This window comes from Phyllostomus hastatus, unplaced genomic scaffold, assembly GCF_019186645.2.
Source record: "Phyllostomus hastatus isolate PE091 unplaced genomic scaffold, TTU_PhHast_1.1 phas_scaffold_555, whole genome shotgun sequence".
Taxonomy (NCBI): Eukaryota; Metazoa; Chordata; class Mammalia; order Chiroptera; family Phyllostomidae; genus Phyllostomus; species Phyllostomus hastatus.
The window spans coordinates 4153722-4720824 of record NW_025334036.1 but is presented as its reverse complement, the minus strand read 5'-3'; the positions used below and the strand labels follow the sequence as shown (position 1 = coordinate 4720824).

The following is a 567103-nucleotide window of genomic DNA, read 5'->3' as shown; positions in this document are numbered from 1 at the left end:
TGCATCTGATGGGCTACGGGGTAGGGTCGTGTGGGGAGGCTGCCCCTCACGTCATCCTCCATGAGCGTCTCCTAAAGAGCGCCCTAGGCCCTGCACCCCTGGAGAGACCGCTCACTGCACAGAAATAATGCTACCAGAAGAAGAACCATAAAGACAAGGGACCAACTGGATCCTAGCAGGGAAGCAAGGCCATTCGCTCTCCGGCTTTCCCACGGCTCCCAGTCTGCAGGGAAAAGTGAGAAATCTGGTCTCCATTTCCCCTACACACGCTCGCTCTCCTGCTCTTTCTCCAACGCAGTGATTTATGGAGTTGCTGTGATTCTTAGAGTCCTTTCAGAATGAAGAGCCCTGGGGTGTAAACCTGCTTGTTAGCAAGAGATGAGCAGAATGAGCCCTTTCCTTCAGCTGGCCGGTGCTTCCTGCCCATGTTCATTTGTGGCACCTCTTAAATAAAACCGGAGGCACTGTCTCTGTCCGCCAGCCTGAGTGTGGGCAGGACCTCGGGACCCGGGGTGGGGGGTGGGAGTAGGGGGATCTCCATGAAGCTGCTCGCTGGGCACAGGAGATGAAGGGGAACTGGAAAGCACCCTGAACAGGGCCCCATGTGTCTCCGAGGGGACAGCAGTTGCTGGGAAGCCAGCAGCCAGCACACGGCTGCAGGTAGGCCAGGATGACAGGGCATCACTTTATCTTGTTTACAGAAAATAAAATGTGTAGCTTTTATTTATTTCTAAGTAAATTCCATTGAACGGCTGACGCTAGCTCAGACATGAGAAGGAGGAATCTCAGATCTGCCTTCGTTGTCCTATGGGCTCTGCTAGCCTTCCCGGACAGTAAACACAGGCGGGTGTTCTCAGGGCCACCGGAAGGGTGTGAAGGGCCTGGGCCCAGCCTGGCTCCCCCTACAGGGCTGAAACCAGGCTCCACCACCACACGTTCCTGCCAGGCTGTTCACGGTTACAGATACATGGAAATCAGGCATGCTTTCCCCCGAACTCCTCCAGCTGAAGAGGACAAGCACTTCTGCAAAAGCACACAACGCCCAGTTCTGCAAGCTGCCGTGGCAGGCTCAGAGAATGCCAGAAAGCCAGAAAAAGGCGCAAGGGGCCACGCCGGGGAGGGCACAGTTTACTGGAGAGGAACGGGGTGTTTGGAGACCAGCCCAAGGGGAGGGCCTGCGGTCAGGTTTGGTGGTTTGACTTTGCTTTCTCTGAGAACAGCTTCCCAAGCACGTTGCAGCAGCTGGACTGACCCCTCGGGGCATTACCTCGTTCTGCCCATCGACCACGTGGTCATCTTGGCAGACGTACAGTGTCCCACATGCACACACTGCCTCTAAGTTCTTGGGGAAGATTTGAGATGAAGAATTCAGCCAGGGGTCAGGACAGAGCCCAAGGGTGAGAGTTATGAGAAGAGTCAGGCTCAGCTGAAGTGAATTCTTTGCCCACAGGCTCACCCGGGGCCATACGGGTCACACAAAAGTAGGGCAGCACTGTCTTGGCGTCAGCATCTAATAAAAGCTGCCCTTGCCCCACCAAGCCTCCCTCTGACTGCGAACCCTGCTGGGTGAAACGAGTCAGTGGGAAGAAAGTGGGTTGATCCTCGCAAACCTGTTTTCCCACACTGCTCCTGAGACTGGAAACAAGGACATGTCCTAGAGGGGACCGTGCAGAGGGTGGAACATGACCCCACAAATGAAATTACTATTCTGAGACAGTCTGGGCTGGTGATCGGAGTGTGAGGCCAGGTACTCAAAACAGGTGGGCAGGGCTGTGTCTGGCAGCCTGTGACTGCTGCTGACAGTGTACCTGTGCTGGGGAAGCCCCTGTTCACGGGGGGAGCTTTGGGCGAGGGAGAGACCCGAGACTTCCCATGAAGGTCACACGTGGCCCTGAAGCCAAGGTATTTTTTAATAACCATGTTAGAGGTTAATGATTTCAACTGTTGAAAATGTAACAACTGTGCCAATTTGTAAGTGTTAGCATATAGTGGGCTCTTCCCAGGAATGGCTACATAGTTGGCAGGGCCCAGTGCAAAAGGGTAACATGAGGCCCCTCGTTGAAAAATCATCAAGCAGAACATTAAACCAAACACAGCGCCCTTCTGAGCATGGCCAGCCCTGGCTGTTCCTACATGCCAGCTACCATGCAGCGCTCTTTACTTGCATTAGCTAAATAAAAATATGCAAAACAGCCCTAGAAGGTAGAAGCTATTACTACTTGCAATGATTAGGTAAAGAAACCACGAGGCAGAGGTTAAGGAAGGAACCCACACAGCCCCCCTCCAGAAGTGGGGGTGGGAGGACAACTGAACCCAAGACAGCACCGATGAGCACAGAATGAGCCAAGCTTTGAGAGGATGAGCTCCCTGTCCTTGCAAGTACGCACAGTGAAGCTGGAATCTAGAGGAGATGATGCATTTTCTGGGAGAAATGCCACCCCTACTGGATGAGCTCCAGCGGTGGTTCTCAGCTACAATGTGTGTAAGAACCGTGCGATCAGTGTGAAAAATGGAGACTCCTGGTCCCTGAGGCCAGGGAACCTGAATTCCTACCATCTGCAGATTCTGAGATCCGCAGCCAACAGGTCAGGCTTAGAGAAATAATCGCCTCAGTGGGAGGTAACTTTCAATTTCCCTTCCACCTCACATCTCTTTGTTTTGTTCTAATTCTGTGAAATGATGGCATGTCGAGATCTGCACGGCTTTTCGGCTCTCTGCCGCACTTCTGCTCCTTCTCCCTCCCTCCTTTGTCCGCACCCTACCATCCATCCGCACCGCCGGGCAGGGGGCTGCCCCCCTCCCCAGACTTACCATCCTGTATCTTCATGCCGCCTGTCCTGGGCTTTCTTTCTTGCCAAGCCTGGTGCCTCCCCACTGTCAATCCTCTTTCCCAAGTGTCTGGGGATTTAGCAATTATCTCGTAAACCCAGACCAGCTACTTCCCTTGTCGACTTCTGCGTCTTAACCCATAAAATAAGGGATGAAATCATCTCTCGAGCCCTTTCAGCCCTAACAGGTCTTTAAAGTGGGTCTCTGTGAGTCACATCCCTCCAGTCACCTGCCCCGGGCCCGCAGCGCTGACACTCAGAGGGGTCTCGTCTCCAGAGCTGGAAGAGCACGAAGCCCGGCACATCGCTACAGCGAGACTCCAGTGTGGGGTTCCGTGTAGAGGGTCGGCTGTCCGAGGGACATCCTTGTCCAGACCCCTGATGACAAGATCATAGTCCCTTCCAGGGAACGGCTCCCGAATAGGAGGTGTGTGTAGCAAGCCTCTGGTGCATTCTCTGTTTCTGTCACCTGCAAGTTGCTACTATACGTATGAAGTCACCCATCAGATGGCGACGATTCTAGAGGCCAGTCAAGGAAGGCTTTCTGCAGTAACACCCAAGCAGGGTGCAGATTCTGTGTCCTTGGTCGGCTGGTGAGACTGCTGGGAGCGTCTTCACCCCTACTAGTTCATGTCCTCTTCGCTAATTTTTTTTTCACATCTTCACCTTTGGGTGACAAGAACAAATTACTTAGGTAAGTAGTGTTCGAATGTTACTGTTCTGAAGAATCTCCCAGGGCGATGGTTCCCCAGGAACAGGCTCTGGATGGGCAGCATCCGGGAACTTCCACAGAGACGCACATCTCTGGCCTCGCCCCAGATCCCGGAATAAGAATTCGCCAGGGACCAGCAACCTGTGTGTTCACAGACCCGCCGCCATTCTCATGCAAGAGGAAGAGCTGGAGAAGCACCGGTCCAGGGAAACTGGCTACGAATGCAGACTGTCAGGCCCCAGATGGAGCCGGTAAGTCAGCTGGAGTATTTTTGAGGGAGGCAGGACCCGAGTACCTGCATCTCCCCTCCTCCCTCTGTGCAGACATAGTGCTTCACCGTCATCCAGCACTCCACCTACTACAAAGAGTTCTTTTCAGGCTTTACGTTCAAACTCTCTCTTCAGAGAACCGAGGACAGTTTCAGGCGGCTCTTCTGTGACAGTCCCCCGGTTCACTTTTCACTTGAGACTGCTCTTGTGGGCACTAGTTATCCACGTGTGCTCTGTGAATGCCGGGAGGGGAGAGACATCATTTTCATCCGCTTCGCGTAGGCCTAGCCATAGCCCGGTGCTTTCCTGTAACAGACGGTCAACAACTACTTCAACGGTGTCCTGATACACACCTGGACTTTGCGAGCTAATTTTGGGGAACACGGAGACTGGGGGAGCCCTACATTCTTAGCTTTCCTGCAACTAGTCTGGCTGGTGTGACCTTCAGAACAGCAGCCACCAAGGCAATGCCTGGAAATAGAAAGTGACGAGAGAAGAGAATCCAGTTCGCTGATCATTAAGCTCAGAAACACACGAGCATCAATTATTCAGTTCCTACAAGTCCTCGTTAATAGAGGCTCCTCCAGTGCGGACAGCACAATAATTCAAATGAGGACTGTCCTCAGGTTTATCTCTGCATGTGCGGTGACAGGGAAATAGTGTGGGGGAGGGAGCATCGTGCCGGACGTCAGTGACACAACCAGAAAGTGGAGTGGCAACGCAGCCAAGTCTGCACAACCTCAGCGGCACCGTGCACGACGGCCCTTACCTTCAGTGCTGTGCTCGTATTAATGCCTCGCCCATCTCCAAAACCAAAGGGTCTGATTACGAGGTCAAGACCTAGCAACCGATGATTTATATTCACTTGCCTTTGCTTCACACAGCTGCAACTAAAAATAGACTCTCCCTGTATTTTTATTGCCTTTTCTTTTAACTGATTTGTACACTTTTTAAGGAGAACGCCGTAAGCGAAGTTTTACTGTGTGTTTAGGACCTGCATTCTCGAAGTTGAAAATCATCTCACTCCTTCATTTTGTGGGTTGTCCATTTAAGCCGAAGTTGTCCTATAAAGATTTTATATGAAGAATAATTTACAGTTCGCTCCCAACTCTGGCTGGGCAGGAGACTACAACTGTGTTTGGTGGAATTTATACAGTTGGTCGCTCGTGTCCTGATAGGCTGGTACACGCACTTAATAGAGACGTTGGATGACGTCTGCCCAAATGTAATTCAAGACACGCACCCCCGTCCAGGTAGTCACCCCCAAGAAGCCCTTGCACCCGAGGCACGGAAGACACCAGATGCAGTGGTCACTAGAGAACGACCTCGAACAGTGAAGGAATGGTCCTGACAGGAAGGCCCCAAACAGGGAAAGGCCAAGTGCAGAGGGGATACTCTACAGCTGTTAAATGGCTGGCCTTGACCTACAATAGGCAAAAAAAAAAAAATCTTGAAAATACAATGTTTAGTGCAGAAAGCAAGTTAAAGAATAACTGTTAGTCCTGAAGACTGATAGGTAAAGAATATCACCAGTATGAATTAGAAACAATTTAAAAAACAATAGGTTGCACTGTTATGGATACAGAAAATAAACATTACAAAACAAGATGGAGGCCCATCAGCTTGGATGATGGTGGCTGCAGGAGATGGGGCGGGGGGAATGAATGTGGGGTGGAGAAGAGGCTTCTATAGCATGTGTAACGCTTTATTTAAAAGCCACTTGCTTTGAAGCAAGTAAGTGAAAGCTACTCCAGTTATGTGGTGAAGTCCTCCCACACCCTGAACGTGGTGTGAGCTTCCTAACAGGAAATGGACTCGAGGAGGCCCGGCTCCCTGAATGAAGCCCACTTTTCTAAGCTGCTTCTCGAAGCCTGGGGTCTTCGGCTGACGACACTCTGCAGGACTTCAGAGAGCTGGTGAAGCAACGCGTTTGCGTAGGAAGTCTAGGGAAGCCGCTGGGAGTGAAGGCTGGGAGAGAGGTGAGAGTGGGAGCGAAGTGGGGTGGAAAGGGCGTTTTACAGAAGGCCTTGCCTTAAGAAAACATCTTATGAGATGCCAGGGAACAGTGAATGAAAGGAAACAGCACGTGAGTGTGTGCATGTCTGCGCACGTATGCGCACACACACAGCAAACGGCGCGCAGGGACCGAGGAGGAGGACGCCCAAAGGAGTGGAAGAAACTGTGGCCCCTGCCTTTTGACCGGGCCGACTGAAACATCCAACCCAGGTGGCATCGGGCTCCTGGGGCCCCAGGCTGGTACCCAGCTGTGTGGCAAAAAGCCAGAAGACACAAAACTCGTGCTCACTGTCTCCGGCCCCCTGACCCACTCCGGCCCACTGACAGGACCCCTGGTGGCCAAGCCCCCAATCTCATCTTCAGTTTGGGAACCTATCCTGGCCTAAACGCTGAATCTTTGGACTACCTAGGAATTGGAGGATTAATTCAACAGGCAGAGTGTGAAGCCCCACCCTAGTCCTCCTCAGGCCGAATCTCGGGGAAGGCGCTGGGGACGCAGCCTGCCTGGCGTGCTGCCCAAGGACGCCGCTGCTGATGGACCTGAGAAACCACCAGCGTCTGTGCACCCCGCCCCAGGCTTTGCTCTCAGGGTGCAGCATCCCAGAAAGGACCATGGAGTCTCACTGAAAACAAGGGAGGCAGGCTTGAGTTGCAGCCTCAGCATTAATTAATAATGTGTGACATTTCTTTAGTTGCTTTCATCACAGAGGAGGGTGGCCCTGGGCCTACAGGAGTCCTCGTGGGCAACCCTTAGAGTCCACTTCTCCAAACAATACAAGATTGGGGGAGGCTGTGAGGACGCAGCATGAACTACGTGACCAGTGTGCTACTGGGAAGCAGAAGTGAAATTCTCACATGCCCGGAGGCTGCTCTGCAGCCAGGAGGCGCTGCAGGGCTCCTGCAGGACCAGGAGGAACTCCCTTGCCTCCTCTCAACCTCCCACCACCGTCTGAAGGTTCTCCCTGCACACCAGTCCCTCCGTCCTGAGCCCTGGGACTCGAGAGGCTACAAAGTGATAAATCAATTATGAAATGGAAACCTCAATTACAGCCTGTCTGCTTAATTGTTTGACAAGTTAATTAATCTCCCAAGCAACGGGGCTCCATTCTCCCTGTAAATTGTGGGGAAATAATGATCGCAAGTCCCCAAGGTCCTGGGGGCACAGTATCAAGGAGGACCCTAAAACCCGAGAAATAATAAGCGTTTGGTGGGGTCAGAGCCTCACACAGGAATGAAGAGGCTTGCTCCAGCTCCTGCCCAGAGGCAGTTTTGTTACTAATTATTTTGCTGCTAACTAATTAAAACCTTGTCTGTTTATTTGTCTGTCTGTAGTCCTCTTCCAAGAGACACATCTCCTGTGTCTAAGAAGATCCTGTGGTCCCAGCAGCCAGTGCTTCCAAGCGCCGGGAAACCCTGCTGGCGGTGGCGCTGTGGAGGCTGCCACAGTCACGGGACTGGAGAGATTCCACAGGAGGAAGGCGGCGAATGCTGCCGGCCTGCCTGCCTGCCTGCCTGCAGACGCGGCTGCTGTGGTCTCAGCCTCGCGGTCGTGCCACAGGGCCTTTAGAAACGCCCCGCGACAGTGCAGAGTTGAGGAGCCGCAGTGTTGCCAGCACAGTCCAGGGACCTCCCTGCCCCAGGCTGAGCTGGGTGCCTGACCAAAGCTCAGACGGCCAGCCGGACCCCAACTAGACCTTCATGAACCACAATTACTGGGGAAGGGACTCAGCAACTTTAAATAAGCCCCCAGAAAGACGGAGACCCCGGCGGACTGGACTGGGTGGGAATTAGTCGCTGGTGGTTGGACCGCACAATTCAGAAGCGCCCTCCCTAGCTCTGGCCAAGCCTCACCATCCTGTCGCCCTTGCCTGTCACGGTGCTCATTTCGTGCACGCTGCTGCTGGGCCTGAGCACCACTGGTTCTTGCTGCTGTGAAGACTCTTCTCCATGTGACCAAGTGCAGCCCCTTCCTTCCTCCAGGTCTTCCCTCGAGAGTCCTCCCCCACCTCCCTGTCTAAAATGGCACTCTTAGTAAATGCAATGATAGGATTTAACAAGTTTCTTCGTACCATGCCTTACTCCCCAAAATCGTGCTGTACCTTTGTTTACTACCTATCTTCCCACAAGATGCAAGCTCCTGAACGGCAGGAGTTCTCCTGACTTCAGTCCACAGCTGTGTGGGCAGCGTGAGAGCAAGGCCCGAACTGGAGTCAGCACGTGAGAAGCCGCCATGGCGTGGATGAGTGCCGTGGCATGAACCTGCCATCAGCAGTAAATGCCGGTATTATGACACTGACAAAATCACCGTTTCAAACTCCCCTGTGGATCCTAATCGTTTACAGGTAACAGTCTGCGGAAAACAGGACATGAAAACCTACGAAGAACAAAACTGAGAAGGTAGCGTATCAAAACCTGTGGGGTTCACCTAACATGATGCTTACAGGAAAATGTGCAGTGCTAAATACTTAGAATGAAAAAGCAGACTGGCCTCAAATCTATAAGCTAAGCTCTCACATTATAAACTTGGAGGAAGAAGAGACAATTACACCCAAGCAAGTAGAAAGAAGAAAATCATAAAGATAAAAGCAGAAACAAATGAAATTGACAACATAAAAACAATAAGGAATATAAATGGAACCAAAAGCTGGTTTCTTTGACAGATCAATAAAACTGAGAAAACTCTAGCAAGATTTATGGAGAAAAAAGACAGAAATGACGAGTGAATCTGCAACGAAAGAGCGGCTGTCGCTCCGGACGCTGCAGACACCAAAGGATGACCGGTCAGGAACCCACCATCCACGATCTGCTCCGTGCACATAAACCTCAGGACTCAGATAAAATGGACCGATTCCTCACAAGGACAAAGTTCCAAAACTCACTGCAGAGGAAAGAGATAACCTGAATATTTATATAACTACTATTAAGTTACTTGAATTTGTAGTAAAAAAGCCTCCCAAATGAACCCTCCAGGCCCAGAGAGAGAGACTGGAAACTTCCCCGTGTAAAGGCCGTGTGCCACGGCCACAGAGCCTGCTCCAGGGACCGGGAGCGGGGAGGACACTGCACAGCTCCGCTGACAAGATAACACGGTGCCAAAAAAAGAGCATGCATGTCAATATCCCTTATGGAAAAAAGAAGACACAAACATTGTCACCAAAACATAAGCACATCAATAGATCAATATAAAAATACAAATAACCTATCTCAACCTAATAATGTTTATCCCAGGAACGCAAGACTAGATCAATATTCTGAAACCTATGAGTACAATTCACTATTTACCAAGTGAACAGTATAAAGGACAGGAACCACAAGGTCATACCAATTGATGTAGAAAAGGCAAAAAAAAACACACAACAAGACGTGTTAATCAAATACAAGACTCACCCACGACAAAACCCCAAAGCTGACTAGGAACGGAAGGCAGCGTCTGCACCCCAGTAACACCCTTCACGAAAGACCTGGAACTATCACCACCCCCCCTGCTGAAGCACTGAACAGCCCCTCCGAGGCTGAGGAGACGCACATCTCCAACCCTGCCAGTCTCACTCAACCCAGTGCTGGCATTCATAACCCGTGCAACAAGAAAAATGAGGTAAAAAGCCTATAGGTGAGAAATTACTAAAGAAAACTGTCCCTATCTGAATTCAACATGATTGTCTATATAGAAGATTCAAAAAACTCTACAGGAAAAAGAAAAACTGCTGAGAACTAGTAAGTGAACCCAGCAAGGTGACGAAACACAAGTTCATGACACACAGATTCAGCCACGACTCAGTTACGAGGATCTGGAGTCAGATTATCCCCCTAGCACTTACGAGGCAGAGACTGCGCGTGATCAAATGTCATCTCTCCGAGCCTCAGTCTCCTAATCGGAGAAAACAGGGATACAAATAACTCACTTAGGGGAAATACACATGGAACACTTGATAGAACTACCACTCAAATGTCTGTGTGTCTCGTGCTCTAAGACGCGGCCCTTCCGGCAAGTCGTGCTGGTTTACCCCAGAGTTTCTGCACGGAGATGCTTTACTGCACCACTCTGTCATCCCGGGGGGGGGGGTCCTGCTTTAACTTCTGCATCCTCTCTGCCCACTCACTCCCTACTGTTGCCCCGGCACACACCCATGGGCGCACGCGCACACACACACACACACACACATCTTGTTCCTGACTTTCAAGAGACACACCTGCTCTTTCTACTCTCTGCTTCAGGCAGCACACACACTGTGCTCCGGGCTGTACCCCGCTTGCTCACCTGCTCTCTGCTGCGTCTGTTCCTCCCACATCTGCGCTCACATCCGAGGCTGCCCCCTTCCCAAAACTGCTTTCCTACACACCCCCATCAGAGAAGGCCCTGGCTCCCACCTGAACGGGCCTTCTGAAAGAGCCTCCGGGAAAGCTGTTGTCTTCAGTCAGTGGGGATAATGGGATTGTTCTGTCTGTGTAATAATAACATGTTCAATTTAAAGGGAAAAAAATTGGAAGCCAGTTAAAAGCTGCCATTCGGCACCAATATATTATTTAAGGAATGAGTAATCACTGATGATATTATTCTGGAGGCAGTTACCATGCAGTGATGTGAATAAAATGCACTAGATGGAAAGTTGTATTTCAAGTAAATGTATGCAGTGGAAGAAATGTATTCCCACCCATTAATATGTATTAATTCAGATCCAAATGCCAAGTGGGGTGCACCTGCATGGGTTTGAATGGCAGGCAGTGATTTGGAAGTGGGAGGAAACTAGCTTGGATTTGGTCACACAGACTGAGAAGTAGGGGTGGGGGGGTTCGTGACTCAAAAATGAACAGGTGGAAGGCCCAACCCACCCGCAGAGCAGGCGTGGGGCTTCCCCCCCACAGCCACGTAAGAGCTCATCTGTGACTAACCCCTGCGTTAACCGTTGGCGTTTCAGGGGGCTCTCTTCCCTCCCCCACAGTACGCGTCTCCGTGTTCTTTTTCAAACGAAAGGACAAGAGAAACGTGTACACAGTTTGCTAAGCTGCCTTAGCACCTTATTTATTCTTTTCAGTGCGGGACAGGAGCGACAGTCCCACTTGTTACTGTAAAGGTTGTCCAAATCTGAAATCTGTGGGTGTTTCCTCACTTAGACTGGGGTCCAGACCTAAACAGCAAAGGTGGCTTCCCCATTCTCAAGTGGGACATCCTCAAGGGCCCCCTTTCCTCATTTTAGGGTGACCCAGAGGACTCCGAAGACCTAAGGACTCGGAAGATAAGAGCACCCCGGCATGCATTTTCCTACCTATTTGGGGCAGAACTACTACAATTTCCCAGGCTCCACTCCACTGGCCACTGCCTGAAATCCGTGCTCTGCCCAACTGCTTTAGAGATGGTTTGCTGTTTTGTTCTAAAATACCACAGCGCTACACTGTTGAAATCCTACACTTAAATCCGCACTCCTCACTGGGACCCACAAAGCCCCTTACCATCTCTTCCCAGCCCAGCACAGCACCCTCATCTCCAGTCATGACCTGCCTCTTTTTCCCTTGTACACCAAAATTCAGAGCTTTTTTTTTAAGATTTTATTTATTTGTTTTTAGAGAGGGAAGGGAGGGAAGGGGGGGGAGAGACAGACAGACAGACATACAGACATCAATGATGTGCGGTTGCTGGGGGTCATGGCCTGCAACCCAGGCATGTACCCTGACTGGGAATTGAACCTGCAACACTTTGGTTCACAGCCCACGCTCAACCCACTGAAATTCAGAGCTTTTCTTGAGACCTCAGGCCTTCGGGTTTCCCATCCCCTTGTCCAGAATGTGCTCTCCCTGCGTCTTCACACACCTGACCTCTCAGAACACCCTCCAGGTGGCCCTCTGGGCACCTGCCCATCTCGCACCGTCGCTCTACTTCACTTGGCCCTCACTGTTTTTTAAAATACCCTACATGCTTAGTAGCCACCTTGACCCTTATGTCCCCAGTTGCTAAAACAGAGCTTGGTGCTCAATAAATATTGACCGAATGAATGACTGAAAAGGGCCCCTCCCCCATCTATGCATCCTTGTCTTTTTCAGCAGTCACTGCTTTTTCAACAGCAGCTAGGAATCAATTTTCCTAGTTTATGGTACAAAGCCCTGCCAATGTAACAGAATTTTTGAAGATTCCTATGGTTGTTAAAAGTATCCATTGCACTGTGTAGTGTGGATAAGGGTGACAAAAATTGTCATCTGCTGCTGGTGTATAACTCAGTAGAAGTGAAAACACTTTGGAGTTTTTGGAGTTTTGGGTAGTATTTTTCAGAAGCTTAAAAAACATGCAGACATTTGACCAGTATATCCACTGCTAAGATTTTTATCCTGGGAAGGGGATATGAAATTTGAATATGTTTTTATTTTTTAGAAAAACTAAAACTAAATAAAGAAGAAAATCCTGCGAATAATTTAAATATACAACCACTAAGATCTCACTTAATAAGCCATCTAGAAAGCTGACTACCCTGGAGTCATTAAAATCATGTTGTAAAGATTATTTAATGCCATGAATAGGTAATCTTTCAGGTTGTAAAAAGATGTTTACAGTGTGATGATATTTTCACTGGAAAAAAAAAAACCACCTCCACGGTATGTGACTATATGAAATCATGCATGCTGAAAAGGTTGAACACGCGTATGATAACACATAAGCAGTGGGTGGTGGCATTAGGAGTGGCAGAGTTTTCAAAAGCTCCTACAATGAATTACATGTTTCAGTTTATAAGAGTAACAATTTACTGGGGTTTTTTAAGTGTGCATAAAGATATGACATGAAAGAAGAGCACAGGTGTCCACTAGCTCGTCCTCACTGATCTTCAAATGAGGTATCTGCGACGTCAGGACAGCGTAACGAGGGTGAACACCACAGCGAAGCTTCCCCGTGCCGTCGGCACCCACCCGCACAGGAACCTCTACAGACACTGCCCTGCAGGGGATCCCCTCTGCCACTGCATTCAGTCTCCCTGCACTGCCGGACGCACCCCAGTTTGTTCAGCCACCCTTACAACAAGGGGCATTGGCACTGCTCCCGGGGTTCTTCCACTACCGTGGACAATGACGTGGGGTGTGGAGAAATTTCTGGAAGTGTAGCTACTGAGTCATGTGTACCTTTTCAGTTTGGATACATGTATGCTTTCCCCAAACACAGGTGTTTTCTACCCAGGCCGGGGGACGGTAGCCAATGGAGTCTCTGTTGAATATGATTGTCTACATGGTGACCACATTAAAGGCCACAAGGAGAGAGTCTGTTGGTTTTGTTAACCCGACTTCCTCGGTACAAAGGGGATTTACTTCATCTCTCCGTCCTCGGGTGCCCCTGAGTCCCCATTCATTTTACAGTTTGAGGAAACAGTGTTACTGGTTTTATCACACTTTCAACACAGCCACTTGCAGAATACAATACATGCAGATCCTACGGCGATCCTGTACAATTACTTCAGAGCAGAGAGGGTGGGGAAATCTTTTTTGTGCTGAAGCCCCAGTGAGAGGGCTAAACCAATGAGATGCTTGTATCGAGACAGATCAACCCAACACAACGAATGGAACAGAACAGCAACAAAAGTAACAGGTAACGCTTCTCACAGACTATTTGCCAAGTACCAATCTAAGCTCTTCGTGTGAAATAATTCATTTCATTCTCACAAACAGCACTCAATGTCGACAGCATCATCACTGTGTCACTTTCAGAGAGAGAAAGCCAAGTCTAAGAAAGAGGCAAGGTGCCCGCTGTCCTGAAGTTAGTAAGTGGTGGTGGCACCAGGCTGCAAGCCGAGACAGTGCGACTGGAGGTCCCCACGCCTCGACCGAATCTGCCTGGGAACTGGGAGACTGGGAAAGCCCAAGGCCTGAGGGAAGTCGTCACATCAGATCTGTACTTCGGAACAGTTTTATCTCCGACATCCTCATGTGGCCTTTGTCACTCAGGTGTACGCAGTTGCTCTACGCGCCAGTTTTCTCATTGGAAACCTGAGGCATAGACAGTTAAAGGACCCTCGTAGGTTTATGCCTCCTTCCCAAGGCAGAACTGTGGCTGAGGAGTGACTGCCAAGCCAGGGACTACATTTCCCAGACTGCCTTGCATCTAGGTGGCTGCACAGGACTGGCCTTGCCTCTAGGGCCCAGCTTTCTGCACTTGCCCACCCAGCTGAGCCCAGGTCAACTAGGCTCCTGTTCAGTTCCTCTCACGCCCATGGGTAGAGGAGAAGGGAGGGAAGAAGCAAAGCCAGCGCCTGCCTAGAGCCCTTCCATAAACTTATCTGGAAAATACAGCCTGTCCCGGCAGACACATGGCTTTGCAAAGGAGTTCCTGTGTCCAGATTTTGAGGCTGTCCGGGTCCCTTTAGGTGATGCCCTCCTGCAGCACAAACACCACACAATCCGTTGCAGTGGCCCTGAGGGGAAGAGGCGAAACACCCTTGCTTTGCAGAGGAAGCTGAGGTTACTGGGAAGGTGACTTCAGCCAGGGCTGGGAATGAAAAATACAAAATGACAACAAAGCAAGTGACATGAAGCCACAGTTTTAGCTTGGCATCCACGACCACCCCAGGCTCCAGGTTCTTGGTGACGCTGGAGCTTGGCGTAACAGCCTGTGAGTACACTTTTGAGTAACGGGCTTCCTGGCAGAGATGCAGGAAGGCCGAGACTCTCCCCTGGACTTCTGACTCTGCTTCCTGATTTAGAACGGGGAGGGGAGGTAGCCTTCCCCACCTGCTCAGAGCGCAGCAGAACTACCTGCTGCTCTCCCCAGAGGACAGTGAGCCTGCCCTCCAGCAGGGCTTGGGTTCACACCATCAGTCCCTCTCCCTCTCCCAGGCTGGCTCCACGCCGTCCTGCAGTTCCTAAGTGCGTCTGTTTTAAAAGTGCCACTTCAACACCCCATTCCTCAGAGCTCTCCTTAGACGCATTTCACACCCTCCCCACCTGCAGACGCCCGGAACTACTGAACATCTTTGCTTCAGAACTCTCTGCAGACTCATGAGTATCACAGAGAGGCCTCACGGCGGCCGTCTGCTCCAGCCCCCAACGCGGTGGCACTCGGCGCGCCTTCGCGAGGAGAAGGCCAGTAATTGGTTTTGCTGGGGGAACAACCTCAGAGATAAATGTCCCGTGCACAATCATTTACTTCCCCCGGGGCACGTGAGCACTTCTGTCTCGGGCGCCGGTCCCACTCATTGCTCACTCCCGCCCCGGGAGAGCTGGCGCTGTGAAAGAGGGGCTGTCACAGCTGTCAGCGGGCAGCTTGGGGGGAAGGCGTGTCTGCTGTTTGCGGAGGAGAAGCCTCCCTTTCCTGGCTCCTGCAGACAGGCACGGGGCTCCCGGACGCTCTGCTCCTCCTCCACGCCAGCCTCCTTCCGGTCACCGTGCCAGAGCAGGAGAGGAGCGCTTCCAGGAGAAGGGCTCTGTGACAGTATTAGTGCGCGCCCAGCAGACGGTGTGTGTGGTGGCAAAGAGCCGGGTGAAAACTGCGCCCTCCACCACCAGAGGAGGAGGTCAGACTTCTAAGGACGCCATTCTCCGGCTCTGACTCCCTGACCCCTCTGGGTCTCCTTTACCTGTCATCGTGCCCTCCCCTCCCCATGCCCCCTGCACCGCTCCATCCAGCCACTGTGGTTCCCGAATGCACCTGCATTTCTGCACCCGGGTGCGTGTTACTTCCTGTGCAGGGAGGCCCTTCCGACCTTGGATGTACTGCTAACCCTACTCATCTTTTCGGGTTCCTGTAAGTATCACCTATATGCATGTGTGTACAAGTAGGAACACAGGCATGTCTATATGTGCACACATGTATAGGTGCACCCACATGCAAGTGTGGGTCTGTGTATACTTTGTGTGTGTGTTCAGACATGTTTACACGTGGGTGGGGTGGATGCTAGGTACATGTGTCTGTGTGCATGTGTGTTAGGCTTTCCTAACACATCAATCCTATTGACCTATTAATGCTCTTTTCATGAAGACTTTATTTTGGTGGTGTGTGTGGAAGTCGTCTATCTTATTGGGAAGATGACTTCCTCTAGGGCTGCTGCCCTGTTTACCTGCAGCATGTGATGCAGTCTTCTCATCTTCCATCTTTCCACAGAGGAGGTGAGGAAGCCAGTCGTGATTCCTGTCACTGTCTCAGAAACCTCACTCACTCCCAGCTCCGCAGCCAGTGTCGGCCTCGCCCAGGTGCCAGGCAGCCCCCCAACACAGACTTGACGGACGCTGCGTCTCCGCCCTGTGTGTGTCCATCCAGGACCTATGTGGCTGGCCGGGTGGGTCCAGGCAGCCCAGAGATGGCGCTCACCAGCTAAGAAGCAGGTGGTGGCCTGACACCCTGTCCTAGGCTTGGAGAATTTAAGGTTCATCTAATTCCAATATAAGCCCAGTGATTTATTCTGGAAATGAACAGTTTAGCCAAAATATGCTGCCTTGCAGCAGTCCACAGGGCCCATGGGTGCTGTTTGCATAAGACAGGCTAAGCTGTCCCTCTCCCTGGGTGCCCTACGCCCCTGCTGACAGGTGAAAGGGGTCCGGGACTCCAGAGAGACAGCGAGGAGCGTGGCCTCAAGTGACTGTGACCCAGAACCTGGGAAGGACACAGAGGCTGCTTCTGATGGCACCTCCACTGGAGGAGGTGGGAGGAAGGACAGAGGAAACGAGGCTGGAGACAGGGGCGTGAGGAGGGTGAGGGAGGCCGAGGCAACCATCCACAGGAATTCCAAGCTGTTCAGGAGGCAGAGCACGTGCAGACACACTCAGAGCGGGCGGGCTGGGGGAGAAGGGACGAGCCCCGGGCACTGAGTCCAGGCCTGACTCGGCTCTTTCTGGCAGCCCCACCGAGTCAGGTCCTCCCTGACCTGGCAGGGACAGCGGTAACAGCCCTTCACTAACCCACCTGTCCTGTTCACCCAGACAAGGCACACCTACCTGAGAGAGAAGCCCTGGCATGTGCTGGAAGCATAGGCACTGATGCGCCGATGCTCCTTCATTTGAGTGTTACCATGGTCCCTGCAGACCTGAATCTCCAAAAGGAGCTGCTGCCCAGAGAAACCCCCACCCCGCTGTCACCCTGGCTCAGTTAAACCTTGCTATTTCCACCTGTGGCCTCCACGTCCCCAAGGGTACAGTCACCAGGAGGTCAGGATTTCAGCCGTGCTGATGATGGCTGCACCTGCAGCTCCTGAGTACACTGTCGAAGCTTCCTGCGCACCCTTCATCGCCCAGGAGAGGACAGCTCGGAGGCGTGCGGTGAGGAAAAGCGGAGGCACCAAGTGCAGAGCCGAGCCCAGGAGCTGGAAGACAGTAAGTGCTCAGCAAACGGCTGCCTTCGTTCTGGCTGCTCTAGTGAAGCGCCGTGAGAGGGACTTAGAAATGACAGAAACTTACTCTTCGCCATCCAGCGGGGCGGGGGGGGCCAACCTCTGGGCGTCTGTCTCTGGGCCACACTGGAAGAAGAGTCGTCTTGGGCCACCCATTAAACACATGGTGACACACAATCACAAAACAATCTCATCATGTTTTAGGTAGATTTATGATTTTATGATTTTGTGTTGGGCCTCATTCACAGCCACCCTGGGCTGCATGCAGCGTGTGGGCCGCGGTGGACACCCTGGTGCAGGCTGGGAGCCCGTGACCAGGGGTCAGCCGACTTGTCTTTGTGTCCTCACGAGGCAGAGAGAGGAAGCAAGCTCTCTCGTGACTCTCCCGTGTGCACTGATTCCACTCAGGAAGGCTCCACCTTCACAACCTTTTCTTATCCCAATCACCTCCCCAGAGCCTCACCTCCCCAGAGCCTCACCTCCTGATACCATCACATGGGGGACAAGCTTTCAGCATGTGAATTTGGGGGGCCAAGCATTTAGCCCATAACGAATGCCTGCACTGGTAATAATTATAAATCATCACACCACTGCCATGGAATAGGTCTCTTTGTCACCAGAAAGAGCCTTCCTTATCAACCAGGGTGCCACCCCTGGGGCAGAAGCTCTCGATGAGCAGATGCGCCAACCCACGGCCCATTGCTGTGATGCCCCTGTACCCTCACCCCCACAGAATGTCTCAGAGGGTCCCCAGTCCCCGCTGGCTGTTCCCACCTCTCCTGCTTGGTAAGACCATGAGCCACTGTGCCCATGTTTATCCAGGACACGCCGTAAGCTGCAGGGACTGGTGGCAGAATTTTAATTTCCTGTCACCATCCTTATGGAAATGCAAGCCCGCCCAGCCCTGCATAAAGCAGACAGTGCAGGAGACATGAGGGGGCGGACGCAGCCGAGGCCTTTCCTGTCTCCGCACCAGCTGCCCAGCCATCCTCCCTCACTGAGCCTGCAATGAGCCCAGCTCTGAACCGGGCACTGCGGGGCAAACAGAAACGCTTCAAACAGGCATCTGCCCTTGAACGGTTTTCACGGCACATAAAATATTTAGGAAACGAACTCAGACAGTGTAGCATCACGTGCTGTTTCCCGGAGTTCTGAGAACTGTGCAGAGAATAGTAAGAAGCAGTGGCCTAGATGGGAGTGTGGAGGGAGGCGTGGAAAGAGGAGAAGGTGGCCCCGGGGGAGCAGCGTGCACCTCTGTCCAGAGCCGGGCTCAGTGCGCAGGCAGTGGGTGGGGGGAAGGAGGACAGAAAAGCACTCGGCTTTATGACTGACAGCCCACAGTCCCAAAGACTGTAGAGTCAAATAATTAGGTTTATTAATGCTTGCTACTTCTAAGGTCATTTGCTTTTATTAAATCTGGCTGTTGTCTCATCCCTAGCTCCAACCGAGTCTTGCCTGTCTGGCACCAGTCCCTGTTTCCCTGCCACACGAGCTGTGGGGCGAACCCTGTCACTGCGACCTGAGAGGCACCGGGCTGCAGCAGCAGGGCTCACTTCCCGCAGGCCCCCTTGCTCTGCGCGCAACAGCACGCAGCACGCTTCCGCTTCCGGCATCCCGCCCACCCAACTGACGGCATCTTAGGCTGTGGTGTCTCATCCCGGTGTAGTCATATATCGTCTGTGCATGGAGAAGGAAGAAAGTAGCCCGGGGAGGCCCAGAGGAGCAGCGGCAGGCAAGGTAAAATGAGGGAAAAGCATCTCCTCTCTCCGTCTTGTTCCCCTGGGTGCTCCCACGGGGCACTCTGTCACTCTGCCCCTCTCTTTCCATCTCTGGTCCTCTCCTCCTCCGCCTCCTCCCTCTCAGTGAGAAAGCCCCCTCACGATGCCCCCGTCCACTGTGACAGCACAACCGGGAGATGCCCGCCAGCCGCCACCCAGGCCCCCATGCAACCACAGGAAGCAGCAGCAGCTCCCCCGTCCGCATGTGGAGAATGGCTGCCTTGCCCTGCGGAGTTCACCGCAGGTCTAAGGGGACTTGGGACAGGCAAGGGAGCAGTGCCCTGGCCTGGAGCCACCTGGGGAATGTGATTCAGGTTCCCTGGTCACCTACAGGACACTGCAAACCCACCTGCCTCCTCCTCGTGCACCCACCGGGGACACACAAGGCCCAACACCACCTGGACTCTACACAGGAAAGCACATCGGGGAACCTGTCGCACATCCAGTCTTCTCCAGTTCAGCTCACGGAGTCTCGGGCTTTGCTCCCTTAGAAAAACACTGGCTTGGACCCTCCCGGGACAGAGCGAGATGTGCGGGGTCCAGACACGAGGGAGGCACAGTGCCTGCCCCCAGCCAGGCCCCGTCTCGCAGGACGTTGAGGCCGTACGCCAGTGGGACTGGAGCCCCAGGCCGGCGGGGCTGCGGGACTCTGCTCACACTGGCTGCTGTCGTGTGCCAGGCTGAGCTGCCATTTCAGGTCATCGCGACCATTTATGAGACACGGGGATGGGCACCAGGTCGGGCCAACATGAAGTCGTTCCACTCCCTCCCCTCCTCACCCCACAACTGAGAAACCGCCACGAGACAACACGCGCAGGAAGACGGCAGGAACACGGGACGGGGCAGATTCCCTGGGAACCTCTGGATGCGAGGAACAACATGGCGGTGAACTCCTGGGTTTCTCTAAAGCCTTTCCTCCACTCGAGACGGGGTGCCACAGCAGCCTCCTGCCTGGACCCAGCACCCACAGACACACACACTCCAAGGACAGCCCACTTCCACGGTCAAAGGACCAGAAAATGGCAGGACTAACAACAGAAAACTACTTCATCTGTCATTTCCCTGACCCTCGTCGAACTCCATGAGAAAAACTAGAGTCCCTCCACGGCACCCAGAGGAGCTAAGCTCCTGGCCCACCCCCGGGAGGCACCCAGACCCCCGGCCAGGGTGGGGTCAGCAGAGACTAGCCTGAAACTGGGCCCCCATCCCTGACATGCGCAGGACTGAGAGGCTGTAACAACTCAGGGCTCCTGCCACCAGTGCTGGGGCCTGGCTGCACCGCAGGTCCTGCTCACAGCCCTGCTGGACCTCCACCCCACTGGACGCATGGCTGCCGCCGCCACTGCAGCTCCCAGGTTTGACACCGACACCACCTCTCCACCTGCGGATGCTGCTGGTGGCCTGGACTACGCTCTGGACACTCGCTCTGCTCACTCCCATCACATACGCTTCCCTCTCTGGGTGTGTGCCTTGTGTGTGCCCTATTGGCTAACTGGGAGGTCTCCCCGAATGCACCTGGTGTTGCGGAAAGACACAAAGGTGCGTGAACGACCCCTCTCTGGGATGCTCCCTTGCCCACGACACCTTGCAGGGAGGAGTTGGCAGCAATGAGGCGGGAACACTGAGGCAGAGGAGGAACTCTGCCCGACTCTGGCAGGTGCCGCCGCCTGACTGTTCCCTTCACCGCGAGTGAACGTTCACACACGCGCTCGTCCTTCTCGCTGTGCGGTCCCCGTGTACCTGGCTTCTGCTGGACACGGGCCACAGCTCCCCCGCCTCCTCCCCTGCCTCACCTTCGGGTAGATGTCACAAGGTGTTACAAGACCTTACCGGAAAACGAGGCACGCGTGCTTTAGGAGGTGAGGAAGCTACCTGCTCTCTTCCCCAACTGCTGACCCCAAGCTGACCCCTTTCTCAGGGAGACCGAAAGAAAGCCTGTGTCCCCAGCCCCTTCCTCCCACTTGTCCTCCTGCCTCTTCTGCGCTGAAGCTGTGGGGCCATTTCTGCAGGGCGCGGAGGACAGAACTCTAAGTACAAAGCCTCCATTCTGGAGGTCTTCTCGTCTGTCACCTCCTGTCTGGGATCACTCTCGCTCGAACAGAAGTCTGCACGTTGCTCAGAGTGCTCTGTCCCTTAATGAAACCCTCAGTCTATGATGTCTTGTCACCGAAAGTGAATTCTGACAAGGGCTGAAAAACTTCCTGGAGAGATGACAGTGTAAGTGACTGACTTCTTAAGAGAATTGTGTGTGGTCCGGCACCGCTCGGTCGATTGGCAGGCAGGGAGGGGAAGAGGCACCTGTCACTCAAGCTCTCTCACCTGCTGCTGTGAGCATCCTGGAAAAAAAAAATGGAAGGATGAGCATCCAGTGTCAGCCAGGCACGGCCAAGCACCAACACTCTGTTTCCACTAGGGGCTGTGTGAGGGCTCACAATCAGAAGCATGGCATGCAGGCCTGGCCCGGCGGCTCGGCTGGAGCATCGCCCTGCACACCTGCGGGTCTGATGCCCCGTCAGGACACACACCGAGGCTGCGGGTTTGATTCCTTGTCGGGCTGCGTATGGGAGGCAAGTGATCAATGTTTCTCTCTCACACTGATGTTTCTCTCTCTCTCCCTCTCTCTCTCTCTCTTTCCCTTCCTCTCTCTCTCTCTCCCCCTCCCTTCCTCTTTCTAAAATCAATAAACATATCTTTGGGTGAGAATTAAAAAACAAAACACAAAGTACAGCATTCACAAAACATGTATTTTTGTGCACAGTTTCATGTATTATATTTTCTTTTAATCTTTTTTCCTGTCTCTAAAACTGTAAGAACACGACCATCTTCTCCCCGTGGTTCACATGGTGACTGCATGAGACATGAAACACTACGGGTAACGGTGGCCCGGACAGCACCCCGAGTGAGCACCACTGTGGTGGGCACCGACAGTTTCAAGGGAGGACAACCATTTTGCTTGCATACAGGACTCGAGACACACTGAGAGTTTCCCGGTCCTCTGCCGGGGAGGTGACTGTTGTTATCCCCATTTGCAGAGGATCCAGAAGATTCTACGACTTCTCCAGGGCTCAGGCTGTAACAGCGAAGCTGGAAAGGACAACCAGCCCTTGACCCACACGGGTTTAAACTGAAGGAGTCCACTTGTACATGGAGTTTTTTTCCTAATAAATACATACAGGACTGTCAAATTTTCTCTTCCTTATCACTTTCATAGTAACATCTGCTTTTCTCTAGCTTATTTGAAGACTACAGCAGACAAAATATGAGTTAGCTGGCAGTTCGAGTTACTGGTAAGACATCCAGTCAGGAGTAGGCTCTTAGCAGTTAAGTTCCGGGGAGTTACAAGTTATACACAGATGTTTGACAGCCCCTAGCCCCACGCTGTTCAAGGGACAGGTGTGGGGAGGTCGTGAGGAGCCAGGCTTTTGGTTTCAGACCACAGCGATTGGAATCTGAGCTTTCCTCGTCCTCAGCTTTGCAGCATTACCCAGCCCGTCCAGCTTTCTGCCTGCATCCCAGTCTCTCCCTAGGTGGTTGTGTGGTTCAAATGAAATAATTGATGGAAAGTACTTGCCACTATGCCTGGTCTACGTGGTACAGACTTAACAAACTTAGCTAATACTGAGCTAATTTTCTGAGTCCACCACCCTTTTCATTCCATAACTCAAAAGACTTTATACTTCAAAGTAAAAACTAAGTGTTTTACTGTTAAAATCACTGGGAACTGGACTGAAAGTCTGCTCTAACGGGTGGCGAGGACAGGCACCTGAGGAGTGGGCGTTCAGGAGACAGACAGGGATGCCCGGGGGAAGGGCTTATATTCTCCTTTTAACCAAGGAGGAGCCACCTCAGTGCCCTGCAAATGTCCTCGTGTCCCCCACAGTCCAAAGGCATGGCTGGTTCCTTCTTAACACACGTCATCAGATAGGCACACAGCAATGGGAGGAAATTCAAAAGAGCTGCTGAAAGCTTAATTTGCTAGAAGCAGGGTGTCATGTCTGCCATGTTTTATTGATAATCAATCGGCTTATTGTGTCAGGGGAAAAAAAGCCAAGAAGACAGCCGGATAGGGGAAACAGAGGGATTATTATTCTGGGCTGACTAATGGGAGGAGCTGCTGGATGGTGGAGAAAATCCAAGGGAAAAAAGTATCGATGACATCTTAATTAGTTTTAATGGGAAGATAATATATTCTCCAACTGTACCACTGAACAGTTTGCACCTCGGAGCCGAGATCTGGATTCGAGTTCTGATCAGAGTGTTTCGTACATGACCTTCCAACACTGACTGAAATTCTCTAAATTTCATTTTTCTTATTTCTAAGGGAGTCACGAATGAACGTGCCGTATTCCCCATGAGCGCCAGGGCTTGGACGAAATAATGACTTGTGCGACAAACCCAGCCCCGTGCCTGGCACCGACTGAGCACACACCCAGGAAATGCTCGGTTATTTCCCACAGGTTTGAAGTGTCACAGCGCTGAAGGAATGGCAGGGAGCCTCCCTAGTCAGAGATTCCACGTGAGCACGTGGCTGGCGTCAGGTGGGGCACTTCTGAAAAGCAGAACGATGACACCACAATCAGGGACAGTTCCTGCGAGAGGGAACGGTGCTTGAGTAAGACGTGTGACTCCCCAGGGAGCCCTGTGACGAGCTCGGAGAGCTAAGGCCGAGGCCAAAAACATGCGCAGAAGGGATGGATGGGAGCAAGGAGAAGCACATGGCAGGTGTACAAGAACCCCCGGGGACGCTGCGTGGGGCTGAACCACAGCCATTGGACACTATGAAAAATGCCACCACCAGCCAACGGAGATGTGCCTGCTGGGGGCAGCTGGGCAAGGAGGCCGCGGGGCATCCGGCCTGCATGGAGACAGGAGAGCACGCCCTGCTGGCTCCGGCCGGGGCGTTGAGAAGGTATTGCGGCTACCGTGTTGCAAAGAGGAGGGCAAGAGCAGAAACCAAGAGGTCCGTTAGGATTATACTACAATGCTTCAGAACAGAAATGAGGTCGATCAGACCAGTCAGTTAGCAGTAGAGAAGTGAGAAGTAAACACTTCCGGGCGTGTTTTAGCATTTTACTATGAAAAATCTCAAATGAATCCAAAACTGGTGAGAACACACAAAAGCAGAGTGAGGGCTGGACGTGACACAGACAAAAATCTCAAAGGCCCAGTGTCTACCGGACATGCTGAAAGCGTGTGCAGATGTGACAGCAGACTGTGAGGGACAAAGCAGAGTGTGCAGGAACTCTGCCTGGAGACGCAGGTATAATTTTTATCCCAATGTCCCCAAAGCAGCTAGGCACAGATCCAGGAAAACTGCCACCCCTTAAAGTTGGGAGAGTCATGGGCTACGGGCTACGTGGACGCATCAAGGCTGAAAGGGAGCTGGTCTGGCCTAAAAGAGCTTATGAAAAAGCAGGTCTGCTACCAATGAAATGTCGTCGTGCCCAACAGCTAATGCATTTTTAGTTACAGGGGTGTCGTTCGAAAAGGTCCTCAAAGCCTGGAACTCTGGGCCTGCTTACAGGGATAACCAGAACAAAAGTGAACTTTCGCAGGCAGGTTCAAACAAAAACAATAACAAACAAACAAAACCCAACCAGCATGGCTGAAACAAGAATGGAGGTTTCAATGGGAAAAGAAATAGTGCAGGGAAGAAATGCTAGCTGCCTTCAGGTATACTGGGAGCTCTTGTAAGACAGAACAGATTTTTTCTGAAGGCAAAAATTGGACTGCTGGGTAGAAGTAACAGAAAAGATTAGTCACCACAAAGCAATGTGAGCCCCCTGTTGGTGGGGCTGTGTAAGTACAACCTCATCTACTTGCTACCCACGAAGCAGGGATGCAGCAGCAAATAACACAAGGTCCCTTTCAAATCCTTTTTGTGTGTCTATTCCTTCCTAAGGCAGGTATGAAGTGTTCTTATCAGATATTACAGTCTTTGAAGTTAAGCTAAGTGTAACATCGCAGAAAGGACCACCCCGTCTCACATTCTCCGTGGTCCCCACAGTGCCTACAACAACGGAAGACACACAAAAATGTTCAGTCCCTCTCCACGGCTCACAGAGCCTTGGGCCTTCCTTTGTATTCCTCCTCCACCACTGATTCCAACCCACTTCCCGCAGAGCGGCAAAGACGGAAATTGCTACACACACAGGCCTGGGTCCCATCAAACCGAAAGAGTGAAGAAACGGGCTTTCAATTTTACACACTGGTGTGGAATAAGAAATAGACACAGCGAGTGAAAAAGTGGCTTATGGCTGGCTTCAGACCTTCATGCACAAGATCACACATAGCCAGTCTTGGCACCGGTCCTCTTCTTATCTCATCTCTCTGCCCCTTAAAGCCATTACATTTTCATGTTAAGAAGCTATTACAATAAGATGAAAAGGAATCTGGCTGGAGGGCTGGGAAGCGGGTGGGTGAGGGCAGATTTACGGCACAGCTCCTGGCTCAGACACCGAGTCTAATCCTGACTCTGTCTCTTGCTCTGATGCGTGTTTCAAGGAGTGACTTCAATGCTGAGACTCGATTTCCTCCGCTGAAAATCAGACACGACACCGCATACCTCGACGCGCTGTCACGAGGATTAACACAAAGCCTGGCACGTCACAGGCATGCATTAAAATGCGCGCTCCCTTGCGTTTCTCTCTGAAACTCCTCCAACTAAGAGTCACTCCATGAAGCATCCAAGGCCTTTGCTCTGCCGGCATCTTCTCTTCCAGCGTCACTTGGGAAGTCGCTCCCTTAGCCAAGCATGGAAATTGCGTGTTAATTCACTTGCCAGCGCTGCTCGATGGGCAGTGATTGCCCGGAGCACTATGCCAAGTGTTCCTCAGCTACTCTAGGCTCCTTGGAAGCAAACGAGGGAACTGGGACCTTAGAATGAGCACCGTGATGGGCAGTGGGGACAAGGATGCCATACATTTGTCAGCCCATCATTCAGCATTAATGACCAAGGCAAGAACTGATGGGAAATGCTGGATCAGAAGTCTGAGTGTGCATTATATTTAACTCATTTAAATTACTCAGGTTTCAGTTTTCACACATTGAAAGTGATCGAGATGAGTAAGAATGATGATGATGCTAACACTTGTCCTCTGTCTCTTTGAGAAATTGAGAATGGCAGATGTCAAAGCGTTTGGGATGTGGGTTTGGGACGTGGGATGCCGTGAACCAATGCCAGCCCCAGGAGTCCCCCCAGGTGCACCCTGCAAGCCAGACAGGTGAAGAGGTTCCACAACGGGAGGGTCTGGGTAGCCAGGAGCACCCCAGGGGAAACAGAGAGGGTCTGAAAAGACAGAGAAAGGGGCCAAATAGCCTTTTCTCCTTAATTTTCTTGGAGGCAACTTATAGTGAACATCCCTGCAAGCTGTGATTATGAGGGATCACTGCCAAGTACAACCAAGGACGCAGCAAAAGGAAACTGAATTAATGGTCTGCTTTTCTATTCTTCTCTCCTCTCACCAAGAGCGTGTGAGGCCCCAAGTTTCTGCAAGAGTTTATCATTGCCAGGGACTTTAATTTTTTTGTTGTTGTTTTTCTAAGAGACTCTGACAGACCTGGGTGGCAAGCCCTTCCTTTTAAGGGAAGAGTAAAAGCTGTTTCTGATAAATGGGGATAAGGGGTCAATTATTCAAACTATTTCATATTGATGAAGTTCCAACAACATGTGAAGCACCCACCCAGAGGGCTGGAAAAGTGGATACTATTTGCTATGGACGAGGCCCAGAAACATTTTTATTTGAAGGTGAAAACTGGGGGGGGGGGGGCTTGATAAGAGAGATAGCATTTGGTATTTTTAAAAAACACACACATATTAGGTTAAATGGCCCCTCACAAGCATTCTGCAGAAAGATCTGCCCACGTGAGCATGAGTGATCTGGGCAACGCCCCAAGCGGCGTGTGTGTGGACATGTGCATGTTTCTGTGTGCACATGTGTGTGGTGGGGGCTGGGGGAAGCAGGGAGGTTGTGAGTGAGAAGTGGGAGACTCAGGTAAAACCTAGGGAGGCTGACTCACGTCCTCCGAGGTCACCAGGCACAGCCAGGCCGAGCAAAAGGGGAAGACAGACAGCCTCCCCGACAGCTGATGTGAGCACTGTCTTTGTAACATCACCCTCAGCAACTGCTTTGCAACGTGATTTAATGCCTTTCGTTACAGTCACAATAAACGCCAGCTCTGTGCTGTTTCAACCGTGAGGATGCTTGGCTTTCCCCAGGTGCCGGCTGTGGTGCCACAGTTTCCTAGCCTCACGGAGGCTCCTCACGGAGTCCTTGGAGGACTCCTTAGAGGACTGACGCTTCCCTCTCACACCCAGGCCCCTCCCTATTTCCACCCCTCGCCAAGTCTCACTTCTTTTCCACTGCAATGTCTCTGGCCAACAGGCCATCTCTCTGTGGTGGGAGGATTAACCCTGCCCTAAGAAAGGTTTAGTCCTTAATTACCTCCTGGGGGGTAATTATGTATGTAAACTTAAAGCCCTGGAAATGTCCTGCCTGATAAGATGGTCTTTGTTCATCTGGGGAACTTGGCATGGCCTGGCAACGTGAGCTATGGTGGGGCTGGGGTCACGGGCTGCCATATGTCACTGGTGGGCAAAGCAGGTGCTGTCTGGCCAACTTCTCTGGGAGCCCACAGCTAGAAGCTCTGTTCTCCTCTGGACCCCTCCCTGCCTCCTTTCCTGTTGCTGATTTTCATCTGTGTCCTTCACGGTGATAAACCATGGCCGTGAATATAACAGCTTTGCTGACTTCTGTGATCCATTCCTGTAAATCAGAGAACTAGGAAGTGGCCTTGGGGTCCTCCCAGACCACAGGCTCTTTTTCTTTTCCTTTGACCACTGGCTGTATTCAAATGGTACCATCATGAGGCCCATAGATGAGGCCAGCTACACAATCGGCAGATCCCAATGCAAAATGAAAAGGGGGGTTACTTTATTAAAAAATAATTAAGCATTTCCAGGCAGCAGCTGCCACACAGCATTAAACCAAATGTGGAGCCTGACTACAAGGTCAGTGAACCTGAGCAGGACGCACAACCAGGAAGGTGGTCCTGCCCACCAGCTCCTACACCTTCCAGCTGCCTGGCTCCTGCGCTCTTCCTTGTTCTCCAGCAAACATCACAGACATCCATGCCAGCGAGTCCCGTGAGCTCTCATGCACACTGCCAGTTATGACGCACCAGGGACTGTGCACTGCCTCGTTTAACCCTTGCAAGACTCCTGAGTGGTGAGCCTTAACATGCCCACTTTACAGGTGAGGAGTAAGACTCTCAGGCAAGTGACCTGTCTGAAGCCATAGCTGATGGGGCAGCACTTGGACTGGGGCCCACGCCTCACTATCACTGTGCTCGATGGCCTCGCACAAGGCTCTCGCTCACTTGTTACCACACTTACAAGTAGTCTTTATACTGAAGTCCCAGACACCGGCTTTGACGGTGGGGAAGAGGCCTGTCATAAGCACCCTGAGTCTCTCTTTCAAGACTAAGAGCAGGTAGGAAGATCCTTCTCTCCAACCCACCACCCCACCACCCCAGAGGAAGCCACGCGCTAATTAATAGTTACATGGTGTCCACAGAGCCAGACTTCCCTGTCCTCTGATTTAAAAAAATAAAATAAAATCCCCTGGCATCATTCTAGAAGGTTATGGCAGGTACCCTCATGGAGCCCCTGCAGGCCAGGCTGCCTGCCTCACACCACTGGGGGACCCCTGAGTGGGGCAGCACCCACTGAAGTGGACTCCCCCCACACAGCAGGACTCACACACACACACACGACGGTGGGGAGACAGACCGATGCAGGGACAAACTATGTTACTACCACGAGGGAGTCCTAGCACCGTCCCAGCCGGTGAGGAGACAGTGTTCCACGGCCTTCATGTCATTCCTAGGAACGTCCCGTCCCTCTGGTCCACACCCTCGCCGAGTGCCTCTGGGCACGCACCTCACCACGCCGAGGACCGTGCGGGCCCCTGACGTGCTCGGGTTCACAGAGCTTGGCTCCTGAGGGCAAACCACGTCGCACTCAACGTTCCTCTCATCTCCGCCTGAAGAAGCCACATCTGGTCCCAGTCTTAGAAGAAAAACAGGAGGCTGAGTCTGACTTACTGAGAAGCCACATTGTTAGTTTCCCAAGCAGGGCTCCCAAAAAGATGATCACCTTCGCTTCTGTCTCACACGCTGACTTGAAACCCAAACGCACTTCCATTCCCTTGGGTCTCACCCACGCCCCTTCCTGTCCCTTGTACGACCGCTGACGGAGTCGTTTCCAGGCGTCCCGGAGGCCACATGCCCCACACTCTCGGAAAGAGGGCTCACAGGAGACCGTCTACACGCCACCCTTTACTCCGAGAGCTGGTCTGACAGCAGCGCACGGGACAGCAATAACACCTTGCTCCACGAGCACGTTGTCTCCCTCATTATATGGGCACACAAGTGCTACATCTTCAGGCATTCCACCCAAAAACCAAACTGGGAGGAGACCCGCATGCCCAGTTCAAAAACGGAGAGAAAAGCCCGACTGTTGTGAACTAGACAAAGTTACTTACTCTTCTTGCATCCCCATAACCTGTGCAGGGAGCTTTCTGCTGTTAGAATATTTTTTTTTGATTGATTTAGTAAGCAGCTTTCAACATGCACACCTATGCAAACTGCAACAATAAAATACCATTTTCAACTATCAAACTAAAAGAGATTTTTAACTGAAGATTCGTACTACAGTTTTAACTCTAATACAGGACTTTGAGTATACAGAGTATGTATTTCTTAGGACATAAAAAGAAAAATTCCAAAAGGTTAAAACACTATTACCTCTAGGAGATAAGATACGTAAGTAATGTTTTTCTTATCCTTTGCACAATTCAGTAGTTTCCAAACGCAGTTCAACAAGATGTGTGTTATCTGGGGGAAGCGGCATTTAAAAGGAAGGTGAGTGCAGCCCTTCTTCCCCGGAGAGGCCCCTGCAGGCGGAATCGCAGACCCCAGCAAGGCCCTGACTACTCTGAGAGTTGTGTGCACTCCGTGCGCAGGTCTTAATGCCTGCGTGACCTTCACCGAGTGGGCATAACTAGGTGTGAGTGGGCACGTGTTTTTCCTTTTCTTTTCTCTTTGTCTTCCCCAGCAGGTGTGTTTGACCAGCAGCCCATTCCTGCCCACTTGGTGCTATAAATATTTATAAGCACACTCCAAGGAAGCTATTGTATCATACATCGGCTGCAGCGTGGCCTGGGGAGGTAAGAGGCCGCTGTGGGGGACGTGGGCCCTGCCCACCCCGAGGGGCAGCAGCCTGAGAGCGTGCAGGTCTAGGCAGAGGTGCACGAAAGGTGTCAAGTCAGTCTCTGAAGGGGGTGGGGAATCGCTGCTGTGGAGCCGTGACATCAGCACTAAGTTGCATTTGAGATGAGGGTTTCGTGGTGCCTCAGGTGATAAAAGCCACCTTGCAGCTCAATTAGACCTTATAATAGACAAGGTGGACTTTGTTCCAATGAGCTCTAAGGAGGTGTGTGTGTGTGTGTGACGGAGAGACTGAGGCCAACATTAACGTGACAAGGGACAATCAAGGCTGCAGACCGCTGAGCGTGCACCAGGCCATTGAAGCATCATCCCCTCCCCTGGTTTGGAGGGACACACGCATGCTGGGATGTCCCACATGAGGTCCTGCACACTGGGACTTGGTAAGCCTGAAGGCTGAGCACGTTACATCGGAGCGGCAGAAGTGGCCAGGAGGTGACAGACAGCCTCAACTCCAGCAACCGCCCCAAACACTGTGCACACCGGCATGGCCAGCGGCAGTTAAGAAATGAGCTTCTGCCTCCCCAAGGTTTCCAAGCAGTGGAGGCCGGCCTTTGGTACCAGGCCGTGGGCAGGGGCTCTAACCCCAGGTTTGGAAGGTCTGACCAGCTCCGTGCCCGACTTGTGCCGTCTGCGGTTCTCACGACACATCACCTCAGCACAGACTCCCTCCCTTCGTTTGTCAAATGCACACACTGCATTAAATCTGTCAGACCATACAACGTGTCCTGAACCATGTTGGGCACATAGTAAGTGCTCAATCAATATTGGCTTTTTTTTTTGCATCATAATTATCTTTTTTCAACCTGGAACAAGAAAGTCTTTGAGCTTCCCGCCACCCCCAAGCCACCCATGCAGAGCGAAGCCTCGAACCAAGCCTTACGGGCATGGGGCCCTGCTTTGGACATGATCCCAGGGAGGAGGGACAGAGGAAGGGAAAAGCACGCATGGATGCGCTGCCCCGTCGGCCGTCGCCGCAGGGCTGCTGAAGCACACTGAAGCGTCCACAGGACCGGCTGGAGTCCAGCTCAGCACGGTTTGCCTGGGGATGTACAAGGAAGCGTTTATCCACCGGCTCCGGGCAGGCTGCCGTCTCCTCGCACCTGCGCGAGGCCGGCTGAAGTCTCCTCGGAACTGCTCACCTAGCGTTTGTCGCGAGGCGGGTTCAAGAGGACGCGCTGTGGCTCACAACAGATGCCCCATACGAAAGGCTGAAATCGTGACCCTTTCTGGTTCAAACCCATCCTGGCCTGTCTAGAGGGCCAATGGGCCAGGCCCACTTAGGAATCTACGCTGCAGAGCTAAGAACCTGGAGAGCAGTGACTGATGACTGCACACTTCAGAGCTGGCAGCCGGCCCGGTGAACAAGACCCTGACGCGTCAGACATCACCCTCCACAGCCCAGCAGTGCAGAGGGAGAGGAGCTGGGTGTGGTGAGAGGTGAGGTGAAGGGGTGGCAGGGAGGCCATGGGGTGGGGGGAACGGGGACAGTCTCTTGCATTAGATGCTGGAATGCATTTGCTTTGCCCCCACGTGCACCCCCCACTGTCTGCATGTCAGAGTGAAAGGCAGGGAACTCCCATCATGCAAAGTGGGAGTTTTAAGAAGCTGCTGAGCACAGGAATAGAAATGGCCCACTGTCTCAGGTGGACAATAAAGGAGCACTTTGCTGTGGACCCTCTTGGGATCAGGGGCCCAGTGGAGCCCTTCAGGGCACTCACCCCAGAAACCTGGAGTCTACAGTGGGGTGTGGCCTCGGCGCCCTCGGGGTATGCCAGGGGGAGTCACCGTGACGGTCCTTCTGTTCCCTGTCACCATTCCACTCTTTTGTATCCACAGCTGCTCTCCTGAGCAGCAATGGTTCCAGTGACACCTGTTTCAGCGACCCCTCCGTGGATTACACTACACGGTGCAAGTGGAGAAGGCAGCTAGAGACCCAAAGAGACTTCTCTTCCTCCTCCTCCTGGTACTGATGGTTATGAGCAGTACTATACTGCTATTATCTTAAGGCACCGGTATGACATTTCAACCATTTTTAGTGGAAACCTGCCTACTGTAAATAATACATATTATGATGTTTTAAAACAAAAGATATTTTTTGAAAAATGACTATTTCATTGGGGTTTCAGAATCTTCGTTATTAATTGCATTATTGGCTGCTCGTGTCACATAACGTGTGTGTGTGAACCAAGTCCACCTGTGTGAAACACGGGACAGCCTCAGGTGTGGCCTCAGGGCGCAGTGCGTTCGTTCTGTCCCCCAGCCACACCGACGACGCACCTGTTTGCAGGTGTTGCCTTCACACGGTCTAGGTGACACACTGCCATGTCCTCTCTGCAGAATCTTTTCATTTTCTCTTTTTGTCTGCACACCGGGGCAGCTGGTAGGCAATAGAAAAATATCCCCAAATTCTTAAAACTGCTGACACCTCGAACCCCCAGGAGGCTCCAGGCCCCAGCCAAGGGCGTGGCTAGGCGTGCCGGGGCCCCTGCTGAGGGAAGCTCCCTCGGGTGCAGGGTGAGACAGCAGCTGCATCTGAGGTTCTTCCGTGTCTGTGACGCAGAGAGACCTGGTCCTTGCAAACCAGGACTTCGTTACAACTAGTTGTTTGTGTTTGGGCATGCCAATACTACACTTTAAACCATGAAAACTGGTCTAGAGCTTAAGACAGAAGTCAACTTTCTCTATCTCTATTGTTTAATATATTCGATCCTGGTGGAGCTAATTGTTGAAATATACAACCACTATGCAATACATGCAGCACAGAAACCAACCAATTTGAACCCGTGAACAACCAGTGTTATTCCAGGAGGAGGGACAGTTGGGTATCATTTCTGGATTGTCACTTCTTGAGGAAAGGTTTCACTGCCTTGCTCAAATGGGTGTTGTGTAAGTGCCTGAACTCACACACGTGACAAGCAGCCGATGGCTGGCGTGGCTGCCGCTTGTGAGAGAGAGGCGTGTGGAGAGAAACAGCCAAGCACTGTCACATTTTTCTGAGCAAGGCTCAGAAGGGGTGCAGTGAAGGAAATGCCAAAGGCATGGTGGGCATTTGTTTAGAAAAGCAGAGAGGACAAGGTCATGGTCAGCCAAGGGAGAAAAACAATTTGTAAGGAATTTGGCAGTCAACAATGTCAAACTCCGCAGAGGAAACAATGTCCTGTTGCTTTTGGCCTTCTGGTCAGTTTCCTGCTTTCTTTCCTTCCCAGTGAGGGTGAAGGGGGGGGGGACACGGACAGAAAGGGAGAGCGCGAGCACGTGCACGAGAGTCAGCACGCACAAGTGAGACAGAATGTGTGCACCAGAGAGACAGGCAGAGACACGGACCATGGAAAATTACAGTCCGTCCCTTAGTGTTCGGACCCCAGGTCCACAGGTCACTCCATGAACTAGAGATGGGAGTTCATGTGTCCTCTCGTCAAGGTGTGACTGAAACCGAGCACGTGTGAGGCTGCTCAGAGAGACGACACCGAGCGGGAGAAAGCAGGCCGGGGATCGAATCTGGGGGATGTGAAGCTCCAAGGACCAGGCAGAGGAGGGTGAACCTGCACAGACAGAACCGCAGCTGAAACGTGGAAGGCAGGCAGCCTACCGTGTTGCCTGCATCATGGCTCCCCTTTAGCTCACGGCACCCTCACTGACCGCCTGCCAACTCCCGGGATGCTCTGCTCTCCCTCCTCTCAGGGTCTTCGTGCACGTGCCTCCCTCCCCTCCCCCCCCTTCCCGCGGTTCACCGTCTCACATGCCCCAGGCCCCGCTCCCACACCAGCAGCATTGTACGGCCCTTCTCAGCCCCCGTCCCAACCCCATTCCACACAGGCACAGTCCACGTCCTTTTCTCTGTCCTGGCTGCGTGCACCCACTGCCGTTCATCTTCCGCCATCTGACGACCACCAATTCCCCTGAACCGCAGGGCCAGTGTAGGGGACAACAGTGTTTCCTAGTGCACTTGGTTCACGATGGAATTTTTTTTTTTTTTTTACTAAAAAGACTTAATGTAGGTCTCTAACAGGGTGCAGGAAGTATGGGGCAGAGAGAAGTCAACCCCCCAGCTGGCATTAAAAAGGCCTGAGATGTTCAGCCACATCAAATCCAAGCATCTCGGGGCTGCTTGGCGCATCTACAGGATCTGTTACTAAACGTACACGCCCCACGCCTCTCCCCGCCCCTGCCCCTCCCCCCTACAGTCTGCGTCAATGACACCTTCCCTTTTCATCCTCATTGAAGGCCTACCGACACGTTCTGCTCCAGCACGCTTGGTCTAAACAAGATAGTGAGGGACGGACACTGCAGACAGCGTGGGAGACGCACCGCGTGAGTGTTCTCTAATCTCTTCACTCCCTAAAGAATTCACTGCAGAGAACAACACTGAACAAGAAGCGTGGATTAAACGAGGCCAACTGAGCCGACCCAGGGCCCGAGAATCAATGAACCGACAGCATCCCGTGGAGCCCCACTGGGCCTTGGGGGGAGAACTGCAGCCTCGCATGAACTCGTGGCGGATGGCCCTCTCCCAGCGCCCAGCGGCCACACCACCCACAGGCTAGGAGCCCAAGCATGGCATTCAACTTTTCTTTCTATGTTTTAGCCACTAATTTCCTTCTTTCTCATTTTCCATTATTTTCCCACACGATCCACGTCTGCTTTCTTGGCAAGCACACCGACAGACTCGCCACGGGCCTTGCAACTTCCTTTGTGCTGTGATGTCTTCTGCTCCCGCCCAGAGGCACCCTTCCCTGCTGACCTACAAACACCCCTCCCTCCCATGGGCCCTGAACCAGGCACCCCCATCAGAACGCCATCTTTGTAACATACATGTGGGCCCGTGTACATATGTTAGTACCTCCCTATCAGCTCACATAGTGATGTGCTCCACCAACTTGTGGTGGAGCAGACGTCGCACCAACGTCGAACCCAGACAGTGGCAGGACCCAGCTACGTCACTAAGTGGCTCTTGAAGAAAAGGGGTTTATTTAACCTGTTGAAGCCCCTGATTCCTCATCTGCTATTTTTACACCACTGGGTGGAAGGGAACGTGAAACCACCTCACGCCTGTCGAACACGCAGCACGGTTTCTGTGCACAGTGAGTGGCAGCGCCAGGCCTCCTGCCCTACAGAGAACCGGCTGTGCAGGCCCGAAGGTGCTCCCCTCCCTCCCTGTTCTGTCGTCTCCAGAAGCCACGGTTTCCATGCCTCTTTCCTCCCCTCGCCAGAGAACTCCTCATCAACAGACCAGTGAGGGCTGAAAGCATGAGCAGCCACACGAAGCGCAGAAAATCCCATTCCTATTTCAAGTTTCTGCCTGAACTACTCCCTGAGCAGTGAAATCGTGGAGTTTTAAGCAAAAACGAAAGCCAGCTCCAAACACAAGCCTATGACCCTGCTAAGTTACTTTTGCTGCGTTAGCCCCAGTGCCCAAAATGACACCGTAATACCCCGAGGGGAACACGGCACTTTGCAAAGGTCGTGGGGAAACACAGGCGGTGTGTCTTGGCTAAGTTACAACACGTACGAGCCCTGCTGCAAACCGAGACCCCTGCCGGCACCGGCCCTCGGTTATCACCTCCCCTGACTTCACCCAGTCCTCCGAGAGCTTTAGAGGTGACATCCCCTGCAGGCACCCCAGTTTCCTCTTCTATGGAAATGTCTTGGGAGGAGAGAAGCAAGGGTGGCCGGGAATGTGGGGGAGCAGGATGGGACTGGACTCCCTCTACAGGTCCCCCCCTGCCCTGGAAACTGAGTTCACACGATTGGACTCACAAGCACCACACAGTGTAAGAAGCAGTACAAGCGCCGTCTCTGGTGTTCCTTTCCTCTCTAAGCATAAATCCACACACCAACGGAAAGCCGTGGAAATGCCGTCCTGTGCCCTGGACATGGCTGCAGAAGCTGGTTTAACCAAGCTTGGCCTGAGCTGCCCCCACTCATTTTAAACAGGCAGACAGGGAGGGTGCACTACAAGGAAGTTGAGGCGGTGGAGTTGTGGTCCGACGGAGCGGGAGAGGGGCTAACTGTAGCTCAACGTGCTATGGGTCTTAGAGGAAGCATTTACGCTCTGGCTCCAAGCTGTCCCCACCTCCGCAGTGGAGAAGAGGGTTCTCTGTGCCAGGCTTCCCTCGGGCCCCTGAAACCTGCAGATGAAAGGCCCTCCTTGAGGGGGACACACACAGGGAGCTGCTACCTCCAACTGCACTCCCGCCTGCCCCCACCCAACTTCCTGCAGCCTCCTACCTGGGGGGCAGGACCAACTCTGACCCCCTTACTGAACCCACCAGCTATCAGTCAATGCGCCAAACCTTGAGACGTGCAGGGCCGAGCCTGCTCTGGGCACACTTGGACTTCCCTCACGCTTCTTTTTACTCCTAGAATTCCTCTTCTCCCTGAACAGAGCAAGTGGGCGAGTCCCTTTGCACATATTTGCACATACCGGCATTGCTCCACTCAAACCCAAATGCTGTGGCAGCAGACACCTGGTGTGTCTCCTTGCTGCTCTTCTTTCCAAGGCTCAGCACTGTTCTGCCACAGAAGAGTGGCAACGTTGGGAAGGTTCAAAACAGCCTCTGGAGCCAGAACTCCTTGGGTTCAAGTCCTGGCTCCTCTGTCTACTCGCTGTGTGACCCTGGACAACTCACCCTCTCTGTGCCCGAGTTTCCCCATCTGTAAATGGGGGTACATGCACGCCAGGGTTGTCCAGGGAAACAGAACCAATAGGCTGTGTCCGTGTACAGAGGAAGAGATTTACTTTAAGGAGTTGGTTCTCATGATGATGGCCCCTGGCAGGTTCAGACTTTGCAGGGTGGGCCAGGGGCTGGAGACAGAGGAGGAGCCAATGATGCAACTCGAGTCCAAAGCCCTCTGCTGGCAGGAGTAACTCCCTCTCTGAGAGAGCGCAGTCTTTTCAACCACTCTGGCCAGCCTTCAGCCGACTGCAGTTGACTCACTCACATTATGAATGACTGCTTTGCTCAAAGTCCACCAATTAACATCTAAATCTCAGCCCAAAACACACCCACAGAAACACCCAGGGCGCTGCTCTCCACAGAGCCGAAAACCTAGCGCCATCTAAAGGGCCTAGACTCTCCACTCAGGAAGCCCTGCACTGGATCTCTCATTTGCCAATGATCGGCTATGTGATTTTATGAGGTCGTTATCCTGTCTGATCCTCAATTTTCCTGTCTGCAAAGTGTGTGGGATAATAATGCTGACTCCAATAACTATTGCTGCGTAACAAACCACCTCAAGCCTGGTGGCATGAAACAAGCATCTGCCAATACACACAGAGCTGGAAGGTCAGTAACTTGGAAAAGAGGCACCTTGCCTCTGCCCATGGTGTCTCGGGACTCACCTGGGAAGACAGGAAGTCTGGATTGGGAGGACTTGACACTGAGGGTCCTGAAGCGAAAACCAAAACATAGACTCTCCAGACAGCATGGCTTCCTTACAGTATTGCGATTCCAGGTCACTCGATTTCTTGCAGGGTGGCCCAGAGCTCCGAAGGTGAGTGTCCTTGTTAAGGAGACAGAAGTTGCATCACCTTAGAAGCCAGGTTATGTCACCTCTGCTGACGAGAAGCGAGTTACAAGTCAGCCCACATTCTAGGGAAGGGGCATTAGCCTCTACCTCTGGATAAAGGGAATGTTCTAGAACACAGGCAAGGAAAGGCTGTTCCCATTCTCATTGGAAAGTAAGATCTTCCACATTCCCTTACGGAACTGTCACGAAGCGGAACAAGACATTGCATGTGGCAAATGACGCATGCACGTTAACCTACTCTCGGTTCCTCGAGTTCTGCTGAAGTGCCACGTGCTCACTGGTGAGAGTGGAGAACAGATGTGCCACCATCGCTTGCAAGTTAGTCGTACTAGTAAATCGGTATTAAACCTGCCAAATGCCAGGTCCTCTTGTAACGCAATGCTGGATCTCATTCTCCAGTTATCTCGGGCCTTAAAGGTGAGGATCGATGTCTCCATGTACAGTTGGGTGCACTACAGCTCAGCAGGAGGGACTGAGGTCACACAGCCCTCAGCCCGGCCCGCAGCCTGGCTCCTCTGCTGAGCCAGGCTCAGAAGCCACAGGCCCCTGAAGGGACAGCAGTCTCAGCCATGTGTCCTCGTAAATGTTTAACAACGACGTGGCCCAAAAAATGTATTTATGAGGTACAGGAGTGTTTGTATCTACATCTCATGCATTTATTATGAAATTTATGGATATGAAGGATATGCCGCACGTAATTTATAAATGATAAATGATACACTACTTTTTATCAAAATTTCCACACAGCCAACAGGTTTTTACTGAGTGCTTATCTTGATTTTGGCTGAACTCATATCTATAGCCAACCTGTGGTTTCAATTGTCTCCCTTATCAATTGCTGATAAATGTTTTTGTTTTTATCAATGAGTAAGATGGAAAGGAAACACACATACACATAGGTGGGAACTTACTTCACTGACTCATCAATGCCACACTGACTTCTTTCCTGAATGGGATAATTTCCACATAATGGAAGAAAACTTCCTTAAACTGTGTGTGCTCTGTTCACAAAGTGATGGCTGCAGATGAGACACAACGTGAAGTTTCATCTGCACTCAAGTTTTTTATTTCTCATTACTTTCTATGTAGACCGTCCACAGAACAATAAATCACGCCCTGATGTGTACTGTTCGCTAATTAATAAGTTGTTAATACTCCTACCACGGCCGATGTCAAGCTACCAACCCGGCATCACTGAAAGTCAAGTTGGGAAGAGATGAGCAGTAGCAGAACTTACCTATTTCTGAATTTCTACCTCATAGACAACAGACACAAACGAAAGCCAACAGTTAATAGCCAAATGTAGTAAAATGATCAGGAAAGTCTTGATATTCGTTATCTTTATTTATAACCTCTCTGCAAAGTTTCTAGAAATTTAGCAGTCCACTATCCCCGGCTGTTATCAGACAGATGCAGCACAAACTCCTCTCTTCTGTCTCCCTTTGACCTGCACACATGCCTGCTACGCCTGCCAATGAGTCCCTGCCTTCTTGGCTCTGTTTACACTTACTCCCAGCATGCTCTGGGGCCAGTGCCAACACTGTATGTTGTCAAATGGCGTAAAAAAAAGTGCCACGTCTGTTTCTCACGGTCACAAGAAATGTTCCTTCTTTTGCCCTGAGAGGACCTCCCACGTCTCTGTTCCTATTGCCTATCAGCCGGGGTGCAGGCTACGCTGAGGCCTGCGTGGTTCCTTCCAGTGTCGCTGAGGAGAGGAGTCACCCCGAGTGGTTCACTGCCCTGCTGCACACGCGCCCGCTGGCCTGCGCCTTCCGCTGGCCTGCGCCTTCCTTTGAGGTGCTCCAGATACAAGTTGTTCCGTCTCGGTGTCCATGCTGTAACTCATTAAAACCGCCTCACTCCGGCATCCTGCTCATTACAACGGGCAGGGAGAGCTTCGCTTCTGGGAAGCACAGCTATAATGAGGGCAGAGTGTTCAGCACAAAACGGCTTCTAAGAGCTCATTAGCAAAATTGACTAGTTAGGCAGAACTCTTGTTCTCTCACTTTAACTGGAGATCTGAAAGCCGTTCTTTCTCAGAGGGGACAATGACAATCCACACTGGGTCCCTGGCCAGAGCTTCCTGGGCTGGCTGGGAGGTCTGCCTTCATCCCCGGGGCTGGGGAGACCCTCAACGTGGTTGACCCTTTGCCCTGAGAAACAGATCATGGTTTTCTGTGTGTGTGTGTGTGTGTGTGTGTGTGTACACTCTTGTGTACTTGCTTGTACAAGAATAAGAGATGAAAAGAAAGGGGGACAGAAGGTGGCAGCAAGAGCGGTGACTGCCCTTTGTCCTTTACCCTTTGCCCTCACCTCAGCCCTACTGATTCCCATCCAAGTTACCACTTGGATGGGAATCTTGAAATGTCCAGTCTTATTCTTGGAAGTTCTCCCAAACCTTCCCCTCCAGGCGTTTCCTCAGCTCTGGATTAAAGATGGTCTAACATGGGCCTCTCCCCTCCATGAAAGTCATTACCATTAGTATGGTAATTAGGACCATGGTTTGCCTGAGTCACTGGCAAATGAACAACATACTAGTGCAAAGGCACACAGGCTGAAACAAATGTGCGTGTGCTCAGCTGATCAGTGTCACTGGGTTGCGACCATTGGTAATGTGTCTTCACTGGTAGTCTTCAAACTTCATAAACATATTTGTAAGCCAAGAAATTATTTCTTCCAATAGTATCTTACATGGAGGCCAATCTCCAAAACTGATCCAGTCAGAGATTCTCTGAGAGGAGGCGGAGGGCCTGGGCCTTGGCTCCCGCCGTTCAGCTGGCCGCCAGGGACCTCTGCTGAGCCCTGCAGGGCAGACGAAACCACTGCCGGGGACCAAAGGCCCAAATAACGAGGCTCCCCTTGGACTCGGCAATCCTCATCCTGAGGCCACAACACAGAATGAGCAAGCAGGAAATGCAGAAGTCTGTCCAAGAATGTTCATCTCATCTCTGTCATTTTGAAAATCCTGTAGCGTAACTGCAGAAGCAACTGATTAAACAAATTATAGTCCGTGTATATATAAGCAGAACAATAGCTTCCGTGTCGAAGGGTGTGGGTTTATGTGGATGACCTGGGAAATTTCCTTTCGCACTGCCGGGTGCGGGAAAGAGTAGCACACAGCAGCACGCCGTCACTCGTGTAAAGTTTTTCACCGACTTATACATGTGTGGGAGGGTATACTTCAAAATGCTGTCATTTCCTGAGATTTAAGATAATGTTTATTTAATTCTGAAATTTCTGTACTTTTTAACGACTTCTAGAAGCATGTGTTACTTTTCCAAAAAAAAAAAAAATCCCAAAAATAAAAACCACCCAACATTTAAACAGAAGAAAGAAACTGTGCCCCCTTTGGAGTGGCATTCATCTCCCTTCGCCTGAGTGAGGTTCCTAGGCTTTTTCAAAACAAGGGTAGTTGGTGATTTTTCCTCCTGGAACCCCAGGCACTGCTGTTGGCAGCAGCCCTGGTGTCCACCTCAGGGGACTGGGAGAGCAGCACGTGCTGGAGGCCCCGCAGTACATGTGCCCGTCCGTGTGCTGGGCTGGGGCCTGGGGAGAGGGGTGTCAGCCTCCTGCCAGGGCTGCTGATCTGACTTTGCCTGTGCATCTCCTCTTGTACTTGGGGAAACTAGGGTAATAATAATAATAATAATAATAATAATAATAATAATAATATAATAATCCTAGTCCACTGCCCCCCTGGCATCCTGGAACACCCCCTCCGCCCCCAGGAACCCAGGCTGTGTCCAGCCTCTGCTTTGTGCCGGTAAAGCCGTCAGCTCCCGCTAGCAGACAGCTGATCAGCAGACCACTCCCCTTCCTGACAGTGGCGCCTCCCCTTGGAGCCCTGGAGATGCCAGGGCTGCACAGCACGCCGCTATAAAACTATAAAGAGGCCTGTTGTGTTTCATCAGTCGCGTCAGGCAGGGTTGGAGGGTCCCAGAGAAGTGGAGCTCGGCCCCCTCGGGCCCGTAACTCAGGATCTCATCAACCACATCCCCCCGGCCTTCTGCCTGCACTGCCCTGCACTGTGCTTGGACACCGCCTGGGGAACCTAGGCTAGAGGGCGGACACCGCGCTTTCCCCCGCAGCCCCTCCCACAGGTGCCTGCCCGTCACCATCCCTCCGCACAGCTCCTCCTCGGGTAAACGGGTGCCCAAGAGGGATCAAGTGCGGACCAGTGGGCTGCCAGGACGTGGCTCAGCCCTGGGCCTTCGCTCAGAACCTGCACGCTCACCCTCCCAGCCCTCACCTTCTCCCCACGGGAGCCCCACCTGCAGGGGAAGGAGCAGGGAGGGGACTCCACCACATATGCAGGGCAGAGCTGTGGCTCCGCTCCACACCAGACTGGCTGTCTCCTTTTCAAGCTCGCAGCCTCATGCCGCTTAATAGACAGGCAAGTGAGGCTTGGCGAGGTGAGTGAGTTGTCCCAAATCATCCCATTAGTAAGGGATTAAACGGACTTGAATTTGGCCTGTCAGACTGCAGCAAAAGGATGATATTCGACCGTCTCTGTCTGGAGAACGTGGGACTCAGCCCCCCGTCACAGCCCGACTGCTCAGTGAAAGTCTGTCTGAACAGCATCCAATCAACTCTGCCTGCCGGAACGTCTCCGGTTATCAATCAATTTGGCGAGCTCCCTTGACACAGCTCATCTAGACCAGCCCTGGACTATCACTCAAATCATTTATAATTATGTGTCCTTCCAAGAACGTAAGCAACATCTCTCCTGAAACTCCAAGGCCCCTCGTGGCTCCAGCTCTGGCTGGTTCATCTTCATCTCCCACAACAGCCCCTAACTGATCCCTGAGGTATGACTGTCGGTTTTGTTTAATTTTCTGGATATAAATGGAAAAATATCCAGAATGGATTAATCATTAGAGGCTCTAACTTTTCCTATTATACAGTATATTCATCTTACTATAACATCAGCCTAGAAGACGACACCTTTGGAAGAGTGTTTACAAAGTGCCAGGATATAAAACCACCCAGCCTATGTCCAGTAGAATAGATGAAAATGATAGGCTGCAGGTGAAGTGACTTTAGAAATGCCGTAACATTGTATCAACCCATTGTTTGTACTTCTTAGTAATGCTTCATTACGTGTTTTAGCATTTGGTATGATTCGGTATATAGTGTTAAGTGTTTTAGAGTAACAGTATACATAACTAGTATCAATATTTAGTATTTTATCATTTTTGTAATTACTTACTAGTTTATTTACTGTTGTTATAACCGATAGCCATAATATCTGAACAAGTGCTGTTTCTCTTTCTGGATTCTGTCCTATCCCCCCGTTGCTCACTAGAAACCAAACCAGTCTCCATCTACTACTAGAGTCCTCGGTGACAAGAGTCTGACAGCAGCGAAGCCGGAGACGGACACGGGCTTCCCATCCCAGAGGAAGTCCAGTCTGGAACAGAGTCAGGGCTGGAAACCGGGACTAATGACACGGAAGGAGGAGGATGCATTTTCGAGTTAGCCATTAAGAGGAACATTGTTTTTCCAAAGCCTGACTTTATGGAGCTGAAGGCAAGTTTTAACCAGATACTACAATAATGAGAGCAAATATAAAAGCTGTATTAAAGCATGAAGCCCTCGCTGGTGTCCATTATTCTTCATAACTGAGGCCCTTACACATCTCGCTAAGATGACCCAACACACAGGGTCCCCAACTTCCAATGGTTCGACTTAAATCCTTCCAACTTCATGGTGGTGCAAGAGAGACACGTAATACATTCCATGAGGCAGGACTGCAGTCATTCCTCCCAGTTACTCAGGGTGTGCCCTTGGGAGCAGCCGTAAAATAATGAGACTCAGTTTCCCTATGTGAATGACACCAATAATAATAATACCTAAGTCACAGAGTTATTGCACGGATTAAGTGGTACGGTATTTGTGAAAATACTTAACCACACTTTAGGTGCTTGGTATGCTGATTCTGCCCCGTATCTTCTATCACCTGTCAGAAACCAAACCAGTTTTCACCTATCCCACAGCACATGTGTTCCCTTGCACCCTGCAAAATAAATGCTCTTGTAGACAGCATTGCAATAAACGACCGACCCAGTCATGTGAATGAATTCGAATGACCTAGCCCTGGTGCAACCTTGAACACCTGAACTGCTTTCCAGGTGCTGGACACTGACTGCTGCAATGAGGGCCGTCTGTGAAACCGGAATGACGTGGAGCCCAGCGCACGGCTGTGTAAATGGAACGCACGCTATCGGTCCAGCTCTTAAGGGAGCATCTCTGCGTAAACCATCCCTCCAGCTGTGTGCCACGCCAGCCTGCTCACGTCATCCTCAGCCAGGGCTCGTGGTCATAACTGGGCCGGAACACCTGACTTAACCCACCCAAAGTCTCCATCCACCCACGCCACACTTTGTGACACGAGTAATCACTCAGAAGTATGTGTGCAGTCTCTCGACTGCTGGCCTGCAGCCAGGAAGCTCAAGTGCTGGAGGATGGCAACACCACTAGAGGCAACACCCTACTCTAAGCCACCTTGTCTCTCTGTGGTACATGCGTCTACACCACCTCCGTTACCCCGCCCAGCTCCTCTGCAGCACCCCACAGGGGCCCTGCTTGCCGCCTCACCTGTGAATTCCCTGTCTTTACTTCCAAACAGTGCTCCAGAGCAGAAGCACTGGGCTACCTGTCATTAGACAGCAGGATTCTCCCCTTGATGCTGCCCCTTCCGAGCAGCGCCCCGAGAATGACTGCACGCTGAGTCTCCGTTCCCTCAGACACAGAGTTCCTAAAGCCTGGCTCGCAGGGGCTTCCCCCATGAGGGACTGGTGAGGCTCCAGCCCACGAGAGCCACCCCTCCCCTCGGCTCCCACGGTAAGTGATGCCTGACCCAGGGCAGGCTACAGACACACTGCCCTCGCCCTGCCCGCAACACCCTTTACCACTGCGAGCCAGGCTCCCTCGCAGAAAAGGACCCTGGGGCACTCTACTGGGCTGGGCAGTGTCCCCCAAGTTCTCATTCTGCCACCTCCCCATCACTGCCCTGCATGTCACCCGACTCCAAAGGCCCAACACCCGCCTGCCCCAAAGCAACTCAGTTCAGAGTCACTGGTTCAACAGCCTGTCTCGTCCAGCAATCTCTCTGAAGAGTCCAGCCCCGCCCCACCTTCCTCGTGTCAGATGGGCAGACGGTGACCACGTTGCCGGTCTTCCAGGACTGCGAAGCATCCACCATCCCGATTCTGTCTTGCCCCATTCCACCCACCCGCGTGCCCTGCTCTGCAACACAGTGACGGGTCACATGAAGAAACAGGGTTAGAGGACTGAACGACCAGTGTCGCCCCGTCGCCCCCCGCAGGACGAGCAGCTGCGGCGGGGTGCCCTGCCCTTGGAGTCCATCTAGCCACCCCGCAGCGATCACCTGCTGGGTGTCAGAAGTTCCGTGCGGGGGAAGGATCACGCCTTGCTCCCTGCTGTTTCCCCATCGTACAGGGTCATTAACCTGGGAATCGTCACCTAAGATTCCAGGACTGGGAGCGGGCATACTGCCCGGGGCCTGAAACCAGTTCCTGCTGGCCTTTCCCTGGCCCTCTACCTGTGTCTAGCTGTGTGGGTTTAATTTTTAAAAATACATTTACTGATTTTAGAGAGAGAAGAAGGGGGAAGGGAGGGGAGGGGAGGGAGAAAGGGAGGAGAGAGAGAGAGAGAGAGAGAGAGGGAGGGAGGGATCGGTTGCCTCCCATCCGCACTCCAACCAGGGATTGAAGCTGCAACCTAGGTATGTGCTCTGACTGGGAATTGAACCCCCAACCTTTCAATGTTCAGCATCATGTTCTGACCAACTGAGCCGCACCAGCAAGGGCTAGCAGTGTGGTTTTTACCTAGTCACATAACCCCTCTGAGTCTCGGCTGCCTCTTTCCTTAAACAGGGATCTCACTAGCTGCCTTGCCCCAAGACTACGTACACTGACCCGACGAACTAACATCTGCTGGAACGAGTACAGCATGCACCAGGCTAAGGGGGCAGTTTGGCCCCAACTCTCGGCCCTCTGGTTGCCTCACGGCCTCCCACGCTGTGTTCCCACGGAAGACGAAGAGACTCCCCAGCCGGGACAGAGGGAGGGGAAGACAACAGGAAATAAGAGACAAAGGGACTACTTTCAGTCTGCGCTCCTTACCCTCTCTCGTATGTTTCAGGACTCATGCTTCACCCTACTGTGCCCCTGCAAACAGTTCCCTCGTCCTCACACGTGACGACTTCTGTAGGATTTTTTCCTCGCTCGTTTCTCAAGTGGATAGATTTGATTAGAGCCGGGAGAATCTCATCGAGAAGAGCTCACATGCCTCTCTCTGCTCCCCCTCCCCACCTCCCACGCACCCTGCTGTCTCTAAATATTTTGTAAATAGATTGATCCACATGATATAGTTCTAATGACTTCTGCTGTTGAGTAAATCTAAAACCAATAAAAATGGAGATCACAAGAATGGGAGGCTATTGGAGGAGGGCTGATTATTTGCTAACAGTTTCTGCTAACTCTTCACACCTAGTTATTCCTTTCAGTCACCACCCAAAATGCCCGTGCTGGGGGTACAAATGGGCCCGTGTGGTTTACTGTCACGTTCACACCTCCCCCCGACTCAGTGAAGACCTCCCCTTCCTGCACCGGCTACCCCAGATGACGGGAACACTTAGCACCCACTTCACAAAGCCGAAGGAGAGGGGAGACAGGCACCACTCCCCCATGCTGTGCGTTGTAACTCGGGAATATCAAGTATACTTTCTAGGCGATGGTGAGGGAGACAAAGGGCAGCCCTCGAGGAGGGCTGGTTTACAGGGACACAGCGGTCCCACCTGTGGTCCCGGACAGCCTTGTGCAGGTGCCTTGTCCGCTTCCCACCACATGCATGGCTCCCAAACGCGCTGCATGGCCTCAACTGCACACACTTGTCACGCTGCCGCTGGAAAGCACTTGGACTGTTTGAGGGGCCAGGTCAAAGGCCAGGCAGCTGACGCCCCAGGAGCTGCAGATCACACTGATGGACGGGAGCCGGGCAACTCCCCCCTGCCTCCTGCATGCCTGGTGGGGCAGGTCTGAGACATGCTCCCAGGGGACTATTGGGACTCCCTGTCGGGACTGAGCCCCCAGGGACACCGAGGCATCCTGCTCACCAGCACCCTCCCCTTCGCTCCCGCACTCCTCCGAGCCGTGCTGTCTGGGATGCTGCACTAGGCGAGCCCGGCACACTCACAGCTCCTGCAGGAGCCCAGTGCGAGACGCTCATCCTGCTGGGTCCCTCTCACTCTCCCTCTTCCACACTCCCCACGCACGCTCGACCACTCACGCCCACACCATGGAGCCCCCCTGGAGAGACGACCCCTCAGAGGGAGCTGCTCAGAGGCTGACCACGGAGAGTAGCGATGTCACAAAGTCCACTTGTAGGCAAAATGATGTGGTTGATATTTGCTTCAAATTATTACAGGAGAGAAAAGGATTGACAAAAAGCCTAGTAACTGCTGCTAGGCACATGAGGTTTCATTGCACTAATCTCTCTGCATTCAATAAGTTTGACATTTTTCCAAACAAAATGTTTCAAAGAAAGAATGCAATGCATTTAGCAAAGGGCTTGCACTCCAGTCTTCCCCGAGGCAGGAACTTGCGCAAGTCCCTTCCCCCCTCCGCTCCCACTTGCCCTCAGATAAAGGGAAGGGTAATCTGATCTTCCTGAGCCCGCTCGAAAAGGACGGAAAGGACGTGGTTTCAAAGACGCAGTCCCAGCTCCCCTCCCCACCCGGAGCTCGAATGATACGCAAGGACCCTTCAGCCCTTGGAAGGAAGCCATCCACGCAGCTTTGCGTCAATGCACCGGCGTGGAATGTGCCGCCCACGCCAGCGAATGACCCCTGCGTGTTTGCGTTCACTCTCAGGCATGAACGCTTATTCTCATTCTCTGCGTGTGCTCTAGGGAGCCTTGTGCTCAGTGGCACAGCAACATCAATAGACTCCACTGTTTTATTAAGTTTATCAAGTACCCAGCTATCTTGTCAGCAGCACAGAGTTACAGTTATAATCTTTTGAAAATTCATTTGCTGCTCCCACTTGAGGACTCACGGCGGGGGCGGGGGGCCAGCGTGCACAAGCTTGCTCTCGTGCCCACGCCACATTCCAGGGCAGCCGCGGCAACAGCCCTGCTGATCAGCAGCGCACCTCCTGTGGGGCCTGCACCACGCCAGTCACTCTCCGCCCTGCCCTTCCGAGTCGGCCCTGTGGGCGTCACTGCTTCCTGGGCAACATCCATCTCCTGAGCCCAGCGTGTAGGCACCTCCATCTGTGATCTGCCCCCACATGTCTTTCTGTTGTCTTGTCACAACTCACCCTCTGACCACTTCACACTCATACACACAAACACACACAAGTACATGCACATGCTGATCCAACCATACTCAATGGCTTGTAACCTCTCACCCAATTGCCTTATTTCACATCTATCTGCTTTTACATACTTCCTCCTTCTGCTTTGAGTGTCTTCCCCTCCCCACGTGTATTTTATCCTTGTAACCAACTCCTACTCATCCTTCAAAACCCTGACTGGGGGCCAGCTTCTTGGTAAGAATTCCCCTAACTTCTCTTCCTGCCATAGTGATCCTAAGCCCAAGAACAGAGAGGTCCTCCACTGGGAGTGACTCCCTGTCCCCCTGCCACCCCTCTAGGGACATCTGGCAATCTCTGGAGACATTTTCTTTGTCACAACCTGTGGGCACGCAGGACCCACCGCAGACACGAGGAAACCTGGGTCTCCAGGCAGCCAGATGCACTGAAGACCTGACTGACTGACGGGACGAGGCAGCGGGTGTTCCCTCTCCAGACAGGACAGAGGCGGCAGCTCCAGGGGCTGACTATGAGGGTCACGGCCTCAGAAGTTACCATCAGGAAGGGCTAAGGGGATCACAGGTCTGACAGGGCTCCCTTTCTCAATGAGACGTCAGTTCTGTCTCCGACCTGTCTTGCCACGCTCAAACACCTCCGGCCGTGCTCTCCCAGAAGAGCACGTGAGGGGCATGCTGTCACCCCCGGCTGCTCTAGCGCCCTGGCTTGTGCAGAGAGAAAAGGCTCAAAGGCATAAAGCCAGGCTCTGGGGGCACATAAACCCCGATTCAAAACATGGTCCTGCCAGCTGTTTCTGGGAAAGTGACCGACTTCTCAGAAGCGAAGGTAAAATCACCACCTTCCATAGTTGCTTGAAGGTTAGTACGAGTGTAAAATAAGTATCTGGCATGCTATCAACGCGTGGTAACAGTGTCGATTATGACCAGAGTTATTCACATCTGCTGTGATTGAGTTGTCTGGAAGCCTCGGGCCTTAAATTATCTGTTTTGGGTACAGTCTGAGGAGTGAGCCTTCACATTGGCCCACCTCTGACCTCCACCCCACTGTTCCCTTAGCCCGGCTGTCAATTCAGAACATTCGTCCCTAACACACACACAAGCACACACATGCATTGCTACTCAGCGAACTGTTGTTTAAGCTTTTAATTCTCTGGTTTCAAAGTAACTGTGCTTTCTGCTCTTACCCGTTTTACGTGCTCTTCCGGGCCATCTCGCCTGGTGGCTGGCTGGCTGGCTGGCTGTCATTCGCCTGAACACCTGCAGCAGCTACAGCTCATTGGGCCAGGACGCTCCTTAAATTTCTTGAGTGTCCAGGCCATTGGCTGACACTGCTCCTTCTGCTTTATCATATGGATGGTGTGATCGCTATGCCTCCTTCTCCACCACGAATCGGCCAGTGCCATCTCTGCCTGATCTACGCCTACCAGCCAATGACAGCACAGTGCAAACGCCCACCCTTCAACATCACAGAGCTTCCTAACCCTGGTCGGTTCTGTGGATGGGAGAAACTGAGTTCTGGCGGACCTGGAACCTCCAACAGATGTTCACACACTGCAGCACTGCCCTGGAACCTGCGGACTGTCAAAATGTGATGAGTACAGGGTTTGATGAGTTCTGAAGCCGACTAGTACCAAGGTATGACAGTATAACTATCCTGAGCTCTGCTTAGTTTTAGGTGGCTTTTATAAGCACTAACCAATCCCAGACACAAATGTTTTTATAAAATGAGATCCCCATGCTGTAGACTTGAGTGAATCATTTCAAGCACACTTCAATGCTGTGCTGAGTCCTTAGACAAACATTTATAGTGTTAGGAAGTGTCATTACCAAGCTCTGCCACAGAATGCATTGGGGTGGCACTAATGACATCAGTCCCATTTCCTGGCCTGGGTCTCTTTCCCCAGTCCGTTATGGCTTGCTCTACCCCCCACCCAGTACTGCAATTACTTAATTTTATTGCTGTCTGAAGTTACCTCCCAGCACTTCTGTAGCCCCCACTCCGGTTGTGCCTGAACCCCTAAGGAAGGGGCTGTTTTGGGCTAGTCAAAGCAACGAGCTCCGTTCCATTCCACGCAGTTTGCAACACGCGGAGGAAGCAGGCAACGTGCCGGGCATGAACGGTCTGGTCAGGAGAAGACAAACTAGACAGACCGGAACGGAATGCAGAAGCCCGCTGGAGACGGCAACGCAGCGCCGGGATTGGACAGCAGGGCGCCATGGCTCAAGGGACAAAGGTGGTGTCGGGGAGCCCCAGAGCCACAGTCGCCAGGAGGTCGGAGCTGGAACCACAGCGGGGCCACCGGGGCAGAGGCTGGAGGGCGAATGCCTTGGCCCCATCCTTCCTCCCAGACCCCACTTCTCCCAGGGCCTCCTATTGGCTGAAGTCAGACAAATGTCCTGGGAAATGCAGCCAGCATTTTATTGTCCGTTTTTAAAAAACCTCCTCTATCATATTCCACCAGGTTCTTTCTCTTGAAAACAAGAATTTTGTAGCATTAACACTTTTATTGGAATAATTTCCCCTTGCATGATGGCGAGCCATGGGGACAGAATGTTTGTTTAGGCTCAGCGGGGCTCGGGGGCGGGGACGGGAGGCTGTTCTCAGAGCCCCTGAGGACCAGCCAGGGAGTTGATACCCCAGGCTGGTGGCTGTAAACCCGAAGGATGAGGGGCAGGGCTCCGAGGGCCGCAGGGAGCAGCTCCGCCCCCACCGGCTCTGCCCTGAGCTCTGTCTGACCCGCACTGTCTGACTGCGCCCTGCGGGTCCCAGGAGAAGAACACAGGAGCCCATTCCCACGTGCTCCCTCATTTTCTCCTCTCCTCCCGATGCTACTGCCAACAGCCACCGATCCCTGAGGACCTCCTGTGCAGCCTCCGCTGTGGGGAACGCACTGCTATCATCTCTACGTTACTAGTGGGTAAACAAACCCCAAAGGATTCCTTTCCTGGCCCTGGAAGCAGGCTGGGCTTGAACTCATTCCCGCCTGATGCCGAAGCTAAACCAATACTCTCTACTGCTTCTCTTTCACTGTAGTTATTGGAGGCCAGTGGCTGGACGTGTCTCAGTTTCCGTAACATGGGACGACCCCGCTGACCCTGCTGGCTTTCACCAAGTGCCTGTGTCTCCCCAAGTAGATAACGTACGTGAACATGTTTTGAATTTGAAAACTTTTAAGACCCCCTTGCTTTGTAGTGTATTATTTCCACCTCTGCTTCCAGCAGGCGCTGTCTGGTGCGTCAGCCTCTCCGCAGGCGGCTGGGCGACTATTTTCGGCCTGCCGAGCTGTTCTCGTTTCTCGCCGGAATGCGTGCTCCATCTGGGTAATGGCAGCAGATGTGACAATGGGAGCAGAACTCCCACCCGCCACGCTCCAACCCAAACATCCCGAGAGACGCTTCCAGAACTCATCTCCTCAAGTCTGCTCCCGGACAGGGGCGCCTGGGAACGCCGAGCTCTGTCTGCTGTCTGCGTCACTGTCTCTGACCGCCTTGATCGTCTCTGAGAAGCGCTCCTGGCCGTCACTTCCCCTTTCCACAGCTCCGCGCTCGGTACGCTGTCCACATTGTATCAGCGAAGGTCCGCGTGGGGAAAGGGGGGTTTGACGGAGGTTAAGGAATAATTGCAAGGAAATGTTTTGACACAATGTTAATGCCTGTCAGTGTATTATCCCCAATTTAAAGTTAATCACCAAAATTATATTGCAATTTCAAAAATGGAGGGGAGTAAGATTTGTTGAGGTGTGAATAATGAAGAAACCCAGAGCCAAGAGCCGAAATGGAAGTCAACTCCTTGTACAACCCTTTTGTCGTTTCCTGGCAAAGGGCAAAGAAATGCGTGGTGATATGGGGCATGTGGATCTTGGCAAAAGAGTTGGAGCCACAATCCAGAGGAAAACAAGAGGTCTTTGTCTCCACGTCAGCCCAACCAAGTATTGAGATACAAAGTTGAAATTTAAGTCCATGTCCAAAAAGCTCCCAAAATCTGGATGTTTGTCATTATGTGGGCAACATATTTAGACACTTGATAAATTGCTCAATTTTCTTCTAGACTATTGGTACTTTGCCCGAGACCGGACTCTGTGCTTCCAATGGCCCGTCAAACTTTCCAGCCACCGCCTCGAACATCAAACCGAGCCTGTCAGGTTTCCCTCAAAACCAATTTTCTGACTTGGGTCGGTGGCAGCAGCCTTTGCTCAGGCGCCCACAAGGGGCCTGCAGCGTCACCTCTGACCCTGGACGTTCCGTGCCATCTATTTACACCTAGGCCTGCAGCTCTCTGGACAGCAGCGGCCTCCCCCGCGCCTGCACGCTCTCTGCCAGACAGGCTCACACTGTCGGTGCTTTTCACAGGCTATCCTGAGCCTTCGGAACAGCTGTCTGGGGTGGAGAGCATTATCCCATTTACCAGAGGGGTCGACTAAGACCTGGAGGGGGAGCCGGCCTACGAGCTGCCTGTTCAGTGGGTGCTGCAGCAGACCTGTCGCTTCCCCCGACTGCCCAGAGCACCTTGGCGCCAGGCCCTCAGCGCTGACAGAAGGCCCGCCGAGGGCCTGGGAGGGAGCCCAGCACACAGCAGGCCCTTGGGGGGCACCTATTATCGCTGCTACTTCATTTTTCTTTTATGCCACTCTCCTTGGTGCCCACTTTGGTCCCCACTGCCACTGTCCTTCTCCTGCCACTCATAACTTACTGCCAGGACAGTGTCTGACCCTGGCTCTCCAACAGCCTCAGAGCTGACCCTCCTTTCTGAGCACAGCTGCTGAGTGAGTCTTCTCAAACACGCTTCCGTGGTTTTTGAGAAAACCGTGCCCCATTCTAAGTCACCATCCTTTGATGGCTACTCTGTTTCCTTTGGAAAAACTTCAGCACTGCCACCGCCCTGTTGGCACTCTCGACTCCAACAAGGCAGGTGTGTTTCCCGGGCTCGGGCTGGCCACTCTGAATGCCCCTTGGCCTCCACTTTAGGCTTCTGCTTCACAGAGGCCCGATTCAAATGACCCCTCCTCCAGAAACCTTTCCAGGACCACCTCAGCCCATCTCAGTTAGCTTTGCCCTCCCTGCTCTCTCGTGGCGCTTCTTATCTGCCTCGAACACGTGGCGTTCATCAGCCCCCACCGTGGACTGAGCAGCTCTTGCCCTGAACTAACGGCCGTCTCACCCAGGGAGAGAAGCACACACTTCCCGAGAGGATGGCCTGGCGTTTAAATCCCAAATGTGCCGCTAATTACCAGTTTCATTTATCAGATTACTGATGGGTTTGTGCCAGTCTTTTAAAAAGGAGCTTTAGTAATAACTTCCAATTACTAAACACTGCTTGTGTGGCTAAGTGCCTTGAATGCGTTATCTGCAAGGGAGGGGACTTTTGAAGAGAAAGAAACCGATTCAGGGAAGATAAGAAATCTGGCCAATCACTCAAGACAGAGAGGCTGGTAAACAGGACCTGGGATTTCTCTGGAATCGAGAGAGGCTTGAATTCATCTCAGAGAGCCTTTCGTTGACACCTTGAAACAGCTCATCCATTAGCATTTCGAGGTATCAGCGATCTGAGGCTGTGGGGACCCCGCCCCATCCAGCCGCTGCCTTCTCCGCAGGCCCATTTCTCAACCTGCCTCTTCTGACCATTTCCCAGTAGGGAAGCGGAGAAAGGGAGGGAGTGGTTACCAACAGGCCGCTGGGGGGAACCAGGATCTTCAGAGTTGGAGGGGCCCAACGAAAATACGGTCCCACCTCTCCGAGCTACAGAGGCAGAACCTGAGGCTCAGACAGAAGCCAGGCTGCCTCCTGGCCACCACGCTGGAAACCAGGCATCTTATGCTGTAAGAGAGATGTCCTTTCATCCATTCCAAATCTGTTGCCATTTAATTTCATGAGGCAGAATAGGAACACCCACTTGGCCTTCAGGGAGCCCCTCATTACTTCATTTACCTCCGCCTGGTCTCTCACCGCACCCCGTGTCTCTGTAATATAAAGCTCTAATCATCCATATTCTCAGACCCAGCTCCTCGCCTCTGCCGCCACCTCTTTCCTGAGGCCTCTAATCAGCTCGACTGCCCTTCTCTGGCCTTTCACCCTTTCATTTATAGCCTCGTTGAGGTAAGACAGCTGGCCTCGGCTGCTGTATTCAAAAGGGGAAGGAAGCACTGATTTATAGAACGGCATAATAATATTTCTGCATCTCATCTCCAGCCCCTTCGCAGAGTCGTGTGTCTTATGGCAGCTCTGACAGCCACCGGGCAGAGAGCAGATGTCTTCATTGAGCCGCCCGTAATGACACGGGCTGTACATCTTTCTTTTTACATCTTCTTCTCCTTTTAACACAGACATTGCAGCTAATTCAGAGGCTATCGGTGTGTGCACAGCGTTTAAATCGCAGCTTTCCGGGGAGCCTTGCCTGGCCCTGGTGTGCAAGGCAGATAATTGCCTGTCAGAGAAATTCCTCACAGCAGCTCTGGCCCCTGCAGCACTTGAACCCCCGTTTCAGGGCACACGCTGCACGTGGGCGGCCGCTCTGCCGCCAGAGAAGCACCTGGGAGTCCAGGGCAGGGAGTCAGCTTTGCAGGATGGGTCCACGTTGATTTGCTGCGCGGTGGAGATTAGAGCATGGGAAAGCTTGCTCTCTCCTCTCAGGGATGTAATTGATGCCACCAAGATCAGGTCAAGTTGGTGGCAACACGTGGCCCTCTCTGGATATTTGCAACTGAATCCCAAGGCTAACAGCTGTATTCTCAGATGGTTTAGCAAAGGGCTCGTGTGTGTTGCTGGGATGGTGCCTTGTTTGGGCTCCACAGGCCCCTCACAGAGTGAGTGTCAGTCAAGTTCTCCAAACAGCCCAGTAATGGTGAACGTGTGTGTGAGAATTTATTTCAAGAAATTGGCTTACACATTGTGGGAACTGGCTATCCTGAAATTACAGGGCTAGCCAGAAGGCCACAACTTCAGGCAGGAGCGAATGCAGTTTTGAGGAAAAGTTTCTCATTCCTCAGTTTTGCTCTTAATGTCTTTTGACTGGTTGGATGAGGTACCACCATGTAATATCCTTGATATATCTCAAGTCAAGTAATTTCAGTGTTCATCTCCTCAAGATACCTCCACGGTAACGGATGGATGAGGGGTAGATTAAATAGCTGGGTTCCACAGCCTAGCCACACTGAGACGCAAAATTCACAGTCCTCAAAGGCAATGAGCTGTAGCGTGGGCTTCCTTCTAAGATCCCCCCAGCCCCAGCATACTCCCTGCAGCCCAGCGAAGGTCACCCCAACTGGCTGGGTGCTGGATCTGGGTACGTTCCCGGGACCGCCCCAAACTTACCCTTTATCCGCAGCACCCTGGATCACGGATTCCCGAATAGTTCAGTGACACACTTGGGCTCTCCTGTCTAGATTTTAGGGACCCGTTTTCCTACCTGACTCTCAGTACCACATGGAGCCCTACTTGGGGTGCATCTCGCTTTACTTCCCCCTTTCCATCAACCCCAACCGTGTAGAGCGGCTGATTGGTCAGAACTCCTCCATGAGAGGAGAGGGATCAGACCAAGAAGGGTCACGCATGAATCTGCAAGGCAGGACAGGAACAGGGCAGGGCTCTGGCTGTTCCGATGGATGCAGGCTGCATGGAAGGAAATGGAAGAAAGGTTTCACGTTTTGGGATAAAACAGGCCAGAGTCAGAACCTTGACACTCCCACTTGTTAGCTGTGACCTTGGACACATTTTTGAACTTTTCCAAGTCTTACAGTTTCCTAGAGTGTCTGACAGGGACACTGACCTTGCACAGGAGTGCGGAGAGAAGACAATATACACTCAGTGAATCCGTGGGCCCCTCTTCTGGAGCACAATCCAACTGCATTTTCCAGCTCCCTTTCAATTAATAGGTCAAATGGTGAGCTCTCACCTTTTAAGAGTGAGTGTACCAGGCAAGCATTACTGTGTGAAAATCTCCCCCCAAAACATAACATAAAGCAATAATACTTTACTCTGCTCATGAATGTGCAATGTGGGCAGAGCTAAGGGACAGCTTGTCTCTTCCCCGAGTGGCATCTGCTGGGACAGCTTGACTGAGGCTCGAGGATCCATGTCCAAGACTGCTCACTCACAAGGCTGAGAAGCTGGGGCCCCGGTTTCTCTCCACATAAGCTTCTCTACGGGGTGACGAGCCTCCTTGCACTGTGGTGACCAGATTCTAAGGGTCAGGGAAAAGTAGCAGTCAGTCTCTCACAGTCTGAGCTCAGAAAGCCGCACCGTGCTGCTTCCGCTGCTTTCCGTTGGCCAGGCAAGTCACACAGCCTGCCTGGATAGGACAGGACAGACCCAAGTCACGCTTCTCAATGTAAACACTGCCAAAGGATTTCTGAGCCTGCTGAATCCACCACAGCGTTCTGGACAAAACGGAGAAACGGGACCAGATAAACTCTGACCCGAAAGGACAGAAAGCTGGACACACAAACTAACGTCGTCTGGTGCAGCGAACACCGACAGCGAAGGCTGTCGTTCCTGACAGACGGGGGACAGAAGGCCATCCCTGAGTGAGCCCCGCTTACTCACTGCCTGGGGGACGTTTTCAGGCCGAAGCACAGGGAAGGGAGACCAAGCAGAGGCCAGCCTTCCCTCTTAACTGAGGAGACAGAGCCGGGCACCTGCAAAAGCAGGCGTGGCCGGAGAATGCAGGGAGGAATACAGGGGAAGGGGGAGCTCCGGATGACTGCGGAAAGCCCGCATCGAGTCCGCAGGGGAATGCCCGATGAGGACCCGCGTGCATGCGGCGGGGGAACCCCTGAAGGTGAGCGGGAACTGAGCCTGGAGAGCACTGGGGACCAGGAACACAGCCCGTTCCCAGGCGTCAAAGCGGGAAACCTCGCAGTTTAAAGGACATCCGAGTACTAAGACATATCTTGCCTCAATCATGAGGAAAAGTTGCCATACACTGAAGACTGCTCTGGTCCCACCCAAAAAAATACTTGACAACATCGAAGTGTTTCCAAATAATTTAACCAGATCCTAGATTGAAACCCAAAATATTTATGAGACTACAAAGTTACCCAGCACCCTGCAAGGTAACGGCACCAACGATGTGTAGCATACAATCAAAAATTACCAGGCACGCAAAGAAGCAGGAATAAAGTTCAATCGAAACTGACCCAGAAATGACACCAATCATAAAACTACTAGACAAGGAACATTGAAATAGCTATAAGGACTAAATTTGACATGCTCAAAAAGTTGCAGGAAAGACAGAACATATTAAGAAGACACAAGGGAGTATTTTGAAACACCGAAATCAAACTTCTAAAGATGAAAAGTACACAGGATGGGGATGATGGTATAGTAGATGGACTCTCAGAATAAAATATTAGTACATTAAAGGCACAGAAATGGAAACGGTTCAAAAATAAAAGGAGAGAAAAAATAAACAGTGAAATGTGAGCCCACCTTAAGCAGCCAAATTCGATAAAAATGGTAAACCCACGTAGCCAAGAAGATCAATGAACACCAAGCAGAAGAAACAAAGAAAACTGCTTTAAGGCACACCCTAAGAAAACCGCTGGAAACCAGTCATAACCGCCAGTGACCCGTAGCTCGCAGACACAGCACTCCAGCCTCTGACTCCAGCACCCTGTGGCCTCTTCTCTGGGTCACCGCTGCGTCTTCAGGCCTTTCTTTCCTCGACAGGACACTAGTCACTGGGTGTAGGACCCACCTTCCTCTGGTACGACCTCATCTTAACTTCCATCTTTATTACATCCACACAGACCCTGTGTCCAAACAAGGTCACATGCATGGGTGGGTGGGGCCGGATTTTAATACGCCTTGTCCAGTTTTCTCCTTTCCAGTCTCCCAGGGGATGGGAGGGTCCGGAGGAGCCCCCCATGGCTGGGGGGAGGCCAGATGGAAGGAGCCAGGACCCCTACATCACTATGTGGATGGCCGCCCTGGGAACGTGGGGCTGACCTGTGGCAGGAGCGGGAACGTGGAGCGCTAGAGGTGTACGCCACTGACCGGGACGTTGGTGAGGGAACAAGGGGACGAGGAGTCTAGCCCAGGTCTCCAGCTGGGCCCCACGGCAACCTCGGGGAGGACTGGGGACAGGGAGGTTCACACCGCGACGGCAGAAGACCCTGCTCCCGGGGAGTCTAACTGATCCAGCGGAACACGCAGAGGGTGCTCTCAGGCGGCGGCAAGGTGCGACATTGTCGCCGTCATACCAAAACGCCCTCTCCGTGCCAAGAAGTAGAACTGAGTTAGTTTAAGTATCATCAGGCAGAGCAGAAAGATGACTCAAGCTAGATGTCTGACCCAGGGAACGGGAAATTTCTGTCACAACAAACCCCAATGCATAAAGCCTCGGTTTCTGCCTGAGCCAGAGAGGAAATCTGATCTTCTGCCGTTTCCAAGCGAAATCACTTTACGAAATTATTTTCTGTTTCCCATACATCTTCTGAAATGACTACAGACCAAATAACCAATTGATTTGGAGCCATTTTTTACTCTCATCCAAAACAGAGAGAGATTTTTCATTCCTAGCCAAAAGGAAAAATGGTAAATCACATGTGAATTGCAGATATAAGAATTTAAAGACTGTTTCCCTGTTTTGTTTGTGAATAATTTTTCATTTTATGAGGGAGCCAAATATCTCAGTAGGTAAAATCAATAGCAGCCACTGGAGCGGATGGAAAATTCTTCAGGCTTAATATGGTTTCATGCATGGCCGTTGGAGCTGAATGTCTTAGGGGATCAAACAATGAATTCCCACCTTAAGAGATGTATGAATTAGAGTACTTTCTTTTTAAAATTAATCTGTTATATAACGGTTCATGCACTTCAAAAATATTTATTAAGCACTTATTATAGGCTAAATACTACATCAAATGTTTATAATACACAATAAAATAAAATTGGGGACCTACTCCAGAGGGAAGAAAGTATAGTGAAATAAAGTAACTAACATTTAAGAAGAGATCACTACACTTTAACCACTTTGCAAACGTTAATTCATTTACTCCTGACAAGCCTATGTGGTGATATTGATGGGCCTATTTTACAGGTTAGAAAGCTGAGGCACAGACAGCAGAGGGTGTTGGTTTTGGCTACACAGCTTAGAGCCCGGGCAACCTGACTCCAGTGCACTCCTCACACACGAAACAAATATGCAAGTGCTCATTTTGTTAATGTGATCAGAGACAGACTAAAAATCTCGATGACAAGATTCTATGTCTCATTTTATTGTTGTTTTCCCCAGTCCCTAACAGAAGTCCTCTCATGTGGAAATCATCTGTAAAATTACTGAATTAAGCACTAAAATTGAGCAATGGAGAAAGTAATCTGGGAGGCCCAAACAGGCAACACCGATGTTTGAGGAGATCATGAAAGGCTTCACGGAGGAGGTGATTTTTGAGCCAGGTGCTTCTGGAAAGATGTTGAGGTGTCTGAGTCCCTTCAGGACTGCACCTGGGCCCGTGGACAGCTCCCATTCCCACACCTTTTTACCTGGGGCCGAGCTTAGGCACAAGCAGGACCTGAAAGGACCCAGTACCTCCCTATATCACCAGCAGCAAAAAGCTTGCCCCACCACCACACTTGGGGCCACCTGCTCAGCTGCTTTTCAATCCCAGTGACCATGGTATCAGTGACCAGTGACGTTTGAGTCTTTGCTGCTCCTTCCCTTCTCCCTGTGTATCTGTGGGAAATCTGTGTCCCAAGTCACCAGGAGGAGCCATTCAGCCTCCTCTGGGCAGGGAGGTGTTTCCTCACAGGTGACTTCTCCTCCTCTCTGACTGATACCTGGTCCTAAAACTCAGTCCCTTATCCCTCCCTCTGCCACAGCCTTTCCAGGCACTGGCTTCCAGTCTCTGTTCCTGCAGCCAAATGCTGCTGATTCTCACCGGCTCGTCTGCTTTTTACTTGGAGCTCAGGGGAGATGCTACAAATGGAAAGGGAAACGAGAAGGCACCATATGGTAACTGGAGAACTCGCTGAAGAGGCTTTACGACATCCAGTTTAGACACAGATCGCTATGAGTGGAGGGGGCCCCGCACAGTGGGGCTCAGCCTGGGTCATGAGCAGTGCATACCACACACAAGAGGAAAGATTTCAGAGGGCAGGGACACCACAAACAAAAACGGGAAAAAAAGAGCTAGAGAGATCACCAGCACGAGCCAGAGCCAGGGCCAGGGCGCTCAGGATGCTTTCAAGGAAACACAAGAAGCCTCCGTGTTTGGAAGCAGGGCCCGACCTTCAGGGCCCTGCCCCACGCCACGTTCTCCGTGAAGCCTTTCCTGGACCTCTCCAGCGCATGCGCACTCTTAGTGTGGGCCCTCTTCTGCTCACCCGGTGGTGCTTCCATGCATTTTCACCCGTGAGCATTTTTCTCAGCCTTCTTACCTCCACACAAGCTTCTTCAGGTGGTGTCCCATTTGGGACTTTGTGGACACTTGACCAACTTGAGACCCATGTACAGTGTATGCCTATCACGTAGCACAAAACTGGGGTGGCCATGTAATTTATCTTCTAAACTAGGGCACCTTGGGGCTCATGGGGAATTAACCAGTAATTACTCCAGGACAACAGGCATTAACCAACCCTGTCCTAGGCTAACAGGGTGCATGATCACCCCACCCATACTAAATTCACCTCCATGCAATTAAAAGCTGATGATGAGTGAAGACATGCCAAGGGGTCTTATGCTGAAGTTGGTCAGTGGTGCTGCCTTGCAGTGGCACTTGCATCTTCTCGATGTTTCCACCCACGGCAGCTACTCCCCACCGAGTGTACCGCCTTTTCTGCTCCCTGGAGGAAGATATCCTCTTTCGATGGCATGTTTATGTTATAAACAAAAAATGACAGCATTTTTTCCTAACCACCGACACTAAGACTTAGACAATGCGTGAAGAAAAGAGCACAACCTGCCAGCCCCTAAGAGCTCACAGTCTAGCAAGAGTTTATTTATTCATCCATCCATCCATCCATCCAACAAATACTTCCTAGGAGCCTCTCCTGCATCAGGCAGGTAGTGGGGAGTGCCTGCCCCATGCCTCACCATGATGGGGCCCCAGGCTGGACCCCAGGCCACACAGGGGGAACAGCTACTCACTAAGGTATTTCCGAGCCACCATGTTGGCCCAAGGCAGGGAAGGAGCAACTGTGCTAGGCTGAGTTTGTGGGACTTGATGGAGGAGAAAAAAAGAAACGGAGAGAGAACCACCAGGCAGAGGAGGAGGGGAACATCAGAAGCAGTAACGGGGAGGCAGGAAACAGGAAGGCCAAGATGGAAGTGGGAGGTGTGAGGGGATGGGACCAGTGAGGCCAAGTGACCAAGCTCAGGATGTCAGAGGCGACTTATTAGCCAACCAGGGGACATGAAGGTTAGCACCAGGGCCAAGACCTCTTCATACGCATTTTAGACAGACTGCTGTCTTGAGGGACCTGTAGCAATTCCTCTGAGAGTTTACTTGCAGGAAGTTGGTGTGGACAGCTACCCACAGCATACGCTGCCTGCCCTTCCTTGCTGATTTTGGGTCCCTGGGGGGCAGCACAAGGGTAGCAAAGTCTCCTTGTACCTGGGGGAACGCCATTATTTTTTAAGGAGCTGCTCCTAGGTGCAGGGGGTGTTCCTACAAATAAATGCCCTTCTGTCCACCAGAGCCCTAGGGCATGAAATCTAAAGGTTCTCCGCCGAAGCCTTCCAGCAGGGTGCTGGCACAAAGCCTCCCCAGACGCTGAGATGGCCCAGAACTCTGGGCTGAACTGTTGTGTAGATGTGAGCTCCCGAGACCAGGGACTCCACAGCTTCAGGAAAACAGCATCATACAAAGACGGGGCTTTATGTTTGTGCCCCTTCTCCAGTCACCCGGAGCGATGGCGTCCCCATCGGCCAGACTGGACATCAAGGAGATTTACTGTGAACGCCAAATGACCTGCTAGCTGCCGCTGCTCCTGTCCCCTCATCCCTACCTCCTGCCAGTGACCCCAGACAGATCTCATCTCATCTCTCGGGAGGCAGCTTGTACCGTGCAGCTTGCTTATTTAACACAAACCAACTTTGGATCTTAGACCTAAAACTCTTGGAAGAAAAATGGCTTTTGCTTAATTCATAAGGACTCTGTGATGAATAAGAATTAGTGCATTTCCTCTGAGCTGTACAATGACCCTGAAGCCTCATGTTATAACAAGATAAATCTGGACAAGTTTCTCAGAGAATGAGAATTCAGTTTCCTAATATTTTCACAAAGAATTAAAACCAAAAGGGACTTCAGTTAATCTGCTGCAAATTATCTAGCCATCTCTCCTTAGCTCTCTTTCTGCCTATCAGTAGAGGCCAGCAATCTTGGCCCACAAATGCACACTGGCAAAAATTTCAATGTGCTTTATTTTTTCTTTAGCTTAATGAATCTGTTTCAAGATCACCCCATTTTGTATCTTGGCAAAGATTAAACCCTGACAATTTATGGTAAATTGAGTCCAATGAGTTCATTCAAAGTTTTCTGTTCAGAGTAACATTTCCTTCTCTCCCTGGATTTGGGTCTAAGTTTAGCGTCTTCAGGGCAAACAGGACCAGCTACGCCGTCTGCAGGGCCCAGTGCAAAATGAACGGGTAGGGTCCCTTGTTCGAACATTAGGAATTCCAGGGAAGCCACGGTAGAGCATTACACCAAGCACAAGAGTCTTTTAAGCAGCAGCGTTGTGTGTCTGCGTGGATCTCATGCCCAAAAGGCAGGCATTGCATACTACTTTGACACTGGGCTGGGGAAAGGCGTTTACCAGGAAGGCCTCAGTCCCTGGCCCTCCGGGATACAAATCACTAGTCCAAGTGGGCACTAAGAAAACATCCTCCTCATTCCAGTTCCCAGGCCACTGTCGGGCTGCATGGTGACTCACCCCTTGGTCCTTGGCTATTGCTGTGTTGGCACAGCTCTGTGCGGATGATGGCACCCCTGCCATACTGTTTAATCAGCCATTGACATTGCCCCTCGCAGCATTTCTCCTGCTCTCCAAGCACAGGTGAGGCAGAGGGACAGGTCTCATCTATTCCAAGATGCCCAGCACGCTCTGTGGGTTTCTGTCTGCTCACCCCGCCCCCCAACCCTTGGCCACGCTGGGCTCGGGGCGGGAGGGAAGCAGGACCCTTTCACAGAGATCACACCAGTTTTAACTGCATTGTCTGGCTCTCGCCCCTCTCACCTTACTTTTTAAATTTTTTAAAGTATTTTTTAAGAATAGAGACAGGTCAGGGTGGCAGAGACATCCCACAGTCTTAGCAGAGGCTGTCTCAGCTTTAAAAGTCTGTAATTTACTTAGTTCATTGTCAAAGTTCTCCTGTGTTCCCCGTTCCCTGGGTAGTGATTCACTAATTCATGCATTGATTTATTCTTTTACTCATTCATTCCACAATACATGTATTAAATGCTACCAGGTGCTAAGCGCTGGCTTTTAGTGCTGGCACATTGTGGGAGAGCAGAAAGACAACGTGCTCATGAGACTCACTTTCCACACCAGCTGCCCGCCGACTGCGGCCTGTTTGTCCCAGTGCAGTCTGAGTGGGGCGCGGCCGCCCCTCCCAAGGTCCAGACTGCGGCTCCACGCCGGCAGAGCTGAGTGGCTGCAACAGAGACTGTATGGCCTGCACAGTCTACGGTACTCACCTGGCCCTTTCAAGACAAGTCTGCCACACACTGTTCTACCAGACGAGTGAGGCAGGCGGTAAGCAGATTAAAAAAAAAAAAAAAATCACACTAAATATGTAAGATCAGGAAGTCAGGAACCCTATAAGAATAAAGCAAGGTTGGAGGACTGAGACTTACGAGCTAGCTGGCACTGGGGGAACTGTCTTAAATAAGATGAACAGAGAGCGGTTCCGTGAGGAGGCAGCATCAAGGTCAAGGGCAGAAGATGGGAGGAGGAGGACGTAGGATTACGCGAGGGAGCAGAGAGTGTAAATGTCTTGAGGAACAGAGTTGGCTTATTTTATGCGTAAAGTCTAGTTTGCAAGCCTAGTTGGAATGGAGGGGGCCTATGGTGCAAGATGAAATAGGCGTAAGGTAATACATCCAAATTTTACCACATTTTATGCGTTTTCTTTTTCTGGCCTGGATAATGGCAGATTCCAGGGAGTAGGAAGAGGAAGGAAAACAGTTCTTGAACAATCACTGCTTCCTTCCCACAGCTTCCTTCTACAGACCATGTCTTCTGCTGATCCTTAAACGAACTACGGAGGGGGGACAAGTCCAGGGAGGAGCACTTAAGTGAACGATCCTACCAGCAAGGCCAGGACAAAGTGCCTCACAAGTGGAAGGGGTCTTGCCCCGGCTCCTCTCCCAGGCACCAACATGACTTAGAATACGCGACCCTTTTTAGGGAGCCGTGGCGAGAAGAAGGTGGGTTGGGGGGAGTCACACAGACGTTCTTCAGGCTGACAAGCAGTTTACCGTCTCTGAGTCACAGTTTTCTAATGTGGAAGGGGTAGCTGGTAACGTCAGCCTGAGGATGGCTGTGAAGAACGAACGGCCCGGTGCCGGGGGCGGTGACTGGCAGGGTCCCCGGGCCCTCGTGGCCGTGACCTTCCCCCACACCCCTTCCCCATTCTCACTGCCAGTGGCGCAGCACAGCTTGTGTTGATTCACGAGCTGACCCTGGCTCCTGCCACCCCTTTGTCAGCCTGTCGAGTGTCCCCAGTGGCCACGCTGCCTGCCCTCAGTGTCAGGAGAGTGTTGACATGAGGGATGAGCAAGGCCCGGTCTCAATGATACCCAGGGGCAGCCGATGGATCAGCCTTTGAGTACAAACATTTCACTTCTCCCTCCGGAGGGCTCTCTGCCTCAGCCTGCCCAGCCTGCTTGTACCCAAGGCTGAAGTTGCTGACCAATTTGGGTACACTGGAAAAAAACAGTCTTTTAACGGAAACAAGTAACTTATTTTCCATTATGCAGCCCTTGGTGGATCCTGGACCAACAGCAGCAGCAACAGCAAGGAGCTTGTTGGAAACGCAGACTCTCGGGTCACAGCCCAGACCCACCGAGTCTGACTTCACGTTAACAAGATCCTCACGCGATCGATGTGCACGTTCAAGCCTGAAGACCACTGGGAGAGACCGGGCTCCTCAATCTGGCTTTTACGCAGGCGTCTCAACCCCATCCCCAGGAGTGCTCCACCTGACCTGGAGTGTCCTGAGAGCTTCACCGATGGCCCTCACGTGCAGCCAGGGCTGAGAACGGCTGCTTTACAAACTGTCCGTCTAGGTCGACGCTCACTTAAGCCTCAGCTGTGTTAAGAGTCAGGCCACAAATCACACAGTGAATGCCCACACGGCCTCCAAATGCCCGGTCCACATTCATTATTCTGCCCCCACTGCCGTGCCCTGGGCGGATGAATGAGGATGTACGTTCACTCTCATAATGACCTGCAAAGTGGCCATGGCAGACAGTTTCAGAATTCCTAGTGCCAATCCAAGGAATCTACCCAAATCAAACTCTAAAACAGTAATAATAATGATTTGATTTTTTCAAAAACCTGTCCAACAAAATTTGTATTCACATTTCCACTGAGGGTGGAGATACTGTACTTGATTCCAAGCGAAATGGCCGTGTGACTTGCCAGGCAAGGCCTAAATAATTACATCTTTATGCTGTAATAATACGGAACCACCAAATTACAGAAATCAGAGGTAGCAAACAGGAACACTGCTAATGAAACCCTGTGTGCATCTGAGGTCTTCTCTCCAAGCACAGCAGAGGGTCTGCCTCAGAGGGTCTGCCCAGGGCCACTCTCCGGGGAGAAAGAGGCCGGGCCAGCCCGAATCCCCAGGGAGTAGAAGGGGCTGAGCTACAAGGCTGACCTGGCTCCTGCAGACCACGCGGTGCTGCCGATCAGAGCAAGTCAGGAATGAAAACTCCCCTGGGGTGTCAAACTCATTTTCATTGGGGGGCCCATCAGCCTCCCGGCTGCCTTCAGAGGGCTGATTGTGACTGCAACTCCTCAACAGTTAAGAAGGAGTAGTTACATTTGTACAGCCCTAAAATTATTCCAGCCCTTTGAAGGCAACAGGGAGGCTGATGGGGCCCCCAGTGAAAATGAGTTTGACACCCCTGCTCTAGGCAATTATTCCTTCCACCTTGCCCCTGGGCTCCTCTGGTCCCACAACACTCCTCCTGGTTTGACTTTTAACCCTTCCTTCTAACCCACAATGGCCTCTGGGGAAAAAAGTACTTGAGCTCTGAAAACCACTTCGCAGTGTCCATTTAATTACTCTTTTATTGGATAAGCAGTCCACTGAAAAAGCTCACACCTTTTGATGAGGCTTTTCATCACCCTGGAGAGCTCAGAGACCCAAACACGCCCTGCAGAAAGAAGCTGGGGTGGCGCCAGCCTCTCTCCTACCCAGAACTTTGGCCACGCAACCCCACGCAGTGGTTTCTGTGCACCCCATTCAGTGGAAGAGCCGGAGAACTGTTCCTGAAACAGAAGATGGAAACATCTTTCCGTAGATTTAACGCTACAGGCTTTGTGTTAACGGCTTCTGAGCACATCCCTTCTAGCATTGCCCTGGCAGCATCTCTGTCCTTGCTGGTGGACCACAGGGAACCTGGGACTTACAGAGGTCCTCAAACTGTCCAACATCGCAGAGCCAGGTGGGAACTCTAACCAGGGCCTCCACCCTAGGACTGCACAGGCACCACGTGTTCCTGGCCCTGAGCAGGAGGACTTAAAAACCGTCTGTCTTTAAATGGCGCCGATCCACCCCCGGGCAGCTGGGCTGGCAGCCAACGGAAGCCTTTCACAGCCCCGCCCTGCACTGCCCCATCGCTGCAGGCACTCTAGATGCACAGCGCCCCGTCCTGCCCTGAGGTCACTGCCCACTCCTTCCCATCTGGTGACTTTTCATCGCCTCCCACTCCCTGGGCTTCTTTCGTTTCCATCCTGGCGCACTCTCAGATGTGACGCACACCCGCCCCTGGCCTTTCCCCTGCCCCACTGCTCTGGGGAAGCATCAGTGCCCCGACCCTCTGTCAGCGTCGCCAGCCACTCCCTGCCCCGAGATGGGGGTTTGGACCTAAAAAAGCAAAAAGAAGAAAAAAAGTAGTAATAATAAGGATAGCCAAGCCCTCACCTGGAATAGGAATTCAATTCTTCCTTGCCATTTAAACACCTTTGGAAGGGTGAGTCACAAACTCAAGGAGCCGGTAACTTAAACATGAGAAGTCACAGGGAGATGGGAGCTCACCTCCCAGCGGGGCCACCCTCACTCATCGCCAGCCAACTGTTGCCATGGGAAACGGGAATGTTCCCATAATGGAACATCATGCAATTTTTTTATTAGAGGTAAAAAATTCAGAGTTTTTAATGTGAATTCTCACAATCTTTCACTGTTAGCAGCTGATGTGGAAAATCCGAAACACTATATGCACCTGATCAGTCGTATCTGCACAACCTGCTCCGCTCCTCAGCTCTCCATCTGCAACCTGCCCCCAGGGCTCACAATGACACTGCCCCCGAGGCCCTGGTTTTCAGGAGGACGCCTCTTGGTGAGCCCCCCCCGCCAGGTACGTCTCCACCTCAAGCCAGCTGCACTCTGACTTGACACGGGGCCAGCAAATGTGGCCGTGGGCCACATCAGGCTGTGACCAAATGCAGCCTGTGTCCTACTTTTATAAGTAAAGTTTTATTGGAACACAGCCATACTCATTCACTTCCTTATTATTGGTGGCCACTCCCCCTCAACAACAGTTGAGTAGTTGCCATGGAGACTAAGGTTTGCAACGCCTAAAATATTTGCTAGGTGCACCTCTACAGAACGGGTTTGCTGACCCCTGCTCTGACATGGAGAAAGTTCCTAACAGGCCCCAGGGCCGCATGCTGCCATTCCCAGGGGAGGCCCCCTGGAGCTGTGTGATGTGGTGATAAAAACAAAGCCTGCTGCTTCTCTCCCCTCTTCTGGAGTTCTTCAGGAAATGAGGAGGAAGGGGCCTACCACAGCACTCCTCGCAGCAGAAACAACAGGGGTTCCGAAATCAGGAGACACCGTTAGTGGTTCCAGGATGTGAGCAAGCCATTTACCTCTCTAGCTCCCAGAGGACAGTCTTTAGGGATGGGAAGGAGTTCCGCGACCTTCAGGGCTGTCTTGAGGGTTAAGTTGGACTTGTACACAGAAGTGCTCAGCACAATTCCTGGGACCTAGCAGCAGCTCAATTACTAACATCAGTCATCCTTTACACACACTTGGAGCACTGCAAGATGCAGGACTGGACCAAGAATCCCGATGCTGCTCACGACAACGAACCGTGGGAAGGTGCCGCGCAGGCACCCGGCGCTGCTGATGGGGCTTCCAGCAGGCATCCTGGAGGGCCGGGCCACTCGCCCGCCCACGCCTGCGCTCCACCCAGCGCATCCTGGCAAACACGCCAGAGGCAGGAGTCTATTTTAAACACTTCGGATATTCACATTCTCTTTCATTCTCTCTCATGTTCCCATTCATTCTCTCATCCATTCCCTCTCTCGTGAAAACTGGCCAAATTTGTAATTTCAAAAATGAGCCTTTCGCCATCCATCTTCCGCACTGTCACAGCCCAGGTACATGCTGGACACTTCCTGAAACTTAATTAAACCAAAATGACGGAAAAGATAAGGCTGCCATCTGGGCCAGCGCTGCTGAGTGGGAGCCCTGAAAGCTGGAGAGATAATCACAGATAAGATGATAAATCCGAGGAGCAGATGAACGAAGGTCACAATAAGGTCAGCCCCGCTGCCCAGAACTTCATTCTCAGCCTCACGCGAGAGGGGGCCCACCCCTCGAGTGGCTGAGTCCCTGCCCTCCCACACCAAGACAGGCTGGCCTGAGTGTTTTCATTGCCATGCCCTGCGGGTTCAAGGCAGGTGGCATTTCAATAGGCCAAGAGGAAGAGGGTCTATACTAAGGATGGAAGCAGCAACAACGAAGACATGGGTGTCCATGGGTGCTGGCTGTTTGCCCGCCAGCCTCTTCTCCCTGCTCAGATGAGCATCTGCGGAGCTCGGAAACGTCAGCCGACTGCTTCAGAGGAACAGAGCAGGAGGGACCTGCTTGCTCTTGTATGCGGCACATAGGTCGAGGGGCCCACTCTGGGCCAGGGTGTCATAAACACTGGGGCTTCAGAGAGAGGAAACAACTCCCTGGAACTTGCCCCCCAGCTCCTGTGGGCAACTGTGTCACTGGGGAGCCTGAGGCAGAGGGTGTCCAGAGGGGATGAGGGGACGCTGACAGAGCTGGACAGAGCCAGAGACAGTTCTCTAGTCCTGGGGCCATGGCCTCCGGCAGCTGCTTCATCAAGAGCTGCTCGGAGGGGGGCCTTTCCTGTTGCTGCCGGAACAGCCTGGAACGGCCTGCCCACCTCCTCGGGTCTTGCGCGTTTAAGGGGGCATCACGGCCAGAAACGGCCTCCTTCGCTGACCATGTTCAGAGCCTGGATACCTCACCCAGGTCAGCGGTTCCTGGACCAGCGGCATCAGCATCGCCTGGGAATTTGGGATGACGCAAATGCTGGGGCTCCCTCCAGACCTGCCGAATCACAGGCTCTGGGGTGGGGACCAGCAACCTGGGCTTTAACACCCCTCCCCGCCCCCAGGGAATTCTGGTACATGCTCGAGTTCAGGAAAGACAGTTCCAGAGAGATGGTGGGCTCCAGGGGGCCCTGAGAGTCCAGAGATGTGGGTCAAGGGCGCTAACCACCTCCAGTTCTGTCTGTGGTGACGCCTACATCTTTCAGCTCTCGTGCGGAACCCCAGACACCACGTCCTCAGCAGTGAACTGGGGCCTTTGATCAGGCATAACGTCTGGATTTTCTCAGATGTGCTGGACAGCTTTTGTGTTTGTGCACATGTGCGTACAAGGCACCCATTCAGGCGGGGTGAGGGCGAATGGAGGCTGGCAGAGACGACAGGAAAGGATCCCTCTCCCCACAGACAACACTCCACCCAGTTCACAGACAAGTCACAGGCTGCAGTGCCTGAGGACCACGGCGATGAGCCATCCATGAGTCAGAACTGCCAAACGTGTGACATCTAGCCATCTGTGAGTCTGTGTATTTGTCTGGAGCCCTCGTTATCCTCCTGTGCATGGCACAGGGTGGGGACTAGCCTGCTGAGGGCAAATCTGAGACTGAGTTACAGCCATACAGCAGTCAGCCTCACCCCCTCGCCCACCCCCAGCCCGGTACAGCTGTCTAGCCAGGCCAGCTCGCCATGGCTCCCACCCAAACAGCACTGATCTAACCACACAGCCCAGGAAAGTGCCATGTGGGATGGGCTGTGGGGGGCTCCTCCCCCGTCTGGGCAGTACAGTGAGAGCCGCTTGTTGAGGCTTCACCGAGAAAGCACAGGCCAAATCCTGACCATTAGGTTCTGTTATGCAGAACAGGGCCACTGACTTTCCTTGGAGGGAGCTCGGAGGTGGGGAGGGGTATAAAAGAGACTGTGATGAAACAGCGTCCTGCCTGCCTTTTGGCAGCTTACAGGGAGGGCAGCAGGCTGAGTGAGCTGCCTGCCATGACAAGAGGTCACTAACAGGGCGAGTGCTGGGTGCCGTGTGTCCGGGAGCCCGCAGGAGCCTGCTGGCCACCCGGGTGGCAGTGCTGATGCCCTGGCAGAGACAGGATGCACTTGGGAGGGAGGGATCTCGATGACTGTGGTAACAATGACGACAGCACCTGACACGGTGCACTACATCGTGTCTGCTACAGACTTCCTGAGCATTATTAGCTCGTGTGATCTCCCCAGGAGCCCCGGAGAGAGGTGACTTTTAGATTTGTTTTACAGACGGCAAACGAAGGCTTGCCGAGTTGGGATAACCCGCCCGACGTCCGTGCTGGCGCTGTGCCTCGAGCTCGCACGGCCCGTGACACAGACACTCTGCAGTGCTCGGCGACTGAGTGGGTGGGGCATGAACACGCTCCCCCCGACAGTGAGTACCTACTCCAAGCCCGGCACCGATCTGGACAAATCATCTCCCTTCTGTGTTCTTCTGCCCACGGCACTTCCCATTTTCTCTGTCGGGAAGGGCTATTCTGTGGAACAGAGGGCAGAAAATGGCTGTCCCTGCATATCTTGTGCCTTCCCGTAACAGCTTCACCCTTAAAAGTAACATCAAAGGAGGCCCCAGGAGATGATCCCAGGTCAAAGAAACAAACACATCAAAAATCGAGGTCTTGGCCAAGTGGTCTTGAGGAAAGAGATAAGCAGAGACAGACACCAGGCCCGGGGATGAGGCTCCAGGGAGGTCAAAGGAGTTGGAAGGCAGAAATGTCACCCAGGGAGAGGCAGGGACCCCAGGTGAGGATTTAGTCTGGGAACCCCAGCTCAAAGCCCCCATGACTGGCTGGCTATCAGGATGAGGGACCACTGGCTCCGTCTACTCTCAAGCTCGAGGAGCACAGCTCCATCCTCAGGCCCTGGCTGGACAAGCTGTGGGGTTCTCTCCACCTGATCTCCTGGTCCAGAGACGCCCTCCCCCGCCACATAGCTCATGCTTGAAGTCCAAGCACTCACTTCCCCAGAAATTAGGGATGCTTTGTTCTTGTCATCCTTATGTGCAGCCAGGAAACAAAGATCATTCAGCAAGTGCCCCACCCTGGAAACAAGGGGTGGTTTCGTAACATGATGTGGGGCCTGTCCAGCCGTGTTCCTCTGAGCCGCGTGACGCCCTCTCCAGGGCTCACCTCGGGCACTCATCGCACCGCAAGGCTCAGTTTACAAGAGGCACCGCCAAGGTGGCGTCCACGCCAACACCAAGCCTCCGGATGGAACCCAGGAGGAAAACAGCCATGCAAGGAGCCAGGAGTTCTTGTCACAAACGTCAAACTACCAGATGTTTGGAACTTTCTAGTTGGACTGGCTAGAAGACTGCTGATGTCATGCAGATGTGGGCATGAGGTCTACCCTGTCTGAGTTACCAAGTGGGGACACGTGTGTTCGTACATACACTCAGAGCCTCCGGACACACACACACACGCTCCGAGTGAAGGCAAGTGTTCCAGAAGATGCCTGGTTTATCCGAGACATACCAAGTCGTAACCCGTGGCAGAGCAAATACCTCTGAAGAGAGAATGACAGCGGTGTTGAGTGTCACCAGAACGCAAGCGTCGCCCCAGGTCTGGAAAAGCTCGTCTCATCTCCCCCATATTTGGCACCCTGCTTTGCAACGTGGAGAAGGCTCCCTTCCAGCAGCGCTGGCTCAGTGCTGGTGCTGTGTGGAAACGTTAAAAGAAATGGAACTGAAAGCAAGTGCAATTTCAGAAGCTGGGGCCTAAAGCACAATATGGCATTCGTGGCGAGGCTGGGCTTCAGCTCCCCAATTAGCTGTGCCTGCAGAGAATTAACCTAATACAGAGACAGAGGCCAAGGGTCTGCAAACGGCTTCTGAGAGAAATGTGCGGGGGGTGAGGGCGGCAAGTTTGAAACACATGCTCTTCTTTGTCCTAAACTGGGAGTAAAAGTAGGCGTTTAAAAGGCAGAACCAAGCTTTCTCTACCTTCCAAACGAAGTGAGTGTGTGACTTGGCTCTTGCAGAAGGAAGAAAGAACAAAGAAGAAAGGGCAAGACTAAAAAGCTGAGAGAAAACTCATTTTCTACATTTGTCTTTAACAAGAGAAAATAGAAAAAAAGAAATAGGAGCAATTAGGAAGTAATGAAATCCTTACCCAAATTGCTATTGTCAAAAGCCAGATCAGAGAAAGCGCAGGGAATGTGAACACACACAAATCAGCAGATTCTGATGAACATGCCGGACACTGGCTCCGACCCATGTACAGTGATCGGAGTCACAGAGGATCGAAGGCCCACGGAGAGGGGGGAAGCTGGTCGGAGGCGGGGCGGTGGTGGAGAATCGGAGTGGGAAGGACCCACCGAAATGCCGAAGGGGCCTTTGCTGAGACCACCTGCCTCACGGCCATATGCCAGTTTTATGCCACCATTTGGGGCAAAGAGAATTCAGCCTGTAGTGGATAGGAAAATGAGATACAAATATACATTGGCATGGGAATTTTAACAATGGCATATATATTCACATATATATCTTGTGTGTGTGTGTGTGTGTGTGTATGTGTGTGTGTATTTGCCAACTACATACCTTTTGGGGCTTTTAACAAATAGGCCACTGAGGCTCTGGTCTGGAACTTTACAGGTGACCGCTGCAAGTTTACATGAGCGATATGACCTCCAAAGACCTGGGGACTCAGGAGAGAAATTTCCGCCAGTGGAACGGAAACGACAGGAGCTAGTCTTGAGGGCACAGTCTCTCAGAACATACTGCTAGAACAGTGAGCTCGGATCAGGCCCCCATTCCCCAAGGGTGGGAGGTTTTATCACCGTCACGATTCAAGCAAGACATGTGGAAGGTCTGGCCAATGTCCAGAGACAGTGAAGCCCCTAACAGCGGTTCCCAGGTTTCATGGGAATCCATAAAGGACTGCAAGGCCAGTCTGGGAATGCCGGGTCAGGCCCCCGGGGGACTGGCTGCCAGCTCGTGGAAGCCTGTGTGGGGCACAGGGTGTGGCTGCAGTGGGACAGATGGGTCCAGTGCTCGCACTGACCTGAGCCGCCCACCCAGCCTGCAGAGTTTCATCAGGGACACTCACCCAACACAGAGGCTGTGGGAGCTGTGGGCAAACTCCATCTCTGATGAAACCCTAGCTCCCCCTCTGAGGTTCACTTCTCTGAGCCTCTCACCTGTAAAAGGGGGTCACTGACATCCATCCTGCAGGAGAGCTGGCAGCACTGGAGATAATACAGGGAAGGCACCTAAGTGGTATCCCCCAAACATGGCGTTTTCAGGATTATGCGAAGCAGTTATGAGATCTTTACCCAAACTGCTACTGTCAAGAACTAGAGAAGGAAAAACCTCAGTGGAGTTGTAAACCTACCTGCAATGGACTTCATGCAGTTTATTCCATCACAAGGAATCCACCACCCCGTGGCCAGCAGGGGGTGGCTCCCACACATCTGGACCCCTCCAGTGCTCCTGGGGAGGACCTTCCCAAGCCAACAGAGTCCCACTGCTCTCCAGGAGCGGGGCACCTGGCGAGACAACTGCAGGGAGACTGGAGGTTGGACAGCTCTTAGGCAGACCTGCCAGGGAGAGACATCGAGTATTCACACTTCACTCCCTTATTCCTGATGCACGGAAATTTGCAGCAGCAAAGATCTAACTGTACCCTTCTTATTCTTCTAACTCTTATAGAACCGTAAAATCAAAACACACTCACAAATCGGAGATAGTAATATTTAAATTAACACCACCAATTTAATGGGACAGATGGGTCTCTCCTGCCGACCCTGGATTTCAGCCCACAGTGCGCCCACGGCCCAGACGGCTGCGGGACCGCCTGTTTCGAACCAAGCACGCTAATACTGACGTGGCCTCTGGGATGACTGTTTTCCCAGAACCTCTCTCCTCTTTGGAAAATGCCGCACAGCCATCCCCGGTCAGGATGCAGTGACATCAACTGGCTAGAAAACATCTCTGATGCTTTAATCCACCTCTGCCCTTCCTGCGTTCGCCCAAACAACGGGAGTAACGCTAGCTGGCTCTGCTGGGACTCTGAACCAGCTGTAAAAGTAGCCACGGAGACAGGGGCGGTATTTCCTCCAAAGGTGGTCGCGCCAAGACACTAGCAAGTGTCTACATCATATAATGTGGCCCAGGTATAAAGTCACCCATTTTAAATACCATGATGGAGAGCGCACCGAGCGCCCAAGAATCATCCACCTGAGATTCCCAACCATCTACTGAGAAACAGCACAGGGGATACGGTAAGGAAGGGCCAGGCCAGAGCAAAGGGAGCACCGTATATTCACAGCAAACCACCTGCTGGGTGTGTACTTTTGTGTTTCTCATCTCAGCTTTCTGGTTCCAAGAAGGACCCTGAACGGTTATGACAATAAAGCAAGGGTGACAAGGGACAGAATGGAGTGGAATAGGGCAGGGTCTATCAGAGCAGAAGAGATTAATTAGATGTTCTGGGCCTAGAAGGTATGAAGGCCAGATGGTCACTTAATTTATGTCAAAGCAAAGCACAACCACAGCTCCGTGGAAAGAATACCTCGACTCTCGGCAGTGGGCAGAACTGGGGCCAGTGAGGGGGGCGAAGCAGCACACGATGTTTTAAATGACCACGGGCACGGACGACTGATGAGTGCCATCATCCATGAGTTCCTTTACTCATCCACCATGCACAGCACACGTACACACTGAACACTAGCCAGACATCTGACCACACACAGGTCAGACCTGGCTGCTCTGCCCACAGCCTCACAGCCGATGTCCTGACCATCGAGGCGGGAACGGAAACTATTTGCTCCCCGTCGCATCTGGAGCCTGCTGCTCAGACCCACCCTCGCACCGACTCCTTCTGGCAGACACGGGAAGTCAGACGGCGGCTTTCCTCCTCCTCCCCCAGCAGGAATCTGAGGCGGGCACAGAACCCCTATCGACTTTCCGTCAGAGACGTCTGCCACGGGCTATTGCTTCATTAATAGTGCTGTGCTCTCATTAACCTCGGAAAAGTAAAAGCATATTTTAACAAAACATGGCCGTGACTTTACGTGAAGATGCTCACCGGACCCGGGAGAACGAGACTTGCTGCAGCAGTCTCTCCCACCACAAGTGCGGGGGGGACTAAGGGAGTTCTTCTGGGCCCTGACGCCAGCCACAGACCAGGAGGCGGGTGGCGCAAGAGGGGGGTGGTCAAGGGAAAAGGAGCAGGCAAGCCCGGCCTGGGCCGACCTGGCTGTGCTCTGCTTCTCAAGGTCGAGGACAACAGTCCGAACCACAGGGGAAGTGGTGCTGACCTTCGAGGAACTGGTTAGGGTGGGCACGGGCAGACATCAGGGGTCTCTGGACGCCAGTCATGGGGTGCCAGGTGTATCCCGAGGTCTCATCCGACCGCCGGAAGGTGGAGTCTGGTCTCCCAAGGGAGAGCGCTTTTTGATATGGCCAGCACCGGGCACGGTCTGGCAGGGGCACGTGAAGAGGGTCTAAGGGTGACTGGATGGAATCTAGGACTAACGGGCCCCTGGGGGCACAGGGGTGCCAGGCCCCACCTCCTCCCAGGGAGGTGGGCTCCCGAGAGCACACTCAGCTTTTATCGCTCATTTCTGTGACTGGCACACACAGTGGAGGGTAGCGTTCCAAGAGGGTCCCCAAAGAGCCGTACCCTGAGGCCATCCCCTCCCCTGGAGGGCAGACATGCAGGTGGGACCTGCGGTGACCTCTAGACAAGAGGATACAGTCAAGGCAACAGGACAGTCCCTCCCACGACCAATTCTAGAAGACCCCCTTCTGAGTGGAATGCAGGGAGAAAGCCTCCTGTTGATCTTAGGCAGCAGCTGCCAGGCTCTGGGTGGGACTCTGGAGGGGACCACGTGGTCTCCAGGAGCTGGGAGTGGTCCCGGGCCAGCAGCCCGCAGGAAACGGGGGCTCAGCTCTCAACCCAGCCCCGAGTGGGGAACGTAGCCCCACCAGCACGACTGCCGCCTGGTGAGATCCCGAGCAGCTACGCAGTGCCCGGAATTTGGACCCATGAAACTGCCATTTTAAGGGCTAAATTGGCCATTTATAACGTGGCAATAGGTAACTAGTACACGCTCTAGAAATGCACCACAGCTCTCACTCACCAACTGTATGTTAAAGTAACCTAAATTTTTTGTGCCTCAGAGTCCTCATCTGCAACATGGGGAAGATGATAGAACTTGTACCTGCCTCCTAGAGTTCTTAGAAGAATAAAGTAAGTAATGAAACCTAATTCTCTTTTTAACTAAATACAGGGCCACTATTATGGCCGTCCTCCTATTCCAAGATCAGGGCTCGACACCAGGGCAGTTTAGCCCAAGAGACAAAGGCCATACTGAGGATATGATACATACAGATAGGTCTGCCTCGCCTGATCAGATACCAGGTCTGGTCTCCTCTTCCAAACACCGCCATTCTGTCTGGCCCCTGCCTCGACTTCAGATGCTTCGTTCCTGCCTGCTCAGAGGCCCCGGCACACTGCCGCCCCTTGGGCTGCAAGGCTCCAGCTTGCCAACCAGAGGGTGAGCCCCTGGTGTAATTTAAAACCTTCCAGTAGTCATGTTTTATGTAAGCCCATATATCCAAAATATTACCTTTCAGCATGTAATCAGATTTTTCAAAGAATCTACACTATCTCTTTTTATACTAAGTCTTTGAAATTGGGTGTGCATCTCACACTTGCAACACACCTGAACTCAGACCAGCAGCCTTGCGGTTGGCGGCCAGCGCGGGTCGCCAACAAGCCAGAGGACTGGAGGGAGTGCCCCGCCGCAGTACTAGTGTCTGCACCAGTACTGTCTCAAGTTCTGCACTGTGAAGGGGAAGTGGGCACGAGACTGCTGCGAGCCATCTGAGGGAGAGACGTCCCCAGACGGCTCTCACTCTGATCCAGTTCCTCACTGAAGACAGAAACTGGCTCAGCCAGAAGAGCCCACAGTTAAAGCGCGGCCCTTCGTTCTCTGCTTGTTTGATGAGACGAGGCTCACTGTCTTCTGCACTGGAGAGCGTGGGGGCAGCCTGCTCATCAGCCCTGCCTGTCCACCAGCAGCACAGTGCGCCCTCCGGCCCCGCTCCCCGACCCCGCTTCCAGTGGGCTGTACACCAATGCAGCAGACGGGCATGCTGTGTGCTCTCAGCGGCCTCCTCTGCCCCCTCCTCCTTGGGCTGGCCAACCACGGGGATCCTAAGCTGGACACCGTGCATGGGAACACACTGGTCCTGCCAGGAACCCAGATGCCGGAAGGGACACCTTGTGGAATGCCATTTGAGTGAATATTAATTAGCACAGCAGCTAGTTCTGGACAATTGATTCTAAACTCCAGATGTTCCCATTTCAACTAAGAGTCATGTGCACACACAAAAAAAAACTAATTGGTGAGCACGTTGCTCATGTTTAATGTCATGTAGTGAAGTAATACAGGACTGCTGAGCTGGTGGGGTTTTGCCTTGTTCCCCTGGACTTGCAAGAGCATTTTAACACTTGCTCATCCCCTCCCTCCTCTGCCTTTAGGGTGTTTTTCTCTCTGTGCCCTTCGGATGCAACCCGGCTCTGCCGTTTGCCCAGCATAACAGAGGGACAAGGGGGGAATACGGTGAAACGAAAGGATATTACGTCTGTGTGCCTCAAGGTGAGGAGGACAAGGTTCGGACCTTCGTTTGGACCATTTACAGGATTTTTCTGAAGTTTTCTGTAAGGAGCAGAGAGCAAAGCTCAGGCCTACCCTTACAATTTCCATGGGTAAAATTTATTATCATATCTAACATCTGACATTCTCTAAGGGCTTAGCAATCACTGTTATTGATTCAATCGTGACAGCCAGCCCCAATTATTCACAGATGAGGAAAAAAGAGAAGGCGGAGAAATGGTGTGCACAGGCCATCCCCAATCAGGCAACCTGGACAAAAGCCTCATGATGCAGGTTATGTAACTTTCTTCTGTTTCCAGTTGTAGTGCTATAAACACTGGCATGACCACAACCCTGACCCAAAGAACGAAGGAAGAAAAATCCAGAAATATGGGTGGGTAACAAGCTGAAATTTTGAGAGTTTTTACACGCATTAGCTTGGGGTCCAGCCATGCCTAATGAGCTAAGCCAAAAGTCCCAACAGGCTCAGGAGGAGTGGCCCACTGAGAAAACTCTGGAAGGCCAGGACTAGTTGTAGGCGTAGCTGAAGAACAAAGACATCAGCATGGCTGACAGCTGAGCCGCTCATCAGACTATGCAGACACTCACGGAGGTGGCAGTGCAGAGGGAAGGACAGGGAAGGAGAAAGCAGTTTGTCCTGAGCCTGCTCGGGCACCAAAGGACCACAGGCCTCGCACCAAGAAATCCAGAACAGGGGAGCTAACAGTGCAGGAGACAGAGAGACCCAAAACCCTTGCATGAGACCCAGCTCTATCCCCAAGAAAGAACCAATGGCCACAGCAATGACATTCAGTGTCACAACTGGTTCAGCCAAGTTGGGTCAGACACAAGGACTAGGTCAATCCACGCTCCAGCAGCAGGGTCGGGCTGCAGGGCATGTCTGTGAGGCTGGGGATGACGGGTGAGCCATGCTGACTCTGGGAGGAAACCAGACCCTTCCTCTCTGAGGATGAGAAGCCCAGCCTGCAGCCGGGACACAGGGGCAAGGATGCTGCCTCAGGGAAGGGAAGCGGGGGATGGTGCTACCAAGCAAGGAGGAGCGACCCTTTCTGTGCCCTTGGCAGACCCTCTGTAATAAGATTACTGTGTAATCCTCGCTGCCTGTCCTAGGAGCGGCCTCATCAGAGGGCCAGGGAGGCATTTTATGTCTGGATCTACCTCCCAGCTGCTCTTTTAAATTTCATGGTCAGGGACGGGGATTTGTGGCTGACTGAAAAAACTGAAAACGCAAGGCCAGCCCCCACCAGCCCTGGGGGCCTCCAGGCACCAACGCTAATGCACAAGACCCACTCAGCACAGAGACGTCCCCCTTGTCCGGGTCCCCCACCTGGGTCACAGGCTCTGAAGCCCCTGGGAGGCCAGAGGACACAGAGGTCACTGCTGCAGCCGCCTGCCAGTCTCCTGTCAGCCTGTGTGGAATCAGCTCCAGTCATTCCCAGCATCATGTGACAGACCCCTGGGGGCTGAGTGTCTGGCACATGAGGCCAGGGTTCAGCCATAATCTTGGCTCTGTGCAGGGACCATATCACGTCACTCTCTGTGGGCCTGTGGCCCTTGTCAGCAAATGGGGTGAGAGGCAGCATGACTGCTCTGGGGCTGCCGGGCAGCCTACCCCACAGCCCCTCACCTCTCCTGACCACAGTTTACGTGGGACCCCAAGGACAGTATGCCGGGCTCCCCTAGCAGGGATGATGGAAAAGGACGGGGGAGAGATGCCCCAGCGAGGGGAGCGAAACCTGAAACAGAAGGCAAGAGTGGTCACTGGTCTTGTGGCCGTGGTTCTGGCCATGTGGAGGGAGGCCTGGGTGAAATGCAGGAGGCCACCGTAGACAGCAGCCACCCGACCTGAACCCATGACCCCCGGGGGGTGAAGGCCAGAGAGGCGGGACCTATCACCCCGTGGGGCCATGCAGATAGCCTCCACGCCAAGGTGTGTGCCTTACGCCGGGCTGCTCCACCTCCACCACCGGCTGTGCTTCCGCAACGAGAGCCACGACCCAGCAACCCCCAGGCTCACCTCCCGCTCCAGCACGTGCTCTTTCGGTTACCTGAGCGGCGTCAGCTTTCCCGTCTAGGCAATGGGCCAAACTACGTTAGAAGCGACAAACTCCAATGCCAAATGGGCCACGCAGATGCCAAACAAGCCACGCGGCTGGGAGAGACACAGTGGAGAGTCGGGGACGGAATCGTGGACACAGTGCCAGGGGCAGCCGCGACCCTCTCCACCCAACTGCTGCCACGTGAGATGAGAGCCAGCGTCACCAGATTTTTGGTTTTGCAAAAGAAACTGGACATCCAGGAGAAACAGCCCAGACTTAAAGTCTGGCCTGTCAAGTTGCTGAAAAAGGTCTGTGTGGACCAAACAAAACATGCCTGTCATCTCCACAGATGGTCTCTGGGGCACTTTTTTGCTCTATCCATCTATACTTTTCTATTCTGCTCCAAGGGACTCTCAGAAAATGAGAGAACTCTAAAGCCTTATGAAGTAAGAGCAGGGATGGGTCTCAGAGCACGCAGGGCCAGGGAGCTCTGAGCCGTCCTGGAACCAGGGGCTGCGGGAGAGACCGCACTGGAAACCTCAGATCTCAGAACGCCAGGACCCTGTTTCCCCAGGCCCCACCCCTCGCCCCTCTGCTGGCTATTCCGAGGACTCACCATCCAAGGTCACGCTAACAGTGACACATCAGGTATTTGCTAAAGAGGTCACTCTATAGGCATCACTCTCCACAAGCAACCCGTCGAAGAGTGCGCTGTTGTTTTGGCAGTTTTGCAGTCGAGAAAACCCCGGCTGGTTGAGAGAGGCTAGGCAGCTCAGCCTGAGTTCACGGCCAGACGTGGCAGAACCAGGTTTCGGCCCTGGGTCAGACGCCACAGTCCCCACTGAGCTTGCCTCAGGCCGAGAGAGGCCCAGAGGCTGGGGCCCCCGTGCATATCCTCCGTCGCCATTCTCCGTATCTGGAGCCTGAGCAGGGGACAGTGGAGGACAGGCCACAGAGGGGGACACGCTCCGAGGAGTGGGGAGGGAAGCGGACACACAGACACCCTCCTTACCCTGCACGCTGTGGCAGGGTCGGTGGGCAGCCTTCTCTGGCGGCCGCACAGCCCACAATAGGTGAATTCAGCTCAGGGCTGGGTTTACAGCCAAGGACCTGGTTAGGGAGAGGCCACCCCTTTCTATGAAATTATTAGATGCACACATTTCCAAGGATCTGAGAAATCCGTATCTTGCTCATCTGTCTCCCTCTGCTCACCACATTTCCACACCAAGAGCCTGCATTTACTACGGGTCTACAATCTGCCCTTCCCTGTGCTAAGTTACATACATCTTTCCCCCCAGTGATGCTAGAGATAAAGTCATCCATCCTTGTCTCCACTGCACTGATAAGGGAACTGACCCCAGAGAGCAGAAGTGACTTTGAAAACGGCCCAACTATTAAATGGCGGAGCAGGGATTCAAACTCAGGCCGCTGCCACAGAACGTGATCTTACCTGCCTCCCCAAAGCAGAACCCCAGTATTCACTAAGTGCTACTACACGCAAGCACAGTGCTGCGCCTTTACTGTCAGCGTGTCCCTCAGGCCGCAACCTAAGAGACAGATGCAACGTCAGCCCCGGGTCACGAAGTGAAGTCAGGGCCGTACAGGTCTGGGGACTCACCCAGAGACACCGTCTGGAAAGTGGCCGAGTCCGGAATGGAGAGCAGAGAGTTTGACTTCAAACATCCCCCCCTTTCTCTGGTCCTGTCTTCACCCCTAAATGCAAAGTGACACCCCAGGGCCAGGTGAGCCAGAGGAGGAGGAACGAGGGGAGGGAAAAGGGGAAAAAGGAGGAAGGAGACAGGGAGAGAGGGAGGGGGCCGGGGAGAGAGGGGTACAGAAAAGAAATGTTACAGCTACTAACATAAGCTAAGGTGATGGACAGGGCACTGAGCTACCTTTCCACATGCTTATTCTGCCCACGACCCAGATGAAGGCCCTGTAATGCTGAAGACAGCCCACCGCACAGGGCGGGGAGAAATTTCATACAGAGGATGCTGCGGGGGCAGAGGCACGCAGGTCCGCGTGTGCCAGCCTGGAACCTTTCCTGGATCCCTCTCGCAGTTTTCAGTAAGACTCAAAACCATAAATTATGTAAAGCCAGAAAGCTAAAAGGGCAGACTCTTTCTAGAGTTCATTTCAAGTCTGAAGTTCAGAACGCTTTTAATGACATAATTGCAAAAGTCGAGAGACTCTATTAGGGTGCACGCTTCTCTCTGAACGAGGCCTGAATTCTCAGACAGTGGCGCAGTGTTCTCCCTCTGTCTCTGGGGCCGCGGCCGGGGGTGGGGGGCGGGACAGGAGAAACCTCGGCCTGAGGGAGGACGAGGGGTTCCGTGCAGCGCCTGCAGGCCCCTCTCGCCTTCCCAGAGGCCGTTTTATTTTTCCTCTCCCTCTGGAGTCGATGGGTCCTAAAGGCAGCAGATGTGATATTAAAATCAGGATGATTTTCTAGTATGTTAGCACCTTTAAAAACTATGTATTTATGTTTACAGCTCCCTAACATCTACACGTGGTCTGAAAAGAAATGCAAGGGATCCTAAACGGCATACATGGGACTGTAACCAGAACCGCCTAGTTCCTGCCGGACTCTTATGCTCCTTCAGAAGAAATCCTCTACTTACGGGAGCTTCCCCACTGGGCACTGCTGTGAAATGATTAAGGACCCAGTGAGCGCCAAAGCTCTCGGGCCTGGTGTGGGTCCCCGCTCCAGCGTCACCTTGGCTGGCCTCCTCTGCTTTCACCGTCGTCACCACAGCCCACTCGGGTCAGTCTTAGCGCCGTCCCCACTTCGGACTGATACAGCAATCACAACGCACAGGTATAGAGTACTAAATGGCACAGCCACCCCGGATATGTCAGATACTCCTGCAGAAGTACATCCTTTCCACACACAAATGGTCACCTGCTGGACACGGGCACTGCCCTCCGCACTGTGTCACCTGACAGCGCGATTCGTGGAGCTCCCTCATGACGGCGGGGTAATTCCCACGTACGAACCTGCCATCCTGACTGCACTGGCTTCCCTCGGAGGGACCCGGAGGCAGCTTCCACTCCCTTGCGGTTGTGGAGCTACAGCCGTGGCGATCCTGGTCACAGGTGCCTCTGAGGCCACAGGTGCGAGCGTGTACGGAAGGACTCTCTCAGCCTCAGCTGAACCAGGCGTCTCCCTAGACCGCACAACAGCACGCACCTGCGCACGCCCCCAGCAGTCCCACCTGACCGCACGTGTGGTCAGAAAACAGACTCTTAGGGTAGCCGGGACGAGCAAAAGGTGTGATGAGGACAGAGCATTCTCTGGATCAAGGATAAATTTTAGAAATGGAAATTATTTTACATGTTCTATAATCACTGAAAGGATTCACTTAATATAACCGATGAGCAACATATAAAGACAGAAAGTCCCTAGGAATTTAATAATGCTTTTAAACGAGTATGTATATTTTATTCACCACCATTACGTTTCCAGTGACAAGGAATTAGATTATAAACAGCAGAAAGATGAGCTATGTCATTTATTCTATTGATCATGATTGGCACACACAGAGACCAAGGACTCCGAGGAATAATCCCACCGTCCTGCAGGCCAAAAGGCAGGCCCGCTGCTCCTCTGCGGCGTGCTCCAAGTCAGCCACAGTGCTCATGGAGGGCGCCTAGGCAGCTCCGCTCCACCCACGTCTGTTTTACCTCCCCAGTGCTTGAGCGGCGGGAGAACCCAGGCTTGTCCCATTCCTCACAACTCGCCCCGCCCCGCCCCTGTTCCCCACGCGGCCCCCAGGGACCTTTCAGAAATGCAGATTAGACCATGTCGCCCCCTTCATGGGCCTTCGTGACTTTTAGGGTAAAATCATCTCAGCCGTGGCCTCCAAGGTCCAGAATGACCTGGCCCCTCGCCGCTGCTCCCGACTTTATTCCTCGGACACCGATCTCCCCTCTCTCCTTGCTCTGAACACATGGACTTCGGTTCCTCTGGCCACAGCCTTGTCCTCTGAACCTGCTTTCTCTCTGCCTGGGATGCCATTCCACCTACTCGTCACACACCGGGCTTATTGTCCTTGCCCTTCCAGCCTCAGCTCAGATGCCACCTCCTCCGAGAGGCCTGCCCGGTTATGCTCAGTCACACGGCCCCATCCATCTCCTGCAGATGCTCTCCCCAATGCAAACATCAAATGCGTTTGTTCTCTGCAGGTTGACGTGCCTCCTCCCACACCAGAAGCTCCACGAGAACAAGGGCAGTCCTCGTGTGCCGTAGCGTGCACTCAGCAGGGCTGTGTAACGTGTCAGGGATCATTTCCTTGGGCTGAAGGCTTCACTCCTACTTCCGCAGCTCACCCCAGGAACAGTGAGTAGTTTGACGTGTTTTGGCTTCTATTTGAAGTGTTTTGGGGAGAAGCTGGGGAAAGAGTGATGGGGCCCCCCAGTGAAAATGGGTTGGACCCCCCCCTGACCTAGAGGGAACCTGAATGCGTGGTGGACTCGCCCCCGGCTTCCTCCTGCTGGAGAAAGTCTCAGGGTTCGCCCCTGCGTTAGAAAACCCACCGCCAACCCAGAGTGGGGACGTGCGAGAGACTCTGCCTGAACTACCATTTTTCAGTGTTGTTCTGTCTTCCCGCACTGTTCTAAGCCGACACGTGCCGCTCCTCCTTCAGAGAAATGGGAGGGAAGACGGGACACACTCGTCACCTTGCACTCTGAGCCCTTCGGCCGCGATGTCACCCGGTGCCACGGATGCAGCAGTCCCCCTGGACGGATGGAGTGGGGGGTACTTTCCAGGAGTCCCCGTGACGCCCGAAACCACAGACAGTACCAACCCTACTGTCACTACGCACAACCCTACACACACTACGTATTTTCCGATCCTTGCATTTTCCAAGAAGTGTAACTTATAAATTAAGCGCAGTAAGATTAATAATAATAATAAAACAGAACCACCATACCAGACTGTGATAGAAGTTGCAGGAACATGCTCTCCCTCTCTCAGTGAGTCTTACTATCCGGCACTTACCCGCCTCACGATGCTCTGAGATGACGAAGTGCCTCCGGACGGGGTGACGGGACGTGGACGACGTGAGCGCCGTGACGTAGCGCCGTGACGTGGCGCCAGGCTCCCACTGACCTTCTGGCGATGCTAATAAACACTTCATGGCTTCTCTTTGGCATACCCGACTGCCAATATCGCAACTCATGCCCTTTAGCGCCATTTTTAAGTAAAAGAAGGGTTCCGTGAAGACCAGCGCCGCAGCGCCGCCGCGGCTGACCCGACAAGCAAGATGGCGGCGACGTGACTCACGGGCAAGGAGCGTGAAGACGCCAGCACGCCACGCACACGGGGTTGGGGGCGGGGGTTGGAGGCAGTCCCGCGAGACTTCGCTGTCACACTCACAACGCCTGCCAACGTAAAACTTATGAATTGTGTATTACTGGAATTTTCCACGTAATACTGTCTGCCTGTGGTTGACCACCAGTAACCCACAGCACAGAAAATAAAGATGCAAATAAGGCGGGGCAGGGGGAGTGGTGGCATCTGTATAGAAAACTGCCTGTGGCCAGGGACAGTCACCTTTTTTATAAGTTAGAGACCTGATCTAAAAAAAATAGCTGCCTCTCCCTGAGGGTCTGTGACAGTTTCAGCTCTAAGGCAGATCCTTTGTGTTAATTCACTCAAGCGGGCACAACTACAAAGCAGGCCAGTTTCATCTTGACTCTCAACCTTCACAGGTCAAGATAGTAAAATCTAAAGGGGGCAGGCACCCTCCTCTGTATCACCAGGCAGAAAACCATCTACCCAGTGTCCAGATTTTTTTCCACCATATTTCTTGTGGGTTTCAGAGCAACACGTTTAATAGGCGTATGAGTCACGTGATAACCTTATTAAATTTAAATCCAGGTCACCTGGGGTGCAGCCTGCAACGTTCTAGGTAAGAACAAGATTGCTGGCTCACACGCCACACTTTGACTAGTGAGGTGCTAATCCAGACACAAGCGTCTTTGCCTGCAAGGGAAAGCCTACTGTAAGGCTAACATACTATAGAATTGTTTCCTTACACAGGGAAACCAGGGTTTATAGATTTAGATGCCTTTCCCATATCAATTGACCCCTACACCAAAGGCAAATGCCAGACCCTCTGAGCCAGAGAACCATGCTGTGCCATTAACTAATTCCTTTGAGCATCCCCCCTTATAAACTGCATGGGGATCTCTCCAAGCCTTTTCCAAAAGGCTGAGACTATGGAGACTGTGTTTAATGAAGGAAGCAGCTTGAGCCATCCGCACAGACGCTAGAAGGCGGGGGCCAGGTCTGCAGGTTTGCAGAGCTATGACCGGGGTCTATGCACTCACCAGTGACGACAGCTTGTTTCATGATCATTGCAGACACAGAGATAACTTAATGAGGATCCCTGTACCATTTTAGCACTTTTCAAAAAAACTACAAAAAAATAATAAAACTAAAATTGTAAGGGCCTTCGGGGCACTGAGGAGATTGTATTATGCCTTTCCGGGGAGCTGTGAACATCAAAAAACTCAGAGGGACAGACGGTGGAAGAGCCAGGCCACCATATCAAGGTCATCCGCCAAACCCCGGTATCCAAAGGTTCCCAAACACCAGTTCTGTGTCTGGGAGACTAGAGCCTGAAGTGGGTGGCAACTCCACACTGTAAAGAGGAAGCAAAGGATACATACCTATTTCATGTGTCCAGGAAACATTCAAGCAAGATGGGTAGCCAATCACAATCACAGAACCCAAGAGTCCCAGCCCCAGCCCCCACCCCTCAGTCTTGAGATCACTTCCCACAGCTAAAGGTAGGAAGATTGTTACCACCTAAAAAAGGAAATGGAGACGTGTTTGGAAATGTCATGCTGTGGGTACAGGAGCATTATCCCAATAATCAATGGCCCACACTGAGCAGCTGATTTGTACATCTGATTGTCTTTGCGTTATGTAGAAGCTATTTAACGGCAGCTAGCCGGGCAGCATGAACCTAACACATGCCAGGTAGGCTGAGGAAACTAGCAAACATCTCTAATTGTTTAGAGAGGCATATCGATTGCTGTTTCCTCTCTCAGGGTATTCTACGGCACATTATCCTTTGGATGCTCGACGCACATACACAGGTACGCACGCGTGCAGAGAATAAACTACGCCCAGTGCCACGGGTGGACCCTGCAGAAGGTGTCTCCCCTAAATGGGGGATAGTGTGTACAGAACAGAGAAGGCAGATGACCAGGCCTTAATTTCAAGCATCTCTGCTAGGCCCCAAATCCCTACCTGGAGACTGAGGAGAATGCCCCATCCAGATGGACAAAGCCTCACCGTTATTCTGCGTCTTCTACAAAGCAGGGTGGCATTCTCAGATGCTGTCTCCCCCGTGTTCCGATTGTCTGACGCTCTCCCCAGAACTCGGGATGAAGTGGCCCGAACTTCGGCATGGTGGAGAGTGTTTCTCGCTTTGTTTCACTTTTGCAGAACAGCCGTCAGGGGCTGAAGAGACGCTGCCCTTCGTTGTGAGTCTGTGCCTGGGAGACAGGCAGGGCGCAGCCAGCTGTGTCATCAAGACTCTCTGGTCTGTCCGCCCATCCTCGAGTGGGGCTGGTGTTTTCATAGTGTGGCTTTATTACGCTGGTCTCCTTGGATGTTGAAGAAATTTAAAAGTAACAACATTAATATCCTGGTAGAAGATAGCATTTTGAACTTATGTCTGTCTCTTGGGGGTGGGGGGGGGGGGGGAGGAACCTGGATGTGCTATGCACACTTCTCCATAGAGGGGGTTCGCCTGCCAGACAGCTGCCTGGATGACAACAGCCCTGGAAGCCTGAGCTTTAGTCGAAGGGAGCCCCCGGCACAGGCCCCAACGCCCAGCACCCCTATGCCATTACGCTTGGCAGAGGAAGACCCCGTGCTCAAAGGAGGGAAACGTGGGGAGAATCATGGCGAGCACGGAGCTTCTGCGCAATGACATTTTGATGAGTAAATCGATCTGATAGGCACTGACTTTATTCTCTGGATGTTTCCAAGGTAGAGCTCAGGACAGGAGAGAGTGGCAGCCATCTGCCAAGCCAGCAAGTCCTCTGGGGACAGGCACTGACACTTTGATGCACTCGCAGGGCTCCTCGGAGTCAGGCCCACCCATGGCTGGACAAGAACGTAAGCCCAGTTTGCCAGGTGCTGCCCACCTTCTCCCCTCTGCGTCCCGGCCCCCCAGGCTTCTCTAACCCCAGCCCAGCATCTGAGCCCCTCGTACATGCTGGGGAAGGGCAGGATGAAGAGGCACATGGTCCATGCCCTCTAAGTGCTCACAGTTTAGGAGAGCACGGGCAAGAAGGCAAAGGCTACAAGAGTCAGACTGAGTATTGGTTAGCAGAGGACAGACGGACCAGCCTTGCCTTGGGGGCTGGTGAAGAAGGTCAGAAGCAGGGGCACCTGGGGAGGGTTTAAAAGATGGCATAGGAGTCTGGCAAGGTCATGCAAGAGTAAAACAGTCACTGCCATCAGATCACTGATCCCAGGATGAGCCGGTGCATCGGGGGCCCTCCCTCAGCCTGGCCGTGTGGCTCCTTGAAGGCACCGCCCTCCCAGCCTTTGCCAGTTGACCCCACTTGGGAGACTTTTCAGCCCCAAAGGGAGGAGGGATGGGGCCTGACAATGCAGGCCTGGGCTCTTTGGGGCAGGAAGGACCTGTGGAACGTGTCCCCTCCAGCACAGCGGCCTGCCCCGTGCCCCATGCACACGGCATTTTTGTGGGTAGTTTAGGTAAAGGAAGAGAATGGGGGGCACCAAGGAGGGGACAGAGGACCCACACTGCTCAGCAGCAACAAAGAGCTGCTTCTCCAACGGGCCCCTGCACACCCAGGAAGGGAACATTCCCCTCGCCCTCCCAGGGGGACTGTTTGTTATGGTAACAACCTCCCCAGCCCCCAGGAGATGTCAGCTGCTCCAAGAGATCTTGCACAAACTGAAAGGTCTTGAAATATCAGCCCAGCGTCCAGGGATCCGAAACCCTGGACGGAGTCCCTCTCCGCCCCCACCCACCTTCCGGCCCCCATCTATTCCATCCTGTCCTCCCAGCCCTGCTTATTTTTAGTGGCGATAAACCCAGATCCTAATCTTGGGACGTGATCTTTTTGAGTAAATTTAATTAACTACATTTTTAACTGCACTCTGCTCGGCCTTGGCAGGAGAGAGCCATTTGTCTTGCAGATGACTGGGCCGATGGAAGGGGAGAAGGGAAAGCGGAGGACCCCAGGGCCAGCAGCCCACCCTCAATCCCGCCCCCCCCTCCCGCCACTCCTGGGCGTGGCCGGCTAGACTGGGGACCTGGAGGGTGAGGATGGAAGGAGGAAGGAGGGTGAATCTAAGACATGGTTGAAGTGTAGTTCCAGGACAGGTGTGTGAGTGAGTGTGAGTGTGTGCGTGTGCCCACGTGTGCGTGCACGTGCCTGCATGTCTCTGGCAGCGGCTCACCTTGCGGCACCACCGCTGGCAGCTTTCACGGCCTCCCACCAGAGTGATAAATGGGAGAGTAGCAAAGCAGTCTGTTTTTCCTGCCCGTGTTTTCTTCTTCTGTTTTATTAAACGCTGATTATTAATATTAGAAGTGGAACACTGCCACAAGCAGCCGTTCACACTTAATAAGGCTGTCACGGCTGCCCGGGGAGTTAATAGAAGCCGGGAAGCCATGCGAGAACCACTTAATAGCCCCCCTCACTAAGTGGGTCAGAGGCAGGAGGTGCTGCCCGCGCTGGGCGGGGCTGCTCCCTTCTAGTCCCGGCTCGCTGGCCGGGGCTCCCGGCACCCCGCGGGGACCGGGGTCAGGCCTGGGTGCGCACAGCTGCCGGATCGCAGGCCAACTGTGTGCGAGGAGCTCGGGGTGCAGCCTCCCAGGCTGCAGCTGTGAAAACACGCGCTGAGCCTCGGCGGGTGGCGGGTCTACCCCCGAAACGAACGGGCCCCAGGCCCGGCCTCCCCGCCTCCCTGCGGATGGCAGTTTCGGGGCAAATGGCAGTGTCTCCCCGCCTCACCCTGGGCTATGACCTGCCGTACAGTGCGACTCGTGGCAAATGTAAGGTTGCTGGGGACGGGAGTCTGAAGTTCGGGACCTGCCTCACACCTGGAGGGAGAGACACTGCTGGGTTCACTGCTTCCCCGCAGAAGGGCTGGGCTTGGGGCGGGGTGCGCTCCCAGGCGCATGATCTCACCCAGACGCTGACTTCACGTAAACACCCGTGCCGTCTTTTTTTCCGCATCAAATCTTGTCTCCTTTTCCTCCAGGATTGCCTTATGTTGGTTTTCTTTCTTTTTGTTTTACGAAAGGCAGAGGCCAGAACTACAGGTTGTGTTAAGGGGGAGCCTGTTGACACACACACACACACACACACACACGCACTTCCCACTTGTGTAAAGAAAAACCACCGGAAACCTTTTCCAACAGAAAGTGCTCAAATTTTAACCATGTTCCTTCATTGACTTGGTATCTCCCAACTTCCATTGTTATAGTATCCCCCTCACTGAGAATTCTTATAACACTCAATTCCAGTCTACGTGACTTTAATTCTGCGTATTTTCCACACATTAGGGAGAACTGCAGTTTGAGTATATGTGTCGCAGGTCCTTCTGAGATTATTTAATACAAATGCATTGGAATATACACAGTAAAATGCCATCTAATAACCTGGAAAGCGGCCATCGCGTTGGGATAAAGGAGAGTTGACTGAACAGTACACAGAACAGCGTCAGGAAACTCAGACTGAGCGGCCGGGGGCGTTATAGCACCCCGCCCGGCAGACGGGGCGCGGGAGACGCCGACTGCATAGCAAGTTGTTAAGTATTTTGAACCTCACTTCTAAAAGCAGCTCTCCATCTCATTTTTCTTACCGATGACAGCCGGGGGCTGAGGGTTATTATAATATTTTCTATGTGGCTATGAACTAATGTATGTAAGACACTCTGTACATGGTAGGCACATGAAACGTGACCATGAATATATTAAAAACACATACTCTACAAGAATTCAGGCTACAAGCAACCTGGCGGGATGGTCTTCAGGGAAGGTTCTAGGACTTTTTTCCCTTCCACCCCAATCACACAGGCTGCAGAGTCTTGTCCACCCTGCTCACTCGCTGTGACTTCCCAGCTGGCCCGCCCCACCCCCACAACACGGCCCAACCCACCAGTTATTAAAAATAAATAAATAACCAAGGTTTTGTACCACTGAACTTGAATATGGAGAGAAAAAGAGTAAAAGAAGATAACCATCATCACAGTATTTCTGCATGACGGTACAAGCCATTTTCACTTTCCTATGTTTGCAGTCCACCCTGACCTCCATGGGGCGAGTCTGCCAGTATCTACAAGAATAAATAAAGCACTTAAAAAAATAGAAGAGCAATATTTTGATAATTTGCACATAGGCCCGAGCATGTAAAATGTCTCTTACTCTAGCTTCAGAAAAATGGTTTCAGGAAGATCACAAGCACCCTCATTAAATCTGCAAAGGACGGAAGCCTTGAAAAGTTTCTAGGCAACCGAGGAGAGAGCACAGACACGCTGTCTTCTGCGTCTCGTTCACGCTGAAGACTGTCACCGACGGTCCCTCGGAGCCCTTGACCTCCCTGCTTCGTTTTCAAGGAATGTAAACTATGTCTGTCCTCTTAATGGTCCGCTCATGATCACGGGCCCGAAGCATTATTTTCTTGAAAGGGCCTTAAAGTTTTTGAACAGGAATCACCCCACCACCGATGCTCCTTGTACAAGATTTTGTTGTCAGTGTGGCACTCACGGCCATAGAGGCTGTGCTGTCACAAGTCTATTTCTTTGCATTTGTCTTTGTTGATGCTCAAATTTTGGTGGGAATATTTGAGTCAAACAGAATAAAACTAGATCCACGTCACTTATCATGAATCATAAATTTAAGATTCCATTGCAACTTAAAAAACTATAAAATCCTAGAAAGAAAGCATAGGGGTTTACTTCTGTCATTTGAAAGCAGCCTTTTTGTCGGAAGCTAAAGCCAAAGGACAGACAGGTGTCAGCAGACCAGCCCCAACAGCATGGGCAGCGATGATCGCCACAGACAAAACTGGACAGCAAACGGCTGACCGGGAACAATGTTTTTTTTTGCAACAAGTATGACTATTGATTTGGAAGAGCAAGCTGGCCAGTCTTGCCAGCTTGCCAGTCTGGCCAGTCTGGCCTTAGGAGATGCAGAATACATTCTGGCGCTATAATTACCAGCTATGTGATCTGGGACAAGTGTGTTAACCTCCCCTGCCCCACAACTGCCTTCTGGGTGGAAGGGAATCGTAGTAACCCTTAGGGGTGTGGGGTTTGTGAAGATAAACCAAGGTTACACGTACAAAGTACTTGGCTGACATGTAACAAGCATCCCAGAAGTGTTAGCAACTGTCATTGTTACTGATAAACGACTTGTGACATCACAGAGTGACATCATCACAGCCTCTGAAGTCGAACACTGCTTGTTCTTCTCCAAGTCCCAGGAGTGCCTCGAAGAACACGTGTCTTCCTTGTACAGCTTTTCTCCCCCTTCTCTGCCAGCTTCGCTGCTTAGGCTTTAGCTCAGATCGTGGGACAACCCATTCTCGCTTTTCAAACGTGCAGCCCACAACCGGCCCTCGGCGGTGGCACCCAGATAACTCTATTTGATAAAACTGCGTACGAATGGCTAAGACACTGAGTCCACATTAGTCCCTCCTTGCCTCTTTTTCTCTCCTCACTTAACGTGGATAATCTGGGTAACCACTCACCCCAGGACAACGAATGGAAGCACCTGTCCTCTGGTTCACACCGCACAGCACCCTTCAGGGTGGGACCATAAGGCTGACACAACCCACTCTGCTCACCAAGGCTCTGGCGAGGAATTAAGAGCCTAACCGTCAACCTGCTCAGGCCCAACCAGCATCTTTCCACTCAAAGCCTGACCTCGCACCCCAGGAGGGCTCTGGGGACCCCCAGCCCCGTCCCATGACAAGCCCTGGTCCCTGTGGCTGCTGCAACATGCTCCTCGCCCCCACTGACCCTGACCTGTCCCTTGAGTGGGACCGTGCTCCCCCAAGGACGTGACTCTGCCCTCAGCCTCCAGCGCCATCTGCATCTGGCCACCGGGTGTCCCTGCTCTGTCAGCACAGCAGTCCCCTGAGCCAGCAACCTGTCCCACCCGCCCTACTTCCTGGAGGAAACACAGACCGAGGCCAGAGTCCAGCCAGGGCCTCTGGCGGGGCTCCAACACACACGTCAGACTGCGTCCAGTACCCAGCCCGACTCTTGCTTGGTGCTGGGCAGAGATGGTAATCATCTGATTTAATTTACATATATTTCAACCCACTCTATGACGCCTTACTTAGACAGACCTATGCCAACTATCATCTTTATATACGCATATGTGTATATGTATGTGTACATATATGTATGTATATATGGGCATACACACATACCCTTGAATCAGCGCTAGAACTTCCAATTTCATTTTTCCCCAAATTTGCAGATATAATGTAGATTTCCAGTGTATGTATCAGAAGGAGCTGATTAGAAATGTCTCTTCTTAGCCCTGGCTGGCGTAGCTCAGTGGATTGAGCACGGGCTGCGAACCAAAGTGCCGCAGTTTCGATTCCCTGCCAGGGCACATGCCTGGGTTGCAGACCACGGCCCCCAGCAACTGCACATTGATCTATCTCTCTCTCCCCCCCCTTTCCTCTCTAAAAATAAATAAAATCTTTAAAAAAAAAGAAATGTCTCTTCTTAAAGAAATCCCCAGCAGAACACTTCCCTCCCTCTTTCGCACGTGGCCTCACTTTGGTTACTAGAACAAAGCTGAACCCCTTTCTGAAAGTCAAACTTAATTTTTTTAAAAAGCCAAAGACTTTGTTTCCCCAGCACTCTAATGAGTTGTCCTCCTTGCTGGGGACAGACAGGGCATTCATTTTTCTTCTCTGGCTTTCCTAATATACAAGTCTTGTCTCTCACGCGTTTAAGAAAACAACAACTTTCCCTGGCTAGAACCAACATTTCGGAAGCCGGCGTCTGACAAACAAGGGGGTGCTATACACGACAGGAATCTGCTAGGAAGGCCGGAGAAGAGTAGCAGAAGGTCATAGAAAACACTGATCCCTCGGCATAACTCAGCCCACGGAAGAAACACCGTGTGCGTAGAACAGGCAACGGAGACCCTTTCTAATGGTGAAAGGCCCAGTTCTGGTTATTTCTGCCTTTTCTGTGCCAGACATGGCGCAGATGCTAGGAGGCATAATAGAAAGGTACGTAAGGCACCATTTGTACTCAGTAGTTAGGATGGGAGATAAGGTAAAACTTATAAAAAGTACATTGCCATTGCACTAGTTACTGCTTTATTGAACAGTGGGGACCAGAACCCCACTGAGTAGGGCAGTGAAGGTGACTAGCAGTCTGTGGCCTGGCTGCGGTCGGGAGAGACAGCCCGAGCAGCCAGCCAGCAGCGCCCTGTGGCCTGCTCGCAGACCACACGCCGAGAGCAGTGGGAGTAGGGCCGAGAAAGAGAGGGCACACGAGGCCGGAAAGCACAATGCTCCCTACAGAGCCCGGGTTCCACCCATTCACCCTGTATGCGGCCGCGCTATAGCGCCAACAAGTTCCTCACTGGGTCTGGCTTTTTCGTGTATTTGTGTCTATTACTTCTGCCTGAAACGGGCTCATGTTGTTCATCCTGACAGTATTTTATGCTTCTTTCAAGACTTAATTCTAGCCTTTTCTTCTGGAAAAGGGGTTGACGGAAGACCCTTTCCTAGCCCCCATCCTCCACTATACTGTGGCAATATAAAGGAGGTTCAGCTCCATAGTTCAAGGGCAATTAATGAAACTATTACAGGGTAAAATATAGCCAGGTTTGAAATCTAATTACAGCCCAGCAAACAGTGGAGAATCAATTTAAAAGCTCTTAGACTTTATTAGAGTTCTGTAAGTGGCCATATGCAATGTAAAAATGTGAAAAAATCAGATTTCCTATATGCCAGCAATAATCATTTAAAAGATATAATGGAAAATTACATTTACAGCAGTAAGCAAAAAACATCAACTAGCTACCAAAAAAAGGAAAAAGCCTAAAAAGATACACAAGGACTTCATAGAAAAAGAAACTATAAAATTGTAAATAAAAAAATTTGAGTAAAAACATGTTTTTAGATGGGGAGACAGAATTTCTCATATGCAAACATTTCATAAAAGTAAGGAATAAGATTAATAAAATCTAAATAAAAATTTCATTTAGCTACTTTGAATATTCGCCCAAATGATTTTAAGTTCTTCTAGATAAAATGGGAAAGAAATACCTATATTTGAGGGAGAAAGTAATGAGGCATTCATGAGCCCTAACAAATATAAAATACCTTATACAGCTGAGGGAAGTTAATAACCACGTCACTGCCCACACAACCAGGAGAGAGCCCGTGAGACAGAATCCATGGCCCAGAAATGTGGGAAGCTACTGGCTGGTAAAAGCAGCACTACCAGCCACTGTGGAAAGTTTTATTAGTCAATAAAAGATGTAGGAAAATCGTCAAGCTATTTGAAAAACAAATAAAAATTTTAGTATATACACACATCAAAATAAATTCCAGATATACTAAAGGATTAAATGGAAAGATAATTAGAAGAAAACACAGATAATATATTAAAGCTCCAAGAAAAGTATCTTCTAAATAAAGATAGCAAGAGGAAAAGAGAAAATACTAATAAATGTAACCATACAAAAATGTAACTCTCTACACACCAAAAATAATAGACAAAACAAAAACAAGTAAAAAATTGGAGCAATATTTATAAAAAATTGAATAGGAAAAAGGCCAATGAGATAATTTGTAAGAAATGATTACAGATAAAAATGAAAAGGTAAAAGAAGATAAGCAAATGAAACAAAAATAAAACTTGCAAGAGAAGACATAAAGACTAAGAAGGTAGTTTAAATGTCTAAACCTCACTAGCAATAAAATAATGTTTTAAATGCCATCTTAGCCTCTCGAACGGGCGCACATTTGCTGAGTGATCAGGTTTTATCTTGACGGCATCAAGACAGATGTGCTGACAGACAGCTGCTGGGAGTATGAGAGGATCTAAGCTTTGTGGAAAGCAATTTAAAACACACACAAGAACATTCAAAATATACCAAAACTGTAGTTTTAAGGTAGTGAAGAAAAGGCATTTTGCTGTTTAGCCTTTCAAAAATAACCACAAAACTATGATAAGAAAATGAACAGAACCCAAATCTCCATTTTCCATGAAATTAAGACACATTTTCAAATGTGAGTGCAATACATGGAATCAGAATGTGGGTGGGGAAAAAAAAAAGATGAACAGAGTGTAAGGAGTTCCATGGAAAGCTAAGGCTCAGATTTCCTGTGGTTTTCCGCTCCACCACCTTTGATGTGGAAAGTCAATCTTCCTGTTTGCCTCACAGTCACAAAATAACTACTCAGCACCAGCCATCACACCTGTGTCCTAAGCTGCACAGCGAGAAAGCTCAAATTTACTACATGCCAGCTGTGTCAGTTCCCTCTAAAGAGCTTCTCCCTTTAAATCATTTGCACGTGTAAGTCATCAACCACTCAACCAGGAAAAAACAGTTCTTTAACTAGAACCTCCTCACTGCACAGGAGTACCTATTGCTAAGCAAATAGAGGAGAATAAATTCAGGCCGGAAAACTTACAGTTTTTGCCTCAGCAGTCTTTAGGTAACACAAAAATGGAGAATCAAAAGTTGGCAACGCATGCACTTTATTTAGAAAATTATGAAAGCAACCACCAGCAGAAACAATGCCAAAATTGAAAAGGTTTCATCTCTGGTAAGAACAACAACAGAAAAAAAAAAGGGAGCCACAGAGCTGACATTTTCTTTTTGTTACAGCCCTTTGAGCACCGTTTGGCCTTTCATGCTATGGACATGCTCTCGTTTATTGAAATAAAGTATAGTTTTAAAATTCAGCCTCAAAGAGATCTTGGCAAATGCAAAGTTGCTCAACCTCATTAGTAACCAAATCGAAAGGCAAATTAAAAGAACAACGAGGTCACGTTCACTCGTGAGCTTATAAAACAGTCAAGTAATAACAGCAGCAGCAGTGCGAGCTCAGGTGCACCGAGGCAGTCTCCAAACGCTGTTCACGGGAGCGTAAATCAGTCTGATGTTCTCAGAGATAAGTGTGGCAGTTTCTATTAAAATTTAAAACATGCATATCCTTCAACCCAGAAATTTCACTTCTAGGTCCCTACGCTAGAAAAATACTTGTCACAGATGCAGAACGGCACGCACAAGAACTTCCCTTTGCATAATTGTGATAGAACAAGATTAAAAGCACCATACATGCCCATCCATGAAACAATGCCTTGATAAGCTGTGGCGTATACACCATGGAACTGAGGAACTGGTTTTTAGAGCAGGCAAGCCTTCTGTTTTGTCATGGGGAGAAGCAAGTTGTGCATTAGGAACAGTTAAAAAAAAAACAACACAACAAATTTCATACCTATACATCTGTTCGGTGTGGCAGGGCAGTCTTTAAATCGAACATAGTGGTTTTCTCCATTGAGGGGAATCTGGAGAAGAAAGGGAAGGCATGGTAAAATAAGGTGCACCAGAGCCTCCATCGACTGATACAACTTCAGTTTTAAAATGCAGTTGGGGGCATGTTACCGACTGAAGAACAGTGTCACAGACCTCCGAGCCCCAGCTGGAGGGTCCTCCCCACCTGGAACGAGTAAGCTCCTCTGATGGAGGCCGTGCGTGGAATTCCCTGAGACAGCCTGAGGTGGTCACGAAAACAACCTGTTTTTCACTTTATCTATTTTTGAAATGTTTGTTTTAATTGGATGATTAGCCAGTTAGGTTAAGGACGCGATCGCAGGCATAAATTATCCTCGGAAAATACTACTTGGGGAAAAAAAAAACACAATAACAAGTGTAAACAAAGCCAAACATAAAAGACGATTCAAATCCAACTCTGCAATTATCCTCAGAACAAGACGTGTTCGGTCAAAAGCAAGGGCAGCTAACCATTTCCTTAGCTGGATTCCCCCTCGCTTTTCCAGCCCCGGTCCTCCTTGACTCTGGAAACGGCAGCTGTGACATCTGCACCGGTTGCCCTGTACGTGTGTACCCTGGCGTTGTAAGTCACAGCCTGCATTGCGTGCATTCGAGGGCATGGCTGCTTTGCTCTGTTATAATTTGCTAAGTTCAGGGGATGCCTAACCCCCGACGCGGGAGACGCCCCAAGTCCTCGCAAGCCAGAGAGGGCTGCCCTTGTGGGTGTGGAAACCTGCCCCCATGGCCGGGGCGGGGGCGGTGGATAAAATGAGAAGTCTTTTCCCTTCCACCCAGCACAAGGCTCCCAGTCAAGCAGGGAGAGAACGGCATTGCCCAGGCCAAGTGCAAGAGCAGGGTAAATTTCAGGAGGTCAGAATGCAACTACATGGAATTTCCCTCCTGCGAGCCCCCGGGGGGAATGAAACACCCACTCGAACTGGGTCATGTCATGTCGAGTAGCTGAAATATCCTGGACAGGATCCAGGAGACAGTTCGGGACCCCGTGAGTTCTCCCCTTCACCGCCCGCACGGGAATTTCGTCAGCTGAGCTTGATGTGTGTGGGATTCAACAGCAAGGGACCTGCGCATTTGCACACCAGCATGGAGCACGGCAGAGCCTGTGCAAGAGAAGAAAGTCACAGCTCTTTTTAAAAGAAACACTCACCTATCGCAAACTGTCCCCAAGACATCACAAGGGGAAAAAAATAATAATGACCTCCCTATTTTTATTGGCCTTGGCAACAAATCCAAGCACTCAAAATTAATTTTGCAAACAACTGCACCTTCTCACCGTTCTCTCTGTGAGCAGAGAAATACGAACTCGAACAGAGAGCAAAGAAAACTCCCAGGGGCGCGACAAGAGGCTTTGAGGTTGACTTCCTCATACACAATGACAAGACCAGGCTGGGTTGGGACCCTCGTTGGGGTCTTCTCAAATCAACATACATGCAAAGCTTTTTAAAACTTGTGTGGTCATTGGTTTTGCATTTAATCGCTGCAGCGACGCTGTGAAGTATGTGTAACGAGGGGAAACTCAGGCAGAAAACAGAAACAAGATAATTGTACAAAGCTCAGGCCTTAAGGACTCCGCCAGAGTCCCACTTACCGGGGTCTGGTGAGCGAGGGGACCCCGCACGACTGCAGAAGCTGCCGCGGACAAGCTGGTAGAAGCTGGAGATCCTGAAAACGGTCTTTCCTTCGAAAAGCACCCCTCGGACTGGCGGGCTGGCGTCCCTACAAAACAAAAAGGCTCCGCCCTTTGCTGTGGCCCCGCCCCTTGCTGTGGCCCCGCCCCCTCTCGCTGCTGGGAATTCTTTCCCGCTTCTGCCCGCTCCCTTCAAAGCCCATTCGGGTGACTCCCAGTCCATCCGGTTTTCCTCCCGCCTCCAGTTGGGATTCAGCTCTTCCTCAGCCCTCCCATGGCTTCTTGTAGAGGCGGCCACCCTCTGCCCAGGGTTAGGGTGGGCTGTGACCGTGTCTGCACCCCTCCCCCCTAAGGTTAAAGGAAGAGTGAGGCCTTCCAGATTCTTCCAGTGCTCCTGTCTCAGGGAAGTAAGCTCAATAATTTGCACGTGTTGGGAGGTTAAACGTTGGCATTCAATGAATTGAACTGCATTCAGGTGGAAGAAGGAAACTTAGGCGATAGCCCAGTGTTACATGTTTCATCATGGTTAAGCTACGGACGCCCTCTGAAATAGAGTATTCACGTTGCTTATCACTTAATCCTCACAACTGTCTTGCAGCATAAAGAGTCAGACCGCACCACTTTGCTGTATAGATGAACACACAGAGCTCGACGAGCGTGAGCCACAGGCGACTCAGCAAGGGAGTGACAGAGGCCAGATTCGAATCTGGGCAGTAATTAGACCCTCTGCTGAGCCCTGCACCGGTGATTTGAATAATCAGGAACATTGCAAACCTTGGCGATGGAGAAAAAGAGGCTAACATCAAACATCTCTGGAGGAGAGCTGAGGAAGCAGGGAGAAGGGCACGGCCCAGGCCCAGGGGCCCCACTGCACCTTGAAATAATAGAGGATGTGTGTTGCGAGGGGCTCCAGGACTTCCGGGAGCTCCCTCCTATCCACGCATCCACGATCTACCCCAAGCACCGCCCCCTGGAGAACGCCGGCTTGGTGAAGTCTGCGTCTCCACCTTGCGTCTCCGTCTCCGGAGTGCCTCTCGCACAGCGCCCTCACAGGCCGCCCGCAGGGTCGGCCTCCGGGAGGGCCAGCGGCAATTTCTGGAGTTTCTCAGTCAGGCCAGCGGTCCCCAACCCTTTTGGCACCAGGGACCAGTTTCGAGGAAGGCAATTTTTCCATGGACCCAGGGATGGGGTGGGGGGTGATGTCGGGGCGATTCAAGCGCAGTGCATTCAAACTCACCTCCTGCTGGGCGGCCCGGTTCCTAACAGGCCTGGACGGGTGCCAGTCCTCGGCCCCGGAGGTTGGGGACCCCTGTTGTCAGGCCATTGCTTCTTTGTGTCACCACAAGGGTGACGACCTTTGCGGAGCGTGTTGTCTGTACTAGCCACGCCCAGCAGCACGGGAAGATGCTTTCACATGGGGGCGGGGCTGTCCGGTTTTGACCGGGAAAGCCAGGCCGCAGGGCGAGGGGCTGAGTGAGATTATCAATTGAGGGCCTTCCAGGCCTAGGAGCCGTAACCTCATCCTACCCTCCGATTGCCACCCCCTAATAAAGGGCAGACAATAAAGACACCCTGAAGGGAAGCTAGGCATCCCCAGGGCCTCCTTGGCCTTTGCGGCGGGTAGAAAGGGGTCCCGGGAGAGGGGCTGAGGGTGTCAGGTATGTGCGCGGGGCCGCTGCCTGTCGCCCGCTCTAGCCGTGGCCGGCTCCGGACTAGACCACACAGCAAGGCCGGGCCACCAGGCCTAGACTTCCAAGGCGTTAACATCCTACCTTAAAAACATCTACTTTGGCCTTGGAGCAGCCTGGCTCTGCCCCAGACGTGGCCCCGGGAAGCCCCTGCTGCCCAGGCAGCCGCGTGCTGGAGAAGGGCTATTTCCCCCTCACTTCCGCGTCGCCCGGCTGCGGGGGATTCTGTGTCCAGGGTGTTCTCACGGCCGGGGCGGGGAGGGGGGGTTGCAAGTGAGACGGCGAGCACAGCAGGAGTGGCCCGGGCCTTGGGGAACGAGACGGCCAGCTCGCCTGCCCTGGCGCCTGTGGAGCTCACACTCTGCACACACAGTAGCGCTCTGAGAACCGCAGCCCTTGCCTGCGGGGACTTAAGGCGCCTTCCACTCCTTCATCCAAAGGGTTACACACTGGGGATTGTTGTCCCGGGCCTGCAAGGGGCCTCGTTAGGACCCTGGGATGTGTGTGACCAGGAGGCAAAGGCCAGATGAAACCCGTGATTCATCACCAAGGACAAGTGAAGGACAGGCGTCTGCCCCTGAGGAGGGCCGGCTTCTCTCACGGGGGTGCAACCCTTGAAAACGCTCTCCGAGTTTCTCCCCACTCAGAGACGGACGAGTTACACATTTCTCGAAAGGGGGCCTGAACGTGCGCGCCGGGGCTGGACGAGGGGGAGTGAGGGAGATATTTCTACCGCTGCCCGAACCCCAGACGGGGTGTTGTAACCGGGTTCCCAGCAGCAGGCTCGGAAGGGGACACGCTTAGAGAGATGGGGCACCTTGACCGGGGAGCGGCTGGGAAGGGCCGGGCTCCCACAGTGCCTGGGTGTGATTCCTCGTCTAAGCCCGCATGACGACGTGGGGTGGCGGCAGCGGAGCCCCTACACCCGCGGTCCCCACCGGGGCCATGTCGCCCCAGTGGGCGCGTGCCGCCATGTGGACACGTTTCTGGTGGACAGACCCGGGACCCCGGCAAACAATTCTCTGATCCAAAATATGGGGAGTGACGAGGCGGGGAAGACTGATTTCACCCCTCCACAGCTCTGGTGCATTGTCCTGAGGGGAATCAACAGCTGGTGCCCCGCCTCTCCCCTACCACCCATCCATGCTTTTGAAAGAAATGAAGGGAAAGAAGTCTTGAAACCACATTACAGGAAACGTATTATACGAAGTAAGGAAGATATAAAGGAAAGAAAATGGAAGGAAGGTGGGGTTTAAAGGAACTGTGCTCTAGAATCCTAGTGTCGCCCTGGCTGGCGTAGCTCAGTGGATTGAGCGTGGGCTGGGAACCAAAGTGTCAGGTTCGATTCCCAGTCAGGGCACATGCCTGGGTTGCAGGCCACGGCCCCCAGCAACCGCACATTGATATCTCTCTCTCTCTCTCTCTCTCTCTCCCCCTTTCCTCTCTAAAAATAAATAAATAAAATCTAAAGAAAAAAAGAATCCTAGTGTCTTTGGGCTACAAGGATACCCCAGGGCCCATGTCCTGCCCTACCGTGAGCACTCACCTGAAGTGGCCGCAGCTGGGAAGTTCAGTGACACTCGACGTGGAGTGACGGGACAGCGCCGTGACACGGAGCTGGAGGCGGTCCACCGTCTCCTGGCGCCCCGCCTCAGATGGCCCGTGTGTGCAGCCTCTTCTGCAGGCACCCGGCTCAGTCCCCGTCCAGCTCTGGGGCCTCCTCGGACAGGGCGCCCGAGCTGCTTCGCCCTCAGCCAACCCGGAGCCCGGCTCTCCAGGTGGTGCTGGATCCTGCGACCTGGGCGCACACGTGCCCTGGACCGCACCCACCCACCCGCCTTGCACTCGGCGCACTTCCCTACTAAAGAAGGAATCCAGAGGAAGCCAGGGCACTGTGTTTTATGCTTTATTTGAGAAGAGACCCTACATAAACTATGTCAGGAGGATACAGGTCTACACACAACTTCATCAGTCAGTAAATGGAGCCGTTAACATAACATTGAAGATGTGACGCCGTGACGCAGACAGACATGTGACCAAGGAGTATTTACAACTCTCACGTGGGCTATATTTATACTGAGATGGATATATACATATATACATGTACATGTGCATATACATACATATGTCCATACATACACACACATATATACATATATATGTATAAAATGTTCTTAAACGAAAACCGAGAAAAGAGTTTGCCTTCTTGTCGTAATTGACCACTGGAAAGGGAAGAATGGTTGGTTTCCATGAGTGTCGCGGTGTGAAGTCTCCGCCCCCACAATGAACTCGGACGCCGAGAGGACCAATGAGGACGCACGTTTGCCGTGGGGTGGAGCGCGGGGCAGGGCGGGGCGGGGCCGAGAGTGGAGGGCATGCACAATGGGAGAAATGACCTTTGGTGACACCATTAAATCATCCTTTTGTATTAAACATAAGTTATTCGTACAATTTAAAAAAATAGTTTTCTGTTTTCTTTTGAGGTTGGGGAGGAAGGAAGGGTGTGGTAGGGAGCGAGGAAGGGAACGCCCTCTGCCTTTCCCACCCGTCCCTCGACACCAGCCGACGACACGCCCCCTGCCCTGGGGCCCTCTGACCGAGCTAGGACCCCTTTTCTTTTTGCATAAAGAACAGCTTTATGTAAGAGTTTCACTTGGACGGTGAGCCTCTTCTCCAAAGGTAAACAGTCCTCATTTTAACGAAATCGATTCTCCAAGCCTTGCCAGGATGCAAATAAACTTAGCATTGCCAATGGGTTTATTTGTCACACCCACAAAAAAATGGAAAAGTCAGTACCTCCAAGAAGGGGCACTATTAGTAAGTCCCAGGTTGACTAAAAACCACAGTTACCCATTTTAAGTTAACGACTTTGGGGTCTCAATGACAGGAAGCGAGCGCGATCGGCCCCTTCCGGGAGCCTGGGGGAAGAACAGACAAGCGTCGTGGAGGAACACTTCTAAGTCAGGAAACAGAACGGGAACAAGCGAGATGACAATAACTGCGGTGGAGCAGCCTCCACTCGCCTCGGCCAAGGTCTCCGCTGAGGCCCACTCGGCAACACTGTATCTACCTAACGTTCAATTTGCCCCAGGCCACGCCACCTGGCTTCGGGTTTCCCCCCTAAACTCTGCAACAGAAGCTTGGCGTCAGCACGAGCGTGTGCACGCTTCCCAGGCCCGCGTGCTGCACTCGCCGTTGCTCCACGGTTGCCGCCGGCCACGGTCGGATGGCCGATGTATGCACACGGAAGCGGGGAAACACACACAAACACGCGGGGTTGGACGAGATATAATTGGTCTACATACATTTAGTACAGAAAGCTTGGGGGTGGGGGTGGAAATCAGTTACGACAGCACCTAAACTTCATTTGCAAAATTCTCCTCCGAGAACACAGCGCCGTGTCCCAGAGCGCTGAAGCAGGCACCCGCTGATTTACCAGATACTCGGTTTGCTGCACAACAGCAGCCTGGAGATAGAGGGACATGTGATGTCCAGTAGGAAACCAGTCAGTGTACATCATTTACATGGCAATAAATCCTTCATTTCCCTTGAAATACGATATGTGAAGTAGCACTTAGTTTAATACAAGTTTTGTTCTGCTGTAGACCTAGCCGTAAAAAGCCATTCATGCAAAAAATTACCTCCAGTTTTAGCTGGATGTTTAAAGGACACTTCTCCTGAAAGCAAGTCCCTTTCGCACAGGGAAGGGGGGAAAAAATCCCACTCGGGACAGCCAGCCTTGGCTGAGAGTGGAAAATACGAGACTTTGGTGTTTGCAGGGCATTTGCCTTCAGAGCTCAGACGGGTCGCTGAGCTCGCCTCGGAGGAGGCGGCAGGCTAGAAATGCCTGTGAAAACATTAGGAATTGTCCAGAAAAAGCACTGAGAACCTCTACAGGGTGCACTTCTCCAGCCTGCTCCCTCCCGAGGCCTCCGCTCCGCTTCCAGGGACGCAGTGGCCACACCCCAGGCCGCCTCTTCCCGGCCGGCCCGGCGGATCTCTTCTTGCCCGCCGGTCCCTTCCCAGCTCCTTCTCGAACAATGGATGGGTGTGTTCGAGTGAACTCCCACAGCGGCTGTCCTCCTTGTGCCTACTCGTTCCAACCTAGGATTGTCCCTTCGTGGCCTCTGTTCTCAAGGACACAAACAGAGAACTTCTTACCCTGCCCTCACAAATAACCTAGGGAGGTCTGTGCAATTTTTTTTTTTTTTTACTTTTTATTCTTGTGGTGACCGTGAGCACTGGAGCGGGCTGCCCTCCAGGGGACGAGGCAGGGAGGGAAGGACGGCTTCTCCTCAGGCTCACTCCAAGGTTAACAGTTGCAGTCCCCTTGAACTTGGCATCTGGCTGCTGTCGCCACCTTGAGAAGAGCCCCTGTGGTCGTCTTGCACCACTGAACAGCGTGACTTGGGATAAACAGCTCTGAAGGGAGCACAGAACGTGGAGGGCAGGGCGCAGGAACTGCCCGGAGCCCTGGCTGGTCCAGAGGCCGTGGGAATGGGATTCACCTACCGTCTGTGACAAGAGGGCAGCGTTTAAGGTGAAGCTTGCAGCGGTGGCCTTGCCTTCCAGCACAGGGCCACCGGACCTGAGAGAAGACAAGGCTGCCTCCGAGATGACACCTGTGCCGCATGACGACTGGACAGTCACCAGCGAAGGGACAACGTGTGCTTCTGCGACGCTCATTTCCCCAGTGCACCCGTGAGGAGCCGCGCGCACGCGCACGGCGACTAGGGTTGTTAAGGCAGAGTCAGCTGCTGGACAGCACGCGGGGCTGACGGCTGGCTGCGGCGTCCACAGCAGGGCCCCGGCCCGAGTCTCCCAGGAGCCCAACAGCAGCATCGCGGGGGCCCCCTCTGTGCCCACGGCCCGCAGCCTCTGCTCGCGGCTGAGACAGAGCCTCCACACGCACGCCGAGCGAGGCGGAGACTCACAACAATGTGCATAAATTTTAAAAAGAACGTGATTGCCAATAAGCAGTCCCCCATCCGGGAGCTTACAAGCCGCCGGTGCCTTGTGCAGATTGCTGTGGGGAGGCCCGTGCCAAACTGTGCTCTCCGAAGACGCCCCGGTGTCTGTCTTTCCGCTCCTCTGAGCCAGCGGACCAGCGTATCCGCCCGCAAGCCCTAGCCTTTCCGTGCACAGGTCAGGAGGGGGACGGAAACAGCTGAGCGCCGGGCTTTGAAATAAACACAAGGTGCAAGCGCGGGAACTTAAGAACAAAGTCTCGGAGGTGGAGGCCCCAGGGAACAGGTGGGAAGTAAAGGAAAAGCAGCCAGTCCCGGAGCCAATCAGGTGGCACGCCTCGCTCCCGCCCGCAGTGTTCGCTGTCCCTGGTGCTGAAAACAGAGACCCAGGAATCGCTCAGACACGGGAGAGGCCAGAAACTGCTAGCTCAGCAGAGAGGCTGACTTCAGGTGACTGGCCTCCGATCACGTTCGAGAAGCCTCTTTTTTTGTGCCATTTTAAGTGGAAGCAGCCCTAGAGTGACCCTGACTTTCCTGGGGGACACAGTTCATGCATCTCCCCAACACTGATGGGGAGGATCTCCCAACCACCTCCGCGCTCAGGCCCTATTGGCGTCGTCCCTCGTGTGAGTCATGGACCGCAAGCCCTTAGGAGAAAATCCACTAACTGGATGGACTCGGCATCAGGGGCTGCGGACACCCGCTGCTGATGATACCTTCTCCCCAACACCCACTGCAGACCCAGGGTGCTTTGGCTTGCTATGACTAAACATCTCTGCAGGGAGCATTTAGGTCAAACCTTACCGCATACTGATACAGGAGGCTGGAACTCGTCTCCACCCCTAAACTTACTGCCGCATTCTGAGAAACGGAGTCTTCACTGTGCTCAAGAGAACGTACCAACTCACAAACGGTTACTTCCTTCACGCCCCCTACGTGCTCTCACTCAGCCAATACACGCAAGAAATCTCAGAAAATCCACCGTGCTTCTCCCCCTAACTGTATCCGAAACATTGCGAGAGAGAGGAGGACTGTGTTCTTGCAACTTCGGAGAGAGAATTTTCTTGCCCAGACTTGCTTTTTTTTTTCATTTTGTTTTGACAATGACCTTGAGCTCACCCGCCACAGCCCACACGCAACCGAGAAGGGTCCCTGATTCTGTGGGTAACAGAAGACGGACACGGGTCATCGGGGGTGGCCTCCAACAGGCCTGGAGGAGACTTTGCTTTTAGGCAAGAACTATAATCGATCCTTTCCAGCCTTGAGAAAAAAAATATCCCAGCCTGCAATAAAAACTAAACTCTCAGAGAGAGGAAAGGGGGTGGGAAGCATTAAAATAAGTGATTTTTGTTGTTGTTGTTTTGTTGTTGCTCCTGTTAACATAATGGATCAGATTTTCCATATCCACTGAGCTGCTTCTCAAATGATGAGTCTGAAACCCTCCCATAAAGTCACACAGCGAAAGGGCTGGTTCAGCGCCGGAGAGGAGGTCGGCCGCTCAGAACCGTCAGAAGGAACCACGGGATCTCACCCCGAAGCACCTGCCTTCCCCAGTCTCACGCCATAATTTAAAATCCTAGTCAGAGCCCAATTTGGACTCTCATTTCAAAGGAAGCGAGCTGCAGGCGGAAACTCACCTGGACATGGGTGTAAAACAGAGGTGTTCCTTTTCTACACAAGACAAACGGAAACTGGGCCCAAGGTGAAAAGAGAAAGGGAAGCTGAGATAGTCTGAACTTGAGCGACGTATCTGTGAACTTCTCAGGATTTCATGCACTCAGCCTCATCCTGACTTCTCTCTGGAACTGGCACAGCCCCCTTTTAAAAAATCACGCACTGCACTTCATCAGTTGCATCGCACCTGACCGCTGCTTGGAGCTCTAAAGGGCGGAAGGAAATTACATTCCAGAAGTCTCACTTGCCAAGGAGTCACCGTGGCAAAGCACTGAAACCAGTGGCTGGTGTTGCAAACACCCAGCACTTTCAGGGGCTGTCCGTGACGTCACGGCTGTGGCTTTGGTGCTCCGGCCTCCGCGCTGACGGTCAGGGGCCCCATCTCGGTCAGGTGCGTTCTCGGTGGGGAAATCCGCAGAGGCTCCGAGCAGCAGTGGCGGACGGCACGGACTTCGGTGCAGCGGGAGATGCTACCAGACGTTCAGGATTCCGGACCCGAAAACAAAACCTCCCAGCACTCCCTTGTCAGGGCCAGCCTCCCTCTGCGTGCACTTCTTCTGTAAAGGTGTTCTCCATCCCTCGATGCTCAGAGGCCGCTCCAAGAGGAAGGAGCCAAGGGCGAACTCGAGATGCTGGACTCCAGGGAGACTTCGGCGAGGTGAGACACCAAGCAAGGCACCCCCCTGTGGCCGCGCCCAGCCAGCGCTGACCAAGGCCGTCTGCCAGGCTCACTGCCCAGGGAGTGGGCACCCCCTCTGCGGGGGTCCCGTGGAGACCCCAGAGCATGTGGGTGCTCGTGATAACCCTCCATGGTAGACAGCGGGTTTGTGAACGGTTCTCCTTTGTAGAGGAAGAAACAAGAAATGGGGCTTGCAAGGTCACTCAGCGGGGACCCAGGGCTCAGAAACCCACTGTCTGCTGCTCCCACGGCCTCCTTTCCACCCCCGCCGCCACTGCGTCGGAGACAGCACTCAGAACGGACCCCCTCTCACCTAAGACCATGACGGTGAAAAACAGTAGAAATCACACTGGAAATGTTAGAAGGGACAAAGTAAAACAAAAAATTGAACTATCCCCAGAACTACGAGAGACGAAGTATTGGTAAACGCTGGAGGTGGGGTCGGACACGATGAATAGTTCCCATGGTCAAGGCGGAGAGCTGACCACAGTTCATTGTTGTGTTCCCAGAGCCGCGCACAGGATGGAGGTACAGCACCTCCGGATAGGTGACTGTCTGTGGCATAGAGGGTCTGGTCTCCCAGCTCCTCCTGGGATGGCTTCCCCTTCTTCTCCCCTGAAAACGGAGCATGTCCCCAGGCACAGTTCTGTCCCTGAGGTGCAGACCGGCCTGTGCCACCACAATGGAGGTCCCGTCTGGCTGGAAAAGACTCTCACCCTCCCCGGATTTGGATGCTGCTGCAAACCTGTGTGGATATTACAGCCTCTCCACTGGACGCACACTCTGCCGCCATGTGGCGCTCCTGTGCTGGACGGATAGAGACCACACTGGCTGGGGTTGGGGGGGGGGGGAAGCAAAGCAAAGCATGGTCTGCTGTGGGTGAGCATTATTTAACAGCGCGGGGTGGGGGCGGGGGCGGGGGAGCCAGAGCTGTTCGTGGCAGGCTCGCCTTTTCTAACTCAGTGTGCAGGAAGGAATGACTTCAAAAAGACAGACTGCAGCATTCCCACGGGCTCACGGTCCCGGGGTCTCTCCTGCCAAAGCATCTGATGAGGAACCACCCCCTCGGTCCAAGGAGCCAAAGAGACTGGAGGAGGGCTGTGAGGACACACAGTTTTTAGGCACGGCTGGCCGGTCGGCCGGCGCTCAGGCTCCGGCAGAGGGCACGGCCCCTGGGCTTTCCCTGCCTCTGCAGAGGGAGCAGAGAGCCTGGAAGGGGTGGGGTCGGGGACGGCGGGTGAAGATGAACGGGAGAGCTCAGAGTCTGGAGAGCCTCCCGAGGAGGACAGCGGCCGAGAGAGGAGCTGGCGGCAAGATGATGAGCACGGGGCTGAGTCTTCAGGGCAGGGAGGTTCGGGGATTTGTTCCCGGCGAGGCCACGAGACAAGGTCAAGGCAAAGATCTGAGCAGCGGATGAGAGACAGGTCGGCTTGCCCTGTCACCAGAAGCAGGGAAGGGGCACAGCACAGTGAAGACAGTCCCACCTGGGCCCGGACACTTGGCAGGTGACGTGTTATCCGTCACCCCCCACGTGGACACACAGTCCAGCGCTCACGTCCAGCCCCGTGCACCTGTGTCCAGGACACCTACTCTCCCAGGCAACATCTCGGCCTCTCTCTCCAAGGTCCAGTGCAGCTGGGACGTCTGAGTTCCGTATCTAAGTGTTTCAGCCCGAGGTGGGCCCAGTCATCTGCTGGAAGTAGCTCATGTTTATATTTCTACTTATGCATTATTCAAGCCCCAAACCAGTGCCCCCCACCCCCTAGGAAAACTGAAGTTACATTTCACTTAATTCCATGTAGTGCTACCTCCCTCCCCTCCAGAAAACTAATTGAACAAGGTCTGTATCAAGATGAGGTTTGGTTTTGTGTTTCTCTAAGGAGACCAGTCTAGCCTTTAAATATGGAGGTTCTGAAAACTCAGGATTTAGTCTTCCTTGCAAAAGCCCTAACTTTATACATGAACCATACTGCCCAAGGTCAAAGGCTGTGTGATGATAATTTTTCTAAAAACAAGCGAACGGTGGTGAGCTACAGAGAACTGGAAGATGCCACAGGCCCGTTGCGTGTGCACGCGCACGCACGCACACACACACACACACACACACACGTGGAGGTCAGCAAGAAGAACACCAGCGCAGCTTGCTGGCTTGCCGGAGTGTGGGGGGGTGCGTGTGCACACACACTTGTACACACGTGCCACAGTTCACACTGTGTCACCAAGCGTCCAGAACGTAACACAACGCTGACAACTGCTTTCACACGAAGACCAGCTGGGCTCCTGCACACCTGTGACACGACTGGGCCCAGGTCGCTACTGCCCAGGTCACCAAGCCCAACGTCCTTGGCTGGGAGCTTTCATTGCTCCTGAAGAAATACCTAAGAATTCACAAAGAGATTCTTGCTACTCGTATTAAGGGGCAAAGTAGGGAAAACCGTTTCGCAGAGGATCAGAATCAGAAAAGCCGCAGGGAGATGTGTGCTCCAGACTTCGGGGCGAAGCATCTAAAATCGCGAGGCCAGCTTCCTAAAGCGCCTCCAATGGCGCAGGCGGCCCCCCAGAGCCTGCAGGTGGCTGCGTCAGAGCCACAGGGCTTCGCTTAGACGTGGACACAATGAACAGCCCAGGTTGTGGACGAGTTGTGACTGCAGCTGTGAGGTCTCCCCCGGCTGTGGTGTCTCTGTGCGGCACCACACAGTGATGAGTCAGACGGGTTTCTGGTGGTTCTGGGGTGCAGCACCACGTGAGGGCAGAGCTGATGTGCTGGGGCTTGGGGCACAGCGGCATCCTGTCCCAACGGGGAGGAAAGGAGCGGGGCTGCCTCTCTTGCAAGGAGCCTCAGAAACACCTGCGAAGACGCAGGCGGCCGTCAGAACGCAGTGCCCCGCCCGGGGCTGCAGCCACAACCTGTCGCACTTGACCCTGGAAGTGCTGCAGGCCCGGAAGGGAGCCTGGGGCGCACTGGCGCACTGTCTCACGGTGCGCAGCATCCAGCCGCACTGCGCCACTGTCTGCCGTCAGCACAGTGGCTTCCGGCCTTGCTGTGCAGTCCCCGCGGGGGAAAACCGATACCAGGACAAGCATGTCGCAGCCACTGGGCAGAAAGCCCTGCTCAGCACCGTGGTCAGAGAAGAGGCCAGCATCCCCCCCCCCCCCCCCCGCTGGAGTCACAGGCCCTCCAGGGCTCTTCTGCTCCTGGAGGCTCGGAGTTCATGGGCAGCGAGCACAGTGGGGGAGGGGAGGGGCCTGCGGACGGGGTGCCCCCAGGGGTTCCCGGTGGGATCTGCGCAGACGCACCGCATGCATCTCGATGAGCTCCGCGGCGGAGCTCCCCGCGCTGCACAGAGGTTGCTCTCGGTGTCGGCGCTGCCTGATAGCACTGGAATTACCCCAGGGCAGGGTTCCTTCAGAAGTCTTAATATAACAGTCAATTCCCTCTGTCCGCAGGAAATGAAAGTTTTCTGCTTTGTGTGCCGAATCATTCCACGCCAATTTCCTCGCTGTTTGAAGTCCACGCTGTTTGCGGTCCTGGGGTTCACCTCGTATTAAGACTTTTTCCGAGTCGGAGGAGCCGGGGGTCAGTCCCACGGAAGCGGGAGGATAAGGAGCCAAAAGCAAAAAAAAAAAAGAGTAAAAAGAAGAAAAATGAAGGGAAGTCTTCACCGAGATCCATTTCTCTGCTGCAGGGAGCAGAGGCCACATCATCTGCACCGGGATCACTTCTCCACGCCGGGGGCGGCTCAGGGGCGACTGTCGGGGGGCAGTCACACGGAGGTGGGGCGGGGCCCTTCACCGGGAAAAACAGAACACGACGTGTAAGGACGCTACTCGTTCCAGTGCGTCCCACCGTTAACATGTTTGTCTTGCTTTTTCTTTTATGACCCCCACGCACTCCTCCTGAATGAAAGGGTAACTAACTACCGGAAGGGCTTGCACGCTCACATTTCTCGCTGGGCTCCAGGAAGGCTCCATGCAAGAGACTCGGCGAACACATACCCAACCTCTCAGCCCACCGCTCGGCCTTCACCGAGGGCGTCCCCCTCTGCCGCCGTCTCCAGGGGGGAGAAGCCCACTTCTCTCCTGGGGCATCACACGGAAGAGCAAGACCTGAGCACCCAGCACTTCTCAAGACGCCCCGCAGGCCTGTCTTCATTTACCAGACCCTGACACATCTTCCAGGAGAGGCGTCCAGCGCTGCTGGCCACGGCACTGCTCACGGAGCAGCGCCCCCCTTGGCGCGGAGGAAAAATCAGTTCGGCTCACCGTGCTGCCTCTGCAGGAGGGCGCGCAGCCCGGCACACCGGTGAAAGACGCCGTTCCCCACTGCAGGTTTCAAGCCAGGCCCTGATTTAAGAATGGAACTCAGTGAAAGAGGGAAGGGAGTCTTAATGCTCTTACTTTGATCAAGAACTCTAAGTACTCTGCGAGGGGCTCCCCGTCTCCACGGGTCTGCTTGAGGAACAGAGCGGTGTCTCCCCGGGCAGAGACAGCTCTCGCTGTGGAACATGGATCTTGGGGAGGCATCGAGGGAACGGCGACACACCAGGGAAACGCGCGGGGAAGAACGCGCCAGGGAAGCAGACTCCCTTGGAGCCGGATGCGGGTCCTCGGGCGGGGGCCGCGGCTCTTGCGCACAGCGGAAGTCCTACTTCCCAGCGCAGTGACACCACACAGAGGTTCACGGCGCCCTCCGCCGTTCCAGCGCCTCTCAGAAAGAGCGCGCGACCATCCACATCTCCCAGTCTGTCTGTCCCACCCCGCGATGGCCTGGCTCCACCTGCAGTGCCTGCAAAGGACACTCCCGCCCTGGATAGGACAGGGCGCGGCGGAAACGGCTCCTGTCCAACCTACCAGAACACCAGGAAGTGCCTTTTCGGGTGCTCGGCGAGTGATCACGGGTCTCATTTAACTCGGGGAGCACCGGATGGCGGGGTTCCCACCAGCACGTCCCCCAACGTCTCGCTGGCCAGTGCATCCCCGAGGCATGGGAGGCTCGGGCAGATCAAGCTGGGGGGCCTCGGCCCGCTGGCTCCACGCAGATGCTCCCTGAAGCCATGCCCATGGCACACGCCGACACGCGGGCGGTGTGTGAGGCCTGCGTTCTCCTCTGGGGGCCACACCGGTGACAGTAAGCAGTCCCCAAACCTTCCCTGACGCTTAGGCTGATACCATGAAATAATGGTACAAAAAAGAAACGCTGGATTCCTTTCCCTAAAACCTGTTATGGGTTGGCCAAAATAAATTTGGTATTAAAGAAATCGTTGGTGCTCCGGGGACCGAAAAAAAACACAGCACCGAGGCCTGGGAGAAAGGTGCCAGCTGCTCTAGGGCGAACGCCACAGGTGTTCCGGAAGGCTGGCTCCGAACCAGGGCTGACAAGGGACGTGCCCGGGGCGTGTGAAAGCAGCCAGCCCTCCAGAGTGCCGGCACACGGGCTCCCTCCGCAAACCCCCACCAGAGGTGCCTCCGTCCCAGGCTCTGAGCACAGCCCAGGGAAGACCCCGACCCTCGGGGCTGTCCACTGCCAGGACGATGCCTCCTGTTAAGACGCCGCGGCTCCTGTCTGGTCTGGGAAACAGAAGCCCACGGGTCATCCCCGAATGAGAACCAGGGTGAAGAGCGTGCGGCCCCCCCACTCGGCCCTCTGTCCGACGGCTCCTCACGGCAGCAGTTGAAGGTGATGATCCCGTGCCTTCTGGCCGAGTTCAGTGGGCTGGCGGCCTGCATGAGAGGTGGGCAGGCCGGCCTCCACCGCTCGGGAGAGTGTCTGCCTGCACTGGGTATGCTGGCGTGGCGTGGAACAGGGGGAGAGGGTGGCCTGGTGGCCGTGAGCCGCGGGGTCTGCTGGGAGCGTGCCTTACAGGGCGTGAGAACGGGGTCCCTGGCTCACCTGCCTGGCGCCCCCCCACCCCGCCGACCCCCCTCAGACCTAACGGTCCCTGAGCCTCCCTCGCTTGACTCCTACAATCCGCTCTCGCCACGGGTGTTTCCTCCTCCCCCCTGCCCTCGCCTAGCTTCCACTGCTTTATTTCTAGCAAGCTTTTCTTCTCTTATTTCTCACAAGTTAAAAAAAAAAAAGTGGCACCAGACATAGATTTTTTTTTTTAACTGAAAAGGACTCTAAGAATAATTAGCACGACCTCTTACACGTCTCCCCTGAAAAATATGACCGTCTGAGAGCGCGGCTGATAGGGCCAAGGTCACCTGGGCCGCCAGGAGGGGGCCAGGAGCCCAGCGTCTGCCCACCGCTCACATCCCGCCTGGCTCGCCGTGGGTCCTGTGCTCTCCGGCGCGGCTGACTCCCTCCTGCCTCTGGGTCGGGTCTCCCGAGGCCCCCGAGGGTGTCGGTCAGCCCCCCGTGGGTGTTGGTTTCTGCAGTGTTTAGCACCAGAAAGACCTGCAGCAGCGCGGTCTGAGAGGAGGCGTGGCCAAGGGAGAGTGGCAGCGTTCCGCCTGGCCCCAGGGGACTGAGGGGAAGCCCCGTCCCCCGTCCGGGGCTGATTTGTGCGTGATCTCTGCTGAGTGGAAGGGGCGTCCAGTCCTCGGCCCACTAACTACAGGGGACTTGGTGACCCCCTAAATCCGAGGTCAGGGATGTGATTAGAGGACAGCATGGGGTTCGAGTCCAAAGCAAAGAACTGGGGCGGCCCTTGGCCACGGCGCCCTGGCCAAGGCACCCTGCTCCCAGGCGGGCATCCAACAGCGGGTCACTCAGGCTCGGTCCAGGAGGGGACCCAGGAGGGACGCCACGGCAGGGACACCAGCCTGGGTGACCTGGAGCACCCAGCAACGGGCAGCGCGGCGCCCCCAACGAGCCGCACTCGGAGTCGCTCTGGCCGGGCCTTTAGGGTGTGGCCGCGGGGATGGAGGGGACTGGCATGGAGGCCCCGGCCCCAGGGACGGCATTTCGAGACTCGTTTAACCACATTACGCGCTTTAGAAATAAATAAATAAATAAGTGGGCCATCGCCGGTGCTTTGTGGGTGCGGAGAAAGGCTGGGCAGGGGCAAGGGCCCGGATACAACCCCCGGACCTAAAGTAGCGTCAGACACGCGGGCCTCGGAACTCCGGCGACGAAAGTGCAAAGGAAGAGAGGCGTGGCCTCGGGGGACTTCCCAGGCCGGCGAACCCTGGGAGGCGGCCGCCCGCCGCCGCGCCAGGCTGCATGCGGAGGGCTGTCCTTAAGTTACAGGAGGTGCTGAGCAAAATGACACAGCGACAAGACACGCTTAGAATCCGGGAGTATCAGAGGTGTGAGGGGGCGAGAGAGAGAGGGAAGCCGAGTCAGGGTGCAGTGGGTCTCATGGCCCCCTCTCCTCGCAGGAGGAACACTGTAGGCCACGCACCCCCCCCCATGCAGGGCCCCAGGGTGCCCCTCCCGCCTCTCAGCTCTGCTCTCTGCCTCCTTCACCAGCTGCGAGCACCCCCTCCCGTGTTTTCCCGTGCAGAGGTCCAGCCGTTTGCAGCCCCAGCGGACTCTGCATGGGGAGTCGCACCAAGGCAGTCAGAATGAGGGCCCCCTCTCCGCTCCCACTGCTTGCTGCCCTTTTCCTCCTGCCCGGACGAAAGGCGGCCGTTCTCGACGGACATGACAAAGGCACAACTCCACGGCAGACCTGGAGGCCTGGGGGACCAAGATCAGGGTGTCTGGGGACCTCGGTCTCCCTCAGGGCACCCCTCCTTCCCAAGGGAGCCGCCTCCTTCCCTCAGGCCACCAGGACCCCGGCCCTGCGTCACACCCTAACACTCTTCTCAGGCCCCGATGCCCAGCAACCTCCACGCCCTTCCCGCCTGCCCCCTCTTCCCAGTCCATCAGTGACTGCGAGGTTCTGCAAACACCGCCCAGGAGACGGAAGCCACACAGGGTCCTCGGGGGACTCCCTGCAGGCACCCCTTCCCCCGGGTCACCCAGCTCACAGCCTGACCGCACCGCTCAGCCCGCACTAACAGCGGCCCAGGGCCCTCGGCAGGGAGAGGGATCACTGCCACAGGGCAGCGAGGGTCTCCTCTGCGGGAGCTGACCCAGAGCGCTCTCCTCGGGGCTGGGAACGCGGCACCATGCCAGCTCCAGCCCCCCCCAGCCCTCTCCAAGCCCCCCACCCCACCCCTCCACCGTCCAGCTGAGCAGCCTCACTGATCCCAGAAGCCCACCCGCACCCCACAGTCCCAGCGCAGCTCTTTTCCGTTTGCATAAAAACATTCGTTGGTCTACAAAAAGAAGCAAAACCACAAACAAAGAGTTCAGTCCCGAGCCCGACACAGGGAGGCCCGTGCTGCAGGTGACCGGGACATCCAGGACGGCGACAGTCCCTTCAGCTGGCCGGGGAGAGCGCAGGTCAGAGCGCGGCTGCCACGAGGCTCCCGTGGGCCAACACCAGTCCCTCCGGTCCCTCTGTGCTTGGCCTGGAGCAGCGGGTGGGGCTGGCGGCCTGGGAGGGGCGCGTCCTGGCCTCCCCGGCAGGAGGCTCTGCGGGGCCAGGCCACGGGCTTCGCCGGTGTTTTGCCGTGTATGTGGCGCATGGCGGGAGGCCCAGAGACACTGCACTCAGTCCTTGACAGCCGCAGCCGGGAGGGCAGAGGGAGCCGGCGCCAGACCAGACGCCCCACTCTCCCCCCAGTCAGGGCTCGAGCTCATTAAGATGCCGGGCCCACAGCAGCGGCCAGGAGTTGGACATCTCCCAGAGAAGCCTCTGCCCCTCCCCCACCCCGCCCGCCCCCGAGAGCGATTCCTCAGCCTCCGCTCTTCCCCAGCATCTCCGAGGCAGATGCATCAATCCCTCCGTGGGCTGGAGACGTGAGCAGAATGCCAAGGGGCGGCTGCAGGTGCCAGAGGCTTCCTCTGCTCCCTGAAGCCAGCCTCCCGAGACCCGCCCCTCCCGCAGTGGCTCGCTGGGACTCCGGGGAGGCCAGCAAGGGGGGCGAGGACCTCGGGGAAGCAGAATGAGGAGCAGAGGACCCAGGAGGACTAAGAGTCCTGCTGTGGAGACCCTCTGTGTCCACAGATGCGGGCAACAGGGTGGACGATCCCTGCCCCCCAGCTGCCCAAAGGCCTGAGCGTGGGCGGTGACGAAAAGACAGGGGCGGCGCCTGCAGATGGGTCGACGCTGCAGCTTGTTCCGTCGTCCTTGCCGTCCAGAAGCCCAGGTCCTGATGTTCCGAGAGCAGATCACGCATCCCCTTCGATGCCGGCAAGGGCCTGGGGCGCGGCCGATACCCAAGACGGACGCAGTCCCCCGTCTGCAGGACTCGGTTTCATTGTCGCTCCTTTCCAGCGTTTACCTGTAGGCGCCCCCGTTGACTCCCGAAAGCGTCAGGTCAGGACTGCCCTTCCTGGAGCGGGCAAATTTCAAAACGGTCTTGAAGTGCGCGGGGTTTCTCCCGAAGAGGGAAGGCGTGGAGACAAGGGCCAGTGGGGACACAAGGCGCCGGGTCCAGTGTTACTTCCTGCCAGAGCACGGCTGGTGCACGCACCCGCGCAGGGCCCGAGGGCACCGCGCCTGCGCCGGCGGTTCCAGGCGCGGGGTGGCTCCGCCCACCCCGCCGCGAGACTGTCCCTGTGCATCGCGAGACTGTCCCTGTGCACCACCACGGCCTTCGGCTCCGAAACGCTGGAGCTGACGTGGCCTGGGCTGCAGCTTCAGTCCAAGGGCAGGGTCCCTCGCGCTCACAACATTTAAGAACCTCTGAGTTGTCGTTACAGTCTTGTGGTTTCTGCAGCAGCAGCTTCTGTCTGCATTAGACAGGGTATCTCTCTGTAGATATAGATAGATAGTTAGATATATAAATATATATATATGCCGACTTGCCTTACAGCGGTTTTTTTCTTTTTTTTTTTTCAGTGTTGTATGTGTAGCAGGCACTTGAGTTTATATGAAGATGTTCGCTTCAGTCAAGGGTGGAGGGGAGGAGCAGGGAGGTGGAAAGGGGGCGTGTGAGGCCGGGAGAGAGGCGGCCGCGGAGGACGAGGTCGTGACCGCCGGCCACCGCTAGCCGAGGATGTCCAGGTAGATGGGGGTGGCTTTCCCTAGCGCGTGGAGGATTTTGTAGATCTCCTTGATGTTCAACCGCTGCTGCGGTTCCCTCTGCCAGCACCCAAGCATGACGTCGTACACCTCCTTGGGGCAGACGCGGGGCCGCTCCAGAACGCGGCCTTGGGTGATGCACTCGATGACCTGAAAAGCGAGGAGAGCGAGGGCGTTACATCAGAGCTCAGCCCGGGCCCCAGCGGGTGGCCGCCACGTCCCCGGCCACATTCCATGCATAGCCGCGTGCCCTAGGCACAGGCCGAGGGCAGGGCTGAAGGCAGCGCGGAGTTTCTCGTGTGTCCTGCATGTGCGGGCCATGAGGACGGCGGCCGGCACTGGTCGGAGGTGCCCCCTGCTGGATGCCCTGGGCATGCACCCCCCATCCCCCCGCCCGGGCCTCCCAATGCACGCTTCCTCTGCCTTCACTCCTCCCCTTCTAGTCCTGAAGCCCGGCTGGGTGACTGGGCTGTGCTCACTGTCCACGTGGAGTGGGACTGGCCTTGGGCTGTCCCTCCCCATCTTATGAGCCTGCGTGACTTTGAAACCCCCTTGATAAAGCTCTCTGCACCAAGGTCCCTGCACGGCCCTCTCCCCTTCCGCCGCACTTCCTGGCCAGCTCCCCTCAGTCACAGCCTCTGAGCACATCGCCACGCGTGTCCCCACGCCACGGCACAGGCCCCGTCCTCGGCCTGGCCCCCTGCCCTGCTCTCCGCACTGCACCGTGTATGCCATTTCTTCTCCGGCCCTTCACTCCCTGGCGCCCCGCCGGGCGGTCAGAGCCAGTACAGTTAGCCCCACAGGACCTCAGCATCCTCCCTGGAAGAGGGGGGTCCAATGTCTACTTGACCTCCTGGGAGCGTTGTAGGGACCAAATGAGAACAGGAAAAGGGACTACATGACCCCACACCCTGCAGGGGACTCCGTGAGGAGGAGTGGGGGGAAGCAAGGCACGGAATGGCTAGACCCGCCCCAGCCGGGCACCCAGGACCCAGCGCGTAATGTGCGGTCCAGTTCCAATTCCTCCGTGGACTTCTCTGCTGACGCAGAATGTGTGGATTTTCAAGGCTTCGCCTTCCAGGTCTCAGGCAGTTTTAACTTCTCTGACTCCTCACTCCACCCCTGGACAACCCGGGGCCAACCCCTCACCCTGAGCTGCAGTCCCCTCACTGGAGGACAGGTGGCGATGACAAAATGCACAGAAGCGTCTCCGGTTGAGTACCTGAAAACTGTCACTTCCTCTCTTCGCCTCCCCTTGTCTACGCTTATTTGGGGGAGAAAAGAGCCTTTTCTCTCCCGCTATCTCCCCACGCTGCCCCCAACAGCGTCCGGTCTAGTGTGTGACCGCGTGTCACTCTGACTCTTGGCTGGCTTGTCAAACCATCAGTGTCACCTTCCTGGTCACCTTCACCCCGGGGTCTGCAATGGCTCTCTGGGCTCCCCTCTCTGCCAACCTGATGGGGGTCTGACAGCTCACGTCCCCTACTCTTATTAGAGCCCCGTGTCTACCCACCATTCCCTTCCCAGGAAAAGGGACCCAGGTTAAAGTGCAGCAGCCGCTGGCGGCACCAAGACTCGATACCCTCAGCAGCGCCCCTGCCCACGTGGGGTTGCCCAGGCCGCCCGACCCCGTAGAGAACCCAGGGACCGGTGGCCGCCGGAACTGGGCTGCTGCAGTGGGTGGGCAGGGGGAGGGGACGGGGGCAGAACGCCTGCCTTCAAGGCTGACGCCTCCCCAGGTGGAGTGAGAAGTGAATGCAGACACCCTGCCGGCCCCGGGGAGCCTGCCTGGGCATCCCGGCTGCCGGTGACGCCCCCGCCCAGGCCCACCTTCACAGACCGCCAGACGCCCCGAACGGCGCTCAGGGGACGTGAACGGGCAGGTGTGCTCGAGAGTGCTCCCCACCAAGCCCAGCCCCGGGGAGACAGCAGCAATCTTTAAAGGCACCACAGCAAATGGGTTCTGACACACACTCTCTCATTGTTTTCAAAGGTCGTTAAACTGTTTTGTCTCATTTTGGGAAATCTGATCAGGGCCCATCCAGCCTGTGAACGATGAGAGAGCGCCGAGTCGAAGACATGCCTCCTTTGCAGCCTCTGACATTCACTTAATCGAGCGGTCGGGGCACAGGGGAGCAAAGAGGAACACGGCTTCCAAGAAGAAAGATGAATCTCTTGATTACCCAGATATGATTCCAATATTAAAAGGCCCTCACGCTCATGTTTTTCCAGAAAGCAGAAGAGCATGAAAATAATCGCCGTCTTATACAGGTCTGCTGAGTCCGGAACCCGAGCCACGCACTGTCTGCGCACCGCACGGGTACCTGGGGCCACCCGGCCCCAGCCCAGACGTGGCCGAGCCTCCTCCACGTCCGTCCCGGGAGCTCTCCCCTCTGGGACACTGGCCAGTGCATCCGGGGACCCCCAGCACCTCCCTTTCCTTCCTTCGTCTTGAATCTCAATAGGCGTTGAGAAAGCACTGAGTCAATATAGCTCGTATGCTTAGAGAAGTGCCTGGCACTAATATTAATTATTAAAATTTAATTAGTGTTTTTATTATTAGCGTAAATTAAAGTTATACACAGAGTGTTAATCATCAGTATGTTTGCTGTTATAATCCACTTCATTCCCAGGAGTCCCCACGCCTCTCTACCAAGGACGTGACCTTTGCCTTCCCGAGTGCGGGGCCCCGCCCTGCCCCAGGCCCGGCTGCCCGAGGCCTCCGGGGACGCAGGTCACTGGGGCGCACTAGACAGGAGGTGTTCCCACCAGACGGGACAACTGAAAAACTCACGGTGGCTCATTGTGGTCACCACTTGTGATTTTTAAGTGTGGCAGAGCAAACAGAACATTGCCCTGCCTCTCAACTCACACGTGTGACTTCACCCTCTCCTGAAGATCATCCCTAGCCTCCTACAGCTATCATCTTTTCCTGCCAAGAAGCTCTCCCCCGTTCCTTCTCATGCCCATGTCCACTTTGCCGGCTCCGACCTCCCGCTCTGTCACTGTGTCTAAACCCTGGCCCGAGACACCCCTTGTCAGCAGCCTCCCCCCGACGCGAGGCCCCATCCGCCCCGCCCCGCCCGGTACCTCTGTGTTGGAGAGCTGGAACCAGGGCTGCTTCCCGTAGGTGAAGATCTCCCAGAGGATCACCCCGAAGCTCCACACGTCGCTCTCCGTGGTGAACTTCCGGTACATGATGCTTTCGGGGGGCATCCAGCGGATGGGGAGCATGGTGTGTCCGCCAACCTAACGGGGGTCGAGACAGAGGCACACGGAGAGTGACCAGAGGGCCAGGATCAGTCCCGTCTCTCTGCTCCTCATACGCAGACACACTCTCGATGCGCTTTACTCTAAGACAGACACCACTTCATGCAGCTTGTGCCGGAGGCCAGTGGAGAGACCGAGCAAGACAGGAGGCCGCCGGCAGTGCGGGCGGCTAGAGCAGCAGTTAGGGGAGACACCCAAGAACAGGCAAGTTCCTCGGCACTGAGTGTGAAGGAAGACCACAAGACAGTCTCGGGAGGGGAGAAGGTGGCAGGACCTGGCACGACAGGAAATCTAACCCTGAGAAGACAACATCCAGAGCGGGCTCAGCAGAGCCCCGGCACGAGGCCATCAAGCAGAGGGGCGTGTGCAGGCCTCGGGACGGACAGACCCCTAGGCCAGGTGGTTAAGGCACAGTGTGGTCCGCGGGCACCTCATCTGTAGACCTGCGACTTTGGCTTCCAGATGACCACCCTGATCTTCTCACCGCGACTCAGTGTTTCCAGGGGAGGGGACAGGGAGGCTCCGAAAGTATGAAGATCACACACCATTAAGAGATCCGGTGGGCCACAAGAGAATGCACAGCAGCAGCTCTTAGTAAGAGACTCGGAGGCCAGTAAGGAGAAACCCTTAAAAGAGCCACAGGTGGGTCTACAGACCCGAGAACCAAGGGCCAGAGGACGTGACCCAGGGGGCCTCTCCCTGAGGAAGACGCCAGGGGGACCCTCACCGGCCGGCAGGCTGGCGGTGTTAGCCGAAGGGAAGTAACATTCCAGCCTGTGTTGGAACTATGGGGCTAGCTGCACCGTTAGTAAACAGAGCCGTGGACACTGGAGCTTCGGGCCCTAGCGGGGCGCTCGGTTGGTCAGAGTGACGTCCCCACACGCCAAGGCAGGGGGGTCAGTCTCTGGTCGGCACGTAGGGGAGGCAGGCAGTGAATGCATCGGTGGGCGGAGTGAGTAACCGACGGCCGTTCCTCTCTCCCTCTCTCCCTCTCTCTCTCCCTTGCTCCTTCTCTCTGGCAATCAATTAAAAATAATGGACTTTTGGCTAACACGTGGAATTTACTGTTGGAAAACTGAGGAGTGCTGATATCAAGAGCTCTCCACAAATTTCTGATACACTATTAATCGGAAGATGCGTTGCTATGGCAGGCCAGTCGGGGAATAATAGAAAGCACTTAACAAAGCATGGTTTCCTGGGCTATCGGCAAGCTACTTCTAAAAAGAGACATCACGTTCGCCTTATCCACCTGAAGTTTGTGGGCAGATCAATGATACGGGTTTGCACATGCCGTTTCTGGCCTGGGATTTTACAATCAAGATAGCTCCGTATCGAGGTAAAGACAAATGATGATGTGTCTTTCAGACAAGCAAAGATTCCGAGACTCGACCACTCACAGCCTTTCAGAAACTGAAGGAAAAAAAAATCGAGGATGAACTATGGAAAACCAGAAAACAATTTAGAATATGCAATGACTTTGGATATAACAAACAGCGCCAAAGCAAGTAAGCCACAAAATGCATTTAAATCTAAATAAAGGTTGCTAATTTGGTAGTAAAATGTGATACAATTACCAATAAAGGCTTCTACAAAATAGACATAAAGTAAATAATACTACTAATAATGGTAATAGTATTACCACTGCCACTATTAGCCATACTTCTTTGAAATGAAACCTCTAGATGATTTCAACCGTAAGTGCACAGAAAATTAGGTGGAGAGATCATGAAAAGCCTGATCAAGACTGTGTCTTCAGACAGAAGGGAGAGGCAGCTCACCGACAGCCTTCAGCCGTTGATTGTAACAGCTTAAATTTAAGGGGGCTTGCTAACATTTCTAAGTAGTTTCTAAAAGAATAGAACTAGAATATATGGCTTCTAAATCAGTTTCAGGAAGATAGAACTAAAAACCTCTGATACCAGAATGACCACAGAAAGCAGTGGGATAATGGTGAATAGAAAGCATAAAATGAAAAAGTTTAAATAACATCATTATAAGCAGTAAGTACAAATACTATCTCTTAAATAAGAAAAAATGTGTTAAAAATATAGTGCATGTTCTTTAGGAAAGATACCTATAACTATCACAAGATATTAAAGATGAAAGAATACAAAAATACAATAAAGGGAAAGTACATGCATGTTGAATATAGAATATTCAGTATACATTGTAACATCTATTAAATAGATAATATATTGAAATTGATTATATATCCATGAAAAAATTTCAGGGTGCCAAGAACCATGTGGCAGTGATTTATATCATATTTGAAGATGGCAAAATTCACCATTTTCGTCATTGTAAACTTTTATGCTCCAATTAAAATAGCAATTAAAAAGTATAAAGAGTAAAACAAGTTATTAATAAAAGGAAACTGACGCAGCTACAATTATAGTTAAAAAAATTAAAAATTTTTCCTCTCACACATTAGCAGATCAAGAGTACAACATAAGTGAAGATACATTTTTAAAATGCAAATAATGAGCGTTAACTGTGAGACGTGCCGTGTGATTTTCAGCCTCCCTAAAAGCTGCATATTATTCTCAATAATCTAAAAAAAACTGATAAACACCAACCACTATGTTATACCTCAAAGGAAATCTGAAATTCGAAGCAAAAAAAAGTAAACCACATACAGTAAAAGTGAGAAGCATCTACTGTGCCAAGGAAACTGGAAATGAAGAACAAAAGGATAGATTTTTTAAAAGGTTCTCTCTGGTCAATTAAAAAAAACTATTTGGTAAAAGATAATTAAAAGCAAAATTCAAAACTTCCATAATAATATGAATTGTAGCTAAAGTAACTTTTGGGAAAAAATTTACAGCACTTAAGCACTTATTTATAAAATAGTTAAAATAGAATTAAATTAGATAAGAATTCGATTTTTTAAAGGTAGTAAAGACCTACCAGGAAAATTTATAGAAAGCAAGGGAAAAGAAGTAATACAAATATAATGAGGAGTTGGTGTGAAAGCAAGCAAAGAAAACACATCACGAGAGGCCAGGGAAGCGGACTATCTCTACGTAACCAACTGCTCATCCTTCCAAAAGCAATAGAAGCCTCTGGCCGGGTCAGTCAGGGATGCAGAGGACACAGTGGAAAACGGTAAGAGTTCTGCAACAATAAAATGTGAGATATACCCCTGGCTGGCGTAGCTCAGTGGATGGAGCACGGGCTGCGAACCAAAGTGTTGTAGGTTTGATTCCCAGCCAGGGCACATGCCTGGGTTGCAGGCCATGACCCCCAGCAACCACACACTGATGTTTCTCTCTCTCTCTCCCCCTCCTTCCCTCTCTAAAAATAAATAAATAAAAATTTTAAAAAAAGAAAATGTGAGATATAGATGCCATGACTGAGTTACTAGAAAATATTAATTTTAAAAAAGTTAAGAAAACCAAAAACTTAACTACAAAAACACTTTCAATTGCAGTAAAAAAAAAAACACTATACATTAAAAAAGTACAATGGTTTAATGGGTAAGTTCTACTAAAGTTGTCTACCCTATTTATACTTTTCCAAAACCAAAACAAAACAAAACAAAAAGTAAATCAAAGGTCCCCAAGCCGCACTCTGTGGCTGGGACGCCCCTGTTGACAAAGTCAGGGAAGCTTAGTGAACGGTCTTTACTATGTGAATACAGACACAGGCATGCTGTTTACATACGTGTAAAACTATCTCAGGTATGAATACAGCGTCAACATCTAAATAAAAGGTTACCAAATCAGCAATAGATTATAATAATTCTATATTATAACTCAGTAAGTTTTATGCTAGAAATGAAAAAATGCCTGTCTTAAAAAAAATCTGTCTAATTCACTAAATTAAAAGATAAAAGGAAAACCATCCTTTTAAAAGATGCCAACATTTTCCAACACCCTTTCCTGATTCAAAGCTCTAATTCATTACTAACAGAAGGTACCTTCCTTTACTTAACACATTAACCATCGTATTTACTGATAAAACATTAGAAGCCCAGAGGTATCTCCTATCCCTGATTCTACGCATCTCTGTTTGGGTGGGGTCCTAGCCAATGTAATAAAGCAAGAATTAAAACAAAGTAAAATATTAAAAAGGCAGAATCAAAATTGCCATTGTCTGCTTATGATATGACTATTCAAGACAATTAACTAAGAAGCAGTTGGAATAATTACGTGGTGTAACAAGCTACCCAGATGTGAAACAAACACACGAAATCAAACTCCTTGCACACGCCAGCAGCTGGGACTTCAAAATTCAGTGGGACTTCAAAATATAAGATTGTTTGTACCAAGGCAACGGAACATTTAAAATTCCTGGGCATGAACCTCAGCAAAAAAATACAGAAGGCCTAGCTAAAGAAAAGTGTTGAAAAACATAAAAGATCTAAACAATTAGAAAGATGTCTTTTCTTTGGAAGAAAAGACTCAGGATCCTGAATCTCACAAATCTCTCATTTCTCGTTAAAATTAGCCTAAAACTTCAGCACAATCCAAATAAAGGCCCCGATGGAATGATGTATGGAAGGTGACACAGTGATTCTGAAAGTCAGCTAGAGGAGTGAAATACTGAATAAAAGCTCAGGTATATTTGAAATAGCACGACAAGGGATATTTATCAGAGAGTAATACATATCATCAAACTTCGGTAATGAGCACACTGTGTTATTGGCATAGGAATAGACAAGTTTCATTGGTCAATGGAGCAGAATAGAGTCTAGCAGCAGACTCGTACACAAATATCAGAATTAAATAGATGAAATGGTGGGTTAGTCAGCAAAGCATTGGGACAATGGACTATTTATTTAAAAAGTACACTTAGATACCTACCTCACACCATATACAAAAATCATTTCCAGATGGATTAAAGAGCTAAACATAAAAAACAAAACAATAATAATATTAGAAGAAAACTTAGAAAAGTATTTGTACAACCTTAGGAGAGGAAGACCTTCCTAAATCAGACACATGTGCACAAAGCCATAAAGAATAAGGACGTAGAGATACGACTTGTAAAAGTGAATACTTCTGCATGGCAAAATGCAAAATAAACACAGTTAAAACACAAATGACAGGAAAAAAATACTTGCAATATACATAACAGAGAATGAAATGCCACGTATTATAAAGCGGTCCTTTATGTTAGTTTAAGAAAGCAACCCAACAGAAAAATGAGTGAAGAGTAAGAGCAGATGATCCATTAAAAAGCTACACACGGCCACAGACACATGAAGAGATGCTCATCGAAACGACAGAGAGACACACTTTTTAATGCCGTGTGAGTAACATGCAAAGGACGGATGGTCTCTGGTGCTTGCGGAGGTCTGAGCGGTCGTCCCCGGATGCCGCCGCCGGAACTCCGGCAGCCTCTCTGAGGCACTGTGGCGGGAGCTGCCCACGCTAGCGATGTGAGTGGCCTTTTCACCCAGTGATGTCATCTCGGGGAGTCTTGGAAAAAGGCTAGGTCATGTGAGCAAAAATACTCTGCTGGAGATGTTGATGTCATTGTTTTCAAGGGCAACGATTTGTCGACCACCAAGTGTGGATGAGGCAGTTCAAAGGAGTGTCGTAGAGTGAGTGATGCGTGGTGACAGGAACTATGTTCAATGAAAACTCAAGACATTCGAAATGTACACTAGCATTCTCCTTCACTAAGAATAGGTGTGCACTAGCAAATGTCTCACAGGGCAACAATGTATCACTCTGTAAGCACACAAGAAAAAATCCAGAGAGACAGCCGTCAGGTTAAAGCACTGGTTTCCTCCGGGGAGCGGAGTGCCAGCGAGCCCCGACCCCAGAGAAAACTCCACTTTCTACTATGCACAAGTCTGCACAGTTGGAAATTTCACCTCGATCATGTATCACAGTTGAAAATTTAAAAACACCACAAGGAAAATGAACATACGAATAAAGAGAAACAAGTGGACCTAACTGATTTAAGTTCTATGTCGTCATAAGGTGGTGTGTTTAGAAGAAAGTTCTGCTCATGATTGAACCCAGTAGAACCTTTCATCGGACCTGGGTTCCTGATTCAGAAAACAGAAGTCGGGGATTCAGGAGCGCTGACCACGGACTCCTGCCAGCCGGCTCTGGGCTTTGCCTCGTGTGAGGGTTCTATACGGGGCCCAGAGCCAGTGCTCCGCGGGGAACCTCCCGGCTTGCAGAGACAGGGACACCCACGTGTGCTGGCGTGACGTCGACGAGCGTCTGTGTTTGGGCAGAAAAGCCCCGGAAGGGTATCGGCTGGCTGCCAATTCTCCCCACCAAGGAGCACGTACGGAGAGTCTCTCTGGGCGGCAGCGCCAGGTGGGGGATGCACAGACAGCATTCCTCCAGGAGCAGGAAAAAAATATGTCAAGAGGCCAGCCAGACAACCGAAAGCAATGAACTGGAAGTCGGAGCTCCGGGCTCTGACGTGACTTCTGACAAGCACCTGGCGTGCTCACATTCCGGTTCCCCGGTCTCCCGCCCAGGCGTCAGGCAGAGCCCTGCCTGAAGCAAGGGGACACCCCTGAGCACCACTAAACGCACAGCCAGACACCAAGGGCCACGAGGGCACCCAGGCGTGGCCTCCGTGCTTCTGTGCAGCACCGCAGACCCAGCCTCCCAGGTCCCCCAGGTTTCTGGTGAAGGTCCCCCTAGACTCCACTGGCCTCCCTTCAGGGCTACCGGCGTCCTCCTCCCACAGTGGAGAGGGCTGGCCCGGGAAAGGCAGTGGTCAGATCCTCCCGTGGTGAAAAGCATTGACCTGGGCAGACAAGCTATAGGCTGCTACAACAATCTTAATAAGTAAAACACTAATTCACGCACATGAGCACCAGCTGCTGGGTGTTTTACACACACACACACACACACACAACCCACCTAATCCCCTCTCCCATCGTCCCCTTTCTCAGAGGAAGAACGGCCACCGGCCCGGGCGCTGCCTGAGGGATGCCGACCAATGATCCGGGCTCTCGGTGAGACCCTCTGAGAATCCGAAGGCTCAGCCATGAAATGGGACGCATAAGAATAAGGCAGAGATCCCAAGAAATGATTCCAGATACAAAACGAGTCCTCAGAGATCTCCGGATCATACCACCTTGGGAGGCACCCTCCCTCCCACACCTCTGCTACTGTGGGCCCAGGTGCTGTCGGCTGGACCGTCCTTTAGCCAGCTCCCTTCCGTCCAGTGACACTGGCAGCCACTGAGGGTCATGGCCCAGATGACCCGGTGTTTCCTTAGCGGCTGCAAAAGGATGGCATTCTGACTCCAGTGTCCCCCCTGCCGATGGTAGCTGGACACCTCCAGTGAATTAGAACTTTCCTGCAGTAACTGCGTGGTTATCCCGGTAACAGCCGATGTAGGAAATGCCTGGTTCTCCCCCTTTATTTGCCAGTTCTCAGACTAAGGAACTCATTCCCTTGCATCCCCCAAAGGTGACCAAAGAGAGGTTTGTTTTCGTTTGCTTTGGTTTGGAGATGCATCCTCAGCTCCTGTGTGTGTGTGTGTGTGTGTGTGTGTGTGTGGTTTTCTTTGATTTTATATCTGCATTTTTCTTACGCTAAAAACCTTCATTCCTAACATTAGTAGTATTACTTGCTAGTAATACTAGCAAGTATTATTAGTAGCTAATATTATTACTTGCTAGTAATATTAGTAGTATTATTTGCTTTAGTTTAGTATATGTTGTATGTTTATGCACGTATGCATTTCAAAATAGCAGCTCGAGCAGTGTCACTAGCAACGTGGTTCCCGGAGGCTGTCTGCAGTCTCCGCCGTTCCTCCCGTCCTTAGGATGCACTGGGGCTCACCACGCGGTGGGGATACCTGCGCAGCGCCGGCCACTCGCAACAGTGCTTTCTCTGCGGTGAGGTCGCCAACGTAATGCGCAGTTAGGTTTAGTAGTTTCATGTTGCTTTTTATTTTTAAGGATTGCTTTTTCTTTCTTATGCCATTTAATGGTGTTTTATTGTGATGGAAACACTGTTGCGTGCTTCCAAGTCTAACCCACACAACAAGGCACAGGAAGACTGAGTCTAACACCACCTCTGCTCACCCCCCTGCTCCGCTCCTTCCCTCCGGGTAACTTGTTTTCTGTTTGTCTTCGGTCTGTTCTTCTGCTGTTACTAACATAAGCAAACACAGGTTGTATTCACTTTCCTCCTTTTCCTAGGCAAAGGGTAACATCCCATACCTGTCTCCTATGGAGTTTTTCTAAAACTGTACTGAGAACCTACAACCGCCTGTAGGCTCTCAATTGTACACGTATGTGCATGCACACACACACACACACACGCACACGAGTGCACACACACCCTCCCCTGCCACACACCCCTACCTGCCCCTCCCAGAAGGAGCACAGGTCTCTCACTCACTCAAAATCTCAGGAGAGAAAACCCACAGAGTACAAGTGAACGCCACGAAATACTGGTACAGTTGTCAAAAATGAGTGTCTCTAGCGACCGGGAAATAAATCCTGTTGCAAGTCAGGAAGTTCCCAGGTCCTTCCAAACAGCTGAAGGAGCACAGATGTAAAAAAGACTCTTGGTAAGAGACCAATGCGTGACCTTAGACAAAGACCTAGATGATCGTTTCAAGAACTGACTCAGGCTGCAGTGACAAAAACCCTTCCTTTCCCACCTTATTTGTTTACTGTGAGTAACAGTCCTCATTTCCTATGTTCATAAGAATGAGAAAGAGAACGAGAATTAATCCTGAACCTTTCTTACTTTGGCAATAAATAATGTTCATTATGAATACATAAAGTATTCAAGTACATAACAGATGCATTTCCAAAAATATTATACTCTCAATCTTTCGTATTCATTGCCTATTTCTGTGTATTACAAATAATTGTAATGATAACTCAATCCAAAAGCTCTTAACATCTAGAAACTTATGGTCATTGGACATTAAAAATTAAATTGAAATCTTCATACATATTTTTATCACACTAAATTATGACAGAGTGGCCAATAAAATGCCTTCATGCATAAAAATATAATACAGAAGGATAAAATTCAATAGGGTAACTGGAATAAAAATATAAATTCAAGAAGGAAAAGAACCCCTGTCAAACTGTTTAAGAACTTGTTTGTGTGTTTAATAGAAGATGATGAATCAAATTTTCTGGTATTTAAAGTTCATTAGATACATTGAAGAAATAATGCATTTTTAATGTCAATATTTACAATGTGGTGAAAATGGCATCGTTGGGACCTGCTTAAAATGACGTTGAAAATTTCAGATGGCAATTTAGAACATGCAGGGGGTGGACATGTTTTTTAAAAAATTCCTTTAGGGGTATAAAAGTGTGAGGAGCACCGGACTAGAGACTGGGTAACTCCTGGGGCAGAGTCTGGAGTCTGGGCGCTGGCGGGCGAGGGTCCCTCCCCCGCGAGGCCACACCCCAGTCGGCCTCAGGCTGGCAACGTTAAGAGGCAGAACGCGAGAAGAGGAGGCAGCTGCCAAAAGTCCCCAAACCCCCTCTCCTTCATCCCAGTCCTCACGGGAGGCCCCAGCCTCGCCCCGAGGACCAGATACTGGGATGGAAGGTGCTCAACGCTGAGTGGCCACGGCCGTGCAGGGTGTGTTCGCGCTGGGGCGGAGTGTTCTTCCGGGGGCCTCCCCCTCCCCAGCCGCCCACCGCCATCTAGAGCTCTTCTACGTTCTAGAAGGCTCTCGGGCGTCTGCATCCCAGCACACGGGCAAGTGGGAGGCTGGTAGACCGCGAAGAACACGCAGAAGCCCGCCCCTCCCACAGGGGTCCGGAGCATGTGTGCTCACACAACTCGGACAGGGCACGTCTCAGATCAGGAACCCAGCCGCAGCGACGGCGGGCGAGCAGGTCCACAGGGCACGGTGCCTCTGCAACCGGGGGGAGGGCTCAGCCTTCCTCTGGAATCCCTGACCTGCGTGGGTCGCGTCGGAATCTGTGAAAGCGGACGAGGAGACGGAGGCTTCCCGAGGAGCCGTAAAGCCTTTGCAGCGTAAGTTAACGAAAAAAGGGCTCAACCGGGAGATTACCGTAAAGATGGCCCTGCGTTGTGCGGACCATTATTTCCTGCTTATTCCACTTTCACGTCTCCTGGTCGCATGTCTCGGCCCACAGAAGAGACTCCATAAGCATTACGAGAAAAGTGAAGGCTTAGTACCTGCCTTCCTCCCCACTGGAAGTCTGCTGGTGCCCCACGAGCACCAGGGGCCCTGGGCCCCGCCTCGCCCTGCGGGAGTGGCAGCCCCAGCGGGCGGCCACCTTGCACGCGCCCCCAGCAGCCCCTCCCGCAGCCTGCGAAACCGCTCTCACCCCAGGGCCCGGGGATCGCACACACACATGGGCCACACAGCAGCGCGCAGTGGGGACGTACAGGCACCCGTGCGTCGGAGGGAGCACGTCCACGTGACACATGTGTCCGGCAAGGCGCATGCGTGCCGCACAGCCGCAGACGCCCGCAGAGGCCGCTCCAGATCAAGGGCAGGCAGTGACGTGTCCCTTGGACACCTCCTGGCACACGTGGCCTAAACAGAGGAGGAGAGGCCCAAAGCCTCTTCCAATGTGTTCCGGCTCCAGGGCGGCAACAAGGAGCAGTTTCACTCTAAACCAGGTGATTGACTTTGCTGACAGCTTCGAACTTACAGAATGGCACAGCCCTCCTTCCCGGGGTCACCCCCCACCCCCACCTCTCTTCCCACCCCCTCCCCCTGCTAGGCTCTCTAAATAGCTCTCTCCCCACAAGTGCAGGAGGCTCCGAAACAAGTGGCAGTCTGCCCTCCGGGAACTCGCCCCGCTTCTGCCCTCCCTCCTCTGCGGCCCCTCCCCCCCATCACTGTCTCTGATTGGCTGTGGCTAACAGGGGTGGCAGACGCTGTATTTCCAACTCACTTCCCACCGCTGCCCCGCCCCTTCTGCCTGCTCACTCACAGGGCACGTGGCATCGGCGTCTGAGCCCTCGTGTATTCCCCGCAGATGCCAGTCAGGCTCCTGGGCATCTCTGAGAGGCCAGCCCCGCCCCGCAACTGCGCCCACTTCATCTCCCCAAATCCAAGGTCATCAGAACCCCGGGAGTGAAAGGGGACATCCCACAGGAAAGCTGTGCTCGTGACCACACGGGGCTGGAAAGGACCCTGGAGACCACCTGGCCCACCCCAGGCTGTGGGCTGTCCGAAGTCACCAGAACAGCAAGTGAAAGGGACGTGAAACGGAACGGCTTTAACGTAACATTGTTCCTGGAGAAGAGCACACCTGCGTAAAGGTATGCAGATCAAAAACATACAGACTGAGCCTCGTGAAGTTTAAATTTCCGCCCGGTTGTTTCCTCCTTTCCGCCCTGACGCACTCAGACTTGGGGTCGCCAACTGCGTGGGCGGACGCCTCGGGGGTGCAGGGGTCTGAGTGTCTGTCTGATTTAGGTCTATAGTGTGTGTGTGTGTGCGGTCACAAACGCACGTCTGTCTGTGGCTCCACCCCACTGAGGGGTGTTTCGTGGGTGAGGCCTTTACACAAGGGACTGAGATTTTCGACAGTGACGTCAGACTTCTGACTTCATGAGGCAGAACTGTTCGCCTTCTTTTTGCCTCTCCTCCTTTTCCCAGCAAAGTGGGGCCAACTATTATCTGGCTTCTTACAGCCATAACCGAAGGTCTCGGCCCCCGGGCTGGCAGATGCTGGGAATTCTTTGGAGGGAAGCTGCAGAGGCAACTCACAAAGACATCATTATGGCACCGCTCCCTCGGAGCGGAGCTCTGGGGCGGCTCAGGCAGAAGGCAGCCGTTCAGCGGAGTCTCGGTGGAATGACTGTCTTGGGCTGAGCCCTCAGCCCTGGGATTAGGAACAACCCTTGGAATCTTCCAAAAATACGAGGACTCCAAGAGCCAAGCTGTTCAGCAGTGCAAGTCCGGAGGATGAACAGGCCCATTGTGCTTCTCCCCAACTCGCTCACCTGGCGCCGCCCGCGCCGGGAGCAAGCGCTCAGCTGGGAGCCCGGGGAACACACACCTTTCGTAAGGACCCCTTCTGTTCTCCCGTTCACGTGCTGGGCACACACCGGCACGCACTCATTCGGGGACCTCTCTGTCCCTTTCTGCCCCAAGAGACAGGTTCTCACGGAGCACACTGCAGGGCAGAGACGTGGTCTGAGGGACAACGTGGCCCTCTTCTCTCTTCCCAGTGCCCGGGCTCGGAGCCCCCTGGCTGCACTCAGACCTACTCCTGGAGGCAGACTCTAGGGATGCTGGTAAAAGAGCTCACTTCACGGAGCAAAGCTGGGGGGAGTCTCAGCTCAGACCCAGGGTGACCTCCCCACCCCCCAGTGCTTGCTGAACACCACTGGGTGAAAGAAGGCAGGAAAACAGAGCCTCTTAGAGATCAATCTAAATTTTTTTAAATATATTTTTTAGATTTTTATTCATTTATTTTTAGAGAGGGAAGGGAGGGAGAAAAAGAGAGAGAGAGAGAGAGAGAGAAACATCAATGTGTAGTTGCTGGGGGCCAAGGCCTGCAACCCAGGCATGTGCCCTGACTGGGAATCGAACTGGTGACCCTTTGGTTCACAGCCCGAGCTCAATACACTGAGCTATATGCCAGCCAGGGCAAGATCAATCTAAATTTTTAATTAACCTGCATGGCTCAGGTACTGACAGGTTTCAGTTTAGATTCAGGCTAATTTAACAAAAATAAGATACTCACTTTCAAACCAGATTGACTTTGCTAAATATTTAAAAATTCACTATTGTGGTAATGAAAATGCGTGCACAGGATGAGGAAACAAACAGTATCCAAAAAAACATGGGGGATAATTATGACTCAGCCAACACCATCTACCAGCTAAGCAACCTCAGGGGATTTATTTAACCTCCAAAAGGCTCGGCTTCCTCATGTGTAAAAGGGGGATAATCCATCTAAACAAAACGTCGCGCAGAAATTGAACACTACATTAAACGCAACTCCGGCACGGCGGGCTCTCAGCACACGCACACGCATGCGGCTCCAAATCCAAGCCTTTCCGGGGAGACGCTGACTTTTCAGTGACCGTGTCTGTGTTCACGGCACGGCCCGTCCCAGTTTCCCTGGGGACGTGGACATTCTGCCCAGCGCCCCTTTCGGCAAGAAGGGGCCATTCCCAACTTATGGGCAAGGAAACCAGCTCAGGAGTGGAACACCAGCCAGTCTGCAGCAGGCAGGGGCCAAGCAAGGAGTGAAGCCACCGCCACCCCCCCAGTTCTTCTCATGACGGGTTTTGTGGGTTCGAGGCAACGCTGCTACAGACAGACACTGCGGCAGCTTGGAGGGGCTCCCGGGACCAGCCCGGCTGCCCGCCCAGATCCCTGGGCTGGTTGGCCGTTCACAGAGGCAGGGTGCGGACACTCAGGAAGAGCAGCTAATGGGCATTTCAGAGAAGGTGAGACCAGGCTGGTGGGGGCCCGGGCGTCTCCCAGGGGCTGCTGGCTCAGTGACGGCACCTCCCATGAGGGAGGCCTCACGGCAGGGAAACGCAAGACACAACAAAAAGAACCCCAAGATGATATATTCTTTGTTTAAAAAACAAAGAATGAAACGAGACCTTTCTTTCTCGGAAGGAAACCGGAGCCATACCTGGTCTGCCCCATCCTCCCAGCACTGTCAACAATAACAACAGCAACATCACTTCCTATTGGTTGAACGCCCTCCCAGGCTTAAGGCGACAGCAGTGGGTTCTCTCAGCACGACCCCAGTTTGACTCTGTCACCCGATGAGCCTGAGCTCCCACCCAGGCGCAGCGCTGAAGAGACATCACATGGGCCCCCAGGGCCCCGTGGGAGGAAGAGCGGGCCTGGTGATCGGCCGAATATGCTGCCTCCCCAGCTGGCGAGGCCCCGCGGCTCCGGAAGCTCAGCCTGCCTGCCCGCCCTTTAAGGATGAGAGGCCAGCCTAGGAGGCCTCCTAACCGAAAACTTTCTTTCCTGTTCCCGAGGCTCCAACAGCCCGGCCCACCGACCCCTCCCTGCAAAGTCTGTTGTGCGCACTCGATCACGGGGGAAACTTGTAGCGCAAGCAGCTGCCCCAGCAGACAGCCTGAAGCAACCCCGCCTGGTGCCCTTGGTCCTCACCTGTCTCAGACAGGACTTGGGAGGGCAAGTCAGAGAACGCTACACAGCACGGCCAGGAGCGTGCGGCCGCCCCGACAGGGCTGAGGCGCCCATTCTTTCGGACGGTACAGGGATTTCCGCACCGGTCCGACCGCTGTGGTCGCCAGCGGCTGCCTCCGCGTGGTCTCGAAGAGAGGACTCGCGGCCACCGCGTCCAGCAGCTCCCCTCGCCGAGAACGCTCGGAGTGCCCTGTGGCTCACCCCATCTCTCAGCTCTCTGGGCCGGGGGTCGGGAGGAGGCAGACACCCGTGTGTGTCTGGGCCGGTGGGGAGGTAAACTGAGGCCGCACGATGGCCCATTGGAGATGCCGCTGGGTGCAAAAACCGGTCCCTGGAACGGGAGCGGGAGGAGGCCCGCCCTCCCACAGACCTATGGCGGAGGCACAGAGCCGCCCCGGGAAACCGTCTAACCTCTCCGACCTTCCGTCTCCCTGCCTGTTAAACGTCGGCTGGCGTTTCCTTCCGAAACGGCCGGGAGGATTAAATGAAATGACCCACGTAAACCATTCAGCACATGCCGGGCACGCGGCGGGCCTCCATACACGCCAGCACGTAGCAGTTGCGGTGAGGACGCGGCAGTGCGGTGGCACTGTTCTCTCACACTCGTGTGCGAGAGGTCCGAGGCTTGGGTGACCTGGGAGAATTAAGTTTTGGACTTCCACGTGGGGGCAGGCGGGAGGATTGGGCAGTGGTAACGACTCAGCTGAATTAGGAAGTAAATTTCAAGTGTCCTTGGCTAATAAATAGCCCTTTCGATGCAGGACCACTCCAAAACACAAGCCTTTTTGCGCTTTGTGCTGCGACAGTGAGCAAACCAGCCCCTGGCCTCCTGCCCCCTCTCACCCTCGGGGAAGCACCCACAGCCCCACAGGCGCAGCGCCCACCCGGCGCAGGCTGGACACTCAGCCGCTGGGGCTGGAGGCGGAGCCCACTCCTTCCAGACCGCTCCGGATCAATCCCCCTAGTCGGAGGGAGCCCCAGCCCTCTGGGCCCTCCTCTGGCTTCACCGACTGCCAACCGGAAATGCCAGAAGGAGCTGGAGAGGAGCGGCACACTGGGGGACAGGAAACGCTTCTGCACGTTTTAATTACTTTGGTGAACAACGCATTCCAGGGTGGAAACCCACCACCGAGGGCCCCATCCCCCACCCCGCACAGGGAAGCTGCCAAAGCATCATGGGGCGTGGCCTGCAAAGCAGGCCACTCCTCCCCAGACCAGAGGGTCTCTGAGCCGGAGCTGACCTGCCCACCCACCCGCTGGCCAGCTGCATGGCAGCTCCGGTGGTGGGGTGAGGAGGAAGCAGCCACGTGCAACTCCCCCACAGCCAAGCCTCTCCTGAGGACGGAATGTCCCTCCCCACCCAGTGGAATGGGGGCTCTTCTGAGAGTCAGGCAGCTGGCCCCTGGGTGCTGAAGGAGGGAGGGAGGACCCCTGGCCCTGTGACCGGAGGCTCACAGACCACCGGCCAGGCCCCTGGAAGGACCGCGAAGTGTGGCGTGGTGGGCGCAGCCCTCCGTCTGCCCTGGAAGGGGAGGGCTTGACTCGGAAATGCAACAGGGTTTCAGACGCTCGGGGAAGCCCGGGCACGGGTGGAGGGTGGCAAAGGTCGGAGCAGCCCGTGAACTGCAAAGTGATTAATCAGCAGGGTTAATACTGCTACTGTTCACACGCGTCACAGGCTCCTAGTCAGCCCCGCCCCTAAGACATTCCCGGAGAGGGGTCCTGCTGACCGCCCCCCACCCCACCCCACCGCCCTCACCCTGCCTAGAGACAGCTCCGGCGTGCTGGGAGCGGGCAGCTGGAAACCCATCCGACGCCAGGGGAGCCTTGGAACGGAAGGGGACGAGCCAGGGGTTGGAACCCCGGTCGCCTGAGCTCTGGCCTGTTCCTACCAGTGTGCTGCCCTGTGGCCGTGGGCTCCCTTTCGGTCTCGGCGATCACGTCTGCCGTGACGGCACGACACAGTGGGACCAGGGGGTCAACTAAGACTCCTCTCTCCACGCAAACACTGCGTGAGCTTGGCCAGAGCAAAGTTCTCTTCTCTGAATCAATGCACCGAGAGAGCTGAACAAAGGTTCACCTGAGGGTTCTCTGAGACATCAGCACCTTTCCAGAGAGGGTGTGGGTGCACGTGTGTGTGTGTGTGTGTGTTGCAGGCAGGCCAGGAAGGACAGCAGCCTGTGCCACGGGGCCCTGCCTCCGCCGTGCAGCGTGCCACGTGGCTCGCCCCTGGGCCCCGCGTCCTCCTCCGAGAGACGGGTGTGTGGGGCAACAGGTGGGGCCGTCGGGCCTTCCCCTGCCGTCTAGTTCCGAAGCACTGGGGCTCAGCGGGGCAGAGACTGCACAGCCTGGGGATGCCCCTCCCAGCGCTGCGAGGTCCGAGCTCTGAGACCCACTGGCCGCCCGCCTCCACAGCGGGGCCCGGCACCCATCTGCAGCGGAGCGTGGGAGCCGAGGGCAGGCCCGGGTGAGAGGTGCGGAGGGGCTGCGCCCGCCTCCACGCCGCATCTGGCCCCGCCCCCGGGCCGCCCTCGGAGGCCGGCAGCTGCAGGCGAACCTCTACGAGGGGGAGGCCGACCTCTCCCTTTACAAACAAGCCCTACCCCGCGGCTTCTCCTTGAAGGCCCGGAGGCGGGGACGGCTGCCCCGGGGATGAACCAGGGGAAAGTCCCCCACGCGCAGCCAGGGGTCGGCGGGATGGTCCTTTCAAAGGCGTTCCTCCTCTCTCGCGTCATCGTCTCCCGGAGCACAGAAGGGCGATCTGAGCAGAGCACGTGCGACCTCCTTGTTTCCAGCTAACAAGACCGGGAGATGGGATCTCTCTGGGGGTCACTGAGTGGGACCCAAAGCGGCAGGGCCAGCACAAGACGGGGGCTGGCGATGCCCAGGAGCAGCCCCCTCGTCCTAACGCACTCAAACCTCCGGTCTCCGCCACGGGAGCGGAGAAGGAGACGCCACAGCGGGAGGCTCGTGGGCCCCAGGAAAGGGGGGGGGGGACACGGAACCTCGGCTCACCATTCCCACGACGCCGGGAGGGAGGGAGGGGGGACCAGGGCGTTCAGCGCCTCCCTTGAGCTCCAAGGGCTGAGAAGGGAAAGACCCGAGCCTCGCCCCTACACTCCTCTGGTTCCCACACCGGCATTCCTGCCCACCGTCACGCCGGCGTTCTCCTGCGTTCCCACCGGGGGAAGCCTCGCTGGCGAAGATGCTTCCGGCGATATACATTGATGGGTTGGTGTGGCAGGTCTCAAAAAAAGGCGACAGAAATCCTAGAATCGGATTTCTATAAAAAAACACCCGTAAGCGCAGAAGGAGGATTGTCAGTTAGAAACACCCCAGTCTGCAGGCGCAGTGAGGGGGGCCGGTGGGGCGGGGGCCGCGGCAGCCGGGGAGCGCTCCTCGAGGCAACGCCACGGAACACCCGCCCCTCCTCCTGGCGGACGGACCGAGAGAGCCGCCGGCCTGGGCACGGCTTCCTCCGTCGCCCCTTCTCCGTGGAGTTTCCTCTGCACGGGGCCCGGCCTGGCCGCTGCGGAAAAGACAGGGCGAGTCCGCGCCCGCGCGGCTGGGCTGCCCGTCAGCGGCCAGGCCTCGCCGAGAACACGAGTCTCAGCTGCTGGCCATCTAGGCTCCGGATAACCTGTTCGACGGGGGGCAGCGCTCGTCATCTCGGTTCTCAGAACCCATCAGCTTCAATTGCTCGGGAACCTATTTCCCGTTAATGTCTCGTCCTCTCGGACCGTCGTCATCTCGGGCAGAAGAGGGGGAAGACAGGGAGACTGAGGGAGAGAGCAGCAGCACAGGCCAAGCTGGGGCCTAGAACGGGGCCCCACCAGGAACATCCCCCACATCGGGACTTTGTGACTGTCGAGACAGTACTCTCTTTTTTGCCTAAGAGAGCGGGTGTTAGGTTTCCTGCCACTCGCAGCTGCAGGAATCTTGATGCAACACTGGAAATCTCAACTCTCACATCAGTCTCCATTTCTAGCAATAAAACGTCTCTACACATGGACCTAAGAAGACAGACTCGGAGAGACCCCGGTGGCCCAGGTGGGAACCGGCTTGCCCTCCTCCACCCACCCTTTCTCCTGGCCCGCCCTGCACGGTGGCGCCCACCTGCCAGGGCTTCCCCAGCCACCGAGTGTCACGGGGACACGGTTTACAGTGTGGCTCTGAGACCAGCACCTGAACGGGGGGCCACCTGCCTCAGGCAGGAGGGTGGCGGCTGCATCGGACAGACCTCTGCCGTCCACTTGGGTTAGCCACCAGTGGCAGCCGCAGCCAGAGAGGAGAGAGCTCATCCTCGAGAGAGGTGAGGGCCAGCCCAGCAGACCCCGCAGAGGGGACAGCGGAACTCCTGCTATCCCCACCCTCACATCCTGTCCGAGCTCCTCAGACACACGGATTTCTCAGGAGCCGTCTGTCCCAAAACGAGTTGTGGAAACAAATGAACTTGACCTTGAGGAAGGTAAGATTCAGAACAAGGAGCACAGAACCTCATCACAAAGGCTGGGGCAACTTTCGTGAAGGGCAGGCCTGGGGGGGCACGCCCATACGCTTCCCTCGACCCCCTCGGCCCCTGCAGAGGCAGACCCGAGCCCCACCCCACCCCAGGCACTCCCGCCATGCTGCTCAGGCGCTGGCTCTGACCTGGGACCGCCAGGGAGCGAGACACCAGGGGAACGAGGAGGTCGAAGGCCGGTTACCAGTGAACGGGCAGAGCGCCTGCCCCCGGGTGCGTCTCCGGGTGAGAACCCGGGGGCCTGGCCCGGCGAACGCAGACCCGGTTCTGCCAACCTGGTACGGACACGGCCGGCCACGTAGTGAAGAGGCATCTCCCCCAGGAAAAGGTGCCAGGGTCTCCCCAAAAGACCCTCCTTAGCTCAGTTGAAGCACCAGACTTGGAAACGACCTTCTGTAGTCCCAGGGCTGTTACCCTGTGCCGGCTTCTCCCTTCCGTCCAGGCCCCATCCTGTGTCGGAAACCTCTCTAGACGGCCTGGCCTCGTGCAGCCCCCCACGCCCCCCCACACCCCCAGTGAGTGACAGCTGGAAGACACCGCCACACGGGGCAGGTGAGAAAGTTCCCCTGCAGCCCCCTTGCCTGCTGCCGGCACACCAAGAGATGAGTAAGTGTTCTCGGGTACCCCAGAAAAGCTGGATTCGTCTGGGTGGGGGGGGGGACATCCCGGGTTCCAGGCATGCCGGTCTCTGAGCAGCTTCCTGGACGGGGCGCACGCGTGACCACGAGCCCTCACACACGTGCATGGAAGGCCGGAGCGCTGCCCTTCTGGCTGCAACTACACCCGTCCTGGGGTTAAAACGCGCCTCATACGTGGGAGCGGCAGGCGGGACTCAGGCAAGCAGCAGAAGAAGAAACACCCTTGTTCCCTAGAAACACAGCCAGTCGTTTCCAAGCCCCACCCTCGTCTGCCCTGGGGCTCCAGAGAGCACACGGCGCAGAGCGGAGAGGGGACCCCCCTCCCTGCTTGGTCGCTGCGGCCAGGGAGGGGGCGCAGGGAGAGAGGCCGGAGAGGAACGACCCTCCGGGGGAAGAGGAGCGACGCCGCGCCCCTGGGCTCTGCGCATCCAAGTGACAGGGGAGGCCGGACAGCAGGCCACAGCAGCAGCCAAGGACCGGGACGTGAGGGGCTGCCGTCACCCCTCAGCCCGCAGGCCTGGGGCATATCTCTAAGTGACACTGACACTGCGACGGAGAAGAAAATCCCTGATGAGTGACAGAGCAATGACTTCTTTCCGTCCGTCTGACACACCTCACGAGATCAGGAGAGACGCTCCCGTGACATGCACGGAGACCTCTGGGTGACACCTGTGATGACAGACGTCCAGGGAAGTCCCAGCACCGGCCGCAGGCAGGGAGGTCCTCCTCTGGCAGAAAGGGGACTGGAGAAAGTCACCGACATCGCCCGAGAGCCGTCACTGCGGGACCACGGCCGTCTCCGGTGCAAGCGGGGGGGTGGTCTGCTCGCCAAAGCACTGCAGGAGCTCAGCGTACGCACTAAACACGAGGCCACCTGATGTGGTTCTGGGAAGCCTGCGAATGCGCATTACAAACAGATGCAAGGTCACACAGTGACCCTGTGCTACGTGTGGCCGGGGAGACACGCGGCTTCCTGCTAAGAGCAGTCCTGAGATTGGCTGGGGCCGGTCTGTGGACCCCACGCACAACGGCGGGGAGGCAGTCCAGGATGCTCTTCGCACGCGACTCTTCACCGCGCCCACCCCTGCTGAAAAGCCCGCGCCCGGTCTCAGACCGCTGCAAGCATTCTCCCACCCCGTCACCCACACACAGGCCGGGCGCCGTCCCCCCTTGCAACACGCGTGACGTCCAGGAACACAGGCACACTAAGGTCAGGCTCTGCCTCCTCTGAGCACAGCTGCCACACGGGGATAACCGACTCTCACGCCCCGGACATGTTCCGTGCCTGTCCCCACCCCCAGTGACGAGGACACCTGGGCAGGCGGCGAGAGCGGCTGTGCCTTCGCGCACACTCAGCAAGGCACCCACGCCCGCCCCACATGTCCGCCACGCAAAGCAGGCCCCGTGCAGGACGGGGTCGCCCAGCGGGTCCCGTCTTCTTGTTCTTTGTTCCTCCCACTTCCCCCCGCTGGTGGGTGCGGACAGACTCTGAGACCAACAGACGAAGGCGGGACTCCAGACCTAGCTCGGCCTGGGTTTGAACCCCGGCTCCCCTGCTTTCCAGTTCTATGTTTCAGCATCGATGGGAACTGATCCCTGAGTGGGACTACGGCAACTGCTCCGTGGGAACAGTGGAGACTAAATAAACAAACTGACTCAGAGCCCCTGACTCGTGCAGGCGCTCGGCGAACGTAAGCAGCTGCCCCCTGACGTCCCCAAGGTCCCCGTGTAAAACAGGGGCGGGCCTTCAGGTGCCCCGGACGAACGGCCAGGGCGAGTCAAAGGCTGGGGCGCTTCCTCCAGGGTCCCCCCGCCCTCGGTGGGTGACCCGCGGCCTTCCTCGCTCTTGGGCGCTCCCAGTCCCCATGGGAGGTGCCCCCGGACTGTCGCGCAGAGCGGACCAGGCAGTGCGCCCTCACAGCCCCGGCCACCCCGCCCTGCCGCTGCTGCTGCCCTTAGCCCGTCGTTGCTGACGACGTCTTGCTTAGGCCTCCTGATCGCCAGACCTGACTTGTCTCGGAAAGATTTTAGCCACGAAAGCCCTCCTGGTTACATTAAACAAACTAAAACAGATTGTGTTCCGGAGGCAACTCGAGTGCTCTGACCTTTCTGTGTCCAACCGCACACACGGCGGCCACCGCCGCCACCAAACGCTTCCTTCTCTCTGCCCTGCTTTACTTTTCTGGCACGCGTCTATTCTTCTCAGACCACACAGGCCGCTTTACCTGTCTTTCCCATCTCCCTTGTTGAGGGCAGAGATCTTGTCTGTTGTCGGCACAGCTGCGTCTCTCACGCCGAGGAGAGCGGCTCCTGACGCAGGGGGAGAGGGACCGGGCGCCCCCGGCCGCCAGGGCTGGTGCTGGTGCGCACCAATGCGTCTGTTCAGTTGTCGGGAGCTTCCCTTTGCCTTCCCAGAGGTGCCCAAGTTCAGACAAACACAGAGTCGACTAGTAGCACACATCTGTGGAGTTTCACTGACAAATGTAACCAGTGTGGTGCTTGAGTTCCACCCGTCACCTCCTGAAACCACGAGTTTCACGCTGGCGTGAATGACGGACCCACGATATTTTATAAACACGAGACGAGACTGATCAATCTCTTATAACGGCCCTGTTTGCAAAACGCTCACAAGGCCGGCAAACGTGTTCATTCGGATAAACTCGCGCTGCACAGCTGTGCCGGCGCTGAAGAACCGTGAACTTCAGGCCGTGGTGAGCGACGGTGCCCAGAGGAGGCGCCTGCAGAAACGTGGGGGGCTCCGGTTCACCCGCCCCCCCAACCCGGTCCGGAGGGGGCCTCACAAACACCGTGCGCCCGCCCGCCGGTGCTGTGGCCTCCGACGGCATCGTCTATGGGAAACCGGGGGCTTCTCACCGCCAAACGCGGTCAGCAGGGGGGAGGGACAGCCCTGGCCTGCGGGCGGGCAGGGCTTGGATCTCCCAGTCTGGGCGGGACCTTCAAGGCCGGATAGGTCAATTCTGCGGTTCCGTTTCTGCAGGTGGACCACTCCCCGGGCAGAAGGAATGAGCTCTCCAGCAGACAGCAGAAGAGAGCCATCCAGCCGGATCTGGGGGCCGAGACCAGACAGAGGTTTGCTGACTGCGCGGTGTGTGCGTCTCCGCGGCGGACACGACCGCAGACATCCGCCGGGGGAGGGGAGACCACTCGGGGACACGACTCAGGCAGGGCACGGGGTCCTGGACATCACATTCCTTAGACCAAGCTGCGTTTGAGCTCAACAGGGAGACCTGTCTCTTCGGCCGCTTTTGCCTGTGGGGTTTTCTCAGGTCCTCAAAGGGAGTGCAGGCATCCCGTGTGCACTCAGAACCGAAGGCCACACTCCTGAAATGCAAGCAAGCAGCCGGGCCCGGTCCATGCAGAGCCTCCGGCCTCCGCTGCACACGCAGGCCCAGACAGCAGCTTCGGCAGCCCCGCGGCCCCTGGCGGCTCTCCCAGACGTGCGCCCAGCGTCTGCAGGCAGGCCACGGCCCCTCCTCCGCGCCCCCATGCTTTCTCCCCATGAGACTTCCCAAGCGCACCAGTGGCTTTGGCAGGAAACTTCCATGGAAGCTGAATGATAGACACCCCGAGGCGAGAGGCAGGGAAGGAGAGGGGGAAGCAGCCCCAGCCCATGGACGCCCCCCTCCAAAGCCTGCGGGCTGTCCCGTGGATGAGGACTGCCCTGCCCGGCCCCTCGGCCCCAGAAACACGACCCAGACTCACTGTGGAAGCTGCTGGTGCCATGAGCCTCCGCTGCTGCCACGACCCGCTGGCCGGACCCTTCCAGCGCGGCCCTCCCTGACCGCGAATGCGGGGAGCGCAGGGCGGGGGAAGAGAGAAGGAAGGGGTGAAGGCCGAGGAAGGAAGGAGAAGCGCAGCGACGCAGCGATGCATCTCCAGGGGGACCGCGTGCCTCTCCCGGCCGCACCTCCAGACACCCGCCTCACGCCCCGGGGGGAAGGGCTGCCCACTCCGACCCCGGCCTGGGCCCTCACGCAGGCGTCCACCCGGAGGTGCTCCTCACGGCCGGCAAACGCAACCTCACACCGCTCCTCGCACACGGCACCCGGCTGCCTTCCTTTGGGAGCCCCCGAGATCCAACCGCTTCCCTCCGAGGGCCCAGTCTGCTCCCACAAGAACTACCACCACCCTGGAAGGAAGTCCAGTCCACCCAGAATTTTCACCCCCTTCGGTCAAAGAGACAGCACCTTCTGCACAGCTTCTGCGGGAGTGTTTGTCCTTAGAAAAACGCACTGAGTTTGCTGTCGCTTCCAGGGCTGCCTCCCAGGGGCTCCCCCCACCGCCGCCTGCTGCCGCTCCAGCTGGGGAAGGAGGTTGGCTGGCCCTGCACGCGGGAGCCTCAGCCCGCCCCCTCCACGCTGCCAGCAGACTCAGGGTGTGCCAGAGCCCGCAGGCCCCGCAGAGCGGCCTCAGAAGGAGCCAGCCCCGCCGACTCCTCCGCCTCGGACGTCTGGCCTCTGGACCGTGAGACAGTTACTTTCTGCGGCGTGAGCCACCCGGTCCGCGGTGCCCTGGCGGGGCCGCCCTAGCGAGTGCACGCGGGAGGCCTCCCACGATGGTGGGGCTGAGCAAGAGCCACTGGGAACGGGGCACGGCCTGGAGGACTGGGCCTAGGGGGCTCCCAGGGGGAGGGGCAGGAGGGAGATTGACAGAGTGCTCGGGCAATGAGAAGTGGAGGCTCACGGAGGGCTCTCCCACAGCGGGCGGGTGGACTGGTGCGCAGTCCGGGACATGCAGCGCTAGGCTCTGAGCCTGGGCGGGCCAGGGCGGAGGCCAGGGCGGCTCCTGCCGCCACGCTGAGAGTGCGTGACCGTGAGAGCTGCACGGAGACACGGCAGGGCTCGGTGAGGAGTTGGGTGCGGCGGACGCCGGGCCAGACCCAGAGACGACTGCCCCGTGGAGGGACCGCCCAGAAGAGTCCGCCGATGTCAAGGGACTGCTGAGGAGGGGTGTCTGTCCCGGGAGCAGGAGGCAGCCGTGCAGAGGTTCATCTCCGGGGAGCCAAGCTCCAGGGGCCAGCGCGCTCTCCGGGGCGGGGCGGCGCGCATGCGGATGGAGCGATCAAAGAGGAGGGAGGGGGAGGCTACGAATGTCAATTCAAAGAGCGTCTGCACGGAAGAGAACGGGGGTTGTAGCCGGGCCGGTGCGTGAGGCTTCCAAAGCAGGTGTCGGAAACGGCGGGACCCTAACTTCAGACGAGAGGAGTGGAGGCGGTAAAGCAACGCCCGAGAGGGCATAAACGGCTGAGCCGGGCGTCATCACGCGTGGAATGAGCGTGCCATGTGGCGGGGGCGGGGGGGTGCGGGCGTGGGAGAAAGAACTGGCGGCTAACACTGTCCCTCCCCAGACAGCTCAGAAAGAATTAACCTTCTCAGAGGAGAGGCGTTTGAATGTTGCCAGGAGATAATCAGTGACCCCCAAAATGCAGAGTCAATGAAGTGTGAAGATCAGAGGCCCGAAAATTAACGCAGAAGATGAAAACTCCCTATTTCAGCAGTCGGGAGACGGAGGGCAGAAATGTCAGACGAAGACGGTTCTTTGATGCGGAAGCGACCGTGGGCTTGAGAGGAGAAGGCAGGGCGCGAGGCTCCGGGGTGTCCCAGGGAAACAGACGCGGCCACCGGGAGAGGGGGCTGCAGACAGGGTGGGGGGCGCATGGTGAGGTGGGCGGGGAGCGGGAGAGGGGGCAGACCCGTCCCCTCACCCTGCAGGTGTGGGGAGGGGGAGTGTCACCCAGACACGTGCCTGTCACAGCCTCTCACACGTGCGCGGTAAGGGGGCCTCACCTCACTGTTCCCCCGGCGCCCACCCAGGCGCATCCTACTAGGGAGTCAGCCCCCACTCAGGGTCTCAGAACTGAGAGCAAAGCTGGACGGTGAGGTCGTCACCGAGAAGCTCTCGCTGGGAGTCTCTGTCACAGCTCTGGGACTCTACAACGCCCTCAGGGGACTCCCTGGAGAATGGGGGGCACGGGGGGGGCAGGCAGGGAGAGCCTGGGTCTGGCAGGGCAGTCCGTTACAGTCTGCACGAGAACGGTGACTGCTCACGGTCCCCGCCAGCCTGCACTTCCGACCCGCCACCCTGTGGCCACCACTCACCAGACCACAGTGGCGGAGGGCAATCCCCCAGTGTGTCTGTGACTGGGCTGGAAGCTGGTCTTGTCACTTCTGACTGTCCCAACGTGCGGGCCCTGGAGTGTCACCCCAGATGGGCCACTCCGAGGGCACACCTGCCTCTGTGTCCGTGTCACGGCACAGACCTTCACGAGTGCCTCCCAAACACGGGATGCGGTGCCGGGCACCAGCACGCGCGGCGGGGGAGGGGGGAGGGCGCTGCTCTTTCAGAAACGCCAACACCCATGACCCAGCGTGTGTGGACAGACGTTCCTGAGAACCCACTTGGCAGCAAACACGTGAACACACCCCCTTCCTCCCACACACTGAAGGTGCCAGCACCTGCACCTCCAGCCGCCCCTCCCGGCTCCCCGAGCCCCGCCCTCCCGGCTCCCCGAGCCCCGCCCTCCCGGCTCCCCGAGCCCCGCCCTCCCGGCTCCCCGAGCCCCGTCCTCACGCTCCGGCGTCACTGAACCTGCGTTCCACTTTGGGACCGCACTTGGCTCGAACCGCCTGGCTGCTGACCGCCTGTCACCTGGAGACCGTGCACACTCCTGAACGGAGCCTCCTCGCTTGCTGTGACGGCCAGTCCTCGGCCACCCACCGGTTTGCCTGCTTCCCCGTGAACACCCCTGCCGCAGGGCCCTGCTGGAAAGGGGTGACGGCGCGGGCGTGCTGCGGGCTCCACCCCCACCCCAGACTGCTCCCAACCCCATGGGGCGGTGCCCTACGGGTACACCACCTAAAACTCTAACCACGGGAAACCTCAGGGCCCTCGACACACCTTACTAATGACTCAGAACACTGAGCCCGCCCCACCCCACTGTCTGCGCAGTCGGGGCAGGGCTGACTCGGCGCCTCAGCCTCCTCAGCCTCCTTGCCTACAAGTGGGCAGAGCAACGCCAGCCTGGCCGGCCCCAGAGCGTGCTCATGATGCTCAGAGCGGCTCCGGACCTGGGGACGGAGACCAGGGTTCTCGTCCTGGCTCTGCCACTCACTAATGAACTTGAGAAGCACCTGCTCTCGAGCTCGCTCTCTCTGGGGTTCAGTGTCTTCCTCTCTCAAGTACGTGGGTTTGACAAGATCATCTCCAAGTTCGTTTCTAGCCAGGATTTTACAGGTGTGTCAGTGTAGATGGCTCACCCAAATCCCACCCAGGCATTTATCAAGGACTCTCACGAAACACTCTCAAACAGGAGGAGTCTGTGTGTGCGGGAGACGCGTCCAGTGGGCCGGCGCCATAGCCACGGACACCCGCATTCCAAGACTGCTGACAGCTGGACGGACGGATGGCCCTCTGCCTGGGACCGGGACTCTAGCAACAGACCCGGGTCCGGGGCTGCTCAACTCGCCCCCGAGTTAAAAACATGCTTTCAGTCCTTGCTGACACTCTGATGACAGTTGTGTGTGCCACGGAGCTGTGCTGAGGCCACAAAAAATCCTTGGTGGAGTGCAACAGGAACCCGGATGTACCAGCAACACAGCATTTGTGCTATCAGTAAGTAGCAACACACACACACACACACACACTTAAGCACACGGGCAAGGCCAGTAGAAGATCTTTTAGGCTATCGGGGCACCAGTCCCACCCACGTGAACTCGGGCAGACAAACCCAAGTTTGCTCAGGGATGCGGGCCCACCGGGCAAGCCCCCCCTCCGTACACAACCCTCCACACAGGCATGTGCAGTGAACTCACACTGAGGCCCTGTCAGAACCCCTCCCCCGTCAGGAGCTGAGGCTGGCGCAGGACTGCAGGGGCGCAGGGGAATCCCGGAGTGGGGAGCACGGCCCGGAAGACTGTGACACGGGCACCGCCGGTCCCCTCACGCTCAGGGGACACGTCACCGGAGATCACAACGTGCTGCTCACTGACTCTACCTGTGGCCACTGGGCTCTTCTCATCGCTGCACGCTGGGCCCCCTCGCCCAGTCAGCCCGAATGGGTGCCTGAGCTCGACTGGCCGTGCAACACCTGGGGTCAAGGCGCTGAGACTGAGAAGCACCCAAAGGAGCCGGTTTTTAGGTGTGACACCAACTGAGTGGCACGGGAAGCGGCAGGGACCCCCACGGCGACGAGGCGCGCTGGTATTTGGAAACGAAGAAGACACGCTCGATCTCCGAGGCTGCGTGGAAAGCCTGGGAGGTTTGCAGGCCCTCACGGCTGCTCCGTGCCCCGACAGATACAGATGAAGAAGGAACGTGTCCTGCGGAAGGGGCGCTGGCTGGCCACAAGCGCCCAGGAAAAGGGTGGGCCCCCTCCTGGCCTCGGTCAGGGGAGAGGAGGGTTTGGTCAAAAGGTCTGGAGTGTGTCTGGACCTTCTGGGGGGCCAGGGAGCCCCCGTTATGAGACGGATTTGCCCGTCTTTCTCAGCACTGGTTCGTCCGAACTTCTCGAGAGGAGCAGCCTCCCACACGGCTGGCTCACGGGGAGTGCGCACTTCCGCCGCACAGCTCTGAGTCGCCCGGTCCCCCCTGTGCGTTGATAAACAGCCCTGCTGGTGCCGACGCCGTCCCACGGCAGTTGGCTGATGAAACACTCTCCCGGGCCTCACCGCTGACACACGACGCGTTTGAGCCTCTGATGGGGAGTCGGGGCAGGGGCTCCCCCACTGCCTCCTCCCGGGGCACCGACCCGGGCGTCTGTGGGGACCCTGGAGGGGGCTTTAAAGATGCCTACGCCAGTGGGGACATTGTTCCTTACTTGTTATAACATCTGACGTAAGAGCATGTATTTTCTAACTAAGTGGTTTTATTGAGCACTTTTTATGTGAAAGCTCAGTGGGAGGAAAACAGCATGGACTCCTCTGCTTTCCGGGGAACGCGGGCTGCACAGAGCTACAGGGCGCGCGCACCGCCCCCCCCACACACACACAACTCCACGCCGTGAGCGAATGAACAAACAAATGAACACCAAGATCGAGAGGTCGGGCACTGACCCACTGCGTAAGGAAGCCATCAACTTCAAGAACGAACTGGGCCACACGTCTAGAAGCTGACGGGCACAGCTCAGTGGGGGAGAGGGCGCCAAGGTCGTCCCAGTAACCGGCCCGCCCCCGCCGACCCGACTACGGGACCTCGACGAACTGGACTCGCTTTTCCCAGAATGCACCCGATCTGGGCCGCCTACCCCGGGTGGGGGTGGGGGTGGCGCTAAAACCAAGAGCGCCCAAGCCCGAGGTCCAGGAAGCTTCCGCCCAGGCGCGGTCTCGGAGGCGCGCGGCACCAAGCGAGCGGGACGGGCACCTGCAAGCGAAGGGAAAGAGGAAGGAGGGAGCACAGACGTACACCGGCGCGTCTCTGCCCCCACCGCTCCGGGGCACGGACCGGAAACCCTCCCCCGGCGTCAGCAGGGGGTCAGCAGGGGTGGCCTGGGGAATGGGCCCTAACCCTGGGGACGTCTGTCTGCGGTAGGAGTCACAGTCTCCGTGACCAGCTCCTGGTTGAACCCCTCGGGGTTCACGGCGGGGAGGGCCTTCCTTCCGCCGGCTGCGCGCGCGCTCTCCTTCCTCCTGGGCTGGCTGTGAACTGACCGACTTGGGTGTGAGCGGCTGTGGCTCCCCCCCCCGCCCCCCCCAAGGTTCCTTCAGCAGGCTCTGCTCCCTTCAGTGTTAGTATCCAGCAGCAAAGACCACCGGGGGGAAAGCCCTGGCCTGTAACAGAAAGGTACTTAAAATTTCTTACATATAATTTCTACCTTATTCACTTACATAGAATAATAATTACCACCTATTGAGTGCCTAATAGGTACCAGGCAATTTGCATACATTATCTGATTTAATCTGCACAAAAAAAGAACTTGTTCTCATTTTTAAAAAAAAAAAAAAAGAAGATGAGGATCTAATGCTTAGACAATTTCAGAAAATTTCCTGAGGTCACACAGCTCATAAACAGACTCTCAGGATCCAAAGAATATCCGCTGTCTCTAAAATTAGTGGGTGTTCCGCCCCCTCTCTCCAGGGCTCTCCTCCTCCCCACCTCTAGCTCGTCCGGTGGGATCAGCTAAGCCAGAAACAAAAGATAACCCCCAATAACACTGTGTTCAGAGTTCCGGATTTCAGATGCGCTATTGACCTGATGCTCTGCCTCCTCCCCCTCCTCCTGCTTAGACACAGGCAGATCAAGGGCTTGGGCTTCCAGGATTAGGGAAGAAATACAACTCCCCACCAGGAGGAAGTCGGGAACACGCTGTTCTCTTTCCATGCAAATATCTTAATTACAGCTGGCAAAGAGGATATTTGTATGGAAATTTATGTATCTTTGTCAGTTATGGATTCAGTCTGCCCGGGGAAGAAATAAAGGCCTTCTACACCGAGGAACCCAAACAGGGCCCAAGGCTGTACTGGCCACTGTCCGGTGGAGAGGCTGTGCCCTCCGCCCTCCACGGCTGGGGGCGGGGAATGGGCCCGAGCTTCTGCGACGCGGCCAGCCTCCGGCCATGCCCTCTCCTCTCCTTCCCAAGGACGAGCTCAGTACTGAGGAGCCTCGAGTTCTTGAGATGTCCCCCTGGGGCGTCTCCCTGTCCCCACGGAGATACGGCTCAGCGCGAGAGTGTCCCTGCCGCGCCTGGACCATCGTCATCGCCGAAAGACACCACCAGCTTTCAGAACTTCGGGGAGACGAAAGCACACTTCAGAGGACCCTGGAAACTGCGTTCGGAAACGGGGTATGACTTTTTGGCAGGACAGGGGAGGGAGATGTTTATAGTCCGTCGCTTGCCCGCCAGGGAAGACAGAGCCCGTGAATAAAATACAACCAATTACCTACGAACTGCACCAGGCCACTGCGGCCTCACTGAGCTCTCCTAGCGTTGCCCAGAGTGCTGGGATGCCCGTCCTGTAACATCAATCATGCTTCTCTCCACGAGACAGACTCACCCTGCAGCTGGAGGCACTCTGGCTAGACAGAACCGAGAACTCTCCACTTCTTAAGCGTGTTACGAATTTGAGAGCAAAAGACAAATCTCTCGTTGGTGACAGCTTCCTGCTGGCATGGCTGGAAGGAACAGGGGGGACCCGTGGAGTCCCGGAGACGGAGACGATGCACGGAACAGAGGTAGCAGCCGTCTGTCCGGGACGGTTTTGATGCTGTTCTGCCCGGGGCCACCGGGGTCAAACGGATGACATTTCAGACTCTCTCCAGCCTCCTGTTTTTCTTTCTTTCTTTTTTTTTTTTTTGATGGAATGATCTGACATTTGTTCATCTGTTTCTAACAGTCTCAGGACACAGGATGGACGAGGTGGCATAGAAGATACATCTGTAAACAGCCCACCCGACCCTCCATTTCCCGTTTTGTTCCTTTTCAGGGTCACAGCCCCACCCTGGAGGGGCTCGCCGTGCCAGGCCCCGGCCTTCAGTTCGCCCTCCCAGGCCCCGCTGACCCCGACAGCCTCGCCGCCTCTTCCCGGGACCACGGTCACGACCTGCCTGCACCTCCACGGTCTCGGCTCCTGGCCGTCCGCCTGACGACCTGTCCTCAACACACAGCCTCACGCCCACTGAACCCAGCAACAAGCCCACCCTGAGTGCCCGCGAGCGCCAAGGCGACGGCCTTCAGTGGGCTGCAGGGAGTGGCCCCCTGTGTCCCGAAGCATTTCCTTCCGGGCACGTCCCGTGGGTCCTCAGCATGGCCAGCGGAGTGGCATGCTGTTCTGCCCGGTCCTCTCAGGGTGCCGGCCTCCATGCCACCTGCACGTCTCTGCTCATTCCAGCCCCTCCGACGGGAGCGCCCTCCCAACGTTCGCCTCCCTGGCTGTCGGTCCACCGCTCAAGACCTCAGGCGGCTGCCTTCTGATTAGGCTTGAAACTCACACCCTTCGGTAAGATTTGCATCTCTCCGGCTTCCGGTGGAGCCACAAATGTTCACGCCCTATGAAAACTTAATTTCGTTGGGAATAAAGACTGGGTTCTTTTACTCATCCTTGCACACGGGAAGGGCAGAGGGTTCGGTCCTGTCCCCGGCACGTGGGCCTTGCCCGTGGCTCAGGGACTCGGCGCACGGGGAGACAGGGCGGCAGGGAAGGCTGAGCGGACGCCGTAACCGGACCGCTCATCCTCTGGCCGTGTAACCGTTCCATCCCTGACTCTGCCGTCAAGGGCTCTCAAGGTCTTAAACACATTGCCCATCCTCTCCGAAGGCTTATCTGTGAAGTGGAGGCCAATAATCTCGGACCGCTCACTTCTCCGCAGGTCTCCAAGGACCCTCGCCCTCCCCCCCAGGCAAAGCGCCAGAGGCGGGAGGGGACGCTCAGAGCCCCGCAGCCGGCATGTGCAGAAGGCGCGTTTCTCCTCCTTCCGGCCCCGGCGTGAGTCCTTCCGTGGTCACCGAGTCAGCCACCGAGAGGCCCGAGGGTCAGACGGGAGGGTCCAACAGCAGAGGGAGCTGTTCACGGGTCCCCGCGGCGACCATGCTTGCTGTCGTCACTGTCGCTGCCACGTGTGTCCAGCGCAGCTGCCCCCGGTCCGGCCTGGGGAGCCCGCTGACAGGGGCCTGGCACTGCAAGCCCCTCCACAAAAGTGCTGCGGGAACCCCAGGACTGAGGGCAGGGGCCTGGGTGCCGAATCGCCACAGCTGCTGTTCCTCCACCTCGACTACAGCGGCTTTGTGTAGGCCTGTCAGTCTCTCTGTCATCTGTCCGTCCGTCCACCCACCCATCCATCCGCCCCATCCGTTTTACAAGACTCCATTTGAAGAAAAGGTTTTACTGCTTTAAATAAAAAAAAAAAACCGTGTTGGAGAAGTATGCATCTGATCCGCCTTCGGAGCTGAGTGTGGGGAACCCTGATCCACAGCCAGCACCATCGGGAAAAGCCACTGGCTGGACCAGGACCCGGTCCTTCCTCTATGCCCATCGGGAAAAGGGGCGCTGCAGCCGTGCGGGGTACTTGAAGGTGAGGCTGCAGGTGTTCCCCCAACGCCCACCAGGCTCCCCCGGCCCCAGGGAGAGACGCACAGCCTGGAGACAACGGGGAGGAAAGCCCGGGAAAGGCTCTGTGTGTGGTGCACTCGGGCGCACCGCCACGGGGACGGGACACGGGCCTCTGGCCCCGGTCCTGGGTTCTCCGTGCCACGTCAGTCACGGCTGTCAGGGGCCCGCGCGCAGGGATGGGGGGTACTGCCCAGGGCTGGCGTTCCTATGCCTACGGCGGTGGGGGGGGAGGGATGCCCCACGTGACTCCCCCGCCTCCTTCTGAGAGTCCGGATGTTTGCACACCAGCCTCCTGCCCGTCAGGCCCTCTGCAAGCCGCCTTCCCACCTGACTGCGGGGGCGTCCCCTGGCTCAGACCCCCAGGGCGCTCCCCACAGTCCCCGCTGCACTGCGTGGAATGAACGCGGGAGCTGCAGGTGCGCACCCCTCCCCAACTACACTGCACTGGACTCAATGTATAGCAGGGTCCAGGGAGGCAGGCAGTCTGGAAGGACTGAGACGGACGGGGGAGTCCGGGTAATCCCCGTGACCGAAAAAGTATCGGGAAAGTCTACCCAGAATTCTGTGGCCCACCAGGCTGAATTGGGCTGATTACCCCAGATACCTCAGAGGAAAGGAAGAGGAAGGAGCAGAAAGCAACCTGCAGCGCTGAACCAGACCTGGGCACTATGGGACGGGCCTGTTTCGGAACCGGAGGCGGCTGCCGTCTTTCACCCAGAGGGGACGGGGCTGGCACCCAGAGCAGCGGCGGTCTGGGGTGGAGCGGGAGTGCGGAACGCTGGGGGCAGCCGCGGCTTTCTCCTCGTGCCTGTGACCCTATCTCCCTCCCAAAGAAATCGAGCCATCTCTCCACGCATCCTCACACACAGAACCGAGCCCCAGAGAAGGTAAAGCCTAAAAGAGACCATGGAACCAGAACCCAGACTCCAGACTTCACAGACAAAAGGGAGCCTCCCGCCAGCAGCCTGGCCCCGGGGCGGGCCGCAGACCCGGGCGTCCCACACGGCAGTCCCGCCCCTCAACAGACCTGCGTTTTGAAACGCCCGGTATTTTGTAGATGATCAGCGTGCAAATCCTCTGGCTTTCATCAAGGAAACAAGAGTGTAATACTACAATTAGCATTAATCTACCCTCCATACCTCCCTCTGTGCGTGTTCCCTCTGCAGTTGTGTACAGCTTAAGAGGTTTTAGCATTTCAGTTGTTTTGCAAAATTCTCGCAGGGTGCAGGTGGTGCCAGGGCCCACATCCTGCCTGGGCGTCCACTTCACAGCCGCGTCTCCGGGCGGTGCCAGGCCCCCCTCTCCCAAACTGAAGACGACAGGCAAACGTGGCTCAGGGACTGGGAGTCTAAGGAGATTCTCGGCCTTCCTCTGGCCTCGTCGAAGCTCCCTCAGAGAAAGTGAGAGTCCCTGCTTCCCTGATACGGCATCAGCCCCGGGGCGGCATGCGGTTGGAAGGAGAGGGCGTAGGGAGGTTTTCTTCACGCGCCCCACGGCAGAGTATGCCCGCTGTTCACTCCGACTGATGCCACGGGGACACGGCCACACTCCACTTCTCAGCCTGCCCTGCAGCCCACGAGACCAGGTGCGCGACCTGGTCCTTGCCATGAGACAGGCTGTTAACCACACGCCTGTCTCCCCGTCCGGCTGGCCGCAGTGGGGCTGGACACCTAGGGCGAGGCCGGGGCACCACACAAGAAAGAGGCCGGAGCTCCACCGGCCCGATGACCGCGCGGCGGAGGGTCAGCGGCTCCCACCGCCACACGACCTAAAAGCGGGTTTCTACTTGTGGCGGACCACTCTGTGGTTTTGCACACACGTGCCATGGCGGTTGGCCTACCTCCGCTGATACGCTTATGTAAGCGTCGCTCCCCGTTTTGAAACCAGGGAGGACGACTGCATTTTAGCTCCAATAACAGCAACAGCAATTGGGATTTCCTGAGCAATTGTCATCCTAGAAACTTCGTATTGATTACCGCTTAACCCTCACAGTGCATGCACGTGCCAGAGGCTGTCGGCCCATCTTCCAGTCGGGGATACAGACAGGTTAAATGATGTGCCCAAGGCCGTGCAGCCAGGAATCACGGGGGCTGAGGTTCGAGCCCGGGCAGGGTGGGTTCAAGAGCCTGCCCTTCCCATCGCTGCCGGGAAGAAACCCTGACATCCACAAAATCGAACGTTCTCCCAGCCAGACCAGCGCGTTCTAAATTGTTCCCATACCCTAAAGGTCGCTGCTGTCCCCCTTTTCCAGGAGTTCCCAGGAACCGTGACCTAGAAGCTCCAGCTCAGGGCCTCGCTGTCGGCCCCCAGACCTGCCTTACACCCCCACTCCCACATCTGCCTGGATTTCGGCATCCTCCCCCCCACCCCCACCGAGGACACCTGGCTCTCCTCCCCGCGAGTCCCCCCCAACTCAGACCGCCAGTCTCCTGCCTCCTCCAGATACCGCCCCAGACGCTGCTGCTGAGACCATGGGGCCCCCACATCACCTCCCCAGAGGACGCCTCTGTTTGCCTGTGTGGGCCGCCCGGGGTCTGGCCCACCTGCTTGCTGCCTCACTCCAGGCTCCCATTCCGCCTTCACTCAGTCATGCATTCGTATTTTCACTGGGTGCCAACCAGGCCTCAGCCCGGGGCTCGGTGCAGAGGACTCGAGGGCCACCTGAGAGGCACCGTCCCAGCCCCCGGGACAAGCAGGGTTGGAGCACTGAGCCCTCACCCCATTCCTCCTGGGTCTCAGCACGCTGCCTCCCTCCAAATCAACACCTCTGAAGACGTTTCTCTTCTGGAATCCCAGCCTCTCCTCTTCAGATGCTTTCTCTAATTCCAGATCTGCACTCCGACCCCTGAGTGCGGCCTGGTGTTCTCAGAGACGTGTGGCGGCGCCAACCGCCCTCGCCGAAGCTGGTGTGCGGCGAGCCCAGAGCACCGCCTCCCCGTCTGTGGCGGGAGGAGGCGCCTGTCGCTGCGGTCAGTCCTAGGAGGAGGGGACACACGGCTCTGGTGCGGAGACATTGGTTTTCTCCCTCTAAACATGTACCAGAAAGCCAGGCTGCTCACCTCTGGGAGTCGTTTGCACACTGCTCATGCACGAGCCAGATGGTGTCTGTTTGTCTTAAGAAATTAAAAATGAAGAAGGAAGAGCACGAGGAGTTGTTCATCTCCACCTCTCCCCTGCCCCCACCCCCGTGCACACTCCGGAATCCTCGCTGGCAGGGGAGTGAGTGCAGGCGCGAACACACACGCCTGTATTACCCGCACCGAGGTGCACCGGGCACCAGGCGCCAGCCAGCTCCTAGGCCCTGCAGAGGCAGAGGGGGCAGGCCTGTGCGGGGTCAGCTGGCAGAGTCCTTCCGTGTTGTTCCGGCCGCCCGAGCAATCCCTGCTGTCCCCTGGAGCTGCATCAGCGCGGGGGGCTGCAAAAATCTTCCCTAAATCGCCGGACTTCGTGCTAAGATTCATCAGCGGGACCCTGTAAACCCTGACCAGAAGCACAGGCAGGTACTGACAGCCGTATTTCTGTCTAGGCTGAAACCTTGGGGAGGGGATTTTCCAGAGGTGGTCACCCTGAAGACCCCACTGTGTGGTCCCCGTGTATTTCCCAGCGGTCAGGAGCGTCGTCTCGGACTCACACACTGCCTCTAGGGAGATTACCCCTGGGGCTCTCCTGCCTTCGGCGTGACGGGAGCTCAGGAAGACAAACCATAACTTATGCAAGAAGCAGTGTGTTCCCTGCTTTTAACGGAAATTAACCTGTTTACCATCAAAAGGACTGTTGAGAGGCTGTGTGTCCTCATTTTTAAAATGGGAACATGAAGTCGGGGTTCGGGAAATGCGCTGAGGTCCCATGGCTGCTAATGACGGTGCTGGGGGGTAAACGGGTAAAACCAGGGCAAATACAGAATTCCCTCATCACCCTGACGCCTCCCAATCCGGGTGATCACAGGTTCAGGCTCACTCCCGATGCAGCCTCCAGGGGACCACGGAGGCCTTCTGCAGCGCTGACCGGGAGGGCGGGGCCGCGCGGGGGGCGGGGCCGCGCAGGCGCAGTGCCTGGTGAGCAACTGACCACGAATGCTCTCTTCGGGTACGGACACCGCAAAGTCTGCCCACCATCGGTGGGATGTGATCTTTGCTGGGCGCACTGTGTCCCCACCGCAACAGCTACCCGTTTTTATTTCATGCCTCCTTGGGACCACAGACACATCTTCAAGCCGGCTGGCCCCGCGTGCACCTGGCTGGGGAGGCGCGGGAAAGGAGCTGGGGACGGCTCCCCCTCGGCCCCCTTCCTTAACTCCCAGGCTGCCCCAGGGCCCGCGGACCGAGACCATCCCGCTCCGTGGAGCTGTCCCCGGAGCAACGGGCGACGGTGCGCAGTCGCTAGAGCAAGCGCACAGACGTGTCGTTTGAAGACGTGACTTTTTTTCCCTCTTTGAAGTCGGCACCGAGAAGGATTAACTGCACTCGTGAGGCAGGTCGGAAGGCCGAGTGTGCGCGCACTCCGATTGGACGCGGTTCCCCAAGGCCCCGGTGAAGCGAGCGGGGACCAGACTGGCAAAACCAAACACGTTCCTCTCGCAGGCAAACAGTGACCCGTTCCCCGCTTTTTCAGCGCCAACACCAGTCTGTGCTCGGCCACACAGGCCAGCGGACGCCAGCACACAGAGTGCACAGGCAGTTAAATGGGGCCAGCTCCAGCCAGACTCGAGAAATCTAGGGCCCGTGGGCCCTTAGGAACCACACCAATGCCTCTCTTCAAAGTGACTGGGAAAAGTGGTGTAATGCTGACGAAAGGCTCTGCTGGACCACTCCCCAGCAGGCCCGCCCTGGCCCTCAGCCTGCGGTGACTGCTGGTCGGCGCTCCTTTTCCCGTCCCCGGGGGCGCCGGACAGGGCAGGTGCGATGGACACACAACCTCCCCTCTCCTGGTGTCCTCTGCTCCACGGCCTCTCCCGAGGCCGCATCGTCTGCCATCCTTTGTACCTCGGACGAACAACTCTGTAGCCACAGCGGGCATTTCTCAGCCGTTCCATTTTTGTTTAGGCCATGGCTAAAACGACGTGTCCTGAGTGACCAGTTCTAATGTCCTGTTCACACAGAGCCATCGGGAGGAACGTCCAGACAGGACGATGCTGCAGCTGCCAGCCCCAAACCCCCAGCCTCCTGGCGCACCATGTGGGCCGGAAGGGCAGCTGTGGGCTCTGCCTCACAATGCGCTCACTCGTTCCCTGCAGATAAGATGAGACACACGGCCGTGTGCCTCCAGAACAGGGCCCCGCACATCCCAAGCCCGTGTCCCTTCAACGTCCCCGAAGTAAATTTTCTGCACTTTTGAGGCGTGGGCCTTCTGATCCGTTTGCAGGAGTTACTCCACCCCCGTGTCTCGTGCTGTGCCTACACCCCGCCCCCCTCACACCCTTCACGAGTTGGATCGCATGCACTCTTCCCCCGGCCACAGCAACACTGTCGGAACCACGCGACAATCTGCAGGAAAGTAAGTCCCGAGGACTAAGGGACAGGAGTCCTGGGAGCAGAATAAGACACCTGTCCCTGTGGACTGATGGCCACGTGCCGTGAGACGGAGCGTGGCTCCTCTCACAGCCAGGGGGCTTTTCCAGCCTGCACCCCTCTCCACCGCGGGCGACGACGACCTGCTGTCTCCCCCGTCTCCCCGAGCCATCTGCTAACTATGCTCAGCAACGCGTGAGTCACTTCTGCTACCTGACTCTGCGTGCTGGCTTCTCACCAAAGTTACCCCTGAAAACAAGCCTAGATGGTCAGCAGATAAGTTCAGAGAATCCAGTGTGTGGTGGGTGAGGCTGGATCAGGGATGGAGTTGGAGGGCACTCAAATGTAGCACCAAGTTGGGTTTGTCTGTGCGTGCGTTTAGAGGTAGATGTGTATTTTATTTCACGAAGGAGGAGTATCTGTTAGAGATGCGAGTGAGGACACCACTAGTATACCACTGCGATGTAAGGGTGCAGCTGAGTCACGCACCCGAGAGGGAGGGAGCAGTGAGCCAGAGAGAGAATAATGAACAAGATGCTGAGGTGCAGGAGTGGCCAAAGGACAGTCACCGAGTGTCTGGGTGGGCACAGCTGTGTGTGCGTGTGTGTGTGCATGTGTGTGTGTGTTCCGGAGCAACAGGGTTAATGGACAACGACAAGACAAGTGAGCAAGGTGCTAGCTCTGCCAGGGAGCCCCGCAGCCAGAAGAGCCGCCTCACCCTGTAGTAGTCCGTGCTGTAGACGTCCCTGGACATGCCGAAGTCCCCGATCTTCACCAGCAGGTTGGCCCCGACCAGGCAGTTCCTGGTGGCCAGGTCGCGGTGCACGAAGTGCTGGGAGGCCAGGTAGACCATGCCCGAGGCGATCTGACTGGCGATGTGCAGCATCTGGGAGAGCCCCAGCTCGCCCTTCGCCTGGCGCGGCTGCCCGTCCACGAGGATCATGGCGTCCGGCCCGTGGGCCCTGTGGGAGAGAGCCGGGGGTAGAGAGAGGGAGCGGAGAGAGCTCAGGAGACCGAGGGGAGAGGCCTCGGTTCCCACTGGTCGGGACTGCGCCGCGGGAGTGCATGCAGCCCCCCTGCCCAGCCGGCCTCGGGCCTGTCTCTGTCCACCCCCGGGCACGGGACGTGCGTGCGGGTGAGGCAGAAACGCTGCGCCCAGACCCGCAACGGAGACGACCGCGGACGGGCTCTCGGGCCGGGACCTTCCGTCTCGTTCATCCCACGGCGCATAAACTAATTGCTGCAATTCCTCGGCACACGGGAAGATGTATTTCTGGCCGATCCGACAAAAAGTAGGTGTGACTGTGATCCATTCACATCAGACAGCCCTTGCTGTCTGTGTTGGCTGTTGTCAGTTTCCTGTCTGGGGGTCTAAGGGGACCAGCACGGGCCCCGGCTCTGAGGAAACGCGCACTGCAGCCACCGTAGCGGTAGCGGCCCCCGCCCCCCGCCCCCCACCCCGACTGAGACCTGGCTCGTGGACACTCCTCTAGGAGTGACAGGGCGGGGTCGTTTAACCGTCGCAACAGCAGACCTGGGAAGCGGTTCTTACCGGCCCCGGTTTGCCAGGGAGGGAACCCAGGTTCGATAACTTGCTCCAGGCTGTTGTCATCACTAAGATGGGGCAAATTCGGGGTGTGAACCCAAGTCTGTCCTTTTGGTAAGGACTGAGCGCTCCAGGAACGGACTAAACTTCACGGTGAGACGCAGCTCAGGGGTTCAGACTACCGCGCGGGCACTTCGGGTTCCTCCGGGGCCCCGTTCTGGAAACCGGCCTCACCAGGGGAGCTCGCGGCCGGCTCCCCGCCCTGCCCGGTCCCTTCTCAAAATCACGGAGTCCACTGAATGCCCCACTTCGAGCAGATGCTCGCCGGCTTTTGGCGAACGAGCTAGAGTCTTCCCCAACCTACATGTGAACTCTGGAAACCTCATTCTCCGCCGTGGAATTCAAAAGGGTGGGAAAGGCGGCCGAGTGTCCAGGGCCTGAGTGTCCACCCTGCCTCCGGGACCTGAACCCCACAGGCCCTCTCCTGCACGGCTGCCCCTCCGTCGGGCATGCGCGGAGGCGGTGGATGTGGGGAGCAGGGGGCGCTAACCCCAACTCTGCGCTCACCGAGACGCTGTCTGCTCGGGGAACGCCTGGGCAGGGCCCCAGTCCCTTACCAGTCCCATCGAGAGCCTCTCTCTCTCTCTTTCTCCATCCCTTCCCTCTCTAAAAATAAATAAATAAAATCTTAAAAAAAAAAAAAAAGAGCCTCTCTCAACACCCAGACAATCTGGCTCCCAGACTGGGAAAATCCTTCTCGCAACCAACCCAGTCTTTCCAGAAAAGCACCATCCAACAGAGCTTTTACCGATGGGAATGTTTTGTACTGCGCTGGCCCGATACGGTAGCCACTTGTGGCGACTGAGTATGCAGAATGTGGCTAGTGAGACAGAGGAAGTGAATGTTTCAATGTTATTTAAGAAACGTAAATTTAAATTCAAACGGCCACGTGGCTACTACACGAGACAGCACAGCTCTACGTTGGTCACAGGGAAACCTGTCCCTTGTCCAACCAGTGCCGTCTCCTGACGAGTCTGTCCGCTGCCTCTTCCTCGTCAAACGCCTCTGGCGAGAAGCCTCCCGAGGGCTGGGGGGGAGTGAGGCTCAGCCCGACCCCGCAGCCCTGAGCAGCGCAGGCACCGAGTGGGAAGGCTGTTCGCTTCGCCTGGGGGCAAGGGTGGCCCTGGGTCCCTGGACGTGGGGGTCGCAGGCCGGCAGGCCCACCCTGAGCCCGTCCCAGACCCCTCCCCCCCGCTCCCCTCCTCGGTCGGCCGGGAACCAGGAGGAAGAGCACAGGTGACTTGTCCCAGCGCCCTCGACGATTCCTCCCTGGAGATCGGGGAGGAAGGCCTGAATCCGGCTGCTCAGTGGACGGTGGGAAAAGGCTGCTTCTCAAGTCTAACCTTTGACCTAAGTGTGCAAAGAAACGAATGTGGCTCCTGGCTCCAAAGGGAACCCCGTGGATCGGGGGGGGGGGGGCTGCGTCAGGGCACCAGGGCGGGCGCAGCCGCCGCCCCTTACCTGAGGAACTTGTTCAGGTCCCCGTGCTTCATGTACTCGAAGACCATGATGAGGGGGTCCCCGTCGCCGCACACGCCGTAGAACTTGACGATGTGCTCGTGCTGCAGGTTGGTGAGCAGCTCGGCCTCCCTCTGGAAGTCCTTCCGGGCGGCCAGGGTGGGGTCCTTCAGGGCCTGGAGGCGAGGCGGGACAAGGGTTCTCAGCCGCCACAGGACGGGTCCCCCCCACCCCACCAGGGACGAGACCTGGTGCCCAGCAATAAAGACCCGCTGGCTCCCCACGGATGAGATTGTAATCAAGGTCTACAGACCGCGAGGCTAAGTCACAGCAGCCGGGCCTGACCCCTCCTTCAGCACAAGCAGAAACCAGCCCTCTGACCCCCACGGCCCGACACCAGGCAGTAACTTCAGTTCTGTTCCCCTCGGCGCCCTGGGCTTCCTCGGGGGTCGGTGTGAACGGCAGAGGGAGGGGCGCGAGGTGGGAGGCCTCACACAGGCCCCTCCCCCCAAGGCTTCCTGGGCTCCTGGTTCCCACGGCTAAACTGATCAATGGGAAAGCCCGCCCCCACTGCCGTCACTTCCCAAATCCCCCTGGGCCCAGAGTCCACGAGGAAGCAGGCGGGCAGCGGAACCAAGTCTCCGGGCCCGCTCCACCCCTTGACGCTAGGTGAAGGAGGGGTATCTGCAGGGAAACATCCATGTTTGGGCTGCAGACTCAGGGTCCTCAGGACCAGGTAAAGGGTGGCAGAGCCCCAGGGTGGGATGGCAAGTGGGCGCCTGGTGGCCTCTGAAATATCGGGACCCAGCCCCCGTGGGAGTGGAAGACCCTGTGTAAGGAGGGAGCAGCAGACCAGGCCGCTCGCCCCAGGGCCCTGGCAGATAAATGGAGGAGGGGTTGGGTATAAATGCGGATTTTCCAGCACCAAAGGGGATGAGGGGACCAAAGCAGAAGCATGTGGACACATCCCAGGGACCCCGGCATGAGGCGCCCATGGGATGCAGCGATGGTGAGGGCTGGGGTGGGGGGAGGGAGGGGGGACCCTTCTGCAGGAGGAGCAGCCTGGGCAGGTGAGCTCACACCTTTCTCCAGCCTCCCCACCCTCTTAACATCTGCCTCAAAGGACGCAGAGTGGCGACCTCAGCAGACAGGGCAGGAGGCGGCGAGGCAGTGAGTGTGCAGCTCTCGCACCATTTTCGGGGTTAGTGAGAACCTGGACACGTGTGTCGGCTCACGTGCTGTCTGCCACGCACCGCTCCTCCTCTGGTGCTTTAGGCCGACTGGCCTCCCTGCAGAACCTGCTGTTGCGGAAGGGCCTCCCGGCCAGAGACCTCTCTCCGGCCGCCGCTACCCCCAGCGGCTGCAGCCCTCGGGGATGCCTGGGCCACACACAGCAGGAAGGTGAACGTGCAGAAGCTGTGCCAGGCGAGGGGCCGTCGGCCCCACGGGTCGTCATTAGCACACAGAGACAGTGGGTTCCCGGCTTGAAAAGGGCCCGGGGGGGTCGGGGGGAGGCCCGGGCTGGTCTGGATATCAACTTCCGTGCTACATCGTCAGCGGCACCTCGTCTCTGGTCCGCAGGTCAAGGGCAGTGCTCCCAGGGAGGACCTCAGCTGAAGGTCCGTGGTCTCTCCACCAGATACAAAGCCCCACTCCAAATCCAACCAGCGCCACCTTGCGTGCTCTTCAAACTCTGGAACTTTCACCAGAAAACGTGTTTGATTAAATGGCTCCGCTCCCGACAAAAAACGTTGGAAGCGACCTAAGTGCGCCTTTCCCGTTTCACAGGCGAGAGCACTGAGGTCCAGGACGGACACGTGGTGGCTCCGGTCTGTCCCCGCACACCTGCCTGAGTTAACAGTGTGTCGGGTGCAGCCGTCCCCGGGAGGGTCCCCGGGGGGTGGGGGGGACGGGGAACACAGACGGGAGCAGAAGGGACGGAGCAGAGTCCGGGGAGGCGAGTGGTGCGGGCCAGCCCAGCGAGGATGCCAGGCTGCAGGGCCGGCCAGGTCGGAGGCGAGCCGGACGTCTGGCAGCCCCTGCTCGCTCTGCCTACCCTGGCCCTCCATGGTCTCCTGAGGGCCCGGCTGCCCTCTCAGGGACGCCGCCCCACCCGGAAGGGACAGGCCGCTGCACACGTCCCCCCGACAACCAGAGCAAGGGCATCTGCCCAGAGGCAGAGGGCGCCTCTTGGTGCCCCGGCTGCTGGCAGCAGCCCTGAACTGCATGTGCTGGGGCCTGGGTGTCTGGGTGTCGGACGACCGCCAGTGATTTATTTATTTTCACAGAGATCTGGAGGGGAAGGAACCCAGCATGGGTGGGATGGGGGAACACAGAGATTTATGTGAACGCTGGATTTATGGGAGGGAAAAGCAGATCAAGTTTGGGGCTGGCCAAATGGCCTCTCTCCATCTCTGTAAATCACTCTCTCTCGCAGGGTCCTGGACGCCAGACGTAGCCACCGGATATCTCCGTTCCCAGCCCTCCTACGGTGCCCGCCGGCGTCCCTGAGGCCGGCCCCCTCTGCCGGGAGGCACCCAGCAGACAGGCCCACGGTCTCCCACAGCCGGTCCCCGCCCGCACTCCCGGCTCAGGCCTGAGGCGCCGAGGCACCTGGCAGAAGGTGGTGTGGGGCAGGTGGGCTGCCAGCGGCCCCGCCCCTCCCTCCAGTTACCAGCACAACTGGGACAGAGGTGGCTGGGAGAAGAGTGAGGAGGACCCGCAGCCCCGACCCACCCTCGCCGCCCTCCAAGGGGCGCTCTTCCGAGGGAAGCGTCACAATAAACCACCAGCTGCGGGCACAGAAGGCCCAGGGAGACGGGTCACTCTGAGGGGTCTCCGACGCCCCTCAGCAGGGTCCGCAGAACCAACGGGGCAGCTGCGATCTGCCCCCTGTCGGCTCCCCGCCCCCCCAGAGTCCGAGGACTCTGCCCGTTCTGGTGGTCTCCCCTCTGTGCAGCAGCTCCCCGTTACCCTGTGTCCTAGGCCTCGAGGGGCTGCTGGCCGGAGCGGGGAGGGAGGCTGTCCAGACGCCAGGGACGCCCAGACTTCTCAGCAGCTCGCCCCCCTCGGGGTCACTGAGCATCTTCACCTCCCCCAGCCTCGGGGGTCTGCTGCCTTTGTTCCTCTCTTCTCTTCTTTTTTTCTCTAAGTTGGGGGGAGAGATTTCCGCCAGAAAAGCTCCCGGCCGAGGCACACCCACTTGGCCAGCCGGGTCAAGCGCCGACCGCCTCCGAGGACACGCCGGCCGGTGCCCGGCAGGCCCTGGACGCCGGGGAGGCCCCCGGCCCCGGGAGGAGCTCACGGAGAGTCCGCGCGGGTGGGCCCACGTTCACCGGTGACCGTCCCCTCGGTTGCCGTCACTGCGGACTGTGATGCGGTGTCGTGAAAACCCGAGAACTATGACCGCAAAGAGCGGGCTGCTGTTGTGGAACCCAGATCGAGTACTCTGGGGAGACCTGAGACAGGCCCGTGGCTGAAGAGGACTGAGAACGGGAGAAAACCTATCCTTGAAAGTGAGGAGACAGCGAGAACACGACATCCCGCACTCAGGCTATTTCACGCATGCTTGAAGCCCCTGCTCGAACTAGAGGGACTGCAGCCCGGAATCACGGACGCCCAGACTGAAGACAGAACGACTCTCTGAGCCCAAAGGAACCCGAAAGCCCAGGTCCGGGTGCACGGGAAGAAACACTACGCTAAATCTGAATAACTACCATGATTAGTAACCAGAACGTGAAAGTTCCTGCAGCTAAAGTTAATTTTTTTTTAAGAGTAGGTTGATAAAGATGTTGAAGATAAACAAATGCTCAGAGACTAAAGAAATGATTACTTAAAAAACCAGAAAGGTATTCAGCAAGAACAGGGAGAAATAGAATGAAGATAACCATAAAATTAAAAGACCCAATGAATTATCTCGGAAGTAAATTACAGTCACCGAGGTAAAAACAGGAAGTTCCACAGAGGAGGCAGACCCCGCGCTGGATGAAACCGCAGGAGGGGCTCACGGGTGGGAAGAGTGCCGAGGCCCCCAGGGAGCGGGGAGCGGAGCCTGGGGCGGCGGGGGGAGGGGGACACACAGCAGTGGCAGTGACGAGGGCCCCCCGCCCGCCCCCCGTCTGTGAGGCCATCCTGGGCCATTTTGAGCACCCCACTGAGTGTTCTCTCTTAGATTCCGTTGTCATCGTTGTCATCGTCACCTCCATCCTCGTTGCCTCTTCCTCTCCAAATGTCCCTTCTGGGTTCCAATGACCCTTCGGCTCCGAGACGTGAGCTACTCAGACACACGTGTGTCCTTCACGCCTCTGTCCCCAGGGCCTTGTACAGCGCCTGGCACATAGTAGGTGCTCAAGAAGTACTGAAGGAACGAACAAGTTCAGCACATTTTGAAGAATATGGTCGGTCAATCCTCAGAAGAACCTCTTCTAGCACACCCATGTAACGCAATGCTAACACCAGTGCATCCTCAGTGCACGTAGAAATAAAATGTTGCCGAGCCCCCACTGCACGCCCTGCCCCTCCCCCAGGACACCTGCCCTCACCCCAAAGGTCACACCCCTGTCCTGACTGACGGAGTTCACACCCTTGCTTTTTAGAACTAGTCGGCACTACCTGCGTATAAATCCCTACACACTGGAGTTTAGTTTTTACTTTTTTCTAACTTTAAGTAATGGAATCACATATACATAGCATCACACACATGTCCGTATCTGTCTTTTCTCACTCCACGTGGTGCTTTTGTGACTTTCCCGCGCTGGTGGGCACGGCCACGGCCCACCCACTGTCCTCGTCATTCCCCACTGCACGGACACACTGCGCTTCTGACGAACGCTGAGGCTGCTTCCAGACTTTGGCTGACATTAACGATGCCGTCTGGAGATTCTTGGACAAATCTCTCGATAGATAATGGCCGGCCAGCTGGCTGGAGAGACGGACAGACAGGTGGATGCCCACTGGGTGCAGGCCCAGAAGTGGGAGCCCTGGGTTCTGGAGTGCCGGGGTCCCAGAACACCCAGCTGTCCTTCAAAACCAGTCCCCCCACTTCCCGTTCCCGCCAGCAGAGTGGAAGCTGTAGTGGCTCCAGGCCCTTGGTACTGTCGCTGCCATTCAGCCGTTCGGCTTGGGGTCCAGGGGTATCTCGTGTGGTTCAGCTGCCACTTTTTTGGTAGTTAATTAGGCCGGAAACCTTTCTCGTCTTCTCATCAGCGGTTTGGCTCTCAGAGGAGGCTCTGCGGAGACCTTCCACGCAAGCATACTGCTTGTCAAGTGACGATTTGCAAGCGGCATCACCCACGACAAACCCCATGGGCCACGCCAGCCGACGGCACTCTCACAGGGCTCACGCCGGTCCACGCTCTGCCTCGCCTACGCCCCCCGGTGCTCTCCCGGGTCTTCTCTCGTCCCCCCAGCGGGACACAGGCAGCTTCGGAACGGAGGCTGCAACCTCGGCTACATGCTCCCACCGTAGCCACTGCAGAGGGAGATACTCCTGCTTGCCCGTTGATTTAAAGGAACAATTTGGGGGAGACCTGATTTGAGGGTGCACTTTGGGGCATCTCCCGAGAGCCCACAGCTACCCTGCCCTGACACGCCAGCAGCACACTTGTGCGGCAGAAGCCCGAGAGGGGAGTGAACCCCGCAGGGGACGCGGAGGCAGGGGCTGAGCTTCCCATCTGGTCCTCCAGGGGAGGTGAGTGTCTCTCCCGGCGGCTGCCAGCCGGGCGGGCCACCAGGCAGCCGAGGGCGCGAAACCCCAGAGCACCCATCTCCCCGAGTTTCCCAGGACCCAGGGAGAGGGAGACCCTTGTAAAAGGATGAGAACAGAAACGCATTGTCTGCATTACCCTATCTGGGTACTGGCCCTCGGCGCTGGACCGCTCAGCGGGAAACCCTTCCCAGGGTTTCCGACCATCGTCTCATTTCCTGCTCCGAGCGCGAGAATGTGCAGTTCACTCGCCCGTTCCCAGACGGGCGCCGGCATGCCCGGCGGGTCGGTGTCCTCCTGCAAATCGGGATTCGGGGCCGTGCAGAGTCTAGGTCCAGGGCCAGGAGCAGACACTTTCCCACGCGCCTGGTGCCAGCCACGTGCAGACACCTCGGGCGCCCGGCCACCCTGGCCTGTGCCTGCTCTGTCCACAGGGCAGGCTTACTCTCAGGGCGTCCAGCAATGACCGTCATTACCCTTTCTCACGGGGTAATACTCCGGTTCCCTGTGTGTTTCTGGAGCCAAGGCTGGCAGACAATGCCTATTTTTGTTAAAACAAACAAAAATCATTGGAAAGCAGCCATTGCCATCGGCTTATGTGGGCCACTTTCCCACTACGGGGGCGGAGCTGAGCAGGCATTTACTGTCCGGCTTTTTAGAGAGAGAGTCCGGCAGCCTCGGTGCTAGGTGGTCCGTGTGAGCCTGGCAGTCACGCGCCACGTCCAAGCACTCTGAACACTACCAACACGGAATGTATCAAATATAAACACATAAACACACAGCAACGACTCTTTGTTGAGCCTTTCCTGTGTCCCGGGCACTGTACTAAGGATCTGACGTATGTCATCTAATCACCGGGATTCTGAGGAGAAGATACTCTACTTCCTTCCCATTACACAGACAAGGGAGCTGAGGCCCAGAGAGGTTGGAAGTCCTGCAGAAGGCCACGCAGCTAAATCGGTGGCGGGGCTGGGCCTCTGGTTCCCACGCCGTGCCTGTGGCCCACAGCGCTGCCCGCCTGCACTGAGGTGGCACCTCAGCGGACACGGCGCTGTGAACAGAGACCCACACGGTGCAGAAGCAGGATCCCGTCACCGTGCGGGTGGTGTGGTGACAGCGCTCGGTGCTCAGGACGGGCCCACCTGAGGTCCGAGGGCGAGTCCCCACAGGGAGCGTATCTCCTGCCCCCAGCCCACAACATCGGGCTCTGTGCTCCCACGGGGGCCAGCCCACGCTCCGCAGCAGGGCTCCCGAGGCCCGTGGGTGCCTCCGTGAGGCTACCTGACTCTCGCACCAACCACGTTCAAAGACTCGCCCAACACTGGTTTGCGGGCGAAGCCGCTCACTGCTGGAGGAGGGGTGGGCAGGCAAAGTCCCTCCTGTGCGCTCCAAGCACTTCCGCTCCAGCTGCACACGTGCCCAGTGGGCTCAGCAGCGAAGGAGCCCGGCGGTCAGTGGGCCTGTCCAGCCGCTGCCAGCAGGCAGGTGCCCTCGGACACGGTGCCCTTTGGGGTCTGGGCCTGGATCCCACAGGGGAGTGCGGGGAGCTAAGAGCTCGTGCCACCTTCACTCACTCACTCATCTCCCTGTGCTCAGTACCGGACACCCCTCCCCGCCTCCGCCATTCCCCGCGAGGTCTGCGACCCCAGAGCAGCGACCCCCAGGCTGTCCTTGAGCTGCCCGCCTCACCGGACTCTCCTCCCCAGCGACGGTCAGGTGAGCTTTCAGGCACGGACAACACTTCCTGCAAGGTCACCGAGGGGCAGGAGGGCGAGCCGGGCGAGGAGTCAGCCCGGGGGTCCGGGACCAAAGCAGGGCCTTCCACAGGCAAGACCGCCCCTCCGGCTGCACCTCGGGCACAGCGCCCTCGGTGCTGGGTGACAGCTCTCGACCTCTGAGGCCAGAGGAAGTTGGCTGTGGCCCCAAGGACATGTCATTGACCTTGGAGCAAAGGCCCGATTGCATCCCATGAAGCCAGTTTACACCAGAAGGACGGAGACTCTTCTTTCCTGCCCCTCGGCCCCGGCCGCTCCTCGGCCTCCGCGACTTACCTTCACAGCCACCAGCATCTTGTCCTTGGTCGGGCTGAGGTTGTAGCACTCGGCCAGGAAGACCTTGCCAAAGGCTCCCTCTCCCAGCTCTCGCTTCAGCACGATGTCCCGCCTCTTAATGTGCTGCACGTCTGCGGGAGGGGGGGACAGAGAGAGAGCAGCCCGTCAGTCCCGCCCCGAGAGCGGCCGGCGGGCAGGAGAGCACAGGGGCCTAGAGCAGGGCACCCTGCTTCCGAGTCCACGGCAGGAGAGGCAGACTCCGGCGCCCCACGTGGGCATAAAACCGGGAAACCGGCTTCCCGCTGTGGTTTGAAAGGGACCGAGTCTCAGCTCTGCCGCTGTCAGGCGCCTACGCTCCCCAGGCCACGGCTGGAGAACGGTCCACACTGGGGAGTGCGCGGGATCCCGGGGCGATGGGCTCCGGCTGCAGGGGAGAGGGTGGGGCGGTCTGGACAGCCAGCGGGCACGGGGCCGCCCCGGGCTCCAGGCAGACTCGGGCCCAGGGCCCGAGGGTCTGCGCTTCTCACAGGCCCCCAGGGGAGGTCCGTGTGCCCTTGGTCCGCAGACTGCACCTGGAACAGGGAGGCCTCTGGGGCGGTCGGGAATCGGGTCTGAATCCTGGCTCCGCCTCTTGGCTACTTTTGGGGGTGGGGCTTGAGCTAGTTACTCCACCCCAGAGCCCACGAGACGGGACTAACCCCAGTCCCTCAGGTGCTGGGTTCTTGTGTGGACACCGAGACAACCCACGTGAAGAGTTTGGCCCGGTGCCTGGGAGAAATCGAAGACGGCCACATGCGTGTGCGCGTGCATGCACACACACGAGGACACACGCTGGCCCCCGCTACAGCGGCTGCCACAACCCTGACGCGAAGTCCGGACTGGCACAAAGGCGACGGGGAAGGAGCTCAGATTCCCCGGGGGGCAGGCCCTCCCTGGCCACCCCTTCTCCTCTGGGAGGAAGACCCGGGGTGAGGAGGAAGCCAAGTCCAGGACGAGGCCGCCCCGCAACCGGGGTCTGCGCCCAGAGAAGGCTGCTGCGGCGCGGCTCATGCAGTGACCTCATTGAAGCCGGTCTGTGGGGGAAGGCACGGAGGCGACCCCTGCCTCCCACCCGCTGGGAAAGGGGCCGGGAAGGAGCTGTGGGAGCAGGGGCCAGGGAGGAAAGGGGCGGGCCAGGGGTCGCTCGCCGGCCTCTCCGCTGACCGGGAGCCCATTCCGTCGTCGGCCCGTCAACGTGGGCCAGAGCAGGGCAGGGCCGGGTGGGGGAGAGGCCGGTCTCAGACAGCCTTGCCGAAGGTGGCAGCTGAGGACAGAGGGCTGTGGTGGACGGGACCCCTGAGGGTCAGGACACGTGGGACCGGGGCAGAGGGGTGTGGCTACAAGGCTGTGGTTACTGATTGGGTTGGCTGGGGGATGCCTTTCAGAATAGACTGCACAGAATTTTTATTTTCCACCAGAGGTCTTGGTGTCCCCACCGTGTCCCAGGTGACCTAAAGGCTGGTGAGGAGCTGAGATAAAGCCTTTGGGGATGAGCCTGCAGGCTCTCAGCTCCTTGCAGGCCACGGGGTGAGGGGGCGGGCCACGGGGGAGCGGGCCACGGGGCTTCCCGGTGGCTGCCACCCCACCGCAGGGCCCTGCCCCAGCCTTCAGAGCAAGGGCATTAAAAATCGGTTCCCTCCTTCCCACCTCCTCGTGCTGTTCGGGATATGGGGCAGACACACGAGGCAAACCGCTTCTCCGTGGACAAGTGCAGGCGCCAACAGGATTCCAGACACCAGGCCACGAAGCCGGCGGCCGCTCCCCTGAGCCTAAGCAGGAAGGAGGCTGCTGAAGGGAACGGCTCTGTGCCCAGACCTGGTGTTTGCGCCACGTTCGGTTCCCCTGGCAGACACGCGTTCTCGTACCTCTTTCACAGATGGAAACATGGAGGCGGGGGAGCGGCCCCAAGTCCCCAGAGCCAAACCTCGGCCCAGGCAGGACTCTCTCCCCCTCTCCTGGCTCTGAGCCTGTGTTCTCTCCATTGCACACGGCGGCCTGTCCTTGGTCTCCCCTGCTTGCGGCCAGCGAGACGGTGCGGTCCACAGCGGCCGCACCCTCCACGTCCCCCCTCCCCCTCCCCCGCAACGTCTCTCACCTGCTCGCCCCGGGGCCCTAGGACGGTCTCCCCGAGGGAAAGGGCAGGGCCGGGCCTCCTGGAGGCCCTGGGGAGGGGGTCGTGGGTGGGGGAACAGCGTCGGAGGAGAGGCCCTGAGGAACGACCGCTGTGAGCCACTTCTACCTCCGACGCCCGCGCACCTGTTTGCGCCTCTTTCTGTGCGCGTTTTCAGCTCACGCGGTGCCGCTCAGAGCCGTCTCCGGTGCAGCCCCCTGACCCCCACGCCGGGAAGCGATGGATCTCCCCAGGAGGGGCAGGCATCGGTCAGCCGTGCTGCCCGGCGGGCCGGCCCAGCAGAGTCGGGGTCACCAGGCTCAGACACCGCCGGGACACTGAATGGAGGAGGAGGAGCGGGGGCTCCACAGCCCCAGGCGTGGGAAGACCCCGATCCCCAGCAACAGGGCGCTGCGGGAGAAGGGGGCCAGGAGACACCGGGGAGGCAACTTGGGGAGATGAAAAGGGTTTCTGGCACATTCTGGCCTGGCTGGCCCGGACTCTTTTTCAGGAGAGCCACTAACTGAGTTCCCCCGGGGGAGCCACGGGAGATTTTATGGTCGCCACCTCTACTGGACAACTGGTTCATCAGACGAACACAGAAGGAGCCGCCCTGAAAGTTGTCCTTAGTACCCAGGGACACATGATGACTGTATGTGTGGGACTCACTTCTGGGAGGTCTCCCGGGCCTGGAGCAAGCCTGACCTGAAGCAGCATCACTAACCCGGATGCCACCAGCCGCCTCCGATGGAAGGCCTCGGAGCCCTGAGAGGTCAGCAGGCAGGCGGTGGCCATCCCCCGGCCCTGCCTGTCCCCCCCCACCCCCCGGGAGGCAGAGGTGGTTTCCCGCCGCACCGTCTGTGCCCTGAGCAGGCCAACCCGCCGGACAGACTGACGTGGCCAGAGACACAGGGGGCCGCTGGCAGCCCCACTTCTCTGCTCTCGGGGACGAAGGGGTGGCATGGCACCCGCATGGAGCGGTGTCCTGAAGGGGCGAGGACCCGGGGACAGACACGGGTCTGCGTCTGCGTCCTGGCCCTGCACCTGCCGCCGTCAGACTCCGGCCCCCGAGCTGCGGGACGGAAACTAAGGGGCATCTGCTTGCAGAGCGGTTAAGAGGGCGGATTTAACACTTTTAGGTCATGGAGATCACTGGGAATTTCTGAAACACAGTGGACATGGAACAAAAGTAGGCTTCCTTCCTTTCTGCAACATTTCCATGTCTACTAAGAACTGAATATACCCTGCGAACCAAAGCATCGCAGGTTCGATTCCCAGTCAGGGCACGTGCCTGGGTTGCAGACCATGGCCCCCAGCAACCGTACATTGATGTTTCTCTCTCTCTCTCTTTCTCCCTCCCTTCCCTCTCTAAAAATCAATAAATAAAATCTTTTTAAAAATTCCTTTAAAAAAGAAGAACTAAGTATACCTGCAAACGAAACAGCGGTTTGGAAAGAAACTTGCTGAAGGAAGGTGACGTTCCCTGGAGATGAACCGGCCTGACGCTGCACGAGGGCACCGGCACTGACTTGGGGGGCGGGGGGGGGGGGGAGTTACGCACAGCCCAGCCAAGCCGGCCACCACGACGTCTAACCCCCTCCCGCCTCGGAGCCCAAAACAGGCCGCGGGAGGACGGTGGCCAGACGACGGAGTGAAGACATCAGAGACAGAGACGCCCCACCCTGAAGACTGCTGTTGATCGGCAGAGAAAACCCAGATTTCCCAGGGCCAGGGATCGTCAGTAACGGCGGGTCGGACTCCGTAGTGTGTCGGGCAGCAAAGGCAGCCCCCAAGAGCCGGCACGCCCCCTCGGTCCGACCCGAGTGTCTTCACGGAGGCTCACCGGCGGCCTTGGAGCTCTGACTGAGGAACTGACTGATGGTTGTCCTGAGAGGACCTGCCCGAGGGGGACACTGAACTCGTCCCCCCGAAGGCTGTCGCCCGAGGGGCTCAGACACAGGCCCTCCCGCACCCTGACAGCCGGCCAGTTGCCCTCTCAGGGACCCCGATGGGCTCTCCTAACCGCCCTGCCTTCCTCTGCTTCCCGACCCTCTGTAGCACCCGTCCCTAAAGGGTCCCGGCCTCGCAGCTGAGACCTCTCAGACGCCCACCAACTCTGTCTCACTCTGGGCTGGCCTGTCTCGCCTTATCGTGACCCCCCGGGACCCTCACTGACAACCAAAATAACCGCCGTCGAGGGAGCACCTCCCCTGAGCCGGGCGCCACGCTAAGCTCTCACCGTGGGTCACCTCGTTCATCCCAAGTTGCTTCAACACAGCGTGTTACTATCCCACGTGCTGCAGATGAGGACACTGGAGTTCAAGGTGGTAAAGTAGTTTGCCCAAGTCGCCCAGACGTTCGAGACGGTCCGCCGGACTCTAAAGCCCGGCACGGGCAGACGGCATCACCCTGCCCTCCGTCACGGCAGCGCCCCTGCCCCTGCACCCCCACCCCCCGCCCCGGGGACAGGCGCCGCTTCCTGAACCGGCAGCAGCACTCGGTGCAGACGAACTGCACCCATTGCACGAGGGCAGCGAGACAGTCATTTCCAGTGGGGACTCCCCGTCTTGGTCACCACCACCTGAGCTCAGCGCGAGGAGAGAGGACAGTGCTCAGAAGGACAGGGGTCTGGACAGCTTCAGGGGCCCTCACGTTGCAAGGTGAGTCCCGGGGACGGCTGTGTGGGCGGAGGAGGAGGAGGGAGGTTCCTGGCAGAGCGGGGAGGAAGAGGGAGAGGGAGGGAGGGAGGGCCTCTGAGGAGAGTGTGTTTTTTTTACACTAGCCAGACCCCAGGGTCTCCGGCTGCCAGAAATGCTCGGAAAAAAACATTAATTCAATACCACGCATTTAATTACACATGGAACGGAATGTCTTCGAGTGGAAAAGAATAACATTCTCAGGGCTCCAGCTGCGCGGGGGGGTCTGAAGGGGCAGGAGGGAGACCGAGGGCCAGCTCGGGGTCTCGGGGGGGCAGGAGCCCAGCTCTGCTGGGGCAGGGATGTCCCCGGCCCTCAGCCTCTCACGGCCCCCCGGCTGCGTCTCACCTCGAGACTCCGTGGGGCGGGAGGAGCTCACGTCCCCTCCAGGACTGCCTGCGAGCGTCACCAGGCCCGTGGGTCCCTGGACTGACGACACAGGCCCCCTCTGCTGGTCTGCGGCCGAGGCCCCGCCCAGGCAGAGCATGGCCACACGGTCCCAGGAACGGCGCTTGCAAAGCCACCCCTACGCGACTTACGGGCTGTGACAGCAGGAGGACGCCCTGGGTCCGTGGCAAAGATGCCGTGAGGGAGGACACTCCAGAGGCCGCAAAGCCGGCAGAAGGGCTCTGCAGAGCCTGGGGGTCTAGACTTGAAGAGTTGCCCCCGTCACTCACTCAACGGGGGTCGCAGGGACACGAAAGGGACTCTCGGTGGGATGACCGGCAGCGCCGTCAGCCACCGTCCCCATCCTGGGGCGAGGCAGGCCGGGGGCCGTCTCAGTGGTGTCTCTGTCGGCCAGCCCGCCTGCACCCCTCCGCCCCAGGGCTCCTCTCGCCAGGCTGGCGCACCCCGTTATTTTCGGAATCTGGTGTCTCGGCAAAGGGACTCGGGGCCCAGGGCGCCGGCAGCTGCTCCAGCTGAAGGCCAATGCCACGCGTTGTTGCGTCTGCACGCTGGCTGTGCCCAGCCCAGGGCCCAGGGCACCGCAGGTCCTCACTGAATACTGGACGGACAGACGGATGAGTCAGAACTCCCACCCGAGCGCCGCTGGAGACCTGAGCAGAGAGCGCACCGCAGAGAGAGGGAGAGGGGAGCCGGGGGAGCAGTAAGAAGAAGGGGAAGGCGAGTGAGAGCGGGAGAGGACCCAGAAGGCTCCAACGAGCAGCCTTAGTTACGCGCCGGCTCCCGGACCGGCCCCTGCATCAGGGTCCACGTGGTCCGCATGCTGTGGTCCGCGTCGGACGAGGCCCCGCCAGCAGCGGGTCCCCACGCCAGGGCACGGGTGCACCCTCAGGCGGGAGGTGGTGGTCCGGGATGGGGACACCACGTTCCTGCCACTCCGAGTAAATAAATGAGGCCCCTGCTGCTGCTGCTGCTGCCGCTGGAGGCAGCGAGCAGAGAGGGCCGGTCAGCAGAGCACTGTCTGTTCTGGGGCGACTGCCAGCGCACGCTCCCTGACGCGGGTTCAGAAGAAGAGGCTCAGAAAGTTCAGGGGCGTCCCTGCCCCCGGGCGCTGCTCTCGGAGCCCCCCCTTCACCCCGCCCTGCACGAGCTCAGACGCTGAGTGACACCCTGAGCCCCCGACAACCCGGCGCACCCTCTGCCTCCGCCTCCACGTCGTCCCCCTGGCGAGAGGACCCCTCGGGCTCTCGTCAGCACCGACCCCAGTGCCAAGGGGGGAAGAGCGGAGCCTCCCCGAGGGGCGCGTCTGGGACCGAGGAGCCAGGCGCTGAGAGACGAAGCTCAGGCTCCGACTGGGAACCTGTCCCTCCCGCCGGCTCCGCCTCCCCCTCCCCCGCCTCTCCCGGCCCAGCGTCCCCTTCCCACTCGCTGGTGACTAGCTTGCACTCCAGATGCCCACACAAGGGGCTCCTTCTGCGTCTCGGCGTCCCCAGAGGCCCTTGTCCTTCCTTCTGCAGCAGCCCGGGGACTCGGCCTCAGCCTCGCACCCCTGGCATCTCTCTCTGTCCCCCCAAGTCCGTCTGGTGGTGTCACACACAGAGGTTCACGAGTTCAAGGTCGGTCCTCCCCGCTCTGGGGCCCGGGGCCAGGACACAGACCGCAGGGCGCCGTGCCGTGCGTGCAGCCACGAGGCTGCAGCTTCACACGGGAAGCCGTGTGGCCTGAAAGCACGCGGGCCTGCGAGAACCCCAGGCAGGGCGGACCCCGGGACCCCGACCACAAGACCGCAGTCCCCTGCTCCCGTGGCTGCAGCAGAAACCGGGCCCCTCAGGCAGGAGGGGGAGGAGGGACGGGCCTTACAAGACCCGTGTAGCCAGAGGCAACCACACACCCAAATGCACGAAAGCAAACGCAGAAGGAGGGACAACAAGAAGGGAGGCTCCTGGCGCGTCAATAGTGGGGTCAGGACCAGGGGGGCGAGGGCCGGCGTGGCTCGGGGGCGAGGCAGGCCCTGGGCACCTTCGCATGCGACGCACAGTAGGGGGCTCTAGGTCGCAATCCCGTGAGCCGGTCTCACGCCCTGGTGTTGTCGCGAGGGAAATGAGAAAACCTCTGTCCCACTGAACAGTCACCAGGGGTCCATGAGGCGACCCTGCTTTGCCGTGTGAAAGTGCGCACCCGTGTTTCTGTGCGCATGACACGCGGGACTGTCACGCCCCGTTATGCACGGGTATACAATCATTCCACCCACGTGTAATCGCCAGTTTTCCCGCAGACGTTTGGGCAAAAACGTGGGCACTACACACGGTAACATACGTGTGTGTGCGGGGGTGTGTCTGAGGCGCACCGAGTGACCTCGCGGCTGCAAAGGCTCGGGGAGGAGCCCGCCGGGTCCCCCCTGCCCCCTGCCCACGACTCCGCCCTGGGGCCAGCCTCCCTGACGGCGGCCCCTCCCTGAGCCCCGGCGCCTCACCTGTGAGACAGGGGTGTTTAAAGAGCGCCGGGGACACGCAGCTGCGGCCTCTTTGAAGGAGGTGAGCGTCACACGCTGGGGAGAGCGCGAGGGCACTCAGCGGGTGCCCTGCACCCGCTCGCTCGGTGTCAGCGCCACCAGAGCCGCCACCGGTCTCAGTCCGCAGTCTCTGCTCCCCGCGCCGGCGCGTGAGAGCTCCGGCCACTCAGCCCAGGTCCCCGGGCCTCTTGCTTCCTCGCAGAGTCCACACGGGGACGCAGGGAACAGGGACAGCGGAGGGGTCCCTGGTCACTCACTGTCCCCTGGGCCCGCCGCAGGGGTTCGCCCCCCCTTCCCCCATCTGGGGTCCCTCCCGAGCACTTCCACGAGGAACAGTCCACCCGTGTCCCCAGGTCAGCTCTGGCCCCGCGTTCCCCCACCCTCCTTTAAAGAGACCTTCGTCCCCCCTCCGAACGTCTGCTCCTGATGCAGGCGCGGGCATCCCGGGACCACCTCTGCTCGCTTCCTGCTCCCCCGCATAGACGCGGCCCGCCCCGGAGCGGCTCGGCGTCAACCAGCTCGAGACGCCCTCGCTGCCTCCGTGGCGTGACACAGCGTCAGCAAAGGCCGGCTCTAGGTCTTTACGCAACACGTGCTGGGGTGCCCTGAGGCACGGGGCTCTGGTGTTTGTGGGTGCAGGCCCGGCCCGGCCCGCAGGTCTCCTGCATCCACCAGCTGCAACAGGCCGCTGCTGTTGCACGGCCCAGGGAAGTCCGTCCACCCCATCCTCCCCCGGCGACGGTGCACTGCACGGCCGTCCCCGTTCAGCACGACCAGCCCCGGCGGCGAACGGGGAGCCCACCCCAGAGCCCCGGGAGGCCTCTCGTCGGGAAGGTTCCACGGCAGTCCCGCCTGGACCAGGAGGCGGGGCCCAGGCACCAGGGAGAGGCTGCGGCTCTGAAGGTCGGGGAAAAAGCAGGACACCCGGGCCCCCAGCATTTAAAACCCCCAACACCCCCAAGCAGGGCCTCTGGCCCTGAGGATCTTTCTTCGAGACAGACTCCTCTTTCCTCTTCTGTGTGTGGGGCTGCAACGGGGACCTGAAGGGCCTCCTACGGGACGCACCTGGGCCCTCGCTGAACAGGCCTTCGTCCTGGGGGCTGAGGGAGACCTCTCTCAGGCTGCTCTGGTCCCTGGGAGGGTGGCTGCCTGTCCCCCCAGCCCCCGCCCCCTGCTGCAGAAGGGCGGTAATGATAACCTCGCTGCTCACGCCCACATCTTCTTTTTCCTCCCCCCACCCCGGGGGCCAACGGCTCCCTCAGTCCCGCCAGCACGGCACACACCCCCTCTGCAGCCCCATCAGCCCGCAGTGCTCCCCAAGTGCCCGCCCACCACCCCCACCAGGGCTCCCGGCGCCTGACCGCGGCGTCCGTGCACCCACCCCGTCAGACTCCGCCGGGGGCCCCGACACCCACTCCGTGACCGCAGGGGCTGCGGGAGGCCCGGGGCACCCACGGCTGCCCTCTCCCAAGGAGGAGGTTCCCGCTCGCAGCTCCCGCTCCCGCAGCCAAGCCGCCTGCCAGGCCTCCCCCACTCCCACCACCCCCTGCCGCTCTCTCTAAGCCTCTGCTCTGGTCCTCAGTCTCTTCAGCTCCGCCCCTGAGGGGGTTCAAGGTCAGAGCTCTGAGCCCGTGGGTCGGGGCCACGGAGGCCCTGGGCGTGGGCAGCCTGAGCTGGGCGCTGCCCGCAGGTCCGCTCCGCACGGCCTCCCCCGGGGAAGCCCACTCGCCCTGCCAGGTGTTCTCCCGTCACACCCCCCGCGCCGGCTCCCAAGAGCTCCCCCGCACCAGATGTCAGGCGCCCTGGCCGGCGGTCTCCCGACCCGCCTCCTGAGCCTCCCCCGACCCCACGGCTCTGCAACAACAAAGAAGCAGCCAGAGCCGGTGGAACGCTGGGTGCCCCACCTGACCCTGGAAACCTCCTCCAAGGGCTTGGCAGCTCAGACGGGGTCTGCTCAAGTTCACCGAGGTCTACTCAAGTTCACCGAGTTCCACTCAAGTTCACCGAGTTCCAGGTTGCTGCCTCTGGGGCACCAGCTAAAGTCCTCAGCAAACACGTCTACGCTGCCTTAGATCCGAAGATCATTCTTTCCAGGTCTCCTGGCGCCAAAAGAAACAGTTTGGGCTTTGGATGCCGTCAGTAACGTTTCTTCCCTACCAGTCCTAAAAAGGATCCCAGAAGCCGGGGGCGGAGACTGTCGGTCGGGGGCGGGGCCAGGGGTCTCTCAGGACTGTCGGTGGGGAATCAGGAGAGGAGAGGAGACCTCACCGAACATCACCGGACCTGTGTTGGCCACAAGTAGCCACCTCTCCCTGTTAGGGCTGGACACCCTCCGGTGGCCCCCGGCACATCAAGACAGGGCCCCTGGGGCCTCAGGAACCCACAGAGACACACTCAGGGGCCCCGCAAGAGACCACGCTCCCACCCCACAGGCGGGCCCCAAGTCCCCCTCCCCTCTCGCTTTTCAAAGAGAGTGTCGCCTGCGGTGGAGACAGTCTGTGCACCCTCATTCTGCCGTGGCTGGCTCCACCAGAGGCCGCCCCAGCCCCCCTCCCTGGCCCTCGTGCACCCCCATCTCTTCCCAACCCCCCTGCCCACCTGCCCCTGCTCTCTGCGGTTTACTGAGGCCTTCACCGGGGGCCTGCTCTTCCCTGCCTGCTGCAGCTGCTCTGCTCCTGCCCAGCCTCTGTCTGTCTGTCTGTCTGTCTGTCTGCGTTCTCCTTCTCCGAACCAGGTCTGCACTGCAGACTCCCCAGGCAGGGGCGAGGGGCTCCTCACACCTCCGCGGTGCAAAGCTCAAGGGGCCTGAGGCCTGGGCTGCGGCCCGTCTCCTGCCACCTCTCGGAACCAGCTGAGCACAGCCCCTCTGGGCCCCCCACCCCGAGCTGCGCAGGAGGGACTCTGTGACATCAGCCCCCATGCCCCACCCCCCACCCCCGCTGGCTCTTCCATGTGATGACCTGGCCCTTTCCCTCTGTGTCTCTTCTCTAGGAGCTTCCCCGTCCCCCCGTCCTCAGCACATAAAGCACAGATGCCTGATCGACCAGGCAGCTAAGGCCCCTCCTGCCAACGGGTCTTGTGTCCATGACACAGGCACGTCGTCCTGTGTAGCGTCCCCCTGTCTGCGAGACTCTGGGCCACGTGTGTGACTCTCCCCTTACTCCAGGCCGTGATGTGGGCAGGACTGTTCAGGAAATGCAAAGGTATAAAATCAGGAGAAAATTACATATTTGGATTGAAAACACGTCACTGGGGGAAAGTGACCTGCAACAGAGCGAAACCTCCTGATAACACGTCTGGTTGGAACCAGGAGACGGCCCCCCCAAACCGAGGAGCAGGGCTCGGTAAGCGGGGCTCCAGCAGGCCCCCCCCGCCCGTTTAACGGGTGTGAGAAGCAGGCCGGGCCATGAGAAGCGTGCCAGCTGCTCTGCCTCAGTTTGCGTGTGTAAGACAGAAACGGACTAGCCAACAAAACCCCTGTAAGTGTAGTCACAAGCTTCCCGACCGGCGCGGCGGTCTCCAGGGGCCCGGCTCCGTTCGCAGCCCTTCCTTTCTCACGGGCAGTCCTCGGGCAGCGGCTGTCCCAGGAGTGGGGCACGGAGGAGCGGGCACCTCAGCCCCGCACGGCCCCGACCCCGGGGGAGAGTGAGAGGCGCGGGCGGTGGGGAGGCACTTCTCGGGCTACGGTGGTCCGAGGCCCCGGTGCCGGCGCCAGAGGTGGACGCACTGGCTCTGCTGCTGCCTTGCTGTGCGGCACCGTGCACCTTAACCTCTCTGCGACGGCACCTCCGCTGCCAATCCCCCGCAGACCTCCACGGAAACGAGATGACTCAGGCACCTTAGTCCCCAGCCAGGCCCCCAGGAGCATGGAGACTAAGACTCCTCTCTGCCCCCTCCCAGGACTGCGCAGCGCCAGCTGCCTTGCCAACGCTCCCTCCTCCTCCGGGCACCACGGACACACAGACAGCACGGACCGAAAGGTCCTTCCGCCTCCGAGAGCACGCCCACTGCGCCTGCCCCCCCCCCTCGGGACTTTGTCCGCAGAGGCCTCCGCCTGCCCCACGGGGTACAGAGCCCTCTGCTCCAGGCCACAGGTGCTCCCACGGGCCCCTGGCCTGGCTGACGCAGGCTGTCATCTGCCGTCTACTCCAGAGGGTCAGGAGGTCTGGGGACCCACAGGCACAGGGACCCTGGGGGCAGTGGGCGCAGTAGGCGGGAGTCATTTGGAGTGGCTTTTGCAGCGGCATATGGGGCCTCAGGGGTGGCTGAACGCGGCACTGGCAAGTGAGTGGCTCTGTGTCTGGGTCCTGGCTGAGGGGAGCTGGACACTGTCCACCCTCAGCGGGACCTGTCAGTCACCCCTGCTCCAGTCCACCTGGCAGGCACCGCCGCAGGCCCTGCCAGCCCCGGGCACGGTGACGGTCCTAGACAAACAAGAGGCCAGCTCAGCAGCAACTCTCGGTGTGACAGGGAGGGGAACGGGGTGCCAGCCCAGACGCCCCCGTACTTGCTGAGGGCCGCACACGTGTTCAGGCTGAAACGCAGGCAACACCCGAGGCCTGACGTGGGCGCGTGTCAGGGGCTGGGCTGTGTGCTGGGACGCAGGGGGCAGGGCCTCTCCTGGGAGAGGTCCACTCAAGCTTCCGTGGCCAGGTCTCTTCCACCGAATCTGTGGCGCGGTCCCACCTGGCATGCACCTCCGTGGAGTTCCGTAAATCCATCTCCCCACTGACACCCCGCCCACAGGGTAAGGCCTGTCCCACCCGGTGAGAAGCACCAACGGGCCCCTCCTCCCCTGGAAGTCTCCCTCGCGTGCCCCTCCGGCACCAGACTCCTCGCTGGTCCGTTGACGTGCCCTGGCGCCGTCCGCCGATCAGCTCTCCGCGCACGCCCGAGGCCTGGCAGGCTCCTGCCGCCCCTCTGCTCCCCGACCCGCCGTCCATCCCACGGTCACCGGGGCGTCCTGCTGCCCGAATCACAACGGCTTTTTTTTCTCAGCCCTCACGCAACAGAGCTGGACCTCAAGTCTTCCCCAGTCTGTCCGAAGCCCACCTGAGCTGTCTCGCCTCTAGCTGCCTTGCCCGGAACCAGGAGGGCTCGTTTATCTCGTCAGACACGGGAGCGGCCAGGACTCTGGAATGCCAGGAAGCCCAGGCACACGGACACTTATCGCAGTGCTCAGTGTGTGACTTCACTCTGCACGGCCGCGTCCCCGGGAAGCAGGGACCGGGCCCAAGCCACCTCTGCAGCCCAGAGGAAGAGCCGGGCACTTTGCGTGAAGTTCAGATCTTCATCAAATCCCCGAACGTCATCAGGAGACCGTGTGCCACGGAGGCCTTGATAAAACCTCCATCGGTCATGCGGGTGAGCTTCCAGGGAAACTGGAAACACTCCTTCCTAGGAGATCTTTAAAAGGAAAGGAGCATTTAATGACTGCCCTCGCTAACAACCTCTGAAAAATAAACGACTGTTTCTCAAGCGGCCAGCGTGCTGGGCGCTGTAGCGTTAGCAGCTCTGCGGACGGGCAGGCCGGCCGGCAGGGAGTGAGCGGGCTCTGAGGAGGCTGCAGGGACGGGCTGACCCCTGGGTGTGCGCTGTGGCGACTGAGAGCCCGGCCTCCCGAGCCGGGGCAGGTCCTGCCGAGGGCAGGGCTGGACGGCACAGGCAATAAACGGACGCGTGGGAGTTGGCCAGGGCACCGGGCCTCCCTCGGGCCCGGCCTGCGCTGGCACACCTCTGCTCTCCTCACTGACAACAGCTCCTTTGCCATCGCTGCAAGGAGGGGGGGCGGGCAGTGCCTCGGAGCCCCCGCCCTGCGCCTCCTGGATCCCCGGCGACCCTGGCTGCCAGGAGGAGGAGCCTCGCTGGCTGGGCCACACGGGCCTGCGAGGGCTTCCAGGGCCGGCAGCCACCGCCCCGCCCTCACCTGGCAGCCAGGAAGAACCGGCTCCCGGGGAGCCTGGAACACACATGGCACCTTGGCAGGCCCCTCCGACAGATGACCAGCGAGCAGCTTGCCCGGGCTGCGGGCAGTGACGAGACCTAATCGCACGACTGGTCTCGACTTCGGTGCCCCTCCCAGGGCCAGCTTCCTTCCCCTTCCCTGCTGCCATCAGCCCCCGATGCCTGCCTGTGCCCCGAACGATTGGGTTCCGTCTGAATCGCCGGCTGGGACACCCGGGCGCCCCTCCTTTCCCCGGGGCCTCACCCCCAGCAGACGGCAGCCCGGACACTCGGAAGGGGGCGGGCACACTTCTGCTGCCTGACCGGCTTCTGTCCCCTGGCCGCCCCAGCAGGAGGACACCGAGGGCCCATCTAGGAGAAGAGCAGGCGGCACGCTGGAGCCCAGCACGGGCTTCACTGCCGTCCCCCCCCCGCCCCCCGGGGGCCACGTGAGAGAAGGCACGGCCGCCGCTTGGCCTCCAAAGCTGCAGGTTTAGAGAATCTCATGGCCAACGTGTCCTCCCCTCGTCTTTCCCGCTGCCGTTCCCCGAGCCAGCTCCGGCTGGCCGCCTGGCTCCCCTCCGGTGGGGGCCCCTCCTCGCCTGCAGCCCGGACCGAGGCTGGCAGTAGGCGCCCTGCCCCGGGTCGTCCTCGTCCGCGGCCTTTCCGCAGCCCGCCTCCGTCTCTGCCGACATGCCCCGCCCCCAATGCGCTCCCAAGAGGCCGCCCGCTTAAAGGCCAGGGCAGGAGGTCAGGCTGCACAGGTCCTGCCTCCCAACCCTCTCTGTGACCTTGGAAAAGTCAAGGCGCCACGCTTGATCAGCCGTCTGTGCCGCATGTGAGATTAGAAGCTTCGCTCGGAACGCCACGGACATTTCTGAACCAGACGGCTCCGAGTCCCCAGCCCGGCAGAGCCGGAGGGCTCTGGTCAGGAGAGCCCTCGGGGGAGCAAGGTCACGGGGATGTCGGCGGCACGCCGACGTCACCGGGCAACCGACCCTTCTCCCCAGTTCTGCGACCGGGGCTCCCGAGCCATCACGCTCCAGGAGAGGACGACGGCTTCCCCTCAGCGGCTCCCTGTCGTAAGAAGCCAGCTGTCCAACAGGGAAACCCACTGGGCCCCTGCCAGGGGGACCCCCGATACCGGGCTGTCCTCGGCGGGCCACGGGGCCCCGGACGGGGGCAGCCGCCTCCCTGACACGGCTCAGCCACCCAGAGTGTCCGAACGCCTGCTGCTGTCCGTAAGAACTGGGAAATAAAACACGATCACCCAAGTTTCTAAATACAGGGGTGGGGAAGAGTAGGTTCAGAGGTGTCCGTATGGGAACATACATAATACAAGACAGAATGAGGGTATGAAAATAAACTGTCTCGAATGCTCACGGCTGTGAGCCTGCCCTGGCCCACCCCTCGCAGGGGGCCGGAGAAATGGACGGGATGCGCCCACACGGCAGAACGCCGTCAGCCACGGGAGCTCGGGCTGCGCGCCGCTGTGTGCCGAGGGCGTGAGGAACTCCACATGTCGCTACGGCAGGCACGCACCCGTGTAACCCCGTGTGAGCTCCACACACAGAAGACACACACTGAATAGCCAGTGGGAGTTACTGGCTCCTGTATTAACATTTCATTTAGGTTCAACCACATTTATAAAGGTGCCCCATATTTAGGTTCAACCCATGGCAGTTATTTACAAAAGCCAAATACTGTTAAGAAATTAAATGAATGTGGACACACCGATGGAAAGGAATCGTTTTATCTCCAAGAAGAGAACGAAGACGTCCTCTCGGAGTCCCAAGAAGCTGGCAGGGGGCTCCCCAGAGAGTGGGGTCGCGAGGGGGGCTGGGCCCCTCTCCTTGGCCGCGGACTCTGACGCCCGGCAGCACGCAGCACAGGCCGGCGCCTCCTCGCTCCCCACCGTGGAGCAGTCCTCCTCCATCGCACATAGGGGCCATATGTTGTTTACCCGCCATCAGCCGATACACATTTGCACTGTTTCTGTTTTCCGGCCATTTCGAAAAATGCCGCCACGAACGTTTGTGTACACGTTGTGCGTATGTGTGTATTTTCTGAACCGTGTGAATGTGTCACCTACACGAAAATGTTTAATGTCGCAAAGGATTCGTTAAATGGCACATGCAAACCATCTTCCAAGGAAGGGAGTGGCGGCACAATGTGTGTGTGTGCGTGCATGCGTCCATAAACTGATTCGATCTGCGAAAGGTTTACACGTGAGCACACGGAAAAGCCCGGGGGGCAGGAAGCCCCGGTGTTCGCGGGTCGTCTCCAGCTAGTGGGGCGCTGGGTGACTGATGTATTTGTGAGCGCTTCTGTATTTCAGCCATTTTCAACTGTGAATATAAATTACTTTTGTAATCAGAAATTTTCAAAACAACGCCATGTTATTAGAAGAGAAACAACCTCCCCACTCAATCTCCCCCGGAAGAACATCCCCCCCACAGCCCACGGGCGAGGGGGGGAGAGCAGGGCCCAGCCCGTGTCTGTCTGTCTGTCCCTCTTTCTCGCGCTCTGTCGGTCCCGGCACTCAGGAAAGTGCAAACACCCGACAAATGCCAATCAGTTCTGGAGACCCCAGGATTGGTCTCCATGGCAACCTGACCAGCGCACGCCACTGCGTGAGCGCCGCCCCGGCGCTGAGACAGTCCAGCAGGAGAAGTGGCTGCCGTGGGACCGACCGTGGCATTTAGCTGCGTGGCGATGGGACTGGGCTTCCCCAGGCGGCCGGAGACAGACATCTCTGCAAACGAGGGAGCGCTGGAAGTCTCAGCCGATCATCCTGCTCCCAGGAGCCGCCATTTCTGGTTCCACGGCGGTGAACGGGCGTCAAGGTCCAGTGTTCTTAGGAACCAAGCGTTCTTCCCCTGTGCTCGCTTCGCACACGGTGTCATCACGCTGCTTCATGACTGCCCACTGGTCTGCCCCGCCCAGGCCTGTCCCTCACACCGGCAGGACCTGGAACCCGACAAGGATTAAAGGCCCCCATCTGACATGTCTGAACCCTTGGAAGTTACAAAATCCAACTACCGCTCTGTTAAATAAGGTGCACCCCGTCCTCCCGCCCCACTGAACAGAATTTCAGGGTGGCTCCAAGGGCCGGTTCTGAATGTAGGCACGTCTACTCCGTTGCATCATGGGCTGGGGACACGCTGCACCAGAGAGCTGACCACCAGCCCGCGCCCCTTCTCCGTCCCGCAGCAAAGACGCCCTGTGCGCACCCCCGGCTTGGACCGCCCACACTCACACTCCCTGCTGCCCCCCAGCCGCAGCCCCTCGGCCATCCCTGGGCCTCGGCAGGGCACACGCCTGCAGTGCAGCCCACCCTCAGGAGAAAGACCCGCGGAGAGCCCTGCCCACGTCCTGGAGGTGAGCCGGGAACCATCCAGAAAGGCATTCCGGCTCAGGAAACGACTGATGCGTGACCCGGAAGGGAGGTGGGGGGCAGGCTCTGGGAGCCCACTTCCCGTGGCCCTTGGACTCCCGGCAGCTAGAGCGGGGGGTTCTGGGAAATACGGGGTCCCCCTTGCCCAAGACTAAGGGACGTTCATGTACATTCCCACTAGGCTGGGTTTCTCGGCGCTGGCACTGAGGACATTTGGGGCCAAAGAACTCTTCCCAGTGAGGGGTTGTCGGTATTATCCGCCCTCAACCAGAAACGTCTCCACACACGTCCCGTGGGGGACAGGTCACCCCGAGTGGAGACCCCCTGAACTGTGAAGCTCCTGAGGGCAGGACACACCTCAGCTGCACTCAGAGGCAGCACGTAGCTTGGGGCAGGCGCTCAGTCACCGAGGGTGAGTCTGTGAACCATCTGCTCGCGGCCTCAGAGCCCCACTCTCCCGGGAGGGACCGTGGCCTGCTGGGGGCAGAGGGCCCCTCGGTACAAGCTGAGAGCCATTCTCGATCTCCTGGCCACAGACAACATGCCCGGGACCTGCAGGGGAGAGCGAGAGGGGGCAGGCACCCTGTCTTGCACCCAGGGCCTCGTGACCGGACAGCTCCCTCAGCCTGCAGTGCGCACCGAGCTCCCCGAGGAGGCTCCCCTGGAGGCCACGCAGTGCGTGGTCTCTCCTTCCTCTGACCACAGCCGCCCGGGTTCGAACAAGGGAGGGGCCGGGCCTCTGAGCCGATGTACTTGCTCCTGTGGAACCTGGCAGGACACCGCCAAACTCCACAGGTTACTCCAGCACCTCCGAGTGTGGTGCGGGCGATGGGACCTCTGGGCTGAGAGACGCTCATGGAAGACCTCTTCGTCCTCCTGCATCGCCTGCGGACGTGCGCAAACCCCGTTCACCCCGAGTCTCTCCGATCAGCCATAACGTTGACCGCTACAGCAAGCCACGCTGCCCCTCCAGGGCTGCAAGCATCCACCGCTCGGTTTTCAGTCCGCTGCGGAACAGCCCCCCTTGCACGCTTCCCGGGCTCCCGGCGACCGAGCATACGTGGTTCCCTCCAGCTGGGTTTGGGTCGGCACGCGTGGCGCCGTCGGTGACGCTGACATGGAGAAGTGGGTGCTGACAGAGCCACAGCTCGGAGCCAGAGGCATGACGGGTGCCACCCAGAGGCACCGAGAGGGCCCCGGCTGGATCTCAGAATCTGCTGGTGCTCAGGGCTCCCCGGAGCAGCAGGTCTAAAGCCGTGGTCCGCACAGACACCGCCGGAGGCCCTGACACCACGGCAGGAGATGCACGCATCACAGCTGGTTTCCCGTGACCACCGACGCGGCCTGTGCGTGTCCACTCACGGCCCCCGCGGGCGCACACAGAGTGTTCCCAGTGGCTTCCCTGACATGGGACACTGCCACTGCCCCACCGGCAGGGTAAACCGTGTGCGTCTGCCCATGTCCTCCCCTGCTGCTCAGACCAACTTCAGTCACAGCAAGCGCAGATGGATGGATACCACCCACGCACACATCAGGGCTCTTCACCCACGCACACATCAGGGCTCTTCGAGGCCCTCGTGCTGTTTCAGGGTGGAAAGGGATCCCAGGACCAGAGAGTCGGAGCACGGCGACCCTGGAGCGATAATCATGTTGGTCACGCGCCTCCCTCCCCGAACGCGGGCCGTGGGGGAGAACGTTCGGAAGACCTTTCTGAGAGCTAGGTACGCTACTGAGTGTAAAAAGAAGTACATTTTCAGAGTTTCTGAACAGGAGTGTCACTGTGACATTTTAACTGCAAAATGTTCTCTAAGTTCTCTGAGGTGTAAAAAAAAAAAAAATCAAGGCTGGAGAAAAAGCAAAAGTAATAATATTTGCAGTGCGAGCAGCACACCCCAGACACCGCACTGCTTTTCGGAGGTTTACGGACGATCCGATTTGCATTCTGATGAGCTTCACCCGAGCACCCCGAGTGGCCCCCAAACCGGCCCCACCAGTACGCGGCTCCGAGAGAGAGCGTCGAGGGTGCAGGGAAACAGTCAGAGGGAGCGCGACCACGGCACGTTGTGTTACTCGTGGGGAGGGAGCGCACAGCATATGAAGCTTGTCATTTCCCACCGAACCGCAGCCCTGGGAGCATCGGTGGGTTTCAATTAGCCATGCTGTCGAATCAGGACACGCTTGTTAACCAGACGCGCTTTTTAAAAACTATCTCAGCGACATCGCTGACCAAAACAAACAGAAAGAAATGACCCCTTCTACCGAGCTTTACCACCCAAACTTCCATCACTTTTGGTCTTTCCCTTCTAATTTCTTTACCTCCTTCCCTCCCCCTCACTCACATAACAGAGATGCCGTTGCCCCGCCCCCCTCCAACCACCCAGGTACAGAGGTGCTCCGAACACACGGTGTCCTTCACACGCCCTTCATGCCCAGAAGAGGAACATCACACTCACCTCCCTTGTTTTCGACGAAACGACTGAGAAATAACACCCCCCTCCCCAGGTCAACGTGGCCGGCTGCTGGCCAGGCCGGAACCGAGACGCTCCCCACCCACGCTGAGCGGGGGGCGGGGGGGGGGGGCCCTGACCCTTGTTTGCAGAGGCGAGGCTGAAGGCTGACGGGGTGGGAAGGGGGTCCCACAGGACATGCTGAAGACGTCCCGGGAGAAACAGCTCCTGCTTTTCCCAACCGTGTCCTTTCCAGAAACTGCCTCCCCTCAACTCCCGCATCAAAGGACGTGAGTTTTCCTAATATAAGTAACAACAACAGTGACATACAGGTAACTCAAGGACAACAGTGACATACAGGTAACTCGAGGAGAGGCGGGCGGGATGTCAGCCGTAAGAGAAGTTCCCCGAGTTCAAGGTCGGGGCAGACGAAGCACAGACAGGGAACCGTCGTGTGAAGGAGCCCGGCCACTCCTGTACAGCCTGCTTCCCTTGTCTGTTATAAATAATTCAGAGTTTTCTCTTTCTCTTAAATATCACAAAACCAAGTCCGAATCCTTATGTGAAGGATGCTGCCGTGCCCCTCGCTCCCTCCCCCGCCGGCCCGGGCAGCCAGCTCCCGGGAGAACCACCCCTCGAGCTTTCACATTTATTCCTTGACATTTCGAACCATTCGTCAGGCAGAGCCGCCTTCTCGAGATCAAAGTCGGAGAGTCTCGCCCGCAACTCCCGCTTGGCCCTGTCCGACGGTCCCTCAGCCCCCCGAGCATCTGCTGCCTTCCTCACCCGGAGAAGTCCGCCGGCCCTCACCCGCACGGTGGCCGTCTCACCCCCTCTTACCGCCTGCCCCTCGCTTCCCAGCCTTCCGGCATTCGGGAGGGGGCAAAGGTGACTCTCCCCAGGTGACTCACAGAGACGCTCAGCAGAGGGAGCGGAACCCAAGGACCAAAGATGTCCCCACTCAGAGGCAATGGTGACCGTGGGGACATGGCCCGTGGGGCCCGTGCCAAGGCGGGCAGGGTGCTCTGTCTCCACTTGGAGACAGACACAGAACAAGGGAAGGCAACTTACCCCAGTCCTTCCGTGGGCAGCGGAGGGGACGCTGGGCTCCAGGTCCTCACTTCCACATGCTGACACCAGGTGAGGCTGCCCTGCCAGCCCGGGAGGGCGGCCGGGTTCAGTGCTGAAGCCTCAGGCTCTTAATGTGACGTGACGGGACTTACCACTGTCTCCTGAGGCATCTCGGTGAAGGGCCCTGTGCTGCCCAGCAGCTCTCCGGGCGTTCCTGCCTCCACACGAAGCACAGGGAGGGGAGGGGGTGGAGCCCACGGTTGGGCGAAGGTGTCGTGTCCATCGTTCTCGGTATCGGAGGGCTGGGGGCTGGTTAATGCGTCCTGCACGGTTCTCCTTCGCAAAGCCTCCCGCCACACCCCGGGCCGCAGCGCTCCTCGGGTGCGCGTGGCAGTCTGCTTCCCGGTGCGGGAGGGAGAGCGGTCTCCGTTCAGCCAGACATGGGACTCGGCGGGGCAGGGAGACGTGAAGCGGGACTTTCCGGAGCCTTTCGTGTCACCCGCGTGGACTGGGAGCCTGCCAGAGGTGGCTGCACCACGCGGCAGTCTCCCGAGTTGCTGGATGGGTGAGTCTTAGCACTTGGTGAGACTACAGGGAAGCGCGGCTGCAGCCACCAGAAAGAGGGGACACCGGGTTCCCTTTATCTACAAACTGGAGTAAGAGTGACAGGCTTCTCCGCAAGCTGGGGACTGTGAGCTGGGAGAGAGCCTCACTCCAGAAGCGGGGGCTTTGCCCAGGAGAGCCGCCGACACACCTGGGTCAGAAGCTGGTTGAGTGGTTCATAAAAGGAGGAAGGTGGCCAAAGACGCCGTCCTGACAGCGTGCGGCGGGGTTGTGTGGGCCTTCTGGACGACCAGGGCGGCCACTTGGTTTCAAAGGCACTCGGTGGCCACCATCTGTCAGGGTGGCGAGAGATGTCACACCGACAGCCTGGAAGACTGAAGGATTCCACGAGCCGTTCCAACACGGACTCGGGGTTTACAGCCTCCCGGCGGGGCCTCCTCCGCTCCTCGCAGAGGCGAGCTCTCACTGGCCGGCCTGGCTCCGGCTCCCACTGGAGGGAAAGGCGTCGGTCTGGAGCCGTGGCCCTCAAGTGGGACCTGCTGGAGCGCATCGGGGGTCCTGGCTGTGCCCTCCCCCCGCCCCCGGCCAGCCCGAGCTGTCATCGGCTGGCGCTCGTGACGAAAACCGTGCTGAGGCTTCTCCTCCGGCTCTCTGTCCTGTGGGTTTTCTCTCGGGGTTAACAACACCAAAGGAACGCGTACACGCGGATGAGCATGTAAGACGCTGGCTGGACGCGGTCAGCCGCTGGCCTGTGTTCTGGAACTCTCCTCCTCCCTACGACTGTCGGTGGGAGGGCCCTGGGTGCAGACTTTAGGACCCACTCTTCCCGACGGTGGTGGCAGGAGGGCAGACCTGGGAGACGGCCGGTCCAGCCGGGGCCCGGTGGGGCTGGAGGTGAGAGAGCTGTGCGGGCCGGGGTCTACCGGGGCGTGGAGTCCAGCCCCTGTCGGCTCCCACCTCTCCACGGCACAGGCTCCCGGCGCCCCTGAGAACCTGGCTGTGCGCAGCGGACACTCCCCTGGGCCCGTGCGGCTGAAAAGAACCACGTCACCGACGCCATGCGCCAATGCCAGTCCCGTGACAGCACGGCTTTCCCTGCAGGGCACGCCTGGGGGCCAGCGCCCCGTGACGTTTGTTCTGAGGCTGCTGCCGGCCTGCTCACTGGCAGGTCCCTGCCCTGCTCCCTGCAGGATGCACTTGGGACAGAAGAGGGGAGGCCGTGTCTTTTTAAGGGGGATAAGCCGCTCGCTCCAGTGAGGCCCCCAAAGGCAGAGCCAGGCCTCGTTTTGCTGCCACGGTGACAGCGTAGGGGTGGCAGACACTGGGAGGAAAGGGGGGCCACAGACACAAGTTGTTTGTCACCGTCAGCCGCCGAGGCCTCCAGTGCCCCTCGCCAAAGCCGGGTGCAGTGGGGCTTTCTGAGCTGGCAGGACGCTCTGTCCCTCCAACTCTGACGAAGCCACGAGCTGTGGGGCAGCCTCGCTCCTCTGCCCTCGAGCCTCTGCACAGCTGAGAGGGGGTTCTGAACTGCCTCCCAAGTTCTCAGACCTCACTCGACATCACTCGACACCACTCTCCGCGGTCAAGGGACAACTGCTCCATGTCTTTGCCTCTCAGAAAAGCCAAGCTCTGTTCTTCTTGCCACAGGCACCTCTCTCCGCCCGATCAGAGTCAGGTTCCCCGGCCTCAGAGAGGCCTGGAGCAGCTCCCGTTGGCACAGGGTCGTGGGCAACCGCCGAGCCCCGGGGACACCCAGGGCTGCCTCTGGTACCAGGTGGGAGGCTCACGCATCCCGTTTTCTAGGCTTACGTTTCACCGACGCCCTCAGCCAGGGCTTCTCTCCAGCTCTGGCTGCTCTCCGGGGGTTCAGTGGTTCCGCGCCTTTCCTCTCTGCCTCGAGGACCTCCGATTCCTTTCCACACGGGGCCTGGTCACGACCGCGGCTGGAGGCCTCCCACACAGACTGCGCCATTGGCATCCTCTGCGTCCCCGCGTGACCCGAGTGCCTCAGACAGCCCCCTGCCCCGTTGGAGACGAGCCCCGGGGTGTCTGCTCTCCCCCACCCAGGGGCACACGCACATGAGCAAGACCTGCACGCCAGCCTCCAAGCCCAGGGCAGTGAGGCGGATGGGCCCTCCCGGGTGCACGCCAGGCGGCTCCTGACAGGAGGATGCGACCTGGCGGGAAGGGACAGGACACAGGCGGGTCTGCAACCTTGTTCCCCTGGGCAGGACCTTTAACCCCAAGGGGAAGAAGGGGCCACTTGTGGATGGCTCACCCACCGAGGTGGCGGCACGGGGATTACAATCACACCCAGACGGGCCTCAGAACCTGGGTGGCGTTTCCGAGTCACCCCCCCTGCCGCAGCAGGCGAGGGGCCCCCTCTCCTGCCAGCACATGTCCTTCAAGTCTCTTTCTGGGTCACTTCAAGTTGGACGGAAGGAAGAGGCTCGCTCAGCTCTGGGAACGCACGTCAGACCTGGACTGCTTTCCTGGGAGGCCGGGAGCGCAGGGGGCGGAGACGAGATCTCTGAAGGCAGGTGCTCTCTCAGCTCTCTCCCAGGAAACGGAGGCTGCGGGCAGCCCCCCCCCCCCTCCAGGCACCCAGCGCTAGCGTGGGAACACCAAGGGCGAGCAGAGCTGGGAGGGTGGGCAGTAGGGCTCCAGGCCCGCTGGACAGTCCAGGCTCCCCACCCTTGGTCCTCCAAGCTGCCCTGTCACCCCTGCCCTGTCACCCGAGGAGCTGTCCTTCTGCCCCTCCCCAGGAGCCTCAGAGGGGCCAGGGCTGCCCCTCCCTGCCCCTGCCTCCCCTGACTATCCTTTCGGTCACCCCAGCAGCAACCCGTGAGCTCGGGGAGCAAACCCGCAGGGGCCAGGCCCTCCGCCGACCCCAAGTCCGGCCTCGCTCAGGAGGCTACTTGGCCAGGAAGTCGCCCTGCCCAGACCTGTGCTGTCTCCTCGGCATCACACCCTGCCAGTGCTTCCGCTCCACCCACGCCCGGCCTTGACCCTCGGGGCCTGGGCTGAGCCCGGGGAGGTGTGGTGCGCCGTGCTGAGGTCACGCCTGTGGCCGGCAGGTGGCGAGGGTGTGGCTGCTGACAGCCTGGCTGCAGGAAACCATTCCCACACGAGAAGGGACGGACAGAGGAGGCAGCCGGGAAGCGACCCCCAGATCACACGCGCTTGGCTAGTGCTCCTTCCCTGGGGGAGGAGGGGCACGTGGCTGGGTGCAGGCCCACCAGGAGGCCTCGGAGAGGAGCCGCAGGAAGTGCAGACGGCGTGGAAGTCCCTCCCTACCTGTCCAAAGCCGCTCACACCTGCCCCGACCCAGGCAGCCTCGCTGGTCACCCTGAGCATCGGGGTGGCTCTTCCTACGAGTCCCCCTCCACACTGCAGGTGCCGCCACTGTTTCTGGAACCTCCCCCCGTGACTGAAACCAGGGTGCGAATCTTAGATCCGAGACCAGCCACACACTGCTGGGCAGCCAGGGTCCCTACGGGCTGGGGAGGGTGAAGGACGGTCACCGCAGGCGGTCTCTTCTGGGAAGTCTTTAAAATCGCCCTGTTCAGGTGGTCGAGGGAGGACGTTAAGGACGGCACCCAGCCCCCACGACCCCCGAAAGACTGTATCTGGGGAGCGAGGGTGGGGGTCCGCGAGCGTGGACGCCCCCAGGGCGGTAGAGCAGCCGGGAGCGCTCTCGAGCCAAGGAGGCCTGAGTCGGTGAGCACCCGGGCGCGGGATGGACTCTGAGCCTCCACCCGCTGGCGGGGACCACGCGCCCGGCTCTGAGGCCGGGCTTCGTAAGTTCGACCTCCAGGTCAGCACTCATGCGCCACAGGGAGCCTACTTTGTGCAGCTGAGCAGCCCCTTCTAGGACCCGGTCACACGACCCGAGCGGGAGAGCCGGGTCCTCTCCGGACTGGGCCCCGAAACAGCCCACACCTTCTCAGGGGCACAGCGAGTCCCCCGGCTGCGCCGCCGCTGCAGGGGCTGGGGCTGAGAGCCGGCGCCCCTCAACCCCTCCCTCCACGGTGAAGGTGCACGCGGCAAGGACATCGGGTTCCTGGCCTCTGCCTGCTGTGAACCTCTCGCGAACCCCCTAGGGCCCGTGGCGGAAGGCGACGCCCCACAAAGCCACCGAGAAATTCCGTGGGAGAGAGTGCAAACCCTGAAGGCCAACCCTGGAGCCGCAGGTCTCGCTGGTACGCCACCGAGCCTCCCCACACGAAGCCGCCCTCCTCCTGGGCCGAGCTCAGCTCTGCGGGTCCTCCCGGGCCGGTCCGGCTGCCCAGGAGCCTCCCACAGTGGACTGGGTGCCCCGGGGCCTCCGGTCCCCGCGGGTGAGCACGGGGAACAGAGTCCTGCACACTGAGCATGCTCTCCAGGCTCGCCCGGCCCCGACTCCGCCCACAGCTCCTCCGCGCTTCCGGCCACCCGCCGTCACCCCCGCTGCTGCAGCTGCTGCAGCTGTTGCTGCTGCTTCAGCCCCTCTGGACCCCACTCACCTCGGTCTGCTCACGGGCAGCCGGAGGCCTTGCCTTCCGCTTCCGAGGTGAAACAGAAGCCACCGGACAAGACCCCCTTCGCTTCCTTACCCCCACACCTCTAAACCCCCATGCTCCCCTCCTCCTCCCTGCCACACGGGAGAGCTCCCCGTCCACAGAGCTGGCGCTGGCCCCGCCTCCTGAGAGCCCAGCGTTTTCCCGCCCGAATCCTCAGGGACCGCGCCTGGTCGTCCTCCCGCTCCCAGGCCCTGGCGGCCTCTCACGTCGAAAGAAATCAAAGTCTCTCTCCCACTAACAGAGAAATGTTCCCCGTGGTCCCAAAGACAGTGCCCACTCTCGGGACACCCGTGGATCTGCTGCGAACGGGAGGGTGCAGAGCCCCACCCCCAGGTTGCTCCGGTGGAGAGGGGCTTCCCCTGGGAGGCGGAGGAGGAGGGGGCGGGGTCAACCAAACTAGATTTAAATAGATTAAGTCAGCGGGGTGAGGAGAAAAGCACCAGCCTAGCCCCGTCGGTTCCCAGGCCGACCTCACCTTGAGCTCGCCCACCTGACTTCGCCGTCTCACCGTGCCTGCCCCGTCGGGGAGCTCACGCCAAGCCTGCTGGGGCCCGGTGAAGGGTCCGAGTGCGGCCGGGAACCCGCCCCCAGCCCCGACCTCCGCTCCAGCTCCCAATCTCCCACATCCAGAGTCCCTGCCTCCTCGAAGGGAGATACTAGGAGTCACAGAAGGCGTTGCACCCTTCCTGGCAGGGGCAGGGCCCGGGAAGCCGGAGCGCCGGGTGGGCCCAGCCGGCGCTCTGTTCTCAGTGCGATTCCGGGACTCCGGTGCCAACACCCCCGCCCCACCCCCACCCAGCAGCCCACAGCAGGCCCGCCAGCCAGAAGAGTCTGGCTCACCTGAGTGTGTTTGGGGTGGGGGTGGGGGGTGTAAATGCTCAGCAGGTTGGTCTGTAAAGCCTGGAGCCTGATCTTCCTCTGGGCAAGGTCACCCTCCCAAGACCCACAGGGAAGAGACAGAACCACTCCCCTCCCAATGGCTTGCTGTCGCATCAAAGGTAAAGGAACCCTTGAGCCCAGCCCCCTGGAACCCCTACACACCAGCTCTGACGGAAGGATCTCCGTGAGGCCTGGCCACTCGGACCGCACAACCGTCCCCAGCGACCGCGGGGACCAGGGTCTCGGTCGCCTGAGCCGTGTCTGCGGAGTCAGGTGCGAATCCTGCTTCTGCCTCTTGAGCCGTGTGACCCTGGGCGAACCACTCAGCCTCTCTGTGCCTCTAATTCCTTAGAAAGATGAGGACACACTTCACCAGCTGAACTTTGCCTGTCTGAAGGGGTCTCGGTCAAAGCAACCAGTGCAACAGATGGCAAACGCCTTTGCTAAAAGGACCTGAGCTAAGAAACGTCTTTTAAAGATTCACAGTAAAACTGGGGAGGGGGGGGAAATGTGGGTAGCTCAGAACTTCCGTATCTTCAGTGTTCTCCGCAAAACTGCCAAATAAGAGGTCTGACCCAGTCATGTCATTAGAAAATAAAGTGTTTATTAAGAAACTAGACACTGAACACTCCTAGGAGTCTCTGTGGGGACGCGGCGCCCCAGGGTCACAGCACAAGGTGACAGGGCGGCGGAGTGGAGGGGGGCTGGGGCGGGTGGAGCCCGGGAGGCTGGGAATGAGGTAATGATCACAATAATTAAAAACATCACCCTCAGGCTGACGACTCCTTAAAGCCACACTCGGGAGAAGGCCCTGCCCAAAGGGCTGGCAGGACACAGCGGGGACAGCCCGCTGTGACTTGGTGGGGGCAGGACGGCAGGGGGCTGGGAGGGGTGCTGGGAGGGGCTGGGTGGGCGCACACCCGCCTCAGGGCCCCGGAGAGACGCTGCGTCCCCGTGTGATACTCCGGACGCTCAGGCGCCGGGGAGGCCGCCTCAGATACTGGGCAAGAACTCGGGAAGCGTCGCGTGTTTAACCCCCATGGGAGCACCTGCAGAACCAGGCTGGGCGCCTGGCACGAAGAACCACCATCCCCGGGACCCAGGACGGGAACCCAAGTGGGAATCCTCGCCCCTGGGTGAGGCTGCCGAAGGCAGAGAGCCTGCGACCCGCCGCTGTGCACGGCCACCCGGAACTCGGTGGGCTAGAGCCACCGCCACTTCGCCCTGAAAGCTCCCCGGGGAGGCCCCTGCTCCGGGCCCCCCACCACCACGGGGGCCGCCCGCCCACCCGCACCGACCGCCCACAATGGAGGCACGGTGGGCAGGGGCCAGGGGGCCCGCCCCAAAGTCCGCTCAGCCAATGAGGCAGCAAATCTGGGAGGGGTTCGGGCCCTAAAACGGTGCCTTCCTTATCAAAGCAGGGACGATCATCCCCTCCTCTCCACTCCCTCTCCCCAGGGGGCCAAGTTGAAACCGAGGGAAACAACCCCCTCTTCGGGAGAGGGTGGCCACACAGTAAGGCATGAGTCAAAGCGAGCAAGGCAAACACACACATCAACCAGAGACCCGGATGAGACTTCCACTGCTGCCACGAGGGGGGCTGGAGGAGGCCAAGGGTCACTTCTCTTCCCCTTCGCGTCCCGCTGGCCTTGAACTGGTGACTCCACTGGGTTCCGAACGTTCTCAGAGTCAAGAACAAGTGGGAGTGGGCAAGGAGCCGGTCCTGGAGCCACGGACCACCCGGAGGGGCCTCGGCGCCCGGTCCCCCGGCCCCTGGTGTGTCCTAGCAGGGAGCCGGTCCCCAGGCAAGGCCGCCCGCAGCCCACGCGGGTCACCGCGGCAGGTCTGGGGGCCGGGAGGAGGCCTGAAGAAGCCCCCTCTGCAAGGGGTTTTCTAACGCCACACCTGCTGCGCGCCGCTCCAGAGAGAAGAGGAAGTGGGGCAAACTGTGTCCAAAAAAGTATATGGGTTTCTCCACCAAAAAACAAAAAAAAAACAAAGCACAGAAAATGACTGGTTTTCCTTCTTTCCTCTGAGACCTAATCTGGTGCCAGCGCGTGGGCCTGGCTCCCCCTTCGGGCGCTCTTCCCCGCCGGAGGCCGCGGGCGGGCGACGAGGCGGCAGCTACGACTTGGGCCGGGGAGACCCCACGCTTCACCCCACGCTTCCGAGCAGGGCCCGCGAGGCCGGGGCACGGCTGGGCTTCAGCAGGCTTTCTGGTGCTGGGCTGGGTGGTTTGGTCAAGCGAGAGAAGGGCTAGTGTGTTTAAAAGACGGTTCCTGGTGCACGGGTTTGCAATTCTCTTTATTGGCTCGAGAGGTGGCGGCAGGGGCTGCCGCGGAGGCCAGACAACAGGGAGCACAGTGATGGCTGGAGGGGGAGGGCGAGCCTGCCGGCGCTGGGTGGGAGCACACCCGTCTCGGCGGCGGCGGCGGTGCGGGCGTGGGCACCGGTGGCTCATGCAGTTCCTACTTAGCATCCCCAGATCCAGGGAGAGCAAGGCCTAGCGCTTCCAGCCTCTCAGCGGGCCCAGCCTACCCAGGTGACGTCGGAACGGGGAGGCTCACAAAAGGAGTTTTGTTTTTTTTTTAAAAGCCATGACGTCCTTTGCTGAAATAAACATTGACATCCTCAACATAGATGCCATGGTTAAGAGGCTTGGAATGTCCGGGAAGGCTTATTGGATTCAACATAATTTCTCTGAAACCTATAAAAAAACAAAAACAAAAACAAAAAACAGAAAAACAGAAAAAAGCAAAATAAAGTAAAATCCGAACCCCCCAAAGAAGACCAAAACCAGGAGGGGAAACAGAGAGGGGGCTTGGAAGGGGGATGGGGGGAGGACCAGAGACACGGATACAGATACACGGGAAGCAGCTGAAGGAACCGTCAGCCAAAGGAGAGGAGGAGGAAATTAACTCAAAACCAAGCTCGGCCAGAGAAATCGGAAACTCCGTTTTGCTGCTGCCTCCACTGAACCGAGGGAGGGGAGCGGGCAGGACGTCGGGGGCTGGGGCTGGGCCTTGGCTGGAGGGTGGAAGGGCTGGAAGGGCAGGAGCGGCCTCGTCTCAGTGGGGGAGCCCCTGACAGGTGCGCCGAGGTGCAGGGGGGACTGGGAGTGACTGCTGGGGCGGTGGGAGGATGTGTTCTCAGGGCCTCCCTCCTCCAGGGACACCGGAGGGCCATGGCTAACCCGAGAGGCCGGCATCGTGCAGACCACTGCTGACCGCACCGGGCAGCCGGTGGCGCTCCGTGTGTCCCAGCCTACCCGCGCTTTCTCACTGACGGTTTCACCTCGCTTCGCCAGGTCAGCAGAAGGGCCAGGCGATGGTAACTAACCCCTCGGCCTTCCGGGAAGGTCAGGCAGGTCTCACAGGGGATGGGCAGCCCCAAGCAAGGAGGACAGCTCAGCCCCCCTCTGGCCACACTGCCACGGACCCCAGGGGGACGCCCGGAGAAGGGGGCGTCCCCAGCTGCATCTCCAAAAGGAGGTGTTTCTGTCAACATCAGGTCGAAGGAAGGTTGGTACGATGGTGTCTGCAGAGGGTGTGTGTTTGCACGTGCCAGCACATGCACGCACGGTGCCAGCCTGCCAGTGCGGAAAAGCTGTGTGCGGTGCGGGCCCGGGGAGGGCACCCCAGGCAGCCGGGCTTGGGCCCGGGTCGCGCTGGCTGCACCGACACCTGCCCTCTTCCTCGTCCAAACAGGTCTGGGGCTCAGGGAACCCCCTCTCTGCAGGGAGCGGGGTCAGCTGGGTGACACTAGGACATCGTGTTTAGAGGGAGGGTCGGTCTCAAGCTCAAGGCAGGACGGGTCTGCGACAGCTTCCCCGCGCTGACTGGGACAAAGGGCCCCCTTGGGTCCGGGAAGCCCGTGGTCCTCTCCGGGCCACGGCCCCTCTCCGATACCCCTCACTCGGGCCCTCGGAAGCATCCTCCCCGGGGAGACTCCTCCTCTCACCGGAGGGGCGCTGGGACCAATCCCGCCAGGGCCCCTAGTCCTTCCCCAGTCCTCTGGGACACATGGAGACATAACGAGGTCTTGAGATCGTAAGAACCAACACTGGTGGGGGGAGGGGTCTGGTCTGCATTCAAAAGTCAAAGGAGGTAACTCACCATGTGACCTTGGGTAAGACATTTCCCCACTCTGGACCTCAGGCTCCTCATATATATAGTGAGTTGATGGGACTAGGTGGTCTCTATTGTCCTTCAAGTTTAATATCCCATGATTGTCTATGTTTGAAAAGACCCCTGGCAGGAGAGGCAGACACGGGGGAGTTAGTGGTCAGTACTGCGCCCCAAGTGCAAAAACACAGGGAAGCAGTTCTCTTAAATGCAAAATGCCAGAAAGAAATCCAGGTGTTCCCAGCTCCTGCTCTCACGCTGCGTTACCTGTAGGGGCGCCTGGTTTATTTTAGGCGTAAAATCTAGACACGTTCTCCTCTCGGGACGGCACAGCAGCACTGAAGAACAGTCCAAGGGAGTCGGGGAAGGAGGACTTGCTGTCGCCATGGCCTCTGCCAGCCCCTCCCCTCACGTCCAGACCCCGCCCCCCTTCTCGGGCCTGGGTGCCCTGGTCCGGTACCCAGCACTGCTGTTCCAGGCGGTTCCCAGGGCCGGAAAGATGGTTCCTATGACTTGGGTGATGACCCACAGGCCTCAAGATGCCCTCGCTGGCACCTGCTGTCCCACAGGAGAGACCCGGCTAACCTCCAAGAGGAAGACAACTGCACGAGAGCGAGAGGAAAAGGGAGAGGAGGGGGTGTTCGGCCCCCTGCGATCTCTCTCGCCTGAGTTAGGACGTAAACACTCAGCACAACAAAAGCTGCTGGCTCCCTGGAGACCCCAGGGCTACAACTCCTGCAAAAACCACGATCGCAGCTTGAGAGCGACATCTCCGGTGGAGGCCGCACAGCACCCCCGGGCCCTGGAGGGCCCCACGTCAGCCCCGCCACCGGCTGGGGCCCAGCCCGCCCGAGCCCCTGCCAAGGTCCCTGATGCCGCCTCGGCGAACACAAGCCTTTCCCCATCCGAGCCGGGATCCGAGGTTTGTAGTCTCTGGAACTCCTTCCCAGGCGGAGCCTTTCCAAGACTCTGATGCCGGAGCCTGACAGCACCCGAGGCAGCACTCCAGCACCCTCCGCTCCCTCCCGCCGCCTCGCAGCAGCCCCAGGGCAGGAAGGAGAATGCAGCACGTGCTGGGGGGGAGGGCAGGGGAGACGGGGGCCGTGGACACGGACGGGGGAGCAGACACACCTCTGAGGAAGACCCTGCCCACGCAGGGCCCAGGGACCCCCATGTAGCCTGTCCCCCCAGCTGTCATTAGCCTACCCCGAAGGGACCCAACGAGCGCACTGCTCCCCGAGAGCCTCCTGTACTCCAGGACGCAGCCCCCGTCTGCGGGCACGGTCCGGGTACACGCATCCCGGGGAGCGAGCCAGAAACTCGACTCAAGGGTCGTTTTGGGAACGGAAGGGGAGCTGGGAAGGCAGGCCGGGGGGCCGGGGGGGGGCCGAGCACCCGCAGGGCTGGGTGAGAGGTTTGGGAGCCAATTCCACAGAACCCAAAGCAGGTTGTGTCTTCAAGGGCGAGCCCTTTAAAACTGACTGCAGCCGGAGGAGGACCACCTCCCTGTCTCCCCGACCCTCTCCCAGTCTCCAGGCCTTCGGCCCACCCGCCCCCGCACTCCAGCCCTGGGAGTGAGTCTCCAGCCCCCGGCTCCCCCGCACCCACCCGTGAGAACAGCCCCCCTGACTCTGCTGCCCGCGCACCCCTCACCACCTGGCTTGGGGCCCGGAGGCCTCCCTTTCCGTCTCTGTCCCCTCCTTTCCTTATCTGACAGGATAATCCCATTACCTAACTCCATAAAGCGGTTTGGGTTATGGCCTTGATAAAAGGCCCAATACCGAATGGAGCTCTCTATTGGATTACTCTCCACCACTTCCTCTCCAGATGTATTTGTCTGTCGTCCCCAAGTCCCCACTCCCAGTAATGCGCGGCACTCACACGGCAGAGCCCGCGAGAGGAGCACTCTCTGGCCGGGGGTGGGAGGGAGTACACGGGAGTCCCCGCACCGGGGTCGCGGGTCGCCCGGTGACAGGGCAGCAGAGGCTCAGGGAAACTCAGACCCTCGCCCGGAGAGACAGCAGGGGGAGGCGATGTAACAGAGGCTGGTGGGGGGAGCCCGCTCTGCACCCCACCCCGCCCCGGTCAGGTCAGGGGTGTTGCGGCCTCCGCCTCCCCGCCCTTCCCTAGGGGTCAGAATAGGTGAGCCGTCAGAGCCACGCTACAGGCAGACTCGGGCGGAGAAGGGAGCCCCGGGCAACGCCCAGACGTGACTGCCCTGGAGTCCAAACAGCCGCCTGCAGTTACTTACTTCAGTACCTGCAGTGTCCTCACGAGGCTGACACTATTAACTCCACTTCGCACGTGGGCAACGAAGGCTCCCCGACATTTTCAAAAAAACACCCAACCTCACTTTGCGGCAGAGTGTGAGAGTGAATCAAGCTCTCCGTAACCCCAAAGTCCTCATCGTTAGCAATTTTGCAATGAAGCTGACTTTTGTTGAAAATCGATACCCAGGAAAAGCAGGGCCTCGAGTCTGGCTCGGCCTGTGAAGCCCAAGTGAGGACTGCGGTTGTCTCCCCTCGCTGTGGGGAGGGGGCTCCGGTGCCGGGCACGCCCCTCCCCTGGCCAGGGCCCAGTCTAACCCTCCCGGAGGGCTGCTGCCGTCCCGCACCGGCTAGCCTGCCTCCCCACCCCACTCTCACGACCCCTCACAATCACACTCTGCCCGTGTTGGGAACTCTACCCACACACTGAGTCCTTTATTTCGATGTTACTCCTAGGGGCTCAGCTTAGCGCGGATGAAAAATAAAACTCACGAAAAAGGAAGGTAGCAGTGGGTTTGGCGAGAAGAGCCGTTCTTCAGGACACAGCCGCCCCCACGGCGAGAGTGTGGAGTGTCTGAGGAGGGCCCGAGGATCAGGCGCAGCCTCCGACTCTCTCCCAGCACCCTCCCCGGGCCACTGTGGGAGCGAGCAGGGACAGAAGTAAGGTGCTACGGTGACAAAACGCCCCCTCGGCGACACTCCTCTTGCTTCACGCCCGAGGCTGTGGGAAGGCCCCCCGAGGAGCCCTGGCGGTCCCTGGAATGCGGCTGTGGCTGCCCTGCTCTGTGCCCCTGCCTCCCGGGGCAGCCACTGCTCCTCCCACTCACACCCTCTCCCCTGCTCCGTCAGGTGCCCCAGGGGCCGGGGGTGTGGCCAAACGCCCAGGCCTGCTAGCCGCAAGCCAGCTCCCTTAATGCTCCCGGGTCTTCCCCTCTGCTGTTCCGAGGGCGCCTGCACACTTAACCTCTAGGCCGCGTGTGGCTCTAACTGGTGCTTTTCCTCAACACAATTTCTTTCACATTTTTTTAACTTTAGTTGCCAACATTTGAAACTTGGGGCAAATCACGTTTAAAATATCCCCATTCTAGCTTCCCGTGAAAATCCAAGCATTCTGGCAACGCTCAGCCCACGATTCCGCACAGTAACCGCCAGCGAAGTGCACTGGCGGCCACCCCCGATTGAGTTCCCAGCAAGAAACCGTGCCGGGGCCCCCTCACGCCGCTGCTGCTGCTGCTGCTGCTGCTGCTGCTGCTGCTGCTGCTGCTGCTCGGGAGAAGGCGGCCCTCGGATCGCCAGCTGGCAGTGGCCTTGACGCACACACACAAGGCACGTGACCCAAGGCTGTTACGAGCCAGCCAGCAGGACTTCATGGGGCCTGATCTGGCCCAAAGCATCCCCGCCCCAAGCCTGACGACGGCGTGCCACGGAGGGTTCTAGAGGACGCCGAAACGAACTTGGAACCGCAGTGTCCCTCGTATGTGAGCGAGGCGAGGGGTATTGGCAGGGGGACCCCCAGACTTCACCGAGCAGCTCACCTCTCCCCGTAACGCTGCCTCGGTCCTGCTGGGGAAGTAAGGGGTGCGAGTCCTGTGTCCTGTGCCCAGTCCAGTTCCAGCTGAGTGCAGACGCTCGGAGGGAGGGGGGCTCTGGGAATCCTGCCCGCGGAAGTTACAGTGGGAGGGTGCCCAGGCCTGGGCGAGATACGAGGTCACCACGATTCTCAGACGGAAGCAGAAGGCTCGTCCCTGACGGGTCCTGAAGGCTCTCCTGACGCCTCTCTGGCAGGTCTTCCCAGGCTCACCCCCCGGAGGAGGAGGAGGACGACACTATGGGGCTCCACGCTCGGGGTCGGTATGACTGCCCCACCGACAAGCCGGCCTTGGCTGAGGGGGGCCAGCCCCGCACACAGCGAAACACCTCCCTCCCCGGACGCGGGTGAGGAGGCCCCTGGAGTCAGCGCCCTCCGGAAGCCACAGCACGAAATCAGCCACGGGGCGCAGCCTGCGGACCGTTCTCAAAAGCAACCCTGGGAGGGACGGTCTGTAACCCGGGGACAGAGGGGGCAGCGCCTCCGGCCATGACCTTCCCCCCCTTCCCTCCCCTCTCCGCCCTTCAGAACACCCGCCTGCACACTCAGCACGTTTTTTCCTTTTTTGTTTCTTCTCACTCTTTTCAAACGTTTGACGTATCTGAAATACAGACAGTGCAGAGAGAATCCAAACTGGGTGCTCGCCACCCGGTATTCGCTTACAATCTTGACATCTTTCCCGGCTTTTGAAAGAAACGACACATCACGGCTGAGGCTGTGAGCCCGTGAGGGGCCCTCCCCGCGATGCTGTCCCTGCTCCCACCCCCCCACGGGGGCAACCGCTGCCCGGAACAGGCCGTCGTCCTTCCCAGGCATCTTTAATCATTTCACAACACAGTCATGTGCCCATCAGCAAATTTTGCCATTGTTCTGCCTGAATTTACGCTGTACAACTAGAGACGTTCTCCAGATCAGTCCGTGTGGATCCACAGAGCTGTAACTCACCCGTCCTGACCGGTGTGGTCTACAGCGTGAAAATACTGCAAACTGAATTATCCGCCTGGTCTACTAACAGACGGTTATTCCCACTGCATCACGATCTCCAAAAAGGCTGCAGTAAATATCATCACACAAGTGCAGGCCCGTGCGAGAACCTCTCTGCAGCAGTAGCTGGCAAACTTTTTCTGGAAAGGGCCGGAGAGTGAGTATTTTAGGCCTTACAAATTATATGGTCTCTGTTGCTACCAAATTCTGCTGTTGTAGCCTGAAAGTAGCCACAGGCAACACATACATACATACATACATACATACATACATACATGCGCTTCAATAAAACTTTGTTTACAAAAACAGGCAGGAGCCAGGTCTGGCCCTTGGCCCACGGGCCACCATCTGCTGACCTCCGCTGAGAGGTCAAAGTGTGGGCATGTGGCCCGGCGGCAGCCAGGAGTTTGGTAGAAATGGAGACTCCCAGGGCCACCGAGTCAACACTCACATTTCAATAGGCAACTCGGGCGTGTTCTGTGAGCAAGAGTGTCCGGAGCGCACGGAGTTCTGCGGAACCCTCTAGAGTGGAGCCCGTCCTCGCTTTCCGCCCCCAGACCTGGAGCCCAGAGCGAGGGTGAGTGCGCCCTGCTTGTCACCCGTCTGTCCCTGGGCTGCGTCCAGGCCATCGGGCTGAGGACCCGGGGTCTAGCCCCAGCGCTGTGTCCCTGCCTGTCCCTGTCACCGCTCTGCTCCCGCACAGGGGGTCCACTAAAGAATGGGACTCACTGCGCCATCTTGACCAGAGCTCAGTTCTTTTTTTTTCTACATTAGAGAAGAAAATATGTATTTTCTTTGTTTCCTTAACTGGCGTCTTGAGTCCTCTCTCCAACACCCGCCTTCAATGACCTCCCATCAGTCCTGTTCCATCCCCCTTCCTGCACCAACCGTGGGTGCGGTCCCCACTACCCTCGGCTGGGCGCACCAGGGCCAGACCCACTCGGGCCACCTTCCCGTCCCGCACCCGGTGCAGGTGCAGCAGCGGGGCCCTCTGCTTGACCAGACCGTCTGCTGTCCCCCCGTCCCCTCAGTTCCTTCAGGTAACAGCATTCTGCATGATCCGCTTCCAAATGTGACCTCCGCCGTCTGCTGTACCACTAACGCTTAATTCCCCCCAATGACTGTGATTCCCGCCACAGAACCGCCCTCCTGAGGGGCACCTGGTGGCTACCCCATACCCATCTGGTCTCTCCCGCTCCCTCTTCGGCCTGGTCATTCCAGACTGTGGCGTCTTGTCCCCCTCCCACCCCCCATGACACCTACGGTGCCGTGCCACCCTGGCCACCTTCCCACCTTCCCACCGCCCTTCTCCCGTGGGCCCCTCCTCCTCCGCCTGCACCCTGGCCCCCCGTCCTCTCACCCCCGACTGCTCAGGGTGTGGTTCCCTCCCTCGTGACGGCAGCATCTCCTGAGAGCCCGCTAGAAATGAAACATCTCAGGCTCCACTGCAAACCCCCTGCATCGAAACCTGCATCTCAGCAGACGGGTCAGGTGGTTCCCACGTGCACTCGAGCGTGGGAAGTGCCACTCTGGTCCCCTCCTCCTCTCCCTGCGCCCCCCTGTATATCCCGTCCTTGCCATCCACCTCCAGGGCGGTGACCCCTAACCCTGTAACTCCAGCCACGACCCTTCTTTTCGTTCCCACGACGCCAACTGGCTGCTTGGCCTGTCTGTTGCTCTGCATCCTAATTGCAAACTCAACATTTCCTCTCCTGTTACCTGGAACTGCTTTAAATACACAGACTACAACAAAACTTTTCCTTTCTTTCATTTCTGTATTAGAGCTTCTTTAAAAGCCCAACAGCCGACGTCTGCGAGCATGGGCACACGCTCAGGCAGTGAGTTCAGCACCGCGATGGACTTCCCCGCCCGGCCGTCACAGCGCCCCTGCGCCAGGAGAGCCGTCACGGCCCCCAGCTCGTGGGCGAGGACACACAGGGGCAGACAGGGCTGCCCTGCCGACCAGCCGCACAGGCGGGCCTGAACCCAGGCTTTCTCGGTCCAGCCCCACACCCCCCGGCCTGCGGCGCTGACGCCCGGGCTGCACTCATGTCATCCCACAGCTCTGCCTACTTTTCAACTGACGGACCAGGATTTCTGTTCGCAAACAGAAATCCTGTTTTTCAGACCCATGGGACGTGGCTTGCGTGTGCGTGCGAATCTGTGTAACAATGTGCCATGTTATTTTGGGGTTCTGCTCTAGAAGCTTGGCATTTGAGAAGCATCTCTCCTTCTAGAAACTTTAAATAAGAATGTAAGCCTCGGATTAACTCTGTGAGGCAAGGAAAGAAAAACCTGCTCTCATGTCAGTGCCTCCTTCCCCCGACCTGACCACGGGCCGTCCCAGAACCAACCCTCAAGTCCGTCTGCTACGCCGGGTGCCTGGCTTTCCTCAGGGTCACGGCCACACTGTTGAGGGCCCAGTGAGAAAAAGGAAAGGCCAGAGTCTGGCAGGAAATGGAATCGGTAAATCCGAATCCTTGGTTTGTATCAATTTTAAGCAGATTATCTTGGAGCAGGACATGGCTAAGAGGCAGCTGGCACGTTCTAAACGTACGGCCCTAACAATGCTGCAAACCTACGGGTTGCTTGTCTGGCCCCGAACTCCTGTGATTAGTGACGACGATGAAGATGCGGAAGAGGCCGGTGAGGCGAGGCAGAGGAGCAGGCCCCGCCGTGACCTGGACAGGGCAGCAGCTCTGACTCTTTCCCGGGCGCTCCGCGTGATGACAGCACACACAGGCACACACACAGACACATGCACACACACACACATGCACGTGTGCACACACACACACACACACACACACACAGAAAAGGTGCGCTGGCTCCAGGCAGTGGGGAGGGGTCTCGGGACAGCTGACCCCCAGACTAAGAGCGCAGGTGTGTGCTGTGCAGGCCCCAGAGCATCGGTGTGCTGCAAAGGCCGACGCTGCGGCAGATCCGACAAGGGCAGACTCGAGTCCTTGTCTTCCCTGCGCTCCAAATCCCCCAGTCACTGACACCGGCCGAGAGCTCCCTGCGCTCGGGGGGCGCTGTGTTCAGAGCTGGACGGAGGGAGAAGGCAAACCAGGAGGCGCTCGAAGCCCAGTGCCGAGAATGGGAGGTGCACACCTTTCTACGCTCACCTAGCAGTGAGCTTGCAAACACCTGAGCATCAACCTTTTGGAAGCCAAAAAAGCGGGGACGTTTAAGATCAAGGGGGATCCTCAAACAAGTAACGCGGGATCCACTACGACAAGTGCCCGGGGAGAGGTACCGCCCAGAGGTGGGGGAGTTCGGTGCGGGGAGTGGTCACACTTGAGGGCAAGGAGCAGGGAGACGTGGTCACTAGGCAGAAAGTCACGGGCTGCGCTGCACACGGCAGGAGCAGCACGCACAAGGCATCCCAGTGGGGGTTATGAGCTGAACTGTGCCCCCCAGAAGATAACCCCGCTACTTCAGAATGGGATCGTATTTGGAAACAGCATCTTCGCAGGGGACCAGGTTGAGCTCAAGAGGGTCAAGCCCCAGTCCAGGGTAACTGTGCCCTCACGAGAAGGGGAAGTTTGGACACGCAGACAGACACACAGAGCCACGTGAGCACTGAGGCGGAGACTGGACTGGAGTCACCTGGCCACCAGGAGTGTCCAGGATTGCTGACCAGAAGCCCGCCGAGAGGCTCGGGAGCGACTCTTCACCAGAATCCCAAAGGGAGCACAGCCCTGCTGGCACCTTGGCCTTGGACTGCTGACCTCTGGAACTGAGCCAGTGAACTTCTGTCGCTCTAAACCACCGCGTCCGTGGTCCTTTGCCACAGCAGCCCTGGGAAACTGAGCCAGGAATGCTTCCCCAGGAAAGCCAGGAGTCTGCCAAGGCTGGAACCCAGGGCAGGAAGGAGTAAGGGAGCAATGGGGAGCCGGCTCAGCAGGAGGGGTTGGGAAAACAGCGCCCGGGACCGCCTGGGAGTGACCTCACAACCCCGGACGTCACCAACCGAATGCCGACAGCAGAGCCACACTGTGATTTGGGGAGCAGGCACTGGCATGAACTGATGGGCAGACAGGTGAAGGATGACGGATGGGTGGCGGATGGGGACATGAAGACAGATGATGGGTCAACAGATTCGGCAGGGGTGGATGCAAGACTGAGACTCAGCGACGTGTCAACTAACAACAGCGGCCTTTCCACCTAATGAGAACGATGCCCTTTCCAAGTGTTTACTCTGTTCCCCACCTTCAGTCCTCCACGCCGGCTCTTCCAGCCGCCCCTCATCACACCACCCTGAGGGGTGTGTCCCCTTCCGTCCGAGTCTTCCCGCGGTGACGTGACGTGACAAGAAACGGGAGTAGGGACGCTTCAGTACCCGTTGTGCCCACCCAGAGTGGCAGAGATTCCACCAGAGTCTCTCACTCATGCTGATCAAAGGCCCCCAGAAGAGTTGAGATAACAACGTCAAATGAGATTTGTGCTGGGCTGCGAGGATTTACTGCCTCCTGTGACCAGGTGCCCGTGCGCCTGGGAGGAAAAGCCTGGCAGCAGTGGGTGGGGATGGGAAGGGCGCTGCTGGATGCAGAAGCTAGGCTGCAGGACCCCGGATGCACGGGGGATGCAAGGGGATGCCCGGGGGTGCACTGGGATGCACTGGGGTGCACTGGGGGTGCACGGGGATGCACTGGGGTGCACAGGGGTGCACTGGGATGCCCGGGGGTGCACTGGGGGTGCACGGGGATGCACTGGGGTGCACAGGGGTGCACTGGGATGCCCGGGGGTGCACTGGGATGCACGGGGGTGCACTGGGGGTGCACGGGGATGCCTGGGGGTGCACTGGGATGCACGGGGGTGCATGGGGATGCCCGGGGATGCACTGGGATGCACAGGAGTGCACTGGGGATGCATGGGGGTGCACTGGGATGCACGGGGGTGCATGGGGATGCCCGGGGATGCACTGGGATGCACAGGAGTGCACTGGGGATGCATGGGGGTGCACTGGGATGCACGGGGGTGCATGGGGATGCCCGGGGATGCACTGGGATGCACAGGAGTGCACTGGGGATGCATGGGGGTGCACAGGGATGCACTGGGGTGCACTGGGGGTGCACTGGGATGCGCAGGGATGCACTGGCATGTACAGAGATGAGGCAAGGCACTGCCATCGGTCTTCCACAACTGAGTTCCCCAAAGGCTCCCCGTCTCCCCATCTCCGGGCCGTCCCCCCAGAGTGAAACACGGCCCTGGCCGGTGCTCCTGAAAGCTTCTCTCCTCCACCCGCCGCCTACTTCACCAGGCAGTTTGGGGCGTGAAACCCCGGAGGGTGTTTCCTGGGCGTGCTCACTTCGGAGGACATTCTCACCAGCACTCCGGAGAGGTGCGCTGCCGGCTCTGTTTTCGGGATGCGGGTGAGTGTGCTTCGCAGCCCACGCTCTCCCCTTCATGCAGCGCTGTGGGAGCCGTTCCTGTTCGGCCACAGCATCTGGAGAAGTCGTCCTCTCTCCAAACAACTGCCTGTGACCCACGGTGTTTACCTCGGTGCTCTGGCCTCAGCCACATCCTCAGGGTCCTCTCCCGGTGGGCACTCGATGGGCTCATCCTGACGCCCGTTTCATTCCCTTACGCCGACCCTCCCCTATTTCCAGACACTGCCTCCCCTTCATTCACACTGTTGCATTGCCGGTATATGTTTCTGCAGGCACTCTCTGCGATGAGACGCGGTATCACTGAACAAGTAACATTTAGACGTCTTCCCTTCTCCCATAGAAACTTCACGTCCCACGCACTGAGCCACGCAAGCATTTCCCTGCGAGAGCCACCGCGGGCCCCGTCCCACAGACCTTCTGTGGGCGGGGCTCTGACGAGGAGCTCAGGGCCCCTCCGAGACCACAGCTGGGAGGCCTGGGACGGGCTCACGGAACTCTGAACCCGATGAGGAAGACGGCAGTGGGACAGACAACGGTGAACACATACGACCCCCGTCAGAGAGAGAGAGAGAGAGAGACAGACCGATTTACGTTGTAGGTAAATCAGATTCAGTAGAACTAGACGTATCTCCAGCATTCTCTGGGATGCCCTACTCATTTCAAAACTGACTGAACGGCTGACTTGCTCAGCCCCTGACCCACACACTTGAGGGTCCCGAGTGTGCGGAGCTCACACTGCCTGGCGTTACGATGGCCGTGTCCAGGCATGTGCGGGGCACATACGCTTTCTGCCGCTCCCAGCGGAGTGATCCAGGAGTCGTGGGTGCGGAAGTCACGGGATTCGGGCACAGGTAAGAACTAAGTCAGTGGACATGCACCAGTGTGGTCATCCTCGTGGTTGAAAAGTGAAAGTACGTCCATGCCAGTCGGTAACTTGCCCTGCCGCGCGTCCCCCAGGCTCTCAGCACTCCTGAGCCAGCCAGCCCCTGGCCCCGCCCCCGAGAAGCCCCACCAGCCAGCCCCTGGCCCCGCCCCCGAGAAGCCCCACCAGCCAGCCCCTGGCCCCGCCCCCGAGAAGCCCCACCAGCCAGCCCCTGGCCCCGCCTCCGAGGAGCCCCAGCAGCCAGCCCCTGGCCCCACCCCCGAGAAGCCCCACCAGCCAGCACCAAGGGCCCTAGCGAGGGCTGGTATGGGCACTTGTTCCCGCTGCGCAGTGTGCCTGTAGCTCGTTTTTTGTTGTTGTTTTTTTTTAATAACTGAGGTATCAGTCACTATTGTAAAGCATATGTCAGTGGTTTTTTGGTACAACTATCAGCCCATGTGGCTCCTGAAAGTTTCATTGTTTTCCCACAAACAAGCAAACGAAACAATCCATACCTGTTAGCAGTCACCCCCCCCCACCCCCCTCTCGCCCTTCAGCCCGCGGCCGCTACCACTCTGCTTCCTGTCACTGTGCATGTGCCTGTCCCGGACAACTCGTGCAGACGGAACCATAAAACATGAGCTTTCTGTGTCGGGTCTCTCTCACTAGCACAGCGGTGTCTTCAGAGCTGTGCACTGTATTTCCCCTATCGCTCGGCAACAGCCCCCCGCCCCCCGTGCAAATGCACCTCATCTCAGTCCGCTTTTCGGCAGACGGGCTTATGCACTGTTTCCTCTTTTCAGCTGTTACAAACGATCCTACTATGAACATTAACGCACACGTTTTTACGCACAGATGTGCTTTCAATTCTAGGTGAGTGTGCACACCCAGATGTGGAACCACTGCGTCACACGGCGACTGTGTGAACAGTTTGGAGGAAGAGACCGACTGGTCTCTGAAGCGTCTGCACCATCCCACCTTCCCCCAGCAACGCGCGCCGGGTCTCGTTCTCCCGTATCCTCGTCAGCACTTGCACTTGTCCCGCTGTCCCACTGTGGCCATCGCCGTGGATGTGAAGGGACAGCTCAACGTGGTTCTGCGCTTTCCTGATGGTTAACGAAGCCGGGGCTCATGTTTTCATCGGCCGTTTGTGTATCTTTGGAAAAACATTCCAATCATTTGTCTATTTTTCAATCAGGTTGTCTTCGCGCCAAGTTGTAAATGTTCCTTATATATCCTGGATATAAACTTCCTTATTGCGTGTATGATTTGCAAATATTTCTTCCCATTCTGTGGGCTGCCTTTTCACTTTCTTGATGGTGTCCTTTAATGCACAAAAGCTTCACATTTTGATGGTCTCTCTCTCTATATATATATATGTGTATATATATATACACATATATATATATTTGTTGTTGTTTTTGTTACTCATGCTTTGGGTGGTGTAGCTATGAAACCGTTACATACTCCAAGGCTACAGAGATTTGCACCTGTGTTTTCTTCTAACAGTTCAATAGTTTCAATTCTTACATTTACGTCTGGGATCCACCATGAGCTAGTTTTTGTATATGGTGTACAATACGAGGCACAACTTTATTCTTCTGCATGTCTCATCACCATCTGTTGAGAAGGCTGCTTTCTCCCTGATGAATTGTCTTGTAGCTTTGTTGAAAATCAATTGCGTATACATGTAAGGGTTTATTTTTTAGACTCTCGATTCTATTCCATCGATCCACATGCCTCTCTTTAGTAGAAGTACCACGCTATCTCGATTACTCCGGCTTTGTAACAAGTTTTAATACAGAGGAGTCTAGTTTCTCCAAGTTTGTTCTTCTTTTTCAATATTGTTCTGCTATTCGGAGTCCTTTAAATTTCCATGAAAATTTTAGGGTCAGCATGTCAATTTCTGTGAAAAAAATGCAGCCTAGACTTTTTATAGAGATTGTGTTGAATCTGCAGATCAATTTGAGGATAATTCCATCCTAATATTAAATCTTCCAATCCATAAATGTGCACCAGGTTTTTAAGATAATATTTAGTAAAATAGAACGTTGAAAGCATACATACTTATGCACTGGTATAACAGCCCAAGGGAGGCTGTGACCTCCCACGGTCAGGAGCATTCACAGGGACGGGTGACAACTGTGCCCAGGTGCAGCGCAAAAAAGAGATGTCCCCTCCATGAAGGACACTGCTCCTCTCACACTGCCAATCTAGGAGATGGGCTGTTTCCTCCACTCCTTGGGCTGTAAAGAACTCGGGATCATACAGGAGAGCTGTACCGCCATAAAATCCCCAAGTATGGACATAAAAGTTCAGTCAAGGATGGACAGTGAAAGACCTCGTTCAAGACCTTTCCAGGTTCAAGCAACTCGCCTCTGCCCTCCAGGACCTGGTGACTCTGTGGAGAGTGTTGGTGCGCCCCACCCCCGGCCCTCCTAACAGAGGCTGCCGGAATCAGGAGGAGGACGGGGTCTCCACGCTTATCAACAGCCCCATTTTCCACCAGACAGGACCTGCCAGCTCAGGAATCTTCGGTATCTCTGCTTTAACACTTAGAATTTTTTTCCTTAATCCTGGAGTAGCAAAGCACGGCCACAGACAAATAGATGCGCAGTTTCACTGTTAACTTCACATTGAAATGGAAAGAAACAGCTTTTAAAAACTAAGACTCCACAGAAATCCTGAGAGGCTATGTAAACTAATTCTCTCTCTCTCTCTCTCTCTCTCTCTCTCTCTCTCTCACACACACACACACACACACACAGAGCACAACAGGAAGAGCAAGACTCTCACGAATCAAAATACCCAGGTTCTAAAAAAAAAAAACACAAATGAAAACAGGCATCCCAGGTGAATCTCAGCCTACCACAGCAATTAGGGCCTCTTAAAAAACAAACAAAATCGGACTCCCCGGGCAGAGAGAAGGGGAGACCAGCCAACGAGTCCAAATCAGACACTCGGTGAGGCCCAAACACGCGGGTGGCATTTTGCGAAACCCTCCAAGGCCCGAGGGAAGGCGTCAGGTCCATCACCGGCAGCACGCCAGCAGGCGAATCCCAGCCCCGCACGACAAACACCGGGAAAAGTGTGCCCGGGTTGAGAAGGGGGCAAGGGGAGAGAGACATACAAGTCGCTCAATTATCTTACTAATTCTCTACTGAGGCAACCAAATGCTACCCACTCCCTCGTCTCTTGGGGACGACAGATAATGGGGCGCAGACGGAGCGTTCTGGATCTGGGGGACAGTGGACGGAGACAAACCCGGAGGTCTAGACGGGGCTCCCTGTGGGCTGTGCAGCAGCGCTCCGAACGGCGGACCCCCCGACCGCACTGCCCGCACCGCCTCCGCAGAGAGTCGAGGCCCCGCAGGTGAGCTGCGCGCCCGTGTGCCTCAGAGCCCCCCAGAGAAGAACCTTCCCGGGCACGTCCTCCTGAGGGATTATGATACACCAGTTGCCGTTCTCAGCACCTGCCAGGGTTCACTTCCTTCGAATCACGTAACTGTGAGGCGGGCACCTTACTGGACTACTTTTACTGACGAGAAAACGGTTGCACAGTTGCTTCCCAACGCGACACGGTTACCAGGAGACAAAGCTGAGATTTGAACCCAGGCGAGACGCCTCTAGCAGCCGCACACCTCACTGCCACAATACTCTGCCTCTCCCAGAAGCAAGAGGGCCGTGCAGCAAATTTCAACCACGGGCCCACACGCTGCTTAAGCCGACAGAACATATGGAAGAACAAACACCTTCTCCATAAGGAAAAGACGAACCTGATGAGAATCCTCAAGGGAGTAAATAGCCACAAGGGTGTGGGGAACCAACTGCTGCGATATACTTGGAGTTCTTTTCCTTTCTTTCTTTTTACACCAGATTCCACCCAACGACTATTTTTAAAATGGAAGTCTCCATGGTAATCGAAGAGAGGTGCCATCATAGATGGGAAACGGGTAAAAGAGGCCCTTGGAAATCCTCACCCAGGCGAGAGCAGAATCTCTTCCTCCCGGGCAACGGATTCATGAGAAAAGACCGGACAACAAGTATCTTTCCTAGCCTGTCTGGCTTTCCACTGCGGGGTGTCTGTTTGCTGTGCCCCTGGCCTGGCCCTGGGTGCGACCTGAACTGTCGTGGCTCGCAGAATCGGTGCCGTCCTCCACCTGGTATGAGGCCCTACAGCTCCTCCGTCACACGCTCCTCCACTCCAAGCTACGCCCCCATCCTCAAGGTATCTCCTAGCACCCTTGGTGTCTCAGAGGGACTACCCCGGAGCACCTCTGGTTTTCAGACGGCCCTCAGCTCTTCCAGGTGACACAATGCTGAGACAAACGGCGCAGAGAACACTCGGGAAGATCCCGAGGGACCTTTTTGCATGTGCCTCGGACAAGAGAGAGGGGGTAGCCCGGAAAATGGGCAGATGCACTTCGATGTGAGCTAGAAAAGGGGAATGCTTTTCATCAATAAAATTTGCAAACGATGCAGCCCAGAAAAAGAGACTTTGGAAAGACCGAAAAGTATCCCTTGAGAATATAGCATCGATGCGTGCTGCACCGGCCAAAGACGCCGACACACCGCCAAGCGTGATGGAAGCAGCTGCTGGAAAAGAACACGCCGCCCTCATCTTGTGCAAATTCAAGTCACGTTTGCATCAAGAAAGGTGCACACGCTACGGCCTTCTATGGTGCAAAAAAAAAATATGAAAAAGCTAGCGAAGGCTGCAGGGTGGGGGCAACATTGAGAAAAAGTAAGTGTAGGGAGAGTGTGGGAGGCCAAACTTAAAGCTTCTGTGGGACTCAGCCTTGGCAGGCAGGGGAGAACACCAACAACGTCGAGCCTGTCGGTGCTGGAGTGGGAGAAGGATCCGTTCCAGCGAGCGATGGTCTTGCCAGCAGCATTCAGCTCCTAGAGCTGCGCCAGCAGCAGGAACGGACAGAATTCACCCCAGGAATTCATCGGGCTACCCCACATGCAAAATGGCATGTCACTCAGTCTCCCCAACGCCTAGCACAATGGCATTTACTGTTGCCATCTTACAGGTGAGGAAAGGTGAGGAGGCCCCAGGAGGCTGAGCAACTTTTATGACTACATGGCCGGACAGCTGGGATTTAAATCTCCGCTTCCGTGACTCCTCTGCCTGCGCCCCGTCCGGACCCGGGGCTCCTTGCTCACTGGGGTCCACCCCGCCAGGCACACCCACACCGGCCTCTCCCGGGTGATACCCTCTGGCCCCACCCTGGCCCCAGCAGAGAGGCCTAAACACGGGCGGCCACGATGCTCGGAGGAGGAACCAGGGACCTTAAGGGCTCGGCCTCCAAGCCAGTCGAGGCGTCTGACGGCCCCACAGAGGCCCAGGGAGTAATGGTGTCACCACCCAGGGTGCTTGTGCTGAGACAAAAGTCTTGTGGGGATGGGCCTGCCCTGTCAATCACTCCAAGGAGCCCTCAGTGCCTCCATCAGCGGGTCGGGCGGGGGCCTCTCTCTAAAGCAGTGACCCTTTCTCATCTCACGGCACACGTAAACTAATTAATAAAATTCTACGGCATGCCAAAAAAAAATAACGCTACCTATTTTTTTGCTGATCTGCGGACAATAAAAACAGGCGTGACTTGGGTTCCCTCACACCAGACAGCCACTGCTGTGCTGGCTGCTGTCGTGTTTTTGCTCGACACTCCGAGGGCATGGAGGCCCGTGCCCTGACCACACAGCCGGGAGTGGCTTGTCTTAAACGCTCCCGTGGCGCGCCAGCTGAAGATCGCTGCCCCGGGGCCGGGACTGCGTCGGCCCTGATGCCACACTGGTCTTCGCGGACTCCCTCAGAGTCACTTCATGTCACCCTCTGGGTGGGCCTGGGAGCAGTCGGGGCAGTCGGCCCAGAGGCCCCTCTCGTCCCTGAGTGTGGGGGTGCGCACTGGGGCGCGCGGAGAGGCAGGCAGGAGGCCACTTCACAGAGGAACCCTGCCTTCAGGAGCTCCCCGCAGGACCAGCAACCTCTAGGGCCCACAACCTGCAGCATCTGTGGCTGTTAACATAGCCTCTGGCTTCAAGAAAGTAAAAGTGCTCATTACCAAGTCCAGAAGGCGGTAGGGTGAGTGGTTACACAGGAATAGTTCAGTCACCCCCCAAAAACTTTTTCCAGTACCTCTTACCACTAATCATTCTGGGCTTTCTCCCGCCTCCTCTCACAGGCCCTCCCTGAGGGTGAACCTCGGGAAAGGGATTTAAATCACACAGGGACAAAACCTCTGTGGCTATTAGCATATGCGTCTCCGGTGTCTTTTGTCACAAAGTGCTTCTCGGATGGGTGACTGAGGTGGCTGTGCTCGGGGCACCTGGTGCCACGCCGTGCACCACCAGGAGCCGGTGGGAAGCGCAGGGACAGCCATCGGCGTGCACGTGCGCAGGTCGCATGCAAAGTCTCGGCCTCGGCAGAGAGGCCGCAGCCCTCCTCAGGCACCCGGCTCGCGCGGCTTCGGGTGGGCAGGGGAGCCCCGGGAGCGAGCTGGACTCCGGGGCTGAAGAAACTGTGAGCACCTCCTTGACGTGAAAAAAAATGTACCCGGGTGTCAGTGGCTTTAACACCGAGGTTTATGTCAAAATGGGCACGGGCACGGATGCACGCACACAAACGGAAACACGCAGAGACACACAGCTGGACTTCTGTGCGCACACACACACACACACACACACAGAGCCCTTGGGGGTCTCCACACCATGGGGTCCAGAGCACAGCACGGCCTCAGGAATGCGAAGGTAAGGCCACTCCCTTCCTCGCGCACAGCAGAGTAACCGGGCCCGACGTGTCGGAACCTGCTCAGGTGAGAGGTGCCGGGGAGACTGCCGGAAGCGCATGGAGCACTCCGCCTGGTGCCCCTGAGCAGCAGCTGAGGGCTGTGCGAAGGCTCGGCGTGGAAAGGGGCAGACGTGGCCTCGGGCCTCTGGCGCAGGCGGGAGCCCCCACAACCCCTCCCCCCCGGGCTGGGACCTGCCCCAGCTTGGAAGTGCATGGCAGCCCATGTTACAGTCACAGCGAAGCTCCGCCACGGGCATTTCATTATCCCCATGTCACAGACATGGGGCCGGCCTCGAAAGCTGGCGTGGCTCGGCCAAGGCTTGCACCTGCTGGGCGGTGGGAGCTGGTGGGACAGAACGAAAACCTGGGGTGGAAGGCCAGGCCCTGCTCTCCACGGCGCAGACTGCTGGTGGCTCCAGGCGGAACGACAGGGCCGCGCAGGTGGGTCCGCGGGGGCTGAGTCCTGCGCCCAGACAGGGCAAGCTTCCTCGCAACTATAACTGCCTGCAGGTGGACCGGACCTCCCTGAAGAGAGGACTTCGGTCCCCAGAAGAAGGACTGAGACCGGGTGGTCACCTGTAAGGGGTACAGAGACCCACAGGTGGGGGGGCGGTTCTTCTATCCCCAGAGGTCCTCACACGGGCAGTGTGGACAAATGAGAGAGGACCTGCATGCAGGGGCCCTGGGTGTCTCCTGCCCTCAGCCTGTGGGCGGGCACGTGAAATTCCGCCATCGGAGATGCTGTCCGCAGAACGAAGACACGTGCTGGCATAGCAATCTGGGGACCGGAGCTCTGACCCTGCCCCTGGTCCGCACACACGCCAGCCGTGTTGCTTGGGCAAGCCCCTCGGCCTCTCGAGGCCTCGGTGACATCGTCTGTAAAATGGGTGGATGGACAGGACACCTGAGGCTCCCTCTTCCCTAAGACACTACGTTTCCAGGAGTCACTGGTCTGGCCCCCGGGCAGAGGGCCCTTCGCCACAGCAGCTCCCCACCACCACCACCACGGGGGGAGACCACTTGCCGAGGAGTCATCCACGGGGTGACTGGGCCACCTCTCTCCAGGGATGCCGAGACACAAGGGAACCAAAATGTCTTTATACCATGGGAAGAAAGGGGATCCTATTCAGAAGAGAAATGCCCCCTGGAAAAAAAAAGTGAAAATTAAGCTGGGTTGGCCCTGTCCAGAAGAAAAAGGGCAGAGTCCTGAGGCTGAGAGGAGTACCCCTAGACCCTCAGGTCAGAGGACAGGGGGTTCTGGGAGACGCCCATGCGCAGGACCTGGGGAGGGAGATTTAAGTGAAAAAGGAAGGTAAGGCCCCTGGTTCTAATTCTACCGATGCCACTGGGTCACAGTGTCTCCTGGGACAAGGCCTTAACCACTCAGGGCTCCAGGCTCCCCGTCCGCACAGCAAGTCCGCACAACGTTACTTGTGAAAATTGCTTGTGCCTCTGAACCTGGTGAGAAGCCGGCCAGACCACACTCAGACCACGAGCCAGGGCACGGTCGTTTCTGAAAGCTCCCAGGTGATCCAGTGCAGCCGCCTGAGGGCGCACATCTGAGGACCGTGGGACCAGGTGGCCTTTAAGCGCTTCCCACCTTGAATTCTCTGATCTGTGAGTCTGCTTTCCCACCCTCCTCCCCGTCTCCAGCTACTGGAGGTGCTGGGTGGCACTGAGGTTACAATGAGGAGGGAGCGAGGCTCTGCCCCCAGTGATCCATCGCGTTAAACAGATGCCACGACACCTCTGATCACGCTCCATTACTCACGAAGCCCTATATCAGCCACTGAAGGGTCACCTCGACCACTACCGGGAAATGGAATAAACGAGCTCCGCCTTCGTGAGCATCACCTCCCTTGGACAGAAGATTCTGTTTCCACTAGCGGCAGTTCGGACGGGCCGGGCTTCACAGACCAGCCCCCTGCTCGGGGGCCTGAGAAGGGACAAGGTGAGGCGGGAGGAGAGGGAGGAGAGGCATTCCCCCCGCCCCCCGCCCCAGGGCGCTCCCTCCAGGAGAGGGGCGGAGGGGGGGGTCTACTGCTGGGAAGAGCACTGCCACTGTCCATTACTTTTGAGGCTTTACGACCACAGAGGTCTGGGAGAAACCTCAGCCTCAGAGGCATAGGTAAGGAATTTAATATTCTGCATGTGGTTAAAAATATGCGGATAATCCTGATGATGATGATACTGACGATGATGATGGTCACGATAGCTAATGTTCGGTTCGTGGAGCGATGACCACGCCCTGTGCACCTTGCACACCCCCTTTACTCATTTGGAAAAAAAAAAAACTGTAACGGACACCACGGAGCCAACAGTTTCCATCACAATTCCAACAGGAACGTGTGTGCGTGTAAACATACAAACACACGTGTGTGAGCATAGGCATATACATTCACCAGGTGCTTTAGCATTTTCACGCCCACGTTAGCATTATTTTGGGCAGCAACACAGATGGAAGGAACCCAAATGTCAACCCCCAGCAGGACGGACAGGCGAACTGCGTGCGGTGTATTCACCCAATAGAATGCAAGGCAGCTGTGAGATAAACTAACTCTATGATGTGGGTGAGTCTTAAAAATAAGTCTCAAGTAGCAGCAAGAATACTTATTGTATGACCACACCTGCCTAAAGTTGAAAACCAGGCAAAGGTAAGTACACTGATACAAATCGGACAATTGGTCACCTCTGGCAGGGACGGGTCCTGACCAGAAAGGGTGCCCGATGGCCTCTGAGGTGCCAGTTACAGGGGTGCACTCACTCGGTGCACATTGGTGGAGCAGCAGGGTCATGACGTACGCACCTGACTCATGCTCACAAACAGTGTGCGTGCAGAAAAAGGAGCACGGACAGAAATGGCCACACGGGCAGGTGAGCAGTGCATGTGAGTGGGGGTCGGGTGTCAGCTAACAGAGCGGAGGGGACTCTGACTGAAGGCGGAGAGCGCGCTGCTTCCGGGAGAGGCGGCTGCTGCTGCCAGGCTCTCCCAGCTGCCGTGCGGGGACGCGAGCCAGTGTTGCCGGAACCTTCCATGTTTCCAGAGAAAATGGAAATGCATTTTTTTTTAACGTGAACTCTCCCAATTCTTAGTTGTAGGCAATCCATGCAAAAAGAATCACATGCTGCCCTGGCTGGTGTAGCTCAGTGGATTGAGTGCCAGCCTGAGAACCAAAGGGTCGCAGGTTCAATTCCCAGTCAGGGCACCTGCCTGGGTTACGGGCCAAGTGCCCAGTCGGGGGCGTGTGAGAGGCAACCACACATTGATGTTTCTCTCCCTCTTTTTCTCCCTCTCTTCCTTTCCCTCTAAAAATAAATAAATGAACAAATAGTGCGCGCGTGTACACGCACGTACACACAAGAAGCACAATGCTGTCTGTGGGCAGCACGCAGCGCTAGAATTGCTATTTGCAACTCCACCCTGCACGGTGCTGTTTTGCAGACAGGAAGTTCCATGACTGACTTGGGAAATCACAGCTTGTGAGTGCCCCTGCTGAGGCTGAAACTCAGGTCCAGATCTGTCACGGGGGCACGTGACTTCTCACACAACACGAGGCAACTCTGCTCCTGTCCTCAGGGTCTCCTCAGATCCGGTCAGGAAAACGCACCATAGAATGCTTTGCTTCCCAGCTAGACTGTAGACCCCTTTGCCCCCGGGGTCGCCACACAGATCCAAGCCGGAAGACGTGATGTGCACAGAAGAAACCCTCTTCCCCATGATCGGGCATGGGATCACCGCCCCCAACGGCACTCGCCTCTGGAAGTCAAGGCCACGTGGCCTCCCGATCCACTTCGCACCATCACTGCGCTGCTCGCTGGCGTGTCCACCCACTCACGGTCCCTTCCAGATGCTGGCCGCCTGGGGACCACTCTCGTCCCTCTGCTCTGGGCTCCCGGGACCCGGCTCCTCCCCGAAACTGGCGGCTCGGTCTCTGTCTGCTCCTTCTCTCTCTGACACCGCCCTTACTGTGCAAACTCTTTCTTTCCGCCTCTGAAGGACACGCCCTTTCTAGCACCCCAGCTCAGTCTGCACTGCCCTTCCCTTTCTCTCCCTAAAATATGGCTGCGGCCCGGGGTTCTGGTTCGGCACATCTCTGTGCTTTCACATTCCTCACGGCTTCATCCCGAGGGCTGCAACCACCACCCTGGTGGTGATGCAAAATAGAACTACCCCAGGGAAAAGGGAAGAATTTATGGAAAATAAACTGGTAGTTCTTTCTCTCAGTCTTTTAGTATATTATTGTGAAGTAAAAGGAGAGACTGGGAAGAATGAAACTATTTTTAATTGTAAATGATGAGTAATAGGAAGATATTCATACATTGCTAACAGATTTTGTTCCTAAAAGTAATTTAATAAACTTACAAGAAGTTTTATTTTAAAAGATACTCATTACATTTCTGTCCGCTGAAGGCCCAACAACATGACTCGCAAACACAAGAGCAAAAAAGAGCAAAATGTGCGTGTCCCTTCGGTGCTGCTGGAGTTCTCACACTCACACACACACATACACTCACACACACCCCTGACAAACTGGAAACACCCTGGAAGCCAACGGGTCTATTTCCAGGCACAACTCGGTGTGACTCAGTCTCACACACACACACACACACACACACACACACCGCACCGTGGGTCAACAGCAGCCACCTGTATCTGTCTTGTCAATTTTCAGTTCAGAGTTCTCGCCGCCGCCCAACAGTGACACCCACACATGAACCAAGAAGAGGGGGCGGAATTCAGCTTTTTAAACAAATGTTCTTCTTACTCTGTTATTCCACAGTGTCAGGAGATAGTCCTGTCCTGTAAGACTAACTTCAAACGGTCTGGGATGAACACGCATGGCCTGCACACCGTTAAAGCCTGGCTTCTGCCACTTAGCTTGCCCCCGCCTCACCCGGACCTGCCGACCTCCCCGGGCACAACTCTGCACGTCTGCACATGCTGTTCCCTCTGCCTGGCCGGCCTCTCGGCCCTTCCTGCCTAACTCCTACTCCTCGGCTAGCGTTCGCCGACGGACAAGTCGGTCTCCAGCTGGCCCTAGGAAATCAAACCAGAGACGAATTCAAGAAAGTTTAGCTGGGAACCAATGATTGTAGAATGTGGGTCCACCGACAAGTCCCTGAAACGCTTTCAGAATGCACACGTTTCTGTATTGAACAGGGACGGGTTAGATGTATCGACACTGAGCACATGAAGGGGCACCCGCTGTGTCTGCGTGTTGTCAGAACCTCTGGAAATCCGCATTAAACTCTCAGCTCCTCAGCCTGGCGAGAGGTGAGGCTTGGGGGTTGGGCCACAGGTACAGTTAACTCTGAGGAGACACACAGGCCCTAGTGGCACGTACACACGTCAGTCACTGAGCGACACCCATGTGATGCGACGCTGACTCCTGTGCAGGGAGACACTCCCCCCACCGCCCCCCACTGGGCTCTGTGGCGGGGAAAGTGCGGTTTACGAATGACATCGAATCTAATCTGCAGGGCCGGACACTCCAGGGTGACTGAGTGGGGCAGAGTGCTCTCACGACACTTGAAATTCCTTCTTTCGAAAAACGGAAGCTGGCCGTAATAATAATAATATGTATTTAGTACCAGTAATAATAATAATGTAAATAACATAGTACCCATAGCCTAATAGCTACAATGCAGCGACTGCTTCCTCAGGGCCGGCAGCCATGATCAGCCCCCCGCTGCCCACCATCCTTTCATACGTGGAAATACCCGAGGGGGTGGGTCCTCCCATCATTCCTCCTTCAGGGCAGACACAGGGAGACGGAGACGACCCCGAGACGAGTCCACCGCCGCCTGCGTGTCCGAGCAAGGGAGGGACCGCTCCCGGTTCTCTGCAGAAGTCTCTGCTCAGCAGGCCAACTCCCACCCTGTCCCCTCCGCACCTCCCTGACACCCACAGGATGACGACGAGCCCCTGGGTGCACGGGCACAACCCGACGCAGCCACGGGGCAGGGCTGCCGGGACGTGGTGGGTGGGAGATGAAGAAACGCTTCCACGCAGCCTGCAGGACGAACCTTTACATGTGCAACCTTACTGGTCCCCGGTCATGGGCAAGGCCACAGCCCCACCCCCGGCCCTGACCCCCCGCCCCCCACACCTGGCTTACACCCTCTTCCTCACTCTCGCAAGTCCCTGACTCCAAGCTTGTCAAAGTCCTCCATTTGGTGCGGCCAGGGACAGCACACGTGTCACAGGGGGTATGAGGATAGGGAGGAAGATGATGGTCTCTGGCTTGTCCTGTTCTTAACTGAAAATTGTTTTGGCATATTCACCAAAACAACAACATCAGAATGACCTATTTTTTCCTTACTGGTGTTCATAACACCCAGTAAGTATCTAGAACTTAGTAGATGTTCAATAAATATTTATTGAATGAATTTGTACAGGATACCAACAGCCCTGGCTGGTGTGGCTCAGTGGCTTGAGTACCAGCCTGCGACCCAAAGGGTCGCCGGTTCGATTCCCAGTCAGGGCACATGCCTGGGTTACAGGCTAGGTCCCCAGTTGGAGGTGTGTGAGAGGCAACCACACACAATTGATGTTTCTCTCCCTCTCTTTCTCCTTCCCTTCCTTCTAGAATAAATAAAATCTTTAAGAATAAAAGATACCAACAACTGTATTGAAACACATCTCAATTTCTTCAAATATTTTAGATCAGGGACAAAAAAAAACCCACAAAAAAAAAACAACAAAGCCCAAACCACCACAATATCTAGTTCAGTGCTTCTCATCCTTTGGTGTACATCAAATGACCTGGAGGGCTTGTGAAAACACAAATCGCTGAGCATCACCCCCCGAGCTCCTGACTCAGGAGGTGGGGAGCCGAAGAATTCGCATTTCTAACAAGATTCCAGATGATACTGATGCTGGTAGTCTGGGGGACCCCATACTGAGAACCCCGTCTTCTGAGAACAACCGTCTTCTGAAATTCCACTGCCAACCGTATAGTGCTTGGACGTCTTAAAATCAACAACACTGTCTTCCTTTGGGTCAGAGTTTAACCCCAGATTAACGGAACATGTAGAATGAAACATGGTGTCTTGCCTACCGCAGGCTCTGCACGCAGTGGGCCACCAGCCAGAGTTTGTGGCTAAACCACCTGGAGATAAGAAGTCACATGCCTGGGGACGTAACAACCAGCTTTCCACGGGAACGCCGAGACGGAGAAGAGCCCAGTGTGCTGTCTGTCCACCGTAAATCACGGGGAAGTCGTTTCGAAGCTGGGGAGTGGAAACCGGTCCCCTTTGAGGACGGATACATTAAGGAACATGAAAGCTGCCAGGGTATCGGGCAGACATCCGGCCACAAGTCGGCTTCCTCTGTGATACCATTAGGCGCTCAGAAACTCTTCAGAAAGATCTACTGCGTGCAGACGGCGTTTCAGCTCCCGTGCAAGCACCCCTGCAGCAGCGCCTGACTTCAAGGAGCTACTGAGTATCCTGAGAGAATAGCAGGGCGTCCCCACCAGGAGTGGAATGGGGGGCAGAGTGGCGGTGTCCCTGGAAGGTTTACTAAAACAACAGAGAATCGCTTCAAAGGGAAACAGTGGTATGCGAGGTTCTTAAATTTTTAGAACAAACTGTACTTGATAAGGTTGCCTTCTGGGTTCAGCTGGAGAATTCCCCGAAGACACTAAAACCAATTTCTGTAGCAATTACTGTACCTGAGTCAGACAGCTCACTTTTGTCAGACACTCCTTATTAAATGGCCCAGACAAAATCAACTTCTTGGGGGGAAATGAAAAGATTGCATTTCCACTTATTGGTTCCGAAGTGAGAAACACCAGGAGACGGTAGCCACTGGACGGAGTCCCACTTCTGCCTCCAAATAGCCCTGTGGCTTTATGCCACTGAGTTATGTGTCTGGCCCTCAGCCTCCTCCCATGTCCAATGAGGAGACTGGTTTTAATGGATCTCTTAGGGCTTATTACGATTAAAAAATGAGGTCCAAGATGGCGGCGGCGGCGGAGGACGCTGCGCACCCCGCCCGCGCCGGTAAGCAACACCAAATACCCTCGAACACGGGCAGCAAGTATTCCTGCGCGACAGCGGAGCCCTGAACAGCCAGCCTGGGACAACGGACCAGAGAAAGAGCCCGCACAGAGAGGCCTGGGAAGCCGAGGGAGCGGCGGGACCTCTCCGCGCCTGAGGCTGCGTTCACGTCCCCTGCCCTAGGCGGGGCGGCCGGACCTCTCCCCCCGGGCCGAACCTACCTGCAAGACGAACTCAGCTCGGTCCCAGCTACACGGCGTGCAGCCTTCGGCCTCGAACCGAGGGAGCAAGTAGGAGCAACAGGGCGCCACCACGGCCACCCGCCTCCGCAGGAGAGACCAGAGTGGCGCCTCCTGTCTGGTTCGTGCCCCGAGTGCCCAGAGCGCTTGCTCAGCTCTAAGCGGCTTCCCACAACCACCCGCGGAACACGGAGCCACACAGAGGTGGCTCCTACACGGTCACTTTCCGTGCAACAAACCAGAGACCGAAACGGCACGGAGCCAAGACTGGCGAGTCGTGGCAACTCTCCAGGCACTGGGAGCACTCTCGGGGCTGGAGGAGCTCGTGTTAGGGTGGAGGGGGCTCACTGGGGGCTTCAGCGGGCCGGAAAGATCACCACGGTGTGTTCCCAGCCACACTGCCTGGAGCCTTTGACCTCGGAACACCCGGAGCAAGCAGGAACACCAGGGCATCACCACGGCCACTGGCCTCGCTGCCAGTGCTGCTCCTCTCAGCAAGCAGGTGCTCAGGGTGCCCTTATGGCACCCGTGCCTCCAATGGCTTCCCAACAGCACAGAGATTGGTTCTGCATGGACCTCCTTCATTGACACAAACCAGAGGGGGCGGGTAGGGGTTGCATAAGGAAGACTGGATAGCAGAGGGAGCCCTGGGGGACTGTGGGAACTCTCTGAGGTCTGTCCCCCTCCCCATAGGGTGGGAAGGGGCTCTATCCGGGTGCTCTGGCTTTCCTGCAAAGTCTCTACTGTGTGTTTCCGGATACACCGCAGGGGCCCATTTCAGCCCGGACAAAGGGAGCCAGCAGGACCAGGGCATTACTGCACACACCCAGCCTCCCCACCCGGAGCTGCTGCTGCTCGGTGGACCAGCGCCCCGGGACACCTTATGCAGCCACCTTGGCTCCTACCTGCCTGTCAAAACCCTCTGCACACACACCAAAGGGTCAGTGCAAGAAGAGGACAGGCAAACTGCAAATAACTGCATAACCAACATAGGAGCGCCTAAATACACAAAACAATTATTAATGGACGTAAAGGGAGAGATCCACAGCAATACAATAATCGTACGGGATTTTAATACACCATTCACATCAAGGATAGATCATCGAGATGGGAAATTAATGAGGAAATAATGGCCTGAAATGGCACATTAGATAAGATCGACTTAATAGACATTTTTAGGACATTTCGTACAAAAACTGCAGAATACGCATTTTCTTCAAGTGCACATGGAATATTCTCCAGGACAGATTCTCATATTAGGCCTCAAAACAAGCCTCAATAAATTCAAGAAGATTTAACATCATATTCAGCATCTTTTTTAACCACAATGGCATAAAACTAGAAATCAACTAGTATAGGAAGAAAACTGGAAGAAACACAAATATGTAAAGTCTAAACAACAAACTACTAAACAACTAGTGGATCAAACAGGAAATCAATCAATTAACTATCTTGAAACATAAACAAATGGTACTATATCAAACTAAAAAGTATTTGCACTGTGAAAGAAACCATCAACAAAATGAAAAGACAACCTACTGAATGGGAGAAGATATTCAAAAATAATACATCGATAAAGGGTTAATATCCAAACTATATGAAAAGCTCATACAACTAAATGCACACACACACACACTACTAAAAATGGGCATAGGCCTTGAACAGACACTCTTCCCAAGAGGACAGACAAATGGTCAGCAGACATATGAAAAGATGCTTGGCATCACTAATCAGGACGATGGAAACCAAAACCACATGAGATGTCACCTCACACCAGCCAGAATGGCTATCCTCAAACAAGTCAATAAATAATGTCTTGGTGAGGATGTAGAAAAAAGGGAACCCCATGCACTGTTGGTGGGATTATAAATTGGTGCAGCCCCTACAGAAAACAGATTCCTCAAAAACTTAAGAATAGACCTGCCATCAGATCCAGCAATTCCACTTCTGGGTATTATCCGAAGAAAACAAATGCACTATCTTGAAAAGATAAACGCATCCCTGTGTTCAATGCTATGATTAATAGCCAAGATATGGAAACAACCTAGATGTCCATCAGTAGATAACTGGATAAAAAACTGGTACATATATACAATGCAATATTATTCAGCAATAAAAAAGAATGCAATCTTGCCACTTGCAACAACATGGTTGGACCTACAGGGTATTATGCTAATTGAAATAAATGACACAGAAAAAACCAAATCCCATATTATTTTATGTGAAATATAAAAATTTTAAAAAAGAATAAATAAAACAGAAACAGACCCACAGATATAGAGAACAAACTGGTGTTTGCCAAAGTGGAGGAAGTGAGGGGATGGGAATAAAAATAAATAAACAAATTTTTAAAATAAAAATTAAAAGATTAAATTGCTGGTGAAAATTTTTTAATTGATTTTAGAGAGAGCAGGAGGAAGGGAGAGGGAGAGAGAGGGAGAGAGAGAAAGACCGATTTGCTGTTCCCACTCATTTACGCATTCATTGGTTGATTCTTGTACATGCCCTGACCAGAAATCAAACCTACAACCTTGCCATATCAGTATGATGCTCTAACCCCAGCCACGGAGCTGACGAAATATTTAAAAGGATTTTACTTATTTATTTTTAGAGAGGAGAAGGGAGGGGGAAAGAGAGGGAAAGAAACATCAACGTGTGGTTGCCTCTCGCATGCCTCCAACCAGGGACCTGGCCCACAACACAGGCATGTGCCCTGACTGGGAATCGAACCAGCGACCCTTTGGTGCGCAGGCCGGCACTCAATCCACTGAGCCACACCACACAGGACTGATGAAATTTTTTAAAAAATAGTTTTTAAAATTCAATGCTCTATAAGGAAGTTAAGTAAAAGAGAATTTAAGAGCAAGAAACGAAAAATGTTTGCTTTCCGCCAAGTCCTATTGCTGGAATAACTCTGGCTGCAAGATCTGAAGGCAAAAATAAAAGCCAGGATCATCCTGCCATTGGCTGGTTAGACGACCAGAGCCGGCCAGCACCGGATCTCGGGTTGCCACTTCTCAACACGGCAAACATGCGGGCTCTCCCACGACCCTGCCTTGCACATCTCTCCTGAGACACGGGAGCAGCTTCTTCACAGCAACGCGGTCTCTGCTTCCTCTCCTCACCGGCTTCAGAGACTTTCCTGTTCCTACTTTTCAAAAGCCAAAGGCATTGGCCTGTCTAGGTTTAGAAATGCGCACCAAAAAAAATCAAGAAATAAATTCCTATGTGGAAGGACAGGAATGAGAGTCTCAAAAGGCCAGGCAAACTTCCATTTTTATAAGCCCATGAAGACAATAAAAATAAAAATCAGAAGGAGTCAAAACCCGCCGGCAGCGATCGTGAAATCTCTCTCGTTTTCTAGGCGATGCCCCTTGTGCTGAAAGGCTCGCACAGCGACTACTTCAGGAGCAGCGGTCTTTCTGTGTCCGCCTGGAAACGGCCCTACGTCCAGAAAGACCCATCTACTTCGTTTTTACACCTTTTTGATTATAATGTCCATGGCTTCTTCACTTTCCGAGTTATTACCCACTTCTGAGAAACTGATACCAGGGACAAGTGTGGTCAACAAAGACCGGAACCATTTAAATGCAAGTCCTGTGAAAAACTTCATCATTATGGTTTCAGTAACCTCCGCTGTGTAAAACTTCAACAGGATCTGCTCCCTCTGCCCCAGGGCCAGTCACCTGTGACCTCCGCCCTCGCCCCCCCCCCCCAAGCCCCCTTCTGATTCCAGCTCCTGTTGCTGCAGCCGGGAAGGTCCTTCCCCCCCACCTCTGTCGATCTAACCATCTAACTCCTCCATCACTTCGCGGCTCCAACACGCCGTCCCCTGCTCCCCGACCTTGAACGACCATCGCCCTCTAGGCACACCAGGCCCTTTGCTGACAGGGCCTCGGTGCCTTACGCCTGGATCCCTGGGGATGCTAACAATCTTTCTTCCCGGCTGGAGGGCGGACCCCCTCGGGCCGGGTCATGCCACTCTGCTCCTTTCCCAGCCTCAGAGCGCTGACTCTGCAGCAGAGCGACTGCTCCATAATCATGAGCTCTGTGCAGACATCCATCTTTTGTCCTCGTTTTACTCGGGCACTGTGTTTACTCTGCAGTTGGCACTGGGATAGAGAACGAAAGCGTGTGCATGGACTGAGTGGCTGCCAGCTCCACGATGGCACCAACGGGAGCGCGTGGAGCCACGCATAGGTAGCCACTGAAAATAGCTGCGTGCTTTTTACCGCTACGAAACAGAGGTCTACGACTTCTCGCTGAGTGACAAATCCCGAGGATAAAGCCACAGACAGGACGGGATCTCCTGTTTGCATAGCGTCTGCGGACGCACGGGTGTGCGCATGTCCGCGGGAGCTCTCTGAATGAATGCGCATCTACGCAAAGAGCCGAGACCGGAAAGCGGCCCCGAGGCGCTCACAGCCGTCCGCCGTGGGGCGCGGTACGTGGGGTGATCCCTGTTTTCTTCCTTGTGCTTTTCTGGATTTCCCCCTCCCTCCCCAAACATTTACCTTGAGCGTGTACCACTTTGGAACCAGAGACAGATAGTACGCTTTATTTCATTTTATTTTTCTTAAGGGGCACCGACAGGTGAGCCAGAGCCGTGCGCCAGACATCCCCGTCCACAAAAGACCGACCACGGAAGACGTAACTTGTACGGGGCGCGGCCAAGACGTGGGGAGAAACCACGGGCGGTCCTGGTTCAGAACCAGGAACTCAAATTTTCACCATAACTGCTCCTAAGCGTGCCATGACCCCTTCCCAGGGCCCGGATCATGAGCGCTGCAGCTACTTCGGGTCCCACAGCTGAGCCCAAGAGGAAGGAACAAGTTCGTCTCCTGCTCCAGAGCCAGGCTGACCTCCACGGCCAACCGCCTCTCCCGCAGGGCCCAGCAGGCCCCGCCGGCCCCCAGGGGCCTCGCAGCCACTGCCTCTCGCCATTTACATGCCGACGCTGTAAAATGACGGATACTTTTAATACAAGAGACCTGTCATTTATTTATTAGCTGGGGACAGGCGCTGCAGCGGAGAAGGATGCATTATAAATCAGCTCCTATCTCGGCCATTAAAAATTAATACAGTTCATAATGGAGAACGTCGGTAATTTCTTTATGAGAGCACAGCGTGATTTTTTTTTCCTTTCTCTTCCAGGTTTTGTTTTTACTTCCTCCCTTCCCTCGGAGTATTGTTTTTTCTGATAATTGGCTGGGCATAAATGACCCCCGGGGAAGGGCATGGGGACACCCAGCCTTGCAGACAAGGGGTGGGAACGCAGGAAGAGAGCCACAGCTCTGGGGGAAAAGACGGCTGACCAGCTTCCCCTCAGAAACACCGTCTCACGGTACCTCCCATTGTGGCCGCAGGGAGGCTCCTTTGTAACCTTCCTCGACTGTTTCAGACCCACCCTGCACCCAAAAATGGAAGGCACCCCAGGTCCCTGACAGGCCAGAGGGGAAGGAATATGCGTGTTGGTCGAATAATTTTCGGTGCTGGAAGGTCTCTGTGTGTTACCTGCTGACGGCTGCCTCCTCCCAGAGGGACCTTCAGTAGCGTTTCCACTGTCTCCAGATCCGCTCCACGTTCGCCAACAGAAATCTGGGCATTAGAAGCCGAGCTGCAGAGCAGGAGCCCCTCCCGCAGCTCCCTCTTAGGCTGGGTGGGATCCGTGGGTGCCACTCGGAGCAGACCACGCCTGCACAGGTGGACAACCTCCACGGAGGCTTCCTTCTGGTTCCTCCCCACCAGGGGGGTGCTCCAGGCACAGAGAAAGCTTGGAAGGGGGGAAAGGGTGGCTTCTGCACGCCCTGACTTCAGGGGAAGTAAAAGGGAGACTCCAGACTCTCCGTGTCTCCATCCACATTAGAACTATTGGGGGGTGCACGATGGTTGGGTCGACCAAGATGACCCCCCCAAGACCCCCGACAGAGGGTGTATGTATATGCAGGAGAAGGGGACCTTCCCACAGCAGCCCACGCTCCCTTCTGCAAAGGTGCCCTGGCTCCGGGGACCTTGGAGAGACGGACGGCACAACCCCCGGCCGGGCTGTCGGCACCGAGGTCAATGTCTCGGCCACGACTGAGTTGACGCTCCTCGGTGACAGGCCCTCACGAATCCCCAGGCACACGTTTAAAATCTATTTTCAGAATTACATCGAGCATCATCCAACCAATCGATGAGCTATTAGAGGCCGAGTCCCAACGCTCTTCATTGCCAGTGGCATTAGAGAGCTGCCCGGCTCAGCAGAACCCGGGGCAAAGACTTGCTATGTCATCAGCGACTCTGGGTCTGCGAACCAACGCCAGTACAGAGCCCCGTGAGCGGCCCCGCTGGCCACAGTCTGGGCGACAAGTCCGGCCCCACACCCGCCAGGGAGAGAGGATAAAAGGGGGCTTGGCCAAGAGAGCGGCCGACTCGGCTCCAAAGGCTTTTGCCCTCCTCCTTAGCCTCCAATGCCCACCACCGGGGGGGGGGGCCCATTTGCGAGCCCTGCCCCCCAGCCTCTGAACCTCTCAATGACCTCGGGTGGTCATTGGGAGGGGTGGGAGCGCGGAGGTGCTAGAGGGGGCTGCTTCCCGCTGACTCCATGGCAGCAACACGGCTCACCCAAGCCCACCTCTGGCCAGAGCCTCCAAAACCACCCTCAGCCTCCCAGAAGCCGGCGGCGCGGGGGAAGCCGTCGGCTAATAGTGAGCGAGGCAGCCCAGCCTTGGGAGAGGCAGGTTCCTGAACCCGAGGGTCAGTCCCGGCTTCCCCACCGACTAGAGAGAGATCAGGGACAAGCACTTAAACGTCTCCGAGTCCCAGTTTCCTGGTCTGTAAAGGGGTCGCAGCACTTGCGTTCCGGGGGGACCTGAGGCAGAGGGAAACACCCAATGCGGGGCAGAGAGGCAGGTGGGCTCTGCCACGGCACAGTGCTTTCGTTCGTGAGCTCTGGACCTACAGCAGCGGCTGCGCTCCCCGCGCCCCCGTGACTCAGTTCCCTCCATCTGCGAAATGGGAATATCATGGCCCCAACCTCGGAGGGCTTCGGTCAGGTTAAACAATTCCCTTCACTTAAACTGTTTCTCATGCCCAACAGTAAACACTAGGCTGTGTAAGGTTTTATGACTATTTTGATATCCTTGAAGTTCAGAGCCTGGCCCTTCGCAGGCACTCAATCAAGGTTGTTTCTCTTCTCCTCGCTTCTCCCGCTCGGACCCTGCCTGCCCAGCCCCAGCGCACTCCTACTCCCCCAGAGCTCTGCTCCCGGGGGGCCGCGCGGCCACTCCCAGGAGTCACACGGCTTGCTCAGCCAAGATAATCGGATCCAGCTAAAACCACATGAAGGAATGTCTCATGGCTTGGGCATGTTAAGTATAGCCTCGACAATTAGCAGGACAATTTACCAGACAGAACAGCGATGACGAAACCACAAATTACCAGCCTGCCCTCTCTAGGAGGAGAAAGACGAGGAGTAAAACGTACGTGAGATCAATGTTCTCATCTTCCCCCTACCGCCTGTGCCCCATGAGGCCTCCGCTACCTCCTAGAAGAACAGGAGGCCGAGTGACTGGGTTAGCACATGAGTCCCCCTCGGAGAAGAAGGGGGGTGACAGGCACTATCCTTCCTAACAGCCGTTCTCCCCTTCCTCCTTGATTGCTAACACACCCTGATTCTCTGGAGGCATTCACTCCTCTCCAAGCAGAAGTGAGTTACATCCCAAGCCCAGTGGAAAATCCGGATGAGCCTAAGGAGCTTGTACCATTTTACCAGTGACTGGTTTAGGAATAAATGCGTGTCATAATTCTGGCCAATGGGACAGGAGGGAAAGACTGCCAGGGGTTTTAGGAAAAGGTTTCTCAATTTCAAGCAATCCACAAGGAGACACTCCTGTGCGGACCCTGGTCTGAGGGTTTGGTTGTGATGCCTGGAGCTGGTGCAGCCATTGTGTAACCATGAGGGGAGCCACCCTGGTGGTCAAGCAAAACACAGAGAGGCAGGGGCAAGAGAACCGCAGAAAGGCAAGACCCGAGCCCTCACGTACCGCACCAGGAAGCTTTCCTACCTGCTTACCAGAGTCTAGTACTTTGAGTCAAAAGGACCCTAGTCAGATACAATCCGTGTCCAGAACACGGTATGCACAAAGGTGAACACAGACATGTGCACAGATATGAACAGGCCCATGTGTCCGTACATTTGTGTCTGAAGGCCCCGTGTATAATTTTGCTGAAAACGAAGGGGCTGTGCACTCGTGTGTGCGAACAGGCAAAAAGGAAGTCACTCCAGCAGATGGGCGTTTAAGCCCATGACTGCAGAGGGTACCATATGGGCGCAGGCATACACGTAAGTCGGCGTGAGGCGCCTGGCAGGTGCACAGGGGAGCAGGGCAGCCTGCAGTCACTGCGGTTTCAACAAAACGTTTGCTGACAACGGGGGAGGGTAACAGAGAGAATAAGCCACCAACAAGAAGTCCCTCCGTGACTCCCTCTTCCAACCCCTAGCTGAGCCCACGGCTCTCCAGTCTCACTAACCCCAAAGGAAGTCGGCCTGAGCCCTGTGCACATCAACACCCATCATTCCCTGACACCCGACATATCCTAGTCGCGGCTCCCGGGAGCATCTCTGTGGCTCTGGATCTGGGCGCCAAAATGCTATCTCCTAGAGCTGGGAGGAAGGAGCTGTTGGAAGGAAGGATTCTTGTCTTTTCAGAAATAACTTCGAGCTCTGGAAGCCTCTATTTTTGACCCAGCACACTCCTCCCCAGCAGCACACTGGAATCGGGGATGGCGCCGGGAGCTGCAGAAACAGCTCCATCCAGGCAAGGGCGGTCCCGTACACGCCACTCGCTCCAGGCGACGGAGCCCTTGCAAATTCTCATGCCACTTCCTCTCAAAAAAAAAACAAAACAAAGCAAAACAAAAATTTTTTTAAAAGCAGCTGAGGTGGTCCCATTTTCTTATCTCAAGTTCGAAGAGGGTGGCTGCCTTGCCCACAGCCGTGGAGTCAGGGAGCTGGCCGGCTGAGACCACCCACACCCACTTCACTTCCTTTCCGAACCGAAGCTCCCACTCCCTCTCCCTGCTGGCCAGACCCTCCCCAGGCCCATTCCGTTCCCTCTCTTCCTTCTGGAAATCAGGAGGTGCTTGGGCCTTCTGCACCACGGCTTGGAGACAGGGGCCTGGGATGGCAGCTTGCCTCTTGAACGGTGCGTTTCTCCTTGGAGCAGCTCCCTGAGGCTCCCATCCCAAGTGGCAGATCTGCCTGGAGACGAGGGACGCAGCCAAAACCTGCCCGCGACTGGCATCTCCAGACCAGGGACTTAGGAAGCGCCAGGGGTGCCTGGAAGAGCTTCTGCGCAGTGGACGGCAGACAAACCCCCGGTCCCTCTGCACGAGGGGCACTTAACGCTCTGCCAGAAAGCGTGAGGCACGTCACCGCCCCAACGTGGGGCATTCCCACGGAAGACGGAGCCACTGCCTGTCCCTCCCAGAGGCTCGGGAAGCAACATGCCCAGTGCGTTCAGGCCCATCTGGGCAGGCACACTCTGTCAGATGGTGACGTCCACTGGGAAGACAAAAACCAGAGCCCCGAGCCCCGGAACAGCCCGAAGGTGATCCAGTGAACAGAGGCTCACAGGTACACCTCAAAAGCCAGGCTCAGCCGCTCAATGAACCTGGGAAATGCTGAAGAACCCAGTCCCCTCCTGCAAACATGCAACGACCTTTACCATGAAAGACTTTCGGCATTCCAGGGTAAAAAACTTATTCGATCCCGGTTTTCTCCCAACGTAGCTGACCCTGGAACACTGTTTTTGAGAAACGCCCATTTCCGGCCCTCGGAGCACTGCTTAGGAAGACCTGCGTTGGAGCAGCTGCGGGGGGAGGAGGGTGGAAGAAGAGCCGGATGGGACGCCGGGCTCCCTGGCCGAGAGGTGGGTGGGACGTGGATTTTAATGGCTGCTGACCGCGAAGTGAAGTGCGTCACTCAAAGGGAAGGGGGGCCTCCCATTGGGAGTGTGACTCATGGGCTCACTGGAGAGAAATGGAAACGATGACCGTTTTCCCCTGGAAAAGGGCTTCTGCAAAGAGAAGACTAATAGCAGCCACCGACACTAACAATAGCCCCCTCGCTGCCTCCCAGGATGGGGGAGGGGGACTTTCCCCCCTTTTTCCACCTTTTAGCCTCTGTGCATAACATAGGAACTCGTCTCCTTGGAGATGCAGGAGGTAACCCCAGCCCTTCCCTCACCTGTGTCCGTGGCTCCTCCCTGTGAGAAGTGAGTGGTTTCAGTGATGCGTGAGACGGGCAAAGCCTGTTGCCCATCATCGTGCGTCCCTTCGGGGCAGAGCTCATGCCGACAAGGGGACCCCCTCTGCGTGTGTGATCTTCCAGGGAGCCCCTGAGCTTCCTGACTGTACGGGCTGAGGCAGACCATGACCCCTCACGCAACTCCTGTCTACGCATCCCAAGTTCAAGACTTGGTAGAGGCATCAAGAAGCCCATTTGGCTTTAAGCCCGTGCAAGCTTCTTAAGTCTAGCAACAAAGCCCACCTTTTGATTCCTGCATGACCCCTGTGTGTATTCACCAACGGATCTGGAATTACCCCCCACACAATGCAGACTGGATGCCTGAGTGCAGCTGAAGGACAAGAGGGTGGAGCGGACGCTGGGAAACCCTGGGCCGGAGCACTTCTCTGGAGGGGAGCTAATGCTCCCACTGCTTGCAGCCGAGACTGAGGCAAACCATGCCAGACCATGAGTAGTCTTTCTGCGTCCAGGGCTCTGGGCAGGAAACGAAGGGGTCGTTCCACATCTCATCTCCAGCCGCTGGGCGCCAGGACCCTGGACTGGCGTTCCCCCACAGAATGACACTGTTCCAGGCTGCCTGGGGGCCTCCGCGTTTTTTCACCTCCCCCACCAGGAAGCACATGCGTATCCCCAAAGAACTCCTTTTAAACCGATTATTGTGTATTTACAGTGAGCATAATTACACCTCATTACTTAATTAGCATGACTGCACGCAGCTACCGAGTCGGCGACGGCAGAAAGCACGGAGCAGCTGAGGCCGCGATGCCCCGTGGGGAGGCAGGTCGTCCTGGCGCGGGGCGACGGACAGGAGAGCGTGCCTTTGGGCCAGTGGGTCACAGCTCCAAAGTGCATGCTCCAAATGTGTAGCCTTTTCACGTCATTTGGGGGAAACGACGTCATTTGATTGTTTGTTTCTTCCTGGGACAGAGGGAAGAAATGACAAAATGCCTTGTGCAGATCAGGCCCTGGTCTGGGGTCTCGGGAGCCAGCCCCAGCGGAAGTTGACGTCTAGGCTCTGAGACCCTCGGGACGAGCTCCAGGACTGGCAGGCTCACTTCCCAAGACATCCCCTTCCGCATCACCGGCTCTCTCTAGACAGAGAGGAAACTGGTGATGAGCCCAAATAATCCTTCCCTCCTGGGCCTCACCACGTCTAGCACCCCAGGATTCTCAGGGGCCTCCTACTATTCTAATTGGATCTAAAAACAGGACTGGAGAAAGACCCACGGGGAACGATCCGAACTCACGTTCATTAAACATGTTGCCTGAAAGACTGCCCGGCAAGCAGGGCCTGGAAAGACCCAACCAAAGGAAAGGGCTCAGGGAAAACCTCCCCATTTCCTTCACCGAGATGCGACCCACGGTTCCCCCGATGGGGGGACCCGCCAAGGTCCAAGCAGCAGAATGGAGGAGGGGAGCGTCAGAGTTACCCACCTGGCCTCAGCCCCAGGCTCGCCGAGTCACCCGCAGCCCAGCCTGCCCCCTGAGCCCACCACGCGGAGCAAACGGCCAGCCCCCTCTCTTCTGCTGGAGGAAAACACGGTGGGCTCATGCTGCACCAGCAGCAGGGGCCCCTGTCTCCCAGGCCAGGGGCCCCTTTTCTGTATTTCTGCTGAAAGTCCGTTATATGGCACCGGGTGGCTGGGAGTAAGCTCCCGTCACCACCCTGCACTCGGCGGAGTTTGTGGGCTGTAAAATGACAGAAATCTGTATGGCGCGCTCTGTCGTGCTGACGCCCCATCACTAGGCGCCACCGCACACAGAGGCTCTGAGGTCACGGCGCAGCCAGGAGACCGGCCCGGGCAGCGGCTCTCCTGGAAAAGCCGAGCTCCGCGGCCAACTGGCCCAAAAAGGAGGAGACAAGCCGCTCGCTCCCTTCTGAGGGAGGAGTCGTGGGTCCTGCCCAAAGGGACACAGTCCACAGACCAAGCAGCGCCAGCTCTGGTGACCCCCGTGGAGGTCCTTGCCTTGTAAGCCAGTATGCTGGGTGCGGGGTGGCGGGGGAATGCATCCCGAAGGTGCCCTGAGCGGGGAGGGGACCCAGGCCCTTCCCACAGCTGCAGTGCAGCCGAAGAGCGGTGAGGTGGGGGGGGGGGGTTCTCCACTCTGTCCTGGGCCCGCACCAGAGGGCCTGGCACCAAACAAGGGCTCCATGTGGGTGCGCTGACTGCCTCAGGGGTGAAGGAGAAAGGGGGCTGGAGGGAGCCAGCAGGGACGGGGTACGGACTGCCCCGTGAGAGCGAGGGGCCGTGGAGACCATGCCCGGGCGGAGCCTCCCGGTCAGCGGAGGAGCAGACCTAGGCAGCATGTGAACAGGCACCCAGCCGGGAGGGCGCGGAGGTCAAACACACACCCGTGGTTAGAAGTGCAGAGCCTCATGGGGAAGACGGGATCGGCGAGGGAGGCCTGAAGGCCAGGGCCGGCTGAAAACAGCCCACGGGGAGCGAGACGGCATTGGCAAGGCCTTGGGGACCCCAAAGAGATGCCCGGGAGGATGAGGGCCAGCGGAGAGGGGGCGGGGGGCTGGGTCGGCACCATGGAGAAGCAGGAGGATGAGCCACAAGGGTGCGAGCAGACTGGCCAGGGAATCAGGGGTGGGTTTGTCGAGAGCGGGGTGATGGGGTTCTGACCCAGGAGAAGTCAGAGGTGAAGTGCGCTCGCCTGCCCGGCGCTGGGTGCTGGCGTCAGGGAACACCCGGTCCCACAGCGCTCCCCAGGGCTCCCACCGCCTCCCAGGGCCCAGAGGGAACTCGGAAACGCCTCGCCCACGCACCAGATCCACCCCCTCCGGCAGCTGTGCCAAGAGCCAGAGCCGGGTGTCAGGGACTCACCAGGGTGCAGGCGGGACCCAGCGCCCCCGGCGCTCGCTGAAGGGCACGCAGCCCACCCTCGGCACCCCTGGAGCCTGCACGCGAGACTTCACCTACGTGCTCAGGGTACGTGTAGCACCCACGAGGGTGGCACCTTCACAGCCATTCACAGACATGCCGGGCGGGAGCAGCGGAAAACCCGGATCGCCCACCGGGCGAGTTCCCGACGGAGACTTCTTGTGCTGGCTTTCACGCCGAGAGCCATCGACCTGGCTGTGATCCTCGCAATGCCACTTCTTTGTGTGCGCATCTGTGCTCTCCGTGAGTGGCTTCTCGGTTTGAAATGACCCCCAAGCACAGTGCGTCAGTGTGGCTACTGTTCCTAAGAGCAGGAGGCCCACGTGCCTCGCGGAGAAGGTGGATGTGTTCGGTAAGGCGCGTGTGTTAACGGAGCTTCCTTCGGGCACGGGTCACAGTGCTGCTGTCCCCCAGGGCAGCGTTCCCGAATCGACAAAGCCTGTTCAGTACCGCATCCCAGCACAGAAGCACGCACAGAACAGGCCACGCCTTCATTGGTCAGCTGATAAGAATGTGGTGACCAGAGGCTGGCAGGACACCGACCCTGTCCTTCCCCTGGAAGGAATGGCTCCGGTCCCCTCACCCAGCACTCATGGCGATGCCGCAGAACAGAACTACCACCAAGAGTGAGAGTCCATCGTGCACTGGACACAGCAGCGCCCAGGCCTCTGCTCACTCGTGGGCATCGCTCTGGAAAGCGGCCTGTACCACTACTGTACCGGGAGGCTCTCCTCCCGCCCCTCCTGGGCAGCCCGGGGCGAGCCCGACCCCCCGAGGCCAGCGCTTCAGCCGGAGCGGAGCCCTTCTCTGCACCGCGCCCCTCACTCTGCCTCGGAAGCCCCGGGGGTCCTGCTGCGCCTTCCCGGAACACTGCAGGGGCCTCCGGCAGGCCCTGACCCGGACTGTGGGGCGTCACTCACTCTTGGGAAGCAGATGAGGACCTCGCTCCCACTCAAGCCCAGCCCCTCCCTCTCAATCCTCCCCCTAAAACCCCAGCTGGGAAAACAGAGGCGGAGATCGGCGGGGCCGAGGGCCCCCTCTGCGGTAAGACGGTCCGTGGGAGCAGCGGCGGCTCTGTGAGCTACAAAGAGCGAGTGCGGCCCAAGCACAGAGAGCTCGGCCGGCGAGAGCGAGAGCGAGACCGGCCGTCCTTCTACCTAGGCCGGCCGAGGACCAGCGAGAGACGACGGAGAGAGCCGACTGGCAGGAGCCTGGGGACAGAGCAGGGAACCCCCCGCCCCCCAGCTCCTCTGCTCTCCTGCCCTATAGTGAGCCCTGAACCTCGCCTGTCTCTCTGTCCCTTCCTGCTCTGAGGCCTCTGTGCGACCCTCTGCAGCAGCGACCCCTGGGGGGCGGGGCAGGGGCATGGGAGGGCAGGGGCCGCACTGAGCTCCAGCTGGGCCCAGACTGAACCGGGGGCACGCAGCCAGGGGACCACCGGCTGGTTGGAGGGCCGAGCCCCGGGGGCCCCTGGAGCCGGGAGCAGCCCCAGCAGGGCCCAGCGGAAACACGGAGAGGGGCTGGAGCCGATGCAAGGGGGAGGCGAGGGCGAAGCCGGCACCCGGAGCCCTCCGACCTGAGTGAGGGTCTGCAGTGGGGAGGTGGGGGGCCCTGGCCCTGCGGTCGGGGCGGGTTCTCAGCAAGTGCACGCTCTCGGGCCCTGGAGGGGCACTATGGAGGTGTTGCCACCTGAGCGGGGCTGACCTCTGCTGGAGGCTCGGGTGCAGGGGCTGCCGCCCTCAGGGGCTGCCGTCTGCACAGAGGTGGGCGGCACTTCCCAAACTCCCAGGCCAGGGCTGCACAGGGACCAGCCCTGTGTGTGCCCCCGCCTCAGGGGGAGCGCCTTTGCACGGCGAGGGGCTCCTGCCTCCAGGCTGTTCCCGGGACTCACCCCCCGCCCCCCACAGTCGATCCTCTCCCCCAGGCTAGTCTTCACGTTTTGAGACACACAGGGAGGGACTCTCAGAGGGCAGGAGGTTAGCAGGTCACAGGTCACCCCAGAAGGTTCCAGAACCCCAGCTACAGGGCCTATCGCCACACCCCCTCCCCCCGAGAAGGGGCAACGCTCCACTCCAGTACTCACACGTGTCCGGGTTGTGGCAGTTGTGTCCCTGGCGGAAGTACTGGGGGTTCTCGATGACCGGGATGCGGGTCATGCCGATGACCACCGTATCAGGCCCGGCATCCAGCGACGAGGGGGTGGTGATGCCGTGGTTGATGTGGTGCAGCGGGCTGGCCGAGTCCTCCTCCCCGCTGATGACGGCCACGGGACCTGCGCACAGCGAGAGAGAGACATGGGCCCCGGTGAGGCCACACCCGCCAGCGCCCGCCATTCTGCCGCGGCACTTCCCACAGCAGCAGGGTCCATCGGGGGACGGTCCCTGCAGGCCGGGGCTCTGCGTTCAGAGACGCGCACTCTGCGTCTCTCCCGAGGAAGGAAGAAAACCCACCGCGTGACCCCATGAAAACGCAGAGCGAACCGAAAAGACGATGAGGTCTGTTATGTTCGCGTTCCCCAGATCCAAGTTAGTTCCAACAAGAAAACGTCTCAAGTAAGTTTCCCTGCCTACATAGCAACAATGGGGTTTAAAACTTAAAACATCAAAAAGCCCCGCAGGAGTGTGCACACTGTCCCTGCAGGGACTTTAAGAACGGCCAGTGCTGAGTCGTCTCACCCTGAGCTCCCCGCCACCCCCCCACCAAAGATTCTCATCGCACTGGTCGTGGGCTGCAACCTGGGCGTCTGGATTTAAGGGGTTCCGTGTGAGTTCCACGCACACCGGGGGTCTGGAACCCCGACTAGGGCCTCGGAGGCTGAGAGCCCGGTGGCTGCCTGATGCTCATGGAAGCGTGACAACATCTGCACCCGACTCTGCCATCCACTGTCCCCGCGCATGGGGAGACAAGCCCCCTGTGGGCCCGAGTCTGGCCCAAGTGGCTCTTGAGAGTGACAGTAAGTGGGCTGCATCACGATCAGCCCGCAGGCACCGGGGCCAGCCGTGCCACTCGTGGAAGGTCTGGATCCCTGGAGGCCTCGACGAACACCATCTGCACCTTTGCCGACCCCGACCCCGCCACCTTCTGCCCCAAAGAAGAAGCACAGTAAACACGGTTATTCACAAACACGGTCGACAGGGATATTTAACGGCGGGGTCCAGGCTGGGCCGTGACTCTGTTTGGTGGTCCAGTCCTCCCACAGACACAAGTAAAAGTCCTATAAAGCAAGAGGCCGTGACCGTCTGTGGCTTCACACAACTGGCGTGTTACACGGCTGCTTTGCGAGACACGTGGTCGGTCCCCAGACAAAGTGCCCAGTGTGATCTGGTGTTGCGGCCTGAACGATATTCCCACTGCCGAAATCCGCCGTGTCCTGCCAAATTTGACGAGGGGAACACTTCTCACCGAATAGCGAGGCGGAGCCCCGACGAGGCGGCACTAAACGGAGGGCTGGCCCACGCGAACCGAGGCCCCAGAATTCCGTCCCGCCAGCGTGGACAGGCAGTCCCTGACCCGCCCGCCGCTCGCCGTGGGAAAGCAGGAGCGGTGAGAACTGGCCCAGATACTCGCAGGCAGCACGCGCCTTGCAGCAAGAGGCCTGCTCCCGAAATACCTCCCTAGCCAACCTTTTGAAAGACTTCAGAGGGACTTCCCATGGAGCACAGAGGGCGGAGCGCTGGTCTTTGCCCTCCTTCCCTCCCCACAGGCCACCGGGGCACGAACAGACAGCTGTGCCCGAGGAGAAGGCAGAGGGGAGACGAGGGGGACCCGGTCTCTCCGCAGCGTTTGGAAGGCGAGAGACCGAAGCAGAAAGCTCCCTCGTGAGAGGAGGAAGCTGCTGGAGACGGGCCGGGGGGACTGCACAGGGAGCACTCACAGGACGTCATGTCCGCTGGGGGGGCCCCCCGTGCGAGAAGGGACGGGAGACCCAGGAAGGCTGGGCTGGAACAGGGCACCCAGCCCATCGCCTTACCCCTATCCCACCAGAGCCAGTGGTTCGGTCCCGGAGAAACTGAACCGGGAAGGCTCAGCGAATGGCTGGGGTGGAGTGAAAAGCTGGACCCCTCCTCCCTGCCCCTAGAACAGAAGCCAGGAATAACACTGCCTACCCATCCGCCCCACCCCCAGACTCCTCTGACACCACCCCCTGCAGGAGACTAGAGAACACTGCTCTGGAGGAACCGGAGCCTCCTGGCATGGGGGGCCTCCCCGTGAGGTCAGGCTCACCCCGAGATGGTGCCTTACGGCAGCCTGAGTGCTGATAACCCCGCCCCTGTGCCCAAAGCACGACCTCACTCGCTCTCTGGTGCTCCTGCTCTGAAGACGTGGCCCGGGCCCACCAAACACTCCAGCAAAGCGTCAGCGTGACCGGGACCTGGAGGCAACTGGGGGGACGAAGCAAGAAGCAGCAGACTGCTCGCGCAATCACTAGTGTCCTCGGGGAGGGGTCAGTGAAGGCACCGCCCCCAGGGAACACGGTGGCACTGGAAACGCGAACAGTGAAAGGGCAAGAAAAATCCCTGGGAAGCAAGACCATCCGACTCTGACAGCCAGAGCAGAGTGGGAGACAGAGACAAGGGTGTGCTCCAGAAAGCCACACAAGAAGGAAAGAGATGGTAGATAGGGCAGAAAAGAAAATGAAAGGCTCCATCACCCAGTTAAAAGGAGAGAGAGAAGGAGAATGAGAGAAGAGAAAAGAAGGAAAAAAGAAAAAAACAACTAGTAAAAAAAGTTTGAGCGTGGGGCCTGAGTGAGTCGCTTCCCTAGACTCCCCCAGGTGGACTACTGACCATCTCTGCCTCCTCCCCCGACCAGCGCTGCTGACCCCTCTCCTCAACTCAACGCCCATCATCCCCCCGCCGCCACCCCGAGGCCCTCAGGCTCGCCTCTGCCCCCCCACAAACCCCGGGCCTTCCCGGGGAAGCCGACACAGCACACGCAGCCCCATCAGTTCAAAGGCTGGGAGAGCAGGCCAGCAGCGGAGTCCAGCAGGGCTCCCCCACAGGCTGTGCCGGGTACTGCAGGATATTTCGCAAGAACATCAACTCTGGGGTTCATCGGCCGTAATAAATGGACCCTCTGGTGGGGACAGGGATGATGGAGGGTGCTGTCCGTATGTCGGGAACATGGGAACTCGCTGTACTTGCCACTCAATTTTGCTAGGACCCTGAAACCGCTCTAAAAAAATAAAGCCTAGTAAAAAAAAAAGTGTAAGAGACAAAAAGCCGGTCTCCCCACCTGACAGACAACCCATTTCCAAACAACCCTGGGTGGACAGACCCGCCCCAGGCCGAGGGTCACAGACTCTCCGGCCAGCCTCCACTCCAGGAGCCGCCCCCAGCTCCAGCCGGGCCTCCGGTCAACCGCCTCCGGAAAGGGGGGTCTCCTCTCCAGACACCGGCAGCCCCTCTGCAGAGGAGGCCCCTCCCCCTCTCCCCACAGAGGAGGATGTATTAAGATGAGAAGGGAGGGTAACAAAGGGGAGCATCTCAGCTGTCCGGGACTCCTTCTGCTTTCCGGAGCTGCCCAGGCCTAGGGCAGGTCGGGGGGAGGAGCCGGGCTTGCTGTCCTCAGAGCCTGGTGCCCGCGGCGCGCCCCTCCCTCCCTCCCTCCCTCCGCTGTCACCGATAGGTTCCTAACTGCACACTCGCACCTCGTGAGGTAGCACTAACAGAGGAAAGAGAAACGGCCTCACGGCCTTTCTGGCGAGTCCAGGCTTCTGAGAGAGACCCCTGAGGGTGCGCCGGTCTGTCCGGACGCAGCGCAGGGCTCTCTGCCCACACTGGCGCCTTTGGTCCCCTCTCTCCGGCCTCGGGGGGTTCTGTTCTTCCAGCCAGACCACAGCGAGACCATTAAATAATTAGGGGGCGCCTGACGGCCCCCGACTGGGGTGCTGCCCAGCGGGATGGTCCAAGCTGTCTTTTTGGAATCTTTCCCTTTCCCTCCCTGCTCCTGCTGTGGGGAGATCGAAGGGGGCAGCGGTAGGAATTGCTTGGATTTGCATAAGGGATGGATGCCAATGCGGGACTCAGTTTCCCCCAGACAGCAAAGGCCTCCGATGAGACCACGAGAAGGAACATCACGCAGCAGTGGGCAGAGGAGCCAGGGGCCGCACACCCCCACGGGGGCGGCAGGGACAGGGCAGAATCCTGTGGTGACGCGGGGTCCCCTGCCAAAGGTGAGGAGCGAGGGGGTGCACCTCACAGAATGAGGGCGGGAACAGCAGCAGCCTCCCTGGGGTGCGTGGGCACCTCAACACTCCCTGCCCCTTCGGGTCTCCGGGGTGCCCCTTGGGACCACTCCCCATTGCCCCGCCCTCACCACTAGACCCCCCCCTCCGGGGTTCTACCAGCCCCCTAACTTACAAAACATCAACACCTCTCAGAAACTCGGCCCCCAGAACGTCCCACCACTGGGTCGGTGCTGCCACGCCCGCCCCCCCGCAGCTCCCCCCAGAGGGCTTGCACTCCTAAGGATGTGGTTATTACAGAAGAAAGGGGGGAGGACAAATAAACTGTCATTTATTAAGCATCTACTACACGCCAGATAGGTTGCTAGGCATTCTGATCTCGTCTCATCAGATCCTCAGGAAATACTGCTGTGCCCATCCTGTCAACTCGAAGACTGGTTCTCAAGAAAGCTTAGTTTTCCACAGGTCATTCAGCCACGAAGAGATGCAGCCTGTATCCGACCCTATGTTCGTCTCCGAAGTCCTTCTTCCCACAAACCAGCCATTCCCAGCGGCATGGCTTGCACCCAGCATGCTTCATAAACAGCTAGGATTTGGTGTGAAGTCACAGCCCATAAAACAGTCCGAGCCCTCTGGACCAAGGCCTCTGGGACCAGACCACCACGTGTGTCCCAGGCTGGACCGCCCCGTACAAGGTGACGCTGGGCAGCCAAGGCCAACGTTTATGGCCAAACTGCAAAATCTTGGGGCCCAGACCCATCCAATTCTATATTCTTTCATCTAGCCCCGAACTTCCTTCCAAAGGCAGGGTCTCCACCTCAGCCAGTGGTGCAGAAGACACTTCTGGGCGCCGTGGCCGTCCATCACGGCCGTGGTTCACCAGGCGCCCCCAGGCACCTGCAGGGGCTGCCATTTCTGCCCCCAGGCACTGGGCGTCGGCTGCCCCATCACTGTCTCTGGCTAATGAGAAGCGAGCAGAAGCAACACGTGTCCCTTCCACGCGGACCCAGTGCGTCGCCGTCACCTCACCCCTGTCCGAAGGGCTCTAGCATCAAGAAAACCAATGAACAAGCACTGGTGAGGATGCAGAAGAAGAGGCGCCCCCCGCACTGTTGGCGGGAGTGTGAGCTGGTGCAGCCACTGCAGGGAAAACAGCATGGAGGGTCCTCAGCTACCACGTGACCCACCAGTTCCACTTCCGAGACTGTATCCAAAGAAACGAAACACACTGTGTCAAAGAGGTATCTGCACCCCCGGGTTCAAAGCACCGTTATTTGCAGCAGCCACAAGACAGGGACAGCCTAAATACCCACTGACGGTGGATAGATAAAGAAGCTGTGATTATATAAGTGTGTAAGTGTGTACGTGTGTATGTATACATATACATACACATGCAATGGAATATTATTCAGCCAGAAAAAGGAAGAAATCCTGCCACTTCGGACAACAGGGATGGCCCCTGAGAACCTTACGCTAAGTGAAATAAGTCAGAGAAAGACAAATACTATGCGATCTCACTTACATGTGAAATCTAAACAAGAAACGGAAAGAAAAACAAGCTCATAGATACAGAGAACAGAATGTTGGTTGCCGGAGGCGGGTGCTGGGGGTGGGAACAGAGGGTGAAGGGGGTCAGAAGGTCCAAGCTTCCAGTTATAGCATAAATAAGTCCCGGGGATGTCATATGCAACATGGTGGCCACAGTCAACAGCACTGCATTGCATGTTTGAACGCTGCTAAGAAAACAGACCTTAGAGGTTGTCATCACAAAAAACAAATAATCTGTGACTCTGTGACATGATACGTGTTAACTGGACTTCCCGTGATCATCCTGCAACACGTGAGTACAGGAGCATACACATATGGAGTCATCAGGTTGTGCGCCTGGAACTAACACAATGTTACACGGCAACTGTATCTCATTTTTTAAAAAGGTCCACCGTGCCATCGGCTATATTCCCACGGTCCTGCCTTGGCAATTGTGGAAACATGAGGCAGCCCCCCATCCACCTCCATCCCAGGTGAGGCTGACCTGGATGGAGCCCAGGTCTCCACCAGTACCTGGTGCACATGTGGCATAGGTGAGCTCTGCTGTTCCCAGTCGCTGAGATGGGCGGGGTGCTGCTTGTTACCACAGCATCACCGAGTCCGTGCTGACTAATACAGGAAAGAAGCCATCGCACACTGAACAGTGCTACTTTCATCCTTTCCTTCTGACGGTGTGCACGCTTCACACCATCTTCAACAAATCTGTACAGAAGTGCCTTCTGCACGGGGTGGGCTCAGAGTCAACGATGTGACTCATCTGAAAACGCCACCTCCCAACACCTGGCCCCAAAGTTGAGCTCAAATCTCACCTTGGTCCACTCAGCGCCAGACCACGGCCACCACTGTCGAAGAAGAGACACCCCCGCCCCCAGATCTGACTTAGCAGGTAAAGAAAAACCAGGACGAGTCCCGTGCTTTCTTCCAGTGTCTGAAGGAAACAAACAAGCCATCGAATTAAGAAAATGATTTTTTAAAAACGTCGAGGTTTCCTGACTGATAAAACTCAAACGTTGACATGTCCCTGGCGGGAGAGAACTTGGCACCGACAGATCTGGGAGCAGGAACTCATAAGCCAGAACAAGGGGAAGCGCCACAAACACAGTTAAAAATCCAGCCGTGCTCAGGGAGGGATTCCATTTACTCTCTCATAAAAAGAGCCTGGTCCTCATGGGCAAACAAAAGAAAATCAATTTCTTAATTTCTATGGACAGAGGTGGGACCAAGGCCAAGTGAACATGGGCTGTGCCCAAGAGCATACCTGGGGACAAGTCACCGGCCCTCCGTTCCCGGACCGGCTCCCCCAGGGCCCCCCTTCCGCCCCCTCCAGCTTCCAGCCCGATGTTGCCACGGAGATCCCCAGGGCAGGCCAGGTCCGGCGGGCTGCCCAGCAATGCATGCCCTCCACACTTCTCTGCTTCTCTTCCCGAATCATTTCCCAAAAGATAAGCTTTATTCTCTGGCTGCAATTCCCTCCCAGCCTCTTACAGGAACCAAAGCATTGTTCATGCCTCGTAGCATTCATAGCCTGGAGGTATCGCCTGGTGATTGGAAACCATGCGGCTGATCAACCAGCCCCAGAACACGTTTAAGGGAAGGCAGGCAGGATGGGCTTCCCTTATCTCAGTTAATCATCGAGACAACCCCGGGGCCAGGGCCTGTTATTCCAGTAATGCAGCTGAGGAAATTGAAGCCTCAGGTTTTGTGATCTGCCCAAGGTCATGCTGGGAATAAACGGCAGGCAGGCCTGCATCCATCTGACCTGAAAGCCTGGGCTCACTGCACGGCGCATGCTGCCCCCGCCACCCCGGCACAGCTCTTTCTGGCATCGGGACGAGTTGTAACGGGTCAGCCACAGTCTCCTGGCCACTCCCAATCTCCACTCCGGTGGGACTCATTCCTTCAAGAGAATGGGCTTCCTTTAGGGGGGGAGCTCCTGACAGCTCCAGGGGACATCAGACCGACAGCCTGGCACCAGGTCGCAGCCAGACGGGCACCTCTTCTGAAGGAGCTAAGGCAGAAGAATGTCAGGCAGCGAGGGGCCTGAGAAGGTAGAAATACGGAGACTGGAAGGAGGCAGATGTCATCCGATTCCCCTGCAAGACTCTCTACGCAGACAATACATAGAACATCCCAGGCACAAACGGGGAAGCGAGTAATGAATGACCTGCCAATGGCAGACGTGCTGCTGTTTCTGCCCAAGCTCCCCAGGAAGAGACCACAGCTCCAGTCCCAGAATATTCCTAAACTCGGCTTTAGCCACTGCCCAAAGTAGGGGCGTTATTTCCTCTAAAGAATTATCCATGGCTTCCCCCAGCATCTCAGGAACTTTGGGTCAGTGGAAGGGGCCATCATGTCAGGGCACACGGCCCTAGGGGCTGCCATGTTCACTCACCTTCCCTCCCAGCCCGAAGCCCCTCCCTGCTTCCTGGGTGACCGCCACCTTGGACGCAGGCCGCTGCCCCTGCTTCCCCCGCACTTGGGCAGCAGTTGGGCAGGAGCTGCAGCAGCGCCTACCGCTCTCTCAGCTCCCTCACCCCTCCCACAGACACACCGGAAAAATGATGGGACCGTTTCACTGAGTCTGAGCTGCGGCCGGGTCTAAGGAGGGTGCCAAGGGCCAAGTGATTGCCAGCATGTGGATTGGAGACATAAACACAACAAAATGCACTGAAATCGCACCGTGTCAGCTCTGCAATCTCCTCCCTCGTGTGGTGGGCGCACTTTAGAGACGGGAGTGCCTGCTCGCCTGCGTCCAGCCCCCTTGTACAGGCCCCGCTGGTCAGGCGCTCAGGGGGCTGTGTTCTCCCAGGGGCCCCCTCAGTCGCGCAGAGCAAAGCGACAAGGTGGCACACATGTCCCCCACCAGGCCCTCATACATGTGCCAAAGTCCCGTGTGCGCTCACACAGATGGGCTCCTAGGCAAGAACAGGTTCAGGCTCACACACTACGTAAACCCAGTGTGTCGATCACTAAAGAGATTGCAAGGAGACTTACCAGTCTGACTTTCTTCCTAGTTTCTCCTTCTCCACCTCACCAGGCAACAGATGCCCACGTGTTAGCTACATAATATACGTAAGTGGGACGTGTGAAGGATACTGAACACTCCAACCCAGCACCCCAAAAAGGGGTGGTGAAGTGGATGAGGGTGGGAGGCAGCTCTAGTGGTAGTGGGTCGGACGTTTATTTCTCCAAACATAGGCACGTGGGCCAGACTGGCACAAAGGAGAAAAACCCAAAGATCTGATCATCCAACTCGAAAACTCACCCTCTCCCTGTCATCACGTCTAAGGGGTTATTCTGATGCTGGCTTTCCCACCCGGTCATCTTACGGAGCCTGCCACTTCATAAAAACCCCTCACTTCCGAAAGGAGGGGATTCTGAACCCCTCCTCTAAAGCCTGTCTCCTTGAGCCTCCATCAACCTAAAGGAGGTGTGAATGCAGGATTACGCCGTACCAAAGACAGATTCTCTCCCCACTCAGTTCGGGGTGGCATAGTTCCTAACTATTAAAGGGGGGGGAGCCTACATCCCGGTTTCCCCAGGGCAGCCCTTGTGTATACCTATTGCTACAGCGTAATTATCAATAGTGCCTCCTCTGGATTGGATGATCAATGACACAGTCACCTTCGCAAAAAGTAACTTTGGCCTTCTATGCATGGGCGTGTTGGGTGGAGAAAAAGCAGCCCCGGGGTGGAATACATTGCCGTTTTGGACTCCAGACACTAGGGGGCAATATCACCAGCGAGGAGGTGAACCACTCTAGCCAAGATGCGCCTCCCCTAATTTTTCGAACTCCCCTTGCAGTGGTCTTGGAAAGGGCCTGGCGCAGACCTGCAGAGTGTCCGTATAGGACCCTGCCTCCTCGGGCAGTCAATAATTATCACTTGATGATGATGATGTAGCCATTGATTTTCCATTCCCTCTTCTCCCTCGGCGCCCCTCTCCCTTCCCGCTTCCTTGGGGTACTGGTCAATCAATCTCAGGCCATCGTGATCTACTCGGAAAGCTTAACTGCCATGAAGTTCAACCACTTGTCCTCTGGCTCCAGCCTCTTAGAGAAATTAGTGCCAGCGGAAGTGTCAGCATCAATTTCATAATGCTACGGGACGGCGGCGAGGCCGGGCCAAGTCCCGTATTCCTGACGGGCTATCAAAGTGATGAGGATTATGGGTAAGGAGACAGCTCTGACAGCAGCGCCAGAGCCTCCAGATCAATTAGACTGACGAGCCTGTCTTGAAGCCGTATCACTCCATGCTGACACGGTACGCTCCCCGCAGAGGCTCGGAACTCTGCACGCAGAGTTTTCCCTGGGTCTCCAGGGGTAACCGGAGAGACTGCAGGCTTGCAAAAGCAGCCCTCGGCCCTACACCTCTCCCTAGAGGACCTGAACAAAGAGTTCTCATGAAACAGAAGGATTTGGCTCTATGATGGGAAGAATGAATGTCTGTTCCCCTCTTTTCCCCTTTTCCTGCCTTCCAAAGAAAATGTCAAGATAAAATGTAAGCTACGTATTTAAATTTAATTCTGTTAGTGTCAAGGGAAGGCTGGGGATTATTAAAATGGAAATCAAGATCTTGTAAAAGTCAAGCCGTCGTGGGGGGGGATGTGTCACAGCAGGCAAGAGCAGTAGATGGATGATCTATCTGATGGATGCTCCAGGAGATGGATAAAGGTCCTGAGTTCGAATCCAGGGACCCACCCCGGAATACGACCGTGTGCAGTCAGCAGCCAGTCCCTTTTTCTCCTCGGGGCTTCGCACGCCTCGTGGAAAGCCAACCATAAGCTGCCGCTGCCCCGAAACATGGGGAGGAAGTGAAACGCCAACAGAGCCGAGGGCAACAGAGGGATCAGAGGACGTATTGTTCAGACCTGGAAAGGTGTGTAAAAATGGCTTTTCTTCCGTGCCTGGTAAGAGCAGCACAGAAACAGCCCCGGAGCTGGGGACGCAGGGGATGGTGGGAGAAAAAGCAAGCCCCGCCCCCTGCTCTGCGCGCCGCTTGCAAGCGCGGTGGAAGAGAGGCGCGAACTCCTTCGGTAGTATGCCGAGGCTATTTTAAAGCCTCTAGCTTAACAGTTTATGTCCCTGCGTTCTCATGAGTTTATGTTCCCAGGGCAACAGGCATAATTTTGAGCCTGGGAGGTTACAGCTATTTTAAGCGGGCTGGCTTGATTGTTTTTAATTGCTTAACAATATTGTTTGTTAGCATTCTATTAAAAACCCCACAGTGATTCGTAATGGAATTTAAAATCTGTCCGCTTGTAAAGTGCCCATTTCAGGTTCCGTGCGTGTTTATGGGGTTAGCGGACACCAAGGTGAATGAGCTGATCTTGACCCTGGCCTAGGCCGTTAAGGCAAAGCGAACGCTGTCAGGGAGCGACGCGTGTGCGGCAAACCTGCGCAGAGCAGCGTCAGCCATGGCCGAGAGGCTGCTGTCGATAGGATCTGGAACTGCTGACTTCCCAAAGGCACTCAGAACACTGGCCTCATATGCAAATGTGTGAATCAGGGCTTCCTCCCAAGGTGCCTGTAAATAGCAGGCTCTTTAAAGGCACAGTATTTTAAGATCATTAACAAACTGAGGAAAGGAAAGAAAAAAAAGGTTGGAGGAAGAGAAACGTGAAGTGTGAGTAGTTCCTGCTAATCAAAGATGGTCCGGAGTCCATGACTGAGCATCTCCGCCACTGGAGAAAGCGCCAGGAGAGCCCTGGACAGTGAGCAGGGTGCCCCAGGCACGAGCACAGCTCGGGCTCGCTGATCCGTATGTGACGCACTGTGAGAACAAGAAAACCCGCCTCATCTGTTTGTACCGCCTGTTATGCAGTTAGTCGACCGCCCCCCAAATACACTGGATGCCCGCTGTGAGCAAAGCATTAAATAATCACATTCATAGCGACCACTTACGGAGAACTTACTACAAGCTAGGCATGGTGTTCTGTGCGTCCCACCGACCCAACTCACAGCCTCCTTCTCCGTGAATTCTGGTCAGCGGGCTCTGCTCACCCACAGGCACCCCAGCCAGAAGCCATCCCCGCTTCCCTGGCATGCCACCCTACCCCCAGCCCAGCACACGGTGCACCCGGCCCTGCAGCTGCTCGTGGGCCTTCAGTGCCCTACCTTGGCAAGTCCCTCTAGAGTAGGGACAAGTTCAAGTCCTGTCCACGTCCTGCCAAAGGAGCAGTGAGTGCTCTGACAGGCATATAAGATGGTTAGAGGGATGGGCAGGTGGGTGACTGGATGGATGGATGGATGGATGGAGACGGCAAAACAGCTCATCATCTCCTGTTTCAGCTCTTCAGTGTCTGCAAAGCACGGGTAGCTGACGTTACAGCAGCAACCCCCGGGACGCAGCCAGAACGCGCCTGGGCTCCATGCCCTCCGGGTCAGCAGGCTGCCCTGCCCTGTCCCCAGCTTCTGAAAACACAGCCGTGCTCACGGTAGCACAGGCACTACACTTTGCACGCACATTTTTTCACACCGGGACCCCAAACCCCAAAGGCAGGCCCCAGTCACATCGCCAGGTAGCAGATGAGGAAACTGAGACTCAGGGAAATGAGCTTCCTCACCCAGGGGAAAACAGATAGAGATGGGATCCCCCTGCACTTCCTAAAGCCTTGGGAGCAGGGGTGGGGGGGGGGTGCGTCTGGGGTGTGGCTCTGGCTAGGGATGCAAATCCCAGGTCCCGTGGAAGAGCCTCAGGCCTCGGGATTCTATAGACAAACTCCCAGCTTTTTGCAGACAATTCCTTTCAGCCCCCCTGTCTCTCTATAGGAAAGAGATTTAAGGAGATCTGTTCCGCTCAAGGAATTTCAGGGGGAGGGGCCGGCAGATGGGGACCTGTGGTGGCTTAGGGACCACATCCAGTCAAGGCTGCAAGGATGAATCCAGGGGCAGTTCTAGGAGAGCGAGCACGTCCCAGTGTTTGGCCTGGGCTCAAGCTCACATTCTAATGAGGCAAATTGATGAGAACCACCCAACAAACCACACGTTTCCTGGAACTATGAGATGTACAAAACTGATGACCCTTGGACACGCCACCAGCGTCATCGAAACTGCCGCCGCCACAGTGTCTCCTCCTCACCCTGGCCTGGCACTGCCCCAGCAGACCTCAGGCACCATCCCACCCACCCGCTCCTCGGCTTCCTCCTCTCCATGACCCTCCGACACAGATAAAGGCAGGACACGCTCCGCCCTTCCAACTTACGATGGAACCAACACCCAGTGAGATGCCTCAGGTCGCACCATCGACTGAACTGGGGTTTCCAACGTGGCCCGCCCTGAGCTCATGCAGCAGAACGCCCAGGATAGGGCGTGAGGTGTTACACAGGGTGGCCTCGAACTCTGCTAAATTCAAAGCCAAGGTTTTCCCCTCCCGGCAGCTGAAACAGACCTGGTTTGAATTCAGGTTGCCTTGATAAAGGAGGGCAGGCGGGACCGAAAGGGGCTCCTGTCTCATCTCCCCCATCACCACCCCAATGCACCAGCCAACTAGCAGGGGAAACTGGCAGGCAGGTGCTGAATGTAGGGTAAGGCATGGCTTGCAGTCAAACTGGAGAGAAGGCAGGCAGCGCAGGCAAAAACGGGGGTGGCAGGCCTGGGCCCCACCAGCGTGCGTTTCCTTGAGCTCTCCAGGGAGCAAATCCCTTAAGACAAGGTCGGGGGGGAGGGGGAGGGCGGTAAGCACAGACTCCTCACACTCTGCATACACATATATTTTTAATGTGTAACCTCGTTCATATGGCAGAGTGGAAGAAATATGTGTATGAAATAGAAATAGAGCAGAATTTGTGTCTTTTTATAGCCAATGATGCCTACTGAGTGATAGCTCTTAAATATTGATAACAAGTAAATTTTTAGGGCACAGGGTTGGAGATGAAGGCAGATGATGAAGTTCCCTCATTTTCTGCTCACGGTCCGAACTTGGAAACACAAATGCAGTTCTACCTGCAGCTGGCGACGCTTCTGCAGTTTATCACCCGCCTCAGGGCCCTGGCCCCGCCTAGGAACAAGCATAGTGCCGCATCCTGACCCCGAGGTCCGAATTCGGGGCTGTGAAATAACTTGTTTCAGGAGTTAAAATAACCTCGCACAAATCTCAAGGATGACAAAGAGGCAGCGTTTTTTCGCAAAAATATGCAGCACTCTGGTGACTCACGTCCACAGAGCCTTAGCACGCTCCCGGGGGTGAGAAACCCTCCAATGAAGTCCCGCGAGACCCCCTCCCACTTTCCCAGGGTCCTCCTGTTGCAAAGCCTCAACAGAAGGCAGGGAGCACTCTCCTCCTGGCCGACAAGCTCAGGGGAGGGGCACAGGCCCTTCCGATGATCACCTTCACACAGGCGACGACCTCTTTCCTATGACACGAGAAGAGAGCGAAGTGTCTGGACCCAGGGCTGCTGAGCCTCCGGCCAGTCCTGGGGGTGAAGGCACAGGAGGCTCCTCGTGCCACCCAGGTGACCTCGGGAGGGCACCTGGCAGGCGGGCCGTCCTCCCAGCCCTGGGCCCTGTGCTGAGGGGCTGCGAGATGCTGACACGACCCTGACCGTCCCCTCCAGCAAGCCAGGGTCCTGTGTGTCCGTGCCCGACGACACAACGGCTTTGAGCTCTCCCGCCCTCTGTCAAGCCCCCTCAAAATCGCCGCCAAGGTCTTTCCGGGAGAGGAGAAGCGGACTCTGCGGTCCTAGTCTTCCTCTGCCTCTGGCGTGCAGGGAGGAGCCTGCTGCCAGCGTGGGGCGGACGCACGCTGCCACCGAGAACCACCGGCGAAGGGCGAGCAAGGGCCAGGGACGGACGGCCGAGCAGGTGCTTGGACCCCAGAAGCCGCGAGGTGACAGAGCTCGTCTCCCTGGGTGACAGCTCCCACGCTCTCCAAGCCCATCCCTCTCCCTGGCAAGCGGAAGGGGAGAGCAGATGGCGGAGAATGCAGCCCCGGGCCTTGGATGCGGATGGGGTCAGACGCAGGCTCGCTGCCTTGGGCAAAGGGGAGAGCTGAGTGTCCTGACATCAGACAGATTCTGGGTTTGAGTCCCAGCTCCCCGTTTCCTAGCCAAGTGGCAAGGGTAACTGCCTCCTCTCTGTTTCTTCATCTATAAATGGTGATGAGGAGACAGCTGAACCCACAGAGTTACGTAAGTGAATGTATGAAAAGTAGCTGGCACATATTAGGTTATTATCAGAAGTGAAGTGGAACGCCTTTCTTCTTAAGGTTGGTGAGAATCTCAGGTCAGACGAGGGTGGCTCTGTCTTGGAGCTGCTCTGCTTCCTCTAAGACTTCTGGCCTCACCATTGTCCCCTCTTTCCCGAAAGTCTACTCAGAGCAGCCGTGGCCCGTGACCCTCCCCCACAGCCCAGGGCTCATCCCCAGGGGAAGCACTGGCCCGCTGACCAGCGGAAGGTCCCCCGCAGATTCGACACAACAGTCTCCAACAAGCACGCCCTCCCCCACCCGCACCGACGCCACAGGGCTGGGACAGGGAGGTGGGGTCGCTTTCAGGGGAGCACTCAAAGAGCCACGCATCAGAGTCTGGAAATCTCGAAATCTCAACGCCATCACAGCAGGGGATGCCGACACACGGAGGGACTAGCTGTCCGCGAAGCGTCCTGCTTCACTCTCCTCTGAGCCCGCAGAGAAATGTGGACTGCGGCTTCCTCCCAGTGGCCCGGAAGTCCGCCACCAGCAGCAGCAGCGAACCGCTACTCTAGGAGAGACGCCGCGAGCCCGCAGGAGGTGCGCGCCCCCCGCGCCTGGCCCACGCGCAGCCCTCCGTCGGAGGCCTGTGCCGGCTCTCCTGGAAAAGATGAAACGTTCCAGCAGCAATGGGGCAGGGGGCAGGGGGCAGGAGAGGGGCCTGAGTCACGCCCAGAATTTAAGGAGCGCCCGCTACCAGCGGTATGAATAAGCCGGTCAATAAATGAGGGAGCTCTTAGTTTAAATGGATCCTGCCGTCCCTTCGGTGCCAGTTAATCTGCCATCCTCATAGATCGGGGTGGCTCCGCTGGGAGACAGGAGTCCAGGGTGTAGAATGATTTGGGGAGCTGAGATTTCACTGGGCACGCAGAACGCTCGTCCCAGGTGTTTGCCTAATTGTCCCTCCTCTCTCCCCGTCACCTACGCACCCTGAGTTAGAGGCGCAAACCTGGGACACACCGCGCACGGGCTCGGTCCCAGACGCACGCCAGCACTGCCCACGCACGTCCCGCGCCGCAGACCCCACCCGCCCCATCCAGTGCGCAGCTGCACATGCGCATGAACACTGGGGGCAGGCGCCCCCATCTCGGCCCCACCGACAGGGCGGGGCCAGTGACCAGGCCCGCAGGCGCTCGCGCCCACCTCCCGGAACCCCCCAGCGTGTCTGCAGAGACCTGCCTCCCTCGGAACTGCAGCGGCGGGAGGGCAAACGCTGCCTGCCATGAGCTGAACTGTGTCGCCTCCAGACATGTTGAAGTCCTGACCCTCAGCCCCTCGGAATGTGGCCGTACTTGGACATTTCAAAAGGACTAAGCGGATAGGACTCCAAGAAGAGATGAGGACACAGATGCACCCAGAGAGACGACCCTGTGAAGAGGACACAGAGAGGAGACCGCACCATTTGCAAGCCAATGACAGAGACCCCCGAAGAAACCAACCCTTGTCAACACCTTGGCCTTGGACCTGTAGCCTCCAGGGCTACGAGACAAACATTTCTCTTGTCCAAGCCACCGAGTTTACGGCAGCTTTGGCCAGCAAATACGTTGAGTCAGGAGGGAGTTGGTGACCACGCGTCCCAGAGCCACCACGAGGGGAGACCAACCACACAGAGGAAACGCGTGAACATCAAACATACTCGAGGAACTGTTCAGTGCCGCGGAGACACAGGGAGCAGGGGGGAGGGGCCTGGCGTGAGGCTGGTAGGGTTGGGAAGGGCCCCGCAGGAGGTGCTGTCTGGCCAGAGGCGCGGTAATGGGCGGGGCCATGGGACCTAGGAGCAGTACTGCCCCGCGGAGGGAGCCACACCCACAAAGTCCCCAAAAAGATGGCGTGCCGGGGCAGTCAGGGAGAGCATGGAGGTGGTGGCGCAGGTGGGAAGCGATGGGGCTTACGAAACGGGGAGACTAGGGCAGGGGGGCAGCCGAGCTAGGCCATGCACGACCTGCAGACTGCGGGGACAGAGTGCACCTGCTCTGCAGGAGATGGGACGCCATCGGGCCTCAGCACCAAGGCACGGCACAGCGTCACCGTCCTCTATGCGGGGTCACCGAGCTGCCCTGCGCACCCGGACTGTGGTCGGGGAGAAGTGGAAGCAAGGGGTCCCTTCAAATGCCGCCGCCACAGTCCCAGGAAGAAAAGGCGGAAGTGAACCCCAGCTCGGGAGTTACTTTTACTCAAGAGTATCTGCCTTCAGTCGCTGACGTCATCACCCTCATGTGTAGGATCAAAATACTCCCCGATTTCAAAGTGGGTTAGTTTTGCGCCTGGGTATGTGGCAATGCTTCTCTTCTCGCTCCTTTTAATTTAAAATGATCTTCATGAAGAGGAGGGGGAAAAAAAGAGTTTTTCATTTGCTCATCCACTTCTCTTTTTTTTTCATGCACCTTTATTAATTTTTAGGTTGAAATACTTCTTTTACTATTTCAACAACAGACCCCTTGTTTAGCCGCTTTCAAACCTGGCAACAGGTAATAACGTGCTTGCCAAGAAAGTCAGTGCCCCTCTCCCCACTACTACTAAAAAAAAAAAATTCAATAAGTCATTAGAGATGCCCGTAATAAAGATTAGATGAATGAATGAATTTAACTTTTACCTGATAGGTTCTCGCAATAGTAAAATCGCACAATCGAGCTTGAATGCCTAACGGTCAAATTGGCCCCGAGGACAGAGCCCTGCCTAGGCTCCCCCAGCGAGGACCGCCCCCGCACTTGACCCCCCAGGGTCAAAGGGACACAGAATGCTCCAGCCCCCCACCACCACCCAAGATGCAGGGAGGGCCAGCCTGTGGCTGCTAAGAACATCCCCAATGCCCTGCGCTCAGTGCCAACAGCAGGTCAGAGCAGGCCGGCGCTCGGAGAAGTGCCCAGGAACACGGCCAGGACTGCGGGGGCGAGAAGACGGGGCCAATGACTCTCGCCCCCGACGGGGCCGGAGCCCACAGGCCAGTCCTTCGCCCTTCCTGCCCCTTCAGCTGCTGCCTGGCAGGGGGGCGCATGCGGGCCAGAGTGGGCGTCAGGCGGGTTGGGCTGGGGCCAGGCCATCTCCTTGCACTTGGCTCTGATGCTGCAGAGCGTGGGGGCGGGGTGGGGGGGCGGCTGCAGTCTTTGGAGACACTGAGAGCTGGGTTCGAGATTCACCGCGGCTCCTTCCTCACGGTGTGACCTCATGGTGTGGGCCTTGGGTCCCTCCTCAGTGAGATGGGAGTGAGGCTGCTAATACCCCATCCAAGTGTCTGGCAAAAATAAAAGTGTTTTGCACCTGTTTCCCATACGGTGAAACAGTCTCGGGCATCGACGGATAGTTGCTCACCCCTTACCCCGTTTTTAGGGGGATAAATCTCCTCTCAACACAAAGACTACATTTCCCAGCACACCCCCCCCCCGCCGGCAGCTGGGAATGGTCATGTGACTCCATGTTGGACCATGGGATGTAAAGAGGACAGCTGGGTGACAACAGCTTCTAGGAAGCGTCCTTTAAAAAAAATGGAGTGGGCCTGTATCGTCTGTCATGCCTCTCGCGTGCCCCGAAGTGCTGGGGTGATGGCTGGAGCCCCAGCCACCACCTCAGCCCACAAAGCAGCACGGCAAAGCAGGGCAGAGCCGCAGGACCGAAGGACCCTGGGGATCAAGGAATCAAAATGAAAACCTCTCACTGCCTATCTCCAGACTTTTTTTTTCATCCCTTGTTGTTTGGGGGTTCTCTGCTGCTCACAGCCAAACCGGTCCGGTCACGACTGTTACTGTCATTATTATTTTTGTCGGGGGGGGGCGGCGAGGAAGCTCCCTTCCTCTGGCCGCCGAGGGCCGGCCCCGGGCCTGCCCCCTGCCCCGCACCTACTGTCAGCTCCTGCGCCGCAGCCCCGGGCCCCCTGCGCTCGGCACTCCCAGCACCCCAGGCTCTTAGGACTGCCTGTTTCTCCACGCACCAGTGTCGGCGACGAGGTCCCCCATGGCCTTCACAGCACAGGCTCCCGCGGCCCTGGAGAGGGCTGAGGCCCGTCCATCCCTCACCAGCCGTGTGAGGCTGGCAAAGCCGACTGAACCCGGTTCGCCTGTGAACCTGGAATGGGACGACCTCGTGTGCCTGCTGTGACGATGAATTCGAGTCCAGTGTTGAGAGAGAGATTGGCGCCCCATAAATGTCAGTGACGACGATGAGGATGACGAAGGCAGCCCCACCTGGCCAGCCTCACCCCTCCCTCCACCGCTGCCAGCCCGTAAACACACCGCGGCCAGACGGAGCTGCTGGGGGTTCTCTGAGACGCCCGTTCTCCCGAGGCTCCTGTGCATGCAGATCCCCAGCCCGTCTGGGGAGAGCTGCTCCAGCTACGAGATTCTGCGTGTCCCCGCAGACTCAGCTCAGGGGTCACTTCTCACCTTTCTGGACCCCCCACCCCCCTTGCCCTGCTGGTGCCTCTGCTGCGCTCCCAGAGCCCTGCAGGGGCTGATGGCAGCCGGGGCTCGCAGCACCCCGCCCGCCGCGTGCTCCCGGGGCGGCGAGCGTGTCCTGTGCATCCATACCGAGGGCCGGCCCCGCCCCTGGCAGGCCCGGGCACGCAGCGCGGGGTGACTGGGCCGACAGACGAAGGGACCTCTCCTCACAGCTACTCCTCTCTGGTCCTGAAGGCTAAGCAGCCAGGAGCCAGAAGTAAGGAGTCAGTGAGGCGGGCGAAGAAAGGAAGACCCTCCCTCGCTTCTGTCTCTGTGACTGTAGCTGGATGAACGGGGTGCTTTCCCCTACCCCCCAAAATAGAGACAGAGCCCCCCGAACCTCAACATGGCACCTGATTTGGAAATAGACTCTTCGTGGATGTGATGCGGTTAGAACTGAGATGAGATCATAATGGATCGGGCCGGGCCGTAAATCCAATGGCCCGTGTCCTTGGAAGAGACAGTAAAGGACACAGGGACACGGAGCAGAAGGCCACGTGCTGACCGCGGCAGAGGCTGGACGGGTGCTGCCACCGGCTGCGGGAGCCACCAGAGGCTGGGGAGCGGCCAGCAAGGACTGTCCCCGGGAGCCCTTGGTGGGGACACAGCCTGCCGACACCTCACTGTGGCCCTCTGTCCTGCAGAACTGTCGGGGAACACACTTCCGGTGTGTCGAGCCACCAACTTCCTGGCGATTTCTACGGCGGCCCCGAGAAGCCGACACAGGCCCCAGGGACGGGCTGGCCGATATCACAGACGCCTCGTCCAGGCCGCGCACTGCCCTGCTCCGGCTGTAAGCTCCGCATCTCCCTCCTCCACATCCTCAGTGTCAGATCCGTCCCTTTCTCTCCACCCACCCCCCCCCCCCACAGATATCCAAGGAGACACCGGCGCCGTCTCAGGCAACACTCCCGTGGCCTGGTGGGGCTGGTTCTGTCGGCGCCCCCGTTTCACGAAGGACACGCTACACCTGACGGAGGCTGAGCCATCTGCTCCGTGACGCACAAGTGGACCGCTGTCCAGGTCTGTCCAGCCTCCGTGCTGGCCACTGCTCCACTGCCCTTCCCTCATCTCCCCCGACTGCAGGGGAGCTTGACGTCTCGATCAAGAGAATCTGGAGCCCCTGACCGGTGTGGCTCCGCTGGTCGGACGTCGTCCTGCAAACCGAGGGGTCACCGGCTCAATTCCCAATCAGGTCGCATGCCTGGGTTGTGGGTTTGGTCCCTGGTTGGGGTATGTTCAGTGTTTCTCACATCGGTGTCTCCCTCCCTCTCTCTCTCTCCCCTTCCCCCCTCTCTAAAAATAAATGAATAAAATCGAAGGAAGGAAGGAAGGAAGGAAGGGGAAAAAAGTTAAGTTGCAGATGACAGAACCCTGGGCCCCTGAAGGAGAGCCAAACCTTACTTCGGAACAGGTGTCTGGGGGCTCTGCTGCTGAGCGCCAGACCCCACCCCCAACCCTATGTTACGTCTTCGCTGTGGGTCTCGGTGCCTCTCACCCCTGCCCGCAGCGATGGGCCACACGGCTTCCTGAGGGCTGGGAGGGGGAATAGTAGATGAAGTGATGCCTTTTAGACGGGGGGCTCCTTGAGTGCAGGGGCCCCACTTGCTTCTCTTCATCTCTCTCGTGCCCAGCACGGGCACTGGCGCCCACGGGTGCTGGACAATGGGTTTCGGGTTGAGTCCAGGGGCTGCGAAAACCGGGAAGTACAACACAACCAGCCCAGTGCTATGGCTCAGCCGTGCCCCCGGGTGTCACAGACCCAAGCGTCTCCTCGACCCGTGATGGAAAGAAGGTGGAGACCATCTCAGCTTCGCACCACCGGTGAGTGGCCGGCCTAGTACGGAGGCCTGGCTTCCCCAGTCCGATCACTCTCCTCTGTCTCCCGGACCGGCGTTCTGCCCACCGGGCGAGCCAGCCCGTCCCCATCGTGGGGAAAAGCTCCAGGGTACCCATAGCTTCTGGCTCTCCAGCAGACACCTTTCTCCGCAGTCCCGTTTCCACCTCAGAAGACTTTGAAATCCAAGTCAAAAGTAGGCAAGGTGGAGCTGTGAGAAACCCATATGGCCCCTGTCCCCGCATCAGGTGGTTGGAGGCTCTGCCCGGCGGCCAGATGGCGGCCCGTTCGCTGGGACACCCTCCCGCCTGTAGCAGGGGGACGGGCGCTCCAGACGGCCGGGACTGGGCAGATACCCCAGAACAGCGCCGGAGCAGAATGCGCACCCCTGCCTGATGCCATCTGGACATCTGTCCCCTCGATTTCTGTGTTCATGAATCCTCTGGGGACAGGTCCAGCTAGAGACGTGATCCGCCAGCTCCCGACCGGAAAAGTTCTTCCTGGGACCGTTGCCCTCCCTATTCGTGCAAAGCTCCCCTGCCTGCAGACGGGGTGGGAACTGCTGCCCAGCAGAGGTGCAGGACCCCGAGGTCTCTGCGGAACGCCCCCTCAGGCAGCTCCGGACTTCCTGGGTTTCTCCCGCGTGTCCCTGCCCTGGTCCTCCCCACTGCCCCGGGAGTCGCGCCCCCCCGATTCCCATCCCACAGACAGAGAGACCCTGACTCCACGGGGGCAGGCAACTTCGCCAAAACGGCCTACAGTCGGGGCTAACGCTTCAATCAAAGGCACATCTGGGCCTCATGGCACCTGGGACGCCACTGTAGCTGTAGCAGCTGTAGCAGCTGAATCTCGCGCAGGAGGCAAAACCCCTGACTGAAAGGAAACGACCACCTGGGCTGTTTCCCCCCAGGAGAGACAGAGACGCGGTTTGGCTTTCGGACGTTACTGCTGTGACGGCAGACTCCCGGAAGGGAGAGCCCCTCCGCCACCGAGAACAAGGCGAGACGATCCGTGGGCACCCCAGATGTGCCCGGGAGACGGGCGGGCAGGGGCCGGGGAAGAAAGGCTCTGCAAGGACGGCGAGCCACCCTGCGTTCGCCTGGACCAGGAGGGCGGGGCACACAGGCGGGGCCCCTGTGTGGGGCCAAAGCCCACAGCCAATGGCTGCAGACCGCCGTCCCTTTCAGCCCCTCCAAGGGGCGAGTCAGGGCCACGCAGAGGCCCACACGCTGTGCTGCCTTCCCGCCCACCTGTGTGCCCCCGAATAGAAAACCCTACGGCCAGGAGTTCTTGCTCAACAGAACGACAAAGTCTACAGGGACGGGGGAGGGAGAGGCCGAGGCCGAGGTGGGGAGAGGGGCCTGTGGCTGGCGGCCTGTCCCAAGTTCACCCCGGCCGGCCGTCGTCTCCCCTGTCCTCCTCCCTGGCTACCTGTGGGCAGAGCCCTGGCCGGCCCACGCCTACTGACAGCAGAACCGCGATGGTGAAACCCAGGGACAGCGGTACCCGGGGACGGGCTTTTCTGGGTGGTGGAGACGCTGGGTGGCTTCCAGGGGTCCCCTGCTGGGTGGGGCGCTTGGCACTCCCCTCGATGCACGTGAGGAGGAGCCCCGCAAGGAGGGGCGAGGGCTCAGTGGGTGCTTTGGAAGGGCCGGGCCGCCACGCCCCTTCCCGGCCAGCCCCCTTCCTCCCGGACTCCACTTGGCCTTGTGCATCCCCGGGTCTGCTGCGAAGGCTGCCTTCATCACAGGCCCCACCCCCTCACCCCGCCCCACGTGCTGCGTGCTTCTGGAGGTCTGCAGTCCACCCCGCACGCAGTCCAGACCTCCTCTTGGATCAAGGCCTCGGCCCCCTCCGTTCGGCACGCCCCTCAGAGCGGCAGACCCCACACGCTGCTTCTGTCTCGCCACCTCCGTGTTAGGCCATCGTCTGCATGTTTATCCATCCACAGGGCCGCCCATCGGGCAGAGCCCCCGACGATGATTATCCGCAGTTTCAATGTAGTTATCGTGGATATCTACTTAGACAAGAGTATCTGCCATCCCCCCTGAATCTATTTTCAGGCCTCTCTCTGTCTGTAGTATTTATCTCTACCTGAACATAACTTTTTTTTTTTAACCCTCAAACTGGGACAGGTCCCGGGGGGACAGGTTTTGCCTGCAGTTAACAGCACGATGTGGTGGTTCTCCCCATGCTCAGCAGCTACATCGGCCGTGGGCCAGAGCGGCCGCGCTTGGTCGGCGGAAAGGCGGCGGCTGGGGAAGCCGAGGGGGCACGGGGCTGTGGGAGGGGCTGCAGGCTCTTAGGGACCTTCCCTGGGCAGGGGCACCTATGAGGAGGGGAATGGGAAAGAAGAAGGCAACCATGGAAGCCTCTCCAGGCTCATCTGGGTTCGAATCCCAACTCCACCTCTTAGTCAAGCTCTCGTCCTAAATCTTTGTCTACGAGATGAGAATCCCGTAGGTCCCGGACTCACAGGATTGGGGGTCGAGACCAATGTGACACACGTGGGAAGCCCCTGGCGGAGGGACGGACTTAGAGCAAGGGCTCATTAATGAAAATCGCCGCCCTGGCCATTATCGTCATTCTCGTGATGCTGCGATGCCTTTGTGGTGGTTTTTACGCGAGTCGACAGCTGGCGGTCAGTGGCCATCTTAGGGTGGACACTCACTGATATCCCTGTTCCCAGTTCCGGAGCAGAGTGGACAACCAGCAGACCTTCAAGGAACGAGCAGGCCTAGGTGGACCCTCTGTTTCAGGGACACAGGGGAGGGGAGGGGAGGACACAGAGCAGTCTCCAGGGCAGATGGGAGACACCGCCGGGGGCCGGGCATCGGGCAGCTTCCAGCTCAACAGGGTCTGTGGGACGGTTTGCCGAGAGTTACAGCACGGAGCTAGGGGCACAAGGGGACGCACAGGGCCGGGGACAGCTGCCGAACCAGAGGCCTGCCAGGGAGCAGTGCGGGTCCCGTGGGGGCTGAGTGCCAGCTTTGCCGGGGCCCACTTGGCGTGAGTGCAGGGCACTGCTGCCCCGCAGCTGGGGGCAGGGAAACCCCATGGTGCATCCGGGTCAGGAGGAGGGAGTGATGGGGGAGAGGCACGTTCCAGGTTGAACAACGGGGTCGCTCTGGACGAGGAGGGAAGTGGAGCTGAGAGGACCCAGGGGTCGCAGGGCGCCAGCACTGGACGTCCAGGTGGGGGAAGAGAGAGAAGTGGTGGCAACAAGGGAGAGAGGGAGAGGCGCATAGGTCTTAGCGAGATCCCAAGCCGCAGAGAAAGCCGAGGAGGGAGGGGCCTTGCTTGCTGGTCCACGGCCGAAATGGAGTGGGAGCGAAGGTCACCGGCGAGAAAGGGGTCAGTGACCCAGGGCAGGCAGGGAGGGTCAAGGGTCATCAGCTCTGCCTGGAATCTCGGAGTCAGCCCTGCTCTTGGGGTCTACGCAGGGAGCGGGACGTCGGAACCGCCGCACAGGAAGACATCCATCCCAGCCACCTGTGAACTGGCTCTGCTTTTCCTCCCAGTACAGACGACAGGGCAGCAGGAGGCGCTGTTGTGGGGCAGGAGGGGGGGCGCTGCTGGAGCTCACGGCAGGTCCCCCGGAGGACCTGGGATGGTCGCCCCAAGTCCTGGGGCTGCTGCAGTCCTCATGACTCACATTCCGCTCAGCCCAAGCTTCTCTGGCGGGGAACAAATGGAAGGTGCTCACCCAACCCACCTGCCTAGGCCACGCACCAAGGTGGCCAGCCGACCTCTGGCACCCCGAGGCTCCCGCCGTGGAGCCCGGGAAGCGAGGCCCGGCGGGGTCCTGGGCACGAGCCGAGGCAGAGAGGGAGGCGGGTGGCCTGGGCACAGGAGTGAGATGCAGGCTGCTCCCACTCAGCACGCAGGGGCACCCAGGCCTGTGCTGACGGGGCCGCAGACGGCCGGGCTGCGACTCAGAGGACGCTGGCGCAGAGCAGACAAGCGTCCGTGTCCAAACTGCCAGCTGCCAGCCACGGCATCCCATCTGCTGCGGAGCCTCGTCTCCTCCTCGGGCGTCTCACTGTTTACACGGTGCGTGTCCAAACACACGTGCTGGCCACGCCGGGGGAAGCTGGCTTCGTGGGAGGGCCAGGGACGGCAGGGCGTCTGCTCTCCGGCAGAGGCCCAGGAAGCCAGAACTCGCAGGTCAGTGTGCAGAGTCTGGAGAGATCCCAGAGATGCCCAGGGCGCCACAGCGAGAGAGCCACGGGGCAGCCTCCCCGGAACCCCCGGTGCTTGGCCGGCCGGGGACCGCACGGGTCCTCCCCTCCCGCTTCCGCCTCTGCCCTCGATCGCCCGCTGCCCTGAGCCCAGAGGGATGGCGAGCAGGGGTGTGGTGCCCGCGGCGGGGTGCTGAGGCATCTGCGGGCTCTGCCAGGTGGGGACACACAGGGTCGTCGCAGAGGGTCCCGCCGTTGCGGAGGGGCAGAGGAACGTGACAGAGTGGAGAGCCAGACCTGGAGCCTTTCTCGCTGCAGGTCGAGCAGGTCCTGTCTGGGGCATTCCTTAAAGTCCCATGGCCAAAAATGGGCCCTCGGTCCTTTTCTTCGGAGATTCTTTGCTTGGAAATACTCTAACTCTCCTCTCCGTATCCACTTCCCCTCCTGAGCAGTGCCCACCCCTGGCCACCCCCTACTGCCCCAGCCCAGTGAGGCACGAGCCCACCCCCTCATGCACGCCACATCCGGGGTCCTGCAGGGCTGCCCGGGGCCGCGCCTCTGTCTGGGGCCACAGCAAGGCCTGTCTTCCAGCAGCACCCAAGAAGCAAAGCTCCCACTAAGAGCCGAGGAGACAGGAAAGGAAGACCAGATGAAGAGGAGGAGGAGGAGGAGGAAGATACCCAACTCTCCAGCAGAAAAGTAGGTAAGTCAAGGGCACTAGGGAACACATAAAAGATGCAGAGAGAGACAGCAGCCCGGCCTGGCACGATTCTCCCCGCTGGCTGCAGCAACGACCTGATTAGGGTGGAGGATGACCACATTCCTCATGCCCGAACTCATCTCCACCGAGTCCCGAGGGCCTCCGGAGGATGGATGGCGGCCGGGCAGCAGGCGGCTCCGAGGAAGTCCAGGGCCCGGCGAGCTGGGGATGGCACACGCCTCCCCACACCCGAGGCCCGGACCTCCTCACAGTGCAGCGAGGAGGGCGAGGGGCGGGTGCCGCTCTCCCCCTGGCTGGTCCTGCAGGGGTCTTGCCTGCCGCTGAGCACCCGAGGCGGGCGGGATGGGGGGAGCCACAGTGCCCACTGCTCAGAAGATTCCAACATGCCCCTCTGGCTTGGTTTCTCCTCCAGGGTCCGTCCCAGCTGGCCAAGGCCAGAGGCCTCCCCACACAGCTGAGAGGAGGCCAAGGGAGCAGGCGCCCAGCCAGCACCTGCTATGACTCCAGGCACCACGCTGTCTGACTCAATGACTATTCTCACGTAACCTGAACAGCAAACCTAGGGGTGAAGGTGTCCCTCTCCCCATTTCACAGCTGGAAGAGCTGAAGCTGGGGGAGACGACTTAGCATGCTCCGGCTCTCGGACCTGGGGAGTGCTGACCGTCCTGATGAGAGAGTGTTGGAGAAAACAGACTGACCAGCCGTGCTCCAGAAGCCCCAGGCCTGCGCTGGGAGCAGGTATCGGCAGGTGCAGAGCCCCCTCTGTGCTCTCACAGGGCCCCCGCCTCACAGACCCGGTGCCCAGCTCCTGCCAGCACAGCGGCCCCGTCCATGAGGGGCCCTGGTTCTCAGGGACCCCAGGGCTCACCCACACTCCCTCAGGGGGCTCCCAGGGGTTCCCAGAGGAAGGAGACGTGTCCCAGACGCCCTGAGCTCAGGGCTGACTTTCATTTCTTGGGATCCATCACAACGCAGGACACTGCTAGGCAGCTGGCAAGTTACTGGGGGGCAGGGGGCGCAGGGCACGGGGAGCCCCCACTCTCCCAAGTCCTGCATCAGGGCTGAAACTGCCCTTTACTTTCTGTTGTTGATTTCCATGTTCTTTCTCTCCTCCTTTTCTAAACTGCTTTTAGTTACATTTAGGCACGGCAGCTAAAAGCTCCGGGTCATTTGGAAATAAACGTGGTTTACTCCTATCTATGGCAACACAGAGAACGCACTCAGTTGGACGGTCACACGAGTTGTCGGGGAAGTGGGGGCGGCCGGGCAGCGGAGGGGTGGGTGTATGGGAGCTGAGATATTTGGCAGCCTGGCGGGGGTGGGGGGCCCAAGGAGGCTGCCAGGCTGGGGGCAGAGGGGGGAGGGGGCAGCGTGGGCGGGGGGGGGCGGGGGCGGCAGGAAGCCACAGATGGGCAAACTCGAGCCAGGAACGCCCTGTGTCCTGGCAGCCGCGGCGCCGCCCGGCCAGGCCCGCGCCCGTCAGAGAAGAGCTGGAGCGTGCACCAAGTGCCTACTGGTGGCTTCTGCAACCCTCATGGCAGCCTTCCCCCTCGTTTCCGTTTGGAGGATGGGAAAGCCGCCCCTCCCCCGGCGATATCTGCTCCCAAACCACTGGGATTCCACAGCAGAAAGTCTGCGGCCTCAGACACGCCCACCGGAGGGACGTCGGTCCGCAGGAGAAATGTGGAGCACGGGCTCTGGTCACCGAGCGTCCTGAGCACGTGGGGACGGCGGCAGCCCTGTGCCGGGCGCCGCAGGAGGATCCCGAGCCCCTCTCTGACCCTCACGAGGACCCCACCAGAACCGCTCCCCGCCTCCTGAGAAGGCCCCGAAGGGACAAAGCCTCCCTCTCTCTCTCTCCAAGGGCGTCCACACTCCCCGACGGCCCTCTTCCCTGCTGGGGTCTCTCCTGCTGCAACCGCGTGCCAGTCACCGGCGGGGACGGTCACCATCAGCTGACCGGCAGTAACGCGGGGGGGGAACTCTCTGCACCGTGCGGGGGGCCCTGCAAGAACCCCAGTTTCGCCCGCTGACCGTGTGCCCTTGTGCGGATTGCTCCGCCTCCTCGGGCCTCAGGTTCCTCCCCTACAAGTAAAGGCGGTCTCGCCTATTCCGTGCAACACTCCCGGCGCACACTCAGTGTTCCGCGTGCCGTGGGAGCCGGTCTTGGTGGCAGCGGCGGCGCTGTCGTTACTCCACAAGGCAGCATCCCCGAGCGGACTCCGCGGGGTTTCCCCGTGGGGCACTCCCCTGGCTCCGCACTAGATCCTCCTGGCATCCTCTGAGGTCCCGCACGAGCCTGCCCGCCTTCCGTCACTCGCCCGTGGTTTCGCCGACTCGGGAACGACAGCCTGCCTGCCCACCAGATGCCGAAACCCGCCCTGGGGCTGGGCGCGCGGGAAGGAAACCGACAGGCTCCGACCCTGGTGAAGCGGGCGGACAGGGGAGCTGGGCTTCGACCACGCAAGCGTGCGCATGCGCACGGGACAACATTCGAAACTGCATCCCGGACAATGGCGGGCAATAGCAATCGCTACACTTTCCATTACTAGCCCGGCTTCTGGTCCCTGACTCCCACACCTGCCTCCACTGACTGGGTTCCAGCCTCCTTTGTTTCTGCCTCTCAGCGTCCTCTTGGCCCCGCCCCCCACGCCCGGTCCTGCTCTCGGCCCCGCCCCCTGCGGTGCTGTTTCTCCTCCGGAACCCGCCCACAGCCAGCCTTCTCCGCCCTGTCCTACCAGCTCTGCCCTCCCCACGCTCGCCCTCACCTCGGACCTGTCTCCGCCGCTTCCAAGGACAGGTTAAAAATGGAAAGCCACGTGCAACTAAAAACCTGCAGAAACCTGGCGCCTTGGAGAGGCGGGCGCCCTCTCTGGGGAGGCAGGTTAGGCCGGAGTCACTGACCGGACCACAAGGCCTCCGGCGGGGAAGGATGAATGGCCTTCTGTCCCCTGGGGTGCTGAGCATGGGAGGGGCGCCCCGAAAATCATGGGTGACACAGCGACGAGGCGGCAGCTGGGAAGACCGAGTGAAGCACTCTACAGAAACCTCCCGCACGCACAGCAAGGGGGAGGGGCCCCACGTGCAGCCGGGATCTGGCCAGGCGCCGGGCATCCGAGCCCCGGCTGGACTGCTCGCTAGGTCTGGGACTTCTACCCCGGCGGGGAAAAGCAAGGAGGTCTCCTTCCCAGACACAGAACCTGGAGACACTGACACCGTTCACCACACCTTGCAGCCGGCAGAGGAGGGGCCGAGCATCGGAGCAGAGAGAACCTGGCAGGAGTCTCGGAGCACGCCCTGGGGGGCCCCACAGGTCACCCGGGCTGCGGGCACCAGCCAATGGTCCCACCCCTCTGCCCCCGGCTGAAGAAAGGCAGCAAGGAGAGCACACACGGGAAGCCAGTTCGGAAGTCAGAGGGGGCTGGGACCTGCAACATGTTGGTGCCCTGACCTTGAGCAGGCGGACTCGCCAACAGGCCTGAGCCTCAGTGGTGGCGTCCCCGCAGGGGGCCCGGGGTCCTCCTGAAAATGTGCATCTCTCCTCCCTCCTGGGCTCTGGGGGTGCAGCTGGAGCTGCAGCCGCAGCCACACGGACAAGCTCCCGCTCTCCGGGGGCCTCTGCCCGAACTGCTGAAGGGGAGACGGGCACACAGATACCCGGCACGCCGTGGCAGACACGGCGACGGCATCATGAAGCAGGGACCGAGACGGGCCACCAGGTGATCCCGTCACCGCAGAACAGAGGCAGACAAAGTGGGGAAGCCCAGGGCAGCCGCATTCCAGATGGGGGTCGGGGGGTACATTCTCGGGGTGCCTGAAGGACAGCGGGGTCCCAGGTGGCCAGCGGACACGCTAGGGGGAAAGGGGCAGAGGTTCAGGGTGGACTGTGTACGCCCTCGGGCTCTCTGCGGCAGAGGATGGGACGCTGGTGGGTTTGGAGGAGCGGGGAGAGATGGGCAGGGTGTGCCAGAGGGGCCCTTCCAGATGCCGGGTAGAGATCTCGGGGCAGGGGCACCTGGGAGCACTGGCGGCCACCCTTGTGGAGCAGGAAGTGCTTCGAGGGAGCTGGCCGAGGGCTGGGAAGAGGTGAGACTCCCGACACAGTGCGAAGGCAAACTGAGAGGAGGACCAGGCCGGGCTGTGAGCAGTGAGCCCTCAGAGAGGCCACAGGCCTGGTTGGCGTCTCTCTCCCTCCCCAGCCCCTCCCGGCAGCAGCCGGGCGCTGAGGGAGAGGCACACCCAGGCCGCCTGGGGCCCAGGAGCTCAGGGAAAGAGGGGCACAGGCAGCCCACATCACCCACCAGCCCCGGGTGCCCAGGAGCTCTTGGCTCTCAGCTCACAGAGGAGAGCGGACGTGAGGGGGTGGCCAGCGGATAGAGAGCTGACTGGGGGCCAGAAAAGTCCAGCACAAAATCCTCTGAGGACTGAATCCTGTTTCCGATCACAGAAGTAACACATGCGGAGCGGGCACGCCACGGGACCCAGAAACTCCACTTACTGACAGACATCTGCGCTAAAGGGTAAGGACAGGACATCCATCAAAGCACTATTAGCAGTGGAAAATTGGAAACAAAATAGAATTCACACAATTAAGGATGCATTAAATCCCTAACTTGAAATTGGCAAAAAAAAAAAAAAAAGCACAAAGCAAAAACTAAATTCTGCCCATACTCTCCATACCTAGAAATAAATATAATTAAGTTGTCTCTCCGGGTTTTTTTTCCTGTGCATCTACACGAACTTTCCATTGTCAATATAAAACTGGGATCGTAGGGAATGTACTGACGTATGTACCATCTGACTTTGTCTACGGAGCGCATATTATAAATATTTTCATGCCGTTCAATATTGTCCTGCGACCTAGTTTAATGGTTTCAGGGTGTTTCATTACTTGAACGAACCGCGGTTTATTTAACGGATTCCGTACTGCTGGACACACCGGTCACTTCCAATTTTCCATCATTAAAATAATGCTTCGGTCCCCGGCCTGGCACGTGAACTTCTGTGATCATCTCTGATGAGTTCCTTGAGGTAAGAGAAACACCAAGGTGCGGAGTTGCGAAGTCAAAGAAGATATCCATTTTTTAAGGTTTTTGTAAACGACCGTACGGCGCTCCAGAAAAGCCGTACTGATGGATACACTTGGCCTGGAGCAGAGAAGGAGAGCCTCCAATCCCCCACATTTAAACCATTGTGTACTGTTATTTTTGCCAATTTAATAGGAAAAAAAAAACCAAAATCTTGTAACTGATTTAATTAGTGTGTCTTTGATCCCTACTTAAGCTGAACAAATTTCCACATGTTTATTAGCCATTTCCTTTTTCAAAAAAAAACATTCTGAGGATTGCTTTTTCCTGCCTCCTGTTTACCTTTCTCTTCTCCGTGCTGATTTTCAAGAGTGTATTCGATCCAAAGGCAATTTACAAGGAGAAGTTCCTCCAAGAGCCACCCTGAGCCTGAGGAATAAACACCACTCACGCGAAGCCCCCACCTGCTTTGGCTAAACCCCCGAAAGACCTGGCCCTTCCATCCCCGGGGCGGAAGGACCCCAGGGGGGTGGAGAGAGGAGCCGGGAACCAGAGCCAAAAACAGTGAGCCAGTCCCAGGCCACGGAGGCGGGCAGACCTTGCTTGAGGGCAGGGGCACGACGCTGGTAGCCTGATGAGCACACCTCCGCCATCCCCGTGGGGACCGGGAGAAAGTGGCACCGACCGGACAACAAGCACTGCTGGCCGTCACGACCTTTCCAGGTAGAAAACCGAGATGACCCATCGCTGGAGAATCCGAGTGTCCCTCGGTGGCCCCTGGCGTCTGTGAGAGCCCCCACCCTGGTTTCCCTGCCTGAGCACCACGCTGGGGAAGGCTGGGGCGCATTCCTCCGGAGGGGAGTTTTAGTGCAGAGCTGCGCCTGGTTCACTTCTGGCCCCGACTGGCAGAGGGCAGCTGCTCGGGCTGGAAAGAAAACTGTTTTCCGAGGGGGAGAACTGAACTCTCCCCCACCGTGCGTGAGTGCGTCTGGCCGGGCGGAGGTTCAGGCCTCCCCGTGTGGACCCTGGAAACGAGACACAAAGCCTTGGGGCCCAGGTCCAGGGATGGGCGCGCAGGCCCAGGAATGCAGGGGAGGGTCGGCCGAGGTGGGGCGGGAGGGGTCCCACCTGCTGGACAGCCAGGAAGGAGCCCCACGTGCCCCTGGCTGCCGCTGCCGGGGCCCCAACACTCTGCAAACTGCTGCATCCATGGTCCAGACCGCATTCCTCCCTCCCACTGACCGACCGGCTGCCTTTCCCCACCAGGGCCCAGGCATGCCAGCCAGCCCGGCAAGGCTAATTCCGTCTCTCCGAGCACCCTTCCAACCGCCTGTGGCACGAGCAGCCCCTCTCCGGGAGCCTGGCGCGGGACACCCTGTCCTCCCGCCTGCCTCCAACACGCTGCGTCCCTCCGCCTGGGAAAGCACAGGGTGCTGAGGGCGGGGAAGGCAGGGCCTGCCTCTCCTCAGAGCCGCCTGAGCCCTCCGTGCTTCAAGACGTGCAGACAGGGGCTTGGGCGGTCCCTCCGGGTGTGCTGGCAAGAAGCGCCCTCAGCCCACCTGCGCGGCCACATGGCGGCCCCCTGGAGGCCCACCAGACCCCATGTGCTGCCTCCCTCTGACTTCACTGTTGGGATGAGGCTGCGGCTACTCGGCCAGAACCCACTCGGGTGCCCTCGGCTCCACCGTGGCCCCCTTTGCCACGAGTGCCCTGCTTTGAGGAAGAGACAGCGACTGCACTTCTGAAGGCTGACCCTTCCCTGTGCCCTGCTGCATCCTGCACTGACCCCCTCCACGCCGAGAGTCCCCGAGGCTGTGCTGCCACCTGCCCCACAGCGGTGCCCCCGACTTCCAAGGGGAAAGTGGGGGGGGTGATGATTTCTCCGCTCTTTCCTTGACAGAGTGTATGGGTGCAATCCAGACAATAAAACTCACCCCGGAACCTTTCCCACGGGCGTCCGTCCACCTGTGTGACCGCCCGCCAAGTCGAAACGCACCCGAGCCAGTTCTCCCATGTCCCCTCCCAGCCGGCACCAGGAGGGACCGCTGTCTGATCTCTGTCAGCACCGATGAGGTCTGTGTGTTTCTGAACCTCATTTCAGTGGAATCACAGAGCATGTTCCTTTCTGTGTCTGGCTTCTCTCACTCAACATAACGTCCGTGAGACGTGTATTAGCTTTGCCGCTGGCACTCGGGGCCAGAGGATGTGGAGGCTCCCGCTCTGGGACACTGCTTGTGTTCCGAGGAGAGCCAGGAGCCCGGCCCTGGGGGTGGGGGCGGGGAGCAGCGGGGCTTGGGGGGCAGGGAGCTGCCCTCCGGTGCAGCTGGGGGAGCTCTTCCTTTATCTGTTTGGCTCCAGGGGCTTGACTGTCGGGTTCTAAGTCAGGGCGACGCCGACACAGTTGCAGGAGCCGCTCAGGGTTCCCCCAAATACACTGTTTCTCTGCTGCTCGGTCAGAAACGGAGACGGAAGTGAGACAAAAACACCAAGGCCAACGCGCTCTGGGACACCTGGGTGACTCCAAGTTCAAAAAAACAAACAAACAAAAAAGCCGATCCTCCTTCTCCTCCCTCAGGTATCCTTACTCCTCCCATCGTGAGACCGGATAGGACCCTGCAGCCCCCACCCTCTCCTGACAGCAAGAAAGGCGTCCGAGAGACCCCGGCCGGGAGAGGCCAACCGCCCACCACATCCCCCGCCCCTGCCCGGGGACATCACGGGCGCTGTTTCTAATAGCCCATCCGAACAGCAGCACATCCTTATGCTGCACAGCCAGGCGAGACTGGGCGGGCAGCAAGGGATGAGTCAGGGAGGGGGCAGCGGCACCTCCCACCGTTGAGGTGGCTCACGTCCATCCCCGCTCCCCCCAGATTGCAACTCCTCTGCGCGGCGGGAGTTGGACAGGGGCCCGCTCCCCTGTGTGGGGGCTCGGGGGAGACAAGTGGGGAACAAGTCGATGAAGAGGCTCCGAGGAGCCAAAAGCACCATCCTAACACCTGCCAGGAACTCCTGTGGCCCAAACCCACCCCCCTCCCTGCCTTCGAGGAGAGGGAAGCGGGGAGGGGGTGGACAAGGCTTCTGCTGCCCCTCCACGCCCCGACCCTGCCCCAGACCCTGGCGGGGACAGACGCACATTCTGACACACTCTTCCCCTAATTGTGAGCCCCTGTGGACTGCAAGGGAAATTCAACCCATATGTCTCTGATTCACTTACACTTAACTCATCAACATGTTGTTTTGTAAGAGCCATTCCGCGTCCAAGGGCCTTGTTTTAAGCAAGCTCTTAAAACCCTGTATTTTTGGTCTTGGAAACAGGAAGTTGCACTGTGCCAAGAGAACAAGAGCTTGAACCCTGAGAGGTTCGAACTGGGTTCGAAGTTCCTGCTTTCCCCAGAGGCCCCAACCCACGAGAAGGTGTCCCGCTGCCCCTCGGGCCCCCGCACTGCGCTGAGAGCCAGAGAGCCTAACAGCAGCCAGCCGGGGCCAGGAGGAGCCCCGGGGAAGAAGCAGGGCGGGGCGGTTTCGGGGCCAAACTGCCAAGTTCACAGCCAGGGCCGCAGAGGCCCACAGGCTGTGGGAGGGGGAGGAAGCGGGCCAGGCGTTCCGTTCTGCTCCATTAGAAGGAGCATCTCCACTCAAAACAGAAACCCTGGGAGCAGGTCCCTCTGGAAGTGACCCGGGCCCCGGGCTGGAGCTCAGCTGTGGCCTTTGGCAGGGGCCCTGGAGTGACAGTGAGTTGGGAAGGTCCAAACCAGCTGGACGGAAGGACGGCACGCCACTGTGGCGTCCCGGTGCCCCCGGCTCTGCGGTCTCCTGCTGCCCTTCCAGCAGAGCACGTGCACAAAGACGCCCCTCCGCCCTCTGGGGCAGCGGAGCCCCAGGTCACCGAGGTGTCAGTGAGCGAGAGCGCTGGCTGCCTTAAACCTCAGCTCAGCCATTGCGTGCTAGCGGAGACCCCAAGACTGGAGGGTGCCCCAAGCCACTGCAAGCACCCTTCGGCTTCTGGCCGGCCACAGCCCACCCTCAACACCAGGACTGCGGAGCCGCCAGTGGGGGCGGGGGGGTAGAGGGCCCCGATGGGGGGGTGCTCGCGGCATGCACGCGCAGCCCAGGTCAGATGGCCGGTATTGCAGGGGCGGACCGTCCCCGGCCGCGAGGGGAGAATTTGGCACGAATTCTCAGGTTAACCAGCTCGCAGGGTCCAAAGGGCCGAAAGCAAGATGGCGGACACCTCGTAAGGCGGAGGCGCCTTCAGGGCAGCGCAGGCGCTGCGGCTGCTCCTTGTCTGAGAAACGGGCCTACGGGGCAGCACTCCCAAGGGGAGGAGGGGCTTTCGCAGGCGGCGGCACCATCGCCAGGGCCAGGGCACAGCACTGTGGGGTGGTTTGCATCTGGAACATTCCCCTCCCTCCCCCGCCCACACCAGTGACTCTGGGCGTGGCTGGGTGACTCACTGGGAGCAGCGACGGTGACCGGGCCTCGTCCAGGCTGTAAGTGGTCCGGCACGTGTCTGCTCGACCTCTGGCACTTCTGCCACCTGCCCTGCACAGAAAGTGTTCTGCCCCTTCCTCGGGGACCCCGAAGGGGACATGAGGGGCAGGGCAGGACCTCACCCACGGCCTGGAGCAAGAGTCGGCCGAGCTGGGCTGGAATCAGACAAACCCCAGCGACCCACGGGCCTGGGAACAAGGAATAAATGCTTCCTGGAATAATCGACCAAGTTTGGGCGGTTTGTTACCCAACAGGACGCAGCAGCAGCAGCGGACTAAGACACGTGGTTATAAATGCTGACAACCAGGCAGTGAAAGTGCAGTTGGATCAACTCTGCCTTCTGTGCAAGACCTGCCCTGGCCCAGTGTCAGGCCACAAAACCGGTCCGTGGCAGTAAGACCGATCATCTATGTTACTAGAGTCTATGATGCCACTCTACAGTGGAACAAAACCTGTGTTGGTCACCAGGAACACAGAGGTTAATTAGGACATGATGATGGCCCTGGGGGTCTGAGAGGTCCCTGACAGACAGACACAGAAACACAGGACGGCACCACGGGGCATGGAGACAGACAACGACCAAACAAGCCTGCGATCCTGAAACTCCGCAGTTTGAGCAGTCTGCCTCCCCACCGAGACGTCGGGGGGCCAGGGGGAGCAGGCGAGGGACAGAGGCAACCCGGGAAGGCTGCGTAGACAGCACTGGTGCCCGAGCCCTGAGTCCCGAGACTTAAGCAAGGCTGTCCCCATGGAGGGCTCTGCCGGCCAGCCAACCCCACATCACCAAACTTCCGCAGCAGCTCCGGGTTTCAGCCCTACCGGTGTGGCCCGACTGCTTCCACTGTTTGTCCGCGTGTACCGAACACTCCCCTTGTGGGCCTACTGCGTGTCAGCCCTGCCCTGGAAAGGCAGTGGTCTACACTGAGATGGGCTGCAACTATAAAAACAAGCTGATTTCAAAGACTTAGTGTTTTTTAAAAAAGGATTTAAAGCATTTAAAAAATGTTAAAACATGATGAAAAGACAGTATTTTGGATGACGGTCTTTTGGGGATATGAGGTTAAATAAAATGCAATCTCCAGTGTAGTGCCAGTCTCACAGGTGCACACAGCATCAGACCTTTATACTGGGCAGCGTGAGTCTTTCCAGGTGATCGTGTGTAAATCGGACCCCAACACATCTGTTAAAAAAAAAACAAAACTATCAGCACAGAGCTATGAGACTCTGCAAAAGTCATGAAACTCTGTGCCTCGGTGACCCCGAGTATAAAACTAGTATAAAAAAGCGCCTGCCTGCCCTGGCTGGTATAGCTCAGTGGATTGAGCGCGGGCTTTGAACCAAAGTGTCACAGGTTCGATTCCCAGTCAGGGCACATGCCTGGGTTGCAGGCCATGACCCCCAGCAACCACACATTGATGTCTCTCTCTCTCTCTCTCTATCTCCCTCCCTTCCCTCTCTAAAAATAAATAAATAAAATCTTAAAAAAAGAAAAAAAACACATAGTATAAAATAAAAAAGCGCCTGCCTCGGGGGGTTGCTGTGAAGAAAGACAGCAAAGCACTTGGTGATGATGATGATGATGATGATGATGATGACCAGAGTCAAGAATGACCACAGCAGCAACAGGAGGCAATAACTCCAGAGGCATGGCAAGTTTCCACCCGTCCTGCTGGGCCCCGGCCACCTGCCGTGAGAAGACGGCTCTGTCCCTTCCGCCCAGGCCCCCGCACGGGACAGACGGAGCTCGTGGTGGTGGTGAAGACACAGTATTAATAGTAACAACGTGGGAACAGGAGTAAGAGCGTGTCGCAGTAGCAACATGAGGGGCGGGTGAAAGCAGGTTTGCAGGCGCAGTACACACACACAACAAAGTAATTAACAAGTCATAAAATACGAATGAACTCCGTTTCGCAGACACACGACTGTGAACGCACTTTTGCGCACCCCTGTGATATATCTAACGTCAGCATGTACAGAGCACGTGCATCAGCATGCACGGCACCGTCATCGCATACAACTCAGTCATAAGAGTAAGGGACTGATGGTAACAGGGACAATCACGGCCGAAGCCGGAGCCGCACGAAGGGCTGCCCCGGCCCAGCGTGCGCGGCGGAGCGCCTGGCAGCCCCAGAGAGCTCGGGTTTCTTGTTCCAGGAGCCAGAGGACAAGGCCCCGGTCTCGGAAGGCCCTGGGTAGGGCTAGCGAAGAAGGCGGGTATCTCCCAGGGCTCAGCCCTGGCGCCCCTATCTCCCAGCGGCGTGCCCCAGGCAGGCAGCCTCGCTTCTCTCCTCTCCTGAGTCTCCAGGGAGGAAATGCAGCCTGATCTATCGCGGCCTCCTAGGGCCACTCCGGGGCCCCACAGGAATGAATACACGCAAGCTGTGCCGAGCACAGTGCCCGGCGCGGCTGACTAGGAAAGCTGGCTGGTTTGAGGTCCTCGGCCACCACCGTCAGCAAAGCCAGCAAAGCCAGCAGAGCTGAGGCCACATGGGCCACGGCTGTGGGCGGAGTGACCTCTCAGCTGTCCTTAGCGTCCTGTGACGGAAGGAAGACGGCTCTGGAAACCAACACTCAAATCCCACTCCACCACTTCCTGGCCTCCTGTCAGGAGGCCGGTTACTCAGCCTTCCTGAGCTCAGCTCCATTGCCTGCAAAATAAGGTAATTACCAAGAGCCTCAAAAATTCTTATTATTTAACCCAACCACTGGGATTTCTGAAAACGCAGCCCAGGGAAGTGATCAGAGACACACACGCAGGTTTACCCACAGAGACATCCGTCGGCACATTGGGGAAATAGGGAATAACTGGGGGTAATCTGCATAGCTAACGTACAAGCTTAATTACATTATGATGCATCCGAATGACGTCCCATTGTTCAACCAGTAAAGACATGTTGTCGGAGACGACGCACATGGGGGGAAGTGCCCGTCTGCGGGCCCCTCAGGGATGGAGGGGGGTGGAGGCTCAGGAAAGGAGCAAAAATGGCCAGCACTCCTGTCTGGGAGAAAGCTGCCCTCCAGCCCACCGCCCGAGGCCACACAGCTCAGCTCCTCCCCACTGGGTCCCGGGGCCTCCTGAGCCACGGCCTCCGCCGGAGCCCAGAGGGAGTGGGTCCGCGAGCCTTTGCCGAGTGGCTTCCTGCTGGGGCGGGGAGGGCAGAGGTGAGGCAGACAGGGACCCCCCCAGGGCGAGTCACAGAGTCTCGGCCGGAGAAAACCAGCAGAGGGGCAGCTATCACCCCACGAGGAAGCCCCCAGAGACAGGAACCGGGACGTGGCCGCCCGTACGGTGGGCTCGGGAAGCGCCACGGAGAGAGAAAATGCTGCCCACGCCCACTCGGGGCACGTGGAGGGCGGTTCTCTGAGGGGTGCTCGCCGCAGACGCCTGCTCTGTTTACCCTTGCACCCCTGGGACCCTGAGGGTGTGTTCTACCTCGAATTAACTGAACGAAGCACCAGTCGGAATGGATGTGTTTAGCCTCTTGAGGTGCCATGTTGTTGTCCGAGAACACTGACTCCGCCTTTCCGAGCACAATTACTCGACGCCAGGAGGACAGGATTGTTCTTGTTCTGCTGGTTCACCGAAGGAGAGGAGAGCGAGGGTGCCCGGGATGGTGCGGCAATCAACGGGTGAGAAATAACCTAGGATGGGTCACTCCTTTATGTCTACACGCCGTTGTCTAAACATACTGTTTTCCTGCTTGTTGTCCCATTCTACGCGGCAGCGAGAAAACATTTCATTCTCCGGCTGGATGTGTTTAGACTGTTTTCGTGAAATACGGACCAATTAGACAACAGTATGAATAAAGGCAGGTAAAGTGTACACAGCCGTGACACAGTGAACACCTGGCCCCCCACCGCGTCAGGAAGAGCCGGGCAGACGCCGCCAACGTCCCCGGGGCCCCGGCCTGACTGCACAGCGCTCTCTCTCTCTCTCTCTCTCTCTCTCTCTCTCTCTCTCTGTCTCTCTCTCTCTCTCTCTCTCTAGTGTCACTCTCCTGAAGTTTGTGTTTATCATTCCCCCATTTTTATTTACGTTTTCCCTCGTGTCTGCATCCTTACACGCCACAGTGCAAGTCTTTGAACGTTACATTCATTTCATTCTCCCAAAATTTACTTTTTTAAATGGAACTATTACTCGGTTGACCCTGATATCACCGTAGGTATCCAAAATTCATTCCCCCTCACCCAAGCGCGGCATCTTGGCATGCACAGAGATGAACGTGTACTTCCTGCCGTCGTTTCTGTCCATGAACGAGCGGAATTGCCACGCCACAGAAGAAGACCTGGGAGGATGTGCCGGACATGCCATTACGATGAAGGAAAGAGCGGTTCCCCAAACCAGGCAGGTCCCCAGTAAACCTCGGGCACCTGGAAGGAACTCCAGGAGAATGTTCACGCCCCTCGGACTCGGTCCCCAGCCCCGACCGCCTGCCTGCGAGCGGCACACAGCCTGTGCTCCTGGGTGTGTCCCTCCTCGCGCCGGCCCCTCCAGGAGCCTGTGGCGAGGTGCTGAGCTCAAGGCCTCGGACCGAGATTCTCACGCCTCTGGAAGACATCAGCCGGCTCCACCGCAGGAGGGCTGTCACATTCTAAGTTCAGCCTCGGTGCCTCCTCTGTCCTCTGTGACCCAGAGGAACGCCACGGGCCTGCTTTCCGCTGTGGCAGCGGTCGGCCATTCGAGGCTGTTGGGGGAGGGGGCGCCATAGTAAGGTGGGGACTGGTTTGTCGGCCTGCAGCTCACCCTGGTCAGAGAAAAGGCCAGGTGGCCCGTGGAGCGGACACCTCCGGGGGACCCCGGAAAGACCAGCAGGCCTGCTGGGAGTCGGGACAGAAGAGTGGGCTCTTGCAACCCAGTGTGTCGGCCCTGAACCGCCAGCAGAGCGCTGCGAGGGGGCTCCATGCCCAAGGCCAGGCCCAGGGTGCTGGGACCCGCGGGTGACAGCTGGCAAGAGCAGGGGGGAGCGTGGAAACTGAGTTTGTGACCTGGGGTGACAGGTGGGTGTTTCTTGGTCCTGGGTCTTGGACTCTTTTTATCTCCGAGGCTCACCTGCCAAGTAAGTGCCCCCACACTCGTGAGCAATTCCCAGTGTGTGCACTGACATGCCGCCCCTTTCTGTGCCGCTCAAGAGAACAATCAGAATGCGGGTTAGGGAAAGCACCATGAACCTGACCGGGTTTGTTTTTAAAAAGTAAATGTGCAAAAGTCGGCCTTTGAACCTCACTGACAAATCCCGAGCATCCCGTCTCAGCTCCGCCATGCTCCAACCCCCCCCACCTCCCGCCTCACTGGCCCAGACGCAGCCTGAAGAGCCTTCCCAGCAGGCAGACGACCCTTGCCCCCTGCAGGCAGCCAGCTCCCCGGGGGGGAGACCCCACGGTGGTGTCAGCTTTCCAGGGCAGGGACACAGCTCTGCCACCAAAGCCTCTTCCTTTCTTTTTTTCTAACCTTTTACTATGAAACGATTACAGACCCACAGTAAGTTGCAAAAACGACAGATAGAGAAGAGAGGTCCCAAAACCCGTGACTCAGCTGCCTCCAATGGTGAGGTCCCAAGTAAGGGCAGTGCATCATCAGACCCAGGAAGCGGACTGGCACGGTCTCACTCCGGTTCCACCGGAAAGCCCAGCCCCCTTGGGCAGGCAGGGCTCACTGGCCCCTGGGCATTCACGCCCTAACAGCAACCTGACTTCCTGTTGGGGGGTCATCGCTCTCCCACGGCGTGCAGCCCAAGGCGGGACCTTCCGTAAGGAAGCCACAGTGACTCTCTCCCCACCCGGGCTTTCTCCAAGTCTCCAGTTCTGCACCAGAGGGGAGGGAGGGGGACAGTGACCACCTCTCTCTTCTTCTGTCATCGTGTCGATCTACGCACACAGGAGCAGGGAATGAACAAGGAAACGGGACTTTGGAGGTGGGCTGGCGCATATACTCGGGGATGGACAACCCACAGCCCAGGATGACCTGGGAGCGGCAGGAACTCTCCGCGCCTGAGGCAGCGTTCATGTCCCCTGCTCTGGGTGGGGTGGCCGGACCTCTACCCCGGGGCCGGGGAACCTTCAGCCTGGGATGAAAGGAGAAAGCAGGAGCAACACGGCCTCAGCAGTGAGGTGGTGGCCCCACTGGGTGCCTCCTGGAGGATCAGAGAGGGCAGGTGCCCGCCCCAGGCCGCACAGCCATTCATGCCGGGGCGGCAGGAGAACCAGCACCTACTTGGTACTCGCCCGATACACCTTCCGCTGTGCCCTGCCGTGCTGCTGCTACCTCTTCGGTCTGAACTCACCTTTCTGGAAGATGAGAGCGGGGTCATACCTTTTCCCGTGGTTCATGAGGGGGTTGAGTAAAAATAACTTCACAGAGTACTTCAAGTTCATCAGAAAGGAGGGGTCTCATAAGTGGAAACCCCCCCCACACACGTGCACACACACTAGCCTTGCCCAAAACACGCCAGTGGTCACTCTCTGAGCACCGACCACGTGGGAGTCGCTGCCTCAAGTGTGTAAGCTCAGCGAACGCCCTAGAAACTCTACCCAGTGGGGGCTGTTCGCTCGCCACTACACGAAAGGACAACCGAGGTTCAGAGAGTCCAGGCGACTCGCCCTGGACACACAGGAAGTGCCGGGTGTGGCCTCCCGTCCCAACCTCAGCCCCCAGCCCGTGCCCTCAGTCACTGCATCCGAGGGCTGTCTCCCCTGCTGGCACATGCTGGTGCGAGCACCTGCGTGGAACCGAGGACTCTGCCAGTGAGATCACACCTCTCATCCGAGTCCAGCACAGCGTCCGCACAGCTTCCTGCTCATGCGGGCACTGCGTCCCTCAAGGCCTTTTCGAACGGCCCACAGTGGGCGAGCCGTAATTGCCGACAGAAGCAGGTCTGTTTGGCTGCCGCCCAGCCTCGCGTACCTGATGCTTCCGGAACAAAGCCAGGCTGCAAACGCGCACAGTGGGAGCCGCGCACAGCCGAGCCGGCTGGCCCGTGCGTCCTTCCACGCGTTTGCATTTTGTGAATGAGCTTTCCGCCCCTTTGCCACGGACTCTCTGGGCAAACAAACTAACTTCTGAATTAACCAAATGGAACGGTATAATACATCCGCAACGTGAAAAGGAGAAAGCAGGCAAGAAAGAGAACTAAGCTTTGCAGAGGAATGGAAAAGCTAAAGAGGTGGGTCTAGTGAATGAGACAGAGAAATGTTTAAGAAATATTAAGTGAAGAAAATACGGCAAGAACTGTGTGGATGGTTCAAGACCATTTTCATTTAAACACGCATAAACTGTGTATGTGGACGCATAGGCACAGGTACAGATCTCCAGGCACACGGATCCATGTGTGCATACATCCACATCCACATACATGCACTCACCTGTGACATGCTAACAGTGGTAGCTGCCGAATAATAGAACTACCAGTGACTTTTTTTTTAGTAGTTTCTAGATTTTCTATGACGGAGACATAAGCTTTCCTGGACCTACCACATGATGGGCACCCTAGTTTCGAGAGCCTTTGTTCATCCAGGAGGACTCCAGAGACAGTGGCAGCTGCCCGCCCACCCCAGGACCCGGTCCACAGGCTTTCCAGCCCCCTCGGGAAAGCCAGGCACTGGTCATGACCCACCGGAAAGCCCGCCTTGGCCCCACCCCCCAGCCCAACGGCGGCCCGGCCCAGGTCCCGCCCCAGTCACAGAGACAGGAGCCAAGTCCACTTGCAGGGGACGCATCTGACAGGGGAGGACGGGTAAAGCCTGCCCCCGTGCAAACTCTTCCTGCAGGAGATGAGAACGTCACGTGATCTCAGACCCGAGCTCACCAGATCCAGTGCGGTGTCATTCCTGAGACCCGGGCGGCCTGGGGAGAGGCCAAGCTGGAAGCAGCCAGAGCCCAGGGACCCGGCAGTGCAACAGGGCGGAGAGGGCGGGCAGCTGGAGGACATCCCAAAGGCAGCTCAGTGAGGGCCTCTCTCCCCCCCCTGCAGAGAGCGAGTGACGACCCCGAGAAGTGGCAGTGAGCACGGACGGACAGGCCCGAGGGGAGGATCGTCACGGCATCAGGAGACTCCGGGGCCCCCCCATTCCCAGATACCCCAGCTGGTGGGCACAGAGCCCCCCACTGACAGAGGGACTGACAGCACAGCCAGAGGGACTCTACTCCAAAGGGGAGGGCAAGGCTCCAGGTTCCGAGAACCACATGATTCTCCGACGTCCTGTGCTTGTTAAGGACAAAACATGTGTCTTACACCCCCAGCACCGGGACCCGGGACGGCACGGTGGGGGCCCTGCAGGGTGGGACGTGCCCCCAGACACGGTCCCGACGACGTTCAGAGAGGCCACGTGCAGGAGCCGGGCAGCCGAGCAAGCGCCCCGCCCGCCGCAAGGCCAGAGCCCACTCTGGGCCCTCGGGCACACGGCACCCAGGAGAATCGGTGTTACAGTGGGGAAGCTTGTAGGGTGTCAGAGCTAAACTAGAGTACAGCCAGGGCCAGAACCCAGCTTCCCAGACCACCCTGGGACACTCCCCAAAATAAAAATCTCAGGGGCCAGAACACAGACTGTGGGGTCCCTGGCTGGGAGGGGGAGCGCCTGGCTGGCTAAGCCCGGGGCGGCCAGCAGACCAGCAGGCTCCGCCTCACATGGAGCCAGCGAGAGGGCGCTTTCTCACGAGACTCCTTGGTGCTGCTCGTGCACGGGCGAGTGTGAGCCGCTCCGCACCGGCCGGCCTCCCTCTGACCCACCCGAACAGTCAGGCAGCAACGATCCCTTTTCTCTGTGCCCGCCCCACCCCTTCCTCTGCCCGAGCCAGCAGAGCACCCGGGAATGCATGGCAGAAACAAACAAACAAACAAACAAACACCAACAATGCTCCCATCTCTGGTCAGCCAGCGAGTGCCCCCCCCTCGCCCACGGGGGCCCTTGCCAGGCCCTGGTCTCTCCCCCCAGGCAAACCGCTGGAGCCGCTGCGCGTGGAAGAACGGAGGGCAGATGACCGGCGGGGGCCCCAGCCAGCCACGAGCGAGCTGGTGGCCAGGGGTGGCAGCCAGCCCCCACACGGAGGGTGGGGAGAAGCGAGGTGCTCGGTGGCCTCAAGAAAGGCGTATGTCCCAGGGGGAAGAAGAGGGACCAAAATGGAAGGAGGGAGTGGCTCGGCCCGGCCCTGTGTCTCGGTCCTTCATCCTTAAGCCGGTGGTTGCCTGGCTTCAGGCCAGTCGCCCGTTGTTCCTGAAGCTCACGTAAGGAACAGGGACGCCCTGACCAGTGTGGCGCAGGGGTTGGGCGTCATCCTCCCAAGCGAAAGGCCGCAGGTTCGATTCCCAGTCCGGGCACCTGCCTGGGCTGCAGGTTCGGTCCCTGGTCAGAGGAGGGGCAGCCGATGGATGTTTCTCTCTCACATCGATGTTTCTCTCCTTCTTTCTCCCTCCCCTCCCCTCTCTCTAAAGACAAAGTCTCAGCGAGGGACAATCATTCGTGCATCACACGCGCACGGTGACAGTCCAGCGGGAACATGCAGATACAGGGCCAAGCACAGGGCCTGACCACACTGGGCCCACACACGCAGCGGCAGCTCTGCCCGCCACAGCGTCCTCCCTCCGGACTCCACACCCCCCGGGGACTGTGCCCTGCCACAGAGAGGCAGGGTCGGGGGGCCGGGGCGCACCTGGCTGCCCACTGCAACCACCTGGGCGGCTCCAGAAACTCCCGCTCTCGGGACCCTGTCCTGTGCGGTTCTGACTTCACTGTTCCTCAGAACAGCCTGGCCATGGCGATTTTTATTTTTATTAAAAAAAAAAACAAAAACAAAAAACCAAGGCTGCAAACCAGCTGTGACGGGACCTGGGCTTTACTCACAACATGCCTGAATGGAGCAAAAGTCCTAATTAGCCCTCCCCTCACCGCGCTCACTGACTGATTCCTACATGGCCGGGGACCGAGCTAATTGCTTTATATACATAATTTCATTTAATTCTCATAAAACCTTGCCTACTAAGGATTATCCTTGTCGTTCGTCAGCCGAGGAAACGGGAGCCCGGACTAGTTCATGAGTCACGTTAAGTGCCACCGCGCCCAAGCAGCAGAGCCGGGACCGGACCCCAGGCCTCTCGCGCTCTGAGCGGCAGCGAGCACCGGGAACAGGGGTCGGGAAGAGGCCTCGGTGGTGGGGACGCAGGAGGAAGCCGCCCAGTGCACCCGATGCCGCACCAGGCGGCGGGCCCAGGAGGAGACGTGAGGGGGAGAGGGCCCGACACACGCAGCGCGAGCGTAGGGAGTTGCGTGGGAGGAGGAGAGAGGAGAGCTTCGTGCTGGAGGAGACTATTACCATCTCTATCTGACGGGCACCGAAGGAGACGCGCCCAGATCACATGGCCCCCGTCACCATGGCAACACAACTGGGGCTGCTGGTGGTCAGGGAAGGAGTCCAGATCCCTCGGCGCCCTTCGGGGGGCAAAGCCCAAGGTGGCCAGAACATATCCTCGCACCCACCTGCCTGGGGCAGCCCGCGACGTTGGCCGTGCCGGGGAGCCAGCCTGCCAGCCCGGCTGAGGCAGGCACTCGGCAGACACGCCCCCCACCCCAGGGCGAGGTGCTAGGGTGGGAAGGTGGGTGATGCCACCCAGGCCAGTCCCAGGGGCGCCCCCACTCTGGGCAGCCAGGCAGGCAGGCAGGCGTGCTCGGGGGAGTGAGCACTGAGCTGAGGGAGACTTGGGAGCCCGTGCGGCTGTGCCGTGGGGACCCTCTGCGGCAGCCCGGGCACGGCCGTGGCGGACGCAGCACGGCAGCACGGCAGCAGCAGAGGACAGGCCCGCGGCAGGAGCAGAAACCCCGCAGCAGGGCGAGGCGGGGGCACAGGGGCAGGCCGCACTAGGCGGGGGCTGCTGGGGGTCAGCACAAGCCCCCCCTAAGGGCAGGGGGACGCCTGGGGGGTCTGGGCAAAGCCACTCCTGACACTCGGCAATGCAGACACATGCTGGAAGGGCCAGAGTCAGAGAATGTGGGAGGCCCTGTGAGAGAGCCCCAGGGAGAACAGGGCGGGGGCTGGGAGTGGCCAGAGACGGAGCGGGCGGGCTTCGGGGGCTGACGGGGACGGGGACAGGGCTGGGGTGAAGAGGGTGCCGGAGAAGGGGAGGAAAGGGTCATGAACGAAGGACTAGCATCTCTGACTTCCAGCCCGTTCCCCTGAGACACGAACGATGGGGTGGGGGGACCAGCAGCCCCCGAGCTTGGCGTGGTGCATGCTGGGTGGTGCGTGTGTGGAAACAACCACATGCCACCCGTCTCTGCCCCCCTCTGAGCCAGACCCAAGCCCCCCGAGGGTGGCGGCTGCCAGCCACGGCCTTAGGAGGGAGCTGGAAACAGAGCCTGTGCCAGGGTGCACCGTGCTGCTCTCGGGGGCGTTGTGTGCTTGCAGAGACGGAGAGAGCAGTGCGGATTAGAGAGCCAGACCCAGCCACAAAAGGCCCCATTAACCTGCAGCCGGGCAGGGCAGTCCTCCCAGGCTGGGTAAGCGGCTTACTAACTGATAAGAAGAAAGTGTGAGGCGGCTGGAGGGGAGTCTGCCCCTGGTTTGTGGGCAGGCAGGCGGCTCTCAGGGGCTGGAGAAATACAGGACCTTCTTCTGCTCCCTGGGAGGGGGACCCTCGGCAGGGGGCTCCCAGCAGCCCTGGACGACTGTGGCTGGCTAGCACCGCGCAGCTATGGAGTCAGACAGACCCGCTGACAGGACCAGGGTCCTCGGAGCCCCGGTTAGCCTGTCCCCATGCAGAAGGCCCAGCAGCAGGGGCACTGCTGTGGCCGGGAGCCAGGGCTTTGCAGCCGCTGGCTGGCGTGCTGCTGTTTTCAGAGTGTGGTTTTTCTCCCCGGTCCACACCGTGTTTCCTGGTCCACAGGCGTGTGGATCGCTCTGCTCTGCTGCCCATGGCTCCGAGGGCCACTCCTGGACGTCCTGACGCCTCTGGAGAGCCCACGGGAGGGAGCACGTGCCACATGGGCACAGGGCTTGGGCACCGGGCTTGGGCACCACAGCACATGAAGGCCCCCAGGATGCACAGAAGATGCGGGGACGCAAGAACGAGGAGGCAGTGGGTGGTTTGGGGGAGTGGTGCTGTGGCTTGCCTCGGTGGGGCAAGAGGCACGGGGGCAAAGAGCACTGGGGGAAAGGTCAGCCGGCCCCACCCTCTGCCCTGGTTTCCATCCGGGGGCCACGATCCCTCAGGACATCCGGATCGGGGAGGACCTGTGTCACCTGGACACCTGACGAATAATAAAATGTGGAAGTGTGTGAATTTCCTAAGAACAAAAGTTAGCACAGATCTGACTCGGTTTCTAAGAACCCCTTTCGCTGCCTCCGATCCCGAACTATCGTTCCCAGGTGTGAAGTCGCTGCCGGGGCCGGCACACGCCCCAGAGCCTGGTCACACCCACAACGCCTGCAGGGCCGGTGGCTGCCACACGTAACCGGGCATGGACGGCTGAGAACACGCACACGGAGGTGTCGAAGGGCTGTCCTCCCTGCGGGAACGGGGGGGGGGGGACGACAACTCGGATGAGGACAGCGGTGCTCCACGGCCAGAATCAAAACGGGTCACAGTGGCTGCCCCTGTCCTGGCTGAACGGGATGCAGGGGCCTGCCAGGAACAGCCACAGAGGAAAACACTGTGTAGCAGATGAAAGCCAGGAGTCTTATCTCCCTTTGAACAGAAGAGTGGGTGCCGAGACCAGCAGGTGCCCCAGCACCTGAAGGGGGGGGGGAGAGACAGAGCCGCCCACCCTTCACAGGACCCCTGGGGACGGTGTGGGACATCTAGGACCATCCCAGCACAGCGCAGAGCCCCACAGGGACAGGGCAGCGGAGACCCACACGCCGTATCCCAGGCTCCCCGCCGAAGGCCTGGTTGCCGCACCCCAGCACTCAGTCCGCACCCGGGCCGCCGCGGCGCCGTCCGCAGCCAGAAACCCGACGTCCAGGGCAGAGGAGAGGGCTGTGGGCCTCCGTGCCTCTGTGCCCGGCCTGTGGACCGGCCACATGCCGCCCCTGCTCCCCTCAGGCCTGAGCGAACGCTGGAAGTCTGCTTTGGGCGGGGGGCTCGGCCTCAGGGGGGAAAAGAGGGGAAGCCCGCAAAGAGGGGGCGTTTGTTCGGGAAACTCGAGGCCCCAGGACCCCGACGCGGGACATGAACCCAGAAACCCCTCTCGGGAGCGAGCGCAGAGAGCCGCGTCCCCCAGGAGTCCCCAGGGCAAGTGCAGGGTCCCTGCGGGGGCCGGGCAGGGGGGCCTTCTTCCCGTCGGGGCTCCACTCAGAGGAGGAGAGGAAGAGAGAAGACGAGGAAAGGAGACCGGACTTCCTTCAGGAAGCCAGGACACCCAAGTCTTCCCCCAGTTTCCCTCCTGCCTGGCCCTGCCCTTGACTTCCAGCCCCCACGGGGCACAAGAAGCTTCCTCATCAGCGGCACCAACCGTGCCCCCCTTCACCCGGCTGCAGGCTCCCTTCCGGGGGTCTCAGAAGTCTCCCTCCACGTCCACACCCTGCTCCTCGCACCAAGCCCCTGCTCCGTGCTCCCAGCCACAGACCCTCAGATACGCCCTCTCCCCCAGCCGAGGGGGAAACGCAGTCGGAGCGTCGGACGCACCCAGCCACCACCCAGCTGGGAGAAGGCCCCGCCCGTCCACGCTCTGCAAGGACAGAGCGCCCAACGGCCCCTCCCCCAGCAGTCACACCGGAGGGACCCCAAGACACGCCACGCCAGCGGCAGCCCCTGAGATCTGCTGGCGGGAGCCGGACCCTGCACACCCAGACTCTGGCAGGGCTCTCCCATCCACTCAGAGGGCAGTTACCATCTGTTTATGGGGAAAACGTGGACCACCCCCAGTCGTGACCCGACGGGCCGCTGCTTCACTGGGGCTCCCGCCCAGGGGAGCCGTCCTGCAGCGCCCACCGGGGCCCCAGCACACCTCCCGCCCCCAGAAGGAGGGGGAGCAGGCAGGAGCTCAGGAGCCCGACCAGCCGTTCCCGACTCCCCACCTTTCCCAGCCTGCCTTGCGGTGACCTGTGCAGCTTCATCAGCAGCAGAAAGCATGTGTGCACAGAAACTCTGGCTTCTCAGAGGCCAGCCAGCCAGTCCGTGTTTGCTATTGCTGCCTTTTTGTGTTCCTGTGGGTGTTCTGAGCTTACAGGGTGGGGGGTGTCACCAAACCTTTGGAGGATGTAAGAAAAGCTATGACCTAGTTCCATTCCAAACTCCCCACTCTGCCCTGCTGCACGCAAACACTGAAAACACTTGCATGGGAGCTCAGGGGACCACTGTCCCCACGAATCTCGTGCGCGCACCCCCCTTCCATGCCAGAGCCCCAGGACCAGGACCCTCCTCGCAGACCCCAGTTCCCGTGCAGAAGCGTGGAAGCTCACCCTTCAGGCTCCCCTCCCCTCCCCAGAAGGCACCGTCTGACTCCAGCTCAGCAGCCCTGTGGCTTGTTGCACCTTCGATCGCCCCACCCTCCGTCTCCTCCCTCACCTCAGCCACAAACAGAAACCTAGCGGGGGGCAGATCTTGAAACTCAAGTTTCTGAAATCCACAGGAACTGGTACCCAGCCTCCTTGGAGCCCTTTGGTCAGACTAGTCCACGAGAACAGCAGGGGGATGCAGATTCATCCCCCACCCGCCCCCCTCGGTGCACATCCACTTCCACCCGCACGCCGGCCACGGGCGGGGTGGGTGCCGTGTGTGGTGGCAGGCGGCCGGCAGACGCTGCTCTCGGCAGCCGGCCTGGACTCTGCGTGGAGCTGTGTGCTGGCGCACCCCTGCGCAGGCAACGCCTCAGGGCCGGACCCCGCCCTCCCTCGACCCCTGCACCCACCCTCTCATCACAAGCCAGGGCCCGGGTGCAGCAAGAACAGAACCAACTCACTCCAGCGAGGAGCCCTCTCGCCCGTCAATAACGGAAAGAACCCAAAGTCCTCTTCACAGGCCGAGAATCCAGCTTCCTCCCAGATGACCCTCGCCGGCCCCGCCCAGCTAGGAAGTGTTTTCGGCAACACCGCACAGCCCCCCGGCTCGGTCCCCGCAGACCCCAGCCCAGCGTTCAGTCCCTCGTCACCCACCGCAAAGGTGCAGATGGGAGGGGGCCCTCTGGGGGGCCCAGGGTGGGGGCACGAACAGCACCTCGTCATCGCAAAGAGCCGTGCCACCCCCAGGGGACCCTGGGCGGCAGGCCCGCCTTACCCTTCATCCCGAACTTGGACCGTCGGCCGTACTTGTTGATCATGATGAAGAGGACCACCAGCAGGACGCAGGCGAAGGCGGCGAGCCCCACGGCGATGGACACCTGCCGGGGCCAAAGCGAGAGTCGGCGGGGCCCTGTGTCCCTCCGGGCACCGGGAGGGCCCACTCGAGGCGGGCCCTGCGGCAGGAGCGGCGGTGGCCCTGGTGGAACTCGGCCCCTGAGCGATGCCTTTAGAAGAAGTAGTTTGGGAGGCCCGGGACCACCGAGGTAACCAACTCCCCAGCGGGCTCCGAGCAGGTCCCGAGATGCAGGGTCCGAGCCCCTGTCCGCGGGGCCGCCCAGCTGAGGGTGCAGGGGCCGAGAGAGGTGGCGTCCTCCTCTCATTTTGTTGTCCTTTTAATTAGCAAGCAAATTCCGCATACTCAAATTGAAGTTATGTACAGAATACTCCTATCCTGGAAGTTCTGGGAGACCTGGACTCTAAAAAGACCCCTTTCCTCTCCTTCCCACGAGAAACCTCAGGCTCTGACCGGCGGCGGGGTAGGTGCGGGCACACGGGGCTCCACACAGCCACCTGGGCAGATGCTCTGGGTGGCGAGGCCGACTTTGCATAAACGTGCACAGGGAGCAGGCTCTCCAAATCGGGTCCTGCCGGGTTCCCAACACAGAGGGGGTTTGCCCGAGCCCCAGGGCTTGGAGCAGACCCTCAACGTCTGCCTCCAACAAGGAATCATTCTCATCAAACACGGAAAAGGCCCGCCCGCCTGAAAGGGGCCCCCTCAACCCGGCTTCCGTCTGCCGGGAATGCCGGGGTCCCGAGCAAGGGCACACCGGGGAACGTTAGCGCCTCAGAGGAAGCATGACAACGCCCTCCTCTCAACCAAGCAGTCACTCACCCCGAAAGTGTCTTCCTCTGGTTTGTGGGTCACAGTGATCGGCGGTGTGGGGCTCACTTCATAGACTGGAAACCAAACAGAAGAGGGGGAGGGGTTGGCTTGCTGGCCAGGAGAGGCTCCGAGCCAGCTTCCCTCCCCACCCCCACCCCCCGAGCCTCCAGGCCCGGGAGAGCACCCGGGAGAGCACCCCCGTGCAGCCAGACTCTGACTACCTGCCTCCCCAGGGACCAGCCCCTGCTGGCGGCCCCGTGGCTGACTGGCCTCTGCTGCAGGCTCTCCCTCCTCTCCCCCATCAGGGAGGCAGACCCAGGAGGCCTGGGGCCCCCCTCTCTGCCCACGAGCGCCCCCCTGATGTGGATTTCCAAACACGCTGGCAGCAAGCCCCTCGGCCCAGCACACGCCCGCTCCCCAGCAGGTGGGAACCCAGGGGTCACCCTGCCTTCCATCTGGAGTCACCTCCTTGGCCAGAGGCGACCCAATTCAGAGTCCTCCGGAAGGAGGCGAGTCCTCTGAGACTGAGGACAATTAAGAACCCCAGGTGGCGTCCACGTCGGTGTTCAACAGCACGGGGTGCCCCAAACAGGACTGTCTACGGCTGGCGCCGGTCCCCTCCCGCGGGGACCCGAGGAAAACCCACACGTACGTTTCCCACGGCCCAAGACTGAAACCCCGAATCCTTCTGGGACCGTCCAGTCCTAGCCCTAAGTCATGCGTGAACCAAGCCTCAGTGACCCCTCTGAGACACAGCAACCTCTCAGGGGACCCTGGAGGTCACAGCTGCACATGAGGCCTGGCCACGTCTGGGGCCTCGGGGCAGGTGGGAAGCACAGCGGGGCCCGGGGCTGCGGGTTCTCTCCACCAGAACAGCCAGGATCGCCCTGGTGGGTGCGGCTCACTGGACTGAGTGCCAGCCTGTGAAGCTTAGAGTGGCCAGTTCGATTCCCAGTCGGGACACATGCCTGGGTTGTGGGCTGGGTCTCCAGTGGGGGGCACTTGAGAGGCAACCACACATTGATATTTCTCTCCCTCTCTTTCCCCTTTCCTTCCCCTCTCTCTAAAAATAAATAAATAAAATCTTTAAAAAAAAAAGGAACAGCCAAGATGGCCAACTAGGGTCTTTCTACGGGACGCACATGACCCCACGTGCCCCCTTTCAACACGTTCTGGCCTTAGAAACACCCCTCTGGGGGAAACTGAGGCACGGAGCTGCTGCCCAAGGGGCATGGGCTTGGAACGGCCCGAGAAGTCTCTCTACTCTCCCGGCTGGCTCCAACTGCTCTCGGCTGCCCGGGGTCAGGGGTGGAGGTGGACCAGGGGAGCTGGCTGCCTGGGCTCAACAGCTACCAGAAGGGTCAGAACAGATCGGCTTCAAGGCAAAAGGAAGAGCAGACTTACTCGAGACGAAGTTGTCCGTGCTCTCTGCAAAAGAGACAGAGAGACAATTACCCGACGCAGTGCAGAACAGAAGGGGGCGCTGCGTTCTTCCCAGCTGCGACCTCGCCCACCCCCATGACCCCCCCCCACCCCCCCGTCACCCCAGCGACTGGAAACTAAAGTCCTTGGAGAGTCTCCCCTCCCCCACTGTCCACCACGTCTCTAGGAGAGTGGTCCTCCAAACGCAGGCGGCATCAGAGAGAAAGTTCCCAATTTCACGAGAAGTGGCCCGGCCCGCCTGGGGCCTAGGAAGCAGGCTACAAGATGGGGAATTAAATCTAAGACACGACGTCTCACCGACAGTCTGCCCTCCTTTGGGTAACTAAAGTGCTGGGGGTCCCGGGGGCTCGTGAGACCCTGAGGAGATGCTGCAGGGTGGGCTTGGACCTCCCTGAGAATGCCAGCTAGGCCCTCAAGACAAAGCTCCTCAAACTGCTATGTGCAGGCTATGCTGTAGGTCACTGGGACGTGCTGGGGCCCCCCCACCGCTGACCCGCCCCCAGGTGACCCGGAGTCACTCGCCGTCTGGCCTCCAGCAGCGGCTCACAGAATGGCGAGGGCTCAGCCTCCCTAGACACGGATTCTGCACCAGGAGCTGCAGTAAACGCATCCTGTAATGCACCATGCCATCCTCGTAACCGTCCCAGGAGGCAGGTGGCATTGCCCCCGTTCGACAGGCAAGGAGCCCGGCTGACTGACGGAGGTTAAGAAACTAACGGGCTCCCACTCATCTCAACACTGGGTCGGAATGCGAGTCTCGGCTCCAAGCGCCAGCGGGAAGTGGAGTCACTCCGAGGCTGCTCGCTGCGGCTCCCCGGCGGAAGACACGGGGGCCCCTCGGAGAAGTCCCTACTCCCGGGGCCGGGCTGGAGAAGCCCAAGATGCGCCTGGAGCACCCGCAGGCACCAGAACGTGAGACCCTGCCCACACGTAACAGGGGTGTGGAGAAAGCACGCCGGTGCCAGCTCGACGGGGTCCCCAAGGGCCAGAGCTCGGATGATTTGAGCAAGAAAATAAGGATGAGTTACCCCCTCCCGAAATGTGCAGGTTGGCATTCTCACCCCCAGGACATCCGAACACGACCGCATCTGGAAATGGAGTCCTGAAAGGGCTGAGAGAGTTAAAGTGAATCCAGTCTGACCGGTGTCCCTACGGAAAGGGGAGGTGAGGAGCCAGGCGCACGGAGCAAGGACGACGTGAGGACACCGGAAGGGGGCGCGAGCCGAGGAGAGAGCGGCCTCGGGAGGAACCGGCCCTGCTGGCTGAGGCCGCGACCTCAAACTCTGAACCTCCGGGTCTGAGAGAAAGTCCGTGTCTGTGGGTTCAGCCACCCGGCCTCCGGCACTCTGTTATGGTGCCCCACGCGTGGGATTACAAGCCGCAGGACCAACGAAATAAACACCCACGAGCCCGCCCCGAGGTGAGATAAGTAACTGAACAGATGAGTGGGGAAGAAGAGGCAGCTCCTCCGTGCAGTGAGCAGAGCTCCCATGAATAAACGCGGGAGGAAGGAGGAGAACAGGGAACCCACCAGTGACACACGCCCCAGCAGTGATTGCTCCCTCCGGGCGCGAGAAGCATCAGTGAATGCTGAAATTAACATGTGAAAGCAAGGGGAAAACAAGCCACTTTCAAAAGTCCCGAACACGCCGTACCTACTAACAAGGAAGGGAAAACCATCACCTCGCGGTGCAGAAACTGGGCTGGCCCGCCCCCGACCGAGGGTCAGCATCCTATTGGTCGGCATCACCGGCGCCGGGACGGGGAGTCAGACCCAGAGCACACAGCACCCCTGCTGCGACGATGTGGCCCAAAACTGGAAAGCGACCCCAGGCGAACCCAAACTGTGAGACAGCCTGGGGCACAGCCAGGGAGCATTCCTCAAAAGTGTGCGGACCGTGGGAGACCGAGGAAGACAGGGGACTGTCCCAGATTTAAAGAGGACAAGGTGACACAGCAACACAGAGTCCTGGACCGGGTGCCAGGGAAGAAAGAGGCAGCTCTGGGCCGCTGACAAGGTTTAAATAAAGTCTGCAGATTCGATGACAGCTCCACACCGCTGTCAATACCCTGCGATGGGGTAAGGTGGTAACATTTCAGGGAAGCACGGTGGAGGGTGTAAGGAAGTTCTCGGTGCTATTTCATGACTTTGGGGGGAGGTCAATGTCAAACGGCTCCAAAAAGAAAAGTTAAAAATCTTTTTAAATGCTTTAAAAAAGAAACCTAGATTACTGGCCCACCCACCCTGCCACACACAGGGTTTCTGACTCAAGGGGTCTGGGGTGGGTCTGGAGAACCTGCATTTCCCATCAGCCCTCAGCTGCTGTGGATGCCGCTGGTCCCTCTGAGAACCGCTGCGTCATGCCACACCCAGACAGATTCGGGATTAGAACTCGCTCCCTCATCCATCCATCCGCCCACCCACTTAGTAGGACCACCACGAGAACCGAAGGCCAATTCATTGAAAGAGCCCCAAACGATGTGTGATGACAATTATAACATGGTAGTATAATTGTAAGTAATTACAATTATATTTTGCAGAGCAGATAGTGATACTTATAATATACGCGGCCCAGGCCCCTGGGCGGGTGGGGCCGCACATGCTCGGTCTGTCTGGCCTCACAACCCTTGTTCTCCACGTCCGCGCTCTGCGTGTGGGAGCGGGAGGGGCCCACACGGTAACTGTGATAACTGTGCTGTCCCCACGGCCTCACGGCACAAGGGAAGCGCAGGAACCCACAGGCCGCCTCTGGGTCCGGGCGAGGTAGGCACGAGGCTCACTATCTGCCTGCTCCCCTGGGTGATTTACTCTCCTGGACGCTCAGCCGTGTTGTCACTAGGTGCAGCTGGCCCGTCTTTTCCCTGTCACCACCTTCTCATCATCCTCCGCTTCCTTCAGTCTCACAAAACAAGCAAACCATCGAGCGGGGTGGCCCTGGCGGGGCGGGGCTGGGCCTGAGGACACGACTGCAGGGGAGTCTGTCCTCCTCCTGTCGCCTGGCAACCGAGTCCCCCAAATGCCCCAGCAGCCACAGGTCACAGGCATGGCAGCATCTGAGCCCCCAGGGGCCTTGTTAAAGCCAAGGCCCCGCCCACCCCGGAGTTTCCAATTCCGCAGAGCCAGGGGTGCTCCGGAATCTGACTTCCAGCACGGGCTGGCCTGGGGACCGCCCCCCGGGGAAGTGCCAGCCTGAGGAGAGGTGGCAGGGGCACAGCAATGTCCAGAGCCGGTGAGAAGGGGCTGCTGAGTCTCCCCGGGACAGAGGCCACATCTGTGTGGCCGGGAGGGTGGGCGGAGCTGCTCCCTCCTGCAGGGAGGCAGGGCCAAGGAGAGGCCGTGCCCACCAGGGCATCCCACTGTCCCCGGCCCTCCGGACCCTCTGTGCAGAGGGGCCCAGCATGGCCCGCCCCCCCTTCTGAGTGTCTTAGGGTCCCCACTCTCTCTAGGCCCCAGGAGCTGCCCTTTAGAAATAGGGGGCTTCACCCCTTGCCCACGTGACAGTGTAGAGTGTCCACTCAACAGAACTCATTCTCCAGTCATGAGAGGGGAAAGGCCAGGCCAAGGGTCGCACCAGCCCTTGATGCCCGCAGGGCCCAGGCTCCTGCTGTGGCCGTGAGAGCATAGCCTCGTGCGCCCAAGGGCTACCGCTCCCACCGTGTGGGCCAGGGCTGCCCCGCCTCCCGAAACAGGGCCCGTGGGGCCCAGATGCAAACGCTCGAGGCCTCTGACCAGGCACACCAAGGACAATGCCCCGCGGGGTGGCCAGGGTCTCGGACATCAGCAGGCCCAGGCCTCTCCTGAGCTCCATCTCACCCTGGGCGGCAGTGGCAAGGAGTGAGCTTCCCATGCAGCCTCACTTCCCCCACATCTCGCCCTCGAAGCAGCTGCAGACGTCCGAGTTTGGGGGTGGGGTCTGCACTGAGATGAGCGAGGCCTCCGGGAGCCGCTGCCCCCGCTGTCCGGGGACGCCGAGTCGCCTTCACACACGAGGAGTGCTGCACAGTGACGGCTCTGCGTCTCTCTCCTCCCTCCCTGTCTCTCTCTTTCTCTGTCCTTTATCTCATCAGAACCCCCAGTTTCTGGAAACTAGGGGCCAAGAGGTCAACCAGCTTGCTACAGCAGGAATTGCTAAGGCCATCCAAGACCCGTGGCCTCATCCACGGAAACCTACCGACTGCCGAACCCACCATGAGATGCGGCAACCACTTGCTCTAAACTCTTCGGGCGTCGTCTTCTCCTCCGACCTCAGGAAGGCACTGGAAATATTCTAGTCCAGACAGAGGCAGGCAGGACCCCCCCAACACTCAGACAAAGTTTTGCCAAGGCTTCAGTTGCCACCCTGGTGCAGCTGCCATCAGCCACATCACAACGGAGGGCATCAGCTGTCGCCCATCAGCTCGGCAGGGAACGGGAGAGGCAAGGAGCCACGCACACAGGCCTGGAAGCCGGACCCTGCCCCGGCCGCGCTACTGACCAGCACCAACGGGGAGGTCCGGACCACTCCCCATCCAGTGCGGAGGGGAGCTGGAGAGGCGCTGGAGCCCCTCGCAGTGGACGGCCACGGAGCCACCATGGTGCACCACAGCCTGTGTGGCACGTGCTTTACAGACCTTAAGTCATTTCAAAGCCACCAGATTCTAACGGGAGAAGCGCAAACTGTGCTCATTTCACAGACGAGGAAACCGAGGCTCCGAAAAACAAACTGTCGTGTCCGAGGTCTCCCGACAAAGAAAAGCCTGGGTCAAGAGTCCCTGCCCTTCCTGTCCAACTCTCAAGTCCCTGCTTTCTCCGCGGCACACACTGTGCCCTCGCCCACACAACTGCGTACTTCCCAGGGGGCCTTGGTTTGCACCGTGACAGCTACTGGAAACCAGAGACTCTTCCTAGGTGACACAAACCGCTGGGGTGGCTAGTCAGTGACACATGGTTATGGGGTCAATGTCAGTGTTGCTTGACCCCTCGAGCTGCGTGCCGGACCCCCAAGCTCCCGCACAGAACCCGCCCTCACCGGGAAAGGGCTCCTTGAGGAAGTGGCCGTTGATGGTCTGGCTGGCGGTGCCCAGCGGGTTCTGGGCGATGAGGGTGTAGTTGCCGTTGTTGTAGTGGGTGGGCTTGTTGAAGAGCAGGCAGCCCTCGGAGACCTCGCCCTCCTGGTAGTGCTCCACGCGGATGATCCTGGACTCCCGCAGGGGCTGCCCGTTGTGCAGCCAGCGCAGCGTGGGCGGCGGGTTGCCGCGCACCACGAACTCGATGCAGTGCTCCAGGCGCGGCTCGGGCTCCTCCAGGCTCACCACGCGCGGGGGGTCTGCGGGGAGAGGCCAGCTGGCGCCCAGCACGCAGAGGCTCCCGTGTCCTGGGGCGGCCTTCCCGGAACCCGCATGGGAATCCCAATTCTAACCCCGCACCCAGCTCCGAACAGACTGAGAAAATCAGAGGCGCCGCCCCCCACCCCCCAGCAGAGGGTGAGAGACATATCTTCGCCAAGCTCCCGGACCCACCACAGCTACAGGGCCCCCCTCGCGACCCTTCCGGGGCTTAATGACAGGCGGCCTGGGGTCAAACTAGAAGTGTCCTGCAGGCCTGGCGGAGTTGGAGGCACAGCCTGCTCTGAGGGGCAGACAGGAAGGCATGCAACCCAGCCGCGGCTACTAGCCCAGGCAGGACGGACTTGCTCTGATGAGAAGCGTGCGTCTGCCCATCCTGGTAGCCCCGCCCCTGGCCCTGGCTCAGCCCCGCCCCCCGGCACGGCGCCCCGCCCCCACACACCACCACTCCCCCAGCACGGCGCCCACTCACAGTGCACGGTGAGGGCGACGCTGGCGTTGCTCATGCCCACCACGTTCTCCGCGATGCACGTCAGGGTGAAGCCGTTGTCCTCGCTCGTCACGTTGACCAGCGTCAGGTTGATGGCGTGCACGTTGGTCCAGTTCAGATTGGTCTGAAACCCCGACAGAGACGTAGTGGTCCAACCACTGCTACACGCCGGCCCCCCCGCCCAGCCCCCAAACGGCTTCAGGAATCAAGTGGACAGTCTGAGCTGATGGTGAAGGTGGCCTGACCGGCGAATGCGCACTGACCAAGGGCCAGGCCCTCTCTGGCCAACGGCGCGGTCACCCTCACGTGTGCCCAGAGACGGGAAGGGCAGCGCTGTACCCATTGTACAGACGAGGAAACCAAGGTGCTCGGAAGCTTCACAGCACGTTTAACACCGAGTTGCCTAGGAAACACCGCAGCTGGGTGAGACCCCAGTCTAGGTGCTTCCTTGTGGAAGGACAGGACCACGCTTCTCCACTCCCCCTCGTCTGGCATCGCTTGCTTCCATTCGTGACTTGGCTCATGGAGACGAAGCGGTGGTGGGTCCCCAACCTCCCGCTGGGCGGGAGCCCAGGACGCCTACCTGGTGGGTGTTGATGGACTGCAGGCCGGTGACTATCCAGTCCACGTCCGGCAGGGGCGACCCGGAGCCGTTGCAAGTGACCACGGCGTTGTCCCCCTCCCGCACGGTCAGGTTGACGTGGCTCACACTGATCTCAGGAAGGTCTGGGAGGGAGGACAGGGAGGGGGAAAGACAGGCGCACACTGACCACCAGGGCTCCGCCCACGGGGTGGACGCGGCACGTCCAGTCTGGCAGGATAACTGCTCCGAGGTCGCCGCCTGAGTTCTCGGAAGGCACCCAGGTCCCCGAGGCGTCACACCACCTCCCCAGGGGACATCGAGACTCAGAATTTAGGCCCCTGCAGCGGACTCTCCTCCAGGGCACGGACTTGGGGGTCGGGGCACTCAGTGGCTCCACTTCGGGGAGCCGGTTCTCAAAAATTTGCTCTGCTCTGACCCGCCTGGGGGCGTCTGCTAGAAATCCCCATTTCTGGGACCCCACCCAGACACCCTGATGTCGCAAGTCTGTGTGGGGCCCAGGAACCTGCTTTTCTAAAAGACCCTGAGACGCCCCCGACACAGGAGGTCCAGAGGCTGCACGGGAGGCGCACCCCTCCGGGCCTGGCTGACGAGCAGCTCCCACAGAGGATGCACCGGGCCTGCCCAGGAGGCACAGGCGTGGCCCAGGAGGAAAGAGGTGAGACCCAGGTCTGCGCCCAGGGCAGAGTCAAGGCCAGGGGTGGGGGGGCCACACAAGCACCCGGGCTCACGGGCGGCGCCGGCTCTGGCTCTGGGGTCGGGGCAGGGGTGCGGCTTGCTCACCGCACTGGCTGATGTTCATGCGGAAGAGGGGCAGCTGGGAGCCCTCGGCGCTGATGCAGTACAGGCTCTGGCTGTTCAGCTTGGCCTCCCCCTGCTCCTGCCACAGCTGCATCCAGCGGATGTCACAGCTGCAGTTGAAGAAGTTCTGCTCCAGCCTCCTGCGGGCGAGAAGGTGGGGGGAGGGAGCTCCTGAACCGCGAGTGGCCCGCCCCCTCCCGGGGCCCCGAGGGGCCCCCTGCTCTTCAGGGATGATGGAGAAAAGGGGTGCAGCATGGCCGCAAAAGAAATTTAAAAAAAAACACTTAAGACGTCCCTGGATCTATTTAGGTTTCAAACTAATAAATTCTCATTTGAAAAGAGGACATCCACTCCACCGAACTCACTCAAATATATCAGCTTGGGACACTCCCCTGCTCAGACCTCTGCTTTCAGAGCCCAAGTCCAAGGCCGGCGGCGTCTGGACTGCTCTCCCTCCCTCTGAGCTCGACTCCCACCTCTCTCCTCTCCTCTCCCCTCCCCTCCTCTCCTTCAGCCACACCCAAGATTCACCCGCACCCAACACTACATACGCTGAACGCCTTACCCACGTCCCCCCAGCGAACCCCGGCAATGGGAGGAGGCGTGGGGAAGGGGAGCGGGGCCAGGGCAGGCCTGAGGCAGCGCGGCAGTGGCCTGAGTTTGCGGTGTAGGGACTACGTGGAGGCCCGGCAGCCCTGCTGGGGGGACGCTGAGGGTCCAGGCCCCTGAATACATGCGCACTGGTGCCGCTCAACCTGGTCTAGCCCAGCCGCTTACTCGACAAGACGCGGTCACTCACTGTGAAGTACCCGTAACAGTACAAACTGTCCACCTGGGGGGACACTCTAGACCAATCAGGGCGCTTCGGTCAGGCCTCCTCTGCGCTGAGCCGGCCTGCCGCGCACCAGCCGCTCAGGGCCCCCCGGGGAGGCGGGCAGTGCCGGCATGTGCTGAGGCCGGTGGGGGCCCGAGGTGAGACCTCTGGGACGTGGCTAAGACACGCCAGCACGGGCACACCAGCGGCATTTTTGTTCCTTTCCATCCTTTTCCTCGGGGACCCGACCCAACAGAAGGGACACGCCACGAGACCTGGTCCTCTCCTCCCGTCCAGAGTCTTCTGGGAGCCGGGGAAGAACCCCGAGTTACGCCCCCCCCCACCACCTTCTGGACGCTTCTCCTGGACAACAGGCCGCAGAAAGCCGCAGATGTCGTGGGCTACGGAACCCAGGCCCCTTCCCTTTCTAAGGCATCATCTCTACGACAACCTCTGACCCTTGCTCTGATTTCTGGACAGGCAGCTCCAGGCTTCTCTGGAAGGGAAAACACCGTCCTGCCATAACCAGAAACTTCTGGGAGGGCTGAGCAACGCCAGCTCCAAGGGCCTCCCACCCACGCCGCGGGAACGGCGCCGACGACTCCAAAGCAGGCCTTGGAAGCAGGGACGGAAACACAACCAGGACCAGGTGCTTGGCCGAGAGCACAGCCCTCCTCGCACACAAGTCGGTGAGAAGGGAGAGGAGGAAGCCCCTGGCACAGGGCAAGGGCTGGAGCACACTTGCGTGTTTGGGTTTACCCCTCTGGATGACACGCCGGGGGTCCTCCACCGCGAGAGCGGCTTCTGGAAGGTGACGTGAGTCTCGTGGGCTACGTGGCCGAGTGGTACAAGGACAGAGCTCGGGTCTGTGGAGACAGCAGGCCTGGACGGCGGCCACAGTCCCAACACTGATGCCCAGAGTTCCCATGTACTAGCCGCGTGATGGTAGACCAGTTGTCTGACATGGCCAAGCCTCAGAGCTCTCCTTTGTAAAGCTGGTTGTAAGGATACCCCCTTGTGGGACTGTTCCAAGGATGAGACAGGACCTTGTACGCATTAGGTGCTCCATATATGCCTCTTCTTTCTCCTCCATTACTGGGAAAGTTGTAGACATCCAGCCCTCCCAATGGGGCACCCCCACACCAGTCGTTCTATCACGGACCTTCCATTGGGGAGGGGCCGGTTGGCGTGGGCGCAGCTCCTAAGAAATGGCCCAATGTCCCAGCTTTCCCCTCTGTTCTTGCAGGAGGCCACTTGAACCTCGGCCTCCTCTTCTGGCTGCCACAGCACACCCCGTCCCCCTCCAGCCCCTCCTCCAGGGCCGAAGTCCTTTCTTCCCGGAAACACCCGGCCCGTTCCCACACCCCAGCCCGCGGGCTCCGCCGGGCAGACCCTGGCAGCCTGGATGGCTCGTGGCAGATGGCGCCATGTGGACTAATCAGGAAGTCGGACGAGAAAACACTGCCCCCTCTTCCGTGTGCCAGGAACCGAGATTGTTTGGATTTTAATCATGGCCACAGCGCAGAGCCAGCACACGGCCCCTCCGGCCAAACGACAAATTTTCCACTCGCACCATTCAGTTCTCCCTCAAAATACAGACCCTTCCCAGGGCGACTGCCCCTTAGAGGGGGGCTTCTTTATCCTCCAGTGTAACGTTCTTCTTCTTTAACCACAGGACAGAAACGAAATGCTCCGTGGGTGTGACGGCTCACACACTGACTCACTCCAGGGGAAGCATCTTCATTCCCTGTAAGTCATGTCCAGCTCACTGGTATATCGATCTCGGGCAAAGATAAATGCAGAATCCCAGGATCCTCTGGGAGAAACGTGGCATCTTCTTTCGATACGTGTCCTCAGAACATCTGTTTCCAAAACTCCACGCCACGGGCCACCAGGGCAGCACACCACTGATCTCGCCCCCGGCGGCTCTTCGTAGGGCGCACTGAACACTTTCTCAGTAACTGAGCCTCCTGCAGCGTCCAGGTGTCCCCCAGAGAGACGCCATCCCCTGCAGGTGCTCCAGGGGAGCTGGATGCCCAGGCTCCCCCCAAAAAAGAGAGCCCCCAATTAGCTCCCTTGTGTCAGGGCCCCCGATCAGTCCTAGGGCAACGCAGGGAGAAACTGCAATTGTTCACGTTTTGAAAGTGACTGTAGCCCAGACCCCTGGGCTGGAAACAGACTGGAGAAGTCGGGAGGTAGCTGAGCACGGAGGTCAAGGCCTTGAGCCCGCATGCGAATGCTTGATTGGAGGGTGGCCTTGACTAAGAGGCTTAACGTTGCTAAGCACCTCGGTGTCCCTGAATACGAAATGACAGTAGTCACTCCTACCTATAGAATTGCCATAAGGATTGAAGCGAGCAACACACGTAACTCTACCGACTGCCTGGCTCAGCGCCTGGCACAGAGGAGGGTCTCAGAAACGGTGCTGGTGTGATCGCACAGTCTGGCTGATCCACCGCTGAGGCCTCTTCTACCTGCGAAGATGGGAATGCGCACATCCCGCCCAGCGTGCCCATCCGACAGTGGAGATGTCTGGAACTTCGTCTAGTGTTTCAGCGTGTATTTATAAAGAAACACGTCTACATTCCCCTTTCGAAAGCTCTCGGAAGGGTTTTTACTGGGGTGCCTCTGGATCGCAGCCGGGCGGGACTGAGGAGCTCTGACCGCTTGCCGGCCGTGCGCGCACCGGAGCGGGGCCTGGGGAGAGGGCGGGACCCGAGAGGGGGAAGCGCCCACAGCAGAGCGGTCCTGAACCCCCACATGGTCCACGCAACGAGCCCTGCATTTCCCATCCCTGGGTTGGCCTTTGTAAGCATCACAGGGGCACGCATGTCCGCAAGGCTGAGTAGGGTCCACAAGGTCATCGTGGTGTGACTGGCTATCGGGACACTGGTTGTGGATATCGCCCTTCCTGACTGCTGGGTCAGAAAAGGACTCACTCTCGAACCCAGGTCTCACCAGGTGTGGGGACACACTCAGAAAGGCCAGCAGTGTGGGCAGGGACCGAGGCCGCTACCCCTGGTGAAGACAGCGAAGCCATCTGCAGCCAGCGACCTTGGATCTGCGTCTCCAAGCACAAGGGCGAGCAGGAGCAGCGTCCCTGGAACCCCAACTCCCGCGTGCGTCCGTCCACGCCCCAGCTCTTTCCAGCTCACTGCTCCACTTACTCCCTCCACATAACGAGCAGTCCCTCGTGCCCAGAGGTGACCCCGCTGACTCACACACCAACACGAGTAACTTTTTCCACCAGAGCTCACACATTTTCACTCATCCATCCAACACGTGTTTGGCCGGGGGGCAGGAGTGGACGGAGCAGCCTAGAAACGCAGCAAGACTAAACAGGCCACAGGCGGATGGAATAAGCACGTGGCCTGAGCCCCTCCGAATGCCCAGGCTCAGGCCGGACAGGCCGACAGAGGCCCTGAGAGGCAGGGACGGTGGGCAGGCTGTGGTCAGAGGCCTGGGTCCGAGAGTGGGCTCTGCCCGGCCCCAGCACTGCGGCCTTGGCTGTGTCTCAGGCGACTTCTGGGGCTCACAGCCCTCACCTGCCGGTGCAGGGGCACTGCTGACAAGGGCGGTGCAGCGACACCAACCCCCTGTGACGCTGTGCTGGTGGAGAATCTACCGCCGTGTAAATGCAAGCCCACCCGCGCATCCACACGGTCAGACAGGGCGAACACTATTTATCAGGGATCGATAAATGCCCTTTGCTCTCACAAACATCGACACCACTAGTACTAATCACCTAGATAGAGGTGACACAACTTGGCCCTGCTCAGAGGTGACAGTCCTGTCTTTGGAGCTGCACTGTGCCCAGAAAGGGGATCAGAAATCCAGCCACAGGGTGACTCGCTGAACATGGTACACCCCGTATCATCCAGCCCAAGCAGCCCCTTCAGGGGACGCCCAGCCCCAGGGGCCCCGTGGCTCAACAATCTCCCCCCCGCCCCGCCGCAAACTCCACCCCCCAACCCCCACTAACTTGGACGGTCCCCAAAAGCACACTTACAGTTCCCGGAGACTCAGCGTCTGGAAGAGCTGCCACGAGAGCGTGGTGAGCCGGTTACTCGACAGGTTTCTGCGGGAGCGACAAGAGAAGGGGGGTTAGAGGGCAAAGCCGGCACAGACAGCACTCTCGGGAGCAGGCTGGGCCACTTCCCGGGGCCTGGCTTCACTGCCCTTCTCCTCCTGTGCTCCATTCGGCGGCCCATCGTCTGGTCGGGGCCACGGGTCAGGTCTGGAGGGGATTCTGAAGCCTTTCCAAGGGGTAAGTGTCACAGATTTTTTTTTTAATTATTTTTCTTGACCCTGCTCCCATATCCACTCCCCACCACCAAAGGTCGGGGAGCCTTCTGGAAGCCGCCCTCCCGCGGGGGCACAGAGAGCACTCCGGAGGCACGCGACTGTGTTATCGCCCCCACGGAGGGGGGGCCGGCCTCCAAACCCTGCGTGGAGTTAACGCGTGCGTCTTGATGAGTCTGAAGGTGAGTGTGCATCCATGAAACCAGCGCCGGAAACAACGCCATGGGCGGAACTACCACCTCTGACCGAGGCTCCTCCCCGCTCTCTTTTTACATGACACGAACATCTGTTAACGTAAGGTCTCCCCCCTTAACAAACTGTGGAGCCTACACTGCAGCTCTGATAGCTGTGTACCGCGCTGCACTATCCAGATCACTGGGACTGGCTCCTCTGCCACAGCTGAAACCACGCACCCTGTTACCAACGAGCGCTCTTTAAAAAACATTTTTTTTTCATTGATTGATTTTAGAGAGAGAGAGAGAGAGGAGGAACATCGATTTGTTGTTCCGCTTACTTAGGCATTCACTGATGGATTCTTGTACGTGCCCTGACGGGGAATCGAACCCGCAACCGTGGTGTATCACGACGATGCTCTAACCAACCTAGCCACCCGGCGAGGGCTCTACCGACAAGCATTCCGCACATTCACACAAGTGGAAAAATCTCTGCACCTGCACCTACCTCCCCTTCCCCCAGCAGAGATGCCCGTCAGTGATTAAGACGTCAGCCTCTCGTTCACACTTCTCTTCTCCCCCTAATGGCCACTTAATTGTTCTCATTAGGATGTACAGGGGAAAGGAGGAGCCATTAGTCTTCCAAACAAACGAAGAAACACGCCCACAGTTATTATTTCGCCGGGCTCCACGAGGAACTTCCGATGCGCTCACGGCCTTCAAAGGCACTGCTGGGACTGAGGCAGCCCCCCAGGAACGGCGCTCCCGTCTCGGGATGACAGAGAGGGTGGCGGTCAGAACCCCACCTAGGCGGACATGCGCACATGCACATGCGCACACATACACACACACACGGGGAGGGGTCTGTGTGGGACAAGCCGGCGGTGATGTGAGCAGAGACCCTCGCCCACACACACACCCAGACGCTGCAATGCACACAGGTGCGTCCACACCAAGACGGCTCCCACGGCGGCTCTTTGTGACGAGAAAAGCACAGGCCTCACGGAGGGGCGAGGCGGGTGGACAACTGGCAAGGCCCCTCTGGGGCTTACGTTCAAGTCACACGTGAAAAGCCGAGAGAACGGCAGCTGTGGGAGCAGAGAAGAGCGGAGGCAGAGTGACGCGGGTGACTGCCGCCGGAGGGGAGGCTGGCTGCCCGAGCCAGGGACCCGGGGCAGAGCCCCGTGAGCGCTCACTCGGCAGCGCTGGGGACCAGAAGAGGGAGAAGGAGCCACACCAGGGAGGAGGGGGTGCTCTAGGGAGTGGGGGTAGCATGTGCGAAGGCCTGAGAGGGACCAGGGACTGGGCGGTGGGGCAGAAAGGAGGCCAGAGGGCGTGGTCAGGGAGGGAGGAGGGGGGACGTGCCACCCCCACCTTGCTATCCACGGTAGGGTTTGGGCTTTATTTTAAGGAACAACAGGAAGGTGACAAATGGCCCTCCGAAGGGAAGGGCATAACGTGACTGCCATTCCCCAGGGCAGGAGGACAGCGCTGGTGGTGGCAGACCGCTCAGGAGGCTGCCACGATGCTCCGGGCAAGGAGAGGGGGGCGGGATAATTAAGGGGACAGACTCGGGTGCTGGAGGTAGGGCCACCGGGGCTTCCTCCTGGACTGGATCTGGCAGAGGGAGGAGAAAGCAACCAGGCAAATGGCGATGTCATTTAGCGAGAGGAGGACGCTGGCAAAGGTCCCATTTGTGAGGGGAGGTGGCGAGGGGGGAATCGAGAGCCCCCCCTCTCGAGAACGCTGCGTATGGTGCCTGCTGGGTGTGTCTGTGGGCCGACGCAGGGGCGCGGGCTCGAGGGAGACGTGGGGCCGGGGTGAGATCGCAGAGTAGCACAGAGCAGCGCGGGAACAGACGGTCAAAGACAAGAACAGCCTGAGGGACAGGCTCCCCCTTCCCGCCTGAGGCAGCCCCATCTTGGGCGACCGCCCACGACTATGCGGAGAGGCGGCCCCCACTGTAAGGGTGCAGGGGACTGCTGGAGAAGGGAAGGGACCACGGGCAGGCATCCCTGCCCCCCGTTTACTGCTCCGACCTCTGCCCCGCAGCCAGCACCCCCTCCTCTCAGAATCCTTAAGGCCACACAGCCCTCTCTAGGGCAGCCCCCACACCCGCCAAACCCTCACGAACTCCTGGTGGGAGTGGCGGCACCCAAGCCATAACCCACCTGCAGACTCAGCTTCACGAAGCCCTAGGGACGGCCTGTCAGTCTCCTGCCAAGAGCCTCATGCCCCACTGACGGGGAGGGAGGGGCGGTGAAACAGGCAGGATGACCCCTGGGGGCCCCACTGGGGACCAGCTCCCATGGGGCCCCTCCTACTTGGGCAGGCAGAGCAGGGTAGCAGAGGCATAGCCCCACTGAGTCATGAACTACATACCGGGAACTCCAGCCTCGGGGCGAAGGGAGTCTTCATCACTGCGAGACTCCTCACCCCTGGCCTTGGTGGTGACTCAGTAAATGGGAGGGACACAGCCAGTACAAGTGGTTTGCTTTGCAAAAGCAAGTGGTTCCTGGCTTCCTGTCCTCCCACAAGGGACAGGGTCCCACTGCCCCGGCTGACCTCCAGCCCTGGGGCACCCAAACCAAAGCCCCGGTCCAAGAGCTGAGCGGCAGCGGCCAATGAGATCAGCCCTGGACACAATCGCTGCGCCCTGGGAACAAAAGCTGGGGCAGGGACGGGGCGGGGGACAGGCACGAGACCGCAGTGGCCCAGGTGAGGTGGGAACCCTTGCAGCTCTCCGGGGAGGACCCGTCAGGGGCCCAAGGCAGGGAGGCGGGCTGCCAGCAATGTCCTTTCACAAAGGTCATGTTTTGCTACATTTGGCATAAATGTCACAAGAAAATTGGATTCTGAAAGAAAGAAAATAACAGGCTTTCTGGGCAAATAAAGAATGAGAAACAGCAGTATCTCACAAGATAGAGAAAGGCGGAGGTTGGAGCACTAGAGGTGGGCTCCGGCTCTCCCAGGGGTGTCTCAGCTTCGGAGGAGAAAGGGCCCCTCGGGTTCCCGCGCTCGTGGCCAGATGGAGGGGCCATAGCAGCTAGGACTCTGTGTGCGCATGCGCTCCTCCGCCAGCGCACCAATCCACCAATCCCCGCCGCTCTGTGGGAGAGCAAGGCCCTCTGACTCCTCCCTCAGGCCCTCCCCTCCTCTCCCCTCCCCACCCTCCGCCCCCCCCCCGCCCCGCCCCTGCCACCAGCAGGGACCGAGCAGCGCTCTCCTGCATTCGTGACCTCATTCCACATTTACAGCCACCACGCCAGGTGGGTATTACCACCATCTCCAGGCTCCAGAGGAGGAAACGGGGGCTCAGAGGTTGCTGTTCGAAGGTGAAGGGCTCTGAGTAGCCTTGAGGCAAAGACTCGCGACAGGCAACAAGCCACGCCCCCGGGAACACTGCATCAGACACACAGGTAAACTCCCAAGTGGCACCCGCACCACCCGGTGCGTGGGCCCAGAGGCAGAAAGCAGGCCCTTCTGTAGCGACACTACAGGTGCAAGGCACGAAGGGGCAGAACACGCCAGCCGTGCAGCCTCACCGTGCGCTCAGTTCCAGACACACACGATAAGCCGAGCCCGCCTTTGGCCTCCCTCCCCCACCAGCACTCCTGAGCTCTCCCAGTGCGGGGTGAGCGGGGAGGCTGAGGCACGGGGCTCTGGCAGGCTCACCACCCACGCGGAACTCACTGTCCCTGGCTTTTCTTCCAACGGGCGCCTCACCTGTATTCGCCTGTCACGGGTTATTGATGGGCCGCTTACTCCGCTCATCAGAACAGAGTTTAATTAAGAACCGTGATGCCTCTGGGCCCCCGGCAGCCTTCTGCCGGAGCCTCCTCCCTCTCAGATCCATTATCTCCGTCCCGGATGTTTTGCCTGGGCCAGGGCGTAGTTTCCAAGCCACCTGACCACGGGAATTAATCCGGTGAGCAAGATGTTACGAGATGATGCATCCAACACTTTCCCAAAATCAAGCTCCGTGACAGTGCCCCCGCATCCCTCGTCTGAGGTGACCAGACAAAGCCATTAATTCTGTCTTGCGCCGCCGGCTCCGTCACAGCCCAGACTCCGGGCCAGCGCTGTGGCGAAGGAGCCCAGTGCACGCACGGCCCGACGCTGACCCTGAGGCCGGAGGGGGCCAAGGGGGCCCCTCCTGCCTGACCCCGTGCTGAGCGGTGAGCAGGGCTCCCCCAGGCCAAACCTGCAGCAGGGTAAGCGGCCCCACAACCAGGGAAGGATGGCACCTCTGCCCTCGGGTCCCTGCTGGCCAGCGAGAGGGTCACTCCAGAGGGGCCTTGGTTGCCAGCAGAAGCCAACCTGATGAATTCTTCTGTTGCCCCTCGGGGCTGAGAGCCAAGAAGAGAACACTAAGCCCCACCCACAAAGTGGCCCCAACGTGGATCCTTCCAAAAGCGGACGGCATTGTGGATTTCCTGGCCGAACGGCGGGGCAGACATCCGGAAATGCCTCCTCGTCTCCTGGCAGAGGCAGCCCCGTGGGCAGCTCCGTCTCAGGATCCTTCGGGTGCGAGTGCACAGGTGCCACCAGTACCAGGTGCCCCACCGTCCCTGTGCTGTTAGGCCAGACTGCCCGGCCCCCCTGCCGCTCAGGCCTGCACCTTGGGCCCTGTCTGCTCTGCTCTGCTCCCGCCTCCCTGCCGGTCCTCACGCCCCGCCCCCCCGCCTCTCCTCAGCCCCCACCCCCACCCCAGTTTGGTTTCATCTTCACTTGTGGACAGAATTGTGCCTCCCAAAATTCCCATGTCAAAGCCCTAACACACAGAACCTCAGAACACGACCGGGTTGGAAGAGAAAGCCTTTGAAGTGATAATTGAGGTAAAAGGAGGTCACAGGGGCTGGCCCTCATCCAAGGTGACTGGTGTCCTCATACGAAGACATTCGGACACACACACACACACACCCAGAGGAGTGGCCGTGTGAGGATGGCAGAGCAGATGCCGTCTACGAGCCAAGGACAGAGGCCTCAGGAGAAACCAGCCCTGCCTACACCTTAACTTTGGATGTCTAACCTCCGGGACTGAGAGGAAAGTCTGTGGTACTTTGTTACAGCAGCTCAAGCAAACTAATACATCTGTTTGCAGCCCCCCTACTTGCCCCAAGGCCCTGACAGCCAGACTGATGCCCAACTGTGAACCCTGAAAGTGTCCATGTATGAATCTCAGTCACTGGCCTCTCTCTGTCTGCACCCGGTCACTCCAGGTCCCAGCCACTAAGCCCCCCAGTCTGCTCTCTGTCCTCTTGGGCAGCTCCCCCATGTCACGCCCCATTCTCCAGAACCACAGTCTATTTTGCGTGCATCCCAAAGGTGAACGCCACAGTCACTGGCTTCTAGAGTGTTCTCTCTGCTGCTCACAAAACGCACTCTTCTGGGCCGAGTGTGGGCTCAGAGCACCCAGCACAGCCGCCTAGAGAGCAGCAAGAGGGGCGCACCCCGCCTGGCCTCCCGGGCGCCCTGGGGCTGCGGCGTGTGGCTACAGTCCCCGTGATGTGAACCTTGTCCCCTCCATCCAGGAAGGCAGCCTTTTGAAAGGCACGAGTCTTCTTTCCTTCGGGCCCCACAGCCCCTCAGCAACCAGTCTGTCCTCTCCTGGTTCTCCCCGGGGAGGCCGCATGTCCTGGGTCTCCTGGGAGACAGCCAGCCCCCGCTCCCCGCCACCGCTGGCGCAGCACCAGCCCCACAGAGAGAGTCTGCTGCAAAGGAGTGAACCGCTGTCGGAAGACTGCCCACTCCACCCACCCACACCTCATCAGTCTTGACCTTGTGCTCTGTGCGGTCAGCCCACAGCCGACGCGGTCGCAGCCCACCGTGAGGAGCTGCAGGGGGCTGTCACCCACACCTTCTCATCAGGCTGGCCCAGTGAGAACAAAGGGAGCCTGGGCACAGTGGTCACCAAGGCCTGCCGCCGGCCCCCAAGCACGCCCTACGAGCCAGCCCCTTATGACCCAGGGCCTGCCACGTTCCTCCTGAAGGCCAAACATATTTTTCTACATCACTGACATATTTGCTTTTCCCTCAATTACATTGCTCTAAAAGTGGGTGGGGGTTAAAGCCATCTGAGCCATTTCTATTCGGCTAAATTACACTGGATGGCTCATTTAATGAACTCTAATGAAGCCAAAATGCTTCCTCTAATCAAATCTCAAGTGGCGTGACTGGTGTCTTGACCTTCGGTCGGGAGACTGGAGGCGGCGTTCCTCGCGGGCCCTGGGCCGGGCCAAGCTAAGGGGTCCCCGGGGTGAGTTCCTGGGCACCCGAGGCCGGCAGGGTGTGAACGGGTCTCGGAAGAGAAAAAGACACCCCACGCTGCTCGGAGAGTGTTGAACTAAACACAATTAAACACGGTCGAACTACACAGCTTCTCAGAGACTGGACTGAGGAAAAGGGCTACTGCATCTTTCAAACCTGCTGGACCACATAAGTCTCTCCCTGAAGAGCCCAGCAAAGATGCTGCCCACAGAACACAGAGAAGTGACAGGTGTGATCAGACACACCCATTTGACACTTGGGGTGGTGAACACATGATACCATGTACAGGTGATGTGTTGTGGAACTGTACCCCTGAAACCTGTACAGGGCTATGAACCAGCATCGCCCCAATACAGTCCATTTTAAAAGTGAAAAAAAAAAAAAAAAGCAGGGTAGTAAGTACATCAAAAAATGTTTTTACGGATGAAACCGTAAGTAAAATCAAAAATGTTCCGAAATTCCGCCCAAAGAGGAGGTAATAAAAATAAGATAAGAAAAGAAGGATATGTTTGAACAACGAAAAGAAACACATTTGGTGTTTGTCCGTGGTTCCTAGCGCACAGCTCCCAGAGCCCCGGCAGCTCCCTGAGTGATAAGAGTAATCAGCTGTCTTTCGCTTTAATGTTGGTCTACTGGTCCCCAGTTCCTGAAATCGCTTCAGAGAATGAGGCGACTTTTGGAAATCCCTAAAAGATGGGGGGTGGTTGCCAGGAAAACCAGGAGTGGAGGGTGGAATTTATAGCCCCGCCCACCCTCCCAGCTCCGGGAAGGCGCGAGGGCGGGGCTAGAGGCTGAACCAGCTGCCAGTGGCCGACGATCCAGTCCGTCACGCCCACGTCAGCAAGCCCCGCCCCGGGCACCCCGGAGGAGGGGCCTGAAGACCTTCCAGGGTGAGGAAACCGAATGCCTGCAGGTGCCACGGAGCTGGGCCCGAAACCCCACGGGGACGAAAACCCCTTTATTCTAGGCCTGGCCCTGCGCATCTCTGGATGTGGCTATTGACTCGTGTCCTGTAATATCCTGTGTAATAAAGCAGCAGTCTAGTGAGTCGGAGAGCTCCCGAGCCTCCAATTACATGTCCCCTAAGCCCCTGCGGCAGGTGGAGGAACCATCCTCCAGAAGTATCCGCCTCCTAGTCACAGGACCCATGACCACGTCGGCTTCCGCGGCGAAAGGGGCTCTGCAGGTGTGACGAAAAGAAGGGACCTTGAGACCGGAAGGGGTTCTTCGTCACCCCGTGGCCCCAATATAATGGCAAAGGTCCTTAAAAGTCGAAGGGGGAGGCAGACCAAAAGATCAGAGGTAGAGATGCACTGCGCTGGCCTTGAACTCGGAAGTGGGGACGGCAGCCTGTACAAGCTGGGAACCCGGACCACCCCCCCCAACCCCCCAAGAGCCTCCAGAGGGAACGCAGCCCTGCGGACGCCTGATCGCAGCCCAGCGGGGCCCGTGTGAAACGATAAATGTGTGCTTTTCAGCCACACGCTTCGTGGTAATTTCTTACAGCAGCAATATAACACGGATACAGGTCGCCTCTGCATGGGAAAGGCAGAGCTGAGTAGTTGCAACAGACACCGAATGGCCCACAAAGCCTAAAATATTTAGTAGGTGGCCCTTTGCAGGAATAACAAAACAGTGCCAACCTCCAGTCTTGCCAACAGAAATCTAACGCGAGCCACAAAACTGTCTAGGAGGTACATTCTAGAAAGTGGAACAAAAGAGGTGGAACTAGTTGAACCCGTGTATTTTACTTAACCCAATATATCCAAAACATCATGGGTTCAACAAGTGGTCAACATGAACAGTGCTCAAGAGATATTTATTTTTTTGTTTGTTTGTTTGGAGCTGTCTCTGAAGCCCCTGGGCGCTCTGCCCTCACAGCCCACGGTTTGGACTGGCCACGGTCCACGTGCTCGCTGGCCGCGGGAGGCCCGGGCCCTGCATGCGCAGAGCAGCCCTGGACCATCTGCGAGAGCCGCGGTCGTCGGTGCAGAGGAGCGGCCGACAGATGGGCGAGTGTCCCTACAAGTTCCCCGAAGCAAAGGCAGGTGTCCTCCCCCAGATGCCAGTCTGTCCCGGCATCCAGCAGCCACGTGGCCTGCGTGTGGGAGGGAATCCCGCCAGCTGTCCCCAAGCACCCCCTGCCGCATCCCTGAGCGGCTGCTGGTGTCCCCTTGGGCTGGAGAAGCTCAGGGCAGGAAGAGGGGACAGGTCTTGCCGCGTGCTGACGGGTGGGGAAGGACATGCAGGAGACCAGGCTTGGGCACTGTTCCAGAATGCTAGACTGTTCCGGAACGCAAGACCCACCAAATCCAGCCGGACCCGGCCTGGAAGCTCAAGTCTTTCTGTGCGGGGACCTCAACCTCCTGTTGCCAGACAGTGTCGCACCACCCCCCTCCCTCCCCCACTCTTCATCCTCCTCCCCGAGCGGCTGCGCCCTCGGAGCTTCCGGGCACTTCTCCGTCTCTGCACTGTTGCGCCCAGGGCTCCCTGCACCCTCGCGTTCTGGCTCCCCACCCGTAGGCACAGCTGCCAGCCCCTCCGAAACCTTGCCCTCCTGTGCCCTCCTACTGCAGCCCGCGCCCCAGACTGCTGGCTCTGAGTGACAGCTTTGCATGTGTGTCGGCCTCCCCCATGACCCGGCTGTTCCTTAGGGCAAAGAATCATCTTTCTGCTCGAGAGCCGTCAGGGCCCCTGAAATGCAGTAAGTGACCAAGAAAGGCGCAGCACATACAGTAAATGCTCAATGAGGCTGCAGCAAACTCAAAGGTTCCCACAAAGCCAGCCCCATGTGGGTCTGACACCTGCATGCCCCGTGACCCTGGGTGAGCTACTTAGCCCATCTGAGCCTTGGGCTGCTCATCTGTAAACTGGGGACGGGAACAGGGCACGTTCCTCCGAGTCGTGCTGAGGGTAGAGTGGGGTGTGGCCCATTGGGCGCGGAAATCGGGTGGCACAATGCCTGGCCCACTGACAAACTATCATTTCCCACGCTCGGCGACTCGCCCCTCACCTGCCGATCTCCAGCCAGAGCTTCGGCAAGTGCAAGTCCATCAGGACAAACCCCAGGAGCCCAGGCGACAGCCCCCGAATTCCAGCATCCCCGATCTCAGGCCAACAAAGTAACATGGAGACACGTTTAAATGAGACAACAGGTAGCCTCTCCTTCCCCGGGGACGTGCTGCTCCCAGGGCCCCCACCCGCCCCTCCCACCCTGGGCCGGAGCCTGTGAGCCCCACTGCCCAGGGCAGAGGCACCCCTGCCCTGAGGCCTGGGGTCGGAGGTCTGGTTGTAGCTGCTCTGCCTCTGGCCACTCCCCATGAGCAAGGAGCCCGAAGGGGTCAGCTCTGCACCTGCTTTGCACAGACCCTGAGTGTTAAGGAGACTGTTCCGGGGGAGTTTGCTCTCGGGAGGTCTTTTCAGACAAATTCGCCAAAAGCTAACTGCCCCAAGCACGGGAGCTCCCTCTGGAGCCCCGGCGGGGGATAGGGGGGCACAGCTGGGCCCACACTGGGCATTCCCAGCTGTGGGGGACCAGGAAGGACCAGGAAGGAGGTCCTTCTGAACCCCACGTCTGGCGAGCCTGGAGGCGAGGAGGGCTGGCAACAGAGACAGCGAAAGGGCGGGAAGGGAGGTGCAGGCTGTGGGAGGGGCCAGCAGGAAGGGGGCAGGGACCAGGTGAGGGAGATGAGGCCAGAGCCACATGAATCAGTGTGGCCCTGCAGGGGCCGGGGGCCCGGTGAGCTGAGGAGTGGCCTCAGGGACAGCTGGAGGGGTGGTGGCCAGAGGCAGGGAGCAGGCAGGAACACAGCCACGGCGGGTCAGAGCCACACTCAAGGAGAAACGGCGTGCCCGGCCTGCCGGGGAGGCGCAAGCTCCTGCAGCCCAAGGAGCAGGTCCCTGGAAGCCAGAGGATGAGCCAAGAAGCAGAGACCTTTGCCCAGAGCCTGAGGCGTTTTCCTCGGAGCTCAGAGCACCAGGCCATCGCCCGGGAGGAACAGGGTGACCGAGGCTGCTCCCTGGAGGCGCCAGGGTGGAACGAGTTGCCTGTGGTGACAGCTGCCTGAGGGCCTCGGGTGCCTTTGAACTCAACCGATCAGACCTCCCCACCCTCCCCCTTCCCGGCCCAGAGCCCGTGGAGTGGAAGAGCCACAGCTGGACCGCCGGCCTCCCTTCTGGCAGAGCCCAGGAGGACACTCGGATGCCACTGGCACTGGGGCCTCCTCGCCCACTAGGGCTGACCAGGGGCGGCGGGGACTCCATCCCGGAGACGATGCGAGGGACGAGAGGACAGCTGAGTTTGGAACCCAGGTGTGGGAGGAGTCATGCAGGACTTGGGTCCCCGGGTGGTCCCTGGGGACTTACCAGAAATGCAGGTTCTCAGGGCCCCACCCAGCCTTGCTGAACCCCGAGCTCCAGGGGCGGACACGGGCCCTGTGTTGTGAGGCGCTGTCCAGAGACACTGATGCAAACCGACCGGGAGCACCACTGGCTTAGCGGAAAAGAGCAGACTTCCCGCCAGACGGACATGCTGGACTCTCCCCCACAGCGCTCCAAACTGTGCGACCCTCCCTGACACCGGTACTGACCCTCCTGGGGTGTCGGCCTCTTCGTCCTGACCGCAGGAGACAGAACGGTGCCGGCTGCAGGAAGCAGCTCTAAGGATTAAACGGAATGAATGCACGTCCAGTGGCCACCGCAGTGGCGGGCACACAGTGGGTCCTCGGTGCGTGCGTGGCGGGGTGGCCGCCAGGGCACTGGAGGCAGCAGCGCTGAGTGTGGCCACCACACCGAGCTGCTCTGGGCCCGCTCTCCTGTAGGGTTTTGCCTACACGTGAGCTCACGGGAACGCTACAACCACCCCAGGAGGGGCGCCCTGCCATGCCCGCCGCCCTCGTCACCATCCCCACCTCCCAGAGGGGAGGGAGATCGTGGGGCGAGGGCATCAGGTGGGCGGCCCTGGGGCAGCAGCCGCTGACCAGGGACAGGGCCCAGCAGCCCGGCGGCAGCGTCTCTGCAGCTCCTACTAGAAGGAGCGGGAGGAACTGGGTGACCAGGCTCTCATGCAGACCTTGGAAAACGGTCCCCACTGCCACCTGGGACGCCTGGGCATCCTGGTGCCTGAAAGCGAAGCTGGGTGGGACTTCCCACCATGTGCCCTGGCCCACCTGGGGCCAGGTGAGGAAGCTAGGAAGGATGGTGGCCCATGGCCAGGCGACCACAGGGAAAGGCATGGAGCCAGCGGGCAGAGACGGCCTCTGTATCCCCCTTGTGCTGTAGGCGGGGCAGTTCTGGTAGAATCACACAGGCGAACCCATCCAGGGCCGCAGGGCCCCAGGGGCCGGTCCCCGGTAGGGGTGCAGGCAGAAGGTCTGAGCTGGAACAAATGCTGAGCTGCCCCTGAGTCTGCAGAGGCTGCCATTTTCCTGGGACCACACTGTGCTGGGGGGCTGGACACATTCAGGGGTGCTCTGCCCTCCAGCTGACAAGGAACCCCTGTGCACACATCGGGTTTGAGAGACAGCGAGCAAAAGGCCAGTGCGACGGAGTGACAGGGCCCGGCTTCCTATCACGCGCTTGCGCCAGTGACGAGGCGGCGGTGCCTGCGCTGAGTATTGCGAGGCAGGCCCGCCCACCTGCAGGAGCCAGGTCTACGCCCCCAGGCCCACCAGAGCACCAGCCCAAGCCGCACGCGGCTGCACAGCGCGCAGGCCACCTCCTCGCTCTGCAACTCCTATACAGCTCACTTCACCCTGCAGATCCTCACTCTTCCCTCCTCCGACAGGGGGCGCTGATGGGATGGCAAGAATTAAATAAAGTAGCTCACGTGCACCCCACACGGTGCCGGTCACGTGGAGGCGCTCGGCGGAGACGCACTACGAACACTTCGTGGAAGAGACGCTCAGAGAAAAAAGCTGATGGGGTATCATCTCCAGAGCAACTGTGCACCAAGCAGGGGGTCCGCCGGGGAGGGGGCGGGAGGAAGGGCGGGGCCCAGGCTCCCGGTCCCAGATTCCCCCGGAGCAAACGGGCACATGGGGGAGCCGTGGCCACCAGAGCAGCAAAACGAGGAAACTCACACCAGACAATGTGCTCGGCAGACGCTGCTAAATGGTTTCCAATTAATTAACTGATTACAGGATAGAACAGAAGGGGGCTCGAAAGAGCGCTATTGACCTTTAAGAATAATTAATATCATCAGGATACCAAACTCATCCAAGGAAAATAATGAGGAACATTTTAATAGTACATTCAGGAGCAGGCTGGGTGGGGAGGCAGATGGGCCTTCACTGAGCACCCCCAGCTCCCCGCTCCTGCTCGGGCTTCCTGCCCACCCATCGCCCCCTCCCAGCCTGCTCCTGAGACCTGCAGGCGGACCAGGGAGAGGTCTGGACCCCCCCGCCTCTGCACACAGGGGCCGCTGCTGCCCCGGCCCTCTGCTGTGGCCCCTCCGGGTGTCCAGGCAACAACGGCAGAGAAAGGAGGGCCGGGTGAAAAAAGGCGCCCGATGCCGAAAGGGGTGCAGCGCCCTTCTCAGTGCAGGCGCATGCCTGGGGCCAGCACCCCGGGAGGACGCCGCTGCAGGTCTGGGGCACACGCCCGTCCTCTAGGCTCCCTCCCCCATCTCACCCCTGAGGGCTCACAGGACATTACGTAGGGTGGCAAACAGGCCACACGACCTGTGGCATCAAGGGCCCAGGTGCCTGAGCCACGGTTCTGTTCCCAGCGCCCAGGCAGCGTGCTGGTGCTGACTCGATCCGGAGTGAGCTCCCGCCCCGTGGCGGCAAACCCCTAAATCGCCCTCTGGGGCTCCCCCTAAGAAGCCTCCCTACCCATGCCCCCTGCACACCATGCCCCCACCACTCACACGCCCCCAGGGCACTTTGTCTGTCCCTCGGGTTCCCCACTTGTCACCCTGTCAAATAACTTGTCCTCCAACGGTTTGGCGTCCCATTAGCCGGCAGGCCCCCTAGGGGTGAAATCACAGCCTTTATCTGCCTCTTTGTGCCCGACACAAGGAGAAAACCTGGCGCGTAGTAGGTGCTCAATGCGCGTATTGGTCGGAAACACCCAAGAATGGACGGAAGTACTTGGATCAAGAGAGGCAAAGCCCATGGAGACTTCGCTCTTCTCTGGAGAACTCCGAGGCTGCCAGGTCGGTCTGCTCCCTGGACAAGCCCCGAGGACAGGTGGCTGGGCTCGGCAGCCCACACCCCGGTTTGCCCAAAGAGCCCCGGTCCCCTCCTGTCAGTCTCAAAAGGGTCCCCGTCTGGACGATACTTTTACTGAACGCCTACTATGTGCCATGCACACTGCTAAGTGTTGGTTCACAGCACAGAACGAAAGAGGAGCAAATTCTCTAACCAGGGGTGTCCGACCTTCTGGGGACCCCGGACCACACTGGAAGGAGAAGAGTTGTCTTGGGCCGCACATGAAATACACTGAGACACGTAATCACAGAAAAATCTCATGCTCTTTCAGGTGAATTACGACGCTGTGTTGGGCCGTGGGCCGGACACCCCTGCTCAGTCTTTGTGTCGCCCCAGCCCGGCCGTGAGGGAAGGCAACCTCCAGCTCCTTCATCGCTGGGCACACGCTAATCTGGTGCCCAGCCCACAGCGGGCAGCACCAGGCGTGGGGTAGTTATGTCACACTCCTTCAAGGAACTCTGCCTACTCACTGTGTCTCTCTGGAAGAACCTGGGGGACGAGACCTGTCTGACAGGTCTGCCCGGGGCTCAGAATTCGAGCGCACCCCGTGGTCTGGAAGCCTTCCTGGGGGTCAGTGCGCTCGGCCACATCTCCTAGATGCACAGTGTTGACAGGCCCGGGGCACTGCCCTTGTTCTGAAATAGCTTGCTACTCGGAACCCCGAGAAAGGACAGGTCAGGGGGAATTTGCAAGGAGGTCCAGCTACAGATACAAGAGACCCTGCAGACCCTCCCCGGCACCCCAAGACCCCGAGGAGACCCAGCCCCTCCTGACCCCGAGTTACCCCCGGGTTCTCGTCCGTCTGCACGCAGACCTCTCGCCTTGCAGCTCGTCCCACACGGCTGCAGAGTTCGGACCCGAGAGCGGCCCTGCGCCCAGAGCCCAGGTGACGTGGCTCCCGCTGACATTCCCTGCCACCCCTCCCCGCTCCTCCCACTTTCCTTGGCTGCCTTCGGAGCTACAGCCGCCCGGCCACCCACCCCACTCCGGCTCCATCCCCTGTCCAGGCTCAGCTGGAAACATCCTTTGTCTCCTCTTCATGGCATGTCTCTGCTCGCCTCTCTGTTACTGGCCGCGTGCATCCCGGCTTTGATTCAGTCACCAAACAATGTCATCACACCACTGTTTTCTGCCATGTGTGCCGCGCACGGCCTTTTGCCTTTTGGATGCTGCTCTCCGGTTGTCTGGGGAAGTGTTTGGGAAAGGCAGTGTTCGTCCCTGTGCCCACGGCCTCCCTCTCGCAGGGGCCTGGCCAAGCCCGCGGAGCTAATTCAAGGGAAAGATGAACGCAGAGTAGTATCTCCTACTGACCACACGGAGCCCAGCGCCAGCCCCCACCCCGCTGGGTGCCATGGGGCTTATCCAGCAGCCAGAGCAACAAAACACTTTGCACGGAGAGTCAGATAAACGAGGGGCGGGGACAGAGGAGGGGGCGCGGGGCCAGGCACAGGCTGGCGCCCCGGGGTGGCCGTCCACACTGGGATCTGTGACCTGGTGTCGGCTGACAGCTCTGCTCACGAAGCCCGGGGCGGGGGGGCGGGGCATCGCTCGCACGTCGACCACCACCTCCGTTCAATAACAGCGCGCAGGTGAACCCACGGAACGGGTTGGACCTCACAGACCCGGCACTGAACGGGGTGCCGGACTCAACGACCTCTTCTCTTCCTTACACCGGCAAGACGACGCTGACCTCAGCTTCATTTAAAATCCTGGACTTTGCATACAAGTGCAAACAATTAATTAACTTGCTAATCATTTTCGCCTGCTAGGGGGATGTTCCCAGAACCACTCACCATAATCATGTGAATAAACTGAAGGAAACTGTCATGCAGAAACAATTTCCTGAGAACCAGGACGAACAGATAACATTTATTGGGTATGTGTTAGGAACTGATCACTACATGCTTTAAAGACATTAGGCCATTGAGGTTCCCCGAAAGCCTTTTGTGGGTCTGTCATTGTTATGATTTGCTCTCACGGCACAGATGAAGAATCTGTGGCTTTGAGATTAGGTAGCTAGTTCAAGGTCACGAAGCCGGGGAGGTGAAAACAGGGCCTGAATCCCTATGTGTGATCACAGAACCCTCACCCTCAGCTCACCACCCGCATGGGTACCTGCGTGCACACACAAGCCAGGAGGCGTCCCGGCCGCCATGCGAGGACTCTGTGCCACTCGGGCAGGTGAGGGCCTTCCAGGAACGAGGAAGACTCGCCGTCCCGAAGGGCAAACCCGCCCACATCGCAACTCAGCCGGCTCTGCGGTGCTGCTGCTCCCACGGTCCGGGTCCCTCCGCCTGTTCCCGGAGAAGGCCCGTGACAAGTCCACTGGCCCTGGGCCCCAGTCAGCAGGAACAGAACAGGCCTGCGAGGGAGTGGGCACAGCCCCGCCTGGACTGCCGAGGCCGGCGGAAAGAACACCACTCCAGCTCAGCTTCCCTCCCAACGCCCTGGCCCAGACGGCTCCCCATTCGGGGAAACCGAACTCATACATCACAGCCCTCATCCCTCTGCACCGGCCCCGGAGGAGCAGGGGGCGGAGGGGCAGGCCTCCCTCACAGCCTCTTCCCTGCTTCTGTCTGCACCGCACTGGGCAGGCGAGCAGACGGCCGGCCGCTGGTCCACCACAGGTGCTGGGCTCTTCCAGCGTGCCCCCGGGCACTGGAGGCCGCAGGTCAGCCTGGGCAGCTGCAACGACACAGGAGAGAAGCTGAGGGCCAGGCCAGAGCCCGGGAGGCCCTCTCTCTCTCCCTCTCTCTCTCTCTCTCTCTCTCTCTCTCTCTCTCTCTCTCTCTCTCTCGGAGCTGTGCACAGCTCCCTGCACCCAGGCCGCTCCCCGAGCTCTGGCCGTGGTGCTGAATCCCCAGGGAGCAGCACGGGGGGCTGAGAGCTGAATAAGCGAAAATAATGGTCATTTGATGCCAGTTTCCCCGCTAAGAAAAAACAATTTTTCAATTTTCCTTCGGAGAAAGCTGGGCTCCTGACCACCCTCAGAGAGGCAAAGTGACCTCTGCACAATGACGCAGCAGAAAGAACACGAATTCTGGAGCAGACATTTATAGACAGGGATCCTTGTCGTTAGCCGCGTGACCTTGGACAGCGTGTATAGCCTCTCAGGGCCGGGGGCCCTGGTTTCTAAGGCAGGAAGAGAGTCAGGCCTCCGAGCAGGACTGCTGCCGGGGGAGTGCCTGGCAGAGAGAATAACCAGTATTTCTTCTCTCCCTGCTCCTCTGGCCTCGTTCCCTGCTTGCCTGGGAGTAGACAGGTGTGCACCCACGTGCACAGCCCACATGTGTGCGCCCACACACAACCCACACGCGTGCACCCACACGCACTCCACATGTGTGCACACCCACCCACATGTAGTCCACATGTGTGCACCCACAGTCCACACACATGAATCCACACAGTCCACACGTGTGCACCCACACACATGCACCCACACAGTCCATGCATGCACACAGAGTCCACGTGTGTGCATCCTCACACAGTCCACATGTGTGCACACCCACCCACATACAGTCCACACACGCACACCCACAGTCCACACCCATGCACCCACACACATTCCACACGTGTGTACCCACACACACAGTCCACAGGGATCCTCCCTCTTCCTGTATGATGCTCTGTGTCCTCCTCCAAGGACGAGCTTAAGCCCGTGGCCTTCCTCAGCCCTTCCCTGCATCCCTGGAAGGTAAGACTCTCCCTGCGGGGGACGGCTCAGTCCCAGCCAGCATGTTAACGTGCCGGCTTTCCTGGCCTGAGGAAGCGACTTTCACACCTTCCCGGCTGGGCTGAGCGCTCCAGCTGCACCCGGACCACGTGCCACATCCCTACCGCCACTCCTCCCACCCCCAAGTCACAGTGCTGGCCGCAGGGGGCGCTGCCGAGGCACCTGCCACCCGCCTTTCACGAGGCCCATCCTGGCCTATCTGCACATGTAGTCGCCTGGGAGGGACTTTGAACCTGACAGTATCTGAATGCTTCCAAACTGCGTTAGAGCTGGCTTCCGGCCATGACCCAGCTATCGTAATACCACCAGTAAAAGCCACGTTGGTATGTCTTGCCCATGTCACAGGAAAGAAATTAAAAGTCTCAGAGCAGCACCAAGACCCCGAGACCCAGAAACCCGGTGAGCCACCTCTTGGGAGTGGCAATGACTGAGGCAGAGGCCCAGGCTGGCAGAAAAGACAATGACCTTGGAGTCAGAGACCTGTGTCCGACCGGGTCCAGACCTCACTGCGTCTGCCCAGTGGCCTTGGACGAGCCCCTCTCAGCGTCCTCAGTGACAAACGGGGACAGCAGTAGTTGCCACGTCACCTCAGGGCTGCATGGAAGCGACAGGGGCCTCTGAGCGGCGGCTTTAAAAGCACCGGAGTCGCACTGGTTATGAGCACGCTGCCCAGGGCCCGCCGTCCGTCAGTGTAGGAAAACGTCAGCGGGCCCCCACACCAGCACGCACGCAGTGACCACCCCCTCTCCGTGTCCCCCTCAGCGCCCCCAGTGGTCACACCCACCTATCCCACAGGTGCTCGGGGAGCACCCCCTAGGTGCCCGGCATGTTCCAGGCTCATCAGTCAAGGAGCGAGTCAGGACAACAGAAAGGAGAAATGCCCTGAAATTCTGATCTGGTCCAGCGCCACAGAAAACCACCAGACCAAACACCTGCCAGGAACGCGCCGTGTGCCAGACCCTCGAACGCCTTCTCCCCTCCAGGCCCCGAAACAGGCCTGAGGGAAGAGTGTTTGTCGCCCCAGGAACCGCCCAGCTCAAAGGGCTGGGATGACGTGACGAGGGTCTCGCCGAGGCTCGGCGGGCCCGCTCAGCTCCAGGCCTTGTGTCCTCAGAAACCGCACCGCACCGCCCCCTCCAAGATCAGCCAAGTGGGGGAGCGGGAGGGCAGAACCAGGGCCTCCTGGGCAGCCCCGTGCCTGCTCTTGAGAACTCTCTTAACTACCAAGGGCTGCTGAGGGGCTCTGAAATGACCGGCGCGGGCTCTCAAGTATCGGTCGCCAGGAGAGGCTTTCCGGAGGTGGCCGGGGCCCAAGCAGAGACCTGCACCAGAGCCAGGGACAAAGAGGAACGGGGGCCGGGGGGGCGGGGGGGGTGGAGAGAAAGGATAGGGGGAGAGGGAGAGGCGAGAGGGACAGAAAGCTGCTGGGAGTCAGGGCCGGAGACCGCCACTGTTAACATTCTGCACGGAGTCCCAGCCGCTTAAGCTTTATTTAAGAGCGAGCCTGGCTGTATAATTACAAGACCTTAATTTGTTTTCTTTTCTGCACAGTAAATAAGGAGCCCACGGTTGCTCCTTGCAAGCGGTGCCCTCGCCACATCAACTGAGGCTCCTGATTGAAGACGGACGGCTGGCAGATGGAGGGAGGGGCAGCCCCAGGGCCACCTGCAGGGGGTGAGCTGCCTGCCCCTGGGGCACAGCTGGGCTCCCCAGACGTGGGAAAGGGCAGAGGCCCCGGGCGCACTCCCATTCTGCAGGTGGGAGAGCGGTGAGGCAGACACCGCCGCTCCTGGCGCCGAGGGGCCCCGACCCGGCCTGGAACAGGCAGAAGCCCACTTTCTCCCGCCCCGCGCCTGTGCCCAGGCACTGGACGCTCTAAGGCTTCGGAAAGAGAGGAAAGAGAAACAAGTAGTCACGCAGCTCCTCCATCGAGTCCCCCCTTCTCCGCGTGTCAGCCACGTGTCAGGGAAGAGGCGAGATGCCCCGGGGGGCTCTCAGCCCAGCGGCAGGGCAAACAGCGCGTGATGAAAAGTATAATGGTCGGATTCCAGCGCGTGCCTCTGGGGACACGTGCAAGGGAAGACAAAGAACAGGAACCCAAGGAAACTGATGGGGAAGAGGGCCTGGGGGCGGGCTTCTGAGGAGCTTCCCCCGGGGCCCTGAGGCTAGCTCCGGGGACACTCAGTGCCGAGGGCCGGGAGCAGGGGCGGGGGGCCGTGCGGTCAGTGGAGGGTGCAGTGGGGGTGCGAATGGGGGGTGGCTCGGAGGCCCCCGGGGTGGCCCGGCCAGGCCTCGGCTCAGGTGGCACGCCCTCCTGCCAGGCCCAGGCAGGGGTCCAGCTCTCAGGGGGTCAGCCTGAGGGCGTCAGAGACACATTTAGGAGAACCAGGGGAAAATGCTTAAATGACCTCCTCGCCGGTTGTCCGGGAAGACGTGTGGGGTGGAGCATGGGCTCCAGGGAGAGCGCTAAGGACGCTGGCTTGGAAGACGGGCCGGGCCAGGCCGGGGAGCACCGGGACCCCCTTGGAAGGAGGCCTGGGGGCTGCAGTGGGCGGGGAGAGGGAGGGAGCCCTGCCCCTCACAGCCACCTGGCTGTCCCTCACAGCCCCGGCTCAGATCGCAGGGCCGACCTGGGCAACAGGAGAGCTGCAAGCTGCGGCTCCACCTTCTTGTGCTGCCTGCTCAGGAGCCTCAGGGGAAGGGGGTGGTGGGAGCCATGCCCTCTGTCCGATTCCGTCTGGGGGGGAGGCCGGTGGTCCCTCCAACAGGCCGTCCTGTTTACTGCCCCGCGGGGCCCCTGGACACAGATCTCACGGCTCCCTCTGCCCGGAGCAGCCCTCCCCAGAGACCCCACACCCCTCCCCCCACCTAGTCTATCTCAGCTGCAGCTCCTCCCACCCCCCCAGGATGTCAGGTTGTTATCACCCCAGGGGACCTTCCCTGCTGCCAGCCCCCTTCCCCAAAGACGAACGCCCACCTTGGCTCGTGCTCCCTGGGAGCCCTCTGTCACCCATCACTTTGTGAAGTCACTGCCTCTGCCCCCCACCCAGGCACGGGGGTCCCTGGGGCCCCTCAGGACCAAGGCCAGCGGCCCCAAGAGACAAAGGGGTTAACGGGGAGTGACAGAGACCTCCACAAACCCATCAGGGGGAAACGAGGGGGGAACCGGCAGGGGGCTGCCTGCAGGCCGAGGACTGGAGAGGGACAGGAATTAATGACGACCCCAAAATAGCCACGGGACCTGTCTCATTTTCTAAATCCGTCCTTAACAAGAAAAATGGGGGAAAGAGATGTGGGCAAATGGGCCGTAATGAAGCCTAAGGTGGGGCGGTGGGGGGGCGGGGAGAAAAGAAAATCAACTGAGAACAAACAGGGCCAGGAAGTTTGAGCACGTGGTCTGACCCCCGAGAGGCCAAGAGACAGGCCGCCCAGGGGCCCCGGGGCTTGCTCGGCGAGGGACTGAGTTTTTGGGAAGGCCACGCTGACAAGGTCGCCGCAAAGCTCTTAAACGTTCAGTCCCCAAGATCCTAGAGGAGGGGGGGGCTCCCGAAATCAAAGCAAACACGGCATCTCCGGGGAACGGAGGACTTCCGACAAAGAGGATCGCAAAAGATCACAAAGACGCCGGCCACACGGGCTGGGCCTCGCCGGGTCTGTCCCGGGCAGGGCAGGACGCCGTTCACAGAACAAGGGGAGCAGGAAGAAATTCCCAGGCAGGGCGTCGGACACTCCTGAGCTGCAGGACAGCCGGTGGAGAGACACAGAGGGACAAGGAAGAAGATACTCCGTTTAGGAAGCTTGCTGCCTGCTTCGCTGGTGAGCGAGCAGCAGAACACCATCCAGGGTCCTGGAGCGGCAATCGCCCAGGTGACCGAGGGCGTGAGCGGCCGGGCGTGACTTTCTTTGGAGACAGCAGATCCAGGAACGGAGGCTGGAAAGTTCCAGGTTGAAAATCCAGAGCTCGGTGGACGCCGGGGCACAGAAACCATCTTAGGTTCAAGAGGGGCAAGAGGGACCCATTTGAGAAAAGGGATGGCAGAGGCTCTGCCTGGTCATCCGGCCTCACCGGGGCTGGTGCAGGACACTGTCTGGGGCCCAGGCCCAGCCGCAGAAACACCTGCATCCAGTGGCACCGGGAGGCGTCAGGAGTCGAGCTGCAGACATTGGCACCATGTCTAGGGATGTCAGGGCAGCAGCCGAGGTCATGTGACCCGGTGCACACCCCTCCTTTCCCAGGCTTTGTACTACAGACTGCAGATAGGGTCCTGCCTGGGCCCTGGGGCCAGAGACAGCCAGGGCCTGGTGACAGAGAGGCAGCCCAGCGGGCATGTAAAGAAGGCAGCGCAATGTAAGATCTAGGACTTGAGCCCTGGCCTTTCTCTCTCCAAAGCCCATGCTCCCTACTGTTAGCTACACAGTGCTCGATGGCTAAGTCCTCTGCACAGAGTGCTGATGGCTAAGTCCTTCACACTGGGTGCTGATTGCTAAGTCCTCCAACACAGAGTGCTGGTGGCTAAGTCCTCCACACAGAGTGCTGATGGCTAAGTCCTCCACACAGGGCAGACAAAGGGCACACATGTAGAAGCAGCGAGGGGACCAGTGTGCCAGTTACCAGTCCCTCTGGGACTTGGGGGAAGTCCCAGCACCGAGGTAAAGGGCAGGCAGAGAGCACGCACCTACTAATATAACAGCCACACACCATCTTGGGGCCGAGAATGGGGGTCGGGGTGTATATCAAGGAGAAAAAGCGCTGAGTGATTTGCCACACACGGTAAGTCAGCCTCACCGTGTTTCTGTCCCGGTGATCCCAGGAGAAACGGTTGTCTATGCAGCCGCGTCCTGAAGGGGCTGGGGCTCCGGCCACTTCCCCCCCTCAGTCCCTGCTGCCCAGAGCTGCCCGACGGTCTCCTTGGGAACATCACCGGTCGGCACAGTTATGCCGAAATCAGGACATCCTCCCCTCCCCACTCTGTCACACGCCCACACAGGTCAGCTCCGGGCGGGCGCTCTCGGCTGAAGGTCGGGTGGGCGTGTGCTCAGGACAGAGAGAACAGGACAGGGCAGAGAGAACAGGACAGGGCAGAGAGAACAGGACAGGACAGAGAGAACTGAACAGGACAGAGAGAACTGCTCAGGACAGAGAGAACTGGACAAGGCAGCCAGAGCTTTGGGGGGGCGGGGAGAGTAAAAATCTGAACACCAGGGAGACCCCCCCCCCGCAACAACTCTAAGGGATTTTTAAATGCATTATTGCAGCTGCCGGAACCTTACGTGACATATTCTTGGAAATAAGTGGGCCATAGGCTAATGCTGAGAACCCTTGTGCAATGAAGATATCCAGGTTGCAGTGTAACTGTCGTGACAGCGTCTGACCTGAATAGGAGGAGAAACTAAACAGCTTCCTCAGCAAAAGCGCCTGAGGCGCCAAATCCCCCAGGCAACAAGTGCCCCCTCTCCTTCCTCCCTCTCTCCTCCCTCCCTCCCTCCCTCTCTCTCTCTCTCTCTGTAACGTAAGTACGAAGACCCCCACCCCTTCCACGAAAACTTCCTACTATGAAAGCAAGACAACACACGCCTGGGATGTATTGAGAAGTGCCTGGAATCTGGAGTCAAAGGGGTCCCAGGCCGAGTCCGGGGCGCCCCACAAACAGCTCTGTGACCAGGAGGGAACCCCACTCTGACGTCCAGGCCTCAGCGTTCCCACCTATGAAATGGGCGCAGCAGAGCCCGAGCTGCGGTCATGGTGAGGAGTGAGGGCGTATTGGCCAGAGCAGACAGAGTCCTCGGCACCCAGGAAGTTCTTGGCCACGATGAGCCTTTCCCTCTCCTGGGGCCAGCTTTTTTTTTTAGCACAATGTCCTACACACCCAAATAACTTTTTAAAAAACCACCTCAGACAGACTCCTGGAGGGGGACTCCCAGGGCCCCGCGGCGTGCGTGCCGCTCCTGCTGCGCACAGCAAGGCCGCCCAGGGCTGGCACCTGCAGGGCACCGGGACGAAAGGTGACAGCGTGGTAGGCGGTGCTCTGGGGACCGGGGAGTGCTCTGCAGGTGAAAGAAAACACCAGCATCTCCGTGCGGCTCGTCAGCACTAGGTAAGGTGACCCCAGAACTCGGAGACCCGGCCGGGGCACGAGACACCCAAGAAGAGAGACGCCCCTGGGAAGGAAGCCGTGAGCCAGGGGCAGGGGCAGCGTGCGTTCAGCCGGGTGGGTGGATGCGGCCCCGAATGGGACGGAAGCGACGAGTCCAGCCGCAGTGGGGATCCATTCTGAAACTGACCACGCTGGGCCGGGGCGCACAGAGCCTGGAGCGAGGGGGGACCTCGCATGTGGAGGGAACAGAGACTGGCCCGGGGCTTGTGGTCCCCCCATCCCCGGCTCCAGGAAGGCCCGGGAGACGGCAGGTGCGAGTGTTCCAGCCCCCAGAGAGGTGGGCTGCCGTGCGGGACAGACACCCAGCCTTCCCGGAAGAGAGTGGTGGCCGCCTCCTCGTGCCCCTCTGACCCCATTATCGCCGCCACCAGTGACAACAAGAATTCCTATCGCTGTTAGTGACCACCACGGCTGAACTCTGACTGTATCCTGGGCCTCCAATCATTCAACCCTGACCGCACCCCGTCCCTAAAACAAGCCCTTTTCGGACGCCCGTTCGATGGATCAGCAGCTAGCGATCCCCAGTATCCGTCGGGAAAACCCTTATCCTTAAGAATCCTTAATTCAACCTGGCTGGCGTAGCTCAGTGGATTGAGCGCGGGCTGCGAACCAAAGTGTTGCAGGTTCGATTCCCAGTCAGGGCACATGCCTGGGTTGCAGGCCACGGCCCCCAGCAACCGCACACTGATGTTTCTCTCTCTCTCTCTATCTCCCTCCCTTCCCTCTCTAAAAACAAATAAATAAAATCTTTAAAAGCTCCTTTAGAGGGGACACACAGCTCCCCGCCTGCGCTGTCCCCACCTCGGACGCCACGCCACGGCATGGAGCTCTGGGACCCTTGTGTGACCCCGTGTGAAAAGGGACACTCTCCTCGGAGGTCAGAAGCTTCTTCCCCTGGGAGACGTGACCCTGAAGCTCGGATCCCCAATAAAATAAACACCCGGAACGTCTGGCCCAAGGCCGCCCCTCTGGCCGTGGCCGCGCGCCCGGCTGCAGAGCACGCACGCCAGCAGACTCCGGCCACGGAGGCTCGGGGAGGACAGGGGCCTAGCGGCATAACGCGCCCGTTCACAGGGAGGTCTCGGTCCCCCGCGGCTAACACGCCGGCCGAGAGGAGAAGACGTTCAGTGTGCTATTTGCAGGGGGAGGAGAGAACGTTCAGCACAAAGCAGGGGTGCCCACAACTGATCAATACCGAGGTACGTGTGTATACATCTATACATGTACCTATATACACGTGTCGGGCACTCATTATGTGCTTGGGGAAATGCAGAGGCCCTGGGGCAAGGCCAGGACCCCCGCTCCCCGCCCCTTCCTGGGGGTGCCCCTCAGACGCTCCACCCCTGCCTGCGGGGCCCCACCCAGCCCGCCGCCCTTCCCTTTTCGGAAACCACGTGCCTCCACCAGGCAACTCTCAAGTGACCAAAAGGAGGACTCATCTGAAAATCCTCCCTCGGTTTTCCTCCCAGACACAACCGGCCCGTCCTCCCCGGGTCCAGTAGCACATCTGCTCTGGGGGAACGTCCCCGGTGGGTGCCCACGACGGCCGCCGTCCCCACAGAAGAGTTGGCCAGGCAGCAGGCACCGCCGTGGGTGCGGTCGGTTGGCATTGCCCCCAGTCGCCCCAGGGTGCCTGCCTTTCACCCCAGGGAAGGGGGCCCTCCCACAGAAGCCCAGAGGCTTCAGCCCGGAGCTGGGTGCGGAGAGGAGGCACTGAGTCCCCGAGATTCTGCCCCACAGGCCCAGCCAGAGCCCGTCCACCCTCAGACATGGCGGCTGAGGGAGGGGGGAGGGGAGGGAGGCAGAGACAGCCCTCCCACCCGGGCCATGTGACCGCCCAGGCCATGCGACTGGCAGTGTGTCCCACAGAAAGCTGTGTGACCCTACACGCAGGTGTCCCCCCTTCTCTGGGCCTTTTTCCGAGGAACCCGGAACCTGCGCGGACACAGCGTCTGGTCCGGCCCTGCTCCCCGTCCTGTAACTGCCCCCCACCTGGCACACACACCCACCCGGACCCACAGACAGTCTCAGAAGCGCCGATTCGCACTTCTGAGCAAAATTCCCTATCAGGCACATTCCCATAAGATGCCAAACTTTTCATGAAAAATGAACAAACTTGGGAGTCCCAACCCCTTCCTGATAATCCCTGGTCCTAAGATTCCTTCTGACGGGAGCCTTCAGAGAACATCAAGTCCCAAACCCTCATCTTAAGGGGCAAACGCTGAGGCCCAGAGACGTGGAGGGGCGTGCCCCAGGGCGCACAGCCTCACTGCCGGGACCCTCCCTCGCCGTGGGCCCGCCGCCTCCCCGCCTGCGGCCCAGGACCCAGCTCTGCTCACATGTAGCGCAGGTGGGGGTTCTTGGCGAAGGCTCTGGGCTGGATGCTCCGAAGTCCTGAGTTCTTGATGGTCCTGGGGGAGGGAAAAAGGGGTCAGCGGAGCTGGCCGGGCAGAGGGACACCTGCCCCGGGCTGAGGGTGACAGGGGCCAGGCCAAGGCTGGACCTGCAGCCGCCCCTGCGAGCCGTGCTCATTCCTCCACCATCCACACCGGGGGCGGGGGGGTCCGGTGGCAGGGGGTGGCAGGGGGAGGGCAAGCGAGGGGAGTCTGGGCTCACACCCCATGGGACCTGGGGACAGTTCGGGATGGGGGCGGCCAGTGCGGGTGGCTGTCCTCGCCCAGACAGGCAGGTGCGTGAGAACGGGCTCCCCCTTGGCGCCTCCACCCCCCGACCCCAGGCCCCCCACCGCCACTGAAGTCCCCAGGGGGCATCGGCTGGGAGCTCCACACTCCAGGCAGAGGGTGGGGAGAGAGCACTAGCCCGGAGACCTGGGAGCGGGTCCTGCCCTGAACCCGGACTGCAGGCCCAGGTTCCACGCAAGCCCTCACCTCTCCGGCCCCAGATGAGACGGGGGCGTGAAGGGCTGGCTGCCCCCCCGCAGCCCCTGAGGTTCCCTAAGAGGGCGGTGCCCTCTCTGCGGATAGACACCCCCTCCACCGCCCAGAGGCCCCTCCCGGCACCCACACTCACAGCTTCTGCAGGCCGGTGTAGAGCTCCATGTCCACGGCATTGAGCGTGTGCAGGCCCCGCCAGTTCTCGATGTGTCTGCGGGAGGGAAGGCAGGCGCCGGTCAGCAGGGGGCACCGGCGGGGGTGCGGGCTGGGGGCTGGAACCCTGGACAAGCCCCACGCGGGCCGGGCCTGCACCACGTTGGCAAACACCTCTGAGCCTGCTTCCTCCTCTGCTCGGGGACAGGCACCCCACTGCCGGCCAAGGGATCATCGTGAGGTCCCCCTCCCCCCACCGGGGCAGCACGGACGACCCCCTCGGCTCCAGGGAGACTGGAAACCCAACCCCTGTTGACCTCTGTGACTCTGTCCCCTTCTGTTCCCTCTCCTTTTTTTTTTTTTTTTAGCATTTCCTAAGGACAAGCTCCTTTTCTCAGTTCCTGCCCACAAAGACCATACAAATCGGGCATCTAAAACACGGGTGGGGGAGGGGGCGGTGGCCCTGACTGGTGTGGCTCAGTGGGTTGGGCATCGTCCCGCAAAGCGACAGGTCACAGACTGGATCTCCAGCGGGGCACATACATGCCTGGGTTGTAGGTTCGGTGCCTGGTTGGGGCGCGTACAAAAGGCAACCCGATCGATGTTTCTCTCCTTCTCTTTCTCCCTCCCTTCCCCTCTCTCTCAAAATAGATAAATAAAAATCTTTGTTTAAAAAAAAGGGAGAATGGTTTTGGGTGGAAAAGCCCAGGAGGAATACACCCCCGCCCCCGCCTCGGGGGTCCCCAGGGTCCAGACACTGACGGCCCTGTCGGGCGACCACAGTCCGGCCTGTCCAGAGCCAGGGAGGCCAGGGCTCGATCTGGCAACGCTGGCTCCACAAAGGAGGGGACGACCGAGGGACCAGGGAGGCACCGGGCTGCCGTGGAAAGAAGCTGAGACCGGTACCCAAGGAGCCTGATTCCGGCCTCGTCGCTGAGACGTGGGCGGCCAGTGGCGTCCAGCAGGGGCCCCCACCTCCCCGGCCTCCTGGGTGTCCAGGGGCAAAGGGAAAGGCTCCCCCTGCCCCATCCACGGCCTCCCTCCTCCTCACAAGAAGCCTCTCCTTTTAGGACGCTCTCCCCAGAGACCTCCCGTTTGGGGAGGTTTGCGTCGAGCCAGCCACGTTTATTTATTAAGCCGTAACGAATTCGTCTCCTCGGATGCGTCCACCAAAGACGTAAGTCACCATTAGCCAGAACTTTGCATCAACGAATGCAATCCAGCGCTAACCCACCCAGGGGATGGTTCCAGCCCAAAGCGAAGGGACTAGAAAGTTCTGCAAGCAGGGGTCTGGGTCTGGGTTCTGTGCGTTTGGGCGGGGGCGGGGGAGGGTTGATACTGCAATCCCAAGGAGCTCTAGGTGCCTCTGGGGTCGGGGAGAGAGCCACGGCCGACCGGCCTCCTTGGGTCCGCCCCTCCCACCAGCGGCCCCAGGGTCAAAGCACCCTCTCAGAGAGGAGTGCAGAGGGGTGACCTCTCACCCTGAGACACTCAGGCCAGAGAAGTGGCAGCCACCTTCTCCAGACGTCCCCTCCCTGGCCACCCCCCTACCCACGGCTCTGCCATCTGCCACTGAGTGCAGCCAGAGCCAGAAAGGCCGCAGGATGGCAGGGGCCGGGGGCTCGGGAAGCGCCTCAGAGCCGCACGGTGACAAGGGACGCTGAGAGCCCGTTTTGTTCCACGTTCTCTCGGGGCCCCCGCGGAGCAGCCAGACACACTGGCATCTGCTGGGGACGTGGGCCAGGTGGCCAGCTCGGTATTAACTTCCACGGCCAAAGCCTGTTGTTGGAAGCCTCACGGCCACCAGCAGTCTACTTGGTCCGGCGCCACCAGGGCAGGGACCCTAGCTCCGTGTCAGGGGCAGAGGGAGGCCGGACACAGAACCGCCTGTCAGCCCCTGACCCCGCCCCCCAAACCAGTGCATGCATGTGAACTGCCAGGCAGGCCGCAGGGTCCCCTCCGACGACCATTCCTTCGCCCACGCGGCCCACTCCCAGCAAGCAGCCGGCTGTCCGTCCGTGGTTCGGACAAGTGAGATCACTCCCTTAGCCCACATGAGAACTCCATAGCTGTGACTGGGTCACCGCTCACCCGAACTGCATTCCAACCTTCTCCCCAGTCAGCCCGCAAGCCCCTCCACCCACACAGCGACTCTTCCCAGACACGGGCACTCGGGAGACCCGGCAGGCAGCCAGCCAATGGGCTGCGTGCTGCCAAGGACCCCCTGGGGCCCTGCTTCCTCCCGAGGAACGAACTTCAGCGCGCCTGCCTGTCCATTTCCTGCACCACGTGACGCAGAGACCTGGGCCCTCTGGCCTTGGACAGAAACAGGTGCCGACTCCGGCCCAGAGCCAGGCTGCCAGGATGCACACAGGCCCCCGTCCAGGTTACTTCACCTGCCTGTGCCTCCATGTCCTCATCTGTCCACCAGCGATAACAAAATACCCTCCAAAGTAAGACTGGCGTGAGGCCGGGCAGACGAGGTTACAGTAAGTGCTCAGGGAGGGCCGGCCTGCGGGTCACTCCGAACCCGGCGCCTTGCAGACGCGGAGCTGTCCGCCCTGTTTTCAGGCTGCACGTGGCATCATGGCTTGAGCGGAAGCTGCCGCCGTTTCCCCTGGATCACTAATAAACACTCCGTGTGGCAGAAGGGCGGAGGGGCCAAGAGCTGCCACTCCTGGCCTCCGGGAGAGGCAGAAATCACTAACGGGTGCAGGGGTGCACAGTCGGCGGCCCGGGGCAAGTTTCAAGGGACGCGCGCAGGGCGGGAAGGTGCAGCCTGGCATTGGCGATGGCGCCGGCGGGGCGCCTGCCAAGTCCGCCGGTGACTCACCCCGGGGGTCAGTTGCAGTCCCTCTGCGGGGTGCGCTGTGCCGGGAGGGAGGCCAGCGGGTTACCTAGAAAGGGCAGGCTCGGAAAATGTCAGAACTCGCCGAGCCACAGCGAGAGCAGGGCTGGGGTGCTTTTGTTCGTGCTAAACGGCCGAGTGCGATGGCAAGGCGCCTGCTCCTCGTTTGGTGCTGCTCCAGGTTGTCCAGATTGTCTTCGCCAAACATTTATTTTGTCATTTTGGAAAAAACGATCGATAACAATCATTTTAAAGCAAAGCAAGGCGTCTGAACCCTGCGCTCCGGGGCCAGGCTGGACCAGCCGGTCCCTGCGGAGGCCCCTCGGGAGCACGCCCGCCTGTGAGAGGAGGGACTCAGCGCGGAGCGCTGCCGCAGGGCCTGCCGGGAGCGCTGCGGCGGGAACCGCGAGAGCGCGCACTGGTCCGCCAGCCTGGGTCTCAGGCGGCCTGTGGTGTGGGGCGGGGAGGGGCGGAGAGAAGGCTGAGAGATGGGCCCCAGGCACCCACCTAAGTAAATCACCTACACTTTAGATTTTATTTATTTATTTATTTTAGAGAGAGGGGAAGGAAGAAGAAAACAAGGGAGAGAAACATCAATGTGTGGTTGCCTCTCATGCGCCCCCTACTGGAGACCTGGCCCGCACCCCAGGCATGTGCCCTGCCTGGGAATCCAACCCGCAACCCTTTGGTTCTCAGTCGAGCACTCAATCCACTGAGCCACATCAATCAGGGCAAACCAGCTCCACTTTAGTTTGATGCAGTACTTCTCAGCTGGAGGGGACGTTGCCCCCCAAGGGACATTAAGTGACATTTGGGGACGTTTTTGGTTGTTGCAACAGGGGCAAAGGGAGGGATACCAGCCTCCAGTGGGTGGAGGCCAGGGGTGCGCCTGAACATTTCAAAAATGCACAGGACAGCCCCCGCCCCCACCCCCAACAAAGAATTATCAGCCCAAAGGCCACAGCACCGAGGCCGAAAAACCCTGCATCTACGCCGAAGGCTGCACTAAAGAAAGAGTTCCGTGGCTCAAAACAGCAACAGTTTTGAAAATGACTGCTTTGCAGCGAACCCCGAGGCCCCAGGCCAAAACCAAAACGCTGGCCTCTAGGTCACTGGGTCGGGTGAGTGGAAAAAAATCCAAAGGCAGGACGGCCAGACCCTCTCGAGTCAAGGGCCTCCCCGGAGGGGAAAGGAGGGGCTCTCGCGCCCGCTGGACCACAGCCCTGTCCAGGCGACGCATTCCGGAAGCCACAATGGCCTCTTCTCACCAAGCCCCGGCTGTCGTCCGCAGGCCAAGAGCCTTCTCCCTCGGCTGCACGCCCCCTGCACGCACACAAAGGTGAGGAGCTTCGTCCGGAGGCGCAACCAGTGCCCCGTGCCGGCCCTCGCCCCACTGCCCTACCTCCACCACAGCCTCACGGCTCTGCCAGGGGCTAAGGCGCAACATCCTCCAGAGAGCTGGAGAAGTGAGGCTTAATCCGCGCCACCCCTGAGTTCCGGGCCCCAGCCGGGCCTGGCGGAGGGAAATCCTCAGTGAGGGGGAGGGGAGCCTCCGTGGTCCAAGAACTGGCGGGTGCCCGGGACACACCCAGGTGTGGCGGAGTCCAGGGGGCGCTCACACGCACAGTCTCTCCAGAAGTGGGAGAGAAACTGCCGGAGAGGGAGCCTCCCCCAGCGACGCAGGCCCGCAGCCCCGAGTCCTGGAGCAGCGCTAATAAACCCACACCCCGGGCAGATGCGCCACACCCACTTCGGGGACGGGCTGGGGCGCAGGGAAGCGTTAATTAACATGTCCCTGGGAACTAGAAAGCTCCTTTGTGCTGGGTGAATGCGGCGGGGCCTCTGGGCCCGTCTCCCTCCTCGGGGCTGTCTTGAGCCAGCATGTTAATGAACTGGCAATCTCCGAGCGCCGAAAAATTAGATGGTGCAGACGGTGTGACCCATATTTTAATTAAAAACATGTCATGTGGATATGTTTGAGTTGTTTATAACACCAATATGTAAGTTCTACTCATAGAAAACTCCAGAACACGGAGACATTTAGCCCATTCCAACACTAGGGGATGGCCCAGGAAACGGGCAGAGCACCCTACACTGGACAGAGTCTCCCTTGTCACCTGGGTGCTCGACGGGACCAGGGATCTGCAGGCGGGACAGAGGGGCTCCTTCCCACCTCCCGGAGGGCCTGCGCTGCCTCATTTCCAGCCTCTGCCCCCGGCCCCCACTGCCAGCTTTCTTCAGCAAAGAAGACAGAACGGCACATTTTCTTGATGATCCTGGGGGATTGCGACCAGCCTGCCTGGTCTGCTGAGCTGGGACACGCTCAGGGGTTCTACACCTCCCCCGAATGTGGGTCCCTGCCCTGATGTGACCCCCGAATTCCAACGGTGACGGCACCCATGTTTAGTGGTTTTCTGGCTCTTTCGCTGCTAGTGGGTTGTGGGCCGCCACCCGCCTGAACATCAGCTGGAGGGCCCCTCCCGCTCTCCCAGGCTCAGCGACCAGCCTGCTCTGCAGACCTTGGAGTGGAGGCTACAGGCAGGCACCCCGAGGGGCAGGCTGACCTGAAGAAGACACCAGCTCTGAACTTGGATGCTGGGTGCCGCTGGGCCGGTCACTCAAACCTCTCCAGCCCTCAGGCTGCTCCCAGGAAACCCAGCTGTTGGGAGATGAGCGCAGGCAGTGCCTGCGCCCCCCCGCCCCCTCCGGTCCTGCCCCAGTGCAGGAAGCTACAGATCCCACCACTACTGTGCTGGGAAGTGCGTGTGGAGTGAGAGCGAAGAGACGCAGAACGAGGAACGCGCATGCGCGCGCGCACACACAGGCAGGGCACGGCCCTGGTGGATGTTTCTCATCCGCCCCCTGACTAATGAAGGTCGCCAGATGAGTGGAGCATTCTGGGAGGCACGGTCGGAATTCCCATTTCCCTGGTGGCTCCACTAACACTCGGTCCCATGCTGCCCTTCTCCGAGGGGCGCCCTGGCGGGTGGCGGGTGAAACCGGCGCTTCACATGTGCTTTTGCACACGCGTGTGCTGCCCCTCCGGCATAGAACACAGGAGCTTCCGGTAACAAGGCCGCGAGCAGCCGTCCCTTCTCTCCAGGCTGCGCCCCAGCAGACCTGAGGCTCCCGCACCCGTGTCACCGGTTCTAAGACGGAGACCCCAGCTGAGGAGCGGAGCCGGGTGTCTGGGGAGAGCAGCCTGGAATTGCATTTCCTCAAGACCCCGCTGGCTGCGAGGGCGCGCGCGCATGCGCACAGAATACGCTGCGCATTTGACTTGGAAGCCATGTGGGGCAATGAGGAAATTGATTTGTTATCCAGGCATATTATGTCTAGTGATCCAGACAGGAGCATTAGCTTTCAATTATCTGATATGTTTAGCATTGTAAACACACCGTCTGGAGCAACAGCTCCTTGCAGCTCAGGCACCCAGGCGGCTGGGAAACGCCATGTCGGACCCCCATGGCCAAGTCCCCCAGCTCTCCCTCTCTTCACGGCTGTCAGGAGGGTAGGAGGTGCCCAGGCAGCTGAGCCCGAGGGCCTGGGGGGCCACCCCAGCTGATGACCCCAGCATGCCTGCCCTCGCGCAAGCACACGGCTCTACGAGCAGCTGCACGCAGAGGACCTCGGAGAGCCAGTCCCACCTCTGGGGCCCCGGGGCCGCCGGACAGGAGCACTCAGGTCCTGCGGCGAACAGATAGACCTCGACTGCATCTGTGTCGGCTTCCTGGTCGATGCCAAAGTCCGTGCCAGGGACAGGGAAGGGTGGTGCGCACACCTGTGCTCTTTGGGGGCTGAGGGGCCGGCCGTGTCTCCCCACGGGGACAAGATCAAGGGCACAACCCGCTTGGTTCCCCCATGGACAAAAGACAGAACTTCCAGGAGGGACACTGTATCGGGGACCCGGCCAGTCCCCTGGGGAGTCCAGACTGGCCTGCTCGGCCCCCAGCCTGGGGCAGCACTGTCCTGCCCTCAATGGTCTCTTGGTTCCTCTCCATCTGCCCCCTGCCACCCCCCCTCCCCCCCAGCAGGCACACACAGCAGCCCACCAGGTAGCCACCCCTCTCACCTGCACACAGCCCGCTGAAAACCTCCAACCACTTCCCTTAACACCCAAACCACACGATCTGACCCAAAAATCCTGCATGGATGGGCCACTCGCCGCTCCCGTGTGGCCCTTCTGCCGGCACCTTCCCCTTATTTGCAGGGCCCAGGCCATACTGGCCAGCATCCTGGTCTTTAAACACGCCAGGCTTGTCCCCGACCAGAACTTCCATGACGCACTCCTCGAGGCTCCTTCCGGTCCCCTCAGGTCTCGCTCCAAGGTCACCTTCTCCGAGGAGCCGGCCCTGCCCCCCCCCCGGGAGCACCCCTCCCTGCCCCCTCCAGCTGCGCCCTGGCACCAGCCCCTGCTGGTGTCCTTCACAGCCCTTAATAAGCATCTGTAATTGTCTCATTTGGTGATTTGATTATGTGTGTGTCGTCCGTGTCGCTACACTGGGACTCGGACGCACGGGAACAGGGACCGTGCCTGTCTTGCTCACCACTCGGTCACCTCCCAAACCTCCAACGCGAGCGGCTACCCGGGTTAGGTGTGCACCATGTCCCACACCTGCACGGCATTCCCCCTGCTCCCCCCGAGCCACCGGAGCCCTGGTGGGACCCGACAGACCCCTTGAACGGGGGCTATCAGAGAAGGGACGCGGCCCTGGGCACACTGCCCAATGTCCTGGGGAATCGCTACAGAGCCCAGCAAGGCGGGGAGCCCCGAGGTCTCGGGTCCGCTGCTCACTCACCTGCGGTGTCCGGAGTGGGGATGGGAGCGGGGGTCCCCGCTCAGCAAACGCAGAAGGTGGGGGGGGAGGGGGGGGAGCACGCTCTGATGGCTCTGGGCACATCCTTTCTGTCCTTCCCTCCCACACCCGACTGTGGCCTTCGCCTGACACGGAGTTTGTGCCTCCGGGGCCACACAACCGCTCAGTGACATCTGAGGGAGGGAGGGAGGGGACCCCTAAAGTGATTGGCAGCTCCCCAGGGGGGAGCCTTCCCCTGCCCTCAGCCCCTCGAGCCTTCTCAAGGACTTTTCTCTGCACCCTCCCTCCCTGGCCTCTCGGCACCCCCCGCTTACCACCCCCCCGTGAACACCTTCCAGAACAGCCCGCTCTCACTGGAAGCTGCCTGACGCCGTGTCTTCCTCCGGCCACCAGCACACGCCTCTGCGTCTCTTCGTGGCACACGTTTCCGGGGGAGGCGTCTCCACGCACAGGCCCTCCTCCCCCCGACTCCCCCCAGTCTCTGTCCCCATTCGTCCTCTGTCCCCACCCCTCCCGCGGAACCACATGGTCAAGGTCACCGGCGATTTCCACGGGGGCAAACCCGACGCACTGTTCTCCATCACCGACTTAACCCGTAATCTCGGCAGCGTCCTACCGCGTTCGCTGCTCCCTTTCCCGGAACGTTCTCTTCTCTGTGGATCCCCAACTCTGCTCTCCCCTGGACTTCTCTCTCCTCCCGGGCTGTTCCCTCTCCGTCGCTCTGCTGGTCCTGCGCTCTCTCTGTCTGAACCCCACAGGTGGGGGACCCCAGGGCTCGCCCACGCGCCGGCCCCCGGATGTGCCCCTCTCCCTCAGGTCCCCCTGAGCGCCGGGCTCTTCCCCGGCGTCTCCCCAGGTCCGCCACCAGCCCTTGCTGCCCTCGGAGAGCCATCCTCTCCGACCTTCCTCTAGCAGGGGTGCTTGACGACCCTCTGGCGTCTCTGGGCCACACGTTAAATGCACACACGCTAACAAAAACAGAAACAAACAAACCTCATAATGTTTTGAGTAAACGTGCGATGTTGTGCTGGGCCGCATGCAGCTCATGGGCTGTGGGTGGGGCACCCCCTCCCCCTCCGATAGAGCAATTGTTTTCAAGCCACTGGTGGGTTGTGGCCCCCAGGGGACCCCTGGCAAGGTCTGGGGACATTTGTGGTTGCCGTGACTGGGAGGCGCTCCTGGACACTGGTGGGCAGAGGGCAGAGGTGTTGCTGAATGCCCTGCAGTGCACAGCACAGCCCCCGTCGGACGTAACGGTGCTGGGTTTGAGACTCAGCACCTAGAATTCCCTCCCACGTGCATTTGTCTGTCTGCCTGTCTGTGTGTCCCCGACTGGAACCCCAACTCCAAGCGGGGGCAGGCCGCTGGTCTGTCGGGTTCCCTGTTTCTCCCCAGTGCCCGGCCCCGCTCCTGGTCTGTCGTGGAAAACGTAAGAGAACAGATGAATGAATGCCCGCCGGTGCTTCCACGGAACCCCAGGGCGGCAAGCCAGCCAGGGAAAGGCCGCGGCTCCCCAGGTCTCGATGGGACCAGTGTCTTCTCTGACCACCTGAGAGACTCGAAATACACAAGGCAAGCTGTGCCTGCCTGTGGGGCTGGGATGACGGGACAGATGACATCATCGCAAAACCTCCCACCCCAGCAGACATCTATCTCAGCTCAGAGCCAGGACAGAGGGAGGTCTCGGAGGAAGAGCAGAGACAGCCTGAGGCGGGGAGAGGCATGCTGGCTTTCGCCTCCTCTCCCCACGGGGCCAGGGCAGGAGGGGGCTGCCGGTCCAGGCCAGAGCGGCCGGCCGCCTTGAAAGCGCTCTAACCGCTGCGAACTCCGTGCCCGCCCGAGACCCTCGGGCCCCCCAGGGCCCTGAGAGCGCTACCCTCCGGGCAGCCGGCTCCCTTCGGAGAATATGAAATGGCCAGGCCACCCTTTACCGCATTATAAAGCACTTATCACTTCTTTAATAACTACCTGCCTGGGGGACGTAATTCACTCCGCGTGGAAGTTCCAGAGGCGAACGGTGAGGGAGCATTAAGCGCGAGTGCGCGGCATCGAGACTCACAAGGGCGATACTTCCCCCCATTGAAAGAGTATCTTTCCTTGCCACGACTCCGCCTCAGCGTGAATGCTGGGAAGGTACTCCGGGCTCCGGCCGTTCCCGCGGGTGGAGGGTCACTCCAGGTCACTGGGGAGAGGGGGCGTCCTGGACGTAGCGGGAACTATTACCCCTGGAACTGAGGGTGCCAGAGGGCTCAGGCCAGGTCACCGTCAGAAAGACAAGACCCCATCGGCGGTGGCCGGTGCTGCCTCTGAGCAGCGCACGGGACAGGACCGGGCGGCCGAGCAGGACAGAGAAGGGGCCCCAGGGCGCAGGGGGAAGGCCGGCTCCGGAGGAGCACCGTGGGGAAGGGGGGCTGCGGGGCCCCTCGGGGACACCGGCAGTGGAAGAAGCACCGGCCGGCCCTCAGAGACCGGCTCTCGGGATCCGTAAGGAAGCCAGCCCTGGAATCCCTCAAGGCTCCACGGGATCCACGGAGAGGGGATGGCAAGACGGACTCCCTCGCCCCGTGACGGACACTCGGGGTGTTTCCTCGCCAACTTCTCCTCGCCTCGGCGTGGCCAGCGGCCGCCTGTCCCCGGGCAATAAACGGTCTGCCCCTGCCCCGTGTGCCCACTCTCTCTCGGAAGGCCTCTCTCTAATCATGTGACTTCACTCACTGCCCCCTTGGAGACTGACTCCGTCCCGCAGCCCTGCCCCGGACACCCGACCTCTCCCTGGGCTGCGCGCCCTCCGCCCCAGATGGGCGTTCCCCGGAGCCTGAAGACGACGGAGCAGCTCGCCCCCCCCACCTCCCAAACCCCCCCAAACCACCTCAGCCGCGTCCTTCCGGCTGACTGCCGAGTGGCGGAGCCGGTGAGCAGACGTTGTCGACTTCTGCGCCACGCCAGAGGGTCGGCGAGAGCTAACCGGGTTCTGCGATTAGGGGTCTCAGGTGGAGCAAGGAGACAAGGTTTGTGATTCTTCAGCGGCATCTGCCACGGGCACCGTGTGCATAGCATCCCGATTAAGTGCCGTCTACCAACTGCATCTACCTGAGACCCTTTTTTATCTTCCTATGTTTAGAGAGAGAGAGATTAATCTGTTGTCCCACTGACTGAGGCGTTCACTGGCTGACTCTCGGATGTGCCCTCACCGGAGACTGAGCCCACGACCGTGGCCTATCAGGACGACGCTCTCACCAGCTGAGCTACCAGGCCAGGGCCCCAGAACTTTCTGACACCTCTCTCTCTCTCCCTCTTCCCCCTTATCTCGGATTCGAGTCCTACCAATCCCTCCTCTGGGATATTCCTAAAAACTCCTCTCCTCTCTGCATTTCCACAGCCCCTGCCTGGGGACACAGCGGACTCTCGGCAGACCCTCCAGCTACCAGCCCCCGTGGCCTAACCAGTTCGAGGCTCTACTTTTTCGGCAATGACTTTGAACGTGCCCCTTGCTGGCTCGGGAAGCCCCTGGGGTGAACAAACGACTCTCGGGCCAAACTGAGACTTCTTTAAGGAAGACCTGGAGCCCGCAGGGAACGCCGTAAGTGACCACAGGGGGGAAGGAGCCACAGACCCTTTGGAGACAGAGAAGCGGCTTCTCCTCTGCGCCCCGAGTCCAGCCCACCGCACCGCTGAGATGCCCCCCTGCGGCTCGAGCCCAGACCGACGCCGGCAGGGGGGGAGGGTGCTGGTGGGACCCCTGTGAACGGCTGCTCGGACTCCCAAGCCCACGGCCCCCACACGCCCGCACCCTCACGTCCCCGGAAAGGAGTCCAGCAGCGCCGGGAGTGCGCTCACACCCACAGAGACACCAGCCAGCCACACTTCGTCACCCAGCCTGCCTCCTGCCTTTGAGTGCAGGAGAAACTTGTGGGCTTGGCGTCGGCCGAGCTGGAGCCTCCAGCCCGGCACTGGCGAACGAGCTGGGGGACCTGCCTCAACCTCCACATCTGCGTCCGTACGGGAGGGACAGGGACGCCGACGACACAGAGGCCTCGTGCAGAGGAAGCGGAGCTGCTCACACAAGGCCTGGCACCTTGTCTGCAACGTGTGGGGCTCCACGGAGGTTCCCTGTCCCTCCAGGAAGGAAAGCAGTGTGACCTGATGAGAAATACACTGTATCCACCTGTGGCGTCCACCCCGCCCCCACGCAAGGACCCCCTGGCGTGCTAACCATGTAGCAGCGGCAGCTCCTCTCAAAGCCCCAGATGAGGGCTGGTGGCCAGGGGAGCCAACCGCGTGACTGGAGCATCGGAACTTCCAGCCCCACCTGCCTGGAGATTGAATGAATCTGCAAGGGCCGGTGATTCGATCGAGTGCGCCTACGCAATGCAGCTTGCACCCGCGTCCTCAGAGCCCGGGTGCAGAGGGCGTCCGAGTCCCTGACCACCAGCAGGTGTGGGAGGGTGGCTCCCCTGGAGGGCGTGGAACCTCCAGGTCCCTCCCACACTACGCCTCTCTCCCATCTTCCATTGGCTGCTCCTGGGTCAGCGTATCTGTTTTAGCATAAACTGATAATCTAGTGATAAAAATGGTTTTCCCGAGTTCTGTGGTCTCTTCCAGCACATCGTCAAACCCCAGGAAGGGCTCCAGGGAGCCGCCAATCTGCAGCCGGACAGCCGGACGCCCAGGCGGGGGCTGCGCTTGGGACCCTGAGCCGTAGGCACCTGCAGGCAGGGTGCGGTCCTGTGTGACGACACCCTCAACTGTGGGGTCCGACCCCCTCCGGGCGGACAGGGCCCAAGCCGAGTTGAATTACAGGTCTCCCACTCGGTGCCCCGAGAGAGCTGGAGAACTGGAGGGTTTAGGAGGAAGCCCCCACACAGCTGGCAGCCAGGAGAACCGAGAGCAGGACAGACAGAGAGAAGGGACCATGTTCTCGTCAAGGAGTCACTGCCTTCCTTGTGCAGTGACTGGGGTCAGGAACCGGGGGCTCCAGGGCCGGGAGAGTGAGTGGGCTGCTGGTAGCGGCTGAGGCTGTGCCGTGCACCCCCCCCCCCCACCACTGAAACACAGCCTGCACCGTGCCTGCCTCCGCACCAAGCCCCCGCCTCCGGGGCTCGCTCCTTCCCGCCTCTGCCGAAAGGCTGCCGCTCCGCCTGCCAGCCCCCCGGGTGCCCAGTGAACGCCCGTGGGCCCGACTCCCCATTCGGGGGTTCCGACGAGCTGCGGCTGCCTCCCTCCACCAAGCTGCCCCTGGCCGCCCCACCCAGGGGCGGTCCCCGGGGCAGCGACCCAGCCCCACCCTCCGGTTCCCGGGAAACCGTTTCCGCCCGCGGCTGCTGATGCAGGTGAGTGACTCTGTCGCCTGGGCGCCCCGGCGTCTGCCCCGCCTCCGTCGGGAGGGCGTCGCTTCCGGAACAAAGCCCCCTGCGTGCGGCGCACTCTGGTCGCCCCCGCCCTTGCACCCTTCTTACTGGCAACAAGGCCATCGGCATAACTTGTGTTACAGCGTAATGTTGTCATTGCTCCATCTTATTATTAGTTCCCGTTAGTCCCTTACTGGGCCTAATTTATAAACTAAACTTCATCAGAGGCGTGTGTGTACAGGGAAAAAACATCGTGTATGTATAGCGTTTGGTAACATCCGTGGTTTCGGGCACCCACAGGGGTCTTGGACCACCTCCCCTCTCCTGCGGACAAGGGGGGCCCCTGTACACCAGGGCTGCAAGGGGCAGACCTATTTGCATTCGCCGAGGGCCGGGGTCCCCAGATCAGCATTCCCAAACACCTCTGCTGGCCCTTCCCCGGGGGGCTAGAGCTGCCCCCGCCCTGCGGAGTGAGACCCCTCTGGGTCCTCACTTCCTGCCGTCCGGGTCCTCTGCTAAGGAACGTTACCCCCGTGGAGAGGCAGGGGGCGCTCTTCCTCGCCACCACCTGCTCTCCTGGCCTTGATGGTTTCTTCCCGCCTCCCTCCACCGGCCATCCTCCCCACCCCCCGCCTCATTGGCTCTCGCTCCCGCCAGTCATTCATCTCCTCTCCCGCCTGCTGGCCTGGGCCATCTGAAGTCATAGTTGGCTGCGAGGACACAAGGCCCCATTCTCTCCGGCGGAACCTCGCAGAACCCAGAGAGTGAGTCAGTGTTCCCGAAAGCCGTGGGCACTCGGCGGTCTCCTCTGGACTGTGGTTTGGGGGAGTTCCAGGGCCAAAGGTGCCCGCTTTGGCTGAGAGATTCATTCATGCTCATATTCGGGGTGTGGCCAGCAGGGCCCCAGACGTGTCCCCGGAAGTCCCCGGAGGCCACCTCCCCATCCCCGGCCCAGCCCAGCTCCTCACAGTGACCTGTGTACAGGGGGCTGCCGCCCAGGGGAGCACCCGCGTCTGCAGGGCGCCCACCAACCGCAGGAGACGACTCAGGTCTCCAAGAGGCTGGGTGGGTCCCCCAGGTCCAGCACAGAGAGGACAGACAGACCAAGACAGCCCAGACAGAAGGATGAAGACAGGAGACCAGCATCCTGGACGCCTAGGAAATGAGCATCAAGGGGCGGGCAGGAGAGCACCCTCCGGAGCAGGCACCCCGTGCCCTGCCCCCACCCAGGTCCCTCGGACGAGGTCCGCTTCACGCCGCTGGCCGACCTCCAACTTCTGGTCAGAAGCACGGGTAACAACCTGAGCTTGTGATGGGCACCTGAAGGCAGGTGGGGGGGACAGGTTTTCAGGACCAGGCCCTGGTAGCCACTGTCAGAACTGAGTCGAATCACAGGACGCCCCGCTGGTGTCTGAGAGTTGCTTATTAGGGGTGGGGGGAAGGAGGGGAACCTGACAGGCACTGGAAACTGGGTGCAGCACCCGAAAGAGTGGGCAGTTGCTGGGGAGGTTGTGTCGTCCCCTGGGGGGGGGGCTCCCCAAGCCCCCGCCCCAGGAGGATCCCGCACTGCTCAGGGACACGGTCCACGGTCCGCAGTCCACTGGCTGGGCCAGTCGCACCCACAGAGGTTGCCCTCTCACCCCAGCTCCCCGACGTCCTGCCCACAGCGCACCCCACCCTCCCCGCACCCCTCCGCAAAGGAGCTCCCGCTCCCTCCGAGAGCGGCTGCCCAGAGCACCTGACGAGCGCACCGGGAGGGGACACACAAGCCGTCCTTCTGTGGCAGACTCGGCATTGTCACCCGGCCTGACCCGACCCCAGGGGCTCGGGTGGCACAGCAGCGGGCTGGGGGGCAAGCACCTCCTTCTCCAGAGAAGGGCCCCCCTTCCACGTCCTCTCAGGACCCGGGACCGACGGGAGCAACCACACCCAGCAGAGACCCCCAGCGGAGGGGGGCAGCACAGCCCCCGCCCACACCGCCCTCCCGTCCAGCCCCGGCCCTTCCGGGCCCCCCCTGCCGTCTGCCTCTCCCGCAAATCCCACCTGAGCGCACGCCCGGCCCCCTGCACCCGGTTCTGGCCTCACTCCAGGCTGCGTTTCAAAGTCACAACCCCTGACTGGGGCCGGACAGAGACAACCCTGTTCCCTCTGACCTTGAACAACAGGGAACTTCACGAACCTTCGCAGGCCGGGCTCCAGGAACTTCCCCGAGCTTGGGCCCCAGAAGCAGCAGGCGAGCACGGCTGTGTTGGTCTGCGCCGATGCCAGCCCGCCCGCTCGCTGCCGGGCAGGCAGGTGTGTGTGCCGCAGCCCCACGGCCACAGCAGCCACCCGCGCGCCCGGAACGGGGCTGCTCCTTCCAAACAACCGCTCCCTGCGGCCTCGCAGACACGGGTACTTGGCAGGCCTGGGAGGGCTTCCATCTCCCAAAGACCACCTGCCCCCCGGCCCCCACACCCGGGGACCCGTCGCCTCACCTCACTCCTGCCTGGGCTCAAGCCCCTCAGGGTGCGTGCGCCACAGGGGCTGGGGGAGGGAGGACGAGAGAGGACGCCCTCCTGAAGAGGGGCCCAGCGGTGGGCGAGAGAGGGAGAGAGATGCACAGTGAGGCAGCCGTGTGGTGTTTGTGCGATCTCGAGGAACGCACCGTGGCTCCTCAGGCCCTCTCTCTCTCTCTCTCTCTCTCTCTCACACACACACACACACACACACACACACACACACGGCGGAGGAAATGCAGATTCCACCCCTTGGCCGGGGGCGGGGCCTAAGATTCCGCACCCTTAACACGCTCCCACGTGGTGCAGGGGTCGCTGGCCCGACCGACGCACTTTTGAGCGGCAAGAGCCTGTCTACACAGGATGCTCACTCTGCGCAGAGCAGGCGCCCCAGACACCTTGCTGGGTCGAGTGAGACGGCAAGAGGGGCTGAGCTGAAGGGCAGGAATCGTCCACAAAGACCACGCAATCGCTCAAAGCGGCCACACTAGACCAGCGGTCCGCAGCTCCGGCTGCATGTGAAAATCACCAAGTTCGCCTTTTTAAAAACGCCAGAGCCCGGGCCCCCCCTCAGGGGTTCCAGACCTCCTGGGCCACCGCGGCAGGGCCTGGACATCTGTCCTCTGTGACGGCGTCCCGGGGGTCCCGCGAGGCAGCCGGGTTAGAGCACCGCCGAAGCCGGCAGAGCGTGCGGGTCCTGCTTCATGCCAGACGCTGAGTGAGGCCCCGCCCTGCCCAGGGTGAACCCGCCCACGGCTGCGGGAGTTGGTCCCGGTGGACTGAGGCACGTTTATTACATAAACTGTTCTAGGGACACAGAGAAAGAGGCAGGTGGTCCAGCCTCAGGAAAACGGGGCGGGCAGTGGGGGGAGGACAGAGATGAAGAGGAGGGGGCCTTCCGGCCTTCACGGATGGACAGGGGCATCCAGGCAGACGCGGGAGACAGCTGCCCTGAGCCTCTCTCGTTTCCTGTTACCACTGACACAGGGAGGCGGGCTGTGGCCAGGGGTCCTGGGGCCCTGGATCGTGGGTCCCCTGCCGACTGCTGCCAGAGGTACGGGAGAAAGGTGTGCACACAGAGACCAGGGTCAGCCCAGACTCGGGCTCCCCGCTGCTGGCCGCGGCTCTCCGTACAGCCACACGAGAGCAGCCAGGGTCCCGTTGGGGAACATGGAGCCCACACAGTATACTCGCCCCAGGAAATCGGACGGGCGAACTCGTGATCGGCTGGCTGGAAGGCCCGAAAACCCAAGCAGCGCACCCACACCTCGACCCAGAGAATGGCAACAGCAGGAAGCCCTGGGCTAAAGGGAGGAAGGGGGACAGGGGTGTCACGAGGAAGCGCAGGGTCAGAGCCGGCCGGCGGGAGCTGGTGACAGCGGGGACTCCGCTGTGGGAGCTGGGACCGCTGAGCTGCCAGCCTGTGCTGCAAAGGTGAAGCCCAGAGAGGGGCTGGGGAACCTGCTTTCTCCCATCCCCCTGCCTGCCAGGCTCAGCCAGGGGGCTGCCCACTGGCCACACCCAGCTGGAAACCAGGGGGCAGAGGAGCCTGGGAGATGTAGTTTTCGGGGGCCGCGCCCTGAAGGGCAGGGAATGGATCCGTGAACCTGAGCGCCTGCGAGGGAACGACAGACCCACGCTGGCCTGCCGGCACCGGCAGGGTGAGCGCGGTCCTCGTCCGCTCCCCTTCACGTCACGCTGGCTCTCGGCTGCCCAGCAAGGTCCCCGCAGGCTCTGGGGAGGCCGCCTCTGGCCGCAGACACCCCGGCCGCTTGTCTCCCTCCCCAACCGGGGCTACGCCAACAGCACCACCTCCTCTGTGCACAGCGACGTGCAGATGTTCGGGGAGAGGGAAGGAAAAGGAGTGGGAGGGGGCCACCCGCAGGAAGGGGGCGCTCTTTCCTTCGAGCTGCGGGGGCGCCGCCCAGGTGAGGAGGACAGGGGCAATTCGAGGGGGCAGGGGGCTGGTTCCCAAGCAGGGAAGAAGGGCCAGCTCTGTCTCCTTCGTGGGGTCCCCCACGTGGGGGAGATGCTGCAAATGCAGCCGAACCCGGCCCCAGCCCCAGGGTTGGAATGGGGCCCCCGCAGAGTGGTCTGCGTCTCTGGTGCCTGCTCCCCTGTGATCCCCGAGTTTGTTTCTTGGCTTTGCACCGTGACGGTTTGGAACAGGACAAACTGGCCCGGGAGAAAGCTGGGACGCAGCGGCCACCCCACTGGGCAGCACCCCCGAGAACACCGCTGCCGGGTCCCGCTCGGGCCCAGGGGGTTGCGGAAGCCCCGACTCCAGCCCCGACCACATCTGGTGTCTGGGGTCACTTACAAATACCTCCGCGTTCATCTCCATGGAGCTCATGCAGAAAGCCCCGCCCACCCTCACAACGGCCAATACCATTCTGTGTTTGCAAATGGACTGTGCCGCGTGGCCAATGAGGACGCCCACTACTTGCCTATGACCGAGGAGACGGCACCTGGGACCCGGACCACCTCCGAGGAATGGCAGGTGTGCGAGGGACACGCGGAGCTGTGTGAGGGGGGAGACACCCCTCCTGCCCCCCCGGGGGGCTCAGAGGTCCCATCCAGATCCCCGACACCTCCCTGTTATTCAAGTGGATTTGTATGTTCCCCTCATTCTTTAAGTTTTCAATGCAAGATTTTCTCTTAAAGAGAGAGAATTCACACGACACAAAATGAACCTTGAGAGTGTCCCACGTGTGTCATTCAGCACGCTTCTATCTGCCTCCAACTCGTTCTCATCCGCCCCAAGAGAAATCCACACCAGTCACCACTGACCGCCTGCCTTCCTTCCCTCTGTCCAGGCCGGGTGGCCACCGACCCTCCTCCCTCCGTGGATTTACCTAATTTCATGTGCACAGAATCTCACAGCGTGGGGTGTCTGTGTCTACCTCACTTCACCTGGCACACGGTTTTTAGGTTCGTCCACGGTGTGTCAGAGAGTCCTTCTTCTCACGGCTGAATCATACTCCATCGGAGACGGACCACGTTCTGTCCGTCCATCCCGCAGTCGATGGACATTGGGGTCATCTCCGCCTTCCGACTGCTTTAAACAGTGCTGCTACAAACATTCACTGTGAGTTTTTGTTGGAATACCTATTTCCAAATTTGGGGGTAAATAACCCAGACTTCCACCCATGTTGAAAGGATCTGGGAGAACATGTAATGTAGACAGAAAGGGCAACATTGGACATGGACGTTATCCAGATTCTTAGTGGGACTATCTGTGCACAGGAACCCAAGGCCAACCAGTTCCCACCTTGGGCAATGAACTTTGCTGTGGGCTTCCCGGCAGCCAGGGTGAAAAGGAAACAAATTGTGTCCTTTGTAGATGCTAAACATTAAATCCAGAAAGGCACCCACCCCAGGAGTCCTTCCATAAAGGACTGTATGTGGCATCATGGAAAACACACCCTACCTATTTCTGCGAGAGACAAAGATTCTTCAAATGAGCAGCTTCCTGTTTCTCTTTTTCATCGGCTCCGTCTGTATGGGCCGTGAACACATTTAAACTGCAACTCAGTCAAGTCCGTCGTGTAAGACACAGCTGACAGTGTGCGGCCCCCACATGCTGCTTTCTAGGTGCTCAATCTAATGCGCGAACCAAACATGGACGGAACCCAAGGAAGGAGCAGAGGACGTGTCCCCAGCACGTCTCCCACAGTCCGTGCTTTCGGCACGTCCGTGGCCCCTCCTCCTGGAAGCAGCCGCAGCTAGAGCGGCGGCCCCTCTGCGCCACAACACCGTAAAGCGGGAAACGACACCAGGGGGCAGCGAGGCAGAAAACGGGCCTGGCAGGGACACCCTGCATCTCTCCCAGGGGAGGTGCGGCCTCCTGCCTGCCGGGCGACCCCTGCCTGACCTGGACCGGCCCCCTCGTCCCCCTTTGCAGCCGGCCGGGCAGAGCCCCGCCCTCCGCTGGGTGGTGAGCTCCTCCAGGGCGGGGCCCATGGGCCCCCTCTTCCCGCCTGGAGCCCAGTGGCCAGCACGGGTGCTCTGCAAGGTGGTGGGAACACGCGGCCTCCCGAGTCCTCCCTCTTCTGGGTCCTCCTCCTCCTCCTCCTCCTCCTCCCCAGTCCTGGGCCCAGTCTCCTCCCACGCCTGGTACGTCGGCTCAGGGAGCAACCCCAGAGCTGGGTGAGGGCAGTCTGTCAGAGGGGAGGTACCCCAGTTTGATTCCCTGACAAGCCCAACTCCAAACCCTGGGGGCCGCCGGGGAGGAAGAGCAGCTGTCACCCAGAGCACCGCTCCCAGAGGCCACCGGGGGTCCCAGGGCACGTCCCAGCCCAAGGCGAGCACAGCTGTGCTGCAAGGAACCGTTTCTAACCCCACCTGACCCCCAGAGCAAGTCCTGGGACGCACTGCCCCGGAAAACTGCCCGCAGGGATGAGCAGCCTCCTCCGCGGCCTGGGTCCGAACCCCGCCTCTGCGGCGTCCTAGCTCCTCGGGCCCCGGTGACGCTGGGGGGCAGAGCCCTGAGCATGGTCTCCGCCCCCCCCGACGGGGCCGCGGGACTGCGGACAGCCCGGCCCGAGGACGCGAGGCGGCTCTTGCTGAGCAGCTGCCACAGAGGGCACGCGGTCAGCGGCATCACAAGGGCGGTCGTCCTGGGTTTTCACTGCTGCGCTGGCAACCAGGGCCCCCACGGGCCTCCTCGCAGCCCCCCACCCACCCACGCGGGCCTGACCTCACACTAACCCTGTGGGAGGAGGGGCTTCCTCCTCCGGCCTGAGAGCTGCTGTGTGTGAGCCCAGCCGGCGCCCGACCCAGGCCTCCCTCCATCCCCGTGGCAAGACCTCCAGCACCAAGGAGGGCAGGAGGTCACCCCACTGGCGGCTCTCACAGCACAGCCTGGACGACAGGTGCTATAGCGACGGCCCTAGCAACGGCGACGGGAGCCCACCTTTTGGACACAGACCGACGGGAAATGTGTGAACAACCACCAAGCACGTGTGGAGGGCCAGCAGCACACACGTGTGCAGGACCCCACTGCCTGGGCCCAGAGGGAAGCCCACCGGCCGGCCAACCTCCCCTCTCGACCTCACAGCAAAGCCCCCCAGAGGGAAAGGGGCAGAGAGGTTGGCGGTCCTCGTGACCGGCAGCACTGTAAGCTCGAGCCACAAGGGCCAGCTGTAGGGCTGTCAGGACACAGCTGTGCCATGCGCTCAAAAACTGATGGCTCCCTGTCCACCACGGGCAGGACCCAGAGGAGAAGCCATGTCCTGCTGCCGTGGGTGGGGGGGGGGACCCCAGAGGCCCCCACCTCGGGGCTGGGCCCGCAGGGCAGGACATGGGAACCCAGCCCAGGTCCAGAAGGTCCTGCCCTGGGCCTGACTCCGGAAGAAGCCGGGACAAGGCCGGCCGAGCCCGGCCTGCACCAGCCCAGCCGCGGAAGGATGTTCCCGTCGACAGGGCAGTTTGCTCCGGCGGCAGCTGATGCGGCCTGTCCGGGGCTCCGGGGCTGCTGACGGCCGAGATGAAGAGAAGAACTGGACGGCGGTGACGGACGCGCCCTGAGCACCGAGCACGTCACCGCCCCGGGGTGGCCGCACTGTCCACATCCTCCGAGATGGGCAGCCCCCCCTGCAACCCTCCGCTGCCCGCACACCGACGCCAAGGAGCCCCAATCGACTGCCCCCGGGAGCTCTCACCGGGAACCTGGGCCAAACCCCAAGGCCCCACCGGCTCCCCCACTACCAGCCCCACCTAAAATGCCACCAGCATGCTTGGAGGACAAAGGGGGGCTTTTGCCCCCCGCAGGAAAGCCCCCAGGACATCTGGCCGAGGTGGAGCAGGCTGGGGTCTAAGAGACCGTGCAGACAGAAGAACAGCATGCAGTAAAAGTTACAGTAAAACAAATGAGACAAAAGACGAGAGAAAGGACGCCAGCCGCGGAGAGGACCGTGAGCTCGGCCGTCCGGGGCCACGCGCCGAGACACTGGCTGCACAAGTGTCCCGAGCCCAACGCGCAGCGTGAGCATTTGGGGAGCTGAGCCAGCTGGAGGCGGGGAGAGGCCACGAGAAAAGACACAAATAAAACCCCAGTCTGTCCTACCCACAGGGACAGCGGGGACCTCAAAGGCCACCAAGCCGGAGACCGGTGGGCCAGGTCCCAAAGGTTCCTGTGGGAGGGAAAAGACCACAGATGTGCAGGGACAGATGTGCAGGTTCAAAGCCAGGCTCTGCTACTTCGTAGCTGTGTGGCGCTGGGCGAGTCAACCGGCTCTTCTGGGCCTGGGATCTGAGCAGTGGGGAGAGCCAGGCATGGGCTCTGAGTTACTGAGGACAACAACGTAACCATTTTACCCTTATAACCCCGCGGTGCTCCTGGGAAGCCTTGGCTGGAGGAAGGCCCCTCTCCAGCCAGTCCCAGGACCACCCCCCATCTCTCGGACCACCCATCTCTAGCGCCTGGCCACACATGCAGCGGCCGGCGCCCTCCCAGCTGGAGCAGGCACGTCTTAAAGTCACCGCCCGCAGGCCAGGGGAGCCGGGCCAGGCTCCCCGTCCCCGCCCCACAGTCTGGAAACGACACGTGTGTAGGAAGGGGTCCAGAGACCGGCGGGTCCGGGGAGCCGAGTCCCAGGCACACACCTGAAAGCCCTGGGGTACTTGCACACTGGCCTCGGTCCCCAGGCCAGACCCCGGGACGGGACGGGGCCCAGCCCTCCGTCCGCACTTCCAACAAGCTCTGCTGCGGGCTCTGGTGCACAGCCAGGGTGGGGGACCGCGTCCAACCCTTTCCTTATGCAAACGAGGAAACTCTGTTGCGGATGGACTTGAGGCTGATTAATTTCAGGGGCTCTTTTCCTGGTTGCAAAGTAACACGGGCTCCTTGTGGGGGGGTTGGGAAGGATGAAAAGATCCCAAGAACAGGAACCTCGCTCCTCACGATGCCTCAAAGAGATAGCCACCCTCGGTGTTGAGAACCTTGCCGCCTCCGTCTTCATCCCGGGCGGAGGGCTGGGGACGTGCAGCTTCAGCCCTCGCTTTCCTCCCCTTATATTTTATCTTAAGTGTTTCAAGCTGTCATTACGAATTCATAAGGGAAAATCAATAAAGATGAAAAAGCAGGGAGATTTTAAACACAGCAAACATACGAGGCAAAGGGCTAGCAGATTTCTCGGGCAGGGCCAGGACCCAGCTGGCCCGGTCCTGGCGTCCCCCGAGCCGGGCGCTGCCGGCCGAAGTAGGCCCAAGCCGGCACCCCCCCACCCCGGGGGGTGGGGGTGGGGGAAGGGGAAGGCGGGGTCTTGTTTGGCGGCGGCGAAGACGACGGGCAACCCCAGGAGCCAGATCGCAAACAAACAGAAACTAATGACACAGCTGTCGAGGCCGATTAGGCGGCACAATAGAAAAATTACAGGGCTCTGTGGTCCCAACGATATGAGATTAACTTATCAATACAGCTTACGTGTCACTGGCGCGATAACAGCCTGACTCGGGGCTGGACACAGGCCTTCTCTGCACTGACCCCCCCACCCCCTCCGGGAGCCACAGCAAACTCTCCGCCACGGCGCAGGGGCCGGACAGCGAGGGTCTCGGCCCAGGCACCGGGGCCGTCGGCAGGGACCCGGGGTCTGAACCCAGAGACCCTGCGCCACGGGCACGGGTGTGGCTCCCAGAGCCCACACAAACCCACGCACGAACCCACGAGTCCCTCCTCCCCCCCGTGCGGCCGGGCCCTGGGTCATCCCCACTCAGCAGCCGGCGGGCGCCGACACCGGGGTTCCGGCTCCGGCGGGCCGCACAGCCCGGGCCCCGACCCGGGGCACTGCCTCTCGACACCGCATTTTACTTGCCATCCTCCCAGCAAACGTCCTGGGGCTCCCACCTCCGGGTGGGGAAACCGCGGCAGGCACGCGGAGCTCCTAGGCCCGCCCGGGGTGTCCTGGCCGTCAAGGTATCAGGCCGCACCGTATAACGCTGCCACGGCCATGAGCCAAACATGGCTGAAAACCGGCACCTTAACAACAGGGGCCGACCGGCTCCTGGAGGCAGGGCCAGAAGCTGAAACCAGAGTGCCCGCTTCCAGAGAGCCCAGTGCCAGGTGAGCACACCTGCAACCTTCCCAGCCGCTCTCGGAAGCGCGGTGACGAACGAACAGCAGACAGGAAACTGAGGCCCGGGGAGACGCAAGGATCGCTGTGGGGCCCACGGAGTCCGCTGGGGGTGTGGACTGCCCGGCACCCCGCGCTGGGCGCCCCTCGGGCTCAGAGCAGGCAGCGGGGTGGGGAGGGAGGGCGGGAGGTGGGCGGCGCTGGGAGGCGGCCGGGCCTCGGCAGAAGGCAGATGTCAGCCGCTCCAGCTGGGGCCCCCCAGCACGGGGCCCCCGAGCGAGCAGTGACCTTCCCGGCATCAGCAGAGTGGACCGTCCCTGACCAGCTGGCCGGGGAAGAGCATCACACTCCTCCGGCCAGCCGGGAGGATGCGGGCCCGGGTCACCGAGGGCGGGCGGCAGGGGTGGGGGTGGCAGCCGGCCTCTGCAGCTGTGCTCTGCCGCCTCGCGGCTCCCTGCATCCCCGAAGCCCTCCCCGGCCCGGGTGCTCGGGGCAGGGGGCCAGCTGGCAGGCGAGGGCCGCGCCAGGGACAAGAGGGCAAAGGCCGGGCAGCAAAGGCGGGCGGTGCCCGGGGCAAGGAGACAGCCATGACATATGTGGGGCAGCATCACCCCGGGACCAGAATCCCACCGTCCTGAGTCTCTGCTTGCTTCTTCCCGTGTGGGGCCGGCGTAATCACAGTCCTGAGCTCCTCGGGCCCAGGGAGGGTCAAAGGCCACAGTGCGCAGGAAGAGCTCAGCCCATGGGGGTCGTCACGGTTCTTAGTCGGGTGGGGGGAGGAGGCAGAGGCATGGCCCAGGGGGAGGGTGGACACAGAGGCGGTGCCCTCGGGCAGGGCACCAAAGGAACTAGTCCTGATGGGTGCACTCTGTCCCCTCCGGGGAGCTGTGGAGCCCGAGGGGCACGGGCAGCACCCCCAGAGCTAGGGGGGCTCCGACCGAGCCCCCCACACAGCAGTCTCAGACGCAGGACCGCAGCCGGGACCCTGGGACCATGCAGGGAGCTGTCAGAAGGACCCGGGGACTGTGGGGCCTGAGTGGGAAGAGGCCCCACGTTCAGATTAGGGTCCCCCCATCCTGCAAGGTGGGGACCGGCCCTGCCCCAGACACCAGAGCTCTGCACCCAGAGCAAGAGGGAGAGCCCAGGGCAGGCTGGGAGCCGGAGTGGGAGGCTCCACCCCAAGTCCGGGAGCTCCAGATCCCGGGAACGCCTCCCGCGGAGCCCTCTGAGCTGCTGACGGCGTGGACCCCAACCTCGGGCCCGTGGCATCGCTCCCGAGGCCACCTCTGCGCAGCCCACCGCCGGCCTGGCACGCGGACCTCAGTACGGAGTAACTTGCACGACCTCGCTGAGTGTCCTCGACCGGCCTTGCGCCTGGAGACAGACCCGTTACCAGGCCCACGGACCACGGGCTAATCACCGACAGGATCCAGAGCCACGTCGCGACGGCTTCTCCTCACCAGCGTCCTCGCGGAGCAGCGAGGGAGCAGCGAGGGAAGGACGTCCCGTGAGGACCTGCCGTGTGGTCATCGTGCGATCCGGCCAGCGGGGCCCCTCCCCCACCAGGAACGCGGAAACGCTGCGCCGAGCAGGCCACTGAGCCCCAGCCTGCCCGCATGTGAGCAGCTGGCAGCAGAGGTGTGCGGGGGGCGGGGCTTGCTCACCCACCGCACCGGCCCGCCCAGGCGAGGGCTGCGCAGGAGGGGCTGGGCGAGGAAACTACCCCAGCAGCGGGGGGGCGGAGCCGCAGCCTTTTCCTACCAGAAGGTATTTTACTATTGTTTGCTTCCCCCTCCTATAATTATCTCCACTTTATTCTCTTTGTATTTAGTGAAGGTTTTTTTCCGCACGTCAATGCCAACCCGTACCAAGAGGACATGAGGAAGAGGGTGTTGTTCTTCGTCGGGCGTGTGCAGGGGGCAGCGTGAGGCCAGGGGACATCGGCGGGCAGGACCCCCATCGAGAAGCCCCCACGGCTCTCCGGCCCTGCTCCCACAGGTCCCTCTCCAACGCAGGCCTGGGTTCTGCTCCAGTAAGAGAGGCCACGGCTGCAGAAGAGCATCCACTACGGGGCTGAACCCTCTGCCGGACCCCGAACAGACCAGCCAGTCAGAGCTGCAGGCGCCCCCGCCGCTCGGCCTCCCCTCGGCCAGCCTCAGGGGTGCTCTGGCTTCTGCAGGGGGGACCCTCGGGAGGCAGTGTGGGGAGGGCCCCCGAAGCACACGGCAGGGGAAGGAAGCATGAGGATGAGGAATGGAGGAGACAGGGGAGGAGGGCGGGGCGGAGCTGGGTCCAGGCAGCCTCTCCCCGGACAACTCTGCCTGCAGTCAGCCCTCAGTCCCACCCCCTCCCCCCCTCAGGACTGGAGGGAGGGGCCCGGCCCCCTCCCTCCCCTCCGGTGTCCCACCCTGGCCCGTCTGACCAGGGGTGTGCAGCCCCAGACGCCCCTGCTCCCCACTCCCAGGCCCACCCTGCCCTGATTCGGCACCAGGCACGGCCCTGAGCCAACTCTGCCGGCTGCTCACCACCTGGACCTGATGCAGACCCCCCCGCCGAGCCCCCGCCCTCTCCCTCGGCCATGGACTTGGCCGGCCCCCTCCCGGGCCCCAGAGGCTGCGGCCCCCTGGGGCAGCGCCCAGCACTGTCCCATCTGGTGGCTCCCTCTCGGGGCCTCTCTCCCGACTCCCGCCTGCACAGGGCCCCCTCCTCGGCCCTCAGCCCTCCCTCCTGCGCACTCACGCCCTTGGCTTTGGCTCGCGCCTCTGGGCACACGACTCCCGAGCCTCCAGGCCAGTTTTTACGCTCGAGGCCAGCCCTTCCCTGGAAGGACAGGCCCACTGGCCCGACGTCCCCCAGGGCTGGTTCACTCTGCAGCGTCTGGCCTCGCACCCACAGACGCTCCAGTCACGGAGGGACCCACGTGGACCACCCTGGACGGAACCGAACTGCCCGGCCCTGGCCCGACTTGGCTCGACTCAATCCCCATGGTCCGTCCGTCAGAGTTTTGGTGACTCCGGCGCATCCTCAGACAGGCTGTCTGGGAGCTGTCTGCCGGCAACCCGGCCCTGCGCTCCTGGGCCGTGGGGGCAATGGGCCCTCTTGGCCACTGGACTTTGCAGAACCAGCTTCTGGCAAGCTGACCCCTCTGCCGGGCGACATGCAATGTCCCGGAAACTGACCCAGAGCAGTGGTGGGGTGCATGACAAGTGGCCTGGAGGCCCACGGAGCACCGGGGACCCTCACCCCAGAGCTCCCCGGACGCATCTCCCAGACAGCCCCTCCCGAGAGAGCTGGGAAGAGCCGGGGCGCTCGGCCCTGAAGAGTCTCCTGGGACAGTGTCACTACCAGCGCCCAGGACACCGCCGGCCCCGCCCCGGCCTGCTGACCCCTGCTGTCTGGGGTGAGGGTCTGCCCACCGGCTGCACCCCCAGCCGGGGTGAAGGCACACCAGGCCGGCCCCCACCTCACCCCAGCCCTCCTGCCCCTGCCCTTCCCCCAACCCAGAGCGAAAGTTTGAGTAAGACTCAGTGTCTTTGCTTTTATAAATCTCTGCCTTTTAATGATGGCTTCAAGGCTGAGGGGAGAAAGGACCATTAAACTCACTGAATAAGTTAATGGGGCAGAGAGAATCCATTTCGGAGCCACCCCGGGCTGTTTTCCTCTGGAGCTAAGGCCTGAATAAGCAAAAAGGAAAAATTAAAGCCGCGGAACGCACTGCCCATAAAGAACCCCGGCGCGATCCCTTGGCGCCCGGGACTCCGTCCGCAGCGCACCTGCGGGACACCCCGGGTTCCAGAGCTTGGGCCGCAGTGCCGGCCCGGCCCTCCCGCCGGCCCAGGGCCTTCCGCGCAGCCACGCGGCGAGGGGAGGCTCCTCTTCGGGCCTCGGCACACCCACCCCGGGTGTCCTGGCGAGAAGCCGGGTCCTACCGCTGTGAGCACGGAAAGCAGGCATGCTCGTAAGAGGGAACCCCGAGACCCTCCAATCCCCCAGCAGCGAAGACCCCTTCAAGGACAGCCTAGTCGTCCCCTGGCCTCTGCAGTCTGCAGCCCGGCCCCCTGTCCAGAGACCGGGAATTCTCTTCCCTCTGCACAGACCAGACACGGGAGGGCCGAACATGGGTTCCTTTGCCTGGACAGCTCCGGCTCTCCGGAAAACACCTCTCATTCCTCCTTCTCCTCCTCCTCCTCGACTTCCTCCTCCTCTTCCTCCTCCTGCCCATGATCCCGCCCCCTCCCCACGCCCTGCTCCTCCTCCCTGACTCCCTGGCTCTCCTGGGCCCATTCCCCTGCCTTCTCCAGGGAGAGCCTGGGCCTCCTTAGAGCACAGCCGGGAACGGGGCTCTCAGGGCCTGGAAAGCACAAATAATTAAATAAATCAGAACTCCTGTTGGTAAATGTTGAGTCCCACTAGACACACGTTGTTTACTCTTTAATATTTAAACATGTTAATTAAATCTCTGAGTAAACAGATACGTTTCAGCAAGCGGCATTCCTGAGTCAGAGTTGCGTTCTGCCGGCACGCACCTGGAGGCCTTTCTGGGGAAGCCAGGCCATCTGCCGGGTGCCGGTGACGCCACGGCGCCCCAGACCCAGGGTCACGGCCTCCTCCCGAGCCCGCAGGTTGGGCAGCCTGGGCTTGCGGTCAAGGGCGTGATGGACGTCACCGCAGTCAGACCCCATCTGCCCCTCTTGGCACCCAGGGCGGCCTCTCGGCTCCCCTGACCCTCAGTACGAGCTCCCCCATCCATTTGGTCCCTCGTCTGCATGCTGGCCCAGCGCTGGTTCAGCCAGGTGGACACGGAGCCCCAGAAAGACAAAGACAAACGAGACTGAACCCCACTCCTGGACCAGTTCACAACTAACCATAGCAGGTGCCTGGCTCCCAGGGCCCGGCGTGGTCCAGCCTCCCCCTGCTTCTGCGGATAGGATGAACTTCCATCAGCCCCTTAGAAGCTTCTCCGGCCTGCAGGGCTCCCTCGAGCTGTCCCTCCTGCCTGGAGCAGGGCACCGCAGAACCAGCGGCACGTGGTCCTACCCTGCTCCGAACCAGACCCGGAACCAAAGCCTGTGAGTCACACTTGCGAACCCTCACCAGCTGCCCCCAGGCCACCAAAGGGCCGGGACGGGCCCGGAACCTGACCGCCAGAGCGCTTCCAGAAGCCAGCGGGTCCGCTGCCCAGGAAGGGCCAGGGTCCCAGGATCAGGGAGACAGGTCTGAGCCCTGCCTCCGCCTCCTCGCGGGTCCACCTCTCTCCATGGGAGCTCTCTCCTGTCCCTGGAGGCCAGTCCCTAGTGTCGGCTGCCCCGTGCACACGCAGGCAGGAGGAGAGCCCTCGCTCTCTCCTCTGCCCGTCCCGTCAGCCCCCCACGTGGCTGAGGCACGGCCGGCCCTTCCCCGCCCACACGAAGTGCTGCCCGTGGCATCCCACCCGCCTGCGGGCCATCTGGAACACGCTCACCGCACCCCTCTCTTATGCTATAAACTGAACCATCTCCTGCTTAAAAGGAGACACCTCCCAGCCTCCTGTTTCACCGGGACTAAAATCTACACCCTTCCCACGGCCCGCGTGCAAGGCCTGCCGACCGCCCCAACCCCACCCCTCCCCCTGCACACGCCACTCCATCCCCTACCCACCCCCGACCCCCTGACGACCTCCTTTCCGTCCCCGCAAACACGCCCCGTGCATCCCTGCCTCGGAGGGGCTGTGCGCGCTGGGAACTGCTGCTGAGACCCTGCCTCCTCCTCCTCCTCACTGCTCAGACGGGAGCTGACTGGTTGCCGCTCCCAGAGCCCCCCTCCACCGGAAGCAGCCCCCCACTTCCTGCCAGTCCCCCCATCACACACCGTGCTTAGTTCCCTCTTGGGACACACGGGGCTGTGACATATCTGAGTGGCTTATGTGAACACTGACAGTCTCTGCCCCCTGAGTCCCAGGCACCACAGCGTCACCCATTCCGGGCACCGCGGCGTCACCGGCAGAAAGCATGACGCCCATGAGTGCCTCCGTCCGCAGAGCCCCAAGCCTCGGGCTCTGTCCAGCAGGCCTGGGCCAGCTGGGCTGACCAGCACGGGCTCAGCACAGCCTCAGACTATGGAGGAGTGAGTGGGCTCACACTGGTCTGGGGCCTCCCCACGCCCCACGTCGGAGCACTTGGCCCGCAGAAAGGAGCTGTGGATCCCGGGTGCTGTCCGGCATCTCTGTCCACTGCACATGTCCAGGGCCCTGAGAGGCGCTGCACCACTGGGCTGGATGGCGAACTTGAAGAAGGGAGTCCACCCAGCCCCAGGCCACAGGGCACCTGCCCCGGGGCCCCACCCTGCCACCCTGCCGCCCTGCTCCAGGGCACCACATGCGCATGCGCCCTGGCTGCCGCAGTGCCGGAGAGAGCAAGGGTGCCCGCGCCCTGGCTGCCGCAGTGCCGGAGAGAGCGAGGGTGCCCCATGAGGGCCGGGAATGCCCTTGGACTGGGGACGCCAGAAGGTGCCCCTGAGAAATCAGCCACCTGCTCCCCAGCCTGCTCCCACCCTGCCTCTGCGAGACGCGGCGAGTCACACAGGAAACCCCAGGCCCCCCTGAGTCAGGCAGGATCCCGGCTCTGCCGCCCCCCCAGCCGGGCGACCTGGAGCACAGGACACCACCCCCCGCCCCTCGCTCTCGTCACCTGCGAGAGAGATACAACAGGACCGGTTTTGATGGGTCACGGGCACGGGTCCACCCTCACCCAGATTCATCAGAACGAGCCCTACTGTGTAACCTGGGACAGCCACTCTGAAAAAAGGTCCGACCGTGCTTTTTACAGAGTTCATTATAAAGGTATATCGTACAACCCAGACACTCCACACCTGGGGGCAGACTCAAGACAAACAAAAGTCCGTGCTCACACAAAGCATCTTGTGGAGGAACACTGGTAACAGACGCGCCCGTAAGAGTCCAAAACGGGGAGCTGCCAGGGCGCGGACAACCGGGACACGGCGTGAACAGACGCAGGTGTGCACCAAACGGAGCGGCGCTCCGCCAGAGAAAAAGACAGACCCGTGTCACCTGCAACGACGTGGATGAACCTCAGAAACGCTCTGCTCAACAAGCACCGTATGTAAGGCTCCAATTACACGGAGCTGCTGACCACGCAAAAGTCATCCATCGCGTGCGGAGTGGAGACAGAACGGCGGCTGCCTCGCTGCCGGGGAGGGCGCGGGCACGGCCGGGAAGGGACACGGGAACTAACTGCCTGGCGGATGACCACGACGCTCCGCATCCTGCGGGATTGGGGCCCCACCTGGGAAAACTCAGAGACTGTCCACGTGGGAGTCACGCCTTTCCGGGACGACAGACGCCCCCTCCGCGGGAACCGTGAGAGCCAGTCCCGAACCCCGGTTTAACGGCGCGCGCGCCCCGAAGCATTTCGGGGGCCGGTAGGAACCTCTACAAGTCACTCTGGGACGCGCCGGAGCTGCAGGGCGGCTGCGGAATGGGCAGAGAGACAGACAGATGGACGGGCCGCGCGAGGGAGCGCACAGAGCGGGCGCCGCCCTGGCGGCGAGGGGCGGGGGGCGGCCGGTCCTTGCCAGCGTCTCGGGTGTTGTGCGTGCGTGGAGACTCCCATCCACCGACGGCGGAACGGAACGGGGAGAATCCCCCTCCCCTGCGTGTCCCTCAGAGAGAGCGCCGCGCGCCCGACTCTGCGTGGCGCCTTCTTGGGGAAGTCCTCACTGCCACCCCCCGCCCCGGGGCTGGGTCCCGGACCACTGCCGTTTCGGGAAGGAGCGGGGTGACACCCTGTGTGGCTGACGCAAGCAGGGGGTCTCGGGTAGCTGCTGACACCCTGAACAAAGTAGCTAATGAATTGATAAGCGACAGTGATGGTGCTGTCTCTTATCAGTTAGAGGTAAGGGGGCTATTTTGCTCATGTCCAACCTGCCCCTCCGAAGCCGCAGAGCACCGTCCTGCGGGCCCTTCCCGGGGCCTCGCGCTTGCTTCTGGGTGCCCCTCCCCCCACCCACCTCTGCCTCACCCCTCCCCCCAGTGCGTGACCCCGCCCACGGGGCTCCTGTGCGCACAGGCCTGCGGAGCCGGCTTGTCCGGGGCACCGGCCAGCGCAACACCAGACGCGTTCAGCTCCGGCGACCCTCCCTCCGCAGGTGCGTGCGCCCAGAAAGTCTGAGAAAGACTCCAATTTCAGCAAACACGCACATTCTGTCGTCCCACCACTGCCGGGAGCTGGGCTGGGCCTCCCCCCTCCCCCTCCCAAAGCCCCTCCCCCTCCCAAAGATGTCTACGTGGAAGCCCTGAGCCCCGGTGCCTGGGGACGCGACTGCTTTTGGAGACATGGTCTCTAAAGAGGTGGTTCAGGTAGCGTGAGGTCAGGAGGGGGCGCCCTGACCCAGGAGGGCCGGTGTGTCCTTGTCTACGAGCCCAGGAGAGAGGCTGGGAGACACCGACCTTGCCCCAGGCTCCCTGACCTTGGACTTGCTGCCCCCGGAACTGGGAGAAGACTGTGGTCTGTGGTTGACGCCGCCTCGTCGGTGGCGCCTCGCCGTGGCGGCCCCAGCAAACTCACGCCGTGATTTAACGTGGTCGGTACGCGTTTAATGGCAAACCTGGCAGGTGCGATCATGTTTTTATGTATTAAGGCTTCTAAAGTGTTATTGGAACGGAGAAAAACAAAGGGTTCTATATTGAACACCGTATTTACCCATCACCTGGAGCGAATACATATTTCCATTCTGTCCTATGCTGAGATCTCCGAGAGAGAGAGAGAGAGAGAGAGAGAAGGAAAAGAGTTGTGCCCAGACCACGGTCCAATCGTGTCACTGCAGATCTGTGTCCACAAACAGCACATTATAGTTGTCATTGTGTTTTTAAAGTCACACACATGGCATGTCATTCTGCAACTTGCTTTTCCTCTATCGGCGCTGTGTTTTCAGCACAGAGCCGCGCATCGTCCCGGCTGTGCGGTGTTCCTCCGCCGCGGCGCCCTCACCCCCTCCCCGCCGCGGAGGACGCGCGCCCGCCCCCATCTCACACCTGGACCCGAGGCTGCAGCCAGCCTGCGTTTGAACCTGCCCCTGCCCCTCCCAGGGCGGCCTGGGGCGAGCTCCTTCCTATGTCTGGACGTCCTCGCCCGTGACTAGAGAGCCACACGCCACCCGCACGGCCGGGTGAAACGCGGCGTCATACCGACTCCCTGGGCCACAGAACACGCTCGACACACAGCAGCTGTCCCCAGAGACCAGGGAGCTGGAGCAACCACCGCACACAGGTCCGGACAACAGAGGCCAGGTCTGAGAGGTGGGACCTGAGTGACAGGCAGGGCCCAGGGGGGCAAAGGGAAGGCCAGAGGGCTTCTGGGTAGGGGAGGCAAAAGACTCTGGGTGGAGAATGCCTGGGAAATTTTCGGTCTGGCTGGGCAGAGGGATCCCCCTGCACGTGAACACCAGCGTCCGAACCTCACCCTGGGAGCCCCGAGGATCCCACTAAGGTTCCAGAGCTGCAGCTACAGAGTTTCTTCCCTGCCTCCCAAATCCTTTTTAAAAATCCACTCTACATCTGGAAGGGCATTCTGAACAACATAACTGGGCCTTCATTTCTCACCTACATATGGGGCCCCGTGGGTCAGAGCAGGTCTGGGCAAGCCCAGCCCCGTGGGGGAAAGGAGAGCGTGGAGGCCAAGGTCGTGCCGGAGCCAGGCACCCAGCCTGGGTGCAGAGAGTCACGGAGTGTGCCTGGCAGCTCACCGGGGCTCTCCCACCACGGGGGCACTGGAACTGCCTGCAGCCCGGGGGGCTGCACCGAAATGTCCCCTGCAGAAAGAACTCCACGCCGAGTCCCATCTCCCGAGTCCGCACACAGCGGTGCTTCTCCCAGAGCCGTGCCCTGCCGGCAGCACCCGCCTCTCCTGGGCACGTTTTTGAGGGATGAGATCCCCGGGCCCGGCCTCAAACCGGAGTCACAGACTCTGGGACGGGGCTGCGGCCTGTGCTGGGGCAAGTCCCCTGGGAGAGGGGGGTTCACTCCAGTGTGAGCCTGTTTCCACACTCCCTCCGCACCCCCCGCCCAGGACCTGCCCCTCGCCCAGCCCTCTGCAGCCGCAGTGCCCTCCCACCTTCCCCGCCAGCCCCAACCACCGCGTTGGACATGCTGGATGTCAGAGCCAGAAGGGCCCCCCGGAGACCACCAGAGAGGGCTGGTGCCTTGCCCGGACTCACCCAGTAATTTGGTGGCAGCAACTGGACTGGGGAGGTCACTCCACTCTGCCCCAGGGCACCCACTCGGAAAACACTCCCTGAGGGTGCGGCCGAGATCACCCACGCCAACGAAATTCAGGGATCCCCAATGCTGCTGGGTCCCAGCGCCCCTTTTGCCCCGCCCCCTTCTCAAGACCAAATTCGAAAACCGGAACAGCAAGGGGCCGTGCCCTGGTGGGGGCAGGAGGAGCCTGGGCGCTGTGTGGGGTGGAGAGGCAGGGCCAGCACTCACGGCCGGTGGGAGCTGGCAGCGAATGAAAGGCACCTCCTGTGCGCACGACCTAGGACGAGGTCTGCAGCCCTTTTGTGCCTCAGTTTCCCCACCCGCAAGCCCAGGACGATCGTGGCAGCGGCCTCCTCGGGTTGCGTGGAGAAGGAAAGGGAGCCACAACGGGCTGTCCTCGGGGGGACCCCTGGAGCACGGCCACCACACAGCCTGGGCCCTCCCTCCAATGGGCGCGGGGTTCTCTAGAAGATTCCTGCACCGAAGACGAAGCCCACAGAGTGTGGGCGTCGGAGCGGGTGACGTGGCAGAGCTCCGGGCAGAGGCGTGCACACCGTCACCGAGCTGGGGGGGGGGCGTAGGTCTTCCACCTGCGGCGTGTTCTGGTGGGAGAAACGAGCCCCTCCTCCATGCTGGCTGCCGGGGATACTGGGCCCAATAAGGCCCAGGCCCTGCTCCCGGAGCTCCCGGCGTCGTGAGGAGCCGCTCCTGGTGTTAACCAGGCTGCCCTCCCACGGGGCACGTGGACGGAACTCCAGAGGGGCTCCGCTGGGCGAAGACGATGGTTCTGTCCCCCTCCTCTGCCCGAGGATGCAGGTGAGGGCAGCCGCCAGGGAGGCTGCCAGGGTCGAGCCCCAAGGCCCGGGCACACCTGCCCGGAGTCCAGACAGCAGCAGCCCTGAGTGAGTGATGGACAGCGGAGGGCGGGTGGACCAGCAGTCACGGGGATGGGACACAGTACGTGTACCCCAGGGGAGGTGGATGCGGAGGCGGTAGGAGGGACCAGTCGTTTCCCCGGAGACAGGCAGTGACCGTGGGCAGGAGTCAGGGAGGGAGAAGGTCACTCTCCCTGCACTGCTGCTGCCCCAGCCAGGCCCCAGGCGGCCCAGCAGCTGGCCGAGCAGAGTGTCAGCTGGGCATGGGCCCGACCCTGTGCCACCGTGTGGAGCCAGCCTGTCCGCGCCAACCCGGGGGTCACCCCGCCCCCCACTCTCTTCTACCCACCACAAAGCTGACCCCCCCAAACGCCTCTGCTGGGACTTCCTCCCAGGAACTTGCCTGGGTGACCGAGGGAATCTGGCTGCCCCCTCAGCACACCTGGCCCCTCGCCCCCGCCCCCTGGTGGCAGACTCCCCCCAAGCCCGGGCCAGGCGCCAGGAGAAAGGGGCTTGACCCCACGCGTCCCGGAAGCACGGGGAGAACGCCTTAGACCTCGTCTGTCTGGCTCTCCGATGTCCTCCCGCCTCCCCCCGAAGGGGCCGGCCCGTCAGAGGAGGTGCTCAGACAAACACGCCGCCGCGTACACGCAGGAAGAGAACTAACGAGCACCTCGGGAGAGCGCTCGGCAACCTGCTCACGAACACGCTGTTCCTTGGCGCCCTTCCCTCCCCTCCCGCGCCGCCCCCCGGCCCCCGCCCCCCCGCACGCAGCCTGCCTGGGCTCGCCCTCCACACAGACTGCCTGCCCCCGCATCTCCGTCTCACGCCGGCAGAAAGGGGCGGGGCAGAAACGTGGTTCGCCTCTCGTGCTTTCCAACACACCACGGGGCCTCTCGTGGGCAACGACGGCAAAGCCCGTGAATCCACTTCAGGGCCAGGGGCCACGCACGGACAAGTAACTCCCCTGCAGTGGGTGTGGGGTGGGCCCGGGAACAGGTAAATCTGGACTTGTAAAATCTCCACTTGGAAAAACAGCACCCTCCCCACGTTAAGGGACTCACAGTTCCATCTACATGCACACACGTTTCTTTAACCTCGATCGTCACGTTTTCTACGATTCTGCCCCTGCTCCTCTCGAGACAGCCCTTGTCGCGGCAGGTCCTGTCTCCTCTGCCCGCCACCCCGGCTTGACTCTAAACTCCCAGCGGGAAGGGCCACGATGGCCTCGGACCTTCCCAGCGTTGTGTCCCCGGGCTCAGCATGCGCCCGGCACACACACAGGTGGAGCTGCGGGCCAGGCAGCCCTGATGGTCCCTCTGCTCAGCGCTCAGGCTGCCAGGACCGCCTCTCCGCAGGCAGCGAGGCAGGCGGCCGGACACCTGGGCACCACCCCCCGGCCGAGGTCCAGACGCAGCCGCCAACGCCGGGGCCCTGTCAGCTGTCTGTTAGGCACTGGGAAGACAGTCCTTTGAAAAGTGAAACATGGGAGCCTCCCCTCCAACACCGCCCCCGGGACGGAAGCCAGATGAGCCCAGAGAAGGGAAGCAGCAGCCCAGAAGTCAGGCACGCATCCCGGTCACCGCCAGCCCTGCCCTCATTCCTCTCCAGCCCCGCCCCCAAGCCTCTCGCGCCCCGCCCCCAAGCCTCTCGCGCCCCGCCTCCATTCCTCTCGAGCCCCGCCCCCATTCCTCTAGAGCCCCGCCCCCAATCATATCACGCCCCGCCTCCATTCCACTCGCTCCCCGCCTCCGAGACCAGGCTTCTGCCAAGGGAAGGAACGCTACCTTCCCCACTCCTCATGTCATTTCCCACTCGGGATCTTATCGCCACATTTGTTAAGATGCCTGCCACTTAAGAGGTGGCAAGGAGTCAGAAACGCAATCTGGAGCGAAGCTGATACTGAACACCGCGAGCCTGGCACATCTGCCGGGGCTCCTCCAGGTCTCGGGGGGGATGACGAGGAGGCTGCACGAGGCGGGGAGCCAGAGACACTCCAGTTCCAGCCCGAGGGGGCGCACCTCCGCCGAGGGAAGGCCCCTCCCTGCTCTGGGCTGCAGGTTCTGTACCAGCAAGGCCTGAACCCTAGCCGCTCTCACTCCCCCACTCCGCAGGGGACCCCACGGCCGACACACACACTGAGCAAAGGGTAAGAAACGAAGTCGGTGCTCCAGCCCAAGTCCCCATCCCCCACAGAAACACGCTGCTGTTCAGAGACCCCGAGCTTCTCGGTTGGGGACAACCTGGGAGGTGACGACGGGCCACAGCACCCCACAGAGGGGGCCGCCCAGGACACACCACGAGGGCCTGGTCGGTGGATGGCGGGACCGGCCGGCCACCAGTCAGCCGTCTGCACACACACGCTATGCCGCTGTGACCTCAGAGCGCTGATCCAGGGGACCAACTCCCCCAGGGGCCGCCATCACACGGCTCTCGGAGCGTCATCTCAGAGCCACCAGCATGTTGAGGGAGGAGAGATCGGGCTGACAAACCCCCTGAAGCCAACATCCCCTGACACAGATTCAGCCTCATCCACCCAATCAACAGGCAGCAACTAACTCCCCAACGAGGCCCTCCAGACCCACCCAACCAGGTGCGGGTGCGGTGCAGTTCTCCCTTCCGGCCACTGGGGGTCACTGCCACCCCCAGGGGACTGGAACCATAGAGCGCGTCCCGGGGAGTGAAGTTAGCCCCCCAGGCCAACAGGACCCCATAAACCTCTGCTGTGCAGTGTCCTAACTTCATCCTTCTCCCAGCAAGAAACAGGAGGCCAGTCCCAGAGAGCCCATCACGTTCTGGGCCCGCCCCGCACATCACGCCATTTAACCCCCAGTAACACCCTCCTCCGCAGGCGAAGAAGGGGCGTCCTAGACAAACTACGTAACTCACTCCAAGTTCAGAAAAATAAGCAAGGTCGGGGCAAGGATCGGAACCCAAGAGCGATGCCAGAATCCATGCCCTTTTACTCCTGAGCTCCATGTTCTGGGCTCTGGTGACGTCAAGCCAGCTCTCCACGGCCTTCAGAGATGCTGGCCTCGGGCAGGAGCCCCGCGGGGCTTCGATCGAAGGCACAGTCGCAGTAGGACGGGCCAAGCAGCACCTCCCTCCCTGCAGAGACCATGGTCTAGTGCCCTCTTGTGGCTAAACATGGAACTGGAACGAACGTGCGTGGGAGGAGGCTCTTAGGCGTGTACCGGAGAGACTTAGAATCCTTGGATTCCTACACAATTTGTCCCCAGGGCTGGCCCTGGAGCCCGACCTGTAGCTGATAGGCTCAGGCCGCTGCAACGGCCAGGAGGGACTCAGTGAGTGTGTGGGAAGCTGACCAGGGCGACAGCAGCGTGTGGACCTCTGCAAGGGGGCAGGGGTGATGCTGAGTTTTCCTGGCAGGGGATCCCTGGCATCCAAACCCCTGGGGTCGGAGCCTGGGGACGGTAGGCAGCAGGCAGGCTCTGCCTAGGACACACAGCCACTCGAAACCCCAGCTCAGTCTATCAGCAGGAACCATAGCAACCTCCTCCTTCTTTCTGCTGACACGTGTCTCAGCTACTGTGTAACCATGCTGAAACACACACCACCTTGGTCCCCCATAGCTTTGGCTCAGGTGCCAGCTCTCTCCAAGAACCTACCTCTGACCCACTCTTCAAGGACCCAGAAACGTGCCTGCCCGTCACCTCTGAGAGACTCCCACTGCAGTGCCTGCCACTTGGGCCCCTGCACCCATCCCATGCCAGGCACCCAGCACGAACTCGTGTAACCCCCCCACCCCCTCTGCGCAGACGGAGGGAGTTAGCCTGACTGTTCGGAGGAAGAAACTGAGCTCGGAGAAGTTGAGCGACTTGTCTAAACTTGTGCAGGGGCGAGGCCAGGATTTAAACTGAGGGCTGTTTGGACAAAGAGACCACTGTTACCACCACTATGCGAGGAGCTGCCTCTCAGACCAAAGAGCCACTGAGAAGCTCAGGCGCAGTTGCTCTAACCGAAGACCCTGCGTTTGGAGGCTAACCTGCCCGGGTGTGTCCGATGGGCTGGAGAGAGGAGAGACGGGACGCAGGAAGAACAGAAGAAGGACCATCAACAGGGTCCGTGCTGGTGCAGAGGACGTTCTGGAGTGCGGTCGTGGGAAGAGGGCAGAACACACACACACACACACACACACACGTTCTCACTGAAGCCTTACACTAACCCAGTATCACTATTATCTCCAGTTTCCAGATGAGGAAACCGAGGATCCAGGAAAGCAGCCAGCTCAGGGTCCCAGCTAGCCAGAGCGACAGGTGTGATCTCGGGCTTTACTGAATATTTTGCCCTCTATAAGCAAATCATCTCCGGCTCAGTGGGGCCACAAATGTTAGCTTCCTCCCTGCCACTTAGGGTACCAGTCTCAAAAAAAAAACACAAAAACCTGTCAGCAATGAGTAGGTGGGGAAAGACTGACCACAACAGATAGAGGGCCCCGCCGGCAGCACGGGGTCCAGCGGCCACGGTATAGGGGGTCAGGGACAGAATCGAGGGACCCGGCCCCACAAGCTCACCCCCACCCCCGGGGCAGCAGAGCAACCTGCTCAAGTACGAGACTGCCGGGAAACCACCGAGGAGAGCCCAGAGTACTCCCACAGAGGAAACAGCCACCAGTGACCCGTCCGGGCAGGGCCCACGCCCCCGGGGTCTGCGAGGCCGGTTCATGCCGTCCATTTGGGTGACCAGCCTGTGAGCGACCAGAGACAGGGCATGGAGAGGCCAGGAGGCAGCCCCACGCTCTCTGGTCAATATCAGGAGGTGCGGTTTAAGGAACAGCTACTTGGTATCTAGGAACCCCCAGGCTTGGCAGGGTGGCGGCAGGGAGAGGTGAGGACACCCCCCCACTTGGGCCAGCAGGTATACCGTCTGTGGCCTGAGGCGCGGGTACAGCTCACGGGCTCCCCCACACTGGCCCCGCAGCAGGGCCCTCTGCCGCCCTCTCTGGGTCCCCACCAGGACGATCTCCCCGGGCGGCAGCAGCGCCCAGTCACTCACACTCATCCCCCCCCCCCCCAGGCAGTGCACTGGTCCCTCCTGCTGCTGCTGAGACACTTGGGGAGGGGGGGAGAAGGAGGGCACTCCGGGCTGACCTCCGTCCACACGGGACACTCTCCCAGCCACCTCCTGGGCAGCGCAAGTCCAGAGGACTCGCACCCCTGGGCTGCAGGCACGCAGGAGGCTGGGCCGGCTCTGCCGAGCCAGGACCCACGGGGTGAGGGGGCGGGGAGCGCACCTCCCTGCTCGGCCCGGGCTCAGGAGCAGCTCTGGAAGCCGGCGCACATCTCGCCAGGCCGGTGTCACATCCCCCAGCCAGCTCCTGCCTGGGAAGCCAGCCGCGAGCCTCAGACGGTCTTGTGCACGGCACTGCCCTCTGGTGGCCACCGAGGGTCCAGACGCACACAAGCTTGGCCGGCACGAAGCCAGAGGCTTTAGGGCTTGTTTACAAGACCTCAGACGCGGTGTGTGCGCGGGACGGAAGAGCACCGCCGGGGGTGCACGAAGACGCGCCCCAAGACGTGCACACGGTCCAGTTTACCGTGACAGGCGGGGAGGAGCACCGTGAGTCTGAGATTGCTCCCTTTTCTCTCCTCGCAAGGAGGTTATTAGGAGCTCCTCTCACGCCTCTGGAAGCAGCCAAACCCCTCAGCGGAAGCAGAGGCCGGGGGTGGGAGGTGGGGGGAGGGGCCAGGCCCGGGGGGCTGCCTGCCTTGTGCCGGGAGCCCGCTGGGGCACTGAGTCCTCCGCCTCTCGTGAGCCTCAGGTTCCTCCTCTGTCAGCCTGGCTTTGGCTCCAATGATTTCTGAGCCCCTTTCCAAATTGGATGATTTATGGTTCAAAGTCACGGTTTTCTTCCGAACTCAAAAACGCTCCCAGACACCCAGAAATGGACGGGACCACCATGGGGCCCACCGGTTCAGAGAGCCGAGGGGAGGACGACATCACGCCGATCGGACCGCGACCCTGTGGGCCAGACAGACCCCGACTCCCAGGAGGGGAAACCGAGGCCGGAGAGGTTCTATGATGCAGCGAACGCATCCAGCCAAGAGGCAGCGAGAGTGGGGTGTGGCCACAAGGGCTCGCCCTGCACTCGTAGCCCTTCGCTGGGTGCTGCAGCTCCCCCCTGTGCTGAGAGCTGGGTGCTTCCACGAGCCAAACTGGGCGGGTGGCGGGGAGGAGACAGACGGGGCCCAGGGGTGTCGAAGCCACTCATCGGAGGAGGAAGCAAGAGCAGGACCAGGAAGAACTGAGCTCACCCCACGGAAAGATGCTCTAAACATCGGTCTCCCTCCCCCAGAGCCCCAGCACCCCAAACCCTGCCTGGGAGAAGCCTCCCAGGCCTCTGCTCTCCCATCCCCCCCTCCCCAACGGGGGGCAGGCAGGGACACCACTCTGCTGCTGACCAGGCCTCCGCCCAGCCGCCAGCTTCCTGCATCCCCACCAGCCTCGGCTATCGCCTGGTCCCCGTGGGCGCTGACCTGACCTCAGAGGCCGGGATGCCACGGGTCGGTCAAGGAGGCCTGGGAAGAGGCTTGGCTGAGACGTGACCTGGGGGGAGGCTACAGGTCAGCAGGGCAGGCCCCCCCAAGCTGCTGGCAGCCAGGCCACGACAGGCCACCCCACCGCCATCGGTATCTCATCTGCCTTCCCCTCCAACTGCAGCCAGGGCGATTCTCACCCATGGCACTGAAACGTCAGCAAGCGGAGCATCCCCCTGGACCTCCACGCCCACTCCTGTCCTTTACCAGTCCTGTCTGTGACCCTGTGGCCAGTGCGCGTTACTAGGCATAGGGCAGTGTAGCTTCACACTGAAGGTCAGGCTGCTCTGCCATGTACTGGCTGCCTAAATTAAGTAAAGCAGGTGGCACCGCTGGACTCAGTTTCCCCATCTGTAAAGTGGGCCTGACGACAGCACTTCTCTCTCGGGGCTGGTGTGGTGCTGTGACGAGCTATGACCTCCCAAGTGCTTGGAACAGTGCCTGGAACAGAGGAAGCGCTCAGAAAGGCCAGTTATTCCTCATGCTGAGGTTCCGACGGCTGTCCCTTCACAGGCACAACACGAAGGGTCATGAACCTCAGAGCACGGCTCCCAGAGCTCACAGATAAAGAAACCGAGGCCCAGGGGAGAGGAGGGGTTTGCAGAAAGCTGGGGAGAGGCCAGGCCAGAGGAGCTGCTGGGGACGCCGTGCCCAACGGTGTTTGCCTGGGGAAGGAGCCCTCAGTCTCCCGCCACCCAGACCCCAGGACACGTCCGGAGGGACACACCGGAGAAGGGGCAGGTGGGGGGCTGAGGCAAGCAGAGGAGAGGCTGCCCAGAAAGGCTGGGCTCCCGGCCGGCCGCACCCACAGACGCCCACTCTGGATGTGCACAGAGCTTCGAGAGCTGTGCCCAGCGGATTTCTAGCTGGTGTGGGCCGCCAGCTGGGAGGAGCCCCGGGGCCGCCAGCCTCGCATACTTGCTGCCTCTGGGGACCCTGGATTTGGAAACGTGGCCCCAGAGGGAGACGCCGTCCTGGGCGGGGCCCTGGCTTCGACAGAGTCCCCGGGACGGGCACCAGGGCGGAGGAGGGGGAGGGGAAGGCAGAGCCCACCCCTGGGAAAACAGTCTCCCAGCACCCAGCGGTCCCCAGGAAAGCCTCAGCCCCTCTCTGGGCCTCTCGTGGGACCCCCGTGGGCAGCGCGGGGAAGGTGGTAACTGCAGCCCTACCTGCCAGCCCTGCGTCCTGGGGGTGGGGCCCACATTCAGGGCAGTAGGCAGAAATTTGAGGGCCCTCCCTCACTCTCGCGGACCGAACCCACGCTGCCCGGCCCGAGGGGGACTCGGGGGCCCCAGAGCAGAGGCGAGGAAGGCTCAGGGGCGGCAGGTGACTTGCGCTGATGGCTCAGGGGCCGCCGGCAGACCCGGGGGGCTGGGCCCGGCCTTCAGTCCGGCCACACGCAGACCCGGCTGCCGGACACTGAGCCACCCCCCACAGGTCCCTCCCTCACAGGCGGGCTGCTGCCATGCCGCCACCCCTGGGGACGAAGAGCTGAGGGGCCGCAGCCGGAGGGCGAGTGGCGTGCCCAGAACCAGGACGGTCCTGTGGGGAGCCCCAGAGCGGGGGCCTCGAAACCCTTCCAGGTCTCTCCTTTCGTGAGCCACACACCTCAAGCACCGGGACTCCCATTCCACTTGTGACTCTGTTTGTTCGTCAGTAAAATGGGGCTCATCACCCCTGCCCGTGCACCTCCAGCAGCCGCCGCGCCACAGAAATGAACTCTACCGCCACACCCGGGCAAGTGCGGTGGAGGCCGGCGCCGGGGCATCAGGGGGATGGACAGCCCGCTCCAGGGGACCACAGGCAGCACGTGCAGGGGACGGCAGGCGGCTGTGAGAACTGGCCTGGGCCCCACCCAGGGACCAGGGGACAGCCGGGATCCTGATCGAGAGCTGAGACCCGCCATGCCACCGGCCTGAGCCCTCCCCACGTCACCCCTGCCCCCTCCTTGGGGCGGAGCCAAGAGGGGAGCCAAGAGGGGCTGCGGGGTGACCCCTCTCCTGGGGACCCCCATCTCCTCTCAAGCTCAGACCCTCCCCAGCGCAGCACGGGGTGCCACGCTCTTGATTACGTATGCCTCAGCAAGGAGAGCTTCGTCTCCTCACCCCCAAACACGCACATTTACTAAATCACACGCTGCAATCCACGGATGAAATATTCCCCTTTCTAGAGACAAGTAATTGGAAGTGGAAGCTCTGGTAGTTTCCTCTCACGCCCAGACGAGGCCCGGGCTGAGCAGTGAGTGGAAGCTGGGCAGAGACCTCTGCCCCTGCCTGGGGCTCAGCGTCCTCGGGGAGCCCCGGGGCCAGGGGCCGGCCTCCCGCTGCGGGCAGCACTCGGTCTGGGCAGCAGAGTCCCTCCTGTGTGGCCCAGAGTTCTCCAGGGACGGCCAGCAGCCGGTGGCCAGCTAGGGAGCTGCAGCCAGCGACCCACAGGGGTCAGCACCAGTCGTGACAGTGAGGGACGTGCAGAGCCTCCGGGGACGCCCCTCAGGCCCTGGGATGGCACATGTCTGAGGACGGAAGGGACACTGTCCTAGGTTCTCAGTTCCCAGTCAAACGGACAGGCCCTGAAAGGCTATACAGCTGTCTGCGGTGACTCGTGACAGGCCACGGCCAGAGCCGGGCGTGGGACTGGCGGGGCTGCCCCTTTCCCGAATCCATCACCCCCAGCCCACTGGAGGCCCGAGGGGACCCCGGGACAAGCCGTTCAACAAGCACCGGAGACAGGGACCCCGGGCAGCAGTGGAGATGCCGCAGCCCCCTCGGGGCCACAGGAGGGAGGACCACACAGCACCCGAGAGCGCCCAGGAGCCAGCCGGGGTGGGGGCAGACGCGCAGAGGCAGGGTGAGGCTGGGGAGGTCCCTCTCCACAGCAGCACCCAGCGCTCAGGCCCGCAGGCCCCCGGGCTCCAGGCGCAGGCCTGCAGGGGCCGGCTCCCAAGTGCTCTCACAGCCAGGGTCAGGCTGAGCCGGTGCTGCCCGAGCTGTCCCGTGCTGGGTCCCCTGGTGCCGCTGAGCTGGGCCCCTCGGGGGACTGACCTTGGCTCTCAGGGGCTGGAGCAAACCACCCACCAGTGCGGCCTCCAGGCAAAACCCCAGGGCTTCTGCAGGCCAAGGTCCCCGGCTTCCATCCTGGGGTACCTCTTCCCTATCTCTGGGGGCTGTAACCACTCCCCCTTCCAAACTGCACCTCAAAGGCCCCTCACACCCCAGCCTGCCTCCCTCGGGCCTGCCCCCGCCTGGGGCTCTTCACCAAGCCCACGGTGCCCATGGGGCCGGCCCACGCCCTGTCTGCCTCCCAGCTCCCCCTGGTCACTATGGAGGCCGACGCCTGGCCCCTGCATCCCCGGGAAGGCCGAGAGTCGGGGAGCCGGCCCGGCAGCCGGAGCTCGGAGGGACCCTTCACCCCGCCAGGCCAAGGCCTGCCAGGAGGGCCGGAGGGCCGCAAACACGGGGGACCCAGGGTGGCTGGTGCAGGCAGCCAGCTGGCGGCCACCACGTCCCTGCCAAGTGCCCACAGCCTTCTCGGGCCTGGGGAGCGGACCCCCAAGAAGGAACACCCAGCATAGGGGTGCCATCCCCTCCCCTCCCCCTCCTCCCTGAAAGTCAGCGGACGCGCCGTGCCAGCCCAGCCCCCAGCAGCCCCGGCCCACAGAGGTGGCCCAGACAGCCACCCCCCGCCCAGCCACCACCCTCCTGCCTTTGTGACGTCAGAGCCTGGCTGGGCGCGGCCTCGCGCCGGCCCGTCTAGGTGAGGGTGCCGCGTGTCAGTGGCAGAGGGGCTGGCCTCCTGAGCACAACCAGGCCAAAAGGGAGGGCCCCGGGGAGCAGCCTGGCGCCGGGAGGGGTGGAGGTGAGACCCACACGTCGGTCCCGAGGCCCAGCAGCTGACCGCCTCCTGATACTCACGGGGGGCGGCCTCCTCATCACGGAGGGGGGCCCTGGGTCTGCCTCCCGCGGGCACACGGGAGCCACGCCACACCCCTCCCCTGAGAGAGAGGACCACGGCCCCCAGAACAGGGGGGCAGATCGTGGAGGGCACCCCCGCGTTCCCCGAGCTCCTGCCCAGCCTCTTCCTCACGCCCCAGCGTCTGGCCCAGGCTGCCTCCTTGGGCATGCCCCAGCACCCGGAGCCTCGGGCCGGCAGGGGGCTGCGGGCCCTTCCCGCTCGCTCTCTGGTGGCGCCACCCTCCTCTCCAGCAAAGCCCGGGCTTCAGCTACAGCCCCCCGAGGTCACACGGAAGGAAGCCCCCCGCCCAGCCCAGAGGGCTCCTCTGGGCCCCAGGCCCTCCTTTCCAGCCTGTTCCCCACTCTGCGGGGGGCTGCCTGGGCCTCAGGGCTCACCAGCCGGGCGGCATGCCCCAGGGACAGTGACGCTGCCGCCCCCTCGGGGTCTGACCGGACCAGGCAGCTGGTCCCCACGCCAGCAGGGCTCCACTCCCTCCCCCCACTGCCCTCCGCCTCCGGGCTGGAAGGCAGGGCCCCTCCCGGGCTGCAGTCAATACCAGCCATAGACCTGACAGGGCACCAGGGAGAACACAGGCGAGGAAGGGTCATCGGACCCTCGACCTCCGACCTGCCCCACCTGCCACTCAGCGGAGCTCCAGCGAGCACCCAGTGCCTGGGGCTCGTGGGTGTCGGGGCAGATGCAAGGGAAGGGGTCCCGACTTCCTGCTGGGGGGCGTCCTACTCCTGAGGCAAGGACGGGGACCCGCACAGAGGGGCTTCCAAGGCACTTCCGGCTCTCGGCCCCCCCCACGCCCTTCCGGGGTCCTCCGGCGGCCAAGGGGACAAGAGGCCACCCCATCGCCAACCTTCCCCGCACCCCCGTCTTGGGCCATCTGCCTGGAAAGACCACCGAACTCTTCCCCACCAGGCTGCCCGCCCCCCCCACAGCATCGTTCCCAGAAGGGTTGTGCGTCCGGGCGGCTGGGCAGAGCCTGCGTGGCCGTGGCAGTCCCTGCCTCCCGCCGGCTGGCCGCAGGCGCACACCCTTGGAGCAGAGCACACGCCCGATGCGGCCGGCGGCTCCCAGAGACCCGCGGTGGGCGGCTGGGGTGCCTTCTTTCCAACCCCTGGCCCACTCGATCCCCCGGAAATCCCTGGGTCCAGCTCCTGAGCCCGTGGACCCTCTGCTGAGCTGTGCCCACCCCACCCCCCACGCACACACACACATACAACGCTGGCAGTGTACTTCCAATTCGGAGTTTCCCCAACAACCTCACTCCGCCAGACCCCTGTCCCTGCCTCCTTGGGGACCCTGGAATGCTGTGGCCTGCAGCGTGGGAGAGGCACAGCTGGGACCCTGCTGTTTCTCCTGCCCCCCCACCCTTTCCTGTGCTGTTTATCTTGTCTCCAGCCAGCCCCCGGGGGCTGAAAGGGGTGAGGGGGCGAATGGCGGCACAGCCAAGACACGGGGCCGGGCCAGGCAGGCCTCCTGGGCCACGAGGCAAGCACGTCTCCTCGGCCGCACTCGTCCCCTCAGAGTGTTAAGCTGCAAGAATGCTGGCAGAGTCTCCTCGAAGCCCAGAGGGCTGGCAGGCTTGGGAGAGAGCAGAGCTGCAATTCCTCAGGGCTTTGCAGCCCCAGCACCACGCCGGGGCTGAGGCAGAGGGCGGGCTGGCGCCAGGGAGAGCAGCGCCTACGGCAGCGCAGCCCCTCCTGAGTCCGCCCAGATGCCTTCCCCAGACCCCGGCCAGGACTCACTTCAGTGCAGACCCCTGTCCGCATCTCACCCACTTGGGGAGTCCCCCCCCCCGGGTGGGACTCTGGGGCGGGGGGACGGGCGAGGGCTGCCCCCTGACCCATGCCAGGGCCATCCCCACCCACCTCTGGAGGGCAGGAAGGGAGGGGTCACCTGGCTGAGGTCAGTGGCAGGAAAGATGGGCAGGCTCCCCGGACCCCAAGCTCCCTCTCCCCACCCCTGCTCCTGCCTCCTCCCCGGCCACAGGAAAACAGCCAGAACAGAGCAGGCCCCCACGGGTCTCCCGGATGCGGGGCAGAAGCACACCCAGGCTGGCCAGAGTTCCATTTTCCGAATAAATGGATTTGCACGGTCATATGTGTCAGAACCCCCCCGGTCTACAGAACAGGCAAGCCCTAGCTCCCCCTGGCTCCCCTGGCCCCCCTGGCCCCCAGTTCCTGGAGCAGCCCTCCAATCCTGGACAGGGATGATCCCCCAGCGCCCAGATGCAGAGGAGAGTAAAAAAAAAAGGGGGGAGGGGGTCTCAGAAATGCCAAAAAAAATGGGGCTGGAGAGGGCAGGCGAGAGAGAAGGGAAGGGGTGGGAGGCCCCGGCGGCCCTGACAGCCCCCACATGTCCGAAGTGTCTCTCCCAGCCCCAGCAGCCAGCTCCAAACTTGTTTACTCGTGAGCGTGCTGTGCTGCGTCCAGAAGGAAACAGTTAAACATCCCCGGCGGATCCGAGCCGTCTCTATCTGTCACCTTCCCTCCCGGGCTGAGCACCGAGGCGCCGGCGCCGCCACCGCGGCTGCTGCCAGGGACCCGAACCTCATCTACTTTATCCTACTTGAGTGTGGCCAAACTGTTGCTATTTCGCGGGGGGGAAGAGAGCCTGATTGGCACCCTAGGAATAAGCCGCAGGGGTGGGAGCGGGGGCAGGAGCGGGGCGCCCCCCTCCCCCGTGCCCTCGCCGCGGGCAGGGGGTCCTCTCCCGGCAGAGGCGCACGGGCACCGCCGATCTCGCCTGGACAGGGCCCGAGTCACCTGCACGCGCAGCCCGGAGCATCTCCCGAGCCAGAGCGAGCCTGACGCGGGCCCCAGGCGGACGGGCGAGCGAGCGAGCGAGCGAGCGAGCGAGCGAGAGGGAGCCGCGGCCGAGGGGGCGGCGGGCGGGGAGCGGCGCCGACTTACATGGAAGTGATGTTCCTGGAGATGTCAGTGATGTTGAGGCCGGCGTTCCCCGTGCCGTTGCCCGCGTCCTGCCCTTCCAGGAGCGGGAAGAGGTTCCCATCGTCCGGCCGCCGGCAGCTGATCTCCGTCTTGCTGCAGACGCAATTCGCCGGGCAAGCCAGCACCGAGCCCACATAGTCCAGCCAGACGCTTCCCAGCAAGAAAATCCGCCAGAAACTACACTTGGCCGGGCAAAGAGAGACATCCATCTCCGATCGCTGCTTCTAAAAAAGAGGAGGAGGAGGAGAGGAGAGGGGGGTTGGGGGTGGGGGGGGAGCAGGGGCGAGCTGGGGGTGGGGGGGAAGGAAACAAAGACGGCGAGGGAGGGGGGAGGGGGAGGGGGCCTCTGCCTTTGAAACGCCGTGCGATCAGATGCGAGATCCTTCAGCGTCTGAAACCATCGCGCTGCCGCTGCCGCTGCCGCCGCCGCCGCCGCCGCCGCCGGGTGGGAGCCGCGGGGAGCGCCTAGTGGCGCGGTCTGCCTGGCATGGTGGCCGGCTCGGCGCTCGCCGGCTCTCGCCGGTCGGGGCTGGAGCAGCGAGCCGCGCTCGCCGACTCCGAGACTTTGCAGGGTCGCAACAGCCGGTGGGGAAGCAAAAAAAAAAAAAGGAAAAAATGGTGCTAAAGTCACCAAGTCCCACCTACTGGGCAGAATTAAAACGGACACACCTGCAAAACACACACACACTCAGGCACACTCACACACACACAACGCCCCGAGCCAGGAGGAGGAGGAGGAGGAGGAGGGAGATGCAGCGGAGCTGCGGCGGCCGCCGGAATGGCTCGCCGCGCGCCTGCAGAAATGCCCGAGCGCTCCGAGCCCCACGCAGCCGCCCGGGTCCTCGGAGCGTCTTCCTCGGCGCCCTCCCTCTCCCCTCCCTCTGTCCCCTCCCCACTCGCCACTCGCGGCCGCCTCCCCCGCCCCCCGCCCAGGCTGGGAGCGGCAGGAGAGCGAGTCTCCCCCGCCCTTCCCCGCCCGTCCTCTCCCCTCCTCTCTCCCCACCCACCCACCCACCCACTCGGCGGCTCGCCGCCACCCGCAGCCGCGCGCGCGCGCGCGCCCTCCCGGCCGCTCCACGCCTCGCGGCCCGGCGTCCGCGAGCCGCAGCCTGGGGGAAAGCGAGAGGAAGGGGAAAAGTTGCAGTTGGGATGGCGAGGGTCTGGCCTGGGGAGGCGGAGTCGGCGAGCCGGCCGCGCGACGCGGAAAGGCGCTCTCCCTCCCACTTTTTGGCCCTCGCGCTGCCCGGTTTTGCTGCAATTCGGCCCGCGGGAGGAAGGGACGGGGACGCGGCCGAGGTGACCGCGGAGCGCTCCCCGAGCCCGAGCGGGGGGCACAGGCTCGCCGACAGCGCCGGGAGCGCACAGCAGCCCCGGGGTGGCGCCCCCCGCCGAGGAGGGGACTGCGGACGCGAGGCCCTCTGACTAAATGACACTCGCTTCCGGGATGGAGAGCCCGGGAGCTGGGTTCGGCCGGGAGGGGACTGCGGGGCTCGGCCTGGTGGGTGCCCCCGCGCCCCCTTGGCCGCGGGGTTTTTTGCTTTTGGCCTTGGGCAGGCAGGGAACACGCGCAGAAAGGGCTGCGCCGAAGAACCCAGGTGGCCCCCAGGCGGGCCTTGCGTGCGCGAGAAGCGGCCGGGGACATTGGGATGCAAGGGGCATTTTTTGGCAAGCACGCGGCCGGCACCGCCGGAGGCCGGTTTCTGGGGCTCTCTCGCGTGAGTCGCTCGGGCTGCCGGGCGAGGGGGCGGCGTGCTGCTCTCCCCGGATTCGGGCGCGCAGACCCTCCTTCCCTCCCGCCCACCCCAGCACCCCTTCCTGGTAGGGGCGCAGGGCAGGTGCAGCCAGCCTCGGACACGAGCTCAGATCCCCCACGGGGGAGGCGGGAGGGGTCCCTACTTTTTCCCTGGGTAGGGTGGTATTTTTTTTATTTATTTTAATAAAACGCCAAGTAGGAGCTGTTCGCTGAGAAAGCCGGAGCATTCGCTGTGGGCCAGGAGAAGAAAGGGTTAGAGAAGTCCGGGCAGGCAGACACACTACGGCATTCATTCACCCGGAGAAGAAAGCAGGGCTCTGCTCCCGGCGCTGGGGTGAGGGCAGGCGGGGAGCGCGGACGCGGAATCCAACTGCATTCAGCCGCTGAAAGGGTTCGCCCCCGCCCCCCGCGGAGGCCGACGCAGGTCGGGCAACTTGCGGGCGAGGTGGGGGGGCAGGGGCGCGCAGCCTCACACAGGCCGGGCGCCTGCGAGTGGCACTGCCGCCGTGAGTAAACTTGGGGGGAAAAGGAGAAAGCCAGGAAGGAAAGAACATGTCTATAAAAGGCAGTTTTCCTGACTCCCCCTTCCATTCCGCCTTGGCTTGGCCTCAGGGAGACTTCTCACCCACTGCCAGCATGGCCTCGTCCCCGGGCCGGCACTTCGCCCTCCCACCAGCAGGAGGGGACAGAGAGTGGGAACCTCCTCAGACTCTCACACCAGTCCCCACGGGCCCGAGGCCAAGCCCCGACACCCTGAGTCTCCCGGGGGGAATCTCCCTGCCACTTGGAGGCCATTCTGCCGTGGGCTCCAGAGTACCCGGGAGGCAGGGAAACTGAGGCGCAGTCGGCGGAGGGGGCAGGTGGCCGCGGAGAAACACAAGGCACCTTTCTCAGCCCCTCCCGGGGAGGTGCCCGTCAGCAGGGGAAGCTGACTGCTTGCAGCCCGGCGTCAGGCCTCCGGTCTGGAGGCCCAGCACACTTTTTCCGGCACGAGAAAAGCGATTTTTAACATTTCCAGCAGAGAAGGGGAGGCGTCCATAAGCCAGAACCAGTGAAACCTTGAAAAGCCCCTTTGGAGACAGTGAAAAAGCAGGTTGTGCAGCAGGGCCGCGGTGGAACAAGAAGGCTTTCATGGCGACAGCCAAGCGGGGGTGTGACGGCCCGCTGCGTCTGTGCCGGGGCCACCGGCCTGCGCAGGGGGTGGCGGGAGGGCCCTGCATGAGGCCGAGGGTGGCCTAGGAGCCGGGCCGCCAGGTTCCACTTCTAACCGGAGGCCAGCCACCGCAGCCTTCTGGGCCTCCGCGTCCAAGTCCGTGCAATGGCCACACTGGGTGGCCCTCCCTGACCGGCCGCACCCGCACCACCTGGAAGCGTGTTGGCAACGCAGCCCCCCACCCACACCTGCCGAACCAGAATGCCCACTTTACTGTGTCCCCTGGGGTGGTGCAGGAGCCTTTTAGTTTGGGAAGTACTGAGGATGCTCCCAGCATCCCTGGCAGCTCGACGTCTCTGCCTCCGCGTGGGGCCTGGGCTGGGGCCGCCGTTGAGAAGAGAGGAGGGGTGCATGGCGTGGGTTCCCAGAACACCATCCGGCTGGCAATGCAAGGGGTGGCCCAGGCACAAGTGCTTGGTAAAAGCAGACCTTGGGAAAAAGTGTAGGTGCACCCTGCCCAGTGACCTGTACCTGAGCCTCACTAGTCCATCGGAGAGAGGTCAGATGTAGGCAAAGGCATAGGAGAAAGTCACCTGGCTGGACACCCTGGTCACGGTCAGCGGCGGGGGCCGGGGGGGGGGGGCGGAGAGCTTTGTCTTGTCTTCCGGATGAGAATGCCCTGGGTGACACCCAAGAAGGTCTGTCCCATCCTGCCATTCCCGGTACACAGCTGTCCCTGGGGCCCAGAGAGACTGTGACCCGGCTCAGCACACCACCATTCGGGGCACGGCCACCCCCCTCTCTGCTGCCAGCCACCACCTCAGAAACAGGGAGACTTGGTAGTGCCTCCCCTGCTCATGAGTAGGAGGCAGGAATGACCAAGTTTTTCATTTCATTTTATTTTGTTTTGTTGTTTTGTTTTAACAGAAAGTAAAGGTTCAGAAACCCTTTACAGCAGAGCAGACGCCTTGTGGTACCAGGTGTTTGGAGAAGGTGGGAACATTCCCAAGATTTGGAGGTGGTCTCCCACCCCACAGGCCAGAGTCGGGGGGGCTGCCCCCCAGGGCACAGTGGTTCGACCTTCTTGACACCCAGAGAAGCTGACCATGCGTCTCTTTCCCAAGGGGCGTGTCCCTTCTACGGAAGCCCCTGAGACTTCCCCTTGACCAGATGGTACCAGGGACCCCCAAAGCCAACATTCCATGCCACTGGGAAAGACAGAGAGAGTGGAGACTCCAAGACAAACCAACACAAGACACTGACTGACCCAGGGGTCGCCACTCGTCTGCCTCCCGGATCCAGCCACACCCCCTTTTCCAAGGAACCCAGGCCCTGGAGTCCGTGGGCAGGCTCCCGGGACACAGGCCAGGCCCTGGGCGTTTTGGATTCCCCCACCTGGCGCCATGCCCAGGGTGTCAGCGAGATGTGGGCCACCCCACACGACTCTCCAGTGTGAGCGGACAGGGGACCCCTGCCCTCTCTGTGACCCCATAAAGGAACTGCAGTCCTCGGATGTGACGGGAGGAGATGAGGAAAGCTGGGCCCTGGAGAACTCTCAGCTCCAAGGAGCTGCCGGGAGCTGCTGGCAGGCTGGGACTCGGTCAGAGAACGAGGCCCGGGAGCCCGCGCCGGCCGGGGAAGAGACGGGGCTGCAGGCTAGGCAGAGGTCACGGCCTCCCGAAGGCCAGGAGCCGAGGAGGGCGCTCGGACCGCACGTGGAGAGGGACAGGCCACCCGGGAAGAGGAATGGTCAGGCACCACGCTGGTCCCCGCATGCAGGCAAATCCGAACACAGGCGGCCCCGGCTCAGGAGCCTGACTCAGGCCCTGACGTCTCAGACCCGCGCCTGCCAGAAGGTGGGAGCGGCCAGTCAGGGAACGGGGCCACCCCCACCCCCACCCCACCCTCCATCACAGACACAGACACGGCCCCGCATCTCTGCAGAGCAGCTGCCCCCAGTCACCGACGTCACTCACGCCCGCTGGACACCACGCGCACTCACCCAGTGGGTGGCCCGAGCACGCCTCAGTCCTGCAGAAAGCCAACCCTTTGGCCTGTCTCCTGAGGGCCTACCGCATCCGGTGTCCTTAGCCAGTGCAGCCCAGGCCTGCTCAGCGCCCCGCCTCCCACGGCGCCCTCCTGCCCCCCGGCGGCTCACCCCTTCCCCTGCCCTGGTTCCGACCCCCAGGACGGGGACTCTCAGACCCAGCTCCCCGCTACTGCACCGGGTTAGCCCCAAAACTACATCGGGCTACATTGCCTTGGGCATGCTCCTTAACATCTCCCCTCCTCCTCCTCCTCTGCAGCACGGACCTCTGCAGTCAAAGGGGGTGTCAGACAGCCGAGTGCCCCGTGCCCGTGAGGCATGGCACACACCGGCACCTGCCGACACCAGGACCCCTGCACAGCCTGCCCCGCCGGCAGCAGCGGGCCCCCAGAGGCTCGCAGAGTGGGAGTGTTGCCAAGGCAACAGCCCCTCCACGCCACGCACCATGCCCTCTGTTCGGAGGGGCCCATCCGGGTCAGGCCCCAGCCCCAGCACCTGCTGGCGGGAGACCTGGGCGTGTCCTCTCACCTGCGACACGCCATCCTGGCTACGGCTCGGGGGCGTCTCCCTGGCCACGGGCTTTGGGAACACAACGCAACCGTAAAAGGTGCGTAAGGCCCCCAGCCCAGGGTCTGGCCCCTGGTGGTTCCCCTTCCCTTCCCCTCTCCCTCCTTCTTCCTGCTCTTCCTCGCTCTTCTCCAGATGGTGCAGGCCCGTGTCAGGGCCCTCGCGCACTCTGCCCTCCCTGCGTGCTGGGAACCACCCTGGCTCCTGTGTCTATTAACAACACAGACCCCCCCTACCCCCCACGGCTCAGAGGGTGACACAGGTGGCGCCCCGAGTCCTCAGGCTTGGAGCAGGGGGGACTGCCGGCCGACCTGGGGCCCAAAGCAAGGAGCCGCCAGGCCTGCTCCGACTCCCTCTGGCGCTGACGGTCCCTGGGACCCAGGCACACGCACGCACACACACATGTCAGTGGGTGTTAAGAGCAAGTGGACTCCCCCCCTAGAAGTTACCCTTATTTGCTGAGGCACCAAGGGTGGGGATTCGGGAGAAGCGTCAAGTTGTGGGGGGGTGGCGGGGGGGGGGGGCATGAGGAGCCAGGCTCTCCTTTGGAGCGAAGAGACAGCTCCCTCCCACAGGCTTTCTGCCACGTCCTCCACCCCCTCCCCAGCCCACAGCACCAGCTGCACTGCCTGGGAACCGCGGGAACAAAAGCCCAGCCTAGGGAGTTCCGGGATGGGGGTGGGACGGGGAAGGGAGGTGGCGGTGGGGGAAGGTGCAGACCGGCGGGGGGAGCCCTGGCCCCCTGGCCTCAGCACAGGTCACACCCTGCTGTGTGGGGATGGGTCCCAGGCACCCGGCCCGGAGACACCCTGGGTTCCTCCAACTGGCGGAAGCCAGGTGACCCTCAAAAGCTGGGGACATGTGGTCTTCCCCTTGGGTGCCCTCTTCCTGGTGTCACATTCTAGAAGCATCCGTGGGACTCCAAGAAGGAGAGCCCCGGGCCCCAACCTTAAGCAAGGACATCTGGGACCCTTCCCCGGGGCCCTGGAGCCAACTTTCCCAGCGTGGAGTGACGGACGACGCCCCCCAGCGCTCCCCTGAGCACTGAGGTCAGAGCCTCCTGCGAGCGTCGGCCCCAGGGCTCGCGCCTGCGCCTGGGGAGGCTGCACCCACCCCACACGCCCACAGGGGCGCCTCTCCCTGGGCCCCGCGGGCCTTCTCCTACGTGAGCTGAATGCCGACGGCAGAGGCGGGGGAGACAGCTGCGCCCACGACGTGCTGACTTCTGTGGGCGGCATCTCCCTGCCCGCTCTCCAGGCAGGACCCCCTCGCGTCCTCACCAGCGCACGCCCCGCCTGACAGACGAGGAAATGGAACAGAGAGGGCGGAGCGCCGTCCGCCGTCACGCAGCGGCTCCGGGGTGTGCGCCAGGGGGTACGCCCCGCCCCGCCCCCATCCACTGCCACACTGGACTGCCCCTCCCACCCCCGCGGCAGTGAGGATGGGGAAGCCACCACCTGCCCAAGGGGACAGGGACACCCCTGCCCTCCGGCACCCCAGCAGCCCTCTGCCGGGCTTTTCCTCCTGGGGCAGGGACCAGAAGGGGGTCCCCGCTGTGATCACTGCGCTGGGCGGGGCCGGTGCGGCCCCATCGGGGACATGCGCACTCAGAGGCCTGCCCTGCGAGCAGGCCCCCCTGACACCCAGCTGCCCTTCCCGCGAGGTGGCCGCTGTCCCACCCGGCTCCCTCAGGGTGGGGGGGGTGGGGGGGGCGAGGTGAGGCATCCAGAGGTAGGCCCCTGGCACGGCGGCCGCCTCGAATGTCCTACCCGCGCGTCTGTAATAAACAAATCAATAATTAAGAGAGGATGCACATTAGCCTTTGAACGGGTTCCAGGGAGAGAGTTTATTTCTGATCCTACGTGAGGGGAACAAGTGTGTGCGTCAGGCCTGGGGGAGGCGTGAGCCGCGGCAGAGACGGGGCGCGAGTGGACACGCGCCCCAGCGACAGCCGCCTCAGCCCGTGGCGGCGGGGCCCGTGCGTGCGGTGGGTGTGGGGGACCGGGTGGCAGGCGGGCGAGCCTTCAGGGCGCTGGGCACGGGTGTGGGGGCGGTGGGAGGAGCCGGCAGAGGGTGCCTGGGGGTGCTGTGCTTGCGGAGGAGACCCCGCGGGGGCCTGGGCAAAGGAGGCTGCTTCGTAAGGAGTGTTGCGGGGGGGGGGGCGGGGGGGCAGGTCTTCCGTCCCTTGTGCGGGAGTGAGTTAGAGGCGGGGCTTGGGATCCGCTAGCTCTCCATAGGAAGATGACAAAATAGAACGTTTTAAATATCAACCCCGTTTCCTGACTCCCACCTTCCCGCCCTTCTCTCCGTGCTGGCGAGGAAGCCGCCTCCCTCTGCCTTCCACTTCCGAGCCCACTCTGGAAGCTTCCAGTTCTGGGGCTTCCGGCTGGGGGAGAGGAAAAGACACGAGACCATCCCTCTGTGAGGTCCGTTTGTCAGGAACTCACAAGCCCCACGCACAGACCAAAAATAATAACAATACTAATACAGCAGATTGTATAGTTACAGAACGTTAACCCTTGGGGTGGGGGGGAACCTTAGAGAGTAAACAGTCCAGTCTCTCTCTCTCGCTTGTCCGAGCAGGAGCCCCCAGCACAGAAAAGCATGAACCCCGCCCCCCCACCACCACCACCAGGGCGAGGGGGTGGGGAAAGAGGGGAGGACCACGGCAGGCACGCCACTTCCTTGAAGTCTCACATTTTATTTTTAAAATGTGTGCCAGTGTGCCATGCTACGGCAGGCGATGCCTGCCTGCGTTTGGCACAAACCAATGCTCTGAGATCCACCCACGGAGCGAACCGGGTGCTCCCGGACCGCAGACGCCGGCTGGGTCATCCCTGCCCCCTCGGGGCCCCCGCTGTTGGGACACGAGGACCCCCCCACACACACATGCAGTGACGCCCCCTCTTCAGGCCGTGAACATTTAGTCTGAACCCCTCTGTCCCCCTCCCTGCCCCTTTACGGGCAGAAAAATCAGGCCCAAGATGGTTCGGTTATGTCCCCAAGGCCACACAGCTGGTGAGGACGAGGAGGGCCAAGGGACACTGTGGCCAGAGCTCGCAGGACCTTGCGTCCCAAACACAGCTGGCCCTCCTGGGCCGCACACCTCTCCCCCTGACGTGAAAGTCACCTTTTTTTTTAGCACAGCAGCACTTTTTTGACACACGTTAAGGACATCACCTCTCTAAGCACCTCCAGGGGACACGGAATTCTGCAACACAACCCGGCCCAGGCCTAAGGACCATCTCCCGGAGTGCCGCAGAGCCACAGCAGTGTCGGGCGTCTGTCCGGTCCCCGGGTGCCCCGCCCCCTTCCCGGAGCAGACTTGCAGACAGACGCACCCAAGGGCCCCTCCGCCGCACAGACGGGAATGAGGCGGGGACAGGGCTGTGCCGGGCTCCCCAGGCAGACTTGGGGCGGGGAAGCTGATCGGGTCCCAAGCTCGTATTAGGTCGTCCAAGGTCAGGTTCCTCCCTCCAGGCCTCAGTGGATGCTTCTGTCAGCTTCTGCTGGGAGGCAGTTCCCTCCACTAGCCTGAGCTGTAAGAGAGCGAGGCTGGGCTGGGCTGGGCTGGGGGCTGCCTGTGGCTGGGCTGGGGCTGGAGCTGGGCTGGGGCTGGGCTGGGGTTGGAGCTGGGCTGGGGCTGGGGCTGGAGCTGGGCTGGGGCTGGGGCTGGGCTGGGGTTGGAGCTGGGCTGGGGCTGGGGCTGGGGCTGGAGCTGGAGCTGGAGCTGGGGCTGGAGCTGGGCTGGGGCTGGGGCTGGGGCTGGGCTGGGGCTGGGGCTGGGGCTGGAGCTGGAGCTGGAGCTGGGGCTGGAGCTGGGGCTGGAGCTGGGGCTGGGGCTGGGGCTGGAGCTGGGGGCTGGAGCTGGGGCTGGAGCTGGGCTGGGGCTGGGCTGGGGGTTGGAGCTGGGCTGGGGCTGGGGGCTGGAGCTGGGCTGGGGCTGGGGCTGGGCTGGGGTTGGAGCTGGGCTGGGGCTGGGGCTGGGGCTGGGGCTGGAGCTGGAGCTGGAGCTGGAGCTGGAGCTGGGGGCTGGGGGCTGGGGGCTGGGGGCTGGGGCTGGGGCTGGAGCTGGGGCTGGGGCTGGGCTGCAGCTGGGTTGGGGCTGCGTTGACTGGCCAAAGGCTAGGAGTGCCTCCTGCTGAGCTGAGGAGCACAAGCTTGAAAAGCTAAAAATACCAAGCACATTTCTTGCAGGGGGGCTGATTCAGCTGACCTTTCCTGAGGATGGCCAATTTGCTGACTCTGTGTGGGGGGCCAGTGGGCAGAAAGGCCTCCTGTTTCCCTCCAGCTGACTCTTGGGCTGCTGCAGTGAGGCAGGATGGGAATATCCTCTCACTCCCAGCATCCCTCACTCCGGATGGATCCAGTGAGAATGCAGCATCTCAGAGACGACCAAGGCCAAACCTCGGGCCAGGCAAGACCGTGGGAAAAGGTCTGACATGGACTCTGGTCTCCGGCAGCTCCTGGTCGGCCAGAGCCACCAAGCAGGAAGGCAGGCTCGCCTGTGACACTCCACCAACAGCCTGGCAGGGAGGGGCAGCTTGGATGGCAAGAACTGCTCACTCATTTGTTTTTATTGGTCAGTTTCTGTTTGCTGGGCGCCAGTTCTGCGTCCATGAGTTCCTTCACCGGTTGCAGGTGAGACCCCGGAAACCAAGTCCGATACGCCGGGATCCTACCTCGCTTACCTGTAAAACGGGCAGACTGAAACTGGGCGATTTCAGAAACTCTTCCCAGCTAGGAGGCCCACGTAGCTGGGTGCTGCCGGAAGCCGAGGGCCCCCTGGCCCAATTCTTGCGGTTCTGGGGTACCACTCGCAAGCGAAGTTATCTTCGCCCACTCTCCTGGAGCTAGCCTTGCTTCTGGTGCCTCCCCCCGCCCCCAAGTCTAGAAGGAGGAGGAGAGGGCAGCTGCCCTTTGGAGGTCTTTTTGCCTGAGGCTCCTGGTAGAAGACCCTCCCCCTTCCACTTCTGGCAGAGATAGCCTCCAGGCGGCCTGGCGTTCTGGGAGAAGATTCTAGTCTCCACCTGTCGAAGAGCAGAGAACGCCTGGCTTCTGCCCCGGGCCTGCTGAGGGCCCGGTGGGCGGGCCGGGGGGCGGACACTTGTGGGAGTCACAGCAATGCTGACTTGGCTCCTCAGCCCTGGCCCGGCCCCCTCCCCGGTGTTAGGGAGCCCGTCCTCTGCGGCCAGGCCTGTGGCCTTGCCAGGACAGGGCACTGGCCGTCTGGGGAGTGGAAATGAGCTCCGGTAGCCCCTGATTTCTGCTCTCGTTGCCCCACAGTGGAGGCGGAGAGGCAGTTCATCAGGCCAGCGACACCCGGGGAAGCTCTGCGGGGAGCCTGTGCCCCCGGGGGCTGCCCACCGGCTCCCCGGGCAAAGCAACTGCCTCCCCGAAGGGCCTGGTGGGGAGGGGAAGGAGGACACCCCCCGCACAAACGCCCATGGGTGGCGGCGTGCCGGGGTCTCCGGACCCCCTAGGAGGTCTCTTGTTACCCAGCTTTCGCAGGTGAAGAGCCAGACACACGGAGAGGGCGAGCCTGAAGGCGCAAAGTGAGGGCCCCGGGAGCAACCTGGGGTCGGCATGATGTGCAAGCCCTGCCTCCTGAGCAGCGGGGGGGGGGGTCAGGGGACAAGAGGGGTGGGAGGTGGGAGGAGGGGAAGTGGGAGAAGTGAGCCTGGGGAAGAGGGAGGGGACACGGGTGAAGAGCAGCGGGAGGGCGACAGGTGCAGACGAGAAGGAAGGAGAGTGGCCGAGCCTCTGGAGGCCCGTCTGCTGCAGGTGGAAGGTGCCAGATCTCGGTGGCTCTGGGGAAACGGATTCTGCCCGGGACAGACATGAGGAGGGGACGGACAGACTAACTCCAGGCCCGGCTGAACCTCAGGCCAGCCTGGAACCAACGGCCAAGGCCTCCCTCTTCCACGTGGGGAGGAAGGACAAGGCTGCTGCTACATAAAGGGCTGGTCCACCTCCTCATTAAAGAATGAAAAGCAGCCCTGGCTGGCGTGGCTCAGTGGATTGAGCACCAGCCTGCAAACCCAAAGGTCACCGGTTTGATTCCCAGTCAAGGGCAAGTGCCTGGGTGGGGGGTCAGGTCCCCAGTAGGGGGCGAGTGAGAGGCAACCACACATGGACGTTTCTCTCCCTCTGTTTCTCCTTCCCTTCCCCTCTCTAAAAAATAAATACATTTTTTAATAAAATATAAGGAAAAGGAACAGGCAGCAAGGGATAGAAGCCGCAGGGGGGGCTGACATTTTGTTAAAAGATGGCTGGATTTCTGGCTCTCTCCTGCTTGAAACCCCCGGTGGGCCACTGCCTGCGGGACCCCATCCAGGCTCCAGTACCCAGCATCCCACAGTCCCCAGGCCCTGGCCTTCCCTGCCTTTCCAGTCCCCCTGCCCATCATTCTGCCCCAGTCCCCCGCACCTGGGCTCCAGCTGCCTCCACACCTCACTCGTCCCCACCCTGACCCTCTCTGCACCTTTGCTCCCTGCGGCCTCTACCTGTCAAAACCCTGCCTTGTGTGTGCGGAGGGCGCTGGCCCGGCGTCCAGCACAGCCTCAGCCAGAGTTGGCCGTGGCTCCGAGAGGCCCATTCGCACGCCTGCTCCCCTCCCAGATGCCGGGGTCCCTTCCAACCAGGGCGGGCGTGTTGGCAGAGCCCAGCCCCCGAGCGGGGCTCATGCACACCAGACAGCCACGCCAGAACACCGTGCTCCCCGTTCTGTGCTCTCCCCCCCCCCCGCCCCCGCCCCGCAGAGCCCTTCTCTGGACCCCAGGGACGCCCCTCGCAGACGGAGCAGTGTGGTCTCCAGGCGGCCTCAAGACGCGGAAGGCAGATGGGGCTGAGCCCACCATCTGACTGCGTGAGGCTGGACCGGGCGCCTCTGCAGGGGCCGCCCACGCCCCGTCGGTCCATCTCTCCGGAGACCAGAGAGTGGCCCACCCCTGGGCCCACTTTGCCCGTGTCTTCGGTAACACGGCACGCTCTGCAGACTCTCGCCTCAGCCAGACAAAACTAATGACCGTCTGAGGGGCAACGACCCGCCCGCTTCCCTGCCTGGACAACCGCCCCCTCCCCCCGCGCGCCGGCTGGGCCAGGCGAGCCCGCGGGCCCAGCTCGGTCCAGCAGAGCTCCCCGCATGGCCTCCCTTCCACTCTCTCGCTGGTCCGCCCCCAAGTCCCAGAGCCCCCCGTGCCCCGGCTGCACATCCTCCCAGAGAGATGCGCCCAGCACACTGCAGTCGGGCAGTGCGTGCTCATCGGCTGGAGGGAAATTACGCGTCTCCGGCACACCCGTGTGGAGTTCTGAGCTAGGTGCTGGCTTCCGGGGCGGGGGTGGCGGTGGGGTTGGGGGGGGATGCTCCAAAGCATCCTGCCCTGTGTTTGTCCAGGGCGCCGTCCCTAAACCCCCTAGGCAGAGGGACACCCGTGTCCCTGCAGCCCTCCAAGGGGGACAGGCCTCACAGTGCCCACGTGGCCACAGACTCAGGCACTGAGTGTGTGCTGCCCGCCGCTCTGGGGAAATGCCCGGGGCAGGTGCTGGGCACGCGGGACACCGAGACGATGAGAAAGTGACCTCCGGGAGCGGACGGTCTGCTGAGGAGGGAGCCGTGGACACAACTCACGTGCTGCCCGGTGTGGAGTGCCCCAGGGGGGCAGAGTAAAGTTGCCTCGGGCACCCACGGGCTGGGGCGCCTGCCCGAGCAGAGGAGGCGGCATCTGAGTGCAGGCAAGCCCCTGCACCCCGGCCGTCCTCACCCCCTCGGGGAGGGCAGGGGAGGCAGGCAAGGCTTCTAGCTCACTTCCAGTTCCCAGACGGGGAGCTGCCTGTCAGGGCTGCAGGGCTCCATGAGTGGAAGCGCCTGCACTCCCCTCGCCCTCCCTGCATCCTGAATGAGCCCTCGAGTCCCAGCACCTGGCATCCCACCCAAAAGGGCTGCTTGGCAGGCAGGCCCTTTCCTGGAAGGAGGCCTGCGGTTGGCTCCTCGGAGGCCCCAGCTGGGCCTCGGCTGGCATCTAGCACCACCTACTGGCCACAGGGGGGAAAGGGAAGGGCGAGCGGCCGCCTCGCCCCAGGGCTGTGGAAGTCACTTCGAGGGGCCTGGCAGCCACACCCCTTCACACCCTGACCCTCTCCTGGGCCCCACCCTTCACCCCAGGCCAGGAGGCACACTTCACAGGTGACACGGACACTCCGAAGCAAACAGAGGCCGAGAGCCATCTAGGTCAGACCTCGGGGGCAGGAGAGGAGACAGAGAGAGCAGAGCAGGACGGAAGCGGGAAAAGGGCGAGCAGGAGAGAGGGCAGGTGGGTGTGGGTGCAAAGCAGCCGCAGAGGCACAGCCGGAGGGGGCGGCACAGTCTCCCTGCAGAGGGCGGGGCTACGCTCTCTGGGGGGCTCTGAGGTCTCAGGAAGAGGTCACATTCCAGCCACCGCAGGCCAGGGCCAAATGGTGTTCCCCACGCTAGACAAGGTCACCCCTCTCATACCCAGACACAGGCGGGCCGGCACCTGCCCACTATGCTGCCGGGACCCCAGCCCAGCTGTCCTGGGCCGGGACCGAGGGAGGAGGGGCGGGGCTGAGGGAGGGTCTGTCTCAACCTGGTGGGATACCCAGTCTGCCCACACGGTGCGCAGTGCAAGACCACGCCCTTCCGTTTTCAGTCTGCGGCTCCTGGATTTCGGCTCAGAGGAGAGCGGACACCCCTGCTGCTGGTTCTCACTCTGCCTGGGGCCCCCTCCGAGGCGCGCCCCCCCCCCCAGCTGCTGTTCCCCGGGGGAGGAGTGCGAGAGGCTGCAGGTGAGGCTTGGGCGTGGGAGTCACAGACTAGCCAGTCACCTAAGCTCTCCCGGCCTTGGGCTGTTGGTCTAAAAACCGACAGGGCTGCAGGGCTGGTGCAAAGGGCAAACCCTACAAACCGCTCAGCGTGGGCGGGGCCTGGAAGGTGAGCTCGTCGCACGCTGGCTGGGGAGGAAAGGAGAACCAAGGCGTGGGCTGCTGGGCCACCGAGCGCCCTGCAGCCCCCTGCGTGGAGTTCTCAGGCTTGCTCCCCCTCCCCCCCACCGTGGGCAGGGGAGGACATGGGGGTAAGGAAAGGTCAGGAGGAGGCCTGCTCTCACAGGGAGGATTGCTCCCGCAGTGAGTGCTGCCCGGGCACCTCACCCACTGGTTACGGCGCTCAGGGAGGGGATGGAAAAAGCCAGCGCCCCCTCTGCTACATTCATTATTCAGAACTTCCCACAGCCCAGTGCCTGCTATGGGGGTGTGTGAGAAGCACCAGCCAAGGCCAGTCTTGCCTCCTCGGCCTCGGATGTGGGCGGCAAACCCAGCAAGGAGACCCGAGGGGGGGTGGGTGCCATCTTCTGGCACCATGGCTCTCCAAAAGCTCCAGGGGATCAGGGCAACAGCCATCAGAGAGGAGCTGGGGCTTCCCAGGGAGCTGGCCCTGGGTGAGGGCTTCTCAAACTCCGCTGCGCACGAAAGCATGCTGGAAGGCTGGTGCAACCCCAGACTGCCTGGCCCCACCCCACTGGTTCTGATCCCCGGAGGGATCCCGCCCGAGGCCCGAGGTTCTGCATTCCTAACAAGTTCCCAGGCGCCGCTGCTGCTCTGGAACCACGTGCGTTTAAACTGAAGTCCATTTTTAAATTAAACTGCAGGATGCAGAACTTTCCCGTCTTTGCAGGATGCGCTGCAGAACGGGGCTGCTCTGGAAAGTGTGTCCTGGGAGCCGGGGGCTTCAGAGCGGGTCATGGCCAGGAGAAACCAGAAGTCAAGGCTTTCCAGGAGCTCAGAGACCCCAGGGCGGGGAGAGAGGCCCCCAGAAGCCTCTGCGCAGGGCCCGGGCGTGCTGCGAGGTGCCAGGTGGCGAAGCACCAGGCGCGCAGGGATACAGCGCAGGGGCACTTTTTAAAGCCAGCCCGGGGGAGTGGATGGAGGCGAGGCGTAAGCAGAGCGCTGAAGGGAGGATGAGCGGGGAACCAGGCTTCCAGTATTTTTTGCTCAACCGCGAGCCGCTCGCCCACGGGCCTGCCAGTACCCGTGTCGCTCGGGACGTGAGCGACGGGCGGGTTCCGCCGCGTGGGGCAGGGGCGGCCGAGAACGACGGAGTCTGTGCCGGGCAGGGAGCCTGCACGCTGTGATTCCTGCTCCGGGGACGCGCATACATCAGCGTTCCGAACAGATGGCCCAGCAAAAGGGGTTAGGTAAAGAGCTCGCTGCGAGGAGTCTTGTCACTCGCGTCTGAGCGGAGACCCGGGAGGAACAGACTTTCGGTGGGTCCGAAATAGCAAGCGCCAGGGAGGGGCCCCGGCCGCCTTCCCCGCCCCGCACCCCCCTCCCCTCCCCTGCCTCTTGCCAGTCTCCTCCCAGGGACGGACAGAGGCTTCTAACTCCGAGCCAGGAGCGTGGAGTGGAGCCCCTGTGGGGGCTGCCAGGGTGCCTTCGCCGCACAGCAAAACAGCTCCCTCCGTGAACACACGGGAATCTGCTGGGGCGGGCGGGCAGGAGGCCTGCAGGCTGCACCCCTGACTACGCCCAGACTTCTAGGGCCCTGGGGCTCTCTGCCAGTTTTCTGACCTGACCTCCGGCCCTGGCTCTCCCCCGTTTGCTACCCTCCACGCCCCTTCTGCAAGGGTCCTGCGGAGCAGACCATCCCACCCCACCCCACCCCACCAGCCAGTCTGAGATGCAAAGCAGTTCCCCCTCCTCACAGGGGGACGCCCCTCCCACCTCCCTCCCTCGTTCTCTGCTCCTTCGAGTCTTTCTTCCTCTGCCATTTCTTCTTCAGCTCAGACCCTCCCCTGACCTCTGAGGAAGCCATTCTCAAGTTCTAGGCTACCCGGAGCGTCACAAAGCCACCCCGCCACTGCATCTCCTCCTCCGGTCCCCTCTAGTCCCGGGACCCATCACCCCTTCCATCTCCTTGCGCCGAGCTTCTGTCTACCAACACTCGCCATCTTCCTGCCCCTTCTGACCACTCCCACCCGGAAACCCCCGACCCCGGTGTCAGCAACTCAGTCCGGGTTTTCCTTCCAGCTTCTCCACTCTTATTACCCCCCCCGCCCCCGCTGACCCCCAGGTGAGTCACCCGGACCCTGGTCCCACCACCCTTTCCCCTGTCAAGCCGTCACGTCTTCCCCATTCATAAAACTCGTGTGACATCGGACCGTGTGTTTGGTCTAGAAGGAAGGCAGATTTTACGATACCTTAAAAATAAAAAAAATTATAGTTAGTGCAAGAAGGACGGCAAACAGCAAAAAGGAATCAATCACCCAACAATTCACATTTGGTAAATTCAAGGAAGGGTGTCCCGCTGACGGGGCGAGGAAGAGCGTGCAGGTGCTTCCAAAACCCCCTTTTCAGACCCATTTCTTGTTGGGGCCCCTGGGCCGGGCTGTGCGCGCCTGCACTCCTGACATCTCGGGCAAGATCGCTCTTTGTCGTGGGGCTGACCGTTCACGGGAGGGTGTTTGGCAGGGTCCCTGGGTTCTCCCCACAAGATGCCAGAGGCACAGCCTCAGGGTCATGACCACGACAAATGTCTCCACGCATCCCGCGAGTGTCCCCTGGGGGATGAATCACCCCTCGTTGAGGACCACTGGCCTGGTGGTGACAGGCAGGGTGGTGTCATGTGACAGGGGAGAGACCGGTGGCTCTGGACAACCTTCTGAGGCCCTGGGGTAAGGGACAGGCCCTCCAGACTCAGGAGGGGCCACGTCCCAACTCGGGACCAAACCCTCGGCCCCTTGGCCACGAGAGCAACGGCGGTGGCTCGGACACACTGAGCTTCCCCACGGTCCGGGCGGGGAGACGTCGCGGGCGCCGTGGGTTACGCATCACACATTGTGTACGCGGCCTCACCGCTCCGGGAGGATGGGAGACGTGGGGAGGCTGAGAGGCCGATGTGGCCTTAATCGTACCTGCCTGTTTGGGCGTCTGTCTGTCCCTTTCCCCCGCGGCTACCTCTTCGTGCGGAAGAGTAAAGGACACGAGCAAGTACAAAGCTCCTGCTACAAACTCCCCGTGCACGCCGTGTCTGCAGACAGCAGTTCTGGCACTCGATAGACGTGCCAGCAGGAGCCCCTTCTTCCCTTCGCTGGCCTGGCTGAAAACGTAACCTTCATCCTCCTCGAGGGGGCCTTCCTGCCCTACGTTCTCCTGGCGGCGAGGGCGGGGTTTCTGAGTCTCAGGCGCGCAGAGACAGGATGGGGCGGGGGTTGGTGGGCGGGATGCCGCCAGGCCCCGCCCACACAGATTAGCACTGACACCTCCGCGGCCCCACCCCCTGTGCCCATCCTGGTCCGAGGGCTCACTGCCTCTTCTGCTTGCGACGAGGACCCTCCTCCGCGGCTGCACATAATCCTGTGCGGCAGGCAGCATTTTCTGAAGGGAACCGCATGTTCGTACGATTCGACTTTGAAGCTCCTCCGTGGAGAGGTGGGGGCTTTGTGGCTACGGCAGAAGTGACGTTACGTGACCCTGACTAAGGAAACGTATGGGTCTGTCTGGGTCTCTTCAGTGGCTTCTCCTTGGAACCCAAGCCGCCAGCCATGCTATGAGGAAGCCCAAGCTCCCATAGAGGCAGATGGGCGGGAGCGGGGGGGTGTCCCAGCTGCACAGGCCCGCAGGGATCCCCACCCACAGCCGGCATGGCCGTGAGACCTGGGCGAAGGAGCGTTCAGACGGTTCCAGCCTCTGACCCCCTAGACGCATGGAGTGGAGAGGAGGGGAGCCCCCACCAATGCACCCACCTGCAGGCCGGCCTGTCTGGGGTCTCGCCTCCTCCCCGGGGCCCTGCCAGGGGACAGGCACGGGTCCCCACGGATCTGGAACTTGCACACCGCTCTCCTCTCCCCAGCCCAGGGTGGAGAGACAGTCCAGCTCTCCTCTTGGCTTCCCCACGAGACTTCGCCCACGCCCGGGCCCCTTGTCCCTCGTCCTCTCACCTCCTCTAACTCATCGACCTTGGCCCGACGGTCTAGGTGTCTGAAGCCTGGAAGCCTAGGAGACCAGCCAGCTTTCCCCACCTGCCACCACCCCTCCCCCAGGGGAAGGAGCACAGGGCCAGGGACTCACTGCAGGAAGGAAGGGAAGGGGAAGACCACCCCTGGGAGGGAGGACAAAGTGCCCATTTGTAACCGCTTTGTGGAGAAGTTCTTCACACCGCACGCGAGTCGCCCGTTGAAAGCACACAGCGCGGCGACTCCCGGTACAGTCACAGAGGGGCGCGGTCATCTCAATGGTCCATTTCGGGACATTTCGCCACCACAAAAGGGCACCCCATGCCCCGTGGCTACCACCCCCCCCGGCCCACCCGCACCCACCTCCCCAGGCCTGGCCACCACCGGTCTTTCTGTCTCTCAGGACCTGCCCGCTCCGGACGGTCCCTACGAATGGACGGCTCCTGTAAATGGAATTGGCCGCTCTGTGGGCCTTGGCGTCCGGCTTCATTCCCTGAGCACCCTGTCTGCGAGAGTCACCCAAGTGGCAGCAGATGCCCAGATTATTGACACGGTGTCACCAAGCCAGAGACATCCCTCCCGCTCCTTGGCACCGTCCTTCCCACCTGGGGAGCCTGTTCTCTGCGTGTAGGCGGGGCCCCCTCGCGTCACCCACAGTGCCGGTCCGCGTGTGACGACTCTGGCGGTGGCGTGGGCACCTGGGGTCCCGTCCGAAGCGAAACGACAATGGAGCACCCAGCAGCCCCCTCTCTGGCCCCCTTCCCGGGGTGACGATGTGCCTCCTGGGTGTCTCGAGTGAACTACTGACCCCACTGGGCCTCACAAGCTCCCAAAGTGTCCTGTTCTGCCCAGTGACCATGAGCTCAGACAGATGCAGGGGTCTGGGTGGGGGAAGCCCGCTGGGCCCTCGGGCCGGCCGAGGGTCTCCAAACCACGGGCCCGGGGCCTGCGCTCCAGTTCTCGGGGCCGCCACCACGGAGGGCTGTGAGCGGGCAGGGTTTAGGACCCAGGACCGAGCCGGGCGGCAGAGCTGGCCCGCCAGCAGAGAGCTTGCGGCTCGCCGAAGAAACGGATGAAGAATGGGCTGGAGAGGGGCATGACCACCGAGGAACCACAAAGCCTTTTAGCGTCCATTTGCGACTGCTGCTGAGCAAACAATTGCACACGCGCCGGTCACTAGCCGGGGCTCGGGCCTCCTGGGACGGCCTTGAACTCCAGCCCGAGCCCCATCCCCAAACAAAGGAGAGAGCAGGAGCCCACAGCCGCCCCATCTTGGGCTCTGCAGGCGGACGCAGGCCCTCTGCCTGCTTGCCTTTCCCCGCCCGTGCCCTGGCCCTTGGCGAGCCGGTGACCTCAGCCCCTGAACCTCATGGAGCAACACTCGGTGGTGCAGAGATGAGTTGCTGGGCTCTGCTGTCCGCATATCAGCTTTCAGAACCAGATCCCGTTTGCCTGACTCACCCACTGCCCCTCATCCCATTGCGGGAGGAAGTCACGGTGCCCACTTCCCCGAAACACAGGATAGGGGGCGTGTGGAGACCGTGTTTTGGACGGCGGAAGTGGGCGGTTACTCCCTAGTCCCCCTTCCATCCCCCCATTTGTTCTGTGGGGTCTCAGGTCCAAAAGTCTGGGCAAATAGGCTCAGTTGGAGGGTCACACAAAAAGTCCCCAGGGTCTCACTACGCGGCCATGAACTGCTTGGGAGGCACGAGAGATAAGCCTCGCCCACCAGCTGACCCAGGGCCCCCTTTGATCCACGCACCCTTGCAGACACAGGGCCTGGGGGTCAGCTCTCCGTTCTGGGGGCACGGAGGAACTCGGGAGCCCTGGCGTGCCCAGGGACCACCCCGCCCACGCTCCATTCACACGAGGGCGCAGGAGGTCCGAGGGGCATGGGAGCCCCCCACCCACCGTCAGAGGCCAGAGCCCAGTAGATGTTCAAGTGGGTCTTGTCTCCTCTAAACACACTGACTCCCCAGCACTCTGTAAGACTCCCTGGAAACAAAAGGGGTGACCGTGGAAGGTGCCAGGTGCTTCGGCGAAAGGCTTCACCCCCAAAGCAGCCGAGTCAGGCTGGGCTGGAAGAGCGCCCGTCTCTCCCCAGGCTCCTGCCCCCAGAGCCGGGCACCGGGCGGGCAGAAGGGCCAGCAAGGCCACAGAGCTCTGTCCCACCCCCACGCCCGCCCCGCCCCACCCAACCCTGCTGTCCTCCCCTCCCCTTCCCCTCCCCGGTGACGTCCGCCTGTTTATTCGCTGAGCCCTGGTTTAACAATGCGCTGTTTTTATGAGTCGCACTGTAGTTCTTGGTAAAGCACTTTCCTCCCCGTTAATGCCCCCACTCCGCTCCTCCGTGACAGCCCGGCGGTTCCTCTAATGCATCCCTCTCACCTCAGGGTTACTAATGAGGTCAGAGGGAACGCAATACCCCAACTGAATAATTCACTAATCAGATGCTGCCCGACTCCAGTGGTAAAATTTATTTCTGACACCTACGCGGCAAATGGGTTTGTGGACACACTCGCTCCCTCTGTGCTCCAGAGCTATTTCTGCTAAATGGAAGGCTGCTGGGCTGGCTTAACAAAGGGCCCCGGGCTGACCGCACACATCTCATCGTGGGCTGGGGGGAGGCGGGGGCGGGGGGACCGCTGGGCGCGGGGCGCCGTGCTGGGCTCTGCTGGGCCGCCGCCGGACTCGTCTCCACACCCGTGTCCGTTCCCCCAGTCCCTAAACTGGGCGGGATGGGCCCGAGGCCTCCAGGCTCCCTGCCCACTCGGGGCGTCTCTGCACCCCAACAAAGCCTCCGAGGCCCAGTTCATTACACACCAGCCACACCCAGAGAGGCGCCTCCCCCCAGAGACAGGGCTCTCGGGGGACAACTGCCTGGGGGGGTGGACCCTCGGCCCCTCACATCCCCTCCCCCAGGGGCTGGAAGGACACACAGCCACCTTCAGAGTCTGTCCCCAGAAAGGGTCCCCTGTCCTTCATCAGAGGCTACAGGTTAAACTCCAGCCAAAGCTCCCCCGGAAACCAGAGCAACTGCCCCCATTCTGGAACCTTCCAGGCTCCTCTGGATCATGTCAGGTTCTTTTGACCCCCTCAAGCGACTGCTGCCGGCGTACGCTGAGTCAGCCGGAGGGCCTGTGTTTCAGGTTCAGGGTCTCGGGGGCCTGCCCATCACCTGGGACTCGGCCCAGCACGGCTCCGATACACCGGGCAGAGGGCTCTCCGCTCATGTCATCTGAACTTGACTGCCCAGAAATAAAAACACTAAGAAATGGGCATGTGTACAAATGAAATGAACCTGAACAGCCCTCAAAAATATAAACTAAAATCACCTTCAATGCTCGAACAGCCCCCACCGACTCACTCCCTTAGGGACAGAGTTCAAGGAGAACCTTGGGGCCCCCTTTCCCCTCTCACGCCCCTGGAGAAGGGGGCTGCCTTGGGCAGGCGACGGGAGTCCAGCCGGGAGCTGACCCCTGCGTGGGCGGGAGGGGAGCTGGGGAAAGGCCCGGGGAGTCTGCACTCGCCGGCGGAGGGCAGCGAGCACCGCCCCTCTCTGCCCGCGCACTCACTCATGTTCACCAGCCCCCACGGCTCTGGAGGCTGCGTCCGGGTGCTGTGAACACTGCGGCCCGGCAGCTGGGGAAGGGCCCTGAGCTCAGAGGGGAGGACAGGCGGCCACATCCGGCCTCACCCTCGGCTGGCAGCTCAGGCAGCCGGCCAGCGGCCTGTCCCCGAACCCAGCCCCCCAGCCCCCGCTCCTCCTTCACCGGCCCCCCCTCCCTCTGCAAGTAGCTACGGTGGCTCTGCATTCCACTCCCCAGAGGCATGGCAGACAGGTCCCTCTGCTGAGTCCTGTGCCCCCCCACCCCAGGTCACAGGTCTCCAGGCTGCTGTCCGTACCAGAGACAAAGGTGGCCGCTCCCCACCAGCCCCCCTGAGCCGCCCTACGCCCAGGCAGAAGCAGCTCTCCACTTGACCCCTGCTTTGAGGTGTGACCCCAGCTTTGCACTCTGGGTCTAATTTAGGAAGCCTCCTCTTCACAGAGAGCCCCGAGCCTGGCATATGGGTCTGAGTCCTGCACTGCGGATTCAGGCAGATTAACACCTCGGCTCCTGGCTGGGAGCCGGGCTGGGCAGGCGCGGGCTGTTAGCAGCCGCAGTTCCAGCTCCCGGGGCCCGCTCTGGCTCCCCGGCTGGGCCATGTCCTTTGCCGCCGACTTTTCCAGAATCTCTTTCTTGGCTCCTCCTCCCCTTGGAGCTCAGCCCTGGCCCCTGGAACTCTTAAGTCTCCTTTAAATCCGGGATGAGACCGTCCATGGCCGGAGACCCCACCGCTCCCAGGCCCCAGCCTCTCAGAACAGCGAAAAGAACTAACGTTTGCTGGAGTTCTTCCCTGCGCCAGGCGTGCCCTTCCCGGGAGGAGCAGACTGCACGCGTGCGATCTCGGTGGGGCCACGCCCAGTGGCCCTGACCTGCTCTGGGGCTCCGCCTCCAGCTCTGACCCTGGCCAGAAGGACCCTCCCTAAAAGAACCTGTCTTCATCCAGTTTACGAGGGATTACGATGAGAGGGAACTCAAAAGGAGACACTCTGGATGGAATTCACCTACGAAGACAAGGCTGGAATTTGGGGTTCCCTCACAATCCCAGGTCCTCGGGGCATCCTCGCTGCTCCCTTCGGGGTGTCCAGGTGAGGGGACGAGCCCAGGGTGACCGGCTCTGTCCCTCCCTCACCTCGACTCATTCATATATCCTTCCATTCAGCCGCATTCCACCCACCCATTCATAAACTCCTTTCATGCTTTAACTGCATTGCTTCACTCACACACTCCCCTCCCCACCCACCTGTCTAGCCATCCACCCGCACCCCCTCCCTCTACTCACCCACGCATTCATCCCTCTGTCCATCCTCCCACCCATGCACCAAACCGAACACCTACCCATGCACCCCCCCACTGGCCTGTAGATTCCGTCCATCCATCCTTCCCTCCACCCACCTGCCGGTGCGTGCATCCTCCCACACAGCTGCCCATTCTCCCTGCACCTGCCCGTTCACCCACCTCTTCCTCCGCTCACCTGTCCGTCTGTCTGCCCGCCCACCCAGCCGTCTCTCCGTTCCTCTAATCCTTGATCGGCCTTCCATCCACTCACCACACCCACGCCTATTCATCCGTCCATTTGCTCATCTGCTCCTAAATCCCATCCGTCCATCCCTCTGTCCACCGGTTCACCTCCGTGCGACTCCCGTCCCACCCTCTCACCCACGGATTTACCTCCCAGCCCACCCGTCCGTCCGTGCACCCAGCCCTTCCCCCATCCTCGCCTCCATTCGCCCGATGCACGCGGACCACGCGCCGTAGTCCAGACCCCGCAGCACGTGGGGCAGACGAAGAGGCGAGTGAAGAACTCCCGGGTTCTGCCCCTGCGGAGGTCAGGTGACAGCAGCAGAGCAGGAAGCGGGGAGAGAGGTGGGATGCAGAAGAAGGGCCTGCGTGGGGGTCCGAGTGGGGACCAGAGGCCCCTCGGGAACAGACACCTGGCCTGGGTTTCAAAGGTGGGCAGGAGCCAGGTGGGGGCGGACAAGGGGCGGCAGCGCCAGGCGGAGGGAACCGCACGGGCAAAGGCGCACCGGCCACGGCGGAACACAGAGCTGCGAGGCAGAGACTCTCAGCTGGCGCTGATGTTTGCCCCCGAGGGGACGCCTGATGACCGTCTGGAGACGTTTCCGGCTGTTGCGACCTGGAGGGGCCCCGGGCGTCCCGCGGGGAGAAGCCAGGTTTGCTGCTGAACATCTTACAACGCACGTCACGGGTCAGCCTCCACCCTGTGACAGCATCGCCCGGCCCCACACGTCCACGGCACCAAGCAGGAGGAGCCCAGAAACCTGCTCTGGAGGGACAGGGGAGAGTTCGGGGGGACGGGGGAAGCAGCGAGGGAAAACCCCGGGCGGGAGCGAGGCCCAGGACCGTGCACCACGTTCAGTGAGCGCCCGCTGCCCGCGTCAGCTCAGGACGCTCTGGAAAGTCACCCTCAACCGGGCGGCTTACACGGCAAACACACCTGCTCCGCATCATTCCGGGCGTGGAAACACCAGACCCGGCGCCCGGTAGGGACCCTTCACGGACGACTGTTCCCTCACTGTGTCCTCCCGTGGTGGAAGGGGTGGCGGAGCCCTGGGCGCGGGTGGGGACCCCCTTTTATGAGGGCACCGATCCGACTGGCCAGGGCTGCACCCTGACGACCTAATCTCCTCCCAAAGGCCCCGCCCCCTAACACCCTCACATTGGGGGTTAGGATTTCCACACATGAATTTTGGGGGGGAAACAAAGATTCAGCCCGTGACACACACTCTGTAGTGAGCTCTGCGCTGGGCGTCGGGACACCCGAGGAAACGGGACCCGGCGGCTGCCCCCGGAGAAACTCCACGCGTCCACGGCGGGCAGGGAGCCCCCCACCACGGAGCCCCTGCTGGGGGCCAGTCTCTGCTCTGGGGTCTTTGCTACTTCGTGGATTTCTGGCACTGATTCTGTGAGACAGGTGCTGTGTTTCCATTTCCCAGGTGAGAAAACGAAGGCTCAGAGAATTAAACACCATGACCACACAGGACACCGGCTGGCTCTCTGTCGCACGGGGAGTCCATGGCCATGCACCGGTGTCCACCCACACCGCCCAGCCTGACCACCCCAGGTGGCTGCCTAGGCAGACCTTGGCGGGCAGCATGGCACCCACAGAGACTTCCCAGAGGCCACACAACCTTACCAGGTCCTGACGGAGGGCGGAACCCAGTGTGCGGGACGCGGGAGGGCGGAGGAAGAAGGAAGGGCACATGCGCTGGACCAGGGTGTGGCAGGGTCTGGAGATCGTGGGGGGCCAGAGGGCTGGAGACTGGGGGGAAGTGGGAAAGGGTCCCAGAGAGAGCCCGCTGCAGTGAACTGCACGTGGGGCCCTGGGGACTGAAAGGGCACCCACGGCATAGACGTTAGAAACTCCCGTCAGCGACCGCTGAGGGGCAGAGAGAGGGCGGGAGTTGAGGGCACTTCTGCATTCTGAGCCCGAGTCCTACCTAGACCCTTGCGGGCCGGGTCCTTGGGGACAGCAGTGCCCCCCGCCTGCCCGCATCAGTTTCCACGGGAAGGGACAGTCCTCGCAGATGACCACGGCAAGGCCCCTGCTGCCCTATCCCGCCCTGGCCAGTCCCGGAGGGACAGCACCACTGCCTTTGGGGGGCGTCACAACCATCTGTTAAGAGAGCTGCGCCCCTCCTTTGACTCCTTCCGACCTGCCATATGCACCCACATATCACACTCACACGCAGCACACACACACTCACACACACACACACACACACACACACACACGGCCCAGCTCCGAGGGTTCCGTGGACGCTGCCCATCAGATGGGGGAGACAGTTTGCTAAAGACAATGTCCGCTGACTGCACCGCTCTGAGCTGCGTCAGGCTGAGACGCTTGAAGAGAATCGATTTCATCCACGACTCCCCGACAGGAGACAGGGGAGGGGAGGGAGGGGCCGGAGTCCACAGCAGCCAGCGAGACCAGGCAAGGCCGCCACGGCCCGGGCCAGGGGACATTCTTGCAAATTGGATTTCTGACTGTGGCAGGCAGCCCGGCCAGGGCAGGGGAGAGGCCTGGTCTCTGTGGGCAGGCGGGCAGCCCGGTGCTCTGGGGTCAGAGGGCTGCCCCGTGCTCGCTAGACAGGCAGGGGAAAGACCGAGAAAGCCCCACTGGCTCCTCCATTCCTCCTTTGACCCCTCCCCGCTCAGCCCCCTCCTTGCCGTGTCCAGACACCCTACCCCCAGAGTAAGGCCTTGGAGGCGGCTGAGCCAGGCGAGAAGGAGGTGACAGGCAGAAACAGGGTGTTGCCTGCCCCCGGGGAGGCCCCGCTCCCCCGCTCTGGCCCCAAAGGGCATCTTCGATCACTGGTCCATGGAGCTCTCCTCCTCTCTGGGCCTGGGCTCCCCCTTCCAGCTCACCCCTCAGACAGGACACCTGGGCGGGCCCTGCTCCTCTGAGCTGTGAGGTCAAGGGCAGGGCCGCGCCCACAGCGGACCACAGGGGGGAAGTGCGGACATGGCGTGGGAAATGGGGTGCGTGAGCACGCTTCCCCGGGGGGGGGGCATCGAACCGCAGGAGTCTGTCAGCCGGCTCCTGGGGAGAGGAGGAGGAGGCAGCCCAGCCGTGGCCGACGGATCGTGTACGACCTTTACGTGGCTGTGGTGCGAAGAGCAAGACCCCAACGGCCAGCGCAACGAGCACCGGATCCGGCAGCACCTTTGAATGGCGGAACGATCCCCACACCTTCCTACGGGCGAGGTGGGCGGGGGCGGGGGCGCACCTGTGGGCATGCGTGACCTGGGACCCTCCCCCACCCCTGCTCTTGCCACGCCCCTTCCTCGCCAGACCCGCACGGGACGTCAGCCATTGCCACTCCAGAGTGCCCGGCCAGTCGAGAGGCTGCGAACAGTCGTCTCCTCAGGGCCTGGCGCTCTCGCTGACCTCACGCCCACCCGAGGGGGGCCGGGTGCTGCCAGCGCAGACCAGCGCAGACCAGCGCGTCTACGGCCCCGCTCCCTAGGCCCGCTGCCTTCCCTGCTTCCCTCCCCTCCACCTCTCAGCCCAGGCTCCCTGCGTCCCCTTGGGGACATTCTCTTCTGCCCCAAGGGGCTCGTGCCAGCCCCTCCAACACTGGGGCCCGAGTAAAACCCCGCCCCGCCCCCAGACGGGAGCTGCTCCAACCGCTGCAGCGGGGTCAGGCTCTCTGGACCCTGGAGACCGTTCTCTCGCAGCGCACCCCCACCTCTGGGAAGTGCCCGTGCACACGGGGCAGAGTGAAGATAACAACAAGCCAGCGCTGCCCAACCACAAACGCCACACCTCAGAACAGGGACCTGGCGGAGGAAGAACATCACTGGGGTGGGGGGGTGGGGGAAGGTCAAGGCTTGAAGTCTCGGCAGGACAAGGGAGGTGAGACTGAGGTCTCCGGAGGTGAGTTCCCCCAACCCAGGGCAGCGTCCCTGAAATCCCGTGCCTGACTCCCCTCCCACGCCCGGCGGCCTGGGCGAGGGCACCACGTGGGTGCAGGAGGCAGACGCCAGAAGTCCTACCCAGAGGGAAGGCCAGACCAGGTACTGAAACGGGGTCGCCAGCCCCTGAGCTGCAGGGAGAGCAAGGGCCACAGGCAAAGGCCAGCCTGGGGCAAAGAAACTAGGGGACACCCTGACTGCGGCAGGGAGGGCAGGAGAAGGGGGTGGGCGTGAGGGTAGAGAAATCCCAAGCCCAGGGCAGCTTCTCTTGCCCACCTCCCCCACGTCATGACGGGCTTTGAAAGGTGTGTCCGTTGTCGCTTCCTGACCCATCTCAGCTTCCCGTTCTTGTGACAGCTCCCACCTCTCCTTTGGGGACCAGCCCCTCGCTTGTGTTCAGCCCTCGGCCATTGGGGCAAGGCTTATGCTGGCCCCACCCTCTGGCTTCCCAGGTGGGTGAGTGGCGCAGGCCTGGCCAATCGGAGTGGTCCATCCCCGGCCAGGTCCACCGCGAGCACGAGCGGGCTAGAGAGCAAATCCTGTCCAGAAAAAGAAACTTGCCAAGAAACTTCACCAAAAGCTGAAGCAACGGTTAGTAGGGATGCCCACGAAACACTTCAGAAGCCGTGTGGCGTGGACGGAGAAACTGAAGACAGGCTCCGTGAAGAACGGTCATCGTCACAGAGAAGACACGTGCCATAGAACCCCACTCCCAGGGGGTGCCTCGAGGTCAAGTTTGCATTTGGGCTCTAAGGCCTTCCTTCCCACAGAGCCCAGCCTCAGCCCGGCAACTGACAAAGCGGTCCTTTACTGCCCTTGGGTCTTCCATGCGACCTCTGGGGACCCTATGGAAGAGCAGCCATCAGGCCGAGGTGCAAGCATGCCTGGGTCTCCGGCAGACAGGTCATCAAACTCTAACCTGACCCGTGCCACCTACCACCAACGGGACAGCTTCCACCCTGCCCGGCCTGCAGGTGTTCCTTGCACATTCGGAGGAATCCCTCCAGCCTTGACCTGCGCTCCAGCTCCAGCAGACCTGTCCGCCTTCCTCAAGTGACCTCAAATGACACCCCCAAGTTTGCTAAGACAACCCCCATCCACTCCTCAAAAGGGACTGAGGGAGGTGGGGAAGAGGCTGACCCCCTCCCCCAACACACACACACACGCAGGGAGACAGCCAGCTTGCCATACACAATGCACAAGGCAGGCCTTCACCGGGGAGCATCTGTTGGGAGGAAAAGCCACCTCACAGAGAGAGAGAGAGAGAGAGAGAGAGGGATTGAGAGAGTCAGTCTCGCTGCAGAGCTGAGAGGCCGCAGGCTGCAGCCCTGGCCCAGCAGCCCGGCAGCCTCACCATCTGTTTTAGGTAGGTCAGAGTCTGCGGCCAGCGAAATTGACGCCGTCCGCACAGACGCCGCCCTCCCGCACTGCACCGATTTATAAATATAAGTGCTACAGCGGAGACGCAGGCAGGTTGTGACGAGAGGTGAGCCAGTTGCTGATTGTGGGTTAATGAGCTCTGCTAATAAACAGCCTGTAGCTTCACTTAAGAAAAGAATAACATATTTCATCTTAGGTGGAACAATTACAGTGTGTGTAAAATACGTATCTTTGCCTAATGAGCATTCGAAAGGCTTTCTTTGGAGAGGGGAAAAAAAAACCCCACATATACACAAACACACACCACTCTTTAAAAAAAAGGAGAAAAAAATCCAGTCCCTACACCACGCCCCCCGACGCCCTACTGGACTGGGGTGAAGAGGGACATCAAAGGGGGCTCCGGCGGCTTCCCAGCCCACAGGCTGATGGTCTTCAGTGGGCGGCCACGGGCAGCAGCGCCAGGCTCGGTGAAACCGGAGTCGGAGCCCAGTGGGAACCTGGGCTTCGTGGGGCGAAGACCCATCCGCGTGGCTGAACAACGGGCGGGGGAGAAGTTCCTTAAGGAGCAGGGAGCAGGGTGCTTGCGATGGGCGTCCCCAGGGAACAGCGAAGCTGCCAGCCAGGAAGGAGCCCATGGAAGCGCCAAACAGTCTCAGCAGGCCGACCTCACGGGCGTGGGTCCAGGGCAGCGGGGACAGGGACAGGACTCTGGGCTCGAGATCGGGGGACACGCGGGTCCTGGGTCTGCACCAACCCGTGGTCAATGCACGTCTTAGAACCCTGGGGCTGGGGAAGCCCTTCCGGGTCGTGGATTCCGGGAGGGCGGGCCTGGGCATCCGGGCTGGTTCACGCCCCCAGCCACCCTCCCCCCCCCCCCCCACCCCGTCGGTCCTTGCAGACACAGCTCACGGGCCTGGCGTTCTTTCCCACTGGCCGCGGGTGGCCCCTGGGAACTGCTTGGAACTGGTTGGGCCTGGTCGTTGCCGCCCAAGATCCGACCTTGCCTCTTCCTTTCAAGGTAAGGAAAGTGAGATCCAAGTTACAGGTGTGCTGGTAAGGGTTTTACGCGACCCTCACAAAGGCCTCTTGACAATTTCCGCTATCAACTATGTCCAAGAGACGTCCAGATACCTGTAGTTCTTGGTGTCACCAGGGGTATTCTCAAGCGAGTCGCAATAAAACCTTCCAGAGCCCGGAAAAAGAATCCCGAGGAACGCAGCCAGAGATAGCGAGGTCTGTGGCAGAGAATCACCCCTGGAGGAGGAGGAAGGATGATGCGGAAACGCAGACTGACACTGGGGGGGGGGGGGGCGCGGGGGGTGTCTCCAGGCCCATCGGGCTGCCCACCAGCAGTAACCTGTCTTCTTCGGGGGCCGAGACCAGCAAGACAGCCCAGCCGCCCTCTCCCAGGCGGGGTGTGCTGGCTTCCGGAGTCACCGCGGCAACTCACCGCGGACTGGGCAGCCTCACTAGCAGACCTGCACTGTTCCCAGGTCCGGAGGTCGGCAGTCCCACGGGGAGGCGTCGGCAGGGCTGGTGGCTCCCGGGGCCTCTCCCCGTGTCCCGCGGACGGCCCCCTTCTCTCCGTGTGCTCGCGTGCGCTCTGCTCAGCACCTTCTCATCGCCGGCGCCTGCTCCTCTTCTCGCACGGACGCCGGTCCTCCTGGGTCGGGGCCCCAGCCTTGCAGCCTTGTTGGCCACCAGTTACCTCCGTAAAAGCCCCACCTCCACACACAGCCGCCATGGGAGTTGGGCTTCGACACAGGAAAGTGGGGGACACCCTTGCGTCCACAGCACAGGGTCACCAGTCGCTGCCCTTGGAGCTGCCCTTGTGGGGCTCTCCGGGGCCCCCAGCCCCCACGCCCGCCACGCAGGGCCCTCGGTCAGGGACACGAGCGGGCTTGTCCTGCCTGTGGCCCGGATGGTGACAGGGAATGCCGCACCCGCGCAGATGCAGACTTGTGGGGGAGGCTGGCAACACTGACCAAGGAGGGCTACCCATCCCCCAAAGATGTGCACATCCTGGTCCCCAGAACCTGGGGGCATGTGAAGGCGCAGGGCACGGGGAGGGAAGGGGCTGCAGAAGAAGTAACTGTGGTTCATCGGCCGACCTTAAGACACGGACCATCCTGGACTCTCCGGGTGGGCCCGTGTGATCACAGGGGTCCTTAAAGGGGGGAGGGGCGGCAGGAGAGGCGTCGGGGCGATGTGACTAGGGCAGGCAGGACACAGAGGCCCCGAGGCTGGCTTGGCAGGGTGGAGGGAGGGGCCGTGGGCTGAGGAGGGAGTGTGGCCTCTTCCAGAAGCCGGAAGAGGCAGGGGGACAGTGACACCCTGATGTCGGCCCAGCGAGACCCCCGTCGGACCCTGAAGGCGCAACGGTAAGTTGGCAGCGATGTCCTACGGGAAGTGGATGTGAGGCTGACAGAGTTCCCCCACACGCTGACGAAGGGGAAGGACAGCGGCCCTGGGAGGGGAGCTGGCAGCAGGATCGGAAAGGAGAGACGCCAGGGCCCCCCACCCCCCAACATGGAGCAGAGGCCCCGCCGCTCTCCGAGGACGGACGGAGCATCTCACACACGTCCTCACTTCGCTGAGGGCCATGAACGGGAGTCAAGGCCAACACCCCCGCTCAGGGCGGCACGGACCTCCCCCACCCGCTGCGGGGCCCCTAACCTGTGCAGGGGTGGGGTGGGGGGTGGCGCTGGCTCACGGGACTGTCCCCACCACGCCAGCAGCCCCTCCGGAGAGAGCGGTTGGCACTGCACAAGCTGGTGAATGGTGGAGTAAAACGAGGGTCCTCAAAAGACGACGTGCAAGGAGAGGCAGCCTCGAGTGCTGTCTGCCCACAGGGAGGCCAGTGAGCACCTGGGCAGGTAGACCCCCTCCGCCGCACTGTCTGCCTGACACTCTGCGGCTCCTGGGGGTGGTTCCACCCTTCGCATGGTGGCTCTGCTGTGACGTCAGTCACCTTCTCCCTGAGCTGCCTCCTGCACTCCCAGGGCCGGGCGCACACGCCAAGGAGCGAGCGGGAGGGAGGAAGGGACAGGGAGGGGCAGAGGGCGGGAGCCCCCGGAAGGCCAGGGTTCCTGCCAGGCCGGGGAGCCCGGCCGAGCGAGCGCCTCCGGGCCCGGAGAGCCTGGCAGGAGGCACGTGCGGCCGCTGTCCCTTCTCCCCACCCCGAGCCCAGAGCCAGGGACGTGTGCGAGGCACGTCCGGGCTCTGGTGTAAAAATAAACCCGGGGCTGTCGAGCCGCAGCATATTAATGACAATTAATGATTCGCTCTAATCCTCCCCGGCTCTCCTCAGGCATCGGGGACACGCGCTGGGCTGGACACCCCGCCCCGCTCCCTCCACCCCTGCGGGGGCGTCCATGTGCTGGGCGGCTCGGGAATGCGGGTCTGGGAGGGAAACGTAACAGGCAGGGGTGCCCACTGCAGACCACCCCCTGCCTGAGGCTGGGGGAGGGGGGCGGGCCCTCGCCCTCCCCTCCCTGCTTTTCCCTGGGACCTGCTCATGACCCCCCGGCCTGGTTTCCCGGGCCTCGAAAACCAAGGCCTCTGATATGTGCTTCTGGCATCAGCAGTTGGCATTTTAGGGGCTCAAAGAGCACCCCCTCAAGCCCTGGCTGGCGTAGCTCAGTGGATTGAGCTTGGGCTGCGAACCAAAGTGTCGCAGGTTCGATTCCCAGTCAGGGCACATGCCTGGGTTGCAGGCTGCGGCCCCCAGCAACCGCACATTGATGTTTCTCTCTCTCTTTCTCCCTCCCGTCCCTCTCTAAAAATAAATAAAATCTTTAAAAAAAAAGAGCACCCCCTCTTCACCCCTTGTTTACTCACACCCACCCCTCAGGACCCCAGGCAGCTGCTCCCAGCCCAAGAAAGCCCCCATCCTCCTCCCCAACCTCTCCTCTGGGCTGGCAGCCCCTCGGAGACAACGAGTCAGTCCCCTTAGTGTGTTCCCACAGCGCCCCGGCCTGCCACCACCCCCATCTCCCTGCCTTGACTGTGACGGGGGTGCGGCCACCCCAACTCCGCATTTCCCGTTAGGTCCCAGCTGCCTGGCCTGCAGCCAGGCCTGTCGCCAGAGGAGCTGGAGGGGCGCCTGGCCCACCGGCTGTGTCTGGGAAGTGCTCGGACGTGCGGCGAACACGGGCTAGGCGCCCTGGGAGCTCGGCGGCTCCAGGCGATCCTCCCTCCGCCCTGGGCCCTGGGTGCCTTTATTCATCACTCCCAAGATTGGGGGGAGAAGACAGAGCTCCCGACGCTATCCCCAGCCCCGAGGCTCCCGGGGGCCCATGCCGAGGCCGCCCCCGGCCTGGGCCTGCCCCTGCCGTCACCGCCGGGAGGCACAGAGTGGGGCCCGGCCTCTTCGGGCAGAGCGGACCCGGGGTTCGAGGGACCGGTCTGCAGAGGATGAGGCCTCCCACGTGTCTGGCTGAGCGACACGTGAGAAACGGGGACAGAGGCTGCAGAAGGCGATTCTGAGAACTCGCCCCAAGGTCCGGGCTCTGGGCTGTGGGGTGAGGGGCAGGGAGAGAAGCCGGAGGTGAAATGGTCCGCATTGCTCACCAGGGGGCCGGGGCTGCTCTGCGGATCTGGATCTTGGGGTCGGTGCCTGGTGGCTCCAGCCGCACCCACACGTTTACAACCCACCCCCTCGGGGGAGGGGAGAAGCGGCTGGCGGCTCGGCCGGCCTCGGCCTGCACCGTGGTGAGCGAGCAGGAGGTAAACTTCGCCTGGATAACAACCCACCGCCCCTTCCTGCCAGCTCCGTTTGCGATTAAAGCCACAATGGGGAGAGAAGAAAAAAGAGACATTGAACCAGAGAAGCCCCGAAAACCAAGCCCCTTGGACACAGGTCCCCTCTGAAACCCCTCTGATTGGGCACTGATCCCAGGCGAGGGCGTGGGCTCTGCTCTCCGAGCCCGACAGAAACACGTGCACAGTGAGGAACCTGGCGCGGTCTCCGTCCTGAGTGGGAGTGGGACGCCCGCTTTCCCTGCCGAAGCTGCTCTGGGTCTCCACGCTGAAAGCCTCGGTGGGGGGCCCAGGAAATCTCCGTCGCCAAGTCCCCCGCTGGCCTTGGAGGAAAGAACCGGGTTGCTGTCCCCGACTCAGATGTAACCACCGAAGTCCTCCTTCTGCAAGCAGGACCTCCCGCAGGGGCCGCCCTGTCCGGTGGTGCCCACACCCAGTGCCGTGGTGTCTGTGCTTCCATTTCCGAGACCCGGGCCGCTGGGAGCACTGCACCTCTCCCCCGCTGTCCCCTCCTCTGGCTCGGAGCTCCGGCTGCTGCTCCGCCCCCCACCAGCCTCTCCCCGACCTGCCTTCTCACTCCTTGGGCCTGGCGGTGGCTCTCACGGGCACCCAGGCTGAGCAGCACCTTCCCCTTCCATCCTTGCTCCTTCCCGATCACCCCCCGACCCCGCCCCAAGGACACAGAATCACCAGACTTGCGTCCCAGGAGCGGCCGCTTTCTCTCAGTCCCAGGCTGCTGTTTCGGAAGCAGTCGCAGCACCCAGCTCTCCCCGCTACCGCCCCGGCGGGCGGCCCCGTCCGTGTGGAAAAGGATGGTGACGTGTGTGACAACCGCCACTCTCTCCACGTAACCGGGAGCCAGGCGTGTCTGAGCAAGCACGGGCCGGGTGCAACGACGCATCAGATGAGCCTTTGGTCACACCAAACCCCGCATCCGGGTCTTCAACGACGAATACTCTCCCCCTCCCCTACACACACACGCATGCACGCACACACCCATGCACGCACACACGCATGCACGCACACACACGCACACACACGCAGTCCTCTCCTCTGTCCGCTGCCCGCTCTGCTAACCATCCCACACCTTCTGTCACACCTCGCACCACTCTCCCCTCCCCGCTGGTCAGCCCTGCACACGTTTCAGAGGCCGGTTAAGCCAATGCTTTGCTCAGACCCCCTCAGTCTGGGCCCCCCACTGTGCCCCCCCCGCCCAGAGCAGAGGGGATCCCTTTAGCCTGGCATTCGAGGCCTTGCCTAAGCGGCCCCAGCAGATCCTTCAAGCCGTACCTTTCTCGGCACCCACACATCCTCCGGCCCCCTGGTCTCCTCCCTGTCCCCTGCGCGCACCCCCACACCCCTCCTGCTGGAGCCGCCTCCTCCCACATACGTCCTCTGCCTGACCGTCCTCCCTGCACCTCTGCCTGTCCAAGCCCCCCTCTCCTTCAGAGCCCAGCCCAGGTGTCAGCTCCCGCCCACACGGAGCACGGCGAGAGGCAGAAGCGGGGCAGCGTCCCATCGCCAGCGTGACACGGCGTGACGGCTCTGGCTCAGCCACATCCGTACTGCAAACCCCCGGGGCCTGGCTCGTCCCCGCCGCCCCCACGCCACCCGGTGTGACGGCCGCTCAGGGGACGAGGTCTGGGGACGCGCTGACCACGTCCGGTTTACGCACGCCTTAGAAAATACACAGGAGTGGGACGGTCCGGTTGTGCGGTGCGTGGAAGTGTGTCACGGTCGCATCGCAAGCTCCCGGTCTCCGCCGGCCCCACGGCAGGCCGTCCACGTGCTGCCGGCTAAGTGGCCGACATCGGCCACTCCGTTCTGCAAACCTGGAGGACACTGTGCCCGGCCTCCCGCCGGCCATCTGGGCCTCCTTGCAGCCTCTCCTCCGGACCCTTCCTCACTCCGGCCAGGTCCGTGGCCCCAGGCAGCCCTCCCCCAGCCTCTGATTCCCCGAACCCTTCCCGCCACGTCTGCCTCACCCACGCCCTGCCTCTACTGTCATTTACGTAACGGACGCCTTTCCTTAAGTGGGCTCCTTCTGCATGCAGAGAAACACACTGCATAAGGGCACCTTACGTAACTCCTCCGATGCAATACTAGTACGGCTTGCTTTGCCAGTCAGAGCTCTCCAGGGAGATAGAGCGGGTACACACACAGATATAAATAGGGAAATAGATATAAATATGGATAGATACGGATGAGGTGTGTTGTATCTGGAGAGAGGTGTACATGTGAACAGAGATATAAATACAGGTGTGGGTACAGACCCGTACGACGCAGCCACAGATACGGGGACGTGTCCCGAGGAACCGCACACACACACTCACAGAGGCTGATGAGTCCCCAGGCCCTTGGCCGGCGAGCTGGAGACCCAGGACTGGCCATGGGCAGCTCCAGGCCAAAGGTCTGCAGGCTCCAGACCTCAGTTCAAGTCCAAGGGCAGGAAAAAGCCAACGTCTTAGCTCAAGACCGTCAGGCAGGAGGACAATCTCTTGTATGAGAGCGAGGACGGGCCCCCTTTATCCTACTTGTTCAGACCTCCCGCTGCCCGGGTGCGCCTGCCTGCAGCGGGCAGAGCCACCTGCCTCCCTCGGTCCACCGACACAGACGGTCACCTCGCCCAGAGACAGCCTCCCAGACTCTCAGAGTGATGTCTGACCCGACGACTGGGCCCTCTGCGGCCCCGTCAGGGTGACATGCACAGGGTGAGGTCCACCATGCTCGCTACAAAGAGGAGGTAACGACCACAAACACCTACCAACAGGGTTTCAGTCCAGCTCAGTGCCACCTTCTATCCCGGGCTCTGGGCTTGCTGCTGGCTTTCTGTTCTCTGTCTGGGAGGGAAATCAGCCAGTACTGGGGAGCTGGGTCGCCGGTTCGATTCCCAGTCAGGGCACATGCCTGGGTTGCGGGCCAGGTCCCCAGTAGTGGGGTGCGAGAGGCAACCACACCTGGACATTTCTCTACCTCTCTTTCTCCCTCCCTTCCCCTCTTTCTAAAAATAAATAAATAAACTCTTTTAAAAAATAATCGTCAGGAGGGCCCACCAGCGATCTACACCCACTCAGAGGCTGCTAAGCGAGACCACAGGCCTCAGAGGGGGAAGAGCACATCCCAGTGACCGCCACGTCTCCGTGGCGATCCGCCCATAGGAGCCACTTAATAATAACGTGGTGAACGAGTGAAGCGTGGCCAGGAACATTCTCTGACCCCGTGGGTGGTTTCTGCCAGAGGCGGAGCCTCACGGCCCAGGAGGTGGGGCGAGAATGGCAGACCACACCAAAGGTTCCATCTGCTGTGGCCCTCTGGGGCGGGGCTGCGTCCGCGGGAATTAAAACATTCCACAGCCCCGGGGCCAAACTCGAGACGTTCTGAGGCTCTGGACCCTGTCCCACGTCATCTGAAACACCACGATGCATTTTCTCGGAAAGAACGCTGAACGTTGACATCTAAACAGGGATTAGATGCGTGTATACAAAACACGGTGCATTAGAAACGAGGGGCGAGGGGGGAGAGAATGAGAAGGAGGAGGAGAGAAGGCGAGGAAGGGATGGAAAATGGGGGGATCAGAAGCAAGGGGGAGAGAGACAGAAAAAGGTCCTGAGATCTGACCTCGGCTCTTCCCGGCGTGACTCCCGCTCCGTAAACGGCGTAAGTCAGTCCGAGATCCCCGATAGATGCCCAGAGCTTTGGGAGGTTTGCCTCCAAACCTAGCCCCCAAGACCACCCCGTGCCTGCAGGTCCCCACATCCCGAGCACGCCTGCGACTACCCCAGGGCGTCTTTAACGGTCGGGGCCTTAATTTCACCCTGGACTCCCCGGGCTGGGAGACTCCTCAACCACAGATACAGAGGTCTGGGAACTGTCTTCAGATTCCCACAAATGCCTCCCAGGTAGCGTCTCTTTCCCTGCGACAAACCCACGAAACTCCTCGCAGTCCCACCGTGGGGTCCTTCCTCGAATGCTGCATTTCACTTTCTGGCCCGTCTCCCCTGGAGGAGTACAAGCTTCTGGCACCGGGACGCCATGAACCCGTGTGACGACACTTAAAACGTATGTAAATATATATCACCCGCGCTTGGCACATAAGGAGCCTTGAAAGATGCCGGAGCACCAGTCGATGAAAAAGTGGATGCCTGAGTGCATGACAAAGGTGGGTCTCTACACCGCGCTAATTACATCCTTTGTTGTTTATCTCGTGGAGGAATCCAAATGAGGCAAATCTATTCGTCGTAAGTGCACTCCATGGATTATTTGGAAGAAAAAAAGTCACTCGAAACAAGTGAGAAAATAATGAACGGGGCGGGGGCGGGGGGCAGGTGCCCCGCAGCAAAGAGGTTTGGGAGCCTTTGAGAGAACACCTCCACATCTGTGCACGCACACCCAAAGCCCAAGACGCCCGGGCCTCCCCGGGGAAGCGGAGCCCTGGAGACTCCGGCCGCTGCTGGGCACCCACAGCCCCCCAGGCAGCGTTTCTCGAGGGGGGGTCTGGAGGCCAGCGGTACCCGGAGCCGTAGGAAGTCCGTGTAACAGGCAGACTCCCAGGCTGCACACAGCCCCAGAGAACGCAGACCGCCCGAGACTAGGCCCGGACTCCGCCCTTCCAGGAAGTTCTCGGGGTCGTGCTTAAGCACCCGCAAGCCTGAGGACCACCGCCCCAGGGGTTCCTGGGCAAACCCCGTTCCAGCCACCGGCTGCCCACAGCTGTCCCTACCCCAGGGCCCAGCCGTGAGGGCTCCTCCCTCAGCCCGGATCCCTAACCCTGGTGCTGCAGAGAAGACTGAAGCTACAACGGGGCAGGATGGACGCTCCCCCGCCCCCGCCCCCTGCCGACCCCTAAGGAAGGCCCCGGCCCCAGGGACCGCTCACCGGGCATTTCAATCAACTCCAACTGGCCCTTTATCAGATGGTCCAGTCAATTAGAACTTCATCAGGAATCAATTTGTAAGGCCCAGCTGAGATGTAACTATAGATCAGGGCGATGGCAACGGATCATCCCGCTAATGGAATATTCCATTGATTAATTGAGTATTTAAATCTTCCAGAGCGCGGCCACCCGCTCGTCGCTGGGGGGGGGGGGCGGGGGGTGGAGGGCGTCTCCGTCGCAGAAGAAACCACGGTCCGTCCTCCGTTCACCAGCTCCCGGCGACAGACAAGGTCTGGGGCGGGGGTAAAGGGGACTAAATGGTAATGAAAAATGTGTATATAATAAAGAGTATATATATATATATATTTTTAAACGAGCAGGTCTGTCTGGGGTCCTCAGAGAGCCGGAGCGAGGTGACCTTTCCAGCCCAGCGCAGGCCCCTCCCACCAGCCGGCTGAGCCAATCCGGGAAGAGCGGTTTAAATTCCCCCCTTTCCCTGCAGAGCTGCGAGCTGAGCATCTCCAGGAGACGCTGCTGCGCCTGCTCTTCTCACGCTGCCCGATAACCTGGAGACCCTTCGAGCACGGATGCCTGTCTGCTCCAGCAGGCTGGGGGCCTGAGAACCTGCATTTCTAGCAGCACGCCCCCGCCCCTCCCGTGGGGCTGGGGCCACGCCTGAGTGGCTCTTATCTCCAATGAACAAACCTGCGTTTTCTTGGGCGGTGGAGAGAGCGAACAGGACCTGACACCCCTCTGCGTGACGCTGGAGCCTGAAATTTTTTTTAAAGGTTTTATTTATTTATTTTTAGAGAGGGAAGGGAGGGAGAAAGAGAGAGAGAGAGAGAAACATCAATGTGTGGTTAGTGGGGGCCGTGGCCTGCAACTCAGGCATGTGCCCTGACTGGGAATCGAACCTGCGACACTTTGGTTCGCAGCCCACGCTCAATCCACTGAGCTACGCCAGCCAGGGCTGAGCCTGAAATTTTGAAACTCGCAGGACGCGTGCCTGTGGTCACCGACCGCGGCTGCACTGACAACACGCTTACGGGCTGGGTGGGCGTGAAGGTGGGTGCGTACCACACATCTCACCGGGGCCCTTCGTGGAGAGTGACACTGTGTCTGCGGCCGACGCCCTGACTCCAGGTCTCAGCCCTGCGCCCCCCGGATGAGCACCTTGGCTCCTCCAGGCCTGGGTGTCCTCGTCCTGGTGCTGCCCGTCTCCGAGTCACCCTCAGGCTCCAAGTCACAGAGCACGTGAAGCACTCAATGTGACGCTGGGCGCGTAGCAGAAATGCAGGCATCAGATGCTCTTGCTCTTGTTACTCGGACACCCAACACCTAAAGGTCTCAGAGGCTGGGTTCCCTTGGGGAAAAGGAGGCTCTGCATGCTGTTTGCTGAGAAGCAGATGTGTATGCTTACAGGGCAGGGCAGGGCAGGGCAGGGCAGGGGAGGGGAGGGGAGGGAAGGGAAAGCCCTTCGCTCCTTGCATCTTCCCCGGAGGCCACAGGGCACCTGGACCACGGGACTCTGAAGTTCATGACCTGGGACCTTCCCAGGGGCGTAACCACATTTCCCTGAGTGGCTGACAGACTGTGAGGGAAAGGAAAAGAAGAAAGGACATTGGCATGATATGCAATGCTTTTTTTTTATATACACAATCACATTTAATCCTTACTAAAAACCTGGAGGGCTGGAGAGAATCATCCCCATTCTCCAGGTGGAGAAACCGAGGCCCAGGGAAGGGAAGGATCCGCTCTAGACCGTCGGCCGGCGGGCTGGAACGGGAGCCCGGGTTCTCTCGCGCTGCCCTCCCCACCTCGCCGTGTCCCAGTTCCCGGCGTCGGTGCAGGTGAAGAGGTGTCAGGTTGTAGGTGGTGCCGCGCTGTCACAAGGCACACGGCTGCGCGGGGGCGTGTGCGTGCCGCACCGGCAGATGTAGGCCATCGGTATTCAAAGCGTGCCGGGGCAGCTATTCTGGTCGCCCGGAGTCCAACCTCTCCCCCCGGGGACTTCTCCGCAGCACCGGGGTCTGCTCTTTCCCTGACAAATACGGATTGCTTCGTCGGCCCTTAAATTCTCATTTGAGTGACCTACAAAGCACAGAGAATGACAGCAGTTCTTGAATTATTTCGGTCTGTAAACCACCTTGACAGGGGAAGAGGGCCCACTGTCTGCCTACCCGGAGGACGCCTGCAAGGGAGCACCATCAGCAGAATTCGTGGGGAGACGGCGCAGCTTCTGCTCAAACGCCAGTGCGTGAGGTCTGATTTCTAGGAAACGCCAGAGGTCAACTGCTCGTCCCGGCCACACCCAGAGAGACCCTGGATCACCTTGGGGAAGTTAATCCTAGAACGGACACCGGAAACACCCATCAACACCCGCCCCCCCCTCCCCCCGCCCCGCCGCACTCACCCGACAGTCCCAAGGCGCTGTCTGTCTCCCACACCTTGAAAGGTGAGAGCAAGTCTAGGGAAGCTGCTCAGACAGCTCTGTCTGCCGCAGCCCCAGCTTTCAAGAGTGGCCTTCCCCGTGTCCTTATTTCCACCGTTTGAGGCACCATGACATGACCCAGGTCGTGTAGGGTACACTGAAGCGGCCCCACCAGCCAGCAGGTGATGGTAGAAAAGGGTCTGCCCCTGTTGGGGCCTCCGCATCCTCCGTTGCCATATTCTGTGACCCTAAAGGACAGCCTGCATGCGGCAGGTGGGACGTGAGGGTCCCCCCGGGGCTGTGAGGGCTCCTGCCCGGGACAGAGGGGTCTCCTCCCAGGGTGATTGGAGCCTGAGCAGATAGATGAAAGATGGCACAGACGACCTTTTTGCAGCCAGCTGGGGGGAAGGCGGGGACCGCAGGAAAAAATTCAAAAAGCAAAGATCAGAATTCAGCCCGTGGCCTCAGACACACCCCCGCTGAGCCCCTCCAGACATCCCCCATGTCCTGTGTGGAATCTGAACCCCCACGGCTGCAGGGTCCCCCGGCCAGGCCATGACGCTGGAAGGGCCAGCAGCGCACGGCTTATTCGGATCTCTGCTCCACTCTTACGAGGAGGACGGGCAGAGGTGGTCCAGGACGCGGACGCCATCTTCTCCGTGGGCGCGGGGTCAGCGTAGCTACCCGGGCAGATTCAAGAGAGTGATGTTCCACCCTCGCTGCCCGGCACAGTGGTAGTGACCCTGGGCCCTGCGGCTGGTTCTTGAACGCACTCCAGTTTTCACCCAGATTTGCGGCAGCGCCTGGCCCTCTAAGGCTAAGCTATGTCTTGCCCACCCTTGCCCCGCCACAAGACGGCGGTGGAAGCGCTGGAACTGCTACCCAACTCCTAACCCAGTGCTCCCTCCCCCACCACACAGCTCCACACACCCCTGGCGGCAGATGGGAGGGTGAATATACACACGAAGTGCAATGCTTTGGGCTGCATGTAACAGAACACCCAAGGAACATTAATCAAGAAGGGCATCTAATCACCTACTCTAACAAACTGCAGAATCACGAAAGTTCAAACGTCTCTCTAGTGGTTCGACGACGTCACGGGGGAACGAGCCTCTTTCTTTCCTTCTGCACTTCCATTATCCTCCGTTTTCTTCTGGCTCATCTCCTCATGGTCGCAAGGTGACTGCTGTGGTTCCAGGCATCACATCCTCACACAGCCATGTTCGTGATAAAAAGGAGCGCGGGGGAGGGGGTTTCTCCTCATATGTCTCTTTTTATCCGGGAGGAAAACGTTTCTCAGGAACCCCCCCACACGCTTCCTCTTAGGTCCCATTGTCAAAGAGTAGATCCCACTGTCCGTACTCTTTGATGCAGGGGCGCCTGGGACAACAGGTACATGACAGTGACCCTTACGGTGGAAGACTAGCTCTAGCATCAAAGGGAAACTTGGGCCACAGGGAGGTCTGCCTGCTGCGCCACCAGCACACCAGCCACAGGATCGTCCACTGGGTAGAGCCGAGGTGTGCGAAATGCCTTCCTGAGTGCGTCTGGGGTTCTGCGGTGACAAGAATATTCCAGAGCAAGTTTTGATGTGAGAGATGAAAGCCCATCCAGGCACAGAGCTGAGCCGCACGGCAGGCCCCCAGTGCGAGGCCCACGGCGGCGGGGGCTCAGCCAGGGTGCACAGGGAGGGGGTGCGTGCTGGTGGAGAGAGCTGAAAACAGGCCTGGTCGCCAGAACAGTCGGAAGCCACTGCGGAGCCTTCCACGCTGCCCAGGTCTCTGAGACTCTCCCCGGCCCTCGGCTCTCCCACGCCCCCTCTTACCAGGCAGGTGCGGGGTGGGGGGAAACGGCCCTGACCCCAGCCCATCTCCCCTCTGTGTGAACAAGCTGTAGTGACCACGGAGACACGGTTGTGTTCTTCACATCCTTCTCCCTCACCCCACCCTTCACCTTCAGCCCCGTCGTCAGGGCAGAGCTCATAAACAAGAGAGCCCCGGGGAAGGGCAGGGGACAGACTGGACACGAAGACCCCTGGGACGAAACCGAGGGCGTGGCCTGTCCGGGGACACCTGCCCCACCCACAGCAAAGTCTGCAGGAGCCAAGCCAAGCAGCCAAGGGCTCGGCCAGGGAAAGCCCGCTGGCCTCCCGAGGGCCTGCCGTGCGCCACGCCGTAGGCCGGTGTGAGTGCACGCAGAGCAGTGTGACCACAAGACCCCCGTACAGAACCCGACACAAGCCACCTTCTTCGTGGTGCCCCCCCCCTGCCACCGCCCCACAAAGGATACAAAGACGTCCCTTCCTTTCTCCCCCAGGAAGTGGAGGTGGGTCTGGAAAAGCAGCGTGCAGCCCTGAGTGCCGGGATGGGCCCGAGGGCCGGCGCTAGGCTGCGTCGTGTACGTGCGTGCGGCTCACCAGAGAACCGCGTGCGGACACCGAGGAGCCGTGCGCCGTGGAGTCTGCATGGCTCCACCAGCTGCCGCCCGAACGCCAGGGTTGCCCAAAGCAGCTGCCGCACGACTCGGGGTCGGAGTGGAGATGACAGCCCTGCCTGAGTCCCTTGAGCCGGACGTGACTCGGATCTCTCCAGTTACCAGCCCCAGCCTCGGCAATCCTCGTGTCCTCACGCCGCCCTGGGAGGGAGCCCCCCTCCCCCCCTGGGGCCTGCACAGCCACGGGCCCCGGCCCCGCCAGCAGCGACCCTGGCTCTGTGTGCGAGGTCCCCACCACCCCCTGAACGCCTGGCAACAGGAGCCCGTCCCCCCAGTCTGCAGAGGGGACATCGGGGGACCCTCCCAGGCCCCCACAGAGAATGCCTGGCTGACCTCGGATTTGGTGTCTGATCGTTCTGACGTAAGAGCGCGTCCGTGGGGCGAGGGCCCCCTTTTCCCGGGACGGGGTGGAAGTTCTCAGGGCGCCCAAGAGTAATGGAAGACAGCTGCGTCGCCCACATGCGTCTGGTACATTTTTGTAGCGTGAGCAGCTCTCCTGCCCCACGGCAGCCACTTGGGGCTGCGGGCTGCTCCCCTCGTGTTCCAGGACCACAGCCGCCTCGGCCGGGCCGGGCCGCCTCCCCACACCCCGCTGCGACCTCTCTGTGTTAACGAACCCCGGAGCCCGCCCGGCTCTCCCCAGCTTCCCGTGTACTTTTCCAAAGAGCACAATAAGCACGATTGATTTTAAAATAAAGAAAAAACAAAAACAGCAACCACCTCTGGCGTATGCACAGAGGCATTAGTCAGAACGGTTAAAAATGATGAGGAGGCATTATTTCCCATTATCCTTACTTTGTAACTTTGCAGCTGAAACACCGCAAGACCTGGGCGGATGCGCCCGTGTGGGCGGCTGCTCCGGGTGGGCCGCGCCCGCGGCAGCGCCTGGGTGTCCTTGGCGCATGGCAGGCGCACACCACAGGGGACAAAGACGGCCAAGTCAGCAGAGCCGCGAGAGGCCTCTGCCCTGCCCGGTCAGCCCCTTCGCTGGCCAGCGGGGGGGGCAAGTGACGGTGGCTCCGTCCCGAGGGGGGGAAACCTTGGGGATTTGGGAGTCCGTGAGCCAAGAGCTACAAGGGTGTCTAGAGAAAATTCTGTCCAAAAAGGCAATTTGGCCTCCCCGCTGGGGTGAAGCAGTATTTTCTGCATCCAAATGCCCCACTGGGAATGAAGCCCGCGTTTTTCCACATTTTCTGGCGAGGGGGCACGGCAGAAAGGCTCCCCGAGAGGAATGGAAAGTCACCCCTGGAAGCGTGCGTGCGTGCGTGGCCCTGGTCACTAACGGGGGTTGAGGGCGTGTCCAGGCAGAGAGGGAGCTCCGGTGAGAGGGTGGGCGAAGGTGGACGTGGGGGCGGGGGGCTGCAGACGGTCACTAAAGGGAGGGCATGTGACCGAGGGGCCTCGGTCCGAGGCGGCAGCACGCGTCGGCCCGGCTGTGACCCCGCACAGCTGTGTGGGTGCAGGCACGCCCAGAGACACACGCCCAGAGACGCCCGCCCAGGACGCAGCGCTCCTGGCCCTGGCCCCTGCGTGAGGGGGCGTGGCGTCCGGGAGAGGAGACGCGGGCCGGGGGCGGGACCCCGCGCTACGACGCAGGCCCCTGCTGTCGTCCCTCCCCACTCCAGGCTCCCGCTATCCGTCCCGCTGGAGTTACAACAGTGCACGCCGCAGGCCCAGCTGGCTTAGCACTGGCCTGGGTCTCCGTCTGCAAGACGAGCGCCGAGGGAGCAGGGTTCCCGTCCTCCCACGCACGCACGCAGCCGTCTCCAGGGCCAGCAGGGGGCAACCGGGCTCGGCCTGGAAACAGCGTCGGCCTTGCTTGGCCTACGTTTTGCGGGGGGCGTTAAGAGAATGCAGTGGGTCTGTAACACAGAGGCCGGGAGGTGCCAGAGGGGTTAGCCAGAGGCCAGCAGTCCCTGCGGGCTAGCTTTTGCACCAGTGAGCTCAGCAGAACCCCAGGATCTGCGCCTCGCGCTGAGAGGCTCAGAAACGGGGCCTGACAGCTCGCCGAGAGCCAACCTGTTCCTGGGAACCGAGGAACATCGATTACGCCCTTCACGTGGACATCCTAACTGGACTCGAACTTATTCCTTTACGTCGAAAACCACGTGAACACCATGGCCACGCAGACGCGGGGGCCTGGACATGCGAAAGCAGGGCCACCCCTCCTGGGTAAGCAGCCCCCCCCGCCCGCCCGCCCGCCATCAGCAGTCAAACACGCTCGAGTCCCTCCCAGCTGAGAAGCACAGCAGGCGCAATCTAAACCCCGCCCCCTCCCCGCGCCCCACCCCCCTTCCTCCCCGCACCCGCCTCCAGCCGCTGCCACTCCGCCTCCCTCCTCCCCTTCGGGAGCAGAGTCCGACAGTACCAAGACTCCGTCACTGTCGTCACCTCTGCTTTTTCTCGTTACCCACGTCCAGGGGGCCTCTACCCAACAGTGAGTGGCATTCAAGACATCTAGGGACCAACAGGGCCTGGAAACCAATCCACAAACCACAGGGCCTGGCCGGGTGCGGGAGACGCCCAGCGGACTGGGAGGTGGCCCGGTTCCTGGGACCGTGGGCAGGTCAGCCGGCGAGCCAGCGCAAGGACCAGTGGGCTGGGGTGGTAGCTGTGTTCCGGTCGACACATAAGGATCTCAAGGGTCTAATCGCCGGCCCTGCTCCAGCGCTCCACACCAACAAGGGCAAACAGGGTCATCGGCGACGCCCACGTGGCTCTGTCCGATAAGGACGCTTTCTGGTCCTCGTCTCACTTGACCTCTCGGCTGTGCCTGCTGCTCCTGACCATGACCACTCCCTTCTTCTCGAAACACCCCTTTCTCCTGCCTCTCTTGGCCTCCAACTTCCCTGGGTTTCTCCTACACTTCTAGCGACCCTTTTTCCCTATGCTAGCCCATCCCATCCCATCTACCTGGCTGCTAAATTCTGTAACTCCTGGGGGCTGGGCTTAGGCTGTCTCCTCCCTCAACACTACTCTTTCTCCCCCACGACTGCACCCACTCCTGCGCACCCAACATCAGCGTGCCCACCAGTTAGGTCACTCGTCGTACCAGCAGCCCAGGACGGTCCTCGGAGTGTCCATTCGAAACACCTGAATGTCTCAGAAGCGCTTCAGGAGAAATCCTTCATGACATGCGTATCTGATAAAGTACTCGTACACAGAATACGCATTTTAAAATTCTCGAAAGTCGACGATAGAAAAACAAACCCAATTTTTAAATGGGCAAAGTGGTCCGACAGATGCTTTGACTAGGAAGATATACAGAGGGCAAGTGAGCCCACGATAAGATGTTCCGTGTCACCAGTCAGTAGGGAAACGCACGATGAAATCACTATGTACCTATTAAAACGGCTAAAATTAAAAAATAACGCCAACACCCAGTGCCGGCGAGGAGGTGGAGCCGCTGGCACGCCCGCGCACCGCTGGTAAGGAGCGCAAACTCGGGGAAGCTGCGGGGCGGGGTCTCATCGAGTCACACACACGCTCGCCGCTTGACCCCGCGATCCCATTCTGCTCCCACAATGCATTCAGGAGAAATACAAACGTATGTGAACACAGGAACCTGTTCGCGGACATCGATGATGGCTTTATTCGTAGCTGCCAAGTCCTGGAAACAACTGGGGAGCCCCTCGACTGTGAACGCGCAAACGGACGGGCACCTCCCCGTCAGAGAGCAACCCGGGCAGACGGGGAGGGACGGACTCAGGGGAACAACCAGGGAGAGGAACCCCAGATGCACTGGGGCACATGACAGAAGCCAGACGCAAAAGGCCCCAGGCTGCACGGGTCCCTGGGAATGACGTCTGGAACAGGCCGAACTATGGCAACGGAAAACACATCGATTGTTGTCGAGGACTTTGGGGAGGGGCGGGAGGAAGCCCTTTGGGGCGGTGGGAAGCAGGGCCGGCCCCACCGCCTGCAGAGCCCTGTGAGGAACAAAACTCGGAGACGGAGGGCGGAAAGGAGGAGACCGAGCCCAGGGCCCGAGCTCCGGGTGCTGCTGGGACTTTCGCAACGACCCGGGTCACGTGCCTGGGAGGCCAGCCCTGGATGGAAACACTCTATTTACTTCTTGTGGTGGTGGTTGCACAGCGCTCTGCATTTGTCAAAGCTCACAGCGCCACGTGCTACAAGGGATGGATGTCACTGCGTGTAAATTAAAACCTCCGTCAGCCTGCCATTAAAAACAAAAGCAGAACAAAACAGAAAACTAAACCTGCGTCTCGTCATGAGGCAAGCTCACACCACCACCGCAGGTGGAGGTGCGCCCTCCAGGAGAAAGGCCTGGACTCTCCAAACCGCACGTGAAGGTCAGAGGAACGCAGGGAACGCTGCAGACAGGAGAGAACTGGAACAGCACGGCAGCCGAATGCACCGGGTGGGTCCCGGGCCAGGAACTGCCGGAGCCGTGGCTGGAACCCAGGGCTCGGGGCACCCGAGTGCTGCTCCTGCATCCCTAATAGCTTCAAACCCGCTCCCCTGGGGGGTGAGGTGCGGTCCTACAGGGCGGGAGGTAGGAGTTAAACAGCGTGAGGGCGCCAGCCAGCTCAGGAGCCAGGCCGGCCCCCTGACAAATGCCACTCCCAGCCCCTGAGAGACAGGAGCTGGGGGCCAGCTACCCCATCAGGCTGAATGTGATTTTCTCCTCTGTGTCATACCAGGCCCCATCTCGCTGGTTCGCTTGTCGGAAGGATGGAAGTAGAAGTCATGGTGTCTGGCATATAGGAAAAAAAAACATCGCTAGATAAATGTGAGTCACTATGATTTTCTTTATGACAGTAAGGAGAAGGACATGAATGAAATATCGCTGGCAACCTCAAGGCTTTCGGGAAGGGCGGGGAAGCCGGGACCGGGGCCGCCCTCCCCACGGCGGGTGCAGGAAGAGCGCCGAGGCTCTCGAATCCGAGCGCTGTGTTTCCAGTTCCCTCCCGACCACCTTGCAGAGACGACCGATCTCCGTCGTCCCTGTTTCCTCTCATTAATACGCTGCCCTCCCCTTAACCAGGCTCTCGGAACACATCCATCCACTTTGCTCCTCCTCTCCAAGAACCGCCTCCGGGTTTCATTTATCTTTTCTAATGCACTTTGGTGTTTATCCCATCAACCTCTGATTCTTTCTCTGTGAATACTGTCTCCTTATTTTCTGTGTGCTTACTCAGTTGTTCCTTTTGGATGCCTTAAAACGATGACCTCACACCTCCGCTCTTTTTGTGGAAGGGGGGGTCTTTCTTCATTAATAATGGCTGTATTTAAGGCTATAAATTTTCCTCTGAAAACAGCTTTCACTGCAACGGACAGACTTGACAACTTATACCCTCTCTAAAGGATTCCTGAGTCCTGGCTGGTATAGCTCAGTGGATTGAGCGCGGGCTGCAAACCAAAGTATCGCAGGTTCAATTCCCAGTCAGGGCACATGCCTGGGTTGCAGGCCATGACCCCCAGCAACTGCACATTGATGTTTCTCTCTCTCTCTCTCTCTCTCTCTCTCTCTCTCTCTCTCTCTCCCCCTCCCTTCCTCTCTAAAAATAAATAAATAAAATCTTTTTTTTTTAAAAAAAAGGATTCCTGAACACAAGTCAACTAAGCTTAGGCCTTGTAAAAAATGATCACAGATTTAAAATTAACGAGGCGCACGGCCGACAGGCTAACACTTGACTCTGCGTCCTTCCGCCGTTCCTTCCCCCCGCCCCCCGCCCAGCCCCCCGGCTGCGTCCAGGCCTGCGCCCTCTCTCCTCCAACCTGCACACCAGCCCCTGGTCAGCTCCCTGCCTCCAGCCCCTTCCCCACACCTTTCCAGCTCACAAATTTGGCCTCACAGCTCCTCTGCCTCACCCTGGCCAGAGCTTCCTGGCCGCAGGACGGTTTTTAGCACGGCAGATAGGCCCGGGCTCTGAACTCCTGCCTGTCTCCACCCCGCTGCACCCAGCCACCCACCCCACCCTGCCGGCCCCAGCAGGGCACACCCCAGCTTGCTTTACAACCTCACCCCTTTGCGGGCCGTCCTGCCCACCGCGCCCACCCTGCCCGCCCCTGCTCTGCAACCCTTTCTTCTGGACCTGAGAGCCACTGGCTTCTGCGAGTTTCCTCGGCACCCTCCCCGCCGGCTGGCAAAGTGCCTCCCGGCTCCCCCACAGCCACCTGGACCTCAGGGCCCGTCCCCTTCCCTAACCGCAGCGCATTGTGATAACCTGCTGGTTCGTGGACCTGTCACTTCACTGTGGGCCAAAGACACGGTTTTCTGGAACTGGAGCCCCCAGCCCCTCACTCAGGGGCTGAACTTGAACCCATGTGACCCTCATCTCCGAGCCACCGGCCTTGGAAGTTTCCCGGCCCGGGCTCTGGAAAGCACACCCGCACAGGTGCCGGGAGCACATGCGGGTCCCCTTAGGAGCCCCAGGCAAGGGCTCCTCAGCAGTGAAGGGCAGCAGGTGGGCCCCTCCGGCCCGTTAAAACCCCGGCCCCAGGGCTCAGTGGGAGCCAGGCCCCGGCCCTTCCGTGGGGACGTGCAAAGCTGGCTCACGGGCCTCGTCTTAGTGGGCGCTTTTCATCAGGCGAGAACGCCGCAGCGGTGCCTCGTTCCACCCTACAGGGCACTGCCCCCACTTCCCGCCGGAGGAGACGGAGGCGCAGAACCGTGGCTCTCAGGCTCTCCTGCGCGCGCGCACGGGGGCCCTGGGGACCTGGCTGGAAGGCGCTCTCTGGCTCAGCCGGGGCTGCGGCCCGGGAGGTGTGCTGCGGGCCTCGCTTTGAGAAGCACAGGCTCGGAGAGCTGGGCGGGGGCGCCTCGCCTCGTGCCCCCCAGCCTCCAGGTCAGCGCCAGCGGAACGTTTCCGGGAGGATGAAACGTCCCTGGTCTGCATCGTCCGATAGGCCGGCCATGTGTACCTGGAGTGACTGAGGAGCGGAATGTTTCCATTTTTATTTCATTATGATTCACTTACATTCAAAGTTTAATGGCCACAGATGTCCAGTGGCGGCTCCCACACGGAGTCAGAGCAGCTGCCGAGGAAGCTGAGTGGGGGCCGGGGCTGAGGGACCCGCCAGCCCTTCCCCGACAGACGGCCCGGAGCTCAGGCCCGGACGGCTCCCGGTGACGGGCTCTCAGCCCGGGTGCAGGGCCCCCCGCCAGCTTCCCGAGCTGCCGGCTGGCCGCTGAGGACAGGGAAGGGGCCGGAGCTGCCCGTGCAGTCACGGGGAGGGGCGGCACATGGCACTTCCATGAAGTCACCTCCCCCACCCTGAGTGCACCCCAGAGGAAGGGGAGGTCAGCGGCCGTCACACCGGGTTGAGGCTGGGGACGGGACCATCACTACACACTCCCTGTGTGCTGGGCACTACTGCTGGCACGGCTCGTATTGGCCCATTTCAATCGACACATCGACAGTTTTACAGACGAGGCCCAGAGAGGTTAAGGAACTTGCCTGAGGTCACACAGCTTGTGCGCACCAGAGCTGGAATCCAAGGTCTGGAAGTCTGGCTCCGGGCCTTCACCACGGACCACCCGCTGAAGCTCTCTTGAAAACGATTGCGTTACAGAAAGCCTGGGACCTCCGACATCCCAGGGTGCCCAGGGGCTCTTGTACCGTTTGGTCTAGGGACATGGCAGGTCCTGGAGACGAGTTCTCAGGACCGAGGCCGTGATCACCATCATCATCATCATCATCCTCTCGACCCCAAGAGCCTGAGCCTGGGGAGCCTGGGCAAGCTGTCCTGTCTGCCTCCTCCCCCACACTGGCCCCAGCCCTGTGCTGTCGGCCACGAGAGCACTGCAGCCTCGCCCAGCTACCCACCAGCAGCCGTGAGGGCCCCGGAGGAGCAAGGTGGAGGGCCAGGGGAGGCAGAATCCTCGGAGGAGAAGACCCCCCCACTGTTCGCGCCAGCAGGGCACCCCACCATGCAGGTCAGACAGAGGCTCGGCCTCGGGCCCGCCCGGCAGCCCAGCTCAGGCCGCTGCTGGCCCTTTAAATGGACACAGCTCCCACCGGGCACTCTTAAAGCGCACTTCATTCATGAATTAAGTCCCTGACATCCCATCTCTGTATGATCAATATGTTTGTTTATTAGCAGCAGCTGCCGTGTTTTAGCAGAGGTGGTGGGCCCCAGCGAGAGGGCCGCTCGGTGACCGCAGAGCGGGGCCTGGGACGGGGAAAAGAGAGGCCTCCCGCCGGCCGGTGGGAGCTGGGGCTGGGTAGGGTTTCATGGTAATGGCCCTTTAATTGAAATCACTGCTTCAGTAGGACCTCGGGGTAGGGGGCTGTGCTGATGGCTCCTCTCAACCCCCCCTTGCAGGGGTCCATTAACTGGTGGATGTGCTCCCAGCTTTGGGCTAGGAGAGCAGCAGCAGCTTGGAGGGGGGCGGGGGCCGAGGCTGCCGTGGGCAGCCCATCCGCGGCAGAGCAGCTGCTAGGCTCCGAGCTGTGGACAGAGCAGGCCTTGAGCATGGGCCGCTCTCGAAGGTAGCGCAAGGCCTGCTGATGGGGCCTCCCTGGCCGGGCCCCAAACTGGAGGGCGGCACTGCTTGTCCCCACCCGGGGTTCATGTCGCCTGGGTGACTCAGGAACCCCGTGCCCGGGCCGACTTCTGTTATTCCAGAAGGGGGAAGAAAAGACGCGTCATTTTCCAGTCCTGATATTTGATATCTGGTCTATGCGGATGATTCAGGAGCCCTGCCTCTGGTCCACCCCGGGGGGCTGGGGGTGCGGGGAGCAGCCCCGGGATCTCGACTTCGCGCACTCCTTCGCACGTCTGGGAAACAGAGGACAAGCAGCTTCTCCGGGTGAAGAACCACGCCGGGTTCTGGGAGCACAAAGATGAAAGGGCGTCGTCTCGCCCTGGGGGGATTTAAAGCCTTATTAGGCAAAGCACACAAATGTGGACAATGCAGGAAATGAGTGGATTTTCTGGGAGCGTATGCTGTTGGGTGGAGGTGCTGAGTCAGGGGGCTGGGACCTGGGGAGGTGGCGCTGGATGGGAGGGGACCTGTCCTAAGCCTTTAAACCAGCACACGTCCGGGACCACAAGGCTCTCCCATTTCCCCCAGATGCCCCATGCAGTCTGCACTGGCAGGCCCCCTCCGCACCCCAGAACGTGCACCAGAGCCCGGGGGGCAGTGTGGTGGCTCCCGACTGCGGGGGCGCCTTGCCTGCAAGGGACGCTCGGCGAGGTCTGGAGGCGCTTGTGGTTGTCACGGGGGCAGGGCGGGTGCAGGCCAGGGCTGCCGCTAGACACCCTGTAATGTGGGGGACAGCCCCCGACGACAAAAAAGGATCTGGTCCTGAATGTCAGCGTCACCAAAGCTGAGAAACCCTAGACTTGGTGATGTCTCCATGTTTTATCCCGGCTGCAACTCGAACACAGGCGTCTTCGCCACTCCTCCCTCAGGTCGGGATGCGCCCTAATCCCAACGTGCTGCCAGTGCTGCCAGCGGCTGCTCTCACCGCCTACCCCACCACTCACGGGGTCACCCTGGCCTTCGGGGTGTGAGGTTGAGTACCGTTGGCTGTGACAGGACTCTGGCTATTTCCACTTCAGCCTGTAATCCTGGGGCTACCTCCTGAAAGGGGTTCTCATGGGGTCACCCCATTTCCCTAAACTCACTACCGCCTCCCCGCCTCCCCTCCTCCTGCCTCCACCCTATATTCAGCTTGAAGTGCAGACACGGGGCTGGGACCGCTGTTCCGCATCTCTCTCACCGAAATCCGTCCTCCCAGAGGTCCCACCCTTCAGCCCTACAACTCACTTGGGCACGAACACAGGTGGTCTAACGCACAGAAAAACATCAGGTGAATAGGGGTGACCAGCCCACCACCCCACAGTTGCCAGCACCTGGCTCAGGGTACTGACCCAAGGCTACGCCTTCACCCAAAGGTTCTGAGTCACTTTCAGGATCTGTCTCCTTAAGACGGCGTCCCATCCAAGGGGCCGAGAGATCCCCTCCTCCTGACGACCAGTGCGTGATGCTCAGTAAAGAATCTTAGGTTATCAACTTCCTGTCCGCTGGCCAACTTCCAGGAGGTTATAGAAAATGCCAGTTGTTATACTCGAAACTCCTAAGCCAGAAATGACAAGCAGCCACCTCCAGTAAATGCAGGGTAGCTGCCCTCAGCAATGTGCTGGGAAGGATTCTGGGGCAGGAAGGGCCAGGGAGGGCCGCTGGGTTATCAATCATTTTTATCTTCCTCTCTTAATCAGAGTTCCGCTTCGGTCCCACACCCTCAGCCCTACTCCAGGTGGGCAGCTGGTCCCGAGTCTCTCCTGTTATACAAGTCTAGATCCTTAGCTATTCGAGGCCAAGGTTCAGGAAGAAAGAGAGTCAGGATTAATTAGTCATGTTTCCAAACATGTGCAGGTGAGAGGAGGAGAGCTCCCTGGGCCGGATGTGTGCCATTTGCACACGGCAACGGAAAATAACTTCCCCGGCCTTCCCCGCGCCGACCTGTTACCAGGACAGCGTTGCAGCGCCTGGTGGTTGGCGCCTGGGTCTTCGGGAGGGCCCCGCGTGAGCGCTGAGATGGATTACATTCTAAATGAAGCTGACACCGCACCGCTGCCGGTTCGCGCCCGTGGACACGTGCGCCGGGATCTGTTTGGGGATGTAATTAGGAGACAAAATTGTCTCCGATCTGCAAATTTCCATGGCCCACCCACGGGAGCGGCGCCGAATCTGGGACTCTGTTTCCCTAAATGTCGGCGTGCGTGTGCCTTAGAAGGTGCCGATCACCGGGAGGTTAGAAAGTCGCCAAGGACTGAGTCAACCACGTACTCCGCGTTTGAAGACATTCTCCATCATCTCTGCCAAGCGACACCGCCTTTTGTCTGAACAAATCCACAAACAAAGACCCACATCGCTCTGCCCAGTGAGGTCCGTTGGGACTGGACGCGGCCAGGAGCTCTGGCTGTTTAAACATCTTCCTTAAGGGGGGCGGGATCTACGGACCTGCTTCCGTCCTTCAGCCCCACTTCTCCACCTTGAGAGCCCCCCGAAGAGCCCGGCCCTCTTTCACACACCCTACCGGCCGGGGATCAGCAACCTCCCAGCCCAAACCTGGCCCTCCACCTTTCTTTATAAATAAAGTTTTATAGAAACACACTCACGCCCATTCGTTCGTGCATTGCCCATGGACGCTTTCACACTTCGACAGCCGAGATGAGACGTGATGACAGAGACCGCCTGGCCCGCAAAGCCTAAAAAGTGTTAGCACTCGGCCCTTGACAGAAAAATGCGCCACCCCCTGCTATCGACCATGGCTCCTCCGGCACTGTGCCAGACGAACCGTCTCTTAACAGTGCTCACCGTGGGGCGTGGTTACTCATGCCCCTCTGACAGGTTTCTGCTAGTCTGTGTTCACAGAGCGGCCCCAGGGCTGTGCTCCTGCAGGGGCTGGCCACGACTCGGCCCCTTCTTCTCTCTTAAGAGCGAGCCCCTCTTTCTGGAAGGTTGCATCTGCTTCCTCATGGGCAACGCTCACTGCTGAGTCCCGCGGTGTCCCCCGCGGACAACCAGATCGCACCTGGCTGCCACGTACTGGGCGCTGGCTGTGAGCCGGGCCAGGGACAGGTATTTATGTCATTGCTTTGACCGTGGCCACCCAACGACCCCACAAGGGAAGTCCTGTCATGGCCCCCACTCTACAAAAGAAGACATTGGGAGCTCAGAAAAGGTAAGTCCAAGACCCAAGGTCACCCGTTCACAAATGTCAACGCTGGATTTGGGGTTTCACCTTGAGTGAGAAGCGCAGCCGCCGAAGGGACCAGAGCAAAGGAGGGACGTCATCTGAGGCGTGCTTCAGGTGAGGCTCCCTCCACCTGCTGGGTTTGGGATGGGCCGGAGGGGACAAGAGTGGCAGCAGGTAAGGCGGTCAGGAAGCTACTGAAACCAGTCTGGTGGTGCGCTAGGCCGGGGCCACCGCCCCAGACGTGGGGAGAAGTGCCCGGGTTCATGCTGAAGCCTGCAGGGACCCCCCACGGGTGAAAGCTGTGGCATGCGAGGGAAATGTGGCAGAGCCAAGGATGCCACCGAGGTCTCCGGCCAGAGCCACGGAGGGACGGAGCTGCCTCTCACGAGGCAAGAGGAGGCTGCGTGAAGAGCAGGTCTCGGGGACAACCCTGAGTGTGCACCTATTATACCTGCTGAGACGCCTACCAAACACCCAAGGGAGGCCCTGCGGACCCGGTCGGCCGGCCGAGAGACTGAAGTTGCAGGAGAACCTGGTCGCTCATTCAGCCCTTCGCTTGCTTATTCACAGCTACTTATTAAGTGGCCACCGCAGCGGAGCAAAGACATCAAGATGTTTCTGGAGACAAAATAAACTCGGGCTGGTATTTAGATCAATACTCCACAGCACGTCCTACTATCTTGGGCTGCGGACAGCCGTCGCCCCTCCAGCCGCAGCACCAGCACGCCCTTCACACTCACACACACACACACACACACACACACACACACACACACACCCCGGGGAGCACAGACCACTTTGGGCAGAAGAGGAGGCAGACGCGCCCTCAGTGGAGGCGGAAGGCTCCCTCTGGTTGCTCACTGCTTCCCTGGCGTCTGACACCTGGCTCTGGGGACGCCCCCAACCCTCGCCACGCCCCACTTCACCTTGGCACCACCCTCCTGCCCACAGCTCCTCTGGCCCCGCCTCCTCCTCCAGGAGGGGTGACCCAGCAGGCACTGCTGTCCAAGGAAGGCGCGTGGCCTCCCTCTGAGACGACGACAACGAGGGAGATCCCTACAGTCTTAAACAGCGACCCCCTCCCCGCCCACCCTTGACGTTTTGCTTTCCCTGCTCCATCATGGCTCTGGCAGAGAGGGCTCGGCTGGTGCGGAAACCCCGGACTCCGGACACGCTGGCCGGGGGCTTCCAGACGGCTGCACAGGCCTGGGCTTCTGTAGGGAGAGGGAGACTTTTTAATTAGAAGTGGTTATTAATGGGAAACGCTGCAAATTAAAACTAGGCCTCCTCCCTCTCCCTCCTTCCTTCCCCACTATATTTATCTCTGATCTCAATTAGGAAGTTCAGGGACTCGCTGCTCCATCACGCTTGTGGGGATGGAAGCTGCCGGAGACACCGGGAGGAGGGTGAAGACTCCTGGGGGCGGGGGGGGGCGGTGCTGCGGGGGGCGGGGGAAACGGGGGCGGCCCAGGGCCCAGGGACAGGGCGTGTTTAGGCCCCGAGCTCCAAAACAGGTCCCGGCCCTGGTCCAGCAAAGGCCTCCTGGGCCCTTTTCTGTCCCCAGCGCCGGTGACAAATGTCCCCACCCATCTGCAGGGGAATAACGCGTCGCCGCCAGCCTACGATGAGACACCAGAAAGGGACTGCGTCCAGGAACAGTTAGTGACACCTTCCGTGTCCTGTGGCTTCAAAAACTTTTCAAGTGAAAAATCACTTGACTTTTCCCAACGGCAAAGGTCATGGATGCTTGTTATTTAATTCCCGGATTACAGGTAAGGGTCAAGTAGAAAAGAATAAAGTATAAATGACATGAAATCACACAGCCTGAAAAGATCGACGCTGCTGCTAGTCCCGGTGGATAACCTCCTTGCCACGCACCTCTGTGTCTCTCTCCCAGGTTTGCATCTCGGGGACAATGCTATATATACCGCATGTCCCGAGGCAAGCCTGTCCCTCCGCACGACACGCTGTACGATGACGGCTTTCTCTGCCAATCCACATAAATCTATGTCATAATTTTTAATGGCTACATGACATTCCATTCTGTGGGTGTATTGCCATTGATTTAACCCGGCCGGCCCGCCGCACAGTGGTCACTCGGCTGCTTCCCGGGTCCATTCTTAGAAACAGCTCAGTGCCTTTCCTTTTACAGCGCGCGGAGCTGGGGCTGGGGCTGGGGCTGGGGCTGGGCCGCGCGGCTCCCTGCGTCCATCTGCGGCCACGGACTTCCCAGAGGCCGACAGCGCCACCTATGGGCTGGAAGACCCCGAGCAACCGCGTCTTCCCGGAGGCCCCTGTGGTCAGCGCTGGAAACTCAGGGCCTCCAGCCCCCCTAACCCTCCGCCTGGAGGCCTAGAGTCTTGGGGAGGTGCAGGGAACGGAGCCCAAGGAAACTCCCCTCGGGGGCGAAGCCCTTCGGTGGACCCTCCCACGGACAACACCCCAAGCTCAGCACGCTCAGTGCGGTTTGCTCTTACCATGCTTCCAACCATGAGACGGTATTTGGAAGCAAGACACCGTTTTTAAAAGATATTCCACCAAAAAAAAAAAAAGAAGAAGAAGAATCGGAGGGAGGAGGAGGAGGGGAAGAGGGGAAGAGGCGGAGAGAGACCTTCGGGACTGGCCGGCCCAGGAGCAGCTCCTGGGACCTCCCCTCCGAACCGCAGGACAACGGCGGCGGCGGAGCGGCAAGGCCCGCCTCCCCGAGTCTCCCTCCCCCCCTCTGAGAACGGTCACGACCACCCTCCCTCGCAGGCGGACTTGAGAGTCAGAAACAGTGTGCTGAGATTCTCACCACATGGTCAGTGCAGTGGTGGCTTTAATTGTTATCATTAGCATTCTTAATAATAGCAACATAACCACAGAGCACTCATTACCAATTCCTCTCGATCGTGCTTTCGCCGGTCTTACGGGGAGTTTGTGCACGCCACGGCTGTGCCCTCCAAGGGGGCGCAGATCCCTCTGCAGGCGACTCTCCCCCCAGGGAGCAGGTCCCAACAGAGGCCCCGGGTGACTGTGGAGAATGAGGGAAGCCTCCCTGGAGGAGGCGGCACCGAGGAAAGAGTGAAAGGGAGGAGCTGAAACCCCACCCGGGAGGCCGCCCTTTCCCTGTGCCACCCGCTTGGCGTTGGAAGCTGCTCGTGCTCATAGAAGAGGAAGCGCCAGCTCAGGCTTCCTGAACTGTCAGGATGATTAAACGCAGGCCTCTGAGAGGAAGAGAGATTGTGAGGTCGCAAACAGGGGAAGCGACCGCAGCCCTGGGTGGCTTCGGTTGTCATCTGTCAAAAGCAAGGACTGGTCCAGATGACCAGATGACCTCCTGGCCTCACCAGCCTTGCGCCCCACATCGTGTAAACATGTCACCCACACGCTGCGTGTCTCCAGGCCCGGCTGAGGCCGAACCACTGCTGGAAGCCCAGGGCACGCCCGGGGCAGCCGGTGTGGCGCAGAGGGCGGCATGAGGGGCCGGGACCAGGGGGTGCCCTTCTCTCCATCCACGCCACTGTCCCTGCCCACACTCCCACTGCCTCTTCTCTGGGCTACCACAGTGACAACCTCTGTCTCCAACAGTGTCCCCCTGCCACACCACTGCCAGGTTAGCCTACTGCAGCAGCTCCCCAGCTCCGAACCGCCCGTAGCTCTCCACCGCCGGCAGCTCCCCACCGCCGGCACAGCTGGGTTCCCACGGTAACCCAGCGGGCAAAACTCTCCAGTGCCTGACCCTGATGCGCCGCCGAGCTCCACCCAACACAGAGATGTCTAATGTCCCTGCATGTGACCCAGGCTGCCCCACCTCCTGTCCTCCTGACTCTGCTCAGACAACGCCCACTGTTGGCAGTGTGTCCCCTCCGGATGTCCGCGTGTCCAAGTTTGGCCCGCACTCCAAGGGGACACCTTTGCCAGCCACCCATTCAGAAGGTGTCCCTCCCACCTCTGGCTTTCATTGTAACGTTCACATGGAAGTCAGCCTTTCAAAGCTTTCCTAGTTATTAACAGTCCTGGACGAGGAGACATGTAGGCTCATCCTGGGGGGCCAGGATGGCGACATTCGCGTTAGTCTGGACACCCTAGCGGTGACTTCTAGTGATGAAGGTTAAGGACACACCTCTAGGTCTTAGGCCATCCTCTCTCACTCATCAGCTAAGTCACAATCAAAAGCCTCGGTTTCCTCGTCTGCAGAATGGGGCTCATGACACCTTCCCCAGGTTACTTGTCGATCATAACGCTGATGAACAGGGTCCTGTACCCCAGGACAAAACTGGTGGTTAAAGGCACCACCGACAGAGACCTCTAGGTCAACTGTGTGGAAAGTAACAGAAGGAACCAAAGCAGGTTCTTTCTGCTCCCTCCCCCGGAATCTGGGCCAAGGTCACTGCCTTCCCCAAGGTGATATTCTAGGAGGTGGGGCAGGGGGCCACGGGGTGATGGCAGCCTTCGCTTCATCCCCTTTCTGCAGATCCCAGGCCCCCTGCCTCCACAGCCGGGACCCCCACCCAGGGCCCAGAGAGCAGGGGGCCTCTCCCTGCTCCCCCTTCCCGCCCAGGGTCCCAGGCCCCGCCTGCCCCCTGCTGGGGGAGTTGGGGCCCCAGGCAGCCAAGCCAAGGTGCTAACTCTCCCTACAGAACAGCCCAGACCCCGCAATTACCCCGAGTCTGCTAATTGCTCACCGCTCCCTCTCCCTCTCTGTAGGAATATCATTGCTCGCAATTAGCACGAAGATCCTTCCCCACTCTAGTTAAGATCCCGGGCTGCAGTTAAATGCTCCCGGATCCCATTTAAATGATTTCAAATGCAATTCATTCTGGCTCATTAAATAATTCTGGGGCTGGCTTTCCGTAGCTTTCACCATCTTAGAAATCTCTCTCTCCAGAAAAAAAAAATAATAATAATATCAGTGAAGGAGGGTTGATCGAGGAAGAACGGTCTGGTCCGAGAGAGGGAAGGGGCGGCTGCTCCGTGCCGGGCCGCCCTGTGACTTGTGGTGCATCTCGCTCCCTCCCTCCCGCCCTCCGGCTCCCGCCCCAGCTCCCCCGTCCGCTCTCTCCCTCCATCCTTCTCTCTCGGAAATGACTTCACCTGACAGCTATGGATTTAGAGCTTTTTTGCCAATTACTTATGCCCAGTGAGAAAATAGGTTTTTAATGTCTGTCCTTGTTCCGCCCAACCTGGCTACCTCACCGTGCAGCGAGGCCACGGCCCTCTCCCCGCCAGCAGCCTGCGCTCGTGGCCCAGGCCGCCCGGGGCTGGAGAGCGCAGGCGGAGGACAGCTGGAAGGGGCGGGGACCACGGAGGGCAGAGGGAGGCGCACCTCCCAGAACTCCCAGGGGCGGCACCTCGCCACTGTGCCACTGAGAGTGCACCAGCCTGTGGCACCCACCTCCCCCCACAGCCCAGCGCAACAACACTCGCTCGCTCGTTCATGCTCCATGAATCACTAAGATTTACTGAGCACTTACTATATGCCAAGCACCAGGTGAGCATTTTACGAGTATTAATTTCCTAAACCCTTGAAACAACCCTGTAAGATAGATGCTATTCTTAAGGCAGTTTCACAGAGAGGAAAATTAAACCTCCCGAGAAGTGTAATAAATCACCCAAAATCACACGATCCGTAAACGCCTGACTTGAGATGTGAACTCTAACACAGATGGGTCCTAGCCTGGCGTTGCCATTTCGGCGCGCCGCCCGGTGCCCGGTGACCTCCCTGTGCGGGGCCCTGGCACGCCCGGGGAGGCCTCGGCGGGTGGGGGTCCCCGCCACGTCACAGCTCACGCTCTCCTCGGGGAAGTGGAAACTGTTTTTCTACAATGCCGCGCACGGCCGGTCGGTGCGGGGCTGCGAGAGAGGTCTGTCCGAAATGCCGCGGGAACTGGGGAGGTGGAGCCATCCCTTCTGCTCTGGAAAGCAGGGGGCGGGCAGTCTGGCGTCCAGGCTGCTGAAGGCCAAGGAGGAGACCAGACGAAGGGGAGGGTGAAAGGCATTCCTGGGAGAGGGAACAGCAAAAACAGAAGCTCAGAGGCTTGAAAGGCCTGGCGTGCCTGGGTAGCACCGTTGCCAGCATGACGCATGCGGAGGGTGGCGGGAGATCTGTTGCGTAAATACTCCTCCAGACCAGTGGTTCTCACCCTGGGGTGACTTGCTCTGCCCCCACCCCGGGGCCAGTGGACTTTGAACTCTGCCTGGGGACGTCTGTGTCACAGCCGGGTGGGGAGATGCCAGCGGCACCCAGCAGGTAAAAGCCGGGGATGCTGCTGAACGTTCTGCAACGTGCGGGACGGTCCCCTCCACAAGGAATCACTCGGGCCCCAAACCTCGGCACCACTGAGGTGGCAAAGTCCTGGTGTCTCTCACGGGAGTGCCAGAGCCGTGTCACCCAGAGCAAAGCAGAATCCATCTAGTCGAAGAGGTCAGAAAAGGTTCATGGAGGAGGGACGTTTGCACAGCTCTTAAAAATGGGCAGGGCGGACAGGTGGGGCTGGGGGCAGACATTCCCGACAGGGGGAGAGCCTGGGCCGGACCCCGAAGGCGGAGAGGGAGGGGCGTGTTCACAGAGCTGTCCAGCCTGCTGTGCATGGGGTTCACGAGGGGTGGGCTAGAGAGAGGGGCCAAAAAACCAGCATCAGGTTCGACCTTCATGAGCCTGAGGGCAACTGGGAAAGGGTCAGTGGGGCAATAGGGAGCTGTGGAAGGATGTGAGCATCAGGAGACAGGGCTGAGATGCACTTGAACTTACCAGGCTCTCATGAATTAATCAGGACACGCAGGTAGGGGCCGGGGAAGGGGGCCCAGTGAGGGGGCAGTTTCAATGCTCCTGGAAGGAGTTTCGACCGACATGATCTTGGGTGCTGGCAGCCCCCAGGGGAAGGAGAGGACAGGGCCACGAGACTGTGCCAGGGAGCGGAGACTGGGAAGGAGGAGGACCTGGAGGCTGAGTACCCGAGGGGATGGAGGAGGAGGAGGAGGAAGGGAGCAAGGTTTAGGGGGAGTCTCCATGTCCGGGGCACAGTGAGCAGCGCAGGCCACAAAACGGCAGGAGTGGGGGAGCTTGGAGGAGCCCTCCCCACTGACCATTGACCCTGAGTCTCTGGGCCAGAGCCGGGGAGGGCGCAGCACCAGGCCCCTGGCTCAGCTGCAGTCACAGGGCAGACCCAGGAGGGTGCAGCAGTGGGAGGACCCACTGGAAAGGGACAGAACGGCATCACCCCGGCGGAGGAGAGCAAGGCCGCAGCATTGGGCCTGCTGGGTGCTGCTGCTGATGGTGGCGGCAGCGGTGACAGCAGCCGCCGGGCATGGGGAGTTCGCCCTGTGCTGGGCCCGTGCAGAGCACCTAACACAACAAGACTGAGCCTGGGCGGAGCCTCCCGGTGCCCACCAGACAGTTGCCGGGGAGACCCCAAAACCAAGCCCCCACCAACGAATTCCCACTTCAAATGTGCCTCGGTGTTTTAGCTTGTTAAAACAAACATGCGTGACGTCTGCCATGAAAAACATAAGAAAATGTTTAAGTGGAAACTAAAATCCGGGCACAGATACATCCATTACGGCCCAGCGCAGGGCTCCAGTGGCGGGTTAGCAATCACGCGCCGGGCCCGGCACGGTGTCACATGGAGACGAGCAACCGCGGTCTTTTTACACAGGAGAGTTTGCATTTAACGAACGGGCATACCGCGGCCGTTTAATATAAGGTGCTGAAAGAACCATTCAGGGGGTCCCAGACAGAACCGAAGGGCGCTGGCCAGGCCTGGGCCGCAGGTGTACGTCCGAGACACCAGGCGGGAATCGGAGCATGGGGTCGCCCGGGCAACGTGAGGGACGAGAAGTGGGCCCCCCCCATCAGGTTCCGGGAGCTGGTGCATGGGCGGGGGGAGATGAGTCTGTGACAGGGTACCAAGGCCCCAGCGGGGACTCAGGAAGGGGGACGCGGAGTGAGGGAGCAAGGAAAGGCAGAGCAGGGGACAGCTTTGCTGGCCCCGGGGAGGGGCGGGGCGGGGCGTCGCGTCTCGGGGAAGGAGGGCTGCGGGACTCCCTGACGGCGCTAGAGAAGGACCTCCGAGTCTCAGCGGCATTCGGGAGCAAGCACATCCTTGTCGCCCGCGCGTCAGCAGGTTGGCCGGGGGATGGCTCGGCTCCGCAGGTCCCCCATCCATCCACCTGCCTCCCGGGGGCAGTGAGCCAGCCGACTGGCCAGCCGGGTTCTTCCCAGCTCAGGGACAGAAGCCGCAGAGGGCAAGGCCGGCCGCACGGGGCCCAGCGAGCGTCTTCCAGCCCCGGGCCCGCTCACGTCCCCCGGCCCAGGCAAGTCACAGGCCGAGCCGGAAGTCGAGGAGCAGGGGCACCTACCTGCCTCTTGTGGAAGGAATTGCAAAGCCTCGTAGCCCGAGGCCCGGAGATGCGCAGGAGAATGAAGCCGTCAATCTCGCAGCCTCAGCCCAGCACGATTCTCAGTTCCCCCGTCCTCACGCACCAGATGCGCTCAAACCGGGCCCTGCTGTAAGCCACGAGGGGATCTTCGGGGGGCTTTTCGGTGTTCTGGGTGCTGGACCCACTGCGCTTCAGCTTCACCGGACCCTGACCTGACCCTGACCTTGACCTTCCCCCTTGGACACTAGCAATCCCCTTCCTCTTCACACAACTCCTCTTCTTCTCTGCGGAACACCACGCCCTCACTGCTTTCACCCCGTCCCCCAGCCCCACCCGGACACGTGCCCCCCTCAGCCCTCCCGCCCACAGCTTCCCTTCCGCCACCTGCGCTGGGGACGCCACGGTCCCTCGGAATTCTGCCTCAGGCTCTGTTTCCCACCCTACGCCACTCGGAGCCTCAGGGCGCCGATGCACGCCAGCAGAGGGGCTTACACTGGCGAAGCTTCTCTCTGCGTCTCTGAACGAAGGGCCCCTCGGTCTTGCAAGACTCGGGAAGGGGCTCGTGATGGCCTCTCGGTCACCACAGCAGTGGCTGCTCCGGGCTCCTCCTGCCGGGTTCTCGTCCTGCCGCTGGCTTTGAACAGCACCCCGACCCAACCCGGACGGCACCCTGTTTCCGCCTCCTCCCAAGCCTCTCCCCTCCCTGCCCCCAACTAGGACTTACTCCCACAGGCACATCAAAAATAAACCCACGACACAGCTTGCGTTCCCCCGTCCCCGTGGACCCCGAGCTCAGTGAGCCTGCCACGGCGCCTTGTCTTCCACACGACCTCGCCAAGCTGGGTCTGCTTTCGGCCTCGCCTTCCCCTCCGGCCCAACTGCTCGGCCTCAGTGCGGCCCTGCACCTCTCATCTGAACATTCCCACAACCGGTTTCCATGACTCCGATCTCCCCAGTCCCTTCTCTTCCACGGCACCAGCGGTTCCTCCTAAAATCCAAACAGGGTTATGCAAACCTCCTGCTTGCCACGCACCAAGGGACCCCCATTGCTTTCAGGATCACGTCCAGAGTTCTTGGCAGGGCACGGAAGCACATAATGAGCTGGTGCCTGCCTACGAATCCAGCCCCGTCTCTCTCGACGAGCACCGCGGCCAACTGTGTGTGTGGTTTCCAGGATGCACCACGCTTCCTGCTGCCCCTGGACCAGCATGCGACTGCTCCTCCCACCCTCCTCCCGAACTCGCACTCCTCCTGTAAGACGGGACTTCCACATCACCCCCGCCAGGAAGCGTCCCTGGACCCCACATCGGATGGAAGGTGCCCCTTCTCCGAGTTCTCACAGATCCGAGGAACTCCTCCGCCATAGCTCCAATGAGGGTGCACTCTCCCCACTGACTGACAAACATCGCGAGACCAGGGATGTGGTCTTTGCCTCCCAAAGGTCTCAGAGCATGAGGCACAAGAGCGGGTGCTCTATAGACATTTGTGGGACGAATAAATAAATAATAGATGCACGGATGAGACGTGGGTGGCCCCTCTTACCTGTCCGGTGACGCTGAGTAAACCTTGCATCGCCGGTGGGTCTCAGTTCCCCCATCTGCAAAATGGGAAGAGTAGCCTAATGCTGACATTGAACAATGAATGTGGGCCCATTCCCGCAACTGAAAATCGCATAATCAAAAAATGGATGTCAGGACTAACGGCAGTGCGTGGGACGTTGAAGTGGAGAAAGCAGGACAGAAGAAATAATTCACACGGTGTGACCACGACGTTAGAGACCCAGTGCACATGCAGACGCACGCACACACGCGGGAACCTGGAAACAGGCGCGTTGCCAACATCTGCCCTTGGGTACCGTGCCTGTGGGCGACTTCTCCTTCCCTTCATAGCCTGTTGTCTCCCACATTGTCTTTAAAGAAGGTGCATTACTTTTATGATGAAAAATTACACTTTATTACCAAAAAAAGGAGGTTTCTAAGAAAAGAACGTGCATCCTCCTCACTTGGCTGGCCATGAGCTGAACGCCCCCCAGCACTCCCGGAGAATGGTTGCCACATCCCCCCAGTCTTCTGGTTCTTCCCAGAAGCACGCAGCCCTCACGCCAGCCACCCCGCCCACTGCGCCCCGGGCAGTGCCAAGCACCTAGATGCATGCTGTGGGGACATTCTCAGTGCAGGCCACACCGAGAATGACCTCGGTCCCTGTCTTGGGACGATGAGGGATGTCTGTCTCCCCTGGTCCAGCACGGGGGAGACAGACACCTCTTTCTGGATCCTCGCTGTGTAAGGACACACTTCTGGCGCCAGCTCTCGGGGCTGCCTGTTTTCAATGCCTCGGCCTGCACCCTCCCCTCCCTGGAAGGGCGGCCCATCCGCCTCACTCAGAGCTGACGGACTGCGAAATCAGAGGGACCATTCCAACTGGTGCTGGAGGGGCTTCTGGGCCAGCCACATGCCCCCCAATGCCCGCCCCCCGCCCAGTGGATGAGAACGGAGAATGGTACAGTCTTCCCACGGAGCCACTTAGTAAGTTGTGTTTGACCCCGATTGCCACTTTCTAAACATTGATTCAGGAATGTGGTGAGAGGTGCAACTCCAAGAAGGCTCATCGCACACTAGTTATGCTATTTAAAAACTGGAAACAATGGCAATGCCAGAACAGGGCTGATTGAATGAAGTGCAGCAGAATCCTTGAATGGGTTACCACGCGACCATGAAAATAATAAGGTAGGAGAACAGCTCACCGCCTGGAAACTGTTTGTGAAATATTGTTCCGTTAGGAAAGCAGATTACAAGACAGTTTACACAGATGATCCCGCTTCGCGGGATGGATAAATGTATCCTAAGTGTATCTATAAGCATAGCAAAGAGCCTGATAGGATAAACAAAAAACTGTTAGCGGTTATTCCTGAGTACTAAAATTTCGAAAGGCTTTTCCGTTTTTGGCGCCTTTCAATGTTCTATATTTACCGCAATTAGTTTGGATCGCTTTTTGTAACACGGAGAGAAAGAAAATATATCGAAAGGAGTCATCTTGTTGACAATCTTCCAATTCTCTTGAGCCATCTTATCTGCCAAGTCATGTGCCACGCCTGCCCATCTTTCGTCCTACTCAGCTCCCGCTTCTTAAGGTTCAAGGGGTGTGTCCCCATATGCCCAGCCTCACCCACTGTGAGAGAGGGCGGGGGCTTTCCAGGGACCCCAGCCCCACTTCCTCTGCACCAGTCAGTTTCTGCTCACCAGTTCGGGGACGAAAGCGACAGGGCCCGTGCGTCTCTCCCAGCCTGCCAGCCCATGGATTTCACACGGAGACACGTCACAGAGTGTTCGGCATCCCTTGCAGTGAAATGGAATTTCTGGTCGGCTGCACGTCCCCTCCTCAGGCCGCCACGGCTCTCCGTCTCCGCCCGGGACCCCCATCCCGGGGGCCAAGTGGACACCGAACCTCAGTCCTGGCTCTGCTCACTGGGCCGCATGCCTGGGGCAGGGCTCTGCCCTTTAGGCGGGAGGGGTTCCCTTTTAAAATTCACCAGGCAAGCATGCTCTTGCCAACCAGGGTGCCTGCCGTGCTGAGTCCCCTCCCCCAACAGAGGGGGTGTTTTTCTACATTACACAGAAACACTTAGGGCTAGCAGTGCCCTTCCCCCACGCGGCTGCCTCAAGGAGCTGGCAGGTACCACCTTCCTCCAGGGGCCCCTGTAAGACACCAGCTCTCTTCCTTTCTCCTGTGAGCTTCTCAATGCTCTCCAACTTGCTTCTCCCCGGCTTCCTCTGCCCTCTCCTGCTGCAAGCGACAGCCTGTTAGGTTCCCCATCCTGGCTGCCCCTTGGAATCCCCCAGGGAGATCCTGGAAGTCCAGGGACCTCAGCCACACCTCGGAGCCATGAAACCAGCACCCTGGGGTGGGGTCCAGTGGGGGTGGAGAAGCATTGGTTTCGCAGAAGCTACTTGGAGCTTTATTTTGGAAATTTGCTTTTTTTTTAAGTCTAAGTCTAAGACTCCTTTCCTCTGCATATCACCACTCAACCCCGGAGAAGTTACTTTATTTTTTTTCCGGTCCAGTTCTTCAACTGCAAAGACATCAGATCATGTTTTCCAGTCCAGACTATACTGCAAACGGGTGAGCCCTCTCAATGTCCAGCCACTGACCCAGACGGAGGGAGTGCAAGACACCAGCGGCGCCCCGGTGATTGAGGGGGCGGAGCCAGCAAGGGGGCGGGACCAGGCACCCGGCGCTACAACTTCCGCTCACTGAGCCGTCAAGTTGTGGCTAGGAACTAACCGTCTGCGTGTTCCCTGAGATTTTTCTCATCTCTTAAAATTGGCATTCTGCACAGGTGCGCGGAGCTGGCAGGAAGATAAACCTCTGTGCCCGCGCGCGGCTCGCGGGGATGGTGCGCCGCCTGGACGTGAAGCCTTGCGCTGTTTCCAGATTCAGGTCACGGGGCTCAGGGCGCTCGCTGTCCGCGCTACTCCCTCCGCGCACCGTCCGAGTCCTCGCTTCCCACGAACCAGGCAAAACCTGTCAGCTTCTGCCCGTCCTTCCCAGCCAGTGGGCTCCACCAAGAGAAATACAGTCACCGGGTCAGAGAACTAAAGACCCGTCAAGGATTTAGCGAATCTCTTACCTTTTCCCCCTTCTTCAGCCCCTTCTGCAAAGATGAGCCCCTCGCCCTTTCCCGCCACCCGGAGAAGCGACCCCACAGGCCACCGCATGCAGGAGGCAGAGTGCCAGCTGACCCCCAAGCAGACCTGAGGTCAAGGTGGAGCTCCACCGCTTCCTGGCTGCGTCCAGAAGCGTCCTCTCCCCGATCCTCAGTGTCCTCATCTGTGAAATGGGTGACGATGTCTGTCCTACTTTCCTCACGAGGGTTTGTGAGGAGCCATTAGTAATGGCTCCAGCTCACGCCCTCCCACCCTCGGACTCTGTGGTTCCCTGGGGCCAGCTGCCTCGCCCTGGCCATGCTCACTGGCTGAGAGCTGGCCCTGCGACCTTCACGGGCCAGCGATCCTTTTCGCCGGTCCTGCCGAGGAAAGAAGTTCTCTTCCTGCAGGAAGCCAGCCTGTCCCCACCAGAAAAGAGGCATTCCGCAGAACGGAAACCGCCCAGAGAGAAACAGAGGGAAAGACCTTCGGAGACAAAGGTCGGGCGACGCCCTTCGAGTGCGCCTGCATCCGGTCATTCACTCTTGCATTCGACAGCTGCAGTAGGTGTGACAGTCCCAACAGTCACTGCACCGTCCCGCAGGAAAACCGTGCCCTCCTGGGACCGGCATGCCGGCAGGGAACCCAGTCGGGGACGCGAATACCAAGGAGACTCGGAACATAACGCCAGGAGCCACGCAAGCACTGGGGGGATGGGGGGGGACTAAAGCAGGGTGAGAGAGTGGAGGCTGGGGGGAGGAGTCGTGTGCACGGGGTGACGGAACCCTCCTCGGCCTCTGGACGTTGAAGCTTCAGGGGCCAGTCGAGTCTCAGCGTGCTCAGGCAGCTGGAACTGGGCTGCCCCCGGCGGCCACCGAGAGCCCCGACACAGCTTTACAAACGCAGGGGTTGGGGGGGGTGTTAATGATGATTATTATAATAGCGGCGCACTGGAAGGAACCGGATCCCACCCCTGGGGACCGCGTGTCTGGGATATTTATGACAATGGGGCATCCCAAGGACAGGGAGTGAGCAACACCGTTCTCCATAGAATGACACACGTGCGAGGGTCACTCATTCCCCTGGACGCACCCACCGCGTCAGCTCACTGGCGAGTCGTCGGAAACTGAACCCTCAGACACGTGTCTGAGAAGGGGAGGTGTGGGCAGCAAGCCAGACAAATCATGAGGTGGGGGATCTGGGACCAGCCAGGACTGACACCCATCACTGAGGTGCATTTGGGGGAGACCCTGGAAGCATCAGCAAGGATGCAGGTAAAGAGCACCCACCACCAGCACCCTGTCGGTGGTCGTCCTGCGGTGCTTGCAGAGTCGCTGGGGCTGGTCGCTGCGGGCTCTGACTTGCGCGGCTGGCGTGAGATCGCAAATGCCCGACAATATCATCACCCCCAGGGAGGTCTTCTGAGTTGGGGTCCTTCAGTGTCAGATTCCTGACACCCAGAAAACTCTTGCATGTTTGATGACACCACCATCCCCGCCCCCACCCCCACAACCTCTAGAATTCCTGCGTGATGATGGCTAGTATTTAAGGGGTGCCCCAGCCCATGGGGTCTGCCCAGCTGGAGCTCTGAGAGGTGCACTGGAGCCTCCTGCCTCATTCTGATGCACAGGAGGCACGACACAGCCATGGCAAGACACACGGGAAACCGGAGCCGCCATCACTGCCCGCCCACCCCCGGCTGCCACGCCCACACGGCGGACGAGATCCGCCCGGCACAGATGAAGTCGTCTCCTGCCAGCCGGAAGGAGCCTGCTCAGAAAACGAGTCAAGTGCATCCAGCCTTCCCGTGGCCGCTGGAATTTTTCTCGTGTTTCTCTTCCCCAAAATGCAGTGATTGCGGAGACACGGCATCGCCTGCTGGGGAAGATGTGTTGAGCCTCGCTGAACGCGACAGCACGAGGGCCCTTTCCAGAATGTCAAGCAGGTGCCGCGGGCTGCGGCTGGGCTGCAGGAGAGCGCCGCTCCCCGGGGCTGAACGGAGCTCGGCAAAGGCGGCGGCGTTTCCGCCAGGGGGCGCTGTGATTATGGTCTCCGCCCCTTCTTGCACCAGAATCTTGACTCCAAGACACCTCTGATCTCAGAGAGAGAGAGAGAGAGAGAGAGAGAGAGAGAGAGAGATATCAACAGGTCCCTCAACATGCGGGAACAAAGAATGAGGCATGAGGAAAGATCTCTACGGTCAATCACGTTTAAGAAATACTAGATTAAGCCCTGGCTGGTGTAGCTCAGTGGATTGAGCGCGGGCTGGGAACCAAAGTGTCCCAGGTTCGATTCCCAGCCAGGGTACATGCCTGGGTTGCAGGCCATAACCCCCAGCAACTGCACATTGATGTCTCTCTCTCTCTCTCTCTCTCTCCCCCTCCCTTCCCCCTCTAAAAATAAGTAAATAAAATCTTAAAAAAAAAGAAATACTAGATTAAAAAAAATAAAATATATACTTACAAATGATAACACAAATTGGTTAAGCAGAGGCTCTTAAATGATCACACATATGTGAGTGTCCAAGGGCGAGGTATACCAGGATCCCCCCACTTATTTTATCAGGGACATTGCATAGGACGGGACAGTGGGTCATGCCCCCACACAGCACAACCCGGGACATGCTGAACCGTGGCAATATCCGGTCTTTACTCCCCAGAGAGTGGGGATTCGACAGGAAGGAAGAAATGAGAAGGTACAACATCAGGCAGCATAGAAAGATATTGAAAGAGATCGTACTCTGGATTTCACTTAAGAATAATGGAATCCAGCCCTGGCTGGTGTAGCTCAGTGGACTGAGCGTGGGCTGCAAACCCAAGTGTCCCAGGTTCGGTTCCCAGTCAGGGCACATGCCTGGGTTGCAGGCCATGGCCCCCAGCAACCACACATTGATGTCTCTCTCTCTCTCTCTCTCTCTCTTTCTCCCTCCCTTCCTTCTCTAAAAATAAATAAATAAAATCTTTTTTAAAATAATTAAAAAAAAAGAATAATGGAATCCAAGAATGACAGATTTTTTTCCCAACAATTCTCTACTCCTGAATTTCCAAGTTGCCGACTTCACGTAGATGCAGACAAAGCCACCAAGCAAAATCACATCAGCTCAGCCTCCCGCCGACGGAGGGTGGTAATTACAGTGCGGGGCCCCTCCAGGCGTGACCACAGAGTCCTTGGTTAGCGGTGGCAGTCCCGCTGGGGCTCTCCCGTGTGGGCGGGTAAAACGGGAAACCACCAGCACGCTCCCCGTCGCTCAGCGTCCTTGGCGCCCACCGCCCACCGGTCTTCTCCACGGGGACTGCGCGCTCCCCGAGGGCGGGGCCTGGTACACGCCGGTGGACAGTTACCACCTGTTTGGTGGGGGAGGGGGGGTGAGCGGGGTACCCCTGAAGTCCTGACCCGTGCAAACATTTCCTCCTGGACCTAAGTGGGCAGGAATGTGGGGAGCGGAAGGTCTCCTCGCTTTCAGCTCCCGTGACCCCAGGTCTCCCAGCCTCCTCCCTCCCTTAGAGACTCTGGGCTCCGCTCTCCGATCCTCCAGAGTGTGTGCAGGCAGCGGGGGCAGCCGCCAGCTGTGGGGAGAGAGGAGGAGTCCCACGGTGGGGGTGGGGGGTGCTGGGGTCAGATGACGGGGCTTTCGAGGGAGGCTGCCGCTGCCCCCGGCCCTCCGCCACCCTCCCTGCTGCCTCCCGCCCCCTCCCCAGCTCCCACGCAGAACCAGTGACTCAGTGCCTGGCATTTCTCTCGGACTCGCCCCGCCCGGCAGAGAGAGAGAGAGCGGGTGGCTGTTTTTACAGCTTACTCTTTCGGGGATGCTGAGTGGCATTCTGTAAGGGCTCTTCCCCGTCTTGGGGCGGCACAGCCTCCTCGGCTCTCTCCCCCTCAGTCTTTCTTTCTCTCGCCCTCGCGCCTTTCCCTCTTCCGGGGCCTGCTGGGGAGGGCTGGAAGGCTCAGAAGGCAGGGGCGGGCCCCACGCAACGGCAGACGGGCTTTCCTGCCTGCTGCCCCTTGGGAGACCCCAGCTGGGGACAGCGACCCCACCTTGGTGCCCCCCCACACTCTGCAAGAGAGGACCCAGACTGCACAGAAACCCGAAAGCCACACCTGGGCTCCTTCCTTCCCTCTCCCCGCCCCCCTGCTCCCTCCCTTCCTCCCTCCCCTCTGTGAACATTTTCCAAAGGTCTGCCAAGTGCCAGCCCCAAGTACAAAGTGGCGAGCAAAACAAAACCAATCTCCGCCCTGGAGGAGAGGGAGGTCCGAGGTGGCCCCTCGGGAAACTGCCCTTTACCACACAGCGGCGTCTGCTGCAGTCTGGGAGGCTACGGGCCCACCCCTCACCTGGGGGAAGGGAGATGAGGCTTCTGGGGGCCAGATGAGGAGGAGGTGCTGCGTGAAGGGGGCAGGGGATGGACATGAATCGAACAAACAGACAAACGAAAACCCTATCATCATGGTTAGGATCCAAGGGACAGAGCAAAGGAGGGAGACAGCTCCGGCTGGGGGCCTCAGGTTTCCTCCCACCACAAATACGGCAGCTGGGCCAAATCACCTCTAAAATCCCCTGTAGCTCTAAAACTCTGGGAGTCTGGATCTTCCACCATCCAAAAAAAACAAAAACTAAAAGGGCAAATGGAACAGGACCGAGAAGAACTGCAGAGCAGAAGGAGCCACGGGCTTGGAGTCTGGACCTGTATTTAACAATCCAGACCACGGGCCACGTGCGGGACCTCGGGCAAGGCCGAGGAGCTCCTTGAGCCTCAGTCTCCCCGTCTGTAAAATGGGGATGAGAGCGGTACCTGCCCCACAGTGCTGCGGGCGGCAGGCAACGACCGTGAGAGGAGGCATCTGCGAGTGTACGCTGGGCACAGGGGTGCCTGAGGCCTGGGCTGCTGTCGTCAGAGGCACGTCTGCTGGCCCAGGCGGAACGTTAAGGACATTGGGGTCTCTTTTTGGCTTGACTTTCCAGCAGGGGCTCTTCCCTTCAAAAGGAGGGGGTACTTAAAACCCCACACCGCGATGGCCAGAGAACACGGAAGTCCACCACCAGCGAAACACGGGCGACGGCCACGGGCTTCTGTCCTTCCTGAGAAGATACTGGCGGAGAAGGAGCTGGAGCCTCACAAGATCCTCCCCAGGTTTCCAAAGACTTCCCAGTCCGGGGGCCTCAGAGCAAGAAGCAGGCACCTCTGCACGGAGCGGACCCCAGGGGCAAGAGCGCCAAGGGGCACGCAGACCAGACCCATGACCCGCCTCACACCCCCGGAGAGATGGGGACACACCTGTGCTTCAGTGACGCCGACAGCAACATCAGGACAACCCAAGCTGTCTCTGCTCGAGGGGATCACAGGTCAATTGTCACGAGGGTGAGCCCTTCCCAGGGCATAGTTTGGAGGGCATCCAAAGGTCGCCAGGTGAGGGAGAGCTCCTGGTCCAGGCACGCACCTGGGTGAGCCCACCCTGCCTGAGAATGGCAGTGGGGCTCCCAGCGCGGGAGGGCAGAACCGGGGGAGCCGCTCCCTCCCCGATTCTGTTGGGCGTGCGTGGCTGGGGCCGAATACCCAGCATGGCATTGGGCACACCACCGCTGCCCCCAAATGTTACCTGAACCCCAACTTGCTGTGTCTGTTACTCACAAAGTGACTTTTCATCCACAACCTCTCTTGCAATGACCCTCCGGAGAAGTTGGTAGGACCATATTCATTGTGGGACCTGCCGGTGCTCTTCACCAAACATATCCAGATCACGCCCCTTCCTGGGCACAGGGTAAGACTGGACTTCCCAGCATCCTTGACGTTCGAGGTGCCCATGTGACTTGTGCTGACCAATGAAATGTGAGCAGAGTGACGTGTCCCTTCCAGGTGGAAGCTGCATAAACCATGGAATCGTCCTTTCCGCCCACTCTCCCGGGCCCGCTGCCACAGAAATTGCCAGCGTTTCTAATGTTACCTATGTACTTTGTCCGTCTGAGTCCTGGAATGAAGACAACAACATGTTCCAGAGTCCTCAGGAGACCCACCGTGGACGTGAGAAGTGAAATAAGAAACAAGGCTCTGCTGTGTGAAGCAACTGAGATGGGGGTGCTGTTTGTTACTGCAGCGCGAACCGGCGCTGACTGATACACCCCCATCACAGAGAAGGAAACCACGGCCGAGAGCTGTGAACTGACTCACTCTCAGTAACAGCGAGATAGTGGCAAAGCCAGGGTCTGCTTTGGCTGTTTTCTCTGACCTGAAGCACAGTATTACAACACGATTCTGAATCGTGAACTTTGCCCCTTTGTAACTAGAACTACGGAACTTCTTTCACCCCCTGTCACCAGTCCCTAGGATCGAGGCATCTGGCGGGGAAAGAACGCAGGGAACCTGTCGGTTCATGACTATCTTCACCGAGTTGAAACTTTCAGGAGGCTTGGAACTTCCCCATCACAGTCAAAGCTCAGGCCGTCGGTAAGCAGACAAGCCCTGGGCTCTGCCTCAGTTTCCCTACTAAAGGCAGAACAGCGAAGATGGTTTAGGTCACCAGCCCTTCCTACTCTTCTATCTCGGGCTATGAGAAGAGGCCAGTGTAGGTATACCAGAAGGACCGAGTGATGCCTTGAACAGCGGAGGCCGGAGGGCCAGCCCACAAGGACGCGCATCCTCCTCAGCCTCGCACCCGACTGCCAGGTAGCCCTAGAGAAGCCCAACAGGTCCGGGAAGGCTGGGAATGAGGATCGAAGGAGCTGAGTCATCAGGGACAAGAAGTGGGCCGGGGCCTTGCAGATAGAGCCGTGTTCAGCCTGGACTGTTCCTCTCGGGAGGGGAACAGATCCAGCTCCGTCACGTGGACGTAAAAATAGCCCAGACTCACTGCCCTTGGCTTGGCTGCTGGTCCGGGACTTAATGGGAGCGCCTGGGTGCACCGCGCCGCCAGCCTCGCCCCGGCCCGAGCCTGCATAATGGTCTCCCGGGCAGCCCATCAAACCTGTGGTCACTTCGGAATGTCCCTCGTAGGTGCCTCTGAGATCCGCCAGCCCGACCCAGCAATGCCAGCGTGCCAGGGCGGCGAGATGGCTGCAACCCCCTGCTTCCCGGTGTCCCCGCTCCCCGAAGGCGCCCAGGCGGGGCCGGGACAGCCGGGGCCGGGACGGGCAGAGGCCGGTGTGAGCCGAGCATGGACCAGGCGCCAGGCAACGCCCTGGACACTGCACATCCCCAAATCATGTCGACCTCGCTGCCTCCCTGTTGGCTCGGTGCTGCTTCCCCCATTGTGCAGACGGGGAAACGGAGACCAGGTAACCTGGCCCAGGGCCTTCCAGGTCCTCGCAAAAACAGCGACCCTTCCTGCTGTCCCTGTCACCCCATGCCCAGCATCACTGGGAAAACCCAGGCTTCGAAGGGCTCCGTGGAATGTCCCGACAGCTTCTCCGCAACGTCAGCAGAGAAGACTCTGGATCCCGGTCCTCCAACCCTGATGCTAGTCAGTTCCTTCAGGAGTTCTTTAGAAACGCATGTGCACGGGTGCTACCGCGGCCCAGCCAAATATGCCCGCGCTGTGGCCCCTTGTCTCGCTCCCTGGAGAACCCTAGCACTGCCCCTCAGCTAGAGAGCCCTGAGCTAGGGCATCTTACACCCCCCCCCACCCTGTACTAACCCACGGTGCTGCCCCCTCCCTCCCCTATGCTCTGGGACGGGGTATCTCCTGCCGTACCTCCTGGAGGCCTGCTCTCCGAACGTTGGGGTCCAGCCCTCCCTAAGGGAAGTGGCATGTGCGACCGCTGGAGTCAGCAGCTTCCAAAGCGGCCCCCCCATCCTGATCACCCCTCCCAATACTCTCCATACAGGCCCCTCTCCAGGACAGCGGGCCAGGCTCACTGACTCGTCTCTAACAACTAGAAGACGGCAGAGTGCTGGGATGTCACTTCCGATTCTGGGTTCTAGAAAGACTGTGGCTTCCGTCACGGGCGCCCTCTTCTGCTCCCGCACTTGCTCACTCTGAAGGGGCTCAGCCGCCCTACTGTGCGCCGCCCTGTGAAAAGTCTATGTAGCATCTCCAGCCAGCCGCCGGCAACACCCTGAGGGCTGCCAGGTGCCGTGGGAGTGAACTAGGATGCGAATCCTCCCCCATGGAGCCTGGAGATGACCTCAGCTCCCGCCAGCCTTGACTAGAGAGCCTTGGGAGAGACCCCAAAGCGGGGTTTCCTGGATAGTGTGCCCACAGAAACCAGTGAGACAGCAAATGGTCCCCCAAAATTTGGAGGGCATCTGTGCAGAAGCAACAGATAACCAACACCATCGCTCCTGGGGCCGGAGCACCGTGGCGGGCACAGTGACCGCCCCCCACAAGACGCCCACTCCCAGTCCCTGCAGCCTGTGCATGCACCCCTTTCTGGGGCCAGATGGACTCCGCATAGGGGATGGAGTGAGAGGCCTTCCGATGGGGGCACCTCTGGGCCTCGCCCTGGCAGGCTCACGTGACCACAGAGCGTCAGGATCAGGGGCGCGGCACAGCAAGAAACCCTCGACCAGCCACCCTGTCCCTCAGGATGGAGGAAGAGACCACGGCCGATGGCTACGCGGCTGGCCTCTGGGAGCCAGGACAGGCCAAGAAACAGACCATCCCCGAGAGCCTCCAGGGGGAACGAGACCTTGCCCACACCTTGATTCAGTTCAGCAAGGTTTCCTTCCGACGCCCGACCTCCAGCACTGTGAGACGATGACCTGTGTCTCTTCAGCCCGTGCGTGTGGTCCTTTGTCACAGCAGCCAGAGGACGCCAGCACCCGCGGGGGTAAGGCTATGGGGATGGAGCTGTGGGGTTCATGAGCACAAGGAAAAAGTGCCGAGTCTGCCCCCTTCGGGGAGGCCCACTAGAGAGTCTCAGTTTCCAAGCCCCAGAGCACACACCTGACACCTACCAGCCGCTGGCCACAGGCCAGCCCTGACCGAGAGGGTGGGGCTGATCGGGACAGTGCCAGCGCCACTTGAGGCGCCCGGAGTGTCATCTTCGGGTCCCGACCAGGCAGACAGCTGCCCACGGGATCCTCGGCCGGCTCTCCTACGGGCATCACACACGCCTGCCTGCTTCCCTGCACTCTGCTTCCCGAACACGGAGGCTCGGTCAACAGCCATGGGCCAGCATCAGGACCTCGGAGACCTCAAGGTCGTTGAGACTTCCACAGCCACATCTGACTTCTCTCCGCTCAAGCTTGCCCCCCCACCCCCGGACCACCCAAAAGTCTAACTACTAGATTACATTAAGATTTCTCACTTTACTTGCCTGGTTGAATTCTGTCCCTGGCCAATCAATGAAGTAAGTGGAGAGATGAAGGCTTGTGGAGTGGGGGGAGTGGGAGGTAACAGATTGCAAAGCCAAGGCTAGAATCCAGACTCCCCGACTCCGGCCCTGCCGCCCGCACACCCAACCACACTTTCTCCCGCGCCCAGCACAAGCGCTCCTGGGGCTACGGGACCAACAAGTGAGTTCCCAGCCTGGCTCGGACACAGCACGGCTGTCACGTTCTTGTGCCTCCGTGTCCCCGTCCATGAAATGAAGCCCCAAGTAAGGAACCGTAACGCAGCACCCACGACAGCACCAGTGAGCTGAGGAGGCAGGCAGAAACACCCCAAAAAGTCAGGAGCCACCCCCACTCGGGGTTCCAGACTGGAAACCATCAGAAGAAAAGGGGGGGAAAAATCTCCCAAGTTTCTTCACACCCAACTTTGAAAGCCGGGGGATGTGGGTGTGGGCACCTCTTGAAGGGCTTACAAGTGACACGCAGCTCACCTGTCAGGGATCCAGGGTCGGGACGCCGGTTTTAATTACACCGAATACTTCACTTTCCTATGCAGAGGCATCGTCAATTATCTTATTTAAAGGCATTACGATAATGTGTGTGTAAAATGGAGCCATTGCCTGTATTGCATTAGATTCTACTAATTATAGGAGAATGTTTGGAGCTGAAATGTCAGCCTGTCACCCGGATGGCTCGTAATGCGGGATTTGCATTCACAGAAGGCAAGGGAGCGCTGACAGAAATGGCATTCCGCTCGAGCTCGGCCGGCCTCCGCCTCTCCGGCTCCAGCAGCACGCAGGGCGCTGGTCTCTGCTCCCTGGCCCTACTCCCGTGGGCCGCACTGGGTGCTCCATCCTCCTCCTCCTCCTCCCCCTCCCCCCGGGGGGGGCAAGGCCGGAGTGGGTGGGCGTGGGGGAGGATCAGAGGGCAGCAAACCGCACCAGCTGCAAAAACGGAAGCGCAAAATCCCTCTTGAGGAGCTGCCCGCCCTCCTCCTGTTCCCTTCTCTCCCAGGGACTGAGATGCTAAAAGCGGTGTTTCAGGAGATCCGGGTTCCACAGCATTTATGATCTGTGGCTTTCTTGGAAACGGCGATTGGGTTTGCTTTAATTCGATGCCACGAGCATGTCTCGGGAGCCCACACTGTGCAGCGTGCGGGGGACCTGGCTCGGGGGCACCTGTCGGCCTCTGGGCCTCACCACACGTGCCCTCTGGGTAACGTGGGGTTCACTCTGGTGCCTCTGGTTCCCCACCTGTAAAATGGGCACAGTTGGGTCACGATCAGGCTGAGGTAGATGATATTTGTGGAGGAGCTTAGAAGGAGCCCGGTATCCGTTAAGCAGTCGACAAAGCTTCGCTGGCATCACAGCTGCCGGCCCAACGGCCCTGCAAGGCGGCAGGCACTGAAGGGAGGGCCCCTGGCCCTTGTAGGCTCACCACCCGCACACTCTGGCTTCCCGTAACTGCCTGCTTTATGGCCATGCAGTTCTCCTGCTGCGTCTCACTTCTCCCCCCCACCAAACTCACGGTTATCCCCCCTCTTTCAAGGCAACCCCTCTCTCTCTGCCCAGAGCACGCAGGGAAACAGCCCGTCTGGACAGAAGACGGCTTCCATTCAAAGACTCCTTCCCACCGGCTGAACCCTCCTCCCGCCAGCCAGCGCATGGGTCTGCCCAAGTCCGCCCAGCCACAGCACACTCCGCCCCAGCAGGCCAGGGCCGGGGCAGACTGACCAGGGCTCCTTCCCCCAGGGGCAAGCAGAGGATGGAAACAGTCCACCCCAGCTGGCCAAGTCACGGGGTCAAGGCCAGCCAGGGCCGGGGGCGGGGAGGGGCCCGAGAAAACCCCAGGCTGTGCACCAGGGGCTTCTGATGCTGCAGCCTCTTCTTGTCACGTCTAATGCCATTCCTGCTTCCTGCTGAGCGGAGGCCACCGTGGACGGGTCGCCGGGAGCAGTCACAGTGGCGACCTGGCCGCTTGGGCTGTGCCACCCTGGATGAGAGTGGCTGTCACCCGGGCCAGCACCGGCCTGCCTCCCTGCCAGGAGCTCGGGCTGTGACAGCAGCCGCCCGGCCCACCTTCCCGCTCACGGCGTCCAGCTTGGCTTCGGCGAGCAGCCTAATGCGGGACTGGAAAACTCCCCCAGGTCTCCAGACTCCATTAAGGAGCTGATTAAAATTTGATGCCCCCATTTAACACCTATTAGCAAACACGGCGCCCTCCCGGTAGGAGAGAGGACTTGGAAGAAGGGGCCTCCCCAGCTCCCAGCAGCACCCTCCCTGCCAAGGTGGGAAACTGCTAGATGGGAGGGATACGAAGCAGATGTAGGTGGGGCAGGGAGGGCCCGCCAGCTCCTCCCGAGCCCCAGACTGGGCCCGAGAGCTCGAGTCCTCACGTGCCGGGGGCGGGGGCGGGGGCGGGGGGGGGGGTGTCCCGCAGCAGACGGGGCCTGGGCCGGAGACGAGGGCCTGGGCCGGCCACCACCACCTCTTCCCCCACGTGCCCAGGAAGTGAAGACCTCAATTGTCCACGACGAGGAGAAGGTGAGAACGAGTGTAAGCAGGATATGAGTGCTCCAAATGGAAAGAACTGGATCTCTGTTCCCAAGGTCCCCTGCAGGGACGCCCCTCCAAGACTCCCACGGGGAAGGGGACTCCAGAGAGACGGAAAAGCCCTCCAGCTCAGCCCTCCCAAGCAGAATGACAGCTCTCCCGGAGGCCCGTGGCCCTCAGGGCACGCCCCACTCCCTTTCGTGGTTTGTAAGGGCTTCCCAATCCCACCGCACCCTCTGTCGGCCTCACTTCCCTGCCTGCTCCTGCAATCCAATCCCCCCAAACGTGGCAGCGGCCTGCAGTCACCCCTGTGTTGCCTCGGAAGGCCCCGCTTCCCCCTCCCCCAGCACGCAGCCCCCCGCAAAGCCTTCCGCGGTCACCATCGTGGATCTGTTGCTCCCTCCTCCGTGCCAGGGGCCTGCGAACCTCAGCCCGGGTCCAGCCCACCACCTGCTTCGCGGCGGACCACAGCCGGGAACGGCTGCTGCATTTGAGAGTGCTTGTAAGGAACCAAAAGAAGAATACATGAGGACACTGATGGGAAGCTCTGATTTTGCTGCCCATGCGTGGTTTCATTGGCCGCATGTTCGTGTACATGTCGGATCCGGCTGCTTTTGCGCCACGAGGCACAGCTGAACAGCAGCGACAGACCTCACAGCCCGAGCCGCCAACATCTGCTGTGTGGCTCTTGATGCGACAGGAAAGCTTGCTGACCCCAGCTCCCGGCTGCCTCGGTTTTCGCTGCAGACGGCTCTCGTCCTGGGATCCTCTGTCTTCCCTGAGGATGACGAGCAACTTGCGGAGGAATTGCGTTCAACTCTGTCCCTTGGGCCTGCTCCAGCTTCGGGCAACGGCAGACACTCCACGTTCTGTTCCCACCGGAAACGCCTCTTCACCCATCCCAGGCCCCCACCGCAGACCCGGATGCCCGGGGTCTGGAGTCACCACTTCCTCTCTGGGGCCCTCCAGCCCCGGCAGCGGAAGCATCTCCTGGAGCAAACTCCCCTCTACGGACAGACACCCAGTGCTAACAGGGCGAGTTGACTCACCCAAGATCATTCCGTCAGAAGGGGCAGGGCAGAGACTCAAACCCAGACCCTCCCGCGCAAACTTGACACTGCCCTTCATCTCCTGCAAAATCGACCCGCCCCCTGCAGGGACTGGGACAGCCCATTGGCTCCGGGGAGCTGAGACTCCTTCGGGGGCGGAGTCCCTGGGCCAGGAGCACCTCCAACAGCGTGTTTGTTGCATGGGGTTTATAAGCAGCATTTGTCTAATAAAGTAATCTCTGAACATCTCACATCCCCTAATTGCTTGTCACAATACCGCGAGGCATCTCCTTGTACGTTTGTTTTTCCCATTGCTGGCACCGAGCGGGAGCTCCTGGGCCTGGGAGGCGGAGATAAATATAGCCGCTCGCTTACTCACCACTCGGGTTGCCTGAATGCTGCACGGAGCACGCTGCCACCCCGACACCCGCCGAGCCCGTGCGCAGGCGCGCGGAGAGCGACGTCGCCCGACCGCGGAGCATTGCTGGCATTTCCTGGGCCGGCCCTAACTTCGAGAGGAGAACGGAGTGGTCCCGCCTGGTGCCAACAGGCCCCAACTGGGACCCTTCGTGGAGAGGCACATTTCTAACGACGAGGCATCGAATGGTGCCCAGTCGGAGACATCTCCTACCAAGTGAGGACGGATCGCTTCTGAGGTTCCCACAGGCTCCAAGTCCAGGACGCTCTGTACCTAGAAGTGCCCCGCCCCTCTGTTGGAGGCAGGCCTCCTGGAGCTCAGCCGGGAACCACAGAGGAGCTGGGGAGGGCGGGGAGCGGGGCGTGGGGGAGGGGCCCGCTCTCACACACACCTCCGCAGGGGTCCTCAGAGTCAACCCCGGCCTCTCTGCAGGGGCTGAGGCCAGGGTGTCGCGTTCACCGCCTCTCTGCAGAATGAGCAGCAGGACCAGGAGGTGGTCACACGTGCGGACTCAACTCTCCTTTCCGGGTCCACACGCCCGCCCTCCCTCAGCCACCGCTTCCGGTGTGCCCTGTGTCCCCCACACCAGCCTCCCTGACTCCCAGCGGCCCCACGCAGAGCCTTCATCACAGGGCTTCCCACATCACCGTCTGGAGGCCCCAGACGCAGTGCTCTAGAAAGGGTGTGTGCGTGTGTGTGCCGTGTGCTCCCCCTTTCCCCTTGGGGAGACGTGGGCAGAACTGGGCCCAGGTTCTCTAGAAAACGGCCCCACCCTGGACCAGCAACAACTTGTCTCTCACCGTCTCCCTCAAAGGGTCCCCAGTCCTTGCGAGGATCTGGGAACACACAGGACTGAACTGCCTGGGTGGGTGGTGTCTGCCCAGCCCGTCCCAGTGCAGGGGCTCAGCCCTGGGGTCACAGGACCCTCGCTCTCTGGTGCGACTCTGGGAAAGGCTGGGGCTTGTGTGTGTTCGCGGCGATGCCCAGCTGTGTTAGGGGAAACCCAACGGCATTGGCCGAACACAGAGGCTGACCGGGAAAGGCTTTGGGGAAGCAGACCAGTAACACCAGTCGGCTTAGAAAGGCCAGGTCTCTGCAGTGTGGGTGTCTGTCTCCCTTGGAGACCCCTCGATTCCCAACACCTCTGCCCAGCCCCCCAGGGCCACCGACATGCACCTAGCCAGAGGCTTTTCCTCCCTGGGTGTTCCGGAAGACCGTGTTTTCCTCCTTATCACCCTCTGCCCTGTTCCCTTCCACACCCCAACCAGGCTCAAGCCCTCCGCATCCCTGGGCAAGCCCGGGAGTCAAGCAGAATGTACAGGGAGCCCAACTTGGGTTGAAATTGCATCTCTACTGATTCTTAGCCATGTGACCTGGTACAAAAGCCTTTCGACCTCTTTTAGGCTCCGTTTCTTCACCTGTACTGTGGCGGCTGTGATATCTACCTCTAAGGGACAACTGTCATCTCTGCGGACCCATAAACCCTTCTCCTATCTTCTGGTACCAGCACCACGATTTTCCTTTGAGGAAACCAGGTCTCTCTCACTCCTAGTCCGTGCAGCCACCTTCCCCGCAAGTGGGCAGTTGGCCCCGGGCCCAGCCATGGGGATTGGGCTCAGGAAAGGCCACGTGACCCAAGCCAACCCGATGGTGGTGGCCCCGGGGTTCTGCTGAAGCTCTCCGTCCCTGGGAACTCCTGCGAAGGTGGAATATGAAAGTCCAGGGCTGCTGGTGGCCACCTGTGCCTGAGGCATGTCTGAGAACAAAACCAAGCAGAACTAAGAAACACAGAGAGAAATTTCTTGGGACATTATGTAGGAGGATGTGTCTGGCCAGGTCTCGCATTCTCCCTGGAACTTCCCAGTACCATGAGCCCATAAACTCCCTCTCAGCCAGTGCGAGTCGGGCTTCTCTCACCGACCCCCGCGAGTCCCGACTGACACCGCTGCCTTGGGGCTCGGGTCAGAACCGAATGAAACAGCATATGCAATCACTGAGCAGGCTGCTGGCGCATCGGAGGAACTCATTAAATATTAGTCACCTTCCCAACAAGAGGAGGAAGGGAAAAGTGCCAGTGGACACAAGACGGAGAACGCAGAACGATGTCTAATCAACAGAGCGCGAGAGCCCGGAGGAGCCAAGAAGGGATGAGATCAAAGCGGGCGGAAGGCTCTCAGCCCGAGCTGCTGCGGAGGAACACGGCTTCCCTGGGGTCGGCCGGAGAAAACGCAGACGGGGAGAGGGGCAATGTCAGCGAGCTTCGAGCTTCGCAGCAGGTGGCTTGGTCTCCTCGGGCTCCAGATCCGGGTCCTCTGATGAGCCGGCCCCGGGCGGCCTCGGAGTCTTGCAGACAACAGAGGAGTGCTGGGCCCGCCGCTGCGAGGGAGGGTCGGCGGGGAGGGCATGGAACAGGCGGCGGCCCAGAGAACTTCTGTGGAACCCAGCCTCCCACCTGTCCCGCTTCTGCTAGAAAAAAGAGAAACTGGTTCGCCATAGACGCCACTCTTGCACTTACACTCACTGGGTCCGTTTGTGTGCAGTGACCCCTCCCCCCCAACGCAATGCAACCCACCCCGCCGAAGACCCACAGCCCCCTGAGCGCTAACCCCTGAGCGAAGGCCAGCCATGCGAATCTACTCAGCTCTCGCGGGCAGAGCCGAGGCAAAGCTTTGCAATGCCCGCTCCCACATCTCCTTCTTTCCTCGGAATCAGAGGTTGGCAGACTTTTCTCCGTCGAGGCCCAGCTAGGAAGCATCCCAGCGCTTCTGGCCTGTGTGGTCCCTGTCGCCAGCAGCTACTCGGCTCTGCAGCTGCGGATCCAACGCAGCCAGAGGCAACACATGAACAAAGGAGCGTGGCTGCGTCTCATAAAAGTGCATTTATGGACAATGAGATTTAAATTCTATGTATTAATAATTTACACGTGTCATTACATCTTCTTTGGATTTTTTTTTTCCCCCAACGATCTGGAAATGTAAAATCGTTCTCAGCTCACGGGCTGCACAAAAACAGTCGGAAGACCCGGCTGGGCCCACGGGCCGTAATTGACCAACCGCCGCTCAAAATACTGCACAACGGGACTGCCGTTCGCCGAACCCTTACTCCACACGAGGATCCCGGTTCCCCGCCCGGTCACCGTTCCCGCCTGGTAGACCGGCAGGACTGCCCCCTCATTTTGTGATGTAGAAAAACTGAGTTTCAGAGAGCTTCAGTGACTTGCCTCAGGTGAGACCTACACCCCACGTCGGTCTGCCCCCGAAGTCGTTCCACTTCACAAGCTCTTTCCGGAGCCTCCCACAGCCTCCCGAGCCCTCCTCCCTGCACCGCCTCGCACGCCCGATTTGTAGCTGTCTGTAGTCTTGACTCATTCCCCTGCAGAGGTGTGTGCTGCCTGAGGGCAGTAATGTGTCTGATTTATACCCCCGGGACGGCCTGGACCCCGGTCAGCCCTTCTTAGCCACTCAACGCAGCAAACCACGCACTGTGTGGCTGGTCTTCCTTTCAATGCAAGACCACAGGCCACAGAGCACGCTCAGCACGGCCTGGTCATCTTAGCATGCTTCTCTGGAAGTTTCTCCGTCTCGCTCTGGGAGAAGACTTTCGAATAGCTCCTCTTCTCCCCATATCTGTCCTCCATGCCCTGCTCCCCGAGCCCCGTTGCCACCCCACTCCTGGCTCGCAGCTGTGGATCCCCCCTCATGCCTCAGGCCATTCTGGACGTCCCCTTCACTGCCGTGACCACAGCCACGCACACCCTCCTTCCGAGGCTGACCCCACTCCCTGTCCCCACACCCCTGCCCTCCCAGCCCCACCCCCTCGTGCTGCTCCGTGAACAGGCCACGCACATTCCGGACTCAGGGCCTCTGCCCGCCCTCCCCTCCCAGCCTCACCTGCCGCGGTCACTCCCTCCAGTCTGGGGTGAAGGTCTTTCGTGGCCTCCCTCCCTCTGAGGTCTTCCTGGGCCACCCTGGCTAAAACCACCCTCCCACCTCTCTACCCCACGACACCGCTTTCCTTTTCTCCTCCCCGGTCTCACCCCTGATGCTCTTCCGCATGCGTGTGTGTGTCCCCTGAGGAGCGTGTGAGCTCTTCAGGGCCCAGGAGGCACCGGATCTGCTTTGCTCGGTGACGGTGACCCCCACCATCTCGAACAGGCACACAGAGCAGGGGCTCAATACATATGTTTTGCATGCACCAAGAGAACCCGGGAAAAACTTTTGCCAAAACTCTCTTTCCTTAACCTGCCCGTCCCTGAAACTCTCTCCCTGCATCCTGGAGGCCTCCCTTCCCGGGCCAGGTCCCAGGGACCCTCCGAGGAAACCCGCTCTTCCCTCTCCCTGACCCATGGCTCCCAGGACTGCTGCGACCAGAGCCTTTTCTGGGGCCTCGTAAGCGGGCTTTAACTCGGGAAGCTGGGACTGGCACTACGAACCAGCAGTGCCACTACAGGACTCTCAAACTGCCAGTCTCCAGGGTGCCTGTTTCTCCGGGAGCCCTCAGGGGCCAGGGTGGTGTCGGGCCCCCAGGGAGGAGGTGGGAGCCCTCACATTCCTCAGAGCTCGCACCTCTCCAGCTAAGCCAATGGCTGCTCGCTCAGGGCCCGCCAAGAGGGCAGCTCAGGGCCCAAGAGGGGATCCTGGGTCCCACACCCCAAAGCAGGACCTGGACCTGGCTGGGGTCGGAGGGTCTCCGCCGGGGTCAGCTGGGGTGGGGAGGCATTGACCTCACAGTTAAGCCCAGGTTTGGCCGAGAACCCAGAACTGGCCCTGCTGGCATCTCCAGCGGCATATCTGCAGGCCACGGGCAGCCCTGGCCCATGCCTGTCCGTCAGACAGCCAACGGCTTGGCAGTTGACAAGCCTGTCCTCTGCCTCCCCAGCCTACAGCTACTGGAGACTCGTGCACTGTGACTTTTACGCCCCCAGGGTGGGTGCCTAGCCACAGTTTGCCGAATGAGGGCGTGGCCCAGGAGAGGCAGGCGGGGCCTGCGATGCACGGGGTAGGACAGGGGTCTCCAAACTCTGCCTCACATCTGGCTGGTGTGTCCTGGGCTGGTGACGAGGGTCAGCACATCTGTGCCACCAAGAGCTCGGCCGCCCCGGGACAGGGGAGCGGCGTTTGGCCCGGTCCTCAGAGCTCCTCTCCAGAAAGCTCTGCGCGTCAGAGCTGGAAGGGACTTCTGGAGCCTCCCAGGCCCACTCCCTGAGTCAGATCTGCAGGAAGCAGACCCCCAGCACTCCCGGCGCAGCCCCCGGTGTCCCCGCAGGACTGCTGGGAGTGGGCCCGGAGAGCCCCCCAGGCAGCCCCGGGGGACAAAGCTCTCCAACCCTCCTGCTCATCTCTCATTGGCCGAGGCGCACTGTTCCGACCCCAGCGGTCTGGGGCGGCCCCCATCTGCATGTTTGATAAGCCCCTCCGGAAATGCTGAGACAGCCACCCCACCCCCCAGGCGGGAAGAGGTGCTGGGTGAGCTCCCTTCCTGATAAATGATTAACAGCCCAGCAGCACCGGCGCAGCAGCGCTGAGATCTGCGTCCTCCCTCAGCTCCCTTCCCAGTGTCCGGGGTGGCTGGCTCCCAGAGTGTAAGCGGGGTACGGAGGTCCCACCCCAAGTGCTCCCTGGCTGGGGGGGGCGATGCCCCTCAGACAGGCGGGGCGGGAGCCCCTCTGAAGCCACCACCCATCAGGGTGAACGTGTCCCAGCTTCAGTGCTTGGGGATGAGGCCCCACTGCAGGCCGCATCCCACGCACGATGAGGGGACGGGAGGGGGGAGGGCAGAGGAAGCCCCCACCAGGCCCTTCCACACTAGGTCTCAGGGAAAACTCTGGAGCATCCTGTGGGGTGGCTACTATCGCCCCCACTTCACAGATGAGGAAACTGAGGTTCTGAGAGACCCAGGGGCTCCCCCGGGTCACCCAGCTGGTTCGCAGCAACGCCCACAGCCCCGGGGGTTCTCAGCGTCCCCGCAGGGCCTGAGCCAGGGGTCGCCACCCTGACCGCAGATGAGGCTGCAGACTTGGCGTTCCCCACAAAGGAGACGGCCCGGTGGGCTGAGAGACAGCCGAGACGGGTTGGGGGGCCGGGGGGGGGGCGTGGGTGCTGACCCAGTGGGGCCCCGAGGGCACCACCCAGACCGCCCCCTCTGCCGAGTGAACAGGCAGATTCCGCCGGTGCGGTGCACCCCCCACGCCCGGCTGTGGTCCAGGGAACAGCCTGAGCCGCCGGCCTGAAGTGCTCGATGAAAGCCCATTAATAAACCTGCTGGCGGGGCCCGACCTGGGCAGCGCCGGGCAGCCGTTCATAAATCTCTGCCACACTCCAGCTCCTGCTCCTCGGCCCGCAGGGAGGGGAGAACAGGGCTCGAGCAGCCCCGGGACCGGGACCGGCCCGAGGGGAGCAGGGGCGCCCTGACCCCCGGAGAGGCCTCGGGGCCCCTCACACCGAGTGAGATGCAAGTGCGCTCTCCGGACTCGGCGGTGGCCCCCGTGAGTGACACTCTGGTCCCGGGCGTCTGGGACCCCAGGCTGGGGCTGGGCTCGTCTCTTCCAGGAAACAGGCCCGGGGGCAGCTCGGATCCTTCCCATCCCGCCCCGTGGGGGAGGAGGGAAGCCCACCTGGGAGAGCCCGTGTCCCTTGTGGGAGGAGCCAGCGTCCCTCGTGGGAGGAGCCAGCCTTCCTATGAGAACCGCCGACTTTTCACGCCACAGCGCAAATGCCTGCTTTTGTCACCCATCTTAAACAGCACCTTCACCCAGGTAGCTCAGCATGTAACCAGTAAGTCTTTGTTGGACAAATGAGTAAGTGACCTGGGGTATGAGGCCTCACCTCCGGGAACGAACACGGTAGCTGTCTTCCCGTTGATGCCGCCGTGTCCGGTCACTGCTACTCAACCAGGAGCGGCTTCTTCGTCCCTTATGCTTTCGGCTCTGATAGTGTTCAAACGGGCAGGCCCCCGCCCCGTGTGCTCTGCTCCGACCGACCCCTCACCAGCCAGACAAGGCCAGCCCTGGCACGGTCCCCATTCTGCAGAGGAGAAGACTGAGGCTCGCCGGAGCAACCCAACTCCCCCAAAATCACAGCTCCGTCAACCCACAGACGCAGCCCCTCGAGTCCTTTTGCCATGTGACAGAATGCAGACACGTAAAAATGACCCCGACAGAGGTAGGATGAGCTCAGACCCAGTGCTGCCCCCCATCCTCCTCCTCCTCCTCCCCCGCTCCACGGGTCCTCACGGGGACATCTGGCAACGTGTGGAGACGCTCTGGGCTGTCGCAGCTGCAGGAAGAGGGAGGCAGCTGGCATGGGGCGGGCGGGAGCCAGGGGCGGCTGCCGAGCGTGCTCGCAGTAAACAGGACAGCCTCCCGTGGCACAGGACGGTCCGGCCGAAATGCAAGCGGCTCCACAGCCGAGAAGCACAGCCACTGCACACCAGACATACCCCCGTCCCGGCTCCCACCGCACGGCCCCTCTGGGGCAGGGCCGGCGACTCCCAAGTGTCCAGTGCGGGGGTGCCCGGGGCGTGAGCGCCCGGTGTGGAGGGGTTGGGTGGGGGGTGGGGGGTGCTCGTTCATGGGACTTTGGGAACCGAGGGGCTCAAGAGCACGAAGGCGGCTCCGGGGCCCCCTTCCCTACACCGAGCGCCCCGTTCTCCAGTCACGCACTGATGTAGGAGTCACTGCGTGGGTATCACACAGACTGGATTAGACCCGTAATCCGTTTCCTTCAAGCACGGGAGAGGGCCCAACATGATCTGGGCGGGCCGGGCTCCCCCGGCCCCAAGGCCTGAGGAGCAGAGCGGAGCCCCCCCCCCCCACTGAAGAAGAAACCCCCCCTGTGGGCTGCAGCCTCACCCCATGCCCCAGCTCCCACTGGCCCTCCCCGCCACCGGCCCCCAGAAGGTGCAAGCCGGCTCCTGGCGATAAATCTCCGTCGGTCCTTCTGGCTCTGTTTCCCTGGGTGAACTCTGCCTGATACCATTTGTATCGTGATTACGCATCTCCAAAAGGATACAGCGTTGTGACAGTTCCCCGCGCAGATTTGGCCAGTGGGGGCCTCGGAGTGGAGGAGCATCTCGTGGGGTTCCTGCTGGGCTGATTTCTTTCCCTCTCTCTCTCCCTCTCTCTCTCTCCCCTCTCTCTCTCCCCCCCATCTCTCTCTCTCTCTCCCTCTCCCCTCTCTCTCTCTGCTCCCCCATCTCTCTCTCTCTCTCTCCCATCTTTCTCTTTCTCTCCCTGCCCCCCCCCCATCTCTCCCTGTCTCTCAAAAACTGATGTAGGCAAACTGGGCGGGCCGATCCTCAGGGGCCCTCGGCTCCCTGTGACAGTGAGCGTGGCCCTGTGCGCCCCCTGACGGTGGGGTGCCCTCACCCCTGTCCTGTCAGTCAGTCTCAGCCTCTCTCAGGCCACAATGTCCACATCAGGTCGGGGGGACGCACTGGGATGCCCCTCGGGCCCAGAGGTCCTCTCTCAGTGGGCACCAGAGCCTGCACAGCAGAGCTAACGAGCCCCCGCCCCCTGGGAAAGAGAGGGCTCCTGTAGAGGCCCGGCCCACGGAGGGCGGTGGGTGTCTGAACGGTCAGGGCCGATCCCCTCCCCCTCCCCCTCCCCCGAGGACCAGCCGTGCTGAAAGAGGCCTCCTACTATGTGAAGCCTGAGCGATGCTTTAAAACCACTCAGGACTCTGGCCGTTGCCAGACGATGCTACGGCGGCCGTGCTCTCCTAGGCCCGGGGCCCACCCTGAGTTTAACAGCCCCGTGTTTACAAACCCGGGTCCAGGCATCTCGGAGGCTCCCTCCCGTCCCCCAAGCTGTCCCTCCCTCCCAGGAGCTCCGTGTGGGGAGGCACCGGCAGTGTCACCGCCAGCTGGAGCCTCTCAGAGTGGCCCTGACACTCACGCGGCCTGGATGGGCGACAGGGGGCCCCAGGAGACCCTGCTGCTCCCTCAGGGCCGCTGGCAGTGCAGGCTGGAGGGTTCGTGGGGGAACTCTGACACGGGACACGTGGGGGAGTCCGGCAGGTAAGGAGCGGAGGGCCGCCTGTGCCTGTCTCTCTCTACGCTGCCTTGCCCCCCTGCACACACACACACACACACACACACACACACTCGTGAGCACACAGGCACACACACCTTCCCAGGACGCAGCTGTCCTCCAACCATCCCATCATCCTCCCTCAGCTCCCTTCCCAGTGTCCGGGGTGGCTGGCTCCCGGAGTGTGAGCGGGGTACGGAGGTCCCGCCCCAAGTGCTCCCTGGCTGGGGGGGGGGGCGATGCCCCTCAGACAGGTGGGGTGGGAGCCCCTCTGAAGCCACCACCCACCAGGGGGAATGTGTCTCAGCTCGAACGACAGCCGAGAACGAGAAGAAACGCAGCCCCTCGACGGGACGGAACACAGACCATGACTGATGCTGGCAGTGTGCACGTGAGTGAGGACCTCGGCCCTCACGGGGACCCTGCCCACCCTTCCCCACAGAACTGCTTCCCCGGCATCAGCAAGGCCTGCACACCAGGGCTGCTGGGTGACTACTGGGCACCGGCCCCAGCCCCGGAGTGTCCGGTCCAGCGGGTCTGGCACGGGGCCCAAGAGTCTGCACGCCTAACAGGTTCCCCAGCGAGGCTGCTGCCACTGGGGGGCTCGCTGAGGGAGTCACCACTTCGCAGCGAAGTCAAGTCAGCTGCCTCCCGAGCCACGCCCGACCCGGATCGGGGCAGGGAGGGGGTGGGCCGGGGGCGAGGCAGATGACGCTGGGGCTGAGCCTGCCAACGCCAGGCTCTCTGACAGCTGCAGGAAGTGACAGTTGACAGCCGGAGAGCAGAGAGACAGCAAACTATAAAAAGCAGACGCAAGAACTCAAAAAGCAAAGCCGTCTGAAGCCATCTCCAGTGGGACGCAGTGATTACAGGCCGCTAAATAAACCCCGAGGAAGCACCCTGCCGGAGCACCAGAGGGCCCTGACAGGCGGAGATCACCACACTCCACCTGCGCGAGTGGGCAGGGAAACACCAAGGTAACTTTGTTAAAAAAAAAAAAAAACACCTACACCTAATTGGCTGGCAATAAAATCATCTGGGTGCTCAACGGGCTATAAACTTGGCAATCTGGAAAATTCTCCTCCGTGCACTAATTCGTTTACCTCATTAGGCAGGGTTTGGCTTTGCATGGGCACGTGTGTGCGCGCACACGCGCGTGCACGCGCGCAGCCTCACAGACGCAGGCGGACGGATCTCATCTAGATGCTTCCCTCACACGGACTGCCGCCCTTTCTCCGCTCTCTCTCTGCAACTTCATCTCGCCCCTGACCCTCAAGGCCAAGTCGCCGGCGAAAGCCCCCGTGGAGGCGCCCGTGGCCTCTCTGATTGCCCCAGCTCGGACTCCTCGCGGAGTGTGAGCGCGGTGGGGGAACCGGGCGCGGACCGCCTTTCTTCTCCGTGTTCCCACCGCCTAACCGAGCAGAGAGCACAGTAGGTGCTCAGTAAGTGGATGCCGACGGCATGAAACACCCACTTTTCCTTCACGCTCTCGCAGCAGCATCCCCCCCCGCCCCCCAAAAACTGCCTCCTTCACCAGGAGAAAGAAAAAGTAGGTCAGGGAGCACGCGCCCACGCTTCAGGCAGCCCCACATTCTGCAAGCGTGTGCGGCTCGGGCGTATTCCTGCCAGCGAGGGAACACGGCGGGGCTCCGGAGGGGGAGCGCGGCCCCTCCCGGCCCCCGGTTTTAATCAGACGCTGGGTACTCCGGGCGAAGTGGGGACGCAAACCCAATTAGATCGTCCCTCTCCACGTCTCCACCCGCTGCCTGCTCCTGATGAGGCCACCCCCTGTCCCTCCGCCACCTCCCAGACCAGCGCGCACACACAGGCCCTGGGCCCCTCCTGTCCTCGGCTCCCGAGCGACCACCCTGCGGAGGCCGGGGCTCAGCAGCCCTGGCCCCGAGCACCAGCGGATAGATAGAAAACGGACTGCAAAACGGACTACCAGGGAGAACGGGGCCTTCTGCAACTGACTCACTCGCCTGTAAATAAAGAGCATTTGTGAGAACCAGCAGGAGCTAATCATCAGCGGAAGCCCCCCACGGGCTGGTAGAGACGTATAAACAGTTCCCTCCCCACAGGACCGGCTGCGTTAAGCCAAGCAGGACTCAGGGCCTCGGAGCCCCCTCCCCGCCCCTCCACAGCCCCCAGCCTGACCCCCACCCTCCTCTCCCGACCCCATCCCAGCCTGCAAGCACACGAACCCACTTCTCAAGAACTCTGCACGCCAGCCCCCCAGAGCTCGGGAGCGCGGGATCTCGAGAGGAACCCCACGGGTGCAAACACGCCAGTGGAGAAAGGCCTAGCAGTAGCCTCCGCCCGAGAACGTGGTCCTCCTCGTTTCTCTCTGGGCCAGACTCACACGGGCTGCTAGGCTGCTCCCGGAACCCCCACCCAGAGCGCTTCTCCAAGGGGGAGTATCCCTTTCCAAGGGGGCGGTGTTGCCTGTTCACCCCAGTCTCCCCAAGGCGCAGTCCTTCCTCCCGGGTAAGTCGGCGAGCACTGGATTGTCCCGGTGACACACGCTCTAAAATCGCGTTGACTCTCGCTCACAGAAGACAAGACTATTTCCCGCTCCTGCGGTGTGTCTGTCACAAGTCAGCTCCAAGAACGGGGCTGCAGGAGTAGCCTTCTCCGGAGACGGCCTGTCGTCAGGGCGGGACAGTGAACTTGGCCTCAGCACACCCTGGCTCTGACCGCTTTTTCATTGGCTAGAGCACGTCACAGGGCCAGGTTCAGGCTCAAAAGGACAGGGGTGTATAATCCTCCCCGGGGCAGAGTGTAAAGAGAAGAACCCCAAATGGGAGTGGACTAGTTACACGGTCCACTGGAACGCATGATGTCCCAGGCTTCCCTCGCCCCCTTCCAACACGGCTGTAAGTCACCTCCGACACCGCCCATACCACCGCTGTCCTCCACCACCTCCACCACCCCTGCCACCAGCCTCCCAGGACCACGCCACCAGCCTCGCCAACAGCATGGTGTCACCATTACCGCCCGCCTTCACCCAGGGCCCCTGCGGAGGAGGCCCTGCCTGGGGTCAAACACGTCCCGCTGAGGGCGATCCCAGGAAAAAGGAGGCGGAAGCAGGGAAAAAGGGAGAGCAACGAGAAGCACGTATTTAAGAAGCAGGGGAGTTTCATAACTAATGCAACAGACCGTTGCATCTTGCATGCCATCTTCAGATCCTAACGGCTCCTCCTCTGCTCCTCTGCACAGGTCATTGTGGGGAGCGATGGAGAAGGTAGCTGTCGACTCCTTCCTGGCTCCACCTCCCACAGGTCAAGGTCAACTCTATGGAGCGTTTACCCCCTTGCCCTTCTGAGAGGAGCACCCTGGACTCCCGGGACAAGCGCTAGAGAAGCCAGAGCTCCTGAGGGTCCGGGACGCAGCGGTGAGTCTCTTGGTCCACGGCACTGTCCTCAAGGGCCCAGAGCGGCTTCTCTGCCATGGGAACCCCATGGTGAGCTCTCGCTGAGTCTGCACAACTGGGGAACAAAGCAAGCGGCCAAGGCCAAGGCCAAAGGGAGCTGCGGCCACGTGGACCTGGGGTGGCCATCGAAAGGCGTCCAGTTCAGCCCGACCCTTGTGCCTCTGGGGTCCACGCAGTGCCATGCGTGTGCTGCACGTATCGCGTGTCAGAACAAGACACCTCCCACTCCTCAAGTCTCCCTCCAGAATGAGACAGAAATCCAGTTCATCGAGGCGACACTCCTGTACGTATAAAAACGTGCAGCAGGGACGGTCCCTCGGCTCCCCCGCCCCTTGCGCTGCTCTTGTCACCCATGCGCCTTCTGTGCAGCAAACCATCCTGCTCGCTCTGCACAGCCGACTTCGAAATGATTTCAGGAGAGGAGCCTTCCTTGTCCTCCCGCCGTCCCCATCTTCAGCACGCTTCACTCCCTCCCGTGGATTCGTATCTCCGTCCGGCGTCATTCCCTCTTCTCCCCGAGAACTTCCCTCCGCATCCCTGCAAGTGCGGGCCTCTCCGTCCTCGTGTGCCTGGCGATACTTTCATTTGTGCCTTCCTTGTAAACAGTTACTTAGCCTTCATTTTTTTATTCTAAATTGATGGGATTTTTTTTCTGGTTTTACATGTGCCATTCCATTCTCTTCGTGAAATTTGTTTGCAAAGTCAAGCTGTTACTCTTATCGTCACCCCTCCCCCTGTATGCTGCCTTTGTAGGCTTTTCATCGGGCTGCCTTTAAGACATTTTTATTGTCTGATGCCTTCATTACTGTAATCGTGAGTGTTTTCTGTTTATCTTCCTTGGCGTTTTTGCTATCCTTTCTAGGTCTATACACTGCTGTTTTGATAAAAATGAAAAAGACTTTGGTCAGTATTTATTCAAATATTTTTCCTGCCCCATGCTCCTGCTTTTTTCTTTCTTTATTTTCTTCTTTCTGGGACTCCAAGTACGTGTATTCTGAACTCTTTTATTTCTGGTGTTTTTTTTCCTGTTTCAGTTCTGATCATTTCTATTGACCTGCCCTGAAGTTCATTCATCCTCTTTTCCATCCAATGTTCTGTTAACCTCGTGCACCTGAATTTTCACTTGGGGTGCTGCATTTCTGTGTGTTAGTGTCTCCGTTTGGTCTGGTTTTACGGTTTTCATGTATCTCTCAAAATTTCCCTTCTCCTCACCCATCACACCATTTTCCCCTGTAGAGTCCAACGTATTTATCAGAATTACTTCCGAGTCTTATCTGCTAAGACTGACACCCGGAGCAGTTGTCGGTCTGTTTCTACTGACTTGTCTCTCTCTCGGCGATGGGTCCCCTTTTCCTGTTTCCTCCCGGGTCTAGTAATTTTCTAATTCCATCCTGGACATTGTGGGTGACACGTTATGGAAACTCTGGATACTGTACCTTCGTTAGAAGAGTATTAATATTGTTCTGTCAAGCAGTCAATGACTGGCAGGAAATCTCGATCTTGCGGAGACTTAACGTTAAGCCTCGTTAAAATAGGTCTTTTCCGTTTCTCCCATTCTCCTCAGGAGCAGCCCTGAGTCCTTGCTCGTGTCCCTCCTCCTGGAGCTTGGCCCTCCTGCATTTTAGCAGAAAAGCTGAGGGGCCTGTCAGGCTCTCCGAACTCGACAGTACTGGAACTCCAAATCCTGCGTGCACAGCACTGGGAGGTTGCTGAGACACCTGCCCAGTACAAGCCCTAGAGCTCTCTTCTGGGGTTCCTTGGGGTCCCGCCCTGTGTCTTCACAGACCAAGAGTCAACGCTAGACCTGGGGGGAGATAGATGCCTATTTGGGGGCTCTCCTTCACAGGACTCCCTCCTTTCACAGATATCCCCCCATTCAATCTCCAGCCATCCTGGAAGCCCTGAGCTCCAGCCTCTGCCTCCTCCATCCACTAGGAATTCTGTATGAGCTCCATTTCTGTCTGGCTGGGGAGTGTTCTCGGGGGAAAAACGGGGAAATGTGGGTCTCGCCCGGGGTGCTCCCCTCTGTCATGGGCTGTGGCCCCTCCAGTTTCTGCCTGCTTCTGATCACGCAATTATTTTTCTGTTGTATTTTTCCAAGAACTTAAAATTACTATCATTTTCACATCAGTTGGGACGTCATTGTACTATCATGTGGGACAGTTAGTCTGATATAGGGTCCTCAGAAGCCAGGAATCTTCTGAAATAGCTTCATCATACAAGCTGAGCAACACCCCAGTCAGCGGAACCCCAGCCCTCCAGATTTCTGCCGCTCGTGTGGGGAGGGAAGCCCAGGTGGGCTCAGGTCGGCCACAGCAAGGTCCGCGGTTTCTAATCAGACGCTGGGACTACAACCGAGGGTTTATGCTGACTGTACGCGGCTCACATCTGACCACATGAGCAGCTTCGAAGGCCTCTCCACAGCCACTGGCCACGCATGGCTCCCCCCGGAGGAAGATGCCACCCACAGCACTGCCACCTTTAGTTTTTCACTTCTTAAACTAACAACTTGACTTAACATATCCTAGCTATATAATGACCCTACTTCCACCCGTGGCTGAATAGACTCCTTCCTTCCCGATACCACCGTCGTCTCGCTCCCCGGTCCGGGCGGGCGCTGCTCCCCGAGCCTCCTCACTCTGCACCCTGTGGACCGGAATTCCCCTCCTCTGGGACACCCTCACCAACCCATCTGCCTTATGCCCCACCGCGCGCACACACACACGCGAGTGCCCACACGGCGACACTCGCGCTTGCTTCTCGTTGCCAGCAAAGGCCGATGTTCCACACTTTCACACCCTCCCCCCTGCCCCCCCCCGGGGGAGGCTGAGAAGAACTCTAAACAATGAGTAACGGGGAAGGAGAGATGCCTGCGTGCTTGGCGCGGGGTGCCCGACGCCAGACATCAGGAGGGAATTTCAAGGCATCCTCAGGAGCTCGTGTGGCCGTGCGTCGTCGTCGTCGTCCGATCATTCTCAGAATTCCAAACAAAGCGCTGGACTTGTTAATGAGCATCTCAGCGGCCCTTTAATTTACTCAGTGAAGACCAATTCATAAAACATTCATGCTCCATTACGCAGGATTTCCTCTGTCTCTTTGATGTGCGTCTTTCTCTCTTGGGAGAGGCTAAGGACGGGAATGGGCGAAGCTTTCCTACACCCGGGTTCCTGGACCCCTCCTGGGCTACCGTGAAGGAGAGGTGAAGAGGGAGTGGGTGTCGGTAGACGTCAGACCGCGAGTGAAGTCTCCACTCGGCTTCTTACTAATTCCGTAGCCTTGGGCAAGTCCATCGTGAACAACAATGATGAACACAGACAGAACATTAATAGCTGTGGGTTACTGGAATGCTTTAAAACTTTTATTGAACTTCATCCTGACAACCACCTGTGGGGGTGGTACTATGACTCCTGTTTCACAGCTGAGAAAACAGCGTCGTAACACCGTGCTGACCGGGCCCTGCCGCAGTGGACTGCCTTTGTCCATGGTGCTCCGGCCTTGGTTCACAAATGCTGTGCATCCGGTGAAAGAAGCCACACACAGGTTTGCGACTCGAGGTCTCAGTGTACGGTTGGATGTTACCTCCTGGCTGTGTCCGTTCTGGGCTTTGTGACTTTCAGGCTTGCGTCCCGGGCCCTTTAGAAATTCCGCATGCCTGTTAATACGCTAGATTCGTTTTCTGCTGCTGTGTAATGCACTGCCGCAAGCACAGTGGCTTGAAACAGTGCACGTTTATTATCTCATCAGTTCCGTGGGTTGAGAGTCCACCGCATTTTAGCCAGGTCCTTCGCTCAGGACTTCGTGGAAATCAAGGTGTCAGCCTGCGGCGTCCTCTTCAGGAGGCTTGACCGGGGAAAGACCCGCTTCCGACCTCTCTCTCTCGGGCTGCTGGTGGAACTCGTCTCCCTGCAGCCATGTGGGTAAGGTCCCTGTTCCGTCACCTGTCAGCTGGGGCCCATGCTAGCGCCCAGAGCCCGCTCTGGCGTCCTTGCCCTCTCTACGATTTGGGAGTTCGTTCCTTCAAGGCCAGCAGAAGGGCATCTGCTATTTCTTCTTACAAATTTTAAGGGATAATTTGATTAGGTCAGGCCCACCCCCTTATAATCTCACTTTTGATTAGCTCGAAGTCAACTAGTTAGGGGTCTTCATTAGAGCAGCAAAACCCATTGTGACACACAATGGGACATAATCCCATGAGTCCTGTCCCATCAGAGTCACTGTCCCTCCCCACACTCGGAGACAGGGGGTTCCACACGGCGTGCACGCCAAGAAAAGAGAATCCTGAGGACCATGTTAGAACTCCGCCTACCACAGTGCCAAAGACTGAATGTTTGTGCCCCCCCCAGAATTCATACGCTGCAAACCTAGGAAACCTAATCCCTAGTGCGGATGTGCTGGGAGGTGGGGGTTTTGGGGAGGTGCTGAGGTCAGGAGGGTGGAGCCCCCACACGTGGGATTAGTGCCCTTGGGAAAGAGACCTTGGAGGGAGCTCCCTCGCTCTTTTCACCGTGGTAGGACACAGGGAGAAGGAATCCGTCTGCAAATCAGCAAGCAGGTCCCCGATGGATACAGAACCGGCAGGTGCCTTTCTCTTGGACTTTCCAGCCTCCCAAACTGTAAGAAATACACTTCTGTCCGTTATAAGCGACCTAGTCCACGGTATTTTTGTTATAGCAGCCCACAGGGACCAAGACACACGTATGCTATTTCACTTGTCTTCACTTGCTAAAACCCGGCAAGTGAAGTCTGCTGTTTGCAGAGGAACCCTGAGAAAAAGGGAGAGTAGTAGGAAGAGTGATAGATCTGGGAGCAAATGAGAGGACAGAAGTGATAAGCTGTCTAGCCCGGCGGCGTGAGGGTCCAGTCATCAATAAAGGGTATGAGGTTGCTAGTTGGTAACACTCAGTGACAAAATGACTCCTTAATACAACCCGTGGCCTCCTGAAATAAGGACCACGGAGTGGCAACTCTGGCAGTCGGAGCGGCAGCCACAAGAAAACATTACCGGTGGCGTGAGAACTACAACACCTGTGAATAGACCTGTGGATTTATCATTGTGCTAGTAAACTTAGAGAATAAAAATTAAAATTCTGGGTTTTAAGTTTCCAACTCCGAGTATGTCAGAGAATCAGGGAGTTTCTATGACTACCCAGAAAGAATGAATCCCTTATCTCTAGCGGGGCTGACGTAACTAAAATCAAACTCAGAGTCTGCTGTTGTTTATTTAATGACACCGGAGCTCGAAGTCAAAGCCCTGTCTCGGCTTTTGAAACGACAGTTGTTAGAAGAGGGTAAGGTCTCCAGAACTAGAACAGCAATGACTGCCTACCTCAAGGAGCAGGAGAAGTGGGGGAGGGCTGGGGGCGGGTGGGCTGGGCTGGGAGTAAAAGACAGAAAACTGTACTTGAACAACAATTAAAATTTAAAAAATCAAAATAAAATAATTAAAAATTTTTAAAAAAAGAAACGAGAGAAGCTGATATGCACCAACAGTATGAGTGAATCTCACATGCATTATGATGAATGATAAAAGCAAGTATCAAAAGGCTACATTCTCTTATATGAGTCCACTTACAGGACACTCTGAAAAAGACACACCTGTCGTGATGGTGAACAGATCAGTGGTTCCCCGGACTTCGGAGTGGAGGAAAGGTGCGGCTACACAGGGGTGTCACAAGGAAGATTTTGGGAGTGGTGGAAGTATACTGCTACTTAATTGTGGTGGTAATTACATGACTCTATGTGTGTTCAAACTCGGAACTATACACCCCTCCCCCCAAAAAAGAGTCAATTTTACAATATGTTAATCTTTTTTAAGAGAAACACGTACGGGAATGGAGTCTCATGGGCCTGGAACAGCGGGATGAACATAACAGCAGCCCAGGCCGACTTTCCCTGAGCGGACACCTACCACAGATTCGGGACACACAATTTTGACTCAAATAACTGGCAAGAGTTCCACTGATGTGCGTGGTGGATAACGAGAACCAGAGTCAACAGTAACTTCTATGACCGTGAAATGCCAGCAAGCGTTGATCAAACTCAGAGCAAAGGACAGAAGGGCTGGGGAGATAAGGATGTCAGAGCGCAGTTAGCACGTGCTCGCAACTTCCACCCCGGAAACAGTGCCCGAGAGAGGTCAGAGGGCAAGCGCGTCACCGCGGACTGCAGAACCACACAGATGACGAAGAGCCCCGACACCCTTTAAAAAATCACACTGGAGCCCTGGCTGGCGTAGCTCAGTGGATTGAGTGTGGGCTGGGAACCAAAGTGTCGCAGGTTCAATTCCCAGCCAGGGCACATGCCTGGGTTGCAGGCCATAACCCCCAGCAACCGCACATTGATGTTTCTCTCTCTCTCTCTCTCTCTCCCCCCCTTCCCTCCCTAAAAAAATAAATAAATAAAATCTTTAAAAAAAATAATAAAAAAATAAAAAATAAATAAAAAATAAAAAATCACACTGGGAGCTACCCACGCGGGGGGGGGGGAGGGCACCCGTAGGAAACGCTGCCATGGCAACGCGCTCCTTGATTGAAGCGACGACGATTCAAACTTAGGAGGACAAAGGTGGAGAGCGGATGTGCCCAGCTGCCGGAGAGAAGGCAGGCGCGGTGACCGCCACGGGCCGCAGAGCCACAGGGACAAACGCCGTGGTTGCGCCCACAGGGATCTGCGGGGACCGCTGGGCCTCCGCAGAGGATGCTCGGCTGAGCGAGCAGAGAAGGCTGACCCGAGCCACGGCTACAGACGCCCACGGCCTCGCCCCGACTCCCAGGCCCACGTGGGCTCGAAGAGCCACGGCGCTCTGAACGCAGAGGAGACTGGGTTCCCGTAGCAGTGACGATGCGGGAACAGCACGAGCACGTACCGTCCAGCTGCCACCTGCCGGTTACCAAAGGGACGTAAAGTACAGCGCAGGGCAGCTGTGCCCGAGGAGAAAAGGAACTCCTAGGGCTTGGGGGGATCCCTGGACGCTGGCCCTCACCCCCGGCCACGCCCACTATGGCCGCGGTCCCCCGCAGAGGCGGGGAAGTGGGGTACGCGCCGTGCGCCCCTCCAGGGCTCCTTCACAGCCCACGGCTGGGGAGCTGGGACAGGCGGCACTCACCGCGAGGCTGCCCGCTCGGTGTGGGAGGCTAAGCGAGCGAGGGCTCCGGAGCAGGCCCGGGTGCGGTGCAAGGCTCTGCCCCTGGGAGGCCTCCACCGGGCAGATCTGCGGCCGGGGGCCAGGTGGAGCCTGGGGCCCGCCCCGACGGACGTGAGAACCACAGCCGAGGCATCCGGGCTCTGCAACAGGCCACGCGTGCCCTTGCGGTGGGCCGGTGTCCCCCACCGTTCACGGCTGGGCTGCGCAGGTCCCGGCGGTCCTCACCGGACTTTCTGGCCAGACGGGGCCGGGCTCTAGTTCCCTGGTCAGACTGCACCTCCGACTTGTTTCTGCAGATGAGCCAAGCGCGGGTTCGGAACTGGGTCTTTCCAGATCGGAGTGCGGCTGGGTGCAAGCCCCGCCCCCCTTCTGCACCGCAGACTCCCAGTGCTGGGAATTCCTGTGGGGTGTGACTGCGTGGGGCCCCCAAGAAGCAACCCGCAATGCTGAGATGCCCCCCCCCCCCAGCTCCGTGGGCCCCCTTTTCCCACTGGAGGAGCCACAGGCTCCGGGAGGCCACTAGGGGCGGTGCCGAGCAGGCCTGGGGGCGGGGCGACGCGGCCAGCGGTGGCCGCTGCTCTGACCCTGCTCGGGCAGTCAGCTCGGTCTCCGTGGCGTCACCCCAGCAGCTGCGGGCGTGTCATCTGCCCTGGCGGAGAAGAACGTCCGGCCGCGGGGACACTGGAGGCCCTGCCCTGGAGCTGCCCGCCGTGAGCGAGGGACTGTCGCCCAGCACTAGGGTGAACCCCAGGACACTCCCTGAGTAGGGGGCAGTGGTAGATCACAGACGAACTGGGCTGACCCAAATCCAACAGACACAGGAAACCGCAGGACTAATGTGCCCAGGGTGTCGGCTCCCTCTGCGCTGCCGTCCCTTCCCTCGCCCCCGCCTGTAGCTCGGAGCTGCTCCCTGGGACTAGCCGACTGCGAAGGTAAGAACCAGGGAGCCTGGCTCTCCGGGAGCGGGTGGCTCAGGCTGCACTTGGTTTGCAAAGGGACGTGCCCTGGGGTGAGGGTCCTCTCGGACCCAAGGGTGTGTCGGAGCTGGAGGTGATAGGACCGGAGGACCCGCGACAAGCAGAGACGGAGAAGGGGCGTGTGGACGAGCCCTCAGAATGGCAGATACGATGCGCTGTCCTGGGAATGTCAAGGCCTCTTTCTCCAGCCCCTGTGTTTGCTCAGTGGGCGCCGTCAAAACCTGGCCATGGAGACAGAGACGGACGTGCTGCTGAGCTTAAGCCGCGGGCTGCCCAGGCCACGCCCCTGCTGAGCACACCACTTGCCAGGGGTCGCAACCACCTTGGATCCCTGACAAGCCCCAGGCCCCTGGGCAAACACCTCCCACCTCTGGGCAGACAGGTGGCATTGCAACCTTCTCCACGGAGGGGGCAGTGGTTGTTCTCACGGGGACAGACGTTTATTACAGATACAATTTGCCCTTTATTTTGGGTTTGGGGTTGAATGGTTCCCCTCAAAATTTATAAGCGAAGCGGGCCCTGACACCTAGTACCTTTGAATGCGCTGGCATTGGGAGATAGAGCCTTTAAAATGAGGCTGTTAGGATGCCCCCGGCCCAATCTGACTGCTGTCCTTGTAAGGAGAGGAAATCTGGACACATAGAGAGACACCAGGGGTGCATGGGACCCCAGACGGGGAGCCCACGTGGGGACACAGCGAGAGGGTGGCTGTCCGCAAGCCAAGCAGGGAGGCCTCCGTCTGAACCAGACCTGAGGACACCTCGATCTCGGACGTCCAGTCTCCAGAACCGTGGGAAAACCAACACCCATCGCTAAGCCGCCCAGTCTGTGGTCCTTTGCTGTGGCAGCCGGAGCGAGCAAACACTTCTTCCTTGCCCGCCATGCTCCTGAAAACCAGGCGATTCTGGACCTGCGGATGCCTTGTTCGAAAACATGCTGGCATCTCACCCTGGCTGACGTGGCTCAGTGGATTGAGCTCGGGCGGTGAACCAAAGCATCGCAGGTTCGATTCCCAGTCAGGGCACATGCCTGGGTTGTGGGCCAGGTCCCCAGCAACTGCACATTGATGTTTCTCTCTCTCTCTCTCTCTCTCTCTCTCTTTCTCCCTCCCTTCCCGTCTCTAAAAATAAATCAATAAACTATTTTTTTTAAATGCTGGCATCTCTCAAGCACTGCTCCTGACCAGGGAACTCCCGCACAGCGGGAGGACTGCAGTGGTGGGCTGGCGCATGCAACATTCACCGGCCTCCCCAGCGTTCCATCGCTCAACGGCGGCGGGCCTTCCGGAACGGAGGGATGTTCTGGTCAAATGATGGCACCAGCAAGAAACAACACCTGGTGGGGCTGAGCTGTTGCCCTACGAAATGTAGCACGCGCTGTACGTTAGCCACTACATCCTGAGGGCGGATCCCGACTGAAAACCGGGATGTTCCTGCAGGAAAAGAGAACGGAGGCTGAGCAGATGGGAACAACGGCTGTCCGCTGGGGAGGCAGTCCCGGCCCCGCCCTTCAGCGACAAGCTGGGCAGCAACCCGCACAGCCTGCAAGCTAACACCCTGATTATTCTCGCCTTTTGCCATCCCAGCAACCCTTTTGGCTTGCTGGAATAAATTCAGAAGGCCTGGATTCCTGGTCTGATGTCCGTGAACTTGGGAATCTCCCTTAATTGGCCTGGGCCTCGCTCCTCACCTCTGCCCGAGGAAGAACTAACAAAGCCTGCCTTGTGAAGACGCAGCGAGAGAGAATTCACAAAACCGCTTCCAGACCTGTAAGGCGCTCCGTGACGTGAATGCAAGGGGTCGTCTTTCCTGCTCCTAGGGAACCAGGGATGACCTGAGCGTAGCCCCGGCCCATCTGCAAAGGATAGGGCAACGGAGGTAGATGACAGATAACGCTTGGAGCCACCTGCCCCTCACCACACAGAGAGCCCCGCACCCCCGCACCCCCACACCCCCCTCCCCCGCCTCTGAGTAGGCTGCTGCTGCTGCTGCTGACCGAAGTTCTCTGAGCTCCTCCCTCCCTCCCCGGGGTCAGAGAGAAAGCAGCAGGTGGCCCGTGACCCGAGGCGTAAACCAGAAGTGCGTGTGACACAGGGTGGCTCACGGGGAACCTTTCCTCCAGGCAGTGGACGGAAAAGCAAAGAAAGGCTCCTGCTGAAGAAAATTACCGTGGCAATTATTAGGGTAACAAAAGCTGGGAAGTAAACGCCGCGCCGTACAGGATTGGTTGTATAATTACACCAATCACGGCATTCATCTCTCCGGCGGCGGGCCAGGAGGTCACGCAGAGGGGCGATATGGATATTCTCGAGAGTGACAGCCGGGGTGTCATGGATGGGGAAGGCAGAGACAGCGTGATCCTGTTTTTACCCAACAATCAATCACACAGATGTACTCGCCGGCACAGACAAAGGCTGAGAAGGTACACACTGAAGCCTCACCACGCACGCATTTCACGCCTCTGAATCCATCTCCGCGCCCGGCACGGGGCGGGGGGCGGGGGGGCGGGGGGCGGCGGCGCGGGCAGCTGCGATCGCGCAGGCCTGACCCGAGGCTGCTGCAGCCTCCGGCCCTCCCAGTCCCCGCTGGCCTTGTGGAATGTGAGCGCCTCCCACGCGGAGGGTGACGCTGGTGTTTCGAAGTGTGCTTTTTTCACGCTCCCTGTCTCCTCCTCGCAAGCCAGCCGCCTGTTCTGGGGCTCAGCCGACAGCGACAGCGCGGTGATCTGGTCGATCCCAGTGGGCAAGGGGAGCTGTCCAGGGTGCTACTTCTCCTAAGGACCGACTTTGGATCCTGGCGTAGGATCCTGGGTCTGGTCCTACCCAATACACTGCGCACAGTGGGGATCTCCAAGTGAAGCTGTTGCCTTCGCGATCACCTGCATCTCCAGGTTCCCTGCAGCGGACGAGTGTTGACGTAACGTGTATCTCCAAAGGAGGGGTGAGGCCCCTGTGGCAGCTGGCGCCGACCGAGCGCCCTCCGCAGGCTCCGCGGGAAGGTCTCCGCTTTGCCGGCCCGCGGAGGCAGCTCCCTGTCAGGCCTCTGCACAGCCGGCTGTCCTTCGGCAGCGGTTTTCAGAGCCGCCCTCCCCCGCCCCGCCGCCCCGCCCCCCGCATCCCTTATCAACGAGGATCTCCACGGGTTATAGCATTAGGCCGGGCTGGGCAGCTCCGGATGGCTGCGGGGCCCAGGGTGCCAGGAGGCTCGGGGCCATGGCGGCCCGGCGCTCGCGGGCTCCATCAACCCTTGTTAATCCTCATTACCAGCCCGCGCCCAGACAGGCTGCCTCCACGCTGGGCCCTTGATTTTTCTATTTTGAGAGGGTTACTCGGGCCAGATCATCAAATCGAGTTACGCCCCTGATGTCTTCGGCTCGCGGCGCTCTGCAGTGCCCCCTCTTCCCGGGCCCCATAGGCCAGGGGTGGTCCCCCGCAGCACGGGGTCACGCTCACAAACACACGCCCCCACGTGCACACACACACACACACACACACACACGCTGGCACCCGCACTCTCGTGAACAAGCATCCTCCATCACAGGGACACACACATCCACGCTCAGGGGTCCTCAGGGGTCGCGGAGGCCCAGAGCACGGGCAGCCTGGAGGCTTCTGGGATGTTACCCAACGAGAACCTGCCACCACCACGTCCCCACATTTGTGGCTGCTCTGGATGTTTACATGGAACAAATTACCGTCATGTGTTTCAGACGCAATTAGAATCGTGTTATCCACCGAGTAACGATGGGATTTATGAACTGTTAATTCCTCGGGCCCCGTGGGCGGCACGCTTGGGGGATGCAATGTGCTTAGAGTGGGTGAGGGATGCCTTTTCCTCTCCCCCTTGCCGGCGAGGCTCAGGCTGCCAGCGCGGCCTCATCGGGAGACGACGTCGACAGCCCACGGCGAGGGTGCGGCCCGGCCGAGTAGCTCCTGGCGGTCCCTGAACACGCGCACATGAGCACCCACAGGACCACCGCGGCTGCAGGGGGGACCCAGAGCCCTGGGGCCTGCTGGCCCCCTCAGTCACCCTCTGACAGCCCTGGAATGTTTCAGAGCTGGGGGGGGGGGTTCTCTGAGCCATCTGACCCAGCCCGACTCAGGACAGAGCTGCTTCGGTCACCACCGGCTGGCTGGCCACCCCACCTCAACGCAAGCTCTGCCAACTCACGGCTGACCCGGCAGCCCGGACCAGCTCCCCGAGGGAGCGACGGGGAGCTGGCCGCCCTCCGCCATCGAGAAGCCCCAGGACATGGGTGCCGACACGCCCGCTGGGCTTCTGTTCTGTGCCCCCGGGTCTGGGAGAGTGTGGCACACTCACACACGCGTGCTCACGCACACTCACATGCTCACCCCCCCACACACGTACACACACACACTTGGAAAGACGGCGTGCTGTCAGGGCAAGACCCTGGTCGGGAGCTCTCTTCCCCGCTCAGGACTGGTCACTCACAGGCATTTGTCTTCTCTGAGTTTCGGGTTCCTACATCTTTAAACAGGATCTGGGGAAACCGGCCCCCTGAGCAAGGCGCCGGCAGGGTCTCCCCGAGGGGTCTGTGCCCGCCAGGGTGCCTGGTGCACCCTTTCTGCGCTATGTTTGATGCGTGGGACTCGCAGTGAGAAGGACTACCCTCGTGGGGGAAAATATCCTACATTCAGAGAAGCACTTGCTTGTTTGTGCAATGCGGAGCAAAGAACATCAAAATGGGACTCTGATAGAGTCTGAGTTCTGGATTCAGTTCCGCCACAAAAGAGTGGTGTGAGATTGGCAAGGCTTTAAGTACACCCAGCCTCTGTTTTCCCGTCTGTGAAGGGGGCACACTCACGGAGGAAACCCCGGGGTCCTTTCCACACCCAGGGTTCTAGCCCAAGGGTGCTGGGGCCCCGGCGGCTCCCGGAGATAGACTCTGCTGTCATTTCATCCCAGGCCCCGCCCCCCACCTGCTGGGAGGGGGAACGGAGAAGCAGCTGGATGCCCCGTTTCCCCAAGGCCATGCTCTCCCGGACGCTGCCGCAGCCCGACCGCCCCAACCCTGGGCGGCACCACTGGAGAGGGCCTGCGGAGAGGCCCTGGGCGTCAGGCCAGGGCGCTGCCGCGCGGGCCGAGAGTCAGGCCACCCTGCGTGATAAAACTGCATTCAGGACGCTGCTCCCGTGACTGCCGCGCTAACCGAGCATTTCAGATGGCTTTGCTTGATGGGGCTCCTAATGAAAGGGCTGAAGTTTTCTGAATTATTCGGTAAAAGATGTGTTCAATTAAAGCGATTTCATTTCTAAAGGTATTTGTCCCTTCGTGAAAGCAAAGCCGTGCTTTTCTAATTAAAAGCCCATTATTTGCTAATAGGCCTGTCTCGGTGCTTCCAGCACCAGGAGGCCGCGGAGGGAGCGGGAGGGCCTGGGGGCAGGGCCAGGAACCCGAGGGTAAAGAGGGGGCGGGCACTCCCCCCCGCCCCCCCCAGAGGCCCTGCAAGAGTGCAGCTGACACCCACTGCTGTCACTCTCTCCACAAGGGTCCCCAGCGTTTTAAAAGGGAGATTTTTACCCACCCACATAGGCTGGCCCATGTCACCGCCCTGCTTAAGACCCTTTGCAGGTTTCCAATCGCAGGGGCTACGCACAGAACTGTCAGCAGGGCCCGTGAGGACCGGTCAGGTGCCTCCCCACCTCTCCGGCCTCGTCTCTGACGACCGGCTCCCTGATGGGGGCGGGGGGGGGGCACCAGGCTTCTGTCCCTCAGCCCCTCGAGTGCACCCACCCAGTCTCTTCCTGCCCCAGAGCCCTTGCACGTATGTGCTGCTCCCTCCTTGGGAAAGGCCCTGCCGGGCGGGCGCCACTGAAACGCTTCCTTGCAGAGCCCTCCCTGATCACTGCTCCGATCCCCCAGTCTATTTTTTTCCCCTTAGAGAAGCCACCACTAAAGCAGATCGTAGATTCCAGAACTACACACAAATACCGGTGAGAAGGGAGCGTGAGGTCGGCAGAACCACGGACGCAGCGCTCGGTGCCGCGACGTTGGGATCGGCTGTATTTCTCCCCGGGACCCAAGGTGACCCCACCCTTAGTGCTTACACCGAAATAAATTTCCGGCGAAAGGAAGGGTCGACTGTATACAGTAAAACCACAAAGGTGCCGGAAGTACTTGTACGTTTTGGGAGCGGGAAAGGCCCTTTTCAAAGCACACCGAGTATGCAGAAACTGCGACAGAAAAGAAGGATCGCACTAACCTCACAGAGACTAAAAGGGTGCTTTGCAGGAAAAGGGGGGAGTCATTATAACAGGGACACACAGAAAGGACATATCCCCAACCCACGCCACAGCCAGCGGCTGATTCCTTTTCTGTGGGAAGAGCTTCAGCAACCCAACACGGCCAGCAGTCCACGGGAACATACTAACAGGATAAAACAGTTAACAACCCCGGCTGGTGTAGCTCAGTGGATTGAGTGTGGGCTGTGAACCAAAGTGTCGCAGGTTCGATTCCCAGTCAGGGCGCATGCCTAGATTGCAGGCCACGACCCCCAGCAACTGCACATTGATGTTTCTCTCTCTCTCTTTCTCTCTACCTTCCCTCTCTAAAAATAAATAAATAAAATCTTCAAAAAAAAAACACAGTTAAGAGTCCCTGAAATAAAATGGATGCTAAATATTAAAAAGCAACACGCCATTTTTACTGATCGGGTTGGCCACGCTGACGGAGCTGAACAACAGACGGTTGGCGACGGCGGGAAGAGATCGACACACTCGTTCCATGCCCTTTCGATGCGCGTGACCTTTCCAGAGCCGATAAAACCGTAATATCTAAAACGGGCAGACGCTTTAATCCAGCAATTCCAACGCCAGGAAATTATCCCACAGATAGGCTTAACCGTCGCGCGACATGACATATGTGTACGAATATTCATGGTGGCATGGTTAAACATTCAAAATGCTGGAAACAAACTAAATATCCTTCGATATCGGAACGAATAAATTACGGCGTAACCCATATACAGTTGACTGTGACGCAGCCTTTACAACGAACAGGGCTGCTCCCATGCACCGACTGACGTGGGGCATTCTCTCAGCCCCACGTGAGAAGGTGGAAAAGCAAGCTAGCGAAGAGGGTGCGTGCCACGCAAGCATACGTGTTTCAGCGTGAGAGAACACACGTGCACGCGCTCTCCCATGCACTGGTGACCTCTGGAAGGAGACCCAAGGGGCGGGCGGCCAAGGCTGCCTTCCAGGAAGGGAACCGGGAGGGGGGGAAGTTCCATTGTCACTGCAGAGCCCGCTGCAACTTTTGGATTTTGTTTTATGCACGCTGCATCCAAATGAATTTTTGATTAAGAATAAATGAATTAAAAGCCACTCCACAGCGGGAAAACACCGACACAAAAGCAAAAAAAAAAAAAAATTAAAAAGCAGAAACACAACGCCATCAGCAACTGTGTGTTGGGACGAGGAGTCCCTCTCACTTGATCTTTGTATTTTTCTATATTTAAACCCTATTTCTTTAATGAGCTTGTGCTGATGTAAAACAGGGAAAAGAATCCTTTTTTAAAAGCCTTGGCAGCGTTGCCAACCACCCTCTTTCCCGTAGAGTCTCGCGTGTTGCCAGCTGGATGGGGCGCGGAACCCCCGGGCCACATCTGTTCGCCCTGAAACCTCCTCGTAAAGACCCTCCGCGCCGCTGCGTGTGGCCTTGGGGGACCGGGCCGTCCAGCTGCTGCTCCGGGCCTGCTCCCAGCAGGCTGGAGTGGGATCGGGGCTTAAGTGACGGCAGCGCTCCCTCTCCAGCCGCCGCCGCTGGGGGCCCCCGAGCACTGGGAAAGGCCACAGAAAACAGCTAACATTTGAACAGCGCCCTGGAGTCTGCCAAAAACCTCTGCTCCGACATCCTCCTGGATTCTCTCACACGCACGTGCCGTGAGATGCGGCTCTCATGATTCCCCCCTTTGGAAAGGTGCTGAGACCGATGTCCTGAGAAAGTGACTCGTGCAGGCTCGCACCGGGCCAGGTCCCACGGCCAGGAGTCCGTGGCTTCCGACGCCAAATTTCAAGCCCTTGCCACTTAACTCAGGTGCTGGGGCAGACACCAATGTGCTCACCACATCAGCCTTCTCTCTCCCAGGCACACAGCTGCGGCGCAGGCCCTGCCTTTCTTACAATCAGTGTCGTCGCTGAATTCAGCATGCCTTGTGATCCTGATGTTTTGACATCGGGGGGCTTTACGACTTTGGGGAGATTGCCCTCCCAGAGCCACACTTCTAGAGACCATAACGTCTCCTAAGAGCACGGCTCCCGCATGCAACTGGCCGGTCCAAAGCCTCACCCAACCCCTGCCCTCTGGGCTCTTACACCGCAGGACACCGGTCCTGTCCTAACTGCCACATGGCCAGGCCTCGGACAGCTGCGGGCAGCCCCAACACGCTGAGCACCCTGCTGTTGCTCACACCCGCCCATTCTGAACCGGCTCACCCTGCCACACCCGTCCCTTCCCACGGGAAACACAGTGAAGACAGTCCCACTGTCCCCTGCCCTCCCTCTTCCGCTGGGTTAAGATGTGCAATCTCCAGCTTCTCCGCTGTAGCAGTCGAACTATCCTGAGTAATTCAGTTGCCAAAACATGTGCTGGGCGACTTCCCCTCCCACCCCAGCCGGCCCGCCTCCCAGACTCCCGTTGCCCTCTCCCCCCTCCCCCCAAGGCCCTGAGTTCTAGCTCCCCTCGGAAGAGCATCCTATTATGTCAGGGATATTCTCCCAACTCCAATTGCACAGGTGTCTCCTAAGCACCCACCAGGTGTCAGGCACAGAACAGGATGTGAGGCAAATGGTTGCAGCCCTATGCAAGGGCTGGGTACCGGCTACCGGGGGTCAGGAGCCAGACTGGGCCCAGGGGACACGGGGTTAAAGCAGGGTATCTGCCACCTCTGATTGCTAGGTATGTGGGATTCTACATCAAAAGAAAGGGAGGAGGAGGAAGAGGAAGGGGAGGAGAAGAGAGAGGAGGATATTGCAGTGAACAGAGACCCAAAGAACTGAGGGGGGACCAGTTAGAGTAGAGGGGACCAGAGAGCAGCTGGACAACCTCAGGTCACAGGAAAGGGGGGAACTGGGGGTTCTAGAGGCTAGATGAGAGCATGAGACCAGCCGCCCCCGTGGCTTTGCAGGGACACTACAGCTTTTTGCCACCTGTCCCTGAAGCCACGCCTGCCTTGGAAACGCCCCAGACACAGCCAGCGGCTCGCCCTGCCGGTGCCCCTCGCCCACTGAAGAAGCCCCTGTGTCACGTACGGCTCTGGTCTTGGGCCCCGGGTCGGCTGGACTGCGGGGCGCGCCCCCGTCACGGCCGCACGAGCCGGCTTCGCTGCGAGGAGCTGGGGAGGCCACAGGTGAGAGGCGCTGTCCCCATCAGGGGCCACATGGCTGCACGGACAGAAACGCCTCCACTAGCTCCGAGAATGGAGGTTTAATCTTTTAAACAACTTTATCTACTGATTTCATAAACGTTATAAAGATAATAGGGAGGTACGATTAAAAAAAATTTGGTTTACTAAATTGGACAACTTAGAGGAAATAAGAAACATCCCCTGGAAACCACCACTTTCTAAAAATGGGGAAAAAAAAGAAAAAGAAAAAAAAGAAATAGAAAAGAAAAAGAGAAAAAGAAAGAAAAAAGGGAAAAAAACAACCACTTTCTGAAACTGATACAAGAAGAAAGCGGAAATTCTATTTTTGCTCACTGAATTTGTAGTTCAAACCTCACACGAATTAGACTTCAGACCCAGATGGCTTAACTGATGGATTCTACCAAACATTTAAGGAAAAAAATATTAGCATCACCAAGAAAGTGAAAAGGCAAGCCACAGGCTGGGAAAAAATAGCCACGGCACATATATCTGAGAGAGGACTTGTGCTCAGAATACACAAAGACTAGAAAATATATATATAGTTAATGAAAAGCACCACCCTGGCTGGTGTGGCTCAGTGGATTGAGCATGGGCTGTGAACCAGAGGGTTGCCAGTTCGATTCCTAGTCAGGGCACATGCCTGGGTTGTGGGCCAGGTTCCACAACCTGGGGGTGCGTGAGAGGCAACCACACAGTGATATTTCTCTCCCTCTCTTTCCCCTTCCCATCCCCTATCCCTAAAAAAAATAAATAAGTAAAATATTTTATAAATAAATAAAAAGCATCCAAATTAAAAAAGAGGGCAAGGAATTGACAAGGAACATCACGAAAGTAAATACTGAATTGCCAGCAGATGTGTGTGAAGGTGCTCATTATCTTTATTCATCAGGGAGATGCAAATTAAAACTGCAATGAGGTGCCTCTACTCCCCCACTAGAGGGGCCAAAAGTGCTGGTGAGGATGTGCAGCCATGAGAACTCTGGTGCATTTCTTGTGAGAATGTAAATTGACATAACTCTTAGGGAAAACTGTTTCTAATCACCCTGGCTGGTGTGGCTCAGTGGACTGAGCGCTGGCCTATGAACCCAAGGGTTGCTGGTTCAATTCCCAGTCAGGCCACATGCCTGGGTTTTGGGCCAGGTCCCCAGTAGGGGGTGCACAAAAGGCCACACAATGATGTCTCTCTCTTTCTCTCCTTCCCTTCCTGTCTCTAAAAATAAATACAATCTTTTTTTAAAAAAAAGAGAAAAAAATTGTTTCTGATAAAGTTTCAGACCTATTTTATGGCCCACTACTGGCACTCTAATGCCTACACAGGGTGGGGCAGAAGTAGGTTTACAGCTGTTCATACGGAAAATAATACAATAATTAATAAATAAATAATTCGAGAATAAACTCTGCCACAACGGAAAGCCTACTTTTGCCCCGCCCTGTATTTGAACAAGCGGGGTGCTCGCGGAGTCCGTCTAGTCATCGTTAGGTGTGTCCCCAAACCCAGGCTCCGAACTTCACACCAAGTGCATTTCTAATAATGGCTACAAACTGGATCCAGATTTTCGATTCACCTATTTCAGCATCTTTGCTTTGGAAACTCCTCCCCTTTCATTTGGAGCTCAGTGTAGGGAAGAACAAAATCTCCATGGTGACAACTGCCCCCTCTTCGCGGAGCACATTCAAATTAATGTTGAGCGTTTCTGCTGTGCCGCTGTGTCTTGCCTGCAAATTGTCTCCTGGAGTCACTCCAAGGTCAAGGGAATTTCTTTATCGCTGAAGGTCACCTTTCAGGACGCGGAGGAGCAATCTAAAGTTCATGATCTGGAATGGATAAATCTGATAACAAATAATTCTATCATATTTGAGCCAGGCGAATTATTTCCAGCAGCCCTTCCAATGGAAAAGTTTTAGGTGGTGTTGCGGTGAAGAGCCTTATACAATAAAAATGCATGTTTTTGCGTTTTTCATTAGGATGTCTGATCAAGACCTTCACTGAGTGAGAGTCCCTTTGTTGCCACACATAACATGGGGTGGGCAGAACTGGGCTTACAGTTTTGAGTACGCAAACAGCGTTAATAAAGCTACTGTAGTAAACATACCCTGCATGTCCTTTTCCACATGAGCTGTGCACCTACTTTTGCTCACCCGTGTGTGTGTGTGTGTGTGTCCAAGAGAAATGCGTGCCTTTATGCAGAAAAAAGAAGTTGTGTTCACAGTAGCTAAGAGGTAAAAACCTTCCAAACAGCCCTCAACAAGAACATGGGGAAACGAACTGTGATAATTACTCAGCAATAAAAAGGAGTAAACTATGGATGATGTGCAAGGCAGATAATCTTGAGAGTACTATGCCAAACAAGAGAAGCCACACACAGGAAAACACACACTGTAAGATTTTATTTAGCAGCAGTTCAAGATCAGACAGACTGACTCACGGATACCTTTGCTGACGGAGGGGCAGCTGTTGACCTAGAAAGAGCACCAGGGAAATTTCTGAGACATGGAAATATTCCACAGCTTTTTTTGATGGTGGTTGCACATATAAAATGTATACATATGTTAAAATTTCATTAGGGTCTTTCTTATTTATTGTATGTAAATTATTGTTCAAAAATACCACTCCACACAGATGTATCTCATTTCTTTTGAAAACATGAGTGAATATGGCAACAGAGGGCCCACATTTGGCCTCAACTGGCTGCGGGAATGCACGTGACACCTCGCCACAGACCCCACCACTCTCTATTGTCACCCCCGACCCATCACACTCATGTCTGCTACCTGCCTGTCTCCCTGCTGCCCCAGATGCAACCACCTTGGCACACGGGTCAGTCTGGGCGTCCTGGGCGAGGTCTCCAAAGCAGCCACCCACCCAGATCACACTCGAGTTGTTTCTCTGCCCAGCATTTAGAAGCAGGTCTATTTCCTTCACGCTGAGCCAACAATCCAATGTGGCAGGGAGCCTCAAAAGAGAGATCCTGAACTTCTGAATAATAAAGACTGCTCAAGCAATTAATTGAAGAAATCAAAGAAATGTTACAGTATTTGCATTCCAAGCTGGTGATGCAGGTCATACTGATGACATTTTTTTAATCACTCGAGCAAATCCTGTGCAAACTCTATTTTAAGGGAGATGTGCACTCTCTGTTGCCCCAGTTTGACCCCCAGACATGGGGCTGCTTCTCCTCCGTCTATTGCTGTGCTAGGCGACCCTGAGGATGGGGCCCTCCCAAGACACAGCTGACAGCTGGGAGGCGTGGCATCACCTCCTCAAACCAGGGCCACTCCGCCCACTGGCCTGGCACCCCCAGGCTACAGATCTGTGACACTCAAATAATTTGCCCACCGGTCTGGCCCGGTCTTGACCAACCACAGCTGATGGTGGCTGAGTCACGGGAGCAAGGTCTTCATAACTCTCTCCAAGGACCAGTGGGAGGTCTGGGAGGACCACAAGAGGACAAGTCAAGTTTACCAGAGTAGTAGGAGGACTCCCGAGGTACTGGCTATTAAACAACCAGCACAAAAATTTTTAGTATTTATTAAGCAGCCTTATCATGCCAGTGTTCCTGGGCCACAGTTGCGCTGGAATCAGCTCGCACCGACTCTTGAGAGCCGACTGTGAGCACCGCTTCCTGGTTCATGTAGCGCCGCCCCAGTGGCGGCTCACGGCGGCCACGGCGGGGGTATTTACACCATGGAAATTGGCAAGTGCTACAAAATAGTGCTCCCTCCCCACCGCCCCCTCCGGGAGCCCCCTCACCAGCACACCACTCACATTCTAGAAATCACAGGCCAAACAGCAGCCGCTACCCCACACTCAGGACAGTCTCTGGACGCAGAGACCCTGGTGCCAGGCAATCTTCACCCTCGTTGAGTCCTCACAGCAACCCACAAGCTATGCGCTATTTGTGTCCCCACTATGCAGATGAGGAACTGAGGCACCCAGAGGCCAAGGGACGTGCCCGAGGCCACACAGCGATGGAGAGCTGAGCTCAGACCTGGACGTCAGGAGCCGCAGGCCCATGAAACACTTCACCCCTGTGTGACACTGCCTTCTCCCCTTCCCCGGGGAGATCCTCAGTGGGCTCTGGGCTTTCGGCCAGCCGGGAAGGCAGAGCCCAGACTGACAGCACTGAGGGTGCCCTTGCTTCTGACGCCACTTCTGACTTCCTGTTCCCGGGAGGCGGGGAGGCTCGGGGCTTCGGAAGCACACCCTTAGGAGGACGGGAGGTCTTTGCATCTCATCTCCAAATTTCCCTCCCACCGCTCCACCCCAGAGATGTGCTTAATGATGCCTTCTAAAGTGCAAGTGTGCATTTTCATCACAAAACCAGGTGGACAGTCCATATGCAGCGTTATGGGTAATGGATGGGTTTCCGCATGCCTGCCCGCCTGCGGCCGCCCTGCCTGGCCCAGCCTTGCCCAGCCTTCCTGCCCGGGGCACGGGGGCAGTGACCCCTCGAGGCCCCTCAGAGAATCCTGGCCTGGCACCAGGCTCAAAGAGCACGGCCAGCCCTGGCCCTCGCCCCGCACAGAGGCCTGAGAAGGCCTCCGGGAGGTCCTGGCTAGCAGTGCCGAGAGCAGATGGCCAGGGAGATTATGACAATGCGATCTCCACATAATCCGTAAACTTGGATGTGCTAACGTTCCTTCACACGCGTTATCTTGTCATCCCAGGGAAAGCCGTGCAGAGCACAGAGCCAGGCTCTTCCTCACCCCACGTGCCCCGTGGGCTGGGTAAGCCCTGCTCCTCTGAGCTGGGGTTCTGGGGGCCGAGGCGCCCTGCCAGGGGGCCAAGGAGAGGCTGTCACCAGGGCCTGATATTTGTGAGCGCAAGGGAGGCCTCTAAGGTTCCAGAGGCTTCCAGAAAGCACCAGATCGCACGCTGGGACTCCACATGGAGAAAGCCAGGGGCTGGGAGTCAGGACTCCAGGGGTCTCCCACCTTTGTCTCTGGTCCTGCGTGGGGCCTGCAGTGAGAGACTCTCCCTGCCTGGGCCTCCTTCCCCCAGATGCAGAGAGAAAGTGCCGGCACAGCTGACGGGAGGAGCTCACCGGCTGCACCTGCTGCCGTGTACGAGTCTGGCCAGCACGGCCTCCCTGCTGCGCGTCCGGCGCCGCTGGCCAGGTGAAATGACCCCAGGCCACCCCGAGGCAGGTGCTCACCCCACTGACTGTTTCCAGTACCCAGGGATGTCCTTGCTGGCTCATTAAGACCTGGATTGAAGTCCCAGCTCTGCCACCTACCAGGTGTGTGGCCAGGACTGTGCCACTTCAGTCCCCCAGCTCTTGGCGTCCCTCGTCTGTCAATTAGGGACATTTACACACACACACACCCTCGCACTACCCTCGGGTGTACTATAAAGATCACACAGATTCAGGACACTGGGCCGCAGGGAGCCTCCAGCGTATCAGTGTGCTCAAAGTAGAAATATATTAAATTGAATCAAATATGTGTGAACATGCTTGGATGTCGGTGTTAGTTTTTTTTTTTCCTGGCTCTGTCTTCCCTTTCAAATTGTACCTCTTCTGAGTCCCCCCATGCCCTCTTCATGATTCCGCTTAATCCTAGGAGCTCATTCTAAGGTGGTAACGACTCAGTTAGAGACTTCCACCACGCCCTGACACTGCGTAGGGGCGGAGGTCTTCAATGCCCCGGCCTGCAGGGAGGCTCTGGGGGAGGGGGCCCTGGGCTTTCTGACTCCTCCGGCCCCACAGCTTTTGGCCGGCAGGGTCCAGGCATGAATGCATTTGTGTGTGGCGCCTCCCTGTGGACACTGCAGGTACTGTCTGGGACCCGCCCCAACCACCAACCCAAGGCAGTCCCCACCAGCATTGTAAATCCGACTTCCTTATGTTGCTGGTGAGGAAACCGAGGCCCACGGGAGAACATATGATTTGTTCAGGTCAAACAGTTCCTTAGACATTTTGTAGACAGAAATAAGTGGCAGGTAATAGCCCCTGGTGTCCTACGAGCACAAATGCCGAGGTGAAGAATAGCAGGCCCGAGTCAATTTCAGAACTAAAATTTTAGGCCTGGGGACCAGTAATCAGGTCACAGGTGCACCCAAATCATTGGGGAAGGAGAGACACCCCCAATTCTTTCCTGGTTATCTCGGGCACTGAGAGCCCCCTTGCTCCTCCGGAAACCACGCCTGGCCTACTGAGGCTCGGTGGCAGCTCCCCCACTCAGTGGACGCCCACTCTCCACAGGGGCCCCGGCCGAGACGGCTGGGCCCTCCGGGAGGCTGGGCTCACCGCTGTCATCTGCAACCCACCGAGAGAGGGCTGGAGATGCCCCAGAGCCGCCTAGTTCGGGGCCACGACGAGCCCTGTCCCAGAAAAACCCCGGCACAGGGAGGAGGGCCACCGTAATCACTGGCCCAGCAAACACCGAACAGCCAGCCTGTTGAACCGGGACCGGACCCGGCAGAGATCCGAGCACAGCTGGAGGGAAGTCCGTCCTTCTGGCAGGAGAATATCCTAAAGCCTGGGGGTTAGCTGAGCCACAGCCGGGGTCCAGCCAGGGGAAGGTCATCCGTGCCAGGTAGTTCAGAAGAGAGAATTCAAATTCAGGGAACTCGTTAAAAAAAAAAAAACACGTATTGAGAAGGCCGAGAAACAGAAGCAGGGGATGGTGGAGCAACCCCAAGGTGAGGGAGAGCAGGAGCCACCAACGCCGCCACCCCGAGAGCAGCAGGGACAGAGGGAGGAGGTGGGGCTGCCACGAGCCCCGACCATCTGGCAGGAACTGGAATCGGGAGGCAGCCTGCTGGCGAGCGAGGGGGCCGCAGAGCCGGAGGGCTGCCGGGAAAGGCACCAAGGCAAAGAACGGGGAGAAATGCCCAGCTTCTCCCTTCACCTTCCCCGCACCTCGTGCTGCCCAAATCCAGTTGGAATCCAGTGGCAAGAAAGCTTGGAAAATGTGATATCCAGGGCTCAGCACCCCCCCCAACCCCCAACACACTGACATGCGCGCGCACACACACTGCAGAGCTCAGCAGCGGAAGGGCAGGGAGCAGATCTGAGAGCAACAGGCCAATGACCTGCTCCGGGCGTGAGGTGAATACGCAGCGGGAGTCCGTGTGATGTGAATGCTCAGGAGTGCGCCGGCGCGTGTCGGCTTCACGGGTGTGTGTGTTCTAGTGTGACGGTTCCGGCGTGTGTGCGCAGCAGGCGGGTTTCGAAGGTCTGTATAAATGCGTGATAGGAGCAAGCATCAAGGGTTCGCATGCGATGTGAACATTCAAGGGGGTGTGCGTGCCTGTATGTGATGAGAATACGTGACGCTCCTGGTGTGTGCGTGCGTGGCGAGTGTTCGAGGGGGGGTGTGTGTGATGTGAGTGCTCAGAGCTGTGTGTTTGTGTGACGTGAATATTCAAAGCCATGTGACACGATGCTCACGGAGGTGGGGGGTGTGGCTGTGCGAGAGATCAGCGAGAAGTGCAGATGGAAAGAAGGAAGCACACGGAAATGTTCCCCGCGGACGTGGCGGAACACGTGGCTGTGTGTCTCTGCTGGGGAAGATACGTGTGAAAAACTTTCCCTTCTCGCATAGGCACAAAAAAGTGGCTGAGAGGATGCTGCTCAGAAAGGGCTGCACATCAGGTGTGGCTGCACCATTTTTCTAACACACGCACTTATCCATCCAAATGAGTGTCGTGTGCTTCGGAGTAGTCACCTTAGAAAGTTAAACTCTTATTTTGTGGAGGCAGCCGTGGCCACAGGAAGTTTCGGGGCCTGCTCTCCATTTGTATGCCACCCACCAAATCCACGGTCATCACCACAATCATCGTATGTTTTTATTGACCAAGGCCAGGATTACCTAACTTAAATCACTTTATCGCGGGCTTGATTTGAGTACTTTTCCAATACCCAAATCTCTCTCCTTTAAAAAAAAAAAATGCTAATCCGTCACCTGTAAGGCCAAGCCTCCTTTGGGTACACGGCTTAAAACACAAACTTTAGGGCTTGGTCACCAGCTGCGGCGGATGGGAGGGAACCCAGCGCATGGCCCAGAAGCACACCACTTGCGCAGCTGACCTGTATGAATCCCAGCCACGGTGCTGGGATGTCTGCAGGTGAGCCTGACCACGTGTAAGCAGGCATTTCCATCCGCTGTGGACGAGCTCACTGCCCCAGGGGCGCCTGCTCTGGGGTGTGCCGGGCATGGGTGCCGCAGTCTCCCTGGGGTCCCGACGCCGCTCTCCGTGTGTGAGCATCTCACGGGATTGAGTTCATGCATTTCGGAACCCCCTTCAAATTCTCCCAAATTGCCCTAATTTGGGTCCTTCCCTGGGGGCATGTAGACCTGCAGTCAACTGCTGCTCAGTAAGAGGTAGAAGACTTCTACAGTATGTTCTACAGGATATCCCCTAAACCCAAGCCAACGGGTCAGTCTCGTGCTCAGCTGGACACACCACGCCTGGTTCCATCGCTGGAGGGCACTGGCCACGTTAGATTCCCCGGCAGGCCCGTGCCCACCACTGGTGTGACACCTTCCTAAGAGACGGTTCAGCGGTGACTTGGAACATGGCATGTGACTCCGGCACAGGCTTTAGAACCCAGCCCCCAGGCAAGACAATGGCTCCACTGCAACAAAGGATCATGGGACGCATTGTCCTGCCGTTCCATAAGGCAACCCTGAGGCCGTCTTGAACAATTAAGTGTGTAACACTGTGCAATCCCCGCAGGCCTACGCCCCAGCCCCACGAAACTGCTTCCAGGCCTCTGTGGGCACACGCTCCTCCTGCCCCTGCCTCTGCCCCTGCCCCAGCTCACTCCTCCTGTTCTTCAGGCTCCGCTTAGCCCCGACCTGCGCTCCCCGACCTGTGCTCCCCAACCCCCCAACCGGAGGGTGCCCAGCATATCTGTTCCCGCGGCCCGGTTCCCCTTTGCGGCCCCCACCACCACGAGGACAGCTGCCAGGCGCATTTCGACCCCTGTTTCATGCCCCGTGCTTGGCGGTCCAGCCGCCTCCTCCACAGAGTCTTGTTGAATGGTGACTGGAATGTCTCAGACATTCACTTTGGTGTTGAAGAATCCTAAATGTCAACGAATTCTTCCCATGCTGTCCTTTCCCGAAAAGTTCCGCCTACTGCATTTCAAGCTCCGGCTGAGAGGAGAAGGATGGACACCCACTGGGTGAGGAACAGCCGCCACACCTGAAGACCGGGACTCTCATCGTTCTAGTCTCCAAACTCAGTAGCTTCAGTGTCTTCGGTTGCATCGTTATCTCCTCCAAACGCTCTCCATAGTTTCCCAGCGTGCCCCGAGTCAGACCTGGGCTGGGGTCCAGGAAGCTGCCCCTGATGACAGGTGTGCAAACTCGATGAATCAGAGGAGGCCGCCCAGACAGCGTGGGGCCGTGGGTGGCCGTGGGTGACTCGCCACGCAGCTGAGTTCAAATCCTGGCCCCACCACACGTTCGTGATGAGGCCCGCACAAAACCCCTCCACCCCCCCCCCGCCCACGCTGTCCACAGATGCACACGTGGCAAGGGTGAATGCCACCACGCAGGGCCGACCTGAGACTCCAGTGAGGCCGAATAAGTGGGCGCACCCCGCATCTGTCCTGGCAGCTGCGGGCTGCCCCTCACCCCCACAGGACAGGGCGCCGCCGCCGGGGCTCTGCAGAGTCTGGGTGAGAGGACTCTCTCTCCAAGGCGGTGGCCTAGGGCCCTGTGCAGTGCGGTCCCTGTGCAGGGACACACTGGTTGTCAGGCGAATTCCGCCACCTTGTGGCACTCACAAGTATGAGCCCAGGCCACCAGCCGGGAAGCCCCGCCTTCCTCCCCACCCCACCTCCACCAGACTCCTTCTTCTGGGGGATTCCTCTCTCCTCAGCCCTGTCTACCCGGAGGCCTCCTGACCGGGAGGTATCCTCCCAAACCCCCTTCCCGGGGCGTTCCCAACTGTGTCTGCACTAACAGCATTGGGGCTATTTTACCCAAACTGAGCCAAAGAAGAACCTGGGGGCAGGGGGTGGGGGCTGTCCCCTCACCTTCGTCCTTTCTTCAGCCACCTAGCAGCCCCTTGGGGCCTGCGTATCTGGGTTTCCAGTAATCCGTGGTGTCCCTGCACTGCCGATCCTCCTGACAATCCTGCTGCTGGCTGCCCTGGCCCATCTGAGGATGGCCTGGGGCAGAACGGCTGCTGTGTGTGCGCGTGCAGTACCTACACACATGCACCTATCCACCTATTGCTGGCTCTAGGCTAGTGCCGCCCTCCCGGGCTGTCCCCACGCCTGACTCACAGGGGACTCCCAGCGCCGGCCCCCCGGCTGCTGCAGTGGTGTGCTGTCTGGTCCTATCCCTGGGCCCGCACAGCAGCACCTACTCCGGGTCCCTCTCCCGGATGCAGAGAGCAGAGCCCTTTCCTCCTCCCCGTCCTGGGGTCTTCAGCACCAACAATCCAAGGCCAGTGGCAGGGGACCGGGAGCCTGGAGTGACTGGCTGTGATCCAGGCGTCCAGGAAACAGAACAGAGAAGGGCGGGGGCTGCGGCCGCCCTAAGAATTCGGGCAAACAGGCTGCATCTTGCTGTGTGTGCTTGAGGCTGAGCGCTTAATAACCGGTTGCCAACCTCTCAGCTGTGTTCTCTTCCCCCTGCTGGGCTAACAGAATGGGTCAGCAGGTCTATTCTGGCTTTAGTGCCCCGTAGGCCTGTGCCCAGCAGTGGCTCTGGATGTCCTGGCCCAGGGTAGGAATGGACGAACATGCCCAACCAATTGATTATGGGGCTGACCACCCACCCATTTGGGGATCAGGCTGATGGAATGAATCCACTAAGGTCCACATTACCCGTGTCCCTTATCAAATACCTCAGACCCTATTAGTGGCCGCAAAATACAAAACCTGGAAAAGGGAAGAGTAGGAGATGTAGAAGCTAAAGATGATACAGCTGAATGCAGGAGAATTTAGGAATCTGGAGAGGCTGGAAGGAGGAAACATTTACTGAGTGTTTACAACAAGCCATGCACGGTGCTAAGTACTTTGACATAAATTATCACGTTTTCTGAAAAAGAGTATCGTCTGTATCTTACAGACAGGAAACGGGAAGCTAAGAACGGCTGAGAACTAGCTTTGTACACGGATCGGAGTTCAAATTCCGGCCCCGCTGCTTACTAGCAAGTTGCTGTAAGCAAGGTAGCTAACCTCTTGAGTCCACATTCTCATCGCTCGAGCAGGGACACCGCCGCCGCCCTGCTGGCTTGAATGGGAATGTGGGCTGTGGGCGTGGGCCCCTGGGCACTCTGGGTCACGCCACTGTCCCTCACAGTGACGGTAGCTGTTAACTTGCTACAAGTCATCAAACAAGTTCAAAGCCAGGTTTTCTGCCGCCCAGGTTCAAGTTCCATGGGGAAAGAAGCTGATTCACCTGTTTTTTTTTTTTTCAAGGCTCTGCCCGAGGATTTGGAAGGTCAGCAGGTGTAGGCGCTGGACTGACAAACAGCTCACTGTCCCACCAGTGCTGAGGAGAGGCGTGGACCTGCACGCCAGGTACAGAAACGGCCCGGCACAAGGAAACTCTGGAGGATACGTTGCCAGGAACACAGCAAACGTGAAAAATGGAGGTGACTGAACATCACTCGGGAAGGCAATGACCAGGTGGGGGCGCTAAACGTCTGGAGGAGCCTTCCAGTGTGCTGGGGCGGGGGGGAGGTCTGTCCTACGTGTGACTCACACACACACACACACACACACACACACACACACCAGCATTCCTCAGGGTGCACGAACACCCCTCCAACCGCACTCCCAGCCCCACATCACCCACATCACTCCCCTGTCCTCCCACCGTTCTCTTTGAAAGCTCCCGTCCCCTAAGACCCTGGGAACACCACCTCCGTCTTTTGTTTGCTGGCACAGAGCACGCATGAGAAACGATTTTCCGGTCCTGTTTGGCAGCCAGTGGAGGCTGGCTGGCTGGCCCTCTGCATACACGGTCATTCTTGCTATCATGGTGTAAAAAAACTTATCTCTGAAAGTTCTGCAGAATCGCACTCCCCAAAGAATATGGCTGCTGGGGAAAAGGAGCTTGGGGCAGGCCACCTAAAACCTACAGGATTCTGTAGCCAGAGCACCAACAAAACAGAATCAAGCCCACTGAGGACGCTAAAGCAGCTGGGCCCCCGTTGGCATGGGCACTGGTCCCCTGCAGCCGCCAACGGCGGCACTCCGTCTTTCTCCCCGAGATGTGGGTGTTCTGAGATAGCTGCGGGTCCTGGCAGAGACTGCTCTGTCCAAACCTAACATGTGATCCAGGACGAGCCTTCTTCGTCGGTTTTGTTAAGACAGAAGGTGGAGATGCGAGCGTATCTTTGCAGTGCCCTCCTGGCCACTCGGGTTCCCAGACAGCCTAATAGTGGGAAAGCTGGGGGTGAGTCTCGAAGCCCCTAAACCTGCCGCTACCGGCAATAAAGGGAGGCATGTCTATAAAATTTCCGGCTTTCTCGGGGCATTCAGTCCTGTCCCTGATCATTTCAAAATAGGAATGTTCCGGGGAAAACCTCATAGGAACTAACCTAATTTCAGGCTATCCCGATACCATTTCTCTACCGACCAGGTGTATACATGCTATTTCCCTTTAAAGAAACAACTCTGACAAAACGGGCCATCTTATGAATGAATTAAGATTCCGGTACCCGTTCCGACGTTTTGAGTGTTTCTCCCACACCGAGCAACTCTGACACCAGCTGATGTCCTACAATTCAGCAGAATTCGGACACTGCCGACCCGGAGACGGCATCAGACCCTGTATGCTAAGGGGTCAGTCCGACAAGACAGCCCTCCACCTCAGATGCCAATCACATGCCCAGGTTGTTACCTGTGCTTCTGACCCACTGGCTATAAACTGGAGATTCCCATGATCCCACCCCCTTAGGTTTGACTGATTCGCTAGAGCAGCTCACAGAACTCAAATGGATCATTTTACTAGATTAGCAGTTTATTATAGAAGGACGTGACTCAGAACGGCCAGATGGGGGCGCCCAGGGCAAGGTATGGGGAAAGGGAACACAGCATCGGTTCCTGCCCCAAGCGCACCCCTCCCCCCGAATCTCCGAGTGTTCGCCGCCCAGCAGCTCTCCATCCCTTGTCCCGTGTGGTTTTCAGAGGCTCCACTGCTGTGAGCATGGTGGATTACATCACCGGCCACTGGTGAGTGCACTGAATGCCTAGCCCCTCTCCCCTCCCTGGAGGTCAGGGGGCCGGGTCTGAAAGTTCCAGCCCTCTGATCCCATGGCTGGCTCCCCTGGCTACCAAGGAGCTTTCCAAAGTCACCTTATTAACATGAGACCTTTATTGTTCTCAGCACTTAGGAAACATCAAGGTTTTAGATGCTCTGTGTAAGTGAAGGGAGACAAAGACCAAATATATTTATTAGAAATCAAGGTGTCAGTCATGAAACCAGTCACCACCGCAGCCCAGTGACACCTTCCCTTACAGGTTAGAGGTCCCTGCGGTACAGTTCACGCACGCAATTCACTCTCGAACCAGAGAGAGGAACGCACGCCTGGTCCAACAGCCGCCCTTACCTTCTCCTGCTGCCCAGCAGATCGCCGAGCCTAGGCCAGAAACATCTCCCCTCCATAAGGAGGGCAAAGAGCACGTGCAGGAAGGAGGAGGAAGGTCAGCGTGAGGCCCCTCAACTAGGACCACAGGAGGCAATTCCCCAGTTTTGACTCTGTACGAGAGCAAGAGGCTGCACCTGACACAGACCGTGGAAATTCCGTTTCACCAGCTCACATCCTACATGCCCGTGTGTTGAACCGGAAGGGTGTCCGAGAGGAAACCAGGAAACCTGGCGGGACCCAGGACCACAGCCGTGCTACTGGGAGCACTATCCCGGGCAGAGACGTGTCTGAGACCCTCCCTCCTTCCCCCTTTAAGGGATGTCCACCTAGAGCCTTCCCCGTGCCAGTGCCGGGGCCAGCGGTGAACCGGACCACACGGCCAGGGGTCAGGAGCTCCAGCCCGGAGGCGAGGCGAGGGCTCAGCACCCTCGTCCCGCAGCATCTGGGCCGTGCAGCGCGGCTCTCGGCCGAGCCACACAGGCCGTGATGCCCCGACTGTGGAATGCAGAGAACAAGCTGACACTGCTTCTCTCATGTGACTGTTTCACAACACACAACTGTGTAAACATAAAATGCTTTTTAAAAAAAAAAGGAATGAAGCCCTGGCTGGCATAGCTCAGTGGATTGAGCGCGGGCTGTGAACCAAAGTGTTGGAGGTTCGATTCCCAGCCAGGGCACATGCCTGGGTTGCAGGCCATAACCCCCAGCAACCACACATTGATGTTTCTCTCTCTCTTTCTCCCTCCCTTCCCTCTCTAAAAATGAATAAAGTCTTTAAAAAATATTTTTTAAAAAAGGAATAAAAGTAAGATAAGGAATTATTCCCTAGGCTTGATTGGGGGGGACACACGGAGTTTATAGAAAAGGTGTATCTGATGTTACATGTTTAAACTTCAGTCTCCTTCAAAGACCTGCATCCACCTGATGCAACAGACCAACGGAGACTTTTTCTCCACTGCTCAAGTTTTTGAACTCGCCGATTTCAATGCCAATTCGTGCTTTTTGTTTCACCTCTTCCATGTCAGCAAAATGTTTCCCTTCAAGGGCATTTTTCTATCCGAGGAAACAAATAAAAGCCGTTTTGGGGCAAGATCGGGTGAAAAGGGACGGGGGCACGAGGGTCATGCCGTTTTTGGTCAAAAACCGCTGGACGCTCAGCTCGGCGCGGGCAGGTGCGCTCGTGAATCACCCTTGGTAAAGCGGACAGCGTGTTGAAATTCGTCGACACTCACCGGAGCCAGGCGCAGCCTCTGGCAATGCCGGCCGGCGCAGTAAGACGAGTGGGCTCCCAGAACACTGGCCCAGGGGGGGAAGCCTGGGCTACAGGGGCCCACCCTCCGGAACGTAATTTGGTCTTGAGTTTTGTTTGTTTGCTTGTTCTAGAAAGACAGGGAAGGGAAGACAATGGCTTAAAACACTACACACACAACTAGCTTTTATTTGTTTTTTCCCTTCTCCATGGGCCCAGACGCTTTCACAGAACGCACGGCTTTCACGAGTTCGACTCGTTTCCTCCTGCTCTTTCTCCCGGGCCCAGGAAGCCCACCGACTCACTACGAAGTTAGCGCAGTGTTCAGCGATCAGCCCGGAGAGGAAGGGGGACGACGCCCAGAGCCCGGCCCCGCCCCCCCCACAGGGAGAGGCAGTCAGCACTCCTCACAGGACAGAGCAGGCAAGACCCACACACACAGACAAACTACTCGTTTATTGCTAGGAATCAAGTCTGCTTCTGGATATTCCCTGAAAAGATGGGGCAACCACAAAACGTCCGTGAGGCCCCACCGCAGACCTGCGCGAGCACCGTCCACGGGCAGCCCAGTCCATCAGAGGTCCAGCAGAAACCTCCTGACCTGGGCCAGGTATTTGGGCTTCAAATAGTCACCCAGCTCGTCCTTACTGACCCACACATGCCGGCCCCCCTTCCCGGCCGGGGAGAAGTCCCCCGTGAGCAGCAGTGCTTTGAAGAAGAACACTTTGGCCCCAAGGCTACTTTCTGTCCGTACGGCCTGGGGGAACTTGAACTTGTAGTGGCCACAGGGTGCATTTCCCAGGAACTTGGCTTCCATGTTGTTTTCTGAGAGAGGGGGGAAACAGAGTTGGAAGGTGAGGACACACTCACCTGGTTGTTCTGGCTCCCAAAACCTCCGAGAGGGATTTCGGGCCAAGGTAAAAGCAGGCCCCGGAGGGAGACGGGGTCACTCCTGAAGAGCCGGGGTTCACCGGGTCCCTCCATGCACCGAGCCACCGCCATCCAATGAAGTCAGCAATGCAGTTCAAAGGTCAGGACCGGGGGCCAGGGCACTGAACTCCCAGACAGGGCCCCGCCACCATCTGCTGGTGAAGGACCGAGACTCCTGGTATCTACAAAGCAGAATCCACCAGCCTTTCAAAGGGAGTGGTTCACGGAAACATGAAAAGGACCGGACCTGACTTCTGTAGAGTGAACACATCGTAACCGAAGTTAAAAGACAAAGGGACGCCAACAGGTGATTTCTGCAATGTGCAACACAGGGTTAATAACCCCAGCCCAGCAGGCCAAAGGATGAGGAAATGACAGGTGAATTTCTAACTGGCATTTGGAGAGCTGGTTAGCTAAATTAAAAAGAAAAAAAAAAAGCTGATCTCAGCCCTCATATCAAAATTAATACCATCAGATCAAAGACTAACAACAGAAACTTAAAATTTTTATTGAATGTTTGTTCATTTTGGATGGCAGTTTTATGGATGTTTAATATTTTCTGAGTTTTTCCGTATTTTTAAATTTTTCATTAAGGAGAAAGAGACCATAAGAGTACTTTCTGTATCATTTTTGAGAGAGGAAGGCCTAACCAAAACACAAAACTTTTTAAAAAAAGAAAGAAAAGATATTTATTTACATAAAAATGAAAGCTTCCTTCAAGGGAAAAAAAAGCATAAAAAAGTCAAAGACAAAAATGACAAACTAGAAAACGTATTTCAACACATTCGACAGAGAAACCCCTTAAGGTATAAAAAATATTTAGAAATCAATGAGAAAAAACAACACGTCTAAAAGAAAAATGAACCAAGCACACGAACGGGAAGTTCCCGTGGAAGTCAGTACCAATGACTTACAAGCCCATTACAACGTGATGGGGTTCGGCATTACCACTGAGGAAACACGCAGTGAGGCGACCACGCGTGACTGAAGTCCGCACGCCGCGCTGCAGGCCGCATGTCCCGGCCGAGGGGGACATGGTCCCCTCCGACGGGCGTGACCCGCACAGCCGCTCTGCCTGGCCAGAGCCAGCTGCCGACTCCACTCCCACGTCCCCACGCGTCTCCCAACCCTGCTCCCAGGCCCTCCCCGTCCCAGACGCAGCCGTGCGGCCACGGGCGCGAAGGTGAGTGGACAAGGGCGTTCGCTGCAGCTTCCCTTGTTAAGGCCACAGTCGGGCTAAACAAAAGGCGGTACGTACACGCTATGAGACAGCGCACTGGTGTTAAAAAGTGCGAGCCATGTCTTCACGTACTGACACAGAAGGCTGTCTATATGAGGGGAAAAGGGTATGTAACTCTGTAGCATGTAGCAATAAGCTCTGACTGTGGGGGAAAAGGAAACATAAAATGAGTATGTGCTTCCCATTTCTAAAAGCACACACCAAATACTGTTAATGGTGGTTGCCTCTGAGAAGGGAAAATTACTTCTTATCCCAGAATATACTCACTAGACACTGTGTAATAATTCTCTCACTTTATACAATTGACTTCCTCGCTATTAAAAAACACCACTAGATACAACATAAAATACCGACAGCAGGTATCTGTGAGTGGTGGGATCACACTGGCGTGTTGTCTTTATGCCTTGCTGAAATTTCCACTTGATTCAGTGGACACATACTACTTTTCTACAATCTTGGAAAAAATGGGTTAAAAAATATAATCAAATCAAGAAAAAAAGAAACCCTTCATCACAGACGTGAGCAAAGAACCTGAACAGGCAGTTCACGGATAAAGAAATACAAACAGCCAATAAACACAAAAAGACGGTCCACTCACTGGCAATGAGAAGATGCGAATCCCAAATCAATCGTTTTCCCTGACTGCACGGGCAAAACTCAAAGGAGAGTGCCTTACGTAGGGGGTCTGGGTGCACAGGCGCTCCTTCCCACCACCCCTGAAAACGCCCAGTGGCAGGTGCGCCGTCGTGCAGGACCGCGAGGCAGCACCTGCCAGCAACGCCAGCGAGTCTCTCCTTAGCCGTGAACCCCACCCCTGGGAGCTCCAACGTGCGGAAACGCACGGAGAGTGTGGTGCCAGAGGGAGGGATAGAACGGGCTTTGACTGTTTTCATAAATACACCTTTATATTGCTTAAGCTTTTCTTTGCCATTTTAATAAATTTCTAATAAGTCAACACATTTTATTTCATATGCACTTAAGTGTCAACATTTAACAAACACGTCTCCCTGCAGAGCCACTGGCTGCAGCGGGGAGGGGAACCAGCGGTGCGGTGCCCAGAGCGGTGTGGTGCCGAGGAGGATCCCCTTCCCATGTGGCACGGAGGAGGCAGAGCTGCGCGGGCGTCCGTCAGGTCTGACGTGAGGCGGGCTGAGCGTCTGAGCACCACCATCCCGTGAGCCCCCCCGCCATCCCCTCCCTTGGGGTGGCTGAGAACACCGAGAGACGGCACAGGCCCCACCCATTCCGCTCTGCCCCGCCACCTCCTCTGCAGGCACCCCGGCCCCTCCAGGGAGAGGGTCCAGGGGGCACCCACCGGCTGCTGACAAGTCGTCAGCAGGCACTTAAGCCGGTGGCACTTATACTGCAAACCCATCTTCTCAGTGAACGCTCAGCAAGTGCCCCCTCCGTGCCAGGCGCTCTGCTGAGAGCTGGGGTGACGGGGGACAGACGCTGCACGTACCTTGGAGGGAGTCCGACTTACGGCTGGGGAGGGAAGCGTGTTAATAAACGAGCACAGGGCAATGGGGTGAGAGAAAGAGTGCACTCTGCACTACAACATACGCTCCCAGGGAGCGGGGGTCCCGTCCTGCCCAGCGCCGTGACTCCGCCGCCCAGACAGCGTCCAGCAAGGGGAAGGCAGAGTGTGCGCTGGCTGCACGCTCTGAGTACGGGCAACGCAGGCGCGGTGGGCGCCTGCGGGGAGGCCCGCGCTCTCCACCCAGAGGCCCGGAGAAGCTCCCACCACAGAAGGCACGACAAACGAGCCAAGTCTTACAAACCGAGTGGTCAGACCAGGGAGGAGTAAAGGCATCCAATCAGAAGCCAGCATGCGTCAAAGCAGAGACGCAGGAAAGACCACGTTATTCAAGGAATGCAAGAGGTTTGCTAGGCCAGAACCTAGACTACACATTAATGGGACGGGAGACGGGTGAGCTGGGGGTCAGAGCACAGAAGACCTGCAGGCCATGCTTGAAAGTCTGAACTTCTGTGGGAAACCCTGTAAGAACTCTAGAGCAGTGGCCAGGGACCTGTGGCCGAGCAGCTCATTTCTAGCAGCACTCAAGGCCAAGACACAGAAAAGGGGTGCTTACTTGGTACCCACTTCAACAGCCAGTGTGGTGGTTCTCGACCCCTGTGATTCGCTCCCCGGGTATTATTTAGCAATATCTAAATATTTTAGTTGTCACAAGAGAGCAGTAATAATGGGTTAGTGCCACTGGCATCTGGTGGATATTGGCCAGAGATGCTGCTGAACAGCCTGTAATGCACAGAACAGTGCCCACAAAAAATTCCTTGGCCCCAAATATCAATAGTGCCAAGGCTGAGAAACCCCAGTCTAGCCAGAAGTAAAGGGCTCATGGCCAAAGCTGTGGGAGTAAAGAAGAGTGCAGTACTTAGAGCAGACCAGGTGGGACTCAGGAATTTACGGACGCCGCAATGAGCTCAAGGATAACGCTGAGGCTTCTAGCTGGGTGAGTGGGCGAGAGGCAGTGCCAGTAAGCAAGGATAACAGAAGCAGCAGGCTGAGAGAATGGCAGCAACCTCAACTCACAATGTGCAGCTGACCCTTGAACAAGGTGGGGGTCAGGGGCGCCGGCCACCCACGCAGTCGCAAATCTGTGCATAACTTCTGACTCCTCCAGAACCTAACTGGTAATAGCCTACTGCTGACCAGGAGCCTCACCATTAACACAGACGGTCAGGTAACACATATTTCACGTGTGTGGGTATCATACACCGTATTCTCACACTAAAGCAAGGAGAGAAAAAGTACCGAGAAAACCCTAAGAAATGCGCTCACAGCACTGTATGCACTCACTGAAGAAACGCTGCATGCGCATGGCCCCGAGGGGCAGGCCAAACCCACGTTGTTCGGGAGCCAGTGCGCCGGGCGTGAAAGTCGCAGTGGGACAAAGGCGGATTCTCACTTGATCTAAGGGAAACCCTCACCTCTGAACCCGTCCTGGCAGTCAGCCTGCACATTCCGGGGCCGGGGAGGAAGCAAGTCTCGTGGGGTTCAGAGGGGGGCCGAGAACTCACCTGGGAGCGCGGCCAGGGTTCGCTCGGCCGTCCCTCGGAGGGTCTCCCCGGGCTGCCACTCTGCCTGGGGCAGCATCCAGACGTCCTCGTCTCCCAGCTTCTCTCTGACCAACAGAACAAGGTTCCTGTCCAGCTTCCGGTGCAGTGAGGTTCGGTCATTCTTCTCGTCGGCGTCTGCAGAGACAGGGGGGCGGAGGAGACAAGGCAACTGTGATCCGCCAGGCCGAGGAGATGAGCGCTTCACATCCTTCCTTCAAGGCGGACCCGCAATCCTCGCCCTCAAACACACTTACACAGCAGACTCCCGCCCCCCGCCAGCCCGTGGTTCCCTTTTACCCACAGCCAAAGCACACATGGGAAATTCCAGAAATAAAGTATTCGAACGTGTTAAACTGCGCACCCCCCTGCTCCATCCCACCGGGGGACGCATCGCCGCTTTGCCCAGTGTCTCCTCGCTGTGTGTGCTCCGGGCCCCGGTCACTCGGCCGCCTCTGTTACCAGACCACCTCTCACAGTATCCCAGTGTGTGTGTGTGTGTGTGTTCCCATCACCCTTTTTGACTTAGTCCTGGCCCCAGAGCTTAAGGGCAGTGATGCCAGAGACTCAGATATGCGAAAGATAGGCCATAAAGTGCGTCCTATAAGTGAAACGGTAAGTACAGTACAGTATTTCGAGATAGGCCACATTCACCTAACTTTCATTACTGTTTATTGCCATAATTGTTCTCCTTTATTATTAGCTATTGGTAATCTCTTAAAGGGCCTCACTTATAAATTAAACTTGACCGTAAGTGTATATGTATAGGAAAAAACATAGTATACAGAGTTTGGTACCATCCATGGTTTCAGGCAACCACAGGGGTCTTTCCATGTGTTCCCTGTGGATGGGGGAGGGGGGAGCTACTATAATCAAATTACAACCCCAACCCATTTCCCTGAACCTTTTGAAGGAAGAGTCTCACAATCTTGAGGAAACTAAATATAAAAAAAGGAAACCAAAAGCTGAACTTCTCCTCCGAAGAGCAAACCGTAAAGTACTTGGAGCTTCTGGAAAAGGAGCAATACCCATACTAATTCAAATCCTGTTACTTCATTGGTTTTGACACTGTTACTGACTTAAGTAGCCCCACCTTCTCTTCAATATTCTTCTGTGAGACAAGGATAAGAGAACCCCGCCCTGGCTGAGGACAGCTTTAGGCTAAATCACAGAGAACTAGTGGGAAAAGGCCTTATTTCCCCCCCTCAGTCCAAAGTAGGAGAAAAACTCAGAAAACATTCATAAAGTTTAAACGAGAGAGAAAAGGCTCTCCCAAAATCCTTACTTCCTATTCAAAAATAACACAGGCCTTAAATAGTTGTATTAGAGAGAGATGTGAGGAACAGAGAAAAAAATTTATTTTCCTCTCACCTGAAAGAAGTTTCCTCATTTGCAATGGTTTGTCACTTAAAACACAAAGCAGAGCTAGGCGACTGTCCTTTGTCTGGGAACCAGCATGCTCCCCTTTCCCCTTCCTCCTACCGGCCTAAAAAGACCACGGACCTGTTACTCGAGCCCCAGGTTTGAACTGCAGGAACTTCTGCTCCCACATGTCTTCCAGGTCCTGCACCAGCAATATACTCTTTTCGTCATCTTCATCGTAGATGTCCGCTTTCTTCTTGGCCAGGCGCTGGGCCTCGTCCAGAGCGCGGAGCTCGTGGTCCGAATACAGGCTTCTCTCTACCTCGATCTGGACACAGAAAAGACAAGAAAACACGCAGAATAAAAGCGTGCTTTAGCAGAGACTCAGTGCACTTGACAGACTCAGCAGCTTATCGCCCAACGTAAGCAGACACACCATCAAAACACCACAGGAAAATACAGAGAAAGAAAAAGGTCACCTGCACTTTGGGCTTCAGTCACAGCTGCTAAAAAAAAAAAAAAAAGTCAGGATGTGACCGGACGTCAAGAAGCTGGGGACAGAGACCCGGGACGGGCACTCACTGCCCGCCCACTGACCGAGCTCCAGTCCTGTCAGGGTCCGATCAGAATCTCACTCACCATGGGCTTTCCTGCCTCGGGGAGTTGACAGATGCCGTTCCTTCTTCCTAATCTCCCCTCCCGGGAGATTCCCTGCTCCTCCTTCAGATCCCAATTTCAATATCACTTTCTTTGAGAGGTACTCCTGACACCTCTCATAAAATCAAAATTAGATGCCCCTGTTAAATTCTCTTACAGTACTGCCTTTTCCTTTACAACACTTACCAGACTCCGCAATTAGTCATGTGATTATTTGGTTATTGACAGGCCCTCCTCCACTTGCCTGAAACACTCGGAGAACCACAGTTATGTCTATCTTATTCCCACTGCATCCCTAGCATTTTACTTATTTTTAAAGACATTTCTACTTACTTTTGGAGAGAAGGGAAGGGAGGGAGGATGAGAGGGAGGAAAAACATCAATGCTGACAGAGCAACACCAATCTGCTGCCTCCCACACGTGCCCCAACCAGGGACTGAGCCTGCAACCCAGGGATGTGTCCTGAGCAAGAATCGAACCCTCGACCTTTTGGTTTTGGGGACGATGCCCAACCAAATAAGCCACACCAGCCAGGACTGCATCCCTGGCGTTTTAGCACAATGTTTGTGGCAGGAAAAGAAACTGCTCTCTGTAACACTTGCAAGTTTTGTCGGAATAAAAGCTGAGTAAAAGTTATTTTTAGGTAAGGAGCTGACTAGCAGAAGTTGCTAGGTAATGATATCTCAAGGTCACTAACCTTGCCCCTGCTTCTGAATGCTTGCTTTCAGCAGCTGGTCCCCCTCCCTTTCTGCCTATGTAACTAGTATATAAAAGGGACCCCTAACCCAGCCTTTTTGGCTCAGGATTTGGGAATTGACTCCCTTGAGCCCCGCACTCGTGTAATAAAGTTTGTGCTTCGTTCTCTCCCCGCATGTGGGTGGATTTTCCACAACATGTCTGTCGTACAAAGTAAGTGCTCAATGATTACCTGTAAAGTGATTAATGAAATACTTTGCAGAAAAAATTAGTGCACCAAGTAAAAAGCATGACTTGAAGTTTATAGCTCTCCCTTTAGAGTATACAGAAACACACCATTCTTTAGTCACTACTATCTCTGGGGACTTGAAACCGTCACAGTTACCACACCCGACTTTTAGCCCATACTTCCTCACCTGCCTCTCACATTAACAGTCCTGAGAGGCAAAACGGGGCTGACTTGACCACAGGCATCTTACAGAAGCGCCACTGCCTGTTAACACTCATCACGAAGACTCCCTCCTCTCCAAACTACCAACTACCTATGATACAGACTGATTCCGTCTTGTTCACCACCGCTTCCCACGAGTGTCGAATGAAAAAAGTGTCTCCAGAGAGTTGCCTAAGGTGACAATAAAGGTCACTGAAAACAAACTATCTTTTACTGAAAGGCTACCATGTACCAAACTAACCCAGAAAGGCAGGTACCATTTTGCAGGGAAGGGTATGGAAGTTCTGGGAGGTGAAGTAACTTGTCTAAGGTCACACAGACTAATTGGTGCCACAGTCGGGATCGAACCCAAGCCCACGTGTCTCTATTGGTTCCCTAACGGCATCCAGAGGCCGCCACTCGCACCTCAAATCTACCTGTTGTAGTAGAGCCGCCATCTCTTCCTGCAAAGGGGTTAGCGGCTTCGAGATCACAGGTGGCCGCTGCAGGCACAAGGCACCCAACAGGCGCCATGGCGAACTGCTGTTCGACGGTGCGGCCGCAAGAGTCAGGCTGCGAGAACCCAGACGATTGCCCCAGAAGCCCTCGAAACGCCGCCAGCCCTTCGCCACCGCTAAGAGTGCACGCCTTCCCGGCGCCGCCATCTCTGCCCTCCCACAATGCACCGCGGCGCAGCGGCCCGGAGCCAATCCTAGGTTCCCACAAGGCAGCGCGGGGGCAGAACACAGGGGACAGCCAAGTCCCCGAAAGGCCAGAAGGAACCATTCCAATGTGGAGGGGTGGGCGAAGACCCATGTTAGAAGGCCAGGGGAAAAGAAGAAAACTCCCAGTTGAAAATAGTAGCGATGGTTATTATAGCGCATATAAATCGGGATAAGAATCTTTAACGCACCCTCTGAAGAGTAACCAGATTACTTTCCCTCTGTACTTCCCCCCACAGGCGGTCGTGGTGCCGGCGCCGCGGACGGGAGCTCATTGGGGTCAATTCAAGTCATGCAGGCTGCAAGAAACGCGGGGTCTCGGATCTTGCGGTCTTGGGTATGGCCATCGACAAGCAGGTAAGAATGATTACCCTCTCTGAGCCCAGGGCCAGGTCCGGGAGTACGCTCCCGCCCTTGTCCCACGAGCCACCTGGACGCCAGTAGCTGTTAGGCTTGGGACCTCAGCGAGTTTCCCTTCCCCGCAGGGTCGTGGCCCGGGCGCCGGCCGCCACCATTCACAGGGGCGCCCAGCAGCTGCAAGACGCGGCGGCCAAGCAGGAAGTTGAGAAGACGGCGGCTCCGGCTCCGGCCCCGGCCCCGAGCCGCAGCAGCTTCAGGTGAGGGCCATTTCGGGCCAGCCCTCGGGACACCAGCACCCCGCACCCCACACTGTGAGAACCAGTGAATTCCCAACTCTGTCACTTACAATCTGTGCGACATTATGAGAACCCCCTAAGCCTCCGTTTTCTCGACTAAAAACGGGCATAACGCCGAGAGAGGTTGTGAGAATCAAAGGAGCTGAGCCTTGGCACAAAGCGGGTGCTCAGCGAACCTTGCATGCGTGAATGATTGGATGTCAAGGTTGTATAGTAAATATCAGCTCTCTTCCCCTCTGAGAGGGAGACCGCCTCAGACTAACACACAGAATGGGAAGGGGGAGGAGGTGCTACACGATGGTGTAGATTATTGCACGCTTTTTAGAGTTGGTCTAAGGTCTAGGGAGGTTTTTGTGCTCAGCCCTTGGGGTTGGCATCTTGCTTCTCACCACTGCCACCACTTCGACGAGCTAAGTGTATTTCACATCCACTTAACGGACACTTATTGAGCATCTACTATGTGCCAAGCACCAGCAGTGCCAGCACAGATACAAAAGGGTGTTCCTCCCCACAGTAGGGAAGACAAACATGCAAACATCTTCCCCGTTTTCCGACCAGTAGTGTACTGGCGGCAAGCACTGGTTGCTTGGAAGTACGAAAGAGTGAATCCAGTAAGACTGGAGAGAAGGAAATGTGGACCTGACAACTGAATTGAGTGGGACTTCAGCTGGACAAGGTGAAAGGGGTGGCTTTAGGCACAGCTAACAGGCTGTGTAAAGGCAGGTGCTGTGAAAGAACGTGGTGCGTTCAGGTGTGTGTGTGACAGCAGATGAGGTCAGCCAGACCAGAAGGAATCAGAATGCCCTCGGTCTTGTCTGTGGCCAGAGCTTAGTGGGGGAGCTTCTAAAGATTCTGTTCCGGTCGTTCAGCATTGCCAGGCGCTAGTTCAAGGTGTTGGGGACACGCTGGTGAGCACACACACAAAAACACCTGCCCCCGTAGAATTTAAATTCTAGTGGACGGGGGACAGCAAATGCAAATCAGGTAAAACATGGGAGTGGGACACATGGTAGGAGGGTGTGTGGTGTTTGTCAGCAATGGCAAGAATGCCAACATGGAGTGAGGAGTCCAGACAGGAGGCGAAGGGGCCGGGGGTGTGGCAGGCACACAGGGTACCCGAGGATTGGCAGGGACCTCAGCACTCACCCTGAGTGACATGGGAAGCCCCTGGAGAGGGTTGACACAATTGTGCTTCCATTGTCAGAAAATCTCCTTGGCTGTGGTGTTGATATTGAACTGTGAGAAAGCAAGGAGTCTGCTGAGCAGTTAGAAGACTACTTAAATAATCTAGGCCAGAGATGATGATGGCTTGGGCCAGAATGGCAGCTGTGGGGGTAGCATGAACGATCGGACTGATACATTTGGTAAGTGGAACCCACATGATTGGTTAATGTAAGGTGTGAGAAAGGGGAGGAGTGAAGAACACTAAAATTTTGGCCTGGACAGCTAGAAAGATGGAGTTGTTGTTAAGCTGGAGAAGACTGCAGGAGCTTGGAATTGGGTGGTTAGGTTGGAGATGCTTAATTAACATCCAGGTGGGGATACAATGCTGGCTGTTAGAAGTGGAGGTCAGGGGACAGATCGGGGCCAGACATGCACATGGGGACCATCAGCATGGATGATGGTGAGACTGTAAGGCCGTCGAGAGAGTCAGTGCAGGTAACGAGGAGAAGTCCAACACCGAATCCTGGAGCCCTCTGACATTCAGAGATTTGGCAGATGAGGAATGACCAGCAAGAGAGAAAGAAGAGGTGGGGAGAAATGGAGCGTTTGTTGTTGTTGTTTTTTAGAAGCTTTTTTTTAAAGATTTTATTTATTTATTTTTAGAGAGGGAAGGGAGGGAGAAAGAGAGTGAGAGAGAGAAACATCAATGTGCGGTTTCTGGGGGTCATGGCCTGCAACCCAGGCATGCACCTTGACTGGGAATCGAACCTGCAACACTTTGGTTCGCAGCCCGAGTTCAATCCACTGAGCTATGCCAGCCAGGGCACGTTTTGTGTGTGTGTGTTTTTTTAAATGAGGTTGAAGGGCAAAGATGAGTTGTGTCAAATGCTGCTGCAAGGACAGGTCGATGGGCTGATGACGAATTGCTCCCTGCACCGAACATCGTGAGTCGGTCGGTCGGTGACCCTGACTTGAGCATCTTTGGTGGAGCGACAGGGGCTGGTGTCCGAGTGGAGTGGGTTTGAGGATAAAAGACAGGAAGACACAGCAGGTGCAGTCCGTTCTCTGAGGGGCTCTGCCGTCAGGGTCACAGAGAGATGGCAGTAGCTCATGGAGGCTTCAAGGGCGAGAGGTTTTTGTTTGTTTTTCGGCTGGGGAGATGACAGCGTGTTTTGCCGATGGGAACGACGCAGCAGAGAGAGGGGAGAGAACGGTGGTGCCGGGGCGGGAACGTCGCTGGAGAGACGTCCTTGAGAGGCTCGCACTTAAGTGGGGCACCGTCAGCAGGAGAACACGCAGAGTTTGTGGGCACAGGTGTTTGACAGGGGGAGCCGGACAAAATTCTGATTGCTCCCATGTCTCCGTGAAGGTCATCCGCCGTCAGGGCGGGAGCAGGAAGGAGCTGGAGGTTTGAGGAGGCAAAGGAAAGGACAAACTGGTCATCCAGGAGAACGGAGGGGCAATGGAACCGGGGACGTGCCGCAGGATTGCCAGGCGGTGCTGAAGGCCTGCGTGGCGTTAGGATTCATTAAACACAACAACAACAACAACAACAACCGGTGGTTCTCAGCCTGGGGTGGTTCTGCCTCCACGGGGACTCTGAGCAACACCTGAAGACATTTCTGGTTGTCACAGTGCAGGACACACTAGGTAGTGGGCAGAGGCCGGGGTTGCTGCTCAACACCCAGCGTGTGAGGACAGCCCCCCACAGCAGTGACTCATTCGACCCGGTGCATCAGTGGCGCTGAGGCTGAGAAGCCACAATACAGGGAGGCCGGCCAGCATTGCTGTGCACTTCTTCCCAGCCAGCTGTGCAGGTGCACACACAGGCTCAGAGTGGCTGGAGACACGGCTGTCACCAGGGCTAAGGGTTTGCCAGGAGCAAGAGTGAAGTTGCGTTGGGGCAGGGGATGGAGGGCGTGTGTAAGGGAGTGATGATAGTGACCAGCCACGAAGCTGACTGGAGGTCAGGGCAGAGCTGAAAGCATCAGGGGTGTGAGCACAGGGGAGAAGCTGGTGGGATCTGTGGGCTGGAGGGGTGCCCCGTGCAGGAAGCCAGTGGGAGGGGCTGGGAGGTGGTGGCCAGCGTGCGATGCCGGGGAGGGCGGTTAGGGTGAGGTTGCAGGTATGGTCAGGGCTCGTTACCACGAGAGTAAGTAGCCAGGGGAGGAGAGAGGACGGAGGGTCATCGCAGAGAAGGAAGTCAGGCAACAGCAGCCAAGGGCCGGAACTGGAAGGCTCTCCCTGCACTCCTGCATGTAATTATGCAGGAGCCGTGGGCCGTGAGCTGTGGTCTTTGCATTTTCCTGCATGCATCTTCATTTCTAGAAATTGTCTGTTGAGGACCATGGAGCAGGGCCTTCTCTTTCTGGGAGCAGAGCTGCAGCATCCCCAGCCGAGGTCCCAACTTCTGCCACGCTTGTGTCAGGGCCTATCTGGGCTGCGGGTGCCTGGGGACCAGCAGATTCTCACACCTGAAGTGTACGCAGCAGAAGTCAGACCCCTCCCAGACCCCTCCCAGACCCCCTCGGCTGGGCAGACACAAAGCCACGTGTGCCCCACCGGCCCCTCTCTCCATTTCCCTGCTCTGAGGAGGGGTTTGGGCACGGAGAGGCAGTGGTCCCAGTCTGGAAAGCTCTGTCTTCCCCTTTCCTGGGCTTCTGTGGGACGGGCCATTTGTCCATTTGTACAGTGGTCCTGGCAGGTGTAAAGGCCTGATCTGGTCCATGCCTTCAATTAAACGTTTCAAGTTCCGAGTCCTTCCTAGTTCAGAAACCTTGCATTGTATGTAGGGCATTAATTACACTGGTGCATTCTGACTTTAGGTGGCTTGATTTTTTTTTAATGCCCTGCCCCCCAGGTCAGTGGGGGCAATTTTCAATTGGAAAGCAGTGATGTTTTAAACATTCATGTCATCTCGGAGCCTTGCCCACTTTTCCTCCTGGCGGGTAGCCTGGTAAGCTAGGAACCTGCTCAGATGCTAAATCGTCTCTTAAGATCAGGCCTAGCAGGAAAGAATACACTTGTAGCTGTTGAATACTGATGTGTTGTTTTGTTTTCGATATTTCTGGGAAAAGAGGGAGGGCTGTTCTCAGATGATAGCGAATTTTCTAGACCTAAATCTGTGCATTGCAGGTGGCCGTGGAGCACACGCCTAGATCTGACTTGCACACGGAGGCAGGGTGCAACGGTGGGCTCACGGGCACCTCGGGGGCTTAGTGACCGCCGAGTGCGTCCAAATAAAAGAAAGCACGCCAGGAGACACAGAGCTCCGAGCAGAGGCAGGTCCCCTGGGCCCACGGCCTGGCTTCCCGGCTCCCCCGTCCCCCACTCCCCGTGCCTCAGCGTCTCCACCTGAGAGTGGGGAGCAGCGACCTGGGGGAGCCAGGAAACACGTGGGGCAAATGCCCTGGGGCATTTTAGAAATAAGGTTCCCAGGCCCGTCCAGAAGTTGGGGGTGGGGCTTGCCCATCGCCCCGTCCGACGAGTCTGCTGTTCCGAGGGAGCGGTGGATCTGGGATGGGGACCGACAAACCACACCCCGAGGCCAGGGCAGCCAGGTTCTCCTGGGCAGCCACACCTGCCGAGTCACCGTTGTCGGCACCAGCGCCATTTCCGCGCCGTGAGCCAGGACTGCCACAGAAACCTCGGGGCCAGCAAAGCCTGTGGTGTCCACTCTCTGGCCCTTTTCCGGAAGAGTCTACCGACCTCTATTCCAGGGGACACTGGGTTTTGTTTATAGTGACGATATTATGCGTATCATTAAAATTTTGTTCTTTTTTTATACACAGTCAAGATGTCATTTACAGATGGTGAGAGAGAAAGAGGTTTACCTGTATATTTTCAGTGACAGAAAGCGGGTCCGGCGGACTCTCTAGTGCAGAGGCCTGCGAACCCTGATCCGCTCACACTGGAAGGGACAAGCCGGGTGGGAGTGTGGTCGTGACCCTTTCCTTCCAGCAGAAAGTCACTCACTCCCTCTGTCTGCGTCAGCAGCTCCGGGGACAGCCGCCTGCGTAGCACTCACGGATGGGTTGGCGGCGCTGGGACTGGAGGGGGTGGTGGGGGCAGCTGCCTCTGGAGCGGGTTGCGGGCGGGCGGTGGGGGGCGCTGCTGCATTTGTCTGCACTGTGGACCTCTTTGATTCTAACAGACAGGACAGTTTTGCATAGACTGTTTCTTCTCATTGCAGCATTTACCCCCCGGTCCCAGGACAGGAGAGCTCCCTGAGGTGGGCAGGGAGGACGTTTGAGGAGATCCCGATCGCGCACATCAAGGCGTCGTACAACAAGTAAGTGGGGAGGGTGGGCCCTGGGCAGTCTGTGTGGGCTCCTTTCCCCTTCACAGGGAGGGCAGGGTGGCCTGGGCACCTGCGTGGGTGGAGGCCAGGGTGCCGCAGTCTGCTCGGTGCCACCGATGCACACGCCCGCCGGGCTCCCTCCGGTCTGGGGAAACCCGCTCTCGTCCCTGTAACGTTCGTTGGATTTCACGAGAACGTGAGCTGGGCTGGGCATATGGTGCTGGTGAGGTCTGCTCTCCTGCAAACGGTGTCAAGGCCATTCCCACCTCGTGTCGGCCGCGGGAGCCTTGCTGACATGAGTGACGACCTGCAGGCCAGCGCCCCCGGAGACGGGTCAGCGGTTGGTCACGATCTGCCCACGTAGCCGTGCAGAGAACAACACGAGAGACTGTTGGTGGTCACGGACTGAGGGTGGGGCACAGTGAGATGTCGGGGTTCACTCAGCATCGTGGGCGGCGGGGACCTACTCTGTAGCTCCCGGTTTGGGCTGTCTCAGTAGGAAACCCAAGAGGCCCCGGGGGGGACATGGCAGCGCTGGCCAGGGCTGACCGACCCCGTCACCGCCCCTCCTCGTCCTCTCCCCTGCGAGCTCTCGGGGGCTCCTCAGACCAGAAGGCGGGTGATGACGACTGAGGGGGGAGTGGGAAGCGTGTTTAAGGATTTCTCAAGTCATCCTCAGTTTTCAAAGTTACAGGTGATTAGTAAAGGTGTTTTCTTATTTTAAAAAAACTTTGATCGTAAAACAGTGTCATGAGCATTAAAATTATGCAATATGGTAACGTTGCTAACTTTTTTCTGTGCGATCATGGTTTCATGGGGGGAGTGGAAACCGTTTACAGATGCAGCTCGGTTGGGTAGGAGCCGGTGGTCGTTGGCGGAAGGCCATGGGTCCCTGGGAGTTCCTACGCTATTCTATTCAGTGTTGTGTCTATTTGCAACTTTCCCAATGAGAAGCCTTATTTTTTATTTTTTATTTTTAATGACCTGATATAGAACATCTGAGTTTAGGGGGCGTGCCGGGTGAGGGCAGCACCCCCAGCCTGAACGCCGGCTCCGGGAAAGACTGTAGGGTAGAGCCCACCGCCCGCAGAGGGCGGGGCTTGCCGTAGTCTCCCCGGCCGCCACTACCAGGGACCTCAAACTGCCGCCAACAACAGACTCCCCTTCCCGCAGTGTTGGGGGCCGGAAGTGCAGGGCCGGGTGCCAGCGTGGCGCGTTCGGGCGAGGAGCCTCGTCAGGGCTGCAGGTGGCTGGCTTCTCATTGTGTTCTCACGTGGTGGTGGGGGGGGTGGCAGAAGGAACTTTCCAGAGTACCTGTTATAAGGGCACTAACCCCGTTGTGGGGGCTCCACCCTCATGACCTAACCGCCTCCCGGAGGCGCCGCCTCCCAGAGGCCGTCATGCTTGGGGCTAGGATTTCAACCTGAATCTGGGGGGCAGACACAAACATTCAGGCCAGAGCAGCGCTCTCTCCAGATCACGTGACCTGTCCGTGTTCCGGGAGGCGGAGGGGATGACCGGACCCTTCCTGGCGCCCCCGGTGGGAGCTCAGAGACCATGTCGCTGGCCAGCTCACAGCGGCAGCGGCAGCGTTTCCCTTCCCACCCGGGCTCGTGAGGGCGCAGGTCCGCGCTCTCCCCGGACTCTAACGCACAGCCGGTCTCCTCCCCGCCCGCCCTCCCAGCACACAGATCCAGGTCGTCTCTGCCGCCAACCAGCCCCTCGCCCGCACCTCCTGCGGCACGGAGGGCTTCAGGAACGCCAAAAAGGGCACGGGCCTCGCGGCGCAGACGGCCGGCATTGCGGCCGCGGCGGTAAGTGCGCGTCCCCTCCGCGCCCTCCGCGGTGCGCTCCCGCGCTGCGCGCCTGACCCCTGGGCGAGGGTTCTCCCGGGACCAGCCGCTCGGAAGCAGCGGGGGACACGCCAGCTCTTGCGTGACGCCCGAGCACTGAGGGGGGTGTGAAGGGGTCCGCGTGAGAGGGTTTCTCTGTCCCTTCCTGTGAGCTCCCGTGGAAGTCACACGGCCGGCTCACCCCGGAAGGCGGAAGGCGGAGGCGGAGGCGCCGGTGCTGAAGGCTCCTCGCGGCGCAAAGACCGGGGCGGCGGGGCTGGGGCTGGGGCTGGGCCAGGCGGCGGGGACTACAGGCTCTAAGAGAAGCTGCGCTGCCGTGGAAACCAGTCTGAGTGTGAGCCGTTGCCGACCTTTCTAGAAGGAGACCGGCAGTGGGCCGCTAGTGGTGTGTTTATTCGGCATCTCCACGCCAGACGCTTCCCATTCGCTATCTTGATCTTCAGATGCCCTTGGCACCGGCCGTGTTTCTAAGAGCAGTTCAGATACGGGTGTACGACCTGCTCAGGGCCACACAGTCATTTTAGTTCCTGAACAGAGGTATTTCCCAAGGAAAACCTTGACCTTCAGAAAGAAAACACCCCAGTGCCCAAAGCTATTGGTTGCCGACAGTCCAGCAATCGACAGATTATACGAGGAAGGTGTCGGCGTGGACAGTGGCTTCTGCAGGGCAGGGGGGTGACATCTGTGTCCTTCCCAGACTTTCCATCACAACCTCTTTAGATCCAGAAGGAACACTTAAAACCATCACTAACGATTAAAATGATAAGATAACACTTTCTGAGTGGGTGTAAAAGCTCGGCCTTGCAGTCCAAGGCTCCTCCCCAAGGTCTGAGATTCTGCCTTTACTGGCCCGGAGAAGAGCCCGAGCAGTATTCGGAGACTGCCACTAGGTGGCAGCGCGGCCCCGGGTGAAAACGGCTCACCGCTGACGGTCAATCTGCGACCGGAGTCCTGTGCTCCCTTCCCCGTCTTCTGCCTGTGCTCCCGCGCGGGTGCCCCTTCCCCGGAGCCCAGAACCCTGTTGCAAACCCAGGAGATGGGGCCGCAGCAGTTCTCGCTGGGGCACTGACCGCCTGTTTCTCTCCTCCAGAAAGCGACGGGGAAGGGCGTGACCCACGTCCGCGTGGTGGTGAAAGGCCTGGGGCCAGGGCGGCTGGTGAGTGACCGTGGTTCTCCTCGGGGTGTGTGCCTGCTTCTGTAGTCTGGGAAACGGGGCGTGAGAGCAGCTGGGGGACGTGGGGAAGGACCTCGTAGGGGATCTCCACGAGGGCTTGGAGTTCCTTTCTGTCATCCTTACGATCTGCCAGGCTTTTCAGAGCAAGCCCGGGTCACTAAGTGTGATCCCTCAGACTTCCACCGAGGGCCCGCTGTGTGCCGGGCCCTGGGAATGGAGAGGTGGCCCCTGGGGACTGTCAACAATGGGCCCCTCGGCACAGACTGGTGGGTGCAGGGGTGAAGCTGGTGCCCGGGTGCTGGGAGGCCGTTGGGCACGACCGGGAAGCCTCCCCACGGAGGTGACACTGCTCCTGACTGGTCAAGAACAACATGGTGTTGCCCGGGTGAGGGGAGAAGGTCCAAGCAGAGGAAACGCCTCAGGTGGAGCTGCACCAGTGCACTGCCCGAGGAGGGTCGGGTGCCCCGGCAGCCTCTGCACTGAGACGGCAGGGCTCCGGTGGGTGCGGCAGGTGCGACTGAAGCGGACGGCACCCATCACACCCTGGGTTGGAGGTCTGGTTGGGAAGCTCTGCGAGCAGACAGAGTTGAGGTCATAGGTGTCCCAGCCAGGGAGCCTCTCCGCTCTCCTCCCTGCCCCTACCCCACCCCCTGCCACCTCCCCGAGCCCTGTCTGGAGGTGCCGGGTCATCGTGTCTGGGGCCAAGCCGTTCTGCCGTTCCTCTGCTCCTGCCAGGCTGCCATCAAGGGGCTGACCATGGGGGGCCTGGAAGTGATCTCCATCACGGACAACACCCCCATCCCGCACAACGGCTGCCGCCCCAGGAAGGCCCGGAGGCTGTGACAGGAGGAAGCCCCCACCTCCGGACCGCGTCGAAAGCACACCGTCGGAGCTCTCTCCAGAGGGTGGCTTGTCGGAGGTCCTTCAGGCAGAAAGGGACAGCTGTGCCTCCTTACGTGGTGGCCTTTGTCGGACTTTTGACTGGACACCGGCGTCCCCAGAAGCAAGGCCATCCCCTCTTGGACACAGGGGGGCGGGGGGGGGTAGCTGGGGCCCGGACTCCCGCCAGTGAACACTGCCCTCTCTGAAGAAATAAAAGAATATGTCTACTATCTGCAGTGATTCGTGAGCTTTTTGCTTCCAGACTTGGATGTGAACCGTGGAAGGACACTGTCTCCCTCCTGCCTTCTCTTCCACCCTCAGCAGGACCTACGAAGGGTAACGCGTGACCACTGACTGAAAAACCCAACGGGGGGCTTCCTGCACTAGAACCATTGCCGAAGGGAATTACACGGTTTCCCCATGAAACGACATGTGAGCACGATGCAGAAGTCACGGTGCTCTTGAGAACTGCTCTGCGGTCTCACGTGGGCAGCCTGTGTCTGCGCAGACAGAGGCCGAGGAGCAGCTGCGCAGTGCATCATCGGTCAGGGCCCGCGTGGAAAAGGGGGCGCGGCTGGGGGAGCAGGTCTAAGGGTCTAACAGAGAAGCTTAGTGGCGGGCACTTTGATTCCACTGCATTCGAATTAATTTGGACGTACATAGCAGCATGTGGCTGGTGGCTCCCACGTCGGACACTGTGGCTCAGATGTTCTTCAACGTGTGTAGCGAGTGTGCAAAGGCGTGTATGCGCCGCCGCACTGAGAGTTCTGGTAAAAGACTGGAACCTAAACGTCCGTCAACGGGGAGCTGGTTAAAGAAATGAGGTTCCATCCGTGTAATGGGTGTTAGCCCAGACCCGGCCAGGGTGCACTGCTGAGGAAAAACAGGTGGGGAGGGTGGCGTGCACGGCACAGTCACTAGTCTGCGTGGAAAAGGACGGGATATGTGTACGTGCATGTTGATGCACACGCATCGCGTGTCTGGAGAGACAGTCCCCGACACAGCAGCGTCCTTTCTGCAGGGAGCGGACATGCACAGCTGGGAAACGGGCAGAAAAAAGATGTAACTTTTGCCTTCTCCACCTTTAGGAGAGGGTGCTGTGTACCTTGCTGTGGCTTAGCCTGATTAATTAACCACTTAAAATACAACAAAAGTAGAAATAAAGAGCTGGCTTAGAAAAGCGTATGGAAGCTGCCATGAGGCACCACGTACGTTGTCTGCTGCATAACATTTTAATAGGCATTTGACGCCCACGAATCCCGTGACACGCCAGCCCCCGCCGCCCTGCTGGTGGCCGGCTCCTTGGGGGGCAGACACCTGACTCGGCTTGGAAATTGGTTCTGGCAATTACTCTGGCCCCTCCCCTCGCCCACCCAGGCTCAAATTAAACTGTGCACATGCTCTGCAATTTAGCAAAACCGGTCTTGCCAGAAAGTCAGCCTCGTGGCTGCAGGGAGGGGAAGAGAAAGCGCAAGGCTGTTTCCATAGTGCCCCGTGGCAGCTGAGCCCCCTGGATTTGCGTAATCCCCCGGAACCGAAGGAAAGGTCAGCCGAGGGGCAGCGTGGAGTCCCAGGGGCCTGGCGGGCAGGGCCCCTGCTGTCCGGCCCCGGCTGAGCACGGACTCCGCACCCAGGCTGCAGGCCCCACACTCCCCTTCTCCAGCTCGGCCTCAACGTCCCCCTCAGGACCAAGAGGCGGCGGCGTGGGATGGGGCTCTGGCACCCTGGGGGCCTACAGCCATCCTCACCTCACGTACAAGTGACCGTCGTGGGAGAGGGGCTTGCTCAGGGCGGGACAAAGGGCTGACCGGGTGCCCTGGAAAGGCAACGGGCCCTTCTCCCTGTGCCTTTGCCGGGGCTCCCCCTGGCTGCCCTTTTCTCCCAGCCTGCAGTGGGGTGGAGAGGGGCGGGGACTCTGGTGGGGACCCCAGCTCTGCATCAGCCTGCACCTCAGCTACTCCCGCCTGCAGGGGGCGCTCTGCTATACAGGTGCGCATCCTGCAGGGGGCGCTCTGCTATACAGGTGCTCAGCCTGCTCCCTCCGGGCTCCCTGTGGGGCCCTGGCTGGGAGCACAGTGTGAATGCAGATGCATGCCCACCTTGCTGCTGCTGCTGCTGCCATCATCATCATCATCATCATCATCATCATCATCATCATCATCATCATCAACAACTCATGTTCCCTGTGGTTTTAACCAGAAGACATTATGTAGGACCCCATCACCCATCCTCCCTACACCCATATAGCCAGACGACTGTAGATCCAGAAATTTAATTAAATTAAAAAGCCAAATGACTCAAGAATCTATTCCTCGAGAGTCTCCCCTCCCTCCTCCCTCAAAATTTTATTAACACTCAAATACAGCCTAAAACCCGGTAACTGCCCCCCACATCGCAGAGGCTGATGGTGAGAGAAGGTCAAAGAACCCCATTTTGAGTCCGCCAGCACTCTCACGGAACAAGGGTGTGTGTGCGTGTGTGTGTGTGTGTGTGTGAGTGTGAGACAGAAGGTGGTGATGAGGGGACCAAGGGGCACTTCCTAGGGGAGGTGACCTCTGAGCTTGTAAGATGACAGGAAGGGTCAGGAGGCAAACGTGAGGGGCGAGGGGCGATGGGTGGGGGGGTGTCCGGCAGAGGGGGCGGCGTGGACAAGGGCAGAGTGCAGAACAACACAGTCTGTGCGGCCCAGTGCAAACAGCACAGTGAGGGGTGACAGCCCCCAAGGACCTCAGACCCTGACCCCGGGCACTGCACGCACCATCCTGTATGCACACAGGGTCTTGCAGAGGTGACGGAGTTGAAGGACCTGGAAACGGGGAGATGACCCTGGATGACCTGGGTGGATCCTGAATGAGATCACTCTCGTCCCCGTACCACGGAGGCCGCAGCAGGTCTGCCTGCTGTGACGGAGGACGGCAAGGCCGGGTGACCGCGTGGGCGGAGACTGGAGTGATGGGGCCAAGCACCGCCTGGAGCCACCAGCAGCTGCAGGGAAATGACCCCGGTTGGGCGTGCCCTGCCTCTGGGGGACCCTCAGGGCTCCCTTTTGGGGCCTCGCACCCCGGGCCCTCTGGGGGCACATGGACCTCAGCCGCGGCCAGGGCCGCACCCCAGCCCCTGAGCGCACGGCTCCTTCCAGCGGAGGACAGCCGGGACCCTGACAGCCTGTCCCCGGGAGCAGGCCAAACACACTTTTCTGTCCCCGTTGAGACTGGGATAATTGAGGCATTAACAAAAATGCGTGCATCTCTCACCATTGTCTGTCTGGCCGAAAGGACTCGGCGGCTATGTAGAGCCTCATACCCCTCCAGTCAGAGCTCCCGTCACTCAGACAGAGGCAGGGAACTGGGTCGTCACGCGGGCTCTCGGCCTCTGCGGCACCCAGGACGCGGCAGCCTGCACAGCCCCCAGTGAGGGACGAGGGACAAGCTGAACCGGGAGTGCCCACGGGATCCGACTTTGTCCTCCTCCCGTCACTGCCTCCGATCGACTGTCAGACTGCCCCTCCCGTCGCCCTGCGAACCCCCACGTCCACGGCAACCGTGGTTGCCGGTCACTCACAGTCGTCAGTCAGGGTAAATTCCACTCTTAGAGTCACCACTCTCTTTCGGGAATCAGAAAGTCCAGTCCCGTCTCCAGTCAAATGTCGTTCTCAAAGCATCTCCCACCCGCCACTGCGGACTCCGCCCTCGCCCTCCGGGGCTGGGGCAGGGACGATGATGGGAGGAGGGGGAAGGTGCGGGTGGTCCTCCTGCCCGTCGGGCTCCGCCGGCCAGCACTGTCCGTCAGACCTCCGTGACTGGCCCTAACATGGGCCATCGGAGGGGGCTCTTTGGAGACCAGCCCCCACTGACCTACACAGAGCCCTCCGCCCCGGGCCTTCCTGTGGTGGACACGAGGTTGTACCGCCCAGACCGCAGCCCCAGAAAGCCTGCTGCCCTGCTGCCCCACTGCTGGGGGCGCCGTCAGCCCCTGGGGCAGCTGCAGAGAGCGGCCTGGTCCCAGTCACGCCCTCCCCGTGGCCCCCCAGTGACCGAGAGAGGCCCGGGTGAGGGCCCGGCCACTTCAGCCACACAGACTGGCTCTTTCTTTTTTTTTAAGATCTTATTTATTTTTAAATCAAGGGGAAGGGAGGGAGAGAGACATCGACGTGAAAGAAACATTGATCGGCGGCCTCTCATACACACCCCAGCCGGGGACCCACACCCCAGGCACATGCCCCAACCTGGAACCAAACCTGTAACCTTTCACTTGGCAGGCGACGCCCAACCGAACCACACGGGCCGGGGTCCGAAAGGCACCTTGAACTCCAGCTGAGCCCCGTGGATCGGTCGAGGCTGTCAGGCCCGCACCGCAGCTCGCCTCGCCTCTGTGCAGCCCTGCTGCCTCCCTCCCGCAGGCGTCGACCCTGGGCCCCAGCCTGACAAACCTCCCGCACACAAGCGAGGTCACAGTCTGCCCCCCGAAGGACCCCACGCGACCCCTTCAGCCTGAAGCACATGCACTCTGCGGCCGACCCCTCCCCAGCATCTCAGCTCCTGGCCCCGTGGCCCATCCCTCCCAGCCTCCTACTGCGGGGACCCCCGAGCCCCACTAGGAGAGGGGTGCACCAGGGATACTGGCTTCACAGTGTCCACTAAACCACAGAAACCTGGGCGATGCCCCACTCACTGGTACCCCTGCCCTCGCCCTGCTCTGCCACCCCCCCCCCCACCTCCAGGCTTCTCCGGGCAGGAGCCTGTGCCCCACCCAGGCTCCCTGAGACACCCTCGTGAGTCCTGCCCCCAAAACCCCCCTGCGTCGCACTCTGCCCTAGAGGTGGCTCGGAGCATGCTCCTGGGTTCCCTGCGGCTCAGCAGGCTTCCGGCCAGGGAACCAGGCACCTGTCTCCTCTGCCGATAGGTACACAACTGCTTATATAACATGGAAAAAAAAAATAATAAGCCCAAAATGTCATGTTGAGCTTTAAACTATCAGACAGACTAGAATGGTGGCAGAAGCAGCGTTCTCAAAGGAGGCCACGAAGGAACCCTAGCGTTCCGTACGCCTCCGGTCGCTGCCCCTGCAGCCCTCCGGCCCAAGTTACTCCAACGGTTGTCTTGCTGTTCTGTTATTTTGAATGTGCCTTTGAGAGCTGCTTCGGCCCCTTCACCAAGGGAGGCAGGAAGCGGACAGAGGGGCCAGCCGACCCAGTGAAATCAAGAGGCCCGAGTGCAGGGGCTCCGGAGACACGAGAGGGAGGGAGTCGAGAGTACAGCGGGAGGGGCGCTGCTCACTGCAGGCTCAGGGACTCTGCCCATCCGACTTCCCCGGAGACGGGGTTCTCGGATCGCTCGGAGAAGCTCCTTGGCCGCGGGCCACACTGAGGCGGGAGATTCCGGAGCCTTGGTGATGGCCCTGTCACCTCCTGCTGCCATGGGGATGGGGATTAGCAGGCACTGAGCTCCCGGGGCTGGGAGGCACCGGAAGGGCCCCCTGTGCGCCCCCACCCCTCGGCCCCTGAGTGCACCGGGTACACCTAATCCAGCTGTCGCATGCACCCAGCCTCCTCTGCAAAGGCGGCTGGTCAGGCCGGTCTCCACGGCTGCCTCTCTGTCACCCACCGTCCCGGCCAGGGATGCAGCATCCCTACGACGGCCCTCCTCCCACAAACCACCTCCCCGAGTTCCCCCTGGTAGGGATCCGGGGCTCGGACGGGGATCCCCCCCCACCCCCCGCCCCTCTGGCCGCTGCTGGCACTGGGAGTCCCAGCTTTGCCGTCCACCTTCCTCTGCCCCAGGCCCTTCCCCAGGGCCCCTCACCGGGCTGCACTGAAGTCCGATCTGAACTCTGGCACCAGCCTTGTGACCTTTGCAAGTTACGTTGTCCCTCTGTGCCCGACTTCCTTGTCACAGATAAGATGGAGACCATAACAATACAGGCCGGCGATGCCCAACCCTTTTCATCTCACGGCACTCATAGACGAATTCACTGAAATTCTGCGCACACCCAAAAAATACATATTTTTTTTGTTAAGCTGGCAAAAAAAAATAGGAATAATTTTGATTCGTTCACACCGGACGGCTACTGCTGTGTTGGCCGCTGTCATTTTTTATCTGACATCTGAGGGAGAGGAGACCAACGCCCCTGACGACACGCCCCTGACGACACCATCAGGGGTGGCGTGTTTTAAACACTCTCGAGGTGCAGGGGGTGAGAACCACTGACTCGGGCGCTTCATGGGGCTGAGAGGACCCGGTCAGGTAACGCACCGACGGCATTTCACAGCGTGTGGCCCCGGGGGCTCTGGAAGCGCAGCTCTGAGCCCCCCCCCCCCCCGCCCCACTCCCCGGGAGCCCCCGGAAGGGCCCCCCCCCCGCCCCCCGAGCAGGGCCTTCCGCCCCGTCTGCCCGACTCTGAAAAGGAGACCAAGAAGCAGCTCTGTGACGCCCTCCCGAGGGTGCCCTGGGAACTGCAAACGGACGTGGAGAATCCAGTGGGCAGACCGACCATCCAAATGGACTTGGAGAATCCAGTGGGCAGACCGACCGCCCGCCGCGCGCCAAGCCTGCCTGTCCGTGAAGCCCGTCCTCGCTGTTCTCGGTGGCCCCCTGCTCTGCCACGGGGGGGATCAGGCTGCCTCGGCCTCGTCGCTCCGGCAGGACGATCTCAGTGATGGCGCGCTATCTCCGGGTGCAGAGCGTGTTTAGGAAGTGTAGTTTTGATACCAAAACAGCAGTATTTGGGGGCCACCGCCCGAGAGAGGCTGCTCCCACACCAGCCCTCCGGCCCAGCTGGCTCGGGAAGCCTGGCACGGTGGGATGCTGGGCGGAGCCTCAGCTGCTGGGCGGAGCCTCAGCTGCTGGGCGGAGCCTCAGCTGCTGGGCGGAGCCTCAGCTGCTGGGCGGAGCCTCAGCTGCTGGGCGGAGCCTCAGCTGCTGGGCGGAGCCTCAGCTGCTGGGCGGAGCCTCAGCTGCAGTGCCCTACAGGGGCAGCTGGTCTCGGCTCCCTGTTAAAACTCCTCCAATGCAGAATCCCACAAACCCAGAGAGAGGCTCGAACGCTGGGAGGGCAGACGACAACGTCACCCGGCGGCAGGAAAAGGAGGGCCGGGGGGCTGAGCCCACTCAAGCCACCGCAGGGGGGATGGAGGCCGTGCACTTGGAACCACAGGCAGCCTGGGCAGTGGGAGGCCTCCAGCACCAGCTCACTCCAGTGAGGCCCCAGGGTCAGGCTGCCCTTGGGGCCCCAGCTCAGCCACATGTGTGTTTTCCGGAGACAGCGCGGAGAGGACACACCCTTCCACGGCCCTCCTCCTCACCGCCTGGCCCTCCCTGAGCCCGGCCTCCCACTGCCTGGCTCCCACGATACGGAGCGCACACCTCGGAAGGCGACTGCTGGGGAGACAAGCCGGCCTCTGCCTGCTCGGCGGGGGGACTGAGAGGTGGTGGCTTCCCATTTTCGCTTCCCCAGTAAGCAGCAGCTGGAAGAGAGGCCGGAACCAAGGGTCTCCAGTCCCCATGGAAGTGGGAAAAGCCAGTCCTCTCTCTCCCGGCTTGAAAACGCTGGGGTAACCCTTCGGGGACACTCACCGGCACCCGCCCCGACCCAGGGAGAAGCTGTGTGCGCCCCGAGAGAGCAGTGCCTGGCCCGGCACCTGCCCGGCACCTCCTGCCTCGTGGAGGGGCCGTCACCAGCCTGTCCGTTGAGGGGCAGCCTGGGATGCATCCTCCCAACAGCCCTGGGAAGTCCGGATTACTGCACCTACTCACAGATGGGGAAACCGAGTCTCGGGGAGGCGGCAACGCAGGGTGGCAGGCGGAGACCAAACTCAGAGGCTCTCACCCGCCCCTCCCTCAGGGAGAGGCCGCCGTGGTCTGTCCCTCCAGGCCTCCCCCGTTCCCTGCTGCACTCCGGGTCCGGCCACTGCAGCCTCACTGGGGTCCTCTCCTCCTCCGCTGCCGGGCCCAGCCCAGCGTGTGCTCAGGAAACCAGCCAGGGTGTCAGAACCAGAACTGAGTGACCCCAACTGGCCCATTCCCCGAGGGTCATTTATTCAGTCTGTGGGCCTCCGAGTGCTCATCTGCGAGCGGACATGTCCTGGCCTCTCACAGAGCCGTGTGTCAGGTCTGTGGGCCTCATACGACGACCCCTAGGCTCAGGGCCCGGGGAGCCAGCCACTGGGTGCTGACGGGCCTCAGCAGAAGCCTCGGAAGCAGACCTCTCGAGGCTCGCTACGCACCTCTCCCAAGGGCGCCCTCACTGGACGCCTCGTGAGCATCACCAACCACGCAGGCTGGGTCCCAACCCTTCGCCACCAGCCTCTTCCCAGACCCCAGACCCAGCTGGGCCCCAGCTTCCCCACTCGCCCCGCCCCTGACTCTGAGCTTCCCTCCTTCCCCACGCACAGCAGCTCACCTGCTCCCCACCCGCCCCATCCGATGCCATCTTCAACACGCCTGGAGACACTCCACAGGCCCTCCCAGCTCCCCATCCCCTGGCCCCTGGCGGGACGCCAGCACCCCTGACCATCCCCCACAGGCCGCAGGGCACTGGACAAAGCTGGGACGGCCGCCGCCACAGTGCCCGGTGCTGAGGGCTCCGTCCGAGAGGTGGCCAGCGGGAGAGAAGCCAGTGGGTTCTCAGCCGGCCCTGTCGTCCGACACCAGCTGTGGCTCCCTGAGCACTGACTCGGGGCCAGCGCCAGGCGGGCCTCCACTCCGAGGAGCCTCGGGGGCCCAGCAGCCGGGTCGGTCAGCGGAGCTGGTCAGGGCGGGGCAGGCAGGGACACAGTGGGCGGCGGGGTGGTGAGAGCGCGCAGGCTGGGTGCAGAAGACAGGAGGCCCAGCTGGGCGCCATCTCTGCACCTGCGAAGGCCGGTCTAGTGGGACAGAGATGCCTCACTTCCTGTGTCACCACCACAGCCTCTCTGCCGCTGCCCCACCCCTACCCTCCTTCCCTCTCCCTCCCCCTCCCCTGCTTCCCAGGCAGGACAGACTCTCGGCCTCCATGCTCGGGTGGAGCCCCTTCCCTTCCCTTCCCCTGCCCCTCTGCTCGCATCGGCAGGCAGAGCCCTCCCCTGCAGCATTCCACCCAGGGGACGTCTCTGCCGGAAGCCTTCCATGACCGCACTGGCCACGGTCCGGGCCCAGGTCTCTGCTCCCCTGGCCCCTTGTGCACCGCCCAGCACCTGTGCTCGGTGAACGCCCCCAGCCTGTCTCCTGATCCATCCCCCGACCTGGTGCCTAACTCAGGACTCGCAAAGACGCACCTCACGGGTCCTCTCAGTAGCTCCGGCTCTGACGCTCAGCAGAAGCTCGAGAGAAATGTCTGTGGAATGAACGGACGAGCAAATACAAGGGCCCCCTGCAGACACGGCCTCATCGTGGACGCGGAAGGGGGCAGGGGCCGCACATCAGACAGACCCCCGGATGGGTGGGTGGGTTACGCAAGCCAGAGGCACACACGCTCAGCCCAAAGTGGCCCCCGCTGCGGGGCGGCAGGCCTCCTGACGGCAGCATGAAAAGGCGGGTGTTTTACGGATCTGGGAGGCTGTAGAGACACCAGGTGTGCCACACGAAGCGAGTCACAGGGCAGCAGCACCTTGGCTCCAGGCAACCTCTGCAGGAGCGGCGCGTGGGGAGAAGAGGCCTGAAGTCTGGTCCCTGGGCAGCCACCTCTCGGACCCACGGAGCAAGGGCACGTTCAGGGTGGCCGCTGCTGCTGGCCTTTCCCTTCCCCCTCCCTCCCCCCAAAGCCCCGGGAAACCCCAGGGAGTCACATAAGGCATTCCTTTTCCCTTGCCCAAGACAGAGTTGTCCTGCGCCTCCCCCCTCTCCCCCTCGTCCTGAAAGGCAGGCTGTACCTCCCGCGGGTGCGACTCTCCCTCAGCTGCCCTTCACAACCCCAGAGGACTTTTCTAGACCATGTGGCCCCGCGTTATAGCTGGTGACATTCCTTCCACCTCCGCCAATCACGAACGTGAAGGAGAGGGGGTCGGGAAGGCGGTTCAAGGGCCCAGAGGTTGTAGCGCCCTATCTGGCTTTGCAGGACAAACAGGTTCAGATCACTCTCTTCCTCTGGAAAAGTCAGCCCCAGACCCAGGGTCCCACCCCCCTCCCCCACCCCATCCCCCAACCGTGACAGCAGGTGGACCAGTCACCCCCCACCCTTGCCTGGAGAGAGGCAATCAGAGGTGAGCGTTGCACGTTGCTAGGAAGCAGCGGGCAACAGCTGGCTGGGAAATAAGTCGTGTCCTTGGGAAGGCATGTTCCTGGCGGCTAATTAAATGTCGCCGGAGCGTCCCTTCCTTCGGGGAGCTGTAGAAATGTGCGGAATTAATGCAGGCAGGAGCGGGCAGGGAGCAGCGGGTTCACAAGCCTGCTGGGACCCCCGAGCATGGGAAAGGCTCGGGGGGCAGGGAGGGAACTGCTAAGCCCCTGGGAGACTGGTCAAGTAAGAACCACGGCCTCATACGGCTCGGCTCAACGAGCCCATGCCGGGTCTCTGGCCAACTCTGCCGCCACAGGCAAATGCACGGGTTAAACACGTCCTCAGAAGCTCATTAAAACCCAAGAGAACTGCCCTGGCTGGCGTAGCTCAGTGGATTGAGCGTGGGCTGCGAACCAAAGCATCACAGGTTCGATTCCCAGTCAGGGCACATGCCTGGGTTGCAGGCCACGGCCCCCAGCAACCGCACATTGATGTTTCTCTCTCTCTTTCTTTCTCCCTCCCTTCCCTCTCTAAAAATAAATAAATAAAATCTTTAAAAAAAAACAAAAAACAAAAAAAAACAAGAGAACTGAGGGAAGGATCTCAAAGAAAAACGTGCGGGTTCATGTCCACGAAAACACGATCCACGAAAGCCAGGAAGCGGAAGCAACCCAAAGGTCTTCTGACAAATGAGCGCGTGAACGAAACACGGTTTCGGCGTGCGACCGCATGTAGCCTTAAACAGGAAGGGCATTCTGACACGTGCCGCGGCACGTGTGCACCTCGGGGACCTCGTGCTGAGCGAAGGAAACTGGACAACGGAAGACAGGTGCGGGGCGCCTCCGCTTCCGCGAGGTATCCGAAGTCGTCCGCCTGAGGGACACAGAAGGGGGGGCGTGGTCGCCGGGGGCGGGGCTGGGCGGGGCTGGGCGGGGAAAGCACGCCGGGAGAGCTCATTCGCCGGGCGCAGAGTTCCAGCTTGCGAGATGGAAAGGTGGTGCGGGGGGGCAGCTGCATACTCATGTGAATCTACCTGATGCGGCCGAACTGCGGACACCTACAAATAGTTAAGGTGGCAAGTGTTGTTTATTCTTTTTGGCCACAATTAAAAATGTTAACAACTCACTAAAGAACTGTAAGGAACACACGTTTACAGTAAAGGAATCCCACAGAGAAAGGCAACAAAGCTAAAGAGGAAATGCCCCCTCCCTGTCTCCTGGGACCACTCTCCTCAGGTGACCATCGCGAACAGCACCGCCCGTCAGCTTCCAAAGAGCCCCCTGACTCCGCGAGCACGTACGGATTCAGAGCACAGTGGCTTCAAATTCAGTACACTCTGTAGTCTTTTTTTTTTTTTTGCAAAATACAGGGTGGGGCCAAAGTAAGTTTACAGTTGTTCCTGGGGAACATAATACAATACTTAATAAACAGGAATACAACACATTCTTTCACGTCCTCACAGCTGTAAGCCTACTCTGGCCCCGTCCTGTACAACAAACATCACAGCAAACGCACTTGTTCAGGGACGACGTCTCAGAGCTTCCGAAACCGGCCTGTGCACGTCGGACTCTGTTTTTGACGGCGGCATCCAAGCCTGTCCCACAGGCAGTTATTTAGCGTGCCCTCTGGTGCACTTTCCACTTTTTTTTAATATAAATCTTTCTTTTTTAAGTCACCTGAGGATATGTTTATTGATTTTTTTTAAAGATTTTATTTATTTATTTTTAGAGAGGGAAGGGAGGGAGAAAGAGAGAGAGAGAAACATCAATGTGCGGTTGCTGGGGGCCATGGCCTGCAACCCAGGCATGTGCCCTGACTGGGGATCGAACCTGCGATGCTTTGGTTCCCAGCCCGCGCTCAATCCACTGAGCTACGCCAGCCAGGGACTTTGCACTTTTTAATGATGAAACAGTTCCAGTGAAACGGCCTTGCACACGCGTTGTTGGCACATGCCAATGTGTGACCTTTGATACATAGAATTGAAGTGGGTCACCGGGTTATCGATACACGGCTCTCTGTCTTCCGAGAAATCTGAATCGACGACCTCCCCGCACCCACAGCGGCTGAGAGCACCCTACCCTTTTGACAAAATGGGGTCATCGGACATCTTTAACCTTCCAGTAGATGTCCAGAACCCATCTCCCTTCCTTCAACAATGAATAAGAGCTAAGGGACAACCTGTCCTTCTAACCCTAGAAAGTCCATGACTAAGCTTGGAAGAGACACAGCAGCGAGACCGGACGTCTGGTCTCAGGAACCTGAGTGGGGCCAGCTGAGTGGGGCCAAGAGGAGCACTCAGCCTGACGTGCAGCCTGAGGCCTGAGAACCTGAGAACCCGAGAACCCGGCGCTGCCGTTGGCTAACGTGGGCCGCGTGGCCGGCAGGTCCCCGGGGCACCAGGAGAGCTCCCCGCAGCGGACAGACCGCCATCATCAGGGAGTGAACGACACATCCCCTGGGGAAGCCGTGGGCTCCCACAAAAACGCCGTCCGCCGCTCGGCTCCTCCCAGTGCCACACTCCAAAGACCGAGGAACCGGGAGCTCGGCGGGCGGCGGGGCGGTGAGCCAGAGCGAAGGCAAACATGGCATCCGAGTGTCATCCTCCTGACGGCGTCCTAGGCAGCATGCACACACGCAACACAGGCGGTCTCATGACGACGCACGTGCTGGCCAGCAGTGACGGGGCGGGGCGAAGGGCACCCTCGGTTTGCACGCACACGGGCGAGGGCAGCAGGGAGGTCACCGCGGCTGCGGCCTGGCGGACGCTGCTGAGACGCCGTTCTCAGACACACTCCGGTTCCGAAACACGCGTCTCAGGACGGATGCACCGATGCCGGCACCTTCCTACATGAGGTGCTTAGGGTACAGCTCCCGGCCCGTCGTAAGCTCCTAACGCACATTCACAATCGACAACAGTAACAAACTCTCAGCAAACACAGCTCCTTTCGGCCAATGCGATCGGCTACAAAGAGGGTTAGGGACATCCTGGTTTTCTCAGACCGGGGTGTGCTGGGGACAGAGGCTCTGGCAGAACGGCACCACCTCAGATGCCCCCGGCCTCCGGTTGGAGAGCAGGGGCTGGGCGTGGAGAAGGGGCGAGGGGACAGTGACTGGGAGTCAGGGACGGGAGAGGCACTGAGAGGCCGGTGCGCTCTCTGGGACACTACAGAGGCCAAGGGGTCTGGAGAGACGGAGAGGGTGGCCAGCATTCACTCCGTCCCGGAGGAAGGGCTTGCATGAAGACTCATTCAGGACCCGCGGCCACCCTGCCAAGAAGCGGTCTCCGTTTCACGGAGGAGACACTGAGTCTCAGTCAAGTTCTGCTTACACAGCTGGTCGGTGACAGCGCCGGGGTGTGCCCAGGCCTCGCCTACAAGCCTGAGCCGCTGCCGTACCTCCGTCAGGACGCCATGGGACAGGGGTCGGCGTCTCCCCCTGAGTCCCTCCACCTCCCACCTCACGCCTGCCTCTGGGGAGCAGATGCGGTACCACAGAGCCTCGGAATATCTTTTTTTGTACAAAACAACAAAGGGCAGCCCTGGCTGGCGTAGCTCAGTGGATTGAGCGTGGGCTGCGAACCTAAGTGTCACAGGTTCGATTCCCAGTCAGGGCACATGCCTGGGTTGCAGGCCATGACCCCCAGCAACCGCACATTGATGTTTCTCTCTCTCTCTCTTTCTCCCTTCCTTCCTTCTCTAAAAATAAATAAATAAAATCTTTAAAAAACACACACACACACAAAGAGCTATAGTGGGAAAGGACATGCACCGAGCAGATGAACGCTGCAAACAAAACTGCCCCCTGGAACAATCAAAATCACTTAATATGCCCAACTGCTTCCAGAGCACGCACTGCAGAGGACCGTTATGCTGATTACCGATAATTATAATCTACTCATTAGGGAAAGTCCCGAAGGCCTTCTACAAAGGAACACTCTCGGCTGAGATGGAGTCACTCCGTGTACTTGAAAATAATGAAGCTGCTGTTCTTTTAAAAATTATCTCATTTAGGGCTTTTCTCGGATTTGTGCCATGCTTCTCGGCCAGGCCTCTGGGTGGAAGGGCTTTGCCAAATTCAAGCACAGCCTCCCTCTCACAGGTCTGCACGGATCGTGGACAGACACGCCAGCGCCCTGAAGGGGAGGGATGAGCGGGGAGAGGTTCAGGGAAGAATTCAGACCTGAAAGATACACTGCCCCAAACTCACTGCTTTTCTTTGTGGAACATTCTGGTCCCAAAGACCGTGTGTCTCCAAAGGCTCCTGAGATCATGGCACCTTTGTGAAGAGAAGCCACTGGGCTTCCTGAGAGCGGCCTTGAAGCCTCTGGAACAACGTGGACATAAACACATACACAGGAGCCGAGAACGGAAAATGGGCCGAGGGCTGGACAGGCTGAGTGCTGGATCTCCCCCGTCTCCGTGAAGTCCTTTCAGATGTAAAGAAACTTCCGGGCCGGCTCAGGCACGGCTACCCGGCCTAGGCGAGAGCCCAGAACCTCACAGAAACCCAAGGAGTGGGACTCAGGAATAGGAGTCATCACCGGGGCTCACGGAAACCAGAGCTGAAGCGGTGTCCGGCCAGCGGGGATCTCTTTGCACCTGTTAACTGGCTTTCAACTGCATGAAACAGAAAACCCAGCTCGAGCCCTGGCTGGCGTAACTCAGTGGACTGAGCGCGGGCTGCGAACCAAAGCGTCCCAGGTTCGATTCCCAGTCAGGGCACATGCCTGGGTTGCAGGCCATGGCCCCCAGGAACAGCACATTGATGTTTTGATGTCTCTCTCTCTCCCCCAACCCTTCCCTCTCTAAAAATAAATAAATAAAAATCTAAAAAAAGAAAAAGAAAACCCAACTGGAAATGGCTTCAATGGTAGGGAGACGTCCTGCCTCGCAGAACCGGAAGTGCAGGTGTGAGATGGGTTGAAGGTCAACTAGGCATCTGTGGTCCCGGGTCGCTCCTCTCCACTCTGCCATTCAGAAGGTCGGCTTCCTCCCGAGGGGACACTTCCTGAGCCTGGTCTCGGGGTGTTGGACAGTGCACGTGTGGGCTACGCGTTTCCTCGTTGACATTTCAAGAGAGAAATGTCCCCCCGCCCCGAAGTCCCAGAGACCTTGACGTCAAGGCAGCATGGGCCTGAGTCAGGTCACACGACTCCTAAACTAGGCCCTCGAGTGGCCCGGCGTGGGTCTCGCCCCGATTCCAGTCACTAGCAAAGAGGACAGGGCCATCCCAGGGGGCCCAGACTGCCCGGGGCACCTCCCTGGGGTGAAGCCAGATATGTCGGGTGGTGGAGGGAAAGCAGGGGGGATGGGAGAAAAGAACACATGAGAAGAATTCCCAAGGTTTGAGCTCAAGGAAATGGGTAGATACTCAAGCCAGAGGGGAACCCACAGAGGCAAACCGAGTCGGAAGTGGGGTGGGAATCAGGAGCTTTGTTTTGGACGCGCCTCTTAGCATCCAAACCGCGATGCCAAGTAAGCTAGGGGACCTGTGAATCTGGAGCTCAAGGAAGGGGTCAGGACCAGAGCTACCACTTTGACAGTGATCAGTACACGGCGGGCAACGGAGAAATCCACTAAAGAAGGAACATACACAGAGAAAGAGGTGAGGCCCCAAGGCCGAGGGCCGGGGTGCTCCCACACCTGCAGGCGGAGCTCAGGAGGAGGGGAAGCCAGCAAGGGGACCAGGAACCAAGGATCAGTAAGGCGGGAAGAAAACCAGACGCAGGTACTATCCAGAAAAACCGAGAGAAGCCAGTGTTTCCTGATGCGGAGAGAAATCAGTTACGTCCTGGGTTGGGAGGCTGGGTAAGGGCGGGGCGAGAGGGCAGCACTGCCCTGGCCACGTGGACTCACCGGCCACCCAGACGGCTGCAGTCTCCCTGCCGCGGCGGCGGGGACGGAACCCCACCTGGAGGGAGTCACGGGATGACAGAATGCAGGGAAGCAAACATGTTTCACGTAGACACCTCTTCCGAGAAGTTTTTTCTGTGACGGGTAGCAGAGGAATGGCAGGAACTAAAGGGTCGTGGGGCCAAAGCAGCGGCTCTTATTCCAAGAAGGGTGCTTCTCGAGCACATTTATTACGTGCTCACGGGAATGACCTATCAAGAGCCGGGTGATGCAACAGCGGGGAAATGATTCTGGGAGCAAAGGCCTTGAGAGAAGCCCAAAGGAGACGGGTGGAGCGCAGCGGGGCAGGGAGGAGGTGGCCTTCCCTAGAAGCAGGGATCTGTCACTCAGGGGGACGGGCAGAGAAGGGGCACAGACAGATGCCCATCAAGAGGCTGATACGGTCAAGAAAACCAAAAAGGGTAGCTCTGCGCTCCAGCCACGTGACTGCTTCGGGACCCTGACGTGGTCGTGACCGACAAAGAACCCAGGAGGGTGCCGCCCCAGCCACCCACTCCCCTTTGCAGCACCGCCGTTGACCCCCCTGGCCCCCTCCCTCCAGTCTCCTGTCCCTCCAGGAAGTCTTCCGGACTGCCGAAGGCTATCCCTGTGTGAAACCCACGGCCTGCCCTGCGCTGCACGGACCCCTGGCAGGGGTGCAAGGCTGCTCTGCAGGAGTCAGTCCACTTCTCCCTGCCCTCGTCCCCAGCTTGTGCTCTAGCCACATTCCCACCGTTGGCCAGTCCACCGGCCCGACAGCCCCGTTCGCGCCCCGGAACGTGCTGGGTCTCTCCTGGGAACGCCCTCTGCCCTGGTGCACGCAGCACACGCCCATCTACCCAGCGCCCGTGTCCCTTCCCGGCGCAGCTTCCCTCGCCCGCCTCTCCCTCCGCCCCCTCCACGGTCCCCAGATACACGCGGTCCTGGAGCTTTTGCCGTTTTGCATCATAAGTCCCTTCATTTGCCTGTGCCACTCGTCACTCTTAACATCTTGGGCATCTCCTTGACTCACAGTAGGCCAGCACAGCGGGTCAAACGCTAAATGAGAATGAACTGAGCTGCTCAACACCGAAGATGAGGAAGTGGGCCGACCGGCGCTGACGGGGTTCGGCGTCTCGCCTCGCACCGCGTGCGCCCCCCAGGGAGGGCGGCCTGGGTGCGGAAGGGCACGGGATCGGCTGTCGGCGGCCACGGCTCCTTTCACAGCCGGCGCCGAGGCCCTTCAAAGTCAGATGTCGCTAACAAGCTTACTGCACAGACCACGGGTACATTATGAAGATGAAACACGGACAGCCCGGCGGCCCCCGGGCGGGGGACCAGCAGAGGACGTGACAGAAGGACGCTGGCGGGGGGCCGGCAGGTGTTCGTAGGACAGCTGCGATGGCTCAGCCGTCCAGGAACAGCCAGCCCAATCTCTTCAGGGGACACCTGGAGCTTGCCAGCTCCCGCTGCCCCGACCGCAGTACGTGCTAAACAGTGTCTGCTTCTCTGCGGCCAGAGCGCCGCTCGCTCCTCCGCCTGCAGGACGCAGATGGCGCAGGCGGGAGCATGCCTGCACGCGAGGGTGTGCAATTACGCCCGGCCCCTCCAGCTGGGCGACAATTACCAGGCGAAACCCCTTGGGAGGGCGGCGGTCCTGGCAGATGACCGGCTTCCGTGCTGGCACACACCGCTCAGCCTCCCGAGGGCGGCTGCTGCGTCCACGGCCTCCACCCCGCTTCCCGCTCCTTCCCGGAACCCAGGTATTTGAAAAGCGTTTGGTGAGATCGGAACATAAGGCAGTCATCAAACAGGATATACATAAGTAAGAAAATACCAAGACTTTATTTTTGTTTTCTTATAAAGATAGTCTTGCTTGTTGGCTAAGTAGAAAGGACACGTACATGGTTCTCACGAATAAACAAGATGTACCTGCTACAGAATGCATACCTTAATGCATTGCCAAGGTGACAAGAAGGGGGGTAAGAGTGTAATGCTCTCATTTTCATAGCAATAAAACACAAAATAAAAACCAAAAGTAAAGGAACTTAATTAGTGCTGGACCTTCCCACAGGGAAAAAGCAGGAGGACCTGAAACCAACCAGTAGTTTTTGTACGCAACGAAAAACGCCATTAGGCTGAGCCACGCTCACTCCGCGCCCCAGCTCCCCCCTCTGAGGGGGGCCAGCCAGCCTGGAGTCCATACAGCTGGCAGTCCGGAGCTCTGCTTTAGGGTCCACGGGACAGGAAGGGAGCCGTCCTGGGAGACCAGAACGCCCGGCCCTGGGGAGGCGTCTACGTGCAGCAGTGTCGCATGTGGAAGTTGACCACGTACTCCGCGTTAGTTCTCTGCACGGAAATCGCAAAGGGCTCAAAGGGGTGAAAGGTAAAGGCAACGAGGCGTCGCACCGTGTGGCTGATGGGGCGGCCCAGCAAGCCTGCCTGGATCTCAAACTTGAGCAGGCCAGAGTCCCGGGCATAGAACCTAAACAGGACGAGAGAGAGAGAGGACGGTAGACATACTCACCACCACCTTCAGATCCGCACAGCAGGGGAACACGGCTGCTTGTTCCTTTCCCTTATAATGAAATCCCCTCTCACGCCAGCCCGGGGTCCTCAGAAGTGCAAAATCCCCTTGGTCTTGTCAGCTCACTTTAGGGGCAGGGTGACTGAATTTCACTCTGTCGTCCTATTGTAAGTCACTGGGTCCTTTCTCTCTCCCAAAATAGCCCTTAGTTACAGCCTTAATTACAGCCCCCCATGTTCCAGATGCTCCCTGTCCTAGAACCATCTAGGCCAGGGCTAGAAATGAAATGTGAGCCATGTAGGCAATTTAAAATTTTGGGGTAGGCAGCCACATTAAAAAAAAAATTTTAAGGTGAAATAAATTTTAATAATGTATTTTATTTAATCCAGTACTGATACTGAAAATATCATCATTTCAGTCTACAGTCAATATAAAACATATTAACAAGCTATTTCACATGCTTCTTCACTTTTTTTTTGTACTAACCCTCCGAAATGTGATGTGCGTTTGACACTCGAGCGCACCTGAACTTGAACTTTAGGCACTTCAAGTGCTCAGCAGTCGCATGGGGCTGATGGCTACCGGCTCCCACACAGGACAGTGCGGAACCAGACATACACTTGAGTTTTTCATTTTTAAGAACAAATTCTTTGGCAGGTTCTTCTTTTTCACACACAAAAACCGAATACTAAGCAGTTTTGAATTTGTCATCAAATACCGTCAGACTGAAGACGCCACCACCCATCCCGGTACTCGCAGACCCATAATGCAAAGTAAGTGCCCTGGGAGACTGAGCACTACAGCTGACCGACCAGCAAGGCTGGGGTTGAACTGGGGAGAGTTCTAGAAAAGGAAAAACCTACATTAAAGAATGCTAATTTCCCCTTTAGAAAGCAAATACATAATAGACATAAAGATACTCATACCTTTGGACTCAACAGTCCCACGTCCAAGAATTTGTACCCTTAGAATTTAACGTAAACGAACAGTGACATGGAGAAAGACGGCTGGTGCAGCATTCGCTCTAGCAGCACAATGCAGAAAGAGGAATAAACGCTCAGTAAGAGGGGGATGATTAAATACGGCAGGAACGTTGATTTGAGGGAGTACTGTGCCCTCCTCAGGACTGCGGCTGTGAGGACTACGTGACAACATGCAGACACGTTTCTAAGACACGCGGACCACACGGTGTCACGCTAACCGCCACCGCAACGGTGCGAACGCAGACAAGCACGCTGACAGGGACTGGGACGAAACGTACAACCGAGGTGTTAGAGTGACGGTGCAGCCTCCTCGTGTACCTTTAACATCCTTCCACTTCCCATGTTAAATCACAAATAAGTAAGAATTACAAGGAAAACCCCTTTAGTCGGGTGCTACGGCATTTCCGGATGTGCTATTAGGTTAATCTCTTTTTTTTTTTATTTTTTTTTAATTTATTTTTAAAGAGAGGGGAAGGGAAGGAGAAAGACAGGGAGAGAAGCAACAATGTGTGGTTGCCTCTCACGCGCCCCCTACTGGGGACCTGGCCTGCCACCCAGGCATGTGCCCTGATGGGAATCGAACTGGTGCACCACCTTTTGGTTCACAGGCCAGAGCTCAATCCACTGAGTCACACCAGCTGGGGCTGGGTTAATCTTTTCAAACCAGAAAGGCAAGTTGGAAGGGTGAGAAATGTATCTCATGCTACTTGACAACATCCAATGAGGCCCATTACATGTGTTTAGGTGTGAAAAACACAAAGACCTCAGCCGCAGAGTCCCCAGCACCCAAAGGGCCTAGGATTCAAAGTGAGTTGTCTGAGCTTCCAAACCTGCCCGCCAGTCCACAGGAAACACGGCAGGCAGGGAAAGCCGGTGGCCGTTACGCCAGGGACGCAGCGAGCAGAACCTGGAACGTGGGGACCACCACAGGTCGAACGACCTGGTTCCTCCAACAGTTTCACTGCGAGGAAAGGAAGAGGGAAACCAGACCTTCAGAATAAGAAAGACGGAAGGAAACGGCGACCCAGCATGACGCGGGAACCTCATTTAGAATCTGATGTGGAACAAACGAACTGAAAACAATACTTATGGGACCATGGGCAAATGGGAAATAGGGTTAACTTTTTGGCGGTCTCAATAAGGTTTTGTTCATTTTCCCTAGGTGAAATAATGGCACTGAGGTTGTATTTTTTTAAGCCATATCTGTTAAAAGCTCACACTGAAACACTTACGAGGACTGGGCCAGGGCGGCTGGGAGCTGCTCCAGAACGGCCCGGGGCGACAGCCGGGCAGAGCAGGCAGTGGTGGCAAAAAGGGGTGAGGCGGCCCTGACTGTAAGCTGGTAAGTGCTGAAGCTCGGTGGTGGGTTCCTTATGCTCTTCTGCTATTTATATGTTTGCAATGCTCCACAATAAAAAAAAAAAAAAGTCACGTGGTGTTTGGAACGTGACTGCAATTTCCCAAAGGAAATGTTATGAATGGTGATTGATGGTGCAGAATATTACACACAAGCCCCATTAACACACGGTGAAGCTGGATGATGAAACACCACCCATGCTGTTGTTGTGAGAAAAAGCCCCACGCGCCCGCTCTGGGCTGCAGGCACACGCCTTCCTCCCCCGGCGTCACCCCACGGGGACCGAGGTGCCTATTCCTGCCCCCCGCCCCCTGCACGGCACACTCAGCAACACAAGCTCCCGACTCAGGGAAACAGGCGGCTCTGAGAACTTCCCCTCGGGGAGGCAGGGACAGCCTGGCAGAGTTTACTTGCAAGGCTCCAGCAGTAACACCCCAATGTTTACAAGTGTCATTATCTACATTCCAAAAATTCCCCAGTGAGGACGCCGGAGTTTCTCCAAAACCTCCTGTTCCCCAAATTGCTTCTGCTGCCCTTTCTATTAGATGACTGGGGAATGCGATAATCTGAGCTAGATAAAATTAAAAATCCTGCCCTGGCTGGCGTAGCTCAGTGGATTGAGCGCAGGCTGGGAGCCAAAGCATTGCAGGTTCAATTCCCAGTCAGGGCACATGCCTGGGTTGCAGGCCATGGCCCCCAGCAACTGCACATTGATGTTTCTCTCTCTCTTTCTCCCTCCCTTCCCTCTCTAAAAATAAATAAATAAAATCTTATAAAAAAAATCACATGAGAAAACTTATGTACTCAGCACGTAATATGCATTAAATAAATAACTCTTAAAAAAATTAAAAAGCCTGCACTATAAGATTACCGCATGGAAAAGTATTGTTTCCTTCCCCTGGATACCTTTCAAAGCAAACCACACGCACCTGAACTGGGTGCTTTGAGGAGAAGCGGAGTGGAAGTTGTTCAATTATAAGACTAGGGCCTGAGTGACCAAACAGCCAGCCTTTCCGGTTCAACCCGTGAGTGCAAAAGGACTCAATGACAATAAGTGACATCCCAGAGGAAGGGCGAGAGGGGGCAGGTAGAGACCCGCCCTTTGTCCATCTGCAGCAAGTGCAGGGACGGCGTACTACCTGATAGGGTGGTCGCCGCAGGTCTTGGGCCGCTCCATGACGGACACCCACTTGTCATCGTAGCTGAAGAGCGACAAGTCCAGGTAGGGGCTGCCGCTGTAGGACTGGGCGCTGATGGGGAGCTGGCCCAGCAGGCGGCGCACGGCCTCGGTGTGGCCCCCGTACTTGGCATTGACGATGGTGTCTTTAAACCTGCAACGAAGAAGCACCAGCGAGGAACACTATGTTAGCGGACACACGCTTTCAACGGACAAACGTCTGCGGAAAAACGATTCCTTCTGCAAATACAACGCCAAACCCTGGCAGAAGTCAGAACTCACACACACACACTTGTGGCTAGCTTCAAAGACTCTCAAAAAAAAAAAAAAAGCAGAAAACAGGACCAGAGACCATTATTTCAGAAACATTTTTTGTTTTTAGAAGATCTTTTTTTGTTGTTTTATTTATTTATTTTTAGAGAGGGAAGGGAGGGAGAGAGAGAGAGAGAAACATCAATGTGCGGTTGCTGGGGGCCATGGCCTGTAACCTAGGTATGCGCCCTGACTGGGAATCAAACTGGCAATGCTTTGGTTGGCAGGCCCACGCTCAATCCACTGAGCAGAAACATTTTTTAAAAGACTCTACAAACAAGTTGACAGTGAGTATCACTGACACCTGTGACAACTATTGCTACTTGAATGGACCCTCCCAAATAACAGCCATGGCCTGCATTAAGAAGGAATGACGGAGAGCGGCGAACCCTGAGTAAAGCAGCTTCTCTCTGACTGATCTTAGGATCAGTTGTAAGCCCACTTTCGCCAAACCTTCTGACAATTACTCATCCTTTCTTTGAGTAACGTTGAGAGCCAACTCCCTACACCCTGCAGAAACACCAACGTCCGTATGAATAGTAGCACGGACAGGGTCACATATCGGACTTCCCTCTAACAATAAATAACAATGGAGCAGCTATTCCTCACGATGGTGACAAACACCAGATTTAAAACCCTTGGACCCCCCCCCCGGCTGGTGTAGCTCAGTGGATTGAGCGCAGGCTGCGAACCAAAGCATTGCAGGTTCGATTCCCAGTCAGGGCACATGCCTGGGTTGCAGGCCATGGCCCCCAGCAACCGCACATGGATGTTTCTCTCTCTTTCTCTTTCTCCCTCCCTTCCCTCTCTAAAAACAAATAAATAAAATCTTTATAAAAAAAACCTTGGACCAGCTATTCCTATTCTTCTGGAAGTTCACCCGAAAGAAGCAACCCTGTTTGCAGAAAATTCCCTGTGAGCACACAAGACCAACAAGTTGAAGGAAAAAATAAAATCTACGTGGAAAACAAATTTTCAAATACTATATAATAACAGGAAAACTGTTAAGTGGTAAGTAAAAGAAGCAGGCTACTTGTGTCTATAGAGGACGATTAAAACCACACAGAAAACAAAAATTTACGCCTGAGAAAAAGACTGGCCAAAATACATCAACATGGTAACTGCTGGGTTCATGTAATGACGTTTTGGGTTTCTTCCTTCCTCTTCACTTTCCTACAGCTTCTTAGAATGACTATCATCAATTGGCATGTATTTTTTCAAAAATCTCTATACCAAAGCACATCATATAGTTTAGCCATCCAAGGGAAAATAAATAAATTTTTCATAGTCTGGCGGCGTGGAGGGAATATAACAGCTCATCCCTGAAGCAATGGCATAAAAACTAATGAAGTAAAAACACAGAGGGTCCCTAACTTCGACAAGACCAGGAGGGCTGATTAGATGGTGGTGAGCTCTGCTTCACTGCTGACCCCGAGTGCTGGGTGGACGTGAGCCCTTCTCGTTCCCCCCCAGGCAGGGAGCCCCCCTGGCAACACGGCCTTCCCATCGCTCCTCTGGACAGTCGTGTCCACGGCCTCTGTGGAATTCATCAAATTGAACCTTGGGCCACACGGAACTTCTTTCCCTTTCATGTGAGCTGGTGCTGCGTGTCACCACCCACACATCAACCCTCCTGCCTCGTGGGCTGCGAGAGGCGCAATGAGGGGGGCTGGCCCGCGCTTCGTGATGATCACAGATCAGAGCCTCCATGAAATCTACAGGCTGAAGCCGTTTCTAACGCCCCCCCGACCCCACCTCAACAGCTCCCACGGCATCCACTCCCCAGCCCCCCGCCGACTGAAAGATGGAGCAGATCTCCCTCTGGCTCTTTGCCAGTTTGGCTCCTGACTCGCTGTCCCTCTTGATCTGCGGGGATTTCGATTTCTTAGAGAGGACTCTTCCTACACCACGGCCCCCTGGTTCCTGGACCTCCTCTCTGTTTCAGCCACCCCTTCCCACCATCGGGTGGGTCCTCCGTCTCACCGTGGCCAAGGCCTGCACCCACCCTGCAATCTCACAGTAGAGCACCCCACTCTGCAACCATCTTCTCTCCCCGCTTCCCACTCATTCCCTCTGCTCCTCCCAGCTTCTGCCAGCCCCCGCCCCCAGTGGGTGGGGTGGCGAGACCCATCGATTGCACCAACCCTTTGCCACCCCGCAGCCTCATCGCGTCCTCCCCTCCTTCCTTAGCGAGCCTAACTTCCACAGCGGGTCGCTGCACTGCGCACCTCCTCGACGCCCCGCCTCCTCTTGCTCTGTGGTGCTTGCTTGGGAAAACTACGACTCCAAGTTCAACTCCGCCTCGTCCGTGCCCGTACCACTCGGGAGATTACCGTGGCCGGAGATAAACACGCGACAACGCTCACTTCCAATGTGCAACCACGGCCCTCCTGCGGGCCCTGAATGCCGCACAGCACCCACGAGGCGTTTCCCCAAGTCCGTGGGGCTCCCACTCCTCAGGGACTGTTTCACCCCCCTCCCCCAAGCTCCCCCTCACCCAACGGCATCGCCTGCGTCGTTACTGACAAACGTAAGTCGTGAGAAGGGGACGTGCCCGGCTGCCGTCAGCACGTCTGTTCCAATGTAAGGACCTGGGCTCCCCTGTTAGGCCGACTCCGCCCCTTGCCCTCCAGACCCCGCCCCCTCTCACATTCTCAACCAACTCTCTCCGCCCTTCCCCACACCAGCGGCTTCCCCTGTCCAAAGGATCGCCCGTCTGCCTCCAAACACGCCATCTCCCCCTGCCATTTAAAAAAACGAAAACCTGGACACCGCTTGCTCCTCCAGCTACTGAGGCCTCCTTCTTCAGGTCTCCTTTACGACAAAACTCCCCAGAACACCTTTCGGTTCTCTCCCCTGTTCTCCTCCCCCTACTCTTTCTTCACCCTATCCCAAACAGACTCCCCCCACCCCCCACCCCACTCCTCTCCGCAAGGTCGCTACGTGCAGAAGCTGAGGATCAGACCCCCTGGTCTCTGACCCGTCAGGAGGCGCTGACACCTGCCCACGGAGAAACTACTGGACCGCGCCCCTTGGAGAGCCCTGGTCCCCCCACACTGGCTCCACGCGAGCTCTGCCCTCACCACGCGATGGAACCTCTCTCTTGCGAGCTGATGAAGCCGAAAATGCTGGAACCTTCTCTGTGCTCTCTCACAGCCCACGTCCCTCCTCCACCAATCATTTGGGCTCAGTCTCCAAAATGCCTTGAGAATACAGTTACTCACCATCCCTACCATCTCTGCCCTGACCCAAGCCACCATTATTCAGTAAACAAGTGATTACTGATGGCCTACTATGTGCCAGGCACTCTTCTGGGTGCTTAGGATATCATAAATAACCAAAAAAAAAGAACTTAAATCTTACTAGCAGGAAACAAAATGCAATGATTTTTTTTAAGATTTTATTTATTTATTTTTAGAGAGGGAAGGGAGGTAGAGAGAGAGAGAGAAACATCAATGTGCGGTTGCTGGGGGTCATGGCCTGCAACCCAGGCATGTACCCTGACTGGGAATCGAACCTGAGACACTTTGGTTCACAGCCCGAGCTCAATCCACTGAGCTACACCAGCCAGGACGCAATGATTTTTTTTTTTTTATTGGATCATTGCAATAGTCTCCTAACTGCTCCGACGTTACTCTCCTAGGGTCTCTTCTGAACACGGCAGCCAGAGTGACCCTGTTAAAACATGAGTGAGACCACGTAGGCCCTCCACTCAAACCCTGTACGATCTCACCTGCAGATAAAGCCAAAGCCTCAGAATGGCCTTGTGTGCCTGGCCCCATCTCTAACTGCATCTCTGACTACTCTGCCTCCTGCTTGCTCCAGCCCCGCCACCACGGCCGGCCTGGTGCTGCTGCTCACATGCACGAGGCCCACCTCGGGACCTTTAGATTTAATGTTCCCTTTGCTGGGTGTGTTCTTCCTCCCGACGTCCACACAGCTTGCTCCCTGACCTACTTCAAAAGCTGTGTTCAGCCCCTGGCTCAGTGGATTGAGCACTGGCCAGCCATTCGAAGGGCCACAGGTTCGATTCCCAGTCAGGGCACATGCCTGGGTTGCAGGCCAGATCCCCAGTAGGGGGCGTGCAAGAGGCAACCAATCGATGTATCTCTCACACATCAATGTTTCTCTGCTTTTCTTTCCTCACTCCCTTCCCCTCTCTCTAAAAATAAATAAATAAAATATTTTTTAAAAAAATCTTTGCTCAAATATCACCTTCTCAGTGAGGCTTGTGTTGAGGACCCTACTAGAACAGAACCAACAATTTCCTGTTAACACGCAAAAACCATCCAATGTGACTGTAGTATTTGCTCAGATACACCCCCTTAGCCATCGCCGCCCTCCCGCTCCAGCCTGTCCAGCTGGCATCCGTCCTGCTGTAGCTTCCCTCCACCTTCATCCTTGGAATTCACGTCACTTCTCTCCAGCATCAAACTATCTCCCATGCCGTTCAAATTGTGTTTATTGCTAAAACACATCTTCCAGGTGCTTTCTTAGAAGAGGTACAGGGAGAGCAATTTGGGGGGGACAGCCTGTCTGAAAAATGTCTTTGCTCCCATGATGAGTCGAGTACAGAATTATTGGCTGGACGTCCTTGTTTTCAGAGCGGCCTGAGGACACGACATTCACGACTCCAAGCTTTCAGGGCTGCGATGGGAAGGCCACCACCATTCTGATGACTGGTTTTTTTTTTTTACCTGTGAGATGTATGTCTTCTCTGGAAATGTTTACAGTTTTCTCTTTGTCCCCAGTGTTTAAACATTTCACGGCGACATGCGTCAGTACGGGTCTTTCTTTCACTGTGCTGGATTCTTGATGAATCCAGCGATGTGCTAACCAAGGCTTAATAACCATTTCTCCAGGGGGGGAAGGCATGACGGGAAGCCTTGCCGGTCTCTGTGGCATGACCCCCCTGCAGAGGTCAGGGTCAAGGTCGCGGTGAGACACCCTGAGCGCACAGGTGTCCGGAGGTGAGCAGCAGCACATCAGTGCCCAGTACTGTCACCACTCAGAAAAAACAGACACAGACAACCGCAAGGACACATAGAACAGCGAAATCATTAGAAAACAGTTCATGTTGAATGACGGCTATGTGTGTAACAGTCTGCTTGCAAAAATTCATTCACGTTTAACCAGCAACCGGTGAGTTAAACGAACCAGTGTCAGCTGGCCTGAGCACACGATCACACGGTCCTGCCGATCTGGAAATGCGTGTTCTCAGGGTTGGAAAACGGCCTCTCACGGCGTCCCAGCCTTCGTTTCCTCTCCTGCTCCTTCTGGAACTCGCCAGGTACCGGAACGCCAGGGCAAATCCTGTGGCTCTGTCCCCATCCTTTCTCTTCTGTCTCCCGTCTTTATTCTCCTACCTTTGTGTTCTTCCTTGCGGAGCTCGACTCTGTCTAATGAGGTTTAGATTTCTCACGTGTCGTGGCTCCGGGAGAGCTCCTGTTCTCACAGCGTCGGCTGCTCCAGGGAGCGCAGGGCTGGCTCTCTCTGCCTTCCGGGGTTAACGGCTTTCCTTCAGCGACTCGTGAGTCTTGGTGTCCGTGTTCTTCCTGAAACTTCTCTTCTAATGATAACGGATCCATTTTCATTTAATTTTTTTTTTTTACCACCAGATTTCTGGAGACTATCAATTTGAGCATTTAGAGCCCTGTGTTCCCAAGAGATAAAAAATAAGTGTAACTCATGTTAGATTATATGTTCCATGCAGCCAAGTAGGAAAGGATGGTTAACAAAATATGTTACATTAGGATACGATTCTGTCGGATAGATGAAATAGATGTATGCATCAGAGGATAAGATTGCAGTATGACTTCCTGCAGGTAATGACTACGGGCCTAACCCCAACAAACTGAGGAAAAATCAAGCCCGTGAAGAGGGGCGGAACGGCTTACCGGCGCTGGATCTGCCTTGCAAAATTGTTGCTGGACGCGGAGCAGGGAAACTGGACTTCGCTGTGCAGGGTGGCGTTGCGGAAGAGGTCGCAGAAGTTCTCGAAGAGCTCCAGGAGCTCGTCCGACGTGTTCTCGAACACGGCGATCACCTCCGTGGTCACCATGTTGTACACCACAAAGAAAGACGCCTGCGGGGGGACAGAGAGCCCTGAGGGACAGCTCCGTGGGATGCCTCGCCGAGCAGATGTATCAACTGGCTGAACACTCAAGCTGCAGCCCTGGCTGGCGTAGCTCAGTGGATGGAGCATGGGCTGTGAACCAAAGTGTCGCAGGTTCGATTCCCAGTCAGGGCACATGCCTGGGTTGCAGGCCACGGCCCCCAGCAACCCCACATTGATGTTTCTCTCTCTCTCTCTCTTTCTCCCTCCCTTCCCTCTCTAAAAATAAATAAATAAAATCTTTAAAAAGAAAAAGAAAACTCAAGCTGCCACGGGAAACACGCGAACCCTTCCACACTGCAGCACTCGGGCTGAAACGTGGCTCTGAGTGGTTCTGGGAAAGAGTTGGCGGGGGGCTCAGTGGGCTTTCTTACCCACGGGCCTCAATGTTGCCAGGTTTGCCACTGTATCTGTGCTGCCAGCATCACGGACCCGGCCAGCATTTATATACAAAAAGGTCGTCCACCTTTCATTTTAAACTGTGCAGATTCAATTATTTTTCCTTCTAAGTGTTTATTTCCTACTTGCTCCCCAACCTACCCTGTGTGTGTGGGGGCGGGGGGGGATACTTTTTTAAAATGCCAGATTTAATTTTCCTTCCCACTGAGAAACTAATTTGCAACCTAGAGTTGCCTGTTGACAAATTATTTTCTCTTGTATATATGTACTGTTGAAAGTTCAATTTAGAGGCATTTGTTTTTTCTTCTTAACATTTCTGACATGCAGAGGGCGGCCTTCAGTACACTGTGTCCTAACACTGCCCAGGCAAGCTGTGCCCCAGCCGGGCCCTGCTGCTGAGCCAACGGAACATCAGAGAGACACTCCCGCTTCCCCCTCCACAAAAGTGCCTTCGCCAAGAGCATCTGGGAGAGACACTGGTGACACTGCAATCTCAGAGGGGGGCCTGAGAAGCACGCAGATGCCACAGGTGGCAGAGTGACTGCTTTCCCTTGAATGGGTGCCTGGGTGGCGAGCCCCCCCCCCCACCCCTGCAAACCTCCAGCGCTCTGCTTTGCTTGGCCCCACAGGGAAGCCCCAGGAACAAGTTTTGTCGCAGCGAAGGGGACAGGGTCAATCCATCTGCAGGCTTCCGAAAGGGTGCTGGCAGTCTTCAGAACACTGAGATTAGTCCCCCCCGCCCCCCGCCCCACTCCTGTGATTAAGTTTCAATCTCCATTAACAATTTCTGGAGCCATTTGGCCTACCCGTTTTACTCGTAATTAGTCCTTCCCAGAGCTTGGATTACATGACTTTTGTGAACCCCTGGAAATTAAATTTGGCTGCAAATGAAAGAGGCTGGAGGGTAACCTGAGAATAATACCCCTCACATCAGCACGGCTTTGTTTTGGATGCGCTTTTTGCTCATTAACCTTATTGGAACCTATCAAATTAAACTGAGGAAGGAGGGAGAGGCGGCTGGGGCAGAGGGACTGGGTGTCGCCTTACGGTTCTGTTAAGCAAAGTGCAGAGCCCTGGTAACATTTCTGGCTACAACTTATTGCAGCTATGGGGGGCGGGGGGTCCTGCTTTTCTCGAAGAAAAAAGGGATAATCTCAGACGCAGCCATCGCAGACCTCTTATTCCCTCCAGAACAAAAAAGGTCATTACAGCTCAACTCTGAATAAAAGAGCCACTCGGGTCCTGCCACTCAGGTCCTAGACCCGGGCACCACTCTGATCACATCAGGATTCACTCTGATTATATGAGTACAGAGTTACACACAAACGTCCTCTCAGCTTCCCCCACCCCACCCCACCCCCCACCCCCCTGGGACTGACTGGGAAATACAGGACAGGAGGGTGCGGAAGTCAAGGGCTTCACTGCCCATCTCCCACGCCACACAAGACGAACCAGTGATGGCCCCCATGGGTGACTCTGTCATTGACAGGGAAGAAAAAAAGAATGCAGAAAAAAATGATCTCGCCCTGGCTGGCGTAGCTCAGTGGATTGAGCACGGGCTGCGAACCAGGCATTGCAGGTTCGATTCCCAGTCAGGGCACATGCCTGGGTTGCAGGCCATGACTCCCAGCAACCACACATTGATGTTTCTCTCTCTCTCTTCCTCCCTCCCTCCCCTCTCTAAAAATAAATAAATAAAATCTTAAAAAAAAAATGATCTCTAAACCCACCGCACTCCCCGTTTTTTAAAGAACTCGTGAACCGTGACGCTAAAGAAGGGTATCGGAAAGCACGTCACCTTGACGGCGGCCAGGTCTCAGGAGACGAGGCCCCCTCCCGTGTCTCCTAACGGCAGACCAGCCACAGGTCAACGAGCAGCAGCAGCAAACCCAGGTGACTTTGTGGTCTGCTGGCTCGCCACCTGTTCGGAGTTTCCAAGGGGCATCTAAGGAGACAATCCGGACACGGGAGAATGGGGGCAAAGGTACAGAAAGGTGGTCTCTTACTCGGTCTGCACTGGGGTGCGGTGCTTCTTAAAGGGAAACGCCCAGGTTACCCTGAATTTCAACATGGTGTGTCCGTCCCAGAATCTCAGAGGATTCTGGCCTCTTACCAACGTCTCAGTCCAGACCCTCTCCCCCACCAACACCTTCCACCCACGTGAAGAACCTCAGGCCCTGCGGTCCTGATGATCCGCTCGGGGGACCCAAAGCCTGGGCTTCCTTTTCCTCTCACTGCTCTCCAACCTACGTGCGAGGGGTCCAGGGAAAGTCCTAAGTCCTGACTCCATCCGGTGGACTTGCCTATTTGTCACCCTTTAAAGACGACTTCGTGAAGCAGTGTATCAGCATGAGCCACTTACGCAGGAAAGAGAGGTTAGATTTTCAGAGGAGTTTTTATACGGTGGGTTCACTCTTATTGCCGGGACTACAACAGCCAGACCCACAAGCGGCCTTACAAAATCAAGGCGGGATCACCCCCAGGGAGTCCACACCTTGACCTTGCCCCCCATGGGGGCTTCCCCCTCGGGGGCACTAAAAACGTTCTGCGGAAGGTAGGAACCGCAGAGGTGACTATCTACACGGGAACGGCTTGAGGTTTAGCTTCCATGTACCCAAATACACACTCGTGGCCAGAGGAAAACGCGGCTGTTTAAGGTCTGACCGAACCCCAAGACGGCAAATGTTTAAGGCCACCCAAGACGTGGGTTTCGGAGAGGGGGGGCCCCGACGCAAAGGGAGAAACCGCCGCCTCCCACCGAGGAGACGGGAGAAGCAGCCGGCGGGAGAGCCCCTCGCACCTGCGACGGGTCCGTGACCCTCAGGGTGACCACGTCCTCGCTGGTGTACTTGATGAACAGGTGGTTCTCGTCCAGCAGCTGCATCTTCCACATGCGCAGCTGCCGCAGCTGGTCAAAATACTGGAAGAAGCGCCTCTTGGCCATGGCGCTCCCGTCCTGCTCCGCGCGGCGCCACAGGTACACGAGCAGCCGGTGCTTGAGGGAGTTGATGAAGGGGTCCCTGAACGGGTTGGCCATGCCCGTCTGGCTGTCCCGCTGGACCTCGGGGAAGACAGCGGACACGGTGAGCAGGTCGTCCTCGTAGCAGAAGCGGCCGATGGTCCTCACGTCGATGAAGGTGCCCTCGGGGGTCACCTGGAACACGTGGATGGTCTGCTGCTGCACGGACAGGATGGCCAGGATGTTCTTGTACAAGTACAGCCCCTGGTTGTGCGACAGGACCACCTTGTCGCACTTGAAGGTGCGCGTGTCGCACAGGCGGCCCGTGTGCAGGTCGATGATGTGCAGGGAGTAGTCCTCCAGGGGGGACCGCGGGTTGGGCGTCACGGACTCGCTGTTCCGGTACACCTCGTAGAAGGGCGGGTGCGGCTCGTCCGGGAGGTAGGCGGCCGAGCCCACGATGACGCAGCGGCAGTCGTCGGTGAACAGGCTGCACTCGCGGTTCAGGTGCTCGCCGTTGGCCGCCACGTTGGTGATGTGCAGCAGGACGAAGAACCGCTCGAAGAGCCGGCCGCGGATGTTGACGGACCGCTGGTCGTTGCCGTTGGACAGGATCTCGCCCGCGTAGCCCTGCAGGAGGTCCTCGGCCGCCTGGCAGCCCTGGTACTCGTAGATCTCCAGGGACGTCTGGTCCGAAGAGAAAGCGATGAAGTAGCGCCCGTCGGGCGAGAACTTGCGCAGGAAGCAGGGAGGCTTCTCCACGTTGACCACCGTGAAGTTGGGGAAGACGTTCTGGTGGAAGACCCGGACCTGGTGCCAGTGGGTGCCCGCCCGGCCGGAGCTGATCCGCCGGCGCTCCAGGCGGTGGATGACGTTCTGGTTCTGGATCCTCCGGGGTTTGATGGTGGGGACATGGTGATCCATCATCACATCTCTACACGGAAACGTCGTCAAGTCTAAGGAGAGGAAGCAAGAGTTACCAAAACACGCACGAGTCAGAGAGACTTCCCTCCTCATGCCCTGAGCCTGGGAGGCCTCGGGAGGACAAGGGTCAGCGTCTCTGCTTCCCTGACTATAATCAGGGCGTGGTCCGGACCTTTCCAGGTCTGGAAACGGGTTTGAGAGAAGGGCCTAACCCAACTGGAGTGTCTTCAGAGCAGGCACAGCTGTTGGGAACAGTCAGCAAACCTAGACTGTATCAGATTTTTTTCAGTGTATGTTCATTAAAAAATATAGGCAAGGACCTACCTCCAAGATGGCTCTACCCAGCAAAGCTTTCATGTAGAATGGAAGGGCAGATAAAGTGCTTCTCAGATAAGGTCAAGTTAAAGGAGTTCATCATCACCAAGTCCTTATTATATGAAATGTTAAAGGGACTTATCTAAGGAAAAGAAGATAAAAAATATGAACAGTAAAAAGACAGCAAACTCACAATCATTAACAACCACACCTAAAACAAAAACAAAAGCAAACTAAGCAAACAACTAGAACAGGAACAGAACCACAGAAATGGAGATCACATGAAGGGTTAGCAACAGGGGGAGTGGGAGGAGGAGAGAGGGGGGAAAAGGTACAGAGAATAAGTAGCATAGATGGTAGGTAGAAAATAGACAGGGGGGAGGGTAAGAATAGTATGGGAAATGTAGAAGCTAAAGAACTTATGACACATGGACATGAACTAAAGGGGGGAATATGGGTGGGAGAGGGTGTGCAGGGTGGAGGGGAGTGAAGAGGGGGAAATGGGACAACTGTAATAGCATAATCAATAAAATGCATTTAAAAATAAAATAAATTATATATAAAATACATAATATATTATAAATTATATTTTGTATATATTATAAATTATAAAATATATATTATAAATTATATATAAAACACACACACACATATATATATATATTTACTGGGCTCTTAAGATGTCCATACTACCCAAAGCAATCTACAAACTCAATGTAATCCATACCAAAATCTCAACAGCATTTTTTGCAAAAATAGAAAAATGCATCCTAAAATGCACATGTCATCTCAAGGAACCCCAAAAGGCCAGCGGTTTTTGTATAAGAAGAACAAAGATGAAAGTCTCACAATTCGTGAATTCAAAACATATTATGAAGCTACAGTAATCAAAAAGTGTGGTACTGGCATAAAGACAGCCATACCAATGGCATACAACAGAGGGCCCAGAAACGAACCTTCATGTATATAAGCCTGAGGCTCAAGAAGTTCATAGGACCCTCAACGTAATAACCCCAAAGACATCCATGCCCAGACACACCCAACTATGGAAAACCAAAACACAAAATAAAAATCTTGAAAACAACCCAATAACACATTGCTTCCAGGAAACAGCAAACGCCTGTGGCCAGGAAACAGCAAACGCCCGTGGATGTCTCCACACAGAGGCGAGGAGGAAAACACAGCCGGTCCCCGAGTTTGCCCCACCAATAAGAGAAACACACAGCAGCTCCTCGAGAGAAGCATAGCTCTCGGCAGCACCGGAGTCCAAAAGGAATCTCTCGGGCGCTTCTGCAGAGGAACTTGGCGTGAAGAAGTGGGCCATCCCTTCCACATCTGAACAATAAGCATGATACTGACTTCCACATGCCTCCTCCTTGTCACGTGTGGCCATTTCGACACAGCCTCAAAAACACACCATTAAGACACCAAGTCGCCCTGGTTGGCGTAGCTCAGCGGATTGAGCTCGGGCTGCGAACCAAAGCATTGCAGGTTTGATTCCCAGTCAGGGCACATGCCTGGGTTGCAGGCCATGACCCCCAGCAACTGCACATTAATGTTTCTCTCTCTCTCTATCCCCCTCCCTTCTCTCTCTAAAAATAAATAAATAAAATCTTAAAAAAAAAAGACACCAAGTGATGCACAAAGCCGCCTCACTCAATGTCTGCCCAGGACACCTCTGCCCCACGTGAGACAGGGCTGGAGTCAGGTGGGGAGACCAGAATGGTATTTGATGGCATCTAACTGACTAACCTCACAGACGAGTCAGATAAAGAACACTCTACAGTTGTTCAACTTAGGAAAAAAGAAAAAGCCCTGGTCATTTTACTCAAAGCAAGTGCTTCATTCTAGGAAAATCCGTGTCCGTGTCACGTCCACATGACTGCCACAGTTCCCTACCTGGTCCCTCGGAACCCACTCTTGCCCACGGCCAATCCACGCCACCAGCCAGAGTGCTCTTTTTTAAAATGCTTTTGCGGCCACATCCTTTCCGCTGTGGATGAAGGACCTTCCCATGGCCCTTAGTGACAGGGCCAGAATCCTGAGCAGGACCACCACGGGTCTCCACGCACCCTCCCCGGCCCCCTCTCCCACTCCACGCTGACCATCTCGGCGGCAGCGGTGCTGCCTTCTGCCTCGGCGCCTCGGCCCTGGCCGTGAACCTCAGTCTGCAACAGCTCTTCTCACTCTGCCCAGTTAACCCCCACATCAGGTGTCCGCCTAATTGTCCCTCGGTCAGAGAAGCCTTCCATCACCTCCCCATGCGATAAAACACCCATCTCCTAGCCACACCTCCCTTCACGGCGCTCACCATGCGTGCAGCTCTGTCTCTGCATTTTCCTTATGCCCTTGACCCACTCCTGCCCCAGCCGACACACCGTGCATTCCGTGTGCCCACCACAGGGCCTATCACATCTTAAGCCTCCTTTCCTCAACCCCGGACCTGCCTCACACCAAGGTCTTTGCCCACGCACAGGTTCCGGCAGGGACTGCCTGTTCCCTCTGCCTGGGATGTGCTTCCTCTGCATCCTGGCCATGAGTCCCCGGGTTGCAGCTTAAGCAACATCTCCGGGACGTCCTCTCGGATGACCCTTTCTAAAACTGGCCTCCCGTTGTATGTCTGTTTGCTCCGGAGGACTGGTCACAATCTGTGGCGTTGGCTTGCGTGGTTTTGTGCCTGCTACTGGCCTGCCCGGAGGGGACGTAAGCCTGTCTGCTCGAGTTCCCTGGGGTTGCCCCCAGAGCCAGCACCACGGCTGGCCCACATGCAGTGTGCGTCCTGCACTTTATTTACGGGACGAAAGCAAGCCTGGCTGCATCCGGCCACCAGCTCCTTCTGTGGTGCCGGTCCTCTTCCCTGGGCTGGGTCTCCGTTTCCCCGTGGGAACAGGTGCACACAGTCCTCGACTGCTTGTGACAGCTTCCCAAATGGGCAGGATGGAGGGGCGGGTGCACCCCACCACACACACACACACAAAGGGGGGTGCCCCTGGAGAGACAAGTCCGGAGCAGGACCTCCAGGGGAAGACAAAAATGTGGGGAAGGGCGGGGGCTGTGGGGTCTTCAGGTCACTGGGGGGCAGCCCCAGGGCGGTAACCTGAGGAGTCGTCGGGGAGGGCCCGGCGGCCTTGTGGGCTGGGCTTAGGAAGGAGAAGTCCTCACCTGTCGGTCCCGGCTCAAAGGGCGGGGGCTAGGGACCCCCCAGGCGGCTCTGCTGCACCTCCCCCGGCCCCGCCCCCGCCATGCCTCAGGCCCCGGCTTCCGGTAGCCGCCGGAAGCGCGGCTCAGCGAGAGGAGACCGGGGGTAGGGCGGCACCGCCCGACCGGTCCCGACCGGTGGGTCACAGCGCACCCTCGCGTCCGGAGGGGGATGGAAGCCACAGAAGGAACCCAGGGCTCTCACTGACCCCGGAAAAGACACCGGCGTTCGGGCGGCCTGTCACTACCAAACCCAATAAGCAATGACAGTGATTGAATCTTTTATGGGCGCTTTATTCAGATGGCCGGCGACCTGAGAAGAGGGCGGGTTCGCACCCTAACAGACCATCTTGTCTTTTCTTTCCCGGCCAAGGTTTTTACAGCAGGGGACAGACAAGGTGTGGGGAGGGGTTTGGGAATTCAGGGAGGAGTTCATTGGGTTAAAAAAAAAAAACCACTGCGGCATTCTGGCCCTGGGCGATGGTCTTTCTTTAGCTGTGTCCTGGGCGGTGGTCACCTCGCCCTGGAGTGACTCAGTGACTCAGATGTCATCTTGATGGCTTGCAGTCCTCCCGAGGCACAAAGGTGGGACCGCTTAGGGTCTCCTGGAGTCAGGGTGGGTCACACCTTCGGTTCCCGGAACAAAAGCTTTTACCTGCATGGATTACTAAGCTTATTAGCTATCACTTAAACTAAAATTTTCCCAGTCTTGAGTCCCCTATCATTCCCCACCGTTAGTATTAAACTGTCTCATTTCTCTGAGATCAGCTTCATAAGGAAGTTTTCATTTTGTTGTTGGGCATGTAACTTGGCATCGGACTGTCCGGTGGGGGTTCAGGAAGACACCTAATTGCAGACCCACATAAAGGGGCACATTGTAATGCAACAGCAAGCTATGGTATCGAAGAAAACGACAAGGATTGAAATCATAAATGCCTCTCGAAGACCCGTGATACCAGGCAGCCAGGAGGTTAGCTTAGACAAGTCAATACCAAAGAATCCCTCTCTCTCTCTTGTACTGGACAGCACATCATTTACTGGCTTTACTTTATGCTCGATGAGCTGTAAACTATCGGTTAGGTTAACACAGCAGAGTGCTTTAAATGCTTCACAACCATGATTATGCCTTAAAAGGAGGTAGTCTCCAGCTGCACGATTTTCCGACACTTCTCTCACTTGTCCCAGTTCCTGACTAAATGGCACTGATGGCTTGCGAGGTGGCATTCAAAGCTTTGGCCCTAGTGTAGGCTAATCGGACCATGGCTGGCATTACAAATATAGTTAAAGACACGTATTCAGCGGGGCTAAAAAGGCATAAGTCACCGATACAATCAGGTGTAAGGGAGGGATTTCGTTGAACCCGGATCAGGTGGGGCTTCTGAGGCATAGACACTGTCAGTCTTCCCAGAAAACATGGTCCCCCAGAGCTGTTTGCTGGAACACAGGAATAGACATTTTACATATCAGAAACCACCCTGGGGGAAGTTTAACGTGAGCATAAGCATAAGCTCTGTCAGTGCTGGTGGTGCAATTCATCTTCACACCTGCTGAGAGCACAAGACAATGTTTAGCGCAGTTGACACAAGTTGCACACTCTCTAGCTGGGGCTACCTTAGCAACCTTCAGTGAAAACATTTCCTTGTCCTTTATAGGCACCACTGGTCCCCAGTTATAAATATCAGAGTAAGTCATTCTCTTTTCAATATGCTCAAACACAGTATGATTTCTAAGGATTTCCAAAGGAGCCCAGACACCTAGAAGACATGAAGTGAAAGTCTGCTCAACGTAAGTTCCTCCTGCAAGATGAGAGTCAGATATATTCAGAACATTTTTTGCTAAATATACCCAAATATTTTTATCCCGTTTGAAGGGAATAAGTTGTCCATAACAAGGGGTCAAACAAGAGGTAAAGAAAAGTATGTAAATCATTGTTTCCGAAAGATGACTTTCGGGTCTCCCTCCAGTGCTTGCTCTATTCTGGTCTAAGGTCCGACTTGAATGTTGTACATTTTCTTTACCTTCAGTTTTTTTTTTATCTATATACATGTCTCCCACCCCAACTGTGACCTGAAATGGCCACCTGTACACAATTTCCTAGGGACTCAGCTGACCCCCACTTCGAGGAGCCACCCTTATCCTGAGCAGGGTGACAGGCAAAGCTTGATCCCAATGGAGATGAGTTTCTTGACACAGCTTGGCCGTATTTTTTTCTTCAAGGTGTGATTCATCTTCTCTGCCTTCCCAGAAGCCTGAGGTCTCTGTGCCATGTGGAGTCTCCACTTGATTCCTAAGACTTACTAACCTCCTGTGTGATTGCTGAAACAAAAGCAGGTCCATTAGCAAGCTGGATGTTGCCAGAGCAGCCAAAGTGAGGGATTATTTCCTTCAATAAAGCTTTTGTGCTGCCTCCCAGGATGTCTCCATTCTAGTAGGACAAGGTTCTGTCCATCCTAGAAAGGGTGTCAACAAAGACTAACAAATATTTCCACTCTCAGACCCTTGGCATGTGAGTAAAGTCTCTTTGCCAGTCCTCAAGGGGACACCGTCCTTGCTATTGCTTTCTTTTCCTTTGATGGGGATCTGTCTTGAGGTTGTTCTTCTGGCACACAACACATCTAGCAACTACTTTTCTTACGGCTCTAGAAATTCCAGAACCTGTGGGCCACTGTTCGACATAGGTGGTTAATGAGTCTCTTCCACAGTGTGTGGCCTCCTGCAAAGGCT

At 58.5% G+C, this 567103-nt stretch overlaps 4 protein-coding genes across 7 annotated transcripts; 1 reads left to right on the top strand and 3 right to left on the bottom strand.

The window, feature by feature from the left end:
- Window positions 1–117234: 117234 nt before the first annotated feature.
- NTRK3 (neurotrophic receptor tyrosine kinase 3) lies at window positions 117235–382907 on the bottom strand. Of its 4 annotated transcripts, XM_045825072.1 has the most exons (18): window positions 382654–382907; window positions 334495–334569; window positions 333804–333875; window positions 307630–307698; window positions 302789–302946; window positions 301988–302130; window positions 301387–301528; window positions 300599–300895; window positions 295551–295574; window positions 294156–294220; window positions 293259–293361; window positions 242535–242723; window positions 170395–170525; window positions 162643–162815; window positions 160294–160537; window positions 126571–126612; window positions 121586–121744; window positions 117235–118645 (listed from the first exon to the last, which is right to left on the bottom strand). In XM_045825072.1, the coding sequence occupies exons 1-18, from the start codon at window positions 382899–382901 to the stop codon at window positions 118460–118462; spliced, it is 2520 nt and encodes an 839-aa protein (XP_045681028.1). In that variant the 5' UTR covers window positions 382902–382907; the 3' UTR covers window positions 117235–118459. The 4 variants fall into 4 exon arrangements, with proteins under 4 accessions (XP_045681028.1, XP_045681029.1, XP_045681031.1 ...); XM_045825073.1 differs by lacking the exon at window positions 126571–126612; XM_045825075.1 differs by lacking the exons at window positions 117235–118645; window positions 121586–121744; window positions 126571–126612; ... (1 more) ...; window positions 162643–162815; window positions 170395–170525 and adding exons at window positions 197728–199726; window positions 201135–201269.
- Window positions 382908–509345: 126438 nt separating this feature from the next.
- Window positions 509346–517974, bottom strand: MRPL46 (mitochondrial ribosomal protein L46). The gene is made up of 4 exons (XM_045824721.1): window positions 517739–517974; window positions 515660–515846; window positions 514121–514294; window positions 509346–509733 (listed from the first exon to the last, which is right to left on the bottom strand). Exons 1-4 carry the CDS (start codon window positions 517964–517966, stop codon window positions 509483–509485), a joined length of 840 nt encoding a protein of 279 aa, XP_045680677.1. The 5' UTR covers window positions 517967–517974; the 3' UTR covers window positions 509346–509482.
- Window positions 517975–518085: 111 nt separating this feature from the next.
- MRPS11 (mitochondrial ribosomal protein S11) lies at window positions 518086–529237 on the top strand. Its single transcript, XM_045825091.1, has 6 exons — window positions 518086–518380; window positions 518509–518640; window positions 524036–524134; window positions 525828–525957; window positions 527087–527152; window positions 527906–529237. Exons 1-6 carry the CDS (start codon window positions 518316–518318, stop codon window positions 528011–528013), a joined length of 600 nt encoding a protein of 199 aa, XP_045681047.1. The 5' UTR covers window positions 518086–518315; the 3' UTR covers window positions 528014–529237.
- Window positions 529238–545931: 16694 nt separating this feature from the next.
- DET1 (DET1 partner of COP1 E3 ubiquitin ligase) lies at window positions 545932–561252 on the bottom strand. Its single transcript, XM_045824709.1, has 5 exons — window positions 561191–561252; window positions 559784–560898; window positions 556367–556554; window positions 550120–550311; window positions 545932–546598 (listed from the first exon to the last, which is right to left on the bottom strand). Exons 2-5 carry the CDS (start codon window positions 560867–560869, stop codon window positions 546409–546411), a joined length of 1656 nt encoding a protein of 551 aa, XP_045680665.1. The 5' UTR covers window positions 560870–560898; window positions 561191–561252; the 3' UTR covers window positions 545932–546408.
- Window positions 561253–567103: the final 5851 nt, after the last annotated feature.

Excerpts from the sequence above, each read along its gene's own strand:
- NTRK3 (XM_045825072.1), bottom strand. The coding sequence starts at position 382,901 with ATGGATGTCTCTCTTTGCCCGGCCAAGTGTAGTTTCTGGCGGATTTTC. Across the intron at positions 300,896-301,386 it reads CGTCGCCCTCACCGTGCACT|ACCCCCCGCGCGTGGTGAGC; the intron begins GTGAGTGGGCGC and ends CTCTCCCCGCAG. Across the intron at positions 162,816-170,394 it reads AGATGCTGGTGGCTGTGAAG|GCCCTGAAGGACCCCACCCT; the intron begins GTAAGTCGCGGA and ends CCTCGCCTCCAG.
- MRPL46 (XM_045824721.1), bottom strand. The coding sequence starts at position 517,966 with ATGGCGGCGCCGGGAAGGCGTGCACTCTTAGCGGTGGCGAAGGGCTGG. Across the intron at positions 515,847-517,738 it reads TGGCGGCTCTACTACAACAG|ATCGAGGTAGAGAGAAGCCT; the intron begins GTAGATTTGAGG and ends TTCTGTGTCCAG. Across the intron at positions 514,295-515,659 it reads ACCTGGGGCTCGAGTAACAG|ACGCCGACGAGAAGAATGAC; the intron begins GTCCGTGGTCTT and ends CTGTCTCTGCAG.
- MRPS11 (XM_045825091.1), top strand. The coding sequence starts at position 518,316 with ATGCAGGCTGCAAGAAACGCGGGGTCTCGGATCTTGCGGTCTTGGGTA. Across the intron at positions 518,381-518,508 it reads GTATGGCCATCGACAAGCAG|GGTCGTGGCCCGGGCGCCGG; the intron begins GTAAGAATGATT and ends CCTTCCCCGCAG. Across the intron at positions 525,958-527,086 it reads CCGGCATTGCGGCCGCGGCG|AAAGCGACGGGGAAGGGCGT; the intron begins GTAAGTGCGCGT and ends TCTCTCCTCCAG.
- DET1 (XM_045824709.1), bottom strand. The coding sequence starts at position 560,869 with ATGATGGATCACCATGTCCCCACCATCAAACCCCGGAGGATCCAGAAC. Across the intron at positions 550,312-556,366 it reads GCAAGGCAGATCCAGCGCCG|GTTTAAAGACACCATCGTCA; the intron begins GTAAGCCGTTCC and ends TCTTCGTTGCAG. Across the intron at positions 546,599-550,119 it reads TGCGGCGACCACCCTATCAG|GTTCTATGCCCGGGACTCTG; the intron begins GTAGTACGCCGT and ends CGTCCTGTTTAG.